The sequence below is a fragment of the Urocitellus parryii genome, chromosome 7 (assembly GCF_045843805.1).
Source record: "Urocitellus parryii isolate mUroPar1 chromosome 7, mUroPar1.hap1, whole genome shotgun sequence".
Classification (NCBI taxonomy): domain Eukaryota; kingdom Metazoa; phylum Chordata; class Mammalia; order Rodentia; family Sciuridae; genus Urocitellus; species Urocitellus parryii.
Window position 1 is genome coordinate 57750749 of NC_135537.1, and position 543538 is coordinate 58294286.

At 37.0% G+C, this 543538-nt stretch overlaps 3 protein-coding genes and 2 non-coding genes across 15 annotated transcripts; 4 read left to right on the forward strand and 1 right to left on the reverse strand.

Annotated features, from left to right (window-relative positions):
• The first annotated feature begins 5581 nt into the window (after positions 1 to 5581).
• Positions 5582 to 27767, forward strand: Eloc (elongin C). Of its 3 annotated transcripts, XM_077800480.1 has the most exons (5): positions 5815 to 5884; positions 15316 to 15419; positions 19046 to 19098; positions 21335 to 21478; positions 27343 to 27767. In XM_077800480.1, exons 3-5 carry the CDS (start codon positions 19095 to 19097, stop codon positions 27531 to 27533), a joined length of 339 nt encoding a protein of 112 aa, XP_077656606.1. In that variant the 5' UTR covers positions 5815 to 5884; positions 15316 to 15419; positions 19046 to 19094; the 3' UTR covers positions 27534 to 27767. The 3 variants fall into 3 exon arrangements, with proteins under 3 accessions (XP_026253091.1, XP_026253089.1, XP_077656606.1); XM_026397306.2 differs by lacking the exons at positions 5815 to 5884; positions 15316 to 15419 and adding an exon at positions 5582 to 5712; XM_026397304.2 differs by lacking the exon at positions 15316 to 15419 and having other exon boundaries at positions 5792 to 5884.
• A 32502-nt stretch (positions 27768 to 60269) lies between these two features.
• Positions 60270 to 116341, forward strand: Ube2w (ubiquitin conjugating enzyme E2 W). Its single transcript, XM_026397310.2, has 6 exons — positions 60270 to 60327; positions 84738 to 84829; positions 89607 to 89709; positions 103003 to 103158; positions 106811 to 106886; positions 116246 to 116341. The coding sequence occupies exons 1-6, from the start codon at positions 60313 to 60315 to the stop codon at positions 116257 to 116259; spliced, it is 456 nt and encodes a 151-aa protein (XP_026253095.2). The 5' UTR covers positions 60270 to 60312; the 3' UTR covers positions 116260 to 116341.
• A 38095-nt stretch (positions 116342 to 154436) lies between these two features.
• Stau2 (staufen double-stranded RNA binding protein 2) lies at positions 154437 to 459649 on the forward strand. 9 transcript variants are annotated; one of them, XM_026397277.2, is made up of 17 exons: positions 154437 to 154492; positions 163187 to 163256; positions 164048 to 164113; positions 181054 to 181136; positions 188979 to 189109; positions 197407 to 197566; positions 207002 to 207137; positions 273598 to 273754; positions 275168 to 275275; positions 279012 to 279224; positions 287315 to 287452; positions 291417 to 291548; positions 309220 to 309280; positions 347961 to 348268; positions 368887 to 369000; positions 457331 to 457419; positions 458553 to 459649. In XM_026397277.2, exons 5-17 carry the CDS (start codon positions 188996 to 188998, stop codon positions 458644 to 458646), a joined length of 1824 nt encoding a protein of 607 aa, XP_026253062.1. In that variant the 5' UTR covers positions 154437 to 154492; positions 163187 to 163256; positions 164048 to 164113; positions 181054 to 181136; positions 188979 to 188995; the 3' UTR covers positions 458647 to 459649. The 9 variants fall into 9 exon arrangements, with proteins under 9 accessions (XP_026253062.1, XP_026253063.1, XP_026253068.1 ...); XM_026397278.2 differs by lacking the exon at positions 154437 to 154492 and adding an exon at positions 154816 to 154836; XM_026397275.2 differs by lacking the exon at positions 154437 to 154492 and adding an exon at positions 154965 to 155096.
• Trnaa-agc (transfer RNA alanine (anticodon AGC)) lies at positions 407111 to 407182 on the forward strand. The gene has a single exon. It is a non-coding gene; the product is annotated as a tRNA-Ala (tRNA).
• A 50613-nt stretch (positions 459650 to 510262) lies between the features above and the next one.
• LOC113188818 (U4 spliceosomal RNA) lies at positions 510263 to 510403 on the reverse strand. Its single transcript, XR_003301586.1, has one exon. It is a non-coding gene; the product is annotated as a U4 spliceosomal RNA (small nuclear RNA).
• Between the last annotated feature and the right edge of the window lie 33135 nt (positions 510404 to 543538).

Genomic DNA, 543538 nt, shown 5'->3' on the forward strand with positions numbered 1-543538 from the left:
AATTCACGATGTTAACAGTGTAACATAATATGATTGAGATATACTGGCATATAAATTGCTACAGAAAAAGGAGCGCATGATTAATTTGGCCTCATAATGTCTTCAAATCGACTTCACATTCAGCTTTCTTTAAGAAGGATCTGGTAGAGATAACGGTTTACCACTATTTTTAGCGTGGCGGGGCACAGGCCTGTAATCCCAGCAGTTTGGGAGATTGAGGTAGGATTGCAAGTTTGGGGTCAGCTTCCACTATTTAGCAGGACCCTCGGCAATTTGAGATCATATTTTAAAAAGTAAAAAGAACTGGGGATGTAGCTCAGTAGTAAAGTGCCCTCGGTTTCATTCCCAAGTACAGGGGAAAAAGGAGAAATGTTTTTGATTCAGCATCTTGTTTGCGTAAGAGAGGAACAAATTCACAGTCGAAAATAAAATGTGATCTCCGTGACAACTCCAAAAATATTTGGGGGTGGGGAGTGGAGAGGATCTCTAGAGGGATAAAATGATGCTACTTTGTGATAAATTTTCCTATAGTTATTTTTTTCATCCCCCCTCCCCCCTCTCCCTTCTCCTCCCCCCTCTCCCTCCCCCTCTTCCTCCTCCTCCTCCTTTAATGGCGCTGGGGATTAAGGCCAAACCCTCCCACAGGCTTAGTGAGCACTCTGCCACTGAGCTATACCCACAATCCTGCCACTTAAAAAACAAAAAACAAAACAGTTTAGTGTTATTCATATTCATTATCCAATATCTTACTGATACATATTTAATTTTTTTCATACAAAAAGTGTTTTCAATGTTATTGAATTTGAATTCATATCATTTGTCAAGCTTACTTTCTTCCTACAGATACAATTGGATGAAAATACTTGTTCTATTTCTCAAGGTTTCTAGTTAGCTAAAATGAGATTATATTCTGAAAACTGTGCTATACAGTTACATAGGGTTGTTATTTATGGTCACACAGATTTTCCATTCTTATAATTTAGAGATATTTGTTGAATATAAGCTATTTGAATAGAATTTTAGACTGATTCTAAGGTTGCTTAAAAAGAAAATAGCCTCTAGGCTTTGTGTGGTGGCACACACCTTTAATCCCAGCTACTCAAGAAGCTGAGGCAGAAGGATTATAAATTCAAGGCCAAACTGGGCAATTTAGTGAGATTCTGACTCAAAAAGTTGAGCCAGGAACAGTGGTACACGCCTGTAATCCCAGCAGCTCTGGAGGCTGAGACAAGAGGATCAAGAGTTCAAAGCCAGCCTCAGCAAAAAACTAGGCGCTAAGCAACTCAGAGAGACCTTGTCTCTAAATAAAATACAAAATAGGCCTGGTGATGTGGCTCCGTGGTCCAGTGCCCCTGAATTCAATCCCTGGTACCCCCAAAAAATGGAAAATAAAAATAAAAAGTTGAAAGGGCTGGGGATATAGTTCAGTGATAGAACTCTCACATAGCATGCAGGAGGATCTGGATTCAATCTTCAGTACTTGAAGCAATTAAAAAGAAGATGGAAACCTATGGAAAAATTGAAAATGGACGTAACTTTTAGAAGGTATGACCTCCACTGTTGTAACATATGTAATGTTTGTGAGGTTTTGTTTGTTTGCTTGTTTCTTCTAAACTAAAAGAGGAAATACAATTGAAAATGAGCCCATGGAGCCCACAGCCTTCTCTTTGTTACTGAGCCAAGCCCATTTTGCCTGATGGTCAGTATAACCCAAATACAATGGGTTTCCTCTTGGTGAATACAAAGCCAATAAGCACAACCAAGAGATAAAAGAGAGAAGAAAGACTTATTACTTGCAGCAAGTAAGAAGAGCACAGGGGATACTTCCTAAAGTAATGTCTTTCTCAAGACAGAGGGCAACACTTTATTGGAAAGACTTTCTCGTTTTCATCTTGAAAGGACTTATCATCACCTGTAGAGGCAGGCACATTCCTGAACAAACTTAGTTGGTGTAATAGTTTGGATCGAGAAATGTTCTTTGAAAAAATCATGTGATAGGCAATGAAGCAATGTTCAGAGGTGAAAAGACTAAATTACAAGAGCTGAGGGGATTAATGCATTCGATGGATTAATAATTTGAATGCAGTACCAGCTAGTAACTGTAGGCAGGTGGGGCATGGCTGAAAGAAGCAGATTACTGGGATGTGCTCTGACTTCTTTATTTATATATCTCTATCTCTATGTCCTTCTCCTTCCGAACTGACATGAGCTGTGCAGTTTTCCACCAAGATGTTTCTGCCTTGCAGTCAGCCAGCCATGGACTGAATTTCTGAAACTGTGAGCCAAAATAAAGCTTTCCTCCTTTAAGTTGTTCTTGTCAAGTATATTTTGGCCACAATCATGAAAAACTGACTAGCACCATGGAGATTATGCTTCATACACTGCATGTTCAAAGATGGCAGATCAGATCCCCAACTACTCAGTAGAGAATTTATCATCATGGGCTGGGTATACAGCTCAGTTGGTGGAATGCTTGCCTCACATGTACAAACCCTGGTTTCAATCCTCATGCACCACAAAGAGAGAGAGAGAGAGAGAGAGAGAGAGAGAGAGAGAGAGAGAGAGAGGGAGAGATATTAGCATCATAATCATAATGAGAACTTTTTTTTTTTGTACCAAGGATTAAACCACCCAGGGGTACTTTACCACTAAGCCACATCTCCCAGTCCTTTTTAAAATATTTTACTTAGAAATAGGATCTCACTGAGTTGCCTAGGACCTCACTAAATTGCTGAGGCTGACTTTGAACTTTCAATCCTCCTGCCTCAGCCTCCCAAACCACTGGGATTACAGGCATAAGCCACTCTGCCTGGTTACAATGAGATTATGATGACCAAGTTTATTCTAGGTCACCTAAAAGAATGACTCAGTGATTTTGGCTAGTTTAAGTAGGCTCCTTGTGGTTTTCTCTGGAGGGCATTTTCTGAAACAAAACAAAACAACTCTTAGTGAATGTTAGCAGTCATTTAAAGGTAGCAGCTTCTTCCCTTGCAAGCACAGGTTCTTGCCCCTAAAAGTTCCTGCCTAGGGCTGAGTGCAGTGGCACAGGCTTGTAATCCCAACATCTCTGGAGGCTGAGGCTGGAGGATCACAAGTTCAAAGTCAGTTTCACCAAAAGCAAAGTACTAAGCAACTCACTGAGATCCTGTCTAAATAAAATACAAAATAGGACAGTCGGGGATGTGGCTCAGTGGTCAAAGACCCCAGAGTTCAATCCCTGGTACTTCTCAAAAAAACTACCTTCCTGCTTAGCAGCTAACAAAACAATTTTGCAAAAGAGTTTATTCACTAGGTGCCAATCATGTGGAAAGAGGAAAATTAGACTCAAATCTTCCTTTCCAAGGATAAAATCTAGAATTGTGTTAGTCAGTTTGTTGTCACTGTGACAAAAATACCTGGGAAAAACAACTTAAAGGAGTAAAGATTTTTCTTGGTTCATGGTTTCAGATATATCCTTCCAGGACACACCCCAGTAATCTATTTCCTCCAACTAGGCCTTACCTCTTACAGTTTTCACTACCCTCCAATAAATCTATTCAGCTATGAATCCATCATGATGATGTTAGAGCTCTTATGATCCAATCACTTCTCAAAAGCTCCACCATTGATCTTTAGGGGCCAAGTCTTCAATACATTAGCTTTTGGGGGTCATTTCTATCCAAACAATGAGAAAGGTATTTATAGGTTCAAGAAACAGAGTGGTCATGAGGCTGGGGTTGTGGCTCAGTGGTGAAGTGCTAGCATGCATGGGGCACTGGGTTTGATCCTTAGCACCACATAAGTGTAAAGGAAAGATATTGTGTCCACCTAAACTTTAAAAAATAAATATTAGAAAAAAAAAGAAACAGGGTGGTCTTAGACATGGGGAAAGGTAATTATGGGCAGGGAAAAGTGAAGTAATCAGTGGTCTATGCACATGTAATCAAACTCCATAACTCTTCATTCTGGAGAATAGCAGCATTCAGGTGATCTGTGAGTGCTACCCCTCTGTTATCAAAGGTCACCCTTGGACACCTGCACAGGCCTAAACAAAGGGTTAGTGGTTTTAACCAGTTGGAGATAGACAAAGGCATTTTTACAAGTTCCTGGAAAACAATTTAGGCAATTATTATCATTAAGACCCTTGTATGGGGGGGGGGGCTGGGGGCTGGGTTGTGGCTCAGTGGTAGAGCACTTGCCTAGCATGTGTGAGGCTGTGGGTTCCATTCTCAGCACCACATATAAACAAATAAATAAATAAAGGTCCATCAATAACTAACAAAAATGTTTTTTAAAAAACCATGTATCAGAGGTGTTATTTATAACAAAGCTAATGGGAATATACTGTTTAGTTATGGGACCTATAAAATTGATGATTAAAAGCAAGTAACTAAAAAGCAGTGAAGCTAGATTGTTTATTACAGTTTTCCCTCAGTTTCATCTGCACCCCAATCCCCTCCCCCCCCATGAAACTCCATCTTGAGCTACTATCACGGCCAAAATCTTTATTATTTCTGCAAAGGCTTTGAAAAGTTAATATAGGGCAGCATGTTCTATTCTGGAGATTAATTCCAAAAATACAATATCTTTTTCTGACCAAAATAAATTTTAAAAAGCCTTTTAGGGCTGGGGATGTAGCTCAGTGATAGAATGCTGGCCTGCATGCATAAAGCCCTGGATTTGTTACCCAGCACTGACACTTAAAAAAAAAAAAAAAAAAAAAAAAGCCTTTCAGGCAAAAGTCATTAATCAGTTCAAAAAGAAACTGAGTCGCCCGTGTATCTAGTTTCCTTTTGTGGGTATTATTACACAACAGTGCCTCGCTGAGTAACTTGCAATGTTGAGTGCCTTAGCCCTAACATCCTCTTCATGCCACGCTCCATAAAAGCAGTAGAGGGTGAACTTAATTTAGCTGTTTCGGCCTTCTTGGAAAGGTGCCTATATCTAACCACAGGAAAGCAAGTAAAAAGGAAAGGCTGTTCGAAAGAATGCAAGATGAGGGCATTCAGAGACGGGGTGGCAAAGCCCGGGGGTGTGGGGCGGGGATGGGAAATATGGTTCCTAAATTGAGCATCAAAGCGCCAGGACTTTCCGTGAGTGAGCTCAAAATCTACAAACCCAGGAGACTAGACTTGGGGGCGGAGAACGGCTCCTAGAGTGGGAGTGGGGGTGTGGCTAGTTTTCAGTAAACACACAGCGATACCGGGAAAAAAGGAAATGAAGCTAGCGGATTAAGCGAGCCGTTGAGATGCTCGTCAACACGCCCTGCAACTTTTCAAAAGGCAGCTGCTGCTTCATTAAGAGCACGATTTTATTAGCATGGGAAACCCACTCCCACGTCTCAATCTCCGTCGCACTATCTTCCACTTCCAAGAGTACCCACAAACCAGAGGCAAACAAAACCTCTACCACTACCGAAATCCTAACGTGCAGCACAAGAAACTACAAGTTCCAGGATGCACCGCTGCCTGGGGCCAAACACCAACAACAGCAACCCTCCAGAAAAACTACAAGTCCCAAGGTGCAGTTCTGCCTAAGATTCCCGAGAGCCTATGCAGAAATTGGATTAGGTTGGCGCGGCATGCTGGGAATCCAAAATATCTAGAATCGGACTGGTGGAGATTTGCCAGTGACGTCTCTTTGAAGGGCCTGAGTTATTGAAGGGGAAGGGAAGGGACGCTACGTACTTCCTGCAGACCCGTGGGCGAAGGACGGCGTCTCAAGCCTCACCAGGTACTAATCTCCCGCCCGTCGCAGAAAGCGGCATTGACCCGGCGGAAGTAATTCCTTCGACTGCCCCGGAACCCACTGGGGCAGGCAGCTGGGGGTGGGGGGGTGGCCCTGGAGTAGGTAGGGGCTGTGGCGGTACGAGGGGACTCGGCTGCGGTGGCTGCGAGGCTGACGAGTGAGTGTCGGGTTGGGGCGGGAACTGAGCTGCGGGTACGCGTGGAGAGTGAGGGAGGCTGGAACTGGGTGGTTTCACAGTCCCACTTCTCACCCCTTCCCATCTGGGCGGGGAAGGAACGGAAGCTCTTAACCTCCCGGGCCTCCCCAGCTCTTGGTTTGGGGGAGGGGAGAGGAGGTTGGCGGGACCTTTACTGGCGCCCCTCGGTGGGCTTGGAAAGATGTTGAAGAAGGGGAGGCTGCCGGCGAGATTGGGCCTTCGCTGGGCTGAGCGCGGGGAGGGTGGAGTTAGGAGTATGGCATCCCTCTCGTCTTTTTCTTTTTTCTTTAATCATGTGCGTTCAGTTCGTTCTTGTCTTGAAGTCAGTCTCTAGTCCAGGAGTGGGTCCTCACTCTTCCAGCAGCGGGACCCCGAAAAAAGTTTACCTTCCAGGCAACTTCTTGGATGATCTCTGCCTGACTTGGTTGGTTGGGGTTTTCGTGCATCTACATCCATTCTTGACTGAAAGAAGGTATCAAATATAGTGTCCAATTGGTTTCTTACTGAAATCTCTTTAGTAGCATTTAACTGTGGAATTTGGGTCATTTAGTGTGAACATTTCTATTGAGCATCTCTTTCAGTGTAGAAAGTAACTGAACTCTTTAGTCTTTTTTTAAATATACGTTTATTTATTTATATGCGGTTCTCAGGATCGAACCCAGTGCCTCACACATGTGCTCCACCACTGAGCCACAACCCCAACCCAATCTTTAGTCTTTGTAAAAAGCAAACAAACAAAAACTTGTTTTTAAAGTTCCAAATTTGCTTTTTGATCTCCAGTTATTTCCTTTTTCCTTTTTAAGTGGCCTAAAATGACAAATATCTAATCTCACCTACGTTATAATCATGTGAAAAATCACAGTTCACATGTGTTTAAAAATTATTGTTATATAATAATTATGTGTATTAGTAGGTTTCACTGTGACATACTTGTACGTGTACATAACATGATTTGGTTAATTTCGTTTCCCAGTACCTCTCTTTGCCCTGCCTTTTTCCTCCTGGTGGTCCTTGTCCTCTGTCTTACTGGTCTCCTTTCTATTTTTACCAAATTCCTTTTTTTCCCTCTAATATCTATGATATAACATAACAGCTCTTGACTTTCTTGAGTCTGTTTAGTTTGCTTAACGTGATGTTCTGAAATTCCATCCATTTATCAGCAAATGACATAATTTACTTATTTTTTAAAGCTAAATAAAACTCCATGATGTGTATGCAGAGACTATATGCCACATTTTCTTTATCCATTCATCTGTTGAGCCTGGTTACTGTGAGTTGCACTCCTATTGCTATAAACATAGGTATGCATGTATTGCTTTAGTTGACTTTAATTCTTTTGGATAAAAACCAAGAAGTCACAAGTGGATTTATTCTTTCTAGAGATATAATGGCAAGGAAACAGCTGTGATTCTTCCCATCATGGATATTTGTTGTGATGATTCAAGGATTCTACTTCATTTTTATCTTGGGTTGATTTATGTATTTATTTTTATTTAATTTTTTGCAGTTTGGGGGATGGAACCCAGGGTTTTCCATGTGCTTGGCAAGTGCTCTGCTACACCGCCAGCTTCCTATTTAAATTTTTAAAAACTGTTTTTTGTTAAATGTGAAGGTTTAGCCAAGTGTGGTGGCACATACTTATAATCCCAGCATCTTAGGAGACTGAGGCAAGAGAATTGCAAGTTTGAGGCTAGCCTCTACAACTTAGTGAGGCCCTGCCTTAAATGATAAAGGGGTTTGTGGTGGCAGACACAGTGGCACATACCTATAATCCCAGCAACTCCAGAGCCTGAGTTAGGAGTATTATAATTTCAAGGCCAGCTTTGGTAACTTAGGGAGGTCCTAACCAATTTAGTGAGACCCTGTCTCAAAAGATGAAAAGGGCTGGAGATGTAGCTCAGCAGAGAACTCCCAGTTTCAATCTCAGTACCATGGGCATGGGGAGTAAAGTTTTGTCTAATTAAACTATTATTCAAAAAATTACACATTTATTTCAAAAGGAGAGAATCTTTATCACTACTAGATGGTACTTCTGTAAGAAAATTAAGCAGTAGTTGACACCCAGAAATTATAGTCAGTCCCATATATCGAGTTCTAAAGTAATATTAGTTTAGTGCGCTTTTTTTGTATAATTTTCAAATGCTGCAAATTAAATTTATGCTCTTATGTGTTTATGCATTTCAGCTAACCTGCCATCCTAAATGATTTATTGTTCCATTTTATATAAGGTCAGACATAGCTCATCCAGTGGTGCCTCAAATTTTAAAAAATATTTATTGAGAATCTACTATTATTGTCACTGTTTCAGGCCTGCCCTCAAAGAACTTGAGAAAAGAGAGTATATGTGTAAGTAATCAAATAATAGTTTCAGGTAGTGCTTAAAGGAAATATATCAAGGTTAGGGGTTAGTGTAACTGGGATGGGAATGTCTAATTTTGATAGACTAATCAGGGAAGACCTCTCTGAGGAGTTGATGTTTTAGCTGTCTTAAGGAAGACTTAAAGGAAGAATTTTTCAGACAGCAGCAACTGCAAATGCAAAGACCTTGAGATGTGAATAAACTTGACCTATTCAAAGAATACTAAGAAGATCAAGGTGAGTGGAACATAGTAAAGGAGAAGTAGTGCAAGATGAGGTGAGAGAAGTTAACAAGAAATAAATAAGATTGGGGCCTTATAGTCCTCTTTCTATCTTTAATGAGAAGTCAGCATTAGAGGGTTTTGGCAGGAAAGTGATACTGATTTATGCTTGAGATGGTAGTTTGCTGGGTGGAGAACAGACCAGCTGGGAAGAAAATGGGGAAACAATCTCATGAGTAGGCTTTGTAGTATTCTATTTGAGATATGGTAGCTTCAACTAGAGGTATGGAGTTAGAAATAAATGAGAAATGGTCTGATTTGGAATGTAATTTGAAGCTGGAGTAAAATCAGTTCACCCTGGGACAAGAGGAAAAAAAAAAACTGAATGATCATATGTTTTGCCTGATCATCTTTTGAGTACCATTTACCAAAATGGGGAAGACTAGAAAGGGACCATGGTTTCTGAGAGAAGTCTCAGGAGTTCTATATGGGACTTGTTGAGTTTGAATATTAAGATAGCTGAGAATATGTGAGAAGGCATGTTAGAGGTTCATAACTTGCACTCAACAGAGAAGCCAGTCTAGGAAGTTAATCTGGAAATCCTGTTTTATAGGTGATATTTAAATCTGTGTACTGGAATGTAATGACATCAAGCGAATGTAAATAGAGAATAAGGCAGAAAACTACAAGTGATAAAAGTAAAAAAAAAACAGGAGAGTATAGCATTAGCAGCACTAAGGGAAAAAATATCTCAAGGAAGGGAGTAGGCAGTTATGTAAAGTTGCAACAAATAAGGTGAGGATTAAAAATTGGCCACGTGACCATGCAAAGTTTGATATGATGAGACTCTTGAGCAACTTGATAGGCCAAAAGTCAGATTGGAGTGGGTTTAGGAGTGGATGGCAGCCTAGGGGTATAGTTTAGTGGTAGAGCACATTTTCCAGGCCCTGGGTTCAGTCCCCAGAACCAAATGAAAAAAGTGGATGGTGGGTTGGAGGGCGTGAGGATGTGAATAATGACAAGAGCAAGTCCTTAGGGGAAAAGGTATAGGACTCAGTGCTTAATGGAAGAGCTGACTGTGGACAAGATCTGTATTTTTTATTCAGCTTTTGAAACAAAAACATGAATAGTATATGGTGTGTAGATGCAGGTAAGTTGTAGGTAGGAAGATAAGGAATTGAAGTGATTTATTTCAGTGTATTTTTAGCCCATCATTCTAAAGGTTCTTCTAAATGATTTTATAATGTACAGAATCTATGATTAGATGTACACAATATGTTGGAAATAAATGCTCATACTTTTTGCAAACTGAAACAAAGGAATCTGGAGATGTTTAAAAAGGTGATTAGGCAGATTACAGGGTGAGGCAAACACTCAGAGGGAACATGCAGTGCTCTGTAAATTCTGTATTGTAGCTGGGCTCACACACGCCTGTAATCTCAGCAGCTTGGGAGGTTGAGGCAAGAGAATCAAGAGTTCAAAGCGAGGCTCTAAGCAATTCAATGAGACCTTGTCTCTAATAAAATACAAAATAGGGCTGGGGATGTGACTCAATGGTTGAGTTCAATCCCCAGTACCCTCTCACCCCCACCTGCCCCCCCCTCCAAAAAAAATCTGTTGTGTGGGGATAAATGCTTAATAAAGATGGGAAATTGAGTTATAGGCAGTTGTAAGGGCAAGGGGAACTTAAGATGGACTCAGGCATTAAAATGGTAGCACTAGAAGGGACTTGTTGACACACACATCTAGTTTATTTCCTTCATTTGGGAGACAAGAATCAGAAATCCTGTCTCTTAACCTAATATGGTCTCAAGATAGAAATTAAGGGTTTAGGATTCTTTTGCTTCTTATCCATGAACCTCTAGGACTGAGGGATTTAAGATTAAGAACTAGAAATGGTTGTTACATTTTTTAACAGTTGAACAAAAATTCAAAGAAAATTTTTATAACTCATAATAAAAATTATGTGAAATTCAAAATTCTCTGCCGTAAATAAAACTTTGTGGAAACACAACCATACTCATTTGTTTACATCTGTCTTGCTGCTTTTGCCTTCTACTCACAGAGTTGGAGTAGTTGTAACAGAGAGCTTATGACTTGGCCTGCTAAGTATAAAATATTTACTTATCTGTCCCCTTACAGAAAAAGATTGCTATCTCCCACACTAAAATGTAATTTCCAGACTGGGAAATAAATAAAATAACGTGTCTTTATTTTTGTCCACAGATTATCTGAAGCATCTAGAAGAGAGTGTGTGTGTCTATACACATATATACATACGTGTTCATATGTAGATAGGCATAGATGAGTGAGCGTCTGGTTTGGAAATAATCATAGAAGTTAGTGTTTCGATGTGTTTGCTCTGTGCTAGGCACCATTCTAAGTGCTTTTTACATAAACTCATTCTTTAAGGCTCTGGGGTAGACTCTGTATTCCCATGTTATAGAAACTTAGGCACAAAAAGGTTATATAATTTCCCCCAAGGTGACATAGCTAGGAATCTGCAAAGGTCAATTGTGTTTAAGCACTATTTTATGTGGAGGGCTAAAATCAAGTCTTCAGGGATGATAGAAAACAATACTAGAATGGTTAGGTAGGAGAAATGAAAGAGGATAGTGTTACAAAGGACTATGTATCTTCCCCTGTGTTCTTAAATTAGGCATTAAAAATCTGTATCTCAGCCTGTGTTCCTTATCAGTCACTCTTTTGTTTCATAAGACCCAACTCCCCAATCTCTGACCTCTTTTCCTACATTCTCTCCTTGACTCACTTCTCTGGCCAAACTGGTGTCTTGGTGTTCTCTTCTTTCAAAGATTCATTCTTTCAGGCCTCAGATAACCATATCTTACTCCCTACTTTGTACAGGTCTCTGTCAAGTGTTGGTGAAGCCTGTCTTTACCACCCTGAATGCAATACCAGCCTCATCTCCTCTCTGCCCATTCCCTACTTACCTTACCCTGCTTTACTTTTCCCCATAGCTCTTCTTCTATCTCACACGTTATTTTAATCTTCTGTCCCCACCTTTCTTTCCATGAGATTCTTCTGTTAATGTTTTTCTCTGTGTCCCCAATGCCTAGGATAGCACTTGGCATGCTAACCCTCAATAACTATTTGTTGAAGGAGCTGGGTGTGGTGGTGCATGCCTATAATCCTAGTGACCCAAGAGGCTAAGGCAGGAGGATCCCAAACCTGAGACCAGGCTCAACAACTTAGACCCTGTCTCTAAAAATAAAAATAAAAAGGGCTGGAAAATAGCTCAGGGATAAAGGACCTCTGGCGCAATCTCCTGTACCACTAAAAAGTCCTGGTGGGAGGAATAGAATTTAGTGGTAGAAAGTGAAAAGCACTTAGAATGGTCCCTAGCATGCATGAGGTCCTGGGTTCCATATCCAGCAAAAAAAAGAAAAGGAAAGGAAAGGGGAAAAAATTTCAATAAGTTGAATAAGCATTTGTATGAGCCTAAGAACCCTTAAATATGAGTCCAGGAGGATTCATCTTTGACACCCAGGCCAGTATTTGAGCTATTCTGTACCATAAAAGTTCCCAGGCCCTATCTACCCCACCCAACTCACCTGTATGATCTGGGGTCACATTAATGAGTCTTAATTTGGAATCAAACATAAAAGTTATATCAGGCATCACAGATGAAGATAGAGTGGAGACCTAGCAATGTTTTCTGTGATAGGTTAGTGTCACCTTATACTGAGCTGTGGAAAATTCTAACGTATATGTTTAGACACTGAAGGTCCTAGGGGAGAATCCAGATAAGGGTAAATATTCGAGAGTTTATTTTCCAGTTCTCAGGAAACAAAACAGTATAAACCCTGAGTCGTTGTAGAACAAACTTGTTCATCTTTAGCTCAATAGAATGATTTCTTATCCTTCGAATTATGAGTTGTAATAGGTTAAATGGAAAATGTTTGGAGCCTGCTTCAAAGATCTTTAACAATGGTAAGTACTAATTAGTAATTAAAGGTAACTGATATCTAGTTATTAAGGTAGAAAATTCTAAGGTACAGTTTTAGTCAACCTCGGACAACTTAACCCAGACATCTCTGCAATGGTGTATTATTATTAAATGTTCATACCAACCAATGTTCTTTAAGCTGAGATGGAATAATTTAAGTCTACAGAGTGGCACTGTGGGGATCTAAACATGCAGCCACCTGGTCTCCCTTAACTAAGGGCAGAAGAGTGGACCCAGGCGAGCGCAGGAGTGGGGATCCAATTTATGCTATAAGGTTTCAGTAAGAAATCCTCTAGCCTGGCATGGTGGCACACACCTAAATCCAGGCTACTGGGGAGACTGAGGCAGGAGGATTGCAAGTTCAAGGCTAGCCTGGGCAATTTAGTGTCTTAAAATAAAAAGGGCTGGGGAGATAGCTCAGTGGTAGAACACTTCTGGGTTCAATCCCCAATATAGCAAAAAGAAAATAATATCTGTTGAAGGAATGAATTTGTAAACTGGTTTCCAACAACACTGAGTTATGCTGTTTGCCCTCCATCCAAGCTGTTTGACTTTGCTCATTACTCTGCCTGGATCATTCTCCCCTTACAGTCTAGCCTGATAAAAACATCTTCATCCATTGAGACTCATCAAAAGCTATTTTCCTTTTATGGCTGTTCACTTAACAAATTTTCTATTGCAGCCTTGTACCTCAGAATTACTTGCTTTGAAACAAACTCCCCATCCTCCTCTGGTAGAATCTACATTTCTATTAAATCTGGGGTAATGTCAGTATGTCTTTGGAAAGGTTAATCAGACAGAAAACCTTCCTGGATTGAAGACATCTTTGGAGTTAAGAGACTGCAGCTTCAGGGGCTGGAGTCGGGGCTCAGTGGTAGAGCGCTTGCCTAGCACATGTGAGGCACTGGGTTCAATTCCCAGCACCACATAAAAATGAACAAATAAAGGTATTGTGTCCGCCTACTAAAAAATTTAAAAACAGGGAGAGAGAGACTGCAACTTCAGTGGGCTAGGTGGCCCACGCCTGTAATCCCTGTAGCTCAGGAGGCTGAGACAGGTGGATCTTGAGTTCAAAGCCAGCCTCAGCAATGGCGAGGCTCTAAGCAAATCAGTGAGACCCTGTCTCAAAAAAAAAAAATACAAAATTAGGGCTGGAGATATAGCTCAGTGGTCGAGTGCCCCTGAGTTCAATCCCCCATAACCCTCCCACCCCCTCCCCCCAAAAGAGATACAACTTCAGAAAAGCCATCAATAATTTTTTTAAACTTTTACTTTCACCTTATATTTTTTAAATTGAGGTATAATGTACATATAGGGAAATGCTCATTTTCTCCCAGTTTGTGAGTTTGCTTTTTGATTTCTTCATGGCTTGTGGGTTTCTTGTTTTGTTTATTTCTATTTTTTGTTTTTTTTAATGGGTGTTTTTGCTATTTTTTTTTAAAGAATCCAGTTTTTAAAATTTGTGCTTTCTGTATCTTATGAGAAATCTTTGCCTACGTGAATATTATGAAAATGCTCTGTTTTCTTCTAGTAGCTTTATTATTTTGCCTTTTACATTTAGCTCTGTGAAATATCTCAGATAGATTTTTATGTGTGGGGAGAATAACAGTTCTTTTTTTTTTTTTTAAAGAGAGAGAGAATTTTAATATTTATATTTTAGTTTTCGGCGGACACAACATCTTTGTTTGTATGTGGTGTTGAGGATCGAACCCAAGCCGCACGCATGCCGGGCGGGCACGCTACCGCTTGAGCCACATCCCCAGCCCCCATAACAGTTCTTTTCCAGATTGCTATCTAGTTGTTCCTGAATCATATGTTGAAGAGATTTTCCTTTCTAGCTATGTTTTTGTTTGTTTGTTTGTTTGTTTTTGTTTTTTCCTATACATATGCTTTGATTTACTTACTGGTATAAGGATTCAGAAAAGCCATACTTATTTTTGCCATTTGCAATTTGCTATTGAAACAGATGTAACCCACCAAAACATAGATAATTAGTGACCATCACATCATTCACATCATATCTAAGGACTACTTAACATGACTGTGTCTGTTATAGGGTTCACACTTTGCTTCTTTTTATTTTTTGAGACTGATCTTGCTCAGTTGCTGAGGCTGGCCTCAAACTTGTGATCCTCTTGCTTCAGTCTCCTGAGTGAGTGGAATTGCAAGCGTGTGACTCCAGATCTTTACATTCTTACATCAAGTTAAGAATCATCAGGTCAACCATTTATCAGCTTTTCATTGCTGTGACAAAATACCTAAAAAAAAAATCAACTTTAAAGGAGGAAAATTTTATTGTGGCTCATGGTTTCAGTCTGCTGTCATTTGTCCCCATCTCTCTGGGCCTGTTTTGAGGCAGTGCATCATGGCAAAGGAGTGGTAAAGCATTGCTGCTCACCTCATGGCATCCAAGACCAGGGGAGAGAGCAAGAGAGGAGCTAAAGACAAGCCCAAACTTAATGAAAAGCCATCTCCAAAAGTGTCCACAACCTCCCAATAGTGCCACCAACTGGGGAATCAAAGCATTAAGGACAAATGAGCTTTTGTGGGGCATTTAAAAAAATCAATTTTAAGTCATAGATGAAATACATGAATAGATACTCCGTTTAGAAGAATATTTCAGACAAGCCTACATTCTCTATTGGCTATGTCTCTCTTTACCAGTCTTTATGCCAGTGATAAGGATTATTATCAGTTTAGAGAATATCTTTCAAGACCTTTTTCTAGTCATATACACTTTAGAGCATGTATTCACACATTCTTTTTTTTTTAAGAGAGAGAATTTTAATATTTATTTTTTTAATTTTCGGCGGATACAACATCTTTCTTTTTTATGTGGCGCTGAGGATCAAACCCGTGCTGCACGCATGCCAGGCGAGCGTGCTACTGCTTGAGCCACGTCCCCAGCCCCAACACATTCTTATTTATCTGCAAATTAGAAGATTAGAAGGTGAGAAGCCACTTCTGTTACCTAAGAGACATTAAACTGTATTTATCATTCTAACATACCTTTTAAAAAGTCAGTGGTTTATTTTGTGGGCCTTTTGTGGCATATGTAGACTTTTACCTTATTCACAGCCCCACAATATTTCAAACTATGGGTATAATATTTTCATTTAGCTCATTCCCTAATTGATGAACCTTTTAAAGCATTTTAGTTTCTCATGTGTACATATTGTGGTAACTATTCTCCTTGCCTTTGCACACAGTGCTAGTGTTTCTGTAATGTAAATGCCAAGATAAATTCCACAAAGTTTTTTAATTGATACTATTGATGCTTTCCAAGACTGTATAGCCATTTCTTTAGTGTTATCCATCCCTGCCTCCTCCACTCAATTTTAGATGGTTTTAAAAGTAAACTTTGCATTTTTTTGTGATTAGTATTGGAACCAAGCAATTTTTCTTATTTATTTATTTTGTGGTGGTGCTGGGGATTGGACCTAGGGTTTTACACATGCTAGGCAAGCAAGTGCTTTACCACTGTGATACATCCCCACGCCTAACCTCCATCTTTAACCTGTTCAGTTCATATTCCCAGAACTCAGCTTAGTTATCCAACAAATATTCAAACTGAATTTTTTTTCCTCTCCAAACTTACATTTCTACAAGTAATTCACGGGTCACAAACTTAATTACGCTTCACATATTTTTAAATTCTCTCTAAGAATTAGGAAATTTTAATTCTTAATGTTGATTTAGTCTTTTCTCTGTTAGTGACAGTGAACCTTTTCCTCCCTTCTTAATCTCTGTTGTATAAATGGTAAAACTGATTTACTATATTAAGTCTGTAGAGAAACTGTTGCTACCCAAAGGGCTTCTAAGATGACTGCATGGTTGCTTAGCTACTGCTAGTTAAATAAACATTTTAGATGTTTTACTCTGGAAATTGTCCAGATAGAAAAGTTGAAACTTGAAATTCTTGTACTTCAAGTCTTTCTAGAATTTTTTTCTTTTTAAAAGAAGGATTACAAAGTACTGTAAAAAGAAGAAAATGACATTGATGAATATTTTAATTGCCTATTATTATAACATGGCATAGTACTATTTTTAAAGCTTAGAGAACTACCTAAGGATTTATATCAGCAGCTCTCAAGAGAAGTAGAAAATAAGTTTAACTGGAGCCAGCATTTTTTATCTTGGAGGTGTAGAACAATGGAAGAGAAGTAGAATATGAGGAATATGAGCTGTGGAGTCAAACTTACCAAGGTTTAAATCTTGTTGCTTAAGTTGTAGAAGTCTTTGGTAAGTGGTAGCCTCTTCATTGTTTCCCGGTCTCTAAATTAAGAACAATAATTCTGTAGAAGAGCTGTTATTTAAATAAGATACTGTCTGTAAAGCATTTATTGCAATCTTTACCAATTTTTAAAGATCCACAATTTGTTGGTTAAAATATAATATGCCAGTTTTGCCCTTTTTCTCTGTTTTAGCTCACATTAAAACTAGTGCTTTAAATGTGTTCCTGTTTAGAGTGTTCAAGGCTAAGGTAGGTTTGATTGGGGGGGGTTAAGGTCTTACAATGTAGTCAAAGCTGGCCTCAGACTCCTGGGTTCAAGTGATTCTTCTGCCTCAACCCCCCTAGTAACTAGTACAACAGACATATGCTCCCACCATCAGCTCAAGAGATTTGATTTCTACCACTATGTCACTATGGGAGCAAATCACTCAAGCTTTCTGAACATCTTCTTTCCTAAACTGAGGGATTTGATTGGATATCTCCCAAGTTCTTATACTAAAATGTCATGTTTCATTTTCTTGATTCCTTAAGGCTAGAATTAAAATATTGCTCAGTAAGTTCTTAGAATATGTGTGTGTACATGCATGCATGTGCTAGGGATCAAACCCAGGGCCTTATGGCATTCTAGGTAAGCACTCTGCCACTGAGCCACAAACCCAGCTCCAGGATATGCTATTTTCCTATTGGTGACAAATAATATTTGTATAAAAAAGACCCTTTCAAGAAATGCTGTCATGTTGTTAAAATACAAATTATTGGGCTGCGGGTGTAGCTCAGTGGTAAGGTACTTTTCTAATATGTGTGGGGCCCTGGGTTCACTTCCCAGTACCACAAAGTATAAATTACTTGAAGGGCAGGTGCTGGGATACGGACCTTTCTTTTTCTTTTTCTTTTCTTTTTTTTTTTTTTTTTTTTAGGAATCTGTTGTTTTGGAAATATTAAGATTTTTCAAATTATATATATTTTAGAGGGGGTGGGTACTGGGGATTGAACTCCGGGGCCCTCAACCACTGAGCCACATCCCTAGCCCTATTTTGAATTTTATTTAGAGACAGAGTCTCACTGAGTTGCTTAGTGCCTCAGCCTCCCGAGCCGCTGGGATTACAAGCATGTGCCACCATGCCCAGCTTCAAACTGTATATTTTTACCATTTTGTTGTTAAATTTCAGATCTTGGGTAGCCTATAAACAGAAAGAATGGAAGACTAAGATTATGTAGATGTACACACTTAATATAAGTAGAAGACAAGTCTTTTTTTTAATATATTTATTTTTAGTTATAGTTTGACACAATACCTTTATTCCATTCATTCATTTTTACGTGTGTTGAGGATCAAATCCAGGGCCACGCATGTGCTAGGCAAATGCTCTACCACTGAGTGACAGCCCCAGACCCCAAGTCTTGTCTTTTTAAATTTTTGTGGAAGCTTCTTCCTATTGGGTATATCATGTTGTCATTCATTGAAACCAATATTTGCTTACTTTCTACCACTATATAGTAAATACAGGATACAGAGCTTCTGGTATCCTTACCGTGTTGAGTAAGGAGTCATTGCCCAGCTGGCACATGGACATGTAAGAAAGCACAAGGTTCAGTATCCAGGGTATTTATTGAGTTCCCAATATGTAGACATGATTGATGGAATCATGACCAAAAAGGTTGAACTCAATCCTCAGCCCCCTCCATCTGAAGTCTTTTTCCAAGGTCCTCAAATTCCTCCAGCCTGAGTCCTCTAGTTAGCTTACAATATTTAGAAGCCTTCCAGTCAATTGGTTAGCATAAAGTAGGTGAATAATGAATAACAAAGACACTGTTATCATTAGGGAAATTTTAAGGGTTTAGAGGCTACTTTCCAGAAAGGAGGGACAATGGCCTGCCAAATCCTTCTGTTCTACAATAGACCCATAGTTTTCTTTAGATTATTGGCTGAGACCTTTACTCAATAATAATAATAATAATAATAAAGAAACACTGCCTTATCTCAGTGTAGCATTTTTCTTTATCATTATGATGCATGTTTGCATTTTAATATGCTGTACTTTTTTGCATGTCTATTAACTCAACATGGCACATATTTTACAACCTCCCCTTAGTACCACCAACCCCCAATTTAGAATGGTTATTTATTATACTTCTATTTTAAATAATCTTCCTACAATTCAGAATCCCCATCTGATCAATTCACAAAGCATTTTGATATCCTTCACTTGGTTGATAGAAGTGTATGTTGGAGTTATGACCCAGGCATAAGAAGGAGAGTCCTTAAACTGTTAACACCAAGAATGTGTTAAATAACAGTGAGCAAAAACATTAATCTTATTGTGGTGTTGTTAAATTTTCAGGAAACTACTCACGTTCCTGTGGAACCAAACTAGAATTTATAAGAACATAATGGGTAAGTTATGTAAAGATAATTTTGTGTTTCAATTAGTAGAAGCTATGTTTTCTTCTCAAAGACAGATCTTCAGAGTCATTGAATGCAAGTAAGAAAATGGTTAGAGTAAACTGAAATTAGTTGTTTAAGTTAAGACTTGTGTTTATTGTATGTTCCTGAAAGGCACATCAGTAACAATATTGTGCCAGATCAAATTGGTAAAATGCAGTGAGTAATTGTACCTTAAGAAATTTGAGGGCTCATGGGGTTGTGGCGTGGCTCAGTGGTAGAGCGCTTAGTGGTAGAATGTTTACCTGGCATATGTGAAGCACTGGGTTGAAAACCCAGCACTGCAAAAAAAAGGAAAAGGAAAAGAAATTTGAAACTTCCCCAATAAATATAAAATGGTTTAACTTGGGGGTGGGAATTAGAAGCATAAATTGAAATAACTGATAGCTTTTTAGTTTTGTTCTTAGACATTGACAATAACTGTTAAAATTCTGTATGCTTGAATAGTCTTATCATTTAGAAGTTATTTACATCTTTATAAGTCCCCCAGATTTTATTACTAAAAATTAATTACACTATCATAGCTTAATCTTTTGCCTCAATTTGCTTTCTCTGCATGTTTGTTTGTGTTTTTCTGTACTCATTTAAGACTTATAAAATAACACTTCACACCTAAACACTTAAGCATTTATCTCCTAATTTAGTCCATATTCGGAATTTCCCAACAGTTTTAGTAGTATTCTTCACAGCAGGTTTGCTTATTTTAATCTATTAATCCAGTCAGGGATCACTTATTGCATTAACTTGTCTCTCTCCTTCTTTTAAACAATTCCCTACTTCTTGAGGGGTGGAGAGAAGGACTTTTCATGACTTTGTTTTGAAGAGTAAGCCAATAGTTTAAAGACTATTCTTCAATTTAAATTTGTCTGTTTCCTTGTGATTATATTCAGAGTAAATATTTTTTGCAGCAATAGGTGATTTTAATATTTATTAATCTTAGTTTTAGGGCTTTCTGAGTTAACTATTAACAAATCGGTAAGTGGATTTTTTAAAGATTTTTTTTTTTAAGATTTTTTTAAAAGTTGTAGATGGACACAATACCTTTATTTTATTTATTTATGTTAGTAACCATAAAAGATAAAAGTTCTGGGATAGTACAGAATTGTAAAAGGTATGTATGTGAGAAAAGATCTTAAGGGGATGTACCAAAAATATGTATGTATGTACCACAAAAAAGTTAAATTGAGTGGACTACTGTGGCTGAAACCAGTGCAGTAGCAATGGGGATAACTGGTAGTATGCATTCTCTGTTTTCATCTCTACTTAAAATTGTTTTTTTTTTCTTTTCTTTTTGCTGTGTATGGGACCAAACCCAGGGCTTTTGAGCATGGAAAGTAGGCACTTTATCACTGAGCTACAACACCCAGTTCCCTCTACTTTGAATTTTTAAAGACTGATTCTGTCTAAATTCATTATGTTAAACCATGCAATAATTTAAATTGGTCAGTAAATGTCTTTAAGATTGTTTGTATGGGGACAGGGGTTGTTGCTCAGTGGTACAGCACTTGCCTCACATGTGTGACGCCCTGGGTTCAATCCTCAGGACCACATATAAATAAACAAATAAAATAAAAGTATTGTGTCCATCTACAACTAAAAATATTTTTTTTAAAAAAGATTGCTTTTATGTATCAGGAATAAAATGCCAAGTAAAAGAAGCCTTAACTTATAGAATTTGGGACTTGGCGTATAAATACTATGCATCTTATTTCTAGAAAAGTATATCAGGAAATAGGGTTAAGTCATTTATTTAATATTTTATCTTTATCTTCACATTTGATTGTGCTGCTTTGGCAACCAAAAAAATTTTTTTTGTCAGTACCTCCTTGAAAAAGATTGGTAAGTTTTCATCTAATATATCCTTTGATCTAGAGTTTATGCTGACAGTGGAAAATATTTAGAGAATGATAAAACAAGGTGTTAAAAACTTTAAAGTTGGAGCTGAGGGTGTGGTTTAGTAGTAGAGTGCCTACCTAGTATGAGCAAGGCCCTGGGTTCAATCCCCAGCACTGAAAAAAAGGAAAAAAAACTTTGAAGTCTCGGTGGCTGTTACCTTCCAGAAATGTTTATTGTCTTGAATTTCTCAAATATTAGCCTTAGTAAAACTGTTTGGTTTTAGTATACTAGTGTGATTCAAGAATCATTTCAATTAAGTTTAAAAAAATAATCATTTTACTACCAACTTTAGATGGAGAAGAGAAAACCTATGGTGGCTGTGAAGGCCCTGATGCCATGTATGTCAAATTGATATCTTCTGATGGTCATGAATTTATTGTAAAAAGAGAACATGCACTAACATCAGGAACAATAAAAGCCATGTTGAGTGGCCCAGGTAAGTAGTTCTTTTCCTCATTGTTTGATAAATGTATTTTTTTAAGTTTAATCAAATGAGTCCTATTTAAAGAAAAAGTCTTCTAATGTTATTTCCTGGTTGTGTTGTATTGGGAAAAAAATTGGTGTGTGCCATTTTCTGTTTTCATTTATTTACCCTATAAATTTCAACAAAAACAAATTGATTACGTGGTAATAGGAAGGTTTGTTTTTTTTTTACATTTAGTTTCCATTGTCAACTTTTTAACTGTAGATTCTAGTGATTTTCTTCTAGTTTGATAGAAAGGTTATTTCTAGAAGTTCAATATCTCCCAGATCTCTATTTTTAACATTTTTTTCTTAAAAATAAATTTAAAATTAAAAAAAATACGTAGTATAGAATTAACTGTTTTAAAGTGTACAGTTCATTGCCATTTACTATGTTCACAATGTTGTGGAGCCTAGTTGCAGAACATTTTCATCACTCTAAAACAAAACCCCATACCCATTAAGCTATCGCTACATATCATTCTTCTCCTCTCACCTTTCCACATCTGACAACCAATATGCTTTCTAATTTTCTTATTCTGGACATTTCATATAAATGTAATCATGCTATGTGACCTTTTGTATCTGGCTTTTTTTCACTTGACATTAATGCTCTCAAGGTAGTATATATGTAATATATAATATATATAATATATAATATATATGTGGTAACATATATATTACTTTAGTCCTTTTTATGGCTGAATAATATTCTATTGTGTGAATATAGAACTTTTAAAAAATCTGTTAGTCTTAGTTGATTGATATTTGGGTTGTTTACACCTTTTGGCTACTATGAATAGTGCTGCCTTAAACATTTGTATGCAGGTCATTTGTTTGAATACTTGGTTTCTGTTCTTTTGCATGTATATATAGGAGTAGAACTGTATGATCATATAGTAATTCTACATTTAACTTTTGGAGGAACTATCAGATTCCTTTCACAGAAGCTGAATCATTTCACATTTCTACCAATAGTATACTAGAGTTCCAGTTTTTATATATCCTGGCCAATATGTATTATTGCCTTTTGGTTATCGGTTTTTCTAGTGAGTATGAAGGGATATTTCACTGTGGTTCTGATTTGCATTCCTTAATAATTAATGATGTTGTATTTTTTTCATATATATCTTCTTTGGAGGAATGTCAATGTCAAACCTTTTTCCCATTTTTGGTGTTGAGTTTTAAGAGTTGTTTGTTTGTTTGTTTGTTTTTAAGTTTTTATTGGTTTTGTTTTGTTCGACCAGGGCCTCTCCACCACCAAGTAGTATCCCCGGTCCCTTTTTATTTATTTTTAAGACAGGGTCTCGATAAGTGCCCAGCCTGGCTTTTAATTGCAATTTTTCTGCCTCAGTCTACCAAGTAGCTGGGATTATAGATGTGCACCACACTCAGCCTGTAAGAGTTGGCTTTTTGTTGGTTTTTGTACCAAGGACTAAACTCGGGGGCACTCCACCACTGAGCCACATCCCTGGCCTTTTTTTTTTCGTATTTTATTTAGAGAGAGTCTCACTGAATTGCTTAATGCCTTGCTTTTTGCTGAGGCTGCCTTTGAACTCTTGATCCTTTTGCCTCAGCCCCTCAAGCTGCTGGGATTACATGTGTGCACCCATGTGCCCAGCTGTTTTGGTTTTCTTTTTTTGTTTGTTTGTTTAGTACCAAGGGTTTAACACAGGGGAACTTTATACAGAGCCATATCCTTGGTCTTTTTTTATTTTTTATTTTGAGATAGGGTCTCATTAAGTTGCTGAGGTTGGCCTCTTAACCTCCTGCATTTGCTGGGATTATAGGCCTATGCCACCATGCCCAGCTTTGTTAGAGTTCTTTATACATTCTTGATATTAGTCCCTTATCTAATACATGATTTGCAAATAAATATTTTGTTCTGTTCCATGGGTTGCTTGCCTGCCTTCCTGCCTTCCCCCTATTTTCTTCTTCCCTCCTTCATTTTCCAGTCTCGCACATGCCAGGCAAGCTTTCTACCACTAAACTCTATCAAATCTTTAGTTTTTTGTTTTGTTTTGTTTTTTGTTGTTTTTTTTTAAATAGTGTCATTTGAAGCATATGTTTTATTTTATTTTGATGAAGTATAATTGTTTGATTTTTGTTTTTATGTCCTTTCTGCAACCATATCCAACAACATGAAGATTTAATTAAGTTAGATTTCCCCTACATTTTCTTCTATGAGTTTTATGAATTCAGCTCTTATAATACTTAGGTTTTTTGTTTTAGATTAATTTTTGTGTATGGTGTTGGGTGAGAGTTAAACTTCATTCTTTTGCATGAGGATATCTACTATCGTGTATTGAAGAAACCATTCTTTTCCCTCTTGAATGTTCTTGGTACCCTTGATAAAAATTGGTTAACCAGAGATGTGCATGTTTATTTCTGGGCTCTCTATTCTGTTTATCTATATGAAAATTGTTTCAGTTGCTTGAATCCCTTATTCCTTATCTATTTTTTTACTATGAAAATTTTAAAGCAAAACCAGAAATGCAATGGTGTAATATACCTCCATGTGCCAAACTTCGGTAATTATTAATATTTTGCCCATCATATCTTGTTTTACCTACTATCCCTATTTTGGGAGTATTTCAAGAAATTCCCTGACATTGTGTCATTTCACTTGCAAACTCTTGTGGCCTTTTTTTGTTTGTTTTTGTGGTTTTTTGTGGTGCAGTACTGGGGTTTGAATCCAGGGCTTCTCACATGCTAAGCATATGCTCTACCACTAAGCTACATCCTTGGGCCCTGCGCGCACCCACCCCCCTTTTTTTTCCCTTTTGGACCAGGTTACACTAAGTTGTACTGGCTGGCCTTGAACTTGTAATCCTCTTCCCCTAGCCTCCTGAGTAGCTGGGATTATGTATGCGCCACCATTCCAGCTATATCACATCTTTTACAAGTCAGGATTGACTGGTGGGTTCCAGGGTTGTCAAGCTGATTCATGCATAAAAATTCCCTAATCTGACTTTCATATAATGGCTTTAGAATTCATTGTGATTATTATTGAGGTTTACTTCATTTGGGATTAAAAATAGTGATTTACTAATTCTGTGATTTCTTCTGCATTTATTAGCTAGAATTTTCCTATAAAAAAAAACTATTCAGTTACCTTGAAATAAAGTCTGTGTGGGAAAAGCAAGATAATTGCTTGGATTTTTTTCATTGTACATAAAATTTTTCATTAATCAATGAATTGATTCTCCTTCACCTTCCAAATAGTATAGTGTTTTGTTCTTATTTTTGAGTTTTGATATATCATTGTGAACTTTTGACTTATTATATTTGATGTTTTCTTTTGGATGTAGGGTGATGAAGCCTTATCATGTTGTCCAGGCTGGCCTCAAACTCCTGGGCCCAAATGATCTCACTAACTCAGCCTCTCAAGAGCTGGGTCTACAGACATGCTACTGTGCCTGGTTCCGTCTTTCTCACTGATGCTAAAATTCCTTCATTTTTGTGCCAGAAAGAGCTACCTCAGTTTGACTTACAATAGTGTTTTGTTGTTTGTTCTATTTTTCAGTGCTCTGGGACTCAATCAAAACCAAGGCGTTGTGTGTGCTAGGCAACCACTTTACCACTGAACCATATCCCAGCCCAGTTCCTATGTCCTTTGGACATGGTGTCCTTAGTCTTAGATAGCTATATTATTTTTTGTAATATTTCCCACGTTTGTCATATACAGTATTTCCCAGTCCTGAATTATGCGCTATTTTCCCCAAGAGCCATTTTTTCTTCAGCTAGAAAATGGTATTTAGGGACCACAGTCTAGCTTTTAGGGGTACTTAATGCTCCTGGGTTGAATCAATTTTAGGCTTCCTACTGGACAATGCTAAGAAATAGTTTAGGGGGTAAGAAATCATAAATGCCAACAAAATTTTATTTTAAAATTATGATGAGAAAGCTTTTGCTTTTGTTAAGCTTTATTTTCTTTAATTTAAAAACACGAGTTTTAATCTTTGAGGGAGCAGGAAAATATTTAGCCCAAAATTAATATTTGTATAAAAAGGAATGAAGTATTGATGCATGCTACAATGGGAACATACATCTAAAACTTGCTCGATGAAAGAAACGAAAAAGGTCACATTATATGTAATGATTTCATTTATATGAAATGTCCAGACTAGGTAAATACAAAGACAGAAAGCAGATTGGTGTTTGCTAGATGTTGGGGGTAATGGGGAATGAATATTTTGAACTAGATGGAGGGTACAGTTGCATAACACTGTGAATGTATAAATGCCACTGAATAGTACACTTTAAGATGTTTGATTTTAAGTTATATGAATTTCACCTTTAAAAAATTATCTGGTATCAAAAAGTTAATATAAGTACCTATTGATAATATATTCAAAAGATGGAATTTAAATTTTTGACACACCAAAATTTATTTTGCTGAGTCCTACTCTTTCTTCTTACCTCACTCCAACCAGTAGACACCTACTGGAAACTTTTTAAAATACTACATTCTCAGAAAATGTATTTTTTTAAATATTTATTTTTTAATTATAGGTGGACATAATATCTTTATTTTATTTTTATGTGGTGCTGAAAATCGAACACAGTGCTTCACTCATGCTAGGCAAGTGCTTTACCTCTGAGCCACGACCCCAGCCCTCAGAAAGTGCATTTTGAGATTTAAATGCTTTTTATATTCAATATACATGATAGTGCAAAATCATTAAAAATCTTGTCCCTATCAGTAAAGACTAAATGGTGTGACTTTCATGTGGCTAAAAATTCTGTAAGGAATGGGACTTGAAAGGTAGCTCAATTGGTGGAGTGCTTACCTGCCATGCACAAAGGTGTTCAGCCCCCAGCACTACCCAAAATTTTTTTTGAGGAATGACTGAAAACTGATAATGAATTATTAGTAAATACAAAGAAAATGATTAGTAAATACAGAGAAGTGTCTTACGAGGAAATCCCATTACATGATCATATTTTTAAAAAAACTAAAAGAGGAAACAATTTTCTTGCCTGAAGATTTTTTTTAGAATATATATTTCTCAGGCTAGAGTGTAGCTCAGTGGTAGAGCATGTGCTTAGCATGCACAAGGCTAAAAAACATCTATCTTATGATTTTATTCTTTATGTGCTCACTCATTACCAAAAGAGCCAAATTAGAAAATCGATGATTTGCCCTGACTTTATTTTTACATGGCAATTCAATACTGCATAGGACTCCTGATGACCTGTAAAGACTTGACTCCTGATTTAGCTTTTTCTTTCTTTTTCCCCCTTCAGTAATCAGACCACCACGATTTTAGGAAAAGCTATTTTAAGTCTCTAACCCATGAGGACAGAATTAGAATCTTAAAATTCAGTCTTATGAATCTCAAAACTCTATCTTTAATAGATTTTTGTTGTTTATATTCAAATCAGAGTTAAATAATTTGATGGCAATTAAGATTTTTTTTATTATTATTCTTTTAATAATTATTAGCTTGCTAGGACTGCCACAACAAAGTACCACAGACTAGATGGCTTAAACAACAGAACTTAATTCTCTGACAATTCTGGAGTATAGAAGTTGAAATTAAATTCTCAGCAGGCAGGGTTGAATTCTCCTAAGACCTCTTTCTTTGCCTTGTTAGATGGTCATCTCCCTATGTCTTTACATGGTCTTCTCTCAGTGTCTGTCTGTGTCCTTATCTCTTGTGAGGATACCAGTTATTGGTTTACCACCAATTTTAATTTAATCACCTCTTTAAAGACCCTATCTCCAAATATATTCACATTCTGAGGTACTAGGAGGTCTAAGACTCCAACATAGGAATTTGAGGGGGAACACTATTCACAGCCCATAACATACACAATCCTTTTGTTTTACAGGTCAGTTTGCCGAAAATGAAACTAATGAGGTCAATTTTAGAGAAATTCCATCTCATGTGCTATCAAAAGTATGCATGTATTTTACCTACAAGGTTCGCTACACTAACAGCTCTACCGAGATTCCCGAATTCCCAATTGCACCTGAAATCGCATTGGAACTACTGATGGCTGCGAACTTCCTAGATTGTTAAATAAAATAAATTATAATAAACTGTTAATTTTTTTTCAGTATTTAATATTTGTAGTTCAGTTAGTAATTTTTTCATATATAGCATGTTGCCTGTATGCAATTGAACTACAAATTTAATTGCAAAGCAGATTTTCTTCTGTTCTTTTGCATAGCAATCAAAGTTAAAATTTGTTTCATACATCAACAAATTAAGGACATTTTCACAAACTGAGAAATAAACAATTATGCCAATTTGTAGGTGGTTTTGTTTATCCTTTGGATGTGACTTTTAAAATTAGAACGATGATACAATAAATGCTGAAATATAGGCATAAACGAACATGTTCTACAGGTAAATAATGGGGCTATGTATTTTTGTTTTTAGTGTTTTTTAAAAAAAAACTTATTCTGATCTATAGCCACTGATAGCATTACTAGAGTTATGCAAATAATTACATAATAAACATGTTTATAACTTAGCCAAAAGTTGATTTTTATAATTCAAAGAATGAGAGTTGAAATTTCTTATGTGTTTTTTGATAAACTGCAGTATTATTTAAGTGTATCTTGTGTTTTGTTTATTGCTACAATTTAAGAACTTTATTTAAAAACAACTTGGAAGATCACTAGGTACAACTAGTAACTGTTTGAACTGTAAGCCATGATCAACAAGTTAAAATTCGACTTAGATCCTGTTCATTGTGCATTTGGGGCAATCCAAAGTACTGTACTTTCATTAACTTTCAAGCTTCCTTTGCAATTTTCATTCTTCATAGATCCCCGTGAATATACTTCTTGTTTAAGTATGTTTTAAAATACTTACTATAAGTTTTATCTAGATCTTAAAGCGAGATTTTTTTGAACAATACCAGTCTTCCTCCATCAAATGTTATAAAGTATGAAAAATGTTGAGCAATGTAGTAAAAAAATCTTATAATACACTTAGATATAGTACATGAATTATCTTCTATTAATTAAAGTATGTTCCTATAAATATGGTACCTTAATCAGTGGGTTTTATGAAGTCAGACTTATGAGGAAGCATTCAGCTTTTAAGCAAACAAAGAACATGAGAAACTGACAGCATTTTGTGTAGGCTTAGGAGAAGAATTACTGAAGTTGGGGGTAATATTGTCTGTTTTAGTACAATAAAACTGATTTTAAGGCCTATAAACTTAAGTCTTCACCTTATTGTTAAGACTAGCTAAATATAGTCCAGTTTTTCTGGAAAACTGCAAAAAGCATAAAATAATTTTTTCTCTTAGAAAACCTAAACATTGTACTTCACAATTTATTAAATGCAGTTAAAAAAAACACGTATTTTTAGTAATCTAAAACATACATACATACTTTAGAAGATATGTATCAAGTATAAGATCTTCTGGGGCTAGGGATATAGCTCAGTGATAGAGTGCTTTGAGGCAGTAGGTTTGATCCCCTGCAAGGTGGGAGGCTGCTACTTAGTAGCCAATAATAGCAATCATAAACCTATATAATGGTTTCTAAAGGTGAGAGCTGGAAATAAAGTTTGACCAGTTTTTGTAGGTTACTTTGTGTTAGATCCAGAAGTAACCTGAAGTCCAGAACATTAAAATAAAACTGGAATGAAGACTAGACAAATCTGTGTATCTTGCAGCAAATGGTACTTGCATGTTAATAAAGACTGATTGACTAAAAGGTATGTTAAACACTTGATGTTTGATCTTTTTAGCCTTGATGTCTCTTTTTTTGTGAAAGATTCACAAGATTCTGCAATGAAACCTTAATAGTTTCCTGAAACAGTAATTAACTTCATATTATGTGCAAATCTCCCCAATGTTTTTTTTGCACAAAAGATATTACTATAAAATGTTTTATTCAATTTTTATTTGATTTTTTTTCTGTCTAGGTTATGCTTTTTATTTTTCAATGGAGTTATTATCAAGTTAATTTCCTTACTTTTGAAAGATATGCCTACATATTGAGACATAGAATTTATTATATGCAGTAAATTCAGTTCATGCTAATAGAGAAACACATTGAGACATCTTGTTCTGCATAGGCCTGTCATCTTGGTGCAAGTCATTTGCTAAGCTTATTCATTTATTTAGAAAGTACAAATATTCTAAGCAATAATATAAATTTGCTATTAAAAATTGAAGTGTTAACTCAAGTGATATCTAAATAGAACAGATTTCATACAAATTAACAAAGCTAGAAAGTATTTAGATATAACAATTCTAAGGTGAGCTCTGATTCACTGTAAATTTGATTAAATAAGGTCTTATACTCAAGATGCCATTGGCTTTATATGTACATTTTGCGTTTTATTTGCAATATATAAATCTGGTTTATTATCAAACCAATCATATTTTATATTCCTGTTAAACTTAATGGTTTGTTGTTTACTTAATGGTTTGTTGGTTTAAACAAATATTTAATAGTATACAACTATTTTGGTATATTAGAGCACCAACCTGGGAGTTAAAAAAGTCTGGATCCTGTGCTGATTAGTCACTTGAGTTTCAACAAGTCTCTAGGCCTCTGTTTCACATCTGTAAAATTAGGAGGTTGTACATCTATAGAGTGATGTTTTACCACCTTATTTTTCTAATAAACAAGACTATTGTATAAAACCAAGACTATAACATTATAGATGCAGATTGGAAGAATTTTGAACTAGAGAGAAAAAATTTGAGTTTTTGCTACTTCTAGATTATGCATAAAATATTACACATTAGTACTAAAACTAAGGGCTAAAGATGAGGCTCAGTGGTGGAAGGCTTTATTAGCATGTGTGAGATCTTAGATTCAATCCACAGAACCACTAGTAACAAAAGTACTGTAACTAGATTAATTAGTTAACTAGATTAATCTTTGTGGGTTTTTTTCTAGCCTGCTATATGTAAAAAAAAAATCCAGTTTTAGCTCTGGTTATCGGTAATTTTCTAATATGAAGGAAAAGTATGTTCTGTGATTTTCATACCAGTATAATTAATGCCAAGATCAATCTGAATTCAATTTTCTTTTTTCTTTCATTGTTTATTTTTGCAGTGCTGAGGATTGAATAGGGCCTGGCACATGCTTGGCAATACTACTGAGCCACATCCCCAGCCCTTTTCCGTCCTTCCTTTCTTCCATTCATTCATTCATTCATTTTAATACTGGGACTTGAGACCAGGGTACTGCTACCAGTGACCAACATCTACAGACCTTTTTTAAACTTTATTTTGAGATAGGTAACTTGTGATCCTCCTGCCTCAACCTCTCCATAGCTGGGATTACAGCCTGTGCCACCTTGCTTGCTTTAACTATTCTTTCTATTTGCCTATGAACTACAAAAGAGAGAAAAATGTTTTTTCACTCACGTACCAGTTTATCCCGAATTGGGTACATCATGTATGATATCTGTGTCTACTTCATATATCTCTTGCTGAGCCCATTAGACCTTCCCCTCTCCCTCTCCCCCCTCCCTCCCCCCTATTTTTGAATGCCCAAGACCTCACCCATGCTAGTACCCAAACTCTACTACCAAGCTACACCCTCCAGCTCCCCCAAATTTTTTATTTTTGTATATTGTTCTCATACAGAACATGGGTAAATCAGACTTTTTCTCTCTTTCTAGTACTAGATACTTGGAATTGCTTTCATATTTAGAATTTTTAAAAAAATATTTATTTTTTTAGTTCTCAGCAGACACAACATCTTTGGTTTTTTGTATGTGGTGCTGAGGATCGAACCTGGGCCGCACGCATGCCAGGCGAGCACGCTACCCCCTTGAGCCACATCCCCAGCCCCTAGAATTTTTTTTTTATCTTGCTGTGTTGCCCAGTCTGGCTTCTGACCCAGAGTTCTCTCCTTAGCCTCCTAAGTAGCTGGGGTTACAGGTATGCATCATTTTTGTTGTCTGTGTTTTGTTTATTTTGAAATGGAATCTCAATATGTTGCCCAGGCTGGTCTTGAACTCCTGATTTCAGTTGATCTTCCTGCTTTAGCCTCCCCAGTGCTGGGATTATAGGTGTGCACCACCACACCAGGCTTTTCAGTTATTATTAATAGAAAAATGTTTTATTACATTTGAACTCAATATATTTTTATATACTAAGTCCTTTATGATAGGCCCTATTGCTTCATTATTTAGAAAAGCATATACCAAATGGCAGATTAGGATAAGAAAATCAAATTTAATGACTCCTTGGAGCTGGAGATTGAACACAGGGCCTCACACATGCTAAGCAGCTTTCTACCACTAAGCTACATCCCCATCCCTTGTGGTGTTTTTGTGTTTTATTTGAGACAGGGTCACCCTTAATTGTTCAGCCTGACCCTGAACTGTTGATCCTCCTAGTAGCTGGGATTACAGTTGTGCACCATTGCACCCAGGTAAATTTGGTGACTTTTTAAAATCAGAGTTGTCTAAAATTATTTTATCAGAGCCTTTAAATTTTTTGGCATCATAAGGTAAAGCTTGTGGTTAATCCTGCCTATGCATGCCAGCTGGCCCAGATCTGTGATTAATTTTTTTTAAGTAGTAGGATTTTAATTCGATGTGTACTTATCAAATTTATATTTTTTAAGTCAGTGTATTGTCATTTCTGCTTTAGAAAACTCGAGTCTGTATCAATCTCCAGTATGATTTTGAATTGGAATGTATAGTTTTTTAAGATCATCAAAGGCAAAGTTTATCATTCCATGATTTCATTTGTTTTTGAAATGCAAGCTTCATTGGTTTATTGCCACCATCCAAATGAGCCATTATTTTTTCTTCTGATTTTTGACTTAAAAAAAAGGATCTAAGAAAATATTTAATGATGATCCAAGATCACAAACTGATTTGCAGTAAGATTCTAGATTCAGATTATCATTTGAGTTAATTAGAACAAATATGGTGCTTAGATTCTAAAGAATTACACTCAGTAAAAGTCTTGGAAGTATTGAAGAACGCAATATGCAAAATACTGAAATGATGTAATTGAGGTATAGGGAGTTGATACATGACGTATGCCTATAACATAAATGCTTTAAAAGTTACATTTCTCTCCACATGAACATCATCCTTCATTTAGTAGGGCTGTTGAAAATGTTTCTGGAACTTCTCTGCTTTTAGGATTTACAATAAATATTATTATAATAAATGATTCCCCCTCCTTTTTATTAATTTTTTGAGGTACTGGGGATTAAACCCAGGACCAGGAAAATGTATACCACTAAACTACAACCCCCTGCCCATTCTTTTGAAAAGTATATAACTAAAGGAATTAGAGTAGTTTTCTCATGTAGGCAGTAACCTGGTCATATCAGAACCAAATTTAAAGCTGTAAGCTTGACCTGGGAAATAAAAGGAGTTAACCAAATTTATTTATTATTTATTTTATTTTTTTGGCATCATGGATTGAACCCAGGGGCACTTAACCACTGAGCTATATCCCCAGCCCTTTTTCTATTTTATTTACAGACAAGGATTCACTGAGTGTTATTTAGGACCTCGTTAACTTGCTGAGGCTGGCTTTGAACTCCAGATCCTCCTGCCTCAGCCTCCTGAGGCACTGGGATAGTGGGTGTGCGCCACTGCATCTGGCCCAAGTTGTTTTTAACATCTTCAGATATTTATGGCATACTTGTGGAAACACTAATTTCACAGGGCAAACTTGACCCAATATTTTTTGTTCAATTCAGTTACCAAACATTTGCTTTTTTAATAAAGTAGCTGCATCAAAGTTGCAATTCAGGGCTGGGGATTTAGCTTAGTTGGTAGAGTGTGTTTGCCTTGCATGCACAAGGCCATGGATTTAATCCCCAGCACCAAAAAAAAAAAAAAAATTACAATTCAAATTAGTTTTTATCTTGTACTATATCATGTCTTGTTACTTTTCTCAGAGTAAGTTAAGGTTTAAATGTATTTGGTTTTTATTGTTTTTGTTTGTTTTTTGCAACACCACATTGAGAGACAAATTTCTTGTTCTGGGCAAGAATAGAACCTGATAAACTATCACCTTAAATACTAAAGAGTCTGTCCATTGAGAACCTATCCCTAAATAATTGTGTCCATAAACCTACATGGACTGTTGGAATGGCTATACTAGAGTCATAAAATATCATCTAAAGACTAGACTGTAAAATAACAGGAATAGGGATGGGATGTTTTTTGTTGTTTTTTAGGCAGTGCTTATCTCATGCTCCTAGTGTGTCTAGCATAGCACTATACACATGGTGAGCATTCAATAAGTATTTGTTGGAACTAAATCAGGCTCATTAGTATATAAAGGTAGTGTCTTAATTATATTCAGTTGGGTCTTTAAGTTTTACATCTTAATTATCCATGTGTAAACACTGAAAAAAACATTTGGCCCTCAATCGCCAAACTGAGGATATCTCCACATCATCCAGTCCCCCCACTTGCAGGGAAAAGTACTAAATTGGCAGACAGGAAAGCCATGCTCTAGATTGTTGGTTGCCAATCTAGATTCTTGGTGTTCTTTCTTGAAAAATGATAGTGGTCTCCGAACAGACATTTTTTCAAAGAAGATACTGAGCTGACTCACAACATATGAAAACACGCTAAAGTCATTGTTCATCAGGGAAATGCTAATAAAAGCAACAATGAGTTAGTACTATATATGCACTAGGATTGCTACAATAACCAATGTTGTCCAGGATGTGTAAAAACTGCATTGCTGATGGGAGTGTAAAATGGTTAGGTCAGCTGCTGTGGAAAAGTTTTGCAGTTCTTCAAAAAAGAAAATAGAGCCTCATGTGTGTATGACCCTAGGTTTGGTACCCAGCACTGCAAAGAAAAAATAGGTAGAATTACCATTAATTATAGACTCAAAAGTTTCTATTGACATTTTAAACAGAATAACTAGGAGCTGGGGATGTGGCTCAAGCGGTAGCGCACTCGCCTGGCATGCGTGCGGCCCAGGTTCGATCCTCAGCACCACATACCAACAAAGATGTTGTGTCCGCCAAAAACTAAAAAATAAATATTAAAATTCTCTCTCTAAAATAAATTTTAAAAAAATAGAATAACTGGGCTGGGGATGTAGCTCAAGCGGTAGCGTGCTCGCCTGGCATGCGTGCGGCCCGTTTGATCCTCAGCACCACATACAAAGATGTTGTGTCCGCCGAAAAACTAAAAAATAAATATTAAAAAATTCTCTCTCTCACTCTCTCTTTAAAAAAAATAGAATAACTAATCAAAGAAGAAAAAAGTTGGGATTAAATTCTAAAAGTTTAAACAAAATGCCAAGAAAATAAGATAAAAGAATTAACTAAAATATAAACAACTGGAAAATAGGATTTAGCAAAGTAAGATAACATTTCTAAGAGCTGGTTAAAAATAATAGAAGAATTTGTGAGACAAATCAAGAAAAAAATGAACAAGCAAAAATGTATTGTTATGAAAAAAGAAACTGCCCAACATTTGTTATGAGAAAGGTCATATCCAAAAATAGAGAAAAGTTGTAAGAATATTTATGCCATACCAAAAATGTTTAAAATGGGACTAAGTGCTGGGCATCAGTGACTCACACCTGTAATCCCAACAGCTCTGGAGGCTGAGGTAGAAGGATTGTGAGTTCAAAGGGAGCCTCAGCAACTAATCAGGCCCTAAGCAATTTCGGGAGAACTCTATTAGAGCTGGCAATGTGACTAGGGCTAAATCACCCGGTTACTAAGTGACTAATCGCCCCTGGGTTCAATCTCTAGTAGTAATCAGTGGGATTATTGGCATGTGCCATCACGCCCAATTTGTGATTTTTTTAATCTTCAAGGAACATGATTCCCATACTACTCTAGCATACAGGGAAAGATTGCCAACTTCCAAGTTGATATTACAAAGCTAGTGTAATCCACCACCGCCACTCAAGCATATGGAAGCAGTGGTCCTGACTAAAATACTAGCAAATGAAGTCCAGAGTGTATTCAAGAAATACAACACCATAGTGATATTTATTCCAGGAAAGCAAGGATGGTTTAAGAAAATCTATTCATTTAATATGCCAAAGGAAAAAAGTATCTCAATAGGTGATTTAAAATCCATTTGGTAAAATACAATCTCCACACTTTAGTTAAATCTAATACACTAGGGGTAGGAAAGTATGAAAAGGACATTATTTTAAAATAAGCTCAAGCCAATCATTAACTTATGCTGAAGAAAAAACATCAGTCAAAGGTATTCTCATTAAAAATGAGAGCCACCATAAGAATACTTTAGCATTTCTTAGAATTTTCCACACAATGTTGCATTTTTAAAAATTAGGTATAAATATTGGAAAGGAACAGACAAAATATCTGCAGACAATGTGGTGTTGCTCAGAAAAATACCAAAAAGGTGAACCGAAAAATTCTGAAATCTAGAAGGAAGTAGAAAATGTGGATATTTGTGAAAAGTTCTTATATTAGCTGAGCTACCTAGCATAGCAGTCTCCATCCTGGATGTGTGAAATATCCCATTATCCTGAATCTGCAATATGTATTTGGGGTAAAAATGGGAGTTCATAATCTGCTTGAATCAAATGTATGAAATATGATATGTCAAGAGCTTTGTAATGTTTTGAACAACTAATAATAAAAAAATAAGTAGAAAAAAATATCCCATTATCCGAATCTAGGTGAAGATAGGACCCAAGCAGGCCGGGGTTGTGGCTCAGTGGAGCACTTGCCTAGCACATGTGAAGCACTGGGCTTGATCCTCAGCACCACATAAAAATAAATAAATAAAAATAAACGTATTGCATCCATCTACAACTATATATATGAACAGATAGGACCCAAGCATCCTACTACAGAATTCCAAAGAGACTTCTTCCCTGATTCTTGACTACTAGGGCAAAAGAATATGGTGAAGAAATCTAGGGTGTGGTGGCCCACACCTGAAATCTCAGTGACCCGGAGGCTGAGGCAAGAGAATAGCAAGTTCAAGGCCAGCCTTGGCAGTTTAGCACAACCCCTGTCTTGATAAAGAGGCTGACAGGGTTCAATCCCTAGTACTAAAAGAAGAAAAAAAAATGTGTGTGTGTGTGTATAATTATTAGAAGGATGTGGAGGGCTGCATCTCTCCAATAATTATCTCTTCTTTTTACCTAGACAGTTCCAGTTGATTTCAGTTGCTTTCCATTGAGCATCCCCAACCCTATTTTGTATTTCACTGAGTTGTTTAGCGCCTTACCATTGCTGAGTCAAACTTTGAACTCTTGATCCTCCTGCCTCAGCTTCCAGAGTCAGAGAACTATGATTCTTTTTTTTGGTGCTTGCCGACGATTGAACCTAGGGCCTTGTGCATGTGAGGCAAGCAAGCACTCTACCAACTGAGCTATATCCTCAGCCCCAGAACTATGATTCTTAAGAAATTAATAGTGGGAAAATCAACAAAAAATTAAAAGAATAAGCCCAATAAAAAAAAAAATTAATAGCGGGGCTAGGGTTTTTACTCAGTAGTAGAGTGTTCACCTAGCATGCACGAGGGATTGGATTTGATCCTTAGCACCACATAATGAAAAATAAGGATATTGTGTCCATAATATTTATTAAAAAAGAAATTAATAGTGACAATAGATTGCAGGTTGATAAACCCTTAGGAAAATGAGAGAATCTGATTTTGATTAACATGTCTAGCTTGAGCTGAAAGTAGTAGCACTTCCACTGCATTTGTAAGGGATGTCTAAATGCCAAGAGCTCAGGAGGGTTAAATATTTATTCAAATTATTAATCTTAGAATAGAGTGTCCATTGAGGACACCACATTGATTCTTATAATACCTCTCTAAAAACAAGATGGAGGACATGAAGAATTAACAGTAATTTTTTTGGTGTTCTAATTAGTTATACAGGACAGTAGAATGCATTTTGACATACCATACATAAATGGAGTATAACTTCTCATTCTTCTGGTTGTACATAATGTAGAATCATATCAGTCATGTAGCCATATATGCACATAGGTTAATAATGTCTGATTCATTCTTTTTTTTTTTTTTTTAAGAGAGAGTGAGAGGAGAGAGAGAGAGAGAGAGAGAATTTTTAATATTTATTTTTTAGTTCTCGGCGGACACAACATCTTTGTTGGTATGTGGTGCTGGGGATCGAACCCGGGCCGCACGCATGCCAGGCGAGCGCGCTACCGCTGAGCCACATCTCCAGCCCCTGATTCATTCTAAATTCCTTCAGGCCTCCATAACCCTCCTCTCCCTTCACACCCCTCTGCCTAATTCAAAGTAACTCTGTTCTTCCCTAGCACGCACACACACAAACACACACACACACACACACACACACACACACACACCCCGTTATTGTGAATTAGCATCCACATATCAGAGAAAACATTTGGCCTTTGTTTTTTGGGGATTGGCTATTTCACTCAGCCTGATATTCTCCAGCTCCATCAACAGTGTGATTTTATAGCCTGAGTAGTGAAATTATTGCTTTCAATGGTACTGGATAGATTAAAGAAGGAAGACCATCTAAAATGGTTGGATCTCAGTGCAAGATATGGTCAGAATCATCCTAGAAAAAAAATTGGGGGGGGGTCCATTCATCTTTTATTTATTTATTTATTTTTAAATACACGATAGCAGTGGAAAACATTACAATTCTTATTACACAATTTTTCATATCTCTGTATATAAAGTATGTTCATGCCAATTTATGCCTTTATACATATACTTTGTTGTGTTTTTTTGCATTACTATTCTTTTTTTTTTCTTTTGAAAGGAGAGAGAGAGAGAGAGAGAGAGAGAGAGAGAGAGAGAGAGAGAGAGAGTTTTTAATATTTATTTTTTAGTTCTTGGCGGACACAACATCTTTGTTGGTATGTGGTGCTGAGGATCGAACCCGGGCCGCACGCATGCCAGGCGAGCGCTCTACCGCTTGAGCCACATCCCCAGCCCGCATTACTATTCTTAATACACATATATACCACAATTTTTTGTATCTCTGTATATAAAGTATGTTGACACCCAATTCAAGTGTTCATACATGTACTTTATATAATGATGTCCATCACATTCCACCATTCTTGCTAATCCTCATCCTAGAAATTTTTTAGTACTCTGTTCTTCAGCCACAGAATGAATGCCTTCCAATAAAAATAGATCAAGTTTGATCCAATAGGTTCCTGAATTTAAATGTCAATTGACAGTGCTTATCATGTTAAATTCAGGATATTAATAGAGAAAAGAGTGGAAAACCTCAAAGTTAAATAGGCATCATTTTCCCAAGCCTTGATGACATTCCACAGCTAAACATGCCCTTCCATCTTCTTGGAGTGGAATAAGAAGAAGCTCCCTTACCTGGTGTTAACTTGCAGGAAGAGCTAATTCTTGCCTCCGCCTGCCAGTGCTTCAAATATAAATGGAATATAGATGACACCCTAGGAATATAGGATATCCTAGGAATTCCCTAGATCCAGCATCAAAGTTAATGGAGACTTACTGTAACCCAGCATCAACCAGAAATTCAAATTCCTCAGGAATGAAAGTTTAGGTCCTACCTCTGGTAAATAAGTTCAGCCAGGAGACTTAGTGACTCAAGAAAAGGGAAACATGATAACAGAGATTGAAAATCAGGGCTGCGGTTGTAGCTCAGTGGTAGAGCACTTGCCTCTCATGTGAGAGGCACTGGGTTCAATTCTCAGCAACACATATAAATAAATAAATTAAATAAAGGTCCATCAACAACAACAACAAAAATTTTAAAAAAGAAAATCATGGGCTAGGGATGTGGCTCAAGTGGTAGCGCGCTTGCCTGGCATGCGTGCGGCTCAGGTTCGATCCTCAGCACCACATACAAACAAAGATGTTGTGTCCGCCAAAAACTAAAAAAATAAATATTAAAAAATTCTCAAAAAAAAAAGAAAATCATAAAGCGCCTTTAGCCTTCTGATCAGATGTAGAAATGACAATGACAGCCTCTCCCTATATGTCCTTTCCTGCTATGTCCTATGTATATTTCTATTTACAACTCCCCTTCCCCCATTTTAATTACCATTTTTCCTCCTCCCCTCTACCCACTACATTATTTAGGCCTTGTGGAGGAGTATTTGGCCTTGAGAGGAACACAGGAGAACTAGAGAAGAAATGGACATGATGTAGAAATTCGAGACTCATTGTTTTGGTACTGGCTTGCAGAGATTGAATCCAGGGATCCTCTGAGTTACATCCCCACCTCCCTGTTAATTTATTTTTGAGATACTGTCTTCCCTAAGTTGCTTAGGGCCTCACTAAGTTGATGAAGCTGGCTTTGAACTAGTTATCCCCATGCCTCAGCCTCCTGAGTTGCTGGGTTTTCGGGCACACACCACTGCACCCAGCCCATAATATCCCTTGAACTGTAACCTCGTTTTCCACACCAACTGTCATCACCCTATTTGGACTTTTATTGCCTATTGCCTAGACTGTCTAGGGGTTTGTAATAACCTTTCTTCAGGGAGTGTGTGTGTGTGTGTGTGTGTGTGTGTGTGTGTGTGTGTGTTGATGCTGGGGATCCACATATAGGGCCCTCGGGCATGCTGGGTAAGTGTTCTACCACTTTGGCACACCTCCAGTCCTCATTCTGCTTTTTCAAGTACATGCCAGGGTGTTCAAAAAATTAGCATTTGTTTTATCTTAACTGTCTGCACAACACCTCAAAAAGTGATCTATTGGATAGTGTCTTGTTTTTTTCTTTCCTTTCTTCTTATTATTTTTTAAAATTTAATTTTGTTATTTTTTAAAATTTGGGCTATTTATTGTATATATAGGAAAATACCAAATCATATGTGCACAACTCAATAAATTTTCACAAAATGTATACAACTGTAACCCCTAGTCATACCAACAAATAGAACATGATCATCACTCCGTAAACCTCTCCTGTGACCGCTTCCTCATCACTGGTCTCCCCCCAAAAATAACCCCAGACATCTAGTACTACAGATTAGTTTTGACTTTTTTTTAACTTTATATAAATGATACTTTATATGTGTGACAGTTTTTGCTTAGCATTGTTTCTGAGATTCATTCATACTAATTTAGAAATGATTTATTCTCATTTCTGTAAAATGTATGTGTATGTGTGTAACATAATTTATCCATTCTGTTAATAGACATTTAGATTGTTTCCAATTTTGAGCTGTCATACATAATGCTGCTATAAACGTTTTTGTATGTGGTTTTAGGTGCTCAAATTACATGCATTTTGTGTAAATACCCAGAAGAAAAATGGCTGGTTCAAAGAATGCCTATATATTAAGCTTTATAAGTTGCTTGTCCAAAGTTGTGCCAATTTATACTTTGCTGTCAGTACATGAGAGTCACAGTTACTCTACATCCTCACCAATGCTGAGTATTGCCATTTTTATTTTAGCTATTCTGAAAGTGGTATAGTGGTATTGCATTTTAGAGTTTTCTTATTACATAAATCAGCTTTGTGCTACTCTAACAAAATATGAGACAACTAACATAAAGAGAAAAGGTTTGCTGGCTCACACTTTGGGAGGGTTCAAAGCCATGGTGTCTTTTTGGTTTAGTTCTGGCAAGGGCAGTGGATTGTGGCACATCATTCCAAGACCACTTTTAGGAGCAAAAAAGTCACATCTCCAACCAGAGAAAAGAGAGCCACTGGAAGAGACAGGAGGCCCATAGTTCTCTTAGAGGACATGCCCCCAATAACCTAATGAACTCCCACAAAGCCCCACCTGCTAAACATTCCATCACTGCCCAATAACACTGCCCAATGTAATCAGCTTTCAGTTACATACAGAGCACCCTTGAGAAACGTTAAAAAAAAAAAAAAGCCATGGCAGTTATTGACTAATGAAATAAAATAAGTGTTCATTGGCATTTTGCATATTCTTCAAAAGTTTTATTTTCTGGGGTTGGGGTTGTGGCTCAGTGGTGGAGTGCTTGCCTAGCATGTGTAAGGCACTGGGTTCGATCCTCAGCACCACATAAAAAAATAAAATAAATAAAATAAAGGTATTGTGTCCATCACAACTAAAAAAAAAAAAATTAAGTTCCTATCTTCTGAAGTGCTTCTTTTGCCCAGTTCTGTATTGAGTTGTCTATTTTTTTCTTGACTTATAGGATTTTTAAAATATATGCTACATATACTTATTGTGTGCTGTCTGTATTGGAAATATCTCAACCTGCAGTTTGCCTTTCAGTGGTGCGTGTGTGTGTGTGTGTGTGTGTGTGTGTGTGTGTGTTTCTGAGGATCAAACCTAGGGCCTCGCTCATGCTAGGCAAGTGCTCTCCCAGCAAAGCTACAACCCCAACCTTTGCCATACACTTTCTTAATGTTGGGATTTTTTTTTAAGCCAAAGTTCCTAATTATAATGTAATCCAAATTAGTTCCCTTTATAATTAGTAATTTCTGTGTTGTTTAACAAATCTTTGCTTATCCCAAGGTCATGAAGCTATTATTCTCTTATGTTTCCCTCTAGAAAGTGTGCTGTTTTCCCTTTCACATTTAGAACATATATAGTCATTCTAGAATTGATGTTTATGTATGGTATCAGACAGAGATCAGTCAAGATTTATTTTTTTCCATGTTAATGTCCTATTGACCTAGTATTATTGACTGAAAAGGGCATTCTTTCTCCAGTGTACTGCAGTTGCCTTTGTTATAAATCAAGTAACTGAGTGTTAGGGAGGGTTTTTTTCTGGTTTCTTTCTCCTATTCTCATGCATTAGTGAAATGAAGTCCTACATCCTATAACTGTCCCTTCCAAACATTCTTCCATCTGCCTTTCAGAATCATATTCCTGTGACAGATGTGATGTCACTCCTGATACATACCAAAGGCTAACCACAGCCTGAATTCAACCTATATTTCTTTTTTTAAAAAACATCTATTTTTTTTAGTTGTAGACAATACCATTACTTATTTATTTTTATGTGATGCTGAGGGTCAAACCCAGGGCCTTGCACATGCTAGGCAAGCGCTCTATCGCTAAGCCACAATCCTAGCCCTCAACCTATATTTCTAACATTATATCCTACTAGCCACTGGCACAAGACCCTGTAGCTTCTAAGTTGAGTCATGCCATGTCCCGGGTACAATTCTAGTTGAATTGTGTATTTTAGAAACTTCATCCCCATTACTGTATGGTGAATGGAATGAATTTTGCTACTCTCAGTCTGGTATCTTATGGGTCTTGAATATATGTGTAGCATTACAATTTGTCCTGTTCCCTGATTCCATGCTTGATTGGTCTGACTTCACATCTGTCACAGGGTCCTGATTCCAATTCCTTTCCCCTATCAATTATAGTGCAGACCTGAACTCCCTGCTTGGCTGGGAACCAAACATCATACCTGAATATTGCCCCAGTGTTATTCATGGGGCTAAACATGTCCTCATAGAACCTGTAATCAGAGCATGGGAGCTAGTTCAAATTCTTGAAACAATGAATGTGTCCCCATTATCAGCCATACATGTGAGCACTGTGTAAAGATATGGTGTCTACCTCTGACACAGGCTCCATGGGCACTGTTTCCAGTCTGAAGTTCTGTGTCCATTTGGAAGTCGTCATAAGCTTCAGATCACTTCTGTGGAGCCAGCCCCAGAGCCAGGCCTTTCCTGCAGCCTCTGTCCGCCATTTCCCTTTTCTTTTTCCAACCCATTGTTCATGTTCTGTCCTGTTCTATAATCAAAATGGTACATATTTCAGTCAGGCACAGTGGTGCATGCCTGTAATCCCAGCGGCTTGGGAGGCTGAGACAGGAGAATCATGAGTTCAAAGCCAGCCTCAGCAACTGCAAGGTACTAAGCAACTCAGTGAGACTCTGTCTGTAAATAAAATACAAAAGAGGGCTGGGGATGTGGCTCAGTGGTTGAGTACCCCTGAGTTCGATCCCCAGTACCAAAAAAAAAAAAAAAAAAAAGGTCCATATTTCAACATCTATGCTGTATTTCTACCTAAACAAGCAGTTGGGTTATCCTAGACATCATTTACAAACTCTCCAACTCCACCATCCCCATGAAAAGATGATTTGTTTCCCATATTTTGTCACCTCCCCAATCTCTGTTCTCTCATTTGCTTTTATTTGTATACCATTTTTGACATGTCACAACTAGCTTTGGATCATAATAATTATGTATGTCTATATAATTTTATCATTGCTGTTGCCCTTAGATTGTAGAACACTGAACAGTGTTTTTATTCCTCATAAATCCTAGTAAAGGTTCTTGTACATAGCAGAGTTTAAACATAGGAAAAAAGACAATTGAATATTGGCTCTACTAGTTATTTACCTGTTGTGTGATCTTGAGCAAATCATGTAATTTCCAAGTCTGGTTTTCTCAACAGCAAAAATGGGAACATAAGCTAGGCATGGTGGCACATGCCTGTCATCCTAGTGGCTCAGGAGGCTGAGGCAGGAGAATCACAAGTTCAAAGCCAATCTCAGCAACTTAGAGAGGTTTGAAGGTACTTAGAGAGACCCTGTATCAAAATAAAACATAAAAAGGGCTGGAGATGAGATTCAGTGATTAAGCACCACTGGGTTTAATCCCTGGTACCAAGTAAATGAATAAATAAATAAATTTAATAAATAAAATGGGAACAGCTGTTACTCAGTATCCTCAGGGGATTGGTTCTAAGATCCACTCCACAAACACCAAAATCTGAGGATATTCAAAGCTTTTATATAAAATGGCATAGAATTTGCATATAACCACAAAAATCTTCCTGTATAGTTTAAATTCTCTAGATTACTTATAATGCCTTATATAATGTAAATGCTATGTAAAAAGTTTACATGCTATACTATTTAGGGAGTAATGATAGGGGGGAAAAATCTTCACATTTGGTACAGACATTTTTTTCCTAATATTTTTGACCCATGATTGGTTGAATACATGAATGTAGAAACTGCCAATATGGAGGGTCAACTATATGCCCAGAACTGGAATTGCTTCACCATATGGTAATTATATTTTTATTTATTGTAAAACCATGATACTGTTTCCCACAGTTAGTTATTTTATATATATATAAAGGTAGTAATAGCTATGTGTTGATTCTGCCTTCCACTTTAACACATTATCTTATTCTGCTTTAGCATTGAATTCTCTTGGGTTGTCAGGTATGATTAATATAAACCACAAATAAAGAGTTTTAAAATTTTCTAATTCTTATGCAAAATTAAAATAATTAGAATTGTTTTTTCTTTGATTGAATGGGTTAATACTTCATATACAACATTAAACAGTAATAAAAATAGATACCTTAGGCCCTAAGTTTGATCCCTAGCACTTAAAAAAGAAAGAAAGAAAGAAAGAAATGGACATGGGGGCATGTTTCACTTGTTATGATCTTAGTGGGACTCCTGCCAGCATTTCCCCATTCACTTAGATGCTGGTTGTATGACTGAGATTATATATATAACTTATTATGTTATCTTTGTGGTATTTTTAATTATTTATTTATTCTAACCTATTATATATGATAGCAGAATGCAATTCAATTCATATTACACATATAGAGCCCAATTTTTCATCTCTCTGGTTGTATACAAAGTAGATTCACACCGTTTGTGTCTTTGGGGTATTTTTTGACACCAACAACCACTTCTCTTATTCTCTGGAAACCAACTGGGTGTTCAATAATTCAATTCTGATGTTAATTATCCTGAGTGAGGTTAAAGTGTCAGTACCACAAGACTGTTCTGCTTAAAATGTCAGTCACAAGTCCCCGGCTTCCTGTCTTTCTTTTAGCAAAATGGCTATAAACCAGGTGTTTCTATGACCACCCCCATCTGGTTTGGAAATTTGCTGGAATAGCTCAAAGAACTCAGAACATGTTTTACTTATGATTACCAGTTTATTATTATGATTATATTTTAGCAAGGATACAAATGAAGAGCCAGATGAATAAGTACATAGGGTAAAGTCTGGAAGGATCACTTCTGTCCTGTGGATTTCCAGTGTGCCACCCTCCCAGCATGTGGATGCATTCATGAACTCAGAAGCTCTCTAAGCACCACCATTTAGGTATATAATCAATTATTGATTGACTGATCTCCAGCTTCTCTCATGTCCTCCATTCCCCCTGGTTTTGGGGTGGGACTGAAAGTACTAGCTGCTGTATTTCTAGTGACCAGGCTCATCCTGCCAAGAGTCATGTTATTAGAACAAAAGATACTCCTATCTCTCAGGAAATTATGAGTTTTAGGAGCTTTGTGTTAAGAATGAAGGACAAAGACCAAATATATTCTGCACAGTCTCTGAATTGTGATAACTTTAATTTTATAATTTTTCAACTTTATGATAGTGTGAAAGTTGTTCAGATGCAATAGAAATGAGGCTGGTGTTATAGCTCACTGGTAAAGCCTTGGCCAAGCTGTGTTCTATCCTCAGTCCTGGAAAGGAAGACAGGGTGGGCTGATGGGAGTAAGGAAAGAAAGAAACTTCTTTAAATTGTGAAGTTTGATCCTTTCCTGAACTGGTGATATGCAGTATGGTGCTATGTTGTAATAATGGGCAGTGGGCAGCAAGCCACAGCTCCCAATTAGGAAACAACCCATGCTCTACAGTATGCTGTTCAGCTAAGCCATGATGTTTGATAGGTTAGATGCCTTAGATGCATTTTTTTAAAATTAGGACACATTCAACTTATGATGGGGTTATTGGGACATAACCCCACTATCAGTCAAGAAACATCTACATTTCTCATTGTGCCACATCTTTTAATATTTTTTGTTCCATTCAGTTTTTCTTCAGAAACCATCAATTATGCTTATATATTTAATGACATATTTATAGCTTTCACATTCATCATTTCCTCTCTAATGTTCTATTTATCTTTTTTTAAAAAAACTATACCCAGTCTGTGTTGAAATTTGTCTGGTTGCCTTAATAATGTGTTTTTACAGTTGGTTTGTTTGAATCAGGATCCAAACAAGGTTGACATATTGCATTTGTTTAATATGTCTCTTAAGTATCTTTTAATCTGTGACATTTTCCCTCCCCCTCCCTTTTATGACATTTAGGGAAGAAATGGGTCATTTGTCTTGATGAATTTCCTATAATCTGACCTTGGCTATTTGCAGCCTCACCATGTGGTTTAATAAGTTCCTCTATTTTATATCTCTCTCATCCTGTATTTCCTATAACTGATCATGAGATATAGAATCTTGATTCTATATCTTGGTAATTTCTTAGCAACAGCACTTCCTAATTTACTTCCTATTCTACTATCTTCAGGAGGCACATACTGACTCACTGTTTCTGATGTTCAAATTGATCAATAGGATCATGTGTGTCAGCATGATTCACTTCTACGTTTGCCTTGGATATCTGAGTTACCCACTTTAGGGCTCCCCGAGATACTGAAATCCACAGATGCTTAAGTCCTTTATGTGAAAGGGTAGAGTATTTGCATATGACCTATATGCATTCTTCCATATGTTAAATTCTCTCTTGATTATTTATAATATCTAATACGATGTGAATGCCGTGTAATTCATTATTATACTGTATTGTTTAAAGAATTTTAAGTCTGTAAATTTCGGTAAAATACAACTATTGTATGCCTAACTACATTGTATAGGAACAAGATATGAGGTGAACAATGTTCAAACAACAAGTACTAGAGAGAAAGACTGAATTTTTGTGCATTTGTAGGGGCTAGAGCAGCATATGACTACACATCACTTCATTTGTGTGGATTTAACATAGTGTTTGGCACTGACAAACCAAAGTTTCACTTTCAGGATTTTTTTTTTTTTTTTTTTTTTTTGGTATTGGGGATTGAACCCAGGGTTGCTCTACCACTGAACTATATCCCCAACATCATTTTTTTTTATTTATTTTTTAGTTCTCGGCGGACACAACATCTTTGTTGGTATGTGGTGCTGAGGATCGAACCCGGGCCGCACGCACGCCAGGCGGGCGCGCTACCGCTTGAGCCACATCCCCAGCCCCCAACATCATTTTATATATATAAAAGTTGTCAATGGAACTTTATTTAATTAATTTATTTATATATGGTGCTGAGAATCAAACTCAGTGCTTCACATAAGCTAGGTGAGTGCTCTACCACTGAGCCACAACCCCAGCCCCCAGGAATTTTTTTCCAAAAACATTTATACTGTTTTTGGCTGGGATTACAGATGCTGAGCTCCAAATACTTTTGATCCATGGTTGAATTCATGAATGCAGAGCCTGGAGCTAAGGAGTACAGACTGTATTAGGCTCCTCCTCAGCTTTTTATGTAAGTGTTTTAACATCAGTTGGTGTTCCATATCTGTTTCCATTATTTCAGAAAGTTTGAAAAGTTTTATTCTTTAATATTTTCTTAACTTCCATGTCAATAAATACATGCATACATATACATTTTATTTCTAGTTACATAACTATGTGTTTCATTTTATCAGGGTCCTTACTAGTTTTTCTTGCTAAAACCATCTTATCATCAGCCAGCAAAAGAACTTTCCAGGCTTTTAGCTGTAGTTTTTAGCTTCTCTAATCTTTTTAAGCTCTTTATTCTTTTTCATTTTATTTGATACATCCAATTAAATAAAAAGCATCAGCAACAGGATGAAATTTAAGATCTCCCTCAGTGATTTTTCAGTTTCCACTGCAGTAATCCTAAGTGGGAAAACTTAAGGAGTCTGAAGAACATTCTATTTTAAATAACTACAGGATGGTAAAATTCTTGTTCTAGGAAGATGTGTCATGTCTAGCCGGTGTTTTTATAAACCCTCTGTCATATCCTAGGTGTATGTGTCCCTGGCTTTATAGTGATGTAAAAAGCTACTGGGAGCCTGAAGGCATCCACATCAAAAGCAAAGATACATCAACCACAAAGCCTTTCCTTTTCAAACTCTTAGTATTTTCAGTTACCTCTTCCTTGTGGACTTTGATATCTGTCCTCTTCCCCTCTCCTCCTATTAGCCAATGAAACAAATAAAACAACAAAATCTTTCCCTACTTTTTTTTTCTTTTTGAGACAGGGTCTCCATAAATTGGCCAGGTTGGGCTCAAATTTGCAATCGTTCCCCCATCTCAATCTCTCCAACAGATGAGATTTCAAGTGTGTGCTACTATGCCCAGTCTTCCCTCTACCCCAGCCTTGCATTTGTTTTTAATATACTCTTATCTCTCTCTTTTCCTTAAGCATTTTTTTGTGGGGGTACCAGCGATTGAATCTAGGGGCACTGAGCCACATCCCCAGCCCTTTTTTGTATTTTATTTAAAGACAGGTCTCACTGAGTTACTTAGTGCCCTTGCTTTTTGCTGAGGATGGCTTTGAACTCTTGATTGTCCTATCTCAGTCTCTAGAGCCACTGGGGTTACAGACCTGCGTCACCACACCCGGCTTCCTTAAAAGTTCTTGATACTTCTGTTTCTTCGTTTACTAGTTCGCTCCACAGTTCTTTCCAGAAAAAAATAATCTGGTGGTTTTTTTTTTTTTTTTTTTTTTTTTTGTGGTAATAAGGATCAAACTAAGCATCAAACAAGGCTAGGCAAGTGCTCTACCACTGAGCTAACATCCCAGCTCCTCTCCACTTTTTTTTTTTTTTTTTTTTTTTTTTTTTTTTTTTTGCCACCGGGGATTGAACCCAGGTGGCTCAACCACTGAGCCACATCCCTAGCCCTTTTTATATTTTAATTTAGAGACAAAGTCTTGCTGTGTTGCTTAGGGCCTCACTAAATTGCTGGTTTGAATTTACAATCCTCCTGCCTCAATCTCCTGAAATCCGCTGGTATTATAGACATTAGCCACTGCTCCTGGCTCTCTCTACCTCTGAACTCATTAAATTCAAGTTTTCAATTCCAAAATAGGAAGATGGGACATGATGGGTGTTGGTGTTTCCTTATTTCCTAACTTCAGCATCATGTTATTCTTTCTCCTAAGGTCTCTCTTGGGGGGATATCTTTATTGTTGGGTTTTATTTTTTTGGTGCTGGGGATTGAATTCAGGGGGACTCTACCACTGAGCTACATCCCCAGTCCTTTTTATTTTATTTTATTTTATTTTATTTTATTTTTGAGACACAGTCTTGCTAAATTGCCCAGGCTAGCATTGAACTTGTGATCCTTCTGCTTTAGCTTCCCAAGTAGGTGGGAGTATGAATGTGAGCCATCATGCCCAGCTTTCAGGGTAAAATTCTAACTCTTCTATTTATAAACTGTACAACTGGCAAATTACTTACTAAATTACTCACTAAAGCCTTTTCCTTATGTGTAAAATAAGAATCATTTATGTACCTCATAGTGCTGTTTTAAAGATTAAATATGTGGTGCAGGTTAGGATATGCGACCATGAAAAATGACTGTAGAAGATCAGAATATGCCACCCTAAAATTGATTTCTTTTTTTAAATATTTTTTTAGTTGTTGATAGACCTTTATTTTATTTATTTATATGTGGTGCAGAGAATTGAACCCAGTGCCTCCCACATGCCAGGCAAGTACACTACCGCTGAGACCCAGCCCCAGCCCCTAAAATTGATTTCTGAGCTGGTTATTTTGAGGAACCACAGACATATAAACTCTGAAATGTTAACTTTTTGTGAAGAAAATTTACTTTTTTTTTTTCTATTTTATTTTTGTGGCAGGGTATTGCAATGTTGTTCAGCTGGCTTCAGATTCCTGGTCTCAAGCAATCCTCTGCTTCCCAAGTAGCTGGGGACACATCACTGGGCCTGGCTGACAATTTACATTTTATAAAGGAATTTTTAGTAGTAAAGGGAAATACTCCAGGAAGAAAACTACTCTGCTACAACATTTATCACCTGAGGTTATCTGCATAATAATGCAACATTTACTCACCATGCACTTTCTCCTTTTTCCCTACCACAACGCATCTCCACCTCTTGGAAGCTCCATACCACCATTCCTTTCTGTTGCTCAAAATAATATATAAGCCTCAGTTATCTGGCTGCTTCTTCAAGTCTCATGTTTTTATGGAACTCCTATGCATGCATATATAAATAGAATTGTTTCTCTCCTGTTAATCTGCCTTATGTTAATTTGTAGACTATGCAAAGAATATATAAGGGTAGGAGGAAGCAATTTTTTCACTCCTACATAGGAAATACAAAATACCTCTCTCTGGGCCCCAAAATGACAAGGTTTCTATTATGATTATTGTCATTAAAAGGTAGATCTGAGTCGTGCACTGTGGGGCTTGCCTGTAATCCCAGTGACTTGGGAGGCTGAGACAGGAGAATTGCAAGTTCAAGGCCAGCCTCAGCAACTTAGTGAGGCCCTAAGCAACTTAGCAAGCCCCTGTCTCAAAATAAAAAATAAAAAGGACTAGGGCTATAGCTCAATAATAAATCCCTCTGGGTTCAATCTCTAGTATGTATAAATAAATAAATGGCATATCTGGGAAGATACCACATGTGGACAACCATGAGGTTACCTCTGCATACTAGGTAGGGTATGGAGAAGCAACAGCCAATCTTTTTTAAAAAATATATTTTTATTAGTTGTTGATGGGTATTTATTTATTTATTTACTTATTTTATATGTGGTGCTGAGAATTGAACCCAGTGCCTCACATGTGATAGGCAAGTGCTGTACCACTGAGCCACAACCCCAGTCTTGCAACAACCCGATCTTAAAATTTTGTCTGTGGCAAACTGTTCAGGGGAAAGTGTCTTAGTGTATTCTGGCTGTTATAATAAAATACCATAAACTAGGTGGCTTATAAGTAACAGAAACCTATTTCACACAGTTCTGCAGACTGGGAATTCCATCAGAGCACTGGCAGATTTAGCATCTGGTGAGGTCCCACTTAACTGGTTCATGCACAGCCTTTTTTTTTTTTTTTTTTTTTTTCTGTGTGTCCTCACATTGGTAGGAAAGGTGAGAGACTCTCTGGGTCCAAGGGCTGCACCTTCTAAAATCATCAGTTTGGGGCTTAGGATTTCAACATATGAATTTGGGGGGACAGAAACATTTAGCATAGAGGGTCTGCCTAGACTCTTCTATATTCATAAGTGGTATGAAGTTTGGAAATTTTGGCAGGGTAATTCTTAGGTCACTGCCATATACTTCTAGTTCAACACCTCACCTGTTCACCAGACAAAGACCATTGGATAACAGGAAAAAAACATTAAGGACTAGACCTTATTAGTGTGGTGCTGTGTAGTTCACAGAGCATCTTACATCTGTGATGTCATTCAGACAGCACCACAAACTATGTGTTGAATTGAGGCTTTTGGGGTTTTGTGGGTTGTTTTACAGGGAATCAAACCCAGGAGCACTCTACCACTGAGCTATATCCCCAGACGCCCCCTCCTGTGTCCTGCTTTTTATTCCACATTTTTATTGGTGCTTTATAGTTGTTCATAATGATTAGATTTGTTGTTGTTACATATTTGTACATGCACACAATATAACAATATAATTTGGGCACTATCACTGCCCAACACTTTCTTCCTCCATCCCCTCTTTCCTCTCCAGGGCCCTTTCCTCTACTCTATTGACCTCTCTTGGATTATCATGACATTCCCTCTCCATTTTTCTTTTCCTTTTTTCCTCTCTAGCTTCCATATATGAGAGAAAACATATGATTCTTGACCTTCTGAGTTTGGCTTATTTTTCTTAGCATAATGTTTTAAAGTTTCATCCATTTTCATACCAATGGCATAATTTCATTCTTTATGGTTGAATAAAACTCCATTATGCATTTTCTTTATCACTTCATCCACTGTTGGACACCTAAGCTGTTTCCATAATTTGGCTACAGTGAATTGTGTTGTTATAAACACACAGTTAGTTGGTCACGCATGTATCACTGTAGTATTATGACTTTAATTCTTCAGGATAAATATGGAGGAGTGGTATAGCTGGGTCATATGGTGGATCAATGTTTAAACTCTTGAGGAACCTCCATACTGATTTCCATAATGGTATACTAACTTAAAATTCCACCAACAGTGTAAGTGTTCGCTTTTCTCAACATCCTTTTATTGTTGTTGTTGTTGGGGATTGAACCAGGGGCGCTTAACCACTGAGCCACATCCCTAGCTCTTCCTAAATTTATTTTTTTATTTTGAGATAGGATCTCAATAAATTGCTTAGGGTGTTTTTGATTTGCTGAGACTCGTCTTGAATGCTCAATCCTCCTGTCTCAGCCTCCCAAACTGCTGGGCTTCACATCCTCTTTTGTATGTGTGTGTACCTCACAGTTGCCGGGCAAACACTCTATCACTGAGCCACATCCTCAGTCCTCCCTTTTTATTTTATTTGGTGACAGGATCTTGCTAAATTGATGAGGCTGAACTTGATCTTGGGATCCTCCTCCTGAGAATACCCAGCTTGTGCTGGGATTTTTTTCCCCTCATTTTGCAAATAAGAAAGCTAAGGTTTAGAGAAATTTAAATGACCAACTTCAGGACATAAGCTAACAAGAAGCTGAGTTTGTATACAAATCTAAGCCTTTCTGACACATGGGAAGGAGAGAGAAGGCAAAAAGGTAGGAGGTAGAGACCTGGGGAGGGCTGGAAAAGAAATGGGAAAGCCAGACAGGAGGTAAAGTCATAGGATGAGAAAGAACTGTCTGGTGGGGACAAAATCACTAGGACTGCCATTAATCCTAACAAGCAAAGGGAGGATGCATGTTTGAGCAGTAAAGGTCTTATGAGGAAGTGAAAGGAGGCACTATGAATTATGGTCACCAATTATGGAAATTTCTTAGAAGGTTAAGAATTCAGCTGAATAGCTTTGAAGAAACCATCAAGCCTCCATTTTCCCTTTCCTTCCTTCCTTCCTTTTTTTCTTTTGGAAAAGGGTATTGAACCCAAGGGTGCTTTACCACTGAGCCACATCCCCAGCCCTTTTAATTTTTTTTGAGATAGGGTCTTGCAAAGTTGCTTAGGACCTCAAACTTGTGATTCTTTTACCTCAGCCTCCCAAGTCACTGGAATTACAAGCATGTGCCACCATGCCCAGAACTCCCCATTTTATAAATGAAGAAATCCACACCCAGGAAGATACCTGACCAACTATAACACCAACAGCAAAGCCAGACTGAAGGCCAGTCAGGATTAATTGGGATGTGTATGTTAAAATATTGAAATGCCTCTCTCTTATTGCAATTTTGTTAATCTTTTTTTCTTCCTTTTTTATTTTTATTATTTTTTGTTGTAGATGGACACAATATCTTTATTTTTAAAATTTATTTATTTTAATGTGGTGCTGAGTATTGAACCCAGGGTCTCATGCATGTGAGGCAAGCACTCTAACACTAAGCCACAACTCCAGCCCCTCTTTATTTTTTTAAGATGAACTCTAGATAGGGCAAAGGGAAGGAGGGGAAGAGAGAGGGCAGAGGGGTACAAAAGCCAGTGGAATGAGAAGGACATCATTACCCTAAGTCCATGTATGAAGACATGAATGATGTGACTCTACTTTGTGTACAACCAGAAATATGAAAATTGTGTTCTATATGTGTAATATGAATTGTAATGTATTCTGCTGTCATATATAACAAATTAAAATAAATTAAAAAAAAGAAATAGGATCTTGGCTGGGCATAGTGGTGCACATCTGTAATCCCAGTGGCTTCAGTGGCTAAGAAAGGAGGATTTCAAGTTTGAGACCCTAAGCAACTTAGCAAGACCCTGTTTAAAATAAAAAATAAAAAAGGGGCTGGGGTTGTAGCTCAGTAGCAAAGTGCTTGCCTAGCATGCATGAAGCACTGAGTTCTATCCTCAGCACCACATAAAAATAAATAAAGATGTTGTGTCCATCTACAACTAAAAATTAAAAAAAAAATAAAAAAGGGCTAGGGATGTGGCTCAGTGGTCAAGTGCCCGGGTTCAATTCCAAGGAAGGAAGGAAGGAACAGGGTCTTCCTATGCTGCCCAGACTGGCCTTAAACTTCTAGGCTCAAGTAATCTTCCTGCCTCAGCCTCCCAATTAGCAGGGACTGCAGGTGCACACTACTGCACCTGAGGCCTATTCCTCTCTCTCTCCCTCTTCTCTTTCTTGCATTGCTGGGAATCAAATCCAGGGCCTTGCACATATTAAGCAAGTGTTTTACCACTGAGCTATATCCTCAGACTCTTTTTTTTAATTTATTATTTTTTAAAATGTGTTCTACTTAATCGTACATGGCAGCGGAATGCATTTCAATTCATCATACATAAATGGAGTGTAACATTTCAACTCTCTGGTTGTACAATGATGTAGAGACGCACCATTCATGCAATCATATATGTACCTAGGGTAGTGATGTCCATCTCATTCCACCATCTTTCCTACCCCAGATTCTTTTTTTAAACAGCTTCATTGAGTTGTAATTTAAACATCATAAATTTCACCCATTGTAAGTGTATAGTTCAATACTTCCTAGTCAGTTTATACAGTTGGATAACCACCAGCACAATCTAGTTTTAGAATAGTCCTATCCCACCAAAAGGAAAACATCAAATACTTCTTAGAAATTAGTAAATAGTGGTTGCCCTCAATCCTCCAAAAGAACCTTCTTCCACAGTCTCAATTCATCTGGTTCCCAATTCTGAGCTGCTAGCACAACATACAGCCTTTCTGGAAGCCTCTGTTCTCAGATGGTGGCATTATTGGGAGGTGGAAGCCTTAAGGAGATAAGTTCAGTGGAAGGATGTTAGGTCTCTGGGGGCATCCATAAATCAAATTACAGTGTCAGTATTGCAGCAATTGTCCCATGGTCCTTTTGTATTTTGACTGTTTTTTGTTTGTTTTGTAGTACCCAGGTGAGCTTAGCATTGAGCTATATCCCCAATCCTTTATTTTTTTGTTATGGGGGATTGAACTGAGGAGCACTCAACCACTGAGCCACATCCCCAGCCCTATTTTGTATTTGATTTAGAGACAGGGTCTTACTGAGTTGCTTAGTGCCTTGCCATTGCTGAGGCTGGCTTTGAACCCACCATCCTCCTATTTTTTTTTTTTTTAGTTGTTGAGGACTTTTATTTATTTTTTAGTTTTTTAAAGAGAGAGAGAGAGAGAGAGAGAGAGAGAGAGAGAGAGAAAGAGAGAGAGAGAGAGAGAATTTTTTAATATTTATTTTTTAGTTTTCGGCGGACACAACATCTTTGTTTGTATGTGGTGCTGAGGATCGAACCCGGGCCACACGCATGCCAGATGAGCACGCTACCGCTTGAGCCACATCCCCAGCCCGAGGACCTTTATTTTTATTTATTTATTTATATATGGTGCTAGGAATTGAACCCAGTGCCTCACTCATGCTAGGCAAGCGCTCTACCACTGAGCCACAACCCCAACCCTCCTTAATTTTTTGAGACATATTTTGCCTTGTTAGCATTTTTGGATTTTGTGTTTTGTGCTTTTGCATCCCATTATTTTCACAATATACCTGTCTGTGCCTCCTATACTTACACAACCATTGTTTTTTTCAACTTTCAGTGCAGTGTCAAATAAATGAGATATTCAATACTTTATTATGAAATAGAATTTGTGTTAGGTGATTTTGACCAATTATGGGCTAATGTAAGTGTTCTGAGAACATTTAAGGTGGAATTGGCTAAGTTCTAATATTTATTAGGTTAGTATATTAGATGTATTTTCAACTTATGATATTTCTAAAAATTCATGATGGTTTTATTGGGAACATCTGTAAAAGTTTTCCTAATTCACAATTTTGTCTACAAACCAGTCCCACAAAATAAGCCACCTATGCAAATCATTGTTATTTTATTAATTTTCTCTGTCCTTTATTAGGAGAGTCATGTGAAATGACTGGGTAGAGTTCAAAATTTTTTTTTTTACAATAATGCATTTTGCTTTGTAAATATGCTTTTTTAAAAGTATCTCTCTAAATTGTGATTATGGGGTTTTTGCTATTTCATGAAATGAAATCCTGCATATACTTTAACTAGATGACATAAGAATGAAAAATTAGCTAAAGCCCTAAGTATTTCTGCATAAATTACAATAAAGCCAAGTTATTTCCTTAATATATTTAGAAAAGTGATTTTTAAACTTAAAATAGAACAAAATTCCTATTGCATTTTTATCTTAGACTTTTAACATTACATTTTGACAACTCATTATAATGTTTAATTTCTTTTACTAGATGAATAGAATTTGCAATCTGGATGAAATTGAAAAGTTCATGCAGTCTGGCTTGCAAAATTTTGATAAGGAAATAAACCCAGAGAGATTAGGATCCTTGCTCAAGCTTGCTAACAACAGAAATAGGGTAAGAATATAAACTTCAAAATATTTATTTAGTGCCTTTTCAAACATCCAATAATCAAGTTATTGGTTGCTGAACTGCCTTCATTTCTCTAGTGAGATCAGCCACGAGAAACAAACTACTCTATAGAGATACAGACTCAAGCAAGGGACTCTGTGTGTGTGTGTGTGTGTGTGTGTGTGTGTGTGTGTGTGTGTGTGTGTTGAGACCCAGGACCTCACACCTCACACATGCTTGGCAAGTGCTCTACTACTGAGCTACATCCCCAGCCCTCCTTGTTTTATTTTTATTTTGAGACCTGGGCTGGCTTCAAACTTGTAATCCTCTTGCCTCAGTCTCCTGAGTAGTTGGGCTATTCCTACAAGGAAATCCTCAGAGAACTGCTCCTAACTTTCCAATCTAGTGAATCACTAGAACAAAAGCATCCACTAATCAAATTACATTATCAATATTGCAGCAATTGCCCCATGGCCCATTGGTTTTTGTTTGTTTACTTTTTGTTTTTTCAGTACTGGGGATTGAACCCGAGAGTGCTTTAGCACTGAGCTACATCCCTAATCCTTTTTATTTTTTATTTTGAGGTAGGGTCTCGCTAAATTGCTGAGGCTGGCTTGAAATTTGTGATCCTTGTGCTTCATCCTCCCAAGTAGCTGGTATCTTAAGCATGTGCTACCACACCCAGCTCCAGTATTTGTTCGTTCGTTTCTTTCTTTCTTTTTGGAAGTGAATGGAGTAGGATTTATTTCCAGTGGTCCTTCTGTGGATCCTTCAGTGTTCTTAGTTTCCCATATTTCCTCCTTTTGACTATCAAGTCCAGTGGCTAATTTTGTCTTCCATGTCTCAGGCCTTTCCTCAGACACATACACAGCTTATATATGTCCTGATTTTACTTCTTACTAGAAATGGAAGTTGGGGCATTTGGTAAAATGAGGAAGAATTGCCTCATCTCAACCTGCTTGTCTTACTGTGGAAATTTCAAAAAATACCATTATCAAAAATAACATAACAATTCATTAGTATCATTTAAGATCCATTCTGTTTCCTTTTCTCCAGTTGTCTCAAAAATATCTTTTTTACAGTTTGAAACAGAATCCAAAAGAACTTAACCTATTGCATTTAATATTTAAGAATCTTTTACCACAAATGATGCTGTTAAGATTATTCTGTAAAGATATGGAAAACTTTAACCTCATTATTGTTGAACTGTTTTCAAAGTGATTTCTATCGATGTGACTCCTATACAGTTTGTGAGAAATTCACTTTCTCTTCCACTTCTGAAATTGTCTGACATTTTAACATTTGCCTATTTGATCACAAGCCCACTCTGTAAAGAAATGTGATGTGAACCTAGTCTTCATGTTGCCCGCTCAAGTGATTTATTTATTTGGGAACCGGGGATTGAACCTGGGGTGTTTTGCCACTAAGCTACATCCCCAGACCTTTTTATTTTTAATTTTGAGACAAGGTTTCACTAAGTTGCTGAGGCTGGTCATGAATTTGTAATCCTCCTGCCTCAGCCTCCCCAGCCTTGGATTAAAGGCATGTGCCACTACAGCTTGCAACTGTTTCAGATATAACAGTTCATGCTTAGTTAACATAATAATATACCTCTACACTATCCAAAAGTTACTATTTTAGTTCCCAAGTATGCTAGGATCTATTATATATTTTTGTTTTGGAGCTGAGGCTCAAGCCCAGGACCTTGAATATGCTAGGAATGTGCTTTACTATTGGACTACATTCCCACCCCTCTATTATATTTTAAGAAAGAGTGAAAAATGTAGGTAATTTTGTGCTGTTTAGTATTTCATTCATGACTGATAATTGACTTTTTCCTCCTATAAAGATCCTTTCAATATATATGAAACCCAAGGGACCAAACATTAGTTTTACTGTGAGCAATGTCAGAATTCCTGCAACCACTTTTCTTTCTTCTTAGCATCTGTCTTGGCAGGCTATTTGCTCTGATGATGCCATAATGCTTTGTTTGTGGGATCATCTGGTGTCACTTACTCCTTTAGGTAGAATCAACTTTTAAGCTAAGTGACTCTTAGGATGGTAAGCTTGATCTTCTGGAACAATTTTCTGAGTTCATAGGGATGAGGATCCTTAAAAGAAAAAAAAATATCTAGAAACTTTTTCCTAATCTTACCTCTTTCATTGGGATATATGGGTTTTACTCACTGTTGTAATGTTGACAACACAACTGGACTAACATTTGGTATGCTTCTGGTTGATTTCTGGTTGCCAAAAGCATTCAAATTTCCTCAAGGACAGTCATTGTGTACAAAAAGGGGGAAATCAGTTCATTTCTGGCAAAGACTGCAGTTCAGAGAGGAAGAGTATACCAATATAACTTCTCCAGTGAGGAAGAACAGTGTGTCTAATATTATACCATGGAATAACTGGCATATTTTAAAGATCTTTTTCCATTTTGAACACATTTCACATTATGGATGTTCCCAGAGAACATAATGATCTATCTTAAGAGTGTGAAGAATGATATCCTACATTGCCTATATTTATATCTTAGAGAAATGTCTAAAAAGAAAGCCAAATGAATAAAATGACAGATATGCAGATATGACAGATTTTAAGCTTTCCTTCTGGTAAAGTAAAAGCTTCTACCCAGTGTGTTAGCCACCTTGATTTTTTTTTTTTTTAAAGAGATAGAACATGAGGTGCAAGATTTTGGTTTCCACCTTCCTTTTATAAACCAATGACATCTTCAGTCCTGGAAGAGCTTTTAAAAATGTGGCTTTTGATAAATGTGGGCAGAACTGGTGCATTCTTAGGATTCTCTATGCTCAGCTTTTCCTACCCAAATTCATCTGTAGTTTGTGGTGGGCCACCAAACTTTCCACCACCAAACTGCCCACCACGAAAAAGGCTGAAGACACCTGGATATGATAAAAGATATGTGTATATTATAACGTGAAGCTGGTATATTTTTTTTAAAAAAACCATGCCTGGAGTAAAATCTCTATTAAATTTCGAATGCCATTAACACCTATTTACGATACACATGAAGTTTCGTTGGCATAAGGGAGCGGAAATCAAAAATCAAAGAAAAACTTTAAAAATCTCTCTTTTCAGACAAGTTTCAGCTCTACAAATCTAAAAGCCCACGCCTTTAAAATACCAGTGTCGTTCTGCTCTCAATTATCATCCCGTTGTACAAGGAAAAGTGGGTCTCTCTTCCCCAAATAAAGAATATGAGGTTTCCAAGTCCGCGTGGAAGAGAAAGAAGCCCCGGAAGTTTTTTCTGGTCCCGAGGGATAAAACTATCAAAGTGGGCTTGGTGTGAAAAACACACCTTACAGTTGGAAGAACAAAATGAAACAGAAATAAACCGCATGGATCCAGACGCATCAGGATCTCGCAGTACAGACAAAAAAACTAACTGTGTTCGGGTCAAAAGTGGAGCGGCGACTCTTAACTCACTAGGGTAGCGGGTGGGCCAGGGGCGGGCTGGGATCCGGGGTACCCACAGCGCCTTTTGCCGCGCCCCTGCCCCTCCCCCGGGCGCCCTTGCACGTCAGCCAATCCCCTTGCGCCATCCCCTTCCCATCAGAGGCCCCGCCCCCCGCGCCCGGGATGTTAGGCCCCCGCGGCGTGACGCGAGCACGGCAGCTCCGCCCCCTGCGTCTCTGGCCTCGCTGGCCTTTGGGGGATGGTTCCATCATGGCGTCAATGCAGGTGAGAAGAGTTTGCTGCATCTGGGCGGGTGAGGGAGCTGCCGAAAGGGTGTGAGCGTTCGGGCGGGGGCGGCGTCTGAGACTTCGGGACCCAAGGGCGGGCTCCGGAGCCGTCCAAATGACTGGTCTTCTCCTAGCTTCAGGGCGTCGTGGAGGGGTGAGAGGCGGCGAGAGGAAGGGCGCGGGGGGGGGGGCGGTGTTTCGGTCGGTCGAAGCGGACACCAGCCGGCAGGGAAGTTGGGGGATAAAGAAGGCTTAGGAGGAAGAAAGGGCGAAGTTTGGTGTTGGCTCCGCGATGGTGGTCTTGGAATCGCCGCCCTGCACTCCTAGAGTGCCGCTGCTGGCCTTTCTGTCAGCTCCAGGGATGCCTTTTCTTCCGCCGTGCCCGGCCCGGCGGAAACAGCTGCGCTCGCCGTTGTCGCCCGGGCAGGGGCGGCCCTCCGAGGGGCTGAGTTGAGTGTGGGGGAGCTTGAAAAGGAGTTCCCAGAGAAGGCGCTTAGCGGCCTCTGCCCAGCCTTCCAAACCTGTCCTCCCAAACTGCTCGGCCCCTTCTTTCTCTTCCCTTTGACTCTTAATCATTTGCCCGGTGGGTACCTTCTTCTGTTAGCCTCGGCACTCGTGAGCAATCCTGCAGCAGCCCTCCCCCCCCTCGCCTTCCGAATAAACTCCTAGGCCACGTACATCATTTGCCACCTGAGGTGCGAGCGCTGGAGGTTGGTCACTAGCCCCCTTAAACCTCTAGAGATAACTCGCCCTCTGATTTTTTTTTTCCCCACAATGCCCCACCCTTGCGGTCGCGGTAAGGGAGTAGCTCTTTGCCCTTCTTCCCCACACCTTTAAATGGAACCTCAATTTGGTGGAAGACGTTTGTTGTCTACCTGACTGGTCTTCTGGCTTTCCAACTTAATTTGTCCCCCGGCGTCCCCCCCCCCCCCCGCGCGCCCCAGTCCAGGGAGTTTGTTTTTTCAGGCAAAGATGGCAACCACAGTTGTAATTTTTCCTGCATTATCTATTCTGCATTTAATTCACAAATAAGACTAGCGGTATTTGAAGCACGTGAGAAGAGAAGGTACAACTCTCCTTAGGAGTGTCAGCTGAATGCCGTTTAGAGTTTTAATACCATCCTCTTAAGAAAGAGAATACATTTTTACTAAAAGGATTTTCTTGCTTTTGTTTTTAGAAGAATAAGCAAGTGTCTGTCCTCTCCATTTTCCCCCTATGCTAAAAGTGTTTTTCTTCATTTTCTTCCTCTTTTATTCAATACATATAATTTTTGCTTCATATTTACTTCTGTGCTTTTATGTTGTCTGTCCTATTTCTACGTATTCTTTGATATTCTCTTTACCTTTGCTTCTCTTTGGCCTTTACTGAAGAACAATAAAATTGCGCAAAACATTACTAGTTGAAGAGATGTCACGAAGTGGTGCAGAGAAAAACAAGAACAATTTCAGGAAACATTATATTTCACACTAACCTCCCCTGAGATGTTAGAGAAGTTTCGTCATTTGAGGCCTAAAAAGGAACTGTGGAACACCAGTTGAACAGTAGTAGATGGCTGTATTACCGCTTTAAGATTTTTATCTATATTGAGATTAAAACATTATTTGTTATGACCTGCTGAACATTATTTGTATTAAGATAAAAACATTATTTAAGACTGAAAATTAAGATCTAAATATATACTTGTGAGATACCTAGGGATGATTGAACCCATAACCTGGCAAATGCACTACTGCTTGAACTTTGTTTGTCTCAAGCTCTTTTTAATGTATTTTGAGGCAGGATCTAAATTAGCCAGGGTGGACTCACCTGGAATTTGTAATCCTCCTGCCTCAACCTCTAGAGTATTGGGATTATAAGCAATTGCCGCTACACCTGCTTTGTGATTATATTTGATATGAGAACAGGGTTACCTGGTTAGATTTATATTTCAAGTATTTGGAAGGCAGATTTGTTTTTAAGAGAGATGCCGATAGTCTTAACTTTTACATGGTGACTTAAGCAGTGAAAAAAATATTCGACATTGCAATAGTGCATTTTCCTGTGCCTTTAAGTACTACCTCAGAACAAAATATTTAAGTTAATTGTAAATTAGAAAGTGATAGTGTTGTGGAGAAGAATCATGGAAGGAAGTTAGAAAGTCAGTATTTGAGTGATTTTGGTTGGGAAAAAGTTTGCTATAACACAGAATGCTGCCCTTATTTAAAAAGCTTTTTTCCACCAGAACTGGTGCTAGAATCCAGGGCCTCGAGCATGCTCGACAAGCATTCTACCTTGGAGCTACATCCCCAGCCTGTAAATTTTAAAAATTTTACGTTAGGATATTACTGCTGCTGAAGAAGTAAAGAAAAAGTTACTTATAAAGCTGCAAGGGCTTCTTTTTATTTTTTATTTTGTGACACAGTCTTACTAAATTGCTTGGAGCCTTGGCAAATTGCTGAGTCTGGCCTGGAATTTCCAATCCTGCATTAGCCTCCCAAGTTGCTAGGATTACAGGTGTGCACCACCATGCCCTGCTGGAGGAATTGTATTTTTAAAACTTGCCATATTGGGACTGGAGTTGTGGCTCAGTGGTAGAGTGCTTGCCTAGCATGTGTGAGGCCCTGGATTCCATCCTTAGCACCACATATAAATAAATAAAAGATCCATTGACAACTAAAAATTATTTTTTTAAAAACATGCCATATTATACAAATATAATGTGGGATTTGATTACTTGATAAATGAAATTAATCTTTAGGATCAATGCAATAAAATCAAGTAAGGATAAACAATTTTTTACTGGAGAGTATGTATTTTATATTTTAGAATTGAAATTATAGCTACTTTAAGGTAGTCTGTCAGTGCTTCTCAATCTTTCAGTTTATGCCACATTTAGGAATTTTTTTTTTTTTTAGTAGTACACTAAGGTGGATGAGGTTATTGAAGCCTAGAAGCACCTGGCTAGGCAACTCTGTGACCAGTGGTGGGTGATCGATATTCTAGTACACTTACAAGGTTAGGGAAGCTCTGTTATATGACTAAAAATCTTCAATTTGCAGTTCAGAGTAATGATTTCCCCCACTTATTTGGGCTCCTAGAGGCATTCTTTCCTGATTTGTTTTTCCTTCTATTTCTTCCTGGAACAGTCACATTGCCAAAGAACCATTCTTTTTTCTTTTTCTTTTAAAATATGTGCTTTTTAGTTGTAGTTGGATACAATACCTTTATTTTATTTATTTTTATGTGATGCTGAGAATCTAACCCAGGGCCTTGGACATTTTAAGCAAAGGGTCCTCCACCACTGAGCCAAAACCCCAGCCCAAGAAATCATTCTTATTTATTTATACTAGGGCTTGAATCTTGGGTGTTTTACCATTGAGCTACATCCCCAGTCCTTTATTTATTTTGAGGCAGTCTCACTAAATTGAAGAGGATAACCTTGCCCTTGTGATCTTCCTACCCCAGCCTTTGAGTCACTAGGTTTATAGGCATGTGCCACTGCACCTGGCAAAAAAGCATTCCTTTTTTTTTTTTTTTTTTTTTAAGTTGGAGGTTGAACCTAGGGATCCTTTGCCACTGAGCTATATCTCCAGTTCTTTTTATTTATTTATTTTTTATTTTCTGGTATTGGGGTTTGAACTCAGGGGAGACTTTACTACCCAGCTACATCTTCAGTGCTTTATATTTTTTATTTTGAGACAGGTTCTTGATAAATTGCCTAGGGCCTTGCTAAATTGCTGAGGCTGGTCTTGAACTTACAGTCCTCTTGCCTCAGCCTGCCAAATTGCTGGAATTATAGGTGTGTATTACCATGCCTAAGAAACCATTCTTTGTTTTTTTTGATGTGGGGTGGGGTGTGCCAGGGATTTAACCCAGAGTCACATTCCCAGCCCTTTTTAAAAATTTATTTATTTATTGAGACAGGGTCTTGCTAATTTACTGAGGCTGGCTTTGAACTTGCAATCCTCCTGCCTCAGCCTCCTGAGTCACTGGGATTAAAGGCACCGCACCTGGCTAAAGAAATAATTTTTAATTCTTGGTGATACTTAAAATTGGCAAGAGTAAAAGGAATCTACATTTAATTTTTGTTAATTCTAGAAATCTTAAAACATTAAATGAAAAGTACTTTGTAACACATCTTTAGTTGTACTACTTTACAGTTTCTGATTATTTGGTACAAATTTTCCATCCCCAACTGTAAAAGCAATTATTTTAATTAGTTTTTTCAGTGCTGGTAATTGAACTCAGGGCCTCATGTATGCTAGGCAAGCCTTTTTTATTTTATTTTGGGACAATGACCTTGAACTTGTGATCTTCCTGCCTTAACCTCCTGAGTATTATGGGATTACAGGTGTATGTCACCAGGCCTAGCTGTATTTTCCAATTTTAGAGTTGGTATATTTTTCTAATTCGATGCTATTCATTTTAGATATAGACTCTTCTTTTTTTTTTAAAGAGAGAGAGAGAGAGAGAAGTTTTTAAAATATTTTTTAGTATCGGCGGACACAACATCTTTGTTTGTATATGGTGCTGAGGATCGAACCCGGGCCTCACGCATGCCAGGCAAGCGTGCTACCACTTGAGCCACATCTCCAGCCCGAGACTCTTCTTATGTTATGTCTTAAGATCTTGGAAAGTCATTGAATAAGAATTAATGCTAACTCTAAAAAAGTAGTGATATATTTGAGAGAAATAATTAAAGTTGAGTTACTTGTGAGTTTTCTGCATTTTCTTCCTCTTACCTAGATGGGTCTTATTAGATGGTTGGAAGGGGATTGAGATTAAGTAACAGGAGATAGAGTATAAATGTGTGTTTATTGTCAGAAGGTTTAGAAATAATGATTTGGAGTTATTCACAGCTCTGTGTTTTTTTTTTTTAAGAGAGAGAATTTTAATATTTATTTTTTAGTTATCAGCAGACACAATATCTTTGTTTGTATGTGGTGCTGAGGATCGAACCCGGGCCGCAGGCATGCCAGGCAAGCACGTTACCGCTTGAGCCACATCCCCAGCCCTCTGTGTTGTTCTTTACAATTGGATGTAGTGAATCAAAAGTTAGAAAATTGACTTGTCATTTTGGATGCTGAGTATCATTAAGCATTGAGAACTTGAATCTTAATATCTGAGGTTTGTTGGATTCTTTAGTCATAAGGCCCCCCCTGAGAGCTGCTGGAGTAGGAGCCAAGGGAAAAGGGAAAAAGCATAGAAAGAATTGAGGATGTTCTTTGAATGCTAAATGTAAGTAGATAGTAGACCATATGTAAACAAAATAGTAGTAATCATCTTCTTACCTCAAAGCAGTTGATGTTGTACTCTTGCTTTTACTCAATTATCACTTTATGAGATCTTTTATTTTGTATGAAAAGTGTTTAAATTTTTATTTAATATCTTCTCCCCTGGCTATAGATTTCATGAAAGCAAAAAAAAAAAAAAAAGTTTCCCTCTGTCCCTTAAGTGTACATATAGTAAACAGTTGTCCATCACTTGACACTTAAAAGGAATACTTCTAACTCACAAATTCTGTATTTTAAATTCTATTTCATGGGAATTTATTAAGCAGTTCTATTAAAGTTGAATACCTGTAAAGAAGTAACTTATAATTTACATTTATATATATTCCAAAAAGTTGCTTTTTTTCTTGATTTATGTGTTTGCCAAACTTTGATTTTTTTCAAATATTTTTATGTTCATTTTTTTCCCCTCTGAATTCTTATTGCTGCATTGTAAAAGGGAATATCAGATAACTTTATTTTGTTCTATAGAGGCATACACTGTAATTTCTGTCTGGTAAGTAATTACTTATTTAAGTAAGTGGCTTATTTGAAATTACATAGTAACTGAGTAGTGAGGCTGGATTTAGATATCAAACTCTGAATTCGACTGATGCTATGAAGTTGTAGATAATGAACATTTTAATAAGTTTGGCATTATAGAGAAATCATTAGGATAATTAAACTTTTAATTAAAAACTAAGTCCTTACTAAAATGCTGTTTTATAGCATCTATAGCTAGGAAAGGAGGACTGGGTTTGTGGCTCAATGGTAGAACACTTGCCTAGCACACTTGAGGCTCAATCTCCAGCAGTATAAAACAAAACAAAATAAAATCTGGAGGAAATGAGAGGAAATATTTCATAGGGTTTTTAATATACAAGGTTACTCTGTGAATAAAATTTTTATTAATTTGTAGTGCTGAGTATTGAACCCAGAGCCTGCTCATGGTAGACCAACACTCATATCACTGAGCTACACCACTAGCCCTATCAGATTTTAAAAAGAGATTCTTTATGTGTATACTTGTTCAGTGAATAAAATTATTATGGTACCTATTTTCAATTTAAAGAAAATCTTTATTAAGGAGAGATTTAAAAGTGGGATGATCCAGTATCTTTCTGAAAATACATTTTGCTTATTATTTACCTAAATTGAGCAGTTATCAGATGAATTTTATTGCATCTTCATATCAGCTGTCTTCCTCATTATGAATATTATCTGCAGAATACTTGCTCATGTTTGAAAGGTGTTTTAAAATTTATTCTAAAAGGTGCTAGGGATAAAGCTCAGTGGCAGAGTGCTTGTCTATCTTTGTAAGGCCTTAGGATTCATCCTTAGTACTGGAGCAGGGAGCAAAACCCCTCATTTGATAGTCTTTTATCTGTGAGGCTTCTATGTGGTTTGGGGGGTTTCTTTGATGGTTTTGGGGACAAACCTAGTGCCTCACATATGCTAGGCCACTGCTCTACCACTGAGCTATACCCCCAGCCCTGTGAATGTAATGTTATATCACCAACAAGTAGTACATGTCTTTGAGTTGTTTATAATTCTGAGAATAGACTCTAATTTGATTTAGTTGCCATTGTTAAAAAAAAAAACTTTATTAGAAATAAAGCAGGATCTGGAATCAAAAGATCTGGAGTCCTGTCCTGTTTCATTACTTAAAAAAGTTATACTTTACAAAAATCAGATAGGGGGTGGTGCCTTATGTCTATAATCCCATCAGTTTGGGAGGCTGAGGCAGGAGGATGGGGGAGTTCAAAGCCAGCCTCAGAACTAAGGCACTAAGCCACTCAGTAAGACCCTGTCTCTAAATGAAATACAAAATAGGGCTGGGGATTTGGCTCAGTGGTAAAAACTCCCCTGAGTTCAATCCCCAGTACCAACAACAACAACAACAAAAAAAAAAAAAAAAAAAAAAATCAATGTGTGGTTTAGACAAAAGTAGATTAGCAGAAGAGTAAACATATATGAAATTTATTTTTAAATTTATTTTTCCTGAACCTTTTTTTTGTAGTATTCTCCATGTTGATACATGGCAACTTCATTCTTCATTTGCTCAACTAGAAATCTTGGATTCATCCTATGTCATAGTCAGACCTTCAGCAAATCACGGCAGTTCTATCTTCAAAATATAACCAGTGGACATGGTGTCACACATCTATAATCCCAGCTACTGGGGAGAATGAGATGGGAGGATTATAAATATGAGACCAGTCTCAGTGATTTAGCAGGGCCCTAAGCAACATAGCAGGCCCTTGTCTCAAAATAAAAATGACTGGGGATGTGGCTCACTGTTTAAGCACATCTGGGTTTAATCCCGGAAATCCCCCCACCCACGCCCACAAAAAAATTTTTTTTTATTTTGATTTTTTTAGAAATCAACTTTTTGTTCCCTCTTGAATTATTCTCTGATATAGATAATCATCATCCCTTGCCTGAATTAAACCATCAGCTTTATAAATGGTTTTTCTGCTTGTGCCCTTTGTCTTCTTTCAACCTATTAAGTCCAAACAAAAGTCAAATATCCTTTCACTCACAATTCTACTGTGGCTTCCCTTTTTTAAGTATAATCCAGAATTCCTGCCATAGCTAAAGGGCCTTAACCTCACTCCGGTACTCTTATCTTTATAGCCTATTAATGACCTTAGTATTCCTGCCCCAGGGCCCTTGCCCAGGTTGTTTCCTCTGCTTTGAATGCTCTTCTCACATACCTGGAAGACTCCTTTTTACATTCTGATCCTTTTTGGAGTGTTATTCTTTCAGTGAGGTCTTTCCTACCACTGAATACAAAAATAGCCCTCCCGTCCAACACTAATAATTCCCTTCACTGCAAAATTCTTCATATCTATGATTTATTATTTATTAGTTTATTTACTATTGTCTCTGGATATAACTGAGTGCCTGGGGATTAGTAGGTTCTCAGTAAATGTTGAATGGATAATTATTTTTATTTGGTGCTGGGGATTGTATGCAGGGATGCTTTACTACTGAGCTCCATCCCCAGCCCTTTTTATTGTATTTTTTAATTTCAAGACAGGGTCTTGTTAAGTTGCTGAGGGTCTTGATAAATTGCTGAAACTGGCCTCCACTTTGTGATCTCCTGCCTCAGCCTCCTGACTCACTGGGATTACAGGCATTTACCATACCTGGCTCTATAATTGGGTTTGGACCTTTAGTTTTGCCTTTTAATAGTTTGTAAACCCCCTCCCTAAAATAAGGGTGATGAAACAATCATATGAGGTAAAACTGCAGATTATTTCATTTCATGAGTTTTTGGAGTTGATTCTGAGTTGTGCTGTAGGTTTCCTAGTTTTAACTCCTCCCCTTTTTTCTTAGTTCCTGTGTTGGTAATAAATAGGAAAAAGACAGATTTCTTTTGTGATTATGTGACATCTGAAGTCTCTTGTGTTTCCAGATCACAGGAAGGAGGATATAGACGTAGGATTTCCAAACAAAATTTGAGAATTAGCCAAATAAAATGTGAGCATTTTATATAAACTCTAAAAGGCAGGGTTTTTTTTTTTCCAGTTGAAATATATTTCACATATCATGAAACTTACTCTTTCAAAGTAAGTTCCTAATTCAGGGATTTCTAATATATTCAGTCATTAACACTGCTGTTGGAACATTTTCATCCTCCTGGAAAAAAACAAAAACCTTATCTGTTAGCTGTCACTCTCAATTTTCCTTTTCCTCCAGCCTCAGGAAACCACTAATCTATTTTCTCTCTCCATGGATTTACCTATTCTGGGTACTTCATGAAAGAAATCACACTACAAGTGACCTTCTGTGACTGGCCTCTTTTACTTGTTTTTGAGGTTCATCCATATTTTTGCTCTGATCTGTACCTCTTCCCTTTTGGGGACCAAATAATAGTCTATTTTATGGTTGTATCACTGTTCATTCACTTATCAATTGATATTTGGATTATTTTCTGTCGACATTTATCATTGTTTGACAATTTGGATTGTTTTCACTTTTTGAACATTCATGTACATATTTTTGTGTGCATATATGTTTTAATTTATTATAGATGTATACCTACTAGTGGAGTTGCTGGATCATATGGTAGACTTCTTCTAACTTTCTAAGTCTATAGAGAAAAAACAACTACTGTTTTCTCCTACTTTATATGTACAACACTCACTGAAACTGGAGTTTAAGGCAAAACTAGATTCTCTGCTTTTGCTGGCAGGTGAGGTCTGCAAAAGCTGTAGGTCTCTGCAGCTGAGAAGGCTTGTTCCCATCTTGCAAAACCAGATTCTTTACCACTATCAAGTGCCATGTTGCAACTTTTTATGTTGGTCTGTGCCCTCCAGTGTCGCAGCAGACCCCAGTAGCTCATCGACAATTTCTTCTTTCTGGGTTCTTGTCCTTAAAATTCGAAGAATGAAATCCACAGACACAGAAGAGTAAGTGTAAAAGAGAAGGATTTATTTAAATAGGAAGAGTCGGATCTTTAGGGCTGAGAGGGAACCTGACAGGGGAGCTGCTTGAGTCTGCTAGTCTTGGGGTTTGTATAGCTCTTTGGCCATTGGTCCAAATTTATGCAAAGTCAGGTCTTGACAAAATACTAACATTATTGGTCCAAATTTTTGCTAATCAGGTACTAACACTATTGGTAAATCCTAGAGTCTGAACTGTCCTGCAATGTCCACTCAGGTATGCCCCACTTCTGTTTTTTTTGCTGCTTCTCAGGCCCACACCAGTGTGATGGGCTCTGCCAAATGTGGCCCGTGCTTGCCAATCACCCTTCAGCCTTCCCAGTCTGCTGCTGCTTCTTGGTGAAGATTAGAGGGATGTCTGTGGCTTGCATCCAGGGAGACATATTGACCAGGACAAGGCATTAATACTACTGATACCATATATACAGTTATTCCACACCAAAATAGTTCTCTGACACCAGCTAGGTGTCCTATAATTCAATCCAGTAAAAACACTAACCCGAGTTAGCATAGATCCCACAGATCCTAGTCCTACATGACTACTCCACTTTTTAGACACCAATTACAAGTATAGGCCCAGGTTAACCACAGTTCCAACATGGCTCCAAATGGGAAGTTCTAGACTACCCCCCCACCCTGTCCTCCACCATTTTGGGTTCCATAATTTTTTTTTTTTTTTTTTTTGGCAGTGCTGGACAAGTGCTCTACCTCTGAGCTATGTCTCCAGCACCCAGGGTTGATAATTTCCTAGATGGTCTTCCAGAACCCTAGAAGACCGTCTACTTAATAATAAATGAATAGCCACATGAAACTATACATACAGCAAAATTCCTAAGGGTTTTTCAGCACAGCAACTACCATCTATGAATTTGGCGTCCATGCAAGCTTTCTGCCTGAAGATTTGTTGGTCAGTCCAAAAGCTCTACAAATCCTGTTCTTTTAAATTTTTGAGGCTTTACTTTTTTTTTTTTTTTTTTTTTAAAGAGAGAGTGGGGGGGGGGGAGAGAGAGAGAATTTTTTTAATATTTATTTTTTAGTCCTCGGCGGACACAACATCTTTTTTGGTATGTGATGCTGAGGATCGAACCCGGGCCGCACGCATGCCAGGCGAGCGTGCTACCGCTTGAGCGAGCCACATCCCCAGCCCGAGGCTTTACTTTTTAAGAAGCATGATTGGTTAGAGCATCAACTATTGGTGAGCAACTCCATTTTTTGCCTCTCCCTAGAGGTTGGGAGGGTGGGGCTGAAAATTCCAGCCCTCTAATCACAGAATTGGTTCCTTTAGCAAACAGCCTCCATTCTGAGGCTATCCAGAAGCTTCTAGCTACCCATCACCTCATTAATATATAAAAAAGAGGCTTTAGAGATTCCAAGAGTTATAGAAGCTGTGAGCCAGGAATTTGAAAGAATACTTATATAGCTGCCCTTTGTTATCTATGGGGAGACTGGTTCCAGGAATCCACCCCCCACTCCCTGCAAAAAAAATACCAAAATCCATGGATGCTCAAGTTCCTTATATAAAAGTCATAAGTACATGCATATCCTCCCATCTCCATCACCTTTAGATTACTTATAATACCAAATACAATGTAATATTAGGTGATAGTCATTATACTGCATCATTTAGGGAATAATAACCAAAGTCTGTATATGTTTAGTATAGATGTAATTTCCCCCCTTCCCCTCCAATTTTTTTTTTTTTTTTTTTTTGGTACCAGGAATTGAACTCGGGCACTCAACCACTGAGCCACATCCGTAGCCCTATTTTGTAATTAAATTAAATTTAAAAGGTAAAATACTACCCCTAAATTATGACTTAATTGAGCTGGCATACTTCCTGGATATTGGAGTTTTTCTTAGCTCCTTAGGTAATTCTAACATACAGCATAAGTGTAGGACATGTCTTCACTGCAGAGTAACAATTCAGGCAAATTATGTAAATTGGATAAATTGTATTGCATCCTCTTGGATCTGATTTAGAGTTCAGGAGACTTTAGGCATTTTTAAAAATAGAGCTTTATAGTTCATTTTGACAAAATCTTACATGTGTGGAATTAGATTTACTCAATTTCAGTCACTAGTGAACCTTTTTCTCTCCCCTTTTTCCTCCTCTATTATTTCTCTACTGTTTTTTTACTCATTTATGTATTTTTGGTGCTTTGTAGATATTGGATTATTTGTTTTTTTTGGCTTTTTTTTTTAATTCTTCATATATTCTGGATATTAATCCCCTTCTAGAACAACAGTTGACAAAGATTTTCTCCCATTCTGTAGCTCTGTCTTCATGAGAAACTTTTTAATTTGATGCCATTCCATTTATTCTTGATTTTATTTCTTAAGTTTTAGGGGTCTTAAGGAAGTCATTTCCTGAACCAACATATTGGAATGTTGAGCCTGTTTTTTTCTAGTAGTTATAAAGTTTCTGTTCTAATGCTTAAGTCTTGATCCACTTTGATTTGACTTTTGTGCAGGTTGAGAGATTTCTTGTACATGTGGATATCCAATTTTCCCAGCACCATTTGTTTAAAAGGCTAAAGGCTATCTTTTCTCCATATACATAGGGCTGGAATTTTCAGCCCCACCCTCCCAACCTCTATCAAGAGGCAAAAAGTGGAGTTGATCACCAATGTCGATGATGCTCTAACCAGTCAAGCTTCTTAAAAAGTAAAGCCTCAAAATTGTATTTTGTGTGTATATATATATATATTTTGGTGTTGAACTTTTTATTATTATTATTCTAATCAGTTATATGAGATAGTGGAAAGCACTTGGAGAATTTTTCATTTCTGGTTGTGCATGAAGTAGAGTCACACCATTCGTGCAATCATATCTTACCTAGGGTAATGATGTTCGTCTCATTCCACCATCTTTCCTACCCTTTTGCCCTCTCCCCTCTTCTTCTATGCTCCATTCAAAGCTCCTCCACTTATCCTATGCACCCCCCCCACAATATGGATTAGCATCCACTTGTCTATGAGAAAACATTCATCCCCTGTTTTTTTTGAGATTGGCTTATTTCACTTAGTATGATATTCTCCATCTCCACCCAATTACCTGCAAATGTCATAATTTTATTCTCTTAATGCTGAGTAATATTCCATTGTATATATGTACTAGAGTTTCTTTATCCATTCATCTATTGAAGGGCATCTAGGTTGCTTCCACAGTTTAGCAATTGCGAATTGTGCTGCTATAAACATTGAAGTGGCTGCATTACTGTAGTGTGCTGTTTTTAAGTCTTTAGGTATAGTCCAAGAAGTGGGATAGCTAGGTCAAATGGTGGATCCATTCCACATTTTTTAAGGAATCGCCACACTGCTTTCCAGATTGGTTGCACCAATTTGCAGTCCCACCAGCAATGAATTAGTGTTCCTTTTCCCACACATCTCTCCAACACTTACTGTTTCTTGTATTCTCTGATAACTGCCATTGACTGGAATGAGACGAAAACTTAGTTTTGAGTTGCATTTCTCTAATTACTAGAGATGTTGAACATATTTTTACATATTTGTGGATCGTTTGTATTTCTTCTGAGAATTGTCTGTTCAGCTCTTTAGCCCATTTAATGATTGGATTGTTTGTTTTTTTGTTAAGTTCTTGGAGTTCTTTCTTTATATTTCTTGGAGATTCCTGCTCTATCTGATGTGAGTATGGCAGAATTTGCTCCCAAAATGTGGGCTCTATCTTCATCTCATTGTTTCTTTCACTGAGAAGAAGCTTTTTAGTTTGAATCCATCCCATTTATAGATTCTTGATTTTATTTCTTGTGCTTTAGGAGTCTTGTTAAGGAAGTCGGGGCCTAATTGGACATAATGAAGATTTGGGCCTACTTTTTCTTCTATTAGGCATAGGGTCTCTGGTCTAATTCCTAAGTCCTTGATCCACTTTGAGTTAAGTTTTGTGCATGGTGAGAGATAGGAGTTTAGTTTCATTTTGTTGCCTGTGGCTTTCCAGTTTTCCCAGCACCATTTGTTGAAGAGGCTGTCTTCTCCAATGCATGTTTTTGGTGCCTTTGTCTAGTATGAGATGATTATATGTGTGCATTTGTCTCTGTCTTCTATTCCATTGGTTTTCTTGTCTATTTTGATACCAATATCATGCTGGTTTTGTTACTATAACTATGTAGTATGTTTTGAGATCAGATTAAAGTTTAATTCTCTGAAGGACCTTCAAGAAACAAATTTAAGGCTGTGGAAATGTTCATATATATGTTTGACTTTCTACATAATTATAGTCCTATAAAAGACCATCTATTTCCGGGGCTGGGGTTGTGGCTCAGTGGTAGAGTGCTTGCCTAGCATGTGTGAGGCACTGGGTTTGAGTCTCAGCACCCCATATAAATAAATAAAATGGTCCTTCAACATCTAAATTTTTTTTTTTTTAAAAGACCATCTATTTCCCAAGCCTATATTTCAGAGCACCATTTGACTGTCTTATCTACTTGACTGAAATTTCTTGTTTGACTATGTTGTAGAAAGAAACAATATCTGCCATGTGACTTTTTTAATGGAGCAGCATTAGTGTATACCAAGTACGTTAAGGTGTGACTGTTGGTGATCAGTGTGTTAGGAAATGGGTGATTCTTCTCGGCCAAGAAATTGTACCTCTGCAAACTTAGAAATTATTTTATAGAATTAATCTTTGGAGTTGAATATGAATAAAAACTTTATTTTGAAAATAATCTTAGAAGCTCTGTATTAAAAAATGAATAGTCCTTTCCAGTAATTGAAATGTTAGTCTCCCTCCACCACCACCCCCACCCCACCCCCCCTTTTTAAAGTATTTTGACCTTTCATTAGGGCTATTTGATTTTAATTTTTTATTCTAATTTGTTACATATGATAGCAGAATATATTACAATTCATATTATACATATAGAGCATACTTATATCACTGTACACAAAGTAGAGTTGTACCATTTGTGTCTTCATACATGTAATTAAGGTAATGATGTCCATCTCATTCCACCATCTTTCCTATCCTCATGCTCACTCCCTTCCTCTCCCTCATGCCCCCTTCCCTTCCCCTTAGGAATCCCTAATCCTTCCATCTCCCATTCTAAGATATACACTGAACTTATTATTTGCTCATTAAAGCCTCTGAGAGTCAGGTTTTTTTTTTATTGTTTAGTCAGCTTTCATCACTGTGGTCAAAATACCAGACAAAAACAACTTGGGAAAGGAAAGAGTTTTTTTTTTGGGGGGGGCAGGGTGGGGTAGTATGAGGGATTGAACTCAGGGGCACTCAACCACTGAGCCACACCCCCAGCTATTTTATTTAGAAACAGGGTCTCACTGAGTTGCTTAGCACCTCAACTTCCCGCGTCACTGTGATTATAGGCACTCAGATAAGGGAAAGTTTTTTTGGCTTATGGTTCCAGAAGTTTCTTTCACAGTAGACTTGAGTTCATTGGTCTGGGCCTAGTGAGGCAGAGCATCATGGTGGAAGGGCCTGGTGGAGGAGTACTGCTCCATTCGTGGCAACCAGGAAGCAGAGAAGGGGAAGGGGCCACAAGGAAAATGAATCTTTCCAATCTGGCATGTTCCTAGTGACTCACCTCCTCTATGCTAGGCAAGTGCTTTATCACTGGGCTAGCTACACCCCCAAACTTACTACAAGAATTAAGCATTTTACCATTGTCTTTGCACATAATGGTGGCCCAGGCCTGTATTTCTAATTTCTAGGGAGGCCAAGGCAGGAGGTTCAAAAATTAAAGACCAGCCTGGGAAATTTAGTGAGACTCTCTCTCAAAGTAGAAAATAAAAGATTTGGGGTGGGTGGGAGGGATTAAAAAAAAAGAAAAGAAAAAACAACTGTGCTGAGCATATTGCTGAGTAGTAGAGCTTACTTGCCTAGCATTGGTGAGGCTGTGGGTTTAATCCTGGGGGGGGGGGGAATCTTCACACATTAAATGTGGTCTCCCCCCACCTTTACTTACTAAATTCATGATTAGCTGGAATTTGAATGTGTCCACCCTCTGTTGTCAGGCAAAAGTACTGAATGCAGGCAGATGTGGTAGCACACACCTATAATCCTAGCAAGTAGAAAGATTTAACAGAGGAAGTTTGCAAGTTTTAGCCCATCCTGGACCCTGTTTATTGAGACTCTGTTTCAAAATAGAAAAATTAAAAAGGGTTTAGAAGAAAGACTGGAGAATAGAGGCAAGGAGAAAGGGGAAGTACTGATAAGACTTAAGTGGAGCAAATTATATTCCTTGCTTGTATAATTATCTCAAAATGTTATACCCCAATGTTATATAATTATAATGCACTAATAAATAATTTTTTAAAGGACTTGGGTTGTAGTTCAGTGGTAAAGTGCTCTTGGGTTCAGTCTCCAATAGGAAAAAAAAAAAAAAAGAAAGTACCAATACAGCAAATCCCTAAAATCACAGGATGGCAAATCTCAGCAGATGGAGGAAAAAATAAATCACCTATATCCCTTGAGTATATTTGCCCAAATTGTCTTTTTATTAAGCAGATATTTGGGTTTAACAAAGTAACTAACCTGGAATCAGTAAGGTTTACTGGTTCATTTAAAGCTTTTATTCCTGCTGATATAAAATGTAAACAGTGTTTAGAAATACATAGTATCTAAATGGGCAAAGGTAGCAAGAAAAAGGGGAAAATTATATTAAGTAGCTTTTCCTTTATTGTTTTTAATTAAAAATGATAATTTTGTTAACTTTAGACAATGATGTCATGAGTTATGAACTTACAGGGTTTCATAGTAGTAATTTGCTCATTGGTTTAACTACTAAAGCCAGCGTTTTATTATTAATTTTTTTGAATACACTTGAAACAAATATATTTCTGTAGTGAGATGGATATGCAGAAATAATACTAGCATTTGATAATATTATACAAGATATTTAAGATAATATAGAAAAGTACTAAAATTGTGATGACAAATATATATAAATTTTTGGAACTACAGGAAAGTAATTATAGGTGTATATAATTAAATTGACTGAACAGCATGTACAGGAACCTGGTGTAGCTTAAGTTTGTTACAGGTAGAATAATCTGGATTCTGAAGTTTTTTTTTAATTAAAAAAATTTAGTGATGGATGGACACAATACCTTTATTTATTTATTTTAAAATGTGGTGCTGAGGATCAAACCCAGTGCCTCCTGCATGCTAGGGAAGCGGTCTACCGTTGAGCTCCAGCAACAGCCGAAGATTGTGAAGTTTTTGATCTGAAAGGTACTTTGTAGATTTTGTTTTGTGCTTCAGATTGAACCCAGGGATGTTCTACACCAGCAGTACTTGTAATTTTTAATTTTGAAATGGTTTCACTAAGCTGTTATGGCTGACCTTGAATTTGTGGTACTCCTGCCTCAGCCTCCTGAGTTTGCTGGGATTATAGATAGCCATGTGCTTCCACACCTCTCTAAATGAACTTCAGAGAATATTTAGTCTTTTTTTCTATTAGTGAAAAATACAGGTCCAGAGTAACTTTCCTAAATTCCCATAGGAAACTTATGGTTTGCAGTTCACAAAAGGCTCCAGTAATTAATCCCTCTAAAAGTATTTGTAATTCATTTTTTCCCAGCTTGTTTTAAAACTACTTGACAGAATAGAAATGCTCTCAAAGAAATTATACTATCAATTTTACATATCATGAGTTCATTATAAAACTAGATTTTCAGTTCACTGGAAAATATTGACCTTGGAACAATAAAAATGGCAATAAGAATGCAGAACATTAAAAATGTATAGAAATGGGCTGGGACTGTTGCTCAGTAGTAAAGTGCTTTCCTCGCGTGTGTGAGGTACTTGTTGATCCTCAGCATCACATAAAAATAAATAAAGATATTTTGTGTCCATTCTACAGCTAAAAAAATATTTAAATAAAATTTTAAAAAATGTATAGAATAACGTGAGCACAGTGTTGCATGTCTGTAATCTAGCAGTTCAGGATGCCAAGGCAAGAGGATTGCAAGTTCAAAACCAGCTTCAGCAACTTAGTGAGATCCTGTCTCCAAAAACAAAACAAAACAACAAAACAGGCTGGATATGCAGTTGAACACCCCTGGGTTCAATCCTTGGTACCAAAAATAAAATAAAAAAACATAAAATAATTCTCTAATAGTAATATTCGATTAATTACAAATCCCTAGATATGTGTTCCTTTGGGGCTATTCTCTATCCAAAGGAGTAATCTCTTCTAGGTTTTTTTTTAAGCCCAGAACTTAAAAAATAAAATAATTGGAAACTGCCTTTGGGCATAGAGTTGAGTTTAAATATTTACTTTAGAAATATGCCATGGTCTAATTAGCTATATCCCTTTTGTTTCCAGTTTTTTGTATTTAAACCTATGTGTTTGCTGCCTCCCCCAATTTTATGTCTTTCTTTAGAATAAATTTTCAAGAACAGTATTACTAGATCATGGAATCAATATTTTTCTAGCTCTTGAAATACTTGATGGCAGTGAATTTAAATTCACAGAGGGAAAAAAATGGTAGAAAACAGTTTTGCTTTAGGGGTCCCTTCAAGGAAGACGGACTAGCAAGTAAAACATAAGTATAGAAGAAATAAGAAGAGAACCAAGTTTGATATAACAGAGTCAAAGGGGAAAAGGTCATTGCATGAAAGATAAGTGGTAAGAAGTACAATGAAACCCCAGTAGATTTGATGAGCAAGTGGCATTGAGCCCTGAGAAGCTTGTAGGGATTGATGTTTAAATGAATGTAATGGAGCAGGAGGTGGAAGTGCAGGGGATGTTGGCTGAGTTCAAGGAATTGGACCATGAAAAGAAGTGGAGGGAGATAGAAGACAAATTCGGACTTTGTTTTAAAGGAGAAGAGACCCAGTTGGCGACCATTGGGAGGGGTTATGAAATGGGAAAGAGTGAAGTTATTAGAAACCAAATTGATTATTATGAGAACAGGATTCTAGGTGAGTTAATAAGACATGAGTTTCATAAGAGAAGGATAAGAAGATTTTTGAGAAGGGGAAAAAGTATTTTGTATCTTGGACTTAAGAACCAGATGCTGTAGTGACGGAGAATATGCATTGTTTTTATTTTGTTTTGACTTATTGGCTGAAAATGGAAAAATAAGCTGATAGTTTGCATAGAACTGTTGCTTAGAAGGGAGTTTTCATTAATAAAGTCTGGAGAGCATCCATGAGTTTGTTTTTTTAAAAAATTTCCCTTGCCAGGTGTTGTAGTGCACATGAGTAATTCCAGTGACTCTGAAAACTAAAAAAAACTAAGGCAGGAGAACCAACCACAAGTTTGAGCAACTTAGCAACTTAATGAGACCCTGTCTCAAAATTTTAAATAAATTAAAAGTGTCGGGGATATAGCTCATTCGTAAAACACCCCTGGGTCCAATCCCCAGGACAGAAAAAAATGAAAAAGCAAAAATAAAAATTAACAATTCCCTTAAAGCAGATAAAGTTAATACAAGGTTAGATAATATTTTTATTTGCTTTTTTATGAAGTTGGTTGGAATACACTCTTCTAGGATAATCATTCTTTTTTTGTCATCTGTAATTTTTTTTCTTTTTTCTTTTGGTGGATGGACACAATACCTTTATTTGTTTATTTATTTCTACGCAGTGCTGAGGATCATACTTAGGACCTCATATGTGTGAGGCAAGTGCTTTACCACTGAGCCACAACCTCAGCCCTCATCTCTGAATTTTAATGCCACCCTGTTTATTTAGAACTTAAAACTTTTCAAGTTATTGTTATATTTTCTAGACCATTCATTCTATGCTTCAACAACAATTTAAGGGGGGGTGCATGTCATACATAATCTGAGTGACTCGGGATCCTGAGGCAGGAGGATTGCAAGTTTAATGCCAGCTTCAGCAACTGAATGAGACCCTGTCTCAAAATAAAAAGGGCTGGGCTGGGCAAGTGGCTCACGCCTATAATCCTAGCGGTTTGGGAGGCTGAGACAGGAAGATCACAGTTCAAAGCCAGCCTCAGTAAAAAGCGAGGTGCTAAGCAAAGTGAGACCCTGTCTCTAAATAAAATAGAAAATAGGGTTGGGGATGTGGCTCAGTGGTCAAGTGTCCCTCAGTTCAATCTCTGGTATCAAAAAAATAAATGAATAAATAATAAGGGCTGGGGATGTAGCAGCTCAGAGGTAAAGCATCCCTGGGTTTAGTCCCTAGTGCCAAATAAATGAGTGAATAAATAAATATCAATGTGAGGTTGATGTTTAATTATGAAAATATTAAGATATAGATTATTATCATCTGAAGTTACATATATACTTTTTGAAACCAGAAATTGAGTTTTCCAATTAAATATATTCTATTGGGCTGTTATAACAAAATACCTTAGACTAGGTAGTTCATAAAAAACGGAAATTTATTCCTGACTGTTATGGAGGCTGGAAAGTACAAGTTCAAGACATGGCAGATTTGGTGTTGGTGAAGGCCTGTTCCACATAGGCAGCACCTTCTAGCTGTGTCCTTACTTGGGGAAAGGGAGAAAGAAGTTTCTGCAGGCCACTTTCATAGGGCACTAATCCCACTCATATAGACTGCACCCTTGTGACCTAGTGACCTCCCAAAGGTCCCACCTCTTTTTATACCAACACATCAGAGATTTCAACTTGGATTTTGGAGGGACACAAACATTCAGACCACAGTATACCCCTCTAGCACCTAATTTATACTTTTTTAGGTTTTCATTTTGCCTACATTTTGAACAAATAATATCCTAGTATACTCACATCTAATTCTTGTCTCTTGTGAAAGATTTGCAGTTCAATTTGTAGGTCAAACCAGTATTTTTCTTTCTGAGGACAGTACCGTCTATCATTTTATTTTGCATACTTATTATTTAAGGCTTGTTGTGTAACACGCCCTGTCTGTACGCATCTACATTTTCTACTCCGTAGCATATTTTGTGATTTTTTTTGACATTTTATTTGCTTGAGTAAATTATTTATTGATGTTTACCAAAATCTCTGTAGGTGGCTGTATTAATCATCTTTCTGTCACTGTGACAGAATATCTGAGAAAGAGTAAAAGAGATTTATTTTGGTTCACAGTTTCAGAGGTTTAAGTCCGTGGTCACTTAATTGGTTCTATTGTTTCTGGGCCTGTGTTGAGGCAGAACACCATGGCCAGGAGGGTGTGGTAGAGCAAAGCTGTTCACTTTGTGGCAGCTTGGGGACCAAGCCTTCAACATAGGAGCCTTTGGGAAGCATTCTAAATCCAGATTTTAACAGTAGCCTAGCAAAATATAGAAAGTAAAAAAAAAAAAAAAAATTAGCCAGTGCGTGCAATGGTGCACGCCTATAATCCCAGTGGCTCAGGAGGATCGAGTTCAAAGCCAGCCTGATGAGGCGCTAAGCAACTCAGTGAGATGCTCTCAAAATACAAAATAGGACTGAAGATGTGGCTTGGTGGTTGAGTATCCCTCAGTTCAATCCTCAGTACAAACAAACAAAAAATGTATCTTTAGAAGAAAATATTTAAATATTCTTCCAAAAAAAAGTTTAGCATAAATTAAACGTCAACTCTATCAGATTTTGTACTGATTATTGCTTTTCATCTGTGGAATGAAATACAAGGATGAAGGGGAGAAAAATAGATGGCAGAAAACTGTTATTTTATTTCACTCTGAGTCAAGGTTTCTAGGTAACTTAAATATTTTATTTGAAGTGTAATTTCCAGAACACCAAATATGTTTTTGTTGTACCTTGAGAAATTAAGGTTTGATTCTGGAGTTGTAAGCTCTGGTTCTTGGAGCCAGGATGGTTTAAGGCACATATGTTGGTTTCATGGTAGTATGCATACCACTCCTCAGTTGAATTAAACAGTCATTCTTCTGCTCTGGTAGATTCTGTTGTTTTTAGCTATCAGTCTGAATATTCCATAAGAAATTGGTACTTGGAAGCCCTCATGAACTGATCTTCATCAAAGATATGATTTAGAAGCTGGACTAGTTTAGAATGAAAGAGCTTTTTAGGATGTTATTGAAAATACATAGCTTGCTTTTTCAATTTATTTTGTGGTACTGGAAATTGAACCCAGAGACCTCTACCACTGAGCCACATTCCCGGCTCTTTTATTTACCTATTTATTTTTAAATAATTTTAGTTGTAGATGGCACAATATCCTTTTTTTTTTTTTTTTAATGCGCTGAGGATAGAACCCTCTCATGTGCTAGGCAAATGGAGCTGCAACCCCAGACCTTTATTTTTATTTTGAGACAGCGTCTTGCTAAATCACTAATTGTTAAACAGTTACAGCAGTACTTTGTTGACAACCTGTCATCCTCAGCTGTCTGAACTATTGCATTGATGAGAATAATCAGAAACTGAAGATTAAAATGTGGTTTAACATTGCTAAACAGATTGTGGTTGTGAAACTGTTGGTGGTTGGTGCTTTTCATTTTATGAAGAATTGACTGTTTCTAATTTTCTTAGTTAGTTTCAGTGAGGCAGTATAATATAGTTTAAAATCATATAAAGCAATAAATGTTATCTAGTATTAATGCCATCACTGGAGATAAGGTTTGTTGCACCAAAATAATGCGTTTATTTACTAAAATAAATAGATGTATTCATTAAGTGAGGGCAGGGGTTGGGAACAGGGAAACAACAAAAAAGGAAAAAAGAAAAACAGTCACTGACAAGTGACTAAACCGATGACAGTTAAAACAAGTAAAAATAAAGATATCAAACTGCCAGAACTACTTACTAAAGGGTCATATGGGCTTATGAGCCCATTATCCATGTTACTAACATTTATTTTTATATTTTTTGATAACTTAAAAATGTTCATCTTGGGCTGGGTTTGTAGCTCAGTGGTAAAGCATTTGCCTCACATGCATGGGAGGCCCTGGGTTGAATCCTTAGCACCGCATAAAAATAAATAAATAAAAATAAAGATATTGTGTCCATCTATGACTAAAAAATATTTTTGAAACTGTTGACCTTTATATTAATTCAGTATATCTTCATTTCATGATTGTGCCTAAGGCAACATTTTTTATATTCAAACTTGGTTTTACATTATGAGTTTATGTTTGGAAAGCATCAGCATTTCAAGTTGAGGGAAACTGACTGATTAGTATATAATGTCTTTCTTTTTAAAGTAAAGTTCTCATAATTTGGAGGATTTCCATAGAAATATTCCCCATTCAATATGATCATTGAAGTAAGGTTTCTCAGAGATGCATTCCATATTGGGACGGGTTCTTTTTTAAAGTTTACTTGATTGCAGTACTTGATTGCATATTTGTTAACATTAGTAGAACCCGTTAAAACCCTTGTTCAAGTGTAGAAATTTGTTGCAAATATTTTGCCTCCTTATTCAGGCAGATTTTTATATTTTTATATAATCAAAATTTTATCTGTTGTGCTATCAAAATGACTATAAGCACTTTATAGATGCCATGAATCAAAAAGACATAGAAACATTACTATATTGGTTATAATATTTAATTGTCAAAAAAAAAAAAGCAGAAGCCAGTTTGTTTTATACTAGGAATTGAACCCAGAGGTACTTCACCACTGAGCTACATCCCTAGTCCTTTTAATTCTTTATTTTAAGGCAGTATCTCACGAAGTTGGCCTCTAACTTGCGATCCTTCTCCCTGAACCTTCCAAACTACTGTGATTACAGGTGTTATTAAGGAGAGAACTCTGAATTATGAACAGATATTTATGCTTGGTTGTTCTGTTTACTCCAAGAATTTACACTTGTAAACCCAGCTACTTAGAAGGCTGAAGCAGGAGGGTCTAAGTTCAGGGATAGCCTGGGCAACATATCATGACCCTGTCTCAAAATAAAAGGTAAAAAGAGCTGGGAAAGTATCTCCCAGTGAGAGAGCACGTGCCTAGCATGTGAGAGGTCCTGGATTCAATCCCCCCATACTGGGGGAAAAATTAGAGTATTTATAATCATACACAAAATTGATTGTAATAACTTTGGTTATTTGTTGTTGGTTTTGTTTTTCCCCAGTGCTGGGGATTTAATGCTGGGTCTTGCACATACTATACAAGCACTCTGATATTGAACTGTATCCCCACTGCTGTTATTTCAGTTCAAGTTTGAAAGTGAACTTTCAACCCACAACCTATGGACTGATGAGGTTTTTGTTTTTTTGCTTTGGTATACACTGAAGAAGTATGTTTATTAATGATATCGAGGGAAGAGATACACAGTGAAAACTATACAAATGAGAATGCAAAATCCATATTCCATATCTGTGCCATTAGATATGTTATATTCTAATGTTGTGTAGTAAACAACATAACAATCAGAAGATTATGTGCAAATGATCCTATTTAAGAAAATAATTATGGCTATTTGATCATAAATAATTTTTAAATTTTTCAAAAGTTTTTTTTTTTACAAGAAGTTTAATGTTTCTCTGGAAAGCTTGTCTGAGATGATATATTCTTTGAAAATTATGGAGAATATCTAGACTGTTAAAACTATAATTTTCATAGAGTAGCTATGGAATTGATGTTTTTATAAGTAACTGCTCTTCAGAACTTCACAGCATTGGTGTTGAAATATTCTGACATTAGATTATGAATTGCAGGGCAAACCATTCAGGTTTTGAGAATTAGGTATGTATAAGATATATAGAAGATATAAGGGTTTTGTAAAGATGATATATGAACATTTGGAGGAAATTTGATCAGTAATTTCAGACTGTATAACTAGAAAGAAATTATATTGTTAAAAATAAAATACAAATTGCTATTGATAATCTTTTCTAGAAACGACTACAGAAAGAATTGTTGGCTTTGCAAAATGACCCACCTCCTGGGATGACTTTAAATGAAAAGAGTGTTCAAAATTCAATTACACAGTAAGTATTTAAATTTTATTTTATTTTTTGTGGTGCTGAGGATTGAACCCAGGGCCTTGTGGATGCAAGGCAAGCACTTTGCCAACTGAGCTATATCCCCAGCCCAGTACTTAAATTTTAAAGTACTTTTTTTTATTGTTATTATGGTATATGAATATATACTTTTTCTTTTAGTCTTGGAAATTTAACCCAGGGCACTTTACCAGTAAGCTACATTTCCAGCCCTTTTGTGTTGTTGTTTTGTTGCTTAGGGCTTCACTAGATTTCTGAGGCTGATCTTGAACTTATGATCTTCCTGCCTTAACCTCCCGAACCCCTGGGATTATAGGCATGTGCCACTATGCCCAGCTATAATAGCTTTTAAAAATATCAAATTATTTTTATTTATCCCATTCTCTTAACAAGATAAGCAAACTTTATTCCATGCATTTAAATACCTAATCAGTTTTGTTTTACATATTATGTCACAATATACATATGGTTACATAATTTGTAAAACTTTTTCTTTTCTTCTTTTGCAGTGCTGGGGCTTGACTGAACCCAGGGCCTCATTCATACTAGGCAGGCACTCTACCACTAAGCTATACCCCCAGCTCCCTTTTTTTTTTTTTTTTTTTTTAACAAAATCTTTGATTTGGGGTTTTTTTTGGAGGGTACTGGAGATTGAACTCTGGGACACTCAACTACTGAGCCACATATCCATCCCTATTTTGTATTTCATTTAGAGACAGAGTCTTACTGACTTGCTTTAGTGCCTCACTTTTGCTGAGGCTGGCTTTGAACTCTTGATCCTCCTGCCTCAGCCTCCTGAGCTGCTGGGTTTACAGGCATGCATCACCATGCCCAGCTGATTTGGTTTCTGGGTTGTGTCTATAAAGCAACAAACAAACACAAAAATCCTTTTTAAAAAATGCATGTAATACTGTTAGATCTAGTAAAATGCATCACTTCTCTGAGGAACAGGGATATAGAAAAAAATTTTTGACTTATAACTCTTGTCAATATTTCTAATTTGGAGGATAACTTAGAAACAATGTAAATGTTGATAATATAGAAAGGGTTTATAGTGCAGTGCAAGAACATTACTTGAGTTATAGTCTTGTCAGCATGTTAGGCAAAGTTTTGGGTAGTCATGATTACTTTTGAAAATTTCTTAGGGTGTATTGACATGTATCCTGTCTTATTCCACCAAAGCCAATTTTCCTTCCAGTGTAGGGTAGCTCTTTCTTTGATTAGGAGCCATATATGTGGAGAAATACCAAATTCTAATGTTTAAATGTTACAGATTAATAGGTATTCACACAGATTTAAGTGCTGAGACTAAAAGAATAGAATGCTCTCCCATTGCATTCTTACTCCAAGCCTATGCTCATAATTGGGAATCGTAAACACTCATGGTTTCAATTTATATAAATGCACATAGTGTAGCTACTGGATTTCATTTTATGTAGGCATCAATGATGTAGAAAATAGAAAACTGCAAAATGATTAGAATGAAATTTATCAAAAAAACTTTAATAGTTATCTAGTGTGATTATACTTATTTTTTCCTAAATTTTCCATAACGAACATGTCATTTATAAATTAGTAAAAAGTTATTAAAATTTCCATAGACAAAATTATGTACAAAATCGTACATGGCCTTTCACCTGGCATGTACAGATATTACCTGATTAGTGCATATTTGCTTAGATATTATTTAAAAAGTAAATTTAAATCACAAGTAAATTTATGGTACATTGTGTGTCCTAAAAATTGTTTTATATAAAGAATGAAAGAGCACCAGAAAGTTTTCTAATTTTTCATTGCAATAACTCTGCCTAATAGACATGGGGAGTGGATAAAGAGAATTTTGAAGACTAAGATCATCCTATTTCATAAAGAGAATAGTTTTATTTTCCTTTTTGCTGTGCTGGAGATAGAATACAGAGTATCACACAAGGGCTCTATGACTGAGGCTGCAGCAAGTTTTTTGTTTTATTACAGGGCTTTTTTTTTTTTTTTTGTACTGAGAATTGAACCCAGGGGTGCTTAACCACTGAACCACATCCCCATCCCTTTTTATTTTTTTACTTTTTATTTAGAGGCAGTCTCACTAAGTTGCTGAGGCTGGTTCTGAACTCATGATCCTCCTGCCTCAGCCTCCTGAGCCACTGGGATTATAGGTGTGCACCACCGCACCCGGCTGTACATAACTTTTGCATTGCATCTAATTTACTGTGTACCAGTTCTGATGTTATGAATGTGCTAATTTTGGTTTTGTTTTGTATATTTGTTGTTATTTTTAATCCTAATAATACTGAGCTAAATGTCTCTTTTATAGTTCAGGTATTCAGCATTCATTCTGAAAATGAATATCCATGTTCTTAAGAGTTTATATGCTTTAGCTGATTTCTTTCAGAGAATAGGCATATTTACTATTTTATATACTCCAAAGTTCATACCATGTGGCTAATGACTATAACCCTAGTGATGTGTTCTCTTCTTTTATTTGAAATACTTGTATACCTGACAAGCATAAGGTTAAAGAGATTGGCCATGCATGTACAAATATGTAACAACAAATCCTATGATATTTTTTTAAAGAGTAGTAAATCTTCTGACTTTTACTGTGATAACTACTGATCTTTTTTAATTATTATTTATTTTTTAGTTTTAGGTGGACACAATATCTTTGTTTTTATGTGGTGCTGAGAATCGAACCCAGTGCTTCATGCATACTAGGCGAGCGCTCTACCACTTGAGCCACATCCTCAGCCCCCAAATCCTATGATTATGTGTAAGGATAATGTACCAATAAAATATATGGGGGGGGGGAAAAAGGAGTTGACTGATTACAATAAATAATACATGACAGAGCTATAATTAGGAACTCATTTTGTGTGTGTGTGTGTGTGGATGAACCCAGGGGCACTCAGCTACTGAACCACATCTCCAATCCTTATTTTTTGAGACAGGGTCTCAGTAAGTTTCCCAGACGGCCTTAGACTTAGGATCCTTCTGCCTCAACCTTCCCAGTTGCTGGGATTGCAGGAGTATACTCCTGTGTCTCTCTAGTTAGGAACTTATTCTTAATGACATCAGTTCACTTTTTCTTTTTACAACTGCCCTATCGTCTTTGCCATCTTTATTTCCTCTTCCCTCCTTAAAAAAAAAAAAAAAAAAAAAAAAGAGGTAGTAGGGGGTGGGGTTGTGGTTCAGTGTTAGAGTGCTTACCTCACATGTGTCAGGCATTGGGTTCTATCCTCAGTACCACATATGGTACTGAGAAATGATTGTGGAATGTGATGAGTACATGTATGAAGACACGAATTGGTGTGAATTTACTTTATATACAATCAGAAAAAAAAATAGTTATTAAAAAAAGAGGTAGTATTTAGAATATAAATAAAAAAGGTTTATATTAATATATTAATGTATTTGTGTTATGTTATTCTTATATCAATAAAAACAGATTTATTGTTATATATGAAAACTAAGGTTGGAAAGATATCATAGAATTTTTAAAAATATTTTTTAGTTATAGACAGATGCAATATCTTTATTTTGTTTATCATTTTTATGTGGTGCTAAGGATTGAACCCAGCGCCTTACATGTGCGAGGCAAGCACTCTGCCGCTGAGCCACAACCCCAGCACCCCATAGAATTTTTTTCTGGGTTTTATTAAACAACGAAAACAGTGAGAGATAAAGAGAAGTCACTGTCGGGGGCTGGGGATGTGGCTCAAGCGGTAGTGCGCTCGCCTGGAATGCGTGCTGCCCGGGTTCGATCCTCAGGACCACATACCAACAAAGATGTTGTGTCCTCCGAGAACTAAAAAATAAATATTAAAAATTCTCTCTCTCTCCTCTCTCACTCTCTCTTTAAAAAAAAAAAAAAAGTCACTGTAGAGACTTGGCTTTCAGTCATCAGACTAAGTAGACTCATCTCAACTCAGCTTACTTTCCTCCATTCAGTCTTTTTAAGAATACTGATGAGAAAATAAATTTAAAGCCATAATTCTCTGTGCTCATTGTTGCTACCTCCATCCCCCATTGCTTCTAACATTGACATCAGAAAGGCAGTTGACTAGTTTGATGTTATCTATAATTATCTGTAAAGTTACTTTAGAAATAGTCTTCTGAACAGCCAGGCAGAAAGGTGCATTTCCATAATCTCAGCAACCTGGGAGACTGAGACTGGAGAATCATAAGTTCAAGGCCAGCTTCAGCAACTCTGTGAGACCCTGTCTCAAAATAAAAATTAAAAGGGCTGGGATGTAGCTCAGTGGTTAAGTGCCCCTGGGTTAAATCCCAAGTACCCAAAAAAGAAGAAAAAAGGTCTTAGGAAAAAAGTGAGTTAGTATAAATCTAGTAGAAAGAGCATAACACAGGCTTTTGTGTTTGTTTTTTCAGTCATGGGTTAAAATGTGACTCTGTCCTTGACTAGCCATCTGACCTTGATTTAGGTATTTAACTCTGGAATGTCAGAGAATGGTGTTAGGGAGGGGTTATCAAAAACCCACTCATAAAGTTGTTAGGATGATAAAATGCAATTTATTGACTTCAGTAGGGCTGGGATGTAGTTTAGAGGCATTTAGAGGCATCGCATTTACAAAGCCCTGGGTTTGATGCCCAGTTCCAAAAAAGACAACTCCACCCAAAAAAATAAATAAATAAAATAATCATAATAATAAAAGTGACTCTAGTCCCAGTAGGTGGCATCTCAGTGTTCCTTTTCCTTTTCTTACTCTAGTCCCTTTTATTTTAAGTTTTACATTTGTCTTTTTTATTCTAGGTGGATTGTAGACATGGAAGGTGCACCAGGTACCTTATATGAAGGGGAAAAATTTCAACTTCTATTTAAATTTAGTAGTCGATATCCTTTTGACTCTCCTCAGGTAATTGCCTTGCTTTTTAAAATTCTAATGTATTTTTATGTTATAGCAAAATACTGAATAGCAATTTTTGACCAAGTAGAAACTCATTATAAATATGTGAGTGGATTCATTCTTTCATTATCTTACTCGTAATATAATAAATATCTTATCAACATTTTACTTATTGGGATCAGGGTTTTCTTGCCTTGTGATTTTCCATATATTTTAGCATAGAAGGGATTGGAAATCTAACCAGACTCTGAGTTGTGGGAGAATTTAGCATTTTATATTAATTGGGGGCACTTTTTTCTAGATCGGGTCATTGACTAGCATGTTAAACAGGCAAGTGCTCTACTGGAAAGGAGTGTATCCTTGATTATACATTGACATGCTATCTTTGTAGTCTACAAAAGCATAGTACATTAACAGTTGTTAAATATGTATTTATCAGCTCAAAATCTGATCATTATGACTTGAGACACAGTTAATGACCTAATACTTAGACAAGGTATGGTGGTAGTAGAATAACATTTTAATTTATTTTTATATAGCTTTGTATTAAGTATTATAAGTAATATGGAGATGATTTAAAGTGTATGGGAGGATATGTGCAAGTTATATGAAAACACTGTGCCGTTTCATATATGGACTTGAGAATCTGTGGATTTATGTGTCCACGGGAAGTCTTAGAACCAGTCTCCCATGGATCCTGAGGGTCAAGTGTATTTCCAGATATCTCTTCCTCTTCTTTCTCTAGTTGAGATCACATATCCACTGATAAAGCTTTAAGCACAATTCATTTGGTTTTCTGGAAATTTTTAAAATGTATCCCTGATTGATTAGTAGGTCCCCAAGCATGTTGAGGGATACTCAGCACTGCTGGAGTCATCTTGGTAGTCCTTGGATAAAGGGCATCCTCTGGTCCTGGAGCCAGGAACTTGTAAGCCTGAATTCTTGGAACGCTGACTAGTCTACAAGTGTAGACAACAAAATAATTCATTTAAGTCTTGATCAAGTTCCTTCTTCAGGCTGGATGTCTGTTAGTCAGCCTTGTGTTGGTGAGACCAAAATACCTAACAGGAACAATTTAGAGAAGAGAAAGTTTATTTTGGCTCATGGTTTCAGAGGTCAGTAGTCAGCCAACCGTGCTCTAGGCCCAAGGTGAAGCAAGACCTCATGGCAGAAGAAGTATTTAATTGGTCAGTGATTAATTGGAGGTTAGAGAAAGGGAGACTTTCAGGTTTGTGGCTTGGTAAGATGGATAAATGAGTTACTAGAAGTACTTTTTCTTCAGAGTATTACTATAATAAAATATTTAGTTTTTAAATTTAAGGATTGTGAGATCTGGCTAAAATAAGATTTAATGCCAACTTTCTTTAATATGCTAACTAATGTGATGTTCTGGGAAATGAACTAAATAAAGGAAGTAGTTCCTAGATAACCCGAAATTCAACTTGTTAGGTACTAAAATGTGCTATTTTGAGGAAAATCATACTTGCTTTTTTTTCGTTTTTAATATTTTTTAGTTGTAGATGGGCGTAATACCTTTATTTATTTGTGTGTGGTGCTAAGATTGAACCCAGTGCCTCACACATGCAAGGCAAGTGCTCCACCACTGAGCTACAGCCCTACCCCTGGAAAATTATATTTCATTGCTACTTTCAACAGAATATATCACACAAAGATTTTTTTTTTAATTGGTCATGTAAGAGAGTAAATGGAAGTCAGTTATTGTATTGTGCTGTTAAGAAAATTGTTTCCGAGCCGGGGATATGGCTCAAGTAGTAGCGTGCTTGCCTGGCATGCATGAGGCACTGGGTTTGATCCTCAGCATCATATGAAAATAAAATAAAGATATTGTATCCACCTAAAGCTAAAAAATAAATATTTAAAAAAATTGTTTCAAGGTATAGGATTAAATGAACACTGATTCCTTGAGTTCTAAAGTTTCTTTGTGAACAGAAAGCTGTTAAGACTTTTGATGTTTATTTTTACCATTTTTATAAAAATTGAAAGTATAGTCATGCTGTCATGACTTCGAGGCATCTGTAGACTATAATAAAAACCAAAGCAAACATCTTCCTTCTCTCCAAAAAATTACTTTTTCTTGTCTTCTGGTACCCATCCTCTTGTCACCTTCAAACTACTCTTATTTCAATACCAGTGTGACATAGGAACTTAAGACATTTTCAACTAGAGGGAGATTGGAGAAGGGAAGTCAGAATTTTTCATTAGAGGAAAATGTGTTTCTATAAAAATAAAATTTAAAAAAGTGTTCTCTAAACTGTCTCCTTAGTTTCTTCTTTTTTTTTTTAAATGTTTTTAGTTGTAGATGGATGTAATACCTTTATTTATTTATATGTAGTGCTGAGGATGGAACTCAGTGCCTCACAAGTGAAAAGCAAATGCTCTATCACTGAGCCACAACCTCAGCCCCTTCTTAGTTTGTTCTAAGTCAAATATCAATCTTAAACATTTTTATTTTAATTTTTTAATATTTATGTAAGTTATAGCATTTATAATAAGTTCTATCATTTTCATATTTCCTTTATCCTCTTCCTCTGATTTTACCTTCTACCTGTTGTTCTGATATTCCAGATTCTTTATTCAACACTCCCTTATTATTCTCACTCTTCTTTCATCTTCGGTCATCTTAAATAATTGACTCCAGATCTGTCCCTCTAGGTACACTTTTCATTCCTTTTCCTTTTCGTACTATGGATTGAACCCGGAGGTGATTTGCCACTGAGCTACATCTCCCTACCCCCCCCCCTTTTTTGGAGACAGAATCTCAGGATCTCAGTAAGTTGCTGAAGCTAGCCTCAGGCTTGCAGTTCTGCTACCTTAGCCTCCCAAGTTACTGTGAGTACCCGGGTTCAATCTCTCGTACCAAAAAAAAAAAAAAAAAAAAGGAATCCATATATTCCAAAACAATGGGAACAACTGCCCTAAAGCTTTTCACATTCTAAGAGAAAATTACTGTAAGGTTAAATAGGCAGTTTTCCCATGCTGGTACTTATACCTAGCTTCATACTTATACCTACCTATACACTGCAACCTTTTCTAAGGTTTCATTTCATACCTTTTGGACATAAAATACTTGAATATGTCCACACATTTCAAATTTGACACATCTTACCTGAACCGTTTTCAATAACAAAATATTTTCTTGGGTTACTGTTTATCTACTTTACATAAAATTCTTCCCTTCTCCTTTTATGTGTGCTTTTTCAAATCCTTTTGCAATGACTAAGCTCATTTCTTATTATCATTGCTGTAAGCCCAAGTTTTTATCTTCCAGTTGGACTGTTAGAACAGCCTCTGGTTCTTTATATTATACATCCATTCTTTATTATTTCTTAGATAATAGTTAATACTTTCTTTCTTTGAAAGTATTAATTATTATCTAATTAGTTTTCATATACAAACACATACCCCACCAGAACCCTGCATTCCATTTTTTCCCCACCTTTTTCACCCACTACGGTAAAATCTCTCTATGGTTCTTTATTTTCTATGAAATAAAGTCTTTAGCTTGGCATTCAGGTTCATTTATGGCAGTAAGTACTTAATCATTTCTGCACACTACCTCTGTGCATTTTACTATATAGAATGATGATTCTGTCACAAATACACTTAATAATTTAATTTCTATTCTTCTAACAGCTCTTAAGTGTTTAGGGGAGGTAGAATCAGCCTCATTTAAAAAAATTTTATTATACATGATAGAATAAAAGTATTTTGATACACAAACACACACACACACACAGACAAAATGAAGTATAATTCTAATTAGGATCCCTGTCTTGTGCACATGGTATCAAGATTCACTGTGGTCTATTCATATATGTACGAAAAGTTCTGTCAGATTCATCCCACTATCTTTCCTATTCCTCCTCCCTTCTCTTGGTATTCTTTTCTTTCTTTAAGTGAAGGTCCATTATTTTAAGTGAAGAATTTGAAGCTTGTAGAAGTAAAGTGTCTCATTTATGGTTTGATACCTAGTTGTAAAACAGTCAAGACTTCAATCTCAAGTCTTTTCTCTCCTCCATGCCATACTACCAGCTAGGTATAAGTACCAGCATGGGAAAAGTGCCTATTTAACCTTACAGTAATTTTCTCTTAGAATGTGAAAGATTGTATGTGGAACATGAAAAGCTTTAGGGCAGTTGTTCCCATTGTTTTGGAATATATGGATTCCTTTTTTTTTTTTTTTTTGGTACCAGGGGATTGAACCTGGGTACTCAACCACTGAGCCACATCCGCAGCTCTGTTGTATTTTATTTAGAGACGGGATCTCACTGAGTTGCTAAGCCCCTTGCAGTTGCTGAGGTGGCTTTGAATTTGGGATTCTCCTGTCTTAGCCTCCCAAGCTGCTAGGATTACAGGTTTGCTCCACTGTGCCCAGTGGATTCCTTTTTAACATTATTTAATGTTATAGTCCCTCTCATCTCATAGAAATTGTATATTCTAATATCCATTAAGTGAGACAGTGACAATATTCTGGCCAATAATTTTTAAAGTTAACTTGATCATTTTATTAATTTCAGCATCTGTATGATTTTAAAATAAATATAGTGGGTCCAGCAATCAATGCTTGATGTCCATATAGATTTCAAGACTTTTCCTATAACTTGAAACTTGCAGAGGTCCATTACTCTGGGGAAGTGGTTAGAACCATTCTTTTAGGGCAGTAAAATTTCCCATTCACCAAAGGTCTTGATGTAATGCCTCAGCATTGACATTTGTTAGGTCAATTAGTCTTTCATATTTTTGTAGAATCACTACTGAATTTATCATGAGTTATAAGAGTAGGATTTAGAAAACCTGTCTGGAATAGACCAATCTCATTGTGAAATTACTATGATTTTTTCCTCACTGGTTATGATTATTTTCTTACATTGCATCTCATCTTCCTGTTCTCTGTCTAAAATTTGTTTGGCTTGGTCATTTGCTTTAAAAGAAATAACAAGAATGGAGCATGGTGGCACATGTCTGTAATCTCAGCTACCTGGGAGGCTGAGGCAGGAAGATCGCAAGTTTGAGGCCAGCCTAGGTAACTTAGAGAGGACCTGTCTCTAAATAAAAAGAGCCAGGCTGGGGATGTGGCTCAAGCGGTAGCGCACTCGCCTGGCATGCGCGGGGCACTGGGTTCGATCCTCAGCATCACATAAAAAATAAAATAAAGTTGTTGTGTCCACCGAAAACTAAAAAAGTAAGTATTAAAAAAATTCTCTCTTTTAAAAAATAAAAATTAAAAAAAGCCAGAGATGTAACTTAGTGATACAACACTTGCTTAGTGTGTGCAAGGCTCTGTGTTCAAACTCCATTATTGGGAGGAAAAAAAAAAGAAGGAAAGGGAAAGACACACCAGATTTTCATCACCCTTTTCCATTAATGTTCATTGATTATCAGCCATACAGGAAATTATGTGCATGCTTTATGTGCCAAGTACCATTCTCTGTACTTGCTAGGTTGAAGAGGATGTGGAAATTTAAAAAAAAGGCCTGAACCTGCCTTTAAGGGACTAATAATCTGTTAAATATTTAGATAGGTGATGGGCATTTATTCATCTATTCTGTAACTATTTATTAAGCACATCTCATGGGACAGGCACAGTGCTAGGTACTGGTGATTAAATGGTGACCAAAATTGCAACAATAATTGGGTATGGTTGAACATGCCCATAGTCCTGGCATTTCACTGTCTGAGATGGGAAGATTACTTGAGCTCTGGATTTCTAGGCCACCCTTGAAAACACAGCAAGACCTTGTCTCAAAAAATAACTACAACAACAGCAAATTCCTCATTGTGTAGATTTTAGTTCTTATTGGGAATAACAGGTAATAAAAAGTAAAATAATGGGAAAAAAGTAGAAGAGTGAGAGCCTTTAGGAAGATTTCATTGAGAAGATAACATTGGAGGAAAAATCTGAAAGAGTTGAGTAAGCCATGTGAAAGAGAAAACCAGAGAAAAGGAATAGGTGAGTACAGAAGGCATAGGTCAGAGATAATTTGGGCTAAAGGGTTCATCACAGGTTGTGGTATACTGGATATTTTTTATATTTTGTAAGAATTTGGATCTCCTCTGAGTAAAATGGGGAAGCCTTTGAAAATTGTTGAGCAGAGGAATGACAGACATGCTATTTAAAACTAAAAGGATCAGTCTTCCTGTTGGCAAATAAACTGTTGAGGAAACAGAGAGTATTGCAGTAATAAAGTGAGAATCAATGGTGACTTGCACCAGAAGGGTAGCATTTATGGAAAGTGATCATAGTTGGATTTTTTTATTTTTGTGTTGCTGGGCATTGAACCCAGGGGTATTCTGCCACTGAGCTATACCCCCAGCCTTTGTTTGTTTGTTTTTGAGAGGATCCTGGTAAATTGCTCAGGTTGGCCTTGAACTTGCAGAACTCATGCCTCAGCCTCCCAAGTCACAGGGATTACAGGTGTGCACCACCGTGTCCAGTTTGGACATATTTCAAAGAATGTATAAACGGGATTTTTTGATAGATTAAGTGCTGAGGGCCATTACCAAGTAGGTATGACGCATCGTAATCCTTGCCAGTGTACCCCATGTTAAATGGACTTGCCTTGGAAATTTGCTGCGACCTTGCTTGTGTGTTTGAGAAAGATGACCCTGCTCAATCACCAGGGTGGATCCAGGATTAGGGTGTATTCCTGCAGGAAGTATCTCCGTCCTTGGGTTTAGGGCGTGACAATAGGAGTTTTAGGGAAGTTGAGGTTGAAGATTATTACTGCTGGGATTAGGGTGTTCCTGCTGCTTGTTCCCGTTGAGTTCTCGTGAGATTCAAATGGGATTTGCAAAAAGCCTCGTGGAGTAGGATTTGGGATCGGACATATTGGAATTGCCCCTGAACGTGTGTGGAGGCTGGTGTGAGCTTGGGAATAAAGAATTGCTGTTTGAACCTACAAAGCTGTGTGGTGGCTCGTGATTCTGTGCCAAGCCTAGACATTGGCACTTGGCTTTTGGCAATTAAGGAATATGAATAAAGGGGAGGTAAAAGAAAACTATGAGGGACAATAAATTTAAGTGTGAATTTTATGCTTTGGGAGCAAAAGGGAAAGTAATGACCAATTAAGAAGACTAAGGAAATAAAGAAACCTACCTGAAATGGTGAACTGGGTTTCAAAGGACACAAAAGAATTTATGTGAAACATATAGGGCAACTCATTGTTATACAAAATTACATATAATAGGTTGTGAGGGGAATGGGAAAAAAATGAGAGAAATGAATTACAGTAGATGGGGTAAAGAGAGAAGATGGGAGGGGAGGGGAGGGGGGATAGTAGAGGATAGGAAAAGGTAGCAGAATAAAACAGTTACTATTATGGCATTATGTAAAAATGTGGATGTATAACCGATGTGATTCTGCAATCTTTGTAATGTTTTGAATAACCAATTAAAAAAATAAAATTAAATTAAAAAAAAAGAAACATATAGGGCAAGACATGAAAGGACTTTGTCTTTTTGGATATTTGTGAACACATATGCTCTTGTACTTTTATGTATAGATACATGAAGGAGTATAGAAGTGATTGGGAGGATATTTTAAGGTTAATCAAAGAGAATCTTGTAATGTGAAAGAAGTAGATATTTATTTAATAGGCATTGGATGTTTAGTCAGTCTCCATCCAAACTTAAAGGCCTCAAGCTTAGTGTCTTAACTCTTGCTTTTCCTTTCTACCTTCTCCACATTAGGAGCTCGTCCCTTCTATAAAGTACTCCTTCTTTTGTCAAAATTTTTTATTTGAAAGAAGTATATCTGAAGTGCATCTTTATTACTTTGTAAGTGTCTCAGTTACAGTTGTTGTTAAAACTTTTCAAATCTAAGTTCTGTTGAAAAGACTATAGATATTTTAGAAATATTATGAGGAATATTTATTTAAACAGTAAAGAGAACTCTGTTTGGTCCTGAAGTCTCATTGATGTCAAGAGCAATGCCAAAGTTATACCTCCCTTGTCTAAAACTTTTAGAAGTAGTAGGGGAAAGGAATAATCACTCTTCTCCTCATTCCTTCCTCCGATTTACACCTTCTTTATACAGACCCCTCTTTGTTACAGGGATCCAGAACCTGTTTTTATGGTGTCTTCATTCTTTCTTTTATACTTAGTATAGTTCTTCTCTTTCATGTAATGGTGATCAAGCTTGTGTTCTTTTCTTTTTTTCTTTTGGTACTAAGGATTAAACCCCAGGGGGCACTTTACCACTGAGCTACACTCCAGCCCTTTCTCATTTTTTATTTTGAGATAGGGTCTCACTAAGTTGCCATGATTGGCCTTGAACTTGAAATGCTCCTGCCTCAGCCTCCCAAGTCACTGGTTACAGGCATGTGTAACAATGCCCAGTTCAAGCTTTCTTGAATAACAATTTCTATTGCCTAAAATTGCCTAAAATTCAGGACATCTGAAGAGCAAGAAGTTGAACAATGAACCCTAGTCATTAGTGTCTTAACTCTTGCTTTTCCTCTGTACCTCCTATATAACTTGGGGATGAAGTAGAGGGAAAATAAGGAGAAGACTAATAGAATAGACAAACAAGTATAAAGGGAAAAGAATGACTCCCATCAAAGAATTCAAGTTGAATTTCATCTTGTCCAAGAATTTTGTCTTTCCAATACATGTAGAGCTGCATGGTAGAGATAATTGTGGAATCCCAGAGAAAACGATTAATATTGATTCTGCTGATGTATAATAGAGGACTCAAAAGGGAGAATTGCATTAAAAACTGTGATAACATTTTAAGGCCTAGTCATTTATGGAATTATTTCTTTTATTTTAAACTATCAAAATCATATGTAATTAAATATGATTTAGTTTTTATTACAATACTAAACTCTCTGCTTGTGTGCTGAATTTTTGTAGTTGAAATAAGTACTATTGTCTGCTTATCACTCCCTCATGTTATCCATAGAGAGGAACCTTGGTATCCAGATTATAGACGTCAGCTTTTTTAACTTTGTGTTGTTTATTATATATACAGGTATGATCTGTCTTGAAATCGTATTAGGTGTCTGCCTTTCTCTGGGTGCATTATAATTAGGTGACTGCCTTTACCTCCAGGTGACTAATCAGAATACAGAATGCCCTCTTTGTGATTAAAATCTCAATATTTGAGGTTTTTCATTATTGCATTTAATATTCAGAAATTCTTTTTTAAAAAAATTTTTTCCCTTAGTTGTAGTTGGACACAATACCTTTATTTTATGTATGTATGTATTTATTTATTTATTTTCTGTGGTTTAGAGGATCAAACCCAGCGCCTTACATGTGCTAAGCGAGTACTCTACCACTGAGCCACAACCCCAGCCCCTGATATTGAGAAATTCTCATATTAGAGTTAACTGATCTTAATCCTTTATTTTCTTCTTGGTAATAATGCTGAAGTTTTTGGTAAACCTTATAAACATTATTTACAATTATGGATCTAGTTTCAATTACTGATTAATCTTTTTTAAGGCAAAATAAATATTGGCAATTATAAGGTTGAACTGTTCTTAGACCATGTCAAATTTGAGCAGTATTCATTCTTTAGATTTTTATCACTGTAGTGGCTTTCAGTTTAGATTTTAGAATGCATGCACAGTACCCAAAAGTTACCCAGAGGTTCACCTGCTTAAAATTTTAGGTTGGGTGTAGAGTATGCATACTTACTTCCCTAATTATCCTGAGCATAGTTCTCTCTCATCTTTCTCATCTGCTCTTGAAAAATGAATCACACTGATAAGGAGATGTTTGGAAACTTAGAGACATCTGAGAAGCACTTCTAACAGTCTCAGAAATTCAGTTATTTACATACATTAGTTCTAAGATTCTTTTCTAAAATGTCTTCAAAAATTCTCTTTTTAGTTAATTTGGTTTATGCAATGGGAAATGTGTACAATTTTCAGCTATTAAACTGTTTTGATCTGTAGAATTAGTTTGAATCTGAATAAATTAAAACAAAATTCAAATCCCTTGAACTATTTTCAAATCCATTGTATTCAGTTGTTACATCAGTCCTAGATAGATTTATCAGCTACTTGGGACCCTAAAAATATTTTGAACTCTAGATAGAAACAAATTTCTTGAGCATTCTAATTAGCTGCATTAAAAATACTGAAATGTCCTCTTTGGGCTTGTACTTAGTATTAAATAAATAAGGATGGATAATTCTTTGCACTTGAAGAAATTCAGCCTTGGTTACTGCCCCCATAACATGCAGAAAATCATAGTAACAAAGTTTACATTAAAATTGTGGAAACTGGGGCTGGGGCCACAGCTCAGTGACAGAATGCTTGCCTAGTGTGCATGAGGCACTGGATTCGATCCTCAGCACCACATAAAAAAATAAACAAATATTTTTTTATCTACAACTACAGGAAAAAAAAAACAACTACTGTAGAAACTGTACTTACCAGCCTTTTACACAAATATAAACTGTTGAAAAACTTTTTTTCTTTTATTGCAGGAACTCTCCTCTGGCATGTAAACTGAATCTTCCCATGTTTAGACAAACTTCTTAAATTCTGTAGCTGGCAGGTTAGGCCATAGGATTTACTATAATATGTGGAAATAATGAATTCTCTTGTTTTTGGTTGCTACAGGTTTCAGACTGAATGCATTTGCGTGGCATGCAGCATGTTAAAATGCCTCTGCTTTTTAAATATAAGAGTTTATTAAGATTGGGTTTACTTTTATTTCAGTATCTGACTTAAGAGCTATTTCTTTTTCTTTTCTGTTTATATAGAGTGCCGATTTTGCTGTAGGTGTCGTCTATTACCACTCATTCCTTTTCTTTCTCTTCTGTCTTGATTTCCTTTTGCTCATGGCATACATCTTGGCTCTCAGGTCACATGAGTTAATTTATAAGAATTTCTCTCCAAGCCTGGAGCGGTGGCACACGCCTGTAATCCTAACAGCTTGGGAGGCTAAAGGAAGATGTATCGCAAGTTGAGAGCCTCAGAAACTTAACAAGGCACTTAGCAACTCTCAGTGAGACCTGTCTCTAAATAAAATATTTAAAAGGGTTGGGGATATGACTCAGTGGTTAAGCACTCCTGGGTTCAATCCTCAGTACCAAAAAAAAAAAAAAAAAAAAAAAAAATTCTCTCCAAGAAGAATATTGCTTTTCTTTTGCTTTGTGAATTGGCTAGTCAAAGCATGTCATGATAACCTTCCTGTTTGCCTGTCTGTATTTCCTTAGTGGTTGCTCATATACTGATTGTTTTTGCCTAAGAAGATAACTTGGCAGTTCTTTATTTTTTTGGCACTTTAAGAGCACTATTCTTCTTGTTGATAAAGAGACTTGGGGGAGGGTGGGGGGACTGCTTTAAAAAGTAATTGTGGCCAGGGAATAATCTCTAGAGACATTGCTTGTGTTCTTAATGCAAATACCATTCTGATCAAAAGAGCTTTTTATGGCAAAATGAATACTCCAAATTAAATCCCCATTCTGTGAGATTTGTAAATTCCCATTCTAGACATCTACAATATGTTGTGCAAATGCATATGATATAATAAATTATTGCTTATACTTATTAAATAAAATTTCATTTAAAAAACTAATTGTGGACAGACTAAAAATGTGGAACTGGAACTGCAAGACTATTGTGCAGTTATTTCTTTATACAGAGCAATACTTTTAGTAAAAATGTAAAGAGTACAGTAGGTCTGATACATGCAATTGAGATAAATGGCATTGGTAGAATGTAGCTATTCAAAGGCAAAATCCTTCTAGAGTGTCTTTTGTAATTGGGTAGGACAAATAACTTTGATTTCTCTTACTTTAAGGCTTTATTTTTCAGCTTTATTTTAACCTTTAAAAAAAAAAAGCGGGAATGGAGGTATATAACCAGAATTTTAAAGGAAAAGAGAAAATTAAAAAAAAAAGTTCATGCAAGTATGGAAAAATCATACTTTTGAAATAATCCTTTTTCTCATATATTAGCTTCAGCCAAGAAAATTAGTTCTTTGTGTTAGTATATCTAAAATTTTGGAAGACTACAAATTGTATGAAAATACTGCTTTATTAAAATGTAAATATTTGTAAAATTGTAATAAATATTTGTAACTATAGCTTAAAAATATTTACAAATCTTATAGTGAATTCCTCTCACATTCAAAACATGGGCATACTTTTCTCTCTCCATAAAGACAAAACAAAACAAAATGTATGTGAAGAACAATATGTATTTTATGAGTTTCTGTCATAACTTAATATAGGACACATACTTAACTGATATTCTGCTACATTTGATAGTTTGTAAGGGCTGAGAGATGTAAGTCTGTTTTGGGAATTATTAATTTGTACCTGATGAGATTTATAAAAGTCTCATCAAACCTACTGAATCTACCTGTTAAAGTAAGAACCCTGAATTTGTGTTTTTAGTCAGATCTTCCAGTAATGTTTGTTTTTTTCTTTTCATGGTGAGATCAGTAATTAAGAATTACTGGGCTAGGGATATAGCTAAGTTGGGAGAGTGCTTGCCTTGCATGCACAAGGCCCTGGGTTCAATCCCCAGCACCACCACCAAAAAAAAAAAAAAAAAAAAAGATCCTGGTGAATTGCAACAGTACTAACATATAAACATTACTTAAAGACTGGTGGGTTACATAAATTTAACTTTTATATAAAACTAATTTTGCTGGGGATGTAGATTCAGTGGCAAAGTGCTTGCCTGGCATGAATGAGATCCAAGGGTCAATCCCTAGGACTGCAAAAATAAATATCTCACTCTTGAATTTTTATGTACTCCTTAAAGGAAAGGTAGAGAAAAATAGCAAGTAATTGGGAGATTCATTCAACCTTGTTGGTGAATAGCCAGATGTGTGAGGGAAGTTGGAATATACTGAAGTTATTTCCTTTTGCATATATACCTCAGGTGTGAGCGTTGTTGCAGGTAGTAGGGGGCATTCCTACTACCTGTAATTAATACTGCCTCAAAATTGAATTCTTTTGTTGGGAATTTTAGTGTATGATTTTTATATACAGAGAATAATGAGTAGAATTTGAAAAACTGTTCTTTCACTAGTGAACAAATACATTGAAATTTAAAAATTTTAAAGGGAATTTATGAAAAGTAACTGAAATGTAAAATAATTCAGCCCCTCCCAACAACATGTTCATTCATTCATTGAAACTAGTTCTTACTAAGTTAATGAAAATAAATAATTAGTTGTTTATCCTTTTCCTGGGACTGATTTTGGTGTGTTTGTTTTTATTTTTTAATCAAAACTTGTTATATGTGGAGAATATTTAGTTTTTGGTAGTAGAGGATATTTGAGTGTTAATGGAATTTTATTCTTTCTTAGGTCATGTTTACTGGTGAAAATATTCCTGTTCATCCTCATGTTTATAGCAATGGTCATATCTGTTTATCCATTCTAACAGAAGACTGGTCCCCAGCGCTCTCAGTCCAGTCAGTTTGTCTTAGCATTATTAGCATGCTTTCCAGCTGCAAAGAAAAGGTAGGACTTTTCAGAATTATTCCAGGTAATATTTCTTCTTTCAGTTTAGGTAGATTAACAATTTTAATACATAATTACTTTTATTTGAAGGAAAGACTCATGTTTTTTGTTTTAAAATTATAGGGAATGTCATATTTAGTAATAAATTAGAAAGTTATTTTGATTATCTTTCATTCCACATATGAAGTTTCAAATAGAAATTTTAAACATTATATGGGCTAGGAGTCAGATTTACTGTTTTATGTTTTAAGAAAATTTGTGCACATGTTATTAAATAATCTGAATTTTATTTCCATAAGCATGCATGAGGCAAAGTGTACAAGAAATTCTTATTTCTAGATTTCCCAATGGAAAACCCAGAAATAAGTATAGTTCCTGTCACCTCTTTGCCAGCTCCCATTCTCTCAGCCTTTTAGGGTATTTCCCAGAGATCAGAACTCTACTATCCAAATTATTAGGTTGAATGAAAAAGCCCGTTACTATTAGAATTTTCAGGACTTTCCTTCTCTTCTCCCTACTCCCTTTCTCTACAGACTTGTATTTCTTGTGGAGGTGGGGAAAAGCCCAGAATGAAAAATCTCATGAGTTAAATTTAGCATACGCTTTAAAGTTATCTGAATCCTGTTTCTGGCCCTCTTATCATTTCTGCTTAAGGGTTAGTGTAGCTTAATATTTATATATTTGTACATTTTAAAGTCTCTTTTCCACAAGGGTTTTCTTTTGTACTGCTAAAAAGAGGAACAGATTTGCCTTAGACTGTGTTTAGCATTTTTTCTCCTCTCTTCTCCAAATTAAACTGATGGACTGCTGGTTTTTTATTAGCATTTAGAGAACCTTTAAGTTAAATAGTTATTTTTAAAATGATAATTTATGAAGAATCTGAAACATTTTTAAGCCACTGTTTCACAAAGTGACTTTTTGGAATGTTAGGTCCATAAGAAGTTTCTTGATGTTCAATTTAGAAAACAAAACCATTCTTTGTTTAAATAATGGGAAATAATGGATTGAATTGTATTTTTTAATTATGGGATTAAGAGCCCTTTATATTTTTATGTTTCATATAAGAAAAACACTGGCAAACTATGACACCATAATTAAAAGACATATATCCCTATTTAGGAATATTAAAGTGTACAGAAAAAAAAACATATCTTAGATGAAATAAGGCGTATATACCTAATATTAACACACACACCTCCCCCCAGTACTGAGGATTGAAAACAGGGGTTCTATACCACCAAACTACATTCCCAGCCCTTTTTTATTATTCATTTTTAGATAGGTTCCCTCTAAGTCACCCAGGCTGGCCTTGAACTTGGCTGTCATCTCAATCCTGAGTCCCCAGAATTGCAAGCATGCAGCACTGAGCCTGGCTTAATGTTACTTTTTAACTTCATTTTCCTCTTTGTTGTGGGTTTTTCTAAGCTGCAATTTTAAAGCTGCAATTGAGCTTTTGTTAATTTTGTTATCAATTATTTTTCATTTCTTGCTTTCATATTTTCTCTTCTCTTCACCCACCCCCCAACACACATGTGCACACATTTTAAATTTATGTGCAGAGCACTTTGCAGCTAAAGGGCTCTATTTCTTTTATGCTTAATGGCCATAAGAAAGTTAGGTGAGTAACTGTAGGATTTAATTTAAAAAGTTACTAAGACTTGATGAACAGTGGTATCTGCACATAGCTCTTGCAGGGGCCTTGTGATTGTTAAGTTCTGTTTATATTTAATTGTACTGATTTCCTCTTAAAAACCAGAGCATGGTACCTCTTTTACATCATTCCTTTCATTCTAATTGTCTGCTACTAGTGCTTCTTGCATACTTAGTACAAGACTAATCATTTAGTTGGCATGGTGGCGCATGCCTATAATCCCATGGCTTGGGAGGTTGAGGCAGGAAGATCACTAAATTCAAGTCAGCCTCAGCAATTTAGTGAGTCCCTAAGCAACTCAGTGAGCCCCTGTCTCAAAATAAAATATAGAAAAGGGCTGGGGAATGTGGTTTAGTAATTTAGCCCCCCTGCATTCAATCCCCAGTACTAAAAAAAAAAAAAAAAAAAAAAGACGAATCATTTAAATTATTGATAAACTTTAAGTAGAATCTTTTCTATAATACATTTATCCAAGATGATAATCTAGAAGTCAGAATTTTTGTGATATATTATACAATTCAACAAATGTTTATTAAGTACTTACTGTTTTTATTTTGCAGTGTGCTAGATTTCTATGAAAGGAAATAGCAATATAATTTTATAATACTGATTTTTTTTTTTTTTCTGGGAGTTTTCTCAAATTTACCAACAGGGAAGTGTTGGGATAGTTTAACATCTGTGCTCTAATGTTCTTTTGGGGTTATTTATTTATTTATTTTTATGTGGTGCTGAGGATTGAATCCAGGGCCTTGCACGTGCTAGGCAAACAACACTCTACTGCTAAACCACAACCTAGGCCCCCTTTTTATACACACACACATATATATAATTTTTTTTAAGTTGTTAATGGGCCTTTATTTTATTAATTTATTTACATGCGGTGCTGAGAATCGAACCCAGGGCTCACATGTGCTAGGCAAGTACTTTACCACTAAGCCACAACCCAAGCCCTCAAATGTTCTTTCTCTATCAAATGAAATTACTATTAATATAAACTCATAAGGACATTATGAGGCTCAACTAAGATGATAGTTATATATGTGGATTTTAGAAGTGTCAGATTAACTGCTTTTCTGCTATATAGGTAGTTGTTCTTACCATTGCTTTCTCAGTGGACTTTCTGTAAATGATGTCTCTTTTGATTAGCCTCATAAAGAATTCCCTTATATTTCATTTTATTAGCTTAGCTAAGCAGAAATTAAGTCTGAAACTGCAAAAGAAATCATTGTCGTAATAGTTCTGAAAGTAGACAAAAGGAAGCTAATGAATGAGGATATCTGTCATATGATTTATAAACATTCCCTTGATAACTTTAATAATATAAATTTGACATGTTTCCAGATCTTTTTAGAAAATCTCATATTTCTTTTGTCTAGTTACTATCCAACAGTTTGCAGGAAAAATCTCTTCCATAATCTACTTTGAGTGTTGTTGACATCATTATTTCTGACGTTCTCTTTCCATTTGTTGCTCATATTATTTCAGTCTGTAAATATGATTAACAGGTCAGTGTCTTGATCTTTGGGTCTGTCTTTAGTGATATGATGTTACAAGAAAGTAATAAACCTTTGTGAAGGTTTATAGATTGCTATAGTTCTTCAGACAACCTTAATTAGTCTTTATTGTTTTAATTAGTTTGTAAAAGTAATTATTACATAGGGAAGTAAACTGTAACAAATTTGGCTTCAAATATCTTATTATCTTTCTTTTGGTTGATGGGCGTTTTCCAGTGGAACCTAACCCAGAACACATAAATACAACACTATTCTTTTTGTTCGGTTTTTTTTTTTTGTTTGTTTGTTTTGTAGCAATTTAGGTGTCAAAAGTCCACATTTCCAGAATACATTTATAGTTTTTATTGTTTCAGTTATGCTGTCAGGTTTATATTGTTTTTACATATTCCTTAATAATTTTGCTACGCTTTTATTAAAACTATCTCCCCTTTAGTTATTCTATTTTAGAACTTACCTACTTGAACTCCTGTTTTTTTTTTTGTTTCAGAGAAGACCACCAGATAATTCTTTTTATGTGCGAACATGTAACAAGAATCCAAAGAAAACAAAATGGTGGTATCATGGTAAGCAGTTTTAATTTGTAATGATAACTTTTAGTATTTTGATTTAAAAGAGTATATATCTGTTTTTCTAAGAGATGGAAAAATGAAGATATAACTGATATATATTTGTAATATGAACAATAGTTTTTTAAAGTATTGCAAGATATTTTATGGATAAGTTAGACTAGATTTTTAGTAGAACAAACAAAATCATAGCCATCATGTAAGTAAAATAAGGCATTATAGTAACTTTCTGACACTATTTTACTGCACAAAGGAAGTCCTTAATAATCTTTATATCAACTAGAACCTAGCTATTAGAAACTTGTCATTAAAGGTAGATTTTTTTTCCCTTTTTTTTTTTTAATTTTTTTTTTTTTGCAGAAAGGATTAAACCCAGGGCTTTGTGTGTGCCAAGGAAGTAATTTTGATGCCTTGTGTACTTAATTCTGTTACTCTTAATAGTTTGGCGGGTGGGGTGGGTTGGATGTCATGTTAAATTAAATAAAGCTTTCTGGATTGTATTATCCCTAAAAAAAAAAAAAAAAAAGTTGGGCTGAATCTCAACATCGTATACATCCGCAAGACTGGGATCCTAATTAGAATAAGATATACCCCATGATTGTATAAATATCTCTACATAGAATCTACTATCATGTATAACTAAAAAGAAAAAGTTTTGTCAAAAAAGTTGAGGTCTGATAATTTGACCTTTGTTAAGTACTCAATAATTTTAAGTGTCTGTTGTTCCTAATTCAGAACTGCTAGAATCATTTCTAAACTAATCTCAGTGCTTCCTGAAAGAGGTATTTTAAATTAAAAGCAAAAAGTTGATATTCTTCTATGTGCTATTTTTCATGGGGTGCAGTGAGGGTTTATTCAATTATAGGGCCTTATGCCTGCTGGACAAATCTTTTATCATTGGGCACTAGCCTTCTCAGTGTACTCTTTGAAGCAAGTGATTAAAAATCACTCTGTGTGGTTTTGTATACAAAAAAAATTATTTGTTTTCCCAATTGTTGGTGGTTATGGTGGTTTTTGGTTTCCGGAAATCAGAATTGGCAAAATTAACAGGAATGTGCCCCTTCTCCCCTTATCTTTCCATATAGTGTGAAACCTTCTCTACCCTCACATAAAATGATTGAATTTTAAACTTGAGTTCTCCAAGTGTTTAAATAGAGTCAGTGTAGTGGCACTATGCCAGCAGTTAAAAATTAGAAAATATAGTGAAAGAATAATGCCATTCATGGGAGCTACACAAATATCAAAACTTGGGATAATGCTAATGAGAAATACTTGGGACCTAAAAAAAAAAAAAGAAAAAAAACTTTTTAAGAACTATAAAAAAAGCTGAGATACTTTAATGAGAAAACATACTGTTCTTAAAAAAATGTAATTTCAGTAAGAGTCTAGCGGAATGATATGCATTGGTTTTTTAAAATTTTGGAAAAATAAATGTAAGAGCAAAGCTTGAAGTTTGAACTATAAAGGTAACAGAGGAGAATTTATCAGGTACTGAAACATTAAAACTAGATCTTTGGGACTGGAGTTGTGGCTCAGTGGTAGAGTGCTTGTCTTACATACGTGAGGCACTGGGTTCAACACCACATAAAAGTATTGTACCCATCTACAACTAAAAAAAAAAAAAAGGTCTAAAAAAAATATGTAGATCTTTAGCTGGGGTGGTTTGTGGCTCAGGGGTAGAGCTCTCCCCTAGCACATGTGAGACCCTGGGTTTGATCCTTAGTACTACTTAAAAATAATAAAGGTATTGTGTCCTACGATACCACCTACAACTAAACATATATATTTATATACATAGAGTAATTCTATACAATAATTATATATTTAGACTGTTGTATATTGAGATTTGTTGAATGCATTAAAAATCACTGAAAAGGGGAAAGATTATTTAGTAATTAGGTTATTTTAAATCATCTGGGAAGGAATAAATTTAAATTTTTACTTCATATATAAAATATTTCTTATGAATCATTTTTTTTTAATATAATAAAGGAGGGGCTGGAGTTGTGGCTTAGTGGTAGAGCACTTGCCTAGCATGTGTGAGGCACTGGGTTTGATTCTCAGCACTGCAAATAAATAAATGAATAAAATAAAGGTCCATCAAAATCTAAAAGTTTTTTTAAAAAAAAATATAATAAAGGAAAAAATTGGGCTTTTTGGTTTTGTTTTGTTTTAATAGGTGTGTATGTGTGTTTCGTTTTTGTTTTTGTTTCTTGTTGTCAGTACTGGCAATTGAGCCCAGGCTCTTGCTCATGCTAAGCAAGCACTCTTACATGGGTTGTACACCCCCTAGCCCATTTTATTTTTTGAGACAGGACCTCACTAAGTTGTCCAGGGTGGCCCTGAACTTGCAATCCCCCTCTGATTCATCTTTCCAGTAAGTTGGAATTTATAGGCATGTACTGCTGTGCTCAGCAGAACGATGCATTTTTATTAAATTACTTATTCTAATTTGTTATACATGATGGCAGAATACAATTTATTTCATGTTACTCATATAGAGTGCAATTTTTCAAGTCACTGATTGTACACAAAGTATTTTCACACCATTCTTATACATGTACTTAGGGTAATGATGTCTAATTCATTCCACTATCATTTCTACTTCCTTGCCCCCTCCTTTCCCCTTCCTCCCCTTTGCCCTATCTAAAGTTCCTCCATTCCTCCCATTCTTCCCACACACCATCGCCATTATGAGTCAGCATTCTGATATCAAAGAAAATATTCGGCCTTTGGTTTTTTGGGATTGGCTTACTTTACTTAGCATTATATTCTCCAACTTCATCCATTTATCTGAAAATACCATGATTTTATTCTCTTTTAATGCTGAGTAATGTTCCATTGTGTATTTATACAACAAAGTTTCCCCATCCATTCCTCTACTGAAGGGCATATGGGTTGTTTCCATAATTTAGCTATTGTGAATTACGCTGATAATAAACATTGATATGGCTGTGTCCGTGTAGTATGCTGTTTTTAAGTCCTTTGGGTATAAACTGAGGAGTGGAGATAGCTGGGTCAAATGATGGTTCCATTCTAAGTTTTCCAAGGAATCTCCATACTACTTTCTAGATTGGCTGCACCAATTTGCAGTCCCACCAGCAATGTATGAGTGGGCCTCTTCTCCCACATCTTAAGAGTAAGAAAATCTTACTTTAAGGGAATCTTAGAGTAGTTTTGATTTGCATTTCTCTAAAGAACAATGCATTTTTAAAAGCATATTTTTAAAGTACAACCCTCTCTCCAATCTCACCCTATTGTTAGAGGGTACTATTCCTGTTTTTCCTTCCTCACTGCCCAAAAAAGGAATTTTTAAAAAGATAAAATGTTTTCAAATACCTTTTAGTTGTTGGTGAACGTTGAATGTTCAAAATATTGAGTTTTTTCTTTTTTTTTTTTTTTTTTAAGTACCAGGGATTGAACCCAATGGTACTTAACCACTGAGCCACATCCCCAGCCCTTTTTTTTATATTTTATTTAGAGACAGGGTCTCACTAAGTTGCTTTAGGACCTCATTAAGTTGCTGAGGCTGGCTTTGAACTCATGATCCTCCTGCCTCAGTTTCCCAAGCCCCTGGAATTACAAGCATGCACCACTGCACCTAACTGAGAAGTTCTTTTTTTTTTTTTTTTTTGGTACTGAGGATTGAACCCCCAGGGTCCTCAACCACTGAGCCACATCCCCAGCCCTTTTTTATATTTTGTTTAGAGACAGGGTCTCACTGAGTTGCTGAGTGCCTCGCTGTATTGCTGAGGCTGCCTTTGAATTTGCAATCCTCCTGCCCCAGCCTCTGGAACCCCAGGGATTACAGGCGTGCACCACAGTCCACGGCTGAGAAATCCTTTATCAAAGAATACTTTCAGAATTTCTTCTTACTTGCTTTTGAATAAGAAGTTGGGAAAGGTCATATAGTGAAAAAATAAATACAAGAATTAAGTTCTTAAAAAAAATAAGTCCTTAAAATGATGTACAATTCATAGTAGGATTTTTTTACATTTATCTGTTACTGAGAAATCTGTGCTTTCCCAACTAAGATACAAGGTGTATTTTTTTTTTTTAATTACCTCAGGGATACATAATCTTCTATGTAAGCCAGGTACCCGCCCCCAAAGAAGCTTCAAACTAAATGAACTACTTATATAATGTAAAATAGCCTGTGTGTATACAGGAATTAATATTGTCAATAATACTTTTTATTCCCAATATAAATTAGCCATTTTTACAAGGCATTGGATTTTAAAAAAAAATTGTAGCTGTCTATGGACAGAATGCCTTTATTTGTTTATTTTTATGTGGTACCAGTTCCTCACATATGCTAGACAAGTGCTCTGCCACTGAGCTACAGCCCCAGCCCAAGGCATTGGATTTTAATTCACCTCAATGTAATTATTCTAGTTCATTCTCCAATCCCAGGTGTGTGTGTGTGTGAGTGTGTGTAATTTTTTTTTTCATTTACAAATAATTGTGTTTAAAATATCCTTGGTTTGTTGACTTACAGTGACTTTATTGTCTCCAAATATATTTTCTGTTCCTGCCGGAACCCTGAATACCTAAGTTATTCACTGCCAGCATTACCCCTTTAAGGGACAAATTTGTTGCTTAAATGAGTTTCATATGCAAACAAGGAACAATAATATTTGTAATTCACCAAGATGGTAGAGCCGCTGTTGATGTCATCCAACTAGGATGGCTGTAGAGAAAAGAAAAAAAAAAAACTCAGGCATTTCAACTGTGTAGCACTTTATTGTCTACAATCAGAATGGCACAGTTGTAAGCTATATGAATAAGAGCTTATCTTAGCATTATAGTTGAATCTGGATAATTTATCAAGAAGGTAGTCATAGTCTTAGAAAGCATAACCCATCAGCTTTTATTTTAATACACACACACACACACACACATTTAGTTGTTGATGGACCTTTATTTATTTGTATGTGCTGCTGAGACTCAAACCCAGTACCTCAAACATGCTAGGCAAGCGCTCTGCCACTGAGCTACAACCCCAGCCTGTCAGCTTTGTTAATTAAAACTTTTCGGATGTCAGCTGGGTACAGTGATGCACACCTATAATCCTCCTGACTATGAGGCTGAGGAAGGGTAATGGCAAGTTCAAAGCCAGCTTCAGCAACTTAGGGTCTCTGAAGAGCTGTGGGTATAACTCAGTGGTAGAGTACCTCTGGATTCAATTCCCCACCCTCCAAAACAAAAAAACAAAACCAGAGATTGAACAAAAGCTTACTTGGAATTAGATAAACTCATTGGAACACTTAGCATTTCAGTTTCTAGAAACTAAATGGAGTTGTATGTCTGAGGTATCAGGCTCCACAGTTGTCCTACATGGTGTTAATCACAGGATGGAGACACTCTTAAAAATATGAATTCATTGCCTCCTGGTCGTATAAGAGGAAGACAGCTTTTATGCCAAAGTTGAGCTGTTAGATACCAGGATTGGGTTCTTAGAAAAAGCCTCTTTCAGTGTGAATTTGTGATGCATATTATTAATTAGTATCCCTTGAAAATTAGGTCAAGCCTGGTACCATAATGTTACTATGCATATTTCTTTCAAGGTTTTTTGATACAATGTATTAAAGTTTAAAAAGTATAACCAATATTAGTGCTGAGAGTCTTTGGATATAAAAAGTTGCATTTGTCGGTGAGTATACTTTCCTTAATTGTTATTTACTTGACATTTACTATCAAGGTATTTTCCAGAAGTCTTACTATTTCTGTTCACTGAGGAATTAATATCATATATGCATTGAAATGAAGGTATTATGTGTTGCTACTAAAGGTAGGGGTCCGTATGCTTTGAAAAATCAATTGCTCAGAGAAAATGGGGTTTTAAAAAAAGCTAACTAAAATAGGTTTATGAAATAGATAATTCACTTCAGCATACAAATGAACTGAGAAATTTACTAGTGATTCAGACTTAGAATCTTCCTTAGAAAACAGGGCCTCATCTGATTGAGTGTACAAAAGAATGAATGATTGAGGTCCCAAAGTTATATATTAAAATAATTGTTCTTGATAAAGGTACAAATTATCTTTTTGTTAAACCATAAATATATATCAGTTAGGTAAGCCAAATAGAATCCATTAATAACACAAGCCATTTGTTTTCTGGGGCCAGTATTCAACATGTTTAAGCTTAGTTTCATGAGCAATTGCTTTCCACAGACAGCAACCCACATCTGTGATTCTTGGAGCACTTTCCTTAAAGTGATTAAAAAGTTGGAACATTGGTCAGTTTCAAACTATAGCTTAAGGTTGTTATTGAGTATTGACTTCAGAAGCCTCGTTTTTTAGGAAATAAATTGGAATAGTGTCTAAATAGCACATCTAGCCAACTGATAAATCTCTAATATGTCAAGGAGTAGAGCAATATCTTTTTTTTTTTTTTGGTTTTTTTTTAAACCATGGACTATATTCTATGTAGAATATTCATTTATATGCAGGAGCATAAAATTATCTCAAATTGGTAGAATTAAACTCCTTTTCTTCCCGCCTTATACCTTCTGTCCTAGATTTACCTATATTATAAATCTTTTGGTTCTACCCTTTAAGGTTATAAAACCACTTATTAAAATTTTTCAGGCCAAACTTAAAACAGTTTGTACCCTCTGCTCCTGCTGCATAGAGATTCTATTATCTGCCTACTCTGAATCAGTTCATGAAAGACAGCTTTAATTCCCTGAATTCTTGAGAGACAAAAAATAACTATAAATATAGTTTCTTTCTTGGTGGCAGCATCCCATTAATATCTACTGACCTATGTTACTGTGTTTCTTTTTTTCTAATCTTGTGTCCCAGGGAGTGTATATGGAGATTAGTTTCCTATGTATACTCTGGGGAAAACTTGAATGACCATTCTTATCTAATACAGCTTTCTCTCTCATTTGTATTTCCCAGAAGCACAATGAAGTTAGGTGTATTAAAGGTTACTTCTTTGGAACTTACAATTTGTATATTTGAGAATGCAATTTTAGTAGGAGCTTCTATAATTTCAGAGAAAATCAAAATCATTAATAGGTGATTTTATTTTTCTAGCTATTAGCTTGTTCACAGATACTTTAGCTAAGAGGCTAAAAATATTATGGTCTTTTATAACTTTTTGTAGATCTATGTTTGTCTTGCTCTAAGGTGGATTTACTCCAGCTTTTTGTGTGATAGTCCTGGTGTCTAATAATCATTTCATCTAGGTACAAACTGTTCTTTGTAGTCACAGATGAGCCCCATCCCCCTCAGTTGTGGCCCTTTTATTTAGGGAAAGGATGGCCATGGCTTTGAATCATACCAGTCTCTGTACTTAGTTTATTTGTGAACTCTTGATTACACATAGTCATCATGGATTAATAATCCTACAAATCCCTTTGGGTCCTGGTGTCAGATCATAGGACTGTATCTTCAGAACATATTTATTAAGTTTCTTTCCTCAAAGCTAGGGTATTTATTTAAGGCAGATAATATGATGTAAATCCTAAATCTCCTTTCAACATCTGACCCAAGATGGAGATTGGGATATGAAGAATAGCTTCACAGAGATTTCCTAGTCATTTTGGTAGCACATTCTGCAAAAGCCTGTCTACTGAAAACTTTCACAATGAACTATCTAATAAATAAAAATACCTTAATGTACCACCTACCAAAAATGGTAGGGAAAATGTTTGGGGGGGATACAAGCTTAGTTGTGATTAACTAGATAACATTATGTTCAAATTGAATTTTGTCATTTAATTCTTAACTGTGTACATTGTCATCTGTTATCTTAAAGTTTATCCTAGTAGCTTGACATTCAGTAGAATTCAGTACCATCTTTTAGCATAGAGACTGAAGAATGATAAATTAGTAGTATTAATTTCGAGAAACTTTGTGCTTCAAGATATTTTATTGGAGACATGAAGTTTTAAAAAATTTCATTTTCTTACATTTGTTCTACGTCTATATTCCAAATTCCCAGTAATTTTAAGAAACATTCTTACACATGCAACTTAAAGGATAGAAACTGCCTACTATTTTCTTAAATGTTATTTTAAGTTTAAAGGGTTCTAATGAATTAGATATTTTTGCTTATTATTTATTTTGCTCATGGGGATTGAACCCAGGGCCTTCTTTCTTGTGCTGGACATGTGCTCTGTCACTAAGATATCCCTAACCTTACAATTTTTTTTTTTTTCCTTTAGTCCTGGGATCATACTGAGAGTCTTGAGCATGCTAGGCAAGCGCTCTACCCCTAAGCTATCCACCCAGCCCCTGATTTATTTTTGAAATTTGGTCTGTTTCATCCTTTAGATTATTCACCCTTTAGATTAACCCAAAATTATGGGATTATGGAATACTCCAAGAGTTTTTCCAGCATAGCAGTGAGACTTCAGTGAGTTTTGGTTCTTGTTTAGTCTCTGAGTGAGAATTTTAATAGCAATATGTCAATTCTAACATGGAATAGTTTGTTAAATATTTTTGGTCAGTATTTTCTGAGTTTTTTTTTTTTACAGCTTACAATACTCTCCTGTCGTTGCCACCAGTCTTCCTGCTTTCTGAAGAATATCTTTTGGATGTGTTTTGTGAAATAATTTTATAAAATATATCATGAGTTTAAAAAAATTGTCCATGTTACATTTAATATAATGTGCTGAGGCAACCAGAAGTTAATTACAAAATAATTCTGTGAGATTTTTTTTTTATTTTAATTTTTTTATAGTTGTAGATGAAGAACATGCCTTTATTTTGTTTATTTTTTATGTGGTGTTAGGGATCCAAACCAGTTCCTCACATGTGCTAGGCAAGCACTCTGCCACAAAGCCCCCAGCCCCTTCTGTGGGATTCTAAAGTGACCACTGCATGCATATATGTATGATAAATATATATATTTATATATATATATATTTATATTTATATATACATATATGTATACTTTATATGTATACATATATATACTTGCTGAGAATTTATTTTCTAAAGGGAAATTAATAGCATTAATTTTCTATTGATTGATTTGGAGATCATATCTCATTGGTGAAAAAGTTTATATTACCTCATTCTAAAGACACAGCTTACATTCAGTTAAATAGCATTGCAGGTATTTACTTTCTGTCTCGTTACAATTTTATTGCCTATAAAAGAATTCTCTTAAGATTGCTACATCTTGAATATATGTTAACATAATGGTTTCAACTTGTAAGCATATTAGTTCTATATAAAGTAATAATACATTATTTTAAGGTTTGTGCAAACTTTTATACTAAAGGAATAAAACATATCACTGTATAATTGAACACAAATTGGACTTTCTGTTAGACTAACTTGTAGATTTTGCTTATGCGTTCTTTTTAATTATCTTTTTTCTCCTTTTCTTAAAGATGATACTTGTTGATGCCACTGTTATCATCCTCCTAGCAGAAGATAGTCCTACTGAGAAAATGAGCACTTTGATCATTCAGTCTTTGAACTTTAACCTTTGACTGGAAGTGACCTATAGGCAATGAAGACTACTTCCTTTTACTGCATTTTTACTCGTGTGCATTCTGGGCGCATGTTGATCGCTGGTTCAGTCCACGCAACTGACATGCTTTTATTAGTCATACAGTATTAATGCAGGTGTCAGGAAATGTCAAATATAATTCCATTTTTTATTTTTATTTTTTTAAGCTTTTGGAAAAGTTCCAGGTCCTCATGTATTGTGCAATAACAATGACTTCCTTGGTGGTTTTGGGACGTTCATTGCCGGCAATGGACGTTGTAACAGGAAAAGTTTTCATTAACTCCTGCCACTCAATGATTAATGCATGATAGGGCCTATGAAATGAACTTTTATCAGCTATGGTGGGATTATAAATAAAGTGAGGGATCCAACATTACTTTGAAAGTCACCCCAACTGTTTATATTTGGATTCTATGCACTGTGATCCTAAGGTTAACAGCATGAATTAACATGCGTCTTTAAAGGACTGTAATGAAAGATCATTGCATATTTATTTAATTGTTTATATCTGCTGTCAAATTGTTTTGACATGGAAGGTTTTCAAGTAACATTGGCAGAGAGGTACAATATGTTATCCCTATGGTGAAAATAAATTCATTTGTTGTATATAGTTCCTCAATCTCTGAAGTAAAGGTATGAGTAATATAGGGTATGAGTGATTTAATCAAGGCTTTATTTTGGAAGTAAGAAAAATGGCAGTGATGAATAAATTGCTGCAGTCCATCATTTGGGCTTGTTATTTGTACATTAAAGATTTTTTTTCCAAGTAGATTACACTCTGTTACTTCCTGCTAGCCATCAGCATGAGCCCTACTGCCTAAACACTATTTCGTTTATTTATGTTTGGAAAATCCATAAGCATTTTTGTTTGCAATCTTGTTGCTTTTGTTACATTTTAAGTCAAGTTTGAATGTTATAGTACTTTAATTGAAAAACTTTTGTCAAGTTTTTTCTTGTAAAATTTCTTTACCTGTAAGTATCATCTTGTTCTTTGATCCTGTACCCTAAAATAAGAAATACATTTTTGACAGAGGCTTAATGTTTTAACAAAAGAGTGTGGACATTTTTATTTTAAAATTTAGGCAAAAGTACACTATAAAATGGTATGCTTGCTTATTTGTCTCACACAGCCATATAGATTTTCCTGGAGGATTTTGTTTTGTTTTCTTGTTGTTGAAAAGACTTACAGCTAGATAAAGTTTTTCTATTAAAAAAATGTTGAAAGGTCCCATTCTCAGTACCATGTAAGTTAATGATACTACAACTAGGTTCTCTTTTTAAAAAGTGATTAATGTATTTTATAAATTACCTTTTCACATATGCAAAATCTGTTTCTACTACAATGTTATTTTTACTAATGCCTTATTGTTGCACTCTTTTTGAAATATCCTTCAGTGAATTTATTAATCAATTTGGGCTTTAAAATAAAAGCCAGTTGGCTAAAAGGTCTGAAATATGTACCCCAGTAAAACCATCCAATCAATAATTGGTAAATAATATTTTAAAAATTGTTTTTAATCTCTGTGTAGATGACATTTTGTAGCTTTATACATGTTGTGAATTAAGGGCATATAATTTTACACTCTAAAAGTATAATTGCTGAACTCAGGGGTGGATAGACTTCAAAAATATGTCTGCTGTAGAAACAACTTGAAAATAGTTTTAAACCATGGCCAGCCACCAAATTGTGGACACTGTTTATACTGCTTGTTAGCAACTACCATTTAGAAAATTATAAGCATTTTTTTCTGTTTTAACTAGATACATATGTAAGTTCTCACAGTGATCACTATCAGTTTTATCAGTTGCCCTGTTTAAACCTAGTTAAAAAGACAACTTTGGATCATTCTTAGTTTTTAATAGCTTTTAACATAAAAGTTGTAGCTGTAAATTACGTATTTTCATATTTTACATAATTGCTCTAAACTACTGATTAACTTGATCTTTTTCTGGGGGAGGGGGGAGTGGGAAATCTTTCTCCATATTGCTGATCCTCTTACTAAAATCCTTTTATAAAGAAATGACCTGTGACATTTATTCACCAAAGGAATCAATATACCAGGTCAAAGAGTAACAATGTTATACTATATATTAATAGGTCTTATATAGCCTCAGTTGAGTTTTTTATAATAGTGTTTTAACATACCTCTCTCTACATAATATCATAAAAGTAAAATGAAGCAGAGGAAAGTAAAAGAAAACCAAATGATTTCGGTACATTTTCTGGCTTAAGAGAGAAGAAAATAAGATGAAATATCCTAAATATAGGAGCACCAACCATTCATAATCAGGTTAATAGTACTCCCTTGAATTTAGGAGTCATTGAAAATTCCTTTGCACTTAGATTTAATTATTTTATGTGTAAGTTACATATTAAAAGTCAAAAGACATTTAACTGAGTCATTGCTTTTCCAAGGGCAAGTAATGGCTTTGTAATAAGGAAAAAATAAAAAAATAAAAATCTCTGTAATGTGTTGTTTAAAGACAACCAAAATACCTAGAAATGTACATAGGAATATACTAATACCCTCTTCCCTCTCTGGGGCTTTAGGCCTGCAGAATATGCTTTCATACCTAGAAAATATGTATTCTTTACTTCCTTATTTATTTATTTATTTATTTTAGGCCATTCTTGTTTGCCAAATTCTGTTAAGACAGTGATACATTCAGTTCCTTTTTATGCATGCTTAGATCATGAACTTGGTGCCCTTTCAAAAAATTTTGTCAAGTAGGGATTAATGCCGTAGGTTTTATGAGAAAAGATTGTTTTCAGTTTTTTAAGGGAAATTTTTAAAAATAAATTTTGTGGCTCTTAAGGAATTAATGTTCACCTCTAAAGAACTTGTGATGTGTAATGCTTCCTTTTAGCCCGCAGGGAAATTAAGCATTTTTATACCCAGAAAAAAGTGCTTTTATATAGTCAAAAGTTCAACTGGAAAAAGATCTTAATCCTTGTTGTTTTGGTTAGTACATAAATATTTGTTATAAAGTAACTAGTTTATTACTTTTTCCCTTCAGAATTTTAAATATATGCAAATACATATACATATATATATATATATATATATATATATGTCATTAGATACCTGCAGTGGATAATTGCTTCACATTCTAAAACAGGTACCTAGTGACTGCTTAATTGTTCCCAGATTGCATCAAAGATGAATTGACAAATAATGGCAATGAATAGTGATATGAAAATGGTATGTAACTACATATTGTTTCTGGTAATCAAGTCTTATTTTTTAAAAAGCCTATTGTTTTTGAGAAATGAGATATTTACAACTTGTTAAAACTTCTTCCTAAAAATAGAAGAGAAGAGGAGGTACTGTGTGTTCAAAAATTTTTTTAAATAAAGAATTCAGTGTCACTAGTTTAAGCCTTTATGGTTACTGCTGCTTATGTTTGTCTATCTCACTTTTATTAATTTTTTGTACATATCTTAGTTGAATGTTTAAAATTTACAATTATGTATAATTGCTAATATATATAAATTAGTTTTCAAAAAATTGAGGATTAACCATATTTTACTTTTTCTGAAGATTCTTTATCAAAATCAGCTATAGTACTCTTCTGTTACATATGGTTGAGATCTATCTGAAGTAGGTGAAGTGTCTTTTAATCTCTCACCCACTGACCCCAGTCGTCTTTGAAGTCCTTTAAAAAAAAATTTATAACACCCTTTTATTTTTATTTCTTTCTTACTGTGTCTCTCACAAATTTGCAGTGTATCAGTGTTCAACACTTTGCTTTTCTGGCTTCTAAATTTTCTTTTAAAGGTTAGGAAATCTAAAGAAGGAAGACTACTATATCAGAAATTGTTTAAAACCTAAAAAGAGGTCCGTGGTATAGCTCAGTTGGTAGAGTACTTGCCTCAAATGCACAGGCCATGTGTTCAATCCCCATCACTCCCCCCCACCCCCCCCCAAAAAAAAACTAAAAAGGATTCTCCTTCCTATAAATAAAATAGATGTTCTTGGCCCCTAATTTCATTTCATTTTAAAAAATGGCTAAATTTGAGGCTGGGATTGTGGCTCAGTGGTAGAGCGCTTGCCTAGCACGTGTGAGGCCCTGGGTTCAATCCTCAGCACCACATAAATATAAATAAAGACATAGTGTCCAACTACAACTCAAAAATAAATATTTTAAAAAAGGCTAAATTTGTTGAATAATTGACTTAAATGAGCTGTTAGTCCTAATTAATTTCTTTGGTACTATATGGGAATTTTATTTCTTTTTGGGTGGGAACTCTCCCAAAGTCTACTTATTGGTCAAATGAATGAATGAGTTAGGGATTTTACATTTAAATCTTTAAACCATTTTGAGATGTAGAGTTATTTTTCTAAAATAATTTGTGGAACACTTTTGCTTTCTTAACATACATTGTATATTAATTTAAAGACAAGATTATATATACTTTATCTTTAGACATGGAATCTAGACATGTACTTCAACTTAGCTCTCTGTCTTGAAAATTGAAGTTATGGTTCCGACTATTCTGGTAAGTGATGTGTAAATTGTAAATTGAATTCTCAAATTTAGTATTGCGGCTTATATTTGGTAACAAGTCTCCAGAATAATTACATGATAGTCTTTTTTGAAAAATTCTTAGTTGATGTAATAATTATCTGAAGCTGAAATTTTGAATATATGGAAGGAATGAATAGAAGCAGGTCTAAACATAACTCCAGTTGTATATGTTGAGTGAAAAATTGGTGGGAAGTTAATCCAGTTCTTACTCTGTTTCTTGGCATATAACACTGTCTGGATTTTTGAGGAAAGGTTTATCTTCTGTTTTTAAGTGTTTTTTTCCTGGGCAAAAGCTTAATTTAAAAATTTTCTGAACTTTTAGTGGCATAACTTGTCAGTTTTCCTGATATATAAAAGTGAATAATATTGCCTGTCATTTAAGCCTGAAAGAGACTTTTGAGGAACTCGGTAGGTTTTAGCGGATACCATTGAAAGCGCAAGTCTCTTCCTAGTTAAGTATAATTTATATAAATACAAATTAATTATCAGGTTCCAGGTAAAAGAATTATTTGAGTGGATTATTGGGTTATTATCTAGTAGCCAAGAGTTAAGTGCATGCTCAGATTAAAATGGCTTTTAATACATACAGTTTTTCTTTTGATATTCAGAAATACAAATTGTACATTTTATTAATAGAAATGGAAATTTGTGCTTGGTTTGAGTAGGGTGGATGTATATATTTTATAAATTCAAATTGCAAAAATATGTAAAATTACTACTTTTTAAATAGAAAAATGTTAAGATAGATGTCTGTTATATATTTTTAAATACATGTATCAAACTTTTGTTAGTTGAATATAGGTTACTTTGTGTGCTTTATGGAATTCAGTAACTTTTAATAATAAAGCAGTTGTCATTTGATTTTTTTCTGTATACTTGAATACTAAATTAGATAGATACTAGACTTCTTTGTAGTTTATAATAATATAAGACTGAATTTTGGTTCCTGTCTGCAGAAGATAGAGCTTATAAGGGTTATGGAAACAAACATGTCCATTTCCAAACTGAGTGCAACAGAACAAAGGTAGCCACTAAAACTGTGTAGTTATTTATTCAACAGATCATCTTTGCTTAATCATATAGCTAATATATTTTAGTAGTTCTTTATGCTGTGATTAAATGAGTCTTGATTAAAGACTAGATGTTTTCAGAGAAGATAGAAATTGAGAACCGGGCACTTCCTTAGAGTTACCATGAATCTGATGTTGCTGAACTACAACTAAGAAGGATGTACTACTATAAAGAACTTCTGGATGCTTTTCTGAGTATACATCAATTTACTTAAATGAGTTGACTTTGAAGCAACAAGAAGTGAGAAGGAAATAAGCAGAAGAAGGAAATATCGCTGCATCTATTATTCCTGCCAGGAAGAAATTAAATATGCTTTGCTGATGCTCTTTAAGTTTTCTTTTTCACAGGGAATTTGCTTGCTCCAGGAGCATCTTGGTTCTCTTTGGGGCAGCCATACTACCATAAAAATCATATCTCAACAAGCTGTTTTTGCAGACTTAGATTAGTAGATGGTTAGAGACATTCAGGAACTTTGATGGCAGTCTTTTCCTTTATTTTAATCCTTAAAATTATTTCTACTTCACATAGTAGAAAGAACTTTTGCCCACTAGTTTAAACTGCTTTGCTTAAGTGATTCTGCTGAAGTCCTCTCCCTGTAACTTTACACAGAAGGTAACATATAACAAAATTAAACACAAACTGAATTGAAGGTCCAGTGACAGTTATAGATTTGTTCTACGTAAATAGTAAGGCCCAAAGCTACAGTTGTTCTACTTCTGTCCTGTTGGAAACCCCTCTCAATATATTTCTAATTGCTCATGTGATTTTTTAAAAATATTTACCTGATGTGAATGCAAAATATGTAAGTGGGAGAACCTGCCGCCCTTTATAGTTCAGTGGAAATAATCTAAGGAAAGTTGAAATAAGAAAACTAAGGTAGAAAATATCTTCTCATGAGTTCATACCTTGCCTTCAAAGACCTAATATGGGTGAATCTCACCTTTGGGCAAGAATCTACTATAGATGACTGGATAATAATTCTTGTCTTTTCTTCCCTCCCTACCTACCACTCATCTATCCTAAACTTTTTGGTAATAGGCACAGTATTGCAATTGTGTTTATGTCCCCAGCACATAGTATCTAGCATATAGGCTTTTAATAAATAAATCTTGAATTAACTTGATTATATTTGTATTTTTCATGCTATGTTTGTTGGTTTTTTTTTTTTTTTCTTTTTGTTTTGCTATTTCTAGGGCTTGAACCTAGAGGTACTCTACCACTGAGCTGCACTCCCAGCACTCTTTATTTTGAAACAGGTTCTTGCTAAGTTGCCAAGGCTGGCCTCAAACTACTTCTGCCACATCCCAAATTGCTTGGATTCAGTGGGAATGCACCACAGTGCCTAGCTCAATTACTAACAATTCTGAAGCATCCAGACCACCATCAGAGTGAAATGTAGCAGAACACAAAATCCTTCTGGCCCCAGTGAGTTTGAGAAGTTTGCTTTTAAATAAATTATAAATCATTGTTTGTGATTCCTTTTTGTATATGCTTCTATCTTTATTATTTTTATTATTATTTATTAGTTATTTTTTATTTTTCTTGAATTATATTGAATTAAGAATATAAATGCTTTAACCTAAATATACCTGAGGAGCAACGAAATCATAAAAGAAACCTGACACAAAGGTTAAAAACAAACATTAAGCATATCTGTTGAGTGTCTCATGCCAAGAGGGAAGGTAGATAAGAAAATCTATACCTGAGGCCTATGTAATGACAGAAATAGGTGGAAAGGTGCAGATAGTAAAAAGTGGTGACCCCCGTAAGGCTCAGTTAAATGGTACTTTCAGATTATTACAGAAATAAATTGCAACAAGTACTGTCCTGGCTTGAAAACTAAACTTTGTAGATGGGTTCCAGGCAAGAACAAAGGTCAAAAACTACAAATCCCCAGGACTAGAGCTATGTGCATATAAGCATAGATCAGTATAGCTGACTGAGTGAGCCAGGGGGAGAACAGAGTAATTGAGAAAGAAATCCTGGGGCCTGATCATATGGGTCCTTCTAAGAGGTTATTTGGTCCTTTGATTTCCATTGGCCAAGGTGAGCCAAAGAGTTGCTTTTATCCTCTTGTTTATTCAATTTGGAAGGATATAGCTATGAAATCGACCCACCTCTGAACAATATCTCAGAAAGTTGCCTGGAAAACAAAGTCAAGGATATTCTTTTTTTTTTTTTTAATATTTTTTAGTCATTGATGGACCTTTATTTAATTTATTTGTATGTGGTGCTGAGAATTGAACCCAGGGCCTCACATGTGCCAGCCACCACTCCAGCCCTGTCAAGGATATTCTTGAACACTAAACCACTACCCCAATGTTCCACCCGTTTAAAAAAAAAAAACAACAACCTGTCACCCAATGGGGCTATGTCCTCATGGTGAAGGCCTGCTGAGTAAACCATTCCTGGTTCATTCTTGCTTCATATGGCTGTAGAGGGAATGTCAAATTTTCTATTTAAAAAGTGTGATCCCTGACTAGCAGTGTACTCGGGATGCAATAATAATCTAATTATTAGGAAATTATTTCATCCACACAGAAATCTTACTGTGCTACCTGTTATGGTTGAAATTGTGTCAGAGATGTGGAAATCCTCACAATTCCTCAGAATGTGGCCACATTTGAAAATCCACTCATTGCTGATGTAATTAAAGCAAGGTCATGCTGAAGTAAAGTGGACTCTAAATCAAAGATGATGTGTCTGGGGCTGGGGATGTGGCTCAAGCGGTAGCGCACTTGCCTGGCATGCGTGCAGCCCGGGTTCGATCCTCAGCGCCACATACAAAGATGTTGTGTCTGCTGAAAACTAAAAATTATTAAAATTCTCTCTCTCTCAAAAAAAAGTGTCTGAAGACACAAAACATCATGTGATGATGGAGTTAGGCAACTGCAAGCCAAAGAATAGCAAGGATTACTGGTGACCACCAAAAACTGGAAAAGATGAGTGTTTTAGTCAGCTTTTTTGTTGCTGTGACTCAGATATCCAACAAAAACAATGTGGAGGAGGAAATATTTTGGCTCAGGTTTAGTCCTTAGTCAGCTGTGGGCAGAACATCATGGTGGAAGGTCATAGTGGAGGAAAGCAGCTCAGGACATGGCAACTAGGAAGCATAGAGCTCTGCTCACCAGGGTCAAAACCTCAAAGTCACCCCCTAGTGACTTACTTCCTCCAAAACCCTACCTATCAGCAGTTAAGTGCCCAGTTACTGTATCCACTGATTAGGTTACAGCTCAGAATTAATCATTTCACTGAACATTCTTTGTCTTACACAAGCTTAGAGGGGGACATCTCAAATCTAAACTGTAACATTCAACACCAACCCTAAAAAGCTGATGCTAATCTCACAATGTAGAATGTATTTAGTTCATTTCCAAGAGTCCACGTAGTCTAAACAGTTCTACCATTGCCCAAATGTCCCAGTCCAAAATCTGATCTGAGAATCAAAGCAAGATGGGCAGCTGGTTGCAGTGACGCACTCCTATAATCCCAGCAGCTCAGGAGGTTGAGGCAAGAGGGTCGTGAGTTCAAAGCCAGCCTTAGCAACAGCGAGGCCTAAGCAACTCAGCAAGACCCTGTCTCTAATAAAGTAGAAAATTGGGTTGGGGATGTGGCTCAGTAGTTGAATGTCCCTGAGTTCAATCCCTTGTCCCCCCCTCCCCCCAAAAAAAAATCCAGCTGGGCAATGTCCCTGAGTTCAATCCCTTGTACCCCCTCCCCCCCAAAAAAAAATCCAGCTGGGCAAATAAGTCCTGTAGCTGCATGTCCAGCTTCTGGGGCCCATCGCATTATGATGTTCTTTCCAAAGGTTTACTGGTCTGAGTAGCTCCACCCCATGGCCTTGCTAGGTGCAGTCCACATGGCCTCTCTCAGCTTGTTTCTGCTCCATTCCTGCATCTTTCTTTGGCAGAGGTTCCACAATACCAGCATCTCTTAATTTCGGGGGTCTCCCTATCAGCTTCCTTCTCACAGCTTTATGCATCATCCTCTCAGGGGCTGCCTGTAGGGAATCCAACCCTGCCACCGTTTGTCTGGCTTTCCAACCTTTCCTTAGAAGTCTTGGTGGAAGCCTTCATGATCCCCTATCATCCTTGAGGTTTAGATAGGTATAGTCTTGCCAGTTCCTAAGATTGCTTCAAGCCTTCTTTCCAATTGTTTGGGTAAAGCACTTAGCATCTCTTAAGTGGCTGTGATCTCTTTAACAACCACACTTTCCTTAGTCCCAGTTTTATACCTTTTTTGGCTAAAGTGCAAGTTTTTCAGTCTTCCTGGTCTGCTTTCTTCTCCCAAAGAAAATTTGGCTAAAAGCCACCAGCAATATCTGTGCCACCTGATGAATGCTGTGCTGCCTTGAAATTTTCTCCAGATGGATGTTATTAGCCATTCATTCAGCCTCACATAAAGTATCAGTACATTGGCAAAATGGACTAATTTGCCAAAATGTAACATAAATTGCCTCTAGTACAATTTCCAATAGAGTCATCCTCTGAAACCTCATAAGCCCAGTCTTTACTGTCTGCTATCCTGTTCTGACTTTCTGATCTGAGCTCTCACCAGAATTGCCCATTAAGCTTCACCTATAACACTACTTAACACTACTTTTCCAGCTTACATCTCTAAACTTTTCAAAATTTCTCCCACAAACTCCAAAATACTCCAAAAGCTTCCGAACCACATGGTCTGGTTAATCACAGCAATAACCCTACTTCTTGGTACCAATTTGTTTTAGTCAACTTTGTGTCACTCTGGCCAAAAGACCTAACAAAACAATTTGAAACAAAAACAATTTAAAAGAGAAAAGTTATTTTTCCTCATGGTTTCAGTGATCTTGTTCCATAGAAGGCCAACTCCATTGCTCTGAGCCTAAGGTGAGGCAGAACTTCCTGGTGGCAGGAAAGTAGTTCAGAACATGGCAACCAGGAAGCAAAGGGAGAGACCTCTGCCTACCAGGGACAAAAAATGAGCCCCAAAGACATGCCCTCCAGTGACCTACTCTTCAAGCCCACATCCACCTGCCAACAGTTACCACCCAATCAATCCACATCAGTGGACTTATCCACTGATTAGGTTAAGGTTCTCATAACCAAATCATTTCACCTCTGAACATTCTTTCATATTCTGACACATGAGCTTCTGGGGATTACCTCATATCTAAGCCATAACTATAGCGCATTTGGGGAGAGCATGGATCTGATGACACCTTAACCTTGGACTTCTGTTCCCCCAGAATTGTAAGATAATATGTTTGTTTGTTTGTTTTAGCAGGGTTTAGTGGCTTTAATCTATAGTCCAAAGTAGTTGGGAAGTTGAAGCAGGAAGAACTTGAGCCCAGTAGTTCAGGACAGCCTGAGCAACATACCAATACCACATTTAAAAAAAAAAAAATTAAATTTGTGGTACTTTATTATGGTAGACTTAAGAAATGAATACATACTGTCAATCTCTTTTTTTCTAGTTCTGTCTTCTGAATACACAGAATAAGTCCTAGTCTCTCTTCCAAATATCTCCAAATGGTTTAAGAACAAGTTTCATAGCATAGTGCGGGGTGGGAGACTTCTCCCTCATCAGTTTGTTTGTTGGTTGGTTTTGGTTAGTTTTAACATTTTCTTTTTATTATTTGTTATTGTTACTTTTAGTATTTGGTTTTGCTTTTTCCTTAAGATGGAGGTCTCACTGGTTTCTAACCCCTGGGCTCAAATTGTTTTTTTTATTCAAGCTGCCACACATTTGCTTTCCCTCTTAATTCAATGTCTGAGCTTTTGTTTTACATTTTTTAAAGTTAGGAACATAAGCCTACAGCATACATTTAGTATCTCCAACTCAGCTGTTATTTGAACATTGTAACTACTTTCAAGCTGGTATCTTTCTATCAAAAATCAAATTGCTATCATTCAGGCCATCTTCCTAAATAACATCATCCGAGAAAGGATATGCTGATTGTTCTCTTGCAACTGGTTCATGTGTCCCAAATGGGCATTCCTTTGGTTTCTCTTTGAATTGCTGAATTCTGCTTGTTGTTTTGCATTTTCTTATCAGTTGAAATCTACACATTCTAGTTTAAGAAAAAAAAGTGTCTAGAGTGAATGCAAGGTGCATGGCAGCTGTGGAAGTGCACTGCTCAGCCCTCATGACATGAAATCTTGCTAGTCTGCCACAAGCAGTGCAGTAGAGGAAAACACAACTGCAGCCCTTCAGGGTCTGTCTCAATTTTAGATCCAAGGAGTTTTCTCAAGCAGTTCCCAGCCAATGACTGCATGGTGGGAGCCTGGCCATTTCTGCCCACTGTGGAATTTCTAACATAATCCTCACTCAACCTCCCTGTTAGGTTGGTGAGAACTTGCCAGATTTGCCTCAGTTCAAAACTCCCTGCCCAAATCCATTTTCCCTTTCTTTCACAGGTTTCAGATCTACACCATGGTTTGTTTTTTGCAGCCTATTATTATTTTTATTTTTGGCTTTTTTTTTTTTTTTTTTTTTGGTACCGGGAATTGAACTCAGGGGGCGTTCAACCACTGAGCCACATCCCCAGTCCTATTTTGAATTTTATTTAGAAATAGGGTCTCACTGAGTTGCTTCGTGTTTCACCATTGCTGAGGCTGGCTTTGAACTCAAGATCCTCCTGCCTCAGCTTCCCAGGCCACTGGGATTACAGGTGTGTGCCACCATGCCTGGTTCTGTTATTATTATTTGGTACTAGGGATTGAACCCAATGGTGTTTTATTACTAAGGTATATCCCCAGCCTTATTTATTTGTTTGTTTGTTTGTTTATTTTGGTGCCAGGTATTGAACTCAGGGGTACTTGACCACTGAACCACATCCCCAGCCCTATTTTGGTTTTTTATTTGTTTTTTTTTTTGTGTGTGTGTGTGGGGGGGGATGCTGGGGATTGAACTCCGGGGCACTCAACCACCAAGCCACAGCCCCAGTCCTATTTTGTATTTTATTTAGACAGGGTCTCACTCAGTTGGCTAGCACCTTGCTTTTCTGAGGCTGGCTTTGAACTTGTGACCCTCCTCCTGCCTCAGCCTCCTGAGCCGCTGGGATTACAGGCATGCACCACAACTCCTGGCTTTTTTTTTTTTTTTTTTTTTTGGAGACAGTTTTGAGGCTAGCTTAAGTTGCTGAGGCTATCTCCAACTTGTGATCCTCCTGCCTCAGCCTCCTAAATTTCTGGGTTTACAGATTTATGTCACCGTAACCAGCCTGATCCTATCTTTCACAAATTTACCTGCTAACAGGCCTTATACCCTCTTAACTCCATAGTCTGATTCCTGGAGGCCCCAAGTCAGCACATTTGGCACTGGGTATGGTGCAAGAAGGCAGTAAAATGGGACTTTGAGACCCAACCACTACTCTGACAATGAGGATTTTATCCCAGATGGCATGTGGGGTATGGATAGTCCCTGCCACAAGTTTTATGTGACCTAATTAAAACTTGCACCAATAGTGACTTGGAAAAGTGCTCTGTCAGAGGGAGCTACCATTGATAGTACAAGGGTTTAAGTCTTTTTTTCTTTTTGTGCTAGAAACTGAACCCAGGGCCTTGTGCAAGCTAGGCAAATGCTTTCCAGTGAGTTATATCCCCAGCCTTTGGTTCAAGTCTTTGAAAAACAGGAAAACAATGAGTACAAAGACAATGGAATTGCCTTTTTTAAAATAAATTGTATTGACCCCCTGTCTTAGTTTGTACAAGCTGTCATAACAAGACACCACAGACTGGGTGACTTAAGCAATAGAAATTGATTTCTCATAGCTCTAGAGGCTTGAAGTCCAAAATTAAGGTTACTTGTAAGGTAGATTTCATCTGAGCCTTATGCTCATGGCATATAGGTGGCTGCCATTGTGCTTTGGTGACAAGTCCTTTGTGCTTGTGAGAAAGGGGAAGAAAGATGTGTACCCCGTCGAGGTTTAGGGCTTCAACATTTGGAGGAAGGGGAGACACAGTTCAGTCCATAGAGTCCTATAGAGGAATAATGAAAAATTGAGGGTAATTAAACTATTGAAAACTAAGGCTGGGGGCTGGGGTTGTGGCTTAGCGGTAGAGCGCTCACTTAGCACGTGTGAGGTGTTGGGTTCGATCCTCAGCACCATGTAACAATAAATAAAAATAAAGATATTGTGTCCAACTACAACTAAAAATATATTTTAAAAAAATACTAAGGCTGCACAACAGAAGGGCTCTTTAGTAACTGCCAAAGAAAGTCTCATCTCCTACAGTGAGAGTGGGAGAGCAGGAAAAGCTGAAGACCAGGGCCTGGGGGTAGAATGTCATTAGCATGTAGGAGGGAGGCCCTGGGTTTAATCCCCAGTAGAAACAAATAAAAATAATCTGAAGGTCAAATGCGGAATTTAAGATTCTGGTTTTTTTTTTTGTTGTTGTTGTTTTTACTAGGGGTTGAACCCAAGAGTACTACCACTGGGCTACATCCCCAGCTCCCCGCCCTTTATTTTTTATATTTTATTTTTGAGACAGGGTCTTGCTAAATCGCTCAGGGTGACCTTGAATTTGTTATTCTCCTGTCTTAGACTGCTGAGTAGCTGGGATTACAGGCATGTGCCACCAGTAGAATTTAAAAGATTCTTGGGCTTCAAAGATGTTTGAATGGCTCACTGAGATGGGTCTGTTATGTCAAGATCAGGGCCCAGGTTGGGGACACTTGAGACTCTGACACATGGGAAGGATGGAGTCATCTGGGTAGATAACTCCAAACATTTTGGTTCCCTTGACTCCTCTGAAGTCTTAGAGCTTGTGGAGGTGGCTCAGTCCTCTCTATTGAGGGTATTAGAATATCCCCCCCATTGGAAAAATTGTCAGGGACCTGCCACACAACCTGCTCCCATCTCTTTGCAAAGTGTTGCCTCAACTTTTGGGACAGTCTTTCTTGCAACTAGTCTCAGTTGCAGAAGATGGCCATCATTGAACTAACTGCCTGGGATACACTGGCCCAATCATGGAGGAAAAGAACTATACTCCCAACATACCTGTAGTAATTATTTAGCAGGTATGTACAGGACCCAGAGGCATATCTGTAGGACTGAATTTTGTAGATCATTAAACAAGGGGACTGGAGCGTGAGATTGATAATGGAGAGTTTATTGCTTTCGGGTTCTTCTCTTGGTCTATGGGATTTAACGTCCTGGTAGATAGTCCAAGGCACAGTATGAACTCTTTACGAGGCTAGGCCCTTTAAGTCAGGAGAAAACACTTAACCACACTAAGCCAAAATGAATTGCCACAGTAGAAGATGGAAAAAAATAAAAGACTCAAAAGAAGTGGACTTGCTGCAATGGGCATTAGGCGAGGTTGGAAGATTTACTAGAGAATTTTGTTGCATGAGAGGCACAGAGGACAGACAGCTCATTTCCAAGGCCATCTGTAAGATGTTAGTGAGATGGGTACTAGAAACAATAAGTTCAATGGCGGCTGTCCTCTGCAATCAAGACTAGTGGCAAGAAAGACTGTCCCAAAAGCAGAGGCAACACTTTGCAAAGATGAGTGCCATCTCCCAGAATGCTGTATAGGCACCAGAAAGACCTCTATAAGGAACATTGTCACTAGTAGGAAGAATGCACGAGTTCTGGAATAATTGCCAGGGTTGGATTCTTGCCAGGGGTCAGAGCAAGAGTCCCACTAACTCACAGCTACTGTCTTTGCACTGTGAATTCTTTTTGTCCAGGGACAAGCTAGTAAGAAGGCCATTTTGCCAGGCGAGGTGGCGCATCCCTGTCTGAGCATAGAATTTACCATTTATTCTCATTTTGATGTGTCCAAATTACATCTGTATTACACAGCCAAAATGTTTTCTCCATTCACAAATCTGAAGAGAGACTTTCATGAGCCACTTATGCCTCAAAGAGACAGAAAGGGAAGAGGCATTGTTTTATTTTTGTCTCCTTAGGAAATATTTTTGACTTTTGTTCAATAGAGTTTTTTGAGTGACCAATTTGACTCAATATCTTTCCAGTAAGAGTTGGAACCAGAATTTATACTTGAGGGAAACAAAACTCTCCTATCTGATGCTGATGCTGAGCCAGGTGTAAGGATGACTGTTTAAACTCACTTTCAAGTGTCTTGGGTATAAGCAATGTTACATCTCCTTGAAACATTAATCCAGGAGGATATAAAACAAATTAATTTTCCTCTGTAATTTGGTATCCAGAGTGTAAATACTTACAGAGAAGAATATAACAAGAGAACAATAGCAAATTTTAAAATTTTTAATTTATTCTCTTACAGAAAGACTAGAAATAATTTCAACAGCTAAGAATTAAGAGGAAATATAGCCAGGTACCTGGCACATATCTGTAATCCCAACAGCTCAGGAGACTGAGTCAGGAGGATTGTGAATTCAAAGCCAGCTTCAGCAATTTAGTGAGGCCCTAAGCAACTTAGTAAGACCCTGTATCAAAATATAAAAGAAAAAGGGCTGGGGATGTGATTCAGTGGTTGAATGCCCCTGGGTTCAATCCCCAGTGCAAAAAAAAAAAAAAAAAGAAAAAGAAAAAAAAAGAAAAAGAAAAGAAAAGAAAAGAAGAAGAAGAATTAGGAAGTACAATTCTATTAAGAATAAATATGGAGGGCTGGGGATGTGGCTCAAGTGATAGCGCGCTCGCCTGACATGCTTGTGGACCGGGTTCGATCCTTGGCACCACATACAAACAAAGATGTTGTGTCCGCCGAATACTAAAAAATAAATATTAAAAAATTCTCTCAAAAAAAAAGAATAAATATGGAATTTTAAATTGAAGAAATATTTTGAGATCAGGGGCAAATCTCCTCAATGGTAAAAAAAAAATTGGGGTTACATTAGAGGTTTTGCTTGCTTGTTTTGCATTTTTGGTGCTGGAAATTCAACACCAGGACTTTGTGTATGCTAGACAAATGCCCTACCACTGGGTTAACCAATAGCCTAGATAGGAGTTAGTTTTGTTTTATGGTTCTGGGGATTGAATGCAGGGATGCTCTATTACTGAGCTATATACCCTAGGACTATCTTTTTTTTTAATTGCATGTAAAACTATCTTACAGTAAAAGGAATTTGTTGATTTATGAAAATGGAGAGTCTAGGTGTGGTGCAGCTTCAGAATAGTTGGAAGAAAGAGCTCAAAGATGTTGTCTCCCATACACAGCTCTGGTTGGCTTTATTATTTTTATCTATCTATCTATCTATTTATTTGTTTTATTTTTTCCTGCTACTGGGGATTAAACTCTGGGATTCTTTACCACTGGGCTACATCCCCAGTTCTTTTTTATGTTGAGACAAAAGTCTTGCTAATTGCTGAAGCTGGCCTCAAACTTGTTATCCTCTGCTTCAGCTTCCCAAGCTGCTGGATAAACAGGCATGTGCTATACTGTTCCTGACTCTGGTTGGCTTTATTATAAAGGCAGATTCTCCCCAAATGGAGGGCAAGAGTATCCCTGACAGCTCTACCTTCTCAGTTTAGCAACGACAAGACAACACATTTCTCTTTCCCAGTGTTTGTGTATTCATCTTAAGAGAAGGTTCTGGATGGTCTTTTTCTGGAATATTATGTCCACACCACCCCTTAGCCACTGAAGGGGGAAGATGGGGACCTTGGGCCAAACCTGGATCCATGACTGCCCCTTTGGCAGTGAGAGGAGGAGTTTCCCAATAGAATGCCAATGAGGTTGAGGAACTTTATTGAGCAGAGAACATCTGGCTTGCTTTCTTCATTATAGATGTTTGCATTGACCAAATGGGAGATGATAAATCTGAACTTGTATGTGTATTTATCTAAACTATGCCAGTCCATGAGGTTGTGTGTGAATGGAAAACATCTAAGGGAGTAGGCAGCCGGGAAACAACTAGGGACAGCTGGAAAGTTGCACAATGATTTAAGTTCCATTCAAGCTGTGATTTGAAGTTAAAAATAATGTGACATATAAGGTTCCTGTAATATGTCCAAATATAAAACTAATAATGAGTTTGCAACATAGGATAAGAATGATATGTTAGTAATACTGGATTAATTTTCAATACCTAACAATTTGAAGAGACAGGGCTGGAGGTGAAGTATTAATTCAACACTTTAATAAAACCTACCAAGATGCTACTAAAAGATAATTAAACACATTTTCAAATTATTCCTATTAAATGGTAAGTCTTGGACAAGATAGATGTAACATAGGAAGGTAATTAAATCTTACAAATTATCAAATGTATGCTAAATACTAGAGCTTATATAAAATGTAGTTATAGGGCTGGGATTGTGGCTCAACGGTAGAGCACTGGCCTAGCATGTATAAGGCCCTGGGTTTGATCCTCAGCACTACATAAAGATAAATAAATAAAGGCATTGTGTCCATCTACAACTAAAAAAATATTTAAAATGTAGTTATACTGTATATAGTAGACTATAACTTGAAGTGTATTTTATTCTTTGTATAAATCATGTTTTATAAACAATTGAGTAAATGATATGATTTGTGCTAAGATCAGTGAAATAGAAATAACTTTCCAAATTCTTTTTATAGCTAAGTGTGGTGGTTCACACCTGCAATCCCAGTTGTTAAGGAATCAGAGGCCGGAAAGTTGAAATTTCAAGACCAGCCTCAGCAACTCAGTGAGACTCTTTCAAAATGAAATAAAAAGGGGTGGGGAATATAGCTCAGTGGTAGTGTGCCCTCTGGATTTGAATATTCAAAAAAAAATCAAAATACTTCTATGATAACTGAAATTATTTGAATTGTGCATCATTACTTTGCTTAGCACAACACCAAATACTAACAAGGTTGTGGAGAGACAGGAATTCTCCTTCATTGCTGATGGAATGCAAAATGTCAAATCCACTTTGGAAGAAAGTTTGACAATTTTTTACAAAACTGAAGCCTACTCTCGCTATGATTCAGTGAATTCATTCTTTAGTATTTACCCAAATGAACTGAAAACTTTGTAGCCACTCAACATCCAGCCTCCAAATGTTTATAGTAAGTTTATTCCTAAGTGTCAAAACTTGGAAACAACTCAGATGTCCTTTAGTATGTAAATGGATAAATAAGCTGTGGTATATCAGTAAAATGGAATATTATTTAACATTAAACAGAAATGAGTGACAGGTATAATTGGGCACGCCTGTAATTCCACGACTCAGGAGGCCAAGGCAAGAGTATCTCAAGTTCCAGACCAGCTTCAGCAACTAAGTGAGGCCCAAAGCAGCTTAGTGAGACTGTACCTAAAAATCAAAAGTAAAAAGAACTAGGGATGTGGCTCAGTGGTAAAATGGCCAAGGTTTAATTCCCAGTGCTACATACATAAAGTGAAAGAGAGAGAGAGAGAGAGAGAGAGAGAGAGAGAGAGAGAGAGAGAGAGAGAGAGAGAGAGAGAGAGAGAGAGAGAGAAAGAGAGAGAGAAGAAGAAGGAGGAGGAGGAGGAGGAGGAATGAGTTATTAAGCCACAAAAAGATGTGGAGGAAAAGTAATGCATACTGCTAAGTGAAAGAAACCAGTCTTAAAAGGCTACATATATATGGTTATAACCTTATGACATTTTGGAAAAAGCAAAACTAAAGAGGTCAGTAGTTGCCAGGAGTTAGTGGGGTGGGAGGGATGAATCAGCAGAGTACAGAGGATTTTTAGGGCAGCAAAACTAACCTGTATGATATTCTAATGATAAATACATGTCATTATATATTTGTTCAAACTCACAGGATGTATAACTTCAAGAATGATTCCAATGGGTAAATGATAATGTACTGTATATTTTTAAAGCTAGAAGAAGGAATTTTGAATGTTTTCACATAAAGAAATGATGAATGTTTGAGGAGACAGATTATGTTTAATCTGATTTAAACATTATACAATGTATCTATGTATTGAGACACCACATTATACCCATGAATATGTATAATTTTTTTCTTTTTTCCTGTGTGTGTGTTTTTATGAGGTACTGGGGATTGAGTCCAAGGGCTTACACATGCTAGGCAAGTGCTCTATCACTGAGTTATATCTCCCAGCCTTTTTTTTTTTTTTTTTTTTTTGGTGGTACCAGGGATTGAACCCAAAGACCCTCTACCACTGAGCCACAACTCCAGCCCTTTTTAAATTTTTATTTTCAGACAGGGTCTCACTAAGTTGCCCATACTGGCCTTGAACTTGCAATCCTCCTGACTCAGTTACTGAGTAGGGGCGGGGTGAGGAATCAAGCCCGGCTATTTTTAAGTTCTGGGTCTCACTTTATTGCTCAGTCTGGTCTCAGACTCCTGGGCTCAATCCTCCTGCCTCAGCTTCCTGGGACTACAGGCCTTCATACCCAGCCAATATGTACAATTTTTATGTTTTCACAAATTAGTTTTTAAAATTCAATTTAAATTTAGAAGAAAAGAGTGAACCCAGCTGGGTGTGGTAACACATGCCTTTAAATCTAGCTGTTTAGGAGGATCCCAAGTTTAAAGCCAGCCTCAGCAACAACAAGGAGCTAAGCAACTCCATGAGACCCCCATCTCTAAATAAAATACAAAATAGGGCTGGGTATGTGGCTCAGTGTTCAAGTGTCCTGGAGTTCAGTCCCCAATACCAAAAAGAAAGAATAAAAAGAGTGAACCCTAGTGTAATCTATGGACATCAAATAATAATGATGGTATATCAATAGTGACTAGTCGGTTATAACAAATGTACCATACTAATAATGAAACTGAGAACAGAGAGCAGGAAATATATGGGAACTCTACTTTCTGCTCAATTTTTGTAAACTTTAAACTACTTTTAAAAATAAATGCTTTTGATTTAATAAAGAAAGGAGTGTTATTAACTGTAAAATCTTTGAGAGTGTCCAGAAGTTTAAAAAAAAAAAAGTAATCAGTTCTTCAGGGGGCAGCAGAGTGTTTGGGCTCTGGGGTGTGGGGAGACTGAAGTCACACGCATTGTGTAATGCATTAAGTGGGAGGGGACAATGCCAGACCAAAATCTCCTTGGCTCAAGGTCCAGTGAAAATGCTAAATAGCTCAGGAATGGCTTCCCACAGTGCACAGTAAAATACTTATAGCTAGTTGTCTATAAATGTTAGACATTATTCATTGAACCTCCTTCTCTACCACCCAACTCTCATAATTAAGATTAATAAAGGGGCTGGGGTTGTGGTTTTAGGGTAGAGTGCTTTCCTAGCATGTGTGAGGCACTGGGTTCAATCCTCAGCCCCACATAAAAATAAATAAAAATAAAGGTATTGTGTCTGTCTACAACTAAAAATGTTTTTTAAAAAAGATTAATAAAAATATCTCATGAAATTTTGTTTGTCTTCTGTTTTTAGTTCTTTAATGTTATTGTAATTATATCGTATTAATTTTCTATGATTGTTGTAACAAATTTCCACAAAATTGGTGGATTAAAACAGTAGAATTTTATTCTCCAGTAGTTCTGGAGCCCAGAAGTCCAAAATCAAGGCATTATCAGGACAGTGTTCCCTCTGGAAGCTGTGGAGGAGAATGCTTCCTTGCCCCTCACCTCTCCCACCCCTGGATGGTCCCAGGGGTTCCTTGGCTTGTTGCTGTGTCACTCCCATTTGTGTGTGTGTGTGTGTGTGTGTGTGTGTGTGTGTGTGGTACTGAGGATCAAACCCAAGGGTACTCTACCATTGAACTACCTCTCCAGCCATTTTTGCTTAATTTTTAGACAAAGTCTTGCTAAATTGCTGAGGCTGGTCTGGAACTTGTAATCTTTCTGTTTTGGCCTCCCAAGTCACTGGGGTTATAGGCATGTGCCACCACATGTGGCCTTCACTCCAATTTCCACCTCTATAGTTACATCACCTCTTTCTCTTGTATCTGTCTACTCTGTGTTCTATCCCAGAACTCTCTCTGTTCCCTCTTATAAATGTGACTGCATGTAGGGTCTACCTCTATAGGATAAGTCTCTCCTTTTAAGACTTTAGTCACATTTTTTTTTTTTTTGCCATGCAAGGTAATATTCACTCTTTACCATGTAAGATAATATTCACAGGATCCAGGGATTAGGACATGGGCAAGTCCCTTTAGCCCTGCGACTCATCCCCTACAAATGGCCTTATGAAAATAGCCTTCCGCAGTCTTGGGTAGAAACCCAATATCCACTTAGGATACTTGAATTCATGAGAAAAGTTAAATAAAAGTTCAAAATGCCCTAGAACTTTGTATTAGGGTTCTCTAGAGGAACAGAACCAACAGAATATGTTTGTTTGTTTTTATGATTATAAAAAGGGGATTTATTAGATTGGCTTACACTACCAGAAGCTGGAGAGTCCCACAATGATTGCCTGCAAACTGAAGAGCTAGAGGAACCAGTCCAAGAAACTGAAGCCTCAGAACAAGTGGGACCAAAGATTCAACCCCAGTCCAGGACTCAAGGCCTGGAAATTCCCTGGAGAATCACAGGGCGGAGTCCACTTTCAAGGAGTGAAGGAGCTGGAGTTGATGCCCTCAGACGATTCCATCAGCAATCAACAGTCTGTTGGAGAAGAATCCAGGGGCTGCTTTCTTATTCTTCCAACTTTTTGTTCCATTTAAACCTCTAGCGTATTGGACTATGCTGCCCACACTTAGGTCTTCACCTCAATTTGAGGTACCACATGCCAATCATTCCCAGAAACACCCTCACCAAGACACCTAGAAACCTCAATCTTTGGCATCTCTTAATCCAATCAGCTGACTATTCAAGTTAACCACCACAAACTTCTACAACCAACCCTTTTTCTTGGAAAGAATTTGAAGTGTTTTATTTAAAAAAATAATAATAATAGTAGCTGGTTACTGAAAAATCTCAAACAAATGTACATATATACTTGGTACACAAAAACACTTCTTGGGGGCTGGGGTTGTGGCTCAGCAGTAGAGCATTTGCCTAGCATGTGCAAGGCCCTGGGTTCGATCCTCAGCACCACATTTAAAAAAATAAACAAATAAAATAAAGGTATTGTGTCCAACTACAGCTAAAAAGTAAATCTTTAAAAACAAACAAAAAAACACCTCTTGGGTCTTTCCTCATTGTTAACTTTCTCAGCTCCAGGGTCTTTTCTCTGTTGGGTTGTCTAAACTAGCACCAGTACCTGGTGCCTGTCTCATTTCCAGCCACCCCTCACTTCTTTCATGGCCCTTGTTTCTAACTTTCTGAACTTTACCTTCCCACCCACCCCCCCATGTGAATAGATGCCTATCCTCTAATACATGGGGCAAAAAATCTATCTACTGTGCAGATTTATTTCCCTCCCCTTTCACCTCTATTTCCCCTCCTTCCTGTCTTTCTATATTCCTTTCTTTTCACCTTCTTCACTTTTTTTTTTTTTTTTTGGTGTGTTTGGTCATTGTTTTCCACCCAGAGCAGCTGTGATTTGTACAGCTTTTCCAAAGAATGAATGAACAAGCTAAGATGAAAGAGTGAAAGTTTCTTCCTTTCTGTTCCTTTTCTCCCAGCCCCTAAGGGTAATGGAAACTATTTTAAGATTTAATAAACAATGTCAAAGATCAGGTTTGACACAGTTTCTTAGCTGTGATTCTCAAAGCTGGTCCATGGCTCTCTACCAGCTCATGAGCTATTTTAAAACAGTCTATGAAGAGATGAGTATAGAAACTGAGCATGCACATTTAGAAACTTAGTAATTTGACACAGCAATATTATATCTGTTTAAAAAGAAACATTTGACCTTGTAGGCTATAAGTATTTCTTTTTTAAATTTTATTTTTCTGGTGATTCGTTTTCATTGTATTTTAGAGGAGTATCAGACAATGATTGAAAAACAAAGGCCCTTAACATAGTTTGAGACACAGTCTCTCAAGTGCTTGGTAGATACTTCATTCTTTCTGATTGCATATTCAGTCAGCATATTCCTGTCTTCATTTCGGAAGAGATAACATTTTAGAATTTAATAGTTTCTTTTTTCTCAACATTAGTTTCAAGTATAAGTTTTTGAACTGATTTTACAAGTAAGAAATCTCTTGGCTCACTTACGTTTCCCAATTTTAGATTTTCATTGGTTTCAACTTAACTAGTGCCACCTCTATTACTGTGCTTCCTTTTCTCAAAGTCTTGTGAGATCTATCTTCTTGCTAGATCCTACCTACTGGTGTTGGGAATCCAACCTAGCTTGGATCTTGTGCATGCTAAGCCCGTGCTCTATCACTGAGCTACATCCCCACCCTAAAAAGTCAATTTTTTTAAGGAGCTCCAAATTCACTTTCCTTTTTTTCTGTACTGGGGTTTGAACCCAGAGGTGCTCTACAACTAAGCTACATCCCCAGCCTTTTTTATTTCTTTTTGAGACAGAGGCTCACTAAATTGCTCAGGTTGGCCTTGAACACTCAGTCCTCTTGCCTCAGGGTCCAAAGTTGCTGGGATCGGGTATACCATCAATGTGCCTGGATCTAACCTGTGCTTTAAGGCACTGACATCTATCATTTTAAACATTGTCATGTTTTCTACTTTTCATGATTATTTAATTTCTTCTCTTCTTCCTCCTTCTTCTAATATTGGGAATTGAACCCAGGGATGCTTTGCCACTGAGCTACATCCCCAGCTCTTTTTATTTTTTATTTTGAGGTAGGGTCTGCTAAATTGCTTAAGGCCTCACTAAATTGCTGAGGCTGGCCTTGAACTAGTGAATTAGTGTTCTTCCTGCCCCAGCCTCCCAAATAGCTAGGATTCCAGGTCTAGGCAACTGCCCCAGGCTTGACTATTTAATGAAAGGTTGGTGATAACCTGCCTTCAGAATTGGTTTTGACATAGCTCAAATGGGTCATTAAAACATCCTTTTCAAATAACACCAAGAACTAAGGAAATAAGGTTCAAGACAATGGAGATAAAGACCTATAAAATATAATAGGTTTTTTTTTAATTTTTTTTTTTAAAGAGAGAGTGAGAGAGGAGAGAGAGAGAGAGAGAATTTTTTAATATTTATTTTTTTTTAGTTCTCGGCGGACACAACATCTTTGTTGGTATGTGGTGCTGAGGATCGAACCCGGGCCGCACGCATGCCAGGCGAGCGCGCTACCGCTTGAGCCACATCCCCAGCCCAAAATGTAATAGGTTGATGATTTAAAACCGAGGGGGAAGATGGCGCTATGGCACAGGCCTGAAATTCCAGCAGCTCAGGAGGCTGAGGCAGGTGAATGTCGAGTTCAAAGCCAGCCTTAGCAATAGCGAGGCCCTAAGCAAATCAGAGAGACCCTGTCTCTAAATAAGGGCTGGGGATGTGACTCAGTGGTTGAGTGCTCCTGAGTTTAATTCCCAGTACCCCACCCCACCCCCCAAAAAAAATCAGAAGGGGAATTAATGAAATCGCCAATGTTTCTTGTTTCACCTGAAATCTTCTAATTCTTATCTGAGAATCGGAGCCTTGAGCTGTATGTACAGGCAGAGCCTTCTGCTAGGTCTCCAACTGTGCCTTACTGTTTACCAAAGTGTGCTCCATGGCCATGTTTGCTGCCACCAAGTTCCTATAGTCACCTCTGTGAGGTTCCAAGCAAAATAGGGAGCTAGAGGTGGAGGTTCACACAGTGAGGAAGTGCAGTAAACTTGAATTACACTAAGTAAAGTTGGGGTGGGGAAGGAAAAGAGAACACAGGGTAGTGCATACTATGCAAGTGCTCTACCACTGAGCTACATCCCCAGCCCTTGTGTTATAATTTTAGGGTATCCAAGGATAATCCGATAGTGTTCATTGAGTCTGCCTCTAAAAGAAGTGCTAGGAAAATTGTTACCTGACAGGCTCTTGTGACAAGCATTTTAATTCCTTTTGTTCTATAAGAAGGAGGAGACAGACACTCACTGGAAAGAAGTCGAAAAGTGGCACAAACATGGGAGCAGAACAGGAAGAATTGGACCTTTTCTGAGCTAAGTGCATTGACTAAGCCACCAGCTGCCATAAGGAAATTGACAGCCCAGCAGCTCAAAGACAATGTACTTACCGTTTTGGGCTGTCCACAAAAACTCCAGTGAAGGGGCTATATCTTAATCAGTTTGTGCTGCTTATAACGCAATATCCTAGACGGGGTAATTTATAAAGGACAGAAATTTATTTCTCACAGTTCTGGAAGCTACGAAGTCCAAGATCAAGGTATCAATAGATTTGGTCTTTGCTGAAGATCTTCTCGTTTTGTCCTCACCTGGCAAGAGGTGGAAGGGCAAAGGGGGAAGGGCAAAAAGGAAAGGCAGCTATTTAAAGCTTCTTTTATAATGGCAGTAATCCCTTCACCAGGATGGAGACTTTATGACATAGCATGTACCAAAAGGTCTCCCCTCTTAATCATTCACATGGCGTATTATGTTCCAATATAATGAATTTGGTTGTAGTTTGTATGTAGTTTGCATACATTCCAAACAACAGCTGGCCAACAAGGATGGAGACCCAGAGCATCTTCTTCTGCCTCCTTTTCTTTTGGCAGTAATACTAAGCTTACAGAATAGTGACCATCAGGGGTGTACTTCCTCAAAGTTCCCACAGAGGCACTGTGTAGTGCTGTGACACTCGACTAATTCAGTCAGGGTCACTCCACGTGAAATGGGTTGGCACTGAATAATCACACTGAGACAGAGAAAATACCCTTTTTTTGGGGGGGTGGTTCAACGATGGCTCCTTGGCCCCAGCTCTCACAAGGGAAGCAAGAGAGGCAAACAAAAGAAAGAGAGCATACCTGAAGCCCTATTTATTGAGGAGAAGACACTCCAGAAAGTTCCACCCAAATGAGGCAAGGGATTGGGTTTCAGGGGGGTGTAGCTCAGTCCCATTGGGTGACCATTCCCAGAGCTTCATTCCCCTGCCTAGCACAGGTGAGGTCCACCTGCTCTCACACTGAGAGCGGAAGCCAGTCCCACACCTCCATTGCTCAAGACTAAGGTCCGTGCTTGCTCCTATGTGGCAGCTCCTGATAGTGTAGCCTAGTGGTGATCCTGCCTGTATGACTCTTGGGAAAGGTCAACCTCTGTTAGGGAGTTAGAGGTGGTGGTTCACACAGTGAGGAAGTGCAGTAAACTTGATTCACACCAAGTAAAGGTTGGTGGTCACAAAGTTGGGGTGGGGAAGGAAAAGAGAAGAGGGAGTCAACATCCAAGTCTTGGAGTAGCTGTGGTTTTATTATCTGAGTGGATGTCTGGGACGACCCTCATGAGAGAATATCCACAGAAAAGAGGAAAATTAGGTTAGGTTCAGCCCTGGGCATAGAGGCCAGAAGGTATTAGATGGTAGAAAGATGTAGTCTTCAGAAATGGTGTGTGTGTGTGTGTGTGTGTGTGTGTGTGTGTGTGTGTTGGAGGGCACTAAGCCTGACCTTGTCTGACTGCCTTCTGTAGGTCCCTCCCTAGGCTATTTCTTACTTGCCCATTGCCATCATAGTAGCATGTCCCAAACAGCATGATTCAATATTACATGTCACAGCCTTGCTACCTGGGGATTTCCTCCAGCTTCCAATGTACCTCTTCATCTTTTCAGCTGTTGCAACTATTGGCAGCCTTAACTTTCCCAATGCTTTTCTCTTGACCTGAAGAGGAGAGCAGACTAGAAAAGAATACAAACCCTGTTCCTCTTTAATCTAGTGTTTGTAATCTCCATAGCCCAGGCATGCCCCCATCTTTAATGGGCAAAAAGGGTGTCCAATGCATCAAGTCAGCTGTCAGGATGTGTGCAGACCCAAGCAGGTACACATGGACGGAAAATTTCAGTGTCACCTTATATTAATGTATGAACAGTACAGTGAAAAGGCAAGGTGACTTGTTTCAGAGAATGTGTGGATTTTAAATGTGATCCTGAAATCTTTTGAGAGAAGTAGGATAACTGCCTCCTCTTGAACTGAGTCCTGTGACCAATAGAATATGACAGAATTACAGGCCTTAAAAACTGGTGGCCTTTACTACTTGGGTCATGAAACCCCACCACCCTGCTGTAAGCAAGCCAAACAGCTTTTTATTAGAAAGGTCACATGTGGGCCTTCTGTCCAGCTGATAACCAGTATCAATGGCAGATATGAGGGAGTGAGCCTTTCTGTGATTTGAGCTCCTAGTCGGTGAGGTGCCCTGGTGGATCCTGCTTGGAGCAGAGAGATGCGGCTCTGCTTAAACTGCTTTCCTCCTCCCTGCTCTTCTGCCATGATGTTCTCTGCCTCACCTTGGGCCCAGCGCAATGGAGTTGGCTGTCTTTGGATTGGGACCCCAAATAAACTTCTCTTCTTCTGCATTGTTCTTGTCGGGTCTTTTGCTCACAGCAGTGAAAAAACTAACTAAATCAAGAAGGGAGAAAGAATGCTCTGTGAAGTTATAATGAAGTCTTTTCAAAAGGGGACGGACGAGGAGTCTTGAACGAGGAAAGGAAAGAGGGACAAGTAATTGCTAAGATGATACCTGTCAAAATAGTCACATTAAAAAATGTTTTCAGAGCCTGGTGCGGTGGTGCATGCCTATAATACCAGTGGCTCAGGAGGCTGAGGCAGGAGGATCGGGAGTTCAAAGCCAGTCTCAGCAAGAGCGAGGCCTAGCAACTCAGTGAGACCCTGTCTCTAAATAAAATACAAAATAGGGCTGGGGACGTGCCTCGGTGTTTGAGTGCCCTGAGTTCAATCCCAGGTGCCAAAAAAAAAAAAAAAAATCTGAGGACTGGGGTTTTAGCTTAATGGTAGAGTGCTTGCCTAGCATGTACAAGGCCTTGGATTAATCTCTGCACCACAAATAAATTATAAAAATAAGGTTAAATAAATTAAATGAAGTGTTTGAAGAAGTCATCGAACTTGTTAAAGAATATCTGCCATCCTTTCCCTCCACCCCTAGCTTTCCCTTCTCCTCCCTCAGAGTTCAGAGATATGACAAATTTATTTCCACTGCAAGGAAATTTAAATTATTATAAGCAAGACACATTTCTAGGCTTTATTAGCTTACTAGTTCCAAGAAATATATCTGAAATTTAAAGTAAAGATGGTGGAATAAAATCAGATTTTGACTTTACCTCTGAAAACTAAGGAAATGAAAAATTTAAAAATTTGTTCTTTTTAGATATATATGACAGTAGGGTATATTTTAACATAATATACATACATGGAGTATAACTTCCCATTCTTTTGGTTTTACAGGATGTGGAGTTACACCAATCACGTCTTCATGTATGAACATAGGAAAGTTATGTCGGGTTCCTTCCACTGTCTTTCCTACTCCCATCTTCCCTCCCTTCCTTTCATTCCCCTTTTTCTAACCTAATGAACTGCTGTCCTTCCCCTGACTTATTGTGTGTTAGCATCCACATATCAGAGAGAACATTCAGCCTTTGGTTTTGGGGGATTGGCTTATTTCACTTAGCATGATAATCTCCAGTTCCATCCATATACTGGCAAATGCCATAATTTCATTCTTGTTTATGGCTGAGAAATATTTCATTGTGTATATATATATATATACACCACAATTTCTTTATCCATTCATATGTTGAAGGGCACCTAAGTTGGTTCCAGAGCTTAGCTATTGTAATTTGAGCTGCTATAAACGTTGATGTGGCTGTATCACTATAGTATGCTGATTTTACATCCTTTGGGTATACGCCCAGGAGTTGGACAACTGGGTCAAATGGTGGTTTCATTCCAAGCTTTCTGAGGAATCTTCATACTGCTTTCCATAGTGTGTTGTGGGGCAGGTCATTCAGAAGACACACCAAGTCCCAATTTTGTCCAGATTGAAGAGTCTTTATTTAGCCGGCTGGCCGTTGACTGCCCCCTGCAGGACCCATAACTGACTCTACAAGGAACAGCTCTGAGCCTGAGTATTTTAAGATATTTAAAGGCAAAAACCACATCTGGGTTGACATAGCTGCAAGCAAGCAGGTACAGAAGCTGAAATGGGCAGTTGGTGAGACAATGCAATGGGTACATTGGTATTTCCCACGGACTTTTCAGGTTGGCATAGCAGAAGGGAAGTGGGTCAAAATGACCTCGTTCAGTACAAGTTAGAGAATGGTTACTAATATCTAGACAGTCAATCTCTGACAAGGTACGTTGCCCAAGAAAAATGGAAACCAAAGAGAACAATTTTACATTGTATAAGAATTGCCATTTTGTGTTGCCCAGTATGTTGTGCTAGGTAACTATTAATGGGTACAGAGGTGGGGCTTTCCCATGAGAGAAGCATGTCTTACATGATGTGGAGTCTCAGGGTAAAATGGAGTCTCTTTGGTCATTGTCCATATGGCCTGGCCCATAACAAGTGGTTGCACCAATATGTAGTCCCACCAGCAATGTATGATTGTACCTTTTTCTCCATATCCTCATGAACATTTATTGTTGTCTATATTCTTGATAACTGCCATTCTGACTGGCATGAGATGAAATCTTGGTGTAGTTTAAATGTACATTTCTCTAATTGCTAGATATATAGAACATTTTTTCATATATTTGTTGACTGATCGTATTTCTTCTTCTGTGAAGTGCCTGCTCAGTTCCTTTGCCTATTCATTTATTTATTTAGCTATTCTTTTTTTAAAAAAAAATTTATTCTAATTTGTTATATATGACAGCGGAATGCATTTTAATTCATAGTATATATATAGAGAGAGCACAATTTTCGTGTCTCTTTTTGTACACAAAGTAGAGTCACACCATTAGTATCTTCATACATGTACTTGGGGTAATGATGCTCATCTCATTCCACCGTCTTTCCTACACGCTGCCCCCTCCCTTCCCCTCTCTCCTCTTTGCCCTATCTCCCCCTCATACCCATTATGGATCAGCATCCTCACATTTGGCATTTGGTTTTTGAGGATTGGCTTGCTTCGCTTAGTGTAATATTCTCTAACTCCACCCATTTACCTGTAAATGCCATGATTTTATTCTCTTTTAATGCTGAGCAATATTCCATTGTGTAGATATACTACAGTTTCTTTGTCCATTCATCTACTAAAGGGCATTTAGGTTGGTTCCACAATTTAGCTATTGTGAATTGTGCTGTTATAAATATGATGTGGCTGTGTCCCTGTAGTATGCTGTTTTAAAATCCTTTGGGTATTAACCGAGGAGTGTGATAGCTGGGTCAAATTGTGGTTCCATTTCAAGTTTTCTTAGGAATCTCCATACTGCTTTCCAGACTGGTTGCACCAATTTGCAGTCTCACCAGCAATGTATGAGTGTGCCTTTCCCCACATCCTTGCCAACACTCATTGTTGTTTATATTCTCAATAGCTGCCATTCTGATTGGAGTGAGATGATATCTTAGAGTAGTTTTGATTTGCATTTCTCTAATTGCTAGAGATGTTGAACATTTCTTTCATATATTTGTTGATAGATTGTATTTCTTCTTCTGAGAAGTGTCTGTTCAGTTCCTTGGTCCATTTATTGATTGGGTTATTTGTTTTTTTGTGTTACCTTTTTGAGTTCTTTATACATCCTAGAGATTAGTGCTCTTTCTGATGTATGTGTGGTAAAAATTTGCTCCCATTCTGTAGGCTCTCTATTCATCTCACTGATGGTTTCTTTTGATGAGAAGAAACTTTTCAGTTTGAATCCATCCCATTTATTGATTCTTGATTTTATTTTTTGCACTATAGGAGTCTTATTAAGGAAGTTGGGGCTTAATCTGACATGATGGAGATTTGGGCTTACTTTTTCTTCTATTAGGTGCAGGGTCTCTGGTCTAATTCCTAGGTCCTTGATCCACTTTGAGTTGAGTTTTGTGCATGGTGTGTGATGGGGCTTAATTTCATTTTGTTACATATAGCTTTCCAGTTTTCCCAGCACCGTTTGTTGAAGAGGCTGTTCTTTAATATATGTTTTTGGCGCCTTTGTCTAATATGAAATAACTGTATTTGCATGGGTTTGCCTCTGTGTCCTCTATTCTGTACCATTGGTCAACAAGTCTATTTTGATGCCAATACCATGCTGTTTTTGTTACTATTGCTCTGTAGTATTAAGGTCTGGTATAATGATGCCACCTGCTTCACTCTTCTTGCTAATGATTGCTTTAGCTATTCTGGGTCTCTTATTTTTCAAGATGAATTTCATGACTGCTTTTTCTATTTCTATGATGAGTGTCATTGGGATTTTGACTGGAATTACAATAAAATTGTATAGTGCTTTGGTAGTATGGTCATTTTGACAATATTAATTCTGCCTATATAAGAATAGGGGAGATCTTTCCATCTTCTAAGGTCTTCTTTGATTTCTTTCTTTAGTGTTCTATAATTTTCATTGTAGATGTCTGTCACCTCTTTCATTAAGTTGATTCCCAACTTTATTTTTTTTTTGAGGCTATTGTAAATAGGATAGTTTTCCTAGTTTCTCTTCCAGAGGATTTGTCACTGATGTACAGAAATGCCTTTGTTTATGGGTGTTGATTTTATATCCTGCTACTTCGCTGAGTTCATTTATTACTTCTAGAAGTTTTCTGGTGGAATTTTTGGATCTTCTAGATATAGAATCATATCGTTGGCAAATAGTGCTAATTTGAGTTCTTCTTTTCCTATCCATATCTTTTTAATTTCTTTCATCTGTCTAGTTGCTCTGGCCAGTGTTTCAAGAACTATGTTAAATAGAAAGTGGTAAAAGAGGGCATCCCCATCTTGTTCCAGTTTTTAGAGGGAATGCTTTCAATTTTTCTCCATTTAGAATGATGTTGGAGCAGAATAGAATAGACAATATGATTGATGTATGTACATTCCATGTATATATTACATGTCAAAATACATTCTGCTGTCATGTATGACTAAAAAAATAAAAATAAAAATAAATCGTATGGTTAAAAAAAAAAGAATGATGTTGGCTTGGGGCTTAGCATAGATAACTTTTACAATGTTGAGATATGTGCCTGTTATCCCCAGTTTTTCTAGTGTTTTGAACATGAAGGGGTGCTCCATTTTGTTGAGTGTTTTTTAGATGATCATATGATTCTTATCTTTAAGTGTATTGATGTAATGAATTACATTTATTGATGTCCATATGTTGAACCTACCTTTCGTCCCTTGGATGACCCCACTTGATTGTGGTGCACAATTTTTTTGATATGTTTTTGTATTTGATTTGCCAGAATTTTATTGAGAGTTTTTGCATCTATGTTCATTAGAGATATTGGTCTGAAGTTTTCTTTCTTTGATGTATCTTTGTCTTGTTTTTGAATCAGGGTGATATTGGCCTCATAGAATGAGTTTGGAAGTGCTGCCTCTTTTTCTGTTTCATGAAATAATTTGAGGAGCATTGGTATTAGTTCTTCTTTGAAGATCTTGTAGAACTCAGCTGTGTATCCATCTGGTCCTGGGCTTCCTTTGTCCATTTATTGATTGGGTTTTTTGTTTTTTTATTGTTAAGTTTTTTGAGTTCTTTGTATATCCAGGAGATTAATGCTCTATAATGAGGTGCAGGTGGCAAAAATTTTCTCCCATTCCATAGGGGATATATATATATATATATATATATATATATATATATATATATATTTAGAAGTAGTTGGACCCAATACTTTTATTTTATTTATTTTTATGTAGTGCTGAGAATTGAACCCAGGGCCTCGCACATGCCAGGCAAGTGCTCTACCGCTGAGCCACAACCCCAGCCCCATAGGATCTCTCTTCATGTTCTTAATTGTTTCCTTTGCTGTTAAGAAGCTTTTTAGCTTGATACATCCCATTTATTGATCTTTTTTTTTTTTTTTTTTTTTTTGGTGGGGGAGATACTGGGGATTGAACTCAGGAGCACTCGACTGCTGAGCCACATCCCCAGCCCTTTTTTTGTATTTTATTTATAGACAGGGTCTCACTGAGTTGCTTAGTTCCTCACTTTTGCTAAGGCTGGTTTTGAACTCTAGATCCTCCTGTCTCAGATCCGTAGCTGCTGGGATTTCAGGCATTAGGCAACTTGCTCTGCCCATTTGATTCTTTTTTTTTTTTTTTTTTCATTAAAGGACAGCAGAAAAGACTTCTCCCGGAGGAAGAAGGGGACCCAAGAGGTGGAATCCCCCCATTTGATTCTTGATTTTACTTTTTTAAAGTTGTTGATGGACACATGCCTTTATTTTGTTTATTTATTTATATGTGGTGCTGAGAATTGAACCCAGAATTGAACATCTCACATGTGCTAGGTAAGCACTCAACCACTGAGCCACAACCCCATCCCATTTATTTTACTTCTTGTGCTTTAGGAGTCTTGTTGAGGAATTTGGTTTCTAAGCCAATGTGATGGAGAGTTGGGCCTATTTTTTTTTCTAGTAGGCTCAGGGTCTCTGGTCTAATGCCTAGGTCCTTGATCAACTTTGAGTTGAGTTTTGTACAGGGTGAGAGATGGGGTTTAATTTGACATGAATGGATGAAATGAAATTTTATTTTCCCTGTAAGCTCTACTAAGAAATGCTTAGCTAATGCAAAATCTGGGCAGAGTTTCCCAGATCAAATATGAGAAAAACAAAAACAAATTTTATTAAAATTATGCCAATTATTGTAGCAAAAATAATAAATGCATTCAAAATAATAACAATATCAATATTGCATTTAAAAGACAGTATATAGGATAGAAGAAAAAGAATTCAAGATTGAAGGAAAAGAACCCAGGATAGAAGAAAAAATAACTCATGTAACAGAAGAATACTTTCTATGATGCTTTGCTGTATAGATAAATGTAATGTAAGTATATATTCAATAAACAACCTCAATTTACAGATGATAAAATATAGATTAAGATGCAAGTACAGATTGCTAATTTTTTATCTTGTATTTTAATTAAATAATAATGAAACTTAAACAATGCCATTTGAAATTTAAGAAACAAGTGAGAATGAAGTTACTAGACAAAATACTGATAAAAAACAAATTTATGGCATGGTGGAAAGTGTAAAAAAATGAAGAGACAAGATGATGGCTACAGAGGAAAAATAAAAGTCAATGTAACAATAATTGTGTCCCTATTATTTTTAAGAACCTCTGCATACTTCATTAAATACAGTTTTATGTTCTTATTTTTTAATGATTGCATTTGCAACATAATTTATTTCTACTCCTTTTTAGTTCATTAGCTTAGGTGGTTGATACTCTAATAAATATCTTGACATTATTATTGTGGAAAAAAATATACTTGGTTCCCAGCAACCAATTTTTTAGTGAATATATAAATATGTTGGGGATTTCTAGAATAGTATTTTGATACAGGTAAAGTATTTGGAAGTATTAATTTTTGGGGGGGTTTACTGGAAACTGAACTCAGGGGCACTCAACCACTGAGTCATATGACCAGCCCTATTTTGTATTTTATTTAGAGACAGGGTCTCACTTTGTTGCTTACCACCTTGCTGTTGCTGAGGCTGGCTTTGATCCTCCTGCCTCAGCCTCCTGAGCTGCTGAGATTAGAGGCATGCACCACTATGCCTGGCCTGGAAGTGTTAATTTTTTAAAATTATTTTTTAACACCTTGTTTGTATTTATTTATTTTTATGTGGTGCTGAGGATCGAACCCAGGGCCTCACATGAGCTAGGTGAGTGCTCTACTGCTGAGCTACAACCCCTGCCCTGGAAGTGTTAATTTTATGAAGTTGACGTCTTCTCCATTATGTGATAAATAGATAATGTTGGGACAGTATCCTATATTATTGGTTTCATGTTTCCCCTTGCCCAATCTGTTCTAAAAATATCTGTATCGGCAGGATAATTAATAGTGCACAGGATAGTTTTCATAAGTGGGTGAATTTTCAAAAACATTAAGATTGTGAGCGAAGATTTGTAGTTTTTTCCTAGAATTTGGGAGTGAGACAACTGTCTTGTGGAGGAAAGCAAAAGACTTTCAGGTTATTGTTTCCTTGTCCTTCCTTTTGTCTCCTTTCTACATTTTATTTCTACATTCAACATTCTACATTCTTTCTACATTTCTACAGAAGATAAAATTCTTCTGTCCTACTTCTGTTCCATGATGACAAAGACTTTGCAGATCTTTTCCATTGCTATGTATTTCTATGCCAAGAATAGTAATTGACCCATAGTAGATATTAGTAAATGTTTGGGAAATTCACTACTCCATTACTCAACAAGTATTTATGAACCACTGTGCTAGATCCTGGAGAAACAAAAATGAGGAAGTCATTGTTCTCTTCTTCAGTGATTTTAGAGTATAGTGGGATAAACAGTGTGTGGTGATAAAAAAAATTTAGATATAAGCATATAAGGGAAAGTAATTTATATGAAGAATGTTATGGTTTAGATATGAGATGTCCCCCCAAAAGTTCGTGTGTGAGACAAAGTAAGCAAGTTTAGAGGTAAAATGATTGTGTTATAAGAGCTTTAACATAATCAGTACATTAATCCACTGGATATGGATTAACTGGGTTGTAACTGTAGGCAGGTAATATGTGACTGAAAGAGATATATCACTGAGGGTGTGCCTTTGGGGATTACATTTTGTCCATGATGAGGGGAGTCTCCATCTCTGCTTCATTGATAATGCCATGTCCTGAGCTGTTTTCCTCCTTCTGCTGTGGTATTCTGCCTCACCTCACACCCAGAGCAATGGAGTTGGCCAATTATGCACTGAGATCTCTGAAATCTGAGCCCCAAATCAACTTTTCTTCCTCTAAAATTGTTCTTGTCAAGTCTTTTGGTCACAGTGGCAAAAAAGCTAAATTAAAAAAAATGAGTAATAGGGGCTAGAAAATTTTACAGAAAATGAATATTAAAAGAAATGAAAAGACATCAGAAAAAAAACTAGTTTGGGATTCTAACATTGGTCCCATTCAAACTGCTAAAAGTGTTATTATTATAAAGTGATTTGAAAGCATTATCCTTTTTCTTTCTTTAAAAAAAATTTTTTTTAGTTGCCAATGGATTTTTTACTTTATTTATTTATATGTGGTGCTGAGGATCGAACCCAGGGCCTCACACATGCCAGGCAAGTGCTCTTCTACTGAGCCACAACCCCAGCCCATCATTATCCTTTTTCTGATGATTGAATATTTTACAATGGTACCCTAAAGATGTATTTGTGAATTAGTTGCTTTTCTGCTAATAGGACCACTGCTTTTTAAATATTCATTATTTTTAATTCTCATAAAAAGTATTTAAAGTAAATCCTAAAATTATCATAGAATTATGTGAGAATTTCCATGTCACCTAGGTGATTTCATGTGTTGATGCCTGTATACCTTGAGCAGTTGAAAATGCTGATTCAAGCTAAACAATAATTTCTGGAAATTATGACTTTAAAAACTTTAAATCAATTGTAAGAAAAAAAAATTACGGCACAAAGTTTAAATCAACTTTAATGATCTGAATCAAAGTGAATGGAATTTCTGACCACTTCAGAGTGATTTCCAAAAGCATAAACTCATCCATTTATTCCCAAAGCATTTACTGTCCACCCACTTGCTGTTAGATGCTGAGACTACAAAGATGAATGAGACATAGAGCCTGACTTGGACAATGCACTGGTTGGTAGGCAAAGTTAGGCTAGAAAACAAACAATTGTAAAATACTTACAATATCAGAGAAGAGGGCATCAAGAAAAGAGCATGGAATTAGAGAATGCCTGTCAGCCAGGTAATTTTTGGCTTGAAGGATGATTTATTCAAAGGTGAGGGAAGGATAGACTATAGGGAGGGGAGAAACCTAGGGAAAAGCACAGAGAGGGGGAGGCTTATCCCTAGGGACAGCTGGTGTCAAGGGTATGTATTCATTCAAAACATTCAACATTTGAACTGTCATCTAAGCAGCTAGAAGTCATTAATTCAGGGTGGTGCTGATTTAAGGAGAACCAGGCAAGTTAAATTTGAGGGAACTGGCAAAAGGTGAAAGGAGTCCAAAAAACATTTCTGGTAGGAAAATGTAGCAGGAGCCAATATTGTACCAAATAAAACCTATCACATGCCAGGCTCTATTTACACATTTTTATACCTAACACATTCAGTCTCTTAAAAAAAAAAAAAAAAAAGAATGAACTGATTCATAGGGTAATATGCACACAATACTGTTTCTCCATCTGTAGACAGAACTATTGGTTTTAGATGGTAACTGAAATCACAGGCCTCATAGACATAACTTAGGCAGGTAAGTGATACCAGGAAGGAATCCAGGGAATAATAATGTAAATGAATAAGTTTGTGAAGAACACACTTAACAGTTCTATTTCTAGTTTTTTTTTTTTTGTCAGATTATTTTTGGTGTCATTTACTAAATAAAGTGTTACGTTTCATTGGGCTTAACTGGGTTGAAGTTACCTGGCCATAAGTAACCCACTTCAAAACCAGGACAAACCAAGAAGTAATTCGAATTTTCTGGCACCCTTGCCTCAAAAATCAAGGATCTAGGGCACTGTTTTATGATGATCCTCATTTTTGTACCCAAAGATTTCTTCTTCGAGTGACCACATAAGATATTTTGTTGATCCAGGAGGTTGCTTGGCCACGCTGATGCGGGAGGGTAGGTGATTAGGGATCTCCACTGTTTTCCGGGCCCAGACAGTGAACTGGCCTCCTCCCTGCTGCCTCCCTCCCCCAGTCTGGAAAGGTGCAGGATCCGCTAAACGGTGCGTCGCACAGCGGCGGCCGGAGCAGACCCGGGATGGTCACGCGTCTCCGCAGCTGCAGAGGGGGGTAGTCCTAGAGCCCCGGGGAAGGTACGAGCAGGGAATCGGGGTCCAGGCCACGGTCTAGAAAGAGCCAAAAGGTCTATGGGGTGGGGGAGGAAGTTGCCGGGTGCAGGTGTGTACAGGGCTGCCCTGGGCCCGTCCTTTGCGGCCGAGGGGGCAGGGAGCCGTCCTGAGGACTAGGAGACCACGGCTAGGGCGCGCTGCCCACGCACTCGCCCATAGGAACACCCAAGCCCCGAGGTCCCGCCCGCCGGCGCCAGCACCGCAGCGCCCGCTGCTGCGGGGGGCCGGGCGGCCGCCAGGGGGCGGGAGCGGCACCGCGAACAATGGCCGCGCTCGGCCGCGGGCGCTCGGGCGGGAGCTGAGTGGAGGTAGGGCTGGAGCGGGCGCGCGCGCGGGCCTGGCGTGCTGGGGCGCGGGAGCGGCTGCGCAGGCGGGGGCGCGCGGCGCGAGCCCGGGAGGGCGCGGCGGGAGCGCAGGGGAGGCAGGCAGAGGCGGGGGGCGGGGAGCCCTTAGGGTGGAAGCCGGCGGCGGCGACGGCGGCGGCGGCGGCGGCGGCGGCCGAGCGGGGTCAGTTCTCTGTAGTGTTTGCCAATGTTGGAGCCGTCTGCAAAGTGTCCCTGGCAAGAAGGTAAATACCCTCGTTGGGGGCGCCCTGGAGGCCCCGACTTCCGCCCCGCTGGCGGAGGAGGCAGAGGGCGCTGGGGAGCCCTGCAGGTCCGCGGCGCGGCGAACCCCGAGCCGAACGGCCCCCTTCGCGGCCTCCCCTCCCCTCCCCGGCGCCATCCCTCCCTCCTCGGGCTCCCGGGGCTGGAGGGGGAGGGGAAGTGGGTGGGGGGGTAGGGCTGCCGGGGAGGGGGCGAATGTATGGGGGGGCGTGTGTGGAGGGGGTGGGACGACACAGGTGTCCTGAGGGGAGGAGCTGGGAGGACAGCTGGGAGGCCGGCCCCAGTGGGGGTGCCGAGGTGGGGGGACCTGGCGGGGGGCGCAGGAAGCCGGGGGTCTTGGGGGCCCGGTGGGCACTGCAGAAAGGAGGATGGCGAGAATCGGCGGTGCGGGAGAGAAGGAGGGCAGGGAAGGGCGGTGCGGGCGGTGCGGGCGGTGCGGGCGGTGCGGGGAAGCTCCGGAGGGTCTGCGGGGAATGGGCCTGGGGCGCTGGGGGCGGAGCGGTGGGGCCGGGGTGCGCCGGGTTGGGGGGTTGTGGCGGCGGCGGTGGCTATTTCTGTATAATGGGCAAGTGGCAAAGACGTAACTCCCCGAAATGGGGAAGGTAGGTGGGGCCGAGGGGACAAAATATATCCTATGACGGGCAAGTTCTGCTGTGGCTCTTAGGAACTATTACCGTGGTGGCTAGGCTTAAAGGGGTAGTTGGCAGTAGTGACCTTGCCGGGGCAAAGGGAGTTGGGCGATAGACAAAGCTCGGTTACAGAATCCACTATGTGAGGATAGGGACTCCAGTCCCTCCTGGGGCGAGTGTGGGGATTGTGTGTTTGTGTGTGTGTGTGTGTGTTGGGGGGGGGGGTTCCCGCAGAGGCAATTGAAGAGATAGCAAAGCTGGAATTCTTAGTGAGGGGGTGGAGATAATGGCTGTGGGGTTCTGGAAGTCCCTGGAATTATGTGTAGAATTTTGCATTGTGAATAATTTTCTTTGGAAGGGGTCCGTATTTGCCCTACATTTTTTTTTCTGTCTCACCTCCCAAAAGGTTAAGTGAGAATGCTAGGGTGGTGTGGGGACCATCCAATTAGGGTAGACCCGGGAATTTACTGAAGAATTTAAAAGTGGGTGGATCCTGCAGAAAGATAGAAATAATCCTTTAAATGTATTTAACACACTGAAAATCTTTATTGTTTAAGGTTTGATTTCACAGTGCTCAGCTGAACTTTCGCTGAGCGTTACTTGGGTTTTGGTGTATCCTATGTTTTAGGAAAAAGCATGGTGAACATTTGAAATCAAAATTGTTATGGACAGTCAGGATGATAGTTACCTTGAAGGAGTCAAGATTGCAACATTTCTTTGATAGTTTTACTTCTTCCCTATCCTTGCTTTCTTGAAATGATTGGAATATACTGTTGCGATTTGAGCTGCAGTGGAAAAACCTTAATAAAACCATCAAAACCAAGACTTATTCTGCTTCTGGATAGTCTTGTATTGTGGCAAGTTGTTCATTGTTCAGTTTGTAGATATTTTACTGCAAACTAGAGATATCACATATCACTTGAATTTTAGATTTGCTGCATTTTGTAGCAGGCCTCTATTTATGAAGCAGTAATGTTCATCTATGTGGTGTGTGTGCACTTTTTTATTCCCCCCACCCATGGTTTCAGCTCTAGTCACCATTGCCACATTTCAATACATGGCAGTGTAATACGAAATCTACTTCTAAGTGAAGATTTCTTTGTAGGATATGGTGCATACTTCCTCACACATCACTTCATTTTTTTTAAACAGTGTTTTGTATTTGTAAAAATGTTGCTGTATAATCCAAGTATATGTTGTTAGTTTCAAATGGTATGTCATGTAAGTTTTACATTTTAACTTGTTTGGAAATAATTGGAAGTGTACAGAAAAGTTGCAAGAATAGAATATTACAGAGAGCATCTTTGTAACCTTTACCCAGATTCACCTGTTACCATTTCACCTATTTACCATTTTCTATTTCTCTCTCTCTCTCTCTCTCTCTCTCTCTCTCTCTCTCATACACACACACACACACAGACACACACACACACACACAATATTTCTTTCTGGGTATAGTACATATGTTATGGCTTTTTGCTCCCAAATATTTCTGGAAAAACCGTAAGAATTTTGTGTTTTGTCTTGTCTGGAATGAAGTTCTAAGAAAGAATGGTTTGGTCTGCTTTTCAACAGAGAATATAAAAACATCTAAGATAGTAATTAAAGTTTTAAATATACAACAATGAAAGTGAGGTTAAGAGCTTTTTCTGTTTAGGTTCTAGACTATGTAGTTGGCCAAGGTGTGTTTTGTTCCCTCTTTATACTTAACCTCTTTCCTCCCATTTTTCTCTCTTTTTCTTTTGTACTTTGCAGTGGTGGGAATTGCACTGAGGAACACCTGTACTGAGCTAGATTCCCAGTCCTTTTTTAAACTTTTTGAGATATTCTTGATAAATTGCTGAGCTCAAGCTTGTGATTCTTCTTCCTCAGCCTCCATAGTGGCTGGAATTACAGGCCCGTATCACCTGGTCATCTTTTTTTTTGTACTCCTTTTGAGGATCACCCCAGTTTGTGTTCTTTCTCTCTCTTCTAAATTTTGAGATAGCATCCTGCAAACTTGCCCAGGGTGGCCTCCAACTTGTAATCTTCCTGCCTCAGCTCCTTGCTCGAATTATAGGCATGTGCCACCACACCTAGTTATTGTTTGATTTTGAGTTTCATAGGCTGCCTTGTTTAGGATAAACCCTTGACTTTGGTGCAGGAAAAATCTTAAGAAGGCAGGTCTTTTATAATTTAGTGTATGGTGAATAGAAGAAAATTTTGAACCTGTCTGAACTAGTTTTTATTTTTTTAGTTGTAGGTGGACACAATGCCTTTATTTTTATTTTTTTATTTTTATGTGGTACTGAGGATCAAACCCAGTGCCTCACACATGCTAGGTGAGCGCTCTACAGCTGAGCCACAACCCCAGCCCAACAGGGTTTATTTTAATAAAGGGTAACATAGATGTCTCCCAGGAGGGAGAGGGGGACATAGCTGGTATCCTGGTATCCCCCATAGTGTAATAGATATTTAAATTTATGCTGTTTTAATTTTCCTTAAGTTTGTTTCAGGTACCTGCTTTAAAAAGCTAAAATTAAAAACATTTTTTAGGGTACTGCTGGGGATTGAACTCAGGGCTTTGTACTTGTTAAGCAAGTGCTCTACTGTTGGGATACATCTCCAACACTTTTAAAATTTAAATTTATTTTTGAGACATGGTCTCACTTGTTGCCCAGGCTGGCCTTGAACTTGTGATTTTCCTTCCTTAGTCTCCCCTGTAGGTGTTATGACAGGTGTGTACCACTGTACCCAACTAAAAAACATTTTTAAACAGCTTTTTAATGAACCCATGGATTTTTAAAATAAGCTTTGAATTGATATTTAGTTGGGCCATAGTTAATAGTCTAAGAATCAGGATAGAAAATGCTTTTATTTTTCATATTGTCAAATGGAATGTTTAAATGAGAACTGTCTGCCAGATGTAGGATGGGTGCTGATGTAAAATGTTTATGGATATTAATCACAATGTCATTTTATAAAGTGGTATTTATTGAGGATGCTATAAATTTAATTTTGTATAGATTTTAATTCATTTGATGGGCAAAATATAGTTTTTTTTTTTTTTGGTACGAGGGATTGAACTCAGGGGCAATTAACCATCAAGTCACATCACCAGCCCTTTTTATATTTTGTTAGACCCTGGGTCTTGCTGACTTGCTCAGGGCCTTGATAAGTTGCTGAGGCTAGCTTTGAACTCGAGATCCTCCTGCCTCAGCCTTTCAAGCCTCTGGGATTGCAGATGTGCACCACCTCGCCTGGCAAAATAAAGTTCATTTTTAAAGGGGTGTGTTACATCTGCAGATACAGGTTGCACCTTTAATTCTTCTTGAATAGCAAGTCTTCCCTAGTTTGTAGTACTCTCTCCACTTGTGTTCTTTTGGTAGCTTGAAATCTGGAACTGCATGTCCCAATGTGCCTGACTGGCTATCACTGTAAGGTTTTTTGAGGTATGTGAATAGGTTTCTCTGAAAGTACTTTTAGTTGGATGGAACTGTATCTGAAATTTTTTTTTGACAAAGAAAGGAGAGTTGCATTATGAAATCATATGCAGTATAAGATGCTCCACATTTTATTGAGATCTCTTGATATTTTTTGATATGTCTTGATTTTTTTTTTTAGTTTAAAATACAGGACCATAGAGCAGGCATGTCTTTAAACAAGAAGTGAAATCTTAAAGACATGTGCTATTATGGGCATTCTCAATTGTCTGTATTATAGTTGTGAATTACAAATTATTTTTCTTTCTTTTTTTCAATTTCTTTTTTTTGAGACAGGGTCTGGTTAAATTGCTGAGGCTGACCTTGAACTTGGGGTCCTCTGGCCTTAGCCTCCTGAGTTGCTGGGATTATAGGTGTGATGAAGTACAGGTTTTATACTAATGTAAATCTAGTATAACTTGCTTGATGAAAAAGAATAATTTTAGGGCTGGGGATGTGGCTCAAGCGGTAGCGCGCTCGCCTGGCATGCGTGCGGCCCGGGTTCGATCCTCAGCACCACATACCAACAAAGATGTTGTGTCTGCCGAGAACTAAAAAATAAATATTTTTAAAAAATTCTCTCTCTCTCTCCTCTCTCTCTCTTTAAAAAAAAAAGAAAAAGAATAATTTTAGAACAATGTCTAGTTACCTCAGAGTAGTAATATTAGTTTCATTTATTTGAATTTATTATTATTATTATTATTGGTCCCAGAGATTGAACCCAGGGGCACTTTACTAGCTATATTCCCAATCCTTTTTATTTATTTTTAAAATTTTGAAACAGGATCTTGCTAATTTTCTTAGGGCCTTGCAAAGTTGCTGAGGCTGTGCTTGAGTTTACTATCCTCCTGTTTAAGCCTCCCTAGCAGCTGGAATTAACAGGGATTCGCCACCACGTCCCTCTCTTCATCTGTTTTATATAGCTCCTTATTTTAAATCATTTAAAGAAAGCTTACAGAGTATTTGAAATTTTACAGTGGATTTTAAGTGAATAGATGATTTTATTTTTGTTACTTCTAAAAGTACTATTTGTGCATCAGAAAATTAGAACTTTAAGAAACCACCCCAATATCTTACTGTGGCTACTTCTTGGAATCACTTACCAAACTCTAATGATGAAGAAATACATACAGATTTGTAGATAAGTATTTTTAGAGGCTTATACTAGATAAAAACAAAATGGTGTTTCTCATAGTTGGTGAGTGCTTAATAAATAATGTTAAATTTTAGAAGGTACTTAGTGATTTTATTGGTGTATTTACATTTTTATGTTCCAAATGAAATTTTTTGGGGGGGAGTTGGGGTACTGAGGATTGAACTTGGGGTACTTGAACATTTAGAGACAGAATCTCACTGAATTGCTTAATGCTTCTCTTTTTCTGAGGGTGGCTTTGAACTCAAGATCTTCCTGTCTCAGCCTCCTGAGCTGCTGGGATTACAGATGTGTGTCACTATGCCCAGCCAACTGAATTATTATTATTATTATTTTATAATGGAATATTGAAAATTTTATTTATACTTCATAAATAGGTCAAAAAGAAAAATTATAATATAAAATTATAATTTTAATCAAAATTATAAAATATACTTGTTTTAATAGGTCAAATGAATTGTTTTTAATTAAATACTTGGTTTTGTTTTATACTTTTAATCATAGAAAGTGTGTTTTAATACCATTTGACTACTGTCACACTTTTGTTTTTTTTTTGGTGGTACTAGAGATTGAACCCAGGGCCTTGAGTGTGCTGGCTACCTCTAAGCTACATCCCCAACCCTTATGCAACACTTTTTAATGATCTCAACTTTTGATTTAAAAATATAAATGCTTAAGTTTTATAATTTAGCACATTCGAATTTTAATGTTACTTATTTGCTCATGTTGAACAGAAATTATTTTAGGTTAAGTAATACCTAAAGCACCATAGGAGTATTGAATTTTAGAGTTACCTGGATTGTCTTATTTATTGTTGCATAATAAGTTACCTTAAAGTTAATATGACTTAAAACATTGAATAAACATTTAATTTCTCATAGCTTCTGTGGGTTAGAAATCTGGGTGCAAGTTAGGTGCCTGTGGCTTAATGTCACTTAGGGGGTGCAGTCAAGGTTGCATTTGGAGCTGCAGTTGCATCTGGAAGCTTGACTGGTGGAAGACCTACTTTCAAACTCTTGGCAGGATTCAGTTGCTGGCTCTTGGGACTGTTCGTCAGAAGACCTCAATTTTTGCTGGCTGTTGGCCAGTCTTCTCTCAGTTATTTGACATGTGGGCCTTTCCTAAAGGCAGCTCACAGTATTGCATCTGGCTTCCCTCAGAGCAAACAAGTGAGAGATTAAGAGAAGGCGACTTCAGTCTTTTTATAACCTAATCTTAGAAGTGGTATCTCATTATTTCTGTTCTATTTGTTAAAAGCCTCGTATCACAAAGACTTCAATTTGTTTTTTAAAGACTTAAAAAAAAAAGACTCAAAGATACATAAAATAATTTGATCAAGAAGGAGGTAATCTCCTGAAGAATTTATACTAAAACTCCAATTCACTTAAATTTAGACCTTGTACTTTTTCTGTAGCGTCCCAATCCCTTGGAAATGTGAAAGAAAAGAAATAATACAGATGCTGAGGACGCTATTGTAAGAAACATTAAATGTTTTCAGAGTTGATTTGAATTGACTTTGGTTTGTCATCGTTCTTTTTTTTTTTTTATAGTTTGATGGCACTTTTTTTGGTGGAGGGGTACTGGGAATTGAATTCAAGGGCATTCAACCACTGTGCTACATCCCCAGCCCTGTTTTGTATTTTATTTAAATACAGGGTCTCACTGAGTTTCTTAGCACCTCACTTTTTGCTGAGGTTGGCTTTGAACTCTACATCCTCCTCCTGCAGCCTCTCGAGCTGGTGGGATTATAGGCGTGCGACACCGCACCTGAATTGTTGGCATATTTTTAATACAAGCATTGAATAGATTAAATGGGGCCTTCCAAGAAACTGAGACAATGCAACGATTCTGCCCCCCTTCAAACCCTAGTTCTTGCAATCAAGTCAGAAAGATTTCAGACTTGTTGCTCAGAATAGCAGCAATGAGTTTATTGAAGGGATAGGAAAAGGGAAAGGGAATATTTTCAAGAGAGTACTGCACTCCAGTTTTACTAGGAATCCCAGAAAATTTCCAGAGAGTCCTGCCTAGGTTCACCTCTTGACTTTTAAAGATAGCAGGGTTGTCATATATATATTTTTTTATTTTGCTGGGGGTCGGTATTGTAGATTGAACCCAGATAAGCTTTACCACTCAGCTACATCCTAGTCTTTTTTGAAACAGGGTGTGACTAAGTTGCTAAGGCTGGCCTTGAATTTGTGATCCCCTTGCCTCAACCTCCCAAGTCACTAGGATTATAAGCTTGTGCCATCATTCCTGGCCCAATTTATCTTCTTGAAAAAATGGTAACTAGATACATGAGTGTTTCCTTCTGTGCATGTATATCTATCTATAGAACCTTTGCTTCTGAGGGAAAGTTCAATATTAAAATTTTAAAGCATAAAATTTCTACCCAAATGATGGGATTTAGTCCTTTTTATTTTCCTGTGTTGTTGCTTGATAATTTTGGAAGGGAAAGTGCCTGTAACATAATTTATATTTTATGTTAACCTTTTCCTTTATGAGAGCTCATGGTTTGTTTGTTTATAAATTTGGGTTTTCCTTCCCTTCTTTAGCATATATCTTTAAATAAAAAGAGATGTACCACATGGAAAGAAATAACAGCCATGGGTGGTTATTAGGTCCAGAAGAAACAAACCCAGATGTAGCAATGGGACAATGATTGTGATGTGATTGATTTTCTAGGAAATTTTATGTAAAATTTTTATTTTTTAATTATTTTTTATAGTGCTGGGGATTGAACCCAGCACCTCATGAATGCTAGGCTAGTGCTCGCTTTACTACACCTTCAGCCCTTTTTTATTTTGACACAGGGTCTTGCTGAGGTACCAGGCTGGCCTTGTGGTTTTCCTGCTTCAGCCTCCTGAGTAACTGGGATTACAGGTGTGCACCACATGTCTAGTGTTTTTTTTTTTTTTGCATTGTGTGGAAAACTTTTATTTTGGAGTAAATCCTTTTATCAGCAATAACAGAATAAAAGAGAAATCATTCAATGAATTATTATGTAAAAAGGCACACGTCTAGATTATATGACATTTTAATGTGAATGCCATTTTCATATTGATAATAAGGGAAAACATAAAATATGTAGCTTGGTAATCATATTGTGTATTCTGTAACATACAAGAATACTTGTGTATGTTGCATCTTCTTTAGTATTAATTTATCATAAGTTATCATTGAAGATGGGAACACAGCTATTTAAAACCTAACTGGAGTGAAGAGAATATACATTAAATATCAGTGAGATTTTTTGGGCTTGTTAACAGTTTTCTTTTTGTGGGGATTGTCTAGAACCATTAGAGACTTTGTTTATTAATCTAGATCTGAGTGCTAGTCATTAGCCATTAGAGACTTTGTTTATCAATCTAGATCTGAGTGATATCCATAAGCCACATGTGTCTATTTAAATTCAAATTAACATTCAGAAATGTTAAATGTTTTCTTTCTCAGCTGCAACAGTCAAATCAGTCATATTTCAGGTGCCCATTAGCCATGTGGCTAATGGCTACCTAATTGGATAGCACAAGTATAGAACATTTCATTATCATAGAAAGCACTATGCTGATCTGGATCAACTGCATTTTATATTTGATTCTGATCATGTATTTAAAATACTAGTCGTTGAGGTAATCAACTAAGTTGAACTTTATTTCTTCATTTTCATTTTCCAGTTTTTGGAGCCGTGAGGGATACAGCAGTTTGATCATTATTGTCTTAACATGCTTCAAATAAATCAGGTGAGTTTGTGTTAAGGCATTTCATACTTACATGGTGCTTTGGACATAAATTATGAAACATTTTAACTCAGCTCTTCTACAGCCATAACTTGACCACTGCTTTGTCAAACTTTCACATAGTGTATAATCATCATTGGAGATAGTATAGGGCAGGTTTTATAAGGAAAATAGTTATAGTCCTGAAAATTGATAACTTCTGAGTGTATAGAGTGAAAGTTTGTCTGTTCTTGATGTCACATTCTCCAGGACTTGGTGTGTTAAGAATACTTCTGATACACCTTCAGTAGCTGGCAGTTCTGCAGACTCAGCATTTCTAGAGACAAATTGTATAAATTAGTTGTATCAGTGTGTTAAAAAAAGATTCATTTTCTAGGGCATTGAAAAAGCTAGAAGGAAGTGTTCTGCTAAATAAATAGCAGCATATAATACCTTAAACTAACTGAAAGAAGTATTTTTCTTAGGTTTTGGCATTTTCCCAATAATTTTATACATTTAATTTTTACTTTTCTGAACAAACAAAACATTGTGTCATAACTATGTTACAAAATACTTTAATTTTTTTTGTTTCCAAATCAACAGAGAAGTAAATTGGTTTTCTGTGATTTGAGAAAGTAATCCTGACTGCCCTCCCCACCCTGAAGTCTCACTCACCTTGCCTAAGAAATTTATGGTTCTTGTACATCAAATACCATCTCCAAGCCAGTGACTTCTAAGTTTGTACCCGCTCTAGGCCTTGTTTCTAAGCTCCAGACACTTGTAATAGTTATCAGCTTGCTCACTTAAATTGGATGTCTTTACATATCTCAGATTTGACATATGTCTGAGAAATAATCTACCCGCTTCAGTTATACTTGATTGTTTTAGTTCCGACATTGGGTAAGGTCAGTCTGGCTTCAGGGACTTTGCACAGATTTATTCTTTCTGTACCTCTCTTTTCCTCCCCTGTATTTGGCTTACTCGACTCCAGGCCTAGAATATGTTCTCTTAGAACTTTGCCCTTTTATTTAATGGCATTTTGACATTTGCAGTTATTGTCAAATATTAAATTTCAGTTGTCCCTTCACACTCATGTGTATTATATTTGTGGATTTAACTAACACAGGTTGAAAATATTTGGAAAAAAATTTGCATCTATTAGACTTTTTTTTGTCATTGTTTCCTAAACAATAGAGTATAACAACTATGTATATAGTATTTACATTGTGTTAGGTATTTTAAGTAATCTAGAGTGATTTAACATATACAGGAGAATGTGCATTGGTCATATGCAAATATTATGACATTTTTATACAAGAGGCTTGAGCATTCACAGATTCTGGTATCTGAAGGGCATTCTGGAATCAATTCCCTTGGATATGGAGGGATTACTGTAGTTGTTTAATAACTGTCTCCCTTGCAAGATAGTATACTCTATGAAGACAGTGATTTTGTATGTTTACTCTTGTATTCTCTGGTCCTAGAATGGTGTAAATGGTTTTCAAATATTTGTTGGATGAGTGGATGAATGGTGCTAGGGTTATCATAAAGGGAAAGAGATCTCTGTTCTTTTCAGTAATAACCGCATAATTGTGTGGTCTAAAGTTTTTGTATTTTATGATGCTTTCATTATACAAATGTCGTTAACATAAGATCTCCTTTATGCAAAATTGTTCTGTTTTCCCCTTTTGGTAGTGGGGATTGACCCAAGGTGCTTTACCACTGAGCTATATCCCCAACCCTTTTTATTTTTTATTTTGAGACAGGTTCTCATTAAGTTGCTTAGGGCCTTGCTAAATTGCTAAGGCTGGCTTTGAACTTGCGATCTTCCTGCCTCAGCCTCCCAAGTTGCTGGGATTATAGGCATGTACCACTGTACCTGGTGCAAAAAAAAAAAAAAAAAAAAATTGTTTTTTCTCCTATAACAGAAATTTTTCTGGTGCAACAAAAATTGCTTTCATCAAAGACATTTCTAATAGAGGCTTAAATACATGTTATTGTTACTGTACTTGGTACTTTCTATACCCTGGCATCTGCTATCAAATTCCATTGGAAGCACCAGTGATGCTTTGTGATACTTGTCTTGCATATGGTGTTATAGGTGTGAAGTTGTCATTAAATGACTTTCTGTGGATGCCTGCTATTAATTATATGGGTATAATTAGAATAATTTGCTTCATGTTCTTGTATAGATAGGTAGAAATGATCATTCACTTTATGCCAGCCAAGTTTAGTAGAAATTATAGTTTGTGGGTTAGTACTGAGGATTTACTAACTTTTTACATTGCAGTTCATGTTGAATTGGGCATTGTACACAATTCCTAGGCAACGTTTAGCATGGCCACAAGCAATTTCCTGGGCTTTGGCTAGAAACTATACACAGTACTTAGCTTGCAAAAGACAAGCATTCCTAGAGTCAATTAAGATCCCATTCTTGTTACTAAGTTTCATCCCTCCAAATGTTTCAAGTCTGAGGGAAAGAGTTAACATAATTGAGAATAGTAGAAGCTATTGTAAAGATTTTATCTTTAGCCACACCTAAATTTGAATTCCTAAATTTATGAATGATTTTTATCTTTTATTTTCATGGTGATTGCTTTCTCATGGAAAGTAAGATTCACAAGTTAAAAGTAAAAAGAGATGGCAAGAGGATTTAAGCTGATCTTAAACTTGAAATAATTTTGCTTTTTATTATGAGATTTTCAACACTCTCTCTAGGATTGATTCTAAATTTTTAGAATTAATAAATTAGGGAGCTCTTTTTGTTTTCTTAAAATGCTTGAATAACTACACGCTTTTCTTGTCCTTACAGATTCTTCCACATATCTTCCTAAAACTAATTAAAAAATGGGCTATACTAAGATTCTGGATTATACTAAGATACTGGATTATCTGATATTTTGTTTGATATTAACTCTGCTTGACATATGGAATATTGGGGTGTTTTACACTGTGTCATAATGGTTTCTTTACCTTTAAATTGTGATCTTCATTTTGCTTTTTTAAAAGAATATGTGTTATTATCTGTGTGTAACCCATGATTACCATAGAAAAATTAGGTGATCTAGGTAAGCAAAAAGCCACAAATAAAAAAACACACACACACACACACACACACACATACACACACATACACATTCTACTTTTACAGAGAGAATGACTGCTAACATTTTGGAATGTATACCTCTAGATATTCTTTCCTATGCAGTTATGTTTTTGTGTGAATATGTTATATTTAAAAACTGGTATTATATAATATATAATATTCTGAAGTGATTTACTAATATCTTTTGTTTGGAAATACTAAAATTTGTTTAACGAAGCCCTCATTGTTGGATAGATTTTTATGTTTCCAAGAGGAAACACAGTGAAGATTTTAAATATACCCTTTTTTCCCAGTTATTATAAATAATTATAAAATGAAATACTGTACAAAGGAGTCTAAGAATTTTTTAAAATATTTTTTAGGGGACTGGAATTGTGGCTCAGTGGTAGAGCACTTCCTTGGCATGTGTGAGGCACTGGGTTCCATCCTCAGCACCACTTATAAATAAAAAAACTATAAAAGATATTTTTATAGTTGTCGATGGATCTTTTATTTTATTCATTTATTTTTACATGGTGTTGAGAACTAAACCCGGTACCTAACACATGCTAGACAAGTGCTCTACCACTGAGCTACAACCCCAACTCTGGGTCTATGAATTTTAAAGTTACTTGATACACAAATACCAAAAATAAAAATTACTATGATGTTTCAGTCTTTGCCAATATCTGACAAAAAATGGTATTTTAGTTTGCATTTCTGAGATTTGTGTGTTTGTTTTTTTGCTTTGTTTTTTTGTGAATTGCTTGTAGGTATCCACTATCATCTTTTCTTTTCATTTGAAAATGATATTCTTTGGGTTATATTCTTTGAGAATTTTTTGAGCTATTATTTATAATTATTACTTCCCTTTTTTAGTTCATTATTCAACAGATAACTAATGGAAATCTATTAGTTTCCAGGGTACTATAGTAAATGGAGCTTTGGTATATTTTGGCCTTTCTTTGAGTCCCTAGGGAAAGGGAACTCATTTTAATATTAAGTTGCAGCAAATACAAATTAAGAAAGCACACGTGCTATAAAATAATATTTTAAAATGAGTGGCTGAGGGGCTGGGGATGTGGCTCCAGCGGTAGTGCGCTCGCCTGGCATGTGTGTAGCCCGGGTTCGATCCTCAGCACCACATACAAAGATGTTGTGTCCACCGAAAACTAAAAAATAAATATTAAAAAAAAATTCTCTCTCTCTCTCTCAAACAAAAAATGAGTGGCTGAAATAAGGCCACTTTTTTTGGACTAGCTGGTGAGGCAGACTAGACAGGTCAGTGATCCTAAGGGATTGGAGAAGTCTATAATTAGGCAGTTGTAGCATTGGGAGGGCCCAGCAGCCGAGAATTTATAGAGGTCTAAGTGGTCTAATAGTTCCTTTTAACAAAGTTTGGTAGTAGATGCTGGGAAAATGGAAACCAAGAGGAAACTTTAAGGTCTGCTAAAGTGAAATGGAAAGACAGGCAGGACAAAACAGAATTTCAGTTTCAGAGGAGTAGAGGGGCCCTGCAGGGCAACAGGGAGCCAGATGTAGGAAAAATAAAATTTTTATTATACTATGAAGCATAAAGCCAGATTGTGATTATCAAGAAAGTAAAGACTTAGAATTTAAGAGTAATGTCTTTCTCACATGCTTGTTGTAATGAGCAATTGAATTAGCAAAGGCAAAATGTTTAACACTGGTCCTGTTATTACTGCTACTGCTGTTAATTTTTCTGTTAATGTTGCTGTTGCTGCCTGTTTTTGGAGACTGAAGGACTTGGAAGGCAGAGAGCAGACATTCAAGGGAGGTGATTGAATACTCGGAGGAATGAGCCACTTGGGCCCAGATTGGCTTCAGGTACCCTCCTGTTTCTTGACGTAGGTACGAGGAACTCTATTCTTTCTTGTAAAAATTACTGCTACTTACTTCTTTTTCTTTCTTTCTTTCTTTATTTATTTCTCTTTCTTTCTTTCTTTCAAATTGTGATGGACCTTTATTTTATCTATCTATCTCTCTATCTGTTTATCTACAGTGCTGGGAATCCAACTTATTGGTTCATACATGCAAGGCAAATGCTCTACCTCTGAGCTATGACCCCAGCCCTACTACTTACTCTTAGTTCTATTTTTCTTCAACTCTTGGTGAGAAGTACTTTCTACAGTCTGTCCATCTTTCCTCATAGTCATAGAATAAGATCTGCAGTTAGGGGATAAGAAAAATAGAAACATAAGGAGGTTAAAAAGTATAAGAAGTATGTTTTCTTTCCCCTATGCTGCCAGTAAAAGGAACTGTATTTATCCTATGTGTAGTCAGCTTCCAGGAATGTTCTTCAGTGATCCCTGCATCAGAATATTTACACCCTTGTGTTATCACCTGGCACATTATACTGGGGTTGGTCTGTGTGATCAAAAGAGCATGGCAGAGTGATGGATCATTTTTTAGGATAGGTTATTTGTAAAATACATTGTGGCTTTTGCATTTTTTCTCTTGTACTCCTATTCCCTTTTTTCTCTCTCTTGCCTTCTCTCATTTGCTTGCTCTCGCTCCCTCTCCCTCTCCCTTTCCCTCTCGGATTGCTTATTCTGAGATTAGTTAGCTGCCATGTTGTGAACAGCCCAATGGAAAGAGCCATGTCATGAGAAATTGGGTCTTGCCAACAACTAAAGGAACTGAGGCCTCTAGCCAACAGCATGTAAACAAGCCTTCTTGGAAGCCAACTCTTCCCAACTAGTCAAGCTTGTAGTCCTAGACTACTGCCCCATTGACACCTTTACTGTAGTCTCATGAGATACGTTGAGCCAGAACTATCCAGCTTAGCTGCCCTGTGATTGCTAGCTCTTAGAAACTATCTGGAAAAAACCCCAACAACTGTTTTATAAAGAGACTAAGAAACTATCTGGAAAAAACCCCAACAACTGTTTTATAAAGAGACTAAGTTGGGGCAATTTGCTGTGCAGCAAAAAATACTCTTTCACCTTAAACAACTTAAGAACATATAAAATATGTATAAACAGTGGTTTTTAGACATTGATTAACAGGCAGCACCAGACTGTGATCCCTGAGAGAAAGGAAATTAATGAGGTTCAGCCCTTTTATTGGATCAACTTACAGAAGAACCCAAAGGTAATTTTACTGACTTCATTGCAAGGAGGTGAAACCAAAACAGAACCCAGCAATCTTGTCAAGATAAGTAGAAAACAGTAAGAAATTGGGAGGCCAAGGTGTGGTTAGAATTACAGGACAGGAAAGAAGAAGAAGAAGAAAAAGAAGAAGAAGAAGAAAGAAAAGAATTGCAGGGCAGAGTACCAGTGAAAAAGATGCACTGTGTGTTTGGGTGGTGGGGTACGCACAATGAGAGCACACACTAAAAAGCTAGTGTATGATCATCCTGGAGCATCTTGGAGAACCTGCGGCGGGTTCTCCTGGAGTCTGGCTGTGTCTGATTTGTAGATGCTTGATAGGACCTACCTGACACTAGAGAAAATAGTAATACAAAGCAGTAAAAAAAACAATTTCTAGAATTTACACAAGGCTAGAAATAGTGTTCTCACAGCCCAGGTTGAAAGACTTTGTACAGCGGGCCCTGAAGACTCCAAGTGATTTCAGGTAACTTAACTATGCATCAAAACCCTAGAGGAATACAATACAATTCAGAATCTAACAATGTCAAATTCACAGTTATTGTCATTTAATACCAAATAAAAATGTTTGCCTCAAGTTTAGTAATGAATAAAACTTTCATAGAAGATCAGTAAGGAAAGGGAAGATTCAAACAATAGTACAAACCAGCTAGGCCTAACAGACATTTTAAAAATATCAAGCAACAGCCACATACCCATTTTTCTCAAGTACATTTGAAATATTTGCCACAAAGCACGTTTCAGTAAATTTAAAAAGATTGAAATAATAAAAAGTATGTTCTCCAATGACAGTGAAATGAAGTTAGAAGTGAAGTCAGTGAATGGAAAGAATATTAGAAAATTTAGAAAATTTAAAATTCGGTCAGCCCTCCATATTTGTATGTTCTGTATTTGTGGACTCAATCAAGTGCAGATTGAAAACATTTAGGGAAAAAATTGCATCTGTATGGAACATGTACAGACTTTTCCCCCTAGTTCCTTAAATAATACAGTGTAACAACTGTTTACATAGAATATATATTTTATTAGATATTATAAGTAATAAGTAGATGATTCAAATTATATGGAAGGACTTACATAGGCTATGTGCAAATACTCTTGTCATTTTATTTATTGGTATTCGGTATTGAACCCAGGGACACTTAGCCACTGAGCCATATCCCCAGCCCTTTTTTGTATTTTATTTAGAGACAGGGTCTTGCTGAGTTGCTTAGGACCTCTTTAAGTTGCTGAAGCTGGCTTTGAACTCAAGATACTCCTGCCTCAGCCTCCTCAGCTGCTGGGATTAAAGGCGTATGCCATCACACCCACTTACTCTGCTATTTTATATAAGGGAATTGAACATTCTAAGATTTTGGTATCCTTTAGGGGTCCTGAAACCAGTCTCTCAAGGATACCAAAGGATTACTATATGCAGAAATTAAACACATTCTTAAACAATAGGTCAAAGTAAAAATACCACAGAGGAAATTAGAAAATACTTGGAGACAAAAATTAAAAAAAAAATTACTTGTTTGATGCAGTGAAAACATGCTCAGAGGGACATTAATAGCAGTAAGTACTTACATTTAGAAAAGGAAGATCTTAGTCAGGCCTGGTGGCACAGGTCTATAAACCCAGAAACTCAGGAGGCTGAGGCAGGAATATTGCATTCAAGGCCAGCCTCAGCAATTTATCATGACCCTAGTGAATCTATAAAACAGCAACCCTCAAAAAACTCCATTAATGCTAATAAACAAATTGAGCAAATGTGTAGGTAAAAGATAGAAACAAAAGAAATAGTTGTGTTTCTGTATACCAGAAATGAACAATCAAAGAAGGAAATTTGAGTTCCATTATAAGTAACATCCAAAAGCAAAAGGAGTACACTCCTTTAGGAAATATGCATGCACTCAAAAGTAGAAAATGTTGTTGAAATAAATTAAAAGGAGATCTAGGTAAGTAGAAGGACATACTGTATTCATGGATTTGAAGATTTAGTATTGTTAATATGGCATTACTATCCAAAGCAAGTTATAGGTGCATTGCAATTTTTATCAAAATTCTAATGACCTTTTTTTTTTGCAAAAATGGAGAAGCTGATCTTCAAACTCATGAATTCCAAAAGGCCCAAGTAGTAAAAACAACCTTGAAAAAGAAGAAGAAAGCTGGAGAACACATATTTCCCAGTTTCAAAACTTACAATTAAGCATGGTAGCACATACCTGTAATCCCACCTACTCAGGAGTCTGAGGCAGGAGGATCTCAATTTTAAGGCCAGCAAGACCTGTCTCAATATTTAAAAAAAAAAAAAAAAAGAGTGTTATAAATGTAGCTCAGTGTTAGAGTCCTTGCCTAGCAAGCATGAGGCCCTGGGTTCAATTCCCAGTACTCCCTCTCTCCACCCTTCTGAAAAAGGAAAAAATACTTACTACAAAGCTATAATAATCAAAACAGTGTAATACTAGTGATATAAATATAAATGCATACACAGTCACAGCCACACACCAATATAGTATCATTGAGGGTACAGAAATAAACCTATTCATCTGTATGCAATTTATTTTTGATAGTTGCAGGACCATTCAGTGAGGAAGGAATAATTTTTCCAACAAATCATTCTGATACAACTAGAAATACACATGCAAAACCATGAAGTTGGATCCTTGCCTCACACTGTATACAAAAATTAACTCAAAATGGATCTGTGACCTAAATATAAGAACTAAAACTCAACAGCAAAAAGATAACCCAACTAAAAAACAAGCAAAAGACATGAATAGATATTTCTCAAAAGAAGATATACTGGTAGCCAAGATGAACATGATAAGAGATATTCAAAATCATTCATGATCAGAGAAATGCAGATGAAAACCATAGTGAGGTACCACTTCATGCCTACTAGTTTGGCTAGAATCAAGACTCTAGCAATATCAAGTTTTGATGTAGATGTGGAGAAACTGGAACTCTCATGTTGCGGGTGGGAATATTAAATGGTTTAGCTATTGTGGGAAAGAGTTTGTTTCTCAAACTAAATTGTCATGTAACCCAGATTTTCCACTTTTAGGTATACATACAAGACAATTGAAAACAGGTACTCAAATAAATGTATACATGCATGTTCATAGTAGTACTATTTTCAATAGAAAAACTATGGAAACAACCCAAATACCCATCAGTGGATGAATGGGCATATTTATCTTACCTACATACCATACAATTTTGCTTAGCTATAGAAAGCAAATGCAGTACTGATACATGCCACAATGTAGAAGAACCTTGCAAATGATTTTAAGTGAAAGAAATCAAACACAAAATGATTCCATTTATATGAAATATCCAGAATATATAATCCATAGATATAGAATGCAGATTGGTGGTTGCCAAGGCCTAAGGGGTAAGGAGGAATGGGGAACAACTGCCTAATGGGCATGCAGTTTCCTTTTGGAGTAATAGTGTTTTGGAACTAGATATAGGTAGTGGTTGCACAATATTGTGAATGATCTAAATGTTACTGTATTGTTCACTTGAAATAGATTAATTAGATGTTTTGTTTTTATGTCGATTTTACTTCAATAAAATTTAAAATGTTTACAAAGAAGAAAGCAGATATTATTCATAGCCAAGATAAATAAATCACTGATTAGAAAGAGATTGGTGATTGATTTAGCAGACAAAGGTGCTGTAAATGTTTAAAAGAAAGGAAAGCAGGAGGAACATGATGTGAAAATAGATAGAAGATACAAAAATATACCCAAAGGCAATTTCTAGAGATTAAGAATGCAGTATCTGAAATTAAATAAATACTGAATGGAATTATAGCCTATTATATATCATTGTTGTATGTTGGACACCTCAAAAAACTAAACAATTTCTCTATTTGAGTTTTTAATATGTGACCTTTGTATAGGATGATGGGACATAATGGGTTAATAGCAGATAAGCCACTGTAGAAGAAAAGATTAGTGAGCTCGAATACATAGAAATTGTGGCTATTTCAAATGATGCATAGGTTGGAAAGACTGAAACAATAGTAGTACATCAATGAACTGTCTGTCGGGTGATGTCAGGTGGTCTGAGATACATGTAAGTAGAATCCCAGTAGAAGGGAGGGCAACAGGCAAACTATTAGAAGAAATAATGATTGAAAATCTTCTATGTTTAGTGAAAACTATAAACCCACAGATCTAAGAAGTCAATGAGCATGAAGTAGAAGAAACATTAAAGATGCAAAACAAGGCTCATCATAATTGAATTTCTGGAAACCAGTGATACTGAAAGAAAATCTTTTGAGGAATCTGAGGTTAAAAAGAAACATTATAAATAGAGAGGTTTTTGTTTTTGCCATCCTGGGAATCAAATCCAGGGCCTCACACATGCCAGATAAGCACTCTATCCCTGAGCTACACCCCCAACCCTGAACAGAAATACAGATAAAGATTACCACAGAACTTTTCTTAGAAGCTGTGGGCCATAAGAAAGTAAGAGTTACATCTTAAAATTTTTTTTAAAAAAATTTTTAGTTGTAGATGGGGCTGAGGACATACTCTGTTGGTGGAGTGCTTGCCTTGCATGCACAAGGCCCTGGGGTCAATCTCCAGCAAAAAAAAAAAAAAAAAAAAAAAAATTGTAGATGGACATAGTACCTTTGTTTTACTTATTTATGTGGTGCTGAGGATCGAACCCAGTGCCCCACACATGCGAGGCAAGTGCTCTACCACTGAGTCACAACCCCAGCCCTGGAGTTACATCTTTAAAGTAATGAAAGAAAAATATTTATTAAATCAGCATTCTATTCCTTTTGAAAATACTTTTCAGAAAGAAGTGACTTTTTCTTGTGTTTTCTTAATTATGTTAAATATACATAACATTTTATCATCATAACCATTCTTTTTTAAAAAATATTTTTTAGTTGTAGTTGGACTACAACTTTATTTATTTATTTTTATGTGGTGCTGAGGATCGAACCCAGGACCTCATATGTGCTAGGCAAGCGCTCTGCCACTGAGCCACAACCCCAGCCCCATCATAATCATTCATAAGTGTACAGTTCTGTGACGTTAAGTGCATGCATATTTTCCTGCAACCATCAGTATAATTCATTTCTAGACTCTTTTTTTCATTTCCCAACTGGAACATTCTGCCCATTAAACAATTAACTGTTATGATTAACCATTGTAACACCAACTCCTCATTTCCCTACCCCAAGCCTATGACAACTGCTACTCTACTTTTTGTCTGTGTGAATTCGACTACTCTAAGTACCTTCAAATAAACAATCATACAGTTCTTTTGTGACTGGCTTAGCTTTTTTTAGCCTAATGTCTTCAAGATTCATTCACATTTTATCATATACCATAATTTTCTTCCTTTTTAAGATTAAATAATATCCTAACATATATACATATATATGTTAGGATATTATTTAATACACACACACACACACATACCAAATTTGTTCATCCATTCATTTGTTGATGGTCATGTTTGGGTTGCTTCCTTATTTTGGTTTGTTGTGAATAATGCTGTGTGAATGTGGATGTATAGATATTTGTTTGAGTCCATTCATAAATTCTTTGTGTACAGAGAAGCTTGAAAACAGTACCCTGTAGTGAGGTAAATAATGTATCAAAACTGACACAGGTGACACAGATGATGTTCAAGAAGTCAGAGATACAGATAACACAGAAATATCAACATGAAACTTAAAAAGATGAAAAAATACCTGAGAAGAAAAATATACCAGATGAGATTAAAGGCAAATTTGACATTGCTGGAAAAATGACTAATAAACTTGAAGAAACAGCAAGGAAACCATCCAGAATGAAACACACAGAGAAAAAAATAATTTTAAGAATTAGAAAGCATCAGCGAAGTGTAGGGTACCTTCAAACAGCCACATGGATGAGGGATTAAAGTTCCTGAGGGAAGCAGGACACAGATAAGTATGTGTCAGGAAAAAATGGCTAAAAGCCTTCTAGACTTAATGAAACCAGAAGCCTATAGATCAAAGAAATTAAATGAATTCCAAGTGTAAGAAATATAAAATGATACCAAGGTATGTCATTGTCAAATTGCTGAATGCAATTATTAAAAGGAAAATCTTAAAAGTGGCCAGAGACTTGGTCATGTTATATGCAGAGGAGCAAAGATTAAGATGTAAGCAAGGAGCCAGATGTGGTGGTGCTTGCCTATAATCCCAGCAGCTTGGCAGGCTGAGGCAGGAGGATTGCAAGTTGGCCAGCTTCAGTAACTTGGCAAGGCCCTAAGTGACTTAGAAAGACTGTCTCAAAACACAAATAAAAAGGGCTGTGGCTGAGTGGTGAAGCATCCCTGGGTTCAATCCCTGGTACAACAAACAAACAAACAAATAAACAAAACTAATGCAAGCAAAGAAACAGTGGAGAAGCATCTTTAAAGTATAGAAAGATGAAAAGGATTAACCTAGAATTCTTTACTGTGAAAACAGATTTCAAAAACAAAGATGAAATAAACAATTTTCAAATACACAAAAGCTGAATGAATGCACCACTAATATACCCCATCTAGAAGAAAATTAAGTTCTCCTTTATTCAGTAGGAAAATAATACTCAGTGCAGATAGCAGATTTACGTAAAAGGAAGAAGTGTACCATAAGTAACGAATACTTAAAACTTTTTTTCGTTATTAGTTAAATTACCTTAAATGATAGTTGACTGAAATAAAAATATTAAGTTATTATAGGTTATAACATAAAAGTAAAATGCATGTTAACAATAACCTAATGGCAGGGAGGGAGAAATGGAAGTGTACTATAACAATTTTTTGCTGTACATGAAGTATATATAAATCTACTCAAAGTATATATAAATAATTTAAAGATGGTATACTGTGACAGAGAAGCCACTAAAAAAGCTAAATACATAGTTGTTTGTAACTAATAATCCAAAAAGGGACATAAAATGAAATCACCAGTATAATCCAGCAAAAACCAAGAAAAGGTTAAAAAGGAAAGACCGGATAGCACAAAGAAAATGAAGAGTAAAATGATAGACTCAAATTAACTGTATGAAAAATCACATTAAATGTAAATATTCTACTTAAATTGCAAGAAGTAAAATCAAGAATCAATAAATGGGATGGTATCAAACTAAAAACTAAACAGCAAAGGAAACAATCAAGAACATGAAGAGAGATCTTACAGGATGAGAGAGAATCTTTGCCACCTGCACCTCAAATAGAGCATTAATCTGAAGGATATACAAAGAATTTGAAAACCTTAATAATAATAACTTAAAAACCCATATAGCTCAGTCAATAAATGGGCAAAGGAACTGAACAGGCACTTCACAGAAAAAGAAATATAATCGGTCAACAAATATATGAAAAAATGTTCAACATTTCTAGCAATTAGAGAAATGCAGATTAAAACTACACTGAGGTCTGGAGTTGTAGCTCAGTGGCATAGTATTTGCCTAGCATGTGTGAGGCACAAGGTTCAATCCTCAATACCACATAAAAATAAATAAAGACATTTTGTCCATTTACAGCTACAAAAAATTAAAAAAAAACCACTTGAGACTTCATCTCTAGTCAGAATGGCAATTATCAAGAATACAAGTAACAATAAATGTTGTTGAGGATGTGGGGAAAAAGGTACACGCATACATGGCTGGTGGGACTGAAAATTGGTGCAACCACTCTTGAGAGCACTATGAAGATTCCTCAGAAAACTTGGATGGAACTACCATTTGACCAGGAAAACTTTTTATTTTCAGCTGTCCCGTTCCTGATCATATACCCAAAGGACATAAAATCAGTATACTGTAGTGATGCAGCCACATTAATGTTTGTAGCAGCTTGATTTACAATAGCCAAGCTATGGAACCAACCTAGGTGCCCTTCATCATATGAATGGATAAAGAAAATATGGTATATATACACAGTGGAAGATCACTGAGCCATAAAGAAGAATGAAATTATGGCATTTACCAGTATATGGATGGAACTGGAGAATATTATGCTAACTGAAATAAGCCCATCCAAAAAATATCAAAGGGCAAATTTTCTCTCTATGTCGATGCTAATACACAGTAAGATGGGGAAAAAATAGAAGTTCATTGGATTAGACAAAGGGGAATGAAGGGAAGGAGGCAGGGGAATAGGAAAGACAGTGGAATGAATCAGAAATAATTTTCCTGTGTTTATATATGAATACATGAGCAGTGAAACTCCATGTGATGTACAAACAAAAGAATGGGATCCTGATTAGAATAAGCTAACTCTATGTATGCATATTATGTCACATACATACTACGTGATATATATCTAAAAAAAACAAATTAAAAAAATGTAAATAGTCTAAACACCCCAATTTAAAGGTTGATATTTTCAGATTGTATAAAACAGCAAGATCCATCTGTATGCTTTCCTATAAGAAATATTTTAAATACAAACACAATCAGATTAAAAGAATAGAAAAAATTCAGCATGGTAACCTAAAAAGAAATTTGAAGTGGTTCCAAGTAGATTTTAGAGCAAGGACATTAACAGAGATAAAGAAGTTTATTTTAGTAATTTCTCTCAATAATTGATAGAGAAAAACAGACAAAGTCTCCAAAGATATGGTAGACCTGACATTGCTTTTATCACACACCCTACCTAAGAAGAGCAGAGTACACGTTTGTTCATAAGTTCATACATATCATTTACCAAGATGACACTTTTGTAGGCCATGAAACAATTCTTAGTTCAAAAAGATCCAAGTCATAAAAAGAATGTTTTATGATTACAATGAAATTATAAGTCATTAGCAGAATGATCCTTTGAAAACCCCCAAATATTTAGAAATTAAGTAACACACAAACAGCTCATGATTATAAAAGGAGAAATGAAGAGGAAAATTAGAAAGTATTTTAAACTGAATGATAATGTCAATATGACATATTAGAAGATATCACTATACTAGCTAGCACTTGGCTTTGGAAATTTATAGCACTGAATGTCAGAAAAGAGGAAAGTTCTCAAATAAACGATTTCAGCTTTCACCTTAAGAAGAAGAGCAAATTAATCCCAGAGGAAGCCAAAGAAAATAGGTAACCTAAATAGCTTTATATGTATTAAAAAAATAGACATTTTAGTTAAAATCTTCTCACAAAAAACTTCAGATTTAGATAGTTTAATTGATTAATTTTTAACAAACACTTATGGAAAAAATGCCAATTTTATAAAACATAATTAAAATACTGGAGCAAATTAAAATATTGAAGCAATATGTAATCCTAGTGAGTTGGGAGGCTGAGGCAGGAGGATCATAAATTTGAGGATCTAAGTAACTTCAGTGAGACCTTGTCTCAAAATGAAGAATAAATAAATACTGGGAATGTAGCTCAGTGGTAGAGCACCCCTGGGTTCAAGCCACAGTACCAAAAAAAAAAAAAAAAAAAAAAAAGAAAGTAGGACATAAGAGCAATATACAAAACCCAATTGTGGCCGAGCACAGTGGCGCCTGCCTGTAATCCAGTGGGTTTGGAGGCTGAGCCAGCCTCAGCAATGGTCAGTCTCTAATAAAATACAAAAGAGGGCTGGGGATATGGCTCAGTGGTTGAGTGCCCCTGAGTTCAATCCTCGGTACCAGAAAAACCCCCCAAAAAAACCCAAACCAATTTTATTTCTATGAATATTTTCAGTAGCATCAAAAGGTGAAATACATATAGGCAAATCTAACAATATGTTAAAGAATATTAAGAACAAAACATTTCTAAGAGGGGCTGGAGTTGTGGCTCGGTGGTTGAGCACTTGACTAGCATGCGTGAGGCACTGGATTCGATCCTCAGCACCACATAAAACAAATAAAGATATTGTGTTCACCCAAAACTAAAAAATAAATATTAAAAAAAATTAAAAAAAATTGCTAAGAGAAATTAAACTGCCTAAATAAATAGAGAATTATGACTGGTTCTCATTATTCATGGACTTCTTCTTTGTGAATTGGCTTCCTCATTAAAATTTATTTGTAATCCCCAAATCAATGTTTTTGGTACTTTTGTGGTTGTTTATAGATACTTGCAGAGTGGCAAAGAATTCAAGTCACCTAATGTGCATATGAGGTTGAACAAGTCCACACTCTGCTTCCTTGTTTTAGCTTTCGTATGTAACCAAGTGGCCTTTTCCTGGATTTAGTGTCACATTTGTTGCATTTCTGTGCTTCTTGTTTATTTCTTTGTTTCAAATGACTCTCAGGTGTAGTTTTTAAGTGCTATATAAGTATTCCTAAACCCAAGAAGGCATATGTTAAGGAGTCTTCATTTAGTCACAATATCTGTGTTGTTGGCTATGAATTCAGTATTAATCAACCAAACATATATTTATTTGCAAATATATGAAAGTTGTGTGTGTTTATGTAAAGTAGAGGGTCTTTAAACAGAAACACAAAAAACACATCATTATCTCAATAATGAAAATTAACCATATCTTTTTCATGGGTTGAAAGACTTGGCTTTGTTAAAATGTTGATTGTCACCAAAGTAATCTATAGATTTATACTCCAATCTTTACATGCTGCATTGTCAAAATGGAAAAAATAAATTGCAAGTTAAAACCATTTACCATTATACATCTATTACAATGACTGACGTTAAGAAGATGACCATAACAGTGTTGGTAAGGATACCATATGCTTTTGCAGTGTTTAAATCTCAAGATAGCTTATTGGAAGTTGGAGATTGCAGGCATGACACTTAGGGCCTGCTTTGAATCAGATCCTTGAGCATCTTCTTTCTGTTTTTCAGAATCGTGGTGGCACTGTCAAGACTTTATAAAGGACAAGAGCAATTAGGATTTAAGACATATTATAAACCATTCCCTACTTTTGGTATGGCTTTATAAAGTAATAATATTAAAGTTAAACATGCTCATGTGAAAAAAGTAAAAGAATACTGTATATTGAAATAGAAAGTGAGAATATCCCCAATCCCACTTTTTAAATACATGCACCTTTAAAGAAGATAAAGATACAATCAGAATAATTTGTAACTTTTTAAATTCAGCAATTTGCAGTGTTTTCCCATGTCATTCTATAACCCCAATACCTCTTTTAAGCCCTCTCCTCCTCCTCCTCCTCCTCTTCCTTCTCTCTCTCTCTCTCTCCCCCCCCACTTTCTCCCCCCCCCCCAGCCCCCTCCTTCCTTCCTTCCTTCCTAGGAAATTAACCCAGGGATGCTTTAGCACTGAGCTATATCCCCCAGCCATTTTTATTTTGAGAGATGGTCTGGATAAGTTTCTTAGGGCCTTTGTGGTAAGTTGCTGAGGCTGGCCTCAAACTTGCCTCAGGTTCTCAAGTCACTGGTCACTAAGATTACTGGCTTATACCTCCTGTGCCCAGTTGTTTTAGTTTTTTCAAAGCTGCATAGTCCTAGGGCTGGGGATGTATTTCAGGGGTAAAGTGCTTGCCTGGTATGCAGCAGGCCCTGGATTCAATCCTTAGTTTTAAAAAAAAGGTGGCCTCAAAGCTGCATATCCTTATAGTTTATTTTACCAATCCATTATTGGTGGATAAATTATTATCTTATTTATAATTATTATTACTACAGTCTTGCTTTCTTATTTTAATCTTCCACTTGTATTTATGCCTAGATGTAGAGTTGCTGTTTTAAACTTAGGTACAGTGGAAATTTGAATCAACATTGTACACCAAAAATTAGCACTAATTTATGTTTGCATCATTAAGGTTTGCAACCGTTTCCTGACATCCTTGCCAGTACTTACATGATATTTAAAAAAAAAACTTATGATAATGCACTGTACATTTTAAAAAAGCTAGAAGAAAGAATTTTGAAAGTTTTTACTATAAAGAAATGAAAAATGTTTGAGAAGGTAGAGATACTTAACCTGATTTAAATATTATACAACACATACATGTATTGGAAACATCATATTACTCCATGACTAGTTATAATTTTTATGTATCAGTTAAAAATAAATTTAATTCAAAAAACAAAAAAAGGGACTGGGGCTGTAGCTCAGTGGTAGAGCACTTGCTTCACAGGTATGAGGCCCTGGGTTTGGTCTTCAGCACCATAAATAAATAAATAATTAAATAGCCCATCTACAGCTAAAAAAATATTAAAAAAAGAAAAAAATTGCTAGCTATTATATCTCACTGGAGTTCGAATTTTTATTTCTTTAATTCTTTTTTTTGGAACAGTTAGGTTTTCTCAGTAAATTATGTGATTTGGAGCTGGGGATGTAGCTTAGTGGTAAGCACTTAAAAAAAAAGGGAAACTAAAACATTATATGGATTGTGTATACATTTTCCCTTTTTTCTTTGGCTTTAAAAAACACTGATTTATGTTATTTTTATATTTTATAATTGTTAACAGTTTGTCTTCATCTGTTACCAGTATTTCCATAGATTGTTTCTTAGTGTTATTTATCGTGTGTTCTGCTTTGCCAAAATGTTACATCTTTATGTTGTTAATTATAATTTTTTTCTTTTGTACCTTCTATGTTTCTTGTCTTTAACACCTTCTATATTATAGGACTATGAAATATAGCTAGTCCAATTTTTTTGTGTGCTTTTGTGGTATTTTGTATTTTAATACTTTTGGAATTTATTTTTGTGTTTATGTGAGATAGGAACTTAAATTTTTTCCTGGTAGGTAAATGTTATAATAGAGTAGTTCAACACCTAAATAGTTCAGCAGTGATTTTGCTTGGGCAGCCTTAAGTTAAGGTTTAATTTAGTTACAATGTTTGTTTTAGTTATAGCCGTGGACAGAGAGTAGCATTTCTTGTAGAAGGCAAGAGTCTGTGGAAGACAAATTCCTTTATTTTTTGTCTTAAATTTTTTTTTCCCTTGGAGATTAGGGTGATTTTCTTCTAATAGAAGAGAGAGAGGAGAGTCGGGAAAGAGATATAAAAACTGTGTCCAAATCACTTCTAGGAATAGGGATAGAAATAGACTCTTCTCTAGAGAAATATACTTTGGAAGAGGAGGTAGGAGTTCTGGTTTAGGAAACTTTTGGAGTTGTAGTGAATTCTAATTACATTTTCCCCCCATTATTGCCTTCCATTCATTTTGTATTGTGTTAAATGTTCTGCTTGCATTTGTCAAATATGATGTTTTCTGTGCTTTTCCCCTTGTCTTTGAAAAGCGTGACTTTCATCTTGCCTTGGTAGATTCCTGCTTTCCTTAACTAACCTGACTGCCACCTCTTAAAACCTTATTTTCTACACTCCTTTTCATGAGGATTCCTTATAACAGCCTTATTACAGCACTGAAAATACTGTAAATTATTGTATGTGTCTACTTTAAGTGTCTTTTTTCTTCTCGGAGAGTATGAGCTCCTTTGGATACAGATAATTTGCTTGTTCATTGAAAACTGTGAGCTACATTATTTCGGTATAGTTTAAAGATTCAAGTCCCAGAGAGTCCAAGACATGTTGTAGAGATATAAAAGTAGAGTACATCTAAAAAAATAGAATGTATCTATGCTTTTGTTGGATATGCATTTACTGTTGGTATCAGTGTTTCTTATCCAATTTATGGCAAGTTACATGTAAATAAATTTCAGATCAATAAAGATAGAATATTCCCTTATACACATATGAAAAATCTTAAGTGTAATTCATATAATACTTGGGAATTTTCATGGAAAACAACATTAGGCATATGTGATATACCAGGAAAAATAATAACACATGCTTTTCACATATATTCAAGAAGTACATTTCTATGAATAAAATGAATTTATCCTAACAGAACATTTTAGTTCAAAATATTTGTAATAGGGAGACATGAAAAACATTTGTATAGCTTTCTTAATAGTTTTAGTATTTGATGATAGCATGTTTTAATAAATACTTATTATCACAATAACAGTGGATTCTTTTTTTTGAGAGAGTGAGAGAGGAGAGAGAGTGAGAGAGAGAGAGAGAGAGAGAGAGAGAGAATTTTTTTAATATTTATTTTTTAGTTCTCGGTGGACACAACATCTTTGTTGGTATGTGGTGCTGAGGATCGAACCCGGGCCGCATGCATGCCAGGCGAGCGCGCTACCGCTTGAGCCACATCTCCAGCCCCAATAACAGTGGATTCTTAATTATAGTTAACAGTGTCTTATATCATTTTATTCAACCTATACAATCATCTAATAAGATAAAAACAACTACTATCCCTATTTTACTATATAGAAAGTGAGATTTAAGATATAAGTTCTTTCTTTCTTTCTTTCTTTTTTTTTTTTGGTACCAGGAAGTGAATTCAGGTGCACTCAGTCACTGAGCCACATCCTCAGCCCTATTTTATATTTTGTTTTGAGATAGTGTCTCACTGAGTTGTTTAGTGCCTTGCCATTGCTGAGACTGGCTTTGAACTTGTGATCCTCCTGTCCCAGCCTCCTGTATCCAGCTAGGATTTAAGTTCTTCCTTAAGGTCATATAGATATCAGTAAGTGACAGAGATATCCAAAACATGCTCTTTACCAGAAGAGGAAATCAACAACCCAGTTGTTCTCTCCAAATGGGAGAGTCTTAGATAATGAAATCCATTATTATCAGTTTTATTTACTTGTAAGTAGGCTCTTGCTTACCAGCTACCCAATGAATTTGAAGCTTACTTCAAAATAACTTCAGGGATAACTTAGGTTTCTTGAAAATGTCTATCTACATAAAATTGTTTCTCATTTTTTGCAGTGTTAACTTTTCTAAAATGTTATATATAAATTAAATCTATCATTCTCTCTCTCTCTGTTTCTCTCTCTCTCTCTCTCTCTCTCTCTCTCTTTTGTCTCTGTATGTGATACTGAGGATTGAACCCAGGGCCACAAACACTCTTGCAGGTGCTCTACCGTTGAGCTATACTCCTCAGCTCTATATCTCCATTTTTATAGAGCAATTTGTTTTATAATTTGTAGATGCTTTATCCAAATTTTGGTATAATTCTAAAACTATTGCTGTATCATTAAGCTCTGTCAAATAGTTAATACTAATAAATAGGGAAACAGCTATTTAGAATAAAGTTTTAATCATTTTGTAAAGGAAAACATTACAACTACAGTTATTTTCCCATCAATTAACTTTAAATATTTTGGATTTTAATTATGAAGCTTTATCAAAGCAAGATCTTGGGCTAAGGATGTAGTTCAGTGGTAGAGTACTTGCCTAGAATGTGCAAGATATTGGGTTTGATCCCTAGAACTGCAAAAACAAAACAAAGCAATGTAGGTTCTTAGACCAAAATATCAAACATTAAAATGCTTTGTTGGATTCATGTTAATTTTATGAATACAGAATTAAAATTAGTGGAATATAAGTTATACAGCATGTTATTAGCACTTCCTTAAAACGATTTAGATCAATTTATTTTTTAAATCAAAAAAGGCTCATGTGACTATAAATGTACCATCTTATTCACTTTTTTAGAGGGGGTGGTTTGCTGGGGATTGAACCCAGGGGAACACTTGACTAAATCCCCAGCCTTTTTTATTTTTAGATAGGATCTCCCTAAGTTGTTCAGCTGGACTTAAACTTGTGATGCTTCTACCTCAGCCTCCCTAGTCACTGGGATTAGAAGTGTGCACCACCACACTGGCTTAATCACTTTTTTAAAAAATATATTTATTTTTTAGGTGTAGATGGACGCAACACAATGCCTTTTTTTAATGTAGTGCTGAGGTTTGAACCCGGGTCCTGCCTGTGCTAGGCGAGCACTCTACTGCTGAGCCACAATCCCAGCCCCATTAATCACTTTTTAATATATTTAAAACTTGTACAATTAAGCATTTTCTTACTATAAAATTTTACATTATGCCAGCTATGCTCTGATATTTTTGCATCAGATGAATATACAGCATTATTGAATTTTGAAAATTGTACATTAGTAGTATAACTGTTGTTCCAGTATTAAATGAAATAGGTTGATTTTTACCAGATTTTCAATATTTTCTCATTTTTAGCAAAAAAAAAAAGTCATTCTATTTTTGCTTTTTGATGCTCAATAAGCCATGCTATTTGTTGCACTTGAGTATTTCATATCATGGTAAGCAAGAACTAAAATTGATTATGGCTGCAGGTCACCAAATTTTCCATGATAACCAATTTTCCAAATTGAACACACAATGGATTAAGTAAAATGTGGGTTTTCTCAACTTCTCTTGTCTTTTTTCTTTGTACTATTCCCCAAAGAAATAATTGCTAGTTTTTTTTTTTTTTTGGGCAGACACTAAAAATAGTTAATTATAAATTCAGCTGTCAGCTGTATTGGTTCTACACTTGGTTACTTAGATTTTTCTCTCTTTTTTACTTAGGCCTTATCAGGTATTTATGTAGTTGTCTTGTAGAATAGTTTCTTTTTTTTAAAAAAACTTTATTTTATTTACTTATTTTTATATGGTGTTGAGTATTAAACCCAGTGCCTCATATGTGCTAGGCAACTGCTGTACTACTGAGCCACAACCCCAGCCCATAAAATAGTTTCTTTTTTTTAAATTTTTTTTTTTAGTTGTAGATGGACAATACCTTTATTTATTTATCTTTATGTGGTGCTGAGGCTCGATCCCAGTGCCTTGCGCTTGCTAGGCGAGCACTCTACCACTGAGCCACAATCTCAGCCCCCAAATAGTTTCTTAATCATAATGTTCATGATCAAGTCATTGTAGTAAATTATTGGTTTAAGAGTAATTAGGAATTTAAAAGAATACTGTTTTTTCACACTAATCTTTGCCATAGAAAGTTTGAGGATGAAGTTCTTAAAATCAGCAATTTCTGTTTATTTTGTGTATTATCCATACATTGTGCCTATAGTTTATTTAAGTAAACTTGCATGTTTAATAGCTAGGTTTTAGAATTTTTATTGGCATTGATCAATGGGAGATGAAAGGAAAACTGAAAATTAGTTAAATCTGTCTATAAATGAGATGAAGAAAAATATAGGCTAAAATAATATAATATTAGAAAAATATTCTGAAGCTATAATAGTACCTTATATTTGCAGTATAGTTTAGAAAACCATACTATACTTTTTAAAATCTTAAACTCACAATAAAATTGCGAATTAAGTAGGGTAGCTTTCTTACCTTCATTTTATAGAAAGAATAGAAAGTTTAGTAACTTTAAGCAAAGTCATTAAGACCTTGAAGGTTAGGGAAGGATTTTTTAAACAAGATATAAAAAGCACAAACTATAAGAGAAATGATTGGTAACTCTTGATAGTCACATTTGTAATCCCACCTACTCGGTAGGCTGAGGTAGGATACCAGGTTTGAGGCTAGCCTGGGTAACTTGATGAGATTTTGTCTCAAAAAAAGGGCTGAGGATGTAGTTCAGTGGTGGATCACTTGCATACCATGTATCAGGTCATGAGATCAAGCCCTTGTATTATATGCATGAATAAAAAAAAAGAACTATAACACATAAGATAATCAGGAAAGAACAGGAGTAGTTCACAGTGATGCATAAAGTAAGACAAAATGTTTAACCTTACTAGTAATCTGGGCATGCAAATAAAAATAATAGTAGGGAAAAATACCCAAGAGACATTAGTGGGATACCATTTGTTAAACATCAAGTAATGGAAAATTAAAGTACCTGGCTGCCATACTCCATATTTTCAAGCTTGAGGATAAATTGTAATTCTTATGCTGCCAGGGGAATTTCATTTGGTACAGTCATTCTGAAAGCTGTTTAGCAGCATTTTCTTGTAAGAGTGAAGAATTAGAAAGCACCCTAAATATCTCTTAGAGATAGGGATAACCACATTATTGTATGGAAAAATCCATAGCAGTTAGATGTAATGCACTAGATCTATATAGGTTAAAATTGTAAAAACATAATGAAGAGTGAGGAATGTAAATTGTGAAAAATTCTATTATTATTGTTTATGTAAATACAAAACCAAATGTGTCAAAACTGTATTTTCTCATGAATATGCATGTATGTCCATAAATATATTTTGAAATATCCTACAAGAGTATATTCTAAATTTATGTATTAGTAGTCTCTGGAAAAGATAAAAGGAACTTAGTTGAAGTACTGTTTTTTAATAGAAGAGATTCATAACTATAATGTGAAATAATCAAGATTTAAGGTAAATATGGAAAATGTTACCGATTTCAGTTCTGACTGTTTGGTAGTGGGCATTTGTTAAATTATTTTTTTCTACTTTTAACTTTCAAAATTTCCTAAAAAAAAAGAAAAGAAAAGAAAGTTTAATTTGCTGAGGGTTCCCAAATATAGTTGGAAGAACAAGTACTTAACTTTTAGAACTTGATTCCCAAGTCTATAACCTTTTCTACTACTGTGCTGCCTCCAAATGAGAAGGAAAAAAATAAAAAAGAAAGGCTAGAAAAGGTGGACAGAATAAGCTTTTTAGTAATAAGTAGTCAAGAATTTACTTGATTATGATAAAATTTCTTGAGAGTAAAGGAAATTTATAATATAAATTGAAAGTTATAATCTTATTTAAAAATCTATGCTGTTGTTACATATGTATAGAGAAGTATTTAAGAAAAAGGTACTTTATTGTTTAAAATGTGATATATACTTCTGTTGCATGTAATGGAAGACATTTTAGACGATTTGATTTTTGAAATACAAAATTCATGAAAATAATTTATTCATGTATACAATCTAATTTTAGTCCAAAAAGTGAAAACTAGTTTTCTTCCATTTTGTAAAGTCATTCTTGACAAAAACTTTATAGCCTTTTTATTTGCAGCTTCTCTCCAAGATAAAATGGCAAACCCCAAAGAGAAAACTCCAATGTGTCTGGTAAATGAGTTGGCCCGTTTCAATAGCATCCAACCCCAGTATAAACTTCTGAGTGAAAGCGGGCCTGCTCATTCGAAGGTAAGGTTATGAAGAGAGGTGGTCAGACATCTTATCAAATTAGCAGACTTACCATCTCAGGTGTTAATTGTACATTATTTTGGAGTGTGGGGTGGTAGATGACCTGGAGGCTCTTTGTTTTGTATCAATATTTTGAAATGTAAACAATTTTGTTGCTTATTATGATTTGTAAAATGCTTTCAGATACAGTACCTCACAAAAACCTTATCAAAAACACAAGAAATACAGGTTTTTAAAATTTCTGCTTTGTAAATTGGGAAACTCAGGCACAGAAAAGTGACTTGCTTTATAGTTCAGAATTGACAGTACTAGCACTTAAGTATGTTTGTTGGCTCCAAGTACAGTACTCTTTCCATTAAATCACAGCTGCTATAGTATAATGGAGACAGAGCAGATCATGCAATGGTTAACTATTGATACATCTTCTCCAGTGTGATGTTTAGTTTTAAGATTCATCATTTATGAAAGTTGTATATTCCAGCATTATCATCTGTGTATTGTTATAATATTATTCTTTTAGATGGAAAAGCAATTTGTATATAGCTACATACACGTTTACATATATACATGTTATAAAGAAGTCTACAATTAGTATATTTGATGTCTGTTCATCTGTGAAAAATCTCAGTTGTGCCTAATTTTCCTTGGCACATTTTAAGTATTGGATATTATGTTAATTATACATTTTTATATGCAATGTAGAAACAGTTGATTCTGTAAGAGTTGATTGATCTTCATAAAGCCATTGGCTATTGGATTAATTGTTTTCTATCATCTCCCTTCAAGTAAGGAAAATAAAATGAAATTAAAATCTGTCAGTGTTGCTCCCTGGTAGAGGCTTTTCTGAAGGACTCATAGGCAACTATTTAAGTTTTTCATATTATCTCTTATTCTTGTATTGGCAGAGAAAATAGTTTGGCTAGGCTTTACTTGTTCATCTATGTATCCTGACTCTCTTTTATATACTTTGTGCTTTTAATCATGTTGAACTGTTTGCATTTCTTAGAATATTTCATGTTATTTTCACATTTCTGTGCTCTGCCTAAGTTAGATTTCTCTCTACCTTTAAGATGTTTTTGCTTTTATTGAACACCAAGCTTACTGTCTTGTATTCCAAACTTCTGTTAAACCTCTAATCTTCCCACTGGGCCTCCAGCAGGACCTGAAGTTGTAGTGATTACCGTATTGTGACAGTAGTATATGTTGTGTATTACTTTTGTTCTTACCCCCTGCTTATTTAGGGTTGTATATTTACTATTCCTTATGTCCCTTGCCCACATGTCCTTCTCAACTCCTTATTACCAATTCTAGGTATTCTTCCTTGAGGTAATTCCGAGTTTTGGTGTCATGTAATCAGAAATGCCCCACTTCCATTCATGATAGTAATTTATTGATCTCTGGGTAATTCATCACATTTCTCATGGCTCCCTTTCATTTTCTGCAATTTTCCTTCCATTTAAATTATTAGTGATTTTTTATTTCTTTGTACTGAGGTTTGAACCCAGGGGAGTTTACCATTGAGCTACATCCCCAGTCCTTTTTATTTTTTATTTTGAGACAGAGTCTTGCTAAGTCACTGAGGGTCTCACCAAGTTGTTGAGGGTCGCCTTGAACTTGTAGCCTTTCTGCTTCGGCTTCCTGAGTCACTGGGATTATAGGTGTGTACTCCCATACCTGGCTAATTTTTAGTGATTTTGACATCTAACTAGATAATTGTTCCAGCATGCTGACCTTTCAGTTCCTGGAACTTTTCCATTTATCTTGTTTTCTACTTTCCTTCAGCCACTCATTTCTGTAATTGCACTCTTGACCTTGTCACTACCAGTGACCCCAAAATCCTCCAAAATTTTGGTTTCTGGGACTCATCTCTTGCTGACATGAACCTCATAACTTTCTAGATCATTGTTTATTGTAATTTGATTTCAACAGTCCTTCCATATGACCAATCTATTGATTCTACCAGCTTTTTACTGTTCCTCACTTCCATTGTTTCTTTTTGTAGTTGTAGATGGGCAGAATGCCTTTATTTTATTTATTTTTTTATGGTGCTAAGGATTGAACCCAGTGCCTCACATGTGCTAGACAAGCACTCTGCCACTAAGCTATAGCCCCAGCCCCACTTTCCTTATTTCTTAGTTAGGTCCTTGCTCAACTTAAAATTCTGAATGATTTGTATATAAATGTCCTTAGCTGTCTTGTCTGTCTTGTTGACGGGTACTTGCTGGGCAGAATCCCAACCTCAAATCTGAACTTTGCCTTCTTTTCTGAATAATGGAAGAATGGCATGTAGAAGCCAAGCCTTCCATTTGTGTACTAGACCACAAGCCCATTACTCCAGGTTCACTTCCCTTGCCCTTTTCTCTTGACCCTTGCTTGCTTTTGTGCTGTCAATTTCTCCTGCTAGTGAATCATTCCCATTGGTATACAGATAGCCTATTCATTTTTTTCAATCTTTAAAAGATCTCCTGGCTCCACTTCCTCCTCCATTTATAACCTAATTCTCCTGTTCTTTATAGTAAAACTCCTAAAAGGAGTTGTCCACATTAGTTGTTTTGAATTCCTCTGTAGGCATGATTTTGTTCTCACCATTCCCACTGTTTAAAACTGGTCTAATGAAGGCTACCAGTAATATCCTCTTTAAATTTCTTAACAATTGTCAGTCCTGTGCTACTTGATCTGTTGCCTATATTTGATATAGATGAAATATATTCAATTCCTTATTGAGATGTTTCTTTTGTTAGCTTCCAAGACACTGTGCTGTTTTTTCCTATTGTCTAACTGGCCACATTTTAAAAATTTCCTTTGATTCCCCCCACCCCTCTGTCTCTTAGACCTTTTAATGTTGTAGAGTCCCAGAGTTCAGATCTTGGACCTCTTCTTACTCCCTTGACTGGACTCCCTTGGTGATTTCATACAGTCTTATAACTTTAAATAACATCTACATGCTGTCAGTATTCAAATTTATGTCTTCAGCCAGAGCTCTCCCCTGCACTCTAGAATTGCATATATAATTGCCTATTAATCATTGCTACTTGAGTGTCTAATAAGTCAAGCTGAGTACATCTGGAACTGAATTCCTAGTCTCTGTCACACATGTTCTCTTTTTCTCAGTAACACTTAACCATTTCAGATATTTTATTGTTTTGTCTTCCCCAATTATAAACTGTATGAGGGCAGGGCTTTAATTTTGTCTGCTTACTGCTGTGTTCTCACTGCCTGTAATGGTACATATAGTAGACAGTAAGTAGTTATTGAATGAGTGAATGAATACAATGAATGAAAAACTAAATTCAAGGTGTGGATAACAATAGTCAGCTTTTCTGAAAAGCAAAAAAACAAAAAGGAACTAAAGATTCTTTTTTTCTGTAACTTTGAAAAGAGTGGGATTTCTAGTGTATTGTTGTTTATTTCAAAATAGTTTTCCCTTGTTAAAGTTTCCTGACATTGCTCTGAAGCTCAAAAGTGAAAACATTATAAAGTGGAAAAGTAATTTATATGTGTTCATGAACAATAGAAATCTGTGAAATAGGATGTTAGAAGAATTCAGCATGTACATTAAAGAATAAGATTGATGTATTTCTTTTCAAAGGAATAGTCACTATTTAATATTTGCTTTGATGATCTTGGCCTAAATCTTGTTATAGTCCAGAGAAAAGATGCATTTGTAAGCATTCGTTGAAAGAGTTCTAACTCTCAAAGAGTTCTGTGAACTCACATTTTGTCTGAGGAGCACTATTTATCCTTATAGTGAGTTCATTTCAGCAGAAGTAGAAACACTGTGGTGTTGAAACACCACTGACTGTGGTATTTTAGCTAAAATAATTAGAATTAGCTCTGTTCCTCCTGAAGGCTCATGCATATTTAGGTTTTAGTCCAGAGCTCTGATGGTATTACCCCAAGAGAAATGAACTGGATTGTTCTGTTACTGACCCCCATCTCTACCCTCTGTGTGTGGTAAAGGAAGACTAGGCTACCTTGCAAAATTCTGGAGGAATCCAGGAGGATTCTGATTTTCCTACAGTTTTTTAGGAATATACTGAAAGTTTTTAAGCAGCTTATAAACTTATAAACTTCAAAGTCTGAACAGAATGTTTTCTCCCCAGTACTGGGGATTAACCAAGGGGCGTTCTACTACTGAGCAACATCCCAGCCCTTTTTATTTTTTGAGACAGGGTCTTCCTTGCTAAGTAGTACAGGTTGGCCTTGAACTTGTGATCTTCCTGCGTTATCCTCCTGAGTCTCTGGCATTTCAGATGTACAACACCATGCCTGGTGGCTGAACAGAATTGTGGTGAAAGTGGACTGTGGTGTGTGTGTGTGTGTGTGTGTGTGTGTGTGTGTGTGTGTGTAGGGGGAATGGGTCTTGTAGACTCTTTATTTCTAGGCAGTCTCAGGATTCCTTTTGGGTTTTTCTAAGACTGAGAATCTTCTTTTTGCTAATCTATGCCTATTGCTTCAGTTGCCTTTTGTCATAGACCACTCCTTTTGGCTATAGCTCTTTTTTTTTTTTTTGGTGGGGGGTTGTGGTGGTAGAGATTGAACCCAGGAACTTGCACATGCTAGGCAAGTGCTCTACCACTGAGTCACATCCCCAGTTCCTTATATCTCTTTTTAAAAAATAATGTGTACTACAATAATTGGCATATTCTTAAATGAAAGATAGTTATAAGTTTAAGCAATATTAATGGGATCCATTTTGTGGAAAACAAAGTCATTTACATTCATGCATGCCAAGTACCATGATTTGGGTGCCACCTAATTTACTGCCTGGTTAAGGACTCTTTTCCTGGCTTACAGATGCTTTCTTCTTGCTGTATCCACACATAATGGAGAAAGAGAGATTTGGATTTCTTTCTTTTTGCAAACTAATCTTGTCACGGAGACCCATCCTCTTGACCTTATCTAAACATAATTATCTCCAAAGATCTCACTTCCCAAATATTATCATATTGAATATTAGGACTTTAATATGAATTTTGGGGTATAGTCTATAATAGACTATATTCCTTGTTGTGTGTGGTTAACTGAAATCTGTTCTGTTACCTCCGTAGATAATCAGTCGCCTGACAGATTTCTTGAATCTCTGGATCCAATAGGAAAAGATAATCAAAGAAGCTGTTAAGGTTTTATCTGGAATTGTTGGGATAATAATGGACAGATTATCCTGGAGTATAAACTGATGGGGGGATGTGGCATGGAGGAGATGATGATTTATTTGACTTATTCCTCCTAAGTTAGTAGAAATATGTAGTGGGCAGTTAAATTTATGTGATTATTACTTATAAAGAGGTCATGTTTGGAGAGATGCAGAATATATATATTTTTTCCCCACAGTACTGGGGCTTGAACCCAACAGTGCTTTATAATTGGGCTACATTCCTAGCCCTTTTATTTTTTATTTTGAGACAGGTTTCACTAAGTTGCTAAGTGACCTCAATTTTGCAATGCCCCTGTGTCAGCCTCCAGAGTTGCTGGGATTATATGCCTGTGCCACCACACTTGGCCAGAATAAATTTAACATGCTTTCCTGATACCATCAGGAATTTTAAAGTCTAATATTTACATACTTATTTCTGTTTTTAATTATGATATATATATGTATAAAATATATATCTAATGTAAAACCTTTAAACTTTCTTCATTAAATTTCAAAATTTGAAATAAAAAGAGCTCATTGAAAAATAATTTTGGGGCTGGAGATGTGGCTCAAGTGGTGGTGCGCTTGCCTAGTATGCGTGAGGCACTGGGTTCGATTCTCAGCACCATATGAAAATAAAATAGAGATGTTGTGTCCACCTAAAATTAAAAAGTAAATATTCAAAAAAAAAAGAAAAATAATTTTAAAACCAGGTAAATGTATTAAATATATATTTTAAGAATAAGTTTTAAACTGTATCAGAATATATGAAAATTTAATCATTTTTAACAGATGTGTATATATTTTGAATTACAAATGGTGATTTTTCAATTGTTTTGAAAAACAGAATACTAAAAGAATAGTACAAGCTGGGTGCAGTGGCGCATGCCTGTAATCCCAGTGGCTTGGGAGGCCAAGGCAGGAAGATCAAGAGTTCAAAGCCTGCCTCAGCAAAAGCAAGGCACTAAGCAACTCAGTGAGACCCTGTCTCTAAATAAAATACAAAATAGTGCTGGGGATGTGGCTCAGTGGTTGAGTGCCCCTGAGTTCAATCCCCAGTATCCCCCACCCCACAAAAAAAGAAAAAGAATAGTACAATAAGACTTATGTATCTTTCATATTTACTTATCAGTGTATTTGTCATATTACTTCATTTCCTGCTTCTTCTGTGTAGATCTTTATTTTTCCTATACAATTCGACAGTAAGTTTCTGCCATCATGAAACTTCCCTTTTAAAAAAAAACAATACTTATACATTTCTTTCTTAATTTAAGACTAAAGATATTTTTCTGCATAACCATCCTCTATCACTCATGAACCAACATTTACTAGTCATGTTGTGTAATAGTCTGTGTTAGTCTGTTTGCTGCTGCTATAATAGAAATCCAGAGACTGGGTAATTTTTATAAAGAAAAGAAGTTCCTTTGGCTCATAGTTCTAGAGGCAGGGAAGCTGAAATTAAGAGGCTGCATTCTTTGAGGGCCTTCTTGCTTCATTATCCCCTGGTAGGAGGCTATATGGCAAGAGAGTGCCAGAGGGGCCTGCATTTCTTTTCTAACAAACTTACTCTTCCTGTAAGAATCCATTTCTGTGGTAATAAATAATCCTTTCATGAGGGCAAACCCTTTGTGACCTAATCTTCTCTTAAAGGCCCTGCCTCTTTTAACATTTGGAGATTAAATTTTCAACACATAAACTCGGAGAGGACACATTTAAACCACAGCATCTTTCATAGTTGAATTTCTCCAGCTGTCCTCTATATGTCCTTTTTTTCCTCCTCTTTAAAATTCCCACTACAAATCTATTCAAGGATCTTGCATTGTATTTTATCATGTCTTTCATGTCTCTTAAGTGTCCTTTAATTGATAACTGTCCCCACCCCCCACCCCTTTTCTTTTTCTTTTACAACATTTTTGGAGTCTAGGCCAGTTGTCTTATTGACTATCCCATAATCTAGATCTGATCGTTTCCTTAAGATTAGATTTGTTGGCCAAGAAGAGTATGTAATTGTTGATGTGTACTTCTCATTGGATTTTATCAGGAGGCACATGATGTCAATTTGTATGATTATTGATGTTAACTTTAATAACTTGGTTAAGATATTTTCTACATGATCTTGCTGCAAAGATACATTTTATTTTTGTAATATAAATACTTTTGTATTAACACTGCAAAGTAATAAGCAGTCTGTGAGTTCAAACTGATTGTGAATGTATTGTTTAACTCGATCCTAAATTTTAAAGGTGAACAGTATGGTTTTGAGCTCATATGGAAATAATGGTGTGAATGGAATGTAGAATGTAGAAGAGAAAGAATGTATGTGAAATAAGAATAGACAGTAGAACTTTTGTGTCAAGCTAAAATGATAACAATTGAATTTTTTTTTTTTTTTGGAGATAGGGTCTTGCTATGTTGCCCAGGCTGGTCTCAAACTCAAACCATCCTCCTGTTTCAGCCACCACTCCTAGCTTTGGTTGAAGGTTTTTAACCTGGTGTTGGTTGAGATAATACAATTGGGTTTGAATTTCAGAAAGGTAGTTTTAGCAGCAGTTTGAAAATTATTGTCAAAACTACAGATGATGAAAGGCTGGATCTAGTGAGGTGTCATTGGCAGAAAGAAGAGGAAGATTTGAGAAATATTCATGAGGTTAAAATGGACAGAATATGCTGACTGGTTAAATGTTCATTGTGGGGATTGAATTTGTTGGTGATAAAGTATTTAATAGGGCTGCCTAATTTATTGACTACGTTGTGCTAAGGATAACATTTAAGTTATTACTTTTTAATAAATCCCTTATAGTGACAGGACCTTTTGGCTTCTATGACAGTTTCTTTTATTTGTACTTATTGTACTTTTCTGGGGACTATTTGAGATATTAATAATATGATTCTATTTAGGGAAGGGTTTGCTATCTGATTTTTTCTACTCAAAATGTACACTTTTAGAGCTGCTGTTAACCTTTGAGCTACATTAAAACAATTTGATACAACCTCTTAAAATTATTGTACTAGATTAAAATAAGGTTTTTGTTGCATTGATCCCTAAGGTCACTTATACTACTAAAATTCTGATTCTGTGGTATGTATGTTTCACTCAGACAACCCATTTTATTTCCTGAAAAAATTTTCATGTTTTCTTTGTCTGTTTATATTTTCTAAGATGTTCTCAGTACAGCTGAGTCTTGGGGAGCAGACATGGGAATCCGAAGGGAGCAGTATAAAGAAGGCCCAACAAGCTGTTGCTAATAAAGCTTTGACTGAATCTACACTTCCCAAACCAGTACAGAAACCTCCCAAAAGTAATGTTAATAACAACCCAGGTATGGTACTCACTTGTTTTCTTCTGTTGTGTCATGTGGCATATATGGTGTTCTCTGTTTTTTTTTTTTTAATATAGGAGGCTTGTTGCACATATTAATAGTAGTGTGTATGCACAATACAGCTGAATAATAACTGAAGGTGAGAAGATGAGGAAGATGATTAGAGTTATTCTAAAAATTTGCTTTAGTGGATACTCTTAAGGTACCTTATTTATGTTTTCAATGTTGGTAAAAATATTTGCATGCAAAGTCCAGAAAATTTGAGTGTTTTTCTAAAATAAGAATAGAAATGATCAGTCTCTCTTTTCAAATGTATGATATGCATTTTTAACAATGAAGTTATTCTTTAGTTTAATACAATTATAAAATTAATCGTGAGCATCTTACGAAATACTTTGAATGTTGATGTAAAATTTTAGAAATGGTTGTTATCCAGTTTTTAACATTATATGATGTTTATTCAGAAACCCATAAATCTCAAAACCACTTGTGTATAAAATGCTGAGTAAATGACCATTCTAGTTTTAAGATCCCAAGGATAATTTAAAAAAGTTGTTTTGATTGTGTAAATACCAACAGAATTATGTGTCCAGTTATTTTTGGGAAGAGGCAAATCTGTATTGAACATCGTGCATCAAGTTAATAAAATTCCTATAAGTTTAGTATCATTTGTATATCCATTTATATCATTCATTTGTTAACTTATTAATATAAGTTCTTATCTTCTGATCAATATTAATATTATCTTAAGCATTTTTGTGATGGAGTAAAAAACAAAAATGACATTTAGCCTGCCAGTGATGACTCTCTACTTTATTTTAATTATAATCTCCAAGCTTGTACTCATAATTAAATCACATAGACACTATTTCTTTCTCATGCAGCCTGCACTAGGTAGGAATAAGTCTGCTGTTTCAAGGACTGCTCTATCCAGAGTTCCCATGGCTGTCCTCGTACTAGACCTTTTGCTTCTGTTCAGTTGTTTATAGTTTTTATTAATGGCAATTAATTTACACAAGCCAAAGTAATACTATAATAAAGAAGAAACCTATTGTGTTCAATTTGAAGTCGACAAATGACTGTCTACTTTTTTTAATTTTTAAAGATGTCTTCAAATTACTGGTTGGTCATTGGTACCATACTATTACCACTCTTTATTAAGCACTTGCTTTTCATATCTAAAAGGTATAAAATATTATCCTTTTCTGTGAATATCTTATAGTCTTATACCTAAATGTATAACTTGATGGTAGTTGTTTTTTTTTTATTGGTTGTTCACAACATTACAAAGCTCTTGACATATCATATTTCATACATTAGATTGAAGTGGGTTATGAGCTCCCAATTTTACCCCAAATGCAGATTGCAGAATCACGTCGGTTACACATCCAGAATTTTACATAATGTCCTATTAGTAATTGTTGTATTCTGCTACCTTTCCTATACCCTACTATCCCCCCTCCCCTTCCCTCACATCTTTTCTCTCTACCCCATCTACTGTAATTCATTTCTCTCCTTGTTTGTTTTCCCATTCCCCTCACAACCTCTTATATGTAATTTTGTATAGCAATGAGGGTCTCCCTTCATTTCCATGCAATTTCCCTTTTCTCTCCCTTTCCCTCCCATCTCATGTCTCTGTTTAATGTTAATCTTTTCTTCCTGCTCTTCCTCCCTTCTCTGTTCATAGTTGCTCTCATTATATCAAAGAAGACATTTGGTATTTGTTTTCTAGGGATTGGCTAGCTTCACTAAGCATAATGTGCTCTAGTGCCATCCATTTCCCTGCAAATTCCATGATTTTGTCATTTTTTAGTGCTGCGTAATATTCCATGGTGTATAAATGCCACATTTTTTTTATCCATTCATCTATTGAAGAGCATCTGGGTTGGTTCCACAGTCTAGCTATTGTGAATTGTGCTGCTATGAACATCGATGTGGCAGTATCCCTGTAGCATGCTCTTTTAAGGTCTTCAGGGAATAGTCCGAGAAGGGCAATAGCAGGGTCAAATGGTGGTTCCATTTCCAGCTTTCCCAGGAATCTCCATACTGCTTTCCAAATTGGCCGCACCAATTTGCAGTCCCACCAGCAATGTACAAGTGTACCCTTTTCTCCACATCCTCGCCAGCACTTGTTGTTGTTTGACTTCATAGTGGCTGCCAATCTTACTGGAGTGAGATGGTATCTTAGGGTGTTTTTGATTTGCATTTTTCTGACTGCTAGAGATGGTGAGCATTTTTTCATGTACTTGTTGATTGATTGTATATCCTCCTCTGAGAAGTGTCTCTTCAGGTCCTTGGCCTATTTGTTGATTGGGTTATTTGTTATCTTATTGTCTAATTTTTTGAGTTCTTTGTATACTATGGATATTAGGGCTCTATCTGAAGTGTGAGGAGTAAAAATTTGTTACCAGGATGTAGGCTCCCTGTTTACCTCTCTTATTGTTTCTCTTGCTGAGAAAAAACTTTTTAGTTTAAGTAAGTCCCATTTGTTGATTCTTGTTATTAACTCTTGTGCTATGGGTGTCCTATTAAGGAATTTGGAGCCCGACCCCACAATATGTAGATCAGAGCCAACTTTTTCTTCTATCAGACGCAGAGTCTCTGATTTGATATCAAGCTCCTTGATCCATTTTGAGTTAACTTTTGTGCATGGCGAGAGAAAGGGATTCAGTTTCATTTTGTTGCATATGGATTTCCAGTTTTCCCAACACCATTTGTTGAAGATGCTATCCTTCCTCCATTGCATGCTTTTAGCCCCTTTATCAAATATAAGATAGTTGTAACTTTGTGGATTAGTCTCTGTGTCCTCTATTCTATACCATTGGTCCACGTGCCTGTTTTGGTACCAGTACCATGCTGTTTTTGTCACTATTGCTCTGTAATATAGTTTGAAATCTGGTATTGCTATACTGCCTGATTCACACTTCCTGCTTAGAATTGCTTTTGCTATTCTGGGTCTTTTATTTTTCCATATGAATTTCATGATTGCTTTCTCTATTTCTTCAAGAAATGCCGTTGGGATTTTGATTGGCATTGCATTAAACCTATAGAGAACTTTTGGTAATATCGCCATTTTGATAATGTTAGTTCTGCCTATCCATGAACATGGTATATTTTTCCATCTCCTAAGATCTTCCTCTACTTCTCTCTTTAGGGTTCTGTAGTTTTCATTGTATAAATCTTTCACCTCTTTTGTTAGGTTGATTCCCAAGTATTTTATTTTTTTTGAGGATATTGTGAATGGAGTGTTTTTCCTCATTTCCGTTTCAGAAGTTTTGTCGCTTATATACAGAAATGCCTTTGATTTATGCGTGTTGACTTTATATCCTGCCACTTGATGGTAGTTGTTTTAGTCAGCTTTTTTACTGTTGTAACCAAAAGACCTGACAAGAACAATTAGAGGACGAAAACTGTATTTGGGGGCTGAAGGCTTCAGAGGTCTAAGTCCATAGATGACTGACTCCATTCTTTGGGGGTCCAAGGTGGGGCAGAATATCATGGTGGAATATGATATTCCACCACAGTGGATTATCATGTGGCAGAGGAAAGTGACTCAGGACATGGCACCAAAAGCAGGGGCGGGGGATCCTCTTATCATAGACAAAATATATACCCCCAAAGGCATGCCCCCAATGACCCATCTCTTCCAGTCCTCCAGCCACACACTTCCTGCCTATAGTTATCATCCAGTTAATCCCCATCAGGGATTAAGGCACTGATTAGGTTAAGGCTCTCTTAACCCAGTCTTTTCACATCTAAGCTTTCTTGCGTTGTTTCAGACGTGAGTTTTTTGGGGACATATCATATCTAAACCATAACATTGGTGATTAAGTGCCATGTGAATAGTAATAGCAGTCAATATTGTAGGGAATGATAAACATGGTCTGAAATAAGATATGGGCCTTGAATAAAGTAGCCAGGTTGAGAAGGAGAGGAAAGAATATTCTAGACTGAGAGAATGAAGAAAGGCAGGAGTCTGGACAATGGTTTGGTTAAAAAAAAAAAAAACACTTTTTTTTTTTTTTCTGTTAGCTAGTTTTTAATTAGAGTGAGTTGACAAGTGACTAGTTAAGAAAAAAGACTGGAGGTGTAGATAGGGAATGGATTGTGATGGACTCGAATACCAGCTTTTCAAGATTGAATTTTCTCTGTAGTTTGGAGGAATTAATGTTTATGAGAAAGTGGATGATGGGTTTAAAAAGAGCATTTTAAGACATTCAGTTTGACATGTGAGTGGAAGGTGGAAGGTAGTAAAATCAAGGTGATCAGTTAGGAAATCATTGCCATAGTTTAATGGATGGAGAGAGAGAAACTCATATGCATTGAGTCCAATATGCCCCCACTCTGGAAGGGTGCTGGGAGTAGCACTTTGAATAGAACAGAATGAACTGTCCAAGGCACATAATGTAAAGCAGGAGTAGTTGTGTATTGAGCTGTGAGTGAAGTCCACATTTAGAGGATTATAGCAGGAAGTAACCTACCAAGAGTCAGAGAAGCAAACGAGAGTCTGAAAGCCCATTGGAGATGTTTTCATTGTTTAATATCATAGTAAACTGAGAAAAGGAATAGATTATTTTGGGTAAACTTCTAAAATAAAGTATACAGTCACATACAGGTAAGTACAAAGGTTACATTTGTAAAGCCTGATGAAGTTTTATACTGTGAACATTGCACTACAGGCTTTACTAGCTCCCAGATCAGAAGCCACCTTCAGTCCATTAAACAACTCCAGAGGAATCCATTCTTCTGATATCTGTCAGATTAGTTGTTCCTGCTTATTGGAAGCATACACTTGAGTCTTCTGTGATAACTTGTTTTTCATCATTTGTATTTGTGAGATTCATTCATATTGTGTTTAACAGTGTAGTATTTTATTGATATATAGTATTCCTTTGTATGAATATGCCATAATTTACTTATTCATTGTACTTTTGATAGTTATTTGAATTATTTCCAATTGGGGCTATTAGAAATAATCCTGCCACGCTGCCATGAACATTCTTTTTTTCTTTTTTTTTAAGAGTTTAACCTTTATTTTTTATGTGGTGCTGAGAATCGAACCCAGTACCTCACCCATGCTAGGCAAGCACTCTACCACTGAGCTACAATTCCAGCCCCATGAATATTGTTATTCATTTTTGTTGAGGATGTATTTATTTGGAATTGTTGTATTCCAATAGGTATGCACGTGTTCAATATTAATAAATAATGTTAAACACTAACAATTTATTTCCTACCAGTAGTATCGGAGAATTTTCTGCATTCTTATGAAGAGTTCGATATCTTCAGCTTTCAAAAAATTTTGGCTATTATGCTAGGGGATTTAATAGTAATTCACTGTGGTTTTAATTTGAATTTCCGTAGTCACTAGTGAAGATGCCTGATGAAACACCATATACTTGTTGATGGTGTCTGTGGTGTTTGGATAACCTCTGTTTAAAGTGCCAGTTGGAATATTTTTTTCCCATTAAAAAATAACTGCATTATCTTTTAAATTTTTTTTCTATTTTTTGATTTGGATTCATATCCTTTGTCTATATATATATATTATATATATATATAATATACATATATAATACATATATATCAGACACTTTCCATACAATTGCATGGTACATAATGAAGACCAATTTTGTAGTCTTTTCTTTTATGGTTAGTGCCTTTTTTGGTATACTTCTTGTCTCCCATAAGGTTAGGAAGATAACATCACTTTATTTTTAGAAACTATCATTTTGTCTTTCTAATTCAGTCTACAGTCTGTCAGGAATCAAGTTTTATGTGAGATGTTAGGTAGAGCTTGGGATTTTTCTTTCTCTTTTCAATATACAGGCATTCAGTTAATCCAGCACTGCTTACTGAAAATATAGTCCATTGCCCTATGTGATGGTTATCATTATTTAACTGGGTCCACTTCTCTCACACTGAAAACAATAGTGCTTAGCATTCCCTGGGGGCATCTTGTAATTTGAAGTGGTACTGTGGATATTTTTCTGTGGAAGCATTCCTGGGGAGATAAAGAAGATATGCACTTGGGTGGGGGGCTTAATCTGTATGAAGGAAGTAGGGAGACTGTGCCTTGAGAGGTGAAGCCTTTTCAATATAGTTTGAGCTTTCTGCTTTTCATTTACTTTTCTTTCATAAAGACCAGTTTTTAACATTGCTGTAAAAAAATACTATAGTTGTATTTTCAAATGAAAAATTTCTATTATCCACTTAATCTCACATGAACACAATATTCTCCCAATTATTTTAAAATCCAATTCATGGTGTGAGTGGCAGATATAGTGTGTCCCAACCATGCATTCTTATTATTTCACTGGTGATTCCCCCCCCCCCATATCCCCACCAACTGGTGATTTTCAAACACATTAGATTTCTTATTTATTGCCTTACTTAAAGATGAGGTGTTTTAAGCTTTTTCTGCCTCCATTTGAATTTTATCCTATTTGTGATTTGCAAAATAGAATTCAAGGTGACATAAATCTTGAATGATTAACATGTCAATTATTAACACAATCTTCATGAAATTTAAAATGTAATTTTAAAAGGAAACTTTGGAAAACTGTTAGGCTGTTTCTAATAAAGTTAATATAAACCCACTCTGTGACCTAGCAGATCAATTGTTAGGTTGTTATCCATGGGAACTGAAAAAGACTTATGCAAAAATGTTCAAGATAGCTTTATACATAATAGCCTCTAACTGGAAACAAGTAGATATTTATTTAACATATGTACGCGTTTTGCTAAATGACCTATGTTGATACTTAAGATAGGTTGACATAATTTTATATTTAAGTTTTTTTTTTATTATGGAATTTTAAAAACTTACAAAAGTAGAGAAAACAAGATGTAAATGTCCCCTGTACCAATTACTAGGTTCAACAATTATCAATTCATGGCAGCCAATCTTATTTCTCATCTCTTTCCTCTCTGGGCTATTTGAAGCAAATCTCAGCCGTATTACTTCATCCTAAATACTTTTTAATTTTTTTTTTTTTTTTTGGTGGTGTTGGGGATTAGAACCCAGGGCCTTGTGCATGCAAGGCAAGCACTCTACCAACTCAGCTACATCCCTGGCCTTAAGATAGGAACTCTTAAAAATTAATAACATCATTATCAAGGAAGCAAAACAACATTTTTTTAACATTAAAGTCCAGAGTTCAGATTTCCATATAGTCTCATTTTTTAAATAATTAACTTATTTAAATGAAGATTGAAACAAGGTTCATTTATTGCATTTAGTCTGTGATGTCTCTTTAGTCTTTTTTTTTGGTGATACTGAAGCTTGAACTCAGGGGTGCCCTACCTCACCGAATTCTTGTATTTCCTGAAAATGAATGACTTAGGAGACTATGCAGATTCAGATTTTTTTTTCTCCAAGACTGCTTTATAGGTGATTTTGTCTATAGGTATTGCATTACCTCAGAAGACAATTTCTTGTGGTCTCCTATTTTGTGATTTTTAAGGTTGATCATGTGATTCTTTTATTGTTAGCCAGGTTCATTCATTATCCAGTTTCCCATTAACATTTGATCTAATTGTTGTAGCAGCCTGTTCATTGCTTAGAAGATCCATTATTTTATCTGGAGATGAAAACTGGTGATTTTGGTGGGACTCACTCCTTCTACATTTATAAGATGGAATTCTTTTAGCTAATAGATAAAGAGCTTTTCCTTCATCATATGCTTGTTCTGAGTATAGTTTATTCAGTAGAGGCAAGACAAATAAATCCTTGAGTCGTTCCCTTCATATTTCTAAGTATTATGAACAGATCCAGAACCAATGATTTCTCTAAAGTTTTTTTTTTTTTTTAAAATTGGGAAGTGTTATAAACTAAACAAATGATATTGGCTATCTTCATTGTTAGTGGATTGATTTTAGTCCTCTTAAGTGGATAGAGCTTTAAATAATGGTTTTTAACATAAATGTAATTACTTTTTTTCATTGTTTTATATCTATTTATAGATATATGATAATTTCCTGATTTTTTTTGCATGTTTCTTTTTCTCTAGAAATATAATATTTTACCATCATTTAAAGTCATTTGAAATAATTACTCTTTGTCCAACTAAGGCCACCAATTTGATTTTACTATTAGCTTAATTGCATTGTTTTCTTTTTTTAAAGAGATTTTTTGCTCCCCATTATGATTTAATTTTGTTTGAATTAAATAACAGTATATTACTAGTTAAAAATCATGTTATTGGCAATATGATTATTGAAGACAGTTTGAAACTTCTTTGATTTTCTTTTTTCTATAAGGTGGATCTCATTATTTTATAGTATTTGAAGTCTTTTACAAATTTTCTCTGTTTAATTCATCAACTCAATTTACAGCTTGATTCAGTTTCATTTTTATTTTGATTTTAGGGATTGCTTCCTCCCCACTTTGATGGAGTTTTTAAATAATTTTGTAAACAATTCACATTTTCAGAATAAAGTCTATAAAACAGTATACATTCAAAGAAATCCAGTTTTTATTCTTCCCCTTTTCTGTTGTGCCTTCTCTTTATATAAGTATGTATTTTTTCTTTGAGATTTGACTTTATCCCTTTAAAAAATAAGCAAATATATATTTGTATTTTCATCTTTCTTAGATAACAGATAATATATACTAATTGGTACTGTGCTTATTTTCATTTAACAGTATATTCTGTTCTTCTAAAGTATAAACTCCAAGGTATATTGTTAAATTAAAAATTTTAAAAAAAGCAAAAGCAAAGGTTCATATACTTTTTATAGCTGCTTAGTATTTTATGCTATGGATGTTTATGTAAATGGTGCCATTTGATGGATTTTTAAGGCTGTTTCTAGTTTTTTACATTGATAGCACTACTTGTACGTATCTTTTTGTATTTCCTAGGAATAGAAGACATTTTAGTTCTAGGAAATGTCATCCACAGAGCATCACTTATATTTACTTTGTCTTGTTGGTTATAGAAAAAAATCTCCAAAAATGTTTTTTGTCAGATAAGGTTCAAGAATTATTGATAACCTTATATTCATTGCTTATTTATTATAGTAATATTCTGCTCTATTTGTTACTTGATTACCAAAGTGTAAAATAAAAATCCACAGTTGATATTTTTAATGATTGAATACAATGCAAAGCTTTCTGGGGTAAGTAATGTTGAAGTTTAATACTTAATATCCAAACTGAGCAATCTAAGAATCTCGTTTACCTTGTTTTAAGTAGTATGACTACACGGTAGAATTTTTTATTCACTAATGTACAGAAAATATTGTAAAATACCCAGAGATTTCACTAGAAACTGTTGTCTTGTTTTTTACTTTGTTTAAAATTCATACAGTAGGGTTATCTACTCTCATCTTCTTCCATGGTAATTAAATGTATTAAAGATTTAGATTGTACATTTTATTGTGGAATATTTCACTTCTGTGCCTTTAATAGATATATATATTTTTTTAAAACAGGCAGTATAACTCCAACTGTGGAACTGAATGGGCTTGCTATGAAAAGGGGAGAGCCTGCCATCTACAGGCCCTTAGATCCAAAGCCATTCCCAAATTATAGAGCTAATTACAACTTTCGGGGCATGTACAATCAGAGGTTTGTATGTCTTCTTTCATTTTGTTCATTACTATTTATGCATATTGGAAAAGTTTCTGAAATTCATAGCATTTTCAGTGTAATTACAATTCACTTTGTGCACTTTGCATGGAATTTAGATAAATCAGATTCATGAGGGGAATGTAAAGCAAGACATTAAAAAATCCCCACAGTTTTCAGAAATTAGTTTTTATTGAGTCATTAGAGCTCTGTATTTGTTGAAGTCAGGACCACGTTTTAAAGTCAACCCAAAGTTTATAGTGTCAGCTTCTCAGTTGACTTTCTTATCCCTTCACCAAGCAGAATTGTTTTTCTTGATTTGTCTGAATATATGAATGAACATAAGTATTTCTAATTTATAGGTAATTTATTGGAGGAAGCAAGGATTTATTGTCTTTTTGTACATTGCATGACTTTATGATAGTTACAAGTATGACTGAATTTTCTTTTACAAGCATGGCAGAAGTTTCAAAATAAAGTTTTGTGGAGTTTTTCCCCCGATCATAAAAGTCATATAAAACTCATGTGGAGAATATGGAAAATACAGAAAGGTAAAGAAATATAAATAAGTTGTAATCCCAGAATTAGCTACCCTTAATATTCTGATTTAATGTACCTTGTTTTTTTAAAGCATATTAATGTATTTAATGGAATCAAAATTGTCTTCATGTGTAATTGTAATAGTTATTTATTGAGGTATAATATAGTGAAATATATAGATCTTAAGTGTACATCTTGATAACTATTATTTATGCATATATCTATTTATACTTGGATGACTATTATATGTGTTTATCCTTGTCTGATTACTACTTATATCACAGTAGAGAAAGTTCCTGTCTCTCTGAGGGTTTCTAGAGACCTCCTGCTGATAGCATACTCTCACCCCAGGAGTAATCACATTTTGTCATCGTAGATTAGTTTTGCCTGTTGTATGAGTTATATAAAATCTACTCATACAGTATTCACTGTATGTCTGGCTTCTTTCACTTTGTATAATAGTTCTTTTGTTTTGTTTGTTGTTTGTTTGTGTTGAGATTCATCCATTTTATTTATGTCTGGGTTTTATTCTTTTTTATTGCTGAATATTGTTCCTTTGTATGAATATGCCTTAATTTGTTTATCCTGCATATGCAGTATGATGCCCTGTATTCACCTAATATAGGTCAGTTTTTCATATCTTTAAATAATCTTTGAAAGGTATTTTTGCTGGCTATAAAATGCTTCATGTGACCAAGGTATGTTTTATAATTGTATGCCTAGTTTTGGTTATTTAGATTGCACCCCCTACCCCCTTTTCTGGTTATAAATAATGCTAGAGTTAAAAAGTCTTAATGTACAAATTTTTGTTTGCATCCTTGTTTGTTTCCTTAAGGTAGATTATTTTAAAGGGAATATTAGAATTAAAAAGAATAATGTATTGCCTAATTGCATTGAAGTTTATCCTGATTTCTTATAGTATATGAGAATATCTTTTGTACTCTTACAACACTGAGTTGAAAAATTATTCTATAGTTAAAAAATGGAATTTAAAAAATTTAATGCTATTGATTGCTAATGAAGCTGGATATTTTTTCAGATGTTTGCTAGTTTTTTTTCTTTGTTCTTTTTAGTTATATATGACAGTAGAATGTATTTTGACATATTATACATACATGGGGTATAACTTCCCATGTGGAGTTATACTGGTCATGTATTCAAATATGAACATAGGAAAGTTATGTATGATTCAGTCTACTGTCTTTCCTATCCCCCCCCAACTTCCCTTCATTTGCCTTTGTCTAAGCCACTGAACTTCTGTTCTTCCCTCCCTCCCACCTTGCTAGTTGTTTTATCCTTTGTGATTTGTCTAATTTAGTTGACTAATTTTTATAGCATTACTTTGACCAATTTTCACGTTTATGTGTTAAAGGTATTAATATTCAGTCTATTTTTTTGGTTGTAATTTTCTAAGTTTGAATTTTAATTTTTTACAAAATTATAAAGATTTTATGGTCTAATCTTTTGGCTTTTAAAAACATTTTTTCCCCTTTGCTTTTATGCCTAAGAAATTCTTTTTTTTTCACATGTGATCAGATATTTGCTGATGCTTTTGTTATGGTTTTGATTACTGACAGTACAACTCAGATGTGCAGAGAATATATTTATTTAGTCTGTCTATAATTTGATACTTTTTGGTATCTTGCTTGGTAATGGAAAATTACCTTTAATCATATTTATTATCACTTAGTCCTGTTCAAATTGTAAATATTTTTTTTAAAGTGTTATTGCTTAGGATCTCTTAGATTTCTTTCCCTCCCCCTTTCCTCCTAGAATGGCTGGGAGTTCACTATATGCTAGGAATGAGAGGGCCAGCCCTTCTGTGTGAGTCCTATGTTGTCCTTTGGTACCTTTGCTTTTTACAGTGATATCTATTGTTTATCAGGTGCTGAAAGCTGCAGTTAGTGACATTGAGTTCATTTTACCCCTCATGTCTTGCTTTCAGAGTGTGTTGTAACATTCCCCTTGTTAACTTGGCCTAAACCCTCAACTTTTCTTGGCTCCTCTCATATGTGATTCCATTCTTCTATTCTGTAGAGTCCCTGCTTTTAACTGGAACATCCAGCAACAGGCTTCCTAGTTTTCAACCCTGTCATACCACATAAGAGGCATAGGGGATATAATATTTTATTTAAAGGTGATTTAGTGCCCGCCCACCCTCCCTCCCTCCCTCCCTCCCTTCCTCCTCCTCCTCCTCCTCCTCCTCCTTCACCACCTCCTCCTCCTTCTTCTTCTGGCGGGTGGGGGGGGTTATAATATTATCAGTTGCCCTTTATTTAAATTCTAACATTACCTAATATAAATAAAGCTAGTAGCCCATTTCAGCACTGTAGGTATATTTAGTTATCATAGTAAGAAGCACCTTATCCCTTCTATACTTAAATATGCTTTTTTATTTTTTTATTTTTATGGTATTGGGGATTGAAACCATTTCCATGCCTATGCTAGGCATGTGCTTTACCACTAAGCTACATCCCCAGTCAGGTACTTTATTTCTTTATTTTTGTAGTGCTGGGGATTGAACCCAGGTACTTATGCATGCCAGGCCGATGCTCTACCACAGAACCACATCCCCAGCCCCCCTTATACTTTACTCTTTTTATTTTTTAAAAAATATTTTTTAGTTGTCATTGGACCTTTATTTTATTTATTTATTTTTATTATATGTGGTGCTAAGAATCGAACTCAGAGCCTTACACATACTAGGCAAGTACTCTACTACTGAGCAGCCCCAGATACTTTATTTTTAATGTAATATAGTGTATAGATTCATGAGTATTATATTTTAATGTTTTTTTTTGTATTTTAATATCTTCAGTCCTTAATGAAATTTTGCTATAATTTTGATTAGGGAATTTATTATTTTTAAATGAAAGAAATACAGTGCAAAAGACATGAAAAATCAGACAGTAATCTCTCTCCTTATGGAGCTCATGTTCCAGGAAGAGAAGTAGTCTGCCAGTAAGAGGTTAGTCACTTAGAAGGTGGCGTTTGATGAAGACTAAAGGAAGAGAGGAAAAGAAACGTGTGAATGGAGGGAGGGAGAAGAGGCACACAGGTTGGTCGACTTTAGGCATAAGAAATAGGAAGCACAAAGCCTCTTGCAGCTGGAGTGAGCCTGGTATGTGGAGGCTTCCACCAGGAGACCAGCATGTCTAGAGTGAACCAAGTAGGGGATGAGTTGGTACATGAAATCAGAGGAGGCAACAGGGATCATATGGTTTGGTTTGAAATTTTCTTTTCCTTTCTAGAATAAGAATGATGGTATTTTTCCTTTGTTGGCAATTTCTAGTTTCAAGCTTTGATTCTGTAGTTGTCATGAGGGGTGAAAGAATTTTATTTATGACTTCAGAGAAGTCATAAATAAAGAGTATGTCTTAATAAATAAAGTAAACCTTCCTTCATATTTTTTGGAGAATCTTTATGATTTTTTGTAAGTAACAAAAAGGATAAAAAGAAAATAGGGAAGTACTGTTAAGCCTACAAGCTGTGTTTTAACTTAAAAAACTTTCTACTCTCAATAGAGTAGATCTTCCCATTATTCAGTAGGCTGTTAAAATTATGATGGTACACACAACCTTAATTTATAGATGACACCATTGGAATGTATTGTAGGGAATTTGGAGTCAAAAATCAGAGGAGACTTTCTCTTTCTTGTCAGATTCTGAGTCAGTAGCTGTGTGTGTGTGTGTGTGTGTGTGTGTGTGTGTATGTGTATGTGATGTTGGGGATTGAACCCAGAGCCTTGTGCATGTGAGGCAGGCACTCTACCAACTGAGCTATATCCCCAGCCCGAGTCATTAGCTGCTTAAGGCAGGGAATGAAAGGTTGAGAATTTAAGAGACAGATATCATTTAGAGAGATTTTTTTGAAAAGATCCTCTCATTATTTACTTAAAATAATACTAAGTAACAATTAGTTATTACCCATGCTGCTATTTTGTCTCTATTCTTTGCTGATGAGGTTTCTCCATTTGTACTCATTCAAAGTCCTAAAGAAAACAGATTTTTGCCCCTCTGTTCTGTTTTTTTTTCTAATTTTTTGTAGTTGTAGATGGACAGCATGCCTTTATTTTATTTGTTTACTTTTTTGAAAAACATTAAAAAAATTTTTTTAGTTGTAGTTGGACATAATCCTTTCATTTATTTTTATGTGGTGCCAAGGACTGAACCCAGGGCCTTGCACGTGCTAGGCCAGCGTTCTACTGCTGAGCCACAACCCCAGCCCCTATGTGTTTACTTTTATGTGGTGCTGAGAATTGAACCCTCACATATGCGAGGCAAGCACATTCTACCACTGAGCAATAGCCCCAGCCCTTCTGCTCTGTTTTATAATGGGTGGAGAAAAAAGATTTGTTCATAGGCAAATACTGCAGTTGTTACCTGAATTCTGAAGAACCTGTCTCCTTTTGTTATACCCAAGATATTTGACAAGGAATACATCCAGTTACATCTTTTTGTTTCTGTTTTGGGATACTGTTCACTAACAGATATGTTAAAAAGTAGAAAACATTTAAAAATTCATATGGCAAAGGATAAAGTAAAGATTGGAGAATATTTTATGCTTATGTTTTTCAGCTTTCTAGTAGTGTAATAAAATACTTGAGATAATAAGCTTAAGCAGAAAGGCTCACAGTTTCAGAGGTTTCAGTCCATGGTCCATTGGGCTGGTTGCTTTTGGGCCAGTGGTAAGGCAGTGTATCATGGCAGGAATGTATAGCAGAGGAAGCTGCTTACCTCATGGTAGTCAGGAAGCAAAAAAAGAAGAGGAGGAACTAAGTTCCCAATATTTTCTTCAAGGGCACACTCCTGCATGACTGGAAGACTTCCTACTAAGTCCCACCTCTTAAAGGTACCTCTACCTTCCAGTAGAACCACAGGCTAGAAAACAAGTCTTTAATGTATGGCCCTTTAGGGCAAACTTTTCCAAACCATGGTAATGCTTTTACTCTCCCTTATTATAAAAAAATTATATAAAGGAATAGAATGTCTGTAATTAGGCCTCCTATAGACTTTTACTAATTTTGTATATTCATAAATAAAAAAGGTATTGTTGGTTGACAAATGGCCAGAAAATCCCTTGATCTGTTAATACAGATTTTCAAAAGACCGGAACTTAGAATAGATTATATGAACAGGGAGATTTTGGGATCATGTAACTAGGAAGGCTCTTGAGGAGATCTTAAGATGTGATTGGATAAAGAGCTTTAGTTTGATTCTTCCTTACTTTTCATTTCTCTTTTTGTAGTTCTTGTCTCATTTTTCCTCTTCTTTCCTTCATTTTTTCAAAGAAGTTCATGCCCATTTATTGTACTTCATGTGTTACATAGTCTGTAAACTTGTAGTTCTAGAAAAGGGTCGAGATGTTTTTGAATTTATTATTATTATTATTTTTTAATAGTACAGGGATTGAACCTAGGGTCTTGCACATGCTAGGTAAGCACTTTGCCATCGAGCTACATCCTTAGCCCTCTTTTTATTTTAGATATTTTATTTTAGAAATTTCTAAGAAATGTCTTAGGAAACACTTTGAGTAGACCTTCCATCCCAGAATTCATATTCAAACTGGGTTTAGCATGGGGGAATATTTTTAATTGTCTAAGCCTGGATTTTGTGCTCAACCCAGAGAAAGAGGGATTATCTCCATCCAAATTGTCCCCAGAGTGCAATTATTTTATAGAATGTTCTTCAAACAGTTAGAATATTTGTTCAAATTCTAGTTCTGATGCTTTTAGTTTGTGATCTAGGACAAGACACTGGCCCTCCATGAGTTTCCTCATTTGTTAAATAGAAATAATAACAGCAAATGAAATTAATTTTGTGAGGTTTGATTTCATTTCACAAACATTTATTTCAGGCCTGCTCTTTACTACATATTTTATTCAAGTAGAGACTATGATGAAAGACAGCCAGTGTAATAGATTCTGAGGTATAGTAGAAGAGGAATACAATGAAAAAAAAAAAAAAACAATGACAGTGTGATAAGAGTGTGTCTGATGCCATGGAAACATTGGGCCTCACTTAGATTGGGCATCAAAGAAGTGTTTCAGGAAGAGTTGATACTTGACTTGAATCTTTAGGGTTAATCAGGTGAGGAAGAGAAGAAAAAACAAATTTTGGTAGCAAAGACTAGGGGTCCTGATAATTTTAGTTTATTTTTGGACTTACAAGTAGTTTAGTATGTTTAGAATAAAAAAGCTGAAGTTCACACCAGGCCTATATCTGGGTGTCTTCAAGTGTCATGCCAGTGGTTTTGATTTTATTCTGAAGGTGATTAGGAGTCGTTGAAGGATTTTAAACTGAGGGATAAAATAATTGGATATATGTTTCACGAAAATTGCCTTGGCAGTGCATGCAAAATAGGTTGGGTAGTCCTATACTTCAAAGGAGAAGCAAGGAGTTTGTTGTAATTAAGGCTAAATGTGATGAGGGCCCAGAAGTTGTGAAAATATAGAAAACTGGATAGTTTTCATAGATATTTAGACGATAGACCCGACAGCATTGGGGACTGATAGGATGGAGTATTGCGTTAAAGCTTTTCATTGCTGTGACGAAATATCTGAGAAAATCAACTTAAAGGAGGAAAGATTTATTTTAGCTTATAGTTTCAGTCCATAGTACGTTGGCTCCAATGCTGTGTGCCTATGGTAAGGTAGAACATCATGATGGGGACGACGTGACAGAGCAAAGCTACTCATGTCATGGTGGCCAGAAAGCAGAAAAAAAGATCCAGTTGCTTGGGATTAGAAGTGTTTTGGATTTTGGAATTTTGGGGGGCTTTGGAATAATTGCATTTACCTAATGAGGTTTCATGGGAATGAAACCCAAGTCTAAACACAAAATTCGTTTATGTTTCATATATACTTTGTACACATAAAGTGAAGGCATTTTTTTTTTTTTTTTTTTTTTTTTAGTACTAGGAATTTAAACAAGGGGCTTTTTTTTAACCACTGAGTTGCTGAACCACATTCCCAGTCCTTTTAATTTTTTATTTTGAGACAGGGTCTCACTAAGTTGTTTAGGCCCACAGTAAGTTGCTGAGGCCTTGAACTTAATCCTCTTGCCTCAGCCTCTGGAGTACCCGGGATTTCACAGCTACTGTGTCTGACTGCGAAAGTGATTTTACATAGTAAATTAAATAAATAATTTTGTCTGTGAAACCAAGTTTGCGTGTATTGAACCATAAGACTGTGGCATCATGTCAATACTCAAAATGTTTCAGATTGTGGATCATTTCGGATTTTGGACTTTTGGATTAGGAATGTTTAACCCATCTTTCAAAGTTTATGTTACTGAGGCTGAAATTTTGCTAAGTACTATAATGTTGGTGTGCTGTTTATTTTGAGGTTATTCAAACTTTCAGTATAAGTTTTTTTTTTCTTTTGCTGTTTGTAAAACCCTTTTAAAAGGCATATTAGAAAGTAGAATAGTTGAGGGTAGGGGTTATGGTTCAGTGGTAGAGTGCTTGCCTAGAATGTGTGAGGCACTGGGTTCGATCCTCGGCACCACATAAAAACATAAATAAAATTAAGGTATTGTGTCCATCTACAATTAAAAAAAGAAAAAGAACAGTTGAGAAACATTGAATATATTTGTTCCAGCAGTGATATAAATAGACATAAACCTACAGTTTTGGTTTCTGCCACCAGATGGTGCCTGTGTATTGATAAAACAGTATACAACTTTGAAATCTCTTATAAATGAATACACATGAAGTGGGGGGAAAAGCAGGAATTTGTTCTGAGAGTTACATATAACTTTGCCTTTGTGTCCTATATGCTTTGATTTGGGGAATATATTTTTTTCTTTTATCATGTGTTTTATACATGGAATGCATGTCAAGGCTTTTAAAAATGTTACTTTCTTGCTGGGTGTGGTGTCACATGCCTATAATCCTAGCAATCTGGTAGACTGAGACAGGAGGATCACAAGTTGGGGGTTAGCCTTAGCAATTTAGTGAGAACCTTGGCAACTGTCTTAAATAAAAAATGATAAGGGCTAGGGATATAGCTCAGTCCCCTGGGTTCAATTATCAGTATGAAAAAGGGGAAAAAAAGTATAGAAAAAAAAGATGCCTCCTTATTGAGGATGTTTTTCATTTGGGGGAATAAATCTAAACTTTAACAGTAAGACATATTAAAAAAATACATTGTTATTAAAAACACGAACCGGAGAAGAGAATTTGAACAGGTTACCAAAGCAAGAATGAGAAAGAGTGTATTTAAAAGATAGTAGCTCTCACTTGAAAAATTGTGCTCTACATGTGTAACATGAAATGAATTGCATTCTGCCATCATGTATAACAAATTAGAATAAATACATAATTTTTTTTAGTTGTTGATAGACCTTTATTTTATTTATTTATATGTGGTGCTGAGAATCAAACTCAGTGCTTCACACATGCCAGGCAGGTATCCTACACCTGTGCCACAGCCCCATCCCAATAAATAATTTAATTAAAAAAATAGTAGCTCTCATGATCACATATGTAAAAATCCTTAACAAAATATTAGCATATTAAATTCAGCAAAGTTAAATAACATAATATGCCACAATTAAGTGGGGTTTATTCCAGGAAAGCAGGGTTTGTTTAGTATAGAATAATCAAAACAATGACCTGTATTAACATAATGAAGGAGGAAAACTGTATGAGCACCTCATTAGATTCAAAAAAAGTATTTGAGACAAGCACAATGAACCTATAATCCCAGCTACTTGGGAAATAATGGAGAAGTAAAGTTATCTTTATTTGTAGATGCTGTGATCCTTTTATGTAGAAAATTCTAAGAAATCAAAACTGTAGTAGAATAAGTAAGTTTAGCAATGTAACAGGATAAAACATTAATATGTAGAAAAATCAGTAGTATTTCTACTTAATAGTAATGAGTGGCTACCAAATGACTATAGCCTAAAAGCACATCATCTTTAGGAATAAATTAACAGCCTGTATATTGAATGCTATAAAATAATTGCTCACAATTAAAGAATACTCTTCTCCCAAAGTTAACATGATGATATAATATAATCTCAGTCAAAATTAAAGCTATTTAATAAAATTAATATTAACATTGCCATTTGTATAGAGATGTAATGGATGTGTAATAGTCAAAACAATATTGAAAAAGTACAAAATTGGAGGGCTCACTCTACCTGACTTCAAGATTTGCAAAAATCTACCTTCATCAAGACAATGGAATGTTGACCTAGGGACAAATGTATGGATTTGTGGAATGAAACACTACAGAATTTGGCATATCATGACTCATGGGCCAAAGCTGACTTGTCTATTTTTTTGTGTCTTGCAAGGTAGGGATGCTTTTTACATATTTAAATGGCTGAAAAGTATCAAAAGAAAAATTATATTTAATAGCACATGGAATTTAGGTCAAGTTGAAATTTTAAGAGCATGTCAGTTTTATTGGCACATAGCCACAATCATTTGTTTATATATTGTCTATAACTGCTTTTGTGCTACTATAGCACAGTTGAGTAGCTGAAACAGAGATTGTATGCCCTACAAAGCTCTTTACTGAAGAATATGGAGACAAGAAATATGGAGACAAGAAATAGATCCATCCAGAGATGGTGAATTTAATTTTTTCATAATTTAAGTGAAGATACAAATGGGGAAAGGATACTCTTTCTAAATATCTGTGGTGAAATAATTGGATATCAAGACAGAAACAAAGAACTTTAACCTGTTTCACATCATAGACAAAAAATAATTAGGATGGATCATAGGCCTCAATGTAAAAGTTAAAGCTACAAAAATAAAACAAACAAACAAACCTCTGTTACTCTGTGGATAGGCAAAGATTTTTTAGAACACCAAGTTCACAAGTCATGTTTTCCAGAAGAAAATATTTTGGGATTTTGGAGATAGGAAAAGATTTCTTAGAACATAGAGAGCACAAATCATGAATAAATTGAGAAGTCAACTGTCATCAAAATTTAAAACTTCTAATATCTGAAAGTCATTGTTTAAAAAAATGTAAAAGTAAGACATATGTTGAAAGAAAACATTTGTAATACATGTGTTTGAAAGAACTTGTCTCTAGAATACATAAAGGAATACCTACAACACCATAACAAGTCAACAAAAATGGGCAAAATATTTGAAGAGACTCTCAATAAGGAAGAGATGAGAATGTCTAATATGTGAAAAGTTGCTCAAAACCATTAGACATCAGGGAAATGCAAATTGAAATCATAATTAAAATGGAAAAAGATTTGACAGCACCAGATGTTGATAACTAGAATTATCATATATCACTGCTGGGAATATAAAATGGTACAGTCACTTTGTCAGAATTTGTAAATTTCTTATGAAGTTAAGCATATACTTACAATATCCAGTAATTCCATACTTAGCATATATCTAAAAGAAATGAAAACATGAGGAGGGAAGATGGCGACGAAGGGAGTGCATCACCCCAGTGCGCCGCGTCACTGAGCGGGAGAAAGACGATGTGAATCGCCTGAAGGCTATCTTGTTGGGAATTTCCAGTGAAATTGAGGTGCTCCAGAATCTAGTGGACAGATTTCCATCGTGTGAAGTTCAACTGCGGGAGCTCCATTTCTCCGCACGGAGGGTCACATAGCCTGATAGGCAATCGCCCCGCGGCTGGAGTCTGTGGCGCGCGCTGGGGAGCGGCAAGGTGCCGGAGCGGCAAGGTGCCGGAGCGGGGGAGCAGTGATACGGATTCGGGGGGCTCCCGCCAGTGGTACATTGGCAGCGCTGAGTGCTGAGTTCCGGCTTTGAGACAGAGGAGAGAAGTGGGCCAGATTGGTTCCAGACACCGGTCGGACCACAGAGGAGGACAGCAAACGCCATTTCGGAGAGATGATGTAATCATCCTCATGTTCTACTGATCTCAGCTCATTCAGCTACAGAACAGGTGATTTCAGGCTGGTACTTGCCTGTGTCTAGCAGACAGATTTCTTGCTCAGGCTCGGGACTGGGGATCTTGTGGAGAATATTCCTAGAGGCTCGTGCCTGGCAAGGCATGCGCCGGGCACTGAGCAGCTGGATTCTGGTTCCCCGGGGCTAACCTGGCCCAGGTCTGAGGAAACTGCGGAGACTGCCGGTGGAGGCCAGCTCCAAGTGGAGCGTGCGCTGAGCTTGGGGCAACTGGATTCTGACACCCGGAACAGTTTTGGCCTGGGGCTGGGGAACCCGTGGGGGTCGCTCGCTGGAGCCAGCTCCCAGCGGAGACTGTATCGGGATCCGAGAGGTGGGGTTCTGGCCACCGAAGCTGCTTTGGCCCAAGGCTAGGGAACCAGCAGTGACTGCTTCTCAGTCAGGCTCCTGCTGGGTGCTGTAGGGCAGAGTGGAGCTTCCACCTGCGCCCAGAGCAGGCCAAGTGACCCGCCGGCGTGGTATCATGACACACCAAACGCAGCTGGGGCTGAAGAGAGTAGCCTCCCACGCCTAGAATAGGACCAGCGACCCCGCGGCACAGTAGCCAAGTAACCTCATTTGGAGTAGGGGCTGTGCAGAGCCGACATCTGAGCAAGCAGGGCAGGCAGACCTGCGGCCCACTGGAAATACAGGCCAGGTAGCTTGCCAGCGTGGTGGACACGTAACACGGAGGCAGTCGCGTCACACTGGTTGGAGTGGGGGTGGAGCAGGGTCGCCGCCCGGGTCCGGAGGGGGCTCAGCAACCCATTGGAGAGGTAGTTAGGTACCCCCATTGGGAGTGGGGGCTGTGCAGAACTGCGACCCACCGGCCTAGAGGCCTGCCAGCGTGGTAGACACGTCACACCAATTGGAGTGGGGACCCAGCAGAGCCGCCACCCACATCCAGATCAGGACCAATGACCCCAGGGCGTGGTAGTTACGTTACCACAATTGGAGTGGGGGCAGAGCAGAGCCGCCACCCGTGCCCGCAGGGGGGGCAGACCTACGACCGATCAGCGTGGTACACAGATCACCCTAATTAGAGGAGGAGCACAGCCACTACCCGCCCTGCAAGGGAGACTTCCCAACTATACAAGAGCAATATAAATAAATAGGGGGTAAATTTCAAAAACACAACAGTTGCACCAAGCAGAAAGAAACGCGAGCAGTATGAAAAGACAAGGAAAGAAAGGACCACAAGCAATGCAGGTCAACTCAACTTTAGAAGAGGTAATAGCTGCAACAGATGGAATGTCAGATAAAGAGTTCAGGATATATATGCTTCAGATGATCTGGAGTCTCAAGGAAGACATGAGACAGCAAAATCAGACAATGAAAGATCACATTAACAAACAAATCCAGGAAGTAAAAGATCAACTCCACAGGGAGATAGAGGTAATAAAAAACAAACAAATAGAAATCCTAGAAATGCAGGAAACAATAAACCAACTTAAATACTCAATTGAGAATACTACCAGCAGAGTAGATCACTTAGAAGAGAGAACATCAGACAATGAAGACAAAGTATTTCAACTGGAAAAGAACATAGACAGCTCAGCAAGTCTGCTAAGAAACCATGAGCAGAACATCCAAGAATTATGGCACAATATCAAAAGACCAAATTTAAGAGTCATTGGGATACAGGAAGGTACAGAGCTCCATACCAAAGGAATAAACAGTCTATTCAGTGAAATAATACGAGAAAACTTCCCAGACTTGAAGAATGAGACAGAATCCCAAATCCTAGAAGCCTACAGGACGCCAAATGTGCAAAATCATAAGAGATCCACACCTAGACACATTATAATGAAGATGTCCAACATACAGAATAAGGAGAGAATTTTAAAAGCTGCAAGAGAAAGAAAGCAGATTACATTTAGGGGTAAACCAATCAGGATAACAGCTGATCTCTCAACACAGACTCTGAAAGCTAGAAGATCCTGGAATAACATATTTCAAACACTGAAAGAAAATGGGTTTCAACCAAGAATCGTGTATCCGGTGAAATTAAGCTTCAGGATAGAAGATGAAATTAAAACCTTCCACGATAAACAAAAGTTAAAAGAATTTGCAGCTAGAAAACCATCTCTTCAAAAAATCCTTGGCAAAACATTACAGGAAGAGGAAATGGAAAATAACATTGAAAACCAACAATGGGAGGTAGGACAGTAAAGGGGGGAAAGTAGTCAAAGAGGATAACAAATCAGGTTTAGTAACATCAATAAACAAATATGGCTAGAAGAACAAACCATATCTCAATAATAACCCTAAATGTTAATGGCTTAAACTCACCAATCAAGAGACACAGGCTAGTAGAATGGATCACAAAACAAGACCCAACAATATGCTGCCTACAGGAGACGCATCTGATAGGAAAAGATATTCATAGACTGAAGGTGAAAGGTTGGGAAAAATCATACCACTCATATGGACTGCGGAAACAAGCAGGAGTGGCCATACTCATATCTAATAAAATAGATTTCAAGCCAAAGTTAATCAAAAGGGATAAAGAAGGACACTTCATACTGCTCAAGGGAACCATACACCAACAAGACATAACAATCATAAATATATATGCCCCAAATAATGGTGCAGCTGTGTTCATCAAGCAAACTCTTCTCAAGTTCAAGAGTCTAATAGACCATCATACAATAATCATGGGAGACTTCAACACACCTCTCTCACCACTGGACAGATCTTCCAAACAAAAGTTAAATAAGGAAACTATAGAACTCAATAACACAATTAACAACGTAGACTTAATTGACATATATAGACTCTACCACCCAACATCAAGTAGTTACACTTTTTTCTCAGCAGCACATGGAACCTTCTCAAAAATATACCATATATTATGTCACAGGGCAACTCTTAGACAATATAAAGGGGTAGAGATAATACCATGCATCTTATCTGATCACAATGGAATGAAACTGAAAATCAATGATAAAAGAAGGAAGGGAAAATCAAGCATCACTTGGAGAATGAACAATAGGTTGCTGAATGATCAATGGGTTTTAGAAGATATCAAGGAGGAAATTAAAAACTTCCTAGAGTTAAATGAAAACACAGACACAACATATCGGAATCTATGGGACACATTGAAAGCAGTTCTAAGAGGAAAATTCATTGCTTGGAGTTCATTCCTCAAAGAAAAAACCAACAAATAAATGATCTCATACTTCATCTCAAAATCCTAGAAAAAGACGAGCAAAACAACAGCAAAAGAAGTAGAAGGCAAGAAATAATTAAAATCAGAGCTGAAATTAATGAAATTGAAACAAAAGAAACAATTGAAAAAATTGACAGAACTAAGAGTTGGTTCTTTGAAAAAATAAATAAAATTGACAGACCCTTAGCCATGCTAACGAAGAGAAGAAGAGAGAGAACCCAAATTACTAGCATACGGGATGAAAAAGGCAATATCACAACAGACACTTCAGAAATACAGAAGATAATCAGAAATTATTTTGAATCCTTATACTCCAATAAAATAGAAGATAGTGAAGGCATAGATGAATTCCTTAAGTCTTATGATCTGCCCAGATTGAGTCAGGAAGATATAGACAACCTAAACAGACCAATAACAATAGAGGAAATAGAAGAAACCATCAAAAATTACCAACTAAGAAAAGCCCATGACCGGATGGGTATACAGCAGAGTTTTACAAAACCTTTAAAGAGGAACTAACACCAATACTTTTCAAGCTATTTCAGGAAATAGAAAAAGAGGGAGAACTTCCAAATTCATTCTACGAGGCCAACATCACCCTGATTCCTAAACCAGACAAAGACACTTCAAAGAAAGAAAACTACAGACCAATATCTCTAATGAACCTTGACGCAAAAATCCTCAATAGAATTCTGGCGAATCGGATTCAAATACATATCAAAAAAATTATACACCATGATCAAGTAGGATTCATCCCTGGGATGCAAGGCTGGTTCAATATACGGAAATCAATAAATGTTATTCACCACATTAATAGACTTAAAAATAAGAACCATATGATCATCTCGATAGATGCAGAAAAAGCATTCGACAAAGTACAGCATCCCTTTATGTTCAAAACTCTAGAAAAATTAGGGATAACTGGATCATACCTCAACATTGTAAAAGCAATCTATGATAAGCCACAGGCCAGCATCATTCTGAATGGAGAAAAATTGAAGGCATTCTCTCTAAGATCGGGTACAACACAGGGATGCCCTCTCTCACCACTTCTGTTCAACATAGTCCTCGAAACACTGGCCAGAGCAATTAGGCAGACGAAAGAAATTAAAGGCATAAACATAGGAAAAGAAGAACTTAAATTATCACTATTTGCAGATGATATGATTCTATACCTAGCAGACCCAAAAGGGTCTACAAAGAAGCTATTAGAGCTAATAAATGAATTCAGCAAAGTGGCAGGATATAAGATCAACACGCATAAATCAAAGGCATTCCTGTATATCAGCGACAAATCCTCTGAAACGGAAATAAGGACAACTACTCCATTCACAATATCCCCCCCCCCCAAAATAAAATACTTGGGAATCAACCTAACAAAAGAGGTGAAAGATTTATACAATGAAAATTACAGAACCCTAAAGAAAGATATAGAAGAAGACCTTAGAAGATGGAAAAATATACCATGTTCATGGATAGGCAGAACTAACATCATCAAAATGGCGATATTACCAAAAGTTCTCTATAAGTTCAATGCAATGCCAATCAAAATCCCAACAGCATATCTTGTAGAAATAGATAAAAGAATCATGAAATTCATATGGAATAATAAAAGACCCAGAATAGCAAAAACAATGCTAAGCAGGAAGTGTGAATCAGGCGGTATAGCGATACCAGACTTCAAACTATACTACAGAGCAATAGTAACAAAAACAGCATGGTACTGGTACCAAAACAGGTGGGTGGACCAATGGTACAGAATAGAGGACACAGTAACCAATCCACAAAACTACAACTATCTTATATTTGATAAAGGGGCTAAAAGCATGCAATGGAGGAAGGATAGCATCTTCAACAAATGGTGCTGGGAAAACTGGAAATCCATTTGCATCAAAATGAATCTGAATCCCTATCTCTCGCCATGCACAAAGTTAACTCAAAATGGATCAAGGAGCTTGATATCAAATCAGAGACACGGCATCTGATAGAAGAAAAAGTTGGTTATGATCTACACGCTGTGGGATCGGGCTCCAAATTCCTCAATAGGACACCCATAGCGCAAGAGTTAACAACTAGAATCAACAAATGGGACTTACTCAAACTAAAAAGTTTTTTCTCAGCAAAAGAAACAATAAGAGAGATAAACAGGGAGCCTACATCCTGGGAACAAATCTTTACTCCACACACTTCAGATAGAGCCCTAATAACCAGAATATACAAAGAACTCAAAAAATTAGACAATAAGATAACAAATAACCCAATCAATAAATGGGCCAAGGACCTGAACAGACACTTCTCAGAGGAGGACATACAATCAATCAACAAGTACATGAAAAAATGCTCACCATCTCTAGCAGTCAGAGAAATGCAAATCAAAACTACCCTAAGATACCATCTCACTCCAGTAAGATTGGCAGCCATTAGGAAGTCAAACAACAATAAGTGCTGGAGAGGATGCGGGGAAAAGGGCACTCTTGTTCATTGCTGGTGGGGCTGCAAATTGGTGCAGCCAATTTGGAAAGCAGTATGGAGATTCCTGGGAAAGCTGGGAATGGAACCACCATTTGACCCAGCTATTCCCCTTCTCGGTCTATTCCCTAAAGACCTAATAAGAGCATGCTACAGGGACACTGCTACATCGATGTTCATAGCAGCTCAATTCACGATAGCAAGACTGTGGAATCAGCCTAGATGCCCTTCAATAGATGAATGGATAAAAAAATGTGGCATTTCTACACTATGGAGTATTCCTCTGCATTAAAAAATGACAAAATCATAGAATTTGGAGGGAAATGGATGGCATTAGAGCAGATTATGCTAAGTGAAGCTAGTCAATCTTTAAAAAACAAATACCAAATGACTCCTTTGATATAAGGGGAGTAAACAAGGACAGGGTAGGGACGAAGAGCTTGAGAAGATTTACATTAAACAGGGATGAGAGGTGGGAGGGAAAGGGTGTGAGAAGGGAAATCGCATGGAAATGGAAGGCGATCCTTAGGGTTATACAAAATGACATATAAGAGGAAAGGAGGGGTAAGACAAGATAATACAAATGGATGAAATGATTTACAGTAGAAGGGGTAGAGAGAGAAAAGGGGAGGGGAGCGGAGGGGAGGGGGGATAGTAGAGAATAGGACAGACAGCAGAATACATCAGACACTAGAAAGGCAATATGTCAATCAATGGAAGGGTAACTGATGTGATACAGCAATCTGTATACGGGGTAAAAGTGGGAGTTCATAACCCACTTGAATCAAACCGTGTAATATGATGTATTAAGAACTATGTAATGTTTTGAACGACCAATAATAAAATAATAAAAAAAGAAATGAAAACATATAGCTATTCAAACTTGTACATCAATGTTTGTAACATCTTTCTCTATAATTGCCTTTAATAGAAAATTACCCAAATATCTACTACCAGATAAATGGATAAAAATTATTTTATATATAACCATGCCTTGGAGTACTGTTCAGCAGTAAGGCTTAGTCATAAAACAATATGTTGGAATCACCAAAACATGGTGAGGGGGAAAAGCTAGATATATAGTATACATACATGATATTCTGTTTTTTTTTTTTTTTTCTGGAATTAGCAAAACTAATTCCTCAGGGACAGAAGAGCAAATATTAGAATAGCAAAACCGTTTCTTAGTGACAGAAGTTCATTGGTTCCCTAGATTTGGGGATAGGAATTTCCTATACAAGAAAGCTTTTGGTTTTGATGATTGTTATATGATGAATGTCAAAATTCATTAACCTATAAGGACATTTCATTTTGTGTAAATTTTATCAAAAAAAAGTTGGTTTGAAAGATACATTTTGTAATACTCACTTGATTTGAAGCTAAAGATAGTTCTAAAATGTGTCATATTTTCCACTCAGGCATTTGGCCACAAACATTATAAATGTCTTTCTAGGGGATAAAATAGCATCTATCTCATAGAATGTTTGAGGACAAAATGATTTGCCTGTAGGTTGTTTAATTTTTACTTTTGTACAATAATTATTATTATAATTATAAGCCCTTTTATACTGCAGGTGATAGCTTTAGTTACAAGTCTAGTCCCAGGGTTGGAATCATAGCTATGTGGATTTGAGCAGGTTCCTCAGCCTAATTCTCAGTTAACTTCCCTGTAGTTTGAGGAGAAATAAATAATAAATGTTTCCTTGTGGTGTTGTTTTTAGGATTTTTAATAAAGTAATTCAGGGACCACATATGATCCATAGTGTTTTTAGTTCCTTAAATGAATCAAAATATCAGTGTATTTGCACTAGGTATTTGTGTGTGTGTGTGTGTGTGTTTTGTACCAGGGATTGAACCCAAGGATGCTTAACCACTGAACCACATCCATAGGCTTTTTTAGTTTTATTTTGAAAGAGGGTTGCTTAAAGCCTCACTAAGTTGATGAGGCTGACTTGGAACCTGTGATCCTCCTGAGCCGCTGAGATTATAGGCATGTGCCACCATGTCCAATTAGATATTGTTATTTTGAGATATTTAAAAAAATTCACTTCTGCCTATTTAAACAAACAGGGTATGATTCTATTATTATTCTTGGTATATATTTTATAGAGGAATGACTAATTCTGTATTGCAAATATGGGTATTTTTGGCTTTTCTGAGAATTTAGTTGACCTTGGATTAATACTGCCTGTAGCCTAGAGAATCATTTTTCCTTTGGAAAACTGCACATCAGTAGTCATTAACTTGGGATTTATTTATTTGTTTATTTAAATTTAAAAAAAATTTAAATATCTGTACTTAAGTTTTAGGTGGACACAATATATTTTACATTTGTGGGCATGCTAGGCAAGCACTCCACCACTAAGCCCCAACCCCAGCCCCTTAACTTGGGATTTAAACACAAGCTTTGGGAAAAAAAAAAATCTATGGTCTTTATGTAATAATTGTATGCAGCATTTTATACACATACCTCTTCTGCTGTGTACTCTCATGATAGCTATTCATTTTATCTTTGGTCTTTCAATTTTCTTGATCCTTATTCAGAAGGAATGGCTAGTCTGTGTTTTCTTGCCACAGAATCAGCATTTAGGTACTAATAACATGGAAATAAATTTCCCATGACAGAAATTCAGGATTCCATGCTCCTTTGTTCTGTTGTTAGAAGTAGCCAGGCAAGACCCAGGCTTACCACTTAACTTTGGATTAGAGACTATTTAAGATATGTATTTATTAAATAAATTTTTTTATGTCAAACAAATTTAACATTTTTCATAGCCTTTTTAAACAAACAACAAAATCAGAATTAAACCAAGCTAATTTTGATTTTGGATGTCTGATAAGTTCTGAATAAGATTTTGGATGATCATCAGAATAAACCCTGTTCCAGAGTTTTTTTGTGTGTTGGTGACTGGAAACTTAAAATGTATTTCTTATAGAAATGTGATAAATGGGGTCAAAGTTCTCAAGATAGCCCGTAAAAACCCATTTTACTGACAGTTAATAGTGGTACCTTGTAAACAGTCCTAACTCTGGCTTCCAAGGATCATTTCCCTCTTTGCCACCTAAGGAGTAGAGTGAGCCTCTTACTGTTCTAGCAATATAAGGAGTAGAGAACAGAGGAAGATTATAGCCATTGCCAGCAGTATTGAGAGAAGCAGTATATATTGCAGCTATAATTTCAGGTTATTAGAAGTGAGGTTAATCAGCTGCCAAAGAAAGTGTGAATGCCTTAAGTGTTGGGCATGTTTTAGGGGAGCTTGGGGATATGAGCGGGGTAAAGAACCATATGTAGAAGCAGAAGAGAGACAGCTGAAATTAGAAATGAAAGGTCATTGACTTGGTCCAGGGCATGATGGATTAGATGTGCATGTTAACAGGAGTGCAGAATCTGATGTTTAGTATAAAAGTTGGTAAGGACTGAGAATGACGTGCTGTAATGAAACAACTCCTAAATTTTGTAAGGGCATTTCTGCTCTAGAAATAAAATTCAGATCCTTAAAATTTGGGAATGTACAAGATAATTCAATTTGTCCACATTCTCAGTAACATTGTTATGTTTTCTTTTCTTTCTTTCTTTTTTTTTTTTGGTGCGTGGGTACCTGGGATTGAGCTCATGAGCACTTGACCACCGAGCTACATCCCCAGCCCTATTTTGTATTTTATTTAGAGACAGGTTCTCACTGAGTTGCTTAGCATATGAAACTCTCCATCCTCCTGTCTCAGCTTCCTGACCCTCTGGGATTACAGGCGTACACCACCTGGCACTTTTCTGTTTCTTGTTTGTTGGTTAATAGCCATTCTAATGGGTATAAAGTGGTACCACCAATTCTAACATTCCCTCTCAGTTATAGATTCATTTCCCTAGACACATTGTTTTTTTAATTTTGGATGGACAGCATACTTTATTTTATTTGTTTATTTTTATGTGGTGCTGAGGATCTAACCCAGTGCCTCACACGTGCTAGGCGAGCACTCTGCCACTGAGCTGCAACCCCAGCCCAACACATTCTTTTACTCTGATTCATTGACACTAGTAGTATATTTTATTCATTGAATGTATGAATGTCAAATCAGTCAACCATTCTTGAGAATTGAGATGCTAGTAACACAAAGATTAGTGAGATCTGCCCTTATTCTTGAATTCATAGCCTAGTCGGGGAGGACAGATAACTCAGAATGATGAAGGCAGTAATAGCAGTTATGACATATGCTTTGGAACTACACAGAGTGTTATTTAATTCATTCAACACCAAGATCCTGGATAGTACATTGTCTTGAAAACTATTCAGCATTTTTCTAGAGGTATTAGTTGATAGAAGAAAGAGATCAATTTATAGAAATAGGTTATAGTAGTCTCCATTAACTGGATTTACTTCCCACTCTTTCTGTTACTGGCAGTCATCTATAGTCCAGAGATATAAAATGGAACATTGTAGAAATGAACAATTTATAAACTGTGCACTCTTCTGAACACATGTTGAACTATTATTTTACCATGTAATTGTTGCATATTTAAAAAATATTTAGTTTTTAGTTTTAGGTGGACACATATCTTTATTTTATTTTAATGGGGGGCTGACGATTGAACCCAGTGCCTTACATGTGCTCGAGGAGTGCTCTATTACTGCCATAACCGCAGCCCTGATTGTTGCAGATTTTATGCCAATTTTTTTTTTTGCAAAAAGTGAGGTAATAACCATTATGTGAAACTTTTTTTAAAGAATTGTGCCAGTATTACTTTAAAATCATTTATTACTAAATTGTCTGTGGTGCTAGATTAGAATGCACAGAATACTTGTGAATATATGTTAATGTGGTGGTGATGATTTTATAGTGAAAAATGGAAATCTCTCTCTATTCAGTTCAGGATGTGAATTATCCCTTTGTCCAGCATTTGTATCATATATATTACCCCACTGTTGATCACTTGGTTATCTGTGGCAGTATTGCTGTGCTTGTTTTCAATTAATCCTTTTTTTATTTAATACTGATCCTAAAATGCAGGAGTAATACTAGCAGTTTGGATATGTCAAAAAGAAGTTGTGAAGTGCTTCCTTTAAGTGAAAAAGGTGAAAATAACAGTAAGATGTTTTTTCTTTAATTGTGGTGCTGGGAATTGAACCCAAGGCCTTGGCATGCTTGGCAGGCAGTCTACCACTGAGCTACACCCTATCCCACAATAAGATTTTTTTTTTTTTTTTTTTTTTTACAGAATAAACATAATAAGGAAAATATCTTTAAAATTTATTTATTTATTCTAATTACGTATATATGAAAGCATAATGCATTTTGATTCATTGTACACAATTGCAGTACAACTTTTCATTTCTCTGGTTGTACACAATGTGGCGTCACACCATATATGCCATTCATGAGTGTACCTAGGGTAATGATGTCCATCTCATTCCACCATCTTTCCTGTCCCCATACCCTCTTCCCTCCCCTTTCTCCCCTTTGCCCAATCATAGTTTCTTCATTTTTTCCATGTTTTCCCAGAACATTCAGCCTTTGGTTTTTGGGAATTGGCTTACTTCACTTAGCATAATATTCTCCAACTCTATTCATTTACCTGCAAATGCTATAATTTATTCTCTTTTAATGCTGAGTAATATTCCGTTGTGTATATGTACCAGAGTTTCTTTATCCATTCATCTTCTGTTGAAGGGCATCTAGGTTGGTTCCATATTTTAGCTATTGTGAATTGAGCTGCTATAAACATTGATGTGGCTGTGTCCCCATAATATGTTGATTTTAAGTCCTTTGGGTATAGACTGAGGAGTGGGATAGCTGCATCAAATGGTGGTTCCATTCCACGTTTTTTAAAGGAATTTGCATAATGCTTTCCAGATTGGCTGCACCAATTTGCAGTCCCACCAGCAATGTATGAGTGTGCCTTTCCCCCCACATCCTCACCAACACTTATTGTTGTTTCTATTCTTGATAACTGCCATTCTGACTGGTGTGAGATGAAATCTTGGAATTTTTTTTTATTGATTTTTTAAAAAATAAATGACAGCGGAATGCATTACAATTCTTATTACACATATACAGCACAATTTTTCATATCTCTGATTGTATATAAAGTATGTTGACACCAATTTGTGTCTTCATACATCTACTTTGGATAATGATGTCCATCACATTCCACCATCCTTGCTAACCCCCTGCCCCCTCCCTTTCCCTCTCACCCATCTGCCCTATCTAGAGTTTGTCTATTCCTCCCATGCTTCCCCTCCCTATCCCACTATGAATCAGCCTCCTTATATCAGAGAAAACATTTGGCATTTGTTTTTTTGGGATTGGCTAACTTCACTTAGCATTATCACTTGGAATAGTTTTGATTTGCGTTTCTCTTGTTGCTAGAGTTGTTGGACATTTCTTCATATATTTGCTGATTGACTATATATCTTCTTCTGAGAAGTGTCTGTTTAGTTCCTTGGCCCATTTATTGATTGGGTTGTTTTTTGGTGTTAAGTTTTTTGAGTTCTTTATATATCCTGGAGATTAGTGCTCTGTCTGACATGTGTGTGGCAAAAATTTCCTCCCCAAATGTAGGCTCTCTCTTTACCTCATTGATTGTTTTGTTTGCTGAGAAGAAGCTTTTCAGTTTGAATCCATCTCATTTATTGATTCTTGATTTTATTTCTTGCACTTTAGGAGTATTGCTAAGGACTTGTTGTTCGGGGCCTAATGGTCTATCTAGTTTCACTGTTTCATGTCAATAAGACTTTACTTTTTGTTTAAAAGTAACTTATCAAAATTTATAATATTTATATTCCATTACCTGCTAATAATAACTGCAGTATTGGCTCATTGTACACTTCTATTTTAACTTATAATACTTATGATTATAGAAAATGAAAACTTCTGTAGATCTGTGGATGTAGCTCAGTTCAAACAGTGCTTACTTAGTAGTATCCATGAGGTTCTGTATTCACTTCCCAGCAAAGAAAAAACAAACAACCTCCAAACAAACTATATAAATTTCAAATAATATGCACATTCCACTGTAAAAATTATGATGGAATGAGTAATAAAATATTTGCAGGCGTAGAATATCACAGGTTAAAATTCTGTGTAAACAGTGGAATAAAATACAAGTTCAAGAAGATGAAGAACAGTGACGTAAAATTTATAATACATTAACAAGGTTTATATATTTTTAAGTAGATGAGGGTAAATGTCAACTCATTATAATACTTAGATTTCTTTGGATACAATTTAAAGGAGTAATATGTAACTTTATTTAAAAAAAATGTCAATATTTCCAACAAACCAGAAACTGTATCCTTTGTGGAAGCAAGTATTTAAGCAAAAATTTAGATGTTAATTAAAATTTTAGATATAATTAAAGTATATACAAATAAATGTAGATTTCCAAATCCTTTTATGATATGAACATTTAAGTTTGAATACTATTGTCATAGACTTATTTGAAAAAAACTGTATTAGAGAAGGCTGTTGTGTAATACATAGAGGAAATTTTCTAACTTAATGAACACATGCACAGGCAAATATGGTAGTTTGAAGATGACTTTGATAATTGAGTCTTGAATATGAATATAGGAGTCATAATTAATTTTTTTGAGCTCAGTTGCTTCCAAAATTGAAATCTTATTTTTCTTTTTTGGTATTTAATATACTTATATTTATCATAATCTTTCTGGTACAGTACAGGTAAAGCTTGAACCATTAGAGGGCAGTATGACTTCGTTTTTGGTATTAGCTTTCACAACATTTGGATGCTTTTGAGTAACAAGCTTACTATATGCATCATTTAAATTAATTGACAGTCTTAAATTGAAATTAAAATCTTTCATTTGAAAAATTTAATACAATAAAATTCTGATGGCAATAAAAGTTAAGCCCTTCTGTGTTTTCTTCTTTTACTTCCCCTGCCCCTAAACATATTAGAGCTTTTATAAAGTTTGGAAAGTTATACAGCTTGATTCTAAACTTAATATTTACCTTGATTTGCAACTGAAGAATTAATCTAAATCATGTTATAGGTTGCTACATGGGATAAAGGATTTAAAGATAAATTTGGGAAATGCTGCTTATCCTACCCTTCCTAAGGATTCCTTTAACAATTCTTTTTTTTTTTAATTAGATGGACACAATATCTTCATTTTATTTTTATGTGGTGCTGAGAATTGAACCCCAGTGCCTCATGCATGCTAGGCAAGCACGCTACCACTTGAGCCACATCCCCAGCCTCATCCTTTAACAATTCTTAAAGGTGTCATGAAGAAAGCTATTTTAAATAGTATCCATCCCAGGATGAGCATCAGGCTCTCCTGGAGAGCATTAAAAGCTCTGAAGCCCAGGCTCTATCTAGACTAATTATATCAGAATTTATGGTTGAACTATTTTTTTGCAATATATATTTTAATTCAAAGTGAATCAAAAGTAATACACCATAAATTCTTAAATTGATAACCAAAATAAGTCACCTGGAAAACTTGGTTTTTGTGATAAAGTACAGAAGGCTTTGTCACATTTAAATCACTGAGAATTAGAGAGAAATACTATCACAAACTGTAATAGACATTACATCTATAAAAATCGGTTGAGGATCTTGAACCAGTGTTTTAAAAAGTTTCCTGGGTGATTCTAATGTCTAGTCACTGAAATATTACCTCCCACTCCAAGCAAACATTACTCTCAATTAACACCACGAATTATGAGATCTTGATTTAAGTAGACATAAAAATTTTGAAAAAGGTAAAGTAGAAGGTAAAAATTAGTTAACCATAGTTTTCAGGGAATCAGTTGTTTACACTCATTTTCCCATTGCTGAAGATTCACTGCTTTTTAGAAACTAACACTTTATTTAAAATAATTTTGGATAGATTTTTTTCTTTAAGTTATGACATACATTTTTCATAAATAGAAAATACCACCATTATGAGCATAAAGAATGCTTTATGATGACTCAGTGTCAACTTTATAAACTGCAAGAATTATTATAAGCAGTATGAGATATACACATGGTTTGTTTTTATTCCAAATGTTCTTAGACATCTGCTTCTGAGTACTCAAGCCTGCCTTTAGTTACTTTGTAAATCATCCCTGGCAGATAGCTTGCTAACTTATTTATTTATTTATTTTTAAATTTTTCTTAGTTGTAGATGAATACAATACCTTTATTTTTATTTATATTTATGTGGTGTTGAGGATCAAACTGGGGGCTTCACATACTAGGCAAGTGCTCTACCACTGAGCTACAACCCCAGTTCTTCAACTTATTTCTCATTCATTCATTCATTCATTCATTCTAATTTGTTATATATGACAGCAGAATGCATTTTAGTTCATATTACACATATATAGCACAATTTTTCATGTCTCCGGTTGTACACAAAGTAAAGTCACACTATTTGTGTTTTCATATATGTACTTAGGGTAATGATATTCATCTCATTCCACTGTCTTTCCTACTCCCATGCCCCCTCTCTCCCCCTCACTCCCTTTTGCCCTATCTAAAGTTCCTTCATTTGTCTGATGCTCCCCCACCCCATTATGAATTAGCATCCACTTATCAGAGAAAACATTCGGCCTTTGGTTTTTTTGCGATTGGCTTACTTAGCATGATATTCTTCAACTCCATCCATTTTCCTGCAAATGCCATGATTTTATTCTCTCTCTTTTTTTTTAATAGAGAGAATTTTTTAGAGAGAGAGAGAGAGAGAGAGAGAGAGAGAATTTTAATATTTATTTTTTTAGTTATCGGCGGACACTTTGTATGTGGTGCTGAGGATTGAACCCGGGCCGCACGCATGCCAGGCGAGCGCACTACCGCTTGAGCCACATCCCCAGCCCGATTTTATTCTCTTTAATGTTGAGTTATATTCCACTGTGTATATATGCCACATTTTCTTTATCCGTTCATCTACTGAAAGGTATCTAGGTTGATTCCACAGTTTGGCTATTGTGAATTGTGATGCTACAAACATTGATGTGGCTGTGTCCCTATAGTATGCTGTTTTCCTATCCTTTGGGTACAGACCAAGGAGTGGGATAGCTGGGTCAAATGGTGATTCCATTCCAAATTTTCGAAGGAATCTTCATAATGCTTTCCAGATTGGCTGCACCAATTTGCAGTCCCACCAGCAATATATGAGTGTGCCTTTCCCCCCACTTCCTCACCAACACTTATTGTTGTTTGTTTTCTTGATAACTGCCATCCTGACTGATGTGAGATGAAATCTTAATGTAGTTTTTATTTGTTTTTCTCTAATTGCTAGAGATGTTGAACATTTTTTCATATATTGATAGATTGTATATCTTCTTTGAGAAGTGTCTGTTTTGTTCCTTAGCCCATTTATTGATTGGGTTATTTTTGTGTGTGTGTGTGTGTGTGTGTTACTCTTTTTGAGTTCTTTATATGTTCTAAAGATTAGTGCTCTACCTGATGCATGTGTGGTGAAAATTTGCTCCCATTCTGTAGGCTCTCTATTCACCTCACTGATTGTTTCTTTTGCTGAGAAGAAGCTTTTTAGTTTAAATCCATCCCATTTATTATTTCTTGATTTTAATTCTTGTGCTACAGGAGTCTTATTAAGGAAGTCGGGGCCTAATCCGACATGATGTTAAGATTTGGACCTTCTTTTTCTTTTGTTAGGTGCAGAGTCTCTGGTCTAATTCTTAGGTCCTTGATCCACTTTGAGTTGCGTTTTATGCATGGTGAGAGATAGGGGTTTAGTTTCATTTTGCTGCATATGGATTTCCAGTTTTCCCAGCACCATTTGTTGAAGAGGCTATGTTTTCTCCAAGATATATTTTTGGCACCTTTGTCTAATATAAGATAACTGTAATTATGTGGATTTTCCTCTCTGTCCTCTGTTCTGTACCATTGGTTTCAAGTCTATTTTGGTGCCAATAATGTGCTGTTTTAGTTACTTGCCACCTGCTTCACTCTTGTAAGTATTGCTTTAGCTATTCAGGGTCCCTGATTTTCCAGATGAATTTCATGACTCCCTTTTCTATTTCTATGAGGAATGTCATTGGGATTTTGATTGGAATTGCTTTAAATCAGTGATTTTGGCAGCATGGTGATTTTTACAATATTAATTCTGCCTATCCAAAAACAAGGGAGATCTTTCCATCTTCTAATGTCTCCTTTAATTTCTTTCTTTAACGTTCTGTAGTTTCATTGTAGAGGTCTGTCAATGTCACCTCTTTTGTTAAGTTGATTCTCAAGTATTTAATTTTTTTTGAGGCTATTGTAAATGGGGTAATTTTCCTAGTTTCTATTTTAGAGGATTTGTCACTGATATACAGAGATACCCTTGATTTATAGGTGTTGATTTTATATCCTGCTACTTTGCCAAATTCATTTATTAGTTCTAGAAGTTTTCTGGTGGAATTTTTTGGGTCTTCTAGGTATACAATTATATCATTGGCAAATAGTGCTAATTTGAGTTTTTCTTCTCCATAGCCTTTAATTTCTTTTGTCTGTCTAATTGCTCTGGCCAATGTTTCAAGAACTATGTTAAATAGAAGTAGTGAAAGAGGGCATCCCTGTCTTGTTCTAGTTTTTAGAGGGAATGCTTTCAATTTTTCTCCATTTAGAAAGATGTTGGCCTGGGGCTTAGCATAGATAACTTTTACAATGTTGAGATGTATTCCTGTTATCCCTAGTTTTTCTAGTGTTTTGAACACTAGAAAAGTATTTTTGTTGAATACTTTTTCTACATCTATTGAGATGATCATATAATTCTTATCTTTAAGTGTATTGATGTGTGATGAGTCACGTTTATTGATGTCCATATGTTGAATCAACCTTGCATCCCTGGGATGATCCCACTTGATTGTGGTGCACTATCTTTTTGATATGTTTTTGTATTTGATTGCCAGAATTTTATTGAGAAGTTTTGCATCTGTGTTCATTAGAGATATTGGTCTGAAGTTTTCTTTCTTTGATGTGTCTTTGGTTTTGGAATCAGGATGATATTGGCTTCATAGAATGAGTTTCACGAAGTAATTCACAAAATAATTTGAGGAGTTTTGATATTAGTTCTTCTTTAAAGGTCTTGTTGTAGAGCTCAGTTGTTTATCCATTTGGTTCTGGGCTTTTCTTGGTTGGTAGGCTTCTGATGCTGTCTTCTATTTCATTGCTTGAGACTGATCTGTTTAAATTGTGTATGTCATCCTGGTTCAGTTTGGGCAGATCACATGACTCTAGAAATTTGTTGATGCCTTCGATATTTTCTATTTTATTTGAGTACATATTTTCAAAATAATTTCTGATTATCTTCTGTATTTCTGTAGTGTCCATGATTATATTTCCTTTTTCATCATGGATGTTAGCAATTTGAGTTTTCCCTTTCCTCTTCTCTTCATTAACGTGGCTAATGGTTTATCAATATTATTTATTTTTTCAAAGAACCAACTTTTTGTTTTGTCATTTTTTTTCAATTGTTTCTTTTGTTTCAATTTCAATTATTTCATCTTTGAGTTTAATTATTTCCTGCTTCTGCTTTTGGTGTTGATTTGTTCTTTTTGTGGGGCTTTGAGATGTAATGTTTGATCATTTATTTGTTGACTTTTTCTTCTTTTAAGGAATGAACTCTATGCAATGAATTTTCCTCTTGGAACTGCCTTCATAGTGTCCTAGAGATTTCAATATGTTGTATCAGTGTTCTCATTTACCTCTAAGAATTTTTTATTCTCCTCTTTGATGTCTTTTTCAACCCATTGTTCATTCAGTAGCATATTATTTTGTCTCCAGGTATTCAAGTCGGTTTTATTTTTTATTTTATCATTGATTTCTAATTTCATTCCATTATGATCTGATAGAATGCAGTGTAGCATCTCTACTTTTTTGTATTTTCTTAGAGTTGCTTTTTAGCATAATATATGGTCTATTTTAGAGAAGGATCCATGTGCTACTTAGAAGAAAGTGTATTCACTTGTTGATGGATGATATAGTCTATATGTCAGTTAAGTCTAAGTTATTGATTGTATTATTGAGTTCTGTAGTTTTTTTGTTTAGCTTTTCTTTGGAAGATCTCTCCAGTGGTGAAAGAGGTGTGCTAAAGTCTCCCAGAATTTTTGTTTTGTGGTCTATTTGACTCTTGAACTTAAGAAGAGTTTGTTTGATGAACATACCTGCTCCATTTTGGGGGTCATATATATTTATTATTGTTATGTCTTGTTGATGTACGGTTCCCTTAAGCAGTATGAAATGTCCTTCTTTGTTCCTTTTGATCAACTTTGGCTTGAAGTCTACTTTATTTGATATAAGTATGGAGTAAATAAGTTCTAATTTGTGAATATTTTGTTTTAGAACTTATTATTAAATAATTTATGTATATATAAGATGACATGAAGAGCTTTGCTTGGGACTAGGCAAAAATAATTTCATAAAATTTAGTTTTTTGTATGTTAAAGGAGATAGAAAGTATTCATTTGGGTCTTTTTTTCTTCTTCTGAATATGGGGATTGTTATTCTTCTTTTTGGTATGTATATTAAAAAAGTGAAACTTATTTTCCAATATTAGAATATTTGCTAGAAAGCAATGCATACTTTTATGAAATTACCTGAGTTTGATAATTTTGTTCATGTCACTTCTATGAAGGTATTTCTTTATTGATTTGGTCTTTTTATTTAGAATTGCTTTTCTTCTTCCATTAAGCAGCCTTATATGCTTTTTGGTCTTCTATTACTGCCCTTTGTCTCTGGAGTTTCTTTTTGAAAACCAAAAGGGAAACTTGTAACTTTCCGATTTCTAGGTGTAACAGCATCTGTTCACTGGTTAAAAAAAGAAGAGAGAGAAAAAGTAATAGAACTATAGAATATTTTTCTATAGCAATTCTCCCCGCCTTCAATCTTTTTTTGGTGAGTTATAGATTAGAAGTCACCAGAGACAAACATTGGTTCCACATAAAAAATTTCCTAATATTACTGTCTCATGAGTAGTAAATACCTTGCCTTTAATATTGTTTATATAGAACTGTAGTTATCAGCTTTCAGGGATTTTTAATTTTCAAGTGCTGGGGATCAAACCCTCAGTCTCTCATATACTAGATTAGCACTCTACCACTGAGCTACACCCCCATCTCTGCTCTATTAAAGAAAGATTTCTTGTTTTGGTATAAATGAATGGCTTTAAAAACTTCTTTGACTATGATTTGTGGTAATGAATATATTTTTAATAGTGTAATTTAGCACATATATACATATATGCAAATATATAACTCAAAAGATCTATGAAGCAGTGATATCCTTAATCTATGTATTATGTTCTTATGTTTCTATTTTGTTTCATTAAGAGTTGTGATTTATTGTTTTTATTTCATGACCTAGTAATGGATCATAATTTAAATTTTGAAAAACATTAATTTATATGACTCCTAAGGTTTCTTCCAAAACCAAGATCCTGTTACTGTGACTCCATAATCTCACAGAGAATCCAAGTTCATTACAGAACAACTGGAAACCCAGTTAAATTAGGAATGGTAATAGGAATTTCTCTAAGACATCTGGATATACAGTGTCATCAGTTATGCAAAAAAGGAAAAAATAGAAAGAAACAAATAAACAGAGTTTCTGAATAAAGTCTGTTGCCAATACATTATTATAAAGTTCACTGTCCTGAACAATAAATTTTTAACATGACTTTCATGAAAAAGAGTTAGAAACTTAGTAAGCAATATTGAAATTGATTTTGTTAATTCTATTTGATAGCTCTTTTTAGGAGTTTAGAATTAAGAGAATACTAGAATAAAATTTTAAAGACGTCTAAGTTGAGGAGTGGGGGATTGATATTTATAATTTTTTTTCATAGTTTCTAATGTATGGGAAATAAAATATAATGAGGAATATGATCAGCATCAGTAACCTGGAGTCCTGTGTTGAGGAGGCATTGTGATCAGCATTGTTAGCTAGTCTAAATAAAAATAGCATTCTTTACCTGAAATGTAAAGCAAGAATAATAATATACATGAAGTGATAAGACATTGGAAGGTACTAATCCTTATTATTAATGAGTGAAATATTAAAGAAATATTTTAATAGGCCAAGTTAGAAATGAGAATAACCCCCCAGGCTCCCAAATCTAACCCTTTTCAGAAAATCAGCACATAACTATTTATAGTAAGAAAATATGATAAATTTAAAGCCAGGCGTTAAAAGTTCAAAGATAATTGTACATCAGATATTTATTGTGTATCTGTTATGCTGAGAGCAGTAAAGCGATTCAAGGGAAATACATGAAATTATTCCTGTTCTGGAGCAATTTCTGTCTTTTCAGATAAGATGCCAAAAGTAGAAGTTAAGTATGACTGACCATGTGTAGAACATGGCTAGATTCTCTGCACACAGATGTGTTGATTGTCCCAGGTATGTATTTTCATCCCCATTTTTACCCATGAAGAAACTGAGACTCTTTTTTCTTTTTAAAGAGAGAGTGAGAGAGAGAGGGGGACAGAGAGAGAGAGAATTTTAATATTTATTTATTTTTTCTTAGTTCTCGGCAGACACAACATCTTCGTTTGTATGTGGTGCTGAGGATCGAACCTGGGCCGCACGCACGCTAGGCGAGCGCGCTACCGCTTGAGCCACATCCCCAGCCCCGAAACTGAGACTCTTAAATTGCTCAAGATCATACATGCAGTTAATTGTAGAACTTGGATTTAAAACTCTTTGTCTGACTTTAATCCATTCAATAAACGATTTTGTTATTGGGTATTTGGATACTATGAAATAAAGTGTCATTTCAAAATTTTTCTCAAAATTACCATAAATAATATTATATATTTTTCCTCAAATTAAAATCACCTGAAACTAATTGACTAAAAATAATATTAGGAATAAGATTATAAAGTAAAATTTTAGAAAACATGTAGAAAACTTTAGAATAGATACTTCTGCTGGGGATGTAGCTCAGTAGTAGAGCACTTGCCTAGCATGTGGGAGGCCTTGCCTTCAATCCCCACACTGCCAAATAAAATAAAAGCAAGAGAGAGAAGATACTGCTAGTTTCTATTCATCTAGTTGTTTTTTACATACCTTATTTCCTTTAAAACAATTTTTTAAAAAATTTTGAAATAGGTATTCAAAGGCAGTTACAAAAGTAATACAGAGAGGTCCCTTGTACCCTGCACCCAGTCTCCCTCAATAGTTAACATTTTTACTACTTAGTACAATATCCAAATCAGGAAATTCACATTGGTGGGAGGTATGTTGTAGTTCTGTATCATTTGGTCACACACCACAGTCAAGATATAGAACTTTTCCAGTCACCACATGTGTCTCCCTCCTGCTGCCCCTTTATGGTCTCACCTTCCTCTGCTACCCCACACTCCCAGCCTTTGGCAGTCACTGATCTCTTCTTCATTTCTGTGCTTTTGACATCTAGATAATGTTACATAAATGTAATGTGGTATGTGACTCTATGAGTAATATTCTGTGTTGTGGTATGGATGTACTATGTTTTGTTTACTCACCTATTGACAGATATTTAGTTTTTGCATTTTTAATTATTCTGAATAAAGCTGCTATGAACATTTGTATTTGGATTGTATTTGGAAATAAATGTTCATTTCTTTGGGATAGATGCCAAGTGCAATATACAGTTCTGGGTAAGTAAGTTTTCTAGGAATCTGCTGTGCTGTTTTCTGGGGTGGCTGAACCATTTTGCATCACAACCAAGACTATATGAGAGGTCCAATTTCTCTTCATTTTCACCACCATTTGTTACCACTGTTTTGTATGTAGTGATTATCATAATCTTTTTAAAATATTTTATTTTTTAGTTGTAGTTGGACACAATACCTGTATTTTACTTATTTATTTTTATATGGTGCTGAGGATGGAACCCAGGGACTTGCACTTGCTAGGCGAGCATTCTACCGCTGAGCCACAACCCCAGCCCCGTCATTATAATCTTAATTTACATTTGCCTAATGACTTGGGCTGTTGAAAATCTTTTTATTTAATTATTATTATTATTATCTTCTTTGGTGAAATGTCTGTTGTTTACACATTTTTTTGTATTGTTTTATTTACCATGTAGTTTTAATGTTTCTTACATATTCTAGAAATGAGTCCATTATTAGAAATGTAGTTTAACCTTTTCTCTGTTTGTAGTTTGATTTTTTTTCATCCCCTGCTTTTTTTCTTTTTTGATGTCATTTGATCAAACATGGGGCCTTGTACATGCTAAACAAGTGCTCTACCACTGAGTTAACAGCCCTAGCCTCATCCTCTTGACATGGTCTTCCAGAGAACAAAAGTTTTAAATTTGATTTTTAAAGCTCATTTATTTATTTATTTTGTTCTGGGAATTGAACCCAGGGACACTTAACTGCTGAGCTATATCGCCAGCCCTTTTAATTTATTTAATTTATTTTTATTTTGAGACAGGGTCTTGCTAAATTGCTGAGGGTTTTACTAAATTTTCTGAGGCTGGTCTTGAACTTGCAGCTTTCTTGTCTCAGCCTCCCAAGTTTCTGGGATTATAAGTGTGTACCATTGGCCTGGCCCAATTTCTTTTTTTTCTTTTGATTGTTTTTTTTTGGTGTTATATCTAAATCTCTTTACCAAATCTTAGGTTCTCAAAGGTGTCCCCTAAGTTTTCTCCTAAAAGTTTTATTGTCTTGGTTGAATTTTACATTCTTACATAATTTCTTCTTGTTAGATGTCACATTTAGGTAAAATGATTATTTTTGTTATTTTGTTTTTTGACTGTCTGGAATATCCAGTTGTTCTGGCACCAGCACCATTTGTTGGATAGAGTATCCTTTCTCCATTGAATTGCTTTAGTGCCTTTGTAAAAAATCAATTAGCCATACTAGTGTATTCTAGTATGAGTTCTCTATTATGTTCTCTTCATCTCGTGTCTGTCTCTTTTCGAATACCATTCACTCTTGATTACTGAAGGTACATAATCAGTATTAATATCAAGTGATTTCTTGTACTATATTCTTTTTTAAAAAATATTTGAGGTATTCTATTTCCATTGCCTTTCCCCATAAAATAGAATAAGTCTTTTCTTATATTTTTACTTTCAATTTCCTTGTGTTCATTGCTAGTATGTAGAAATAGTATTGATTTTTGCATTTTGATTTTTTTTTTGTCCTATGACATTACCATCTCACTTATTTTAGATGATTTTCAAAATATGTTTCTTGGGCTTTTCTACATAGGCCAATAGGCCCTTTTCAAATAGGGACAATTTTATTTCTTTTTGCCTTTTACTTCCTTTTCTAACCTTACTATTCTGGCTAGATCTTTCAATACTGTGTTGAATTAAGAGTGGAATGGATATCCTTGCCTTTATTCTTCATGTTGGGGCAAAATAATTCTGTTGTTTATCAACAAGTCTGATTTTAGCCTTAGACTTTTAATAACTTTTAAAATTGAGTTGAGGATGTTCTTTTTATTGATAGTTTTTAAAGGATTTTAATTTTGAATGAGTGTTGAATTTTATAAAGTGTTTTTGCTGCTTCAAGGGGTCTGATCATGATGCCATTTTTACATCTTAATATGGTAGAATACATTCATTGATTGGCTTTTTTGAATATTGAACCAGCCTTGTATGTCTGTAATAAATGCCACTTGATCATGGTCTAAGACTCTTGGTTCAATTTTATGATATCCTGTTAAGAATTTTTGCTTTTATAGCCATGAAGGACATTTATCTCTAGTTTCCTTTATTTGTTAACTTTTAGACACAGTGATTTTGGTTTTAAGATTCTAATGGATTTACATAACAAAGTAGGAGATGTTCTTTTTATCTGGAAGAGATTTTGGGGGCATTGATGTTAACTCTTTTTTTAAAAGTTTGGTAGAATTCCTCTCTAAAATCATCTGGGTGTAGGGGTTTTTCTATTTCCCATTTTATTGATTTTTGTTCTTAGATTTATTTTCTTTTGCTTGCTTTATGTTAATTTTCCTCCTCTTGGTGTGTGTATATGTGTGTGTGTGTGTGTGTGTGTGTGTGTGTGTGTGTGTGTGTGTTTGTGTTGTACCAGGGATTGAACTCAGGGGCACTCAGCCACGAGGAGCTACATCCCCAGTCCTATTTGTATTGTTTTTAGAGACAGGTTCTCACTGAGTTGCTTTTAGCACCTCACTGTTGCTGAGGCTGGCTTTGAACTCACCATTTTCCTAGGTCAGCTTCTTGAGTTGCTGGGATTACAGGCCTGTGCCACCATGCCCCGCCCGCCTCTTGTTCTTTATTATTGAGGTAGGAGCTTAAATTATTGAAACTTTCCTTCCTTCTTATATATACATTTAGTGCTGTAAATTTTAGTGCTATAAATTTGTTGGATGCATGGCTTTACATATATCTCACAAAGTTTCATATGTTATATTTCATTTTCAAATCCACTCTAGTGTATTTTTAAAATTACATAATTAATACTTTGTATTTGGCCCATAGATTTTAGAAGTATATTGTGTAGTTTCCAACTGTTTGGAGATTTTTCCTGTTATCTGTGTTATTGATGTTTACTCTGATTCCACTGTAGTCAGAGAATGCACTGTGTATCACATTACTTCTGTTGAAAATTTGTCGAGTAAGTTTACTAAACAGTACTTTTCAAAATCTGCATCTAATTTTCATTTTGCCTTTAAAGCTGCTTGCCTTCTAGAAAAAACATGGTAAGCCCATATAAACTTATTTTGTGTGTTCGGGGGATTGAACACTTAATCACTGACCCACATTACCTGCCCTTTTCATTTTGAGACAGGGTCTCACTGAGTTGCTGAGGGCCTCACTAAATTGCCGAGGCTGGCTTTGAACTTGCATTCCTCCTGTCTCATCGGGAATTTGTGGTAACTGGGATTACATGTGTGAGCCACCATGCCTAGCCCATATACACTTTTTTTTTTTTTGGTTGGGGGTACCAGGGATTGAACTCCAGGGCACTCGTCTACTGAGCCACATTCCCAGCCCTACTTTTTGTATTTCATTTAGAGACAGGGTTTACACTGAGTTGTTTAGCGCCTCATTTAAAAAAATTTAAAATTTGTTTTAATTAGATACACATAACATTAGAATGCATTTGTGCACTTTGATATATCATACATTGAAGGTATATAATTTCTCATTTCTGAGTGTACATGTTATAGAATCATATTGGTCATGTAGTCACATATATACAAAAAGTAATAATGTCTGTTTCATTCTACTATCTTTCTGTCCCCACATCCTCTCCCCTCCCCTCCCTTCATTTCCCTCTACCTAATCTAAGGTAATGCTGTTCTTTTCCAGTGCCCCCTGCCTTATTGTGAATTAACATGCACACATTAGAGAAAACATTCGGCCTTTGTTTTTTTGGGATTGGCTTATTTCACTTAGCATGATATTCTCCAACTCCATCCATGAGTTGGCAAATGCCATAATTTCACTCTTCTTTAAAGCCGAGTAATATTCCATTGGGGGAATATATATGTTACATTTTCTTTATCCCTATAAACCGAGGAATGGTATAAACCAAGGAATGGAATAGCTGGGTCAAATGGTGTTTCCATTCCAAATTCTCTTGAGGAATCTCCATACTGCTTTTCATAGTATTTGCACCAATTTGCAGTGCCACCAGCAAAGTATGAGTGTACCTTTTTCCTCACATACTCAATATTTATTGTTGCCTGTATTCTTGATGACTACCATTTTGACAGCAGTGAGATGAAATCTTAGTGTAGTTTTGATTTGCATTTCTCTGATTGCTAGAGATGTTGAACACTTTCATATATTTGTTGATTGATTGTATTTCTTCTTCTGTGAAGTATCTGTTCAGTTCCTTATCCCATTTATTGATTGGGTTTTTTTTTTGATGTTACCTTTTTTGAGTTCTTTATATATCCTAGAGATTAATGCTTTATTGGAGGTGCATGTGGTAAAGATTTTCTCCGAATCTGTAGGCTCTCTCCTCACATTATTGTTTCCTTTGCTAAGAAGAAACTTTTTAGTTTGATTCCATCCCATTTATTGATTCTTGATATTACTTCTTTAGGATCTTGTTAAGGAAGTCAGATCCTAGGCTGACGTGGTAAAGATTTGGGTGTACTTTTTCTTCTGTTAGGCATAAGGTCTCTTTTCTAGTGCCTAAGTCTTTGATCCACTTTGAGTTGATTTTTATGCAGAGTGAGAGATAGAAGTTTAATTTCATTTTGCTACATATGGCTTTCCAGTTTTGCCAGCACCATTTGTTGAATAGGCTATCTTTTCTTAAGTGAATGTTTCTGGCACCTTTGTCTAGTATGACATAACCATATTTATGTGGGTTTGTCCCTGTGTCTTCTATTCTGTACCATTGATCTACAAGTCTATTTTGGTGCCAATACCATGACTTTTTTGTTACTATAGCTCTGGATTGGAGTGCCTTCTGCTTCACTTTTCTTGCTATGGATTGCTTATTTTGTAAATAAACTTTATGATTGATTTTTCTATTTCTATGAAGAATGTCATTGGGATCTTAACAGGAATTGCATTAAGACTGTATAATGCTTTTGATAGTATGGCCATTTTGACAGTATTAATTCTGCCTATCCAGGAAATCTGAGATCTTTCCATTTTCTGAGGTTTTCTTTAATTTCTTTCTTTAGTGTTCTGTAGTTTTCATTGTAGAGGTTTTTCATCTCTTTTGTTAGATTAATTCCCAGGTATTTTGTTTGTTTTGAGCCTATTGTGAATGGGGTAGGTTTTCTAATTTCTCTTTCAGTGGATTCATCACTGATGTATAGGAATGTTTGATTTGTGGCTATTGATTTTATATCCTGCTATTTTGCTGAATTCATTTATTAGTTCTAGAAGTTTTCTGGTGGAATTTTTTGGATCTTCTAAATATAGAATTATGTCATCAGCAAATAGTGATAGTTTGAGTTCTTCTTTACCTATTTGTGTCCCTTTAATTTCTTTCTTCTATCTAATTGCTCTGGCTAGAGTTTCAAGGATGATGTTGAATAGAAGTGGTGAAAGAGGACACTGTCATCCTTGTCTTGTTCCAGTTTTTAGCGGGAATGCTTTCAATTTTTCTCCATTTAGAATGATGTTGGCCTTGGGTTTAGCATATATAGCTTTTACAATGTTGAGGTATGTTTCTACTATCCCTAGTTTTTCTAGTGTTTTGAACATGAGGGTGTGCTGTATTTTGTTAAATGCATTTTCTTCATCTATTGAGATGATCATATGATTCCTTTTTAAAAGTCTGTTAATATGATGAATTACATTTATTGCCTTCCAAATGTTGAACCAACCTGCATCCTGGATAAACCCCACTTGATTGTGGAGCATTATCTTTTTAATATATGCGATTTGCCAGAATTTTATTGAGAATTTTTGCGTCTATGTTCATCAGGGATATTGGTCTGAATTTTTTTTTTCCTTGATGTGTCTTTGTCTTGTTTTGTATCAGGGTGATATTAGCCTCATAGAATGAGTTTGGAAGGGTTCCCTCCTTTCTGTTTCATAGAATATGTTGAGGAGTATTGGTGTTAATTCTTCTTTGAAAGTCTTGTAGAACTCAGATGAGAATCCATCTGGTCCTGGGCTTTTCTTGGTTGGTAGGCTTTTGATGGCGTTTTCTATTCCATTACTTGAAATTGATCTTTTTTTTTTTTAAAAGAGAGAGTGAGAGAGGAGAGAGAGAGAGAGAGAGAGAGAGAGAGAGAGAGAGAGAGAGAGAATTTTTAATATTTATTTTTTAGTTCTCGGCGGACACAACATCTTTGTTGGTATGTGGTGCTGAGGATCGAACCCGGGCTGCACGCATGCCAGGCGAGTGCGGTACCACTTGAGCCACATCCCCAGCCCAGAAATGAATCTTTTTAAGTTGTGTATGACCTCCTCATTCAGTTGGCTAAGTCATGTATGTCTAGAAATTTGTCAATGTCTTTGATATTTTCTATTTTATTGGAGTACAAATTTTCAAAATAGAATCTCTGTATTTTAGACTTGTCCATTGTGGTATTTCCTTCTTCACCGTATATTTTAGTAATTTGTGTTTTTCTCTCTTTATTAGCATGGCCAGGGGTTTGTCTGTTTATTTTTTCAAAGAACCAATTTTTGTTTTTGTCAGTTTTTAAGAATTGTTTCCCTTTTTTCAGTTTCATTGATTTCAGCTCTGATTTTAATTATTTCCTATCTTCTGCTTTTGATGTTGATTTGTTTATCTTTTTCTAGGGCTTTGAGATATAGTATTATGTCATTTATATGTTGACTTTTTATTCTTTTAATGAAGGCACTCAATGCACTAAACTTTCCTCTTAGTACTGCCTCATAGTGTCCCACAGATTTTTATATATTGTGCCAGTGTTCTCCTTTACCTCCAAGATTTTTAAAATTTCATCCTTGATTTCTTCTACTATCCATTCATTTTTCAATAGTGTATTAGTCTCCATTTGTTACAGTAGCCTGTATTTTTTATTCTGTCATTAATTTCTAATTTTATTCCATTGTGGTCTGATAGAATGTAGGGTATTATGTCTTTTTTTTTTTTTTGTATTTACTAAGAGTTACTTTGTGTCATAAGATATGGTCTATTTTAGAGAAGGAGCTATGCGCTGCTGAGAAGAAAGTATATTTGCTCATTGATGGATGAAATATTCTATATATGTCTGTTATATCTAAATTATTGATTGTATTATTTAGTTCTATAGTTTTCTTATTTAGTTTTTGTTTGGGAGATCTGTCCAGTAGTAAGAGAGGTGTGTTAATGTTACTCAGTATTATTATGTTGTAGTCTATTTGACTCTTGAAATTGAGGAGAGGTTGTTTGATTTACATAAATGCTCCATTGTTTGGGGCATAAATATTTATAATTGTTAGGTCCTGCTTATATATATATACTTCCCTTAGGAAGTATGAAATGTCCGTTTTTTGTCTCTTCTGATTAACTTTGGTTTGAAATCTACTTTATCTGAGATGAGAGTAGAATCCCCTGCTTGTTTATGCAGTCCATATAAGTGATAAGTTTTTTCCCATCCTTTCACCTTCATCCTGTGGATGTCTTTGCCCATGAGGTGGGCAAAATATTGTTTGGTTTGCTTTTAATCCAATCTGCCAATCTATGTCTTTTGATTGATGAGTTTAGGCTGTTAACATTCAAGGGTATTATTGAGGTATGATTTGCATTTTCTGTCATTTTGATTTATTTCTGTTTTTTAATTTGACTTAGTTTTTCCTTTGACTATTCCTTTAGTGTACATCATCCCTTTGCTGGTTTTTACATTTTTTTTTCACTTCATCCTTATGGAATATTTTGTTGAGAATGTTCTGTAGTGTGGGCTTTCTAGTTGTGAATTCTTTTAGTTTTTGTTTTTCATGGAAGTATTTAGTTTCATCTTTAAATCTGAATCCTAATTTTGTTGGATACAAAATTCTTGGTTGGCATCCATTTTCTTTCAGAGCTTGAAATATATTATTCCAGGACCTCCTACCTTTGAAGGTCTGGGTTGAGAAATCAGTTCTGAGATTCAAATTGCTTCCCCCATATGTAATTTGATTTTTTTCTCACAGCCTTTAAGATTTTTTTCTTTGTTCTATGTGTTAGTCATTCTTATTATAATGTGTCTAGGTGTGGGTCTGCTGTAATTTTGTACATTTGGCATCCTGTAAACCTCTTGCATTTTATTTTCCATCCCATTCTTTAGGTTTGGGAAATTTTCTGCTATTATATCATTGAAAAGATTGTGCATTCCTTTGGTTTGTATCTCTGCTCCTTCATCTATTCCAATAACTCTTAAATTTGGTCTTTTCATGTTATCTCATAGTTCTTGGTTGTTCTGCTCATATTTTCTTACCATCTTCTCTGCATAGTCAATTCTACTTTCAAGATTATAGATTTTGTCTTCATTGTCTGAGGTTTTTGTCTTTTTTTTTTTTTTAAAGAGAGAGTGAGAGAGGAGAGAAAGAGAGAGAGAGAGAGAGAGAGAGAGAGAGAGAGAGAGAGAGAGAATGAATTTTTAATATTTATTTTTTAGTTCTCGGCAGACACAACATCTTTGTTGGTATGTGGTGCTGAGGATCGAACCCGGGCTGCACGAACGCCAGGCGAGTGCGCTACCACTTGAGCCACATCCCCAGCCCCGGTTTTTGTCTTTTAAATGGTCTATTCTGTTGAATTTATAATTTAGTTTATTGATTTCTTCATTTTGAGGATTTCTGCTTTTTTAAAATAATCTTTAACTTTTTTTTATTGAAGTGATCTTTCACTTCCTGTGTTTTTTAACTTCTTATACCATCCTTCACAGATCAATTGAACTATGTACATTCTGAACTCCTTCTTGGACATTTCTTCTACTGTGTTATCAGTGGCTTTTGTTGATGAAGCTTCTTGGTTTGTTTGGGTCGCTGTATTCCTTTGTTTTTTCATGTTGTTTGTGTTTTCCTATCTAGAAATATAGATCTAAGGCAGCACAAATTTTACCCTGTAGACCTAAAGTGTCCCTGAAGGTTTCCAACACCTTGCCTGTAATAGTGAGACTAATATCAACAGCATCCAATGTACACAATATCTAGCCTTAAATCTAATAGCTTCCACTAAGACATCTACTGCTTTCTCACATTAAACCAAAATGATGAGTTTAATAACTATAGTAAAACAGAAAAATTTTAAAACGGTTTACAATTCCAAATGGTGGACAAGAGAACAGAAGTAGCATAGTATACTACGTTCGTGAGGGAGAAAGAGAGAAGCTAGAAGCAAAAATTCACAGGAAGAGTGGAAGACTAGTTGATAAGATTGGCTGTTGGTTGGAGAAAAGTTGGAAAGAAAATCCAAGAAAACACACTACAGGGGAAGAATACGAATAAAGAGAAAACAAAGACATAAGAATACAACAGGGCTGGGGATGTGGCTCAAGCGGTAGTGCGCTCACCTGGCATGCGTGCGGCCCGGGTTCGATCCTCAGCACCACATACAAATAAATATTAAAATTTAAAAAAAAGAATGCAACAAAAATGCAAAACACCATTCATATGTCATTGTGCTCCACACACTGATATAAAAACACCCTGTTCCAAATATGGTAGAGATATTGGTGAATTGAAAAATAAGTCTTGCTGGAAAGTCGAACTGCCTCTGTCAGTGTTCAACAGTTTCTTAGCCCTGTCTCTGACATCTCTTGGGATCACCAAACCCAGATCAGCCCTTTCAAACCCAGTCTCTATCCCACCCATCTGAGCTTCAGATACCTCAGGCTGGGCTACGCTGCAGTCCCGAGATCTCAGTGCTGCTCCTACATGCAGAAAGACCACCAGGGATACCCTCATGCAAAGGAGCAACCCCGAGATGCAGCAGCAAGACAAGGGCCACCAGCACTCTCAGCAGGAAGACCCCAGGCTCCTCCAAACCCACAGGCACCCCCACGCTGGACCTTCAGGTCTTGGACGGAGTCCCTAGGCTCTTGTGGTGGTAAACTTCCTGGCACCTGGCCCCCAGGCCCTGGCTGGTGTTCCCCAAATGGGTGCAGTCACACGCACCCAAACCTGGAGTCTCTCCTGCAGCAGTCCTCTAGGCGATGGTAACAGCGGTAGTGGCTGTGGTTGTTGGCAGCAGGCAGTGGGGCTGAAGCAGCGGCTGCAACTGTAGCTGTGGCTGTGGGGGCGGCGTCACCAGGTGATCTCTAGGGGTTAGCAGCAGTGTCAGCATCAGTTTTGTCCAGAGCAGTGGTGTCTTTTGTGACATCAACAGGTGGTTGCAAGGGCAGCAGCACCCAGAAAGAAGTCCTCCAGGTGACCTTGGGGTGGTAGCAGCTGCCTCAGAGGCAGCTGCAGTGGCCTTAGCAGTGTAGGCGGCAGCAACATAGGTGGCAACTGATTGGACAAGAGACCTACATTCAGCGACAGTGACCTTGGAAGTAGCATGGGAGGTAGCCAGGACCCTATGCCCAGAAAAGACCTCCAGGCACTGACAATGGCTTCTGTGGCCGTGTTGTCTGCCAGCACCTCACTTTTTGCTGAGGCTGTCTTTGTACTCACAATCCTACTGTCTCAGCCTCCCAAGAAGCTGGGATTACAGGCGCGCACCACTGTGCCCAGCCCCATATACATTTTTTATTTAAAGAATTATCTATAATCTCATGTCCCAGAGGTACTATGCTAAGATTTTATATGTTATATAGATGTGTGCAAATCATATATTCCCATTTCACTTCAAAATGTCTTATAAGAATTTCCATGTAGTTAAATACACCTCTATTTAATAAATTTGCTTTATATTCCACTGTAGTAATAGACCATAATTTATTGTAAACTTTTGTGTTGAGTTTGTTATCATGAAATAAGAGATAGCAGCACAAATAACAAACCTGGGGAAGTTTTCAGTAGTTCCTAGTCTGTAATTACCATCTTTTTTTAGGAAGAATAAAAGTATTGCTGTTTGAGACATTGATCCTCACTGGATCTCCCACTTTTAAATTTGTATTGTCAAAGGCCATATGGAGTTCTTCCTCTGTGATTGCTGTCTCTTAGTTTGAAGCTGCTATTAGGCCTAAACTGTAAATATGTGAACCATTTTGTCTTAGATGTACTTTTGGCATTTCAGAGGACACCAGTGTCATTGTTTTAAGTTCATGTCGCCTGTGTTCCTTCCGGAATATTAATTCCCTCTTGTGGAAGTCATATCCAAGTGATTTTCTTCCTGTATATATGTAATATATACATAGTAATATTTAGGGGAGTGGTACATATTTGGGATTAGGCTCTCCACCATGTTTTCTAAACTGATAAAGGGATTTAGCTGCCTACTTTGGGGAATGTTTAATTGGAATTTCATGTCTTTTCTAGTTTGAGAAACTCTTCTGATTTCTTAGTTTTGTCACTGCTATTTACTGAGGTAGGAAAGAATGAAGAATAAACAGATTTGGAGTGCATTTAAAACTTCTGGCATAGACATGCCTGTAAGACATCCAAGAGGAATTGTCAAGTATGTGATCAATATAGGAGACAGACCTCAGGGGAAGATCTAAATTAGAGAGGCAAATGTGGTTTTTGTCTCCATGTACAATACTGGATAAGGCCCCACTGTTCCTAACCTCATTATTTCTCTGACCTCATTTACTCCTTCCACCATTCTATTGTAGTTGGTTACACTTTCTAAAATATCAGGCATACTTTTTTTTTTTTTTGAGTTATTTTCTTTTTTCTCTCACTTATTGGGGTCTCATACAACCTTTTCAGTTTAGCCTTTTATGGCGACCCTAGTTAAAATTATACCCCACCTCACCACACCCCGACAGCCTCAGCTTTCTGCCCTGCTTTCTTCACGGTACCACTTAGTATGACCTCTGCTAACCTTATATGGCTAGAGCAGATTAAGCAAGAATATGAAACTGGAGAGGGGAGGCAGAATTTCAGGGCTTTTCTATGAAATTTGGTCTTCATGTTCAGAGCAGTGGGGGATGAACATTTTTAAGTAGGTGGAAAACTGAGCACATTTGCATACAGGAGCAATAGGAAAAGGGCATGGGTAGTTTTGGGTAGATCAAATAGGAGACAGAAGAGGAGCAAAACAAAAACATTTTATGACTCACACACTGTGCTAGGGATTGAAGGAGCCAGGAGTAATAGGGCATGGTTCTGTCTTTTACTTAAAGAGTAAGTCTCAAAGGCTAGAGAGATAATTTCAACCCAAAGATAATTGCTCTGAAATAGAAAAGTCATAGTGTTGTGGGGACATAAAAGAATGCATTAGTCCCAAGAATTTGGTTTATAAATCTGAACTTAATATTTGAGTAACTTTTATAAGGTTGTTTATAAAGGTTTATAAAATTTTATAAAGTTTTACTACTTATAAATAGTCTCATGGTATTTAAAAATTTTCAACCTGAGGGATTTTATTTAATCTCCGTTAGAGATTAGAAAAAGTTTCATTGTGTTTGATGTTTATCTAATCTATTAAGAGTTTAGAAAATTTTTAAAAATGTGTTTTAAGGAATTTTAGGATTTGGGGATATTAATAAGTATTGTACCAATGAAAGTAATTAACTGAGTACATTTGGATGGTGCTGGGTTATAACAGTGGATTTTTTTCACTGCAGGACTTCTCAGTACTTATGATATACTTATGTACATTATGAATCTTCTAGAACTACATACGATGTATAGCACTTCCCAGATTCAATAGGCCATGGATCCTGTTATATTAATGAATCAACTTTGGATACTGAGCAAACTTTAGGAAATGCTGGTTTCCATTATTTTCTGAAGATCTTAACTAGATCAGTTTTCATGATCTTTCCTTTGATTTTTCTAATATGTTTCAATATTACCATATAAAACAGCATTAACTATGAAAATGCTAGGATTCTTGTGACTGTATTTTAATAGTATATTACATTTGGGATTAATGAACTTCTAAATTTGGCACATGTGACTAATAACTTCTTATAACTCAATGGGCAAATACTACATAGAGTGATTTTAATTCTATGTGAAATTTATGACCTAGGAATGTGTAATTAAATAACACTTTTCTGTCTTTTTATTGCCTCTTTTTTGTGACTTTGAAATATTAAAAATGTATTAAGAATACTTCATTTTAGGTTTTCTAGCTTTGGTATAGTCATAGTTTTGGCAGATAATGGTATCTTAGAACTTAATATATGAGAAAAATAATGGCATATAAAATGCAATATTATGTATGTTCTATTAAAAAGAGAGTTTGGAAAGTGTTTCTAGTGGCCACTTCTCATGTGTTTTTAGATTGGGGATTGGTTCTCAGGTCAAGCCAGGATTACCTTTTTTTGTATAAAGCACTTATAATTTGAGATTGTACATTTTTAAATTATTAAAAAAAACAGACATATGATATTTTGTGATATGTGAAGATTGTATGAAATTCAGATTGCAGTATCCTTTGATAAAGATCGACTGGCATAGAGCTGCACTCATTTATGTTGTGACTTCCCTCACACTACAGAAGCAGTGTTAGGCAGGTGTGCTAGTACCAGTAGGCCTGCAGAGGCCAAAATGCTTACCATCTGACTCTTGAGAAAATTTGCTGCCCCTGGCTTATATTAGTGCATGATGGAGTTTATTGGGTTATTTGATGGGTTTATGAGGTAAAGGGAACTGTTTTATATACAACCAATGCTCCAAATTATTGTCTTCTAATAATTTCCATGAATTTGTCCTCAGTAGTTCTAGTCTTCTCTATTTTCTGGTAGATTGTATTTCATTTCTTCCTTTTTCCTATTGATCAATAAACAGTATATGATGTCATATTGTGATAGGAAGCACTTGGATTTGATAACTATTTCTTTATAGAATAAACAAATTTTGAATAATTTTGTATTTTCCCCATATAAGTGATTTATGGAGAAAATTGATATATTTGAAGTTGACTATGATAGTCATTTTTAAAAGTAATTATTGAAAATGATTCTATTAGTAGAGTTAGTTGAATTAAAAATTTTCTTGGGTGGGTACTAGGGATTGAATGAAGGGGCACTTAACTATTGAGCCACATTCCCATCCCTTTTTATATATTTTATTTAGAGACAGGGTCTTGCTAAGTTGCTGAGGCTGGCTTTGAATTTGCAATCTTCCTGTCTCAGCCTCCCAAGCTGCTGGGATTATAGGCATGCTCCATCATGTCCAGCTATTGTTTTTTTTTTTTTTAACACAACTGGAATAAATATTCTTAGTATACTTTATCTCTTTGATTTGAATTTTAATTTTACACAATCTTAAGTATTTATTATATATTCTGCTTAATAGCTTGTTCATTGGCTTTTAAGAATTGGTTAAATTTTTGTTTTCAAAATTTGAATAATTTTGAAAATGAATTATTTCTTTTTATAAATTTCATGGTTTGGGAGAGGAGAAAACATTATCAAACCAGAGCAAGGATAATGAAATTATTGCTATCTTCTTGAACTTTAATGTTAAGTTTTAAAGAGGTATATTTAAATATGTAGGTAACTCTAAGGTGTTAAACATGGTCTTTTTTAATTTTACTTTTTTTTTTTTTGCAGCATTGGGGATTGAACCCAGGGGCTTGTGAATACTAAGAAAGCACTCTACCACTGAGCTACATTCCTAGGCTTTTGCTAAATTGCTCAATCTGAGCTTCAACAAATGATTCTCCTGTCTCAGCTTCCCAGGTAGCTGGGATTATAGGTGTATGCTACCATATTTGGTTTAAGCATGACTTTTTAAAGGCAATTTTTAGTTTCAGTTGTGATATAGAAATTTATTCTCATCCTGAGTGATCTGAGAGGGTTGAAGAGGACAAGAATAGTTACCAAGTTTAGTTCAATAACATTTTACTATTAATAGTGTCTTATTTTAATTTATTTTTTTTTAGTTATACATGGCAGTAGAGTCTATTTTGATAAAATTATACATGCGTGAATATATCTTATTTTAATTAGGGGCTCAGTCTTATGGATGTATACTGTGGTGGGATTCATTGTGGTGGATTCATATATGTATATAGGAAAGTTATGTGAGATTTTTTTCCACTGTCTTTCATTGTTTGGGTCCTATCTTCCCTCCTTTGCTGTCATTCCCCTTTGTCTCATCCTCTGAACTTCTCTTCTCCCCCCGCCTTTTTTTTAGGTGTAGATGAATACAACACAATGCCTTTATTTTTATGTGGTGCTGAGTATCGAACCTGGGTCCCACCCGTGCTAGGCGAACGCTCTACCGCTGAGCCACAATCTCAGCCCCTTTCCCTATCTTTTTATGAGAAAAAACTAGCTGAATATTGCTAGGCTTCCATGTGTTTTATTTTCCGTCCCATTTCTCTTCTAGATTATTTAGCAGTAGAGCCTTGTTAGCTCTAATGAAACTTTGAAAGAATCATGTCCTCCCTTCAAATAACATGGAAACAGACAGTTTCCACAACTGAAGAATTTTTTTATGAGTACATTAAAATTGTACAGAAAAGTGGGATTCATTGTACATACACATAAGAGAATTTGGTCAGTTTCATTGCCCAGTATCTCTTGTTTCTCTTCCTCCTTCCCTCTGGCCTCCATTCTCTCCTGTATGGATCTCTTCTATTTTCATGAAATCTCTTTTTTCCTCTGTTTTCTCTCTAGCTCCCACATAGGAGAGAAAATATATGACCCTTGACTTTCTAAGTATTCACAAATTCTGATCTTATTCCACTGTTGATCATTTGTATTTCTTCTTTTGGAAATGTCTTTATTTTCCCATTCATTGATTGGGTTATTTGGGTTTTTTGGTACTTTTGAGTTGTTTATATATTCTATATATTAATCCCTTTTGGAAGAGTAGCTGGCAAAGATTTTCTCCCTTTCTGTAGGTTCTCTCTTTACCTCCATTTTCTTTGCTGTACAGATGCTTTTTAATTTGATGTCATTGCACTTATTAATTCTTGGTTTTGTTTCTTAAATTTAGCGGTCTTGTTAACTTTCAACAATACCAATATGTTGGAATGTTGAGCCTTTTTTCCCCCCTAGCAGTTGCAGAGTTTCTAGTCTAATTCCTAGGTCTTTGATCCATTTGGAGTTGACTTTTGTGGACCATAAAAGATTGGAATCTGGTTTCATTCTTTTACATATGGAATTCTCATTTTCCCAGCACCATTTGTTAAAAGGACTGTCTTTTCTCTAGCATTTTTTGTACCTTTGTCAAGTATCTGATGATTTGTATGTATTTGAGTTTGTCTCTGTCTTCTATTCCATTGGTGTTTATTCCATTGGTATTTGATGCTAACACATGCTGTTTTTGTTACTATAGCTCTGTCGTATAATTTGAGATCAGGTATTGTGATGCTTCTAGTGTTGTTGTTCTTGCTGAGTATTGCTTTGACTATTCTGAGTCTTCTATTCTTCCATATGAATTTTAGGACTTTTTTTTTTTTTAGTTCTGTGAAGAATATCATTGGTGTTTTGATGGGAATTACATTAAATCTCTATAATGCTTTTGGTAATGTGGCCATTTTGTCTGTCAGACCTTAACAGGTCCATAAGTCTTGAATCATTTTGTTTTTCAGTCTCTTCCTTCTCTTTAGTTTTTTGAATATACCTTTTGCCCCATACCCTCACTTAATTTCCCCACATAATTTCTGTTAATTAATCTTGAGCCATATGTCATCTCCTTTCTGCTATTATGTTTACCTAATGAATTTTAAATTTGAGTATAATGTTCTATAATTTCCATTTGATCTTTTTTATAGTTACTGTTCTACAACTAATTTATTCAATTAAAGCATACTTTCTTTTGTCTTTTTGAGTACAGTGTAACTTTTTCTGCTAGTTCTGACCTCTGAGTCCACTTCAATGTTGGTTTCTGTTATCTTTTTTCTTCTTCATATATTGTGTAATTTTGGTTTGTATTTTCAATATTGCTAATTAGATGTCATAGAAACTTCATTCTGTTATGTGCCTCTGAAGTGTAATAATTTTTTAAGTAGGCAGTTAGTTTTGCTGCAGTCTTCCAACAAAACTGTTTTCTTCTACTCTGTACAATAGCTCAGATTTCAATATCTTAACTGAGTTTCTCTGAATCTTTCCCATGATTGTATGGTTCAGGGGTCAGATAGAGATTTGGTGCAGTTTTGTCTACAGAACATGGGGCTCCCCCTCTCTAATCTCTTATTTCTAGGATTCCCCCTTCATATTCAAGTAGTTATTGTTGCCTAGAGCTCCTATCTCTAGATCGTCAAGCCAGTGAGACTATATACTCTCTAGTGGCATTTCTATGTGAGCATGGAACAGGATGGAGCCTGCCTTCAAGTTAAAGCTGATGAGGGTGGGTGGGTGGGGGGAGAAAGAAACAGACATACAGACACTCATTTTATGTTGTTCTCTTTTCCAGATGTTAACTCTCCTTCAGTGTCTTGCCTGTTCTATTTACTTTTTAATGCCTTTGGATGATTACTATATTTTGTTCAGCATTTATAGTGTCCTTCAGGAGAATTGGTCTAATCAGCTTATTTGCCCACACTGGAAATAGGATTTCTGCTTCATTTTTTGAAGAACTGTTTAAAATTTTTAAAGAATTGTTTAATATCCCTCTGTGTGATTGCTCCATAATTTATTTAACCAGTCCTATATTCATGGACATTTAGTTGTTTCAAACGTTTTGCTGTACATTATGCATTCATTTTAGCCACATGAGAAACATTCTTCTAGGCACACCAATAAATAGATATTCCTGCCATCATTGAAGGTTATATTCTATTCAAACAGTAAAACATAAATATAATAAATATGTAGATGAGTATGTAAATATAACAAGATGTAGTATGTTATATAATAACAACATGATAGATTAGAAAATGAAAAGTGCTGTGGATAATAGAAAAGTAGAGCAGAGTAAAGGGGATTATAATTTTAAATAGGTCTTATTGAGAAGGTGAGATCTGAACAAAGACTTTTAAGGAGCAGAGAGAGTGAGGATGTTTGGGCAGAAACAAGAAGTCAGATGTTATAAAGGCCCCAGGGTGTCTGGTAAGTTTGAGAGTAGGAACGTAGTTAGAGTGGGATAAGTGATGAATCCTGTGAGAAGGTCAGAGATGTGGCTGGAACAAGGTTTATGTAAGGCTTTGTGGGCCTCTAAGAATATTAGCTTTTCCTGAGTGCAGTGCGGAACCATTATAGGTTTTCAGCAGTTACCTGATCTGACTTAAATTTTGAATGGACCACTCTGGCAACTGAGAACACTGAGAAGTTATTACAGTATTCCAGACTAAACACAAGACTTTTTTGAATGTTTGAGAGGGTAATTTTTTGGCCAATATTATTAGGTAAAAAAAAAAATGATACTTCTTTGGCATTTTGATTTGCATTTCTTTAATTATGAATGAGGTTGAACATTTTAGCATTCATGTATAGTCATCATTTATATTTCCTTTTCTGTGAACTGTGAATGAATAACCTTTGCTTCTTTTTCTGTTGATTTGATAATGTTTTCCTACTGATTTGTAGTCAGTACTTCTTAAAGCTCCTCATGTCCCTTCCATTGTATAAACAAAAATGAAAGCAGCTGCCTCAAGGGACAGATCATGCTGATGTTGGGAAGTACTTGGCGCCCCTGTCACAACTAAGTGGGTCCACCCGCAGCACTTTCCTAGCCAGATCCCACATGCTTCTTTCACTTCGAACTTGCCCTTCTGTGGGGCATGATTTGTTTTATCCTACATAGCTGAAAGTCTGTCCCTTGCAAGTCCATATTTCTTCCTCACCATCATTCATTCTCACCTTGAGAGGCGAATTGAGTAGTGATGGGGACAAGGAGGTCCATGAAGTCAGTCTACCTTTGTTGAAAGCTGGCTCCACTTATTCCAGGTTACCTAATCTTTCTGTTCTTCATTTTTCTTAACTATAAAGTAGAAGTAATAATAGTACTTACCTCAGAAGGCTATTGTGGTGATTGAGTGAGTTACTGAGTACATAGTGCTGGCCTCTACAAAACCACTTAGTGTTAGCTATGATTACTCTCTCATCTCATGGGTATTAATTGGACTCTTTTAAGTGCTGGATGTCATGGTAGACACTAGACACTAGTACTGTGAACCAGCAGAAATCTGTTTCCCTTGCAGCCTTCCTAGAACACTACCCCTGGAATAGCACGTGAATCATTTACAGTAAAATTTTCCCATCATTGAGCAGTATGTCTTACTGCTCAAAGTACTGACTACAGTACTCAAGCATTTGTAGGGGAGTCCTGCTTAAATTCGAGAAATAGAAGGATATGCTTATTTTGATTTTCTTAAAATTACATTTTGATAAAACAAGATTCAAGTGACAAATAAGATTATAAGTTTAGCTCTCATCTATTTAACTTCATCATAAGCTTGCCAGCTCTTAGGTGTTCAGTTTCTGGCCAGAATTTCTTATGCATAACTGAGGTAATTTAGCTTCCTGAGAGATCACCATGGTCATACTCCTGTCAGTTTTGATCATGCTTGTGCTTTGGCATTCTGAGTGTTAATCTCAGATTGTATTGTAAGTTTCTTTCCAACTTTCACAATAAGTATTGTCCTCTGCAAATAAGGATTTATGGTCTATTTGCAAGTCTATTTTTGTTGTTGTTGTTGATTTTTTTCAGAAAAATAACAAAAGAAAAATAAGTAAATTTTACTTAACATGCACGCATTCTTACTTTTCTGAATTTTCCATGTTGCTTCCTCAGATACTTAAGAAACCTTATACACACTGGGTTTGAATGACTCATTGGTTTCACTCAACATCCTGTCTTTTTAAGAACATATGGAAACCTTTCTCTAAATCAATAATGGCAGCAAGACATTTTTTTTATTGTGTTGAAATTATTAGTTTTGTCTCCACTTTAAAACAAAAATAATATTATTTTTTGTTCTAATCTTTCCTAAATCCAAATCAGTTCTTTATGTTGGCTTTTATTAATTATATTTCTAATGCACTATAATGAAATAATGTTAATAGCATACCTAGTAACATCAGTTAATTTTTTCCCTGTTCTCTTGCATGACTTTTCTTTCTCTTTCTTATCTCTCCATCTCTCATTGAGATGAAAATAAGCAGTTTCAGTGGTTTGTCTATTCTCTTTTACTTGTGGGTAAGATTTAGGTTCTTAGGCAGTAATGTTTGAGCTATATATTTAATCATCTCAGGTATTATTTTCCTCATGGCTTACTGCTTTTCTCAGTTTGAGTTTCCTGGGAGCTTATTATTCACTAATTTCCCAGGCTTTTTCTTGGCTTAAGTTACCAGGACCTTGACCTACTCGCCTTCTTTATTTCCTTATGACTTGTTGACATTCTCACGTTCTCTGGTCAAGATGCACTTCTTCAAAGATAAATGAGTTACTAGACTCCTACACTGTGATTGACAGGTCAAGGAACAGTCTATGGAACATCACCCCAAGTATGTAAATTAGTGCCTTTTAAGATATAAGACAAAGAAAATTTTTAAAATTGTAGCAACATTCTTCATTATTTTACATTAAAATCTTCTGGAGGTGTATTTAGTTGGTTTCTAGTGTTTTTTACAATATCTGAACTTATCAATGTATCTTCTGCCCAGTGACTGGTATTTTGAAGTACTTTGGTATTTCCTGAACCACCAGTGATCCAAATGTCAGGGTTCCTAGGGAGGTGTGAGGCTCCCTGGCACGGTACTAGCACTGTCAGGGTGTTCTACAGAGCACATGAAATGGAAGACACTGCTGGCATGATTATAATCTTCTTGGACCTCTCTCAAGCAGACAAAACAATATGGAACTAGTGACATGGGCCCTGTGTTCTGTGAGGAGCTAGTGGCTAAGGTTATTCCTTACAGGCAATAACAAAAAGCACAAGAGGTGCTGAGGCATCACAGGAATACTGTGGAATGTCTAAGAAGACTGAAGGGTTAGTTACCAAGAAGGAAAGAGGGCAAACAACTGTGATTTCCTGAGCCTTCTGTGTTCTGGCACAGTGTATTGAACTTGTCCAGGGTTATAGCTGGTAAAGGGCTGAATTGACTCTCCAATCTAGCTCTTGCTTTTACTACTCCCTATGCTGGCTCATGTAAACATCTGCTCTTTGAGAGTATTGAGATAACATGACAGACTTATTTCCAGACTAGTATTCTCAAAAACTATTATGCCCATAGAAGAGAATTTGCAGTGTGACAAAAATGCAGTATCTTATCCATATTGTGAATAGGAATAAACTATCATAATCAGAGGCCAGAACCGATAGCCTTTCAAAGCTATCACACTATTACATCACACTATTCCTATGTGTGGTAGTCAAACTGGTTATCAGTGTCATATTTTTACCACTTACTTGTTGCCTTGTGTTTCTCTCAGGGTACATGGTAGAAATAAAGGGGACTTGGTGATTTTCAGTTTAATATCCATATTAATTCACATATTGGTGTAAAAATATGCCTTGTTTTTCTGCAGGGAAAAGACAGTATACATAATTGCAGTTCACATAGTATTTGTGTAGATAAGTTTTAAAAAAATTAATTTAAGATGAAATTGCTTAACACCAATTCAATATACCATTAGTTAAAAGTAGGAGAGTTTTCAGCCAGATGTGACAGTATACACCTCTAATCCCAGTGACTCTGAAGGTTGAGGCAGGAGGATTGCAGATTCAAAGCCAGCCTCAGCAACTTAGCAAGACCCTAAGCAACTTAGTGAGAACCTGTCTCAAAATAAAAAGTAAAAGGGCTGGGGATGTGGCTAAGTGGTTAAGTACTGGTTTTAATTTCTGGTCTCCCCCGCCCTGCTGAAAAAAGAGTAAGAGTTCCCCAAAGGTCCCAGATATTCTATTGGTATTGCAAAAGTTGCCTTTTACATTTAAGGATCCTGGTAGTTGAGCAAGTCTTTCTTCCCTGTGTCTTTGAAAAGCAAACTTTGAGTCAGACAATGGAGTTGACTCCAGAGGATCTGTATTATTCCAATAAATTGGTATGAATTGCAGTGAAACCACCAAAGTATATTGCCAATCACAGCAGAAAATTCTAAGGCTCTTGAATGATTTTGTCAGTAATAAGAGACTACTTGGATTGCCTAAAATCTGACAGCATATCTCCATGTGGCACTTCCAGCTAATAAATTGTATTTCTACTTTCAGTTTCTGTAAAGTCACTTTAAAAGCCCTGCAGTTCTTATTTTAAACCATAGATTTCCTTCGAATGATTGTGAGAATATGAAACAAAATGATTATCTATTAGGCTAATTTTTATTGCAGATGAGAGGATAAAATGTTTTACAAAATAATTTATTAAATGTACCTATTCCTTGGCATTCATGTTAAAATTTTTAATTACAGTTTTTATTATGTGTTGGAGCCAGCATTTTCCTATAGAAATATAACTCAGGATTTAATATTGAGCAACAGTGGGAAAATGGGATTTAGTATGAAAATATTTGCTTTATGTAAACCTTTTTATGAATGCAGCTAATGCATAAGGTGAAGTCAAGCTGTAAAAACAATTAACTGGGAAACTGCCAAGTAAATTTTTTATATTCCTTCGAATATCTGTTAACTTACACATTTTTGTTATCATCAAACTATATGCAGATGTACAACCAGATTCACTTAGATTTGGGTGAAAGAGACAAAATACTAAAAGTAAAGAGTAAGTATAATTACTGTTTGTATCTCCAAACAAAGCACATTAATCTTTCTGCAATACCGCTGATGTAATGTCTCTGTGTTACTTTGGGGAGTATTTGAAGTGGGCAAACATCCAAAGTTGATAGTTAATTTTGATCAGCGAAAGCACTGGAGGAGATGTCTGGGTTGGACATTGTAACAAAGCAAACAATTTCTGGAGGTCTTGGAAGATTCCAGTACAAACATAATTTTCCACTTGAATCTTGTATTCTAGATATCACAAAAGAAATGTATCCAAGAAAAGGTATAAAACCCCTTTAAAAATATAATCTGTTTATTTTTTCTTATGTATTTATACTTAACAAACTTCTGAAAAATATGTTTATGGGCTTAAAATAATGGAAGAGCGGAAGTATTTCAGATATTTTCTAGAACCAGTTTCATAAATTGTTTTGTTATTGGAAAAGACTTTTTCTATACTGGTGATTTTCAAGGAACATTTTCAGAGAACCCTTAACCAAAGATGGAATTTAATTATGGGATTATTCTTATAACTCAAATAAAATACAAACCATAATTTCCATAGTTTTCTTAATACTTAGGATTCTGTTACTAGATTTGGAACATGCATTATTTAGCAAACATATTAAAAACTTAAAATTTTATTTTTAAAAACATTTTATAAACATTTTTGAGGTGGGGGCTGGGGATGTGTCTCAAGTGGTATCGCGCTCGCCTGGCATGCATGCGGCCCGGGTTCGATCCCCAGTACCACATACAAACAAAGATGTTGTGTCTGCCGAAAACTAAAAAATAAATATTAAAAAATTATCTCTGTCTCTCTTAAAAAAACATTTTTGAAGTGCAGAGTATGTGTGTACATATATATGTATTTATTTGAAAATTGTCCCTAAGTAAATATATAGAAATGCTATTTCATAGAAAATACAATAATTTCCACCTGGTTTGCTGCTTGAATAAGATTGAGAAAGTTGATGTAGACAAGATCATTTGTTACTGAGGAGTCTTAGAGAACATAAAGCTTCTTGTCCAGTTATTAATCTAATAATTGGAACTTAAATTCAGTTGATCTTTCTTTAAAGATCTTTTCTCTTTTATTTACTCCAATTTATAGGAATTACTCAATAGACAATTTAAAATTACATTTCTTTTTTTTTAATCATTTTTTTTTTTTGGTGGGGTTCTTTTTTTTTTTGTCTTCTTTGGAACTGGGGGTCGAACCTAGTTTAAACTAATTTAACAATGTTAGTGTAAAAAACAAAGAAGGGAGACCTTCAGACACTTTGCCACTGAGCTACATCCCAGCCCTAAATTACATTTCTTAAAAGGCAAATTTTTATTACATTCAAGATTTAAAAACATTAATGTGACCTAGAGAGCATATAGACTCTTATCTATGACAAAATGCCTACAACAGCATATCCCAAAGGTGTTTCATAGACACACCGATGGTTCACTATAAAAGGGTTTTCATTACCAACCTTAATTAAAAAGCACTGTGTACAGAAACACACTATTCTCTCTTGAAGACTTTAAGGACAACAGAAAGCCCACAAGAAAGCAAATTCATTAATCTTGTATCTATCTCAATGATACCAAGAAAAGAAATTGAATATCCAACCCAAAGGAATAACAGAATAAGTCAGAGGAAGCCAATTGAATGCATATATATTTAAATAGCAAACAGAAGAATGATAGAAAATATTTTCAAACTCTAATATTTTGTTCTTAGGAAGAATCAGTAGAATGTGTAAATACGTAATTTAATAAGGTAAGTAAATATGGGTTTTAAGTATAACACATAAATACATAATCTAATAAGTAAATATGGGTTTTAAGTTCAAATATGCAAAAATACATACTGCTAATTAGTGGGCGGGAGTATAGCTGCATAAGAAGTAAAAATTCTTGTAAAACGCTGTGTTAGTCAACTTATGATAAAAATAGTTTCAGAACCCAAATGAACTGGATGATTTTGCAGGAAAACATAAATTACCAAACTGACCTTGGAAGAAAAAAAGAGATTTAATTGCCTTAGAAATAATAGAATAAGTAGTCACACAAATAGCCACTTCTGTCTTCTCCACCCACTCTGAAGTAAAGCAACTAACCTAGATGGTTCCACAGAGAGACTGGAGCTTTGTACAACAGGAAATGAATTGTTTGGGGGCTGTTAACATTGACATCTAATTCAACAATGTTAGTTTAAAAAACAAAGAAAGGAGACCTTCAGATTAGTATTATTATAGAATATCAGTGGGAAAATCCTAATTAAAATATTGGCAAATGGAATTTGACAGTACATTGAAAGAAGAGTAACCATAATAACTAGAATTTATTCTAGGAATGTAAAGTTGTTTCAGTATTAGAAAATAGGTTAAAATTCACCTGATTAAGGGGTGAAAGGTAAAAATCATTACTGCCATGCAGATGCTGAAAAGACATTTAAAAAGTCCATTCTTGATTTTGAAAACTCAGTGCGTTTTAAGTAATTTGATATTTTCTTAACATTGTAAAATAGAAAATGTATACACTATAAATGCATACACACTATAAATATGCACAAATACTCACACATGCTCTCTCTTCCTTTGTTCCCCAAATTCTCTTTTGGAGGTATAGACTGACATAATTAAGTAAATTAAATTGTGAAAAGAAATAGGAAAAATATAATTTTGAAGTCCAGGCTTCAGAAAGGTAGAGCCTTTATGAGAGAAGACAAAGAATGAACAGAGGGGTAGTAGATCTTTGCACTTAAATTGGTCTCCCAGACTTGTAGTATTTCCAGAATTTCCTTTAGTAACTGAGGTCCTACATATTACATTTGGCTTTCAGAGATCTTCAGAATCTGCCAGAAGTCTAGTCAGATTTAAGTTGTCTTGATATTCTATCTGAGTCCAGGACGACTTCCCCAAAGTTTATAGTTAGTACTTCTGCAGTTTATAGTGCTCATCTATCCAGTTAATTCAGAGGCACCACAGTGTAAAGGTTAAGAGAATGGCTCTGAACTGAAACTCCTTGAGCTCAAATGCTGGCTCAGATTGGATGGCCTTGGAAAAGTTAATTAATGTCTGTATTTTCCAATTTCTTCATCGGTAAAATGAAGTTGGAGTTGCGTGGGGATTGAGTGAGATTAGTATCTAAATGCTTAGCATAGTGTGGTGTCTGGCACACAGCAAGTGCTTTTTTTTGTTTTTGCCTCAATTATGATAATGGTGTTGATGATTTATCTAGATATATATTTAGGGAAGGGGCAAGAATAGGCTTATGCTGGATCTGAGTGTGGCACTGAGGGAGGTGGTCTTGTGTTGAGGCTCTTTGATAACATGTTGTATTTTCCATATTGTCCTGATTGTGGTAATAGTGTCAGAGACATAGTACAAGTGCTTTTTTCTCTTGGCTCATATTCTAAATTCCATAAATCATTCCACAAGTTTATCAAATTTAAACTTGAACACAGATCTATTTACTTTGTTTTGAAAGAGACTACACTTGGTTCAGTTAAACACTTCCTTCTGTTTTTACCCCATGCAATCAATTATTTTCAAAAACTTGAAAGTATGAAAGAAGAGAATGTCATTTATAACCTTTCACTTCAGAACACTGTATCCTGGTTTTTAGTGCATGTCTTTTTGAATTTTTCCCCCCAGGCATTTAAAACATAGTTACAGTGATTGAACAGATAGAATCTTAAACCTTTTTGAAACTTAATTTTAGCTAACCTGTGAATCTGTTTTCATCATTCCTAATATTTGAAATTCCTTAAGAATTAATGCTGAGATCCCATAAAAGATATATTTTCAAAATTTATAGATGTGAAGAGAGAAAGAACCAAATATCTATAGACATATTATATACATATAAGTTTGAAATTGTGCCAAGGACTACTTTATAGCTTTATGATAAAACTTGTTATTTTTCTGTAGCAAGAGAAATAATTTGACTTAGCAGTGCCAAGGAGTATACAGAGAATCAAAATAATCAACATGTCATTTGAAATCCTAAGTTTTGGCTTTTAGAATTCTTTAATAATAGATTCTGCAAACATTTTACAGATAAGTAAACTGGGATAGAAAGGTTAAGTAACATTTCTGTGTTCAGTCAGTGTTAGAAATAAACACAGAATCCAAAACGTCTCCCTATTAGATCAGAAGATAACATTTTCATATATTTTAGGACATAAACCTGTAGAGGAGATATGAACATTTAAGCTGTATTGAGATTTATGAGTCATGCTATCAAATAAAATGAGGTAATTATTTTTCAATTTTTAAAAGTTTCAGTGTTATATGGAATATGTCTTTCTCACCTTGTAAAAGTGATACTTAAGAAAGCGGAGATGTTGAAGAAGAAAGCAGTCACAAGATGATAGGAAGGACAAAGGGATTTTAATTTTGTTTAGAAAGATAATACAAAGTGAGTTGAGAAACAGGGCATTAAATGGAGTAAAATTAGGGAAGATGGTAAGGATATATTGTATAGAATGTTGTTACAACAAACAAATAGAAATAAGTATAAAATTTCCCCTTCACTTAAAAAATAAGACTATATAAGGAATGTGAAGTATTAACTCAAAGCATTAAAATATACATCTTTTTTTAATTGTTATATTGTCTTGAAGATAGACCAAATATGAAGACTTTTGAGGGATCTAAAGAAAAGAAGGAAAGCATTTTATGTTCAGTTTTGTTTATTTTTTTTTGAAAGGCTTTCAGTAGATAAAGAGCAAGGTAGCATGGTCAAAAGGCTTTGTAAGTAGTCTTTGTATATTTGGACCATTAAGCAGTGTGGCACATAGTGCCCTTCATTCTGACTTTTCACTCTGTAGCTCTCAGTTGAGTCTGTTTTGGGCTTGACATGCTTAGAGACATAGGCATTCATTGTAGAGTTCAGTCACTCAGTAACATATCTCTGAAGTTCACTGGTGGACCTTTGTTTAGAATTCTTGCATTAGATTCTCTGGCCAGCTAAGGAGATAGCCAGTTTAATAAATGTAAAAGATTTGGGGGAAATTCTTAAGAGTTTCTTGAATCTCTGAAATTAGTTGCATTTGATTCCCAACACCTCTGTAGAGATTTGTTACTTCGCAAGGTGACCTTGGGGCCTCTCTTGTCTCACTAGATGGCTGTGAGGATTAAATCAGAAAGAAATATGAAAGATCTAACCATTATGCTATTAGGAATACATGTGGCCCCCATTTGAATAGCGTTTGAAGCAATTGCCCATTCACCTAATCTTGTGGGATGTAATGCTAACCTGGAGCAGTAGCTCTCAGATTGTTGGTGTGCACAGTCACCAGCAATTTAAGATTCTCATTCTGTTCCCAAGGACTCTAATTAAGCATATCAGGGTTGGAGCACAGAAATCTGCATTTTTAACCAGCACTAAGATGATTCTGATGAAAATGGGATCATACTTTGGAGGCTGTGGAGAGGAAAAACCATTTGACCCTTAAATAATCTGGAAGAGGTTTCCAAGGGTCATCTTTGGATTGTAGGCACTATGGGGATCTAAACATTGACCATAAAATTCTAATTGAGAATAATCATTCAAAAATAGCTGTGTCCAAGTAGTTTAAATACATGCTGATTTGTAGGAATAGGAAATCACTTATTATTAAGTACCAACTTCAAGTTAAAAAAATAAAAATAGAAGAAAGAACTCCATTACATAGAGCATATCAACTTTAGAGCTAATAAATTTTGGTGTTTCTTTAACAAAGGAAATAAATATTTAGACACAAGGTCCTAGCACATCTGTGTGATGAAGCATTTGAAATCATCGATTTTATAATCCAATCTGGATACCATTAATCAGGGTGCTCTGGTTAATCTTAATTGTCATGATGCAGTAAGGAGATGTGATGTGTAAGGTATTCAAGCCATGTGGGGTATATTATTAGGAATCATTGTTAAGAGGATGAAATGAAACTGGAATGAAACAAGTCAGGCGTCTGGTCTTGGTATTTCCTGTTGTTAGTGCTAGAATATTTTACTTTTTAATGTCAAAAATACAACATGCTTAATTTTCCCTCTGATATTTATATGATATAATTTATATGTACATATATATATCAACATGCGCATGCATATGCATAGAGCCATATTTGATGACCAAAAAGGAAGAGGCCCCAAGGGCTCTTTAATGTGCAATTAATATTTTGGTCAGAAAATCAGCAGATTGTTTCAGTATGGTTATATGTTATGACATCATATTCCAGTAAAGTTATAATGAACAGAAATTTTGTTTGTCTCTGTGGCAAACCCAAATGAGTTTTGTAATTGTCAGCAGGCCTTAGTGATTATAGTGGCGCCCACTCCCTCTATCATAGTTAAACGTCTGTTAGCATTCTTATTGTGGACCTCTATTTTCAGAAGTTTATAATTAATTGTAAATATTTGCTCTGTGGTGAAAGATCAGATCAGGAGTAAATTTATGGTTTTAGGTTGTCTGTTTTAAGGTTTTGTAGAACCAGTTAAAATATGCATAAAATTTTGTGAAGATGGGAAAACTGAACTTTGTGGGATATAAAGATAATTTCCAATCTTCATATTAGCCTTTCTAGATTTCTATATTAACGGGATCTAAAATAAAATAGGTTATAGGAATTTGTGTATATTGGTACCCTATTTAGTTATTGTAATCAAAGAACAAAGCAGATTGTGGTTTTTAAATGCTTTTTAGTCTTTGGACATTAAAAATACTTTTACTTTCATTGAATTTTTTCTTCCTTTAATTTTTTATATTTGCTAATTAAAAAGTGAGAACATAGGACTTGATAATAAAATATATTTAAAATACTTTATCTTAAATTAGTAGAGAACTGTACATCAAGAAAATTGATTTTAAGAGTTTAAAATAGGAACTTTTTCTTTTTTGGATTTTCTGGATTTCTCCATTCCATTTGACACTATTGATTATCCCTTTCTCTGACATTATGTTGTGATTTCTTTTCTAACTCTGACTTTCTTTCATCTCCTTCACTGCCATCTATTGTTTCTCCTGCACTTTGATCATAGACATCAATCAGATCCCAGCCTAAGGCTCTTTTTTGGTTCCTTTACACTTACTCTTTCCAGGTGTTTATCCACTGGCCTGGTTTCAATTATTGCCTCACTAATCTGCATCTTCAGTACCAATCTACATTTCTAGTCTTTTACCTTCATTAAATGTTCATTGATTAATTCCATCTGCCCAATGAATTTTTATACTATTGGCTCTATCCATTTATCCCAGCTTGACTATAGAACACCACTACATGGATGTTTAGTAATTATTTAAGACATAATAGATTCTTGGGTTTGGAATGCAGCTCACTGATAGATTAATAGCTGTAAGACTCAGGGTTTGATTCTTAGTTTTGTAAAACAGCAACAAAAAATATTATGGCCTCAATTGGGCTTCTCTTTGTTTGGAAGCAAACTTTTTTTTTTTTGAGAGAGAGAGAATTTTTTTTAATATTTATTTTTTAGTTTTTGGCGGACACAACATCTTTGTTTGTATGTGGTGCTGAGGATCGAACCTGGGCCACACGCATGCCAGGCGAGCGCGCTACCGCTTGAGTGACATTCCCAGCCTGGAAGCAAACATTTGACAACATTAATTTTTGACTTTTCACCATTGTCAGTCCATCCAAATTAATCCTATTCATTTTCTGAACTGTTTAATTCAAAGGTCATATTTCCCAATCATTACATTTCTTAGCCTGTGTTTGTCACTAGATAAAATCAATCTCTCCTTCCAACTTTCCCCTCCCATTTAGCTTTCAGTAAGGGCACTATGCTTCCTTGGTCTCCCTCTTATCACTCTCTCCAGCAGAATTCTCATTGTATTAAAGTTTTAAATACATCTATGTATTGATGATTTCCACATTTTATTTCAACATTAGATCTCTTTCCTAGAGCGCAGGCTCATAAATCTGATTGTTCACTTGATATCTCCTCTTGTATGTCTAATAGTTCTAATAATTTAACATTTCTAAAATAGAGCTACTGATACTCAGTCTCAGTAAATCCATTCCTTTTGTGTCTCAATGAACAGGTCATGTTTTATTTTTATTTCATATTCCATATCTAGTCCTTAGGTAAACCCGTTTCGGCTTTTAAAATTCATCTAGAATCCAGTGACTTTTCATCACATCCACTGCTGTACCTACTTCTGATCACTATCATTTTTCCCTGGATTATCTCAGCAGCCTCCTATTAGACCTCCCTGCTTCTCCATTTTTTCCCCTTCAGTCTGTCCTCAACATATTAGATGATTCTTCCAGAATAAAAGTCAGATTATGTTAGTTATTTCTGTTCAGAATAGCTAAGTATTTCACTCATGGTGAAAGTCAGAACCTTAAAAGAATTTCTAGGGAAGGCCCTGTGCAATCTGCCACTTCTCATTTCCTAGCTTTCCTTCCTTCACTCCCTAAACTCTAGCCAGACATGCCTCCTTTGAGTGATTTAAATGTACATGGCACATTTCTGCTTCATGGCTTTGTGCTTGGTGTTCTCTCTGCTTGATGCAGTATCCCAGATACCTTCATGGTTTGCTTCCTCATTCATTTCAAGTCTTGACAATGTCATTAGTTTCTTGATGAAACTTTCCTTGACAACCCTAACTAAAAATTCACCTCCCAACACTTTTGAACCCTTCCTGCTTTTTCTTTCATTATCTCTAACATTCTAGATATTCTACATATTTATCTTATTTATTGCCTGTTTTCTCCACTATAATATTTTGGTTCATTGTCATAGTCCCCTGTCATGTGGAACATACTCCATAAATAATTGTTGAATTAATGTGTTGTATTGCAAATATTCCTTTTTTTTCTTAATTTCTTCTAGAGTTATTCTTCTTTTAGTCTCCTTTATCCCCTCCTACCTGTATTATTGCAGCTTTCCAGTTATACTCTGTTAACTCAGTCATATTAAATATAAACTTGCTAAAACTTTTCACTTTAAATATACTTTGTTATCTTTCCCCCTATGACTTGGCATAAACTCTGCTCCCTATCACTAATCACCAGAGAAATGCAAATCAAAATCACACTGGGATCCTATTTTACCCCAGTTAGAAGGGCTGCTATCAAAAAGACAAAAATTAACAAATGTTGATGAGGATATAGAGAAAGGAAAACTCTCATACACTGTTGGTGGGAATGTAAATTAGTACAGCCATATAGAAAACATTATGAAGTTTCCTCAGAAAAACTAGAAGTAGAACTACCATATGATCCAGCAATCCCACTACAGGATATATACAAAAAGAATTGAAAACAGTATGTTAGACAGCTGCACTTTCCATGCTTATTGCAGTACTATTCCCAGTAGCCAAGGTTTGGATCAATCAAGGTATCCATTGATGGATGTATGGATAAAGAAAACAAGGTATGTGCATACAATAGAATATTATTCAGCCATAAAAAGAATGAAATTCTTCATATGCAGCAACATAGATGGAACTGGAAGACATTATATTAAGTGAAATAAGTCAGGCAGAATGAAAAATACTATATGTAAGAACATATAAGTAAGACTTATATATGGAAACTAAAAACTTTGATCTTGAAGAAGTTCGGAGAATAGAATAGTAGTTACCCAATCTGGGAAAGGATGTTAGAAACGGAGGGATGGAGATCAGATGGTTAATGAGGTTCAGTTGGATAGGATGAATAACTTCTAATGTTCTATATAGGGTCACTGTGGTTGACAATAACTAATTGAATATTTCAAAATAGGGAGAATTTTGAATGTTCCCAGTGCAAAGAAATGATACCTGTCTGAGGCAATGCATATTCCAGTTACCTTGATCTGATCTTTACACATAGTTACTATGTATCATTTAAAAATTGAAATTGGTATAACTCTCTTTTCTTCCTTACATTGACTTTGTATCATATTAAATTCATCCCTGCTTCCAAATTAGTGATTAAAACTGCCTTCTAAAAAAAAAAATAAATAAATAAAAATTAAAAAAAAACTGCCTTCTGCTAAAAGCACATTAATCATCACGTTGTCTCTTAAATGGCTCATCTGTCTCCAGAGTCTGTTAGAGCTCCCCATCCTCAGCACCAAACCATTCTGTTCTCTTCTGCAAAATCTGACTGAAGACATGCCAGGAAATCCTCTGTGATGTAACTAAATAATTTTTCTGCATTCATTTATGTTTATTGTTGTACTCTACATATGTTTTCCATGGAGAGTAGTATACATTTATCTTTAGATGTATTGACACACCTTTTATCTTTTTATGTACATTCACAGGGTTAAAATTTTATTGGAGCTAGTAACAGGATATAGTACATTTGTATCGTTGGTAACATTTTTGATAAAGCAAATCTTATTAATGATTATAGAATAGTTTTATTGAACTAACATTAATTGTTTCATTTTCTTATTTTAGGTATCATTGCCCAATGCCTAAGATCTTTTATGTTCAGCTAACGGTAGGAAATAACGAGTTTTTTGGTGAAGGAAAGACTCGACAAGCTGCAAGGCACAATGCTGCAATGAAAGCCCTTCAAGCACTGCAGAATGAACCTATTCCAGAAAAGTCTCAGGTGTGGTGCTGCTGCATGTGGCTGTCTCTGTCTTACACTTCCCCAGTGAGATTATTGATCAGAAAAATAAATATACTTTGTAAATATCAGTGGTAAAGAACACTAGGATAATAATCTGCTGAGATTTGTTTCTCAGATTACTTGTCTTGCTACATGAGTCTTACCTGTGCCTGCCAGTGTGACCTAATTCACCTTTTAGGTGGCTCAGAATTTTGGGATGTCTGTATAAGGATGCGAGATGACATTCATTTGCCTTGCATTTAATGATGCATTTATTGAGCATAGATTACAGTGTGTTAATATAGAACCAAGAGATATAAAATGGAGATCTTTATGGATCCTTAAGTCTTTATTTTAGTTTTAAATTTTTTATTTTTATATTTTTAATTATATTTTTTAGTTGTAGATGGACACAATACCTTTATTTTTTGTTTTTATTTTTATGTGGTGCTGGGGATTGAACCCAGTGCCCTTACGCATGCTAGGCAAGCCACAATCCCAACTAAGTCTTACTTTATTTTATAAGTGAGGATATTGAGGCTATTCTCGAGTAATCTCACCCATTTTTATAGTTTTAGCCTATTTATCCATGGGCCTCGAAATAGTATTTGTAGCTCAGGCATATCCTATATTTAACCTTCTTATTGGACTTCTGCATTTAGTTATTTCAAAACCTACAATTTGGCATCTATAGACACTTACTTTCCCCAAATCTGTTGGTTCTCCTTGTTTGAGATTTGTTTTAATGGCAGACTTTGGTCTTTTTCTGCTTGTGTACTTTTATCATAACTCTTTGTCTGTTTTTCCATTAGGTTATAAGCTTATTGACTCTCTCTTTCTCTCTAATACTTCTGCTATGCTCAGCACATATGAGACCCTCTAGAATTATGTGTTAAATAAGTGAATACATTAATTGGTGCCAGTGCCAGATGCAGAACTCCTATGTCCTGGTTTGCATCCTTTGTTCTTTCTATAACTTAGTGTTTTCATAGGTCATATTTGAACTATTAGGGACTCATGTAGGAGCAAGGTGTGAGGGGTGGTGGGTAGGGAGCTCTGAAATAAGAGAATTGGTTCTAGGAAGATAGGATAAATTCTGAAAGTAGTATATGGTTGTGTAAAAGATTTCCAAACTCAGCATTAAATGTTTCTATGTAAAGTTAAAAAACAAAACAAAAAACCCACACAAAACTCCCTGAAAACCAAGTATATAAAGCCTCACAGCAAAACCTTGACTATTGTAGTCAGACAGAAATTCATTTGGATACAGTCCAGAGTTTGTTATTTTTTGTTGTATTTTAGCAAGGCTCTCTTGATTGTGGAACACACACACACACACACACACACACACACGTATAAAGATTGTTGTAAAATTAATATTCAATGTTATTCTATTTTTTTTTTGTGATTTAGAATGGCGAATCAGGAAAGGAAATGGATGATGATAAAGATGCAAATAAATCCGAGATCAGCTTAGTATTTGAAATTGCTCTGAAGAGAAATATGCCTGTCAGTTTTGAGGTATGTTCTCATAGAGATCTTTCAATTTTTTTTTCCTGTTCTGGTTATTTAAAATAAGCAAACAAATAAAATTAACTGGTGTAGTAGAATCCTGTAAGAGTTAATATGCTTCCTTAAGTTCAAATTCACTAGCTTGAAATAACCTGGGCCCTGGGGAAAATAGAAATTTTGATAATATCATAGATTCCTGCTGATCTTTTTGTTCTTTTATATTTAAGGTGTTTGTATACATGACATTTCAATTGTCATCATCACATCTATATTCTAGATACAAGATAATTTGTAATACCTTTTAGGATTTGGTGTTTTAAATAAGAAAAAAATAATACTAATTTGATTCTATTTAATTCAAGTTAATAGTCAAGTTAATTTTTAGTGACACATTTATGTTACTATACAGCTTTTTAAAAATTGTGTGGAGGCTAAAATATGTTTGACTTTTGGGTGGGAGGGTTTGCTGGGGATTGAATCCAGGGTCTCAGCATGCTGAGCATGTGCTCTACAACTGAGCTACATCCCCAGCCCCCAAAGTATCTTCAGCCTTAAATTAAGAAATAATTAAGAAATTGGGAAACTGCTTTCTAAAACTGAATGAATACATCATAAATTTTTTTTAATATTTATTTTTTAGGTATAGTTAGACACAATGCATTTATCTATCTATCTATCTATCTATCTATTTATTTATTGTGCTGAGGATTGAACCCAGGGCCCCGCACGTGCTAGGTGAGCGCTCTACCACTGAGCCACAACCCCAGCTCAATCATAAATATTTTTATTAGTGCAAGAATTAAAACCAAGAATCAATAAATGGGATGGAATGAAACTAAAAAGTTTCTTCTCAGCAAAAGAAACAATCTGTGAGGTGAATAGAGAGCCTACATCTTGGGAGCAAATCTTTACCCCTCACACATCAGATAGAGCACTAATCTCTAGGGTATATAAAGAACTCAAAAAGCTAAGCACCAAAACAACAACAACAACAACAACAACAACAAAAAAAACAGAAAAACAAATAACCCAATCAACAAATGGGCCAAGGACCTGAGCAGACACTTCTCAGAAGAGGATATATAATCCATCAATAAATATATGAAAAAATGCTCATCATCTCTAGCAATTAGAGAAATGCAAATCAAAACTACTCTAAGATATCTCACTCCAGTCAGAATGGCAGCTATTATGAAGACAACAATAAGTTTTGGCGAGGATGGGGGGTAAAAGGTACACTCATACACTGCTGGTGGGACTGCAAATTGGTGCAGCCAATATGGAAAGCAGTATGGAGATTCCTTGGAAATCTGGGAATGGAACCACCATTTGACCCAGCTATCCCTCTCCTCGGACTATACCCAAAGAACTTAAAAACAGAATTCTACAGGGACACAGCCACATCAGTGTTTATGCAGCAGAATTCACAATAGCTAAACTGTGGAGCCAACCTAGATGCCCTCTAGTAGAGGAGTGGATAAAAAAAAAAACGTGGCATATATACACAATGGAATATTACTCAGCAATAAAAGAGAATAAAATCATGGCATTTGTAGGTAAATGGATGGCATTGGAGAGATAATGCTAAGTGAAGTTAGCCAATCCCAAAAAAACAAATGCCAAATGTTTTCTCTCATATAAGGAAGCTGACTCATAGTGGGGTAGAGAAGGGGAGCATGGGAGGAATAGATGAATTCTAGGTAGATGAATTCTAGAGGGAAAGGGAGGGGGCAGGGGTGGTGGAATGTGATGGAAATCATTATCCAAAGTACATGTATGAAGACATGAATTGGGTGTCAACATACTTTATACACAGAGAAATGAAAAATTGTGGTATTTATGTGTAATAAGAATTGTAATGAAAAAAAAAACAAAGTACATGTATAAAGACATGAATTGATGTGAATTTACTTTATATACAAAGATATGAAAAATTATGCTCTATGTGTGTAATAAGAATTGTAATGCCTTCCTCTGTTGTGTATTTTAAAAAATAAAATCAAGGGGGCTGGGGATGTGGCTCAAGCGGTAGCGTGCTTGCCTGGCATGCGCATGGCCCTGGGTTCGATCCTCAGCACCACGTACAAATAAAGATGTTGTGTCCGCCAAAAACCAAAAAATAAATATTAAAAAAATTCTCTCTCTCTTTAAAAAAATAAAATCAATAAAAAGAAACTAAAAAAAAGAGGAAACTTAAAAATTATTATTTTAATACCTCATTATGAAGACATCACTGATTTTGCAGCTCATGACTGAAAAGTGGGCAAGAACCATGAAATAAGCTGAAATAGTTGTGGAGAACTTCTCTTAAAATTGTGCAACATCCTTTTACTAGACAGCTTCCATATTGTACTTGTTGGTAGGATCATCTGAACTGGACTGAGAAATAGTAGTGCTTCTTGTACACAGTTCTGACAAGTTGAGTTATCTGATTTCTTAGCCTGAAGCAGAGTAAAAGCAGTACTATGAGGAGGGCAGAGAGAGAGTATACTTGGGGTCTTATTAGTCCCAGCAAGAAATAATAGGGAAAATATAAGATACTTATAAAAAGTAATCAGAATATACAAAAATTATTGGTGTGTAGGATCTTTTAAAAGACTAGTAAATAGGAACAGACAGTTTTATAAGTCCTTACAAGTTGTTGAGTATATTATAGTATAGAATATTTGATGTTCATAATGATGCTCTTATTTGGTTAAATATTCAGTATTTTCTAGTTTACGAACTTAGTTAAGTTCGTAAAACATGCTTTTTTAAATTGAGAAGGATGTTCATCAGAGTAAACTGTTGGCATTTAAACTAGTGAACTTAAATTACTTGGACACTATTTCTTATTTATTGGATACTATATTAGATAAGCCATCTAGACACAATTTGTACATAATTGTGTACATACCAATCTTCTCCTCTGTCAGGGAGAACAAATTTCTTATTCCTAATTATGTTGTATTATGGAGATGTTATGTTGTTTTCTTCCCTTCTCCTAATTGGTATCCAATATTAGAAGACAAAATTTCAATGTTATATATATCTTCTATATGTCAGAATTTCAAAGAGACTAAAGTTTTGAATACTCAGGGTTTGGAAGGCCTCTTCCCCCCAAAAAGCTGGTATAGTATAAAAGTAAGAACAGGACTAAGTAGGGTTTAGGAACATGTACAGTGGACAGATTCATAATTCTTTACTCTAGAAAGCTAGATATTATTGCATATCAGTGTATCTTTTTAAGATCATGTCAGAAAAGTAAATATCCCTTGCTGTAAAACAGCCATTGAGGTCTCTGTCAAGAAGAAGTTAAGGTAAGCTGCTTCACAGGTTATAGATTACAATAAAACATCGTCTTTGTTCTTGAGTAACTTACCCTGACAGAGGATAAGATTGGTATGTACACAATTATGTACAAATTGTGTCTAGATGGCTTATCTAATATAGTATCCAATTTATTTGGCATGTTTTATATTCTTAATTTTGTGTTTTGTAAGACATGGGGAAATAGTGATTAAAACAATTTTGTCTATGAATGTATTTGTTTAGATTTCTTTTACTTCAATTCAGGAAGAATAAGCTATGTCATAAATGAGTACTACTGGTATCATATTTCATCATAGCTTTCTTAAATACTACAATTTTATTGTAATTATGATTATCAATTATTATTATGATAAGAATATCAATAAATATTTGTGCTGAAAGAATATATCTTAAGTGCCTATATATTATTTAATATTTTACTTGTATTCAATAGGTTATTAAAGAAAGTGGACCACCACATATGAAGAGCTTTGTTACTCGGGTATCAGTAGGAGAGTTCTCTGCAGAAGGAGAGGGAAATAGCAAAAAACTCTCTAAGAAGCGTGCTGCAACCACTGTCTTACAGGAGCTTAAAAAACTTCCACCTCTTCCCGTAGTGGAAAAGCCAAAACTATTTTTTAAAAAACGCCCTAAAACAATAGTAAAGGTAAGTATATGCTTGTGAACATTAATCAGTTTTACCAAATAAGTCTTCACATGCTGCATGTTATTTAAGTCAGTGTTGGACTGTATGTATGATAGTGGTCCCATCAGATCATAATGGAACAGAATAATTCCTATTGCCTAATGTTTGTATCATACTTTTCTATGTTTAGATATGTTTAAATATACATATACTTATCACTGTGTTACAGTATTTAGTAAGTAACATGCTGTATTGGTTGTAGGCTGGGAGCAATGGGCTATACCATATAGCCTTAGCGTATAGTAGGCTACACCATCAAAATTTGCATGAGTATATGCTGTGATGTAAGCAATCACCTAATGATGCATTTTTCAGAATGCTTATCACAAGTGATACATTACCATAACACAGTAGCTATAGACAAAAGTTTTTCTTAATGTGGGTCCCTGTACATATAGATTATATATAATCCTGAGATCAGGATAGGACATATAACTATAAATTAATGACAGTTCGTTTTTGCTTTTTAAACACCTGTATATTTGTTCATCAAAATGATGATGATGATGATGATGATGATGATGATGATAATAATACCTTAGATATTTTATAGCTTTTTATGGTTTAAAAAGTGCTTTCCAATTTATATCTCTTTTAGTATGATTTTCATTATGAACATGTAAAGTAGATGATGATATCCCTCATTTTACAAAAAGGTTTACAAAACATGTTCAAAGAATTTGCTCATTTTTATTCAGCTATCATGTGGAACAGCCTGAACTGTTCTGTCTAATCCAATGTTATTTAGGCCACAACACCACCATATAGTAATGTGTTAGAATGTCATGAAATAGTAACAGTATACAAGGTAACAGCCATATGAATAAAACCAACAAGAATGATAGCAGCAGCAAGTAGAAGTTATAAAGCACTCTGTGTACCAGACTTTGTCCCAGAGCTTTGTGTGCTTATCACATTTAATCCTCATAGCAGCCCTGTGAAGTTGATGTTATTGTTTTGTTTCCATTCACTTAGGTATATATACTTGCCAAAGAAGAATACAGAACATACCCCTTTTTAAGACATTGACACTTATTACTTTTATTGCATCCTACATTATTTACATTAAAAAGGAAAAAAAGGCAAAGTTTAAAGGAATCAGCACTGAGTGCAGAACAGTGCCCCTGAATGCTCAATGTGTGTGACATGAATGGAGCTAGAGTTCTGTGTTTCTTGAGAAAGTCTTTAGTTGTCCGCATTTCAATTGCCATTTTAGCCTCACTTGTTTAGCAGATTTCTGATTAGACTCTACAAATTAAGGATTGCAGATAAGAGATATAGTTAATCTTTGTTGAATTTCCTTTGTTAAATTGTACAGTGGCATAACTTAGATATTTTTATGGGTTTAATACTGTAGTTAATTGCTGTATTTAAAAATACATATCTATATATATATGCATAAATAACTACATATACTTATTTTTTATTAAATTTTAATTTGTTTTAATTATACATGACAGTAGAACACATTTATGCACTTTGATATACATAAATGGGATATAATTTCTCATTTTTCTGAGTGTACATGTTGCAGAATCATATTGGTCATGTAGTCACATATATACATAAAGTAATAATGTCTGTTTCATTTTACTATTTTTTCTATCCCCTCTTCCCCCCACCTTCATTTCCATCTACCTAATCTAACACTATTCTTCTCTAGTGCCCCCCACCTTATTGTGAATTAGCATCTACATATTAGAGAAAAATACATATTTTTAATGAATACTGGCTTATTTGACTTAGAAGTTGTAGGTTATGCATTCACTGAAATAGTATTCTACATTAGAGCTGAGGTAGACAAAAAATAAAGGATTCACTCATCATGAGTCATATTGGTTCTGAAGAATACTGGCATTCACTCATATGCTGTAAGGGAGGAGGGTATAGCTAATAAGAGCATGACCTTTGGAGTCAATTTTGAGTATGATTCCCTGTGACCTGAATAAGTCACTTAACTTTTCTAATGGTATATTTCTTCCTTATAAATTGGCAATAGTAATTATTCTTGCTTGTCAAATTGTTGTCTCAAAGCAATGCACAAAATGCAGTAAGTATATATTAAGTATATATTGCTAGTAATAATAATGCAAGAAATAATTATGCGTGGGCTCCCTCTTCCCATCAAGGAGATCCATGGAATAGGGTAGAGGAGAGTGTGGCTGCGGAGTCACTATTCAAGATCTCCAAAGACCAAGCAGGAAGCAGTTCTGATTTTATTGCACAGTTACCATGTATATATACTCAGGCAGTAGCTAAGCAGATTACAGGTAGCCACCAATGCAATTCTTCTAACTGCCCTTGCAGCAACCTATTGAGGAGTGGGCAGTGGAGCAAGCATAGAGACTGCCCAGGGTTGTGCCTGCTGGGTAAGCTGCCTGCCGCTCACACACCTAGCACAAGGGGAGTGGCCTGTCACTCAGACATCCTTAACGTATGCCATGTATGCAATGCTGCATACACTTGTCCCTACATAATTACTCAATAAACATCAACTATTAGCATTTTGTATCTAATAACTGTTCACATTTTATATATATGTGAATTTATCCATGATATATATTTGTAAAGCCTTCAGTATAAAAAAGGTGTAGCTTTTCTATAATGGAAAGATAGTGCTTTACATTAACATGAAGTACAAAACTTGTTACAATGATTTCCACTTATTCTATTAAACTAAATCTAATCTTAATATATTAAGAATTTGAAGCTGTTGGGCTATAAAAAATCTATATATTTCTAAAGTGTATGGTGTAAATCTAATTCTTGTTCCAAGTTTAGCTGTTAAAAAACAAGATTATTGTTAAAATTTAATCTCCCAGAGGCAAAGGATGGGAGAATCATTTTAAATTCTTAAAATTATTTGCTACTGCTTCTATAAACACATTATTCTGGAACTTCCTCCTATCTTCATTCATATTTCTGCTTAAACTTGACTTCTTCAGGGAACCCTTCTCTGATCCTCCTCCATTCCTAGACTTCGTTACCCCCCTGCATTTTTCCTTATATACATCACACTTGAAATTACTTGTGCTGTGTCTGTCTTATGTAAAATAAATCCTTTAGCTAGCCTCTGAAATGTAATTTTTATTTTATTTTTTTGAGAAAACATGCATATAATGATTTGGACTCTGTAGAATTTTAAGTGTAATTGCTGATAAATGGGTCAGTTTGGAACAGAATCTCAACTTTTAGCATTTTTCTCACTTCTTTTTATGTCTTATACATCATACAGTTCCTTATGTTCAATAGAAGTAGAGAAAATATCTGAGGTGATTTGCTTTGATTTTATTTAAAATAATAAAACTATCACACTGTCTCATCATCTTCTTGATCATTCTGTGGTGTAGCTGTTATACCCATCTTAGAGATGAGGCCATTTGTGTTACTCCAAATCCTGTAGCAGAGTCAGATTTCAGATCCTGTTGTGTCTGACTTTCGTGTCTATTTGAAACTGGTTAATTGTGATCTCCTTTTGTATTTTAAATTTACTCTATGGAGTTATGCTGTTAACATGTACAGCTTCTCTGATGGTGTCTTTGGGTTTTATCCTTTCTTCAATACAGTTCTTTTCCACAACATGAAACTTTAAAGAAGGCTTTCCAATGCTGGACATAAAATTTTCTGGATATATCAGACTATTCTTTCTGGTTTGTAGAATCTAAGACTTATTATCTCAGGAATAACTTAATTGTCAAATGTACTGTTAATTAATTTCAATCAAAGAAAGAAATCAATCCTTTCTTAGTATTCTCAGGATTCCTTCGTTATCTCAATTGGATTTATGCATATGGTCTTTGTCATTGGAATCCATATCTACAACAATTTGTTTGATACTTTCTAAGACATTCTTATAAGAGTCAAAAAGGAAAATACAACATTACCATTGGGAATGCATGTTTGTTTATTTGAGTATCTTCATGTGCTAGGCATACTTCTAGTGCCAGACTCAAAGCTTTTCTTTACCTTTTTTCTGGGATTGCAATCTTATACTTTCCAATTATTGTTTGTATTTGTCTTTTCCCATCATCCCTCCTTCACCCCTTTTATAATCTGTTCAAATTTTATTTAGAATGTGAGTTTAAGTAGAAAAGTACTTTATCAAAAGCTGAAAGTCTCTTTTGTTCTCTCGTCTCCCTCTCCACCTAATCTTTGTGATGGTAGTTTTTGCTCTTTTTCCTCTTCTTCTTTCCCTAGACTGCTCTTTTACTTCTAGGGGTTCAAGTCAGTCTTTAGGTAGATGATTTACAAGCACTCTTCTGCACTCTACACTGTGTATTAGGCACCATTGCTTAATATTTCACAGGCATCTTAGACTCTGTGTCCCAGACTCTTCTTGTTTACTTCTAACGTCTTTCTCTACCAGCATTCCTTATCTTAGTGACTGCCACCACCATCCAAATCTGCTGAAACTGAAAGCTAGAAGTCACTTTAACTTCTTTATTACCCTTTATATCCAATAAATCATCAAGTCCTATTGATTCTATCATCTAAATATGTCTTTAGGTTCTTTCTGTCTATCCCTTCTGGTCAAATTCATGATGATCTTGCCTGAACTACTATAGTCAGTTTTATTTTATTTTGTTTGGTACTGGGGATTAAACCCAGGATTTCTTTCCCACTGAGTTACATCACCAGCCTTTTAAATATTTTATTTAGAGACAGGGTCTTGCTAAGTTACTTCAGGGCCTTGCTAAGTTGCTGAGGCTGGCTTTGAACTTACTTCACAATCCTCCTGCCTCAGGCTTCTGAGTCCCTGGGATTATAGGCGTGGCTACTGCACCTGGCTGCAGTCAGGTTTTAACTGCTTTCTTACAAGTACTCTGGATACAAAATGATCTTTTAAAAAGTGTGATCTTCTAGAAACACCTATCTAATCATGCCATGCCTCTGCTATTAGAGTTTTTCATTTCTCTTTGGATAAATTCCAGAATACTAAACATAGTTTAAAAGAAGCTGAAGGAACTGACCTGCAGGCTGTACCTGAAGCACCATGTGGACATTATCAAGATCCTGAGTGTCAGTATTTTATCAGAAAGAACTAAGACTACACAGTGTCTCTTATGTAAGATTACTGTAATCTGTAATATAGTGATTGTCTTTGTCTCTACTACCTGTTTAAGAACAAATTTTCACTGGTGGAAGTAAAGCTTCAGCCATATGATATATGCAGACCTTCATTTTTAGAAAAATGTAAAGAAACTTCATATGGTAAAAGAATATTTGCTTTATAAAGAATTTTTGTTTTAAATCATAATACATGCAAAAATCTATTTATAATCTTGTATATAAGTTGAAAAGCATGCTAATTAAATGTAAGACCTACTGTCCCCTTTGAGTATAGAGCATAGAACTTAAATATAGCATATAGAAAGAACTTTAATAGGTTTAGACTCTCTGTATCTTCCTTTTCTATCACATGCTCAATGCCACCTCCCTCAGACAACCATTATTAGTTTGTATGTATTTTTTTACAGTTTTGAAATGTTTCTTTTTCTAATATATATGCATATTTATATTTATGCATAGTGTAATGTACATGTTTAAAGTGCACTTTTTTTTAGATATGTTTTGATACATGTACACACTTGTAAAGCCTTGACCACAATCAAGACACTAAATTGAGATTGGATACACTGGTTGAGATAGGAGGATTGTGAAATCAAAGCCAGCCTTAGCAAAAGCGAGGTGCTAAGCAACTCAGTGAGACCCTGTCTTTAAATAAAATACAAAATAGGGCTGCAGATGTGGCTTAATGTTTGAGTGCCCCTGAGTTCAATCCTTGGTACCTCCCCTCTCCAGAAATAGATACTGAATTCATAAATTGTTCCCAAAAGTTTCCTCAGGCTTCTTGGTAATCCTTCACTCTCAGTTCCCAAGAAACCATTCCTTTTTTATGCCTTCTTTTACCAAGCATGATTATTTTGAGATTTATCCATGTTGTTTCATATATCAATCATTGGTTCTATTTTATGGCTGAGTAGTACAGTATTTCATGGTATGGATACATGACCATTTGTTTATCCTTTTACTTGTTGGATATTTGAGATGTTTCTAGTTTTTGGTTGTTGTACATAAAGCCAGTATGAACATTTGTATAGAAATCATCTATGATCATATGCTTTCGTTTCTCTTGGTTAAATACTTCTAAGTGGAATGGCTTAGTCATTTTGTAAGTGTATATCCAACTTTTTAAGAGACTGCCAGTTATTTGTCAAAGTACTACCACTCTACTGTCTCATTTTGTCATCAGTCTTGTCTGAGAATTCCAGATGCTCTACATCTTTGCTAAAACTTAATAAAACTAGCCTTTAAAATTTCAGGTGTTCAAATACCTGTGTTATTGGTATCTCACTATAGTTTTAATTTACATTTTCCCAGTGATTCATGATAGTGAGAATCTTTTTATGTGCTTAAGGCATACGAGGCTTGATAAAGTATTCCGATCTTTTGTCTACTTAAAAAAATTTCTTGCTCACTTAAAAGAATAATTGTATATGAGAGGCCTTTCTTTCTTTCTTTCTTTCTTTTCTTTTTTTTTTTTGTACTGGAGATTGAACTCATAGGCACTGGACATGCGAGCCACATCCCCAGCCCTATTTTGTATTTTACTTAGAGACAGGGTCTCACTGAGTTGCTTAATGCCTCACTATTGCTTAGGCTAGCTTTGAACTCCTTATCCTCCTGTCTCAGCTTCCTGAGCTGCTGGAATTACAGGCGTGTGCCACCAGGCCTGGCGGAAATTGTTAATTTTGAAGATGTCTGATTTATTATTATTTACAAATGTGATTTTGGCATTGTATCTAAGAAATTGTCACCTAACCAGACCACAAAATTTTTGCTTATATTCTGGAAATTTTGGAGTTTTAAAAATTATGCTAATGTTATGCGTAACATTTGAGTTAATCATTTTTATAAATGGCATGAGATATGTATTGAAGTTCTTTGCTTTTTGCCTGTAAATTGTCCTAGCACCACTGGTTGACAAGACCAACTTATTTTCTGAAAATAAGTTGACTCTGTGTGTGTGTGTGTGTGTGTATTTCCAGATGCTAATTCTGTTCATTGATTTCTTTATATATTTTTATGCCAATGCTACACATACTGTGTTGAATACTATAGTTTTATAATCTTGAAATCAGGTACTCTGAATCTTAGATTGTTTTGGTTATTTGTCCTTTGTAGTTTCACACAAATTTTAGTATTGGCTTATGAATTTTAAATTTTTTAAAAAGTCTACTGGGTAACATGATGAGACCCCATCTTAAAAAAAAAAAGTTTATATTACTTTCCATTCTCACCAGTTGGTGCTGTTAGACTTTAATTTTTGATAAACTGGGTGGGTAGAGGGGTGAACTAGTATCTCACTGTAGTTTTTTTTTAAATATTCGTTTATTTTTTAGTTGTTGTTGGACACAATATCTTTACTTATTTGTTTGTATGTGGTGCTGAGGATCGAACCCAGGGCCTCACTTGTGCTAGGCAAACACTCTACCGCTGAGCCACAACTCCAGCCCTCACTGTAGTTTTAATATGCATTTTTCAAGTTCTAATGAAGTTATCTTTTCATATGTGTTTTTTTTGTGTATGAAATATTTGTCATCTTTTTGCCCATTTCCCTTTTATATTGTCTTTTTCTTAGTACCACTTAGGAGTTTTTAAAAACACAATTTGAATACTGGAGATTTCTTGTTAAATTATATATGTGTTGCAAACATCTCTTCCCAGTCCATGGCTTATGCTCTCACATTCTTTTTGGTGAATACGAAGTTGTGAAGCAACTATACCATACTGAAGAATTGAATCAATTTTTTAAGATATGGTTGAGCCAATTTATTTATAAGACCTGTAAGTCTAAATCCCATAAAAGCCTTATTTATGGGTCTATTTTATGATTTGCCTTCATAAATCTTCATAAATGACTCTTGTTTACCTTCTGTAGTCACACTTTAGGGGTGTAGAGATAGAGGGGAGAACGATGGTTTCTTTAATGATCCAATAACAAGTTTTCTAGGCTTATTTTGAAATTTTTTTCTTTAATTATTTTGTAGGCTGGACCAGAATATGGTCAAGGAATGAACCCCATTAGTCGCCTGGCTCAAATTCAACAGGCCAAAAAAGAAAAGGAACCAGATTATGTTTTGCTTTCAGAAAGAGGAATGCCTCGACGTCGAGAATTTGTGATGCAGGTATTTCTAACCTTTATATTAAAAACTGATAAAGCTATTGAAAACATTTAGAAATCCTCAGGTTGGAATAGAGATATGGGGGAAAGACAAACTACAACTTGATAGCAGAAAATAAAGCGATGTTTACATTTGAACTTGTAAACCTGTCAACTTGATGGATACATACTAGTGTCAAGGACATGCTAGAATAGACAAGATGAGTTTTTGACGGGCCTATGAGTTCACATGGGTTATGTATCCAGAGTTTATCATTTAAAGTCTATCTTTTAATTTTATGTTACATTTTGCAGCCAGAGTCCATTAACTGCTGGGAATTGGAGACAAATGGAATTAGAAACAAAATTTAGAAGAATGGATGTAATAGATGGAGCAAGGCCAAAATCATGAATTCATGGGCTATCAGGGAAATTAGTTAGGACAGTGAGCTGCCTACCTAACCATTGTGGGGACTAAGGGATTCAGAATTGCTTGAGTGATCTAATTGCTGCATTGTGCAGCCAAGAACTTCAAAGGATGCTTACCTTATGTGTTGGTAGATGGTGGGGACTGGGAATGAGGTGGAATGCTTAAAATACCCTCCTTTTCAAATTTTATCTATCCAGTCTTTATTTGTCAATTAAAACCATGGTCTTGAAATCTTGGTTTTAATATTTTATTTGTATTTGCAGTTAATATTCAGTACATTATCATTGCGAAGTGTTTTTTTAAAGTGGCATGTGGCTAATGAAGCTTTCTCTCTCTTTTTTTATTTTTTGTACAAAACATGGTGACATCTGGTAACACAATTCAACTTTTGATTTGTGGATCACCTGTTCAATTGATTTTTCTTTTCTAGCAACTTAAAAAAAAGAATAAGACGAATTTATAAGAATCTATTATATATTCTGGATGTGAGCCCTTGGGAGTTATGTGGCATTTCAAATGTCATCCTCTGTGTTGTGACTATCATTTTTTAATAGTGCTTCTTTAAGAAAAGAAGTAATTTTAAATGCAATCACTCTTCCTTTATTTTAGCTTTATAATAAGTCTAAAGAGCCAGATAAATAAGTGCTCTCATCTCTTTCGCCATAGGATCTTGGCTATTTTTAGCACATTGCATTACTGTATAAATTTTGTAATCAGCTTGTCAAAATCATAAAAGTATTTGTGGGGTTTTGACTGGAATTTGTTGAATTTATATGTCAATTTAAAGAGAAATGATAATCGTTATACTACTATTTTCTTCAATCCATGAACATGGCATAATCATTCTAATAGGATTTACTCATTAATCATTATTGTTTGCTGTGTACATTCCCTACACTTCCTAGGTCTCTGGTTTTCATTTAGTGTGAATAGTATCTTTTAATATTTTTCATTTTCTACTTGAATGTTGATGGAATATAGGAATGCAGTTGGTTTTTGGTACATTGACATTTTTATACAGAGAGCTTTTTGGATTCTCATTAATTCTTAAATTTACTTGTAGATTTTCTTGGATTTCTTATAAGTGACTGTAAATAATGACATTTCCCTTGTCTAATTCTTTATCTTATTTTTTTATTGCTCTGTTCAGGATTTGTAGTAATGTTAAATACTAGAAATGACAAGGCATTGTTTTCTTGTTTCTAATCCAAAATATCTTCTTCTTCTTCTTCTTCTTTTTTAGTACTAGGGATTACCACCGAGCTATACTTCCAGCCCTTTTTATTTTCTATTTTGAGATAGGGTCTTGATAAGTCGCTGTGGACCTTGTTAAGTTGCCCAGGCTAACTTTGAACTTGTGATCCTCTTGCCTCAGCCTCCTGTGTAGCTGGGATTATAGGCATATGCCCCTGTGCCCAGCTCTAATCTTTAAGTTTCAGCATTAAGTACAGTGTTAGATGAGGTCTGCTGTATGTTTTTTGTAAAATTCCCTTCATCATATTAAGGAAATTTTCTTCTTTTCTTAGTTTGCTAATAGTTTTCATCATGAGTAAAGGTTGGATTTTAAATTTTACCAAATACTTTTGTTTCATTTATTAGGATGATCAAATTGGTTTGTCTCTTCATCCTGTTATATAGCACATTCCGTTGGATTCCTTTTGTTTGCCTTTCACATATTCTCATATCACCCCCCTCCTCCACCGCCCCCTTGTCCCCTCCTTGTACATGCTAGGTAAATGCTTAACCATTTCTTTAATAGTTATGCAGTTCTATTCAGTTATAGACTCTTTCTGTGGAATTTTGGTAACTTGTATTGTTGAACAGCTTTCCCATTTTATCTAAATAGTTTTTAAAAAATATAAAATTATTTTGAATATTTCTTACGGTTTTGTAATGGGACAGAAGCTGTGGTAATTTCCCTTTTCATTCTTACTTGTGTCTTTCTCTCTCTTTTTTTTTTTTCCCTTGATCAGTCTTACCTTGGTTTATCATTTTAACTTTTTAAGGAAACAAGCTTTTGGCTTTTTAAGCTTCTCTATTGTATTTTATTTTTCATTTCTTTAATTTTTGCTCTTGTATTTATTCTTATGTTTTCTCAGTTTGATTTTGCATGTTTGTAACTTCTTGAGATGGATGTTATGTCATTTTATGCCCTTCTATAATCTACTATGACTACACATTTCTTCTAGATCCTGCTGCATCCTTCAAGTTTTGATATATTTTATTGTTTATTTAAAATACTTTCTAATTTCTGTTGGGATTTCATCTTTTACCCATGGATTATTTAGAATTGCATTTTTTAATTTTCTCAGTTGTGGTTAACTTTTTATCTCTGAGATTACTGAATAAAAACAAATCCTACTATAGTTGTATATTTTCTCTGTCTCTTTGTGTCTCCTTGTAATTCTGCTTTCTAACTTAATTTTTATATTTGTATTATCTCTTTGCACATGCATCTTTTAAACAGCATTGCCCAACTCAGAAAATGTTCATGTGAATGTAAGATGACTCTTGTATATGTAAATATATGGATGTTTGTAACACATGTATGTTTAAATTACTCACAAAATACAACTGTGGAATAGTTTGCTGTTTACTGAGTAATTGTGATTGATTCAATAGTATGTTGATATGGATTATTTTCTTTGTTTACTATATATAAATGTTCATTTTTTAATTTTGGTACTGGGAATTGAATCCAGAAATGCTTTACCATCAAGCTATATCCCCTCGCCCCTGCCCCCAAGCCTTTTATAATTTTATTTTGAGACAGGGTCTCACTAAGTTGCTGAGGGCCCACTAAGTTGCTGAGGCTAACCTCGAACTTGCTATCCTCCTGTCTCAGTCTCCCAAGTTGCTGGGATAACAGGCATATACTACTACACCTGACTTCTTGTTTAATTTGCAAAGGAATACTATGAGGTAGTTAATATTATCCCTGCTTTACTAATGATGAATCTGAGGCTTATAGATGTTAAATAATTTGCACTAGTTCATACAGCCAGGAAATAGAATAGTTTCATATCTCAATCTAACTTAAACAGTCTTTATTCTTAACAACCATATTATATTAACCCTTGTGTGTTAATTCTTTTCTAAACTATTTAATAAAATCTTTGTAAACTTGCAATGCAATTTGAATATTGGTTTAAATGACATCAATATGGATTTCAACCTTTTCAGTTCATTAATTGAAATAAAGAACACTAAATGTGTAATAAGCAACATGAACTCTATGCTAAGATATAAATCTGATTTTCCTGCTTATCTAAATAATACAAGTTTACTGCTTAAAAAATAAAATAATATATCAATTTGTAAGGCAATAAAATTTCCTCTATAAGACTGCTTTCCAGGATAACCCACCATTTTCCTGTATTTTTTTTTTTGTGTGTGTACTTTCATTTATATCTATAAAATAGTGGGATTTATCTTCCTATTTTGTTTTGGACTGAGCTTTTTATTTTTGAATATTAGAGTGGAATACAATGCTTTATAATGTAAGGATTTCCTGTTTGTCAACACACTTATTATTAATTTCTTTCTTTAATTTTATCAGGTCAAGATAGGCAATGAAGTTGCTACTGGAACAGGGCCTAATAAAAAGATAGCCAAAAAAAATGCTGCAGAAGCAATGCTGTTACAACTTGGTTATAAAGCATCCACTAGTCTTCAAGATCAACTTGACAAGGTGAGAATAAAGCTTACATGCCTGTGTGCTTTCTGTCAGAATATTAAAGTGATTAATAAATTCTGATTATGACTAGTATTAAAGTAGGTGTCAATTTTAACTTTTCTGAGGCAGTGCTCTATCTTTATATAAGACAGATATTCCAGGTACAAAATAACATCTATTTAAGGGGTAAGATGAAATATTAGTTAGTATTTATAATCTTACAATTAGCTAACAATAAAAATTTTATATGATTGTACATATTCTGTAATATTTGTTGAATAATTTTTAACTTATTGAATGACTGTTTTTGTCAGTTAATTGTTTTTATCTATAGACGTAGTCTTAATCTGCACCTTTTAAGAACAGAGGTTTTAGCCTTTATTTTGGGAATTAAGCTGAAAACACAGAAATAAGAATTCTGACGTATCCCTTTAGGGCAAGAACTATATTAGACAGACACTCTATAAACTGATTTTTCTGTTTACTTTAAATTTAAAGATAAACTCAGAGGGTATTTGTTTTCTGCCAAGACCTGTGTTCATGGTCCCTAATTTCTTCTACAGCAGTTAATGACATCATTAACACCTACCTCTGTTGCAAGAGATGCACAGAACCCTGAATTCAGGGCTTGGCAGATAATTTGGTGAGAGTTGGCTTAATTTTATTTTGCATTAACTTATTTTATCTATGCATATGTAGAAATTATTCAATGTTTTATTTATATGGAAATTCATAATGAAACAGGCCTAATAAGTACTTTTATAAATCTGATATGCTTTTGATCAGGCCTTTCTTACATAAGGATTCTGTTTCAGAGATATCTTTAGTTTCTCCATAAACAAATTTATGAAGTTTAGAATAAGAAATAAAGTTATCTGTTAAAAAATATTTAGCTTTATGTTTCCTTTTGAGGCAGCCATGATTCTTTTAATGATTAAAAAATCATTTGTGTAGTATTGCTAGCAATTTCAATTTTGTTTTTATAACCTGGCTAGTTAATGCTTTTTCTTCTTTTAAAAGTATTTGTAACGTGAAACCTAACATATGTTTCAGTTTCTGTAGATCTTATATTGTATATATGTTGTTTTAACTTAACACATTTGTATTGACTTAAAACTGGTGAGTAATTTATAAAAATATGTCAAAATACATCTCTTCACAGACACTTATTTATACATTAAGTGAAAGAAAACAAGACAAAAATCAGTGTTAATTTTATTAATTAATTTTATTTATTTGAAAAACATTTCTTGCATACAAGCTGTATTAGGGTTCTCCAGAGAACCAACCACATACATACACGCACATATACAAACACTCAGAGGGATTTATTTTAAGAAATTGACCCATTTGATTGTAGAGGGTATTATAGTCTGGTTAGATAGTTTGGCAGGCTGGAGACTCAGGAAAGAAAGAATTCCAGTTCCAGTCCAAAGGCAGTCTGCTGGGAAATTCCCTTTTGCTCCAGGAGAGCAGCTTTTTGTTCTACTCAGGCTTTCAACTGATAATATGAACCCCATTCTTATGTGGAAGGGCAGTCAATTTTATTTAAAAGGCCCCAATTTAAATGTAAATGTCATCCCCAAACTCTCACAGAAACACTTAGAATAAAGTTTGACCAATTATCTGGTCACTATGACTCCACAAGTTAACACATAAAATTAACCATTACACCCATTAAAACTAAAGATAACAGGGTTACTGAGTCTTGGTCTTTACACTCAAGGAATGAACCATTAGATGTTGGGAGTGAGGGATTTCAATCATACAACAAACATTGTATACTGGAACCTAGGGTACATGGACGGGGATGAGTCTGGAAAGTCAGGAAGAGTTGAGGCCACCATTTTTATATGAAGTAAAGAGCTTGAGGAATCATTCAAGTCTTGAACATGAAAATGAAATGATCTAGTTTGCATTCTTCAAAAGATAATTTGTAAATAATGTGGAAAACCGATTTGGTTAGGGTGAGGCTGAAGGCAGAGAGGCCAGCCAGTAGGCATGTAGAGTTGTTTCCTCAAGAGATACTGAAGGCCAGGCTCAGTGGCACACACCTTTAATCTTAGCTGCTCTGGAGGCTGAGGTAGGAGGATCAAGAAGAGTTTAAAGCTAGTCTCAGCAATGCAGTGGTGAGGTGTACTACACAACTCAGTGAGACCCTATCTCTAAATAAAACACAAAATAGAGCTGGGGATGTGGTTGAGTGTATCTGAGTTCAATCCCTGGTACCACTCCCCTCCTCCCCCACCAAAAGGAGATACCAAGGGTCTAAACTAACATTGTGGTGGCAGAAAGGAGAGGGGAAAGACCCCAGAGATATCTCAACAGTGTAATTGGTACATGATGTGAGTGGCAGATAAGATTCATGAAGGATGGAAGAGGAAGGAGGGGAAAGGAATATCTGCAAAAATGAGGATTGGAGAAAGACTGAAAGCACTAGGTGGTAGTCATATGTTGCAGAGAAATCAAATAAATAAGTACTGGGTATTTTGTTTTGTCAACAGATCTTTGGTATGGCAAAAGCAATTTTAAAAACCTTCAAAGCAGTTTTTTTTTTAAATAGGTATTATACATCCATGGTTAAAAGAATTGAAACAATAGATTAAACAAACAAATCAAACAAAAAAGTTTTTCTCATCTTCTCATAGTCACAAGGGCATCTCCCACTGTGAGTGTGTATTTGTATAGCATTCAGGATAGTGTCTAAGATACATTAAACATTCCATAAGGGCTTGATAAATAAAAATAAAATACATATCCTTATAGGTATATTCTATTCTTATACATTAATATACCCCCACTTAAAAAATTCAGATTCTTGATGTGCGCTTCAGTGAAATTTGACAAATAGATAATATTTACTCACCACCACAATTAAGACCTTTAGCATTTCTTGCACTTCCTTAAATTCCTTAATGCTTTATAAAATTAACCTGATCCCTTACATTCATCCTCTGGTCAAGCAGTGATCTGATTTCTGTTCCTTTTTGCCTTTTGCAGAATATTAAACAATTAAAGCATACATTATATAGTTATTTTGTGTCTACTTCTTATTTCTTGGCATGATTTTTTTCCCACATTTTTATTGGTACATTATATTTGTACATATTGATGGGATTTGTTGTTACATATTCATTCATGAATACAATTTAACAACATAATTTGGCCAATATCACTCCCCAGTATTTCCCATTCCTATCCTTCACCCCTTAGTCCCTTTCCTCTACTGATCTCTCTTTGATTTTACTTCCCCTTTTCCTCTCTAGCTTCCATATACAAGAGAAAACATATAACCCTTAGCTTTCTGAGTTTGATGTATTACACTTAACATGATGGTCTTTACTTCCATCCATTTTCCTGCAAATGCCATAATTTCATTTTTCTTGCTGAATAATTCAAAACTCTATTTTGTGTGTGTATATATCACATTTTCTTTATCCATCCATTCATTCATAGATGGAGACTTAGGCTGGCTTTGTAGTTTCACTATTATGAATTGTGCTGCTATAAAAATGAGTATGCATGTATCTTACTGTATGAGATGTCTTTAATTCTTCAGGGTAAAGACTGAGAAGTGGTATAGCTGGATATATGATGGTTCCATGCCTAGTCTTTTGAGGAGCCTTCATACTAATTTCCATAGCAGTTGTACTAATTTACAGTTCTAATAACAATGTAAAAGTGTTTCTTTTTCTCCACATCCTCTCCAGCATTTATTATTATTTGTATTATTGATGACTGCCAGTCTAACTGGTGTGAGATGAAATCTCATTGTAGTTTTGATTTGCGTTTCCCTCATTGCTAATGGTGTTGAACATTTTTTTTCCATGTATTTGTTGGCCATTCATTTATAGTTCTTTTGAGAAGTATCTGTTTAATTCATTAGATTTAACATAATGCTTTTGAAAGTTATCTACTTCACATTCATCATTAGTTTGAGCCTATTATAAAGCAGTTATAAACATTCACTTAGCAATCGTTGTATGTACATATTTCTCTGTTATATCCTGTATGTAGGCATTCATTTAATAAGTATTGTTTAATCTTATAAGAAATTATGAAGCTGTTTTTCCAAACAGGCTGTACTATTTTACATTCCTACCAGCAATATTTGAAAATTCAACTTGCTCCACATCCTCTCTAGCTCTTGTTGGTATCATTTTGTGTGTGTGTGTGTGTGTGTGTGTGTGTCGGGGGGCTGGTATGCCTTGTGCATGTGAGGCAAGCCTTCTAAGAACTGATCCACCATCACTTTTTAATTATTATTATTTTTTTGGTTGTAGTTGGACATAATATCTTTATTTTTTTTAATGTGGTGCTGAGGATTGAACCTAGCTCCTTGCACATGCTAAGTGAGCTCTCTACTGCTGAGCCACAACCCCAGCCCCCTACCACCATCACTTTTGATGGTGGTTTGGTCATGCTGTCTCTGGAGATATGTATATGTGTGTGTGTGTGTGTGTGTGTGTGTGTGTGTGTGTGTGTGTGCGTGCGGGCGCGTGTGCGTGCACACACACATAATTTTTTTAAAATTAAAATTTTTGTATTTTTGGTACTGGGAATTGAACTCAAGGGTGCTTCACCCCTGAGCCACATCTCCAGTTCTTTTTATTTTGAGACAGGGCCTTGCTAAGTTGCTGAGACTAGTTTCAAACTTGTGATCCTCTTTCTTCAGCCTTCCAAATCTCTGGAATTATAGGTGTGCACCACCATACCACCATTTCTGGATCTTTGGATATTTTTAATTGGTGCATTATAATTATACATAATAGTGGGATTCATTGTGACATATTTATGCATGCACATAACATAATTTGGTCAGTTTCATTCTTTAGTATATCTTCTTCTGCTCCCTTCCTGTCTTACTCTGGTCTGTTTGGATTTTAGTGTGTATTTCTCTAGTAATAATGTTGAGTGTTTATTATCATGTGTTTGTTTATTCTTTGAAGTGTATGTTCAAAATGTTTGCCTTTTTAAAGAATTAGACGGTTTGCTTTCTTATTTACAAGAGTTTTTAAGAATACTGAGTCTTCTGATCCATGAACAAGATTATTTCTCCATTAATTTAGATTTTTGGAAATCTGTCCCTTATTCCATGTTTTTTCCCCAAAGAAATTGCATGTATGGGCTGGGATTATGGCTCAGTGGTAGAGTGCTCACCTAACACGTATGAGGCCCTGGGTTCGATCCTCAGCACCACATATTAAGTCAATAAATAAAATGAAGGTATTGTGTCAACTACAACTAAAAAGTATTTTAAAAAAAAGAAATTGTATGCACATTTCTTATGTTTATCCTGTTTATTACAGAACAGATTTCAGCCATTTATGTCTGCTAAGAGAGTTACATCTTGTTCAGTCTGGAACCTGCTGTTCAGGTTCTAGATTTTGATTGATGTTCTCTTCTGTTGTTTCTGTGTGTGTGGTGTGGTGTGGTGTGTGTGTGTGTGTCTGTGTGTGTCTGGGTGGGGGAAGGAATTGGATTATTAATTTAGAGATATTTTGAGAAAGAAAAGAATTTGCTCTTCTGATCAATCTGACATGTTTAAATAGGAACCTTATAAAGCAGTTTCATTAGTGTTAGGGGAGAAATCAGAGAGCAGTAGACTTGGGATTCAGCTGAAGATGAAGAGTTAATCACAGTAAATGTAACCTAGTATTTAAACGTCTTTGGCCATTAGTAGAAGGAAAGGGAGTAAGAAACGAGGCTGGGTATGGTGGCCCACACATCTAATCCAGGCCATCTGTGAAACTTAGGGAAAGCCTGTCTCAAAATTTTAAAAAGAATTGGAGATTAATTCAGTGATACAGCACCAGGGGTTCAATCCCCAGGATCACCCCATCCCACTACCTGCAGAAAAAGAAAATTAAAAAAAAAAAAGGAGGCACAAAATGGTAAATATATTTTTACCAACTTCAATGGAGCTCTCAAATGCATGGGAATGTGCATTTTTCTAATCAACATTCATATATTAGAGAGTAGGGACCATTTATCATGAATGGTTAGAAGCTACAAATGTAAATGACATCAGTTTGTAACAGCCTTTAGAATATTGAACATGGAAGCAAACAGGTGACCTGTAGATGGGGATTTGAGGATGAAGCAGCAGAAGGACAAAGGGGTAAATAGTTAAGAACTAGAAGGGACATGTCAGATATGGGATCCAAGCAAGGCAGATAATAAGCTAGAAGTAGTGAGAGACACTGGAAAAGTCAAAGACTCAGAGGACTGAATGAAATTAATTACAAATGTTTATAGAAATAAAGGAAATAATTGAGGTATAAAATAGAAGAGTTACAGGAAGTGAAATTTGGGAGATGAGCTGCTGAGTTTTCTCTTTCTAGGACATGGTTTGTCTAGAGAGGGATCTAATGGATAATATGTCCTGGGCACTACCCTGATGGTGTTGCTGGGTTTCTCCAGTGCCCCGTATATTTGTGGTCGTGGGCCTCAGAGCATTGGGCCCCCCTGCCCATTTTTTGGCAATGGAGCCCGATACCTTTCTCCACGATATCATGGGTAAACACCTAGTCTTTGTCCGTTTTTTGATAACAGAGTACCCTCTATGGTAGTTTGAGAATGGCATTCATTAGCCTAATGTCTCCCTCTATGTCATCATGGGCAAATACCTGGTATTCTACCCCTTTGATACCTAGTGTTGTTAAACCCTCCTCCTATGGGGTAATTCCTTTTAAAATGCCCTATTTGTTAACAGTTGTAGCATGTTTTTGGCCTGGCATCTAAAGCCTGTTGTACTGCAGCTGCCAAGACTTGCCCTTGTTCATTAATGTCTCTACATAATTTAATATATGTGTTTAAATCTCCATGTTTCCATGGTCTAATGGTCTCCTTACACCATCTGTTCGCTTGTTCATAGGCTAGCTGTTTAATTAATGGCATTGCTTGTTCTGTATCCCCAAAAACTCTGGTAGCTGTTTGAATAAGCCTATCTACAAATTCAGCATAAGGTTCATTAGCTCCTTGTATTACCTTAGATAATTGACCTTGTAAATCTCCATGTCCTTGTAAAGTCTTCCGTGGCCTAATCGCATCTACAGCAATTTGTGGGTATATGGCAAGATCATATGCAATTTGTTGCTGCTGACCCTCATAAGGTCCCTTTCCTAACAACATATCTAGATTTCTCTGAGGATAACCGGCTGCTGCATTTTGCCTAGCCGTCTCCGTGCAAAATTCCTCATTGGCAACCTTCCATAACAGGTATTGTCCTCCATTTAGCACAGCTTTACACATACTAGTCCAATCTGCTGGCGTTATGTTCAAGTTGGTAATGGACTCGACCATGCTTACAGTGAAGTATGCTTGAGGACCATAGGTTGTTACAGCCTCTTTTAGCTGCTTCACTGTTTTGAAATCTAAAGCATGGTGAATTCGCTGCCCTCCTACCTGCTCAAATACAGGGCATACTAATGTTTGAGGTCCTGTCTCAGGATCCCATCTACCAACTATGGGGGTTGGGGGTCTCCCAGCATATGGAGGTGGAGCTGTTGGTTGGACACTTACGCCCTCTGGTGATAGAAAGGTATTAGTAGCAGTCTCCTGTTGTACCTTTTCCCCTGATGGCTTTTTCTGCTCCAAACTTTCTTCCCCTTTCTGACAATCTTGAGAGGCCTCCTCTTTTACTTGATCTAAAATGTCTTCTCCTTGACTAAGTAAACAAGATTGTACCAATGTCCATAACAGTAATGTGTCAACTGGCAGAGTTCCTGGGCTTTCCTTTTCTATTCTTTTTAAATCTTCAACGTATGCCCTAATTGTTCTCGATATTACTGGGGTGCCTCCTTCCCTAAAAATTTACTTAACATTTTTTCGGTTTGTTTTTTACTAATTTTTAATTCCATATTTCCGTGACAAAGATACTCCTCACTAAGATAATGCAAAACAAAACCGAGACTAAATGAAACAAAAATGGAACAAAAATTCATTATGACAGCCTTTCTATCCTCCTGAAATGTACATCCATCCTTTCTCCCTATCTGTTCCTCAGACACAAATAGTTTTTCCTCAGATGTGAGTGGTTTTTCTTCTGTCTCACCCATCTCCAGGGACAGGCAACTTAAAACAAAAGTGAAACAAAACAGAAGAAGAATCTTAAAATGGCTACCCATCCTCTCGCCCTGCCCTCAGGGGCGAGCAGTTTACCCTATCACTTATCCTCAGTCATTAAGTGCGTGCGGCCGCCAAATGCCGCAGTCTGGCTGGGCACAATTCACTTATCAAGCCACTTATCAAGCAGGAACGAACTTTATTTTTAGAACACACACGCAGCACCACGCGAGCTCTTCAGGAATTCCCTCCGAGCCCAACTGTCACCACCGGCTCTTCCATGAGCACCTCAACCAGCACTCTTCCTGCCCGTGAGGATGATTGTCTGGGTCGTGTGGGTGGAGCCAAAAGAATCCCCCAGTGAGCAGCTCCATGGTCTGAAAAGGCAGGGAAACAGTCCAATGAGCATCACTGCAGAGGAGCCAATCAGCTGGAATTTGCTGGGGCCGCGGTGAGCCAATCAGCTGGAAGTTTGCTGGGGCTGCTTTGGCTCTGGCTCTCAACAATTAATAATTATTTTAACTTTGTCCCTGTTGACTTTATTTCCTCATATTCTCTTAAAAGGGTGAGAATTTTCAATATTAGACATAGCTCTCAGATGAAAATTATTACTTCACGGTTTCAAATATATAGTTAAAATAAAAAAGCAAGGTAAAGGACAGAGAAATTAATACAATTATGTAATAGTTTTTTTTAATTCTACATTTAAAAAATGTAGTTTATTAATTTGGAAAGTCTAGACAGAGTCTTGAGGCTAATTGTGGAACTGGTCTAGAATTCCTTAAACAAATATTTTTCTAAGAACTTAAATAGTGTTAGTTGTTCAATAAGTACAAACAGTGTTGGAGCTATTTTTTTAAAGAGAGAATGAGAGAGAGAGAGAGAGAGAGAGAGAGAGAGAGAGAGAGAGATTTTAATATTTATTTTTTAGTATTTGGTGGATACAACATTTTTGTTTGTATGTGGTGCTGAGGATTGAACCCGGGCCCCACGCATGCCCGCGTGCTACCGCTTGATCCACATCCCCAGCCCAGGAGCTATTTTTTTTTTTATATTTATTTTTTAGTTGTAGTTGGACACAACACCTTTATTTATTTATTTATTCACCCATTTATTTATTTATTTTTATGTGGTGCTGAGGATCGAACCCAGGACCTTGCACGTGCTAGGCAAGTGCTCTACTAGTGAGCCACAACCTCAGCCCCTGTTGGAGCTATTAATAAAATTAAATGTAAAGAAAGAATGAAAAAAATATTGAATATATTTTCTTTCTGCTCACAAGGTTTTCATACTGATGACAATTTTTAGTGGTTTTTCAAAATCTTTTAAAATTTCTGTCATCCTTGGAGGGATCTGCTTCTCCATCAGAGTGCTGTTTATCTGCAAATAATCCCTTTCCATTGAGGCCACTTTTGCACATTTCCATTAGTTTCAAACTCTGTTCTTTATCCCTGTGTCTTTCTTTCTTTTTTTTTTTTTATTGGTTGTTCACAACATTACAAAGCTCTTGACATATCATATTTCATACATTAGATTGAAGTGGGTTATGAGCTCCCAATTTTACCCCAAATGCAGATTGCAGAATCACGTCGGTTACACATCCAGAATTTTACATAATGTCCTATTAGTAATTGTTGTATTCTGCTACCTTTCCTATACCCTACTATCCCCCCTCCCCTTCCCTCACATCTTTTCTCTCTACCCCATCTACTGTAATTCATTTCTCTCCTTGTTTATTTTCCCATTCCCCTCACAACCTCTTATATGTAATTTTGTATAGCAATGAGGGTCTCCCTTCATTTCCATGCAATTTCCCTTTTCTCTCCCTTTCCCTCCCATCTCATGTCTCTGTTTAATGTTAATCTTTTCTTCCTGCTCTTCCTCCCTTCTCTGTTCATAGTTGCTCTCATTATATCAAAGAAGACATTTGGTATTTGTTTTCTAGGGATTGGCTAGCTTCACTAAGCATAATGTGCTCTAGTGCCATCCATTTCCCTGCAAATTCCATGATTTTGTCATTTTTTAGTGCTGCGTAATATTCCATGGTGTATAAATGCCACATTTTTTTTTTATCCATTCATCTATTGAAGGGCATCTGGGTTGGTTCCACAGTCTAGCTATTGTGAATTGTGCTGCTATGAACATCGATGTGGCAGTATCCCTGTAGCATGCTCTTTTAAGGTCTTCAGGGAATAGTCCGAGAAGGGCAATAGCAGGGTCAAATGGTGGTTCCATTTCCAGCTTTCCCAGGAATCTCCATACTGCTTTCCAAATTGGCCGCACCAATTTGCAGTCCCACCAGCAATGTACAAGTGTACCCTTTTCTCCACATCCTCGCCAGCACTTGTTGTTGTTTGACTTCATAGTGGCTGCCAATCTTACTGGAGTGAGATGGTATCTTAGGGTGTTTTTGATTTGCATTTTTCTGACTGCTAGAGATGGTGAGCATTTTTTCATGTACTTGTTGATTGATTGTATATCCTCCTCTGAGAAGTGTCTCTTCAGGTCCTTGGCCTATTTGTTGATTGGGTTATTTGTTATCTTATTGTCTAATTTTTTGAGTTCTTTGTATACTATGGATATTAGGGCTCTATCTGAAGTGTGAGGAGTAAAAATTTGTTACCAGGATGTAGGCTCCCTGTTTACCTCTCTTCTCTTGCTGAGAAAAAACTTTTTAGTTTAAGTAAGTCCCATTTGTTGATTCTTGTTATTAACTCTTGTGCTATGGGTGTCCTATTAAGGAATTTGGAGCCCGACCCCACAATATGTAGATCAGAGCCAACTTTTTCTTCTATCAGACGCAGAGTCTCTGATTTGATATCAAGCTCCTTGATCCATTTTGAGTTAACTTTTGTGCATGGCGAGAGAAAGGGATTCAGTTTCATTTTGTTGCATATGGATTTCCAGTTTTCCCAACACCTCGCCCTCTGTCTTTACCGAGGCACTTCCCACTGATGGTTTTGGTTATTGTTTTTCATTTCTTCCTTGTGTAGTGTTTTGCTCAAAATGCTTTGCAATGCTGGTTTTCTGGCTGCAAATTCTTTTAACTTTTGTTTATCATGAAAGATTTTTATTTTGTTGTCATACCTGAAGCTTAATTTTGCTGGATACAGAATTCTTGGTTGGCATCCATTGTCTTTCAGTCTTTGAAATACATTGTTCCATGACCTTCTTGCTTTCAACGTCTGTGATGAAAAATCCGTTGTTAACCTTATTGGTTTACCCCTGAATGTAATCTGCCTCCTTTCTCTTGTAGCTTTTAATATTTTCTCTTTGTTCTGTATATTGGATATCTTCATAACAATGTGTCTTGGCGTTGGTCTACTGTGATTTTGTGTGCTTGGTGTCCTGTATGCATCTTCAATTTGTATATCTGTTTCCTTTTTTATTTCTGGAAAGTTTTCTGTAATTATTTCATTCAGCAGGTTACTCATTCCCTTGGTTTGAATCTCTGTGCCTTCTTCTATCCCAATGACTCGTAAGTTTGTTTTTTTTATGTTATCCCGTAACTCTTGGATGTTTTTCTTGTGATTTTTTACCAGCCTTTCTGAGTTGGCTAGAGTCTTTTCAAGATGATATATTTTGTCTTCATTATCTGACGTTCTGGCTTCTACTTGCTCCACTCTGTTAGTAATACTCTCAATTGAGTTTTTAATTTGGTTTATCATTTCCTTCATTTCTAGAATTATTGTTTGATTATTTTTTATAATCTCTATCTCCTCATAAAGATGCTTAACTTCTTCTTTTATCTGTTTATGTAATTCATTCTCAATGTGTTCTTTCGCTGCTTGAATTTGCTGTCTCATATCCTCTTTAAGGTTCCATTCCATCTGTCTAAGGTGTTCCTTGAGTTCTTTATATGACCATTTTTCTGATGACTCTAGGTCCTCCTGAATATTTAGGCTGTCCTGCACTGTTTGTACTCCTTTTCTTCCTTGCTTTTTGAAGCTGCTCATGTTACTTCTTGTTCTGTTTGACTGCTGAGTTACTGTTTACTCCTATAAATTTATTTGATGCTTGGGAGGAAAGGTATTAGAAGGGAAGGGAAGAAGTCACTAAAGTGAATGAGAGTAAGCAAGCAGAATTCAAGGAAGGGGAGATAAGAAAATTGAAAAGAAATGGAAAGACAAAAGAAGAAAAAAAATAGGAAATAAAAAAAGAAAAAAAAATTAAAAAATAATAATAATAAAAAAAATTAAAATTAGAAGGAAAAATTTTTTAAAAAATTGAAAAAAAAATTTAAAAAGCAACAAGAAAGAAAAATGAAAATGAAAGAAAAAAACCCAAATCAAAAAAAAGAGAAAAAAACTAATAAATGCAGTCTTAGAGTTTGATTAACTTCTCTTCCAGTAGGTGGCGCTGCGCCCACCAGGCCAAGCTTCTCCTGTCAATACGCGGGAACCAATCACTGTGCAGCAGCTCCTGCTCCCAGACTGGGCGAGTCTCCAATCCTGAGTGCCTAGGGCCTCCTCTTGTGTCTAGTTACTTCCCCACTTTTCCTCTAGCCAGGCCCCTCTCACGGGTGCCGCTCACCACAATACTGGCTACACGCCAGGTCTGCTGCTCCCGGGAGCCCTGTTTTCATGAACGACTGGGCACACTCTCCCCGTTTGCCATTCCCTCAGACCCTAAGTTTGTAGAGCTTGGGGCTGAGAATCCTCAGCGAATTTTACTTGCCCTCTGGTAGCCACCCCTCCGGTAGCCACCCCCCGGTAGCTGGTGCAAGAGATCTCAGTTGTCAGCACTGGTGGTAGCGGTAGCCAGGAGTTCCGCGCCGCGGGTCCCGCACCACCTCTAATTCCCTCCGTCTGGCTATCACGCTCACGGGAGAGCTGGGAGGGGCCCTTAAGTTTTCCCTGATGTGTGGAGAGGGAAGGTTAGTGAATTACACACCTGTAGCCGCAGGTTTCAACAAAGTTATCTCCTCCACCGCAGTCTGGTGACGTCACTTCTCTGCCATGGTGTTATCTCTTGCAAATGGCGACAGTTCGTTTCCCTTTGCCGGGTGACCAATGCAACGGGGGGGGGGGGGTCCTTACTGTCTCTCCCAAGCCCCGTTTCAAACCTGTGGCCACTACCTATGAAGGCTCGGTTGGCATTTACCTCCATAGGATCAGAAGGGCTGACCAGTTGTTTCAGCCGGATGGATTAGTGCTGAGTCACAGCTATTTGTCTGCGGGAAGCAGGCGAACGGGAGCTTGAATTCAGCCGATCTGGGCTCAGTGTGTGTTCTGAGAGGTCCAGACTGCTCGCCCCAGATCCACGTCAGTTCAGCATTGCCTAGTGATCCTGAGCAAACAGTATTTAGATTGTTTACGACTCCCTATGCCCGCTCAGCTGAAGAGGTCAGAGACTTGATCTCTCTGTGCCCACCGCCATGTTGGAATCCCTCTTTTTATTTTTTTAATATTTTTTTAGTGGTTGATGTACCTTTTAATTAATTAATTTATTTATATGTGGTGCTGAAGATCGAACCCAGAGCCTCACACATGCTAGGGAAGTGCTCTGCCACCGAGCCACAACACCAGCCCCTCTTTCTTCTCTTTCTTAGATGCACAGTTCACACTTAATCCATGCTTTCTATTCATTTTTTCTTCAGGTTTTTCTTTCGTTCCAAATGAAAAGGTACTAACTAATATGATTACTGTTTTCTCAAAAATCTCTCTTTGACATCTTAACACTTCTACATGTTAGCTGTATAACCTCAGACTAACTATTTAGCATCTCTAACCCTAGTTTGCTTCTCTGTGAAGTTGAATATTAATATCATCTTTTGAGATTTTTGTGAGAATGAAAATGAGATGATCTCTATCAATGTAAAATACTTAGCGCATTACCAACCATACTTAAGTGTCTTAGTGTTAGCTGGTAACTATTACCTCTGTCAGCCTATTTTGTTATACAGCAGTTTTTGTCCTGTGAAGGATGCCTGTGTTAGCATTTTGTAGTAGATGATTACAGTAGTGATCTTGCAGGTGTGAAGTGTGGAAGAAGACAGGATTTGTGTTTTAAGGAGATAAAAGAGAAAATTAAAGGAAGAAAGAGATGCTCATTTGAAGCTGTTGGTTGTTTCTAATATACCGTGCTATTTATCTGCAAATAGTCCCTTTCCATTGAGGCCACTTTTGCACATTTCCATTAGTTTCACGGAAGATGGAAGGAGACCCTCATTGTTATACATTTTGCACATTTCCATTAGTGTCAACTTGTTTTTCAGAATTCTTTATTTTCTTTTGTTCTGCTATTGTATCTTGTTATCCTTAAGATGTATAATAAAAATGAAAGAGATAAAGAAGAGAAAAAATTTGAACGCCATTTGGTTAACTCTGCTAAAATTATGTTTTTGGTGAAAGTCAGGACTTTCCCAGAGTGGATAAAGTAACACTTCTATTTTTTTTTATTAGTTGCTCAAGACAATACAATGATCATGACACATCATACATTTGATTCAAGTGGGGTATGAATTCTTATTTTTCCACGTTTACAGATTGCAGAATCACATTGGTTATATAGCTACATTTATACATAAAGCAATACTAGTGTCTGTTGTATTCTGCTGCCCTCCCTATCCTCCCTCCCCTCCCCTCCCCTTCCATCACCTCTCTTTACCCAATCTACTGTGACACATTTCTCTCTCTTTTTTTTCCTTCCCCCTCACATCCTCTTATATGTAATTTTGTATAACAGTGAGGGTCTCCTTCCATCTTCCGTGCAATTCCCCTTCTCCCTCCCATTCCCTCCCACCTCCCTGTTTAGTGGTAATTTTCTTCTCATGCTCTTCCTCCCTACTCTGTTTTGAGTCACCTCCCTTATATCAAAGAAGACATTCGGCATTTATTTTTTAGAGATTAGCTAACTTCACTTAGCATAATCTTCTGTAATGCCATCCATTTCCCTGCAAATGCCATGATTTTGTTATTTTTTAGTACTGAATAATATTCCATTGTGTATAAATGCCACATTTTTTTTATCCATTCATCTATTGAAGGGCATCTAGGTTGGTTCCACAGTCTAGCTATTGTGAATTGTGCTGCTATGAACATTGATGTAGCTGTGTCCTTGTCGTATGCTCTTTTTAGGTCTTTTGGGTATAGTCTGAGAAAGGGAATAGCTGGGTCAAATGGTGGTTCCATTCCCAGCTTTCCAAGGAATCTCCATACTGCTTTCCAAATAGGCTGAACCAATTTGCAGTCCCACCAGCAATGTATAAGTGTACCTATTTCCCCACATCCTCGCCAGCACTTGTTATTGTTTGACTTCATAATGGCTGCCATTCTTACTGGAGTGAGATAGTATTTTAGAGTGGTTTTAATTTGCATTTCTCTGATTGCTAGAGATGGTGAGCATTTTTTCATGTATTTGTTGATTGATTGTATATCCTCCTCTGAGAAGTGTCTGTTCAGATCCTTGGCCCATTTGTTGATTGGGTTATTTGTTTTCTTGTTGTTTAATTTTTTGAGTTCTTTGTGTACTCTGGAGATTAGAGCTCTATCTGAAGTATGAGGGGTAAAAATTTGTTCTCAGGATGTAGGCTCCCTATTTACCTCACTTATTATTTCTCTTGCTGAGAAAAAACTTTTTAGTTTGAATGTGTCCCATTTGTTGATTCTTGATTTTAACTCTTGTGCTATAGGTGTCCTATTAAGGAATTTGGAGCCCGACCCCACGAGATGGAGATTAGGGCCAACTTTTTCTTCTATTAGATGCAGAGTCTCTGGTTTGATTCCTAGCTCCTTGATCCATTTTGAGTTAACTTTTGTGCATGGTGAGAGAAAGGGATTCAATTTCATTTTGTTGCATAAGGATTTCCAGTTCTCCCAGCACCATTTGTTGAAGATGCTATCCTTTCTCCATTGCATGCTTTTAGCACCTTTGTCTAATATAAGGTAGTTGTAATTTTGTGGATTGGTCTCTGTGTCCTCTGTTCTGTACCATTGGTCCATCCACCTGTTTTGGTACCATTACCATGCTGTTTTTGTTACTGTTGCTCTGTAGAATAGTTTAAAATCTGGTATTGCTATACCATCTGTTTCACTCTTCCTGCTTAGAATTGCTTTAGCTATTCTGGATCTTTTATTTTTCCAGATGAATTTCATGATTGCTTTTTCTATTTCTGCGAGGAATTTTGATTGGCATTGCATTGAACCTATAGAGTACTTTTGGTATTATGGCCATCTTAATGATATTAATTCCGCCTATCCATGAACAAGGTATATCTTTCCATCTTCTAAAGTCTTCTTCTATTTCTCTCTTTAGGGTTCTGTAGTTTTCGTTGTATAGGTTTTTCGCCTCTTTTGTTAGGTTGATTCCCAAGTATTTAATTTTATTTTTTTGGGGGATATTGTGAATGGGGTGGTTGTCCTTATTTCCATTTCAGAGGATTTATCACTGATACACAGGAATGCCTTTGCTTTATGAGTGTTGATTTTACATCCTGCCACTTTGCTGAATTCATTTACTAGTTCTAGAAATTTCCTGGTAGAACCTTTTGAGTCTGCTAGGTGTAGGATCATGTCATCCGCAAATAGTGCTAATTTAAATTCTTCTTTTCCTATCTTTATGCCTTTAATTTCTTTCGTCTAATTGCTCTGGCCAGTGTTTAGAGAACTATGTTGAATAGAAGTGGTGAGAGAGGGCATCCCTGTCATGTTCCAGATTTTAGAGGGAATGCCTTCCATTTTTCTCCATTTAGTATAATGCTTGCCTGAGGCTTAGAATAAATCGCTTTTACAATGTTGAGGTAAGTTCCTGTTAACACTTCTATTCTTAATTTAACTTTAGGATTGATAAAGAAGCTCTTTTAGTCACTTTAGTACTTCTGATTACTAATATTGTTTATTTACAAATGAATTAAATATTTTTTAATCACATAGAGCCTATCTTATACATACTACACTTAATATTAGTCTACCTTTCTCCCTTCCCTCCCCTTCCCTTCCCTTCCCTCTCCCTTCCCTCTCCCTCCCCTTCCCTTCCCTCCTTCCCCCCTCTTTCTTTCTTTCTTTCTTTTGTTCTTTCTTTCTACCAGGGATTGAACTCAGGCACACTTAACCACTGAGCCATGTCCCAAGCCCCTGTTGTATTTTATTTTGAGACAGGGTCTTGCCAAGTTGCTCTAGGGCCTCACTAAATTGCTGAGGTTTGCTTTGAACTTATGATCCTCCCACCTCAGCCTCTCAAGCTGCTGAGATTACAGGTGTGCGTCACTGCACCAATAATAGGCTTTTTTGATACTTTCAGTTGTAAATTTACACGTGCAGTTGAAAGTTGATGGAGAGTTAGAAATAGATTCAAATATAGATAAGGGATAGATGGTACTGTTTACATTAGTTACTCTTTTTCTTATACCTTTTTATTCTATCTATCTATCTATCTATTTTTATGTGGTGCTGAAAAATCTAACCTAGTGCTTTATGTGTGAGGCAAGTACTCCACCACTGAGCTGCAACCCCAGGCCCCATTAGTTACTCTTGTAGCCATCTTCTCTTTGGAGAGAGTGCACAGAACTACCATAGGAGAAATCATTATCCTTACTTTGCTTAATTGATTGTCAGTATGTTATTTCATTTTGTAAATAAGCCTTTTTCTCTGTATTTAAACAATTGATTTAATCTTTCAGACAGGGGAAAACAAAGGCTGGAGTGGTCCAAAGGCTGGGTTTCCTGAACCAACAAATAACAGTAAGTTCTCATTTTTATGTTGTCTGCATTTGGTGTTCATCAGTAGTACTGACTGGTTCTGTCTGGGCATTGGATGCTGCTTTAAACATTGTGGAGGATATAGGGGAGTTGTGGTGTTTGCTTTCCTGAAAGAAAACTGGAAACTAAGACACAGACACTCATATCCTTAAAATAGCAAAACCATTGCAGATTCATATAATGATGATATTTTTCAAACTGTCATTTTATTGATATAATATTCTTATAAAAATAAAAAAGCAATTATCTACAAATCAATTAGCTCTCAGATCAGCTGTTTTCAAAGTTAATTCTTTTAATGTCTATGCAAATATTTATATAATTATACTGATAAAATTTTTATTGTGTTGTTTTCTTTTAATAGTACTATAAACATTTTCCACATTTTGCTGAGTCATTAGAATTTTTATTATTTAATTAAAATCACTAAATATAAATATAAAGTTGCTTATGGTCTTATTTCATGTATAGTATTCTTAATGCTTAAAACTCAATTTCAGTTTATTTCTTTTTCAAATGTATTTAATCAAGATATTTTGCACTGGACTTTTAGACACTGTACCCTCTTAAAAACATCTGTTTTCACTGAAATGACCATTTTTCTGTAAATCAATGAATGAAAACATTTGGTTTTGAAAATGCTCAATCTATCTAATTTCTAACCCTGTTTCTCTTCCTTACAACCTCTAGGCACTGAAAAAGGAGGTTAAATCTGAAAATTGCCATAACAAAGGGTATTTAGTCTTTAATATTGGCAGCTCACATCTTTATGTATATATAATGAAATTAATAACAGATATTACCAATGCATGCTTGTAAGAATTGAATTCTTGACTCAACTAAACTAGCCTCTTGAAAAGAATATTTCAGTGAGCTAATGGTATTTTTAGGGTAACTTTCTGAGAATAATTGAAATTAATGTGACTGAGAGACCTTGGACTATACAGTAGTATTGAAAAATGTGATGAGTTTTGTATATACACCATAGAAAAAAAATGGAATCAGTTCAGGATTCTAAGAGAGTATATTTAATTCCTTTGATGTTTGAATATATTGGCTTATAATAACTTGATAAGAGAACATAGGGAACATTAAAATTGATTGAAGTTTTGTGTAAAGTATTTTAACATAGTACCTGTTTCTAGTAATTTTGTAATGAATGTTGATTTCCTTCCATCCTCCTTTCCCCATCTTTTATAAAAGTGATAAAAGTCTAAGTACTCTTGCCAAAAATTTAATTCTTATACTTTTTATTTGTCAGATATATTTTATCATGAACATTGTGACTAAAGAATAGTTTATTCTTGAGTCATATTTTGACACTAGCCATGTTTTTGAAGAACATATGAACATTACATATTTGAATATGGAAGTCATATAGTGATTAACTGGACATGAAATCACATTGTAGATAGCCTACAGGCGGTATCAGTAAACAGATATTAGGCTGGGGTTGTAGCTCAGTGGTAGAGCACTTGCCTCACATGTGTGAGGCACTGGGTTCGATCCTCAGCACCACATAGAAATAAATAAATAAATAAAGATATTGTGTCCATTACAACCAAAACATTATTTAAGAAGAAACACATTTCTAAAACAAACAATAAAGAGAGATATTTTGGCTATTAGTATTATGTGTTGATTTTCTTTTAACTTGCTAAATGATACTGGAACTCCTTTGCAAATATGAAAAGAATATATTAAAAAAAGGCTAATTGCTGGGTTTCTGTTCTCAGGACTAAAAGGCTCAGGGGTCACTCCAGGTAAACAGGGCTAACTGGGCTGCATGAAATAACCACACAAGGGACACAAATACCTTTTTCTTTGGGGTCGCTGTGACCGCTCCTCTGACCTTAAGGGTCTGCAGAAAGAGAGAGAGAGAGAGCACGTACTGACCCTTTTATTGAGGAAAAGCTATTCAAATGAGGCAAGGGGTCAGGTTTCAGAGGGCTGAGTCTATCTTCATGATGTCCACTGTCATCAGGTTGACTAAAAACCTGGGTTGGCCACCCCCCAGGGCACAGTAAGAGAAGGGAACACATACAAGGCACTTCCATGGAAGATTCTATCCTAAACAGGGTAAGGGGTAATATTACAAAGGAACAGGTGAGCCTAGCTCCACCCATGGGCTGTAGAAAGACATGCCCAGGCACGAAGACAGTCACTTGAACCCTAGAAGAGTGCGGCAGTCTAGTAGCATGGTTGCCTGACACCACATTGCCCAGCAGGGGAGTTAACTCAGTCACGTGCAAGGTTGGTCTCCCACAGCTAATCAGTTTATTAAGTGATCAGAAATATGTAAGAGTGCCCCAAAGATTGTTTAAACTATTTGAAGCCAGTTTAAAACAACTAAATTGAGCTTGGTGCAGTGGTGTGTGCCTATTTAGCTGCTCAGGAGGCTGAGACAGAAGAATCACAAGTTTGAGGCTAGCCTGGACAACTTAGCGAGACCTTGTCTCAAAATAAAAAATAAAAATGGACTGGAGATATAGCTCAGTGGTAAAGCACCCCTGGGTTCAGTTCCCAGTACCAAAACAAAACAACAACAAATTAACTAAACTGTTAAAACTTTACGAATTTCTCTGTTCTATAATGGTTCAAATTTGGAATTTCAAAGAATATTCTTACATCCCTTCCTGACTGTGAGGATAACAAAGCTGACATAATTCTTCAAATTAACACAGGTGGTTCTGCCTCAGGTTACCATAGATGATGAGAATCTGAAGAATAGAAACTGTAGTGTAGCCCAAGGTTTGATGGCTCACTAATGAACGAAGCTCCAGATCCATCAGAGCCAGTGTAAAACTACTTAAATACATTAGGAAAAAGTTGGTTTCTGCTTAGTAATGGATCACTCAGGTGATAAGTCAATTACATGAAAATTAATTTAATGGTAATATTTAGGTTAACTTCTCTTCTATTTGATCAGTTCCTTAAGTTTGAAATTCTGCTCTAAGTGATTTCTGCCCTATGAAAAATACCTGTTAACATTTTAGGCAAGGGTTAAATCTTGGATCTTTTAGGATGACACAGGTTGAGGAAGATAGAAATTTGAGGTTCCCAGCACTAGGTGCCTTAATGACATATTGTCAAGCCATGAACAGTTCATTTTATATCTTATTTTCAATATGCTATGTTAAGAGTTATATATACAAATTTATAATGTTGAGACACTTTAAATTATTGAATATTTGTATAATGATTAACCAACCTTGAAAAACATCTGAAAAGGTAACATTAACCTTGTGAAAAACATTGTGTTGTCATGAAGTGACTCTCTGCATCATTTTGTCAAATTCTACATCACTGTAGCTTTGAAGATCAAATTTCTAGCCAATCATTATATGGATAAATAACACAAAATTAACTTGAAGTCATAATATACAAAAATTAAAAGAAGGGAATGCAGAATTGGAAAGTGAAAGAAGGAAATTTTAATCTGGCATAGCTAGCACCTAACTATAAGTAGACAAAAAATGTTAATGTACATGTGCGTTTAATTTTTGAAGTGGAAGATTTTTTTTTAAAGATTATAGTCATAGAAACTGCTAACAGTTAAAGTTGAAAAAATACTTGAAATGGTTTTGCAAGTGATTGTGATTACATAGACTGGTTTCTCAATTTATTTTCCTGGCTTGATTACCTGCAGCTTTAAAATATGGACCTAATTTTGGTATGCTTCTCAGGCTTTCTTCATCATACTGAAGTGTATCAGAATGTAGACTATTCTGTGTTTTTAGCCTTCAAATCATTGTCATTATGTTGAAGTACTAGAAAATGTTACACTATAATGTGAAGTTTTTGTTAAATTTGTCATAGGGCAATTTTATGCTTGGCATACACATAAAAAGCTAGCTTTTACAGAGGAATGACTAACAAATTTTTTAAAAGATCATTCATTTTAAAGATTTACTGATTGCTTATGGAAAACTTTCTAAAATATTTAGATACAGTTCAGTTGATAATATCTTTTTTTTTGTATTCACAGTCCATGTTTCTTATTAATACAGAGTTTTACTTGAAACAGGTTGTTTCTTAAAGGTGAACTCTAGCTTAATTCAAAATTGGATTAAGCTCAAAGGTATTCACTGGTATGTGCCGAATCCACCCACTAAAATATTATTTGGAGGCATTTTTTCCTCAGAAATATTTTTCCATTAACCTTTAAAAAAGTTTTAGCCCTCATGAAATATGTTGGCTCTTCTAGGTTCATTAGAGAAAACTCAAGACAAATACTTTTGGGACAGAATAGAGTGACTTTTTCAGGATTTAAGTTGACTCAGTAACATTTTTGTCACTTTTGTGTCATATGCAAGTCATATGCAGTGTACATCCTAAAACTAGGAAGCTATATTATCCCGTTGATAGGATGTTGGATAGGTTACCTGCTTGTTTCCCTGATAATGGTATACCTTATCTAGAACCTCTACATATCATTTTTTTCCTGTGGAGTGTGGGGGTTGTCCTTTGATGATAATAGATTAATACATTATTGCTTTAACAGTGTTTTGGGAGAGTTCCCTAAACAAATTCCTTTTGGGGTTCCCGTAACAGAAACCACTTTGTAATGAGACAATTAAAGTAGTTGTAGTCAATTGGATTTAAGTATAAAGCTGAGTGATACATCTTATCTGTTTATTTAGACATAAACAACTGTGTTCAAAATGCAAGAGTGTAGCTGATCTGTAGTGATGTTATTTAGAAAGATTTTGGTGAGTTACCTTTGCTGAGCAGACTGGTGCTCTCCATCTGAGACTGCTGATGGAAATGTTCATTCTACCATGAGGGAGAAAGACTTAATATTCCATAAAGATACCCTCCCCAGATTACATTGGTGCTATGTTGGACTGTCTGAGTGATGAGAAGCTGTAGCCTTTTGTTGTTGTAATTGCTTTGACAAGGATTTGCTTTTCTTGTCCACTGAATCTAAGGTTAGAGGTAGTGTTAAGTTTGCTTGTATCGTAGTCATGTCAGTTAAGTCTGTGTTTGAAGGCCCATTTGTTTAAAGGAAAAAGAATTTGAGATTAGAAAGTGTTTGATCAGATTAGTACAGACAACATATTTTCCAAAATATACTTAGGAAAAATTTAATGAATTTAAATTTTCATGTTTTAAAAAACTTGCTTTACTCGTGTTTTTATACACAAAATGATTTTCAGATAACAGTTTGTGTGTGTTTTTTTTAAAGGCAACCATAAAAACAGTTTAAGGATGCCTTTATTATTGTAGTATGAGAGTATTTTTAAGCATAAGAGCAAAGGGTGAAATGACAAAGAAAAAAAAGAGATGAATTTAGATACATGAAAACTAAAAATGGTTTCAGAGCACAGTATAAAAGTAAGAAGTCAAATGACAAATAGAAAGCATAACCTGTGAATATATAGCAACAGGTTAAATGTATAGAGGACACGTGTAAGTTGATTTATTAAAAAAAAAAAAAAAGGCCAGTGCCCTGGTAGAAAAAAGAACAGACAATAAATAATGAAAAATTCTCAGCAATACTGAATAAGTACAGAGTAAAAATAAATATTATGCAATTTCTGATCTATAAAAGTTGTCAGGTCTTTAAAAATGATAATTCTACCTCCTGGGGAAACACATACTCACATGCTACTGATAGCTTTGAGAACTAGTGTTTTCTTTCTGAAGGTTATTAGCCTAAGTATTATAATACTTAGACACATTTCTTTTTAAAGCTTAACTAAAAGGTAAGGAAGAATAGAATAGGTTTCTATAAAGTAAAACTAGGTTTTATAATTAGAAAAAAATCAAATATATTTAAAATACTCACAGACACAAGATTTTAACCAGAAATGCACTAGATTACTATATTTATTTATGTGTTTTTAAATGGTGTTTAGCGCTTTAGATAAATGGTCACAACAAGTGTAAAGGGTCAAAATATAAAATTAAAAAACAAAGGCTGGGGATGTAGCTCAGTCAGTAGAGTACTTACCTTGCATGTACAAGGTCCTGGGTTCAATCTCCAGTACCGCAAAAATAAGTAAATAAATAAATGAATAAAAACAAAATGTTATTCCAATTCTCAAAAAAAATACTATTATAAACATATGCATTAAGAAAAAGAAAACATGCTAAATATTACCTGGCTATTATAATATCAACAGTGGTTATCAATATATTCTTAAGTTGAGGATCACTTCTGTTACCTTCCCTCAAATCCCTCTGCTTCTGTCTAGTTTCCTTGCCATGCCCTAGTTAAGTCACTATCATCTAACTGATCTCCCTGCTGCTCCTCTTGCCAGTTCACTCACAACATAGAGTGAAGGGTGATCTTCAAAGGCAAAATGGGGACCTTGGAGATAGGACAATAGACTGACTCCTTCTCTGAAACCCTTTCTGGAGATGCCTAAGAAGCAAAAATGATCTTTTTTTTTTTTTTTTTTTTTTTTTTTTTTTTTTAAAGAGAGAGTGAGAGAGGGGAGAGAGAGAGAGAGAAAGAGAGAATTTTTAATATTTATTTATTTTTTTTAGTTCTCGGCAGACACAACATTTTTGTTGGTATGTGGTGCTGAGGATCGAACCCGGGCCGCACGCATGCCAAGCGAGCGCCCTACCGCTGAGCCACATCTCCAGCCCCCAAAAATGATCTTAAAGGATCCAGTACTTACTGCAAAAATGGTTTATATGTTGGTTGGTTGATTAAAAGTCAAAAGTCATGTCCGAATAAAAAGAATTAATAAATAAATAAGAAGAAGAAGAAAAGAAGTAAAAAGTTGGTTAGAAGCAGGAAGAAAATGACATCCTGGAGCAGACAAGGGCTAGAAACGTTGGATAGTATATTGTCTTTCTCTTGCTGTGTAACAAATTACCACAGTTATCAATTTAAAACATTTATTTTCTTCCAGTTCCTAAGTCATCAGTTCAGGCATGGCTTAACTGGGTCTTCTGCTCAAGGACTCACAAGTCTCCAGTCATAGTTTCAACCAGGATACATTTCTTTTTAGAGCTTTGAGTTCTTATATAAGCTCATGTGGTTGTTGGTGGAATTCAGTTCTTTTGTTGTGGGTCTGAGGTCCCTGCTTTCTTGCCGACTATCAGTAGGGACTGCAGTCAGCTCCTAGAGGCCACCACAGTTCCTCTGCAGTGTGGCCTTCTCACAAATTGGCTATTCCCATCTTTAAAGTCAAGTAACTGGATTTAAGCATAAATATTATATATTAAACAGTTAGGAAAGCAGAGTTAATTCTATAGACAGGTGTCCATTAATGGATGGATAAATAAAGAAAATATGGTGTGTATGTGTGTGTGTGTGTGTGTGTGTGTGTGTGTGTGTGTGTGTGTATACATACACACAGTGGAATATTATTACTGTATTATTCAGCCATGAAAAAGAACTAAATTCTGTCAATTGCAGCCACATGGATTAAGCTGGAAGGTATTAATGTTGAGTGATATAAGTCAGGCAAAGAAAGACAAATACAACATGTTCTCACTTATATGTGAAAGAAAAAAAAAGTTGGCTTTATTTGTTAAGAAAACCACAGTTCACTGATTCACTCATCTCTAACTCTGAATTTTAGTGATCGATACATTTGTACTATTGAAAAATGTCTTTATTTCACATGTACAATGCAGAGAATTGATAGTCTGTTTCAGATTTTGTATTTGAAATTTCTGGCTAACATCTGGGGATGCAGATTTTGAAACTTGTAAGAACAAATTTGTTTTTTGTTTAAACTTGTTCTAGTTTTGTGACTTTTGGAATAAAATCAAGAAAGCAGTTAAAAATAAAAGCAAATGAAGAGTGTGGGGGAGGAAGGATTGGAGAGAGCATGGTTAACTAGTGCAGGGCTACAGTTGGTTGAGAAGAGTAACTCCTAATGTTCTGCAATACGGTAAGAAAACTGGTTGACAAAAACTAAGTGATATTTTAAAATAGCAAATAGAGAGGATTTTGAATGTTTCTCCCACAAAGAAATGATACGTCTGAGGTGAATTACATGTCAGTTACCCTGATCTGATCACTACATATTGTATACATGTATTAAATGTCACAATGCACCTTTTAAATAGGTTCAAAACACCAGAAAAACTAGGGATAGTAGAAACATACCTCAACATTGTATAACTTATTTATGCTAATCCCAAGGCCAACATCATTCTAAATGGTGAAAAATTGAAAGTATTCCCCCTAAAAATTGGAGCAAGACAAATGTGCCATCTTTCACCACTTCTATTCAACATAGTTCTTGAAACTCTAGCCAGAGCAATTAGACAGATGAAAGAAATTAAAGGGATATGAATAGGAAAAGAAGAACTCAAACTATCATTGTTTGTCCACTACATGATTCTGTACTTAAAAGATCCAAAAAATTCCACCAGAAAACTTCCAGAATTAGTAAATGAATTTAGCAAAGTAGCAGGATATAAAATCAATACCCATAAATTAAATGCATTTCTATACATCAGTGATGAATCCTCTGGAAGAGAAATTAGGAAAACTACCCCATTCACAATAGCCTCAAAACAAATAAAATATGTGGGAATCAACTTACCAAAAGAGGTGAAAGTCCTCTACAATGAAAACTACAGAACACTAAAGAAAAAAGTTGAAGAAGATATTAGAAGATGGAAAGATCTCCCATGCCCTTGGATAGGCAGAATTAATATTGTCAAAATGGCCATTTTACCAAAAGAGCTATGCAGATGAAATGTGATTCCAATTAAAATCCCAATGTCATTCCTTATAGAGATAGAAAAAGCAATAATGAAATTCATTTGGAAAAATAAGAGACATAGAATAGCCAAAGCAATCCTTAGCAAGAAGAATGAAGCAGGAAGCATCACTATATCAGGCCTTAAACTATACTACAGAGCAATAGTTACAAAACATGACATGGTATTGGTACCAAAATAGACCTGTAGACCAATGGTACAGAATAGATGACACAGAAATGAACCCACATAAATACAGTTATCTCATAGTAGATAAAGGTACCAAAAACACACATTGGAGAAAAGACAGCCTCTTCAACAAATGATGCTGGGAAAACTGGAAATCCATATGCATTAAAATCAAAGTAAACACCTCTCACCATGCACAAAACTCAAAGTGGATCAAAGTCCTAGGAATTAGACCAGAGACTTTATGCCTAGTAGAAGAAAAAGTAGACCCAAATCTTCATTATGTCAGACTAGGTAGGCCCCGACTTCCTTACCAAAACTGTTAAAGTGCAAGAAATAAAATCAAGAATCAATAAATGGGATGGATTCAAACTAAAAAGCTTCTTCTCAGCAAAAGAAACAATCATTGAGGTGAATAGAGAGCCTACAGAATGGGAGCAAATTTTCACCACACACACACATCAGATAGAACACTAATCTTTAGGATATGTAAAGAACTCAAAAAGGGTAACACCAAAAAAACAACCAATCAATAAATGGGCCAACGAACTGAACAGACACTTCTCAGAAGATGATAAACAGTCAACAAATTTGTGAAAAAAATGCTGAACATCTCTAGCAACTAGAGAAATAAATGCAAACCAAAACTACTCCAAGATTTCATTTCACACCAGTCAGAATGGTGTTATCAAGAATATAAACAACAATAAGTGTTTATGAGGATGTGGGGGAAAAGGCACACTCATACATTGCTGGTGGGACTGCAAATTGGTGCAACTGCTATGATAGAAAGCAGTATGGAGGTTCCTTAGAAAACTTGGAATGGAACGCTCATTTGACCCAGCTATCCAACTCCTTGGTCTATAACCAAAGGACTTAAAAATAGCATACTGCAGGGATGCAGCCACATCAACATTCATAGCAGTACAAGTTCATAATTGCCAAACTGTGGAACCAACCTAGGTTCCCATTAATAGATGAATGGTAAAGAAACTGTGGCATATAAATATACATACATACACACACACACACACACACACACAATGGAATATTACTCAGCAATAAAAGAGAATAAAATTATTGCATTTGCAGATAAATGGATGGAATTGGAGAAGATAATGGTAAGTGAAATAAGCCAGTCCCCAAAAACCAAAGGCCAAATGTTTTCTCTGATAAGTGGATGCTAATCCATAATGGGGTGGGGAGCATGGGAAGAGTGGAGGATCTTTGGATGGGGCAAAGGGGAAGAGAGGAGGGGGCATGGGGATAGGAAATATGGTGGAATGAGACATCATCACTGTAGGTACATGTATGATTGCACGAATGGTGTGACCCAACTTTGGTATAACCAGAGAAGTCAAAACCTGTGCTCCATTTGTGTACAATGAATCAAAGAGCATTCTGATGTTATGTATCACTGATTAGAACAAAAAAAGAAAAAAAGAAAAATACATCTTTAAACTACATATAATTTAAATTTGATAAATGTTGCCAGACTATCCTAAATAGACATGTATGTACCAATTTATATTCCTACCAGCATATATCAGATTTTTTGTTTTCCTGAAACCTTGGTGGGCTGTCAAAATTCTGGATTTTTGCCAATCTGATAGTTGAAACAGGGCATTCAGTGTAGTATTATTTTGAATTTCTCCTATTAAGAATGAGACTAAGCATTTTTTTTGTACATTTATGAGCCTTCTGCACTTTTCTATCAAAAATATGATCATATCTATTTCGCATTTTAAAATTAGATCATTGGTATTTTATGTTTTTACGTGGTAGGACTTTATGTGTCTATATGCCTTTATGGTATGGTTTAACGAGACTTTTTGTTTATAATGGAATTTCCTTTTAAAGCTTAGTTTTCTAAGTATATATAAATGTATTTAATGTATCTTAATGACCTTTTAAAATAGTCTTTCTCTTCTAGTATTTGTTATTTTGGTGTAATTAATAATGTCTTCCCTAGTCTGATACTGTAATACATTTTAAATTATCTTCTGGAAACTTAAATCTTTGATACAATTGGGATTTATACTGAAACTATGGATCCAACTTTATTTCCCACTTCTTTGATACTTCCTTGATACCATATTCTAAGATCCTGTATGAATTTGGTTTCATTCTGGACTTTCTATTCTCTTTTGTTTAATTGACTGTTTATTCATACACAGTTTTTGTTATTGAATCTTTATTGTATTTTAATATGTATCAATTTAAAACTGTGTGAAGAAATGTAAATGAAGGCCTGCTTGGTCCATGATCTTCTTGCACATACAATGCAGAGTACAAGTAATTAAAAAGATAAAAATCTCCTTGAGGGCTGGACACAGTGCTACCCTGTAATACTCAGTGGTACAATGCTTGCCTAGCATGCCAAGGCTCTGAGTTCCATTCCTAGTACTGCCACCCCATCCAAATCTCCCCTTAACATCAAAACTAAGATGTATGAGAAGTTCGAGCATGACTATAAAGTACTATTAAAGTTTGGAATGCAGTGGTGACAGTGTCCCTAAAGCTTGTATGTGTTATGAATGCATCATTAATTCATTCATTTATTAAGAAAGTACTTATTGACTACATTTTACATTGTACCAATTTGCAGTCCCACCAGCAATGTATGAGTGTGCCTTTTCCCCCACATCCTCATAAACACTTATTGTTGTTTGTATTCTTGATAACGCCATTCTGACTGGTGTGAATGATTTCAGTAGTTTTTAAAGTTGATATTGCTTGAAAAGCTAGACCATCTGTAAAATAAACAGCACTGCCATCTCCCTATGTTAAAAAAAAGAGGGAAAACTTTAAAAAATTGATCAAGTGTTATTTGAAAAAAGTTATCAATTATTTTTAATTAAAAAATCATATAGCACAGTACCTGACATTTTTGGTTTTTAGTATTTGAACAAATAAAAGACTAGAATGTGTTTTCACTTTTTTCCACTGTTTTGATGATCTTTTAAGGAATTCATAATGAATAATATTAGTTCTCCCCAAAATTGTTGAAAATGGAATTCTTAGAATTTAGATAGTGCTTAGACCTGTAATTGTCAGCTTGGTGTTGCTGAACTCAATATTAATTATGAGTGGCATTATTTGTATTTCAATAGCTTAACAGAAATAATATATTTATTCTTAGGAAATTTGTGTTGGGTTAAAATTTTACCCAAATTCATATTTCAGGATATTTTGAATCTCATGTTGGCAATCTTTAGATGATTTATTATTACTTAATAAATCCCGGTTGTCTGAAAGACAGATCCTTTGAAACAAGGTATGCTAAAAGAGTATAATATAGCCAGGCACAGTGGCTCACACCTGAAGTCCCAGCAACTTGGGAGGCCGAATCAAGAGGATTGCAAATTCATATCCAGCAGCCTCAGCAACTTAGCAAGGCCTCAGGCAACTTAATGAGACCCTGTCTCAAAATAAAAATGGCTTAGGATGTAGCTCAGTGGTAGAGCACCCTGGGTTAAATCCTTAGTATGAAACAAACCAAAAACAAACAAACATAAAACCACCACCAACAGCAACATAAGGGGTCCTAAGTGTGAAAAGTTGAGTTGGGTAACATCCAGCCTCTATTTTACAAATAGAAAAATTGACGTTCAGGTATTTTTATAACGTGTCTGATGACAGAAGGTAGGGAAGACTTGAAATCATGCCCTCTGATTCCAAGGTCTGTGCATTTGCTACTAGATGACACATTTATTTCTAGACAGTACTTGGTGAAAATTAAGAAAAAATAATGTTTTTGAGAAATTCCACTAAAACTAAGTGTGCATGTTTTGAAAGAATGTTTTATACATCATGTACCAGGATCTTTAAAAAAAGAACACTTAGGATGTTTTATAACATGGAAAATGTCCAAACTATTGTTTCAGATACCACATTGATATTTGGGTGGATCATGTAAAAACACTAAATGACTGAGAAACTATGTGGAGTGTTTGTTTTAACTATTATTACATCAGTGGAACAGACATCTGTGTTACTTGATTTTCCTTAAGACTTAGAAAACTTTAGTAATAGTCCATTTCTAAAACACTCAACAGGCTTTTTGGGTGATGTTATTAAACTGTGGTCTTTTATTCCAAGCTTTCTGGTTTGTGTTAAGATGATTCATAGACTCTTAGAGCTGAAAGATATTTTTAAGTTCCTCTAGTCTAATTCATTTTACAGATGAAGAAAGCAGGATAAAGAGGCTATCTGCTATCCCAATTTGAACCCAGATAGCTAGGCTCAGTCTAGTCCATTTACCACTGCACTTTTGTGTTTACTTTGACTTTGTCATGTTTTGTGCTAATACTAAATGTCAGACCTTCTTTTTGCCACTTAAAATTTTTAAATTGTGTATTTTGTATTGTGGTAAACACATACATAGGTTACACCTGCTTAATACATTTTTTTAAAGTGAACAATTCAGAATAGCTAACTATAAGCCCATTGTTGTACAGTGGATTTCTAGAATTTTTTCATCTTGAATGACTGATCCTCTGGACAGAAACTTCTCATTTCTCTCTCCCCTTATCTCCTGCCAATCCCTGTTGTACTTTCTATTTCCATGAATTTGTCTAGTTTAGATACATCCTATAAATGGGATCATGCAGTATTTGTCCTTCTGTGATTTATTTTCCTTAGCATAATGTCCTCAAGGTTCATTTATGGATTTCTTTCCTTTTTAATGGCTGAATAATATTCTGTTGTATATGTATAACACATTTTTTAATCCTTTCATCTGTTGGTAGATTATTAGGTTGTTTTTACCTCTTGGCTATTATACACAATGCTATAATGAATACCAGAGTATAAATATCTTTTCTAGATCTTATGTTTAATTCTTTTGGGTAAATAGTGGGATTGCAAAATCATATAGTGGTTCTATGTTTAATTTTTGGAAGAGACTCCAATTGTTTTCTATAGTTGCTACACCATTTTGCCTTTTCATCAGTAGTGCGCAGTTGTTAAAAAACTCTGTATTGCCAACACTTGTTTTCCCCGTCCACCCCCGCTTTCTTGCAATGGCCGTCTCCAAAAGTGTAAGCTTATATTTCATTGTGGGTTTTTTTTTTGCATTTTCCTAATAATTAATTGGTGATAATGAGTATCTTTTCCTATATCTGTTTGCCATTTGTATGTCTTCTTTAGAGAAATGTCTATTGAAGTCCTTTGCCCAGGGTTATTTGTGTGTGTGTTTTTCCCCCCTATTGACTTGTAAGAGTTCCTTTTGTAAGAGGGTTTATTTTGGAGATTAAACCCTTGTCAGATATATGACTTAAAGATATTTTTTTCTCTCATTCTATAGGTTACATTTTAATCCTGTTGATTATTGCCTTTGCTATGCAGAAGCTTTTTAGTTTGATGTAGTCCTGTTGTCTGCTTTGTTTTATAGCCTATGTTTCTGTTGTAATTCCTAAGAAATTATTGGCAACAACAGTGTCATATAGTTTTTCCCCTGTGTTTCTTTTAGGAGTTTTATAGTTTAAGTATTATCTTTAAACATTTAGTTAATTTTTATGCATGATATAAGTTCAGTTTCATTCTTTTGCTTGCAAATGTCCAGTTTTCCCAGCATTGTTTGTTGATAGGACTTCCTTTCAACATGAGTAGTCTTGACATTCTTGTCAAAGACCATGGGCTTCCATTTCTTTAGAGTCAGTTTTTGGCAATTGGTTCTTTGAGCCATGTTGCCCTGTTTCTTTATGTGTCTCTAACTTTGTGTTGGGAGCATCTCATTTGAAAAAACAGCCACCTCTCCCAGTCTTTATGAAGTAATTTTGTGTAGGGGAAGACCATCAGTAGTTAGCCTGGATAAGATTCTGGAGAACTCTGGAACCTTTTGGGAAGGACTGTGATTTCTCAGGGTCTGTGCATGCACTATTTTAATTAGAGAGGTTTGCCAGTTTCTTTTTCAGGAGATTGTAATCTCTTGCTCCCTTTGATGCCTGTAGGTTCTCTGGTTCTATATCAGAAAGCTACTTCACTCACCACCATTCTAATTTACCAACTAACTATCCAACTATGCTCATTTATCAGCCCCTCAATTCAGAGTAGGTAAGATACTAGTCCTGCAGGAAACCCTCCTTAGAGCCACAATGTTAAATGCATATTTCATTTCTCTCCCACCAGAGAGAAACCTCAAGTTGTTTGCCTTCTCTTGAGCATGCTGAGGTGTGCCAGCCATAGCAAACTGCTCCCTGCTTTTCTTTGCTCTCTGCAGCCCTCTGGTAACCAAATATATTGGTTTTGTGAGCATTCCAAGTGAAGTGAGACAATAACCAGTCCCTTGGGAAACTGTCATAAAATCCAGAACATTGGATGCACAATCCACTCTTCTCTACCTAAGGGAGAAGTTGTTATCTGAAATATTCTCTCCAGGCACTGAGATATGTTGACTTGGGGAAGGTGTTAGTGTGGGTAAGGTGAAATCGTCATTCTTACCTGTTTCAATGTGACTGTTCTTGGCTTCATGCCCACCTGGTGTATTGTAACTTCTTAACTAGATTCTGGAATTCTCATAAAGGTATTTTAGTTTGTGTATCATTTTTCAATCTGTTTTTATGGGGGAATAAGGTGGAGCTTTCTATTTTCTTTAAGCTTTTTTATTTTGAGATAATTATAAATTTATATAAGTTGTAAGAATTAATACAAAGATATCTTGTAATACTTTGCCTAGTTTACTTATGATAGCATCTTAAAAACTATATAGTATGCTATAACAACTAAGATATTGATGCTGACAAGATATAGAACAATTCCATCACCACAAAGATCTCTCATGTTACCCTGTTTCCTGCCTCCAAAACCCCTGGAAGTTGTAATCTATTTTCCATGTCTTTAATTTTAGCATTTCAAGAATGTTGTAAAAATGGTATTATACAGTAGTACTTAACCTTTTGGGATTGATTTTTTTTAAGATAGCATAATTCTCTGAAGATTTCATCCAGATTATTGAATGTGGCAATTATTGTTCTTTTTTATTTGTAAGTAGTATTCTATCATATGAGATAGTCTAATCAGTTTGCTTTCAATTTTGGGGTATTGCAAATAAAATTGCAATACTAATATTCTTGTACAGATTTTTATGTGAACCTTTTGTTTCCTGTGTTGTAGATGCCCAGGTATATTATTGCTTGTTGTATGGTAGTTGCATGTTTGCTTTTTATAGAGAAGGTCACATTTTCCCAGAGTACCATTTTTCATTCATACCAGCAGTGCCTGAGTGATCCAATTTCTCTAAATCCAGGATTTGGTATTTGTTTTAGCGAGCATTTTTTTTTTTCCCCAATTTGGGGTTTTCTGATAGATATGCAGTGATATCTCATTGTGGTTTTAATCTTTCATTTCTTTAATGGTTAATGATGTTGATGTTTAATGTATAGAAAATCTTTGCATGTGCTTGTTTGACAACTGTGTATCCTTTTTGGTGAAATATCTCCATGTCTTCTGCCCATTTTCTATTTTGATGATGATGATGATGATGATGATGATGATGATGATTTACAAATGTGGCTTCAGGTTTTTTTGTACATTATTGGTAGTAATCCTTAGATGGATATGTGGTTTGCAAATATTATCTCCTAGTTTATAGCTTGTATTTTCATTCTGTTTCTGTGCAGGATTTTTGCACAGGAAAAATTTTAATTTTGTTAGGTCCTACTTATTTGTTTTTCTTTTTATGAATGTGTTTTTAATGTCAAGTCCTTAGACATTAGTCTTTCTCTAACCTTAGTCTTTCTCTAACCCTGGATTCCAAAGAGCTCTATGTTTTTCCCCTAAAAATTTTATAATTCTACATTTAAATTAGTGGTCCATTTTGAGATAATTTTTGTATAAAATGTGAGGCTTAGATTAAGATTTGCCCCCCTCCATGGTTATCCATGTGTTCCATTTGTTGAAAAGGCTGTCTGTCTTCTGCTGAATTGCTTTTGCATTTTTGTGAAAAGTCACTTGGATGTACTTTTGCAAATTTAGTTCTGACTTCTCTGTTTTTTACCAGTGAATATGTATTTATTTCTTTGCCAATACAAGTTTTGATTACTATACCAATATAATCTTTAAATTGGACAAAACAATTACTCCCACTATATTCTTTTTACAAAATAATTTTAGGTGGTCCACTTCTTTTGTGTTTCCATATAAAATTTAAACTAATTTTGCCTCTATCTACAAAAAAATTTTGCTTAGATTTTGAAATTTGTTCTAATTAATTACACGTGACAGTAGAGTGCATTTTGACATCATACATAAATGGAGTATAACATCTCATTCTTCTGGTCATGCATGATGTAGAATTACACTAGTCATGTAATCATATATGCACATAGGGTAATAATGTCCAATTTATTGTGCTGTTCTCTTACTCGTATATCCTGTCCCCTCCCTTCACTCTCCTCTGTCTAATCCAAAGTACCTCTATTCTTTCCTAGCCACCGCCCATATTGTGAATTAACATCCACGTATCAGAGAAAACATTCATGGTCTTTGGTTCTTTGCGATTGGCTTATTTTGCTTAGCATGATATACTCCAGCTCCATCCATTTACCAGCAAATTCCATAATTTCATTCTTCTTTAAGGCTGAGTAATAGTCCATTGTGATATATATCACAATTTCTTTATCCATTCACCTGTTGAAGGGCACCTAGGTTAGTTTCATAGTTTAGCTATTGTGAATTGAGCTGCTGTAAACATTGATGTGGCTGTGTCACTGTAGTATGCTGATTTTAAATTCTTTGGGTATAAACCAAGGAGTGGGATAACTTGGTCAAATGGTGGTTTCATTCTAAGTTTTCTGAGGAATTGTCATTACTGCTTTCTAGAGTGTTTGCACCAATTTGTAGTCCCATCAGCAATGTATGCGTGTGCCTTTCCCCCCCACATCCTTGCCAACATTTATTGTTGCTTGTATTCTTGACAGATGCCATTCTGACTATAATGAGGTGAAATCTCAGTGTAGTTTTCATTTGCACTTCTCTAATTACTAGAAATGTTGAACACTCTTTTATATATTTGTTGACAATTTGTATTTCTTTTTCTGTGAAGTGCCTGTTTAGTTCCTTTGGCCATTTATTGATTGAGTTATTTGGTTTTTTATTAAGTTTATAGAGTTCTTATATTCTGGAGATTAATGTTCTGAAGTGCGTGTAGCAGATATTTTTTTCTCCCATTCTGTAGGCTGTCTTTTCAAGTTCTTGATTGTTTCCTTTGCTGAAAATAAGTTTTTTAGCTTGATTCCATCCCATTTATTGATTCTTGAATTATTTCTTGTGCTTTAGGAGTCTCATTAAGGAAGTCAGTTCCTAAGCCAACATTTGGGACCTACTTTTTCTTCTGTTAGATGCAGGGTCTCTGTTCTAGTGCCTAAGTCCTTGATCCACTTTGAGTTTTGTGCAGTGCCAGAGATAGGTGTTTAATTTCATTTTGTTACATATGGGTTCCCAGTTTTCCCACACCATTTGTTGAAGAGGCTATCTTTTCACACAAGTGTGTTTTTGGCATCTTTGTCTGTATTTTTGAAATACAAATTTGTTTGTTTCTGTGTCTTCTGTTCTGTACCATTGGTCAGTCTGTCTGTTTTTGTGCCAATACTGTGCTGTTTTTGTTACTGTAGCTCTGTAGTATAGTTTAAGGTCCGATATTATGATGCCTCTGCTTCACTTTTCTTCTTATGTATTGCTTTGGCTATTCTGGGTCTTATTTTCTAAATGAATTTCATGATTGTTTTTGCTATCTCTGTGAAGAGTGTCATTGGGATTTTAATAGGAATTGCATTAAATTTGTATAATGCTTTTGGTAGTATGGCCATTTTGACAATATTAATTCTGCCTATCCAAGGGCATGGGAGATCTTTCCATCTTCTGAGGTCTTCTTCAATTTCTTTCTTTAGTGTTCTGTAGTTTTTGTAGTAGAGGTCTTTCACCTATTTTGTTAAATTGATTCCCAAATATTTTATTTGTTTTGAGGCTATTGTGAATGGGGTAGTTTTCCTAATTTCTGTTCAGTGGATCATCATTGATGTATAGGAATACATTTGATTCATGGGTGTTAATATCTTGCTACTTTGCTGAATTGAAATTTATTCTAAAATTTTTCTGGTGGAATATTTTGGATCTTCTAAATACAGAATCATATAATCAGCAAACAGTATTAGTTTTTAGTTCTCTTTTCCTATTTATATCCCTTCAATTTCTTTATTCTGTCTAATTGCTCTGGCTAGAGTTTCAAGGATGATGTTGAATAAAAGTGGTGAAAGAGGGCATCACTGTGTTGTTCCAGTTCTTAGAGGGAAAGCTTTCAGTTTTTCTTCATTTAGAATGATGTTGGCCTTGGGTTTAGCATAGATAGCTTATACAATGTTTAGGTATGTTTCTACTATCCCTGTTTTTCTAGTGTTTTGAACATGAAGGTGTGCTGTATTTTGTTAAATGCTTTTTCTGCATCTATTGAGATTATCATATGAGTTTTCTTTTTAAGTCTGTTGATGTGATGAATTATGTTTATTGATTTTTGTATGTTGAACCAACCTTGCATCCCTGGGATGAACTCCACTTGATCGTGGTGCACTATCTTTTTAATATGCTTTTGTATGTGATTTACCAGAATTTTATTGAGAATTTTTGCATCTCTGTTCATCAGGGATATTGGTCTGACGTTTTCTTTCCTTGTTTGGTTTTGGTATCAGGGTGATAATATCTTCATTATAATGAGTTCATAGAATGAGTTTGGAGGGTTCTTTCCTTTTCTATTTCATGGAATAATTAGAGAATTATTGGTGTTGATTATTCTTTGAAGGTCTTGCAGAACTTGGCTGAGAATCCCTTTGGTCCTTGGCTTTTCTTAAGTGGTAGGATTTTGATGGTGTCTTCTATTTCAGTGTTTGAAATTGATTTGTTTAAATTGTGTATGTTCAGTTTGGGCAGGTCATACATCTGTAGAAATTTGTCAATATCTTCAAGATTTTCTATTTTATTGGAATATAAGTTTCTGAAATAGTTTCTGATTATCTTCTGTATTTCTGTAGTTTCTATCATGATATTTCCCTTTTTAATCACAAATTTTAGTAATTTAAGTTTTCTCTTTCTCTTCATTAGTGTGGCTAAGGATTTATCAATTTTATTCATTTTGTCAAAGAACCAAGTTTTTGTTTTGCCTATTTTTTGAATTCTTTTGTTTCAATTTCATTAATTTGAGCTCTAATTTTAATTATTTCCTGTTTTTTTACTGCTTGTTTTTGGTTTTTGTTTTTCTTCTAGGGCTTTGAGATATAATGTCACGTCATTTATTTGTTCACTTTTTATTCGGTTAATGTGTGAGCTCAGTGCAGTGAACTTTCCTCTTAGCACTACCTTCATGGTGTCTCAGAAATTTTGGTATGTTTTATCAGTGTTTTTATTTACCTTAGAGGTATTTTTAAATTTCTTCCCTTTTTTCTTCTGCTATCAATTCATCATTCAGCCTGCTGTTTAGTCTCCAGGTGTTGGAGTAGCTTCTAATTTTTATTTTATCATTGATTTCTAGTTTTATTCCATTATGATCTGGTAGAATGCAGGGTTTTTTTTTTTTTTTTTTTTTTTTTTTTGCTGAGAGTTGGTTTGTGGCTTAACATATGGTCTATTTTAGAGAAGGATCCATGTGTTGCTGAGAAGAAGGGGTATTTGCTCAATGATGGATGGAATACTATATATGTGTCTATTATGTCTAAATCATTGATTGTATTATTTAGTTCTATAGTTTCTTTGTTTAGTTTTTGTTTGGAAGATCTATCCAGTGGTGAGAGAGGTATGTTAAAGTCACCCACTATTGTTTTGTTGTGGTGTATTTGATTCTTGAAATTAAGAAGGGTTTGTTTGATGTACATATTTGCTCCATTGTTTGGAGCATAAATATTTACGATTTTTATGTCTTGTTGATGTACAATTCCCTTAGGTGTAGGAAGTGTACTTCTTTGTCCCTTCTGATTAATTTGTCTTGAAGTCCATTTTATCTAAGATGAGGATGGAAACCCTTGCTTGTTCATACAATCCATGTGAGTAATGTTTTTTCCATCCTTTCACCTTCGGTTTGTGAATGTCTTTGCTTATGAGGTGAGTTTCTTGGAGACAACATATTGTTGGGTCTTGTTTTTTAATCCTAGCTGCCAGTCTTTGTCTTTTTATTGATGTGTTTAGGCCATTTACATTCAAAGTTATTATTGAGATATGATTTGTATTCCTGGTCATTTTGGTTTATTTCTAGTTTTTAATTTGAATTAATTTCTCCTTTGATTGAGCATTCCTTTAAATGTTTTTTAGTTGTAAATGGACACAATATTTTTAGTTTATTTATTTTTATGTGGTGTTGAGGATCAAACCCAGTGTCTCACGCATGCAAGGCAAATGTTCTAACACTGAGCAACAACCTCAGCCCTGTTTGACTATTTCTTTAGTGTAGTTCCTTCCTTTGCCAGTTTTTCTTTTTTATTTTCATTTCCTCTTCATGGAATATTTTGTTGAAAATGTTCTGTAGTGCATGTTTTCTAGTTGTGAATTCTTTAAGTTTTGTTTATCAGGAAAGTTTTTATTTCATCTTCAAATCTGAAGCTTAATTTTACTGGGTATAAAATTCTTGGTTGTTATCCATCTTCTTTCAGAACTCGGTATATAATATTCGAGTGCCCCCTAGCTTTGAGGGTCTGGGTTGAGAAATCAGCTGAGATCTGAACTAGTTTCCCCCTATACATAATCTGATATTTTTGTCTTTTAGCCTTTAAAAGTCTATCCTTATTCTGTATGTTAGACATTTTCATTATAATGTGCCTTGGTGTTTCGAGATTTTAAAAGGAATTGTGCTAAACTTGTATATCAGTTTGGGGAGAATTGACATCTGCTTTTGTTTCCTGCTTCTCCCCACTCAGCTTCACTCTGTGATTTGTCACATTTTTGTGTTTCTTTGGATGTTCTAGAATGTTATGTTGAAAACTGAACATTTTAGGTAAACTGTTGCAACAACTCTAGGTAGTGATTCTCTACCTCTCCTGGGCTTATTTTTGTTGTTGTTTGATTGATGACTTGACTTAGCTATTTTTGAGAAGTGCAAGCCTGTTTCCTTCCCAGAGGGCAGATTCCTGAGCATGTGCATGGTCACCTGGGATGTCATTATATTTAGTAGGGCTCTTTTCCTGTGTCTCTGTTCTTTGTTGAGATTTCCACCTGTGTTAGTATTATATGTAGCTGTTTGGCTCCACTAATTGCTAGAGATGCTGTGTTGTTTTGTGAGACTTAAATTGTTTCTGGTCTCATCCACTCAACTTGGGGCTGCTTTGAGGAATAGCTTTTGAGGTCAATCCTTGAAGTTTGTTTGGACCCCAAGAGGATTCTTCTTAGCTCTTTCTAAGTTGTTTCTGACAAACTTGGTTTATAGTATAACTTGTTACTTTAATAAAACTACCATACTTATGAAGTGCTTATCCACAAAATCTCCACAGTTTTCCCTGAGTACCCTTAGGCTTGAACTTTCCCACATTTTATATCAAATAAAGTAATTTTCTTTTTGAAATATCTGGAACTCTTTCTTATGGATTACCTCCCCCCTTGGGTACAATTTATGAGCCATTGCTCCAAAGTAGAAATTTAAAGACAGTGCCCCACTTCTCTTTCGGTGATGTCCTACTTTATGATAAAGGTACCAGGTGGGGAAGTAGTTTCTGATATTCTTGACTTTCCTTTTCTGATGTGGAAGCTTCCTCCTTTTTAAAAAAAATATTTTCAGTTGTAGATGGACACAGTACCTTTATTTTATTTATTTATTTTTATGTGGTGCTGAAGATCAAACCCAGTGCCTCACGTGTGCGAGGCAAGTGCTCTACCACTGAGCCACAACCCTAGCCCAGAGCCTCCCTCCTTGAAGAAGCTGAGGGGAAGAATATCAATGTGTAAGGATTCACCCTCCTGTACCTATGTACAGTCATTATTGTATTGGTGACAGCTGTGTGGAAAAAGGGACCCTCCAACATCTTGGCTTCATATACCAGGAATTTAGCTTCTACGTCTTAGAACTGGAAGAAATGAGAAATTCTGGCAGCCTGCCCTTTCTGGTGAGATTCCATATTCCTTGATAGGAGAAGAAAAAGAGCCCCCATCTTCTTAACTATATGAGGGAAGAAGGGAGTGGATTATTGCTGAAATTTCACAGGCTTTTACGATCATTATCAAGATTTTCTTGAATAAATGTGCAATGACTTCAGATGTAAAATGTGAAATTAGGCTAAATTTCGTAGGTTAAAGACATGGTGCTGCACAAGACTACTTTTACTCTGATATCAGATGCAAAATTTGGGGATTCCCAGGGCTGATCAGTAGGTTAGAAATTTGTGAGTTCTTCCTACTCCATCAGGTTTGATAACTACCTAGACCAATCAAAAATCTTGGGAAGGTGCTTAGTTACAATTATATGTTTTTTGTAGTGAAGAGAATACAAACCAGGAAGAGACACATTGGGTGAAATCTGGGAGTATACCAAATATGAATTTTTTGGTGTTATCTTTTATGGAGATAGGACACATCACCGTTATGGCATATGGAAGTGTAGTAATATGGAGAGAGTAATGCTAACCAGGGAAACTCACTTAAGCTTCCCAGGTTGTCTAGAGTATTTTATTGGGTTTTCATTATGCTGACTTTGACCTTGAAATTTGTATGAACTTGTAGCTCTTGGAGTTCAGGCTGACATCATATGGCTCAAAGCCTTTTTTCAGATACCTATTACTACTCATATGTGGTCTTTCTGAAATGACCATCCCCCATTTGAATCTTCTCATAGTAAAAACTATCTAGGGGCCCAATGTGAGTCAATATGTTAACATAAACTCTGTGTGGTCCGTGTGGCCCACCAGGAATAATTCTTGTCACTCAGAAAATTCCAAGAATTTACAGACTACCCTCAAAAACTGAGGACAAAGGCCAAATTCTTTGTTACATGGAGGAAATGTTTCCTCATTGGCCAAATTCCCCTATGACATTTCCAGAAACTTTTATATTTTTGAAAATCAATTTGTACCATTTAGGATTATAGGGGAGTGGGTCTGTGGATCTTCTCATATTATCATTTGGAAGTAGGACTTCCTGCTTTCTTTTGATTAATGTTTGCATGATGTATCAATTATTCCATCCTTTTATTTTCAGTTTGTCTATATCATTTGACATGAGTTTTTTGTAGAAAGTATATAGTTGGATCACATTTTAAAATCCACACTGCCAACTTCCTTTTAATTGGTATACTTAGATCATTTACATTTAATAAAATCATTGGTATTTAGGGCTTAAGTATATCATTTTATGCTTTTATAGTTGCTCTCCCTGTGTCTTCCTGTGGGTTACTTGATTTCTATTTAGAACTTTATTTACATTGTCTAGAGCATTTCTAAATGTGTCTTCTTTTTTTTAAAATAATTTTTTTAAGTTGTAGTTCGATACAAATGCTTTGTTTTATTTATTTTATGTGATGCTGAGGATCGAACCCAGGGCCTTGCACACGCTAGATGAGTGCTCTACAGCAGAGCCCCAGCCCCAGGCCACGAATGTGTCTTCTTATATAGTCTTCTTAGTTGTTACCTTATTTATTATCTAATAGTGTCTAATATTATCATCTTATCCTTAGGAGATTCATTTCAAGAAAAACCATGGATAATACCAGTTATTCACTCACACACACACACACACACACACACACACACACACCCTGAAACCTTACCACATTGTACCAGAATTAATCTGTTCCTCAGGTTTTATTCCCTGGTGTTTCCTTTGCATCACTACTTTTGCACTTTGGGGCCATTATTAAGTATAAGGGTTATTTGAATACAACTGATACCAGGACAGTTTATCTAATAACCAGGATGACTACTAAATGATTAATGGATGGGTAATATATATGCATGGATACACTGGATGAAGGGATGATTCATGAGTGGGAAGAGCAGGATGGTGTAAGATTTCATCATACCATTCAGAACAACACAAACTTTACTTATGATTTTTTATTTCTAGAAATTTCCTTTTAGTATTTTCAGACCTCTGTGGATCATGGGTAACTGAAACCATGGAAAGTAAAACCCTGGTTAAGGGAGACTACAGTGTATACATAAACATCAGTCTACTGATGTTGCTTCTCAGTGTGATTGAAGTATAGAAACCTTGTTTCCTTTTGTGTTTTTCTTCCCCCTGCCTTTATAATTGACTTAAGTATTTTCCCTCTATACATTTAGAATCACATCAGACAATACTACAATATTGTTTTATCAGAAAAATGCAATTCAGAAAAAACTCAAGAGGAAAAAGAAATTCCATTGTACTTGCTCTATGGTTTTTGCTTACCATACTTTTTTTTTTCCTTCCCCATGTCCATGGATCTTTCTTTTTTCATTTCTTTCCTAATCAGAGGACTTGATTTAGCTATTCTTTTAGAATGTATTTGCTAGAAAACGTTCTTACTTTTCCTTCACTTGAGTCTGTCTTGATTTCACCTTTCTTCTTGAAATATATTTTTGCTGGATATAGGATTGTGGATTGAATTTTTTTTAAAGCACTTGATAAACATTGTGTTCCTCCCTTTTGGTCTCTGTGGTTTGTGATGAGAGATCTGTCATTTGAATTGTTTTTTTCCCTAAGGTTAGATTTTGTTTTTCTCTGGCCTCTTTCAAGATTCTTTGTCTTTAGTTTTCAGCAGTTGAATTTCACTGTGTCTTGGCATGGATTTCTTTGTGTTTATCCTGTTTGGGATTTTTTAGCATCTTGAAGATTTATATCTCCTGACAGTTGGGAGTTTTTAGCTATTATATCTTTCAAGTACTTTTTTAGCCCTACTTTTCCTCTCCTTTCTCTAGCATGGATGTTATATCTTTTGTTGTAGTCTCAATTGGTCCTTGAGGCTCTCTTTGTTTTTTCTATTGTTTACATTTTCTTTCATTTCTTTCCAGTCTATTTTCTATCTGTTCTTCTAATTGGGTAATTTCTGGTTCACTGATTCTTTCCTTTACTCTGCTCCCTATCTGTTGTGCTTTTTATTTTTGGTTGTGTATTTTAGTTCTAAAATTTCCATTTGGTTCTTTTTATCTTCTAATTTTTTAATCAGACCACCTGTTTGCTTAGACTTTATATTTTCAGTTGTTTTTGCATATTTGTATTTGTTTGTTGAAGCATTTTTTTTCATGGCTGTTTTAAAGTAAATTGTTAAGATTATTCTAATGTCTCTGACATCTCACTGTTGGCATCTATTAATTTCTCTTCTCATTCACTTTGAGATCTCCATGGTTGTTGCTATGTCTAGTGATGTCTTTATTGAAACCTAAGCATATTCACATTATGAGAACTTGTATCTTATTTAAGCCTTCTGTTTTTACTGTTCTTGTTTTATTTTGCTTTTTGTGACCCACCTCAAGAAGGTAAAGTGAGGAGTTTCTCCTTGCTATTGCTGGTTGGAGGTACAAGTCCAGATTCCCCACTGTGCACCCACTGACACTCAAAGTGGGGTCTTCCTCATTACTGCTGGGTGGATTAGGGATTTGGGCCCCCTTCCACATTTTGTCCAGACACTACAGTGGGGTGACTTTTTCCCCACTAGTTCTGGCTCCCCTTAAAATCCTGTCCTGACATCCTTCTAGTGGAAAGTGGAAGGGATCACTCATTATTGCCAGGTGGGAGTAGAAGTTTAGGCTCCCTAAGCTGTCTTCACCAACATTGCCCTAAGTGGCTTTCTTTTGACATTTACTCCCACATTAGGGAAGTTGGAGCCTCAGTACAGCTTTGTGAAGGTAGAAGTCCCTCCCCATTCTGTGTTTTGGTGTCATGAATAAGAGTGTGACAGCAGGGTTTGTTTGTTTGTTTTTTGTCTGAGTCAACATCATTTTGGTCAAAGTTTTCTGTCTTGCTAGTTTTCCCCTTTTCTTGTCCTTGGGGGAAATACTGGAGAGTGATATTGGCCAAATTTTATATATATATATATATATATATATATATATATATATTTATATATATATAAAAATATATATATAATATTCTGTGCATGTACAAATATGTAACAACAAATTCCATATTATGAACTACTATAATGCAGCAGTAAAAATGTGAAAAAAATTTTTAAAAATGTTATGACATTAAAAAAATTGGATAGTACTTAGTCTTTATAAAATTTCAGTTCTTGTTATTCATAATATTGTGGAGTCTTTCATGAGTTTCTGAGTAACATATTGACTAATTTATAATACATTGTTAAATCTCAATTATGTCATATAAGATAAATTAAAATTATGTGAGCTAAGATTTTTTATTCTAAAGCTGTGCTTAAAATTTTCTGTTATGCTAACCTAGTACTTGAAATTACTTTCTCACCACAACAACAACTATGAAAATTGCTAAGCATGTTATTTTGACATCTTTCCCCAGGGGTGGTATCATAGTGAGACTTTTTTAAAAAATAACTTTTTCCTTCGCCCTTATATCCATCTCTTCTATTACTATACAAGGGCAGACTTTGGTTCAGTGAACCTAGAAAACAGGTTTGAAATGAAGAGAGACACCTCATTTTCAGTTCAATGTTTTGATAGTTTCTCTTCATCGTGGTATTAGAATATTTTAGGAATACAGACGTGAAGAATTTCTTTGGTGTATAGATATAATAAATAAAAGTTCTTGTTTTGTTGTTTATTTACTGATTGTAAAGGCAGTTGCATGTGTTGCTGTTATAGCCAGATGCCTGGATTCTGGTCCTAACACCTGCCCCTTACTGGTTATGACTTTCAGTAAGTCACACAACCTCTTTGTGCCTTAGGATCTTCAATTATAATGTAAGGATAATCATAGTCCCTCCTTCATAGGGTCATTGTGAGGGTTACAGAGCTAAATGTGCAAAGCATTTGAAACAAATCAGAGATCTAGTAAGGACTATATGAATTTTAGTTATAATTAGTATTATGGTTGTTACTGTTTTGTGAGCTGCTTGAAGATGTTGACTATAAAGAAATTCACAAAATTCTAGCATAGGAATTCTGTGGTGTAATTTTTTTGGTATTGGTGCAGTAACCTTGTCAGGTCATTTATGTCATATGGTAGACTTACATAATCTATATTTCAGTCTTACAGTTTTAAGGAAACAGTCACTAATGGAGTGATCCATGAGAATGACCCATGAGAATCATCTCTAACAAACCACATTTTTACCCTATTTAAATAAACTAATGCTTTAGTAAGCTTTTATACTGCTGCAACTGAACGACCCGACCAGAACAACAGTAGAGGAGGAAAAGTTTATTTGAGGGCTTGTGGTTTCAGAGGTCGTAGTTGATAGAAGGCCGGCTCCATTCCTCAGGGCTCAAGGTAAGGTTGAACATTTTGGGAGAAGAGTGTGGTGAAGGGAGCCAGCTCACCTGGTGATCAGGAAGCAGAGAGAGACTCCATTTGCCAGGTAGAAATATATACCCCAAAGTCATGCCCCAATTCCCACTCCTCCAGCCACACCCCACCATTTCAGTTATCACTCTTAATCCCTATAAGGGGATTAATTTCCTGATTGGGTTAAGACTCTCACAACCCAATCATTTCTCCTCTGAACCTTCTTGTTTTGTGTCATTTGGAACATTTGGGGGACACCTCACGTCCAAACCATAACAGCTAATAATTGAAGCTAACTATCTTCACAAGTTGCTCTCAAATGTCATTTTCATTGCAACAGTTCTGTCTTTTTCAGTAAAAATACTTAAGAGTTCTGTCTTTATTGGAAAATATTGAGCCTTGAAAAAGGTACATGTGTCAGGAATGCCTGACTCCCCAATTAGCTCCCTAAACTATACTTAGAAGTTACTCATGAAGTACACTGTTCTGGTCAAGTCAAACTGTTTAACATAATTTCCCCTCATCTTTAATCTATATTTATGTTTTCTATTTGAAAACTGTTTCTAATCATAGAAATATGCTGAGTATGTCTTTAGTGTATTTTCGGTGATAGTGGTGATTGACAGTCTCTTCATGTTTCTATTGTAAGCTTTAGATTATTTTCCCAAAAAGATACATGTTGGCATATATAGCCAAAAGTTAACAGGTTATTATTTTTCTAACACATATCTATGGATCTCTGTTGGAATACCTGTGCCACATCTACTCTTTGATTCATATCACTCACTTTGTATTCCAGATTTTCTTGTTAAAGAAAATTTCTGACCAGAGTATAAATCATTCTAATAGTGTAAGATTTTTTTAAAAAAAGATAGTTTATTTATTAATCCACATACTTATCCTTTGTTATTATAAAGAAAAAAATTAACATTTTAGCCCCATTTGAAAATTCTGAATATCTCCTTTCTCTGGCTAAGCTGTGTATATTTGGTTAGTAGAAGAAGCTTTCCAAAGGTATTTCCCAGTTTCTTAGAAAAATTCAACAAAATTTTATTGCTGTTATTGTTATTTGTTTTTAGGATTTTTGTTTGCTTATTTGTTTTGTGGTGGTGCTGAGGATTGAGCCCAGGATCCTTATGTGGGCTAAGCAAACATTCTATGATTGAGCTACATCCTCAGCCCTTGTTTTTATTTTTTTAAGGCAAATTTATCATTACTACTTCTTACATCTTACTTCTCCTGCCAATTGCATGAGGAACCATCTCTTTGAGATACACTGGATACTCTGTCAGAGTCTCCAACCAGGCTGTGCCCTGGGGTTCTGCCTTTAGTGGGCCAGGGCCAGACTAAGCACTCTTAGTACTATGCTAAGAAAAAGTCTTTGAGTATCTCACTGAAAAGTTCTTTCTCAGTAATTCTATTCATAAATATTCATCAAATTAATAACTTTTCGTAAATGATTATAGTAAGTATAGCAAAAAGAAAAAAGATGCCAATGAAATGTACAGATCGATGAAATCAGTGCTTTCATCCAACTTGGGATAAGAACAAGGTTAATTTCACCACTGATTCAAGTTATGCTTTTGAACACATTAAAATACATTATTTAAAAATTACAGCTTTATAGTTATGCATAGTAATTGGGTTCATTTTGACAAAATCATATATGGAAGGAAGTTGATTTTAATCTCCAATTTCCCCTTTCCACCCCCACTATTCTTATTCTTCTTATCTACTTATCTTCCTTTTGCTTGTTTATTTATTTTATTTATTTATTTTTTAATTTTTAATATTTATTTTTTAGTTCTCGGAAGACACAACATCTTTGTCGGTATGTGGTGCTGAGGATAGAACCCGGGCCGCACGCATGCCAGGCGAGCGCGCCACCGCTTGAGCCACATCCCCAGCCCTTGTTTATTTATTTTTGATTGGTACTTTCTACATACATGTAAAGGTGAAATTCCCTTTGGTATATTTGTATGTGCATATAACCTGATTTTGTTGAATTCATCCCATATTTCCTCCACTTTTCCATCCTTCCTTCCTCCCTCTTGTTTTCCTTCTTCCACTCCACTGGTCTTCCCTATATATTTATGATATGTGGTCTACCCACCACCACCTTCTTCCCCCTCTTTTTGCTATAGCTTACACATTTGGTAAAAAATATTCATACCTTGATTTTCCAAGTCTGGGTTATTTTACTTAGCATTATGTTCTCAATTTCCATCCATTTACTGGCAAATGCCATTATTTCATTCTTCTTTAGGGCTGAGTAAAACTCCATTGTGCACATATACCACATTTTCTTGATGTATTTATGTATTGATGGGCTTCTGGGCTGATTCCATAATTTGGCTATTGTGTATTGTGCTGCTATGAGCATTGCAGTGGCTATATCGTTAGAATATGCTGATTTTAGTTCTTTTGGATAAATACCAAGAGTGGGATATGGAGGTTTCATTCCTAGTTTTTTTGTGTTGTTGTTTTTGTTTTTTTTTTGAGGAATCTCCATATTGCTTTCCAGAGTGGTGGCACTAATTTGCAGTCCCACCAACAATGTATCAATGTACCTTTTCCACATATCTCATCAGTATTTATTATTTTTCGTGTTCTTGAGAATTTCCATTTTGACTGGAGTGAAATGAAATGTTAGTGTTGTTTTGATTTGCATTTCTGAGATTGCTAAAGATGCTGAACATTTTTCCATATATTTATTGTCCATTTGTGTGTCTTCTTTTGAGAAATCTGTTTAATTCATTTGCTCATTTATTGATTGGGTGGGTGGTTGTTTTTGTGTGTGTTGAGTTTTTTGACTTCTATATATTCTGGATATTAATACCCTGTCAGAGGAACAGCTGGCAAAGATTTTTTTCTCTCTCTTCATGCTCTTGTTTCTTTTGCTGTGCAGAAGCTTTTTAATTTGACAGTATCCAACTCACTGATTCTTGGTTTTCTTTCCTGAGTATTAGGAGACTTGTTGATGAAATTGGTGCCTGCACCATATGATGGAGTGTTGATCCTATGTTTTATTCTAGCAGTTGTATAGTTTCTGGTATAATTCCTAAGTCTTTGATACATTGAGATTTGACCTTTGTGCAGGATGAGAGATCTAAATTCATTCTTTTGCTATCCGGTTTTTGTAGCACTATTTGTTAAAAAGGCTATCTTTTCTTCATCATACATTTTTGGCATCTTTGTCAAGTATCAGATGGCTGTAAGTATGTCTGTTTGTCTCTGTGTCTTCTGTTCTATTCCATTGATGTTTGTGTCTGTTTTGATGTTGTTACCATGCTGTTTTTGTTACTATAGTTCTGTAGTATAATGTGAGATCAGGTATTGTTATGCCTCCTCTATTGCTCTACTTGCTCAGAATTGCTTTGCCTATTCTGGGTCTCGTATTCTTCCAAATGAATTAAAGGACTTTTTTCCTAGTTCCATGAAGAATGTCATTGATATTTTGATGGGAATTGCATTGAATCTGTATATTGCTTTTGTAAGTACGTACATTTTGACATATCAGTTCTAACCATTCAAGAACATGGAGGGGTATTTCCATCTTCTAAGGTCTTCTTTAATTTCTTCCTTTCTTCAGTGTTCTATAGTTCTTATTGTAATCTCTCACCTCCTGGTTAGATTAATTTCCAGGGATTTTTTTTTAACATTACTGTGAAGGGGATGTTTTCCTCATTTCTTTCTCAGCAGAACTGCTGTTGGAGTATAGGAAAGCTACTGATTTCTGAGTGTTGATCTTGTATCCTGCTACTTTGCTGAATTCATTTATCAGCTCTAGAAGTCTTCTGTTAGAATTTTTTTGTCTTCTAGATATAGGATCATGTCATAGCAAACAGATAGTTTGATTTCCTCTTTTTCTATTTGTATCCCTTTCATTTCCTTCTCTTGCCTGATTGTTCTGGCTAGAGTTTTGAGAGCTATATTGAGTATTGGTTAGAGTGCACATCCTTGTCTTGTTCCTTACCTTAGAGAAAAGGCTTTCAAGTTTTTCTCTGTTCAGTATGATGTTGATTTTGAGTTTGTTATATATAGCCTTTACGATGTTGAAGTAAGTTCCTCTATTCCTGTTTTATCCAGCATTTTTAACATAAATGACTGCTGGATTTTATCAAAGTTTTTTTCTGCATCTATTGAGATGATCATATGATTCTTGTTCTTAATTCTATTTAAGTGGTGAATTAAATTGATTTATTGATTTGTGTATGTTGAACCAATCTTGCATCCCTAGGATGAAGCCCACTTGATCATGGTGTATTTTCTTGATGGGTTTTTGAATGTGGTTTGCTATGTTTTATTAGGGATTTTTGCATCTGTGTTCATCAGGGTAGGTGGTCTGTAGTTTTCTTCCTGTATGTGTCTTTATTTGGTTTTGGTATCACAGTGATATTTGCTCCATAGAATGTAAAATACATCATTTCATTCACTTGTTCAATAGTGATTTCTTATAGTCGCTGTTTCTTTCTAGCTTTACCTTCCAAGGTGATTCTGAGACTGACCTTTAAAAGAAACTTCATGAAAACAGTGTACCAGTTTGACATTTTTTCATTGTCTTGTTCTTAGCAGTTTCTTTTTTCAACTTAGCTTTCATAAAATTTTTCTTCGAATTTTGCATTATTTGATTTTTTACTTCATAAACAGTATATATGTGATTTTAAATTTAGGCAGAGCTAGGGATCCAGCAGCCTCAGACAGAAGACCAGTTTGGCAGTGAGCTATGTGAGAAAGGGAAGCAGGTCTCATCAAATACTTGTTCCAGTGGATCCCAGCAATAGGGCAGCAGGAAGAAGATATTTTTGTAATTCACATCAGCCTACCAGTTAAACATCATGCTGAGGACAGATTCTGTCTTGTTTCTGATCTCCCTAGAGATCAGCATGGTCCAGTGGGCTCCTTCTTGGATCTCTCACCCAACAATTGATCTCAAAGTGCCCTTGGGAGACAACAAGGCCCCTGCCATGTGGCGTACACTGCCAGAGCTTGAGGAACCAATCAGGGCAAGTTTCAGGCTTGGAGTTAACTTTCTGAGTTGAGCCTTAGGTGTTTGGATATAATATTTAGTTCCTTGCCTGTTCTTTTAGGGGGCCATTTAATGAAATAGTTAAGTGTCCATTCTCTAGAGATAGATTGCTTAGAGTAACCATTCTAGCTTGCTGCTTATTATCTATATTCCTGTGGGTAAGTTGCCTAACATCTGTATGCTTCAGTTTTTTTTTTTCATCTCTAATATATAGGACTAAGAATGCCCATCTCATAGGGTGGTTGTGAGAATTAAATGAGATAACAAACAGTGCTGGTGTTGTGTCTGCAGTGTAGCTGTGTACAGTAGTCACAAACCAAGGAGGGAGTATGAAAGGCAAAATCAGGAACAAAAGTAGGTATTGGGAGAATGGGCTTAGAACCTCTTCCAATAAGGGGTAAGTATAATGAGATGTAATAAGCCCAAGCAGGAGAATGCAGTGTTTAAAGTCCATGAGCAAAGCTGAGGTTAGAAAAACACAGACTTTGGTGGTTACATAAGAGAAAAATCTATTCTAAACCGTGATTAAATAAAGGTAAGATAATAATGAATTATCATAGGGTGGCAATGACTTTAGAATTATTGAAACCTCTTTTGATAGATGTGTGAAAAAAATATTTTGTCACGCATCCTAATAGAAATATAAATTGGCAAAATAAGTTAAAGGTCCCTAAATATGTATATACTAAATTATTCTTTGATTCTACTTTTAGGCATTTTACTCTTGAACAGCAATTTAAATTTCTATAGGAATACTTGATAAATTATGACTAATCCAACATATTACTGATATTCAAGTTGAAAATTACATAAAAGTTGACTGCAGACTCTCATAAATGCATGTATTTTTTATACTGTTTCTATGACCATTCTGTTAGAGTTGAGCTCCATAGAAGGCAATCTTCCTTTTTCACAGAGAAAAGTCATCTTGGGCTTTGCTGTATACTAGGAGAACCTGAACTCTCTATGGGTCTTTATACTGTGATGTATGCCTCCCTTAAGTATCAAAGAGAGCATTTTGTTGCTTTATAATATTGCTATTAGAAAGTCCAGTACATGTATGAAAACATGAATTGATGTGAACATACTTTATATGCAAACAGAGGTATGAAAATTTTTTCTATATGTGTAATAAGAATTGTGATGCATTCCGCTGTCATGTATTTAAAAAATAAAGCCAATAAAAAAGGAAGTCCATTACTGATATATAATAATTATTCTGAAGTAATGTGGTTAAGTTTTTGACCTCTTGAATTGAGTATGTAAGTGAGAGTCATATCATTTAAGTAAGAATTATGTAAATGTATCCAGATAGTGAAAAATTAATAATAGGTCTAAAAAATTCTAATAATGACATTTCACTTATCAAATTGGCAAATATTTTTTACAATGTTAATTGAAATATAATAAACTGTACATAATGTGTACAGTTTGATCAGTTTTGACATGTTTATAAACCTGTGAAGTGAGCACTTCCATTCCCTGAAACTTTCCTCATGCCTTTTGAAGTCTGTAACTCCTGCTAATCAGGCAATCTCAGTCTTACTTTCTGTCACAGTAAATAAGTGGCAAGGATTTTGAAAATTATAACATCTAATACCAAAATAGGAAACAAGGCACTTTCAGATATTTCTGTGAGAGTGTGAAGTTGATACAAAGATTCCTTAGGGCCTATTTTGAAAACTTATATTCCAATAAATTGTAAAATCTAGAAAATATTAACAAATTTCTGGACACATATGATTTATCCAAATTAAACCATGATGATATAGAAAAACAAAACAGACCAGTATCAAGTAAACAGACTGAAGCATTAATTAATAACTTCCCAACCTGAATGGAACCACCATTTGACCCAACTATCCCACTCCTCGGTCTATACCCAAAGGACTTAAAAATAGCATACTAAAGGGACACAGCCACATCAATGTTTATAGTAGCACAATTCACAATTGCTAAACTGTGGAAGCAACCTAGATGCCCTTCAGTAGATGAATGGATTAAAAATGTGGCATATATACACAATAGAATTTTACTCAGCAATAAAAGAGAATAAAATCATGGCATTTTCAGGTAAATGGATGGCATTGGAGAAGATAATGCTAAGTGAAGTTAGCTAATTCCCAAAAGGAAATGCCGAATGTTTTTTCTGATAGAAGGAGGCTGATTCATAGTGGGGTAGGGAGGGGGAGCATGGGAGGAATAGAGGAACTCTAGATAGGGCAGAGGTGTTGGAGGGAAAGAGAGGAGGCAGGGGATTAGCAAGGATGGTGGAATGTGATAGACATCATTACCCAACGTACGTGTATGAAGACATGAATTGGTGTCAACTTGCTTTATATACAACCAGAGATATGAAAAATTGTGTTGTATATGTGTAATAAGAATTGTAATGCATTCCACTGTCATTTATTTTATAAAAAAATCAATTTAAAAATTTTTTAAAAATAAGAGATTGATCTAGCCTTGGCAAAACGGTAGGATACAAAGCCCTTGTCCCTCCTTACCCCATGAACACACCAATTTAACAATAACTCATGGGCATATTCCCTTTGTAAGAAGCTCCTATACCTCGGGCAAGCATGAAACCAGCTATATTGAAATAGGTAGGAAAACTGATAGAAGGAAAATATCCTTGTACCAAAATCTCAGACTCTGGCACTGTGCCATATAAACCAGACAGCTTCCCCCACCCCCAGTACACACACAATCTTTAAGCTGCTCCCTGAGAAGGGAAAGAGATGCATCATACATCCAGTGCCCCAACTTTTCTGAGGGCTACCCAGAGGACTGGCTTCTGTTTAGCCTATCTCAGGGTACTGATGGCACATGGCATATTCTAGCTGCCTGAGTACAGTGATACCAGATGGTCACTATACCTACTCCCCCACCTCCAACTCAGCACAGAGGTGACAGTTGAAAAACTCTAGTGCACAGATTCTTGGGGAGATAAAGGGGTGCACCATATGTCCAATGACTCAGTTTATCTGGGGGCATCCTGAAGAAATTGGCTTCAGTCTTGCTTGTCTCTGAGTGTTTGTGGGAATGGCAGATTTTGCATACCTGGGGGTTGAAGAACAATGAAAAACAGGTTAGACTAACATAAAAGGTTAAAATGCACTGAGAATCTCTGACTGGACTGAGATTAGTGAGTTTTCTGCAGTACATGGTCAGTCCCTGAAGACTAGGAGAGGTGACTCTTTTGTCCAAATGTGCAGACACCAACAGAGAGAAGCAAGGAAAATGAAAAACATATTTTCTAAACAAGAGAATGAGATGTCTCAGGAAATTGATGCTAATGAGATGGAGATAATATGATTTACCTGACAGAGAATTCAAAATGACTCTCAAAGATGCTCAGTGCAGTCAGGAGAGTAACTTATGAACAAAGTGCTAATTCCATCAGAGAACTTCAAACTTCAAAAAGTCCAAAATGGAAACCAAGGAGTTGAAGACTAAATAACTGAATTGAAAAAATCACCAGAGAGGTTTAACAGCACACAAGTTTCAGCAAAAGCCATTGGGAAGAGTGAAATTATGGCATTTGCAGGTGAATGAATGGAGCTGAAGAATATCATGCTAAGCGAAATAAGCCAATCCCCCTAAACCAAAGGCGGAACATTTTCTCTGATATGCAGAAGCTAATTCACAATAAGCGGGGCTTGGGAAGAATAGAGGTACTTTGGATTAGGCAGAGGGGAGTGAAAAGAGGGGAGGAGGTAGGAAGGATAGTGGAATGGATTGGATAGTGTTACCCAGTGTGCATGTATGATTACATGACAGGTGTGATACTACCTCATGTACAACCAGAAGAATGAGAAGTTATACTCCATTTATGTATGATGTATCCAAATGCATTCTTCTGACATGTACAACTAATTAGAACAAATAATAGTTTTTTAAAAAAACCATTAGGAATTAGGGGAGAATGGGCAGGTCTTTCAGGATTTCCCAAAATGTTAGCTGCTTTTAATATTATGAGGAATGCTTGTATATAAATTAACTTGGGAAATTCTGGGTTAAATCAGGTTGAATGTATTTCTCTTCTGGGCTTCTTTGATTCTTTACTATGCTAATATACATTTTTAGTCCCCTTGAAGAGTGTGTATGTGTGTGTGTGCGCACACACACACACGCGCACACACACACACACACACACACACACATGATGGCAAGGTGGCAGGGAGAGAGAATTCATTTGCATTATTTCCCAAATTTATTTATCATGGAACGCCTTTTTTTGCAGACTCCTTATAGAACACATTTCACAAAATGAATGCTGTGGAGAGGAGCAGCAGTGAAACCTTTCAGTGATTCTTACTGTAGCCCCCATGTGAAACAGTGGAGGTTTCAATTAGAAAGCTAATGGCAGGAGGGTGGGGTGGGGGTGAAAGCAAGGGCATTAAGTTGTATCTCCCAAGGCACATTCTCTACAAGGGATGACTTTCATTAATTTTAAAAGATAATATGATTTGAGCTTAATATCTAAACAGAAGGCATCAGAACAAGCAGTGTGAAATATGGCTTGAAACATCTCTGAGACAAATGGTAGTCAAAGCAAAGGATGCCTCTGTGTTTAAACTCCTCTAATTGATGACATAGCACCCGTCTTGCTCCTTTCGCTTACAGTACCTTTCCATGGCCTGACTTGAACAAATGTACCAGATGATGAAGGGCAAATTCTAGAGATGTTGGAATGAACATTATAACTTCTTGGTTATAGGTGAATCAGAGATAATTTCCAAAAGTATAAGTTGGGCGATACACATATAAAATGGTGGTGTCATAATTAACTAAGCAAGATAGGGACAGTGTCAGTTTGGGAAGAATATGCCCTTTCTGACATGTTCATGAGTTAGAATATTCTGTGGGTTATCCATGTGGAAAAGAGAGGACCAGTAGGCCATTGCATATATAGGTTTTTGTCTCTGAAAATGTTTGGACTGGTATGGCCTTCATTTTATCTTTTGTACCTCAGTTGCTGCATATAATGGGGCAGTTCCTTTCTATTTATGAGACATAAAATATTGAACTTCAGGGTAAAGATACTGCATATATCCTATCTTCTTCCTCATTATAATTCCACACGTCAATTTCCCTTATTCTTCCATAGCTTTCCTACCACACATTAAGTTCCACTGAAACCACTTTTGTGGAGTTTTTTAAACTTCTGATTTTAGGAATATTGACACATACTTTATAACTTTATTTATATATTTTTTTATTCACCTCTAAATAGAAGCTGCAATTGCCTCTGTAGGCATGAGGACGATAATGATTGGCAGTGCTTCTCCTTTCTTTGTTACTAAATTAAGGAAGCCATTGAGCTAACAATGCTATAACATGTTTGTTCTCAATTATTTTAAGTGTAATAACAGTGTTTCTTCATTTTATTTATAGCTCCAAAAGGAATTCTTCATTTGTCTCCTGATGTTTATCAAGAGATGGAAGCCAGCCGTCACAAAGTAATCTCTGGCACTACTCTAGGCTATTTGTCACCCAAAGATATGAACCAACCCTCAAGCTCTTTCTTCAGTATATCTCCCACATCGAATAGTTCAGCTACAATTGCCAGGGAACTCCTTATGAATGGAACATCTCCTACAGCTGAAGCCATAGGTTTAAAAGGAAGTTCTCCTACTCCCCCTTGTTCTCCAGTACAACCTTCAAAACAACTGGAATATTTAGCAAGGATTCAAGGCTTTCAGGTATGAATTAAAAAGCAAAAACAACAAAAAGCAAAACAATTCATTAGCCCCAAATCCTTCATCTCAATCCATCAGAAGGTCCATTCTTGTCTGCTAGTGTGACCTTTATGCCACTTACATCGTAAATTATTTAGGAACACAGAGGACAGAAAAAAAAGAGCCATATACACATGCCTCATTTTCTCTTACTTTCTGTCTATCCAATAATTCTTTTGCTGCCTAGCTTTCTCTCATTTTCTTTTTTCTTCTTTTCTTTTGTATTTTTATAAACATTTTTTCATACTCTGTTTTGTCTTCCAGTTGGGTGCATCTATCTTCTTACTCAGTCTTCCACAAACAAAAATTCTGCCTTCAGATATTTGGTGTTAGTAGTATTTCACTCATTTCTCCCTCTTTTAACATTAAAGTTGAGTTTTTATAATGATGGGTTTACTTTTATAACAATTTTGAATTTGACATTCTATTGCTAGTAATGATTCAGGTACACTATTTAACATCATCGAAGTCTATTACCTTAGGAATTAATTAAACATGGTATTTGAATAATAATGCAACACTTTCTAGTTGTTTGAGGCATAATAATATGTATTTGTTTTATTGAATCATGTTTTGAACCATCTAGGTAGAATAGCAACTGCCTCTGATGGTACCAACAACTTTATTTCATTGGGTTTAACTTGTATGTGTGAATTTGGGGATAGAAATACCCACCCCCACTTATTTATTCTTCGTTCCCTTTTGGGGAAACAAAAAGTCCAACACTTCTTTATGGATGTTTTAGAGATTTTTAAAGAATTATTATCTCCAGGAAAGGGAAACACATCCTGATTTCTTAGTTGCCTTGAAAATCATGTGCTGAACTGTAACCACCACCTCGACTGGATGAACTGCAGCTTGCTCGTGTAGAAAGGTCTACTCCCCAGATCTCGCTGTTCTTATCCCCCTTTTCATCTTAGTCTTATTCTTTAAGACCAAAAACTGTAATTTCCTTTAGAAGTGCTCTAGAAGATCTGTATTATGTAGAATGATCATGTATTTATAACCATTTTACAATTTTAGATTATAAAATGAGAGAGGATCATGTGTTTTGGGGGGCATTTTGCATGTTTGGTTTTGTTTTTTTCCTTCACAGAATCCTTCTGATTCTTTCAAATCTATTGCTAGGTAGTTGTTAGTGTTTTTAATTGGACTATTAATATGAAATTAAAGAAGCTGTTAACTAACTATTGGCTCTGTCATCTGAAATTTCAAATGCTTAATTTCAGGTTATAATTTTAGAATTTGCTTTTGTTGTTTACTTTAAGAATCACAATAAATCACTGTTTGAAAAAAAAAAGACCTTGATTCATATAGTTAAGGTACTAGAAAAAGTTAAGTAGCATTTAGTTCTACCTACAATCTGCATAGTATGAATTAGAAATAAACTTTGATTAAAAGAAATTAACTGCTTATTTACAAATCTAGTCATTTAGAAATGTTTGAGCATAACACTACATTTTTATAGAAGGCAAAAATTGCATTGAAGCTCTGAATTGACTTTTTGCTTAACAGTATTACAATAGATATAATTTTGTTGCCAGAAGAACTTAATTTTTTAAATTTGTTTTCATTTGTTAGTTCTTCACAATGACAACAACTATAACTTGAACATATCTTCTCTGTAGCCAAAATATAATCTGCTTCCCCCATTATCAGACTGATTTCTTATACTTCTTTTAAAACTTACACTGAGACAATATACTCTTATTTATGGACAAGTTAAACATTTCCAGATCTGTGTACTGTGAATTTTACATACTAATGAATATAAACGTGGTTTTAAAACATTACTGTGCTTATTTGGCTGGATGAGCTGGTATTGATGTGAAATATTGTTGCTAATGGATCACAACCACAGCTGGGAAGTAAACAAAATCTCTGTGGGAAGTGGCTTAGTGTTTGTCACATGCATAGCTCATTTTCATGTTACCATAGAAAGTTCTTTGTGGTTAAGAGTTTTAAAGCCTATTTCTTTCTAGATAGGTGTATATACCTAGTAGAAAAACATGTAGATTGTTTCTATTTCTTAAATGTTTTAATTAGACAATAGTTTAGAAATTGTAGGACCAGTTTTGTTAAGGAATTAATATGCCATTCTGTTAATTTTATTTCTGGAATTTAAAAACAATAAATTCTTTTTCTTTGTTTCTAGGTTAGTACCTTTTCATTTTATTGCACACTGAACAAATATTATTGCTTATTGAATATTGTATAAACCTTTCTTTGGCCTTCCTTTGCCCATTGCAAGTTGATTTAATCCTAACCAAGCTATTGTATGTGACGGCTATATTGTATTACCAAGTAAAAATATGTGAGTATGTGGAAAATGAAATTGTTTTAACTTTTAACTGTTTTCATTGTACAGTCTTTAGTCTTTTCATTTCATAGTTGAAATTATATTATAAATTACAAAGTTAATTTATTCATTAGGATGTAGGTATTAAATTCACATCCTTTTGTTTATATTTACAACAAGGAAAATTACTATACAATTCAAGTTATTAACAGCTAATTTCACAGAACAGAAAATAACTCAATACTTGTACATTCTCAGTGATTCTTTTACCCTGGCTTGAACTTAACTTGAAGATTTTTATCAGTTTTTTAAAATACTTTTTTAGACGTTGATGGACCTTTATTTTTTTCATTTATTTATATGTGGTGCCACAACCCCAGCCCAGATTTTTATCATTTTAGAAGCAAACCTTTGAATCTCATCATAAATGAATATTTTTTCTTTTGAGTTTTGAATGCATTTTAATTATCTTCTTTTAAAACTTGAACATTCTTAAATGATTTTTGATTAATTAATTATTAATGATAATAGTATTAGGGATTGAACCCAGGAGCGCTTTACCACTGAGCTAAATCTGCGGTTCTTTCTTTCTTTCTTTCTTTATTTATTTTGAAGCTGAGTCTCATTAAGTTGCTGAGGTTCTTGCCTAGGTCTTTGCAAGTCTGACTTGCAATCTTCCTTCCTCAGTTTCTTGAGTTGCTGGGGTTACAGATGCCACCATATCCAGTGGTTTATTACTTTTAGAAAAGTTTTGTGTTAGTAGTTCTGTGAACCTCAGATGTTGTGTAGCATATTCAATCTGCTTCCATAACTTCTACACATTTTATAAACTCATTCAAAAGCTCATTCAATACCATAGTGTTTTAGAATTCCTTTTTTGTATACTTCATAATCTTATTATAATACTACAGTGTTTCAAAATCATTTAGCTTTTTAAAGAAAATTATAGCAAAAATGTTCTTGAAATGCTGTGCATTTGAACTGAAGTAGATTTCATGTTTACATTATTCTGTTTTTATGTCTTTAATATGCTTTTCATACTAATTATACTAAAACTCTTTTGTAACTAATAAATATAAATAGTTCCTAAATGAGCCATTAGAAAAATGATTAGATTAGGAATGCATGGATTATTTTAGTAAATTATCTTTTCTAGATGGATTTAATTTCAATTTGTATTCTATATCTTTCATGTGATCATTATCCATTGAATAGTACAATTTGTGAAAACTTCAGAGTAAAATATGACATACTAAATATATATATATAAATAGTATATGTTTATAAGTATATATAAATATATATAAATAACATAAAGATATTAAATATAAATATATATAAATAATATAAAGGAGCACTTAGTATTTTAGTTAAACTTCACTGGCATATTTTCCAAAATCAAGAAGTGTTTTCTAGAAGGCTTTTCACCATTGTGAATTTTAGATGATGGTATTATTTCCAGCAAGATGAGAAGGTCTACTTCCATTAAAAACTTTTTTTCAAATATAATTTGCACTTAATATATTTCAATTTATTTGTCTACTTTGTGAAATTTAATACGACTATAGCAGTCTTCTTTTTAGTTACAGGTTTCTTGTAAGTATTTAACACTATGATCTTAGTATAGACTACATTGAGATGGGGTTGGGGGTAGGATGGGGGGTGGCCGGGCTCCCTGAGAATCTGAAAATCATCATCCATTTTCCTATCTCTTTTTTTTATCATCTTCCCTGTATTTCATGTTTTGTAATCCATATATTTATAATTGAAGTGATTATTTTTAGCTTGTGCATGTGTATTTTGAAGAATGGGGTATCCATTTTGTAAAAAGACTAATATAAGTGAAACTTTATAATTTACCAGTAAGAAAAGATGCAGAAAGAAATCATTCATATACACATATATACTCACATAGAAATATGTTCTCCCTCATTTTTAGTTTGTCCTTGAAGCATACACATTATTTCATCTTAGCTCAGATTTTCACCTAGTCTGTTAAACAAATGGTACTATAAATGAGCAAAGCACATTTGTAGGTTTGGAATGGGGTCAGCAGATGATGCTATGATTCAGTTACTCTTTGAAAATCTCTCTTAAACTTGGCTTCTACTGCTTTCCAAAGACCCTGGAAATTTAGGTATGTATTTGAACTCTCCTAAAGGCTCGGTCTTCCTATAGTTATCCTAAAACTCAGATGTGTTCTTCGAATGGGCAGCCCAAGTTTATGACCTGTCATGTCAAATACCCTCAGACCTTATATGCTGACCAAACCCCCAGGGGTTTGCAGATATAACTGTTCTTCCACAAAAACCAGTGGAGTTACACATCAACTCATTTTATGGAAATTATAAACTGGAGAAAAATGTTACATTCGAAGAAAGAAATATTGATGCAGATAAAAACAGACTTTGATGAGTAACAATAATACAGGTAAGAAATAAGCAGACTTGGAGTAAAACAGTTCATCATTGCTGCAATAACTATTTGGGACTAATGCCACCCTCAGTCACAGCAGTATGTAACTAAGAACTCAAAAAGTCAGACACTCATCTTAACCCTTCATGCACAGTGTATACATAGTAAGGCACATAAAATATTTTTTAAGTTAATATACATGCACAATAAGAGCTATTTCTTTTTTCCATGTGGTGCTGGTGATTGAACCTAGGGCCTTGTCCACACAAGGCAAGCACTCTACCAATTGAGCTACATCCCCAGCCCCAGTAAGAGCCATTTCTAACACAGAAACTTTGGTGTAGACCTGAAATGAGCCACCATGGTGCAGAAAAAAAAAAAAAAAAATGACTGTTACTATGTGTACTCCTTAAGTAGAAAAACCCGTAGCTTTCTATGTATCACAAGAGATTTTCAACTCAACATGAAAATTGTTTAAAATTTTATTTGAAAATCAAAGCCTGAAGAAAAAAAACATTTTCATCTAAACATGGATTACATTTCCTTTTACCTAATGACATAAGATTAAATATAGTACCCATTACATGGCTGGCAGATATTACCTCACTTCATTCCAAGTCATGTTGAAATGTCCCAGTGTTGCCCTCCCTCCAACATTCAGAGAGATTTTTTGAACAAACAGCAATGGCTAAAATTTCATATGTGTTTTTCTGTCTTTACCAGAGGCAACTGGTAAGAGAACAGCATGGGAAATACCACATGTCAAGAATTTCTGCACACTCACAAAAAAGCAACACAAACAAAAAAGTACCTGCTTTAACTTACTTCATTTAGGAGATAAATGGATAAACAAAGGAAGGAAACTGACATTTATTGACTGGCTTGCTATATTAGATAGTGAAGTAGGCATTGTATATGCTATTTTGCAAGTGTCTTGATACATTTTTGCTTACAAATATATATTTTTTAAATTATAGTATTGTTTAATGTTTGAAGACTAGTCCATGGGGGGGGACTGATTTGTGGTGGTCTTCTAGATATTGCTTTATTTTAATCATAGATTTCGTTCATACATTTAGTTCTATTCTTAACTCTATACACAACTGAGTGTGAGGCATTTTAGATTTTGACACTTTTGAGCTGGAATGGATGTTGGATTTTATTCTAAAATTAAATTTCATATGTAAATGCACATTTAAGGGCAAATAAGTAAAATATCACTTTATAATATAGTATATTTGTTTCCCCCTCTGGGATTACTAGTTTATTTTAAACCCTGATTCATTTTACATTCTACAGTATTCTGCCATCTTTATGTGGTCCCATCAAAAAGCAAATTTAACAGTCAAACAAAATGGATATTTTAAAAACTTATTGTTTTTATCTGTATCACTTTTTTTAAGTGTAAGAGAAGTCAATAATTAAGTCCATTGGTTGGAACATTTGAGAAAACAAGGACTGGACTACTTGATACCAAGTTTACAGTTTTAACATCTTTTATTAACTTCTTAGTAACATTATGAACAGTTTTTAATCTTTTCAAGCGAGCGTGTGAAGAACTTGATTATGAAATTAATCTGGCTGTAGAATTTCATGCCATTGAACATGCAATTAATTCCATTGAAGAACAGGAAATGATTATTTGTTTATTCACTCTGGGTAAATACTAAGTAGCATGCTAAGCAGTGGATGCAGAATAAGTTATGGTCATTTGGGGACTGGACAAGTAAATAAACCAATATTCAAAAGATGAACTACTATCACAAATTAGCTCAGTTTCTAGGTAGGGATAAGTGTTCAAACATTACACAACAATTTGATAAAAATAATTAAATTTTAGCATGCTGCATGAAATAATGTGGAACAATGTATAGTGCCTGCCCCACATATTGTGTATCATAGTCAGCGTAACTTTGTAAATGTTAATTTGAGATGTGATAATTGATGTGTAGAATCATGAATGGGTATAAACAGTTTTTCCCTGTTAGAGAAAAACTGACAGCAGAAGGGACATTTGAATTAAGATTTCAAGAGTACATAAAAACTTAAGGTGAATTTTTAAAAAAGGAATTATAGGTGGAAAAAAACAAAGTACTGAAGACATAAAAGGGTATGATATTTTAGAAAATACTTAAAGTGCAAGTGGTTGATGGGGAGGCTGAACTGATATGTGTGTTTTATTGAGGTTTGAGTTTTTTAAGCAATTAGAGACCTTAAAAGAGTAGTTATGTGATTCTTTTTTTGGAAAGATAATTCTGTAAGCTGTGTAAAAGAAGAAGTAGACACCCCTGCCCCCCCTCCCAAAAAAAAAAAAGGAAAGGAAAAGAGAGACCACCAAGAGAAAGATTTAGAGTGGTTTTACACAAATCCAGGGGGAAAAATAAAGATTGAATTAAGACAGAACCAGTGGGCATAGAGGAGTGGGGCTGGGGTACAGTTGTCTAACATGCATTTGGGAGAATTAAATGATCCCTTGTGCTGGCTTCTGAGAGGACACTTTTACTAGGCTGCTTAGGGTAGAAGCAGGAGTTAATGTGTTGCGGTGTAGAAACCACTTGAGTAAATGAGGTAGTATGAATGGGAGGTGTTCTAGGCAATGTTTTATTTTTAGTATGGATGAGATGAATAAACTTATGAGAAGTTGAGAATTCCACATTGAACATGGGGAATTTGTGTTGCTTGTGGGACATTCAAGTGAAATTGTCCAATAGTCAATTAAAATGGCTCTGGTGATCATGGAGAAAGAATAAGATACACAGACCTGAGAGTCATTAGTATATAGATGTACTTGGAGGCACCAGAAGTAGATAGGATTGACTAGGGAAAGTAAACAAATTCCTAATAAAGATTCCCAATGAATACTAACACACAGGAGTCATTTATTCAGTAATTCAACCTATATGTATTGAGTACCTCAAGCCAGGTATACTTCTTGGCACTGAGGATACATCATGAATATACAGTCAAGGTTCTTGCCTCATGGAACTAGCATTAGAATGGGTATGTGTGTTGGGGGGACAGGTGGAAAGGCAGGAAATCACGTCTGAACATATGCCAAATTCAAATAGCGTTAAGCTCCTACTGTAACAAGGGCTTGGAAATTAATTATGACATTTATTGTGGGAATTATAAATAATAACTTAAAGTCTCCAATTGTGTCAACATATTTTTAAAATGTTTTAATCAACTTTATTCAGGTTTAATTTATATGCAATTAAAATACTTGCTTTAGTTGTATGGTTTGATACAGTGAAAAAAACATGTATACAACCATGTAACTACCTCTACAGTGAAAAGGGACTGTTTCCATTACTATATAAATTGTCTTTGTGCCTCTTTGCACATAGTTTTTCTACCTTCTCTGGCTCCAGACAACCATAGTATTCTTCCTGGCACTAAAGATTGTTTTTTACCTTTTCAAAAAAATTAATATAAAATTAGTACAAATGGAATATATAATATGTACAATTTTGTGTCTGACTTTTTTTACTCAGTACAATATTTTCCAGATTTATTTGTTTTGTGAATCAGTGTTTTGTTCCTTTTCATTGCTAAGCACTAATCCCTTGTATGGTGGATATATATTATAAATTGTCCAGTTTTCCTACTGATGGACATTTGGGTTTTTTTTAGTTTGGGGCTATTACAAATAAAGATGTTTGTGAATAATACATATAAAATTTTATGCAGATATGTGTTTTCAATTCTCTTGAAAAAATACCTTGAAGTGGAATTATGGGATCATATGGTAAGTGTATGTACAATTTTATTTAAAAAAACAGATTCTTATTCAATATGTTGTATAATTTCATTCCTACCAGTATATCTTTGAGGGTTCCATATATTACTGTGGTCAGACTCTATTGAGCCTATAGTGGTATGTCATTAAAATTTTAGTTTATATTTCACTGACAAGGAATCATGAGTTTCTTTTCCTGTGTTTATTGGTTGTATGTCTTTGTGAAGTGTCCAAATTTTTTTGCTCAGTTTCTAATTTTTTTGGTCTATTGTTGATTTTTATGAGTTCCTTATATCTTAAATACAAGTCATTTGCATATTATCTCCCTGCATATGGCTTGTCCTTTCATTATATTAATGTGATATTTTGAAAAGCTTTCGATTTTGATAAAACTTTTCATATTTTTCCCCATGGCTTATGTTTTTTTGGTCTTATCTGAGAAATGTCTGACTACTCCAAGGTCTTAAAGATTTTATCTTTATTTTATTTTATGGTTTTATCCTTAATGTTTAATGCTAAGATGTATTTAAAGTTAAATTTTTATGTATGGTTATGATATAAGAGTTGAAGCTCATTTTTTTCTTGCAGAATAGCCATTTTTTTCAGCCTTACATTTATAATGTATTGTGTTTTCTCTGGCTATTTTCACAATATTCGTTTATATTTGGTTTTTCACCAGTTTGACTATGCTCAGTCTAGGAAAGTTTTAAATTGAGCTTGGAATTCATTTAAATTCATAAAACTATAAGATGGCTTTTATAAGCCAGTTTTGGAAAATTTTGGCCACGACTTTTTTAAAAAAATGATTTACCCTTTCTCTATCCTCTGCTTTTATAATCCAGTTATACACGTGTTGAACATATTGATATTGTCCCTCATGTCTCTGAACTCTTTATTCTTTTTGGATTACATATTTCCTATTGATCTATCTTCAAGTTTACCAATTCTTACCTCTATTCCAATTCTTTTTTTTAAATTGATGTTATTTTTTAAATACATGACAGCAGAATGCATTAGAATTCATATTACACATATAGAACACAATTTTCATATCTTTGTATATAAAGTATGTTCATACCAATTTATGTCTTCATACATGTACTTGGATAATGATGTCCATCACATTCCACCATCATTGCTAACCCCCTGCTTCCTCCTTTTCCCTCCCACCCCTCTGCCCTATCTAGAGTTAGTCTATTCCTCCCATGCTCCCCCACCCCACCCCACTGTGATTCAGTCACTTTATATCAGAGAAAACATTCGGCATTTGTTTTTTATTGGGGGGGGGGGATTGGCTAACTTCACTTAGCATTGTCTTAAATGTCATCATTTACCTGCAAATGCCATGATTTTATTCTCTTTTATTGCTGAGTAATATTCCTTGTGTATATATGCCATATTTTTAATCCATTCATCTACTGAAGGGCATCTAGGTTGCTTCCACAGTTTAGCTTTAGCTATTATGAATTGTGCTGCTATAAACATTGATGTGGCTGTGTCCCTGTAATATGCTGTTTTTAAGTCCTTTGATTATAGATGGAGGAGAAGGATAGCTGGGTCAAATGGTGGTTCCATTCCCAGTTTTCCAAGGAATCTCCATACTGCTTTCCATATTGGCTGCACCAATTTGTAGTCCCACCAGCAATGTATGAGTAAACTGTACTTCAGAGCAATAGTAACAAAAACAGCATGGTACTGGCACCAAAAAAGACTGGTAGACCAATGGTACAGAATAGAAAATACAGAGACTAACCCACAAAATTACACTTATCTTATATTCCAATTCTTTTCTTGACCTCATATAATAATTTTTTCATTTCTACTTACTGTGTTTTAAAAAAATCTAACATCCATTTGGATTTTTAAATAGTTCTGGTTCTCTGTTGAGATCCATGTCTGTGTAGCTATTGAGATCATGTTTTCCTTTAAATCTTGTTTTAAAATATTTTTTTCAGTTGTAGATGCTCACAATATCTTTATTTTTTATTTATTTATTTTTATGTGTGCTGAGGATTGAACCCAGTGCTCACACGTGCAAGGCAAGCACTCAACCACTGAGCTATACCTCCAGCCCCCTTCAATTCTTCAAATTTATTTATGGTTAAGTGCTTGAATTTTTTGTCAATTAATTTCAGTATCTCCACCCTGGGGTGATCAGTTTCTATTGACAGCCTTATTCATGTGATTAACTGTTTACTGTTTTTCATGTTTTTAACTTTTGTTTGAAAAATGTACATTGTGGATAACATGTTGTATCAACTCTAGTCATTTTTTTTGATCTAGTTATCAGTTAAGTTGCTTTGATTAAAACTATTCCTCTTGATGATATCCATTGGCTAATAGTCTCCATTCAGTTCTTTTACCTCCAACGTAGTTTTTTCCTCTTGTAGTCTCCCCTATGCCTGCATACTATAGCTATAAGATGATAATTTGAGCTGAGTTTATGCTCAGATTTTGGGATCCATTCTCTGCCTTTTCTAGCTTCTAGCATTTACCCCCTAAATTTCCAGGAAATTGTACTCAATTCAAAAAGTAGCAAACTTTTTAATCTCTACCAACTCTCACTGGTTTCTGCTTATTTTCACACCAGGCGGTTTAGGGTCTTCTTGTATTTGTGAAGTTTAGCAGTCTGCTGGGATTTGGATGGAGTTTATATTCAGATTTGATGTTGTATCACTTCTGCAGCTCTGTGACATCTAGGATTTATTCCTTAAATGTCTAGCTTTTCTGCCATCTGTTTTCTTCTATTTCTTTGATGAGACTGTCATTTTTCATTTGTTTCAAGTGCAGCTAATTATTGGAACTTATTTTATTTTATTTTTTAGTTATAGCTCTTTCTTCTTACTCCTTTAGTTGGTGAGGCTGCAGGCTTCTATTTTTTTTGTGGGACTGGGTATGGAACCTAGCATATCACACATGCTAGGCAAACACTCTGCCATTGAGCTACGTCTTCATCCCATTTTATTTTTATGATAGTCCTGCTAAGTTACCCAGGCTAGCCTTGAACTTGGCTTCAGTCCATGGTTTCTTGGGTGTGTTGCTTTGGACTTTGGCAGCACAGTACTTCATGGTGGGAACACGTGGCAGAGAACACATGTTTACCTCATGGCATCCAGGAAGCAAAAAGAAAGAAAGAAGCCAGTATCCAAGTATCTCCCTTAAGGCACACCTCCAGCAACCTAGTGTCTTTCCACTAAGCTACACTCCTAAAGGTTCCACTATCTTCTAATAGTTGGGGACCAACTTTGCAACTCATGGGCTGGTAGGAGATTTTCAAGATCTAAACTATAGCAGATAAACTTTAATTTCATTGTCTGAAGATTCTCTTATTCTAAAATTATTTTATGCATAGAAAAACTTAGGTTTATTCCTTAGTCTAATAGTTGCTTGGCTTCTTTCAAATCTTTTTAATTCTGAGCATTCAGGGTTCTGTTTTCTACTATAAATAGCCCCTTAGAAAAGAAATTTTTTATGATTAGATTAAGAGTTATTTTTAGTAAGGATATCACAGAAATGATGCTGTGCCCCCCCCCTCCGTTTTGTTGTGCCTTTTTCAATGCTTCTTTGTATGCCTCAGTTCGTAATATAATTATTAAATATTTTCTATGTATATATTAATAACAACATCAGACAGTGCTATAATTTCTACTTCAAATGTCAAAGATTATTCAGAAAATTAAAGAAAAGAAGGAAAATCTATTGTATTTACAAGTACTTTTGCTCTTTTCTGTATTCTTCCTTCCTGATGGAGTGCCAAGATTCCTGCTTTTATTTTTCCTGTTTCAAGAATTTAACTTTAGCCATTGTTTTATGGTAGATATACCGACACCAAACTTTCAGTTCCCTTCCATTTGAGAATGTTTTGTGTTCCTCTTCATTCCCCAAAGATATTGTCATTGGCCATAAAATTCTAGGTTGACAATTCTTTCAACACTTGAAAAATAAAATATGCCAGTGTCTTCTGGCTTTCATTTCGTGGTTTCAGTTGAGAAAATGCTCTCATTCTAATTGTTTTACTTTTGTAGGTTAGAGGTTGTTTCTTTCTCAATGCTTCCAAGATTTTTCTTTAATTTTCAAAAGTTTAATTATTATATGTCTGGGTTCTTGGTGTTTATTGTGTTTTTCTGCCTTCTTAAAGGAGTGAGGTTTATATCTTTTACCAACATTTTGTAAATTTTTAATCATTATTTCTTTGAATAATTTTTCATTTTTACATATTTCTCTTCTCTTTTTAGAACTCTGATGATACAAGTATTACCATATCATTTGTTATTGTCCCATAGATCCTTGAGTCTCTGTTCATTTTTTCTCATTCTGTTTTCTCTGTTTTTCAGATTGGAGAATTTGTATTTTTCTATCTTCAAATTCACTGATTCTTTCTTCTACTTTCTCCATTTTGCTGTTAGGACCATCTGTTTTCTTATATTTCTTTGATGAGACTGTCATTTTTCATTTGTTTCAAGTTTAGCTAATTATTGGAATTTATTTTATTTTATTTTTTTAGTTGTAGTTGGACACAATACCTTGTTTTATTTATTTACTTTTATGTGGTGCTAAGGATCAAACCCAGGACCTCGCACCCATTAGGCAAGGGTTCTAACATGAGCCACAGCCACAGCCCCTATGGGAATATTTTTATTAAGGCTACTATGATACTTGTAAATCTAATGTCTGTGTCATCTTGCTGTTGGCATCTGGTAATTGTCTTCTCATTCAAGCTGAAACTATGGTTCTTGATATAAGGAGTGATGTTCTGTTGAATTCTGGACATTTTGAGTGCTGTATACCTAAAAGCTCAGTTTCTGCAAGCCTCTTCTGATGCGGCACCAACTAGGAGTTTATGTTTTGCACTTAGTTTCGGCTGACATCTGGTGGAGGAGAGGGACTTTATTACAACTGGATGGAGGTGAAAATACTCACCCTCCATTATGCCTCTCTTGTTAGCACCTTGGCAAGGAGAGGTAGGGTACTTCAGTGTCACTAGGTGGAGGTGCACCAGGATTCATTAGGATTAAAAACTCTTGATTATCCATGGTCCCATCTCTTTTACCACATTAGCAGGGGAATTGGGTTGCCTTATTGAAGTCTGCTGAGGGTACAAATATAGGGCTCCCCATTTGGCCTTTGTTATTGGCATTAGGAATGGCTCTCTTCATTTTTTTTTTTTTTTGCCATGTGATTGTAATTACTGTCTAAAAGTTTTCTATCTTGCTAGCTTATTTCTTCTATGATCCTTTGGTTAGAGCAGGCTTTCTTAGGGTTTTTTGTTTTGTTTTGTTTTTATTGATACCCATTGGCATTTCCAGATTCTTGGGTTCTCTTAATCCAGGATATTTAAAACAAAAAGAAAATTTAGGAATTCACCACTTTTTCCTTGAGTCCTGAAACCCCTAGGTGGTCTTCCTCCTTCTTTCCACTTTTCTGCATTCTCTTATGTTTATACATAACATCAAGAGCTATTACCTTTACTTGTACTTAGCAGGAAGAATAAGAAAAAAGTAAATCTATTTCATCTTGCCTGGTAGCAGAAGTCATACATGGCCTTTTGTAAGAATGTAACTGTTTTAAATACAAGTGTATATTGTATATTTCTAAACTATGTAATTCCTGAGTAGAAAGGTTGAAATTTTGCAAGTAAATGGATGGATCTGGAGATTATGCTAAGCAAAATAAACCAATCTCCCAAAACCAAAGGCCAAATGATCTCTCTGATATGTGGATGCTAACAGGACAAGAAGTGGTAGGAGAATAGAAGTTCATTGGATTAGAGAAAGAGGAATGAAGGGAAAGGAGGGAGGACAGGAATAGGAAAGACAGTAGAATGAATCTGACATAACTTTCCTATGTATATATGAAAACAGCACAGTGAATCTCCACATCACAACCACAAGATTGGGATCCTAATTAGAATAGGATGTACACCATGTTTGTATAAATATGTCAAAATATATTCTATATATAAAAGAACAAATAAAAACATAATTAAATACATTATTAATTAAGCCAGTATGTAATGAAAAGATTGGTAATATCTTGTCTTTTATACCATTTTTTTGAAGTGATACCCAATACAATTGAATTCTAGTATTTGGGAAGTGATAGACTTGGCCCTATTGAGAGAGGAGTTTTCATTAGTTTAACTTTAAAGATACATTGACTGCCTATACAACTGTAGTTTTCTTTTGACCTTGAGAAAGACTTTTCCTTATTAAAAAGTTATTTTCTTAAAAAACCCTTTAGATTTTCATGTGGCTTGTCTTACACATAAATGAATGTATGTGGGTTTATAACAACATGAGTATGCACGACAGAAGAAGGCAACTCCTTTCTGGTAAATAAAAGTAACTATTAAAAATCAGTGCTCACAATACATCTTTTGTTGCTATTTACTATATGATTTTTATCTATGACTTGCACTACAGATAAATCTTTATATATTAATGCCAGATTTTGAAAACCAAACATAAATATGTAATTTGCAAAGTTTATTCCAAACACAGAATTTCTAAATGATAGAAAAGATAACTGCCAGTTGTGTTTCAGTCTGTTATGTGATTTCATTTATTCATTTACTCTTAGGAGGCGTTAATGTAATAAGAATGAGTGAAAGAGATTACTCATCAACTAAAAGACTAGTATGTGGCTGAGCATGTTAGTTGTATGTGTACATTTTTGTTACAAATGATACAGTGTTAGTTTGTTAGATATGAAATTGAGTAAAAAATCTTTAGAGGAAGTCAGTAACAGACATTGTCCATGTAAATATTCTTAAAGTTATATGTGTTGTCATCTTTTATTATTTTGGGATGTTATAGTAATAGAATGTCTAATATTTATTTTAATAAACACTGTGAACCAGTCACATGTCTAAATACAGCTCATGGATAAACTAATCTTATTCATTTATTATAAATTAATTACTTACATATAAATATAATGTAGACTTGTCATATTGACTGTGGTTGACCCAAATAAGATAATTCATATGTGATCTAAAAAGAAAATAGTTAATAAATATTTAAGATGCACTCATTCTACTTATTTAGGTCAATATTTATGAAACAAATCTATTTCATACCTTGCTAAGAACATGCTATTTATGTTAACAAAACTTAGTTTTTTTATGCAGCTGGTATGCAGACTCTGCAAGAATCAAGCATGTTTTGAGTATCCTAAGGTTTATTGTTAAAGCTGTCCCTTCTTAGATCATTGCTGTCTTTACTCTTGTGGGTGGGGCTCCTGTGCAGTAGCCAAGATGGCTCCTGTGGCTCTGCTATGTGCTACTGAGAAGTAGGCCCCAGGTTAATGAACCTCAGGTGTGCTAATCAAACCTGTGCTGTCTTAATACAGTGACTGTGGAGTGTATCACATATGAATATGTAGGCCTTTATCTTTCCTTTATGATCTAAGGAGCAGCTTTCTTTAAATGTGAGTCTTTTCCACACTCTCCTCATTTTTGTCCCCACAGGAGGTGGCCAGTACAGACATCTGACAGACAGGCAGTTAACCAGTTCTCTGCTGAGATTAGTAAAGTATTTAGTAGTCCTGCAACATCAAGGACCTTCAGCTCTGCAGGAAACAGTTTGGGGTGAGATAAAGAGCAATTTTCATTTGCATAGTCCCTCATATTTTCAAATGGGTATAAAAAATTCACATACCTAGCTTTTTATATAAGATATTGTAAGACTAGTAGTATTTTGTTTCTTACATTATATGAAGAGTTGAAATAATTTTTATAAAGGTTATCTTTAGACTGGCAAGATAAATGTCAGAATGTATAAGTATCATATCTCATCTGGGTTTATTGGAGTGCAAATCATACTAGAAAATTTATTTTAAAATCACTATAGGTTTGCAAATTTCAAGTGAATCCAGGTTATTTAATTGACATATTAATTTATGACTCACCTTTTAGTGGAATTATTTTTATAAGTTCATAAGAAACAAAATGTCAATACATAGCTGTTGACTAGTGTTATAAATCCAGAACAAATAGTACAACATTCACTGCTAACATTTTAAAATATTAAAAACACAAAGTGTTAAGATTTGTAAACAGTAAATCTTAAATATAGGGAGATGACTTTTGTAATCTTCTAAAATTGTCTTTATTCATTTATTTCATCAAAATCAAGGTCCTACCTAAGACATTGTATACTGGATTTTCTAGGGTCACAGTTGTGGAAACACACTGCTTTTGTCCTAGCATTTGTCCTAGCATTTCTATTTTTATTTCCAAGAAGAAAATATATACCTGAAGAGAGCCATATCAAACTTGTTTTCATTGGTCAAGTATGCAAAACATGATACTTTCTTAAGGCTTTTTTATTACACATTATGTTTTATTTAATTTAAAATTGAGTCCTTGAGTAATAGTTTCCATGTACTTTTTCACATATTTCTTATCCAGTTTATTGGGAAATCTCAATGCAATTGGAGGAAAATATGAAGTGATTTTATATTTCTTTAGTCACTGCTTTCCTCTATGCTTTATCAAATCTCTTATTCATGTTCATTTGTACTATTTTTGGCAAGTCCTTTAGTTTGTCAGTTACCTTTAGTTTTAAAAAATCTAGTTCAAGGGCTGGGAATGTAACTCAGTAGTACAGGGCTTGTCTTACACACGAGATCCTGAGTTTGATTCCCAGCACCAAATTAATTAATTAATTGATTAAATTTTTTTTAAAAATTAGTCCAGTTCAGTGCAAAACTACAAGTCATATCCTTCCATTGCAAGTTATTCATTTTGGCTCAGTAGACTTAATAGCTCTCTTCCTCTCATTCTCTCACTCCCACATCTTTGTGTTGGTCATTGGTGAGATGGGGGCATGGTCTGGTTCTTAGACACTTTCTTCCACAATTTACTTCTATTTCATGACCTTACTCTTAGGGTCTTAGAAAGCTCAGATTGGGATTAGGGTAAGGGGAGGTGGCACTTTTTAGTGTAGTTTCATCCACTGCTGGTTTCCACATGGATGATGTCTATGGTTTTCTTTAGGTAGTGCTCAGGTTTCCCAGTTTCCTTGGTCCTAAGGGGCAACTGTTTCCTTTGGGCTTTACTAATGGTTTGTGCCCCTAGTCCACTCTGTTGGTGGGTTTCACTGTTGGTGGGTTTCAATCTTCTGCTAAGATTCTCTTATCATTTCCTGCAAGGGCCATGAAAATCTGGGATGAGCATGTCTTGCTCCATCATTTTTGTTTTTCAAGTATGCTACGTGCCTTGAGACTCCTTCAACATGTTCTCAAATACATCCAAGCCTTGTTGCTGTATTTTCATGTGCTTCCAGACTGCCAGGGACATAACTGAGAGGGGCCTATATGTTCAATTCTTAGCAAGCCTCTCACCAGGGAATGCAATGTCAGTATTGCTTTTGTATACGTATTCCCACTGTCTGTCAACTATTCTCTTAGAGCTACCTCATTCACTGAAAATACTCTATTCCTCATAAGGCTGACAAATCCAGATGATTTCCTCCCATTAACCTACTGTTGCTGTTCTTATGTGGATTCTTTGTGGTTGGACCAGTTATGCTAACTTTTATAAAGAGAGTAAGGGAAGGAAACTAAGGTTAAGTCCTAAATGTTGGCAGCTTTCTGGAGATTCTTTTGTGATTGGCTATGAGTCTTGGTGTCAGTTTGGGGGCATAGGAAACATCTTGTCAGAATTAGGTTTCTTTTGAATGATAAAAGGCCCAGTGACATGAACAGAGTAGAGGTTGAATTTTGCATATGTAAAAGCCCATAGCTTAGAGTCTAAGGCAGGTATGATGCTGTTCCATGAAGTCCTCAAGGACTGTGTTCTTCCTCAGGGTCCATGATGGCAATATTAACACTCTAAGTGCAGGCTGGCAAAAATAGGTAAAGGAGATCAAAAAGCATACATCTGAAATCTATTTTTAAAAGTTTCCAGGAAACTGCCAGAAAATTCTTTCAGTTACAGTCTCCTTGGACATCTGGTCAGTCATAGCTACAGGAACCTTGAGAAGTATAGTCTTTACTCTGAGCATCTAGTTGCCCAGCTAAGAATTACTATGGGAGAATACTGGAGGACACAGCAATAGAGATGTGACATCGTTGGAACTGTGTGCTAACTTGCACCTTTATATTTATCTTTCACACATGAATTGCATGGGTCCATAGTATTTATTAGGTAATTGGCTCATGGTGGCTTGTATATTGTTAGGAGAAAAGTTAAATCTTTCAGTTATGACATCCAAACCACTGAGGAAAACCAAGTTTGAAAACTATCTTTTCAACTATAATTGTCTTTTTTGTCTTTTCTAATTTTCATTTCTTTAGGATAAAGAATAGAAATGCAATAAGTCAGCTCACATACAAGAGTGTCAACTGTGTTTTTAGGAGAGTGTCATATCTTTCATATATACTTTCAATTGGAATTGAATAGGTGATTATGTTTTATTAAATTTATAAAGAGCATGTTTTATAATAGCACTATATCAGACATAATATTTTAACTATACCATAAATGCTTGCAAACTGTAGCTGTTATAGTGTCACCATTTATTGGCTTTTGCATAAACCTGTTATGTGATAAGTTACATTTTTTCCCATCATACCTAGCTGACACATAGTAAACAACACTTCCACATTTTTTAACTCCTGAACATAGACTGAGCTTTTAATTTGCTCAGGAGTTATAGTACAGTGAATTAGAACTGTTGTCAAATCTTTTTCTCTAAGGTTAACTCAGGAAAAAATGTTTTTATAACAAAATCTTTATAGTACTTTGGAAACAAGACTTTTATATTGACTTGATTTGAGCCCTATGCTACTTTTATAGATTCCCAAGAGGAAAATTTCCCCACCTCCAGGGAAAATGATGGCCATTCTTAACAACCCTACTGGTTTAAAACAGTTGAATTATTAAACTATTAGACCAGGATTCATATTGCTATAATTTTCAGTCAGATTCTTATTATACATGACAAAATTAATGTGGGCCATATTCTGTAATAAAGGTATATGGGTGTCTGAACATTATGCAGCTATTAGAATAAAATCTCAGACAAGGAACTTACGTTAATTTTCTTGCTTAGAAATTCAAAATTCTCATCTAAACCTTTACTCTAAATATGTACACGTTAACAAATTGAGCAAGTTATGACTAATAAAACCAGTTTTCCCTCTAATATAATTGGTAGGAATCCCATTCCATTTTATAGACATATTTTATTAATTTATCACAAAAGCAATACTCTTATTACCTTGTTGGCTTACAGTTTAAAAAACAGAACTTCTTTGAAAGTAGATAAATGGAAAGATGACAATTTTCTTAATATGAAACTGGACCTATACTTTCCTCTATCACATATGCCTTACCTCTGATATGGATTGTCTTACATGTGGTTTTAATAATGGTTAGTTATATTTAGCTAAAAGAAAAATAATATTCTTGTAACTTTATTTTAGTCTGCACTTTATAAATCATTTCAATTTAATTCAATTTGATTATAATGTCAAAATTTCAAACAGAACATGTATAGCGACAAACACATATATTCACTGATTTTGAAGGGGCTATAATGTAGAAAGAGAAGAATTGTCACTCCCAATTAAACAGCAATCACATACATGTGGAGTCAAAGATGAGGGAAAATTCAGGTTGGCAAAATTCCATTAGAATCAAATGGACTTTGACTAATGCTTACAAACTTGAGTCCTTTATACATTATGCATCCTGAAAAGCTGGACCTTAAAGATAGATGTAGCATTTAGTTGTGCATTTTTATACTAGCCATAATAAAAAGGCATTTCTTAAACTCCCTTAAAACCTCAAAAAGACTTAACCCATTAAATCCCAAGTTTTCCATTTTGTGAACATACTAAATATTCAAATATTATTTCAAAGTTACCGTAAGTGGCATGTTTTTTGCTCAATTTAAAGTTTTTATAGGTGTTCTAATCTGGGACAATGGGACAAAATGGGTTAAAATGGAATTGATTTTCCATAGAAAATTGGAGGGTTCATAGGTTATAAGTATTTGAGGTGTGCTCTGCATAAATTATTTGAATTTTTTTCTTAAATCTAGAACCTTTGAAAAAGGACCTTTTACATCTGACTCCCTCATAAAAAATGGTGTTCAGCAGATTGCGTGTGTTCTATTATAGGTTCACTACTGTGATAAACAAAGTGGCAAAGAATATGTGACCTGTCTGACCTTAGCCCCTGTGCAGATGACTTTCCATGCTATTGGAAGCTCCGTTGAAGCCAGCCATAACCAGGTATAATATGCCACTGCCATCTTGCTGCATTATGGCCCCGCTGAAAAATTGGAGGCCAGCAGAATGGAAGCTTATATGCACACATATAGCTTTGCTTTCCGTCATATATTTATTATCTACTAGCGCTATGTGCTAGATGTTTGAAAATCAAAATAGTTTGTGTTGGGAAATATATTGTAGGGGATTTAAATGATTTTAGACTTTTTTGTTTGCAGTTCATTATAAATATAGAATTATCTTACAACAAATAATTTCCCTCTATATTCTTTTACTCTTTAATAAAAACATAAGAGAGTATAGATAATACTGGAGTCTCGTGCTCATTTGGTTCTGTTAGAGAAGAGTTTTGTATAATATTCACCATGTGTATAAAGTTCAGAACCATCAATTGAGTCCCATAATTTGGGATATTACTGAAGTGAAGTTCCAGTGTTGTTTAAAGTTTTATTTCTGAAATCAAACTGAAAATCTGAAAGTATATTGTTTCTAAATAAACACATTCCTTTAGTTTACATAGCTGCTTGAGAACATCCTGTTTACAAGATAGCATGTATTTTCAATGAAAATAATCATCACATTAGACTATACTAATTACCTAGGTCATAGAATTTCTAACTTGGAGCCAGAGTAAATAGACATACACAGTTTTACTATATGACTAACCCGCTATGCTTTCTAAATTAACAATGTACAGAACAAGCATAACATACTTTCATATCCATTTTTTGCTAAATTTCAGGACTTCTAGTAGTCTTCTGACTAATCATTTTTCTTCTGAGTAGTGCCTCTTGCATGGAGGGAATAAAAGAACATAATAGTGCATTTTCTCAAAGTCATGATTTATCATTGTCCAACTAAAAACAAAACTCCATTAAAGGCATGCCTACCAGTGCACAATGTCTCTGACATTGTGGGTTTCCAGTCATTATTTCTTGATTAGTGGGGAGATAATGTGTGTTCAGAAAAGAGCAACTAATTTGTGGCCAGAAAATCTGACTTTTAGGATTAATTATGGCAAAAGTTAGGTGTGTTACCTGGATGGATTCTATCACTTTGTTGTACTTGGCTTCTTAGAATGTTAAATGAGGGAGTTAGATTAAATGACATAAGATACATCCCATTGCTCACATTTTATGATTCTGTGATTGATATTACTGCTCCTGTTTAAATGAACCTAACCAAAAATAAATAGTGTAGCATGTTGATCTAGAAAATAGCTAGAGAACATGCCAGTGCTTTTCAGTATTTTTATTACACTGATGTTTGCCTGAGCACAAAAGACAGTACAGTAAGGATCTGAGGGGTAAAACTTAAACTCACTGACAGAAAGTAATAAATTTCTTATATAAATTTCTTATAAGTTATATACAACTGTAATTTAGCTATAGATGTGTGCTAAGGATACATAGTGAGAATGTTAGACATGTTTTCTGCTCTCATGGAACTTAGTCTAGTATATTCACCCTTTTGAATATTTGACAAGTATAGCTACCACCCTATCTATCTCTGTCTCCACTCATGGCAGAAACAAATGGCTTGAGAAGCTTGGGGTATCCATTCTGCAAAAGTCTTTTCTGAAGCAGAGCAAAGAATTGAAAGAGTGCATCAATATACCACACATCTGAAAGGTAGCATGTTACTATTAAAAAGCCCTGGACTGGGAATGGAGACTAGGATCAAATTCAACTCTGCCATAAATTAGTTGTGGATATTCTCTCTTCACCTCTTTGGAACTTGGCTTCTTCACGTGTAATATGATGAGGCTACTTCAGGTTTGTGCCAAATCCAGGGCTGCTATCAGCTCATGAGGCACCTTTACAAATTAGAAAAACAGTGCTTCTTCCTCAAGGCAATTTACTGATGTCCAAAGGAACTTTTTTTGTAATAGACCCACAATACCTACAGTGTAAGCAGTGCTTCCTTGACAATCTATACAACTGTACGTAGTGGTCTTACACTTTATCTGGAATGTCAATTTTACTTAATGGTAAGTAAATAAAGACATTTTTAGTTAAAGCAAGAATAATTTGTTACAGATAACAAATTTTCATGGAGTTTTGAGATTTAAAAAAATGAACTTTCAGGAGATGTATTGAATAATAGTCAAATGATGAATGAATACATGACTGGATCTCTGACAGAAATGATCATCGTGTGCATTGAACACCACTTTGGTGGCTTCAGAGTTGTACAGTGGGGGATATTGGTGTGATCAGTGGTCCTCATTTGTACTTAGATAGGTTCCTTCATGATGGAAGACACAAAGTAAACCTCTACTCCACAACCTCTGGCTTTTCCACATCATGTTGCCACATTACCCACTCCCCATCCTGAAGTTCTAACTGATCAAAAGTTACTCTTTTGATATACCAACAAGATAGACTTGGTCTCATAATGTGGAAAGGAGGAACCACTAAATACTTGATTTCAACAGTTGATTTTTCAATGTGAGTGAATGGGAAAACATGTTAAAGCAAGAAAAGTTATGATAATTTAAAAATATATTTCTGAATTCATTTGAGTCTCTGTCTCCAAAGGGATTGAGTTGATTCAAATGAAATTGGTCTTCTAAGAAAAAAGTATATATAAGATTTAGAGGCCTTATGAAACTCAAATGCTCTTAACTATTTAGAAAATGAAATGGAGACGTGAAAGAGCTCTCTCCTTTTGAGCCTTTATGGTTTATCTTCTTGTTTTTGTAAATTTAACTCAAGGAATTCAGTGCAGTCGAGACTGAATATATTATTCAGTGCATTCACTCACTGTATTAAAGAGTAACAAGGAAGGGATTATTAAATGAAATTTCTCTATCAAATACAAGTATGCTAAATGCTCAGGGGAAAGATTCAGTACCATCTGTATCCTAAAGATACTCAAATTTGTAGAGCTCTTAATTTTCCATCTCCTCTTATCAAACTTGCTGCTCCCTCCTCCCTTGTCTTTTCCTTTCCCCCTTTCTGGTAAATGACCCCACCTACCTTGTTGCTCGGGACATCTTTGAAACCATCCTCCACTCCTCTGTCCCCCAGCATGCTACACAGTCCCAGCAGCTCTTTCTGTAATTCACTATCAGCTATTTTCTCAGGTCCTCAATTGTTTCCATACTAGCTTAAGTCACTGTTATTTTAAACACAAGAAACTGCAGTATCCTCTATAAAGTAGCTTCATTTTTGTTCTACTTTTTTCCCATTATTGTCTTTTGTACAATAGGCAGAATTATTTTTAAGTTAATCATACTACTCAACTGCTCAAAACCTTCAAAAGGTTTCCCTTCATACCTACTATTAAAAGGCAAAATTTTAAACATAGCATACAAGCCTTTCTGTGGTTTGACCCCCCTCCTCTTTTTCAGTCTCAGTTCCTGCCCCTCTCCTGCTCACTGACTGTGTCCCAGTCTCATGGGCCTTGTGGCTAGTTACATGATGGTAGGTGAAAGAAACCACTCAAAGACTACATATCGAAGATTACATTTATATGAATTCTTGAGAAGGCAAAACTGTAGAAGTAGGAGACAGCTGAGTGGTTTCCAGGGACTGAGAATTGGAGAGGGATTGAGTAGAAGATGTTCTGAAGGAATTTTTCAGAATGGTGGAAACAGACCGTATTATAATTGTGGTGGTAGAAGTATTTCTATACATTTTCCTGACTCACAGAACTGTTCTCCAAAAAGGATAAATATTACTGTTTGTATATAATGCCTGAATAAACATATTTTTAAAGAAAAAAAAGCCAGATTCATTGTTCTATCAGTTACTTATACAGTGCTGACCCCAAGGAAATGTAGGAGGATGACATCTTCTTGCCTTTTCATACTCTGATATGTTGATTCCACTTTGGAATGCCTGGCTTAGAGCCCCTCTGAATGCTAGCACCTAGTAAGACCTGCTTCAGACTTCCTAGAATGATAACTATTATGAGTCAGAGTTTCTAAATGAGAAACTCTGAATTCTCATTTAGACAGTCATTCAGGCTGTAGGTTCCCCATGTTGTCTGGGTGGGAATGCTCTACATTTTTCCTATGCATCATAAATGGGTGATATTAGAAATTCACATTCCTTTACAATGTTTAGTTGTCCAGAACAAAAACAAAGTTTAAATTTCCAGATACTTATTTCTACAATAAATGTGTATTAGCTTTAGTGAACAGGGTTGTCGGTATTTCACTATACACTGGAACATACAAAAATAAGGAGATTCTAACCTTCGTCCTTGGTGAGCCAGTTGTCTTGTGAAATTTAAAAATTATAGATCATATAGTGACTTCAAGGACATCCTTATAAGTAAGTTGAATGAAAAACACATTCAGCTAGTGAGGGATCTGCTTAATATTTTTTAGTGTAGCCTATTAAAGTTATATTGGTTAGTGTATGTTATTAAAGCGTAATTCTTAGTAATAGGTTTTGAAGTCTCATAGCTTCATACAATTCACCAAGTATGTTATTCTTTACTTTCTCTTTCTGGCTGATACCCTTTCTGCACCTTCCCTCATCACAATGAAATGTTACTGAGTATCTTTTCCTATCTCCTCTAATTATATCAGTCACCTTCTAGTTATAGCCTCAAAGTCAGAACCTTCCCTCCCTTTGTTTTCTTTTTATTCATCTTCATTCAGATTGCAACATCAATCTCCAGTCTCACAAAGATTGGGTAAAAATGCTTTACCTTAGTTTCTAGATAATAGTTTTACTGCTCTCTATCATACTGTGTTCAGATTAGCTCTGACATTCTTGCTTCACATAAATAAAAGAATGAGTTAATAAATCAATCACTTAACCAAGCACAAACTAACTTTAAGTACCTTAAGTGTAATATATATCGGTATTTATTGTAATCAACTTCTAGTCAACAAAAGTAAGATTGTAACAAGAGACACGTTACTTGGAATTTAAAAAATTAGCAATTTTACAAACAATAAACAAGAACCAGGCTTATATATTGTGTATCTATCATGTGGTGGGCTCTCTGTATTATTTTGCTTGCTTGCTTGTTTATTTATTGTGGTGCTGGAGATAAAAACCAGGCAAGTGCTCTACCACTGACCTACATTCCCAACCTAGACATTTTGCTTATTTATTTCAGTTACTTGAATGAGGTATAAACTGTATCAGTTGTATATTTGTGTACAAATTAGTGAAATTAACCTGAGTGGTTCCTAGGGTAAGCTTCAACTAGATAAAGGGATGACCATTAAGTGAAACAATTTGCAGCTCTGATGGGTATTTGGTTTTACTTTTGATTAATTAAGTTCTCCTCATAGGTTTTTTTCTCTTTTCCCCAGGGTAATTATGCCATAAAGTCTTATACTGATATTTTAAAACTCAAAGAAAGAGAAAAAAACCTTTCCACATCACAATCATATATTCATTGATTGTAGACTACGTACAAAACCTTTGTGGTACTAGATGTCTTAAATGATAATATCTATACTCCTTAGCTTTTGAGGTCATTATAATATAATGGAGCAAAAACCATGACTCATACTGGTTCAAGTACTAAGGAACCTCACTGTCTCGTGTGAATTCAGAGGACAAGTGAGCTCCAAGGTTGATTGAGGAAGCAGCTCAGTGATGTCAGCAAGGATTTAGGTCATTACCATTTCTTAGTTTTGTCATCTTCTACTTCATCCTCTGATTCAGAAGGATAGCCAGTTCTGTGTATCACACATCCTACCCACTTCTGAAAGAGAGACCCGACCTTGGGTGTTGGAAAACACATCTGAATTGGGAACCACTCCAGCCATCTTTTGTTCATCACTATGGGCCTGGTTGGGCCATCCTGTGCCCATCTTTAAATAGGTCACTCACAGGAGAAATAAGACCACTTGTAAAATGGTAATTGGGGAATCATCCACCAGTACTACAACATGAGGGAGCAAATGTATGTATTTAAAATTTTCTGGTATCCACATGTTTAAAAAGTAGTTAAAATTTAATAATACATTTAATTTAACTCAATATATCTAAAATATTTCACTATGTAATCAACTTTTCTCATTCTTGAAACTTTGTCTATTTAACCTTTACCTGTGATTTTAGACTATCACATTTTAGGTGCTTAATAGTCATATATGTTTGGATGGCACAGGTCTATAGGGTGAAACCCCAAGAACATTATGATTGGGTCCCTGCCTGTGTCTCCAGTCTCATCTTCCACCATTCCCCCTGTGCCTAGTTTGTACCCATACTCTGTCCTGGCTGTACTGAGTTTCCACATCTTGTGCTCTTATCCATCCCTGTTCCTTCTGCCTTGCCCATTCTCTTTGCTCATAGGGAAACTTTAATTTTTAACTTTGTTGCATTACAACTTTTAATTTTGTTGTGTCATCAGATCCAGCCAAGATGTCATTCCAGTCAACAGGCCTTCTTTAAACCTACAGAGTCAAAATTCTCCTTTCGTTGCACACTGTACTTTTTATATTATCCCATGGCTACAATTATCAGACTTTTCCCCATGATGTCTTGATATTGGTCTGCCCTCCTGTGCAACAGCCACCTTGAGGTCCAAGAGGGTCTCATTGCTTTTGGTATTCTTGGTGTCTGTGCTCTGACAGATAGGAAGTACTCAGTACATATTTACAGGATGGAATTAAATTGAGATTTCTAAGAAAATTAGAATGACTTGTATTTGGTAGAATTTATTAGGTAAATTCGTGAGAGAAATGTTTGGCCAAGAAAGCTTTCTCTGATGGTGGCCATCTAAGGATATTTTTTTGTGATCCCAGTATTTCCAGATGTTGCCCTCAAAGTATTCATATACCCTGAGTACAAATATGTAGCTATCATTAGGAGTCCATCATATATCTCTATTAATTCTTTTACTGACTACTTATAACCTTTAATTTTTCTAATCTTTCATAGCCTTCTTGGTGTCCTGAATTGTTTTCTTCAAGTCCAGGAACTATCTCCTGATTCTAGCATCTGTCATATAGTAAACAAACCAATAGTCACTGAATAATGTTGTTCGTGACTGCATTCCTCAGAATCTAAAGAGGCAGGAACATAATAGGCTATAGCAACGATTACCCAAGATAATTACAACTTTTAGTTAAAGTAAAATATACTTAAGTGAAATTTTATAACAATAGACTCCACATCATTATCCTATAGATAGATGCAGTGGCATTTCTAGTATTGCACAGATGCAGTGTAGGTTTTGAACTTTAGCTGCTTCCCCAGGTCCATATATTCAGCCACAAAGCTGAGTGCTATGGGGTGTGAAGGACTGGGTATTGTTACTGCCGTCAGCAGCTTCTAGGAGATCCTGTAGCTGCCAGGATTCAAAATATAACTTTGAGTTTTGCTTACATTTTATGAATCAGGGTGCCAAAATAGATATATTAAAAAGGCAAATGAACTTTAATGTTTATTTTGGAAAAGTGCTTTCTTATTGATTTTTATCTTTCAAAATACTTCCTCTATCAGGAGCTTATCCCTTTATTGGAGAAATAAAAGTTTCTTCTGCTTTTAACTTTGTAAATTTTCCATTTTAAGTTAAGAACTTTAATACCTTAAAATAAATTAGAGCAGGACACTCACCAGTAACTCCTTCTTGCCACTGGATAGATACTATTTATTGATAGATAGACTGGAACAGAAGACAGCATAGGTAGCCCAAGGGCCAAGTTTAATCTGTTACCCAAACTAATAATGGCCTTTACATTTTGAAATGGTTAAAAAAAAATAAAAAGAAGAAAATTTATGACATGCAAAAATACAGAATTCAAACTTTATTGGCCATAAATGCATTTATTGGGACATAGCCACACCATTGATGCAGGTTTTGCTTGTGGCCACTTACACACTTCAGTGGCAGAGATAAGTATTCAGGCAGAGACCTCATTGGCTGCAGTGCCTAAAATATTTACTACTTGCCCCTTTACAGAAAGTGTTTGCCAATTTAATCCTAGGTTTAAAAGGAGAAAACATTAAGCTTTTGTATTTTATATCAAATGTTAAATTAAATGTGGTCATTCAGAGTTCATTCTCTTTCAGAAAAGACTCTGTGTCCTAGAAATATTGCCCATATTATAGCACAATAAGACTTGAATGTGGATTTTGGATTTATTTACTCTACAGTGAAAACCAGTTTTATTCTCTGGGAATAATAAATAAGTCTATCTTCATTTTCATTAGAGGATTGAAATAAAGTTTGCCTAGATTACTTTTGTCTCCTTGCTGAAATTCCATTTAGAAACACTTCATGGCTGGATTTTTTTAAGTTATAGGGAATATTCATTTGTTTCTGTAGTGATCTTTCATTTCAGATGTATAAGCAGTTTCCAGAAATAACAGTGAATTATAGGAGAAGGTAGTGGGAAGATTGAATATTATGTATTTTATAACTGACTCATAATTTCATTTATGCTTAGTACAGCATGACCACATTTCTAAGAGGTTGCATATATCCAATGATATTGTGCTCACAAGTGACTTATTAATTTGAGCTATAAAATAATTTTGGACTGTAGTCAAAACCCACGAATTTACTTATTGCTTTTTTCTCCCGCTTTTTTTTTCCCTTGGAATGATGAATAACACCTATTTTAAACAGCAAAATGTGTGAAATTTTAAATATAAAAACCCGACTTTCCTAACTACACTGCAAAAAAAAAAAAAAAAGAGAGAGAGAGAGTTTTAGTGTGGTTATGTAATCTATACCTCAGCATAACTATAGATCAGTGTTTTGCCAGTGTATTTTTTTAAGATAATTTCATGTTTATGATATTATAAGACACAAATTAAAGTATAAATAGAATCCAGAATTTCTCTAGTGTCAATTTTGGACCTGCACAATGCCCTACTATCATTAATTCTTTAATTTTAATTCAGTATTCTAATTCTTAATGTACCATCTATATTAAAAATATTTAGGTAGGAATTTAGTATTCTTACTATTCTACATGCCTCTATGTTTGATGTTGGTTTGAAGATCACTGGGGAAATATTCTGAAAACCTTTTTGTTAACAGTTCACACTAATGAATCATAACCAGATACCAATACATACCATATGTATATAATTGGCTAAATGGATGTGAAAGTTAGAGTGGAAAACTGTTGCCTATATAGACTTTTTTAAAATGACGATCAATGGAATATAGATCCCTGGGCCACAGATTTGAGAGCCTTATTGCCCACTGGAGGTCACTTTTATAACCTAAGGAGTATTACCTTCCTCATAAATTCAAATTATGGTGTTGTGCATGATTTATTGCCCTATTTAAAACTGAAAAACAGAAACCTCCTCTCCTCTAGCAGTACACCTTCAATTAAGTCATGCCTTTCTCCCCATGTCCAAAATTCCTTTTTGGACAAACTTGTTACTGCTTATATTTTAAAATTTTCAATATTATTCTTTCATCGCTGATAGTTATTTGGCCTGCTCTCTTTCTTTCTATGTTGTCTTTCTTAATATCTCATATTTTTAAAATGCCCTTTCATTAATTGGCTTCTCTTTTACATGTCTGAGTGGATGAAGTTTGAAGGCATTTTTAAACCCCCAAATATTTACCATTTGTGAAGTTAAATCACAAAGGCCAAGTAGTAATAATACATACAAAAACATTGAGCACCAGTTGCAAACTTTGTGTCAGAAATAGTTTAAAATATATAAATATAGAAATATATTGAAAGGCTGTGGAAAATAGGCGTGATCAATAAAAGAATAATTTATTTGATGAAGCTTTTTTTAGGAGTTGAGGACCAAACATTATAAGGTTATTCCATATAGGCAACAGCATGAGAAAAAATAGAAACATGGAAGTTGGCAAAAGAATATGTGGGGAAAGAAAAACTCAGCTTGGTAGGAGCTCATGGACTAAATGATGCTGAATGAGATTAAGGCATTAATACATTCTTAAAAGCTACATAGACAGTATGCAATTAATGTTCTTTGTAGCCAAGAGCCATTCTTCGGTTAGGAACAAGGAATATGACTAGGTTGGTATCTGTAAAATCAATCTGGTAGCCAGATGCAGGACTGACTATGATGGGGAGGATGGGTTCTATCCCAGTAATTCAGGAATGGGTGCTGATTACCTTGATGGATGTAACCCTGAAAATGGCAACAAAAGCAGCAGAGAATCCATTGGCTTTAATGATCATCTGAGTATGAAAGAATGAGAACAATTAAAAATGGCCATTAAAGAAAACTATCAAAAAGGCACAGTGAGAGGTGGGTAAATTCTCTTTTCAAAAAGCAACAATAAAACTGAACAAAGTTGTCAAAAACAGCAAAGTTAGGAAATTAATAGAGGGCATTTACCAAACTGAGAAGCATTTATTTATAGAAAAACTACTGCACTTAAGGTAAGAAAAGTAGGATTCTATGGTGTTCCTAGTGGGGTATGCTCTTCTCCACCTCTAGACCTGCACAGTAGTTCTCAGGAAAAGCTATGCAACCTCGGAGTTTCACTGGAGGAGAGGCCTTATAAAGTGAAATGTGAAAAGGCTCACCCTATCAGCATTGTGATAAACAGTAGACATCTTAGTGGCAAACAAACAAGAAATTTGAACTAGTAAACTTGGTGAGACTGAGGTTACAATCTTAATTGGATCCAATGGTGAACCAGTAGAGTAATCATAAATTTATCAGGGAGATTTGGGAAATGACAGTGTTACTGGGCCTTGATAAACTCGAACATGTGTTCCTGGCTGACTAAAAGGCTTTATACATGTGCAGGAGAGATCAGAGGAGACTTAAACTATCTATATACTCTGGTTGACTGAAATTCTGCACATATGCAAAGGAGGTGCAGGAGGACCTGGCAGAAATTAAATGCAAGGGAGAGCTTGAAAACTACCTGAACTCGATGTGAGCCCCAAACTACACAGATTCACTGGCAGAGGATAGAAACTTTACTGGTTTAGGGTATTGAAGCAGAACCAATAACTAATCATTGGCTGACCTGTAAGCTATGCATACACAGAACGACCCCCTAGGAAACCAGGCTTAAAATTTTAAAAACTGAGTAGTGATACAAGAAATTGTGCACCTTGAGGAGGATGGATTCCACAGATTTAGTCCAGGAAAGTTAGTAAACAATAAAACAATAGCAAGAACAACCCTGAGGGGAAAAGATTAAAATTCAAAGTTTCTACAATATTGTATCTAAAATCCCATTTTTCAATAAAAATTTAGAAGATATGTAAAGAAAGAAAAGGATGATCAATACTCAGGAGGGAAAAAGTAATAGTGGAGCTCTTGTGAATGGGTTCAGATGTTGAACCTAGTAGAGAAAGACTTGAAGCAGTTGTAATGAACAAAGGGAATTACAAAAATCACACTTAAAGAATTAGAGGATGATGGTACAGCAACAATAACTCAACAAGTAGAGAATCTCAGTACAAAGATAGAAATTAATAAAAAATATCAAAAGAAAAGTTTGGAGTTGAAAAATATAATAACTGAAATGAAGAAGTCACTAGGGTGACTAATAGATTTAAGATGATTCAAGAAGTCCATAGACTTCAAGATAGATCAAAAGGAACTATCTAGTTGAAATAACAGAGGGAAAAAAAAGGATTTAAAAAAGTGAACAAAGCCTCAGAAACCATACAGCAACATCAACCTATAAAAAGGATTAACACCCTTATAAATGTTGGTTTACCCTCCAAAATTCAGTTACTACATATGCTATTTCATAAAAGAAATTTCATTAAAAAAAAAACTCCTGTGAAAATCTGGGTAGACACAGAAAAAGCTTTGACAAAATTCAACAGTCATTCCTTGTTGAAAACCCTAAACACTCCAGAAGTAAAAGACAACTTCTTTAATTTGATAGAGAGGATCTACAAAAATACCTACAGCTAATATTGTCTTAATGGGGAAAGACCTTCCTCTAAGACTGGGAACAAAGGAACGATGTCTGCACTCACTACTACTCAACGTTGTACTAGAGATAGTAGCCTGTGTGAAATGGCAAAGAAAGGAGATAGAAAAAAAGAGGAAAGGTCGGGGAGAGAAAAAGAATATGAGTAGAACATAAAGTATGTAGTTTGGAAAGGAAAAAGTAGAACTGTATTATTTGCAGATGGCATGATCTGGTATGTAGAAAATCCTAAGAAACACACACACACATACCTCTTAGAACTAATAAGCAAGTTTAGTACAGTTACAGACAAGATAGAATGTACAGATCAATTGTACATTGATGCAAAAATCAACTATATTTCTATATACTAGAAATAAATAATCAAAAAGTGAAAATAAGAAGACTATTTTGTTCATAATAGTATCTGAAAGAATAAATACTCAGGGACCAATTTAAACAAGGAGGTACAAGACTTATACATAGAAAACTGATGAGAGAAATCAAATATCTGATTATATGACAGGCATTCAGTATATTCATGGATTAGAAGTTTCCTTGGTTGTTAAGTTGATATTTTGTCCCAAATTGATATATAGATTCAATACAATCCCTAACAAAATCCCAGTGGGCTTGTTTTGGGTAGAAATTGAGAAGCTGATCCTAAAATTTAACTGGAAATATGAAGAGATCAGAATAACTAAAACAATTTTGGAAAGGAAGAACAAAATTGGAAGACTTACACTACCCAATTTCAAACTTTATTAAAAAAAAAAACTATACTATTCTAGTTAGTGGCATAAAGGTAGACATGTAGATCAGTGGAACACATTTGAATCAGGAAATGAAACTTCCTGTTTATGTTCAATTTTCAGCAAAAATACCAAGGAAATTCATTGAGGAAATGTTAGTTTTTTTAATAAATGGCACTAGGGAAATTAAATATCCATAAGAAAAAAATTTAGATCATTGCTTCATACTATATGCAAAAAATAGCTCAAATTGGATAATAGATTTAAATGTAAATGTGATATAGTTTTATATAAAACTTCTGAAAGAAACAGGAGAAATTTTTATGACCTTGAGTTAGGTAGAGAATTCTTAGATAAAACATCAAAAGCATAATTCATTAAAAAACTGTAAGTTAGACTTTGTCAAAATTTAAAACTTTTGAACTTCATAAATACCACTAAGAAAGTAAAAAGACAAGCCACTGATTAGAAGTAAATATTTGAAAATTACATATTTGATAAATGATTTTGGTCTAGGACATACAAAGGGTGCCTACAGTGTAATAATGAGAAGGCAACTCAATTAAAATGAATATGATATAAATAATTTCCTAAAGAAAATATACAGTTGTCTAGTAATCATCTGAGAAGATGCTCAATGCATAAGCTATCAGAGAAATGCAAAGTAAAACCACATTAGCATGCAATTTCATACCCAGTAAGATAGCTATAACCAAAATAGCAGATAATAGCCAATGTTGGTGGAATTATAGAGAAAATGGTACCTTCATGGATTGCTTGTAGGAATACAGCTACTTTGGAACATAGTTTTACAGTTTCTTAACAAATAAAATCCAATTTACCACATGATCCATTAATTCCACCCCTAGATTATATATTCAAGAAAAAAATGTTTACATAAAGACTTGTGTATGACTTATTCATTATTCATAGTAGCTAAAAACTGGAAATAACCCAAATGCCCACCAGCTGGTAAAGGGGTATTCATACAAAGAAATAGTATTCAGCAATAAAAAGAAATGAAATACGGAACCACTATGCACTACATCTATGTTACAACATGGATGAACTTAAAAAATTATATATATAAAACAGACACAAAGACCACATATTTTACTCCCATTTATACAAAATTTTCAGAAAAGGCAAGTTAGAAACAGATCAGCAGTGCCTTTGAGCTAGAAATGAGAGCTGGTAAACTGTTGTCGGTGATGGAAATGTTCCAGATTTAGATTGTGGAGATGCTAACACAACTTTCTAAATTTATTGAAACTACTCAATGGATGAACTTTAGGGTATATATATTATACCTTAGTAAAGGTGTTTAAAAATAGCTGTATGAGTTTTCATTTTAAGGCTGTTGATGATAATGGAAGTGTTGGTAAGCACTGATTTATATGGGTCAGAAACTTCAAGGAATTTTACAGCAGACTTTCTATGGAATTTTTTTTAATTTTAAATTTGGACAAAGGTAAAATGGAAAAACAGATATTAGCACATGTTTCCAAGGCCAAGACTTAACAAATTTCTGGCAGCTCACAACCTTCTTACTTGCCTGTGTACCTCAAGCTTGAAGACTGAGTCATGGTATTTTTTCTACCTCTCTTACCTTTTATTTCCAGTTTTCTTAGCTTTAGCTTTGTGATCTCTCTTAAATTTCCCATGGTCCTGACCCCAATTCCTGTTAATTATTATGTTCCACCTAACTTTTGGTCATCATGTTTCCTCTTGCCCAGCCCAATAAACTGATCCTGACTTCTGATTGTTCCTTTTGCCTAACTTGTTTCATTAATTTTTACATACTTAAAAAAAAAAAAAACAGCCAACTTTTCTGCCATTTTTTAGCCCTGGGCTAATTATTAAGCCTGCCACACTGACTCACATGGAAATTCCATTGTTTTCTTTTGGAGGTTGGTGACTTCAGCTTTTGCCATATTAAATGTTAATTCCAGAATTGATATTTGGTAGATAGCTGAAGATTTGAAAAAGTAGGAATGAAGATGTAGATTTGGTCCCCAGTTAAGAATAAGAAAATAGGAATGAGCCAAAACATCAACCTTGTGAAAAACTACAAGATAAGGTGAAGGAGAATGACTAGAATCAAAAGGTTAACTTTTTCCCCAAAATTTAAAATAGTAAATGTATACCCAAAGGTTTTATTTTACCTTGAATTCTCTAAGTTAATCCATTGTACTAAAAAACTAGCTGCTTAAAAATAAAGGCAATAAATGTAGAACAGATCATTTTGAAGAAAAAATTTCAGTTATAAACAAGATAAGTGTGTTTGATCATTTTCTCATAAGAAGCCAATCTATGCCTTAAAGGAGACAATCATACAAAACACAAAACCTGACAATGAAACTGCCTCTCCCACTAGGTGGCAAAAGTAAGCTGCTGGAGAGACCAGACAGCCCCGCTCTCACACCCTGTGTTGTCACTTATTCCTGTGTTGTGTCCTTAAAACCACCACTTTGAAAAATTCAAACACTTTATACTTTTGAAGTATATAGCCTATGTAATCAAAATCTGTAAAATGAAGGAGGGGCAAAAACACACTTTGTGTTGATTTGGGGTAGCAATATGAATGTTTTGGAATATTTAGTATTTATATATAAACAAAAAATTACTGTGACCATTGACAATTTTGTCCCAAGAGTTCTTGGAAAATTCAGCTATTAAATGCCGAGCTAAATGATGAATTTCATTTAGAGTAAGCTACTGAATAGATGATAGGGAACTATCAGAAGTCAATTCTAAATGGTTATCTGTCATTGTAAGTGGCTTCCCTCTCTGGACTTTCATGAATATAAAAAGTTTCAGGGGTTTTAATAAATATCTGGGACTTTGAATATGCTAAAAAAAATAGCCTGAAACAAATGATCACTTTCAAAATGTGCTATTCAGAGGTTTTCTTTTTTAATTACCAAATAATGGTCTGTTTTTATTTTCATATTAAAATTAGTAGATTTTTTCCCCTCTTTTCTCTCTCTTTTTTCTCTCTCTAGTTTTATGCATTGTCCTTCTGTTTCCAGGTATCTTTGAATGATGGTAGACTGTTGCTTTTATTCTAATAGAAACTGACTCCCTCACTAAGGTTTGTAAGCCCAGGCCAGTAGTGCAGAGCAATGGATTTTTCCTCCAGAAACAGAGACAGTGTAAAATTGGGGCAACGTTTCCCAAATCTCAGCAAACAAATTTTCGGTTTCTTCTCCTGAAGTACATACTCAGATATTAGCATTGCATCACTAGTCAAATTGTTTTTATTAAATATTTGAATTTTAAAAGCAGCTTGTGATTTATTCATCCATTCAACAAAGATTTATTCAGTATCATTTGCAAAAAAGAGAGCAAGAGAAAGAGAGAGAGCACTCTTGTTGCTTTTTAACAAGAGGCAAGGTGTTTGGGTATTGTTGGGGGTTTTTTATTGTTTTTGAGAGGAATTTTCAATTTTTGATTCATCATTTAGGTCAGGTCTATGAAAAGAAACCCATTTTATTAATTCTTTCATTCCAGTCTTCTTAATTTATGTAGATGATAGAACTCCTAACAGAGAATCATGTATCATCCCAGGAAATGAGCCTTGTTATTACTTTAAGCTTCATTGATTTGGAGGATTTAAAAGTTGACCATTTCAGTAGGGTAGTAAAGCATATATTCAGCAAAACTTCATTATAAAGCACTTTAATGTACCATGTATTCATTTATATTTATACCAAGTGATGTCTCCCCTGTACACTTTGCTATGCAGTGTATCCTTTTCATGGTTACAAGGAAACTTTATCAGTCAGGCCTATTGCCTGGTCCCTAACTGCAGTATTGTTATGGGCTTTTTCTATGGCCTCATTTTATGAATGAGGCTGACCTCTAATCTCACCTCTAATTGAATTGAAAGCTTAACCATTTCTACTGTTTGCTTTTGAAAGGAAATTACAAGTGGTAACAGTTTTTCCACTGGTAACAGTTTTCTGCAGTGACTACTCAAATAAGAACAATTCAGAATAAAAGATTATCATAACATAAAAGTTCATTCATTCAATAAACCTGTATTAAATGTCTGCTGCATATAAGGCAGTGTGACTCACATATGTGAGTATATGTACCTAAAGTTCCTGAATTAGAAATGGATGCTGTCCTTCAGAATTAATTGTCATGATTAAGAGAAAATGTATAAGGCAAATGAATGATAACTGAAATAGAAGTAATATTTAAGAAGTTTTAGGAATTGAGCAGGAATGGTTTTGACAAGAAATTTTGACACAGGAGGGATCTTTGGTACGAAGAACTAAGTCTCCCTCTAGGCAATAGGAGACATTCAGTCCAGAGCAGAACTAGCACCGGTCCAGGTGTGAGAGGGAAGGAGCTGGGCTCATTTATTTGGCAGTCCCATGATTGAAGTATAGGGTTAATCTTTGAATATTAATGGAGTTAGACCTTGAGGTAGAGATCCAACTGTAGAGTGTCTTTGACACCAAAATAGAGAATTTAAATTCCCTCTAGTGGATCAAGGGCAGACATAGATATTTGCATGTATGCAAGGCAATTCTGGCTAATACACTGGTATAGAGCATAGGCAACAGTTAAGCTACATTAATTGAGGAATAATTTAGAAAATTTACTTGAGTGGTATCTTTTTTTTCTGGTTGGAATAAATATAGTAATGCCCTGTTGTTAGGTGTTATTGTTAAATGGTTCAAATATTTATTTTTACTTTAATTGGAAACACATATCCTAAAATATTATGTAATAAAAGGAGAACCCTACTGTAACTTCTTAGGTGATGATCAAATGATCCTTTGCCTCTCAATTGCTAGTGGTAAAAAAATTCTGATTTCAAGAAAGTGTTTTTCCAGTTGCACATACCTGTGATCTCAGTGACTCAGAGGATTGCAAGTTTGGGGCTATCCTGAAGAACTTAGTGAGACCTTGTCTCAAAATAAAAAATAAAACAGGCTGCGGGGGGGTGATAACTCAGTGATACTGTGCCCCTAGGTCCAGTTAGGGTTAAGTAATTTAGATTCTAGATCTTTTGAATACTATGGAAAGAGCCCTAAGAAGCATCTTTCATGTCCCACTTTTAGACACTTAACCTACACAAGTCGCCAACAGAAATGAAAACTTTGTTGTTTTTTTTTTGTGTGTGTGTGAAATAATAGGTACTTTCCCAAAATTCACTGCTGTGGGGAAAGAAACAACAAAAAAAATGAAAAACTTTTTAATCTACATTTATATTTTGGTTGATAGATGCAGGCCAAGAGGAAAATTGACAAATGATCTTGGTCAAAGAACAACAATTTTATTAAACATGCTTTTGGATGTACTTGTTGAATTTTATACCCTCCATACCCCACCCCCATACCCAGTAAAGCCAAACTTGTGAGTTCCATAATAGGTAAGGGAAAATAAAGGCAAAAAGAAATCTACAGTTCTTTCCTGAACCGATTATTGAACATCATAATAGAATATGCTTGGAAAACTCTGATCTAAGCTTTTACCTTTAGAAGTTCAAAGTCTAGGGAATGTTATATTGTACATGCTAGGGAAGATTCATTGAGAAGTGAAATGTACTGCTCTGCTTTCATAAATGAGGCGTCTAGAGTGCATGTGCATGGCATATATGACACAAGAGTAACAAATGTAATACCTATTTAAAATTTAAAATCATTGAACATAAATATGCAACAACAAGAAAGTTTTCATTTCTGTTGGCAACTTGTGGAGGTATGTGACCAGAAGTGGGACATGAAAGATGCTTCTTAGGGCTCTTTACATGGTATTCAAAAGATCTAGAATCTGAATTTTTAAAATAGATCATTCTTTGCCATTAATATCTGTTTTCTTTGAAGAGATGTATTTCCATTTAAAAGTCTAATGTTATTTAAGATAAATTTTGAAGACCTAAAGTCCTTAGTTAATCTTTTTTTTATTAAATAACATTTTAACAAGGATTCAATACTTGTATTTAGTAAATATCCAACCGGGAGGGTTTCTGCAATTCTTTTTAGTAGGAAAATTGGCACAAAAGAAGTGTTCCTATTACCCAATTAGTTACTTTGAAGTCTATGGCAGACTGCATCAGTCTCTTATTTGAATTGGTGCTACAGAAGACACCCATTGTACATCATTAGTGATGCATTAAATTGGTTATTTATGTTTTAAAATCTAAGCATAGTGGAATCTTTTGTGTTTGCCTTCAGAGATTGCTGTTATAGTAAAACATTTTGAAATGAGTAAAGTTGTCTTTTTGGTTTAGTGAATGCATCATTGGAGACCTTAAAACTTAGTCTCTAACCACTCATGTTCTTATTTAGTAGAATGTGAGAAAATTGTTTAGGTTACTTTATATATTAAGGGGAAAAAATCACATTATTTGTGTTATCACTTTAATATTTACAGTGAAGAAATAATAAAGGAGATTTATTGATCACATCACTAATCTTAAGTTTAGTCTTTTATTGAACATAGTAAGATTATACTCTGCTATTTTATTACGTTCATATAGTATAATATCAGTTTCTTCTTGTTGCCAGGAAGATCATATAGTTATTTTTGTAATGAAAAATACAACTAATCTATGTATTGGAAATCTCATTTTCAAGCTTTTCTTAAAGAAATTTGTACAAGTGATGAAAAACAGGTGGCCAACATGATTGTCTTCTAATTGCTGGTGGAAATTAGCATATTTTACTGAAAGTCTCCACAATGTACTGTGTAACCTGATATTAGGAATGGTTAAAACTTTTTGCTTAGCAACTAAAAATATACTAAATCAAGTAGACTAGAAGAGAATGGATCTGATAGTTTGTTTTTTTTTTTAATCCCATTTTGTTGCCTCCCTCCATACTTTATTTAATGGAGACTCTCAGAGATGACTTCACCTCTCAATTCCCTGCGAAACAAAGAATAAATAAAATAAATGCATGAAGTCTCAGCTTCAGAGCTGTCCATAAGAGCACCAATTTCTTGCCTATATAAACTGCTTGTCTAAAACAGAGGTATTTCACTTCTGGTGATAGTTCTTTTCTACTCCTGTGCTCCAGAGCTCATACTCTGAGATATGCTGTTTCTGGGACTTAGTTTCCCAGCAGTTGTCATCTACCAGCAGTTGTCTATAATATTGATTGATTGAATGAGGCCCACTTGCATTATAGAGTCTAACCTGATTTAATCAACTCGTCATCACTCTTAATCACATCTACAAAATGCCTTCACAGGAAGATCAAGATTAGTGTTTGACCAAACTAAGCACCACAGCCTAGCAGAGTTAACACATAACTATCATGCTTCTTACCAGCTCATAGAATAATTGGAAAACATATTGGGATTTGACACTTGGTTCTTGTGCTCACAGGCTGGGTTAACGTTGGGCAAGTTTCTTAATCTCCTGAATAGAAGTTCCCTTGTTTACATAATAAAAGTGATATGCATTAGTCTACATGATCTGTAGATCATTGTGCCAGTTACACAAATACCTAAGAGATAAACTGAGTGTATAATGAATGAAAGAAGAAGAAAGATTTGATTTTAGATGTCACCTGAATATAGAACTAAATTTAGATGTCAAAATCACATTAAAAGTTCTTACTAACAAATCTTCATAGCAAAAAAAAAGCAAACGTGTACCTAATATATTATGGTGTCTGTGTGTATTTACTTAGTTATTGACTCTATTCATGGAATGTATGCAGGCCACTGTGTATACAAACATATAGACTATACTGCAGACATAAGCTCTATGTTAATTCACTCAAAAACATTGAATGACTTCTAAATGTCAGGCAATGTGCTAGGCACAGGCCCCACTGCACCAAGAGTTTTGCTGACTTTGTCTTTATTACTTCCTTCATTAACCTGTGACATATAATAGATATTGCCTGGAGGAATTACATTTATAATATTTATAACAATAGTTTACTATTTTTTCCTCTATAAATGAGGTGGTATATCATATTCTGGCTCTGCTAAATGCTTCTTAAATAATATAAATTACATAGAAGATAAACTTTAACTGAAATGACTTTATCTTATTGGCAAATTTATAAATAGTGTTTTCTTCTAGTCCTTAAGGGATCAATATGTTATGTTGCCATCCACAAATATGTATTGGCATCATCAGCTTTCACTATGTATAATGTTGAACCAAATTTTAGAGATTTGCAGAAATACCTTTTGAATTTGATAAAGAATGTGGGATGTTTTATTCACTTCTTTAAAAAAAAAATAAAAAGTCTGTCATATAATAATTATGATGATAGAGAAACAATTGAGTGTGCCCTTTTGCTATTCTATTATAAATTTGAGAGAGGAGGTTCAAAAGATTAAATTAATATCAGGAAGAACATTTATATAATTTCTATAAAGTTTGGTATAACAAACTCAAGCTAATTGAGATGATGTATTATTGTACTCAGCGATAACTAAGTTGCAGAGTATCTGTTACTAGTATAATCGACATTGAAAAGTCCTCTGATGCAAATGGGTTCTATTTCAGCCTTTCAGTTACTAAGGGATACTTCATAGAAAATGACTTATATTTTTCTCAATTAGAACCTGAATGTCATCTTTATATCACCTACTTTAATGGGCACATCCTTTTCCAATAATAAGCTGCCAACAATAGATAATGATATCTATTATTGAATATTGATTAGCTTGTGCTTTGATTCCCTAACATAAAATCATTCCATGGTCTTAGTAATTCAGACTAAATTAAAAAAATAAGCTTTATACTATAAAAGTAATTTTAGATGTTTATTCTTTTAAAAACAAGTCTTATGATTCTTATGATAACATCAAGGTCTAAAGCTTCAGGTTAAAGAAAAATATAAATCCTATAATATGAAAGGGGGACTTGGCAGTTATTTAATAGACTTGAGCCAGTTTAATAGATGAAGTAATCCACTATCTGTGGGGTTGAGTTCAGAAGATAATTGCACGTTCTTTACTTCTTAACGATTGTTCAATGTTAGAAAAAAAAATCATCCAGAATTTTAAAATGCCAGACAAGAAATTAATTAGCCTTTCCTGATGAAAGTAGATGTTCCTTGGAAGCATTTGACCTGTGGTTTTCATATACTTGTGCTAATTTTATAGTAAATCTATTAATATAGTAATTTTGACAATAAAGTAATAAAGTTTTCAAGACTGAAAGGACTGTTAGCAATTGTCTAGATCTGTCTGTACTGCCCCAACTCCTCAACCATCAACTAGACACATATGGCTCTTAAGCATCTGAAAATGTGGATGGTCTAAATTGGGATATGTGCCCTAAATATAAAATACACACTGGATTTAAAGACAGCACCAAAACAAAAAGAATGCAAATGATCTCATTAGTTAGTTTTTATTGGTTAAATGTTAAAATGATAATATATTTAGTATAGTTGGTCAAATAAAGTATAAAACTAAAATTAATTTCATCTGTTTATTTTTACTTTTTAAATATAGCTATAAAAATCACATATGAAGCCTGCATAATATTTCTATTAAACTGTGCTGGTCTAGTCAGCACTCATTGGAAGATGAGAAAACTGAAGCCCAAGAAGTAAAGACTTAACTAAACAGCAGAGCTTACACCAGAACTTAGGCTTTGGGATACAGATGCAGTTCTTCCTTGCTAGCACACTCCGTCAAGTATGGTAGTTAAAATTATAAGACACATAGACATTCTAGAGCATATACATCCAAGTAAGTATTAGTTCCTCCAATGTGGTCATCTTGCTATTCTATTATAAATTTGAGAGGCATCTTGAGAGGCCATGCATGCTTATTTTACTCACATATTTAAGTTATCACAAAAATGTTTTCAGAATTTTTGAAAAAAAAATTTTAACAGCAAATTTGTGACTTTTTGAAGTGATTTTGGTTTTTAGAAATAACTACAAGATATTTGGAGATGTCTCTAAATAATACTGTGCCTGGAACAAGTGTGTCATACAAGAAGGGGGCTTCATGTGTGTGTTTACATGTGTGTAAGAGATAAAGAGAACATACACACCAGGTAGACAGTCTTGTGAAGGGGAGTTCCAAAATAGAATTCTGCCACTGTGCTAATCATTTGTTGATCCCCAGGTGAATTCACAAACTAATACTCATTTGAATACATAATCTCTTAGATATTTTAATTATTATTTTATAGTCATATTTTTCATTAGATAAACTGAAGAAAATGTTAACTATACACATGTATATTTGGCCTTGTTAACTATCCCTCCAATAGTTTATTTTGAGAGATACTTTGAGTAAACTAAATAATGAAAAAATTGTCAATTTTTATTGACATTCACTTGAAAACTGGAAGACTGTATAATATTACATTAAATAGAGAAAGTACTAAATAAGAAACTAAATTGTTTGGTAAAGTAACTGATAACAATTTTTAAGAATAACTCGTAATAAGCTTTTTAAAGAAAGATGTAAATGCTTAAGATAAACTTCCTTTAACATGTGACCATTTCATAAGAAATATACTCATTGGTACTTCTATAAAAAAATCCTCAATTCCAATTGAATGTCAGAATATGTTTATTTTGTAAACTATATGGTGCTACATATTTGTATCCCTGAGAGGAAAATGTATATTGTAACAGCCAGCCAAATGAAGAAATCTTTCCGTGATTTGCTATATGATTTTCAAAATATTAAGTAGCATACTTAATATCTGTAGATTATTGAATACCACAATCATATTCCCCTTTCTATCATCAAATTTTATATTTATCAGTATATTGGGTGCTTAGTATACCTAAAAGGTGTTGCCTACTTCTAATTTGAACAGATCAGTTTTCTTCCATGGTACTTTTAGGTTATACCCAGCTATCCCAGAATGTGATACAAAATAGAATTATGGTTTCAATTGCAAATAAAAATATATCCAAAAAATAAGAATCTAAATGCTTTTTAAAAAAAATCAGTAGAATACATTAATTTAGAAATGGGAACATAAACTGAGCATGGTGGCGCACACCTGTAATCCCAGTGGCCCAGGAGGCTGAGGTAGGAGGATCACAAGTTCAAAGCCAACCTTAGCAACTTAATGAGACCCTACACAACTTTGGAGAGAACCTGTCTCTTTAAAAAAAAAAAAAAAAAAAAAAAAGGCTAGGGATGTGATTTCAGTGGCAAAAGTGCCCCTGGGTTCAATCCCTGGTACAAGTCAGAAAGAATCCTAGTGGCTTGGGCAGCTGAGGCAGGAGGATTATGAGTTCAAAGCCAGTCTCAGCAAAAGCAAGGCACTAAACAACTCGGTGAAACCCTGTCTCTAAATAAAATACAAAAATAGGAATGGGGATCTGTCTCAGTGGCCAAGTGCCTCTGAATTCAATCTCCAGTTACCCACCCCCCACCAAAAAAGAAAAAAGGAGAAAAGAAGAAGAAAGAAAGGAATACAGTTTAGGTTCTTAATCTGAATATATGGTACAATTAGTTTGAAAATATAACAAAAATGTTAATTATGAATGACCTATGAGGCTTTGCAGTATCTTATTGATTTGTTCTCCATTTTGTTGGCTCAGTGCAGTTGAAAGACCTTGTTTTTCCTTCTGGATGCATGCATATCTACCAAATTTTAAATGTTATTTGTTAACAGGATTTTCATTGAAATTTAAGATGTTTCATAATAATTTGATATTTCTAGTTACAGTTCAAATGGCTTTTTGTAGATAACTTTTAAAGATTATTTGCTCTGAGCAAAGAATTTCATAGATTTTTAACAGAAGGTGGTATCAACTATTGCTGCCCTTTCACATTACCCATAAATGTGGAAGACTTTGATACTCAAATCATCTCATCAAACTGAACTAATGTTTTATCTTCTTTGGATATTTGCTGTAGATGGTCTTGAAAGTCATTCAGTGGTTCTGTGTTTTAGGAGAAGGTAAACTTCATTGAGTTCAACATAAAGGAGTATCTATTAGTAGAGGTAAAGTGTCAGTTTGGAAAAAATGTTAGTTTGAAAACTTGTGGGCAGGGGTTGTGGCTCAGTTGTAGAGCACTTGCCTAGCATGTGTGAGATACTGGGTTCGATTCTCAGCACCACATATAAATAAATAAATGGTCCATTGGCAACTAAAAATGAAAGAAAACTTAAGTGTTTATTTTAAGGTTACCTGCAATCATGTGTGTGCACATATATGCGTTCAGAGAGAAAATATGTATATGTTTGGTAAATATTCCTGCAGACAAATTATATACCTATCTAAATATACAGTTTTACTTAAAAACTATTTAATAACCTCCTAATCATATATGGTGGATATTTTACTACTACAATAAATGTAAATGCAAATGATCATTTTCCAGTATTGTATTGTAGAATTTTTGTAACATACAGAAAAATTGAAAGTTTTTTCTAGTGCATAACCATATAGTTAATTGCCTAGATTGTACAATATTTTACAATACTTTTCATTGAACATCTTTATTTCTGTGGTTCTCTATTAATCCATCTCTTTTGAGATGTATTGCAGGCAGACAGATATCTGTATACTCTCTGCCTCTCCTACTACTTTTGCAGGTGTGTTTTTAATTTGAGTTCAGTATTTGTTTATAGACCTTTTTTCTTTTGAGATAAAAATGTAAAAATCTGAAAGGTACCAGTTGACAGGTTCTGACCATAAGCCTGTGAAACTCAAACCCCTATTGAGAGATAAAGCATTACTATCACAATAAAGTCTCTCACTTTCCTTTTCAATAAATCCCAGCCCTCATCACCCTCAGTAGCAACCATTGTTCTGATATTTTCCACCACATATTATTTTTAAATGTTCCAGAACTTCACACAAACCCATATAGAATATACCTTTTTCTGTGATGCTTCTTTTATTTAGCAGTGTTTTTGAGATTCTACCCTATTGTGTGCATCCCTAGTCTGTTTTTTTTTTCTGTTGCTGAATAGTATTTCATTGTATAAATTATTTATTTATTCATTCTCCTTTTGAGAGACACCTGAGCTGTTTCTACTTCTTAACTATTGTGAATACAGCTGCTGTGAACATTCTTGTACAGGTCCTCTGAAGACATGTTTTAATTTCTCTTGGATCAGTTCCCAGGAGTGGAATTGCTGGGTCATAGAGTAGTTATACATTTTTCATGAGACACCCATTGACATTTTTACCGAGGATGAATGAAAGTTCCAGTTGGTGCCCATCCTGACCAACATTTTGTACTGACTTTTTAATTTTAGTTATTTTGGTGGGTGTATAATGGTATTGCATTATGGTTTTTAGTTTTTTGTTCCCCAATGACTAATGCTGTTGAGTACTTTTTGTTTATTGGTCATTTATATATCTTTCTTTGTGAAGACTCTTCCTTTTTTTGGTCTGTTTTAAACTAGGTTTTTTTTTTTTTTTTTTTTTTTTTTTTTTTTTTTTTTTTGTGTGTGTGTGTGTGTGTTTACTGGGGACTGAACCCAGTGGCACACTTTCATTGAGCAACATCTCCAGCCCATTTTTATTTTGAGACGAGGTTTTGCTAAGTTGCCCAGGCCTGCCTTTAACTTGTGATCTTCCTGCCTCCATCTCCTAAATTGCTGGGATTACACAGATGATTCACCATTCCAGCTTGTCTTTTCATTATTAAGTTTTAGGAATTCTTTATATTCTTGCATACCAATTCTTTGTCATCTATTTCCATATAGCATATATAGCTTTTTACCTCCTTATTCATTTTTACTGGTGTATTTTCATAAGCAGAAATAGTTTTTAAATTTTTTCATATTTTTATTGGTACATTATAATTAGACATAATGGAATTTGTTGTTACATATTCATACAGGCACATAATGTAACAACAATATAATTTGATCAATATTGTTTTCTAACATCTCTCCTTTAGATGTTTTAAGTTTTGATGCAATCTAGTTTTTTATTTTATGATTAATTTGTTTTAAGAAACCTATACCTTGTCCCAATTTGCAGAGGTTTTCTCCTATCTCCATTTAAAAGCTTTATAGTGTTAAGTTTTACACTTTAGGTCTACAGTAGACCTCAGGTTAATATTTGTGTGTGGTATGAGGAAGAGGTTGAGATTCATTTTTCCTTTTTTCAAACACAATTAAATTTCCTTGGCATGTTATTTAAAATCAAATGGCCAAATAAATGTGGGTCTATTTCTGAACTCTCTAATCTCTTCCATTGACTTATTTTTTGATCCTTATGTTAATATTACTGTATGTAGCTTTATAGTCAGTGAATAGTAATATCTGAAAAGCTGCATGTTTGCCAGTATATACACTACCTTTATTTTCTTACTAATGTGATTTCCAACTTTGTACTACCATAACTAATACTGCCATGAAAATCCTTACCACATATATCTTTCCCCAGTTTTTGAATTATCTTCTCAGAGTTAATTTCTATATGTAGGAATTCTGGGTTAAAGGACGAGTGCATTTTTCATTTTGATACATAAATCCACTCTGTCTTTTACTCTTCTACCAACCTTTGCATTAGAGTACCTGTTTTCTTATACTATATGAAGAGTTAAACTTCTAAAAGTTAAATTTTTAAAAACAAGAATTCATAGACTTGGATTCTAAGATGTTTGTTTATATATATATATGTGTGTGTGTGTATATATATATATATGTTTGTATGTGAAATTGGTGTTTGCTTTTCTTACTAAATTTTTATCTCTGAAGCATGTAGAAAGTATTTTCAACAGAGTACTTACCTAGTAAGCATTTGCCAACAGGAGTTGATTTACTAATGCTCAGATTCCTTCTTCACGTTGGCTGGTAATGATTCTGCATTGATGGAAGCTGTAGGTGAGGTTGACTAAGGTAATAAGTGCTGCTATGATTGTGGAATCACCTCTAAGAACTTTCACTGAACTCTGTACTTATGCTTTCCAAAACAAGTAAAACATCCTTGAACAATAGAAAACAGCCTGGACTCATTTAATGGATACCTGGTAATTTTCTGACATAATAGTAGCTTGTATGGCACAGTTTACAATGCCAATCTGAGTCACTAACAATGAAATGCTTTATTATTTTTGTACTCTATATTTGTACTAAACTCTTAAATGTTGAAAGTTGAAAACAAAGCTCAGTACTCTGCCTCTTCCCGACTTGCCCCTCCCCATAACCTCTTGGTAGTATGTGGAAGGAATTTTCCATTAACTATCTCTTTGTGTCCAGTTTAAAAGTGCAGGGTTTGGGGGGGGATCAAAACATGCCAAATCAGAAAAACATTGAACCATAAGATTTTGCCTAGTTTAACAGTTACCTTCCCTTTAATATTTTTACATTGCTAAAGGAAATCTAATTCTATTTATATCTTAAAGGTATAGTGGACTAATATCAAGGAGTCAGAAAATATATGTTGTAATCTGAAGACATCAGAAAATAAATATGTGACCTTTAGTGAATCACTTAGTTTCCCCAACTATAAAATGAAGGGTTTGATCTTTGCTATCTCCAAGGCTCCTATAGTTCTTCAGTTGGCTTTGTGCCTGAATTCTAACTTAGGATAAAATTTTGTTTGGAAATCAGTAGATTCCACATTGGGAGTGTAACTCAGTGATAGAGCACTTGCCTAACATGTATGTGTAAGGCCCTGGGTTCAAGCACTGTAAAAAGAAAAGGAAGATAGAAAAGAGAAGGAAAGAAAAAATGAAAGAATTAGTAGATTTTAAGAATAATATAGCTAATTTGAGGAGTTAGAAAAAAGCAAAAGTACAAATTTTAAAAATGTATTTCAATCCCTTCAATGACTATTTCCCAATCCTGCATGCTGTGCCTTGCTACAGAATGCCAGAACAGGAACTTAGGATGATTTCTTTTGTGTAAGCACACAGAAATATTAGGGGAAATAGACTGTGTGCCTGTTTGAGTCACCTGTTGAGAAAATAGGCAACTATTGACAAGTCTGATTCATGGCTGAGTGACTGCTCTGCTAGCCTTCACATGATCCCCACCGAGCAAAATCTTTGACCGCCTGCTAAACAAGGTCTGTTTGAAGTTTCTTTTTAACATTTCCAAAATGTTAATTCAGCAGGATGTCTCCTCTGGGGTTCTCCATGTCACCAAATCAGCAGCTGTTGAAATCCATTCACTTCAGCATGAAATGTTTTCATAAGTGTTTTTTTTATTTGTGACAACAGCAAAGTAAATATAAGACTAAAATTCTACCTCATTCAACATTTACATGTGCTTAAACTACTTCTAATTGTAGTTTACATTCGTGGTGTTTATTTGCATGCATTCATACCAATAGACAGTTTTATTATAGAGGATCTGAAGTCAGCCTTGCTGCAGAATATTGTACCATGACCTTCTTCCTAAAATAATTTATTTAAACATGCATACTGTGAAAAAGTAAGAATTTATACAATGACTTTAAAGCAGTTTTTGTGTTTCTTATTAAGTACTGGCTTTTATGATTTTTGTGTCAGAAATTTAGGATATGTTTAAATCTCCAGATGTGAATACATGGTAGTTATAAATTCTTTGAATTTCCCACTTTAAAGGAAAAATATTGAGCTTCCAAGGAAATAATTTAGCAGGATAAAGTAAAGGTAAAATTCTTGAGGTAAAGAACTGAGAACCAGCAAAATCCGATGGTAAAGATAAGACACACCAAGGCTTACAGATTACATTGACTTGTTTGAATAAAGCTGTACTCCTTCAAGCCAGATCTTTTATTCATTTTAAGTAAAAGCCATATATCTTTGGTTGCAGAGTCAACATGAGAACTGCTACATTTTCTCAGCATGGATTGAACCGTCCCTTTTTTTCTGTTTATTCAGGTTTTAAAAGACTTAAGTGTAGTTTTATAAGTTCACCAGCTTGCTTTAGTCTTTGAGATACATTTCACCTCCCTATTATCAAATTTCATTACATGCGAAGGATTATCAGATCAACCCATTATACAGCCTAGCAGCATGAAGTCTTTTTCCATCTATGAGGTGAATATTGTGTAAATCAGACTCTCCGGTTTCAGTGGGAGGCAGAGGGTTGCACGGTGTCCATTTGTCAAGTTGATGGCACCGCAGTGAGGTTACATTAGCTTGTCTTTGAACAGAAGTGAAATCTTATGCGAAGCTCCCCTCGCTGTCATTTACACTAACATCCATCCTCTTAAACCCAGGCCTCTGAGAAAAACAAAGTGATGGCACAATATAATCAGTCACTCAAGTTGTCTGTCATCTGTTTTCTTAAGGAAATGACTTTTAAGTTACTGGAGCAAAGAACTGTAGAAAATTAACAAAGGTTGTAGTAGTAAAATTAGACGGAATTTTTTTTTTAACTGCAGATGTCTTTTTGAGAAGATTTTATATGCAGAATGCCAAAAAGAATTTTTCCCCCCTTTCATAATGAATCTCATGAAATGTATTTCTTCTTGAACAATAGACCTACTGCTGTTAACAACTGGAGTCTTTCTTGCTTAATGTTAATGTTTCCAAAAAACTTTCTGTAAAACTGAGTCTATAAAGCTCTCCAGCTCAGTAGGTTCTCTGACAATTAGCTCACCATCTTTCAATTCAGAGCTATCTGAATTTCAGTTATGTAATGGCAAATCTTGCATATAGTAGGCTACTTGAGGGTAAATGGTACTTTAAATGTAAATTATTAGAATTTCATTACTTAATATTACTGTTAGACAATTCCTTTAAAACCCTAACTACATTGCCCATGATGGCCAGTCTGACTGGTGATCAAAATTGCAGGTTAGGTTTTATTTCCCTAAGCCTGTTTTATGGGCTAAAACACTCAGGTCATTTGCACCCTGTCTCATTCATCATGAAGTAGTTAAACTCAGATTGTTAAACCAGGAGAGATTAGCTGACAGTCAATGGTACATTAGATTAAGACCTCCTTTGGTTGTATGTAACTATTTATCCACCCATTTGTGTGGCATTTATAGCAAATATGCTTTATGGTAAAATTTAAAAGGAATGGGAAGAATGTTTTTAAACAAGGAAAAATAGTCTCTTTTCAGCAATGCAATTAGTACTTTTTACCATTTCATTTGCTCTATCAGTAACTGATATTGAAGACCTTTAAGATAGGAAATTACTGGTCAGTATGCTTAAGTGTAAAGGAAGCTTCCCTTTTGTTTGCTTTGTGAACATATTTATTTAGTTATACTGCTGATTTTTAAAAAATAATGAATTTGAAAAACAGCTTCTTCTACTGAAAGTATGGCTATGAGCAACACAATCTTTCTTTAAAATTGTTCTAGAAAAATCCTTTAAGGGGCTGGGGATGTGGCTCAAATGATAGCGTGCTTGCCTGGCATGTGCGGGGTGCTGGGTTTGATCCTCAGCACCACATAAAAAATAAAATAAAATAAAGATGTTGTGTCCACCAAAAACTAAAAAATAAATATTAAAAAAATTCTTTCTCTCTCTCTCTCTTTAAAAAAAAAAGAAAGAAAAATTCTTTAAGAGCTTAAAGACAAAATTGACACAGACTTCTTAGTATTGGGGAAAGAGAAACTTAGATTTTTACGAAATAAAGTAAATTTATATGTATTTTAATTATAGTTAAATGTATTTTACAGAATGCTGCTGTTATTAACTCCTGTGCCCCCACAATGACTTATTAAGCACTGTATTATAAGGAAACTTTTTTGTTTTCTTCTCTTGTGAAACTTATGTGAACATTTGGAATTGGTGAACTTCTGAGAGACCCAGGAGATCAATCTTGATTAGTTTATTTTTCTTAGCAAAGATTTTGATAGCCTGGTATAGCTTTTTTTTCTTCTAAAAGATTCCTTATTTCCTCTGTTGAGTGATGAAATATTGTTTAAAAGTAACTCATAAATGAAATAGTGAAAAAGAGTTTAAGTAACTGAATCTTTCATTGTCAATGAGGAGACCTCAGATTTAAAACACTGATCTTAATGGCCCCTTTCTTCATATTTCTTCCCAACTTAACCTCAAGGTGATTTTTAAAGTTATGGCTTAATTGGATGGTCATTTTACCTTTGCTTTGGAGCAATTTATTACAGTTTTGTTTTCTTTATTACAACTTTATGGAAACAAATGCTGGCATCTGTCTGATCAAAGGCTAATTTTTGATTAATTTGGTTTTGTAAATAGAAAACTTGAATCTATTTTATCTTTGAACATTTGCAACTAGATACAATCATGAGTAATCTCAAAAGCAGTATAAAATTTGGAAAAAAAACTATATTTCTTTCTGGTTTTAGTCCTATCATTTTATTTGAAATAAAATTATGTTTACAAATTAAGTTATTTGAAAGTTTATGCTCTGTAGAAGAGTGTAATTACAATACCCTGTTATGCTTTCAAAAGACAAAAAGTCATGATAAATTTTTCATTCATTCACACACTTAGTCCTTAATACTTATTGAGTAAAAATTATATACCACAAAACTGATTGGCTGGATTAAATATTTGAACCCCACAGAGTGTTTTTTGTTTATATTAAACTGACTTTTTCCCTAACAAATTATATGAGAGAATTTGTATTTCACAATCTTTGATTTTCCCAGATATTTCTCCACAGTTGATAGGTTCTCATTTTTTACAAAACATTAATTGATTTTATGTGATAGGTTATATCTAATGAAATTTATATTCCACTTTTTAAATTTATATTCTGATTTTTAACTTCTTCTTTCTAGGATTCCAAATTTGGGGTTTCTTTTGTAGTATCATTTATCCTGGGATTGTTTGAACCACTTTCAGCATTAGTAATGCTGCCCCAATATTGTCTTATGTAGATATGTGAGTAAAGATGTGCCAAGATGCCTTGTGTGAGCAATTTACAAAAAAAAAAAAAATCTCCTTTTTCAAATTGCAGAGTGCAATAGGATCAGGCAAGAGTTTGGACATTAAACAAATCAGAAACTCACTTGTCACTCTATCAAATAGGACACTTCTATGTGTTTATATGAAAAAGTAGAAAGAAGTCAAGTCTTCACCCCATAATCACTGCTCTGTTTGAGCATCTCCTCTGTCATTACAGAAGATTCACACTTAGTCCCTTCGCTTTCTTATTCATTTCCAATGATTACCAAAAGTCCCACCAGTCATCAAAGAAACACCAGATTCCTTTTTTTCTTTACCACCTGAGTTAATTACAGGCATTGAGTTTCAAGGTCCTTCCCAGAAGTAATTTCTGGAGAATTATTTCAAAATAAGTTAATTGCTTTATTTCCCTAACTGACCCATAGATAGCACTGACCAAGTGATGGACAAGAGTGTTCTTAGATCATGGCTGTTTTAAAATACTTACTTGCAGAATGTCTTCTTTGATATAAGGGGGGTGACTCAAAACAGAGTAGGGAGGAAGAGCATGAGAAGGTGATGAGAGGTTCGTGGGAATGGGAGAGAGAAGAGGATGAGAGGTGCTTGGGAATGGGAGAGAGAAGGGGAATTGCAGGGAAGATGGTAGGAGACCCTCATTGTTATGCAAAATTACATATAAGATGGTGTGAGGGGAAAGAAAAAAGAGAGAGAGAAACACAGTAGATTGGGTAGAAAGAGGTGATGGAGGGGAGGGAAGGACAGGGGAGCGGGGTATAGGAAGGGTAGCAGAATACAATAGACACTAGTATGGCCCTATGTATAAACGTGGCTGTATAACCAATGTGATCCTGCAATTTGTACATGTGGAAAAATAAGATTACGTACCCCATTTGAATCAAATGTATGATATGTCAAGATCATTGTAATGTTTTGAGCAACTAATAAAAAAATTTAAAAAAAAATACTTACTTGCTTAAATGCTGCCATTGGTAGGAAGCAAGACTTACTGACTTTAGCATCCCTCCCAATCTCAAGTTCAGTGGTCAAGGAGAAAGGGAGATTCTAAAATATTAGGTATAGTTTTTTGGTTTTGGGGTTTTTTTTTTGTGGCCAGTGTAAAAAGGTTTTCTTGTATTTCAAACTTAAAACAACCCCTTTTTTATTTAATTTTTTCAGTTCTGGGGATACAATCAGGAATTTATCTATGCTAAAAAACGAATTCTACCTCAGAGCTACATCCCCAACCCAAAACAATCCTTTCAAATACAAATATGGGTAGTAGATCATTTTTCCATGAAAAACTGATAGAAAAATGTTTTTCTAATATTAGATGCCATGTCTAGTAAAATAAAATAATTTTATATAAATAGCTAGTTGATAATATTTAAAGCCAGTCTCTAGTACTATACAAGCTTATGAATCATTTCCTTGCATTAAGGCTTAATAATATTTATTTATATAATATTTTGAATAGCCTAGGAAGGAAGGAAAACTCTTATTACTCAAGTGTGCATTTATTTAAAGCATACAATAACTTATTTTCACTAAGAAATACGCTAATAGCAAAATTTAAAATTTCATATTTACCTTTTTTATTGGTTCTTTTTTGTTATACATAATATTATGATTCATTTTGACATAATCATAAAAGCATGGAATTTAATTTAATTTGCTCGAACTTAGTCCCCAGTAATTCCCCTTTTCTTCCTCTCCTCCCTCCCCCATTCCCTTTCTTCTATTCTGCTTATCTTTCTGCTATTTGTAGTTTTTTTTTTTTTTTTTTAGTGTATTGTGAATGTACAGGATGGTAGTATATTCATGTTATGTACATAGGAAAGTAAGGTTAGATTCATTCCATTGTTCTTCCCATAGCCCATCCTTCCTCCCTCCCTTTTATCCCCTTCAGCCAGTCTACAGATCTTTCTTCCATTTTGAAGGAATTCTCTCCACCCTCCCCCACACACCATCTTTTCCTTTCTCTCTCTCTTTTCTCCTTATGTTGAACTAGCTTCCACATATCAGAAAACATTTGACCTTGTGAGTTTCTGAGTCTGGTTTATTTCACTTAGCATGATGATCTTCATTTCTATCCATTTACCAGCAAATGTCATAATTTCATTCTTCTTTATGGCTGAGCATATATACATTCCATTTTGTATATACACCACATTTTCTTTATCCGTTCATCTGTTGAAGGCACCTAGGTTGGTTCCATAGCTTGGCTATTGCATAAGAAATAAAATAAAAAATCAGTAAGTGGGATGACATCAAATTAAAAGGCTTTTGCACAGTGAAAGAATAAAGAGTGTAAGGGAGAACTTACAGAATGGGAGAAAATCTTTTCCAGCTGCTTTTCAGATAGGGTATTAATATTCAGACTACACAAATAAATAAAACACCCAAAAAACAAATAACCCAATTAATGGCAAAAGAACTAAATAGATACTTCTTATAAGAGGAAATACAAATGTCAAAAAGTATGTGAAAAAATGTTCAACATCTCCACTAATTAGGGAAATACAAATCAAAACTATATTGAGATTTTATCTCACTCCAGCTAGAATAGCAGTTATCAAGAATACAAATAATATCAAGAATACAAATTCTTGTTGGCAAGAATGTAGGGGAAAAGGTACACTCATACATTGTTTGTGGTACATAAATTAGTACGACCACTCTGGAAAGCAGTATGGAGACTCCTCAAAAAACTAGGAGTGGAACCACCATATGATCCACTCCTCAGTATATCCGAAAGATCTACAACCAGCCACATCAGTGTTTATAGGAGCACAATTCATATTTGCTTTTAATGAATCAAGCTAGCTATTTGTCCATTGACTTATTTATATAAAAAAAATTTGAGTGTGCTATAACAGGTCCTGAGGATAGATGTGGTGAGAAAATGTGATTCTCATGTTCATTGGGTTATACAGTCTGCCAGAGGTATTGTATTATGTATTTAATTGGCACAAGTTCAGGTTAGATACCTGTAGGAAGAGTTATCATAGTTATTGGTGCTTGAAATCCCATTAAGAGTTTGCCTTTATCCAGAAGCATGTTCATTCTCTAGCTGGTGTGGGAGGCCATCCTCACACGTGATTTGAGTTACCTCCCTGGCTGGGTGAGAGGGCTTAGGCACAGCTGTGTCAGAGCTTTCCCCACCTTCTCCAGGTCTGAGGGCTTGTCCATGAAGAGGCGAGTCTGTCCACTACCCCAAAGAACCAATCGTCATCCGTGACCTTGGTATGCTGCCCCCCTTAATCTTCTTTGGATGGGATTTTCCCCAGAATTTTTTGTTCCCCAATAAAAGTACACTCCCTGCCGTTCTCTCTCTCTCTCTCTCTCTCTCTCTCTCTCTCTCTCTCTCTCTCTCTCTCTCTCCTCTTCAGTAAACCTCACTAAACATTTGGTGGCTTGAGGCTGGAGCTAGGAGGAGCCATTCCTGAAGCTGGTTTTAAAGGTAATTAGAGTCTTATCTCTTTAATTCAAAACTCCCTAGCGGTTTCTCACGATTCAAACCTTCTTTCATGAAGCTGGCGCAGGTCACTGGCTAAAAGCTGGTTCTTAGTTCTGTATTCAGTGACCTTCCATGCATCATGCACTGTGCCCTTGTCATGCTATGCCACTTGACAATTGGATTGTAAACTCCTGGAGGGACAGAGTGCCATCTTTTAAGTACACAGAATTGGACCTGTGTCAGGAGAGATAAGATGCTCATGTGTGATATTAAACTGAATGATAATTTAGAGTATGTATTTGTTTGTTTATTCATTTATTTTTGGGGTATTAGGAATTTAACCCTGGGCTGCTATACTACTTAACTATACTCCCAGCCGTTTCTTTTTTATTTATTTTTGTTTTAAGACAGGGTCTCTCTAAGTTACTGAGGTTGGTCTCGAACTTGCCATCCTCGTGCTCAGCTTCCTCAGCTTCCCCAGTTGCCGTGTCTGACCAAATGGTTTACTTTAAAAGTGTAGGGATGTAGTTCTTTAAAAGGATAAGGGAAACAAAACAACATTTAAAAAAATTACCTGTAATGGTTGCTGGAACTGAGGAATGCATTATGGAATTCAAATATCAGGGCTGTTCTGGAGGTGCTCTGCAGTACCACTTTTTTTTTCTTATGCTGCTTATGAGATTAGAATATGTATATCTGAATTTGGTCTTGGGAAGGATCAAGTATAATTATGATGTAAAGTTACCAAGTAATTAGTAAGGTATGGGAAAAGTAAATACCTTAAGTTTATTTCTCTTACTTCTGTCATGGCCAGTTGTCAATCCTTATTTATTAGAGAAAACTTTGTAGGTAATTTAATCTAACCTCCAGCATGCCCCAGTTTGAGTTTGTGATTGCTGTAGAGAGTTGAGTGATTTCTCAGGGTTATACAGTCAGCTGATAGCAAGTTGGTTCATTTCTTATTATATAGCAGGAGTCATCAACAGGAAAATGAGACCCTTTTCTATAACTTAGGGATTGGATAGTGGAACTAATATCTACTTTACAAACTAAGATTATCACATTTACATTGTAGGTAATGGGGAGTGGGTGTGTTGGTAGAATAGTACTTAATACTTACTTTATTGAAATTCATGTATGAAAAGCCATTCCTTAACTAGGTTGTACTCTGCAACATTTCCAGTGCTTCATTTCTCTTCTAGAAATAATGTTTCAAAGACTGGATCCAAATCCATGGAGCTGACCTCTATGCATTATATAATCATTTGTAATACAAGTGTATGCTCAGAACCAATACTTAGCTTATAATGTCTCTAGGATGTTATGTTAACTTGAACTAGATTCCAATGCTCTGTAGCAATTCTAGAAGCAGCTTCAGAACAACGCCTTCTTCCATACTCCCATACTCATAAATATCAAATTTTTAAAATTGTTTTTATATCATGTCATTATGTTGGCTTCTAAAATCTTACATTTATTAGCAGTTTCCAAAGGAACCTACTGATAGGAGCATAGGGACTTGATGACCTCATGGTCACTGTCATCCCTGTATTTATATGAAATGTAGCTTTTTAAATTGTTGTTGACACTAAAAGTGAACACTAATCGTGTCTTAATGTAACACTAACTCCAGACATGGCTCTATTTTTCTTCTCCTTCTGAACATGCACCCTTGATGACACTGTGGCTGAAACAAAATCCTTAGCATTTGAAAGGAAAGAGCTAGCAAAGAGCAATGTCTTTGTAAACAGCACTTCAGTCAAACTCTGATACCAAATATAGCACTGTTAGATGCATGTGGGCAGGGCCTTCACAACGTCCAGTCCCACACGTTTAATCTTGGAGTCCTACATGTCTATCACACCTCCTTCGCATACCTGGCCTGGAGCCTTAATGGAATTCCTGCTCATTATTTCAGTGATTGCTTACTTCCTCTGTTTTTCCAATTGGTTCTCATTGTGCCAACTTCTTCAAGGATCATTTTCTTACCTAAGCAACATTGTAATGTTGTAATATATGCTGACAGTTCATTTATATGGCCCTTCTAATTTCAAATGTTTTTATGTTCAATTACTGAAATTTAATCATCAGAAGAGATAGAATTTTCCCTAGGTCATGCAGCTTTGCTTAAATGTTAAAAGAGCAGTACTGAAATATAAGATTTCAAAGGTTTAAAAATTCAATATTAGGGCTGGGGTCGTGGCTCAGTGCTAGAACCCATTGTGTGAGGCACTGGGTTCAATTCTCAGCCCCACATATAAATAAATAAAATAAAGGCCCATCAACAACTTAAATTTTTTTTTAAAAAAATTCAATATTAAGAAAATTCATTAAGCTTTGAACTGATCATTTTTAAAATCATAGATAAGGGGCTGGAGTTGTGGCTCAGTGGTAGAGCACTCGCCTAGCATGTGCGAGGCCCTGGGTTCAATCCTCAGCAGCACCACATATAAATATTGTGTGTAACTACAACTAAAAAATAAATAAACATTTTTAAAAAAGAAATAATAGATAAGAGCTGTGTAAATGGTCACATGTAAATCACATGTTTTAAGAGGGATTAATCTGAAATTATAACAAACCAAATCAATAATTACTCATGATTGTGTAGACAATTTATGAGGTTTTTGTTTTTTTCCTGACATTTTCATGTTCTTGTGCACATGCTTTTTGGTTTTACTTTTACAGCCTCCTCTTCTTTAATGTTGTTAAAATTCTTTCAAGCCAAATGATTCTTTTAAATCTGTTTGTAGCACATTGAAAACTCTTTTACTATAAATCCATTTTTACTAGAAAAAGAGACTAGGGCAGAAAGTGCAAACCACTCTATCTTCCAAGGAATCTCATTTTAGGCTTTACATTCTTTTACTGACCACTGATTATTCTATGGATGGGCTTTTTGAAAAATTCTTGTGTAAGGTATAAAGCAAATACTAAATAATATTTTTGATTCTGATACAAGGAAATTATAAGAGGCATGGGAGCTCTGTTTACCATTCTTTGCCAAGAAAACCACCCTTGAAGCTGTCTCAGTTGGCTAAATAGCATCCATACTTTACACCTGAACCTTGGCATAAGTACTTAGTACTTGATTCTAATTTCTTAATATGATTCTGCAAATGAGGGGTTTTGATTAATAAAATATAAATGAAATGTTACAATTTGCAATTATTGCTATGTCTCAATCAATAACCCAAATAAAAGACTCCTATTAAAAATAAAACTTGAAGGCTAGGGTGTCACTTAGTGGTATAGGGCTTGCCTGGCATGCATAAAGCCCTAGGTTCTGTCCCCAGCACTGCAAGTAATGATGATGATGATGATAAAACTTCTTTTTTTTTTTTTTTTTGTACCAGGGATTGAATGCAGGGGCACTCAACCATTGAGCCATATTCCCAGCCCTATTTTGTATTTTATTTAGAGACAGGGTCTCACTGAGTTGCTAAGCCCCTTGCCATTGCTGAGGCTGGCTTTGAACATGATCCTCCTGTCTTAGCCTCCCAAGTCGCTGGGATTACAGGCATGCGCCACCATACCCAGCTATAAAACTTCATTTTAAATACAGATAAGTAGTCTATGTTAAATGGAAGGCAGCATACTGAAGTGACATCAGGGACTGTGCCTGGGAGTAGCATCTTTGACATGAGGTTTTTGTGGCAGGGTGCGTGTTTGCATGCAGTTATCTCAGAGTGCACGGCCAAGGCTTTCTTCTCCCTTGGTTTTTTTGTTGTTTGGTTTGGGATTTTTGTTTTCATGCCTAGAAACATGTCCTGTTCTGAAATAAACTAAGTTGTTTACTGTTGAATGTCTGTTATAATTTTCAACTTAAAAAACGTTTTTTGGTTGTTGTTGTTTTTTTTAAGATCCTGAGTTTTTCTTTTTCCCTTTATCATTTCTTTGAAGTTACAATCAGTTGCTAGGGTGGCCTGGGGGGAGTTTTCTGGGACTTGGAATTAGGGAGTTGATCTGCCAGCTCATTTGCAGACTCCCTGGCAGTGAGGCCCTTAACTCCAACTGTCTGTGACAAGGCGTGTCATACCCACCCAGAGGGGCTAGAGTGGGGATTAGATGAGTTAATATGTGTGAGGAGCCAAGTGCAGCCCATACCTGAGAGGAGCTTTAAAAAAACAATAGGCCAGAGGCTACAAAAGAAGCTCCCCAGGTATAAAAGTAAAGTTAAATAAAAGGAAAAAGAATCCCACCTGCCTGGGATAGCACTCAAAAGACTATGTATACACAGACTAATGGCACAGTGGGAAAACTTTACTCAGAAAGTCGCCCACCTACTGTACTAGACCTAAAGGAAAACAAAAGTTCCGCCCTACGGAGTTGTTTTAAAAGGAGGGAATTTTTGAGTCAGACCCAACTCTGATTCATCCCCAAGACTCACTAGTCACATGCAGTGAAAATTCATTATAATGTTTCCACAAGCAGTATTTCCTACCTTTAAAACCACAACTGAAAATTCAAAGCGTTGAATGTTGCCCCGTAGTCCTGCAATATAGCTCTATTTAAAACCAATTTTAGTTCTTCGTATAATTATTTAATCTGTTGTTATATTTAATCAGAAGTATTAATATATGATTAACATATGCAAAAATTGGCCTTTAGGGCAACGACATAGAAATGTGGATTGCAGAAATACCTTTCTAACTAGGGAGAGTTTTGGTTGGTTCTCCCTCCAAAGAAGTATTGTTTGATTTTATTTTGATTCAAATACTTATTCTAGAATCAGAAGCTGTAAGGGAGTGCAGGCAGTGACTCTCAAACTTTGGCATGCCTCAGAATTCCCAGGTATACTTGTTAGAGACAGTTTTCTGGGATTTAGTAGATCTTAAGCAAAACTTGAAAATTTACTTTTTTAACCACACTCAGGTGATGCTGAGTGTGGTCCAAGGAGCCTGTGCTGCTCTAGAGGTGATATTTCAACTACTCAGAACATCTTAGGGCAACAGTGTTAGGCTTTTCATCAGATTTTTCATAGAGATGATCATCTGTTTTATACATGGGTATTATCTGCATTCAAAGATATTCAAGGGAAATCAAAAGAAAGCTGAACTGTTTATATTAATATGAAGGAGAGTAGACTTTAGAGCAAAGAATATTATCAGAGATAAAGAAAATCATTGCATAATAATAAAGGGACCAATTAATCAAGAGAACACTATTTTAAATGCTTATGTACCTAAAACAGAGCTTCAAAATAGAAAAAGTAAAAATTGATAGAAGTGCAAAGAGAAATAGACAGATTAACTATTACAGTCAGATTTCAGCAACCTTTGCCTAATAATGGAGAGAACATGTAGAAGAAAATCAGTGAGGATATGGAACACTCAACACACTCAACCAGCTTGACCTGACTGATGCGTAGAGAACGCTTCTCCAAACAATGTGCACCTCATGCACATTGTTTTCAAGTCCATGTGGGGCATTCATCTACAGATCATAAAATTCTAGGCCACAACACAAGCCTCAAAAGGTTTACAGAAATTCTCTTCATACAAATATGTTCTCTGCAAAACTGGAATTAAATTAAAAATCAATAACAGAAAATATGGTAGTTCCTAAAAAGATTAAAATAGAACTATAGTCCAGCAATTCCATTTTTGTGTGTACTACACACCCCAAAGAGCTAAAGTTAGGAACTTAGATGTCTGAACACCCATGTTTCCAGTAGTGTTATTCACAACACCCAAAAAATAGAAGTGTATTCATCCATTGGTAGATACCCATCTTCACCAACGGATGCATAGATAAACAAAATGTGATTTATGTACACAATGTAATTCTATTTAGTCTTAAAAAGGAAAGAAATTCTGCTGCATTTTAAAACATGGATGAACCTTGTGGACATTTTGCCAAGTGAAAAGAAAAAAGATTACAAAAAGCAAATACTGGGGCTAGGGTTGTGGCTCAGTGTTAGAGTGCTTGCCTTGCACCTGTGAGGCACTGGGTTTGATCCTCAGCACCACATATAAATAAAGGTACTGTGTCCATCTACAACTAAAAAAAAAGGGTTTTTTTTTTCATTTTTTATTAAAAAAAAGTTTTTTTAAAAAGCAAATACTGTGGGGGCTGGTGTTGTGGCTTAGTGGTAGAGCGCTCACCTAGCATGCACAAGGCACTGGGTTCGATCCTCAGCACCACATAAATGTAAAATAAAGATATTGTGTCCACCTTAAAAAAAAAATTTAAAAAGCAAATACTGTGTATTTCCATTTATATGAGGTCTCTAGAGTAGTCAATTTGATAAAGACAGAAAGTAGAGCAGTGGTTGCCATGGGATGTAGGGGCGGAGGAATGGGGAGTTAATGCTCAGTGGATACAGATCTTCAGTGTTGGAAGACGAAAAAAAATTGGAGATGGATGGTAGCGATGGCTATACAATGTGAATGTGCTTTATTCCATTGAGCTGCGTACTTTAAAAGTAGTTAAAATGGGCTGGGTGTCATGGTGCATGCCTATAATCCCAGCTACTTGAGAGACAGGTAAGAGGATCCCAAGTTCAACTTAGTGAGACCTTGTTTCAAAATAAAAAGGCATGACTATGATAGAGTGCCCCTGGGTTTAATTCCTCCTTGGACATTCATTTTAATGTCTTTTCCTCAAGAATTTTGAGAGATGTAATGGTTATAAAACATCTCAAAAACTTTGAAGTTTCAGGTTTTATTTCAATTATGCACAGTAAGGTGTTCTTTTTAGGTCTAAATGGATGTGTAATATTTAAGTATATCCTTATTGAAAAATATCCTGCTTATTTTTTTTAGCAGTTCTAAAGATTGTAGGGTTGAACTTAGGGTTATTCTACCACTGCATTTCATCCCCAGCCTTTTATTTTATTTTTAGATTTTAAAGGTCTTTCTAAGTTGCCTAGGCTGGCCTCGAATTTGAGATTCTCCTACCTCAGCCTCAAAAAGTCACTGGGACTAAAGGTGTGTGCCACCACTCTGGCTGGGTTATGGTTTTTTTTTTTTTTGTTGTTGTTGTTGTTGTTGTTTTTTGGTACTGGGGATTGAACCCAGGGGTGTTTTACCACTGGGTAACATTCCCACTCCTTTGTGTTTTTTATTTTAAGGCAGGGTCTCACTAGTTGCTAAGGCTGGCCTTGAACTTGGAATCCTCCTGCTTCAGTTTCCAGAGTCTCTGGGAAAACAGGTGTGTGCTGCCATGCCCAGCTGTGGTTGTCTTTTTAAAAAGAGTTTTTACCCTGTGGATATTAATACTAAAACGTTTATAATAAAATGATACAATAGTTGGGATTTGCTTTGAATTAATCAGGATTTGGGGGTATGGGTGAGGGCAGAGATAAAACAAGATAGAGCATGAGTTGGCAGTTGTTGAAGTTGAAGCATGAGTTCGTGGAATTTCATTACACTACTCTCTGTTAATTTGTGCATCTGAATTTAATTCATAATAAACACTTTTAGAAAAAGAAAGAAACAAGGTTCAGGGAACTGACCCAGCTACCCAAATTCATGGTTCTTGGATTAATAATTAGAAATACAGCCATCCATCAATTTCAACCATCTACCTACCTATCTATAGACTTTGGACTTTTTTAAAAATTTTGAGTATTTTAAAATTTTTAGGTGATGGAATTAAGGAAAAGGCTTAAAATGAGACAGAGGCAAGATATACAAAATGCATATGTTAAGTTTCTGTACATTTACTAGAGATGTATCATGAATTTGTCCATTAACTTCTTGCCTTTATACAGGAGAATATACTCAGTTTTATGAATCATAGCATTATTTGTAAATCTGGCTATCAAGTGTCCTGTCATATTACCCATGTAAATAGCTGTACCTTAAGATCTATTGATGAGGTATAGGAAAATAGAGGGAAAGAAAAAGTAACTGTTTTGAGCATCTGTGATCTATCAGGTGTTGTGCTAGATGCTCATACATATGTCTTTAGCCTTTATAAACCTTGTTCTACTAATAATGATTTTTCTTTGCATTGGCTTGGCTTTAGAATGTCTTTTTAAAACTTTGTCTCTAAATTCTTGGCATTTGCACATCCCTTATGTGCTTACTGTATTTCCTTGCACACGCTCACACACACATACACCTATGTATTCTAACATTAGTACATTTAAATAACTATTATTATCAAACAATAAACAATTTATAATGAATTTTCTCTATAGAGAAAGTAATACAAATTGAGCACATTCTCTATATTTTCAACTTCTATTTCAGTATGTCCTAATCTGATCATCAATTCTGTTCCCTAACCTTCTTTTGCTCTGGCATTCCTTGCCTAGAGACAGTAAGACCTGTCCAGTTGTCTAAGGCAGAAACTAAGACAATTGGATTGCATTTCTGACACCTTCTTCTAACCTTGTCCTCCCCCATAACCTGGTGTCTCTCATTAGAATTCTATCCATCTTCATGAGTCCCATGCCCAGTTGAATACCAGCATTTTCACCTGACTGTTGCAACTGTGCCTCCTGTACCCAGATCTGTCACCCTCCTTTCCTTTTTGCACAACAGCCAAACTGATTTTCCAAAGCACAAGACCTATCGTTCCTCTGCTTTGATGCTTTCAATGAAGCAGTCTGCAAGCTCTTTAGACTGTGACTCACATAAGAAGTAAATTTAACATCACCACCCAACAAGTATATATGTATAAACAAACTTTGCATTTTTCTATTCAGTCTTATCCTATTCTATTATGATCTCTTTTGTTGAAAAAGTAGTGCTGGCAGAAACCCAATAAAAGTGATTTCAGAGCTAACTAATAGATGAGAGCCTATAGTGGGAAAAACTTTGCTTTTTAGGATTTTTTACCTCTGCAGTGAGCATGATGGAGCTTCTCGGTAGCCCCGTCGTGTCCCCTGTAATTTGATGCCCCCCCTTCTGAACCTCTTAGTGTCTCAGGGCAATACTGTTCTCCTTTTCCTTTGTCCCTACTCTCTACACTCCACACCCCCTCTAGCAGGTTAATCCTTCCAGTGCCAGCTTTAATGTCACTTCCTGCAGGAGGTGTAACCCTAGTGATATTTAAATAAAGTGTTTGTTATATACTGGTGACCATGCTAAGTCCCTGTCATGAATTATCTCATTTAAAATAAAGAGAGCCAGTGCTCAATCTTGTTTGTTAAATGATTTAATGTCACCTCATGCCTCTGCACTTGTTTAGGACTGGAAAGGTGTGCATTTAATCTTCTTTCTACTAAAATCTCTACAGTACTCAGAAGCCCCTTCTCAGATTGACTGCTGCTATGAGCATTTGTCTTTACATGTCCACTGGGCCTCTGGCCATCAGGGCATCCATGATTACAATAGCAGGAGAGAAGTAACCATTTCTTCAGACTTGAGAGCAAAGTACAGTCTACACCCCATCATCTGGGAGCCTTAGGATGGAAATACAGTCAGACATTACCATCTACCTCAGTATTTTATGTTATTATTTCTGTTTTCATTGATGGCCATTTTTTAAGGTCTAGTTTAATCTCTCATGTCCTATTGTTAGAAGTATATTGAATCAGATCATAAATGTTATGCAGTCATGAAAAATGAAACATATTTATAATCTGAATAAGGGTCACAATACCAAGTCAAAGGATGTTAACCACAGTACATGACCAGAAAATAAATTGTATGAAACCAAACAAATCCATCTTATTTTGTAGTAAGCAAATTAAAGCTGTATGACTCCCGGGGAAAGAGAATGATGTGGGTAAACAGTTTCAATTTCAGGTGATTATTTCTGTTTGCACAGAAAAATGACCCACAGCAGGTAAATAGTCCTTCAAAGGGTGTTGTCAGGTAAAAATAGCCAAATGTTCTCAAGGTGAGTTGCTCTGTAGTAACACCAAATCCGGTCTCAGCTATGTTTTCAGACACATGTGGAAGGGTCTGATGAATTCTATTCTGGTTGGTCATCCGGTGCTGTTCTGACAATGTATGTTCTTGAATAAGAAAATAAAATAGGCTGCACAGCCCCCATTGGTCACAGTAAATGTAATTTCCAATATAAAAGCATTAGTATTTTTTTAAGTGATACTGTTTACATATGAGTTTCTAAACTGTTAGCTAATTTCCAAAAATTAATAATCACTCAGGAACACATAATTTGTTAGTCCTCCTCTTTAGAATATATGAATATTACAATGAATTAAAACTGTAATGTTGTCACATTATAACTTAATTTCATATTATCTATTTTTACTTGTTCATAATTCTGTGAATCAACAGTAAAAGGAATGACAGAAGCTAGAATGAAATGGATTGGATAAGTAGTTAGGGAATTGAATGTTAGTCCATATTCTGCTTTTGAACATCTCATGGCCATAAGCATATCCTTTGACCTTTTGGGTACCAGCTGACTGATCAACAAAATGATCAGACACCTGGTACCCAGCAGGTCAAAGGATATGCTTACAATATGGTCATTTACTATTTTTTACATATATTTTTATTGGTTCATTATTGTTATATATAGTGGCAGAATTTGTTATTACATATTTGTACATGCACACAATTTAGCTATATAATGTGGCCAATACCATCCCCAGTATTTCTCCTCTCCTTCCCTCCATCCCTTCCTCTGGTCCCTTTCCTCTATTCTACTGATCTCCCTTCAGTTTTCATGAGGTGCCCCCCACTACCTTTTTTTCCCCCTTTTCCTTGCTAGCTTCCACATGTGAGAGAAAACATACAACCCTTGACCTTTTGAGTTTGATTTATTTCACTTAATATAATGTTCTCAAGTTCCATCCATTTTCTTGCAGATGATGTAATTTCATTCTTCTTTATGGCTGAATAAAACTCCATTGTGTATATGCACCACATGTTCTTTATTCATTCATCTTTTCAAAGGGATCTTCTATGATTCTAAATTAATATTAAATGAGACCCTCATCACATATCAGTGGGAAAATCCTTTGTCAATTTAAATAAATTTAAAGATGGTTTTGATTCAATTTTTTCCAGATTTCTTCCATATAGGAGATTTGGAATTTCTAAAGTTCTTAAGACACTTCAAAAAAGGAATAAAATAAAAATTACCAAAATATCATCTGTTGAATTAGTAATATCCATGTCTCTATAAATGCAATGAATTTACAGATATATTTATTGAATCCATGATTTATAGTAAGAGTAAAAACATTTATTTATATGCTCTGTATCTTAGCTACTAAGTCTCAGAAATGGAGTTTCTGTTCATCAGTTACATCCTGATCTGTGAGAACTAGGAAGTTTTGAACAGTTGGTATCAGGGAATCAGTCAAAGTGAATCTAATTGTATCCCATCAACTTACAGATTAATCCACGTTTTTAAAAAAAAATCTCACTGAAATGCAGTGTAATGCAGAAAATTGTACATAAATGTACATTTGATGTATTTTCACCAACTGAACACAACTGTGTAATCAATATCCTAATCAAGAGACACACTAATATCCCAGCAGCCTCCTGCCCCACCATGCTCTCTCCCCAGGGATCATTACTATTCTGTCTTCTAACAACATAATTTAGTTGTGCTTATTTTTGTACTTTGCATAAGTGGAATCTTATTGTCCTGTTTTGTGTGTGTTTTTTTTTTTCGTTCAATATTCTCTCTGTCTATAGTGTTGAGCATAGCCACACATCATTCTTCTCAAGGATGTATGATATTCCATTATGTGACCATCCTACATTTATCTCTTCTACTTTTGGGCTGTTATGAATAATATTATGTACATTCTTCTATCTTTTGATGAATATACATACCATTTAATCCACTGGGGAGACTTTTGTTCTAATGTTGCCTTTCGTACTATTCTGGCATACAGATCCCTCATCTGTGAGAATGTTGAGTAGAAATTCATATATATCAAAAGTCATGGATTAATTTAAGCTCAAGCCAGCCTATCTTTTCTTGGTCTCTCTCCCCACAACGAACATACCCATTAAATGAACAGAATACACCTCTTCTGTGTAAGAAGCCACAAAACAAAGTTGCAAAACACAGGATCCTTAACCTACTTAGAGTTGGAAAGTGTGGTTTGTTTTTGCTTTTGAGCAGTAGATTGTGAATGGTGAGTGCTAAAGGTCATTTCATTCTTTAAGTAAGACTAAGTCTCAGATGCACCAGATTTTCCCTGGTTTTTTTTCCTGACATATCACACACAGTGAGTTGACAGAAGTCAGATCATGAAATAACTCATCCCCCAAATCCAGTCACTAACTTTTATTTACTTCTTATAGGATAAAATATCCCTTTTACTTCCCCAAAATATGCAGTTGTGATGCGCGTGGGCAGATATTTCAAGAGGAAAATACCTGCCGTCTCCAGAGACTGGATAAATGCCTACCCATTTTCAGATACTCCCCCCTCCACATGCTTCCAAGTTTTTTTTTTTTAACTCTTTAGACCACATACCACAATAAATTATCAGAAGATTTAAGTTCGTAAATTACTCTTGCAGACAATATTTCATTTGTTTATCTCAGCAACTCTGAGGTGGGCAAGAAAGATTGTTTTATTGAAAACATCATATTCCAATTTGTAGAGCCCCTTCCCCTTTAACTGATGTGATGGTGGATTATTTATGACTTTTGTAGCTGAAATTTCCAAACTGCTTCCATCTCCCTTCAGCTCACAATGCTCCTCTTCATCATCCCTGTCTTGCAACCTGATGTCCTTGGCACAAGGGTGAGGCAGGTAGTAGAATACTGCCCTAAGCTCTTTAGTGCTTGGAGCACCTGCAGATTTTCCTTTTAATTTTATTTCTTAGCTAGTGAGCACTTAATCCTTTTGATGGGACTCTGTTAGAAGGTATTGGTCCAGGCACTGGCTTATCATGTGGCATCACTGGCTAATCCGAGCCCTCAGCTATTTCTCTGTGTTACAGGCCAGAGTTCAGATCACAAGACCACACAGAGCTGAAGCTCCCCAGGGAGAAAGGTGCTGGTTACTCACAGTTCCTCTGCCTTCCTTGCACATCCATATATCCAAGGCCTGCAAATATGCCAAGCACACGTGTTGCTTGGTCTTAAGGCATGTAGATTTTTGCACCATATTCAAATCAGGTGACTAAGACCACAGGAACTTAGACAGAACGATTCTTTTAAAAAGCCATATAGAAAAGCCACTCTGCCGCCCTTTGATGTGTAGATGCTCTAACATGTGATCAACCTACATATTCCCTCCCCCTCCCACAGAAATATCATTTGATCTAAGATCCTCTCATCTTAAATATATTTCCCCAGTGTGCAGCTTTCAGTATTCCAGAGATCAAATATTCTTATTTAGACTGTAACACAGAACAATATTAATGAAAATCGCCTCCTCCCATCAGCAGCCATGAGCTGGGCTTTCCCACTGTCCTTGAGGATAGCTTCCTAGGGCTGCCAGCACTGTCAATACCGTAATTCACCATTATTGGAAGAATGACAGTTTTATATAAGCACTTTCTTCCTCCATCATGTTGGCATTCACATTGGCTATTACAAATTATTGAGCATACCAGATTTCTTTTTCCAAAATAACTTAAAATTGGGAGAAGATCCTGTGGTATATGTTTTTATTTCTTAAAATTCTCTGCTGACTCATTTCCCCTTCATAACTGAGCTAGTTTTCACCAATATTTTTAATTACACCAGTTCTTTTTAATAAAGCTCATTTTTATTGACTTGCTCTCTACTTAATGAATTCTTCATGGTGAAGTGAGAGCTTACTGACATGGCTGTTAAAATGACCCTGTATTACAGCTGAAAGTGGGCTGCATCTTTCTACTTCCCTTTGTCTATTTGTAGTGTGTGTTTCTTGGAATTTCTTTATATCGAACCAACTCTACTGAAATCTTTTCTCTCTTAATATATGAGCTGGCCTTACTTTATGAAAATCTTTGACATACTGAAGAATATTCTAAATGGCACTTAAAGAAACCTCAAGGAGAATCTTTTTGTAAAACTCATAATTTTATTTTATATTATGAGTAATTATTCCCTAATTTATCTATATATTTGCTTTCACTGATGGTTTTCTAATTATATGCATTCATAGCTGAACACACAGGACAAAAGAATATATTTTACTGAAAGATAAGCTAGCAAAGACATTTTTTTAGAACTTTGGCCTGGTTTATCCATCTGATGTGAAGCCAAATTTTCATCTACCTTTAATAGACCTCCCTCAATCCTTTTCTGCCTCTCCCCACTCCTCCTCCTCTGTTCTTGTGTGTAATTCACAGTTATATCTCTGTGCTAGTAATTAGTCCATTAGCGGCACTATTTTGATTGGGTGTTGCCCAACTGGATAGCTTTTTATGAAGCTTTATTTTAAACCCAGTGTCATCTCTTCTTAGCACATCAGGTTTTCTTCTCATGTTTTGACAGATCTATCCTTCCCCACCCAATTCTAGTACACCACCACCCTGTCCTATCACACCACATGCTGATTAAAGGCAAATCCATTCTGCATTCCCTTACTGCACCTCCACTCCTGGATTTTGTTAAAAGAGGGTTAGCCCTTAGCTGAAACAATGTAGATATGTGACATCTGACAAATTCCATGTGAGGTCCCCTAATCCATAAACTCTCTCCCACTGGCTCTGTCCTACAGCAGCACCCACAAACATACACATATAACCAGCCACAGAACTTTGCATTCCAGCATCATAGGAATACAAGTATTATAAGAGAATACTGATATGCCCTGATCTTAGCTTGAATTTCTTTCTTCCTTCCTTCCTTTTTTTTTTAATTGTAGAAGTAATAACTAAGAACAGTAACTTATTGGGGAAAAGATAAAGATAAAGAAAACCCTAGGAAATGGAGCCTACCCTAAAATAGCATTCGGAAGTACTGAATTAGAGGAGCTGAAAACCATGAGGGTTTGAGGGTGGAGGATGGAGTAAGAAGAAAATGGTGACAATAGATAATACAAAAGGGAGACTCCAAGCAACAACACAAGGTAACTCACCCTCCTACTCGGTTTTGCTGGAAACCAGCCTGTGTATTATTATTGCTAGAAATTAGTGGGGGTTTCTCTTAGGGTGCTTTTCAGGCCACTATCTCTATTAATTTAATTTACTACCTAATTATATTCATCACCCCACACCTACTGTTTAGCTATATTTGTCTCAGGCTGCCTTCCTTCTGTCTATTACACATATGCCATTGCTACTGGATATGGAGTACTTGGCCTAAGTTAACTAATGCAAAATTTTCTAACTCCCTTCTACCTTCGGGCCAAACAAAAATAAAACCCAAACTGGTAGTAATTTTCCCAGAATACCTCGAAATAGGGGCTATCTGCCTAGCAGCTGCTGAAAAACTAACAACCTGCTCTAACCCCAAATGTAGTGATTTGGAAACAAACTTGAACTTATTAATGAAAAAGAGAGTTGATCTTCACAACACCCTTGTAAACAGAAAGCATTATATTCACTATTTAAGGAGAAACTAAGGTTCAGAAATGCTAAGTGGCTTGCCCAGTCATAGAACCTATACATTTTGAGAGGCCTAAAAGCAGGACTAAACACACACACACACACACACACACACACACACACACACACACACACACACACAATGCATATATAGAATGCAATAAAAATTTTTAAAGTTTTTTTTTAATTTTAAATGTTTTTGTTGCATTATAATTATACATAGCAGTGGGATTCATTATGCCATATTCATATATGCACATAACATAATTTGATCAATCTCTTTTCTAGTATCTTATCACTCACTTCCTCCCTCCCCTGATCTGCTTGCTCTACTCTGCTGGTCTCCCTTTTATTATTATTATTATTATTATTATTATTATTTCAATTAATACATTACGACTTTATATACACACACACATATACATATGTGGGATTTGTTGTGATATATTTATATATGGACAGCATAATTTGGTAGATTTCATTCCCTAATACTCCCCCATACTCTCCCCTCCTCTGTCCCTCTTGATTCCTTTCCTCTATTCTGTTGAGATCCCCTTTTTTTATTCATAAAAGCAGAACTTGTGGTTTCAAATGAGGCAACCAGGCTCCTCCCACTTCTGGATGCTGCCTGTTGGTCAACTTTAAAGAAAAATAATAATATATCTGTATATTTAGAAGTCACATCAGTTGAAAATTCACTCAAAATCTGCTCAACTACTTCCCATTTGTTCTGGTTTTCAGTTTTGTTCATCAAGCAGCCTTGCTTTGATTCCAGCCTTAATCTGACTCTTCCCAGGTGCCTCTGTTCAGATGTTTTTTGAGTTCTTGCCCAGTAGAAGCAGTCACTTGCTAATCTATTTTTCACCCTCTTGTCCTCAGCCAACATTCCTTTCCTTCCTTGAGCTGACCATGGAGAATCCCTGCAGCAGCACTAGCCCCAGCCTGTCTTCTGTCAACTACTGTATGTGGTTGTTTCAGTCATTTCCATGTTGTGCCAAATAGGCCTCTTTCCAAGTCTGTATCGTCTTCTTACCTTCCAAACCTTTTCTGTCTCCCATCCAAACTCTCTCCCTAAGAGGAGTCAGAGTAAACGGGCACACCCTTTTATCATAGCAAGTCTATTGAGTTTGGAGGAGAGAGTGGGAGGTGTGGCTTTTTTGTGCAATCCTACCATTATTTCAATTTAGGGACAGGTCATTCATCTCCATCCCTTTGTTTTCCTACCTGTAAAGGGGGATAAATGAGGGTTGGGGTTGTGGCTGAGCAGTAGAGCACTCACCTAGCCCTGGGTTCCATCCTCAGCACCATATAAAAATAAATAAATAAAATAGAGGTATTGTGTCCAACTACAACTAAAAAAAATATTAAAAAAGAGGGGGGGACAAATCATACCTTTCCCACTCCACCCATAGAAAGACATTATGAGGAGAATTAATCAATTTTTTCACTCCTTTTTTTTAAATTGGTGCATTGTAACTATACAAAATAGTGGCATTCATTTGGTATATTTATATATGCATATAACATAATTTGGTCAATTTTGTTCCGCCATACCTTTTAACCCCTTTCTCTCTCCTCTTCTCCTCCACCCCCATCTCCATCCTTTACTCTAGTGGTTTTATTTTTTCTTTATGAAAATCCCTTTTTTCTCCCTATCTTCTACAAATGAAAAAAAGCATGACCCTTGACTTTCTTAATCTAGCTTGTTTAGTCCTCCAGTTCCATTCAATTTTCTGCAAATGACATAATTTCATTCTTCTTTTATGACTTTTATACTCCTTTGTGTATATACACCACATTTTCTGTATCCATTCAGCTGTTGACTGACACCTGAACTGATTTCATAATTTGGCTGTTGTGAACTGCGCTGCTATAAACATGGGTATGCGTGTATCACTGAACTGTGCTGAATTTAGAGTACTACCAATTTTTAATTCAACTAACTTTTAGTGGGTATCTACCATAGAACAGACATAGTTATTGAGCTTGGAGAAACAAAGATTAGAATGCATGACATCTACCCTAAGTCCATTGGCAGCGATAGAGTTGCAAACAGAAGGTTTTAGTTTATGGAAAATGCTAGAAGAAAAGTGCATATATTCTATAGGAGCTCAATCTGGAAGTTCAAAAGAGGCTTCTTGAGGAGTTTATACCTGAGCCTTGAAACACAAACAACATAAGAGAAGAGGAGGGACCATTCAGGCAAGGGAAAGCACCAACAGAGCAAAGGTATATAAGGAAGACTTGAGAATGATAGGAGGGGCCAGAGCTGTGGGCGATAGCCCGCAGCCTGAGCCTCTGGAGGGCGGGTCACACCACAGTCACCTCTTCACCCCTGGCATCGAGCAAAACGCCTGGCAACAGGAAGGCACCTTGATGACATGTTGAATGAGTGGAGGGCTTACCAGAGGCCACCCAGCACCTATAACACAAAGTAGAAGCTGGCCAGGGCACCAAGTGAAACAGATACGACGAATGGATGAGGAGGGAGTGAGAGGTGGGAAGGCCAGGGTGGCTCCATGGAGGAGAGCCTTTGAAAGAGGCCTTCAAGAAAATCTCTGGTGAGATTTACCGAAGGGGCTTCCTTTTTCCCCCTTTTCTGTATCACATTCTTCCATTCACCAACCTCTTGACACTGGCTTAAGTTTCCCTCCACCCCCTTTTTCTTCCTGGCTTCCTTCCTGGATTATTTCTTTCATCCTGCCCCGAAACCTTCATCCTCTCTAATAAGCCAGAGGGAAGAAAGGCGTTGCTCAAGCCCTTTCACCTCTCCTCTAGAGGAATTTTATTACAAAGACCAGGGATATAATAGCAAAATCATTTTTTTTTTGAAGACTCAGAGCTTCAGTGAAAAGGAGGAAGAGCATACATTTTCTAGCCATGTTAAAATGAAAAGAACGTGAGGGCTGGAGGTGTCATTCAGTGGCAGAGCACTTGCCCAGCATATGCAAGGGCCTGGATTCAATCCTCAACACCAAAAAAAAAAAAAATTAATAGAACATGAAATTAATAAAGATGATTGGTGACTTCATGAGTCTGAAACACCCAGAAAAATTGTCATGAGACCAGATGATGGTATTTTGGTTTAGAGTAATGGATTGCTCATCAGGTTTGTGAAGTCTGGAAGTGTGCAAAGTCTAAAATGCAAGAATGCATACCGAGTGTGTGATGATTTGGTTGAGATGAAGATGAGAGCCTTCAGGAAGAGCCCTGTGACAGCATTCATTGCCTTTAAATGCAGGGATGAAAAGTAGGCAGCAATAAAGTAAACAACAAGGGAAAGGGAATATCAGGTCCCATGTGGTGTAATTAAGCAAAACACACACATACATACATGTGTGCACATGTGTTTGCAAGGTTCACAACCAAGCAAGGCTATGATGGATATACAGAATTACTGCTGTACAGTGTTGGCACAATAAACTCAAAGTGGTCAGTCCTAGGGAAGGTTAGAAGGAGTTTTAAAATGTTGTCCTGCAAAAGCCAAAAGGGGTTTGCAGCTACCCAAACTTAGTTTGAAAGAGATAATTAGTTCAAAAAAACGAATAAGAAATAAAATACTAAAAGCATTCCAATAATTCTACTAACAAAGATAATAGAACTAGCATGCATTCTAGTCAGAAACATTCTTTCTAAATGTAAAAGTTAGGCAAGGAGGATGGGCTATATTTTATGGTTGGAAACTATGGTTAAAAAGGTCATTAAACACTTAATACAATATTATTACATGTGTTGGAAAACAGTAAATATGTGACCAAAAAGAAAACGAGATATTTATTGTGTTTTTTTGAAGTGTTGAAAATGGAAAAGGATGCCCCAGTGCTGTTCGGCCACACTGCCCCAGCTGCAGGGAAAGGAAGGGATCGCAGCTGTCCAAGCGTGTGGCCAGGGTGGGCTCCTCTCTCCCTTCCACCTGACTTCTCTCTTTTGTGAGTCTCTGCTCTTTGATGAGCAAGGCTGTGTAAAAATTCAAAAGGAAAATAAATATTTTTCTAGCAAGAGTAGAAAGCATCATGTTGATATTTACACTTCCACTGATTTTGGTTTCTCTCAGAAATTATGCTGAGAAAATAGTAGCATCTCCAACAAGCGATGATCTCATTTTAGCTGTATCTTCTTGACATGATGTCACAAAAACAAATCCACACCTCTAAAATTCCTTACAAAGAGTAGATCTTTTATCATTCTGAAAGAGATCATTCTTATTTACAGGTTGATGATATGACTTCATTTAACTTCCTGACTTCCTTTCTAAGTATGTTATTACAAGCCGTGTTCAACTTGGGTTCCTTTTTTTTTTTTTCCATGTTTTCTTTGATTCTTCTGTTTCCTTTTTTTTAATGCTTTGTTTTTAAAAGTTTCCTTGCATTTCCTGAAACCCTTAGTGTTTCAAGAGAAACATTGAGCTATTTAGGCAGCAGTTTTGTGTGTGTGTGTGTGTGTGTGTTTGTGTGTGTGTGTGCGTGTGTGTGTGCGTGTGTGTGTGAATCCAATGCTGCTGGGAACAAATGTTGCATTGTATATTATACGGAGCTGCCTCCTTCCTTCTTGAACAGAGCACCTGGTGTTACTGGTTTCAAAGAATATTTCAAGATTGGCAGTTGGAGTCTCTTCATAGAAGTATAACAGCGCTTCCCAGAAAGCTTGAAAAATGATATGCAAAGTGAAGGAGAATAGAGAATAGGTGTCACCCTCTAAAAGAACAGTAAGCAGCCCAAGGACCTTCATTCAGAGAGGATTCCAGGAGAAAATGGAGACTTCTGAGAAACAGCTTTACAGCTACATGTGAGCTTAGAAGTTTGAACAGCCTCTCGAAACAGTTCTGCCTAATCTGCCTGTCACCCTGTTTCTTATGAGCTTGTGTGCAAATGGACAAAACAAAGTAAAACAAAAACCACAAAACAGAGCCTTCTGCTACAGGCAACATCTCAGAAAAGTTTCATTCAAAAGCCAGAAATTGTAACAAATGTTCAGGCAACTTGTTAAGTGTGGTCTTAAAAAACCCAACTCTTTATCAAAAGGAAAAAAAATATAGGTGACTTAAAGATGTTTCATAACAAATCTGGCTTTTAATGGAAAGGATCGTGATGCTCCACTTTGAAGTCTTGGCTTCATAGCCACGAAGGCCTATTTCCTCTTCTATACACACATACAGGTTGGTGAACCTTTGTGGAAGATTAAAATGAAAAATGCCCAGAGTCAATCCATGAGACTTAAGGTACTTGCCTTATTTTATGCTACATCCTTTGTAGCTCCTCGCTGAGCAGAAATCATTTTGCAAAAGTCAAAACTTTTATTCATCCCGGATATGGAGTAAATCAGGACCAAGGGAAATTACCTTCTTAAAAGTTAGTTTCACAAATGAAGTAGATATCCCAACTCCTTTTTCTAAACACTTCCACAAAACTAAGTCTTAAAATCTTGGACTACAAATCAAAAAGTAAACTTTTGCCAAAGTCATGGTAAGAATATCACAGTAAGGCATTCACCACTTAGAAAGACCTAGAAAACTGAAATGTGAACATTTGTTTTGTGTCATGAACTTACATAATAATCAGGGTGACCTGTTTTTCAATGGATTTTCTTATAATGCAGTATAGTTATGAGCAAGTCCTCAGAAATTCACACAAAGCCCTTTTAATCTTCAGAATGGCATTCATGAGAAGAAATAAACATGAGGAATCCAAATTTTTATACAGCATTGTTATAAAAGTCATTTTAATTTGCATTTCATCAGCTCAAGGCAAGTTATAAGAGATTTAAAAATGAACCAGTAAGAGTCTAGCACATGCATATTGCCATACATAAAGGTCTGTGGCCATTTTCATTTTCTAAGATTGGCATATTGCTTTAGTAATGTACAAAGTAAGATAAAACTAGACAGTATTTTTCTTATCACTCTCTAGTAAGTATCATGTGACTAAATAGCTTGTCCATGTCAGCCAGGCAGAAGTCAAACCCCAGGTATATCAGACTTCTCTATTTTAGCTCAGCAAATGCTGGTCAGGTCAGAGTAGACAGGAAGGCAGGAACTGGAAGGAAGAAAAAGGAACTTCCCAATGCCTCACTGTGACTGCTTTCGAGTTTGTTATATTTTGTGCCAAAACATTTTCAGAGGCAACTTCTTCACCATTACTGGCAATGCAGTCTGCAATCCCATAGTCTTTACTACCAGGTCAGTATTTTTGTATATACTCCATTTGCACTCAAATAAATTGGACATTTTTAAAATACTAGTATCATAAAATTTCATAATAAATCTGGCTTAGACTAAAAACACTTAGATTCCAACCTCCTACCATGTAGGTGAGTCTTGAAGTTCATAGATGCAGTAGGAATAAGGAAAAACATTTACAGATTTTTTGTTAGATTTTAAATACTTTGTCATTTACTGGTAGATGTGGGCAAAAAAAATTGTTATAAATGGAGGAGTAATGAGAGAAAAAAAATCGGGAGGAGATGAAACTGGATGAAGCAGGGAAAATGGACTGACAGAAAGCAAAGGCTACAGCAGAATTGCTGAGAACTACAGAACTGCTGGGTGTGGCCATGGCTGGTGGAGCACCAGGCAAGAAGTTCTAGGAGACTGGTCCAGTTCCATCCCTGCAGGCTCTTGAGTTTGAGTTCTCCTACATTCCAACAATGGGTGAAAGCCTGTGGCTACATCGCTGCCAGACTTCTGCTTCTTCCCACCTCATTCTCCCTCCTACAGCCTCCACCCTCCTCCCACATGCTGCCTGCCATGCTTGTGCCCATGCAGTCTGTTGACCTTGTTGGCTATACCAGCATGATGTGACGGAAGTGGTACCTCTCCTTAGCATATGGATGCATTTGCAAATACATAGAAGATATGGTGTGTAGCCCCCAGAGTTACCCCATATTTGCCATATTTGTTTTAACTCTATGAATTTTGTGATTTGTCTTCTGAACCACAGGGATGTCTTCAGCTGTTTATTCAATATGATGTGATTAGATGTCAATTCCTGTATTCCTCTTCTGATGCTTACCTTCCACCTAACTACTTACTAAAATAAAGCTGGAATAAGTGTTACTCCTTTAGCACTTGCCAGGAAATAAGGAAATGGCCTGTTTAGTGTTTTTCTTCCCTCTAGCCCCATGAGCTGTTTGTGCCTCTGTGCAATAGTGAGAGCCATTCCTATGGTAAATACTTTATATGCATTATGTCATTTCAGGAGACCCAGAGAAGAAAAGCAACTTAGCCAAAGTCTCCCAGCCAAATTCCAGTTCAGATTGGTCTAACTCCATACCCTATATAATCACCAACTCCCTGAGACATATCAAAGAATCTGGGACCCAATTACTCTAGGAATGTTTGGTGAGCTCAACTGAAAAAAGGAAAAGAGTTAGGGGGAAGGGAGAGTGAAGCTTCTTGCTACATTATAGTCTCTTAAACCTAAGCTGGTTCTAGTGCAAACAGCTAAATTGTTTGGAATGAGTTGCAATTCAGAAGCCATTGAAAGTGGTGTGTGACCAACATATCCTAAGATGATAATAGGACAATCCTAGTGCTCCTTAAAACCTCAGTTTGAAAAATATAAAAATAAAGCTGTGTATAGAACCTGGCACTGAATAATCATGGCTCTCATTCTGGGAGCAACTGAGGCTTCTGTTGTGACCAAAGCTGAGACCTCCTAAGCCCCTAGGGAATATACAAGCTGCCTTATGTCTGAAGATCATGAATGGAAATGTACTTAGAGCCTTGGTGGAAGACAGAGATCATCCCTTCACTTCAGTGTTTTCCTCAAAAGCCCTTTGTAATTATTATTTAGCTTTCCTTAACCATGATGGCTTACTCACATCAGTCTCCATGCTGGATGTCATCGAATGTGCTGAAACTCATTCACAACTTCTCTCATCCCCTGAAGTAATTTAGCATATGTGTTAAACAAGAATGAAGACCCCCCCCCAAGAATTAATTTCACAATTTTGCTATCAAATCATGTTTCTCTTCTAATGTGGAACAGATGACCTCCCTCAAATTACCTTACTCAAAAGAACAACAACAACAGCCCCAACACTTTTCCCATTTTCTTTTGGTTCTTGTTTGGTTAAATACAGAGTCAACAACTACTCCACAGCATCAAAGGGAATGAGAGTTGTTTGCCAGCCTCAGAACTTGTCAGGTACCTCAGGCTAAGGAATTGAGAATCTTAAGACAAAGATATAAAACTTGAATTGAGTTGGGGTTGGGGTTGGCAGCCACTGCAGGGTAGAGGATGAGGGTGAAGTGAGATGTGCTAGACTGGAGGTACGGTCTAATGGAAGGAGAACGATCCAATTAAGCACTGCCCTAGATTCCTCCCGCAGCTGTCCTCTGGTCTCCATTGTGTATTCACTGCTGGGCTGGGGAGGCAGGAGGCCTCAAGAGTCAAAGGGAGCTATGCCTGATAGGAGCTGCTCCTTCCAGAGACAGAGCCTGCATTGAGCAGATGAAGATGAAAGCCAAGGATAAGTATTCTTGAAATATGTTTTGGAAATTCCTGTTGAATGCATATATTCGGCAGCATACCAGGCCCCTTAGTAACAGCCCGTCGGGTGTTGTGACAACAGTGTGGGTGTGATGACAGCAGCATGTGTGGGATGTGGCAATATGTGGGGGCAGAGCTGCATGAGTCCGAGGTTCGCTTTAGATTTCAATGGGAGCTCTGCACATGGTAGGGATGCTGTTTGAGGTCTTTACAGAGAGGATCATCTTAATAGGAGCCAACTTCTCGTAGGAGGCCCAGTTTCCTGACAGAAAGGAGGGTAAAAGTACTGTTTCAGAAACTGGAACACTTCTCAGCTATTTAAAGTTGTCACTTTAAAAAACTCTGGACTTTCAAGGTGGCTCTTAGGATGAATTTAGGGGTTCCTGATTGCTAAATGGAAAATGCATTCTCTAAAGCTGTTTCTATAAATGGAAAAGTATGCCTTTTGCATAAATATAAATAATAAAACTTATCAGAAATAATGCATATACTCTATGTTTGTTTGGAATTAGTTTTTCATAGGAGGTGAGGAGCTTGGCATCTCTTCTAGAATATGCACTGTCAAAGGAAAAGCATCCTATATGTGCCACTAGTCTTTCCAATTCTATCCCTGAATTTGCCATAGTAATATAAAAACCTTGCCAGGTTAACATTAAATCAGCAGTTGTTAATCATTGGAGAAAAATGAACTTAGGAAACTTCTTTAAAACAAAAACTTGAAAGTCAAAAATTTAATTATTTTCACCAAAGTAGGCTTTCATTCAATGAAATAATTTTATTAAATTATTTAGTCATTATAAGGAGCTGGAGTAATTAGAGTGTTTTATAATGCACTGTTGTTTTCCATGAAACTCTAGTGTGGCCCTGTTCCCTGGCCACAGGAATGTAAGAACTTCTTGGCAAATACCCTGACTAGGATCGGGTGGGATGATGTATAATTAATGTCAAGTGTTATTGCCCTTCTCCAATGCCATCCACCCACTGACCAGCATCAACTTCTTCCTGTTCTCTCTGTATTCAGAGCTTGGTTTACACCACTTTGGTGCTGAATATATCTAGATAAAATTCTGCTTTCCCCTTTGGAGAATACACATGACAAGAACCAAGTTCATGTAACAAGGAGTAAATTTCTTATCTCTTTGTTACGTAGGTTCAGAATGAGCCATCATTTTAATAAAATAATAGTCAAGTTAGTAAGGTTTTATTTTTTTAATAACATTCTATAGCAACTTAGGAAATCTTTTTGTTGGTGGTGGTATTTTTTTGTTTGTTTTGTTTTTGTTTTTAACTTTCTCCTTGAGCCTGTCTTGACAGGTATCAGGGAAGACTATCTGGAAACTGATAGTAAGACAGCAGGTTCTTTTTCTTATTATTAAGTCCAAGAAACTGATAAAGCAAAAAAAAGGCATTTGTACATTAAAAAGAAGGAAAAAAATTCTATTTCCTGAATATCCTGAAACAATATTAAACTGGACTCAAAGTAGAAACTATGAGTTTCAAGTACATTATCATGAAGCTGAATTGTTTAATGAGGAAAAGTTGTACTTGTAGAAACTGAAATTCCAAGTCAGTCCTGGGAATGATTTTATTTTATGGAGGTAAAGCTCAGAATTTTAATTAAATAGTAGTTCTTTATGTGAGGTTCCTGTGAAGAAAATTTAGAAGTCAAATTTAGGAATGAAATTGGAGGGTAGATCTTAATGGAGGTGATACTCCATTAAGGTATTAGTGTGCCCTTGTATGCCCTTACTGGTTGTTAAAATATGAAATTTTTAGATATCATTGGCAAATAGCTATGGCCTTAAGTGCTTGGTAACCCCCACCAACCCCCTGACTGCCCAGTGCGCCTCTTCTGAAACCCAGCTACTACTAGGTAGCATCCAGTGCAGCATGGGTTATCAAAGGCCTTTCCCCAGCCCAAGGTACCGTTAGTTCAGCTTGGTCAGGGCCCATGCCCTACCTGTTGTTCAGTGTGTTGTATGTCATACTATCCTAGTGGAAATGACATAAATGAATAAAAACAGCTAAACTGAGGGGACCTCAAAACTGAGAGGAAAGCCATACAAATACAGATATTACACCAAAGAGAAAACTAAGAGTGATATTTAAAAACCAGATTGGATAAAAAGCCTTGGAGTCATCGAAATATGAGAAAAGATAAAAGTCACTGCATAGTTTTTCTCAGCCTTTTGCTTTGCCGATTCATGAGTCTGCAAGAATTCTTTTCCTCCCCCATCCTTTATTTTGGCCACATACTCTTTGTACCAAATTACTTAATCTGGAAAGTATAAAGTGAAATTCTTTTATAACAGCATTACAAAGGGAAATGTAAGAGGTTGCCCAAGCGTGAATTGCTCATTGGAGATGAAGACACTACTGCATGTTTAAGAGTCACAGCTGACTGGGGACTTCCTGGAGTCCACAGGCACCAAGGACAGGATTCCACTTATTGAACTTGGAACTTGGACAACAACCTCCAGTCTTTTGTATTATTGATTGGCATTTATATAGTAATACTGGAAGATAAGTGCTGTTTTGAGTTGTTGAGTTTTCTTACTGTGAAAAAGTCTCTTTAAGATCCTTGCCTTCTTTGATTGGAAAACAGTCATCAGACTGCATAGTGAACATCTTTGTACCTTTCAATGTGCTTGATGAGCAAGAAAAGGCCAGAGAGAATTGTGAGAAAAATCTTAGTTTATGGCTATAATGTACCCTGAGGAAAAATCTTAGCACTTCAAAGAGTTTCCAATGCAAATTAAAGAAAGATGTCAGAGCTAAAAGAATGTCATTAGTAAGTCTAAGTAGCAATACATTTGTAACATCTGAGGAACCAAAGATTTGGGAGCATTAAGACCTTCATTCATTTGGCAAGTGTTCTATGGTACACCATGTGTGATTCACTACTAAATAAAATATTCTGTATAACTCCTTCAATTTGAGTTTAGCACCCACCTGTACTATTTCCATTTAAGAATGGATGCCCAAATGTGTCTATGTATGATTTTTTTCTATACTTAAAAAACAAAGCTTTGAGGGTTGAGGCTGTGGCTCAGTGGTAGAGTGCTTGCTTAGCATGCACTAAAACCTGTGTTTGATCCCCAGCTAAAACCTGTGTTTGATCCCCAGCACTGCCCAAACAAACAAACGTAAGTATCATCTTAGGGGAAGAAAAAGGTCTGTGACTGTATAAATATGGACTTTTATCATCAGGGATGGTAGGAAGAGAATAATCATCTGATAAGATGGAATGGAATGGGAACTGCAAGACTCCCTGGATGTGGGCTGCATGCTCATTCTGCTGAATAACCAGGGCTGCTCTGCCCCTTCCTTTCATGCCCCTTTCTTTCCTCCTACCTGCAAATCCTTCCTCTTTCATGTGCACATTTCCTCTTTTCTTTACTTCCTCCTATTGTGCACTTAGGAGGCATTCAAAAGATCCCGGTCTGAATGAATGATTGATAACTCTGGGCAGATTTCAGTTATTCTTTCTCCATGTAACGCAAGATGAGAGGTTTTATTTCTTACCCTGGGTTAATTTAGGCTCACCTATTTTAGATACGATCTATTTAAATTCCTCTATATCACCAACTGGGATCTGTTTTAAATAGTCCGTACTATAAATTTTAGATTTGCCTTTTTGTGCCTAATCTTATGTGGTATGTTTATTTATGTCCCCATTTAACTTCTGGGTTTTAATTTGACTATTCTAGTGGCAGCACAATTGCAATACATGCTGTTCCCAGATCTGAAGGGTATTTGTCTTACTACTGAGCCTAAGTCTGCCCACTAGATTGATTTGTGCCAGTACATGGATTCCCTTTTGACTTGGACCTATACATTGAACCCATATTTTAGACTCTTAAAAACAACAGATGGACTTGGCTTGTACCTCAGTTTATCTATCTATCTATCTATCTATCTATCTATCTTGTCCAATATTTAATGAATACCCATAAGGTTTCAGGTTCTGTGTTGAGGCTAGAAGTACAACACCCCTTGACCTTGAGTAGCTTATGGCCAGGTAAGGTACAGAGACATAGTTCAATATATCATCAGTGCAATAAAAACCTATAACAGATATAAAGGCAAAGTATTTTCGAAGCACTAGAGATAAAACAACTCACTCAAGTAATTTGAGTAGCATTTTAGAGAGGGAATAGTTCATCTGAATCTTAAATAACAGGTCATGGGTTTTTAGGCAAAGACCAGAGGGAAGCACCTTCTAGACAGAGGGATTGGCCTAAGCAAAGCCACAGAGCACCTCCTGAGCCTGTCTGCAGGTTCTGTGAAGGTACTGGATTAGTCTGCTCTGGCCTGCTCTGAACTGAGGCTGTCTCAGAGCCACTTGGGACATGTCCCACTCTCCAGGCCAAGAGAGGCCTGGTTTAAGAGAAGTCAGTATCTATTGTGGCTGGAGTGAATCTCCTAGGCTCTTTACCCTAGCCACCTGGGCTCTTTACCCTAGCCACATGGCCCTGAGTTTGACCAGAGACCAAAGTTGTTCACTTCCCAGATCAATGCCACCACCTTTCCTTCCTGAAGCTTTGCAAAAGTAAACTTTCCACCATTAAACAGTGCATCTCACTGGATGTAGTGGTGCACACCTGTAATCCAAGTTGCTCAGGATGGAAAGTTAGAGGTCAGCCTGGGCAACTTAGTGAGGACATGTCCCCCCATATTAAAAAAAATAGAGAAGAAAAAGAAAGAGAAATAAAAGGGCTGGGGGTGTAGCTCAGTGGTGGAGTGCTTCCCTAACAAGCATGAGGCCCTGAGTTCGATCCCCAGTACTGCAAAACAACAACAACAAATAGCGCATCTTAGAGCCAGCCTAAGCAAAGCAGTCAGTAGGCTTCGTGACCTGCACCTTTCTAGAAGATGGGATCCAGATGGGCTTTCTGCCTGCAGCAAGGCATGTTTGGTGATTTTGCACATGGTAGAATTCCACAGTGTCATACTGCAAACACTGAGTAGAATGAACTGGATAAATATTTCCATCACCAGTAGAGGCTCAATCCTATTTCTAAGCATGAGCTGGCTTAGAGAGCCCACCAAAACCACCCTTCTTCCAGTCTGGGGGGAACCACTCTGCATGCTCCAGAGCCATGGGTGGCTCCCAGCACCAACAATCACAGACTTATGTAGTCAGCAGCTCTCAAGGGGTGTCATTGTCCCCTGGAGTACACAGTCCCACTGCTGGCCTTACTCTAATGTTATTTAAGCAACTATCTGTGTGCATTAACACATAGGCTGAACATCTGTAACCTCCATAGCTCAGTAAGCTGAAATAATATTGAATCGCCTTTGAAAGAATGTCCTGTAGTCTTTTCCTTACCTAGTATTCTTATTCTTCTCTCTTTAGAAACAAGAAGATGTTAAATGCCATTGAAATATAAGATTTCATCATGGACTATTATTGCTATTGTTAGGTTGAAGATGAGGGTGGATAGATAAGTGATATGCATGTAGCATTGGGGAAAATTGATTCAGGACTCTTTCCTATGGATCCTAATTTTCACTGCCCTTCTCTGTTGCCACCATTAACTCAGGGTGTGATAAATATTCCTTAATACAAGTACAAACAAATCACAAAAAGCATTTAAATCCACTTAATCCATTTTTAGTGATTTTTGTCAAGAAGCAGAAGTCAATACGTGAGGTGTAGGTACATCCATTAAACATTTTTAAAATTAGGTTATATCTACAAATGAAATAGGCAATCAAATAATCTAATAAATATTATTCTTCAGGTTTCCACAGTTTTTACATTTGCTCAGTGGGTGTTATAACACAATTATTATTTAAAGTTTTGGTCTGTGTAATGAAATGCAACTTTATGAATGTGTAGCATTTGAAAGCTAACAGAGTGCCCCAATAAGTGCTAAATGTGGCTGCTTAGTCTGGTGAACAGAATTCTTATTTCAGAATTTGCTCTGTTGAGAAACAATGTTTTTAAAAATATTTTTAGTTGTAGGTGGACATAATACCTTTTTATTTATTTTTATGTGGTGCTGAGGATTGAACCCAGTACCTCACACATGCAAGGCAAGCACTCTACTATTGATCCACAACCCCAAGCCGAGAAACAATTTTAATAACCTTTATTTCATAGATAATTGTTCATTTAGGGTAACTCATTTTTAAATAGTCTAGTATTCTGGATTTTTTCTCTAAGAAATATATTTAGAATTAGGTGGTCTTGAACAAAAGGAAGACAGCATTTAGTGAGTGCCCATTTGTTTCCTGGCTACACAGATGTGCATCCAAGTGAAAGCACAAAGCTCAGCCCTCTCGAACGGAGTCAGTTCCAGAACTGGCATCCACACAAGAGAGAGCAGCCTGGAAGCTCTGACCCTTACCTAGGACATTTGCCTTCTCAAAACAACAATAACACATGCTTATTCAGTAGCTTCATATCTTTTATAAAAAGATGTTATTTGTGTTACCAAGCCAGATTTTTTATTTCTTGCTGGAATAAACATGAAAAAAAAAAGTCAGGGCTGAGAATGTGGCTCAGTGATAGAGCACTTGCCTATCATATGTGAGGCTCTGGATTAAATTCCAGCACCATGAAGAAAAAAAAAAAAAAAAAAAACCCTACCTACCCTGAGAATTAATTTCCTCTTTAAAAAAAAAAAAAGTTTCTCCTTCTGATTTCTAAAAAGAGCTATCCATTTTCAAACTGGTTTAACTACTCCAGCCTCAAAGCACCCAAGCCTCTGTGCCAATTTTTGCCAGTTTGGTTTGGGTAGCAAAGTCCCTCTTGATTTTTCCCAGACAGACCTCAGAATCTGAAGAGTATGTTTTCTGAATATATTTGTACTTTGGGTGTAAAATATAAATGGTAGAATATAAAAGACAGGAATATGAGATAAGAAATGGGGATACATGCTTACGTAGACACAGGAAAAACAGTTTTTACATTCTGACTCAGAAATGAATGTTTGAGATTAATAATTGCCAGCAATGGCTCATGAATATACAGTATTTTATATGCTACTACAGGTGAATTTTGCCTCTATGGAAACATTCTTTTCCTTTTGCAATAATTGCTAACCTCTTTTTAAAAATCACAGGTGTTTTTTTAATTTACTTTTTTGCTTTGTAATTACATTTTAAAGGTGAGATTTTAAGATTGCATTTTTAGCAAAGAAACCTGCAGCTGTGAGTCTTATCTTCCAGAATTATTCCTGCTCTTTTGAAATTTTTCTTTAAAGATATTGAGTTAGAGTCACTTACTAACCACAAATACAAAATGCATTAGGTTTTAACAGCAGATCTAAATTAAAAACTCAGTAACGTGGAACAAATGAACCCCTTAGTTCATTTCCAAATGAAAACCCCACTTATGTTTTATTGTTTCTAAACCTTTCTTACTGCAAACCATCAATCCACCAACTTCCTTCTGGTTTGTTCAAGCTTTGAACTGTACCTTTATGGTGCTATAAATTAGCATGTCACCAAGCTACATTGTAATTTGCATTAATTATTTCTATAGAGTTGGAGTTGTCTGGGAAGACATCTTTATAGTACTTCAGATTCACTCAGAAAAGTAATGCCTAACTAAAAGATGTAAAACATAAATTTAAAAAAGATGTTCTGGCTTTTATCTTGAGATGGAAAATAAAAGTGGTCAAAGTTATGTTTGCTGTTCTGTCATCCAGAACTAACTTTCTACTACTTTAGTCCTGTTGTTTTGGGCAAACATCTCAGCAGCAGGAAGTAGAGAGAAGAGCAATCTTGCTCTCACCCACCTGAAGACAAGGGACCATTTCAAAGATATGGTTACAAGGGAAATGATCAGGGTCATAAAATTGTCAACGAAATGCACTGTCTGTAAGCTTTCTGTGGGATACCTGGCAAGAAAAATCCAAAGGCCAGAGCTGAGAAAGGACAGGGCCTCCTCCTGATCCTGGTTTGGACTGGACCAGGCAAATCTCAAAGGAGTGGCCTTGATCAGGTGCTGCATTAGCCTTTGTGAGGTACCTCAGAGTGAGTGTCCAGGAGCTCTGTCCTCTGTCACAGAACCTGCTATTATGATAGAGTAGGAGAGGGGTTAGAGAAGAGGCAGTGGATCATTTGAGGAGCCTCTTGAAGGGGAAAAAAAAAAAACAAAAACCATAATTGCTCTTTTGTGAAACTGAATCTCTAGAGAGTGAGCCTTCTGCATACATCAGGGAGCTGTTTGTTCACTGTGGCACCTATCTGTCAGAGTAACCATGTCTGCTCCTTGCTGGCTCATTCCCTACTCCCAGCTCCTTGCTTTCATTGCCCGCCTTGCCCTCTCCAGGCTGCATCCTGCAGAAGCTGATCCTTCAGTGGAATTTGTTTTCCAAACTTTAAAAACAAAATTACTGGGAGGGTAAAAGAAAACCAAAGCCTTCAGTCCTTGGGCGTCATGCCACCAAACTCCTTTAACTCCAGCCCTGGGTTTTTGTGTCCCTTTGAAATAGACACGGTTTGGGCTGAACCTGCACTTCCTAGCATCTGGAGAAGAGGAGGAAGAATATACTATTTTTAAAAGGAACTTTCTGGAAAGTGTACAAGACCTGATAATTAAAAAAATAAAAGCCAAACCCTCAGCTGCACAAACAGCCCTTGTTCTCTTCTAGCAAAGGTCTGTCAGGAGTGCCCACCTTCCTCTCTCTGAGAAGAGCAATTAAGGAGACCAGGAAGCATCGCTGAGTTGGTCTGTTTTCTAGCAACCTCTTCAGTCCCCTCCTTTGATCTAGCTGTGAGTGGGAAGGGGGAGCTAACTCAACCTGCTTCAGGCCTGCAGCCCGATTTGTAGGCACTGTGTTAGCGAAGACTTCTCTCTTTCTTAACGTATTTTTTTGAATCAGAGTGTACACATCTGTCTTTATACCCAGCCGCTTTTCTGGCCCCAAACAAGTTCTCTGTGAATTTCCCCAACGGAGCTCAGTGGGATCTCTGTCAGCTGCAAGATTTATGTCATCTTGTCCAGTCCTGAGAACTGTTCCTTCAGCTCCTCACATCTGGATCTAATTGGAAAGACATTAAATGCACTGGAAAGGCATATTTCAGGGCAGTTCTTTATAGACACCCCTATTATAAAGGAGCTGACGGCTGTAGGTTCAAGTGGGATGAGCCAAGACAACGTCTCAGAAAGTGGAAAGCACGAAATTATGAAAGAGCTGCTGGGAATGAGAAGGCACTGTTCAAGGATTACATTTATTTGGTTGCTTTGGGAGGGAAATGGGGCAAGATGTCTGCCAAGTGCTTAAGACACTGACTAAAAAAAAAAAAAAAAAAAAAAAAATCTTGCAGTTGGTCTAATAACTACACTTCTAATATACTTCCAGTATTTCTATTACACATTAATTCAGGTCGAGCATCCCTGATCCAAAAATGAGAAACTCACAAAATTATGAGCACCTAATCTAAATTTCAGATTTTGGATTTTTGAATCAGGGATGCTCAATACATGAAGTCTACGAAAATATTCCAAAATCAAAAAACTTCAGAAATCTGAAATACTTCTGGTCCCAAGCACTTTGGATAAGAGGTACTCAACAGGTACATATAAAAATGTCAGCTTTTTTCATCTAAATTCATAGAGCCCCTAGATCCATGCACTCAAAATTGAACCCGTTGGGGTAGTGAGGATATCATTTATTTCTTCATTACCCCCTTGCCTCTGGGAGCCTTGTCTGGGACTGTGTGACTTGAAAGGGATTTGGACTGCCACACAGCCCTGATGTAAAGGGGCTGCTGCCTTCTGTGTTCACAGAAGGGACTGGGTGGGCCCGGTCCATGTTGGGACCACACAGAGCTCCTCATCCAGATTGTACAGGAGGTGGTGAGGGATGCCAACACTACCTCCTTCTCAACATCCCACCCAGTCAGCTTTCCTGGGCTCCCTGCATCCAGAGAGAGTGAACCCAGCAAAAATAGTTGTAACAGCAAGAGGAGGTCAGCAGTGTACCAGCTACTGAAAGATGGAGGCCTGTTCCCTTCCACCTGCCTCCTGGGTGCCCTGCTACCAGGCAGATGGTGCCTTCCAAAATACAGATCTGAGCAGGGTACTCTCCAGTCCCCTTCCCTTCCTGGCCCTGGTGACACTGCCACTCTCCTAGTCTCTTAATCTGCTGTTACCTGTAACTTATTACACCACTATGGAAAAATAATTTGGCATATCTATCAAATTTTTATATTTGTTTTGAATATATCTGTAAAAAGTTTATGTTGCAGACTATCCACTGCAGCTTTATTTGTTAAAGCTAGACATAATCTACATGTCTATTACTAGGAAACTGATTAAATATGTTATGGTACAGTTATATAGTGAAATAAGATGTTGCTATGACAAAGAATGAGATAGAACTATTTATGATGCCAAGAAAAGATGTCCAAGGTAGTATTGTTACATGAGAAAAAGCAAGTTGCAGAAAAATGAGCATGTGATTTCATCTAGGGAAAAAATACAAAGTTCATATATATGTATACAAGAATATAATAAATACAATACATGGAAAGTATTCTAACACCCAAATGTTAATAGTAGTAACTTCTGTTATGTGGGATTAGAATTCATTGAAGGGAAAGACAATATGGGGGATTTTTCTTTACCGTCTAAGTATTTTAAAAACTTTTACCATGGGAATTGTTCATTTTAAGATAAAAATACTATTTTCCAAAATTAGTTTTAATTTTGGTTTTGTATTTAATTTTTAATATCTTTTTAGTTGTAGGTGAACACAATACCTTTATTTTATTTATATTTAGTGCTGAGGATCAAACCGAATGCCTCACATATGCTAGGTGAACATTCTACTGCTGAGCCACAATCCTATCTCCTTATATTTAATTTTTATTTTTTATTTATTTATTTTTATTTTTTGGTACCAGGGATTCAACCCAGGGGTGTTTAATCACTGGGCCACATTCCCAGCCCCTTTTTATATTTTATTTAGAGATAGGATCTCACTGAGTTGCTTAGGGCCTCACTAAGTTGCTGAGGCTGGCATTGAACCAGCAATCCTCCTGCCTCAACCTCCTAAGTCACTGGGATTACAGGCATGTACCACCATGCCTGGCTAATTTTATTTTTATTATTATAGGTGCACACAAAGTTGGTGGGGGGGAAGGTCCATAGAGATACTGTGTACTCTGTACGCAGTCTCCTTTCTGCTGCCCCTGTATACTCTCACCCTCACTCTACTGCCCATGCTCCCAGCCCTCAGCAACCACCAATCTATTCTCTACCTCTATGCTTTTGTCATCTCAGAATGTTATATACATGGAATCTTGTAGTGTGTGACTTTTTGAGATTGGCTTTTTTTTTTTCACTCAACCTAATATGCCCTTGAAGTTGCTCCAGGTTGTTGTGTGCATTGATAGTTCATTTATAGTCGATGGTGAACGTAGTATTTTGTGGAACAATTCACCTATTCTGGTATATTTTAATTGCTTCCAGTGTTTTATTATTACAGATAAAGTTACCGTAACATTTGCATTAGACATAAACCCCTGTTAGTCTGGGATAAATGTGATACTTGGTTAGTTTATGTTTATAGTTGTTTTCTTTTTAATGAAAAACTGTTTTTCAGGATGGCTGAACTGTTTTACATTCTCATCAGAAATGGATGAGAGACCACTTTCTCTGGGACTTCTCCAGCATTTAGTGGTGTTATGACTTTTTATTTTGGCTGTCTTGAGAGATGTGACACTGTGGTCTCAATGGCAGTGAGTGATGTTAAGCATCTTTTTTTGTGTTGACTTGCCATTCCAAAATCCTCACAAGTGACATGTCTCTTCACGTCCTTTGCCATTTTCTAATTGGATTATGTGATTTTTACTATTGAGTTTTTGAGAGTTCTTAATGTATTCTAGATACTAGTCCTCTATTAGATATGTGGTCTGCAAACATTTTTGCCCAATTGTAGCTTGTCTTTTTCATCTTATTCCAGAGTGTTTCACAGAGCAAAAGTTGGTAGTTTTGATATCATCTATTTCATCAGTTTTTCTTGTGTTTTTAAAAAGTGAATGAGGTTGTTTGCTGCCTCACTCTCTTGCTTAAGATTCATCTTATCCCAGCCTGCTTGTAAACTGTGATGAAACCTGAAGAAACTTTTATCTTTGTTTCTCCTGAATATTCACACAGGGTTGTTTTTTATGAAGTTGTAGTTCAACTAACTCAGCTATAAATTCTGACTTCTTTCTCAGTTGATAAGGAAGTCTGGTTCAATTTTGGTTCTTTTTATTCTTGAAGTTGGGGTTCACTAAAAACCCTCCACCTGTCCTTGGTCTCCCAGGACCCCAGCCTTCCCTTCCCCTGCCATGGGAGCCCCTGTGGAAGCAAGGGTGCTATGACTTTCTCCTCGTAAGGCTTCTCCTTACATAAAAACATGGTGGGAATTAATAAAGTAGGTGCTCACTGTTGACTTGAGGTCTCTCTGTCCTGAAGGTGTCATCACAGGAGGCAATTTTGAGGAAGGGAGGAAGATTTGTGCATTTCTTGGCAATATGAGAGTGTAGAACACGAGTTGTAACACCTCCAGGTCACCCAACTGGGCTATGAGAACCAGGCAGCCATGTCCACCCACTCATGGAGCATCAACTACATGCCAGTGTTAGTGCTACAGACATGAACCAATTAAGACTCATCTGTGCCCTATTCTAGGGACTTAACAGGTAGACAGACATGCAGATTTATCAAAAGGGAGCACAATGCCCTGGTACCACTCTTGATAAAGACTGATTATTCTCATCTCCTTTCTTGGGAGATGAGCTCATAGCTTGACTGTGTTATCCAACCTCCCATGAAGTTAAGTGTGTCCTGTCACCAGATTCTGGCCTGTAGAATGTGAGGGCTTTCTTCCTCATTCATAATTTCCTCTCATACACCATCCTCCATTTTATTTTCTCTTACATTGACTGGATGGAGAGGATTGAATGAAATGGCCCAGAGAGGGGCAAACTCAGAAGGGTCTGGATCCCTTGCTGATCAGGATCCACTGCACAGGAACTTCCAGTTGAGCTTTCCATGGACATTGAGACCCTGGAGTTTTTGTTGAGCAGTTTGTTTACCTTGACTTGTACACAGAGCACATAATTCAGTACTCCCCATACAGAAAGACTTCATAGAGGAGGTACTTGATTTCCCTTGGGGCATATCCTGCATTGCATTTCAAGTACTTTAAGTACTATTTACTTTTACAAATCAGGATATTGCCTTGTTGTTTTTGATGTTTGTGCTCATTCACTAATTTTCCTCCTTTGAAATATCATTTTACCTTCATTTGGCTAATAATACTAGCTATACAAAGCCCTAAAGTTGCATGCTGTCAAATTCCAAATAGCTTGTTGCTTTTAGAAACCACCCCTCCCTTCAGCAAATTCTTCTAGCCTTTTGATAACTTAATTCATATTCTTTCCGCATATTTATCCAACGAGGCAGCTTTTTAATTCTGGCATGGTCACCCTCCTTTCCTCCTGGGCTTTGATACTACCAGATGCTAGGGGGAAAACATTTGCAATATGCCTACAATCTATTTCAATATATAATTCTATCCAATTGAATGTCAGGCATTTCTAAAGAATGCTGTTAGTTGATATAATGTCCCTTGCTCAAGTTAAGGTTTTGATTTTGAATTCATATTGGAATGCCTTGTGTTATATTTTGTCCCAAATTTCTGAAACTATCATAGATACCCTCTTCTATCTATCTTGCCTCCTTAAAAGATTAACCATCAAGAGTGGAATTTAATGTGATATCTTTAGAAAGCAAAAGAAGAAAAATATTCTGCTTTTGAAAGAGAATCTACCCTCAGGCCAAAAAAAAAAAAAAAAATCCCAACAACCCTGCCAGTTGTCATGCATGCAGCTTAAGATGGATTAGGATTCCAACATACATTCTTATACTTATAACCTTACATCTTCATTTGTAACCAAGAAATTAGAAACCGGTGTTTGGATATATTAGAATGTATCAACCCTCTTGGAGTACTAGCAATTTCTTGAAACAAGAGAACTTCTTACACAAGTATTTTGCATATCTAGCCCATATCCCCCAAAGTATTCTAAATTTCTTCTCATTTTGGAATGAAGGTAAGTGAGGGGACCACTTGTGACCCTATTATTCCAATATAAAGTAAACCTCTCTGTTTGATTATATTGTTTTAATGAAGATGTTTTGAGGAAATCAGGATACCAGATTTTCCTTTGAGATAGTTACTTACTTATAGACTTTAAAAATTGCTTTTAATAAAATTTCTAAACATTACCAAAGTGTGGTATTATTAATGATATGCTTTTCTTCCAGTTGTAACTAGGGGGAAAAAAGAGAGTTTACTTCTTGAAATTTCAGTGATTCTGCATTTGTGTTAATACAAAAAAAGAAACCTTCTAGAACACATTTAATTAGAGTTAATTAAATTATGCTTCATTTGAAAGCCTGACATTTCAAATGAAGACACTACTCACTCCATCTGACTAGTTAAGTCTTTAAAATCATATGAATTGTTAACTTGTGGCTTTCCATAACTGGGGAAAATAATTTGCTCTTTAATTTCCATGGGGAACTTCTAAGAATTAATAAAACTGTATATAAAATGTGGTTTAGAGGTAACTGGATATTCTTAACCACAGGCACTATTTTAACCATTCATTCATTCTTTCAGTCAGCTAGTGGGTATTTATTGAGGATTTACTCTTCTAGGTGCTGAGTATTCACACTGAATAAAATACACAAATTTCTGCCCTCACAGAATTTATATTCTGCCTAGAGACATAATTAATAAAGTAAGTGGTTAAGTGTGTAACAGGAATTTAGAAGGAAATACAATTTTACTGAAAATCAGGCAGTTTGAGGAGATGTGGAACATCAGGCAGAAGTGGGTTGGTGTGACTCCTTTAGATCCAGTGGTCATGAGGAGGTGACATTTGAGCAGAGAACAGGATTAAGCTGTGTGAAGAGCTGGAAGAGCAACCAGGAAAGTCATGTGAAAGGCCTTGAGCCTGAAAGAACTTGGGAGTTCTAAGAGCCTATAGGCTGGTGTGCTGGAACTGCATGGGCCCAGGAGTGCACGGTAGGTGAGAGACTGGAGCTGGAGGTTGGGCAGAATCACACTGGGTTTTGGGACCATAAAAGGAATTTGGATAGTAGGGCACTGTGGAGCACACTTATAATCTCAGTGATTTGGGAGTCTGAAGCAGTAGAATTGCAAGTTCAAGGCTGGTCTCAGCAACTTATTTAAAATAAAATAAAAAGAGCTGGGGATGTAGCTCAGTGGTAGAGGGTCCCTTAATTCAATCTCCAGTACTAAAATTAAAAAAAGAAAATAAAGGAGAGAAAGAAAGAAAGAAGGTCCTTGCGTGCTTTTGATAGTGACCTGTTTTCATTTACATTTCAGAAATCTTACTCTGGAACTGGTGTGGTGATGCACACCAGTAATCACAATGACTCAATAGGCTGAAGTTGGGGGACTGTAAGTTTAAGAATGGCTTCAGCAACTTAGTGAGGCCCTAAGCAACTTAGCAAAATCAAATAAAAAGAGCTGGGGATGTGGCTGAATAGTTAAACAACCCTGGGTTCAATCCATGATGCCAAACAAGCAAATAAAACCTTACTATGGGTATACACAAAGCACAGGCTTTAGGTAGGCATTTTAATTGTTGAGGTTTTTACTTGTCCAAACTCATATGGGCTAGTAACAGGTGGAGTCAGTCATTGATTCCCAGATGTGTTCAGCTGCAAATCCCAGGCTCTGACCTACTTTGCTTCCCTGCCTGCAGAAGAACCCAGGGAGCTGGAGATCATGCATAACACTTGCATGTAGTGGGCTGCTGTAGCGCATCCTGCTGGCTCGCAGCCACCAACTTTGCACAGGTCTCCCAACTCTGTGTCCACTGAGTCACCTTGGAAGGTGAAAATCAGCCATGGAAGGGTATCAACAAATACTACAGGTCAGGATTCCTGCCCCCACCCCCCACCAGGGTCAGTTAAACATTTACTAGCACTACTTGTACATGGAGGAACTGTCTGGGAAGTATATAAACATCCATTGTAGAATTAAGTACTACAGTGGAATGGCTTTCCTGATTCAGTCTTCTAAATGGAGATGCTGAGGCACAGTGTGGGCTAGATCCTTCCTCACATGACCAGTGGTGAAGCTCAGGTCCACATGTTACCCTCACCATGAGAACTCAGAGGACCATACTTACAACTTGTTAGGTAGTTCTACATGTCACTTCTCCAACAACCCTTGTCATTGTGCACACAGGCTGGGGTATAACCTGCATGGCTGTGTGTGTGCGAACAGGCCCAACTCTGAGTACCAAGGAGCTGAAGATGGCAGGGCTTGCACAGCCCGCCACCTGACAGATGGCCCCAGCAATGGGCCCCACCCAGTCTTTCCTCAGGGCCCCCTTGCCCATGAGTTTCCTTTTGGACAGTTTCCTTCTTATTTTGATCCCGGAATCCTTTTGCCATATGGCTTTTATCCCCTGGGCTTGGCGCAGGCTTTCCACAGTAAGGCACTTCCCTTCTCTACACAACAGCTTTAAGATTGCGACAAGTGCCTGCTCCCCATCCCTACTCACCCTCCCAGCTCCAGCATCCTGCAGGGCTTCGCACATGTTGCTTCTCTGGACCCCAAAAGTTTCTCTTACCCTAAGTATCACCCCAAATGCTGCCTCTCCACAATGAGCACCCTTTCTTGGGGCTACAGTTCACTGTTCTTTCTTTGCAGCTATCATTGTGTTGCAGGGCCATCGCATACAGGCCATTCTCCATGCTGGGAGACACCCACAAAAAGCCATGTACGTTGGCATTAGTTTTGCTAGTGTCTAGCACAGCGCCTGGTTCTCAGTAGATATTTGTTGAATGGATGACAGTTCCCAGTGGGGAGTCAGGCCCCTCCCTCAAGGAAATAATGACAGACAAATGCTATGAGGGAAATAAACAGGGCTGTGATTTCCTGGGAGGAGATGTGGTCAGGGGAGGTATCCTGGAGCTAAGACCTAATGAAAGACCAGCATTGGTTGATGAGAAGGGATGGACAGAAGGACCTGAGAGGGAAGGGAGTTTGTCCCAGTAGAAGAACAGAAAGGAGCCATGAGTGAAGAGACAGTAGGACAAGGTGGAAGGAGGCCATTGAAGGACTTAGGTGGGAAGTGACATAGTCTTACTAAGGCTGCTTCAAGAGGTGTAGGGAGCTCTTCCCGCCTACTGTGGCTTGCAGGGAACCTGCAGGGGCAACTTCATGAACCTCAGCACCATAGACCCCATTTCTTCTCAGGCCTTCCCTTTGCCCAGTCATCCCAGGCAGACCCTCGTAGTCTCCTTCCTGGGTCCAGCACCAGTGTAGTCTCAGGAGAGACTCTAACAGCAGACGTTTACAACTCTGTGACTTGCAGTTCCCTTTAACGGATTCATACTCATTTTTGATGGGTGCCATGACAAATGCCACAAATTGATGGCTTACAACAACACACGTACGTTATCTTGCAGTTCTCCACGTCAGGAGTCTTGCATGGTAGCAGAGCTGTGCTCCTTTCTGGAGAAGAATCCATTTCCCAGTAAGTGATGACATAGCTCTCTGACTTTTCTCCCATAGGCCCTCTCACCACCACTACCACACTTGGGAAAGGTACTCTAATTCTAATCATTCCTGGGATTAGATTCGATCCACCTTCATAATACAGGTGAAAAGTCTCATCTCAAAACCCCTTACTTTAATCCCATCTGCAAAGTCCCCTTTGCCATATAAAACAACATATTCACAGGTACCTTAGAGTAGGACATGGATAAAACTGGAGGTCATTATTCCACCTACCACAGGACTCCTTGACCCTAAAAGATCAGTCAATCAAATAAAATGATGAACCATTAGGATATAGATTAAAAAACCAATTTAAAAATACATCTTTGAGACTATCAAAGAAATGTTAACATGGGTATTTAGATGTAATAATTGATTACTAATATTTTTAGGTGTGAAGATACTGAATGTTACTCTAGGGCTTGGAATTCTTAATAGCTTTTGATTAAGGTTTTATTAGGGAGAACAAGAGCAATGGACTGAAAACATTAAGAGGAATATAAAGAGAACTAGACTTAAAGGAACAGGGAGGAGAAAGGAGTGTAAGAATTTTATCACTGGATTATTGGGTTCAAAAGACAGCAAAGAAAAATATATAATACAAGCTCTCATTTATTAATAACCTCTAAAGTGTTTAATAACCACTAACTTTTTGTATAATCCAGTGCAGTAAGAGTTGTAGTCTCCAAGTTACAGATAAAGAACAGGAGGCTGAGAGGGGCAAAGTAACTTGTTTAAGGACACATAGATGGATTGCAAGACCTGGAATTTTAATCCAGGTCTGAAAAACTCTGTTAGCCACCTTTCCATTTCTATAACAAAATGTAATCAACTTATAAAGAGAAGGGGTTTCTTTTTGGCTCACAGTTTTGGAAATTTCTGTTCATGATGAGTAGCCCCATTGTTTTGGGCCCGTGGTGAAGGAGCACATCATGGTGGTAGCGTGTGGCAGAGTAAGACTATTCACCTCATGGCCAGGGAGCAAAAAAGAGAAGGAAGAGATCGGGTCCCACAGTTGCCTTTGGATACACACCCCTAATGACCTAAGGACCTACCACAAGTCCTTACATCTTAAAAGTTCCACCACTTTCTAATAATAGCATCCTGGGGACAGAGCCTTTAACACAGGCCTTTGGGGGCATTCAAGATCCAAAGTATAGCAGACTCCAAATACCAAGCCCTTTTCTCTTCCTTGTCCAGGTGACAAGGAGAGTGTATTAGTTTCCTTTTGCTGCTTTAACAAATTACTAAAGACCTGTTGACTTACCACAAATGTATTATCTTACAGTTCACTAGGCCAGAAATCAGACAGAGACCTCACTGAGCTAAGATTAAGGTTTTAGTAGTTCTTTCTTGGAGATTCTAGGAGAGAATCTACTTCCTTTCCATTTTTTTCCTCTGCTCTTTGACGCATGGCCCCTTCCTCCATCTTCAAAATCAACAACATTATACTTGTTTGATTATTCTTCCCTGGTACATCTTTTTCTTTGACCAAAGCCAGGAAAGGTTCTCTGATTTTAAGGATTTGAGAAATTAGAGTGGACCCACCCAGATAATCCAGGCTAATCTTCCCATCTCAGCATTCATGCCTTAACCTCATCTGCAAAATCCCTTTTGCCATGTGAGGTAACATGTGGATTCTGGGAAGTAGGATATGGACAAGTTAGTGGTGGAGAGTATTATTCTACCTTCCACAGGGAACGATGCTGCCATTATGACACTTACCTTGCCAGCACACGAGTGTGCCCAACACCTTATTGTGACAAGCCCCATTACAAAGGGGACTTTGTGTTGAATCAAAAAAAAAAAAAAATTAAATACAGGGCAAAAAAGGACTTTGAGCAGCAATGACGTTGGCCAAATCGAAAGAGCCTAGTTAGAGGAAGGCATGAGAGTGGATGCTGCTGCTCAAGTGTGTTCTAAGCACATTGGTGACATTCCTCAGCACAGTTAATCCTGCTTTAAATCCATCTCTGTGTTGTCGTCATGGCTGGCAGCTATATGAATTACCCATTCTAAGAGCCTGACTGCAGAAATCAAGGTGGTGCCTAAGTTTGCTCATTTTTTAAAACAAATTTTTCAAATTCTAGAGCTAATACACCTATTTTAGGAAACTATGGAAAATCTGCATGTTTCTGATCACCCACCCTCCTACTTTTTTTTTTTCACAACCAGTCCCCCCCACAATGAGTAACCATCATCTTGAGGCAGACAGTTCTTTGTTCCAAGGGCAAGTCATTTTATAAAGTACCAATTTTATGGAAATTACCTGATCTAATAGGATTGTGGGAGCTTGAATGAGAAGTGCAGGCTATAATGAAATTGTTAGAAAGCAGGGCAGCAAGTGAGTTAATTAACACTGAGTGTAATCCCTTTTTTAATTTAAAAAAAAAGTTACATCATTGATTCATCTGAAATGAAATAGACTACAGTGATAAAGTTTAGAAACACAAATATCTTTTTGGTTTCTTTATAGACCTTTTAAAGCAGCAAAAGGTTCTCTTAGAAACCTTAAAATTCACGTTCTTCAAGCTTACTAAAGAACGGTCTTTCAATCATTTGAGTGATTTAATATACAGTCAGTCCCAGAGACTGTTGAGATGGGAAGTTAGGAGAATCCTCCACTGCAGATGGAGATGTTTGCTTTTGAAGCCTATCATTTCCTCGTGGCAGGAGACTGATTTAATTAACTGCATACATGACCACTATGGTCATTGTGAGCTGAATCTAGCAGTTAGATCTGCTCCCAGGAACACATCAACATGAACAAGCACTTTAGGGAGAAAAGGCAAAGCAAAACAAACCTTGAACACTTACTTAAAAAACGAAGGCCACATTCAGACGTGTATGGTTATCATTGACTTTAATAGGAACAGCCTGTCTGTTTCTGGGAATCAGGATAAGTTGGTGGGAAAAGTATGACATAGAAGCAAAGGAAATAAAAGGACTCGTTGGGCATCTTGTTCAAAGACTTCACAAAGAGCTGCTTGTCAGGAAAATGAGTTAAAAAATCACATTTTGCTAATGAAGACTGTTGTCTCTCAAGAGAATGACCTAATGCTGCTACACTGTCATTACAAACTAATCCCTGAAGAAGGAAGCAGGAAGAAGAGGTACTAGTTTTAACAATTAGCACTATTTGCTAATTGCTTATCGTCAAAAGGAGAGTTCCAAATTGCAGAAATGACTGGAAAGATGCAACATTCTCTGTACACACACACACACACACACACACACACACACACACGATCCAGGACCAACAATAGGCATGGAAAATATCTATTGGCATCGTGTTTCTGGCATCGCTATAACTACGCACCAAACAAGCAACACATGATTCGGTGGCGACATCTGTTCTAGAACCTGTGGGGCTTCATTCACAAAGCAGTTGTAAAATCTTTGGGGGACAAAAATATTTCCATATCACTATGCAGATGCTTTCCTCTAAGGGAAACACACACACACACACAAACACACATACACAAAATGGATAAGTTTCAGGGCTGAAAAGACAGGATAAAAACAGGACATGTCATCCACTTATTTAAAATATGTCTTTAATTTTTGTCCCAAACAAACCTTCATTGATTGTTTTGGCTATGTGTTGTCTTTTCTTTTTAAAATCATAGAGCACATTAGTTGTCATAGGCTGAAGTTTAAGACTGAGGTTGGTAGGCTGCGGTGACATATAAATGGATGCCGAGTATGTTTGTTTTGGTTTGCTAGGAAAACACTGGAAATGAAATCATTGAGTTGTCTATTTGTTTATAGCCAAAGACTTATGGAGGGTTCTGGGTACTTATGTTAGTGTATCTTTGAAATTCTCTAATCCACAGTGAGTGGGAAGTTACACAACTTGGGTTCAGCATCATCCAGGATGTTCCTCATTAGGGAACCCAGATTTGCCTCCTTCCCACGACTCCCCAAGTTTAGTTTACATTCATCACACAGCAAATTGTCCATGCTGAAGGGTGAACTGCAGGCAGTGTGACCTGAACATCTTGTTATCTATTTACCTTCTCAGTAAATAGACAATTAAGAACTTGCCTCTTAAGCAGGCTTCCAAGTATATCTTCCCAAATGAGAGCTCTTTGATTTCCCCCTCTTTCCAAAGTGTCCTTTAATACTAGGTAGCAGATTTATAATATGTTCGGAATTTTTTAAAGCAGCTGGCCTCTAGTAAGTTAACAATTTATTCAGTTGGAATAGTTTAAACATGAGGATTTTGTTGATTTTACCATCTTCTGGACAATTTTGGAGGAGTATTGTAAAACACTTCTGTAGACTGTTAAATTTTAGCATTTATTCATAAAGCCACTGCATTATCCATTGTTCTTTGAAATAATTGATCTGATAGAAAAGGCTCTTTTGCTTGTTTGACCTCAGTACATAATTGGGTCTTGGTAAATGTACTGTGGCTTTTTCAGGCATTTTGCATCTTTCTATTGTTGTGGGCATTTTGCTGTAGAAAGAGAAGCCAACCTATCTCTTGTGGAATTCTTTAATTGGTAAATGTCCTTTCCCGGAAAATAGTGGGTGATGAATTGAGAACGAAGGTGGGAGGAGAGCCCCGGATTCCTCAGTTGTGCTCTTGGCAAGCGGAGGAGGAAGCAGCTCCGAGAATGTTCTCTTAGTACCTGCAAGAGGAGCCACAAAGGTCTGCAGCCCCTGTCCATCTCTACTTTCCCAAGCAGTTTGGGCTCATGGCTGACTGTACATCATAGTCAAACCCTTTATTCTCTTTGTCCATTTCACTTCTGCAATCCTGGACCTCCTCTTCTTTTTAAAAAATTATTATTATTATTATTATTGTTGTTGTTGTTGTTGTTGTTGTTATTATTATTATTATTTGGGGTACTGGGAATTGAACCACGGGGCTCTTAACCACTGAACCACATCTTCATCACTTTTATATATTTCATTTAGAGATAGGGTCTCGCTGGCTGAGTTGCTTAGGGCCTCGCTAAGTTGCTGAGGCTAAGCTTGAACTCATGATCCTCCTGCCTCAGCCTTCCAACCAGAGTCATTGGGATTACAGGTATACACCACTATGCTGGGCTCCTGGAACCTCTTCTTGCTGCAACTTCCTATACCCCACAAGCCCTGCAAAACCCTTGAACTCCTTTCTCCCTCCTGCCAGCAAGGGGAAAAGTCTTTTCAGAAAAATGGGGAAGGGAGGCAAATAAAGAAGCAAGACGCATTACCTTTGGAGTGTTAAGAAGTGGAGAATTGAGTCATCTTGTTTGTGGTCCTGGCATGGTTCTAAGTGACAAAATAATTCCTGTAGTCATTTGGCATTAGCCAAAATTGTGTTACAGAAATGCTGAGTAGAGCCTTGGAAGTCAAACCAGGGAAACTGAGAGGGGGCTGAGGGACTTCCACAAATAACTAAATCTTCAAGAAAATGGAGGAAACTTTATTAGCTTACTTCAAGTTACTATTGTGGGAAGCAGTGAATGGAGTGAGTATGGAAGAGAAACTAAGAGTGATTTTAAAATAATTTTGAAAGAAGCCATGCTGAAATTGGGCAGCCTGAATGTGAACAGCTTTAAGTTCAGAAAAAAATAAAGAGAAATGACCAAGAATATGGTTGGGGTTCAAATCTCTGCTACTCAAGTAGATTTGTGAATTCTCTAGCCTTCTTTTTTTAATATTTTTTTAGTTGTAGCTGGACACAATACCTTTATTCTATTTATTTATTTTTTATGTCTTGCTGAGGATCGAACACAGTGCCTCACACATGCTAGGCAAGTGCTCTACTGCTGAGCCACAACACCTGCCCTTCTCTGAGTTCCTGCTTCCTTATGGGCAGGACCTCCCTTGCAGGGCTGTGATAACACCTGAGGTCACGCAAGTATAGGGCCTGTGGCAGAGTGATGCTCATCAAATGATAGCTATTACTGTTTACAGAGGTTAAGATAAATTATTATCTTGGTCCTATATAAATTAGAAAGAAGTCCTTTCATACTTATAAGCCATTGTATTCCAGGTTATCAGTAAGACGTGGGCTGAATGATCTCAGCAGGTAGATAAGGGAATGTTACTTGGAAGCTGTCAAGCATACCTTTGGAGGGAAGCAGTCACTCAAGAATTCTGAAAATCCGTTTATGGCATAGTGTGAAAGAGCACACTGCCATTCCAGCCTGTAGGATGCTCTTTGAATGATGACAGTCATTTTGACAGTGCATGGGGACCAGAATGACATGATGATAAAATCATCCCAGAAATTTTGCAAGAGATAAAACATTGAACCTGCTCCCTGAGACCTGGCCTTTGTCTCAGGTGTTTGTCTCTATTTAGATGAAAAGAGTAGGTGCCATAGTTCTGGACACAATGAAGCAGGTTATTTGGTTAGTGGTATTCAGGCCACATGAGGAACCAAGTGTTCCCAATGGCAACCTAGGTAAATGGGCTATAATTAGCTTACAATTTTAATTTAAGGTTTTAAAACATTTTGGGTGCTGGGAGTATAACTCTATAGTAGCATGATTGATGTCATAAGTTGGATCCCTAGTAACCCCCCCGGAGACATACATGTGTAAATATTTGATTTGGGTTGTTGCTTTGGCCTCATTGGGAATAAAACAGGACTGAGAAGCCCCGGAGCTCTCAGAAGTCTCATTCAGCAATATCACACTGCAAATTTGAATGGACTATTAATAGTTCATTTGGGAAGAAATTGACCAAAATTAACATTCCCACCAATAATTCACATATTAATGTATCATAACAAAATAGCTGGTCATTTGTTCAAAATTGTTGCAACTACGAAGAGCTTTAGGTTCATGAGCCCACCCAAGAAGTTGGGAGTATTTGTGAAGATGGTCAGGCATGTGTGGTCTTTGGAGCTCAGAAGCAAGTGAGCCTGACTCTTAGTGCCACCTACATGTGGGAGTCAGGACACATGCTCAGGTTGATGGCCCAGCCCATGAGAACATATATACTCACAGGACTGTTTTTAGCATAACTATCCCAGCATTTCAGGACTTGAAAGGGTTTCAGATGTGACCCAATCAAATCTAAACAAGAGTCAAATTCCTCTGCATTTTTTTTTTTTTTGAGGACTATGGCCAGAGCTATTCAAATCTGGCTCTTTCAAAAGTGAATTTAATTTTTGAAAACAACCAAATCCTCACTTAGGCCAAGTTTAATGAATAAAGTAAATGATCAAGATAAATAAATTAAAAACAAGGTTGGGCCATAAAATGACAAAACTGATTTGCTCACTTGACCTGCAAAGTGGTTCTGAGAAGTAATTCCAGAAGCACTGAGTGCAATGCCTTCCTCCCACTGCTGGTGTGGGTGCGCCTGTGAGGACAGGCAGAGAGTACAGACCAAGATCTGCAAGAACAGGCATCATATTTGACTTAGATATTCAATTTCTAGGGATTTATCGTAAAGTATTGAGATGGTTCAACAATGATTTAATGAGTAGAAAGCTCAGTGCAGTGTTCATAACAGCTTAAAAATTGGAACTTTGCTAAATGTCTAGCAGTGGGGATTGGCCAGATACAGAAAGGCATATAAAGTCAGTAGGATACTGTGCAGTGTGAAAATGCTGCTTCTGAATGTTTGTGTTGGTGTGGAAAACTGCTCGTGTTCAGAGAAAAGAGCAGGTAACAAAACAGTGTTAAGATCTGCTCCTGGTGAAGGTGAGTAGCTATGGGGAGGAGTGAGGTGCGGCATGGGATTATGAATATTTCAACTCTTTTTGCTTGTCTATATATTCTGACTTTCCTATAACAACAAAATGTTTTTAAGCGTTTTTTAGTTGTCAATGGTTCTTTATTTTATTTATCTTTATGTGATTCTGAGAACTGAACCCAGTGCCTCACACATGCTAGGCAAGCCCTCTACCACTGAGCCACAACTCCAGCCCCACAACAAAATATTTTAAAAATAAAATGACAATAAAGGAAAATGTTCAAAAGAGAGGGAGACTAATTCTGCTGTCTTGAGAGAGGAACATGGTGCACCTGTATTCATTTGCTGCTGGAACAAAGTCCACAGGCTGCAGGTCTCAAACAACAGAAGCTTGTTGCCTCACAGTCTGGAGGCTGGGAATGTGGGATCAGGTGTTGGCAGGGTTGGTTCCTTCTGAGTGGTAGGAAGGATCTGGTCCCTGCATCTCTCCTCACTTCTGGGAATCTTTGGTGTCCTTGGTTTCTGCTGCCACACTGCAATCTCTCTTTTCTTCTTCATGCGGTGTTCTCCCTAAACGTGCATCTGTGTTCAGATTTCTGCTTTACATAAGGACACCAGTTGCAGGGTGAGGGCCCCACCTTACTCCTGTGTGACCTCATTTTAACTAACCACATCTGCAACAACACTGTTTCCAAATAAGATCACATTCCAAGGTATTGAAGCTCAGGACTTCTGCATATGCATATGCATATGCAGGATTCAAGCCCACAGTGGTACCCAGTGAGACAGCCACGCTGCTCCTGCACCACTGTCCACCACAGTAACGTGCCACTGGCTGTACAGCATGACTGAGAGTCTGGATCAAGAGCAGTGGGATGGGGACACTGACCGCCTCTCTGCAGAACTCCAGGTTCAAAGAGAATGGTGAAAACTGAGCCCAAGCACAGTCTCCTCCCTGTCCCAGGGCATCTTGGCCAGGGTTGCAGACACAGATACCTGTTTAGACTAGCACATCTGATCTAGGGGGCTCAGTTTAAAGACCTGAAAAGAATAGTAGTCTAAGAAAAAGAAAACCACGTATCATTACTTTTGTTTGTATATAGAAATTGTGGCTTAAGAAACAAAACAAACACTAGACATGGTGACACAGCCTGTGATCCCAGCCATGTGGGGAGCAGGAGGATCTCAAGTTGGAGGCCAACCTGGGTGATTTTTAGCAAGACCCTACCTCAAAATAAAAAATAAGTGCTGGGGTTGTGGCTCAGTGGCAGAGCGCTTGTCTTGCACAAGTGAGGCACTGGGTTCAATCCTCAGCATCACATAAAAATGAAAAACAAAATAAAGATATTGTGTCCATGTAAAATTAAAAAATATTTTTAAAAATAAATTTAAAAAGGGGCTGGAGATGCAGTTCAATGGAAGAGGGCCCCTGGGTTTGATCCCTAGCACCACAAAACAAAACAAAAAAATCCAGAAAAGCCAAGAGAAAAGATAAAAATATTAGGAGTAGACTGGACACCATGGCACACACCTGTAAATCCCAGGGGCTCAGAATTACGTATTCAGGAGGACCTCAAATTGAAAGCCAACCTAAGCAGCTTAGTGAGGCCCTGTCTCAAAATTAAAAAAAAAAAAAATTAAAAGGGCTGGGGATGTGGCTCAGTGGTTGACTGCCCCTGGGTTCAATCCCCAGTACCCTTCCCCCCAAATTGAGAGTATATTACACTAAAAACTATGTGAATGTTCACGGCGGTTTTATTCATAATCACCAAAACCCAGAAACAATCAAGACCCCCTTTGTAAGTGAGGGGCTACACCAACTGTGACACATCTGTGCAATGAAATAAAAGAAATGAGCTGGGAAAAGACACAGAAGGACTTTAAAATGCACATTGCTAAGTGAAAAAAAAAAAAAACAGTCCAAAAAAATCTGCATAGTACATGGGTCCAAGTATATGACACTTTGGAAAAAGCAAAACTGTAGAAGCAGTAGAAAGATCAGTGGTTGCCAGGGGTTTGATGGGGAAGGAGGTAAAGAGGGAGAGATAAATAGGTGGAGCTCAGGATTTTTAAGGCAGTGAAACTATTCTACATATAGATACTGTGATGGTTGCTAAGTGTCATTATGCATTTGTGAAAACCCATGGAATATACAGCACAAAGAGTGAATCCTAATGTAAACTGTGATTTAATTAATGATAATATATCGATAATTACTCATCAATTATGACAAATGTACTTTACTGCTGCAAGATGATGGTAATAAGGGAAACTGTTTAGGACAGGGAGGCAGGAGGCAGTGCATGGGAACTCTGCACACCATCTCCTCAATTGTTCCATAAACCTAAAACTGCACGAAAAAAAAAGAAGTCTATTAACTTAAAAGTGAAATCTTCCAAATAAATATCTTCTGTAAAAAGAAATGTAAAAGAAACTATGCACTTAGCTACCCAAAAGGGGCCTTTGGCAGATAAAAGTTTGAGAAACTGCAAGAGTTAGCTCTTTTCAAAGGCAGCTGAGAAGACACAGATGCCCAAAGTGTGAACCAGCGGGACTCTGGAGATGCAAACAGCCCCAAAGCCCACACCTACCTCAGACTCAACAAAGCCCTTCTAATGGAGCTTCCAAGGTGGGGAGGGGGAGGGGAAGAGCAACCAAATTCTTATTCAAAGAAATAACAATTTGGAACATGCACAAGAGTGTCAACAAGTTATGTAGATCTTATCAGCAGTTGCATTTTTGGTGCCTCCCAGCTATCCAGCCAGGCTCCACCAGCCTGTCATCACCCGTCAGCATCCCACACCTCTGGGTCTATCAACACCTCACCAGAGCCCCAAGGAGCCCAGATTCTTGCTCCTTCCCTTTCCTCTCAGGATGCCATCATAGCCTTCCACTGACTATGCATGAGTACCTGCTGTCCATTTCTGGTAATATTCTGTCACTTAATTTGGTCTTCAACATCCACAAAATTGAATAACAATACCTTTATGCTAGCTTTGGAAAAAGTGCTCAAGGTGGAAAAATCTGATATCTTCACATCTGAAGGAAGAGGATGATGCATAATCTCAGTCATGTGAGGAGAAAACATGCAAACTATTTCCTGTTTATAGGAAGTGAAATTTGCAGGTGAAATTTGCAAAATTGTGGGTAAGGGATAAGGCATAAGACTCATTGAAATTCTTTTTCCCAATCTTCCTAAAAAAGTTCTGGAAAAAAAAATGTATACATACACCTATAATTTATAGTTTTAAATTATTTATTATTATTTTCATTATATATATATTATTTATGTTATATATACATGTATATATGTGTGTGTATATATATAAAATAAAAATATACATGTATGTTGCTCTATGATAACTCAGCCTTTCAAATGTAATTTTGCTAAAGGATATAAAAAGCATTTCTTTAGATTAGTGAAAACGATAGTCTATATCTCAGCTTTCTTTTACAGTTACCTCTGAATTACATTAAAGTCAGTGAATGGCTCTCCTTGTTTGTTTTCATTGTAGGCAGCTTTAAGTGCCTTGAAACAATTTTCTGAACAAGGACTGGATCCAATTGATGGAGCAATGAATATTGAAAAGGGTTCTCTTGAAAAGTGAGTAAATCCTCCATTGGTATTTTTATATTTGTAATTTTCATAATGGTACAAAAGATGAGGCATAGACAATTATGATGTAAAAACATCCAGGCAAAGATATCTAAATCTTGCAAAATTATTCATTATATAATTAAAGGTAGATAAATGAAAAGCAGCATAGGTGGTCATATTCATCTTCTATAATATATCTGCAAGTTTTAATCTATGAATTAATGAATGCCTTAGTTGGAAATGTTTATGAGTTTGTTGACCCTAGAGACTTTGCAAAACTTACCAAAAAGTTTTTTTCACTTCATACTGTTGACCATCCTCTGACTAGCCCACTTTCTGTGATTAAAAAAAAAAAAAACACTTATGTTCCTGCTAAGTTGTGAACATAATAGAGAGAAAAGAAAAAAAAAATAGAGAGAGATGTCCCTCCCCTAGGCTGCACTGGTTTTTCACATTGTCATATGAAACACAGCACAACAGTGCCACAGGCCTGGGGCTTCTAGGGCTTGCAACTATAAATATTATTTCTGGAATCCAGCTTGCAGCATTTTTATGAGACTTATACATAAGGCTCTATCTAAGGGACTGGATTTTGGGTCTCTCCAGAGACCCAATTTATACTAAAGAAATGTAAAGCAATTACATTTACATAGTGGGATCCAAACTCTTTCAAAGCAATAATAATAACCAGCAAGTTCTCAGAACACACACGTAATATTTTTAGAATTAAAATAAAAATAGATAACCCAGGAAGTAAAAACCAGACAACAATGATCCTGTAGTTAAATGAACATACCCCCCCCAAAACCAAACCAAAATAACCCAGAAAAACAACAACAACAAAACTGCCAACATTTGGTCATTAATATTTAAAAGGTAAGAGCATGAGAAGAAAACATTTGGTAAACAGACGTGGCATTTTAAGTTGTCTATAGATTGGCAACCACTTATAAGCTAATTTAATCAAAACCATTTCCACATGATCTCATCAGCAGACTATCTGAACATAAATATTGTTGTTTCACTTTAAAATGTCACTTTTGTGGTGACCTTTGAATCCTATGTGCCATCTGCTAATAAACATGTCTGAAGATGTGCAACCCTGGACCTCAGCTCTTGTTAATGTATTAATCTTTTAGACAAGCCAAGCATCTGAGAGAGAAAGCGGACAATAACCAGGCGAACCCGGGCTCCATCGCTCAGGACTGCAAGAAATCAAAGTCGGCCATCTAGCAACTCCCAGAACCCACGGCTGCCACCGCATCCTTATAAACCTGTCAGCACGCATGAGGGTGTCTGAGTTCAAGGAAATGAATGACTAATACCATTATTTGAGTCTTATGTGAAGACAACACTATTCTAACACAAGAGATAATGTACATGGTACTGTTTATTCAACTGGGGAAAAATAAAACTTTGAGCATTTCCCTTGGAACTTGAGATCAGATCATAACTCTTTTGCCCAGAGGCAGCAGAAATCTGATCCTGCTACTGGAGCTTAAAATAACAATTAATGAAAAGTGTTAGAAACAGAGCTCAAGTTTTTAAATGATTAATAGAGAAGTTGGGTTTGGTTCTGTTGTTCTGATTGTTTTCTCGTGGCGCTTGTGTTCAGTTATACTCTCTCTCGTTTGAAAAAATGCTTGACCATTCGAAAACTAACCACTGACGTGCTGTGGAATGTGATGGTTGTTGTCTTCATATAGAGTCACACAGTTTCTCTTTTTATGCAGATATTTGTAATCTTCATCCTATATCAATATAAATAAGGTGCGCTACGCAAAGATGTATGCAAACAAATATGTTTTAAATCAGGTCAGATATTTGATTAAAAACATGAAATAATGCTAGGAACAAGTAGTTTCAATATATTCCAGGAATTTTAAAAAACAAAAACAAAACAAAACCAAGCAGTTGTGGGTTTTGAGCTCCATGATACCATTAGCAATGAAGGGGGCGTCTTGCCTCTGCGCGTCATTTTCCTGGATTCCACTCTGTGTCGTGGAAACCGTGCCACCCCCATCCGTGTGTTGTAACCACTCACTGTTTGCATCAAGAGTGTCTTTATTCAATGCCTCTGGATTTGGGACAGTGAGTAGGATCAGAGTCAATGATGTACATGGCGGGGAAGGGAAAGCCTGTTGGAGAAGCTTCTAGCCAAGCCGCGTTCTGGACCAGCATGTTGGAATCCAGCGTGGGGCAAACGCAGTAAAAATTTGGTCGGTTTCTGTGTGAATTGTTGTTATTGTTGTTCTTTCATGCCCTCACTCTCCTCTCTTAAATATCACCTCAGTGAAACCCATTGGAAAGGCCACCACCCGGCCCAGTCACCCTGCCCAGCAGAGGAATTAGCAACCGTATCTGTGAAACTGCAGAGCCGCCTCCTGGGTGACGCGCAGGCCAGGTTCTGGCCAGCCAACGTCATCTCATTGTCCAGGCTTTCTCCTTATTGATTTGCAGATGTTGTGCAATGAGAAAACACTATACGGTCTAACTGCTCGACCCAACCTGACAATAGGAATATAATTATGTAAGATTTCACAAGCAAAACCACCACAAATCATGATCTGGCTGACTCACACTCGACTGCAGAATAAACAAACAGCACCATAAGGAAATAACTCCAGGGTTGTTGCTAATGACTCCCATGTGGGGAAGTCCGTCCGTCTGTCCGTCAGTACTGGGAGGGCTGGGTGCCCTTGCAGGAAGTAGGTTTTGTTACATAAAACTGGGTCCCAGTGAAAAGAACAGCACATCTGTAAGGTGGAGGTTCATAGAGGTAAACTGAAATATCGTCCTGCTGCCTAACCCAAGGGCACACAGGGCCCCAAATCACTCCCATAGAAGGGGACAGGCCCTTTCTTCTACCAGGACCTGGCCACCTGAGGCTTCCACCCTCAGATGAGGTGGGGGCTACTTCAGACAGGGTCACTGAAGTGACTCCTCAGTTTAGCCAACCCAGTAAACATGTGACCTTCTGCAGAGTCACAAGGCCTGCAGGTCTGGGAGAGAGTGACGAGCCTAGGGAACAAACAAAGCTAATCGGTTCTCACGACCCAAGTATCTGAAGCGTTTAGCTGGGGCTGCCTGCCATGGAGCCCTCCTCAGTGCTGATGGGTCACTGAGCCCCCAGAGCTGTGGTGGCTGTGGGGGTGGTGGGAGTGCAGATGTGCCCAGCATCTCAAATTTAGTAATCAATTATTTCTTCAAAAATCCCATGCCTTCTACTTGCTGGAAGAGCCCAGGAAGGCCTTCAGATATTTTCCCCCAGAACAGCAGCACTTCCTGGGAGTCATCTGGAATTTTTTTTTTTATTGAATTACCAATGCAAATGATGGGTGGCCTGCAGTTCCTGGCAAGGCCCTGCTGCAATGCTCTGTTCCAAAGCGCAATGTTATATATCATTAGAGGGGAAACCATTAAGTAGATTTATTGAAAGAATGTTTCTTCAGCACAAGGAGATCTTTTTGATGAAAAATGGAACTCATTATTCTTTAAAGGATACAGATTGACTTATCTCCTTTATCAATTACAGTGTCTGCTTTCAGCTTTTCTCAATCAGCGTGGGGCTTTGTAGTCACTTCCCAGTGCTGAGGCCAATGTGTTTTATGAAAAAGGTTTGTTTTTACATTTTAATTGGAAATATAATATTGCACTTTGGAACTCTGACCATCTTTTCCAGTACAACTTGCCAAAGATCAATGGTGAGACACCACCCATCAGATGGGGACAGGCATCCCAAACCTCTCCCCAGGCGACCCCTGTGACAAGTTGTCCTAGCATTCTTCTCCCAAGCAAACATTCTCAATTGTGACTTTTTTTTTTTTTGACAGTTTTGACCAATGTATCCACCATAAAGTAAAAATAGATGAATGAAAAAATGTGCCTTATTACACAGAGGTTTTCAGGACTCCTGGTGACTTTGGAAATGTGGTCCAGACCTGCTAGCTGCTGTTTAAATCCTGCTGCAGGTCCGGAACTGCAGAGTTTGTTTTGTACCTTTTTACTTCCAAAAGCTACTTGTTACCATTATGACCAGGAATGACAGAGAACCTAACAGTTTTGCACACAGAGCTGATAAATCATTAATGGCAAAATCATATGAATTTGTCTTTGAGACTTCCGCAGCCTAACCCACATGATATAAGCACCTGGTAATTGTATGAGAGATACACTGACTAAGTGGGCAAAGGAATGATCTATCATCCACCAAGTTGGAGAAATGAATTTTAAGTCTCACTGCTTGCATAACAAAGAGATAGGCATTCGTGATAACATATGACACTACTGTTAATGTGATACTATACCCTCAACCCTGGGGGTCTCCGAGGTTTTTTAATCAAGAACATGGTTAAGTCCACAACAACAACAAAACACTCGCTTACTTAAGTAAATGTGGCACTTTGTGCTGTAACACTTTGTTTGGTTTTATTTTATCTTCCCACTTCTACATTTATATTCCTTTCCTAGGTTAGCAGGTTTAATAACATTCCCCATCCCAGGTGCATCCCTATTTTCTGTAATCTCATGTGCATATCTTCATGAGGAAAGACCTTGTAATATCTGGTTCAGAGAAAAGACTTCCTTAGACCTTAAACTGACTATTTCTGGCAGATAACCACTGAGTTCCATCTCACCTTCAGGACTTAAGTTACCTCACTGGGAGAAGCTTTCTTCTTAGGTTCTAACTTTTCAACGCAGGTAAGGGCTCCTTGGACTATATCCCCAGGACACTCTGAAATAATTAACAAAACAACTTCAATTAAAGAGTCCCCATCATTCTAGCTAGTGAGAAAGATCAAGAAGGAAATAAGCCTAGATAACCAGTAGCTTCATCTTCCTATTCTTAGAGCAACATACTATATATTCTGGAGACACTATCAAAGAAGCCACATCTACTTTCAAGGAACTTTTCTTTTAGTAGTGCATCTTGTCTCACTCCCACCATACCCCAAACATCCACCATCCCCCACCCACACATAATGGGGTTGAAAGCCCTTTAAATTTACCAACACTCAGAAAGCCAATCAACCCAATTTATTTCTCAGTGGGTCTCCCGGCCTAGTGCAGTGCCCACCTTAATACAGTACGTGCTGAATAAATGTTTGTTCAGTGGATTAACAACATGAAAAACTCTGCTGGGATGATTTTCCCCATCTAATTACATCAACAGTGACATGGACAGAGAAGTCTGGCCTTCCTCTTGCCTAGGAATAAACTTCTAGTTCTATCTCTGTTAACATGTAGACTTTTAACATCATCTTAACATCTTCAGGTTTCAGCTTTTCATTCAAAATCTGGAGCTAAAAAATATTTAGTATTATGTGGACTTTTTTAAAAAATGTGCACATATTATGAAAATAAATACAACACTTTAGTCCATTAGTGACGATTAGGGAAAGAGCAATGGTCGAGGAGTGTGGCTAGTTGAGGAACCTGTTTTCGACACAGATGTGACTTTGGCAAGGGATGCAGCTCTCCTGGGCCTCAGCTTTCACATGTATGAAATGATGGCCCCTAAGAACACGGTAGCTCTAAACTTATCTTCTATTTGCCTAGGGAGGATTGCTAGCAGCACACTTATGTTCAAAGTTTGTGTCTAATAGGTGTGAAGTTTTTATCAACCACCTAGAAGGAAAATATCACTCTTATGTTAATTAGGATCCTTTCAGTTTCAAGTTCTGAGAATCAATTCAAACCAGCAATGGGAAATTTGCTAATAAGGCCAGAGGGGTATTTCACAGAACATAACGGCAAAAATTCAGGAAACACACACATATACACACACAAAACAAAACTGGAATCAGGAAGTAAAAGGCTGTGGGGAAACTAGGAAGTTCTCCCTCTCTCTTTCCTTTCTCTCTTTCTCTCTCTTCCTAAACCAGCTGCTATTTCTCAAGTGCACATACCAAAGAACATGGCTACCAATAGAACCCAAGTTTATACAATACCTGAAGGAATACTGACTTCCTTCTTTAATTTTAATCCCAGAGTTTTAGGAAGCTACCCCAACTGGTCCCTCTTGGACCAGGAGCTCTCCTCGGGCCTACATTGTACGAATATGGCTGCCCCAAGTCCATACCTAGGGCAGCTCGGTGGAGCAGCCCATCTAAGAAGAGGGAATCACTGTTGGGGGAGACATCCCAATAGATACCTGCCTCCACTCCTTCTCACAGTTTTCGTGGGGCAAGGCTCATTTCAATCATGTGCTAGTTTCTTTCAAGGTAGTCAACAGTGAAGCTTTAAAAACTGAATAATGTTCTTCCAAATGTCTTAGATTTGTCTCCAGCTTGTGAATGCTGTAGCACTTTGTTTGGTTTTATTTCATTTAATCCTCCAGGCTTTACTTTCAAGGATCTGATGAACCACAAAACTATCCTGAATGAGTCATAAAACTACCTTAAGTAAAAAATAAAATCTTTCCAGTGATCCCAAATTAATATATTTTAAATAAAACAGCTTCCCTTCAGCATGTACAAGTAATGAAAAAGAAAATTAGGTGATAGTGTGGCCTCCCAGCCTCCAGAGAACCAAAGGCCACTTTCCTGCTTTTGTTTTTGACAGTTATGAACCAGAAGGTACTTCTTGAGACTCGCAACTGAAGTTGGTTGGGAGAGACACAGGCAACCTTGGTCTCCTTTTCTTTCAAATTTTGCTCACAAATATTCATGAGGACCCAAGGAAGGGAGGAGACTTGGTTTTGGGGGTGGAAAGAGACAGAAATTTGTACTGAAAATTGAAGTTATTAAGGAAGCCAAGCTGCCATGGGAAAGAATGAAGGAATGGAAAGTTCTGGAGAAGGCTTTGATAGAGACAGACGAGGTACTCCCTGCAATAATAATATAATAATTATTATGAATAATCATGAATAATTCTTTTCAGCTTCAGGAATGAGTAAAATCTTCCATTTCTCTTGAGCCTACCACCAAATCGGAAGGATGTCTGGCCACTGGTCCTTCCTCATTCTCTGAGTCCAGAGGAAGGAATAGGATCCTTCTTCACCCACTCAAGATGATCCATAAGCGCCAAGCTTTGGCAAAGATTGGGTCTGCATGTGAACTCCAGGGAGAGCCTAGCCAGTGGGTTATCTCTGAACCTCTAACAGCTGGGAAAGTCTAGACCTTTTTTTGGAGGTGGGGCCTGGAACTAGGGCCGCTTCCACAGTGTGCCAGTGTCAGGCTCAGGAGACATTCCACCTTCAGCCCACCACAGCGGCTGCCTCTGCCCTGGGAGGAGAGGCAACGAGCCTGAAGTTGTCTGCTTAACCTGCTTGCCTTCTAGTTTCTGGCTGGAACCAAGTTCTAATCTCTCCATCAGCAAATACAGATTGAGTCTCCATCTTTAAATTAGTCACAGTGGGAAACCAAATGAAGCCAAAAATGAGGTCTCTACCTTTCCCAATTGGGAAGATGAAGTAGAAACAAGATACTGAGAGGGTGCAAGAAGGTGAAGAGAGATGCTCTTCAGTAGGAATTGATTTTGGCTTCTTCCACTCCCACATGCTTGAGAGCTCTTAGGCCAATTATAAGAAGATCTGCCCTAAATTCCTGCTTTTCTTATCTAGTGACTGGGGCTGGTCAACTATAACTAAGATGCTGTAAGAATCCAATATATATGTTTCCCTTCCTTCCTTCTCCCTCCCTCCCTCCCTCCTTCCTTCCTTCCTTTATTTCTTTCTGTACCAGGGATCGAACCCAGTGGTGCTTAACCACTGAGCCACATTCCCAGCCCTTTTTAAAATTTTTTTTGGGGGGTGGGTACTGGGGATTGAACTCAAAGGCACTCTGTCACTGAACCACATCCTCAGCCCTATTTTGTATTTTATTTAAAGACAGGGTCTTACCAAGTTGCTTAGCGTCTTGCTTTTTGCTGAGGCTACCTTTGAAATCACGATCCTCCTGCCTCAGCCTCCTGAACTGCTGGGACTTTTTTTTTTTTTTGAAACAGGGTCTCCCTAAGTTGCTGAAACTGGCTTTGAACATTCAATCCTCCTGCCTCAACCTCCAGAATTAGTGGGATTACAGACATGAGCTTTTTTCTGGGGTAAATCCCTGTGATAGTTGTAGCCCTAGGAACCAACATCCCCTCCACAACTCCCACCTCCACCACCAACAATGTTCCTAACTGCCAGTGTGTATTACTTCTACCCCCTTCATCAAAGGAGCAGCATTAGGCATGGTTAAGAGTCAGGATTCCCAAGCAATACTGCCCAGGTTCAACACTTGGCCTTCCCACTATCTTCTTGTGTGTTTAGGTAAGTGACTATCACTTCTCCAAGCCTCATTTTCCTCAACTATAAAATAAAGATGGCAATGTAATTACGGGGATTAAATAAATTAATTCTATGGGTTAATACATCTAAAGTGTTTTGAACTGCATGTGGCACAGAGTAAGCACTCATAAACATGAGTTATGATGGACCAAAAGACATCAATGGATTAATCAATAAGTATTGATCAACTACTGTGTGCCAGAAACTATAATCAGGTGCTAAGAGAAAGGGGCAGAGATGAATCAAGCACAGTCTGTTCTGCATCAAGGGATTTTTTTGGCTTCTTAAAGGTAATGATAAAACACATACACAAATAAATATTACCCCAAACTGAATTTTCTCAAGAGATTCAGGGGAGGAAATCTACAGAAAGCTCCACGGGTCTTCTTAGATCTTGGGATCATCTTTGAGATGCTTTTTCCACAGTGCCAAATATAGTGGCTCCCAATGCCTCCTCAGGCCTGGTGTGGTGAGAAGGGCCCAGAGATGAGAAGGTATGTCTCACCCAGGGGTTCCACATTCCCCACACACCTCCTGCTCTACCTCCTCATCTAGGGTCCTCAGGGAGCTAAGGGACAATGGTAGAAAAAACTGACAGTGACCCACGAGGATTCACAAAACCCCAGAAGTGGAGGAAACCCAAACTGATGAGGTGACTCTGAAATATCAGGCCTAAGCTAGGCTTGTTGGTTTCTGTTTCCTGGAGGGACAGAGGAAGAACTGTGAACAGCCCAGTGCCTCCTGGCCAGGGTGGGGAAGACAGTGTATGCATCCCTTTTGCTCTATGGGTTTACAAATTATGGCACCACTACAATGTTCCTACATTATTTCTCAATAGGTCACAAAAAATTGCTTACAGTGGGATTGAAGGGATCAGGATCTGGTTGAGGGTAGTCGAGGTAGAGAGGGAGAACAGGAAGAACTGAATGTATAAAGAAGGCACATTGGATAGACAAAGGGGGATGAAGGGAAGGGAGGGGGGAGAGATAGGAAAGACAGTGGAATGAATCAGACAGAACTTTACTATGTGCGTACCCCACCAGTGTAACTCCACATCAGGTTCAACCATGAGACTGGGATCCTAATTAGAATAAGTTACACTCCATGTATGTTTAATCTGTCAAAATACACTCTATTATGTATACTTAAAAAGAACAAATAAAAACATAAATTAAAAAAATAGAAGAAGTAGAAGACAGACTCAGCAGGTCCTAATGACACATGGATATGGGATGGGGGGGACCATCTTTAGTGGCTCCAGTGTCCTGGCTTGGGAACTGGACAAGTGACACTTCCGTCCACTCCGGTAGAGAGCACAGGGGAGGAGCAGTTGGTAATGAGTTCCATTCTGGGTCTGTTGAGGCTGACGTGCACACAGAACACCCAAAGAAAGATCTTCAGTTGGTAACAGAGGATCTGGAGAGGATATTGAAGTTTCAGAGAAGGTATTTGTGAGCCATAAGCCCCTGGTGGTCATCAACAAGTGACATTTAGAAGGCTGACATTCTCCAGATGAAGAACAAAAGTCCAACGACAAAACCTTGGGAAGCCCCGACACTTATGGTCAGCTGAAGAGAGGAGGAGCGCAAGATGCAATTGGAGAAATAAGAAAAGGAAGGCTGGGGAGGGCAGGATAGTCGGGGGTGACCACAGGGAGGATGTGAGTGACAAGTGAAGGTGGGAAGGGAGCCCATCAGCACGGGCATTAGGGAGTCATGGATGACCTCTGACAGTCCTGTTCAGGAAAGCAGAGGATACAAGAAAGAGAGCTAGACAGCTGCTCCAGCAAAGCCAGTGGTTTTCTAGATACCAGATGTTCTAGGGCACTAGATGTAAGGACTGTAAATAGGTGCAACTGTTCTCGAGCACAACAGGGCAATATGTATCCAAATATTAAGAAACAGCTTCACTGTCAGTAACTCTGTTTTCTCACTGTCTGTTCTGGTGCCTATCAGCGAGGCAGAAGAAGCCAGTGCCCTTGGGAACTCAAACACATGTAACTCTCTCATTTCAGCATCCTCCCCAGTGACCTGTAACTGGGAGTGTGTTGGCGGTCTCTGAAGGTGGTCACTGCTGATGGGCAGTGGATGCCCAACCTGTGGATGCTGACCATGGGGGTGCATTGAGATGAGGGCACTTCCAACCTGGGTAATAAGATGACTCTTGGCTCTGGTAGGCTTGAGGTCACAGCTCTGCCAGGTTTTCTTTTCTTCCTCAGCAGTATTGGGGATAGAACCCCAGGGCACTCTACCACTGACCCACATCCTCAGCCCTTTTTGATTTTTTTTAAATTTTGAGACAGGATCTCACTAAGTTGCTGAGCCTGTTCTTGAACTTGTGATCCTCCTGCCTCAACCTCCTGAGTAACTGGGATTAGAACTGCATTACCATGTTCAGAGCAGTTTTCATTTACCTTAGAAGAGGATGGAATCACTACCTTAAGAGAAGAGCCATGAGACAGAGGGCAAAAACACCACTGGAAATCGGCTTGGTCTGGGCGTTCATGGCAAGGGCTGTGTAGGTTATGAGAATGGGCCTTGTGTGGACAGAGACCAGGATACGTTATCTAATATGGGAAAGCCATAATTAAGTTATGGTGGATTAAAGAGAGTTGTAAATGATCACTCTCTCCATGAAGAAGTGGAGTTTATTTATCTTTCCCTTGAATCTGGGCTGACCCTATCATCGCTAAACCAACTGGTGGAAGCCACATTGTACCAGTCTCAGGCCTAGCCTTCTGGGTCTAGCCTCCTCCTACCTCCCGAGGGGACCTCTCCTCCTACTTACTCTCACTCTGGGAACTCAGTCACTCTGCTGTGAGAAGCCCAAGCCACATGAAGGGGCCACCCCTTGCCAAGCTGCCTCAGCAGTGCTCCAAAGCCACAGCGAGCATCCATTTGCCAACCATGTGAGCAGCCGTCTTGGATGCTCCATTAAAGCCTCAGATGACCTCAGCCTGGGTCAACATCACAAGGGGCAGAAATACCACCCAGCTGAGCCCAGTCAACCCACAGACTTGTGAGAAGTAGCAGGAGTTGCTCTTTGGGTCACAACTACTTTGGGGCGGTTTGTTACATAACAGTAGATTACCAGAGCAGTTTTCATCCGAATTTTCCATACAACTTCCACCTAATTGCTGCAGTGGTTGACACACACAAACCTCAAACCACCCCTAAGCTTCCATCTCAGCTGCACAGAATCCTCCTGGGACCCCCTTCAACCAGCATAGGAGGGTGGAGCTCCTTTTGCCAGTCTCCCTACAGGTGCCTGCAGTGGAATGAATGTCTCAGGCATGAAGGAGAGGCAGAAAGGGACTGGAAGACATCCAGCTGGAGAAAGAGAGGGCTTTTTTTCAATGAGTTATCAGAGCCACTTGGGGCTGAGGCCACTGTTAAACAGGACAACACGGTTGTCACTTTTATATTTTAATTTTTTCAGTCAGTCTCCATAGGAAAAGTCCTGATGCCAAGACGAGGTAGAACTGGAGAGCTAAGTTCCTGTACTTTCTTGTACTGAGAGCCTGTATTAGTGACATGAGGTGACACTTGAACTGTGTGGTTGTGTCTCTCCAAGTCCCCACAGCCTCCCAAACACTGTGAGTCCCGCTCAGCCCTGGAGCCTGGTCCAAACTCCCTCACAATCTCAGTTGCCTGCTTCTCCAGGTTGGGACCATCACTTGACCCTGCTTAAAAGGTCCAGAGGGAATGACAAAAGCCTGAAGCACCTTTCTTTTGTCCCATGGGAGCCCTGTGTGTGTGTGGAGGAGGGGGGACACACACTAGTTCACTAAGAGTGTGGTCCTAGGAACAGAGCTTTGAGCTAGAAATGAGAATGTCTCAGAAAGTTCTGGTTCAGTCCCCCGAGCCAAAGTCCCACCTTTCTTGCTGTATTGAAATGATAGTTAATAAACATGCTCAGGCTCTTCAGCTCAAGTGACTTTGTTTATAGCAGACAAAATGTACTTGAAGCTCATTATAGCCATTGCTATAACTCTTTGCATTTCAGACTTAAAGGAATTTCCAGCACAACGGCTGTATTGTTTTTATATTGTCTGGAACATCACTGATAGCAGGAAGATTTTATTACTAGGAAAAAAAATAAAATTAAGCAAGGTGGTCTGTGACGAGTTATCGTGTTATGGAATTAATTTCACATCCATTTTTGGATGATCTCATAAATTGTTCTTTGGGTTGGCAATTTCACCTTTGCCTGCTAGATTGAGTTATTTCCTTGTAATTCAGACCCCCTGTCTAGTCTGTAATGAAGAACACCTTGTGTGCACTGGCTGGCAGGACAGGAGAGGACCTCTATCCACAATCGTCTGTGACAGTGGACACAAAGCTCAGCCACTCATTCCCGGCGGACAATCAGACACTCATTCCCAGGGGACAATACATTGACACAATATCAGGTGGGGAGAAAAAGGTTGGAGAGAGTCCCTAAACACTATGTGTGACAAGGGTGTGTTTAGACAATATCTGTTTCAGATCACCCACCCCAAACCTCAGAACAGTTCCCCAAACTTCTATGGCAACACGGATAGAGTGGCCAAGGAGACCAGAGCCCCACCTGAAATGTCTTGCTTCTAAGATCTTCTCCAGAGGAGCAGAACTCACATATTTGGAGAACAAAAAATGGCTTCTTTGGGGGCAGAGATCTCAGATCCTTTAAATCTAGCGGAGAGGAAGAGGCCTACAAAAGAATGACCTTCTAGAAATAAAAGCTGCACAGCTGAAGGTCCTTTGGACCCTACAGGGTGCAACAAATCACTGTCCAAAGCTGCGTCCTCTTTCTTCTAGGTGGGAGAGGGGACAGAGTCTCCTACCCGGCATGGATCCAAGCCCACCAAAAGCTTATAGTGACCTGACCTCCAACCCCCAGGTCAGAGTCAGCCTTGCTGAATGCATATCATTTGCTCTCTCTGAAATCTGCAAATAAAACAGCCATGTAAGATCTATTGCCTCATCAAAGACATGGAAACTGATCCAGAAACCATCTTTGTTGCTGAAACCAATGACCTTGACTCTTCCCCCATGACCGCTGGCTGCTTCTGCCAAGACTTACAAGACCCGTGTCACAAACAGCACAGCTGGAAGAGGGTCACTTGCAGTGCTCCACTCAGCCACCCTGCTGGATAGAGAGGTGCCTCTGGATTGGGGCTGGTGGCTCTCAGCACATGGCTCTAAAATTCCTTCTTTTGGAGGTATAGCTCAGTGGTAGAGCACTTGCCTGGCATATGCGAGGTCCTAGGTTCCACCCCCAGCCCTGCAAAACAAACAAACAAAAAGCTTCTTTTAACTAGAACTTTAGAAAACCAACGTTTATTTAGAGGAGAGTGCTCTAAAGGGCCATTGCTATTCATAGGGTAACCAACCAGCCCAGTTTGCCCAGGATTGAGGGATTCCGGGAACATTGGGCTGACTGTAAGTGCTGAAGCGGAAACTCCAAAAACAAATGGGGACAGTCAATCTCATAGAAGCAGATGACACAGCAAAGATCCCTAGAGTTCCACACACACTGCCCTCCAGCTGCGGGCTACCTAGTCATCCAGGGAAGTCAAGGCTCTTATTCATTCTACTCTCTGACATGATAAAATCTGAGCTGGGGACTTGACTTAAACCTTTTCGGGGAACCCACTTGAGCCCTTTCAGCAAACTGTGCCTTCTAATGCCCAAGGAAAGTCCATCACATGGGAAAGCCCGCAAGAGCCCGGGCTATTCACACTGTGGCCTCTGTTTCTTCTTAGAGTGTGCCCCACCTCTATGACCTGGCAAAGCACATCAAAAGGCCGGTTGGGAACCTTGGCAACCCAAGTGAGATCTGTAAGAGCTGGTCGACAGATTTCCTCCTGCTGAGGTCGTGTGAGTATCTTTATAGGATTCTGAGTCAGAGACCTAGGCTTAGTCCAGGGTCATTCCTTTGCTAAGTCTGGAAAAGATACACAGGTTATAAGGAGTGGAGACAATTGGCTTTGCTCGGAGATGGTTTATCCTCCCAGGAAAGAATGCAGAAAAGCATTAAAGACAGTTCTGTTCTTGGACGAGGAAACTCCAAGATGACGCCAGCTCATGTGGAGCAGTTGTTTTGTAGATTGGGCCACTGAGGGTAGAATACAAGCACAGAGTTGTTTTCACTTAGCTACTGTTATAGTTGTGATCTGAAATCCCCCCCGCCAATGTTGATGTAAAAGACTCAGTCCCTAGCCTATGTCTCTATTGGAAGGTGTGGAATCTTTAGGAAGGGGAGCCTAATGGAAGGGAATTGGGTCACTGAGGGATTCAATGCAGTTTCTTATGATATTTAACCCAGAGCAGTAGTGCATTCCTAAACCCAGCAACATGGGAGGCTGAGGCAGGAGGATCACAGGTTTAAAGCCAGCTTGCAACTTAGTGAGAGCTTGTCTCAAAATAAACACATGAAAAGGGCTGGGGGTGTAGTTCTAAGTGATAGAGTCCCCATAGTACCCAAATTAAACAAAATAAAGCTAACTGAAAAGCTAAGTAATAAAACTGAAATGTCACTGAGAAGTGTTGGGATGACAGATTTAATTTTTACAACTGGAAATTCTAAAGAAACACCCCATCTGCAGATGCAGTTCAAGACCCACTTCTAGCAAGAAGCCCTCCTGGATGATCAGACCACTCCCCGCTGGGAACACAGGGTGCCCCATTAATTTTCTTCATAGCAGATGACGAGCACTGTGCCCTGTGTGTTATCATTTAAGGGGCCATATGTGCTCATATGTTCTCCTCACTAGATTGCAACCTCCTGGAAGACATTTCTTTCTTTCTTTTTCTGGATATAACCAACCAGTTTGGACCAATAGAAGAAATTCAGTTGTTATTGCTGATATGTGATCAAACAGAAACCCTGGTCAAATCTGGGTGACACGTGTATCTACTTACTCTGTGACCCAGCAATTCCACACCTAAATATTTACCCAAGAGAAAGGAACACGGAATGCCTGTGCAAAAATATCAGCTTTATTCACAATAGTCCTAAACAGGAAATCGCCCACATGCTCATAAACAGGAAAACAGATATACAATGGAATACTACTCAGCAATACACAGGATAAACCTATCAACAAGGTCAATGCCGTGGATGAATCTCAAACACTCTATATTTCAGGAAGCCTTACACAAAAGATTATATGCTGCACAATTTCATTTATATGAAGCTTTTGAAAAGGCGAAACTCAGTCATGGTGAAAAAGAGAGCAGACTTGTGCTGACTTCTTGGCTTGGATGGGGACAGTGACTGGGAAAGAGGCTTGAGGGAACTCCCCAGCTGATGCTAGCGTCCTATATCTCAATAAGAGTCGTAACCCAAAAGCATGCATTCATTCATCAGGGATCAGCAACATCTTCTCACCATGTATGCATTTTATCCAAGGCAAATTTCACCTTAAAAGAAAAGATCATTAACAAACATTGAGCACTAATGGTGTGCATGCTGAGGACTACTGATGTTTGCGATTTACTTTGAAATGCATCAGAAAAATATGGATTGAGGGATGAGCAGATAAACAATAAAACCCATCAGCTCCAGTTGACCACCCCCAACTCCCTTTCCACTGCACTGACCTTCAGTGCTGTCACTCCTGGGGAAGGGGGAGCTGGAAGGACACATTGCCCCCTCTGATAAGGCTGTAGAAGAGGAGGTGGTATCCTAGGGGGCAAGCAAGTTTCCAGGAAATTGAGAGCAGTGAGATGGGAGTTATGAGTTTTGCTGGTGGTAGGAAGGATCAGGTCAAGAGTGAAATTGGGGGCTCCAAAGGGCTGAGTAGGGGGAGCAAAAGGGAATTAGAGGCTGGTGGGGGGCAACATGGCTTAAGGCTTTGATCTACAGCCTCTGCCCAAAGGAATGCCCCAATTCTTGGCATATACCAGGTATGAAGGAATGTTTGTTGAATGACAAGCTGGCCCAGCTCTCTCCATCCCTGGGTCTACAGCCCTTGAAGTCCAGAGTCAAATCCGTGGTTCAAAGGACTATCTCTTCTTAGGAAACAACTGATAATCCAAACCACATCTAACCTCCTTCCGCCTTTGATAGGGTAACTGGGCTGATAGATCAGAGAGCGCCTCAGATTTGGTCCATCTGGATTTCGGCAGAGGTTGCAAACTGGCAGCCCTCGGGCTGGACCCAGCACACAGATGTGCTATGTGTTTTGTTTGGCCTCCCAAAGGGTTGTTTTCTTAAAGTTTAGTTTAGTTGCCAAGATTTTTAAATCACATAAAATCTGAATTGTCTGCAGCTCTTGAAACCCTGGAAGATCCAACGAACAGGGGCCTCCATGAGGACAGCTGGCAGGAATGGGCAGCAGCCGCCTCCTCGGAGACCTGGCCCTCATTCTCTCCCATCCCCCAACTCGCCCCAGGGGCATGGACGTGATTCCACCCCTGCAGGCCCTGTCACTTGTGTGACAAGAGGGAAAAGTCAAGGTTGGCCTGTAGCAGCACTAGACTAACCCTAACGCAATAAGTACTGACTAAGCCCCGTGTTTGATTCTAGGGACACAGTGGAGAACAAAATGTCTCGGTCTTTTTGTTATTAAGCGGCAGGATGAAAGAGGGATGAGATGGAGCATAATTTGTGGGGGGGAGAGTGCCTGCCTTAGATAAGGTGGTGGGGACGCCTGCTGGCTGGCCTTTTTAAGCTGAGTCCTAAAGGATGAGGAGATCTGGGGGAGTGTGAAGGTTGGGGGAAGACCTTGGATGGGGAACTTCTTGGATTCTTCCAGGGGCTGAGAGAAGCCCTATGTCAAGGGTGTTTGAATGACAGTGGAGCAAGACAAGGTCGAGGAGGTGGGCAGGGGGTGGGACTTGTAGACCAGGGTATGGAGTTTAGATCTTATTTTGGGCCCAAGGGAGAGGCTGGAGGTTTGGGGCAAGGGAGAGACATGATCAGCTCTGCATTTCATCAGCTCTTGTTCTATAAAGGTAGGGAATGCAGGGGAGGGTGGCCAAAGTCTCATTAGGAAGCACCTGCAGCATGCAGGTGGGAGGGATAGTGGCTTGCTTGGTCGGGGAGGAGAGACACAGGTACATTCTGGAGGAAGTCAATTCATAACTGGAGAAAGTAGCCCTGAACCTTCTATCAATGGTTGGTCTGGATGCAAATTCTCGGAGGGAATTAGACAAAGGCTTACCAGGAGAATACAACTAGATCTCGACTTCTAACAAAACGCGAGATGTTTGCACGGAAATGACACTCCTTTGGTAGTTTGATGAAACCTAAAACTGTTCATTGCAGACACAAAATGTCTGAAAATTCACACGGATTGTGCCTTCTGTTCCACAGTGTAGCTGTGTTTGATCTGATATTTAAAAACCAAGAATCTTCCCAGTGTCACTCTTCCCAATACTCTCTGTCAATGGTTCTCGACCTCCACTGTGCACCGGAATCACCCATGAAGCTTTGGCAGATGGGCCCTGGGCCCTTCCCAGAGGTTCTGATTTAACTGTTTGAGCCTGTGACCTAGGCATCTGGAGTTTTAAAGCCTCCTAGAGACGCTCACATAAAGTCATGATAAAGAACCATTCCTTAAAGCAGAGGTTCTCAAAGGATGGAAGCTAGACCACCAGTAGCTATAGCCTTACAACCTGGAAACTTGTAAGAAATGCAGTTTTCTCTGGCTCCACCCCAGACCTTTGACATGCAAAATTCTGTGAGGTGGATGCAGCTATGTGCTTCTAACAAGCCCCAGACCCTGGAGGATTACAACGCCTGCTGAAGTTTGAAAGCTCATGCTCTAGACTCTGCACTTTTCAGTTTGAAAAGCTCAGGCGGTATTTCTTCTGATCCTCACCAGGAAAGGGAGCATGAGCAGACACTGTCTTTTCCATCTGTCAGATGGACAGAAGAAAGTAGAGAGAAATTCTGTTCTTTGTCAGGCAGTGGCAGACAAGGGACTCAAACCCAGGTCTTTTGATGGCCAAGGTGACCGTGAGCATTCACAATCACCCCCATACTATGCCACCTCTTACCTCTTGTCATCTGACAGTTCTGATGACTGGGGGGGTGGTGGGGGGGTGGTGGTGGGGGGTGCCCTCAGGGTAGATACAGTGTCCCAGGCCCTGGGGAATGGTGTGTGGAACTGCATCTGTAAAGGGCCAGATGGTAAATGGCTTTTTGGGTCACAATGTTTCTGTCTTCTTCCAAAACGCAAGATGTTTGCACATAAATGACACGTAAATAATACTATGTGCCATTGCGGCATGAATGTAGCCACAGGCAATACACAAATGACCATGTGTGTCTGTGTTCCAATAAAACTGTATTTGTTAAAGTAGGTGGAGGGTCAGATAAGGTGCTGCTCTGGAGTATGATTTGGCCTAGGACCTAGGTACAGGTCAGGTCCCTGTGCAGTACCACACCTTCAATCCTCATGGGCATGAGTGGAGAGCTCAGGAGGCCCTGCTGCTTAATTGCCCAAGGACAGGAAGTGGTGAGGGCTGAGGAGGTGGATATGCTTTTCTGGCTTCCCCTCCTAACCAAGACCTCAGGAAGTGAGGTTGATGAGATCCAAGGCCAAGGCAGGTCACCTAGGTGGTAGGATTGGCCAAGCCATTCCCTGCTAGTACTGTAGGGACAATACCTGAGCCAACGGTTTGCTGTCCAAACCCAGTGGCTCATTCTTCCGGAAATTACCTTCATGGAAAATCTTAGAACATTCTAAAGCCACTGAATACAGAAGGGAAAAAATAACAACTGAGCGAGATGTGTAGTGGGAAACAGCCATCAGAGGTGGCAGAGGGCCGGCTCTTAGCTGGGTACAACATTCTGTCTCAAACCCACAGAATAGTTGCAGGAGCCAAAATCCTGGGCACACATAACCCTGTGATTGCTAAGAAAGGAAATGCATCTCAACACAGAGCAAGTACAACCCCACAAGGACTGACAAAGCATAGTATTAGAGAATTTTTTGTCATTAAAAATTTTTATTCTAAAATGACCTGCTTTAACATATTCATATAGGTCACATGTGTTTGCATTATAAGGTTTAAAATATGGTGAAAACCTGTGGTTCTGTTGTCCAAAGAACTAAGACATTGCCAATAATGCCTATGCCTAATGCTCTTTTTCCAGCCAGGGACCCAGGTCTCCACAGAAATAACTGTTATCCTGAATTAGGGAGTTTGTCACTACTTTGCACAAATATAGTCATACTGGTATGTGTACCTACGTGGCATATTGTTACTTTTGCTTGTTTTGAAGTGGTATAAAAATGATATCATGCTATTTGATATTTGCTTCTATTTTTCGGTCAGCATTTTAAAGATCCCTCCATGTTTTATGTAATTATAGCATGCTCACATTATATTCATGTTCACTGGTACGTAGTATGCTGTTGCACGACTATGTGGCGGAGTAGAATTGCACTTACTTAGGACCTGCAATTGCTTAAATTCTCAAAAAATTTCAAACCGTTTTCAAAAATGTTTGAACCCATTTTTATGCTTCTCGTAATGATGAGTTCTCATTACCCCGCATCCTCTCAAACACCAGATATGTGTGTGGGCATGCACATGATTATATACATGTGGGCTACAGTATTGATACATGCATGTATACATATAATGCATGTGGCCCATATGTATATAACTTTATGTGCATGTATATCAAATATTTCAATCATAAGAAAGTAAATGGAATAAAATATTGAACCCCACATATACCTATAGCGTACCTTTGGTAATGATCAAACCATCTTTTTTTCACTAATTTTCTCAATTCCCTCCGTATTGAATTACACTAAAGCACATCAGAGATATCATATCATTTCATTCATAAATATTTCAGTGTGTTATTTCTTAAAAATTAAAACACTTAGAACATAACCAAAATATCATTGTTATCCCAAAAATATAATTCCTTATTATCATCAACTATCTAGTGCATTAGTATTCTGTTATATGCAAATATAACCAATATATCTAATAAATATGACATAGACTTGTTCATGAACATTTGTTTCTAATCCTGACTGTTATGAATGATGCTGCTTATATAAGTTGGTGTGGACAAATTTTTGAGTAGATAAAATAGTGAAATTGCTGGGTATATAATAATTATATGTTTATATTTAAATCATCCAAGTGCATAATTTTGTATTCCCTTCAGCATTATAGTGGATCACCTATGTTCTAGCATGTGCCAGAATTTCCTTTCTTTCATTTTTTGTTTCTTTGTTTTGTTTTCAGTGCTGAGGACCAAACCCAGGGCCTGGCACATGCTAGGCAAATACTCTGAGATATATCCCCAAATTTGCTTGTTTTTAAGACTAAATACTATCCTACTGTACACATATACCACATTCTGCTTATTCATTCATCCATCGGTGGGCATGTAATTTGACTTGCTGCTTTTTAAAAGTTTTTAGAGTTCTGTCTGGATGCAGCCTGATTTACCAATATTTCTTATGGGACTCATTTTTTAAATCAATTAATTATTATAATTATTTATATAATACTTGGATCATGTTTTTGGTGTCATGTTTAAGAAATCTTTGCCAAACTCAGGATCCAAAAGATTTTCCATGTTTTCTCCTGAGAGTTGTATAGATTTAGCTCTTACTTTTGGGATCTATTATTTATTTTGATGTAATTTTAAAATATGGTGTGACATAAATGTCTAATTTAATCTTTTTGCATTTAGATATCCAGATGTCTCAGCACCAATTCTTGTGAGTGTGTGTGTGTGTGTGTGTGTGTGTGTGTGTGTGTGTGGTGCTGGGGATCAACCCAGGGCTTTGTGCTTGTGAGGCAAGCACTCTACCAACTGAGCCATATCCCCAGTCCCTAGCACCAATTCTTGAGAAGACTATCTTTTGCCCTTGAATTACTTTGACACCTTTTCAAAATCAATTGAACAGAAATATGAGAGTTTCTCACACGTATATGTTATGTTCTTATACAGATACCACATATCCTTTGTTTTTGCATGTCTATTAATCATTTCTATTTCTTTATTTTATTTAATGGTTCTTTTTAGTTATACATGACAGCAGAATCCATTTTGATATAATTATACAAACATGGAATATATCTCATTCTGGTTAGAATCCCATTATTATGGATGTACATAATGGTGAGATTCACTCGGTTGTTTTCATATATATTCATAAGAAAATTATGTCAGGTTCATTCCACTGTCTTTCCTTTTTCTATCCTCCCTACCTTCCCTCTATTCCCCATTGTCTAATCTACTGAACTTCTAGTCTCCCTCTCACCCGCCCCCTTATTGTAGGTTAGCTTCTACATATCAGAGAAAACATTTGGCCTTTGCTTTTTGGGACTGGCTTATTTTACTTAGCATGGTAGTTTCCAGATCCTTCCATTTGCTGGCAAATGTCATTAAGTCATTCATTAATGGCTGAATAATAGTCCGTTGTGTATATATACCACATTTTCTTTATCCATTCACCTGTGGAAGAGCACCTAGGTTAGTTCCACAGCTTAGTTATTAGAAATTGGGCTGTTATAAACATTGATGTGACTATCACTGTAGTAAGCTGATTTTAAATCCTTCGTGTATATACTGAGGAGTAGCATAACTAGGTCAAATGGTGGTTCCATTCCAAGTTTTCTAAGGAATCTCCATACTGCTTTCTATAATGGTTATACCTATTTGCAGTCCCACCAACAATGAATGCATGTGCCTTTCTCCCCACATCCTTGCCAACATTTATTGTTACTTGTATTGTTTATAATTGCCATTCTGACTGGAGATGGAATTTCAGTGTAGCTTTAATTTGCCTTTCTCTAATTGCTAGAGATGTTGAACATTTTTTCATGTATTTATTGACCATTTGTATTTCTTCTTCTGTCTAATTACTATAACTCTAAGTTTTGGTATTAAGCTTTATATTGTAAACTTTGGAACTTTCAAATTTAGTTGGCTATTTCAGGATCTTTGCATTTCCATATAAATACTAGCAAAAATAGATATTTTTAGTTCTTCCTTTTCAGTCTATATTTTCCTTGTCTTATTGTATTGGCTAAAGTTTCTAGTTGAATAGAAATGGTGAAAGCAGACACTCTTGCATTATTTCCAAGGGAAAAGCATTCATTCTTTCACTACTAAATATGATGTTAGCTGTTATTTTTTTTGTTGATGGCCCTCATCAAGTTGAGAAAATTCCTTTCTATACATGGATACTCTTCCTTAACAATTTTCAGCATGAATAGACATTGTATTTTGTCAAATGCTCTTCTGTGAAAAGTGCCTATGTAGTTTTGTCCTAATTTCTGGTTATGTGATGTAGTACGTGAATCAAATAGCTATTGATTTTAGGATGTTAAGCCAGTCTTGTACTCCTAGGATATATCTCACTTTGTCATTGTGCATAATTTTTGTGTGTGTGTCTTGGGTTCAATTTGCTAATATTTTGTTAAATATTTTACATCTATATTCATAAGGAATATTGTTCTGTAGTTTTTTATTCTTGGATATCTTTTTTTTTACTTTAGTATCAGATTAATATTGCCCTGAGTGAATTAACTGAAAGTAATTCTGAAAGATTTTGTGTTTGACTGATGCTATTCTTTCTAAGCTTTGATAAAAATTACCAGAAAAATCATTTGGGCATGAATTTTTATCTGTGTGTGTAGAAGTTTTAATGCTAATTCAATATTTTTTAAATATTTATTTTTTAGTTGTAGGTGGACACAATATCTTTATTTCATTTGTATGTGGTTCTGAGGTTGGAACCTTCTAGGTGTTTACCACTGAGCTACAATCCCAGCCCTCAATTTTTTGACTAGAATAAATTTAATATTGACTAGAATAAAGTTTTTGACTAGAATAAATTTATTTTTGACTAGAATAAATTTAAGAAGAATGTTAAAATCTTAGTAGCACCATAAGATTTTAACTACTAAGATTTTAACATTCTTCTTAAATTTATTCTAGTAATTTATGTCATTCTAGAAATGTAGTCTTTTCATCTAAATCATCTGATTCATGTGCATAAAATTGCTCATAATATTCTCTTATGAGTCTGTTAATTTCTATAGGTTCTCATTTTGGTATTTTGTACCTTTTCTGTTTCTTTTCCTGGTCAGTTTAATTAAAGGCTTATCCATTTTGTAGATCTTTTTGAAAAGTCAACTTTTGGTTTTATTGATTCCCTCTATGCTTTGTCTCTTTTTATTAATTTCCACTTTGACTTTTATCATTTCCTACTTTGTTCTTATTTTGTGTTTGAATTGGTCTGTTTTTCCCTGGCTTTTTGAGATGGAAGATTATATTATTGGTTTTGGATTGTCTTCATCTTCAAAATAAGTGTTCAAAGCTATAAACTACCCTCTGCAAAATTTAGCTACAACCAAAATTTTGACATAGTGTATTCTCCATTTGGTTCACTTCAAGGTGTTTTTTTAATTTCCCTTGTGATTTCTTCTTTGATCGAGAGAGATTAGAAGTATGTTGTTTATTTTTACAATATTAGAAAGATATCTCAAATTATTTCTCTGTTGTTGATTTCTAATTTAATTTTGCTTTGGCTAATAAACATAATTGGATGACATAAAATATTTTAAATTGATTGTTACTTATTTTATAGCCTATCATACGGTTTATGGAGAATATTCTATGTGTACTTATAAATAATATATCATCTTATGTTGTTGGTTGGAGTGCTCTATTAATATCAGTTGGTCTATTTGGTTAACGATGTTATCCAAGGTTTCTATATCTTTGCTGGTGTTCTATCTAGTTATTCCATCAATTACTGAAAGGGTGGTATTGACTGAAGTCTCTAATTATAATTACTAAATTATCTATTTTTCTTTTCAATTCTAAGAGTTTTTGCCATGTATTGGGGAATTTATTTTGAGTTGTGTTGCAATTCTACCTTTATCAGCAGTGTTCTTTTTGTCTCTATTGATATTTCTTATCTTGAATTATATTGTGGCTCATGTTAATATCATCACTATAACCCTGTTATGATTACTCTTTGCATAGTTTTATGTAAGTTCCTTTACTTTCAACTTCTTTGTGTTTTTGAATCTGAAACCCCAATCTATCCATAACATCATGAAATGAAGGCCCATAATAACATCTTAAATGAAGAAAGCAGCAAAGCATGTGCCGTACTTAAGGTCATGTACCAGTTGCCAGCAGAGTTGAGAATAAAACCTGGACTCTAGAAACCCAGGCTTTCCTGGTAGTGCTGGGACCAGAGCCAACTTGGATCAAAATTATTATGGGGATATAGCTCAGTTGGTAGAGTGCTAGCCTCACAAGGCCCTGGGTTCAATCCCCAGCATCAAAAAAAAAAAAAAAAAAAAAATGATGCCAGCAAGGTTTCAATTCTCCTAAGGACCTTATTTTGTGCTCTTTCTCATCATGGATCTAATCAGCCAGTAAGGTTTTTGGAACCTCTCTCTGCTTCCTCCCTAGCTCTCCTCTCCCTTCCCAAGTGTGGCAGGTTCTTCTGTTAAAAACCTCTTTCCATGGAATAATTTTAGGAATATTGGTATTAATTCTTCTTTGTTGGTCTCTATACCCAAAGAACTTAAAACCAGCATACTACAGTGATGCAGCCGCATCAATGTTTATAGCAGCTCAGTTTACAATAACTAAACTGTGGAAATGACCTAGATGTCCTTCAATAGATGAATGGATAAACAAACTGTGGTACATATACACAATGGGATATTACTCACCATTAAAAGAGAATCAAATTATGGCATTTATAGGTAAATGGATGGAGTTAGAGAATATCATGCTAAGCGAAGTAAGACAATTTAAAAAAACTAAAGACCAAATGTTCTCTCTGATAAGTGGATGCTGATCCATATTGGGGAGGTGGGCATGGGAAAAATGGAGGAATTTTGATTGAGCAAAGGAGAGGGAGAGGTGGGGGAAGGTACGTAGGAGCAGGAAAGATGGTGGAATGAGATGGACAACATTACCCTGGGTACATGAATGGTGTGATGCTACATCATGTACAACCAGAGAAATGAAAAGTTGTGCTGCAATTTCATACAATGAATCAAAATGCATTCTACTGTCATATATAATTAATTAATTTAAAAAAATTAAATCCCTCTTCCCAAAATCTTCCACACATATATACCCCAAACTATTGTGTAGATGCTCCTAAAACAGAATTTTGCTTATGAAGAATGACCAAGGACTCAGTTTAAAGAATGAAAGTGAATGGTCAAATATTGGGCCTCAAGAAGACAATTGGGGCTATTTCTTTTACCTAATGAATTTTGCCATCCCTAGGATATAAATCCACATATAAAGTACCCACTTCACTTTTGCCTAACATCATTAGAGTCCTTCGTCCATTGGACTTTATATCTCTCAAGGCTAGTCCCATAGATGTGAGGTGGGTGGGACTCTTAAAGACAGGGCAATCTGAAGGACTCAACATGAATGTTCAAAGGCAAATCTGTAGCTCTTATCATGGTTTGCAGAAGGAATCACATGTAGGATTAAGGTCATATTTCTAAAGATTAAAGAAATGTGAAACGTAAATAACCCTGTGACTATATAAACATTGTTTTAGATTTTTAGGCTGCTATAACAAAATACCATAAACGGGGTGACTTATAAGGAACAGAAACTTATTTCTAACAGTGCTGGAGACTGGAAGTTCAAGATCAGGGTGCCAGCATGGCCAGGTTCTGGTAAGGGCTCTCTTCTGGGTAGCAGACTTCTTACTGGATCCTCACATGGTGGAAGGGCAAAGGAGCTAGATCTCTTTTATAAGGGCACTAATCCCATTTATAAGGGTTCTGCACTCATGAACTAATTACACCCTTAGGATGGCCAATGTGCTTTTAATATTAGCACATTGGCCATTAAGTTTCAGCACATGAATTTGGGTGGGGAGATATATTCAGACCACAGCACAGCCCAAGATTCTTATGTTGAAATCTTAACCCTCAAGGTTCAAGTGGGGACACAGAGTCTATTCCTTTTTGCCCTTCCACATACTTGTAAGGACACTTAGTGCCATCTATGAGAAAGTGGGCTTTCAGCAGATAATGAATCCCTGACACCTTGATCTGGTACTTCCTGGCCTCTGGAGCTGTGAGAAAAAAAAAAAATTCTGCTGTTCATAATTACACAGTTTTGGGTTGAGGGTGTAGCTAAGTGGTAGAGTGCTTCCTTAGCATGTATAAGTCCCCTGAGTTCAATCCCCATCACCACAATTAATGTAAATAAAATAAATTGCCCAATCTCAAATATTCTGTTACAGCATCACAAATGAATTAAGATAGGTGGCCCAACATTGGACCATAGTATTCATCAGGTCTTGGAATTAAGGAATATCTTTCCATTATGGTGGCTGCAACAGGATCAGGGGTTCACTGAGGTGGCATGGCTGGGCTCCTCTGTCTTCCCCTTTGTAAGTGGCTTTTTATCTGCACAGATGATAGAGTTGTTCACATGTGCTATTCCAAAAGGAGCAGAAAATTATAAAAACAACAATTAAGTTAGGGGAATTCTGACTTGGCCCCATGTGGCTCTTGGGAAAGATGAATGGACACTGCCAACCCTTGTCCCTGACTGGCAGAACCCAAAAAACATATTCTCTTGACCTTCTCGGTGGGCCATTTTGCCACCCATAGGTGGGCTATCATTCTTGCCTTTTAATTCAATTTTTATTTTTTTATTTCCCTAGCTAGAACTATACATGACCAGAAAATACATAAAGTGGGAGAAAATGTTTGGAATCTTAGGAAGATCATTGACATCAGCTGTTTTCCTGGCTTGTGGTAAGGTCATGAAGTTCAATCTGGAATGGCTGATAACGAAGCTCACACGGCCGTGTATACCTCAGTCGATTAGGTGTGTGTCCTGCCATAAGTACTCTGCATTTTATTTCAGGTTTCATCAGATTTCAGGGAAAGTTATGTTTTACAAAATAAAACAAAAAACAAAAAAAAAAACAACAACTGGATTTTTGTCCTTATAACTCCTTGACACAAGATGTTTTAGGAACAAATTAGGTGAGTAACAGTAGGCGAGGAAACCCGATTATATCTTTCTGCCAAGATTCCATTGTTGTAGGTCAAAGCAAGAAGCACAGCCTAGGATACTAGTATGAATTCAAACCAGACCAACTTTTCTTTTTTTCCAGTGCTTGGGTTGGAACCTGAGGCCTGGAGCTTGCTAGGCACGTGCTCTACCTCAGAACCACGCTCCCAGTCCACAGGAAGGTTTTGAGTCCTATCTAAATCGTTTATTGGCTCTATGACCTTGAGTAAGTCATCTAACCTTTCGTCCACCCACTTCCCCACTTTATACAGAAGGGCTACTGCAAGAAATAATGCATGATAATGTAGAACATTTTGTATCTGACACATAGTCAGTCTTATGTGTTGGCTTGTTAAAACCTGAATTTGAAGAATCCCCCCTGCCCCCGCACCTTTTTTTCAAATCTATGAACACTGGCCAGTTGGATGGAGAAAATCTATAGGCCTAGAAAATAGTGAATTTCTGAGTTGTAAGACTTTGTTTTAGTCAGCTCTTTTACTGCTGTGACTACAAGATCCGAAAAGAACGATGTTGGAGGAGGAAAAGTTTATTTGAGAGCTCACAGTTTCAGAGTTCTCAGTCCATAGACAGCTGGCTCCATTCCTCAGGGCTTGAGGTGAGGCAGAACATTATGGCCGAAGGGTGTGGTGGAGGGAAGCAGCTCGCACGGGTGGGACCCGGGTTCGATCCTCAGCACCACATAAAAATAAAGGCATTGTATTGTGAGATATTCCACTCACCAGATACAAAATATATGCCCCAAAGATATGCCCCCATGCCCACTTCCTCCAGCCATATCCTAAACTGCCTTCAGTTACCACTAAGTTAGTATCCATTAGGAGGTTAATTCACTGGTTGGGTTAAGGTTCTCATAACCAATCATTTCACCTCTGAATGTTCTTGCATTGTCTCACACATGAGCTTTTTGGGGGTACCTCATATCCAAACCATAACAGACTCAGAAGAGAGTGTCAGAGCTGAAACCAACAGTAAGTTCTTAACTGAAAGGCAGAGTTTTCTGCAAAATGCAAATGAGTTCATATAGTAATTTGACTTTTAAAAAATCTTAGAGATGAAAACATGATATACCCACACACACACACAGGCAAACAGATACATGCTCACACAAATGCACTGACCTGCACACCATCTTGCCCATATTTTATGGCATGATTAATAATAATGAGATGTCTAAATACTGAGTCAGTTGCAATTTTCGTTTATGATATCATCCAGTGTTTAAGTATTTCTCCTCCTGCCTCTGACCATTAATGACATCTCCTATAGTTGTTAATGTGTATGATTCACCACTAGAACGTAGTTCTTTAAGAGACTATAGCTTTGGGCTGGGGTTGTGGCTCAGCGGTTGAGCACTTGCCTAGAACGTGTGGGGTTCGATCCTCAGCACCACATAAGAATAAATAAGGGGCTGGGGATGTGTCTCAAGCAGTAACACACTCGCCTGGCATGCGTGGGGTGCTGGGTTCGATCCTTGGCACCACATAAAATAAAATAAAGACGTGTCCACTGAAAACTGAAAAATAAATATTAGAAGATTCTCTCTCTAAGAAAATACTTTAAAAAAGAATAAATAAATAAAATAAAGGTATTGTGTCCAATTACAACTAAAAATATTTTAAAAAGAAAAATTATATAAAAAAGAGTCTACAGCTTTTCATCAGTGCTCAGAATATTGTAGGTGCTCAATAAATATTTTTAAAGTAACATGTATATGAGTGAATATATGAATTCTTTCCTCTTGGAAAAAAGTCATGATGTCTGGAAGTGCTGCAGCCATTCTGCATCCATAAGGCAAAAAGCCAATCCAATAAAAATGGTGTAGTAAAAAGATGGGAGCCTAGGAGCCTCCTCACCAGTGCAGAACGGCTAGTGTGAGAAATGTAGATCCATATTCATACAAGTTGGGTTGTAGGAAACTTGATGTCAAAAGCCTTCTTAGTTAAGGTCATTCTTTGTTCCATATATTCATGCTGTATTTGTCCTCTGGTAGACTGTGACTGACTACAAAGATCAGAATTCAACTGGATTTTTTTTTCTGTTTTAAGGATTATATGCATTTCCTCTCCTTGAATTTACTGATATTAAAATATATTTGCTTCCCAACAATAAATGTTGGCAAGGATGTGGGGAAAAAATACACTCATGCATTGCTGGTGGGACTGCAAATTGGTACAACCATTATGGAAAGCAGTATGGAGATTCCTCAGAAAACTAGAAATGGAACCACTATTTGACCCAGCTATCATTCCTTGGTTTATACCCCCCAAAACTTAAAATCAACATACTGTAGCAATACAGCCACATCAATGTTTATAGCTGCTTAACTCAGAATAGCCAAACTATAGAACCAACCTAGATGCCCTTCAACAGATGAATGGATAAAGAAATGGTACATGTACACAATGGAATATTACTTATCCTTCAAGAAGAATGAAATTATGGCAATTGCTGGTAAATGGATGGAGCTGGAGAATATCATGCTAAGCGAAAATAAGCCAATCTCCAAAAACCAAAGGCCAAATGTTTTCTCTGATATGTGGATGCTAATTCATAATAAGGCTGGGGGCTAGGGAAGAATAGATTAATTTGGATTAGGCAGAGAGGAGTGAAGAGAAGGGATGGGTATGAGGGGAAGAAGGACAGTAGAAAGGATCAGATAGTATTCCTCTATGTACATAAATGATTACACAACTGGTTTGATTCTACATCATGTACAATCAGAAGAGGAGAAGTTATACTCCATTTATGTATGAATCGTCAAAGTGTATTCTACTGTCATGTACAACTAATCAGAACAATTTTTTAAAAATATATCTGCTTCCATTTTTTGTTACTTTTTATTTTGAAAAAATTTCCAACTACACAAAAGTTGTGATAATAGTACAATAAATTCCTATATACCTTTCTTCTAGATTTGCCAATTGTTAATATTTTGCTACATTTCTCCTCTTTTACATATATTGGGGGGGATTCTGAAACTTTTAAGACTATATTGTATTAGATATTATGAACTTTAACCCCAAAATATTTTCATGCATATTCCTTAAAAATAAGAATAGTCTTTTAGACAGCTAAGAAATTTCACATTGATAAAGGACTATTACCTAGAACACAGGTCGTACGCACATCTTATGACTTGCCCCAAAGCTGTCTATAGCTGTGCTTCTGTCTTGACAAGATCCCAATCCAGGTTGACATGCCACATTCAATTGTCATCTCTTTTTTGTGTCCTTTAATGTGAAATGGTTCTTTATTGGGCTGGGGGTACAGCTCAGAGGTGGAAGGCTGACCTAACACGCTTGAGGCACTGGGTTGCCCTCCCGGCAGGCATTGCAAACAAACAGTGCACAGAATCAAACTGTTCAGACTTTCTTTTTCCTTTGTGAGATTAATATTTAAAAAAGAAAGAAAGAGAGAGAGAGAGAAAGGAAGGGAAGAAAGAAGGAAGGAAGGAAGTGAAACAGGCTTGTATTTTAGGAGAATTTATCATCATGTGTGTTTGCTCACGATCAGATTAAAGTCACACAGTTTGGGCAGGAATGTGATATTGCTGAGACCATCATGTTGGATGGGAGGGAAGTCGCCATTCCTGGTGGAGTAAACCTTATCACTTGTTAAGAGATAAGCTCTGGCTGTTCTTATGAGTCTAATGTCTAAGCTCTCAGAAGCCAAGAGAATCATCTTTCTTCCAGAATCCGTGGGCCACATGGTGTCATTCCCATGGTTTCCCGGAGAGACTTTGGTAAGAGACGAATTCAGAACATATTTTGACAGCTGCACTTGGAATAAGTGGAGATGACTCCTTCAAGATTTGATAAAGCCGGTTGCTACGCCCAGATTTCCTGGAAGCCAGTAGGAAAGGGGTTAATGAGGACACAGTCCATCTGGCTTTCCTGAAGGACTGCTGAACTTCTCCCAAATATCATTCTTATACACCTGAAGAAGTTACAGGATCCCGTTCCCATGGGATTCTGAGCCAATGGAGCCTGTGATTTATGTAAAAAAGTAGCTGTCCCTTCATTTCCCACAATGGCTTCATTCTTACCTTATGAACCTGCTTGGTCAGTGTCCCTTTGATTTATGAAAGATTTCAAACTCCCCAAATAACTATCCCTTTTCTTTTCATTAAAGTTAATCCCCACAAAGACACTTTCATCCGCTGATTAGTCATGCCCCAGTGAGCCCTGCTAACCAGAGGCTAAGTTATTGATGTGTTAAAGATGTAATCTCTCAGTCTGGGGACCCCTGAAGAAACCCCAACGTGTTATTTGACAGTCAGCACCTCACAAGGCATGGCCTCCTTTGAGCAACCTCAGTCGCAGGTCTTCCTCGGTGCCCATAAATCTCTCTGGCCCGGCAGCCTGTGAGGGCTGAGCTATTGTGGGGTTGAGATTTGGCTGCCAGCACACACTGCCCTACACCCCGGGACATCGCAGTTCCTTCTCCGGACTCCAGTTTCCATTCCCAATAAGCAGTGTCCAGTCACAAATCTATTACACCATCAGCAGCAGTTCATTGTTTTCTCTCCTGCCTGTGGCCTTCCTCATAAATTCTCACAACCCACAAGTCAACAGGACTCTAATTTGGGTGTGCCATGGGCCACTAACGGCACTAACCTTTCCTCCTCCCCGTTGATTTGGAGCTGTGTGAGAGCTTGTCTCAGCCATTATGAGTCTAGTGGATGGTGACTGCACAGAGGAGAAGCTTCCATGGAAATGTGTAGCCATCTTTCAGCAACCAGTTTTAAATCTGTAGATTAAAATATATATATGACATCTTAAACCTTTTAGATCTTTCCTCTTCTAAGTTGATTTTCTCAGGTATTTGGTCACAGTGAAGGAAAACTGACAAACATGCAGTGTGCTGAATTTTCTCTTACTGTGAGCTATGAGGTTCAGTTTGCTTTATGTCAGGCTCATGTTTCTCAACTGGAAGGACCATTCATGGAGCAGTGTTTCTTGCATTGTAAGATTTTAGGATTTAATTGGGTACAATGGTGCACTCCTATAATCCCAGTGGCTTGAGAGGCTGAGACAGGAGGATCACGAGTTCAAAGCCAGCCTCAGCAACTTAGCAAGACCCTGTCTTAAAAATAAAATATATAAAGGGCTGGGGATGTAGCTCAGGGGTTAAGTGCCCCTGGGTTCAATCCCAGTACCAAAAAAAAAAAAAATCTTTTTTTGAGGGTATAGCATTTTCTATGCTCATAGTAAGAGGCAAGAAAGCCCCCCCCCCCAGTCATTGTGACAATCTCAAATGCCTACAAATATTTGTTTTTCCTACAACAATTTTTAATTGTCCCTGGGAAAGCAACATCCTACTCTCATACACCTTAAATAAAAAGAAGATAACTAGAGCAGGAGTGGAGATTTGGGCTATCTAATATATGTCTAGAAAATCTGTCCCACAAAAACATAACCTTGACCTTGGTTTGGCCCAAGTTTCTTTTTTTTTTTTTTTTTCTTTTAAGTAACGCTTATTTACTAGCACACAGTTTTGTGGGTCGGAAGGCTAGGCCTTCCACAGTGGGAACCACAAGGCTGAAATCAAGATGTTGGTTGGGTTTATCTGAGGTTTAGGAAAAGAACTGCTTCTAGGCACAGTCAAAATCAGCTCCCTGTGTAGGACTGAAGTTATGGTTTTCTCTCTGGCTATCAGCTGGAACCTTCTATCAGCTCCTAGAGGCCACTCACACTGGTTTCCATGTGGCCCTCTGTCTTCACATCTGCAGACTTATGGTTTGGATACGAAGACTCATGTGTTGAAGGCTTGGTCCCCAGCGCAGCAATATTCAGAGGTGCAACTCGGGAAGTGATTGGAGCGTGAGGGCTCTGGTCTCATCAGTGGATTAATCCATTGTTGGGTTCCTAGTTGAGTAGACCATAGGGAGGTGGTGAAAACTGCAAGAGGTGAGGCCTCATGGGAGCATGTAGGTCACTGGGGGCATGTCCTGTAAGTTATTTCTCATCCCCAGCCCCTTCCCACCTACCTTCTGCTTCCTGGCTGCCCTAAGGAGAGCAGTTTATTTAGCCAAGTCCTTCTACCATGAAGTTCTGCCTAATCTCAGGCCCAGAAACACCAGGAACAAGCAGATCATAGATTGAAATCTCTGAAACCATGAACCCAAACAAATCTTTCCTCTGGTAAGTTGATTTTCTCAGGTATTTGGTCACAGTGAAGGAAAGCTGACAAACATGCAGTGTGCTGAATTTTCCTCTTACTCAGAATCTCTCTTCCTTTTTCTTCTTCTCCTCACCAGAGAAAATTCTTGCTGAACCTAACAACTGGACTTTGCTCTCTTTAGAAATGAGCCCACCGATCATGAGCTTGGATATTGGGGCAATGTCAAATTGCTATAAAATTTTCTTATGGTTTCCTTTCAATTTCTGTACCTAACTCATTTGGGGCAGGTTTATTTTCTTAAGTGAACAATATTTTTTTTAAAAAAATTATTTTAATTCCATAGGAGATAGAGGAATACATGCTTCCAAAAATGCAGAGCACTACAATAGCTAATATTCCACTTACCACCGTGCCACAAACTTATCACTCTTCTCTCTCTAGAAGAACTGTTAGTTATGAACTTGTGGGTATACAGCCAGACTGCATTTTGCCGCCTTACATACATTTATATGTATCCCCTGAAAATGCATAGTGGGCATTTTTCTTTAAGTGACCACCACACTGGAAATTTAATCTGAAAATTACTTTCATTATCAAGCAGCATGTTTTGAGGGTTACCTATATTAACCTACAGACCTGATTCATTTTTCTTAATGTACTATGTATGGTTTTATTTAAGCATTTTCTCTCCTGATATACATTTATAATTTTTTTTTATTTAAAGCAATGCTGCATTTATAATCTTGCCTCAGATTTCTTTAGAGACATATCATAAAATGTAGTTGCTGTGTCTTAGTTAGGAACTCTGGAATTATAACAGGTATTATTAAAATGCTGCCCCAAGGGGCACCATGAGAATTCCCTTCACTCACATCTTTAGCTTTCCATCCCTATGACCAAATACCTGACAAAAATCAACTTAGCAGAGGAAAGATTTGTTTTACCTCATAGTTTCAATAGTTTGCATTTTGGGGGCCTAAGGTTTGTAAGCTTTCCTTAACCTAAGATTACCTCTATTTTCTTCTAATAATTTTAATGTTTTTACACTTAGGTTTTAATCTCTTCGGTGTGTGTGTGTGTGTGATACAAGATGGTGATTTATCTTTCACACGGGTGGACAGTTGTTCCAGTTCTGTTTATTGAATAGTCTGCCCTTTCCCCTCTGATATGATATACCAACTCTACAAAGCCCTGAAGTCCCATGTCTATACCCCGATCTATCTTTTTTATTTGCTCCAGTGTCAATACCATGCTGTTAAAATTGCCTTAGCTTTGTAATGTCTCTGTCTCTTGGGGGACTCATCTTGCCTACTTCACTACGCTTTGGGACAGACATCTGGGTTATTCTTAAACATTTACTCTTTTGTGTAAATTTTTACAGTTTATTAAGGGCTAAGAAAAATTATGTTGGAATTTTGATTAAAATTATTCTAAGTTACAGATGAATTTGAGGAACATCACAGAGCCATTTCAAAGACTTACGTAAGGGCAATTACATAAAATTTCAAGCTAGAAAGAACTGATTCTAAACCCTTTAAAAAAAAGAGAGGCAGACACTGTGAAACATTTTCCAAAAATGGAGGGAAAAAAATCTCAGTCATTCATTCAACTAATAGTTTTGAGTGCCCACTAGGTGCTCACCATTATTCTAACCTTCCAGAATTCACCAGTGAAAAAAGGCAAACACTGCTTTTGGCCTTACAGAAGGTACCTTCTAGAAGGGTGAAAAAAGAGACCATTTTAAAAACAAATAAGACTACAGCTGCTCCTTGGCACCTATAGGGAACTGGTTCTGGGACCTCTGTGGATACCAAAATCTGACGATGATCAAGTCCCTTTATATAAATGATGTAATATTTGCATATAATCTATGAACATATAATCCCATAGACTTTAAATCACCTCCAGATTACTTATAATATCCACAAATGTTATGTTAGCAGTTGCTATACTGTGTTATTTATGGAAAAATGACCAAACAACAACAACAACAAAAAAAAAAAAACACCTCTACATATTCAGTACAGACGCAATTTTTTTCTCAGGTGTTCTCGGTCTGCAATAGGTTGACTCTGTGGATAGGAACCCACAGAGAAGGAGGGCCAACTGTATCGCTGATTGTGATAAACGCTAGGAAGGAAGAAGACTGAAGCCTGCGTGGCATTCCTGGACAGCCTTTCTAGAAGTCAAACTGGAGCCCACACCTGGAGGAGGCAGATCAGGAGAGCATTCCACATGGTTCCAGTGAGGGCCAAAGGCTAGAGGTGGAAAGCGTGTGGCCTTGAGGACCCCACAGAAGCCATCATGGGGACCAGCAGGGGGTCCTAGATCACAGGCCACAGTGTGGAGTTCAGGTTTCATTTTACTTGCCCTGAGAAGCCAGGAAAGGAAGTGGGGGGAGGTGAAGGAAGAGGCAGGTACTGGAGCAGATTCTGAACAGCAATGGATTTGGGAAGTGGAAGTCTCTAGAACTACCATTTACTATGTGTTTTTAAAGGCATTTTCCTGTTTTTTTTTTCCCCACCCTTCTTTTTCTACCTTAATCTTTATAGGAAAGTAACCCCGGGTTATCAAGAGATTATTGTATTGCTTTCTGGAAATAAACATAGTTCTGCTTGTTTTTGACTGGGAGCAGTTTTACAATGCTATTTAGCTGAGGCCAGAAGAAATAGAGTGTCGGAATAAAGATTCTTTTTCCTTCCTCGTGGCAGTGAAGTACATTCAGCCTTTAATGTGAAGAAAGTTGAGTTTCTGCTAAAACCCGGAGGTACCATTATTAGCTTGGGGAGGGCCTTTGGTCTTTAAAGTATTCACCCTCAGGCTATTGCAGGAGGCCGGGAGAACTGGGCTTTCAATGGCTTCAAGACTGAATCACCTGCTCCAGCTCTGAAGGTATCAATAAGTGTGGCTACATTACCAACAGATACAGTGTATTTCATTTAGCTTGTCAAAATCCTTGGCCAGATGCTACCACAACTATTAATAAAAATATTCAGTTACCATAGATGGGATTAAGTATAAAGAAACCGACTTCAAACCAGGAAGCAAAGGGTAGAGAGAAACTCTGGGTGGAAACACCAACAGCTGAGTCCTTCATTGCCTGTAATTGGGACTGCTCTTTTGAAAGCCCCTTTTGTGACCTGGGGATGTAACTCAGTGGTTGAGCCCTTGCCTGTCTGTGTGAGGTCCTGGGTTCAATACTGAGCATGGCAAAAGAGAAACAAAACCATTCCTTTGTAATCTACGGAAAGTATGCAGTACATCTTCAAGTTTGCCAAAGGCAGTGTTAAAAACTCTAGAGGCCAACAGATCTGTCCCCAGGCAAATTATTGAACCTCATTTTTAAGATCTGTAAAATGGAAATAATTATATCATCTCATTGGATCTGAGGATATATGAGATAATGCCTTTTAGCTCAGTGTGTGGGGTTCTTTCGTTATCTATAGCTACAGTTTTATTTCTGAAGAAAAATTCCTAAACAATGGGGAAAACATATAGGAAACCTCAGTGGAACTGTATGCTAAGCCTGGAGGATGTACAGAACATAAGTCCCCAAATGTGCTTCCCACCCTTGCTGAGCTGCCAACTCTGTGCTTCTTCCAGCACATGACTCATCGGCTGGTGGCACCTTCACTCCGTGGTCTGAGCTCATCCTCAGGGTGCTCAACCCTTCCCGCTTCCCTATGCCCACCATACTCCATCCACCCCTTAATCTTGCCCTTGGTTTAGACCAGGGCTCAGCAAACTTTTTCCAAAAGGCGTCACTTAGTATTTCTTGTTTAGCCATCTGTGCAGTTTCTATCACAATTACAATCATCCCTTGGCACGGGGAAGAGATTGGCACCTGCATACCCTCAGATACCAAAATCTGCAGATACTCAAGTCTGTTTATAAAATGGTATAGTATTTGCCTATAATCTATGCACATCCTCCTGCATACTTTAAGTCACCTCTAGATTACTTACAATACTGAACACAATGTAAACGCCATATGAAAAGTTGGTGTACTTTATTATTTAGAGAATAATGACAAGGGGAGGGGAAAGTCCGTACATTTTCAGTACAGAAGCAATTGTTTTTACCAAGTATTTTTAATCCATAAAAGCAGATCTTGTAGATGTAGAATATTGACTGTCCTCAGCTCTGCAATTCTAGTAGAAAAACTGCCATGGACAATAGCATAAAGGAATGGTTGTGGGGCTGTGGATGTAGCTCAATGGTAGAGAGCTTGCCCAGCATGCCTGAGGCTCTGGGTTCCATCCACAAGGCAGGGATGTGGGGGAAAGAGTGAGTATGGCTGTGTTCCAATAAAACTTTATTTACAAAAATGGGCGGGAGCAGGATTTCACTCCCTAGAGTACAGTTAGCTGGCCTCTCATTTAGACAATGATCTCTCTGGTATTGAAACTGAACAGAAGGATCCAAAACTACCCAAGAGGTATCCTTAAAATCTGTTTCTTCCATTTTTAACAGCCATGGCTGCTCCATGCACCTTGTGGCCATGTGGGAAATTTTGCTTTGGCTGCAGCAGCTTCCATGACAGGTCCATCCCAGATGAGTGTAGCTCAGTGACTGAGCACTCGCCTGGCTTGTGTGAGGTCCTGGGTTCAATACACAGCATGGCAAAAAAAGAAACAAAACCATTTTATGTGTGTGTGTGTGTGTGTGTGTGTGTGTGTGTGTGTGAGTCATGCAGCTTCTCTTGAATGACTCCACTCCTCTGCAGCCCTTTAGCTGTTCCCAATCCAGGCCACAAGACCCTTTTCTACCCATGCCTAAGCACAAACTGTGACTAACCTGCAGGACACCGCTGGTGCAGGAGCTCACCTTTTTTCCTATATAAGCAGCCTTCCCATTCCCTTATCAGAACATTCCAGGCGTTGCTTTCCATTATACTGAAGCATATGTTCCAATAAGATCTCTTTTGAATGAATTTTACTTTGCCTATTTGTGATTTCTATCTTAAGTAGAGCAAGGTAAGCTGGTTGCACTAAGAGCTGGTGACATTTAGGCTACTGGCACTAACAGTGGCCAGCAGCCAGGACTAGTAACACTGGAATCAGCTAGTAGCCAGAGAGTGGTGAGAGTGGGAATCAGCAGTGGAGCATGGTTGGGAGCCACTGGCTCCAACTGCTGGGAAAGTTTCAGAGAACTGTTGACAGTTGCTGGTTCTAGCTGTCAGGTGAGCAGAGAGTACGGCCATTAAGACTAAGAGCTGAGAGCCTCTGGCATTCAACACTCAGAGCTGCTAACACTAAGGGAGCTGCACTTTGCCTAGTCCAGATTTCTATTTGGGTTGAGCAAGAGAATCCTCAACTGATTGTACCAGTATTGGTTCCAGGACCCCAGGGCTTCCTGCAGTCCTGATCTAATCTTGTTACTTACTTTTTGGTTTTGGGTTTTATGTTTTTTGTTTTTAATCGGTGCTCCAGATTTAACCCAAGGCCTTGCACATGCTAAATAAGTGCTCTATCAGGAGCTACACCCACAACTCCTATTTTTTGTCACTTTTTATTTAAAATCTTTCAATGATTTCCCATGGTTTTTTGCAAATGGTGGTCTTGGACCATATCATTAAAATTGTGCCCCAATTGCCTTTTAAAATGTAGATTTCCAGGTTCCTCTCCAAAGCCATTAAAATAGAATCACCTGGGTTGGGCTGGGAGTTGGGGTTTTTTTGGTGGTTGTGGGGTGGGGGAATTAGCACTTTATTTGGGAATTGGATTTTAATGAATCTCCCAGGGAATTCTAACATAGCAGCTCTCAAAGTGAGGTTCCTAGACCTCTGCAGGATCCACCATGTGTTTTGGGGAGGTTTGAAAAACAGAAAAGAACAACTGGAATCTGTTGTAGGAGGTGGAGAGGAATGGGAAGGTTGGGGGAAGGAGAGCCTCACAGGGAAGGTGGCAGCTGATAGAGGTGCCTGATAGAGGTGAGTGTGTCTCTGGAAGGAACATCCCAGAGGAACTGTAAGTTCAAAGGCCCTGTGGCTGAGATGTCTGGTAGAAATCCAGTGTGGCAGTATGAGGAAGGAAGGGAGGGAGAGAGCAGGGGGAAGAAGAGGAGGACATGAGACTATAGAGGAGCCAAGAAGATGGAGCAGGACCCTGGAGGCCCTTGAAGGACTGGCTTTCCCCCAGAGCAAGATGAGAACCATTTGAGCAGGTCTAACTCTGCAAACTAGTCCAAGAATTTAGCCATCTCTTCTTTCTTCTTGACACACTTCCTCCTTTTCTTCCCCAGAGTATTAACTCTCTTCCTCCTGGGTGCTGTAAGCTCCTCTAGGATCCAGGCTGAGGCTTACCCACCTTTATCCTCAGTGCCAAAGATTCCCAGGACCATGTGGATTATCAGCAAACACTGAGGAATATAAGAACACTGTCCTCCTCTGTGGCTTCATTCTGACCTGAGCTGGTAAGAACTGCTTAAGAAAAATACACGTACAGCTCCAATTAAAAAAAATAAATAAATAAATGCAATTTTTTTGAATAAACGCTAGAAAAAAATTTCCCATAAGTTGCTTAATAAATGATATGTCATCTTTTTCAGAATCCAACATCAAGCACGTCACCGTCACCAGAGAGCCAGAAACCCACATGCCTTTCCTTTGTGATCACAAATCAATCTGAATTTTAAAAATAGTATTTTCTGGATGCGATTCTGTGGCATTGGGGAAGCAATCTCTCCTTTCCTCATGGGGCCACCAGGGAGTTTTACAATTATTTTTCCACTCTTCTTAGAATGTAGCTGGCCTTCTGTGTTGGTGTGTCCTACATCTCCCTGTGGGCATCTTGCTGGGCAGTGTTTTCCTTAGTATTATCCTGGCCTGACACTCCAAGGCTGGACTCCAAGGTGCCTGGTGCTGATACCACTGGTGATGAAAATCAGTCAGGGCTGAGTTCCGGTTCCCCAGATGTGAAGATGGAGCACCCAAGAGACACCAAGGCCAGCGTAGGAAGCCAGTTTTATTTGAGGATAGAACAGAGACAGGATTCTCTGCAAAGAAGAGTTCTCAGAGCTGGGTGTCCTGCCCCTTTTGTACATTTTAGAATTGTTTTGTTCTCATGGCCTTTCCTCCCCCCATCCTGTGTATACTATTTGTGACCAAAGTGACTTGACCAAAAGGTGAGCCAAGGGCAGAAATGAAGCAGCCCAGGAGTCCATGCTGGAAAGGAGAAGCCCAGGAGAAATTCATTAACAGCCCCTTGTGGGGAGGTACACCCCCACCCCAGGCAGGTGACTTTCTGGCCATGGTGAGGAGAGGGGGATATGAGAGGCTACCAGGACTCCTGACCTCTCTCCCTTCACTTCAAAGAACACAAAGGAAACCAAAGAGCCCTCGTTCCTGTCCACAGCTTGAGGTGTCGGGAACTCAAAAGGAGGAACATTGTGTTGCTGTATTAGGGTACCACAGAATGAGTTATTTCTGAAGACCAGAAGTTGACTTGGCTCATGGATCTAGAGACTGGGAAAGGCAAGATCCAGAAGCCACACCTGTGAAGGTCTTCTTGCTGGGTCATCCCATGGCGGAAAGCATCACATAATGAGAGAATCTCTAAGAGAGAGCAAGAGATCTAGCACACAGCCCCCAAAGTCCTTTTATAATGGGAATTGACCCATTTGTTGAAGTAAAGCCCTGATGACCTCGATACTTCCAATTGGGTTCCCCTCCCCATGCTAATGCATTGGTCTAGTGGTCAGTTTTTCATTGCTGTGACAAAATACCTGAGAAGAACAACTTGAGGAAAGATTTATTTGGGCTCACAGTTTCAGAGGTTTCAGGCCATTGTCAGCTGGCTCCACTGTTTCTGGGGCTGTAAGGAACAGGGAGAAAGAAGCAAGGACAAAATACAGTCATCTATGGCACAATCCCTTCAACTAGATCCCACCCCTTGTAGTCTTCACCCCCCCTCAACTGCATCATCAGATGAGGACTAAACCTTCAGCACATGAGTCTTGGAGGCCCATTCCAGACTCAAACTATAGTAACTGTGGATTAAGTTGACAACACATACTTTGGGGGGGGGGGGACATAGTCAAAGGTTGGCAAGTAGAATTTAAGATGAATGGCACTATTCAAAGAAATGAGTATTTGACTTACTACATGCTTATGTGTGTACATTTCATTAAGGATGTCAAGATGGCTCACACAATGCTTTTGTTCTCAGGCGCTGTCCCTTCTGTTTATCTATATTGATAAAAAATAAATCCAAAGGCTCTCATTGTCCTGTGTCTAAGCAGACCGTATTTGAACGGCTGTCTGAGCTTCCTCAGCACAGGAGGAATCTACGGCTCTCCCCCTCCACACTGGGTGCCCACCCACGAGTTATCAGCTTCAGGGGGCTGTGGCTGTTCCACTTTGCTTTGGTGGTTTGGGTGGTACCAGCACAGTACCTTTCATGTGGAAGGGATGTTTGATTGATGTCTGTTAAACAGATATGACTGTGACACATTATATAATTTTAAAATATTAATTTCTGCTCTCTCCAAAATTTCTTTCTACTCTATAGCCCTTGTTCTACCCCAGGTAGGTGGTCATGGCCGGGTCATGGACGGGTCATGGACGGATCATGGACAGGTCATGGATAGGTCATGGATAGTCACTGCCTCGAGGAATGAGTGATTAGAGAGAAGTGGCTTATGAGGGAAATCAGGCCAGAAACCCTTGATTTGGACAATGAGTTAGATGTCTGGAATGAATGGAGAGTAAATGGGGAATGAGGAAAGTGTGAGCGAATCCCCAGCCCTCTCCACCTCCATCTTTCCCAGGTAGATGAGAGCGGAGACCCAGGCATGTTTAAAGAAGTTGAGAGAGGTAAGACCTGAGCCCTGGCCTCTGGGTGAGCCCTGGAGGAGGTGAGTACCAGGGCTCCCGAGCAGGCATGGCTGAGATGGCCTCACCTGGGAGCTGTGAAATGCTCCCATGAGCCTGAGGGTGGCATCTCTTGGTGGACAGCCTGCCTCTGTGGGCCACCCCCAGTCACACAACATCCCCACAGCTGGACGTGCCCAAAGAGCACAAGAAGGTTTGAATAGTGGGTGGAGACAGCTGTGATGAGAGTGAATCAGTGGCCGTAGAGGCCGTGATTGTTTCAGTAGGGTCCTTTGTGGAGGCTCAATGTCACCTAGAACCAGGTCCCCAGTTTTTTTCTAGGATCATTCTCCCGGCTTTAAGATCCAATCTGGAAATGGGGGCTTGGAATAGAAATTCAGACCAGCTATAGGAAAATAAATTCATTTTTCTTTTGAAACTGAGTGCATGGGAAAAGATCATGCTCACTACAGATAAGAGAATAGCTGAGCCGTGTCACTAGTGCTTTTTCTTTCATCCCTTTCCGACTTCTTCTGTTAAGACACAAACGTGGAACCGAATTAGGGTCTGCTGCATGATGTTTGTCCAGTTATTGAGACTGTGGTCCCAGCCCGGTCAGGCACTTGGGGACAGGTTTATAGATTGCCTTCGCCCCAATATCTTCTAGGCCCTACCTCCTACAGGTTTAATCACCTTACAATAGCGCTATGGCGACCAAACTTTCAACACATGGGCCTTTGAGGAACATTTAAATTCATACTATAGAGCCCATGAAGCCTACTTTGTTGTAAATGTTAAGAATGCATTAGTTAGTGGCTGGGGTTGTGGCTCAGTGGTAGAGCACTTGCCTAGCATGTGTGAGGCATTGGGTGGGAGTCTCAACATCACATATAAATTATAAATCAATAAAATAAGGTCCATCAGCAAAAAAAAAAAAAAATTTAAAAAAGAATGCATTAGCTCTTTTGGCCATCAGGTACTTTTCTGGTAACAGAAAGTGGAAGAGGTTCACCTACTAGGAGATCAATGGACTTGTCAAGCATGTAGGCAAGAGATTGGTGAGTGTAGGACTAGAAAGAAGGAATGGGTGTGGTGCAATAGATTGTCTCACTGTCCCTGGGGCCTAAGAGGGGGATAGCCCAGGCTCTCCATGGTAATGCCCTTATTTGAGACTGGGTCTTGGAGAAAGTTTGTGTCATTGACAGGAAGAGGAAGTGTGGAGAACAGAGCTGGCTTTGGGAGGCTAGTGAGAGTAACTGGCCTTAGTCATGCTAAGTGGGAGATAAGGACAGGGCCTCCAAGACAAAATATCCCACTGGGAATTGATGATAAAGAAGAAAAATCAGATTTGGAAATGTGGATTTGAAAGTTAGTGGTATTGCATAACTTTTGAGACTGTGAGGCCACGTGCAATTTCTTAGGAATTGAGTGGATAGATAAGCAAGGTGATAAAAAACAGAGGAGGAGGCTTTCAGAATATTTTCTACCACCACTTAAAGGAATCAGGCAATTAGCTGCATCCTTGGATCCAGTAGCCTGGTGGAAGTTTTTTTTTCCAATTGGGATTTCCAGGAGATGGTTGTACAGAATAACAAACCTGTTTTGATCTTTCAGTGTTAAAACATGATTTAAAAAAAAAAAATGTCAGAATACTAGTAAAACCTCACAGACTTAAGTGTCACAGGGATCTTGTAGCAGGTTCCTTAGCACCCACCCCCCCTTCCCCTTTTCCTCACTTTTTAATGATCCATTTATTTTTCAGGCAATTCTTTCAGGAATTTAAAAGTTTAAGCAGGGGTTACATGGAGAACTAACAGGAAATGTCTCATCTTTCCAAGTTTATTGTTGAGAGTGGCCAGATGTCATTTGTTTGTGAGTGGGAAATGGGAAGTTAGATCACAGAATGTGAAATTTAAAACTCCCCCTCTTTTTTTTTTTTTTTTTTCCAGGGGGGTGGAGAGAGAAACTCACAGGGAAGCCACTTTGACTCCTCGGACTGTGTTAACAGCGTAGGGGCAGTGCTCACGAGAAAGATGCTAACATGAGAACATGTTTTACAGTCTGTAAGCTTTGCTCTTTTCAAGGTCTGTGTGCAAACAGCTGGTTTCGCCTGGATGCGCCAGGGTGCTTGGGAGCTCTCTGTGGATCTGCTGTAATTATAAACTCCATGAAGTGCCAGGAATGGAGGCCAACGTTCTTATTGGTCATCATGCCCTAGAATAAAACAATCAGAAACTAACTTAGGGGGTGTCCTTCAGCATTTAGTGCTTACAAAAGCAATTATATTGATTTTTTTTTTTTAAAAATTATATTTTCAGCCTCTGTGGTTTAAACTCTAGGTCAAATACTTCCAGACTCTTCAGTCTGGCTGGCTTCGATCTGGTCCCTTGTCTCTTAATTGCTCCATTGACCGTCCCGGAAATACCCTCTTTGTCCCTTGCTGTTGCTACAGTGGGCCTTGGCAGGCTCCCACTCCACCAGGTGTTGTCCCCAGCCATTGCCATGGCAGCAATGTACAACAAAGACTCTGAGGGTCTTGGAATTGACAGGCCTGACACGGGCCCTGAAGGCCCTTCTCCGGTTCATGATTTGCTAATACATCTGTCTTCCTCAGAGAAACAGAGCAGATTGCCCCTCCTTATTGGAAGATGACAGGCTCCAGGCCAGACACTCAGATGAAAACTTGGAATTGGTTATTGGATCACTGGGCCAAACATGGGCTACTTAGCTGAATGAGAAGATACAAAGAGGGATCTAAGAACAGCTACAAGATTCAGAATTTCTTGACCAGTTTTGCAAAGGAAAAGGAAGCCCCCACTTACTGACTGGACTTTCAAGGGTAAAAGAAAGAGTCCCTATCCTCTTTTCAAAGTTATTTAGCAGGTTTGTCTTTCCTGGGCCCTACCTAAGATCCTGAAATCCCCGCATAAGACTCTTAGAGTTAACTCTTTACAGCTCCAATTACACAAGTACTGAGCTGAAGAAGCCAGCCCTTGACCAGGCTTTTCGGCATACTGGTTTCCTAATCATCTACTATTGATGCACCACAGGATGGAAAACTATGTGTGCATGCATGCATGCGTGCGTGCGCACACGCACAAACACACACATACACACACAATTTTTAATTTCATTAATATCATGTAAAATGCACATGAGTCAAAATTTGCCTTTGCAACTATTTTCAAATATACGATTCAGTATCATTCACTGTGTTGGGCACCGAATTTCCAATCCTTTTTTTTTTCAGAACTTTAAAATTTTCCCAAACAAAATCTCTCTACCCATTAAGCAATAATGCCCCATTCCCCCCTTCCTCATTCCCTAGTAACCTCTTATTTTACTTTCTGTCTCCTTGAATTTGCCTATTCTAGGTATCAACAGATAAACTTTTAAAATTGTTTTCGTTTTATTTAGCATAAAATGCATGGAAAATGATCCATGCATTTTTATACATGCTCACGGAACAAAGAAAAGTACAAAGGAAAAAAAATATAAGCAAAAGAAAATTACATCATCACATACCATTGTCAACATTTGCTGAACATTATCACAGACACCTTTCCATGCACATAGACATTCAGAGCCATAGGAAGAAAAATGCAGAACCAGATGGGTAAACTTTGAAAAAAATGAGATTATTCAACATATGGGCTTTTTAAGTTAGAAATTTAATTGTGGAGGAGAATTTAACAGAAGAAAAAGGGATTGAAAACATTGTCCAGCTTTGGATAAGTGATTATTCACTTAACAAATATTAACTCTGGAAAAGATGTTGGACTCCTTCATTTGTTGATGATGTTTTTCAACTTGGACTGTCGCAGAAGCAATGCTGTAGTGAGCAATGGTGACATTCAAGCACTCAGCCCAGGAGGCCTGAGGTGCAGGCTGACACCTGGCTTTAGGGCACCAGGACTTTCTGCTTGGAGCTTGGAGCTTTCATTTTCAGAGCCAATCATGATGCTAATGAAAACAGGTAATTTCCTTACGGGCCAAGCATTATATAACCCATCACCTTCCATGTATTAAGATCCTGGATCCTTACAACCAACCAGTGATTGTGCTACTGGCTACTTACTAGTATCTATAGTAGGACTGAATGAGTGAACAGCTGAGGAATTTGCCCAAGGTCACAAAGCTGGAGGACCCAGGCAGGCTGACAACAGAGCTCACATCACCTCTGAAGGTGAGCTTCCATTGGATCTGCGACTTCAACAAGGGGGCTTTTGCTGGCTGGGCTCACTGTGGGGGAGAAGGATAGTGAGGTCCAGCCAACCCTGGCTATTAACATGGTGCATTCCCATGACTTATCTCATTTGCTCTTCTCCAATACATTCCCATCTGACCGAGGAGAGAGAACAGACGGTAACTCTTCTGAGTACACAGTCCAGAGTCAGCTTTGGCCTCTGACTTCAGAACCACCACTTTCTGTTTCTGCCCCTCTCCTCAGCCCAGCTCTCTCTGAGCCTGATGCTGATACGTTGCAAATGTACAAGGGGAGGAGTACTTTAAAAACAAAGGCCCCTCTTTTGAGTGAACACCTGTGGAATACTATATAAAGAAAAATCAAGGGCTTCATATTGGTTTCCTGAAGCTGCCAGGAACAAATTACCATCAGCAGTGGTTTAAAACAGAAGAAATTTACAGTCATGTATCAGTTGGGGATTTATTTGGATAAATGCATTGTTAGGCAATTTCGTCATTGTGGGAACATCATAGAGGGTACTTACACCAAATGAGAAGACTTCAGTGACACTAGGTGGTATAATCTTATGGACTGCTCTTGTGAGAAACTGATGTGATTCCATTTTTGAAAAAAAAAAAATAACAGCAGCTTCTACCTCAAGTCCTGTCCAAAGGAAGGGGGCGTGACCCTGGTCCTTGGAAAAACCCACAGAGAGCTCCTAGGCACATACCCACCCTGCTGAGTTGTTTGTCTGTAAATAACAGGAGAGCTCTTTGGCCCCAGGTATCCCTGACTCAGTTAGGCTAGGTGAGGACCCATAGCAACCCCCCTAGCAACCTCCAATCAGCATGAGACAGGGAAAATACCTGGGATGCCAGATGACCCCCCGCCCCAGTAGTCTTGGTGGTTGATAACATGTTGGGAAACCATGTAGTTTAGCACGTATACCCCTCACGGATTAAACCAATCAATTCAAACGAACCCCCCTCTTGTACTAACCAATCACCCCTACCCAACTTGTTCCTGCCAGTGAATGTGCTAATCAATGTTAAGAGTTGTTGTTTGACTTTCCCATGGTATGGAATGATTTGCTGTGTGATGTTGTGACACATAGAGTCTCCCCCCAAAACCTATAAAATCTCACTGGACAAAGGACCGGGATTCACTCCTTGGGACCACTGCGACAGAAACACTGGTGAATCCAGGCTCGAGCTTGCAATAAAGACTTTTGTGTGATTGCATCGGATTCGGCTCCTGGAGGTCTATTGGGGTCCCACGAATCTGGCATGACACTTGTATATGTGATCCATCATCGATTGAAGCATTGGTATGCAGCACATGACTGTCCTTTCTCACAGTTCTGGAAGCCAGATGTCCAAAATCTAGGTATTGGATGGGCCACACCCTCTGAAATTTCTAGGGGAGAATCCTTGCTTGCCTCTCCCAGCTCCTGGTGACTCATGACAATCTTTGGCATTCCTCGGCTTGTGGTTGCATCACTCTGCTCTGGGCTTCCTTCACAACACCTTCTCCTTTCTTATAAGGACATTTGTCATTGATTTAGGGTCCACTGTAATTCAGAATGATCTCGAGATGCTTCACTTAATTCCATCTACCAAAACCCTTTTTCCAGGTAAAGTCACATTCACAGGTTCACAGCAGAAATGTCTTCTGGGGACCTTGAAACCCTTGACTTACTTCATGGCTCATGACTGAGTGAAAGGAACTCTCTCCAGTGGGTAACTTCAAGGCCACCACTGACAGAAAAGTGGCCCCTGATTAAACTTCATGCCTGTCTGTCACAGGGAGCCCCTAGCAGCTACATCAGAGCTGTGTTGCACCATCTTGAATCATAGTGAGACCTGCAACTGCAAAGGCCCCTACATTTTGCCCTTGTATAGAATTTCTCTTTGGGGGTTAAAAATGCACATCCACACTTAGTTTCTGACTAGGAAGGGAAAAGGAAAGAAAAACAGCAAAGTTCAGATCTCATGAGGCTGTGCCACACACACGTCTGTATATAATGTTCTCCTCACAAAGATGTTAGAGTGAATGCTTTGAACTGTCCCCATAAGGCATATGATGCAATTAGAATATCCAACAAGTTATTTTGGGAAAATAAGCTGAGTCCTAGTACAGAACACCCATTCAACCTGTAACCCTTGGTCTGACTTTGTGCCTCTCCTTCTAGGCATGGTGTTGTAAGGCCTAAGGCCCCCAGCTTCAAGGGAAGAGGACGTCAGTGGAGAGATCATGGTTCTACTCTGGCCAAGAGACCCAGGCCCACTAAATCTCTATCATAAGAATACCTTGATTTTTTTGGTAGGGAAGAAGTATCGGGGATTGAACTCAGGAGCACTTAACTACTGAGCCACATCCCCAGGCCCATTTTGTATTTTATTTAGAGACAGGGTCTCACTGAGTTGCTTAGCAACTTGCTTTTGCTGGGGCTGGCTTTGAACTTGCAACCTCCTGCCTCAGCCTCCCGAGCAACCGGGATTACGGGTGTGTGCCACCATGCTCAGCCATAAGAATACTTTGTTAAGTTAAAATTCTCTTTTCTTCCACCCTATTATGACTTAGTTCTAAAAATGACCCCCAAAGAACTCATGTGTTAGGCAATATAGCAATGTTCAGAGGTGAGGCTTGTCAGTGGATTGATCCATTTGATGGATTAGTCATTTGAATGGACTATTGGGTGATAATTGTAGGCAGGTGGGGCATGGCTGCAGGAAGCAGATCACTATGATTTTGAGGAATACCTCTTGTCCCTGAGTCCTTACTTTCTCTCTCCCCTCTCTCTTTCTGCTTCCTTGCTCCCATAAACTGAGCACCTTTCCTCCTCTACCTCTTCAGGACAATGTTCTGCTTTACTTCAGGCCAAGAGCAATGGAATTGGCTGCCCATGCACCCAAATTCCTGAACTGTGAGGCCAAACTAAATTTTCCCTTCTCTTAAGTTGTTCTAGTCAGGTATTTTGGTCACGGTGGCAAAAAAGCACTGTCTAACACAGAGACCATCTCATACCCAATTTAAAGAGGCTTGAGATGGATACTTTTCCAATATTAAAGACTCCTTTCTCATCATTCTCTGACTTGCTCATCCCTCCCTTGAATCTCCCTGCTCAGCTCGGGCCCCACTACCCCCACTTTCCTCTGAAATCCCAAAGACTTTATTGATGCACCCCTCATCACTGATGCTGGAGGGTAGATGATGCTAATTTAGTGCTCCCCCCTATCTCTGTCTGTGACTTGATGCAATGCCAGTGCTATTTGAATGATACCGGAAGCCCCTGGTATTCCCAGAATTCCTTCCTCCACCCTAGATTAGCAGGAAGGCAGTCAGTTTCACAGAATTTGGGAGCTTCGTAACTTTATGAATAGTCGTCTTCTACTGATTTGATTTATCTTGAAAACTGGTTGTTGAAGTTCCTTCCTTTGCCCCTTTAAAATACTTACTGGTAGTTTTATCATTTAGATCCCATTCTTGTTTCAGAAAAATAAAGAAGTAAAGCATCATATCTGGGCATCTGACCGTTTTTATCTGTGGCTAATGCCGTAATCGGGGAGAATCAGTGTGATAGGGACTGCCAGGCATGCATCGCTCCTCCATGGCTCCCTCCCTAGTTTCCTCCTTAGGAAATGATTCTCTTGCAACCTGGGCGGGTGGTGCACCCCCACCCAGCTGTGGTTATTGTCAAATGCATGAGTCAGTGGCCAGAACAGCTCCTTCAACCCTCTTCAGTGGCCTCTGCCCATCATTCACGCAGGGCCAACTTCAGTCAGGCCCTGCTCACCTGCTTTTGCAAGTAACAAATCCTCTCATCGGGCCTCTGTGGATTATCATCTCCATTTTCAAACAAGAAAATTGGGGTCTGGAGGGCTGCCCAAGGTCATGAATAGACCCCAGCTGCCTGGCTTCAGAGCTCATTCCTTTGATCACTATGCCAACCTGCTACATCATGGGGCTGATCTCTTAAGGCAGAAGGGCCACACTTTTGCCTGGGTGAAAGGCCACACTGCTGCCCTTAAGAAAAAAAGAGTGAACATCTTAATACCATGCACTTTGAACATTCCAATGTGGAAAGCAAATTATTGCACATTCAATATGGTAAGAATCCCATGGGTTAGGATAAAGACACTATTTTGGGGGTGGGGTGGGTGCGGGTACTGGGACCGCTAAGCCACATCACCAGCCCTGTTTTGTACTTTATTTAGATACAGTGTCTCCCAGAGTTGCTTAAAAACTCACTTTTTGCTGAGGCTGGCTTTGAATTCACAATCCTCCTGCCTCAGCCTCCTAAAACGCTGGGATAACAGATGTGTGCTACTATGCCAGGCTTAAAGACATTTTTTTTTAATCCCTGTTTTACTCATGAGGAAAATGAGAGTTCCGATATCTAGATTTGCCTGAGGCCACCAGTTGGTAGGTGGGGATTTGAGTCCAGTGCTTCTGTCCCTAAGTCCAGGCTTCTTTCTACAGCCCCGGACAGTGCCTACTTGGTCTGCTTTGATCATTTAGAGAAAACTCGCTTCCCCTAAAACATCTTTTGCACCTGCCTGGCCCCTTGTCTGTAGTCCCTCCGCCAAACCTGCCTCTGCTAGAACCCGACCCAGCAGGGGATCTTCCATCCATCAGTGTGGCCAAGGTTCCTTCTCAGGATCTGAACTAACTGAGGTGCTCACAGATTCAATGTTAATAGAATGGATGGATTTGTTCCCAGTTAGTTTTCCCCGGAAAATTCCAGTGAGAATGCAAATGAGTCGCCTGGCAGAGAGGCCTGGAATTTTTTTATTGATTCCCCTCCCAGAGGACTGAGCCTTGATAGGGCAAGAGGAGAGAAGAAGGGAAAGCCCTGGGGGCAGTGAGCCCTCCAGCAAATCAAGTGCAAGGTGGAGACCCCAGACCCCCATGGAAGAAAGAAAAGAAGCAGTCCTGGTCCTGGGGAGGGACAGGGGTAAGACAGGCCCTACTGGCTTCAGTTTCACCCTGGGTTGTCTGGTCCTTGGGACACAGTGAGTCCAACCCCTCCCACACACACACAATGGGTAAGGCTCACTGCTGGGGGCCCAAGGCTGGATTCTCCCCAGTCCCAGAGCAAGGGCCAAAAAAGTGAGTTTCCCCAAGAAGGTCCAGGGAACTTGCCTAGATACCCCCCTATTTAGGCCAGGGTCTCCCTTCCTTTTACAGAACAGTACACTGAGAAAGGAGAGGAAGTGCATCTCCTCACCCCACCCGAGTTCATCAAATGGTCCTGCTTCTTGCCCAGGCCCTTCTCTACGCATCGACACACATAGGTTCATATTGTACACCATAGTGGGACCTTGCTCTGTCGATCTTTCTGTGACTTATCTTTTCCACGTAAATACGTTGGACAGCTCACTGTCAATTCACACATCCGATGAGCTGTAATCTTTGGAAAATAGCTGCATTGCATTTCGTCATCCCACATACCAGACATACCTCCATGTCCTGAGCCAGTCTCTCTCCCTGGTGAACAAGAGAGCTGCCTCCAGGTTGTTACCATTGTGAATATCGCCACAACCCGCACTTACATAAAGCCATTTACACAGAGGCACATGGATGGAGCAACTGTTTATTTTGAGAGATTCCCCTGGTCCACTGCGCCTTCTCTCCCTAGTCTTTACTGAGGAAGGGAGTGTATTTCTCCTGGGCTCAGCTTTAGAAATCGAGTTCCATGCTGCCCTCCCAACTGTGCCAGGGCAGCGAGTGAATCATTTCACCCGGTTTCTGAGCCAACCTCCGTGAAAATGACGACGAGTGAAAATCCTGACCCGCAGTCATCACACAGGTGGCCTCTGGCCTCCTATTCCGGAGAACGGAGGCTTCCCTGCATCATTTTCTGTAATGCCAAAGGAAATCCCCAGAGCAGGCGGACTCCCTGATGCCTCACGGAAGGCACTCCCACGGAGATAACCGGATGAATGCTTTCTTCATCACAGCCCCTGGTTCTCAATGGCCTCGCGGCTGCCAAGAAACCTTTCTGAGCTCATTGCCGCTGCGGCAGCCAGACTGCACTTCCTAGAAAATTGTCATTCCATTGACTGTTTACTCTTGGGGTGGATCACTGCTTCCCATAAGCTCTTGCAGCCCTAAGGTAGTGTTTTGGTAAATCCCACCAGGTGTCTACACGAAGGGGAAAAGACGTTCTGTATTTTACATTCTTGATTTTTTTTTTTTTTAAATGTGTCAGAGAAATGGAAGTCATGGTCCTAATTTTAGTTCATGCTAAAAGCAAGCAATGGACAATTCTAGCAAGGGAACTCAATGCTGTGTCACAATCACTCTCGCTCGCTCTCTGTAAAGGTGGTGCACTGCTTGGGATGCCAAAAGGACAAGGAGACAGTTCCTTCCTAATACATTTCTCATGCGTGTCGTTGACAGCTTTGATTTTTTTAAAAAAAATCAGCCTCCGTAGAGACTATCAAAAATTGACAGTGCTGACCATATTACAAGTTGCCATAGGAGGGTATTAGGAAAAGTTTTCAATTAGCAATAACTGAGCCTCAGATAAACCTTATTGGCTGTGATCCTGCTGCTGCACAAATCTCAGTCTCGATTTTTGCCAAACACTCTATGAGCCACTTATATTAGCTCCTTATCAGTTTAATGACTTTTTTAGTTGTCGTAGCTTCATCCTCATGAACATCTTATACAATGGGTTGGGTGTGCTGATTGAGTTTCAACACATATCAAAAATTTAAATGTTGCTCATCACCTAAAATACTCTGGAATCCAACCCAGTGGCACACTCTGAAAAAAATCAGAACTTATTGGGTCGCAGACTCAAGCTTTCTATGGGAGAGTGGTCTGAGGCTAGCATGGGTTGATTACTACTAAGACATTGAGATACTGCCATTTGTCTTTGCAATTGCAATTTTTTTTAAGGGGATTAAACCCAGGGGCACCTAACCATAGAGCCACATCTTCAGCCCTTTTAATTTTTTATTTTGAGATAGGGTCTTGCTAAATTGCTTAAGTTCAGGCTAAGTTGCTCAGGCTGTCTTTAAACTTGAGATCCTCCTGCCTCAGCCTCCCTAGTTACTAGGATTACAGTTGTATGTCACTGCACCTGGCTTGTCTTTGCATTTTAATGCATTTACTGTACTACAGATCCCAAAATCGGGAGTTGGGAGAGTTGGAAAAATAATCTACGTAAAGATAGAGCAGCTTAATGAAAAAAATGTGTGGACTTTGGAATCAGGTCTAGATACACACCTTAGTGTCATTACACAGGTTCCTCATTTGTAAAGAGGAGATAGTGATAGCCACTCATAAACTGAAGCGATAATTATCTGAGATAATAGATACAAAGTGCCTGGGGGAGGGAAGGTATCAATTACCCTGTGGCAGCTAGCAGGGCCTCCAGCAAGTGTAGATGTGATAATCACCCAAGATAGACCCAGCCCAATAGCAGTGTTGGCTACCCCTACTACAGGGCCTTCTAAAGCATTGATGGAAAAAAAATCAACAGCCTTTGAGAAAGGTTTCCAGTTATGAAAAGGTCAAGCTCCCTAAGATTTAAGATAAGGCACTATGAGTTTCTTAGGAAACAATTGCCTTGAAGAGCTTTGGAGAATAGCAGGAAGTCCTCCTGTTGATGTCCTGGGCTTCTGTTCAGTGAGTGACATAGGGGTTAAAAAATAAGCTGAAACACTGGGCATCTCTTCAAAAAAAAAAAGGTAAAGGCAAGGTTCCAAGTGAAGAACTCATTAGATGGGAAAAGGCAATACAGTGTCATAGTGAAGGGTATGGATTCTAGACCTGGTGCCTGGGCTTGAATCCTGCTTCTACTGCACACCAGCCCTGAGCCAGAAATGCAAAGGCCCTGGGGTGGGAGCATGGCTGAGGAGCCAGGGACATCAAGGAGGCTGACATGCTGCCGTGGACTGAAAGGGGTGTAGGGGAGGGAGTTGTAGCATCTTGTGCCTTGTGAGCTTATAGGAGGAGGCAGTTGTGGAGAGCATGATGGGAAGGCTGCTCTCCCCGCTACATTATGGACAAGTAAGGGGTTCACTGGGTCAGGTGGCTCTGCTTACAGCCTCTGGGGCTGGGAGGATAAAGCCTGGCCTCAGAGACAGTCACAGCTGGCTGGAGCATGGGGCTTAACAATGATAGAAAATGGCTCGGAAGTGCTGTCTGGCTGCGGCAGCAACGGCAATGAGCTGAGAAAGTTTTTCTGGCAGCCAAGGGAGGCTGTTGAGAATAGATCCATGATTGTACTCGGGGAGTATGGTGGGCATCTGGGGGCTCTCCTAAGCTGACCTAATTTTAAGTGCAATGAAATGTCAGGCATACCCCATCCCTGCCTCTGTGCTGAGCCCCATCTTTCTCAAGAGCCCCCCCACATGGCATGGATTCCTCCCTGCGTAGCCGATCCGTCGGGCATGGCTGTGGAGGACAGGGTGAGGGGATGGGAAGGGTCACATCAGCTGAGTTCCTCCACCCCCACCCCCACCACCATAGGAGATGCGCTCAGATGTGGTGGCTGAGAAAACAACTCTGCTTCCTGCAGAGCCTTCAGAAGCCCACGCCCAGTCTACCGCGGCCCATTTTTGCAGCTGAAGGAGAAACTGCTGGAAGTAGGAGTTTCCCTGATGTCATTGGGGTGATGCTGACTGTGTTCTCCCAGAGACACCAGGGAGTTGGCTCAGGAAGGGCCGGGTGGGAAGTGTGCAGCTTTGGACCGACGCTCTGGGCTTTTTGCAGAGGGAGGTGAGGTGGAGCTCCCGGTTGACTGAACTTTCACCTGCCCTCAAGGGCACCAGAAGTTCTCATCCTCAAACGGAGGTTCAGGAGAGCAGAGATTTAGAGATAGGGACCAGCCGGGCCATGAGAAGCTCTGAATCCTCCTGGTCTCTTCCTATCCTCCTTCCTGTCCTCCCCCCCCTTCTCTGCCCTTTTGTCCTGTGGACTCATCTTGGTACGTCTCATTTCTTTTCTTTCATTCTTCTGGGTCATGATCTCATTTAGAGAGGCCGAGAAGACAGAGAGGAGAAGCAGCTGATTCCTGATGGGGCAGGGAATGTCCCAAATGAGCTTGAGACTCCTGACTGTGCCCAAAAGCACAGAAGCTATCAAAACTGGCCGAGGAGCCTGCTGGAGAGACCTGTTGGCAAAGGATACAGAATTTTTAACATCAAAAAGGAATAATGGCCTGGTGCAGTAGAGCATACCAGAATCCCAGCTGCTCGGGAAGCTGAGGCAGGAGGATGGCGAATTCAAAGCCAGCCTCAGTAAAAGCAAGATGCTAAGCAACTCAGTGAGACCCTGTCTCTAAATAAAAGACAGAATAGGGCTGGGGATGTGGCTCAGTGGTCGAGGGCCCCTGAGTTCAATCCCTGGTACCACCTCCCCCCCCCAAAAAAAAAAGAAAAAGAAAAACAGAATAATGACTGAATAATGACTGCAGTGTACAGAAAGGTGGCAATATAGAAATCCATGAGTTCATAATGATAAGAGAAGACCTCCTCTTTGGTCACTATCAGAGGTTGCTTGAAATTCTCATTTCTCTGAGAATTGACAGAGAGGAATAAGCCTGTGTTTCACCATTTCTGTGTAAGATACATTTCTGAGTAACCAAAGAACTGGTGATACAGAATTCATCTTTATGTAAGAATTCCTCCTAATACTTAATGCAGAAGGAATAGTAGAATTAGAAAATTATGATTTTGAAATCCCTGATAAAAGAATGGATTTGGAAGTGCTCATCAACAGACACTAAAACCATTTGGAGAAAGGTTGATACCATACTTTAAAATAGGAACTATGCAGCAACCTTAACCAGGTTGCCCATACCCCCTAGCCATTCAGGAGGCTGAGGCAGGAGGATCTCTTGAGCCCAGGAGTTCAGGACCAGCCTGGGTAACATAAAGAGGCCTTCTTTCTTTAAAAAGGCAAAACAGGGGTAGAGTGCTTGCCTAGCACATACGAGGTGCTGGGTTAGATCCTCTGCACCACATAAAAGTAAATAAATAAAATAAAGGCATTGTGTAAAATAAATAAATAAAAAGGCAAAACAGAATCCTCAATAACAGCAACCTCTATTCTTTGTATATAACAATTGTTTATTACGGTCTAATTAAGCATCTGGATTTGCACCATCCAGTATGGCTATGGTCCTTCAGCACTTGAAATGTGGCCTTTCTGAATTGAACTGTGCTTTAAGAGCACAATGTACATCTGATTGTGTGTGTGTGTGTGTGTGTGTGTGTGTGTGTGTGTGGTGCTGGGGATTGAACCCAGGGCCTTGTGCATGTGAGGCAAGCACTCTACCAACTGAGCTGTGGCCCCAGTCCATACATCTGAATTTGAAGACTATTGAAAAAGAATATAAAATATCTCACTTGTATTTTATATTAATTGCATTTTGAAGTGCTAGTATCTTGACTATTTTACATTAAATAAAACATTTTAAAAATGACTTTACCCATTTCTTTTAACTTTTTAGATGTGGCTGGAATTCTATTTACTTACTCTTAAGTCAACTCCACAGTTTACAGAAAATTCTGGCCCTAGTGGAACTAGTTAACGCCAAAAGGAAACGAGTCCAGAATGTGGGGGAATTCTACCAGAAAATGACTGACGTTTTTAGGACAAATAAATAGTTTTAGAATAAACAGAGAGGAGGAGTGGCTTTCAATGAAAATAGATATAACAACCAGGTGCCATTAATGTATGAAACTTATTTGCTTCCCAAACAAACAGTTGTGAAAAGGGACTTTGGAAATGATCTGGAAAACTTGAACATTAGGACTGGGTATTTGGTTCTATTAAGGGTTTACTGCTCATTTTGTTATAGGTGATAATGGCATCATGGTTATGCTTTTAAGGGTTAGTGGCGTCTGAGTGTTTGTGAGTGAATTCATATGTCCTCTGGGATTTGCTTTAAAGTGCTTGCAGGGAACAGTGTGCTAGATGGATGACACCAGATTGACAAATGACAGCTCCTGTTAAAATGAGGTGATGAAGCTGTGGAAGTTCCTGATATTCTCCTCTCTCCTTTTTATATGTCAAAAAGTTCTAGAGTTTAATTATGATAGATAAATAATATGTATCTATATCCATAATACATAATGCTACCTTTAATACTATATTTATTTAAAGTATTTTTTATAATACTGTTATAGTGAATTTTGATGCTTCCCAGACAATTTTAATTTTAATTTTGTATGTATTTTTGGCCCTGGGAATTGAAACTAGGATCTCCTACAAGCTCAGTGCACACTTTACTATGGGGCCACACCTCCCCGCACCCCAATCCCGCCATTTTAAATTTTCATTCCTGGGAAAGGAGTCATGCAGTTGGTTGGTTCAGTCAAGGAGCATGAAATCTTGGAAGTCAGATTCCAGTGAAAAGGGGGAAGAAACCTGAAAGACTCATTGCTGGGTTCCGACCCAACTGCAGCAGATCACAGCTAGGCTTCCGTGAGGAAGGAAGGCTGACAGGAGGCCAGCTCAAAGGCCCCTGGATTCCTAAGGAGTGAGGCAGGGCCCGTGCTCACCTAAAGAAGGCCTGAGAGGAGCCTGAGGGTCAGCCTGGGGCAGGATGCACAGGCAAACACTGAAGTCAAGGATCTGGTATAGCTGGTTACTGGTATATCTGGAAAAAGGAGATCCTGAGTTCACAGGAGAGGATGAATACTCACAATTCCAGTTTGTTAACTGGCAAAGAGCTGTGACCATCAAGGCTCAGATGTCTGTGGCCACGAAGCAGCACAGTGTAGGGACCAACACCCAGAGAGAAGAGAGGAATTCAGATGAGAGTGACAGCTGATAGGATCAGGCTATGAAAATGCCCAATGCCTCTGTCCCTGACGGTGGGAAAACTGCCCTACTGATTGCACAGGACTTTCATTTTGTATTAAGAGGACAGGGCAAAGAAAACACGTGGAAACCGTGCCCCTGATTTCACCTCTTGTGGGAGTCCTGACCACCTAATCCTCTTCCTCTATCCATACCTTTGGTCAGGTTACTGTTGAGTCATTCCATCTTTTTATAAGTAAACATTTTTAAAATTCTATTTTATAAATGAACTCCCAGAGGGCAAACCTGTATTCTCATTTCCTAAGTTCTGATGGTGACTTAGTCTACTTGTGTGGCTATAACAAAATACCACAGACAGGGTGATTTACAAACAAAATAAATTTATTTCTCACAGTTCTGGAGGCTGGTACGTCTAAGGTCAAGGTGCTGGCAGGTCTGGTGTCTGGTGAGGGCTGCTCTCTGCTTCCAAGATGGTGCCATGTTCTCTGTGACCTCTCATGATGGAAAGGGAATGGAGGAAAAGCAAAAAGAGACAAATGGTCCTGAAGCCTCTTTAGGGCATTAATTCCCTCTCTCCCAAAGATACCACCTTTTAATATTATGTTGCTGGGGATTAAGTTTCAACCTGAATTTTTTTGTGGGTGGGGGTACAAACATTCAAACCATAGCAGATGGGATCCCTCGTGATATTCCTTCAGGGTATAAACAAAGGATGGAACTCACAATGAACTCTGTTCATGATTTATGAAGCATAATAGTAAAGAACATGGGTACCAGAGTTGCACACGTAGGAATTTCATTTAACCCTCCCTCCTCTGTTGACTAGTTGTGTAACCTTGAACAATTGGTCCCTCAAGCCTTGGTTTCCTAAAAATGCATGCCCTTGACATCATCATGAAAAGCTGATCACATAGAACACCTGGCACCTGGCAGGTACGTGAGAAATGGGAGCTGTGGCTGCTTTGCTTTGACTGTTGTTGCAGTGTATAAGAGTTGGCCCTTGCTAAGCGAGCTCTGCTCATAGAGGCTACAGTACCTGCCTGAACTGGAAGCTTAGATCTGCTTCCACCCTCCACATGCAAATCCAGAGCATTTCTTGATAGAATTAAGAGTGGGACCCAGCAGTGGAACACAGGCTAATCCCAGAAGCGAGGTATATTTAGCATGCTCACTCTGCTTGCTTCTCTGGTCTAGCAACTCCATAGGGCAGCATCGTGGGAATGGAAGTGGTGTCCTGATCCTTGGTGGCTACCACCACATGAAGAATTAGCCCGCACCTCACAGTTTTCACTCCTCTTCCCCAGCACAACCTGCATTGCTCTCTGTCCTAAGACCCCTCCCATACAGCTCTTTTCTTCTTTGCAGTCTCCTTGGGAAGGAGGTATCTGTGACTGATAAGGCTTAGTGTCTTACCTTCAAAAAATATTTGCTCTTGAGCTCAACATAAAGCCTGAGTTCGTTCAAAATAACAAAACTGTAATGAATGATTCCTTCTAGATTTCCCAAGTGCCTGGCTGGCACCTAGTAGGTACTCAATAAATATTTATTAAGTGATTAATGGAGGGGATTTTGGCCACCATAGTGAATTGCTGAGGGGCATCCTTTAGGCCTGGGGACTTTCCTGGGACCATTCTAATTACCCCTCAGAGGGTGGTTTCCTATTCCAGTGACTCAGAAGGTCAGCCCTGACCAGGGGCCCTAGGCGGGCATTTCTTTAAGGGTTGAGGATAATTCTGGTCAGAGCTTTAGGTGCTTGTTAGCTTCACGGTGCTTTAGGGCCATTAAAGCTCTGCTTAGGTGGGATGGGTTCCCAGGGGGAGGGATGGAAAGCTCACCACTTAAGTCATTTATGCTTTGGCTGCCCCAGCCTGAAAAATGCCCTTGGGAGCTATCCTGAAGTGCGGGGAGGATAAGTTAAATTGCTTAATAGATCCTGGCAGCTTTGGCAAGGACGAACGGCTCCGCATTAATCGGGCACACGGAGTGCAGATGAATCTCTGAAGAGCACTTCCGATTTGCCCGTTCAGCTCTCACCCGGCTTCGAAGCATCCTCATCCGTCAACTCCCAAACTGATGCTGGTTATTAAAGAAATAGGAGTCTGGATGCCCGCCCTGACCTTCCTACTCCACTCACACTCGCTCGTCTCCTGAGCAACATACTGAGTCCCTACTATGGGACAGGCGTAGTCGAGCGATAGATGAAGTTACTGAAGCTGTCCCCGTGAACCTCCATTCTGGGATGTTGGGAATTAGGGAACAGAGGGACAGATGCTTGACTGGAGGTCCACGGGAAGAAGGCCTACCTAGGAAGGCGGTGGCTGTGCCTCGGGGGAAGGTGGCAAGGGGACCTTCCAGGTCCGTTGGGAACTGGAGGAAGGTGGCAGGCCTCCGAGGTGGGCAAACAAGGGAGCAGCGTGTGACTCAGGCAGAGAGCCCAAGGGAGGAGGGCGTGGGCAGGCAAGGTCCGCAGGAGCCGGATCCAGAAGGGCCCGTGCGCCCCGGGAGGAGTGTCTGCGTGCACTCTGATGGGGTGGTGAGTCACCGGAGGATCAGAACCCGGGCAGGACATGTGCAGCTTTGGGCTGTGAAAAAGGCACACCTAGAGTGCAGGACGCACAGGAGTGGGGACCGGATCAGAAGTGGGGAAACCTCTTTTAAAGATCCACAACATGAATCAAGGTCTGAAGCAATATTTTAATTCTTGCTACTCATGCCATAGCAACCGGGCACCAGAGAGCTCAATTCACCCCTCTGGGCTCTTTTCTCCAGCTGAGGAAAATATGGAAAAAAAATGTCTAAAAAGAGTATCTTGGGAGGGGTGGGGACATAGCTCAGTGGGTAGAGTGCGTGCCTGACACACACAAGGCCCTGGGATCAATCCCCAGCACACACACACACACACACACACACACACACAAAGAGTATCTTAGGCACTTTGGTTGCAAGTGACAGAAAGCCACCTTGAGCCAGCTTAGGAAGAAAGAATTGATAGGCAACTCGTGTTGCTGGGGAAAGGTCTGGTGGTCCTCGGGTGGCAGGAATAGTTGTTACTGGGGGTTGGGGTCTCCCCCACCTTTCCCATTTCTGTTCCCATCAGTGCACAGGTGCCATATTCCTTCCTGGAAACCTGGTCAGCTGCCGTTCACCTGCCTCAGATCTCAGAGTCGCACCACCCAAGGGGCCGAGTCTCTTCTTTCAGTTCCACTTTGCTATGGTCTGGGTATGGTCTGAGTGTCCTGAAAAGCTTCCTGAGCTGGTGTGGCAGTGTGGACACAGGGGCACCTGTAAGAGGTGAGGCCACTGCAAGGTAGTCAGGTCATGGGGGCACTGTCCTCAGAGGGACTCTATAGTTCTCACAGGACTGATTTATCCTCATGAGAGTGGGCTGTTACGAAGTGAGGCCACTCCTTGGGCTGGCACCCTTTTGCACACAGTCAGTTCCCTTTCCATTTCTCTGTCATGTTGTGATGTAGTCGCCCTAACCCCCTGTTTGTACCTTTCAACCACCAGAATGATGAGTTAAATAAACCACTCCATTTTATAATGTACCCAGCCTCTGATATTTAGTTATAGCAATAGAAAATGATGTGATACACTTTTGGACAAATCCTAGAGAGAACTTTGATTAACTGGGTTGGGACCAAATACTCTTCCATCAACTAGTCAACATGGACAGGGGATGAGATAACATGAGTGACTCAAATTGAAACGGACTGCTCTTCTTTAGTCAATTAAATATGACCAGGAAAGCAGCATCTGGAGAAATGATGGTAGCTCCCACTACAGAGTTGCAGTGTGGGAAAGAGCATTTCCTAAGAGTATGGGTTCAAAAGAGTTGCTGTGAACTGAATATTTTTGTCCCTGTCCTCCAATTCAAAGGTTGAAGTCCTAACCCCAATGTGATGGCATTGGGAGGTGGTAATTAGGTTAGATGAGGTCATAAAGATGGGGCTCTCATGATGTGATTAGTGCCCTTATAGGAGGAAAGCAGATTTCTTTACATGCACCAAGGAAAGGCTTTATGAGGACAGAGTGAGAAGTTGTCTACAAGCCAAGGAGAGGATTCTCTAAGAGCCATACTTTCCAGTACCTTGATCCTGACCTTCCCAGTCTTCAGAACTGAGGAATAAATTTCTGTTATTTCAATCATACCGTCTATGGTATTTTGTTTTTGGAGTCTAAGCTAAAATAGGGTGCAATCCCAGAAAAGCTGGAGATACAGGAAAAATGGGATCAGCATCACAAAACAGTGTAGAGATGCATGACCTTATACAAATTCAAAAAGTACTGCTCACTTTTTGATTGTGGTACTTCTTTGCATTCACCTTTCTAGTTTTGGTGCACAGATGAGTTACACTTAATAGGGACATCATAACAAGTGGTGTTGAGTGACTGAATATCACAGATTTGAGTTAGTGGATAGCATAATACAGGGGAGTCCCGCTCCATCAAGGATTAGATTCTAAAGTTCACATGGACCGTGGCAATCACATGTCATCAATAACCCTTGGAATCTCCCCAGGGAGATGCCATGTTGAAAACCAACTTAACATCACTCAGTAAATTTGACCGAACCATTTTTCCTCCAAGTTGGAACACATTGCTGTTTCCTTTGGTCGGACACCCCATGAAGCAGTTGGCTCTTATTTAAGGGTGATGCTTTATGAGAAAATAGATTAATATCAGAATCCCATTCCACATAGCGAGATGCTCAGGAGGAAAGAAGAGATTCAATTTTCCCGTCTCAGTCTCTCTCTGGGCATGGACTCCCTGAGTAGAGTGGCAGGTGGAAGGATTGCCTTATTCACATTGTTATTTTTGTCTTCCATTGCTGAACAAACCTAGTTGAAATCATGTGAACCAGAAGGGCGTTTAATGTCATATTTTTCCTGTGTAATGTTGTTTGATGTTTATATTCTAGAATGTCTATCCAGTGAGCTGGGAGAGCCGTGTGCTCGGTTCACAACAGAGTCTCTAATGCCCATGACTGTGCATGGCACATAGTAGGCCCTCAACAACTGTGTGTTATGGGAATGATTTCTTTGCACATGGCACCATGCTTGCTGCTGAAGGAATGGGATAGGGAGATGGATGAGAGTGGCCCTTCCCCTCAGCCATGGTCACCTAGTAAGAGAGATCAGACATGGAAAATCTAAAAACACATGGAAAGATAACGGGACCCAGAAGGGAGCGTCGACTGTCAATGTCAATAAAAAAAGCCAGGTGAGAGCAGAGAATGTGTTGGTCAGGTTTCCGTCTCTGTGATAAGATGCCCAAGATGATCAGTTTAAGAGGAGAGAAAGTTTCTTTTTGGCTCAGAGATTCAAAGACTTTGGTCCCATGGTCTCTGGCCCACATTGCTTTGGGCCTGTGTAAAGCCAAACATCATGGCAGAAGCACGTTTCATGGTCTCCCAGTGACACTTGAACAAAATCTGCCGGGTAGAGAGCACAGAGCACAGGATTCTTGGGGCATCAGATCTAAGGAGGTATGACTGGTTTCGGGGTCACACTGCAGAGAGCTGTGAGTTAGCCTTTAGTGCCTAGGTTTTTCCTATCTTGCGGGTCTCAGGTTGGGCATCACCTCACCCAGGAAGCCTTTCCTGGTTTCCTCAGGTTATCTGGGTGTCCCTGCACCCCGGTTGCCACATATAGAAGTGATCTGGTGCCTTCCTTTCTTGTGGGCTTATTCGCTGCATATCAGTTCTCTGCTCACGTGTGTCAGCCACTGGACAGTGAGCAGCTTGAGGGTGCGGCCCCACTGATCCTCTTTGCTTGCCCGGTTTGTGAGTGAGAGAATGAAAAAGTTGGTGAGGCACTGGGTGTGGAGGAGAGGGCGTGAACAGGTCCAAGGCATTTGGGCAGGACTTAGCCAGAGGCGATAGCCGACAGCAAGTGGACAGAAAGCTTTGTGGATTTAGTCTACAGTGGAGAGGAGGGAGGCCAGGTGGCTGGAGGACCATGTGGGCCTGTGCATAAGCACCTTGACTCTGGCCTGGGATTGTCTGAGCCTGAAACCCAGCTGTACCACCTCTGGCAACTTCAAGAGCTGTCTACGCCTCTGTTTTCCTCCTAGGGAGAATGGGACTGTCAGTCCTGCAGCTGAGATCCCGTGTGCCCAGGACTAGCAGCACTCTCCTCCTCTCCTTCTGGGCACCTCCTGGTTTCTCGAGGTTCTGCTTAAAATGCAGGGTGCAAATAGTGTGGGTGACTCCTGCTGGGAGCTTGGACTGGCCCAGCCTCAGGCTGAGAAGAGATTGGCAGCAGTGGTTTGTGGTTTAATATTGGAGGCTCTGAGGTCCCAGGACATGGGTCAAGTCCCACCTCCAAACTGAACACCCATACAATCTTGAATTTGCTCCCAAACCACTCTGAACTTCAGATTCAGAGGCCAGTAAGACAAGGATAATAAGAGTATGGGCCTCGTGGGGTTGTCTGTGAGTGGTAACTGAGCCAGCATGCAGCTCCCCCCCAGACACAGGAACCCCTGACTTTCCACGCTCTGACCTCCCAGGGCCACCCCCTGCACCCATCCCCTATCCTAGGTTCACAGGACTCTACTGCTCTTTAATCTTGGGCTTGTTCTCGTCTCCCACCTGCACGTTTTCTCGTCCCTCAGCCCAACTGTTCTTGCTCTAGGTCTTTCCAAATCATTCTCTCTGACTTCAGTCAGGTCTCTGCTCAAATCACCTCCTCAGAGCAACCTCCCACCCCGGCTCTCTTTTCTAAACTAGCCTCCCTCCTGCTCACCCTGCCACTCCCTACCCCTCGCTTTGCTTTCTGGATCATCCTCACATTTATAGGCTTCACACCTCTCCCTCCTGGGGAGGAAGCTTGGTGACCACAGGCATCTGTTCTGTCTCCATCACTGATGTGTCCCAGAGCCTAGAAAAGCAACCAGCACATAGTAGGTACTCAATAAGTATTTGTAGAATGAGTGTGTGGATAAACAGAATTTTTTAAAATTCACATATCATAAACTTCACCATTTTAAAGAATAGTTCAGTATAATTGAGTACATTCACAATATTGTGCAACAATATCATCTCTTATCTTTTTATCATCCCAAAAGGAAACTCTATACCCCTTAGGTAGTCAATTCCCAGCCTCCCCTACCCATGTCCCTCAGAAGCCCTAATCTATTTTCTGTCTCTGGGAATTTGCCTGTTCTGGATATTTCATATAAATGGAATCATACCATATGTGATCATTTGTGATGGGCTTCCTTCACTTAACATATTTTTGAGGCTCATTACAAGATAGCATGTGAGAGTACTTCCTTCCTTTTTATAACTAAATAATATTCGTGGATGTATATACTACATATGGTTATTCGTTCATTTGTTGATGGGCATTTGAGTTGTTTCTACCTGTGGACTATCTCAAGCAGTGCTGCTATGAACATTTGGGCACAGTAGTGCCCCCTTATCTGCAGGGAATACACTCCAAGACTCCCTGGATGTCTGAGGATAGTACTAAGCCTTACACATCCCATGTTTTTTCCTGTACTCACATACCTATGATAAAACTTAATTTACAAATTAAGCACAATAAAAGTTTAACTTAATGTACTGTAATAAAAGTTCTGTGGATGTGGTCTGTCTCTATTTCTTTCCCCCAAATGTCTTATTGCGCTGTCCTCACCCTTCTGGTGATGATGTGAGAAGATGCAATGCCTGTGGGTGAGATGAGCTGAGGTGAGGTGAGGTGAGGTGACACAGGCATTGTGAGTCAGTGTTAGGTACTACATAAAGATAACTTGAACATAGATCCTGCAATGCCTTGACAATTGATCTGATAACTGAGACGTTTAGTAAATGACTAAAGGGTGTATAGGGTATACTGCATGGATACACTGGACAAAGAAGGTGATTTATGTCCTGAGCAGGGTGGATGGAGCAGGATGACAATTTTAAACTTCTAAATATATCATTTTTTAACTTAAATATATAATTTTAAACTTAAATCAGGGTGGAGCAGGATGTCAATTTTAAATTTCTAAGTATATCATTTTTAACTTAAATATATAATTTTAAACTTAAATTACTTCTGGAATTTTCCGTTTAATATTTTCAGGCCTAGGTTGACCTTGGGTACCAGGAAGAGCCAAAAGTGATACCACCAATAAGGAAGGGCTACTGTGAAAGCTTTTGTTTGTTTGTTTTCAAATTCTTTAGAGTATGTATTCTTTTTTTTTTTTTTTTTTTAAATATTTAACTTTTATTTGTAATAGTGGAAATAATATAAAACCCACTGGATTTGCCAATAAGATCCAGTTATACTGAAAATCCAAAAAATTACTAGAGGCCTGGAATTCTTCACGTTTCAGAAATCTTTTTTTTTTTTTTTTTTTTTTTTTTTTTACCTCTTTTTTTTTTATTGTTGGTCATTCAAAACATTACATAGCTCCTCATACATCATATTTCACAGTTTGATTCTAGAGTATGTATTCTTTAGAGTGGAATGTTGGGGTTAGATGATGATGTTATATTTAACTTTCTGAAGTGCCATCAGACTGTTTTCCATTGTAAGTGTCCTCTTTTACATTCCACCAGTGATGTGGGAGAGTTCCAATTTCTTCACATCCTGATAACACTTATTATTTTCTGGTTTCTTGGTTATAGCCATCCAGTAGGTATGGAATAGTATCTCACCGAGGTTTTGATTTGCATTTCCCTATTGACTAATGATGGGAACATCTTTTCACAGTGTGTACTGTTGAATCAGAGGCGGGTCTTGTTTGGGTGATCTTGCCTGGGGTTGTACGTTCGGGAAAAATGGAGAATACTATGTTTCCTCTTGCTTTCCCCCTTCATTGCCAGGATGTGGGCTGGGCTGCCTGGGTGCTATTTTACCTCCACATGCAGCACATGAACTGGAGATTTGAAAGTGTGACCTGAACCAGTGGGGAGGGTAAATGAGATAGGGGAATGGCTAAGAGTGCAGACTCTGAAACCAGATTCTGGGCATTCCAGTCCTGGCTCTACCCCATCTAACTCTGTGACCTTGGGCTGCCTGAGTCAAGGTCTCTGCCCGGGTTTCTTGTCTGTAGCTGAGTTTAATAATAGTAATTGCCTCATAGTGTTGTTGTGAAGATTGATGAGTTAATATAAAAAATAAAAAAAGCCAGAACTCGGTAAGGGCTGGCTATTATTATCCTGGGATTTTGTATTTCAGTTTCAGGTGGACACGGGCTATCAAGCTCATGTTTGTTCTTCTGCTCTGCTCACCAGTCTCCTCAGAGTTCTTTATGGACTGTCTTCCATTTGAACTACATAAAGACTCTCTTATCTGATATTTGTCGGTGCCAGTCTTTAAAGCAAAAGGAGTGTGGCCTCATGTAACGGCTCATTTTGTAGCCAAGCAAGACTTTGATGAAATCCTTTAAAAATGGTGCATCTCTGATCATCAGACTTGGGGCCGGGGACACCGAATGAAGAGGTAGAATTTGAAAGGCCAATTTAGTCGCCCACCCCACAGCTGCCTGGGTGGGTACCACAGGGCAGACAGAAAAACCTGCATTTCCTTCTAGCCTGGGTCTCCCTGCACCAACTGAATCCTGCCCCAGTACCTTTGGCATACAGTTGGGCAAGCCTAACCTGAACATTCCAGAAAATTCTTCTGAAGAAATCCTCCTTGAACCCTTCCTAAGGATGGTTTTCTGTGCTCCATCTGTGATTGATTTGGTTCTCTTGATTCTCTCATGATCTCTCTTTGGGCCTTAAGAATCTTAGGCAGGAAAGCTCTTGATTTGGGAGAAGAGATGAACGTTACTTTGAACTTCTTGAAATATCCCTTTGAAGACTTTTCTTCTAGCTATAATGAGCAAAAACCATTCTAGATGGTGGAAAGTTTTTTTTCTGTCTTTTAGTTTTGGTGGATGCTGGGGATCAAACCTAGAGTCTCATGTGTGTTAAGCAAGTGCCTTACCACCAAGCTACACCACCAGCCCAGTGCAAAGCATTCTTGCCTCGTAAAGGAAGCCTGGAAGGAGGGGAGCAGGGGCACCACCCAAGGCTGTGTCACAGGCTCAGGTCTAAGGGATCTCCTGGGGCTCTTCAGGCTCAGGGTGGGGAAGGCCAATCACTCAGAGACCCCTTTCAGCCCCTTGTGAACTCTACACAGACCATAAGAGCAAGACTTTGATGCCAATCTGGGATATATTTGTCCCCTCATTTGCACAATGGTGTCTAATAAATGCACTCTGTGACCATCGTGGTGCCATGGCAGGTCTGATTGGCTTCATGTGGTCTTTAAGAAAAGCCACACCATTCCAAGGAAAGACCCCCTACTCTCCTGGAGGGAGCTCCTGAGCTTCTTCCTGGGGTGTTCAGCCATGTCTATCTGTTTCCGTTTGGGAAATCAGGGGTGTGGGCCTGTCAGACAGACAACTCAGATGTCCCACAGCCTCAGATGACATGGCCTCTCCTCCTGGTACTTATTGATTAGGCCTCTTGGATGGCTGCTGACCTCCTGTTGTCTTCTGAGAATTACCAATGAGAGGCTGTCACAGTTTGGAAGTGTGCCCCCAAATTGTCATGTATTGGAGATCCTCAATGCTGCAGGGTTCAGAGGTGGGCTTTGGGGAAGTGGTTGGATCATCAGCACTCTGGTCTCCTCAGTGGATTAATCCACTGAGGCTTTCAAAATTCCAATGGATCATTGGGAGATTGTGGAAAAGGTAGGAGGTGGGACCTAATAGAAGGGATGGTGGATCCTTGGGGGCATGCCCTAGGGGACATTTTTGTGTCCGTATCTCCTTCCTCTCTCTTCCTCTCACTCTCTCTCTCTCTTTTTTTGAATTCCATGCATATATCATTATATCAAAATAAACCCAATTATTACTACAACTAAAATGCACTAATAAAAGCAAAAAAAAAAAAAAAGTAGTTACCTTTTTAGTGATACCCGCCCCACCCTTCTGATCCTGGTTTATCTCTTCCAGTCATAGTACAGCTTCTATGATGTTACTTGTTCTTGTGTTCACTGCCAACCTCATTCTGCTACAATGTAAGCCTCTGAGGGATTGTTTTGTCATTGTGATATCCCCAGCACCTGGGATAATGACTGACATTCTCATAGTTAGCTTTTATTAAATATTTGTTGAATGAACTAATAAGAGAATGGATGACTTATAAAGTATCTTTTACCTCTAAGAAGCCAGGATTTTGGACAGTGAAGGGAAAGAACCCTGGATACAGAATCAGATGGTCTGAGTTTGAGTCCCAACTCCGTCACTTGAAAGTCAGGTTACCTGAAGAAAGTGATCTGAAAGTGCAAACTCTCCGTTTCCTCATCTGTGAAGAGTGAATATAGATAATATTTATTTTATGTTTGCCATGTTCCAGAAACTTACCAAGTGCCTTGTCACCTTAACTAAGTTATAGAGGGATGTTTTCGTCAGCTTTTGTGTCGCTGTGACCAAAAGACCTGATGAACAATTTTAGAGGAGGAAAAGTGTATTGGGGGCTCACAGTTTCAGAGGTCTCAGTCCACAGAAGGCCAGCTCCATTGCTCTGTGCCCAAGATGTGGCAGAACACCATGACAGGAGAAGTACACCCTCAACACCCACTTCCTCCAGTCACACCCTACCTGCCTACAGTTACCAGATTTTCAATTAATCACTATGAGAGGATTAATGCACCCATTGGGATAGGGCTCTCATAACCCAACCATTTCACCTCTAAACATTCTTGCATTGTCTAATACAGGAGCTTTGGGGGGACATCTCAATTCCAAACCACAACAAGGAAGAGTCAGATACTATGTGCCTCTTGATGTGAAGTGATATTCAGTACCTAGCACCACTCATGAAGAATTCTTGCCAAAAGTATTTCACCTGAACATAAACAAGCCATCTGGCCTAACTTCTAGTTAACAAGAAAACCAGAGCTAAGGAAACAGGTTAAAACAATATTACAAAGGAAAAAACAGACAAACTCAGAATTTGGGATATTCTTTAAAACAACTGGCCTAACCACTGCAAACACATTATTTTCATGAAAATAATAGTAAAAATGAAGGGCTGTTGTAGGTTAAAATAGTATGAGGAGACACGAAGTACATGGTCTTTGCTTGGAATGTAGTTTTTGTAAAACATTATTTGAATAGGCAAAAACTAGAATCACCAATAATGCATATAATCAATTGAATGGACATGTAGCATGGATAAAATACAATGTAATATTACACAGCAGTAAAACAAAATGTACTATTGCATCACACCATAAGCTGCATCACATGATATACTGTATACACACACACACACACACACACACACACACACACACACACACATTATATATATACATTTTCACATACGGTAAATTCAACCAAACTTTAAAGAAGAAAAAAATCTTTTGGAAACATTTGAATTTGTTAGGAAATCATTAACATTGTTAGGTGTGATATAGTATTGTGGCTACCTAAGAGAACATCCTTACTTTTGGGAGGTTTACTGGCAAATACTGGAGCATTTGAGTTGAACTGTCATGATATCTGCAAGTTACTTCGCAACAGAGGGAGAGGAGATTGACTGATCTAGCTGAAGATAAATAAAGCCTGTGCAACAAAAATTTGACAACTGTTGAATGTAGATGTTGGCTAGATGGGTGTCCATTAAACTATATATTTTCGAGCTTTTGCATGTAAGAAAAAAATTTTTTAAATGTCAAGATTTATTATAAAACAACAGTTATGGAGATGATATGGGTAAGAAAAATTTCATAATAAAAAGGTGGGAAAATTTTCCATGGACAGCCAGGCAAGGTGGCACATGCCTGCAGTCCCAGCTACGCCGTAGGCTGAGGCAGGAAGATCACTTGAGCTCACCAGTTCAAGATCAGTTGGGCAATTTAATGAGACCCATTTAAAAAAAAAAATCATCATGGCACTCTGTGCTTATGCAGTGACTGAGTCTGGGGAGAGGAACATCTGGTCCTTGATATCAGCAGTCCTGAGGCCTCTGGATGTCCTTTGTTCCCTCCCACACCGGGCCTGGGCTTCTCTGCCACTTCTGGAAGGTGCTGTAGCCAGTGTGAGTTGATTTTTTTTTTTTTTTTTAATGAATGTTCTTTGAGAGGAACTTTGTGTGTCGAAGAAGAAACACTATTTGTGGTTAATTTTTTTAAAGTTACATTCAATTTGTTTAAGTAATGCAGTGGGAGAAGAAAAAAAAAAACCCTTCATTTTCTGTAAGCTTTTAACCTCAACTGACAACTTTCATTTTATTTATAAATCTACTAAATTTTAACAATCACTTTTAAAGAGGCCTTTTACATCTTACTTAATTAAATCCCCTTATATATTTTACCCTGGATTTATAAATTGAATATATTTGTGTTTATTTATAAGCACTTAAATGCCTAACGATCAGAGCATTCCCAAACACTTAAACAATTCTAATAAGTATCATAAGTTACACTTAAAAAATACAGTACATCTCAAATTCTCATAAACATTCCAGTATTGTTTACAAACCTAGTAAAATCACAAATCTAAACAATTACTCAATTACACTTTTTAAACTGGAATCAGGAGACTCATTATATTTGATTCTTGAATACTGACTCCTCTTAAACATGACAAACACTCCGAACGCCCAGTAGACATAGATTGTTGGCGAACCTCATAGAAAAGGGTTCATACTTCATCTGAACCCTTCCCAAGGTCAACAGAAACACTTACTCATGGAGGAAACAATTAAGTTGAGCTAAGCAAGTTACAGTTTCCATCTCAGCGGACAGAGGTGAGACAGCAGATTTTGCTGTGGACACAAGATCCAGTTTTCCTCATGATCCTTATAGACGAGTTAAAGCATCAAGACAGGAACTCTCTGCCGGTGGCGGGGTTGCAATCCCCGGGGGTTAAAGGCATTCTGTTACCTGAGTCTCCCATCTGGTCCGAGACTCTTCTCCTTATTCCCAGATTGCTTCAGTTTATTTATTGCCTGATTTTGTTCAGATCCTGCCCTGCTATCCCCCCCCCCCCCACACACATATTCTTTCTATCCGGTGGGACCACAGAACCCTTAGCTATTGAATGACACCCAGTTGCATTCTGTGTTTCTCTGATGGTTTTCCTTAACTCCACCCTCAGAATACAGAAGTCACACTGCAGACTGACTTGGGCCCCTGGGCTCATGGATCGCCCGAGTCGTGTTAAGGCAGCAGGCATGAGCTTGTGTCTCTGGGAGAGGAGCCCCAGTCTCTCCTACACTCAAATTCCCAAAGTCTGTCTTGGTCCTTGACAATTCCCCAGAACTCTGCAAGGGCTCTTTACCAGGAACCACAGCCTCATATTCTCTTTCACGGATCTCCTCCTTCTTTGTCCCCCAGACCTGAGGATATTTTCCTGATACTAGAATGAGTGGGGTCACTTTAACTTCCTTAAACCCTCAACCCAAGAACTTAGTCTGGGCTTCTACCTTTTCTCATAGGATTTTTAAAAGTTCTTAGACTTTTTTTTTTTAAGCCAGAGATTAGATTGAACCCAGTGGTACTTAACCACTGTACCATATCCCCAACCCTTTTTATTATTTTGAGACAGGGTCTCACTAAGTTACTGAGGCTGGCTTCATATTTGTGATCCTCCTGAGTTGCTGAGATTACTGGCATGCACTACCATATGCAGCTAACTTTTGTCATTTTCCTATTTAGTAATAAATACTGACATAAATCCATTTGGTACAATATAGCAATAGCTCATTCCTTTTTCTTATTGCTTTGCAGTACTCCCCTGAATGGGTCCATATCACCATGGACCCATTCTCCTATTGATGGACATTTAAGTTGTTTCCAATTGGTCTGAACAAACAGACTAGAGCGACATTCTTGTTCGCATCCTCTGGTGTGCACGTGTGAGTATTTCTTTAGGTGTTCTCTCTCTGGGGTTGTTGGGGTTGTTGGGTAAGCAGCATGTGAATCTTTGATTTTGCAAAATGTGAGAGGTTATATACTTACCCTGGCAGTTATGAGAATTCCTTTTGCTCCACACCCTGAACAATCATTCATATTATCAGATATTTTTTAACTGATCCCAGTGGCACATACCTGTAACTCCCAGTGACTTGGGAAGCTGAGGCGGGGGGACTGCAAGTTTGAGCCTCATCAACTTAGTAAGATCTTCAAGACCCCCGTCCCAAAATAAAATTTTAAAAGGTCTGGGCATGTTGCTCAGAGGTAATGTGACCCTGGGTTCAATCCCCAGAACCAAAAAAAAAAAAAACATATTATCAGATTTTTTTTCACCTTTGCAAACCAGATGGGAATGACATACAATCTCTCTTTGTGGTTTTAAGTTGTGTTTCTCTGATTACTGGTGAGGCTGAGCATTTATGTATTGACGCTTTACTGCTGGATTTTCTAGTCTGCAGCTTCTGTCTTCTGCAGTCATGAGTGACTGTGGTTTTTAAACCCAGTGTTTTTAAAGAGGAGGGCTGCTAACAGATGAGGGGAGGAACTAAGAGTTTCAACAACTATACAAAGAAAGAAGACTTGTTTCTTTTTCCTTCTGCCCTGCTGGGGATGGAACCTAGGGCCTTGTACTCGCTAGGCAAGTGCTCTACCACCGAGCTAAACCCCCAGTCTCAGAATACTCACTTTGTTATTTCATAAATAACAGAGTGGTTGCCCACAGGAGGAGCAAATCGCCATAGCCATCAGGTTGCCTCACCCTTGGATCCTGCCTTTATCAGCCCTGCAAGGTCCCCACACAAGGTGTCTCCCCCAGCTGTCCATAACCAAGCCCCCCCCCACACACATCTTAGGTGAAGTTAAGGCCCCAAAGGCTTGGCAGCTCTATGGAGAGGTCTCTACCTCCTGCCAGTGCAGTTTGTTTGGTACCAGTGACAGCATGCCGTCCCCTTCTTGGAATAAGCACTACAAATCTAGACATTCTGCCTTCGGATGCATGACTTCCTTCCCTCTCCAAAAGCTAGGATTCTAAATGCACAAGACCCTGGCTGGGGAGGCTGAGGCAAGAGGATCAAAAGTTCGAGGACAGCCTCAGCAACTTAGCAAGGCCCAAAGCAACTTAGAGAGAACTTGTCTCAAAAAAAAAAAAATTGCTGGGGATGTGACTCAGTGGTTGGGCAACCCTGGGTTCGGTCCCCAGTACCAATTAATAAATAAATACACAAGACTCAAAGGGAATTTTAAACTCCAAGATTCATGGTGTTTTAAACTAGTGAGTAGCTACACATTTTTATACAGATAGATGTTATGTCTCCCTCCATTCTTTTCACAGAGAAAGAAGGTGGTATAAGAGTTTCTATCCCTTGTCTTTCAGTTTCTAAAGAATACTTAGGTCACAGGAGAGGAAGACACTGGCCTCTACTCCTGCCTCTTGACCCAAGGACTCCCTCAAGTATGCAAGCCTTTTAACTTGTGGAATTCAAGTTGAATCTCAGCAAATTTTAAATGATGGCACGTCATGGACCTTTGGGGTCTTGCATGAATATCTTGTTATGAATGGTAACCCTTGAATATTAAGTTTGTTAAACATGTTCATTTATTTTTTAAATGACTCTATCAGAAGGCAATTTACATATGATAAAATTTACCCATTTGTAGTGTAAAATTCAATGTTTTTTGGTACCTCCGCAGATGTTTAACTACCACCATAATCAGTTTTAGATCACCAACCCAAAGAGAAACTTGTACCCTTTGGCTATCACAATCTCTCCCTGGTCATAAGCAACTACTGATCTATTTCCTGTCTCTATAGGTTTGCCTCTTTCAGACTTTTCATACACATGGAGTCATGTAACATGTGGTCTTTTGTGCAGATCTGAGGTATTACAGTTTCTACCTTATAATCTTTGTAGTGCCCCAGCAGGTTACCAGTACCTCACCTTTAAGGGGGAGATCAATATTTACAGCACCCAATGCAAACAATACGCAGCCTTAAACCAAAGAACTCCTATTTAGACAGTTACAGTTTTGTCGCAATGAACAGAAATGATGTGTTTGATTAGTATCTACAATATAAATAGTAGGTTTACATAAGGGTCTGATGGTGGACAAAGAGGATTGAGTGGGGTGTAGGGTGTGGGGTTTGTGGGATAGGAGGGGATAATATAGAGGTATCTGATCATAGGAAGAGTGAAGTTGGAATCAAGAGACGTAGGCTAGCAGGGATAAGGCCTGTAGGGACCTTGGTGATGGTCTTCCAGGTCCTGGCTGGGAATTGGCTGGGAGAGCCATGTGTTGATATATGGGAGGCCGAAGTGCTCTTCTCCTCCTTCCAGAATACAGAGTCTTTTGTGCTCTGCCTTCTCCCATATGTGGTCTTTTGTGACTGACTTTTCCCCTTAGCATAATGTTTTCAAGGCTTATTCTTATAACATTCATAGAAGTCCATTCCTTTTTATGGCCAAATAATATTCCACTTGGGTATACCAGATTTTATTTACCCATTCATCCATTGAGAGGCATTTGGATTATTTCAACATTTTAACTACCAGGAACAGTGTTCCATGAACATATCCATTCAAGTCTTTTGCATATTGATTTATTTACTTTCTCACATATGTTTATCTATCTATCTATCTATATCTATCTATCTGTCTATCTATCTATCTAGGCATGTGCCCACATACATACTAAAACTAGGGGCACTTTACCACTGAACTACATTCCCAGACCTTTTTTATCTTTTATTCTGAGACAGGGTTTTACTAAGTTGCGGAGGGTCTTATTAACTTACCCAGACTGGCCTTGAACATGTGATCTTCCGACCTCAGCCTCCCAAGGGACTACAGGTATGTGCTACCATGCCTGGCTTTGCCTGAATTTTAATAGGGTTGTTTGCCTTTTTTGTTGAGTTCTTTGGGTTCTTTCAGTTATCGTTTTCTGAGCACAAAGTATATGCCAGGGATGGGTCTATGCCACTTGGGAAGAGAAAGATGAAAAAGGTTAAGATCAGCCTTTTTTGTTGTTTTCAGTTTTTCTGTGAACAATGAGTGTCTCTGGCAGGGGACCCACTCTCTACAGTTAATACAGAGGGGAGACAACGCCTCTGGCTGGGCCATTGTGGGCTCCACTGTGGGGGGTGGGGCCTAAGCTGGGCCTAAAGTGGGCCCAGGGAAATGGGGACTGAGTGAACCTGGGAGTCATTATTGGAGTTGGGGAAACAGTGAGAATGCCTGGCCAGAGCCCAGGGATCCCCAGGGAGACAGCCAATCCTGAGTGTAGAGAGTGGAGATGGGGGCAGGCACGTGAGTAGGAGGGAAATTGTGAATGAGATCATATACAACTAAAAACTGCCCAGCTACCTCTCATCCCAGTGGCTCAGGAGGCTGAGGCAGGAGGATCACGAGTTCAAGGCCAGCCTCAGCAAAAACAAGGTGCCAAGCAACTCAGTGAGCCCCTGTCTCTAAATAAAATACAAAATAGGGCTGGGGATGTGGCTCAGGGGTCGAGTGCCCCTGAGTTCAATCCCTGGTACCTCCCCTTCCCCACAAATAATCGACAAGCTAAAAACTACAGGACCAAACCAAAAGCAAACAGAAAGACGAAAATACAAAACAAAACAAAAAACCGTGACTGGGCAGTCTCACCCTATGACTAAGTGCCCGGAGCCTCCTCGTACGTAGCACCTGGGAAGAACTGTCTGTGGATGTAGTAACAAGTGGGACGCGCGGGTTTGTGGTTGGGCTGCTATGGCTCGGGGGTATGTGTGTCACTGAGAAAAAATGCCCCAAGACCCTGGCACCCAGGGGTTCCTGATTCCTATGAGGGAGCATCTATATTAACCTCCAGACTGATTTGCGGGGCCCAGGACTATGGGTGGCCTCCCTGTCCCCCTTATTCGGCTTCTCTGGAGCCGCAGCTGGCTCTTCCGGCTGCCTGCAAGTTGTCACTTACCCACCAGAGCTTCAGCTTCATGGTCTCTCTTTTTTTTTTTCTTAAAACTTTTTCTTATTGGTTGTTCACAACATTACAAAGCTCTTGGCATATCATATTTCATACATTAGAATCAAGTGGGTTATGAACTCCCAATTTTACCCCAAATACAGATTGCAGAATCACCTCGGTTACACATCCACAATTTTACATAATGCCCTATTAGTAACTGTTGTATTCTGCTACCTTTCTATCCCCTACTATCCCCCCTCCCCTCCCCTCCCATCTTCTCTCTCTACCCCATCTACTGTAATTCATTTCTCTCCTTGTTTATTTTCCCATTCCCCTCACAACCTCTTATATGTAGTTTTGTATAACAATGAGGGTCTCCTTCCATTTCCATGCAATTTCCCTTTTCTCTCCCTTTCCCTCCCACCTCATGTCTCTGTTTAATGTTAACCTTTTCTTCCTGCTCTTCCGCCCTGCTCTGTTCTTAGTTGCTCTTCATGGTCTCTTAAGATCCCCAGGTCACCTATATTACAGAGGTGAAGGATCAGAAGACTTCACTTCTTTCTACCCAAGGCCTGTCAGAGAGCTAGCTCCCAATGGGATAAGCTCCATCTTTACCTTTGGCCTGAAGCCATGCAGTACAGTGGCTCATGGGTCTTGGGTGCCTACTGGGGGGCAAGCACCCCAGCAGGAGAAAGAATACCAGGATTTAACCCTGACTCAAGGGGACACCTGCTCTAGCCAGGATCAAACACATTGTGAAGCACAAAAAAAAAAAAAAAAAAAAAAACCCAGCTTCCTTCCCAGGACTGCTCAGAGGAACCCAGTGTCCTCTGGTGCTAGGGAGTGTTAGTGGTGTTTCGGGAACAGACTTTGGCCCTGGGGCACTTTTCCAGTAGCATCTCTTGATGATAATGTTGCAAGGGACACACTTGGGGGAATGAGGGCTATGACCTCTCGGACACACTTGACGTTATGTCTGGGTGCAGCCTGAGTGCTTAACAGAGCTGGAGAAGCACGGGTCAGCCAGGGCAGGCATTGCAAGGTCACAGTGAAGGTTACAAGGACAAAAATCTTTGTCCTATTCACGGAGAAATTATTGCCACCAAATATTTTGGCCTTTGGTTTCTAGGGACAGGGGACCTGTGTGTCCTGGTCATCTTTGTGTCCCAGTGCCCAGCAGGTGGCAACTTATGAGATATGTGTTTGCCCTGTGATTTCTTCCTTTCTTGTCACAGGCAAAGATGACATTGGGCTGAGAGACAATCTGCTATGGTGACTTACAGATGGAAAGCTGCCTTCTCAAATGGAACTCCAAAGATAGGACATTCTGGTCTTTTAAATGTTCTGATGCCAGGCATGGTGGTACACACCTGCAGTCCCAGCTGTTTGGGGGGCTGAGGTAGAAAGGTCACTTGAGCCCAGGCGTTTGGGGCCTGCCCAGGAAATATATGAAAACCCCCTATCCCATATATATAAATATATATATATTTAGTTGTAGATGGACACAATACCTTTATTTTGTTTATTTATATCTGGTGCTGAGGATTGAACCCAGTACCTCACACATGCAAGGCAAATGCTCTACCACTGAGCCCCAACCCCAGCCCCAACCCCCTATCTATCTCTTTTTAAAAAAATGTTTATTTGGGAATGGGAGTGTAGGTCAGTGGTAAAGCATGTGCTTAGCATGCAGAATCCTTGGGTTCAGTCCTTAGCACCAAACAAACTGTTGTGAAATTCTCATAAACAAAACTTCCCATCCTGATCTTTTTTTTTTTTTTTTTTGGTACCAGTAATTGAACCCAGGAGTACATAGCTATTAAGTCACATCCCTGGCCATTTTTAAAAATATTTCATTTAGAGACAGAGTCTCCCTAAGTTGCTTAGGGCCTCGATAAGTTGCTGAGGCTGCCTTTGAATTTGGGATCCCCCTGCCTCATCCTTCCAAGCCACGGGGATTACAGGCACACGCCACCTTGCGCCTGCTCTGACCAATTTTAAGAGTAAAGTTTAGCATCATTAAGCATGTTCACACTGTTGTGCATCTAATCTCCAGATATTTTCATCTTTTTTTTTTTTTTTGGCAGTTCTGGAAATTGGAACTCAGGGCCCTTTGCCACTGAGCTACACTCATGTCCCTTTATTGTTACTATACTATGTTGGGTCTTGCTAAATTGCTGAGGCTGGCCTCAAACTTATGATCTTCTTACCTCAGCCTCCCAAGTCACTGGGATTTCAGGCTGCACCATTTCACCTGGCTACAGATTTTGGTCTTTTAAATAGGCTATTCTTTTTATTTTTTAAACCTTTATTTTTATTTATCCATTTTTTTTAATGTGGTGCTGAGGATCGAACCCAGCACCTCACATGTGCTAGGCAAGCACTCTACCATTGAGCCACAACCCCAACCCCCAAATACCTATTCTTCCAAGGCTGAAATGTGTTCCCTAAATAGGTTTCACTTGAAGTTGAAAACGTAGACCATCATCTTCTTCTTTTTCATCTTTCTGTCTCCCCAATATCTTGGAACTGGGGTTGCTTGCAAATGAATCCAATTTTAGAGACCAGATTCCTACAGAAAATTCTAGAAACCCTAAGGGTGATTATGGAACTGACTTAGCCTGCAATTGTTCAGTTCCAAGAAGTGCACAGTAGAGTGATCAGGTGAAACCCATTTTCTGTATCTTTCTCTAGTCTATCAGAACCTCCTTTCCTTATTAGGTAACATTCAACCTATCTCCAAATTTATTTGATCTCCTCCATACATAAAATACCACCTCTCCCCTTCTGAGATAAATCATTTCCAACTGATATTTCCTCCTGGAGAATAAACCAGAAGTTCCCAAATAAAACAAACTTCTTATCCTGTGGCTCACTGAGCTAAAATGTAAAAAAAATGGAGTGGAACTTGTTCCCTACAGCTCCATCCCAGGGAGGAAGACCAGCGGGTTCCTCTTCTCCAGAATGCACCGGACTTTCCTGCTGCATCTGTAGCAGGTGAGGAAAAGTGGTTCCTGGGCTTTCAGCTGGCTGCTGGGAGGTCTTTGGGGACAGAGTCCAGGCGGTGGAGGAGCAGGAAGTCTGAGCAGCTGGAGGAACTGTGGGAATGTCCCCCGGGGCCTGCAGCTCTCTCTCGCTCCTTCCAGTTCCTTCCGAGACACAGCATATTCATTTCTTCACTCCCTGGCCAGCTTCTGCTTCCTGGCTCTCAGGCCTCCAGGGCCTGGGCTGCAGGAATGCAGAGGGCAGAGGCTTGGGCTCCAGAATCATCAGGGGAAAAGCACCCCAGGTTCACTTCTAGAAGCACTTCAGCATCCTGGAGTAAATCTCAGAAAATCTGACCATGCCAAGTCATTACCAAAGTCAGAGAACAGGGGGACAGTACAGACTTTTATTGTTTTTCTTCTTATTATTTTCTTTGTGGAAGGATGATTTCCATTGTCACTTCAAGCCAGGTGGATATTGGGGTTAGATTAAAGCTCTCTCTCTTTTTTTTTTTTAATGTCTGCCTCGGTGCTTGCCTGACCTTCAAAACGTACCTAATTTCTGTATTTACTCTCCAAGTTTTCCATGACTGACCATATATTCTGAGGGCTTGGGAGGACTGTCACTGTTTGGGTTGGGGGTGGATTTGGATTGGTGGGGCTGCCTTACAAACTTCTCAGACCTACCCTTTTGCATACAGGTGAGGTTATAAGAATAAAGGCTCAAAGGGCATGTCAACAGTAAATCCCTTTGTCCTCATAGTTCTTTTAGGAGTCACAAAACAGGAGACTTGGGAAAGTTCCTCTTGTGGGTAAGGCAGAAGTGAACATATTCCCGTGTTACCGACAAGAGGACCACCAGGTATTTGAAGAGCACAAAGGGTCACGTAGATCAACATTTATTGAGCATCTACTATGTACTTGGCTCACACATGTTAGGATTAGCATTGCTGAGATAAATAAAATGGGACTCTTGTACAAACAATTAATTAACTAATGGAAGCATAGTTAAGTATTTGTGGTAAAGCAAAAAATGTATTTGGTCTTTGTCCTCAGTTCTTGGCAGAGCTCCTAAAACCCTTGGAATTTCTGTAGCAATAAGAATGTCTTTTGTTATTCATAACAAGCCTCTTACAAACATACCTGAGTTTATGCTAATGAGGTGGGCACTCAGTTTCAAGACCTCCCTTGGGGGAATGTTGGAATTTTCAACATCTCCACCCACACCCCTGGGGAGAGATGAGGGGATACAGATGGAATTCTGTCACCAGCAGCCAATAATTTGATCAATCATTTCTGTGTAATAAAACTTAGATAAAAACTCTTGAAGAGCAAGGTTGGCCCTGTGTATCTTTTCTACCTGGCTGTCCATCTGTGAACTGTATTCTAAGGACTACAGTGTTTTCCTGAGTTCTGGGCCATTCTAGGGAATTCAAACCTAAGGTGACTTGTGGGAGGTCCTGAATTTGCAGCTAGCTAAGTAGACTAGATACATGGGTAGCCTGGGGACCCCGTTTGGGACTGGCATCTGAAGCAAAGGAGAGAAGCCTTGTGGGATTGAGCCCTCACCCTGTGGGGTCTGCACTAATTCTGGGGAGTGTCAGAAAGCAGATTGAATTGTAAGGCACCTGATTGGTGCCAGAAAATTACCAAGTGTTAGAAACACAAAATAGTACTATAAACGGGAACTTTGATGTAGGTATTTGTCTCTGTTTCTCCACATTACCGTTAGGATGAACCATAGGAAATTGCCTTTTTTTGTAGATCAAAACAGTTGAGAAATGGCAATTTCATGTGATTCAGCCTAAAGCGGTCTATCAAACACTTTCGAGGTGTAGGAGACACAGTACCAGGGTTTTGTGTGTATCCTTACATTTCCTCACAATACTCTCCATGCAAGTACTTCTATGAATGACAGTTTACTCACGAGGAGATTGAGACACAGGGAGGCAAAGACAAAGGCCCAGATACAAGTCCAGTTTGGATTGGAGTTCATGTTGTCTGACAGCAGACCCTGAGTGTATTAGTTTGCTAGGGCTGCAGTAACAAAGCAACACAAACTGGGTAGCTTAAAATAACAGAAATCTATTCTTTCTTTCTATTTAAAAAAATTGCTTTTATTAGTGCATTATATCCAAACATAATAGTTGGGTTCATTTTGACATAATCATACACGCAAGGAATTTGATTTCTTCATTTCAGTCACTTCCCCTATTCCCCTTCCTCTACACTACATAAAGGTGGAATTCATTGTGGTATGTATATTTATACATGCATATAGCATGATTTTGTCAAATTCTATTCTTCCACAGTTCCAGAAGCTAGAAATTTGAAGTCAAGGTGTCAGCAGGCTGGGTTCCTTTTTGAAAGGCTCCAAGCAGAATCTGCACCTTGCCTTTTTCCTGGCTTTTGGTCCTTGATAACAATTCCTTGGTGTACCTTGGCTTGTATCTGTGTCACTCCAATCTCTGCCTCTGTGGTTACATGGTGCCTTCTCCCTGTGTTTCCATCTCTTCCTAAAAGGACATCAGTGATTTAATTTAAGGCCCATTTTAATCCAATATGACCTCATCTTGATTACATCTGCAAAGGCTATTTCCAAATAAGGGCACATTTACAGGCCTTAGGGATTTGGACCTCAACGATCTTTGGGGAGGACATGATTCAATCCACAATACTGAGCTCTTGAGCAGGAACTCCACAGGATGCTGTGCTGTCGACATACGTATGTGTGTCAGTGTCCGAGCCAGGACCCCCACCTGCCCATTAGCCACCTGGATCACTCAGGCCCCGAATGAGCTGGGCTGGCCTGGGAGACTGCGCACGTGCAGGCAGAGGGCTGGGATGGAGGAGCCAGGCTCCGGTTCCTCCCTTGGGGGAGGGGAGGCCTATGGAGTAGCATCCAGGTGGACCACCCAGGACGTGTGGGCAAGCAAGAGGGCATTTTTCATGGCTGCTATGCACACACATCTCTCCCTGCAGCATGGTTTCAATCACCTTGACAGGAAAACCTCAAACTTAGAATCTGGGCTGAAGATGCTTTGTTTTTCTTGCTAATCAATGTCTTTTGCTTTTGGCTAGTGGTAAGAATCGTTTCAACAGTCACAGCTAATAAGCTTGTTAGGAGCTTCTGGAAGACATTGTGTTAGTTCTAACCTGTGTGGCCGTATGTCCTCAATGCTTCCCCGAGAGATGGGTAAATCATGAACTGTGTAAACGTTTTGAGATAGCTATTGTATTAGAAGGATTGTAAGCCACAGGAAAAGTCATACTAAGTAGGAACTGGGCTGTGGTCATGTACTGCTCTACCTTGACATTTAGTGGGAGATCAGGGACGCCCCCGCTTGACCCGGGACCTGCTTCGAAAAAGGCAGTTTTTGGCCTGAGTTCAGTGTTCCAGAGACCAGATAGGATTCTTCGAGCAGACTGATAAGAATTGGTCCTGTCTCATCTTTTTTGGCACATTAAAGGAGTTCATTTGAACTCACATGTATCCATTTGATGATGCTTGAAATTTGTATTTTGTTTTCCCCCAGGATTCTCATGAAAAGTTGCCTGCGCATTTAAGCAATTCATGCTCCTGAGGCCAAGCAAACAAAATTGCCAAAGAGCAACAGTTTCCAGGTTTCGTTTAGGAAGGAATTTTCCTTTGGTCGTTTTAAGGGTGGATTTTGTTACTAGAAACCCGAGTACAAGGTTAAAGACTTCATGTGCTATCTGTTGACACTGCCCTTCACCTTCTGGGCCTCTGCCCCAGGGCTGGCCACACAGACTCTTTTTCTTGGGCCAGACTGAGGTTTCTTTAGTGTGACTCAGCCTGGGGATTAGGTCCAGGAAGAGAGCATTGTTTCTAGTCTGGTTTCTCCTTGGGAGGAGGAAGTTCCCCTCTTAACCTTACTGCATCACCTTTTATGATTTCTGCTGAGGCTGCCCGAGGGTCCCCAAGTTGGGTCCCATGGATCTGGGATCTCTTCTCATTCTTGCTTCCCCCTCCCAGGTTTGCTTACTTCATAGTTTCTATGCAGAATCTTAGCACCAAACTCCCCGCTAAGGACCAGAGCTGGTTGTCCAGCTGTCTGCCAGTTATTCTCATCCTGCATCCCCAATGCACCATTTCTAAGTTGGACTGCCTAGGAATTCTTCTCACTTAAAACAACTCAGGTGCTCTTGGGCGATAAGCTATCTTCAGTCACCTGAGCTTACAAGTTCCCTTTGTGCCATTGGCTGCTCAGCCCCAGCTCTCCTGATATTCTCACTGCTTCTGTCTCTTGCAGGCCTTCATCACCTATCTGATGGACTACAGCATCTGCCCTTCTAACTGGTATGACCCTATTTGCTGGGTCTTGAAATTGTTTATTGCAGCTTAATGGATTCTATTAACTCACAACTCTGACCATGTTGCTTTCTTGCAAAAAAAAAAAAAAAATCCACAACTTCCCTCTTCTGTATCAAATGAGGGACACATTTCTAATCCTGTAATGAAGGTTATTCTCTGATGGGACCTCCTGAGAGAATGGATGCTGTTCTCTTCCCATGTTCTGTTTCAGCCACAATGAATATAATTTATCTACTCTGACCTCTGTACCTTTCCTGAGAATCCGTTCCCAGAGGTACCCAAACTCCCATTCCCGGCCTCATGGGTGGCCATCACAACCCTCCAGGATTCTTTCCCCTCCTCACACCCTGAGGCTTCATTTGTGGCTCATTCAGGTATACTTCCTTGTACCTGAGTTAACTGCATGCTACTTGAGTCCCTGGGGTAGGCCCTTTGGCTCAGTAGATGCATGGTGTATCTGCTAAACTGTGGACAAATGCTGACTCAACATCCCTAGTCCTGCGTCCCAGCCACTTCTGGTCCATCACAGCTTTGCTATCTCTACTCTTCTTTTAAACCAGTCACAGTGAATTAATTTGGTATTAAAAAAAAATCCTCCTCCCCTAACCTTACTGATTTCATATTTTGTTGGAGGCAAAAGCAAATTTCCAAGATATAGGTCAACATCAATTTAGAATTATTTCTGCCAGTTGGAAACAAAAACTTTGAAAAGGATATTTAACTTGATTTTTTTTTTTTTAAGCCTTGGGAAAAATTTGAAAGCTATAGCCTTTCAAGGAAACAGGATACTAAAACACACACACACACACACACACACACACACACTTACACACTTGCCTGGCTTTATGTAGTTCAATCTTGTCAAGCTAATCTAATCTTTTGTGACAGAGCAGCAGACCTGGTAGATCAAGGGGGAAAACAATAGTAGGAATTCATCTTTGCCAGCTTCAAAACTTTTGACTCCTGAGTCCCACTCAATATGATTATCATTAAACTGGTTGAAAGGTTAGAGAGAGGGACAGGGACAACACCAGCTGGGGACAGAAAGGGTTGGGGGGCAGGGTGTCAGCCTTGAACCCAGTGGCCCTGAACACTCACATGAACAGGCCAGATGAGAGAAAAAGAGAACGTATTTCAAGCTGGCATTAATGTCAAGGTGCATGTGTGTAGCATAGGTACAGATAAGCCACCAGCTAGAGAAGTAACCTTATGATTAACTTAGTGGTCAATATGAGCATGCAAGACTAGAACTGATTTAATGTTTAAGACCCCCACCCCACCCCCAGCAAAATAGCATAAGGCTGAGGATATGATACTGGGATGAAGACGACATGTAGGAATCCTGCAGTTCCAAACTTGCAGGAATTGTATCCCTTTCCAAGTGCCACAGTTAAAAATGGGAAGAGTTTGGACAACAGTCAAGGGAGAGCCCCAGAAGTAATTAAACTGGACTGGGATATGGGAATGGATGCCTTCTACCCCAAAATGAATTCAGTTTATTGAACTTGGAGATGGACAGTCTTATAAGGGCAATAACAAAAATAGAAATAGGTTTAGATTCTAACATACGAGAATAAAACCAAAGGTAAAGAAGAGTTTCCTTAGTTTTAAGGTTGACAAATGGGTCATAAAATTAACTTGAACAATTTCTCTAGGGTGTTAGTTGGGTGGCAGACCTGAACAACCCGAAAATAATTGCTCCCACCCCACAGTGTTATAAGGCTACTTAAAAGTACTTATTT

What these genes read in the sequence shown, in the direction of transcription:
- Eloc (XM_026397306.2), top strand. An exon ending in AGCCATGTTGAGTGGCCCAG is followed by an intron (nt 21,479 to 27,342) that starts GTAAGTAGTTCT and finishes TTTGTTTTACAG; the next exon opens with GTCAGTTTGCCGAAAATGAA.
- Ube2w (XM_026397310.2), top strand. An exon ending in GTTCAAAATTCAATTACACA is followed by an intron (nt 84,830 to 89,606) that starts GTAAGTATTTAA and finishes TTTTTATTCTAG; the next exon opens with GTGGATTGTAGACATGGAAG. An exon ending in ATCCTTTTGACTCTCCTCAG is followed by an intron (nt 89,710 to 103,002) that starts GTAATTGCCTTG and finishes ATTCTTTCTTAG; the next exon opens with GTCATGTTTACTGGTGAAAA.
- Stau2 (XM_026397277.2), top strand. Translation starts at nt 188,996, where the DNA reads ATGGCAAACCCCAAAGAGAAAACTCCAATGTGTCTGGTAAATGAGTTG. An exon ending in GCGGGCCTGCTCATTCGAAG is followed by an intron (nt 189,110 to 197,406) that starts GTAAGGTTATGA and finishes ATATTTTCTAAG; the next exon opens with ATGTTCTCAGTACAGCTGAG. An exon ending in TAATGTTAATAACAACCCAG is followed by an intron (nt 197,567 to 207,001) that starts GTATGGTACTCA and finishes TTTTTAAAACAG; the next exon opens with GCAGTATAACTCCAACTGTG.